Here is a 550,845-nt window from a genome sequence, read left to right as displayed (position 1 = left end):
AGAAATAAGAACTGAGTGAGCACGTTATTTGGGATATTTTTCTAATTAACACAGGGTCAAGGCTCGTGTATACGTGAGCTCAAATCTTTTAATAAATGGTGCTGAGGGTTCTCCAGGTTCAAGGCCTATTAACTTCTTGTTTGTGGTCATGACTGACTACAACTGGTAGCTTCATTTTGCCAGCATAAAAAAAGACTCATTGACCAAACCTCAAAAAACAGGAAAGTCCAAAGAACTCGGTGCAAATGTAAGAAGGAGAATTGAAGCTTTACACAAGGTAGAAGGTCCCAAGGAACAGATGTGTTACCACTTTGCGAAGGTCTGGAAGAAACTCAATTTAGTTCTCTTATCCTGTCTTCCTCCTCTCTCCCCAACCGGTCGCAGCAGATGGCCCCGCCCCTCCCTGAGCCTGGTTCTGCCGGAGGTTTCTTCCTGTTAAAAGGGAGTTTTTCCTTCCCACTGTCGCCAAAGTGCTTCCTCATAGGGGGTCATATGATTGTTGGGTTTTTCTCTGTGTGTATTATTGTAGGGTCTACCTTACCATATAAAGCGTTTTGAGGTGACTGTTGAATTGAATAGCCCCAAAAATTGTATAATACACTAAAAAGCTGGGACCATGCCAGGAAACCAAACAATCTAAATCGACTCACACAAGAAGAGAGTTCAAACATCCAGCTAGGATTATGTCCGAAGCTTGTTGATGGATACATCTGGTCAAGGTGCTAAAGGAAATTTAACCAAATATTAGTGGGTGTGTGTGAATTATAGAAAATCGAAACTTGTGCACCATTTTTTTTTTCTTTTTAGTCATTGAAGATGCTGTACAATAATTTCACAGTGGAAAAAGCTTGAAAACGGTACAAAGGCATCATTTAAAGTCTGAAATTGACACGATATCCATGACCATGAGTGTGTGTAAACTGTATATTGTGAGGATGTGCAGTCCAGAAAACTGCATGCAGTAAATGTCATTAAAGCTTGTTTGCAGTAGGAGGTGACCTTCCAGCCTGTTCACAGAGAGCAGTAACCCTGAATGGCAGCACAGTGTGCAGGTAATGATTAACACCTATTTACTAATAGAAGTCGGTGATAGTCATTACAGCAGTTAGAATAAGTGTTTACAATGGAGCAGTTCATCTCCTATGAATTCAAACTTTCATGTGTAAGGAGTGTGATTAATAGAAATTAAAAAGTCTCAGATGAGTAACTCGTGGCAGTTGTCACTGTGTTTGTCACCAGAATGAAAACAAACACACTTTTAGAAGACTCATTTAGAAATTCAAATTTGACTTGGCTTCGGTTTGTCATATAATGAACGTGCGTGGGACTGTGTTTGGTTTGGAACAACAAACAGCCTTCGCGTCTCTCAGGGGTAGAGCTGGAATGCAGGAAACCAGAAGCTGGCTGACGACTGTGCAGCTTTCGCCGTGAGGTTTGAAAAGAACGGATAAGACACGAGTAAACAAAAGACAGAAAGAGGCGAGATACGGAAGGTTTCAAAAACATTATTAAAACGGAGGAAAAGCGTGAGTATGAATATGTTCAGAGAGGGCTTTTTTGTATTTTCTTCACTCAAGCTCTTTCAGAAATGGCTTTATAAAACCAGCACTGCTGCAGCTGTGTGCTCTTCACACACAGACAGAATTCAGCTCCTTGCTGATCAGACCAACAAAAAAAGAAGTTCCTTCTGATCTCGACAGGCTGGGTGAGTCACTGGACGCTGTGAACCTCAGTGAAATAGAAATGCCTCCACTCTCAATTGAGGCTTGTCTATAGAAATTGCAGAGGAGTCTGGCTTAATCACTTCATGCACTGAGTCCTTGGGCAGGATGGTAAACAAAACCAAATAAAGATGCTTGTGAAGTTCTTTCTGTACCTGAGCTTCAAAAATGTTTTGTCTGAAAGCACCTCGGTCTCTGAGAAAAATGTGAAACAGTTACAGTTTTAAACTCTGCACATAAAGTTTACAGTAAAGGCAGTAAGTCTGTGAGATATGAAGGGCTGAGAGGGAGAGAATCCTGCAGAAAATGTTTGCATAGTTGTTGCACAGGCTGTCCTGTAATTATGAAAGTGTTTTTTGTTAACTGTAGATTTACTAATCGTGCAATCTGTCATTTAATTGTTAATTTGTTAGTTAATTACAATAGGAAAAGCTCTAAAACCTATGACAATGCACAAAAAGTTCTAAATCTATGCACTCCTTCACAAGTGCAGTGGACCGGATTCGGCTTGATTCAGGTCCTCGGGCCTTATGTTTGAAAGCTGTTTTAGAGCCTTTGTGAAATTGTTATATTTTCTCTGTGGACCACTGTAACTCTGACACACTGGAACAAGGGAGGAGAATGGGGGAAAAAAACAGAGAAGTGGAAAAAGATGAAGGGCTGAAATTATGTTTCTGACAGAATGAAGAACTTCACAGCCACGAAACCTTCATCTGGCATCTGTTTGATCCTGCCCAGTTAAATGTACCACACACTGAGCTGGAAAGAACAGCAAAGGTTTGGGATATGACTGGCACAGGGACTCCAATTCAAGCACAAAGCTTTCCTTGCATTTGCTCACAGAACCTTGAAATGAGCATCTCTGCATCAGAGCATAACTGGGAAAGGATAAAGTCAAAAAGGTAATCCTCTCATACTGTATATGCCAAAGTGCGCGCTTGTAGTTCAGGAAATTAGGAGCAGAAGCATCATAAGATCTGAAAAATACACTGAACTTTGGACTGAAACACAATTTCCTCTTGTCGTTCCTTCACTCTTGCCCTCCGCACTTGTCTTTGCTCCCTCCTCACCCCTTCTCACACTAGATTTGACAGTCTGTGTGTTATGACCTGAGGCTGACACAGACATCCAAAATGTCTCTCAAAGCTAACACAAACCGGTCACTGAAAAAAAAGAGGTGCCAAAGTAAATATCAGACTAAACTGAAAGCCCTTTTTATACAAAACACACCTTATTTTAGAGAAGAAAGCTTTACCTTTACTTGACCCTCTGAAAGTGGATGCTATGATGCTTTTCCTTATTTTTTAATTTTATATATGCATTCGTAAGATTCTCTCTCTAGATACAACCTCAGATCAACTACAAAGCGTGCCATATTACATCACATCAATATTTATCTAAAAAAAAAACCCTAAGCTAAAATGAAGATTCGCTGTTGAAAAAATTAAGTAAATCCTACCTATTTCCATGGGAATTATGAGTGGTAAATATCAGCCAGGTGCTGCCTGTCAAATGCACTTGATTCATGTATCATCAGTGAGTGTGAGTGCCTCTGTAAAAGCAGAGGTTTTGGCAGTTTGTTGGTTGGGAGCCTTCAGGTGTGCATGAGCACAACACCAAAGAGGAAAAACATGAGCAATGATCTTAAAGAAGAGAAGAGAGAGCGACGTGTCAGACAGAGTGTTACAAGTTAAAGTTCAGACGGTGCAATTAGAAACAGATTGAACACGTATGGCTTGTTTGGAAGAGCAAATGCAACCGGCTGCTGAATTTGGTACCACCGTGGTGCAGGCGTGGTGATTGTTACATGTTTTGCAGGCACAGGACCTGGGCACCTTGCAGTCATTGAGTCAACCATGAATTCCTCTGTATTCAAAGTATTCTAGAGTCAAATGTGAATGAATTTGTTTAACAGCTAAAGCTTGGCTGAAACAGGTTCATGCAACAGGAAAATGATCCCAGGCACAGGAGCAAATCGACAAAAGAATGGCAGAAAAAGAAAAGGATCAAGATGTTTCAATGGTCAAGTCAAAGCACAGACCTCTACATGACTGAGGTGCTGCGGTAGGACTTAGCAGAGCTGTGTATAAATGAATGCCTGCAAACCTCAATGAACCTATTAAAGAAAACTGGGCCAAAATTCCTCGGAAATGTGAGAGACTGATAAAGTCACACAGGAAACAGTTACTTCAAATTACTGTTGCTAAAGCTGGTTCTGCAAGCTACTGAATCATAGAGTATATTTAAGTTTTCGCAGGACTTGCATCCATTTTGCCTTCATGATTCTTCATGGTACAGATTCAAAACACGGAGCAAGGTGCTGCAAACATTCCTCGGAGACTTTGATCTCATGACAGAGTCGCATCGTTACACTTCCACAGTGTGAGTCTCCTGTTCCACAACATCCCAGAGGTGCTCTATTGGATTGAAGCAACTGCCCAGTCAGCAGTCTCCACCTTTCACTGTGTTTTTGCATTTACTGAGCTAAACTGTCAGCATGTACAAAATTTACTCAAACCAGCAAAAAGTAAAAGTGCTCATTTAGCACTAAAATAGTTCCTGTGACTGATAATGTGACGTTATTGGAGTGATTTGGTTTTCAGGTACTTTACATACAGTCATGCAGTTTGAGTGATTTACTCCATGGCACAAATGGGAAGAGAAGGAAGCACAAACAAAGCTGTGCTGCTGCAATCTGCTCTAAATTTATTTTTCTCTTTGTGCTTTTTTAAAAAAAAGACTGCAGTGTATCCCAGCTGTCAGTGAGCAAGAAGTGAAATAACCTCGACCATGTGCCAGTGTAATACAGACAGAGTAAAGAAGCTAAAGTAAGATGCCCCAAGTTTGTATCTAATTATATAATCCCACATTATATCTCCCTGCTGTAAACATGTTTAGATAAAATGCATAGTGACATTGTTTTTGGGGTTTTTTTTGCAAGTTTAAAGCATGTAAAAAACATTCTTTCTTCATGCACTTTAATAACAATGATTTATCATCACATGTGATGACTTTTTCCTGTAAACATCTAAACAGGTAACTTCTTCCTGTACTAAGATCTTTCAGTTTTCCATCTGTACCCTTCATCTCACTCCTCAGTCTCAGGCTCGGGCTCGGGGCTGTCATAGCCCAGCTCGCTGCTGATGGGGAAGTGAGCCCAGAAGGTGCGAGCCAGGTCCAGCATCCCATTATCGGCCGCCTGGGCTCGCAACTCCTCCAACCATCCGAAAAAGTCAGATGACCACAGGCCCCAGTACGGCACGCTTCGCTTCTCCCTCTCCTCCCTCCTGCCAGCCGCCTCGCTCCCCTCTGAAAGCAGAGACAGACGGCAGTGTGAGCGCACATTTCACACCTTGTCTCTCATCTCAGAATAAGTACGAGTCACAATAGCACGTCCACTGATGTGTAATGCATTATACGAGCTGCAGACACACCTGCAGGAGGCAGGAAGCTCAGCAGCAGAAGAAAGAGCAGCGCTGACACGTACGGAGCATGCATGCTGAGAGACGGAGAGACAAAACACAAACGGTTTGACAGTGAGAAACATCTCATGAATGCCATCTCAAAAGCAGGTACAATTTCCACGGGATTATTGCATATTGTTTAAAAAATATTCACATCACAGCCGACTGCACGTGTCTGTAAAGAAGAGGAATGTTATCATGTGTGGATCCATGTCTGTCTTACCTGACCAGCAGAGAATTCAGCTTTAGTCGTATCCTCTGTCCTTCTTCCTCAGACTGATCTGAGCACGGTGATTGCATCTCGGTTTAAAGGTGAGAAGAAGGCGGACATGTTTGTTTTTCACATTTTGCCTCCCTTCATACCTCTCATGGTCCTTTGCCAAAATCCTCTAATGTCAGATGGGTAAAAGATTCCTGTGTATACGGGAATGTCAAGAAAACATTAGTAATTATAGATTTAGATGAGGATGTTCTAATATCTGATGGAGCAGATTAAAGAATGAATGACTGTAACATAACCAGACTGTCACAACCATAAGCAGTTAAGTGTGACGCTTGTGGCCTTGATTTTCTTTCAAGTCGAAAAGAAGTGAGAAAAGCAGCGAGAGGAGAGAAATGTAAGCACATTAAAAAATGACACACACACACATACCAGGCGGTTTTCACACCTGCTATTCAGACAGACTGTACCAACATTCAGCCAAAGGGCATAAAGTCAGTTGGCAGGTTTTGCACCCTCAAGTCTTCTTCTCCCCTGTGAAAGTCTGCTTCATTCATTCGTGACTGAATCCACGCCGTGGATCAGAGGAGCAGCGCTCTGATAGAGAAGACGCTGCACAAAACTTCAAGTGATCTTTAAAGGATGAGCAAATGTTATCGACTTACTGAAAGCAAATCCGGTGAAAAGACCAAAACAAACAATAGCTCTCGAAACTTTCTGACTTCCCTGCACCTCTCCGTTAGGCCCCCGGCTCCAGCTGAAGACTTAAATCTTTAATTAAAGGTACCTCAGACATGTAGTTTTACTTTTTAAACAGGCTCAGTTAATCCCCAAAGGATGAAAGCCTGAATAAATAATGGTTTTATCTAACCTCTGTTTAACCCCAGAAACACCACTAAATTAAAAAAAAAATAATAATAAAAAGGCCTTTAAAGAGCATCCTGGACAAGAGAGGAGGGACTGACAGCGAGCAGAGCAGTAAATTGTAATTACCACAAGCTTAATTAAATTTCTGTTAGAAACTGAAGGTTTATTATAAGCAACCTTTAATAAAGCTTTTTTCTACAGTCACACTTGGGAAAAACAGTAGTTGGATTATAAAATTATTGTGAACACGTCCAACGAGTTTGCAGCCTCATTGCCTTTAAAATAAATGCTTGGAAGACAAAGACGAGTTTGAAGACTTGAGGTCAGTCGGCATCTTTAAAGCGACTTCGGTGAATCAAGATGAGACAAAATCAACGATAGGAGCTGAATGAAGTCAAGCTGGCAATTGCATGTAATCTGATTGTGATGCTTTGTGGATTAACTGTGATAAAAGAGAGAAACTGTGAACCTGTTGCCATCTATCCATCACTCCAGCTTCCACAAGGGTGGGGTATACCCTCTCACCAATTAACCTAACCTCGCTAACTGCATGTCTTTGGACTGTGGGGGGAAGCCGGAGTTCCTAGAGAAAGCACGCAGACACCAGACCAACATGCAAACTCCACACAGAAACAACACGGCTAGATGGTGGCTTGTAACCCAGGACCTTCCTGCTGTAACGCAACAGTGCCATCCACCGTACTGCAGTGCTGTCTTGTTGCCATCCACTTACACAGAGATTTACATGGACTAATTATATTGAGAGTAACAACAAAATCAAAGATTTTTAAACAGAAATAGTGACATAGTTGCTGCAGGATGACATAGGTGCTCAGCAACTTTTATATGGCAATATAATCACAATCCAACCAGATTCAATTCAATTACTTTAGCATCAAATCACAACAACAGTCACCTCAAGGTGCTTTATATGGTAAAGACCCTACAAAAGTACAGAGGGAAAAAACAGATGAGTCATGTCGCATGTTTTTATCCACTGTTTCTGTTACAGTGGAGGCATGGACAATGATTTTAGCAACTCGTAGAGATTTCTGCAGGTGTTTTGTGCCCTTGGGTTCTTTCTCACCTCTGACAGTCTCAGCTCTTGGTGTGATCTTTGCCCACTACTTTGTTTGTTTTGTTGTGAACACACACGTCTATAAAAATGATTTTGTAACCTTTTCCTTTAGTACACAGGAAAAGGTGTAAGTTGAACATATATGTATAATTTTTCATTCCTGACTTGTAAAAATGGACTAAGCAGGTTTTTCTTAATTTTGAAACTCTGACGGTATCATGCATCCTCTTTTCAAATATTTGTTGCACTTATTATTATTTTTAACAGTGGATGAATCTGTTTTCCTACCTGCAACATCTGTGCTTCCAAAAGTATAAAAGAACAGTTTTTTCTCTCACAGCCGTCTCATTTGTCTTTTTGTATTACCCAGCATTCATTACTCCACACTATCATTCCATAGTATAAGCACTGCAAACTTTTACCGCGCCAACATACCCTTGTGTCACTTTTCATTTTTGTTTCCAGTTTTTAACCAGGTGGTAACAACTGTGGGGCTTATCCGGGATCGAAAACAAAGCAAACATTTTGAGCTCTAGTTTTTGATAAGAGAAATCTTTCTCCTTGTTGGAATCTGGACAGATTAAGTTGGTTCACACTGCCTGCTCTCGTGGCAAAACATCATAGCTTATCTCTTTAAAAAAAACTTTTTGTTATACTGCGAAGTATTTTAGGGTCTCTGTTTACGTGAAAACGTTTTGACATTTTGGGGGTTTAAGTAGGCTGAATTTGATTGGAAGGAATAGTGTTTATAATTGTAGTTATGTGCAGGGCTGATGAGCCAATGAATCATCGTTAAACTGCAAATTCTCAACACATTTTAATGCTAAATCACTGGAATTTTTACTTTCCTCAATAATGAGTCATTAGAAAACGCACCTTTTAGTTTTTCATGTATTTTGAGACTGGGTTTTTATGTTTTTTTGGAGAGCTGGAATATAAATGTCCCCAGCTTTAAAGCACTGTGGGTCAGCTTCTGTTGTTTAAATGTGCTAAAGGTTGTAAAAAAATTCGAATGTGACAGTCAACACAAAAAAGTTATTTTTAATAATACATGCCTGAGGTATATTTTAATTTAACACAATTGTTTGGGCTAAATACTGAACTTAGACGAAAGTATTGATCTGATATTAATACTTAGTTGTTCACCAACTATATTTACATACGAGGCCAGATAATACAGTCAGCTAAGTTAACCTACCTGTATGTCTTTATGATAATAAATGCATTGATTATCTGTAATTTTAAACTAATATATTCTCTACATACTCTACATGACATTATCTTGACCTCCAGTAACACTGTGAGAAGTCTTGGTTGGTTTTGACCAGGATGTGTCCTTCACTGTGAATAATAAACACATACATGAGATTACCTTCATTAACATGCACAATATCTTTAAAAACTGTAAATATCCCATCTTGGATTGATGTTGAAAAACTAGTTAAAGCATTTTCACTGAAAAGCCTTCAGCTGATCCAAACCTCTGCAGTGAGCGCACTGACAGGGACTAGAAAGAGAGAGCATATTTCTCCCACACTGGCTTCTCTTCATTGGCTCCCTGTTAAATCCAGAATTGAATTTAAAATCCTTCTCCTCACATAAAAAATCTTGAATAATCAGACCCTGTCATATCTTAAAGATCTCATAGTGACATATTATCCCAATAGAGTACTTCTTTCTCTGCTAAACAGACACCCTCTACTTTTACGATTTGATAAATCTTCTTTCATTACACTGATATACTCTGACTGCTTTGAGGCTTTCCATAATGAATGGACGGTTTCTTCTTGACTCATCTCTTTTCCCTCTCTCTGTGTTTATGCATCACCACTCTCCACATCTGGTCATGGCGGGCGGCCACACCGTCCTGAGCCTGGTTCTGCTGAAGGTTTCTTCCTGTTAAAAGGGAGTTTTTACTTCCCGCTGTCGCCAAGTGCTTGCTCATGGGTGTCATGTGTTTATGGAGGTTTCTTTCTATATTCTAGTGTATTTACTTCACAGTATAAAACGCCTTGAGGTGACCGACCATCTGCTGTTTTGGTTTCCTCCCCCAGCATGTTGACAGCACTATGTGGGAAAGCAGATCGCTGGATCATTTGTCTACGGATGTTAAATTAAACTTCAACTTCATCTTGAAGAGGTAGACCAGGTGGCCAGTGAAGCCCTGCAGGACTATTTTGAAACAACAGATTTAGTTGTGCAGGCCACACGGGGGTGATATAAATAACATTATTCAGTGCATGACAGTTTTAAGAGGATAACACCATCCCAACCAGGATGGCTGTTTTTCTAATAATGACCTACAGACAAGTATCTGCTGATGGATAAATAAATAAATAAGAGGAGAGGTTTGGTGACAAGAACAAGATGAAAAGGGTACAGTTTGACCTTAAGGTGAGACAGGGGGAGTGCAAGGACTCCCACAGACATGAGCTGGCAAATAAATTAAAGCAAAACAACATCAAGAGAGGTGTGGATGAGCGTGAGGCAGATTATAGACTTTGACATCAAAGATCATGAGGAAGGGGAGGGCAGAGTAGATGGGCTTGGTGTGAACACAGCGCTGTGAAAAGGCATTTGTGTCCTTCCTGATTGCTCAGATTTTTGTGCCTGTGTCAAAGATAACCCGAGTAAATACAAAATGCAGTTTTTAAATGATGATTTCAGTTCTTAAAGGAGAAAAGCTTTCATACCTATCTCGCCTGTGTGAAAAAGTAATTACCACTTGTAAAATCATGAATTGATTGATGTGATTGACCTGATTAACCACATTTTTCACAAAGCTGAGTTCAGTTTCACTGCCACAAGATATCACTTAAAGAAACCCTGACAAAGTGAATCAGTCATACCATACAATCAAAGTGAAACACATCATACCACAATCTAAAGAAACAGCTGTCAGACAAAGTCAGTGACACCTATTAATCTGGAAAGCATTACACAGTCTTTGAGGCTTTGAGAGCCACAGTAAGAGCCATTATCTACAAATGGGGGAAACTGGGAACAGTGGTGAACCTTCCCACGAGGGAATGGTCTACCAAAATGACTCCAAGAGCACATAAATGACTCATCTGGGAGGTCACAAAAGACCCCAAAACAACAGCAGGCCTCACATGTCGCAGTTAAGACCAGATTTCATGATTCAACAATAAGAAAGAGAACGGGCAAAAATGTCATCCATGGGAGAGTTTAAGGAGAAAACCACTGCTGGCCTAAAGGAACACAAAGGCTCGTCTCGCATTTGCCAAAAAAACATCTTGATGATCCCCAGGACTTTTAGGAAAATACTTTGTGGACTGACGATACAGAAGTAGAACTTTTCGGAAGGTTTGAGTCTCATTACATTTGCTGTAAAACTAACATAGCAAATCATAAAAGATCACGCCAGCAATCAAGCATGATGGTGGTTGTGTGATGGCCTGGGGCTGCGTTGCTGGACTTGGGTTCTACATCGGGACGATGATCCAAAACACACCACCAAGTCCACTTCTGAATGGCTCAAAACACAAAATAAAGTTTTTGCAGAGGCCTAGTCAAAGTCTGGATTTACATTGAGATGCTTTGGGATGACGTTATACAGGACGTGCTTCAAAACCCTCCAGCATAGCTGAATTCAAACAATTCTGCAAAGAAGAGTGGGCCAAAATTCCTCAACAGTGACAGGAAAGACTGTCCAGTTATCAAAAATGCTTGCAGCCAAGGGTGGCACAATCAGTTAGGTTTAGGAGGCAATTACTTTTTCACAGCGCCAGGTAAGTTTGGATAATCATTTCCCCTTAATAATAAATGACATCATGATCTAAAAACTGCATTTTGTATCTTCTCAGGGTATCTTTGTCAAATATTAGAGTTGGTTTGATGATCTGAAACATGTGAGACAAATAAGAAAACAATCGATCAGGAAGTGGAGAAATTCATTTGTGCTCTCTGCTGGATAAGCCCTACGTCTTCATTTAAATGTTGTTTAATCACATATTTAGTGTCAACACTGACATCAGTATCCCCGTTTGTGTTGTGGCCCCTTCTCTCAGTGTGCCGCACACTGGTGGCCACAACTCTGCTTTCAAACAACACCTCTGATTGTGTTTGTGTTTGTGCCAGTGGGGTATAAACATGCTGAGGAGGTAAGAAGCACAAACCTCTTCATTAATTTAATGTTTCTGTTTTTCCACTAGAGACGGGGAGTCGACTGAGCTGCTACGAACACTACAGAATAAGAATAATACCAAAATAAGTGACTGTGATAATTTGCAAACTGAAAGCGGATTTGAATTACTCTAAACTAGAGCAGTCAGTCAGTAATTATCCCTGTCCCCGCTGAGCCTTTGGTTGCTTTGAGCTCACTTTCCTTTTCAATCAAGTACACTAATTTTAGATAACCATTCACCTGTGCTCCCCTGTTCACCAGTTTATTCTTTGGCCAGGTAACCCTGCATTTTTATTGAAGCAGAATTTGGAAACAGGCTGAATGAAAATCAATGGAATTGCTTCATTCAGCTTTATACGAGTTTAATTAATTCAGATTAAATTTGCCAAAGACTCCCGGCAGTGTGAGTTGCCAGAACAACCAAACACATAATCCTGCTGCTCAGGTGAACAGTTCTCAGGTGACAATCGAAGGAGCCCAATACTGCCACCATGTGGGGAATTCTGCGTACTGTAGTCCACATTTTCTCCTCTAACATTTTCAGTCACCATTAAAAATAATAATAATAATAAAACGAACTTTTACAGCTCTGTCTCATCTTTCCACGTGGACACCGCTTTGTAAATAACATCTGGCCCAAAAGACGGTGTACTCGATCTCCATTGAAAAGGCGAGACTAGAGAGCCATTTCAGATAAACCCCGGTGCAGTTTAAGGTATGTTGACATGCTGCAGTCATCACTCTCACATAAAGATATGAAATCCCAACTGGCAGCTTGGTCCTGTCAAAGCTGAGGCAGATGGCGGTTTAATTGTGACTGACTCAGACACAGACACCCTGCGAGGGTGACCTCAATCATCAGAACGATTCTGGTTACACCAGCTGACGTCTGTAGGGGTTAGCTATTTGCCAGACAGGATTCAAGTGGCCTGGAGGGACTTTAAATGGCTGAATGGGCTTGTATACAGTAGTAAACCCTGTCAAATTCCCTTAAATAAATGTGTGAAATAAAAAAAAGGAAACGCTCCTTATTTTATTTTATTTTTTTTACACTAAATTTAGAATTAATAATCCTGAAGTGATTTTCATAAAATGTTGTTCGACTTTCATCTAATACAAAACTTTGTATAAATAAAAACAATATCATGCAAACGGCTGTACTTCTGATGACATTACTGAATAAATCGAGTAAACATTTATAGCCCAAGCTGGTAAATAAATGCAACCCTCCGAGTTAGCGACTTCTATTTAAGAGTCAGGTGTTCCAAACAGGAAGATGAGATTTTAGGTACACCTGTTCAACTGTCTGTTAGGGCAAATATCTAATCAGCCAATCACAGCGCAGCAGCTCAATTAGGTCAAGGCGACTTACTGAAACCTCAGAATTGGAGAAGAAAAAAAGAAAGGAGATTTAATTAATTCTAAATGGTTCCTTTGTGTCATACGGGGCTGATCTAAGTATTTCAAACTGCTGATCTACTTTGATTTTCCCACACAAGTATCTTTAGGGTTTACAGAGAATGGTACAAAAAGTGACGTGCAGTTTTCTGGGAGCAAACGCCTTGTTGATTGTGCAAATAATCTGAAGCTGGTTTCTTGAGTGTCAAACACCGTTTACAATGTGAACATGGTCAGCAGATCTGTCCAAAATGTCACCGGTGGGATGTGATGGATCGGGATATTCACATCATGGATGTGAAGCCGACAAATTGATTGATATCTGACATGATGGCAACTGATGCCATCATATCAATATGGACCAAAGTCTGAGGAATGTTTCTCCTTGTTGAATCTATGCTGTAGCATAAATTCAGCTCTGAAGGCAAAAGGGGTTCAGTGTGTCTTGTTCCTGTCAGTCTCGTTTTCCCGAGGAGTGATTTGGGGTGAACTCTTCAAAAATGTTGACAGGAAAGTTCAAAGTTGTTCATCAAACCACAATAAGAAGAAAAAAAAAAATACAGACAGGTGTAGTCAGGTTTATTAAAAGCAGATGTGCTAAAAAGAACACAGAGGAGCATAAAGTACAATCCTGAAAGTGGTTTTAAGACCCAAGGATGATAGAAAAACATCTTTAAAATCTTCATCTTCTCCACATCTTGCTTAAAGCTGCTTTCATATAGTTTAAACACCAAAACAATTCCAGGGCAATACTGAGACAAAAGTTGAACTGAGCCAAGCTATGAAGCACGGTGGGGAAATTATTTGCAAATGCTCTGAAACCTCAGGGCCTTGGTACTTTGATAATTAATCAGACAGCAATGAAATCAGCAGACAAGGAATTTAACAGGAGTCTCGTATCACCGTTAATTTGATCACATCGCATTAGAAAATGAGAAAGTCTCTCTCTCAGAGCAGAACGGCTACACCATGCTGGCATCAACCTTTCAAAGTAATCACTGAGACAGTAACCAATCACACGTAACTTAGTATTCTTCAAAAAATTTTATTGAACAAAAGTATCTCAATTCTCATCACGTTGTCGGTGATACAGTACCATAGTTGGATCTTAATGATTCATATATGCACCTCTTCTTATTTTGAATATATACATACAGTGGAGACAAGAATTAAATAACAATGCTCAATAACATTCAGATATATCATATAAAAGCTGAGGACCCCATGATCAACACTTCCATTGGTAAACAAATGCACATAGCGAACGAAAATAAGAGGAAAATGCGTGGCGGGACTAAAGTTATAACTTTCAGCTAAGATGAAAATGTATTTGGTTTCTTGACAGTGAAAGATGAATTTTTTTTTATATATATGTATATATAAAGAGACAGAAACCTAAGCCCTGCTCCACTCTGTTACTGTTCCTACACCTGTTAGACATGCACAACACATATCAAGGGTACAACGGCAACTCCATATTTACCCGGAAACAATTATCTTTGATTTCACTTCTACCTGAAGTGTCAAACTGTTTAGCTGGCCATGCCAAAGGCAGCCAATCCCGTTTTCAGGGTGGATTACTATTCATTTTACTTTTATAAAGACAAGTTTGTTTAATTTTTCTTTTTTGCTAGATTCAAAGAGGCCAGGCTTTAGACCTGTCATATGTTCAGTAAAACTGGACTACTCCAAGTCGTTTCATGATTCATTTGTTAATAAAAGAAAGATTTTGTGATTTGTAAAGGTAGTATATCATTTCCTAAATACCCTCAAACAGGGTCTCAGGTAATAACTTTACCATTTTTCCTTTTTTAAGACTTTTTTGGTATAATATCCCTTCCAAAGTTCTCATCAGTCAGATGTGAGAAGGTATTTTCTTTCCATGGGCAGGCACTGGAGCAGATCAAGTGTAATTACTCAGGTTTTAGCAGAAAAAGCTTTTTATTATTCTTCAGTCAGTATCGTGAAATACTGGAGAACAGTAACATGTCCAACGTGACACTATATAAAGCATGAGCACAGAGTTATGAACGGACTGGCGTACTATGACGAGTGCAGTGCAGCCCTGGAGCCAGTAGTAATGGGTACAAGGTGGCACATTTGGTTACACAAATAAAACATTCAAACTCTACAGGAAATCAGAAGTCTCCACTATTGCATTAGTGCGCCCACCTAGACTGCGTTTAGGAAGTGCTGTATCCAGATTTTAAGTACTACAAACTAACGATGGGGTCTGTGAAGACGGAAACAAGGAGGGATTTAAGCAAACAAAAAAGAAAGAAATTTAAATGGGGAGAAATTGAGGAATGGTGAAAACTCTGAGACAAAGGGCAAAAGGCAAGAGAGTGATTCTGGTCACTTTGTGAAGTCACTGAATGAAGAAGCGACAGTTTAAACCTCCAGAGAGGAAATTAATTTAACTATTTTAAAAAAAGAGACAAAAAAAGCATCAACTCTGTAACAAGCATTTCTTAAAAAGAAAAAAAGAAAAAGAAAAAAAAAAGTGAAGAAAAATAAAACAATGGCCAGCGATTCGACAGGACAACACCAGAGTAGGTCCCACAGAGGTCTGAGTTCTCTCTGAACTCTTAAATGTCTGTTCTCCTGTGTGGATTAAGAGCAATGGTGTAACTTACAATGTGCGTGCTAGTAAATGGACATTATGTATGACATCAGAAGGAGAGCTCAACACCCAACAAGGCTTCAGGCGTTCTGTTAGCAGCAGATTTGGTCACTGCAGTTTGCACATCCTAGATTGAGAGGCTGTTTAGTTTTTTTCTTTTTTCTTGTATTTAATTCTTTTGGCATGATGTTGTATATGAATGATGCAGATATTTGCTGACACAGTGCTTGCTGTCTTCAGGTTAACGGCTCGGTCAGAGAGCTAGAGAAAGTTTCACCTGCTCACTGCTAGGACAGATAAGACGCGGAGGTGCGAGAGAGGATCTAGACGTGGTACAGACGCCACAGCAAAAGGGTCCAGAGCTAAGGCTTGAGTTAAGACAGTCGGGGAGTGGCATTAGTGTTTGGTGTATGAGAGCGCGCATGTGTGTGTGTATGAGTATCCAGTGTAGGTGTGAGGGTGTGTGAATCACAGCAGCGCTTTGACCAGGTACAGCTTCTCCCCATGTTCGCTGGTGAAGATGGGCGCTTTCTTGTAATGCTCCACAAGTTCATCCATGGAGTTAAACCTGCGCTGGCCAATACAGTACACTCCGTCTGACAGCTGCACTTTAAAGTGCTTATTCTTACCCACCGCCTTCAGAGACACAGAGAAGTCACTGGGCTGAAAAACAAAAAGGCAGACAGTTGTTACGGTTAGAAATGTGAGAGAATGACTGGGGGAAAAAAATGTGGCGTTAAATTCAAAGGCAGATTGTATTACAACCAGCAGGTGGCAGCATACGCCTAAACTTAAAGAGCTTGAACTACATTCATCCAACTGCAACATGTGAAATTCTGGTGTTCCGTGAGAAAAAAAAAGTAAAATGAATAATCCCATATACCATCCAACCCCACGTAGAAAGGTGTCTTAATGCATGTCATTTCTCTTCTTAGATGTTCAGTCTGTGCAGAGTTGTACTCTTAACGCTTCAATTTCCACTGCTGTAAGTGGGACGTTTTCTCTGAGGTCACCAAAAAACAGAGTTTAAGGTGTGACTGCATGTAAACCGTATTTATGACATCAAAAATGTGCTGAAGAAATCTGAAACCCTGCAGTGCACCAAGACAGAACCTAATCTTTGCCAAGATGCACTTAAAACGGAAAAAAAGGAAAAACTTCCCTTCATTACAGCTGACATCAGATGGCTGCAGTGCAATGACAGAGGTGATCTACAGCAACAAATAATTACAGCTCAGTTTAATGGTCACTGTGAAATGTTCTTTTCTTTTAAAAGATTTTTTTTTTTTTTTTTTAAATCTAATAAACTCCAACCTGCTTGGAATCACCTTTATTCCTTATAACAAAAAGATGCATTTCAAAGTTGTTGGGTTTTTTAAAACCATTTTGAGCCAGTAATGAAGCCACAAAGGCTTTTGCTCCAAACCCTTAACCAGATTTATTGCCTCCTTAATCAGCGGCTTTTTAGCTGTGCTTGCATAACTGAAGATATTTCAAGACTATCTTGCTAACATTATTATGTGCTGTAGGTACTGTATTAGGTAAGACAATGTCTCACTGGAGCATAAAAACAATGGTGGTTACAGAGACAGCACTGTGCAGGCTATGCCAGCATACACTCACTGGCTAATTCATGTTCAGGTGGTCGTCAATAAAAATATCTAATCAACCAGTCATATCGCAGCAATTTAATGCATTCAGGCACGTAGACGTGGTCAAGAAGACCTTCTGAAGTTCAAACTGAGAACCAGAATGGGAAAAAAAAAGGTGACTGAATATGTGACTGAAAGTGGCACTGTCAGTGGTACCAGACAGGCTGGTCTGAGTATTTCAGAAACTGATGATCTACTGGGATTTTCCTATACAGCCATCTCTGAGGTTTACAGAGAATGGACCGAATAAGAAAATATCTACCAAGTGGCTGTTCTCTGTGTGAAAATGTCTTGTTGATTTCAGAGGTCAGAGGAGAAGTGTCAGACTGCTTGGAGCTGATAACTTAACTTCTTGTTACAACTTAGGTGTACAGAAGAGCATTTCTGTATCCAGCAGCAGAAGACCATATCTGGTGCCACTTCTGTCAACTAAGAACAGGAAACTGAGGCTGCCACTCACATGGGCTCACCAGAATTGGACAACAAAACACTGTAAACACTGGAATTGTTGCCTGGTCTTATAAGTCCCTATTTGTGCTGCGACAATCAGACGGTAGAGTTTAACTCAGAATCCATTCTGCCTTGTATCAATGATTCAGGCTGGTGGTGTAACTGTGTGGGATACTTTCTTGGCACACTTTGTACTCCTTAGTACCAAATAAGGATCATTTAACACAGCCAAGCTGAGCATTGTTGCTGACAATGTCCATCCCTTGAAGAGCCCAGTGTACTGATCTTCAGATGTGGTTACATGATAATGCACCATGTCTCAAAGCTCAAATCATCACAACATGATAGTGAGCTCACTGTACTCAAATGGCCTCCACATCCAACAGATCTCAATCTGATAAACCAACTTTAGTATGTGGATGAAGAGTTTCACATCATATGCAGCTAGCAAATCTGCAGTAGCTGTGTGACACCATCACTTCAACCAAAATCTCTGAAGAATGGTTCAACACCTTGTTGAATCTGTGCCAAGAAGATATGAGATAGCTCTGAAGGCAAAAGGGCATCCAATGTGGTGTAACTAATGAAATGGCATGTACTGGAGTGCAATTATTATGACCTTCAGCAGCAACACATCACTGAAAAAACTTGAGGATTTCACCAGAAACCTTTTGTAGTTATTAGTGTAAGCTAAAGCAAAGGGTATATTCTGTATAGATTTAACACAGTTCTACAAATTAAGCTACTAAGTAGTTAAAAAGATGGATGAAGAAAAAAACAACACAAAAATAGTGTAATTACTGTAGGAGATTCAGATTAAATATTTCTCCAACCAGCTGCTTCTGCTCTAAGCATGTGAATGTGAATAATCATGTGATTGCTTATCAGCTGCTCCAAAAGGTTGTGTCTAATGTTTATGTTAAATAGGACTGATTACTAAAAATGTCAAGGTTTCATATACATCCTGTCTTTAAGCTTTTAAAATACTTAAATGCAGGTCCTGACATGGAGACACATGCGGACTACATTTCCAAACTCTGAGGATGAATCCTGGTAGAAAAAAAAAAGAGCAGTTTTTCCCAGTATCCAAAATGCTACTCTATCATGACTTCACCCAAGTGACTCACCGATGATTCGCTGTCTCGTATGAGGAAGTCACCCTCTTCGCCTTTCTCGTTGAGTATACACTCAGCCTGGTGTCTGGTGATGTTGCCGTAGTACCAGTCCCTGCCAGCGAACCTCCCTGAGCGTGCCGGTGTCAGGAGGCGGTTCTGTGGGGAGCTCGACGTAGAGGAGGGCGGGCCAGGCCGCTCGTCCAGCACCGTCACATAGTTTTTAGGTACCAGGCCCACCATGCCACGTGAGTTCTTACACCTCCACCACTCTGGGTCGTTCTCGGGCTTCTCCACCACTTCCATGACTTCTCCCTTCTCAAAGTTTAGCTCCTCCTCTGTCACAGAGCTGAAGGGGTAGAGAGTTTGAACCAGGTGAAGAACTCCCCCACGGCCACCTGCGCGCCCGTTTGCCAACAAAGTTCCTTGAGAACCCTCCAGGTATCCCCGCGAGGAATCGCCCTCCCCTCTATCATCCGCCCCTCCGAGCTCCTCTTGGACATAATTGGAGGGAAACCAGCCTACCCGCCCCGCCTGATTGCCCCGCCACCAGCCGTCACTACACTTCTCCATCACGATCACTCTGGAGCCTTTCACCAGGGTCAGCTCATCATCCCGCTCTGCTGTGTAGGCAAACTTAACTATAGCGGGGATATTGAGGTCGTAGATTCTCTCTGCTGCTCCTACCCCAACTCCTCCACCCCCACTGCCATTGGAGGGGTACTCTGTGTCTGAGCTTGGTGTTGGGGAAGCATCTCGAGCACTCGTCTTCCTCTTAGTTTTTCCTAAACCTGTGCACATAAACAGAAACAAGAGTAACGTTACACAGATGGTAGCAAACACTTAATTTTTTCCCCCACATTTCTACCAGATGAGTTATATCATAATTTGGTCTCCACAATACCCCACTTTTCTTACCAGGCCGACACCAACTGTGTCTGTCTGGTGCTAGCTAACAAGTCTCACATGTCCCCATAGCTTGTCTTATACATGTCAGTTCAAATAACTGGATAGATCACTCGTTCTACTCTGCATGTACTTTCCTGGTCAGACTTGTTCCAAATTGTTGACTATGCCACTTTCCAGTGAAGAGCCAACATGGCAGACTTCTCTCACTCGCGTCACACTTTCACTTCATTTGTACAAATGGTCCTCTCACATACACCTAGTTGGTTTAGTGTGTTTAACCAGGTCTGCCCAGCTTAATAACCTACTTAATCTGCGAAGGTGCAGAAGTCATTCTGCATCCAAACTTGCATTTAGAGATAAAGATGTGATCATTTTTAGGATGAAAAGGCTTTTGTGAAAAAAATGCCACATTTTGGAAAAGCATTGAATAGTTTAGTTTTCAGGTGAAAAGTAGAAACTTTTTCAGTTAGTCATGGACATTACTTTACTACCAACATCTAATGTTGCAGGTTGTTGGAGAAAGGCTATGCCCCACAGCTCTCTGATATATTTCTACACTACCCTTATTAAGAGACCCTTCAGCAGCTGCATGAGTGATTCTACATGAAGCTGCACTCATCGTAGAGCAGGTTGGTGCAGGGGACTAACTAACAAATTGGGTCAGCCAGTACTATCTATGGCGAGTGGCAGAGAGGAGCAGCACATTCAGCTGATCAAACAATAGATAAAGATGCATAGCAGAGTATGGAGGGGAGGAAAAAAATCACTACAGTCTAGCTTTCACTCATTGTGATCTTTTTATATGAATAGTGCTGTGAAAAAGTTTTTTTTTAATTAATTAATTAATTTTTTTACAATTTTAAACAGCTTGAAAGTCCGTTTATTACATTCTCTGTCGAGATGATCCCATACTGCTTCAATAGTGTTGAGGTCCAGGCTCTGAGGAGGCTTGGTACATTTTTACTCCACCAGCAGCATGTTTGGGATCACTGTCATGCTGAAAAATGAAGCTGTTGCTAATCAGAAACTTTATAGATGATATTGCACGGGGATCAAAATCTGATGGTACTTTTCTGAATCCATAAATCATCAATTTTGACAAGATCCTGAAAACCACTGGCTGAAATGCAGCCCCAAACCATGACAGAGTCATGCCTGTAAAAACTATTGTACGTCTCTCCTGAACTCCTCTGTATACACGGATGATCATTTAAACCAAAAATTTCAGATTCTTTCCAGTTCTTGTGAAATTTTGCAGTAGCAGTTTCAATTTATCTCAGTCTTTTGTAGTTTCCAGCTGCCATTTCTTTTGTCCTGCACTTGTCCAGTTTAAAAAAAACAAAAAAACAAAAAACAACATTTAAGTACACTGTGGAGATATGCCTAGTTTTCTGCTAATAGCTCTTTCAATTCAATTTTATTTATACAGCTTCAAATCACACAACAGTCGCCTCAAGGTGCTTTGTAAGACTGCCGTCTTTGGCATTTTTCATATATTCAACTACAGAAATAGGAACACATTATGTGTTTTTGTGACAGGGTGCTATTAACAGAGCGCCTAAGGTAAAAATTAGTTCTTTGCTGTACTATTATGACACAACAATGGTTCATCCCTTGAGGCGGGTGCCTTTTTCTGCTTGACTGACTCATAGGTGAGTGTTAAGTTGCTTAACAAAAACAGCAGCAAACTACAAAACAGCAACAAAAAAACATTCCTGTGAAAATGGTCAGGTACTAGGATTGGACTGAAAACGAACTAAAAAGCAGCCACTGTCCAAAAAACATTGAAAGACCTTCAGAAAGCCCAGAGAAGTATTCCTAAAGACTGCATTTAATAGTAGAATAAAATCTGGTTGCTTGGAAGCCACATAAAGAAATGAGGGGAGCTCAAGACTTTTGCACAGTAATGTAAACACGGCTGGAATGACAGCAGCTGTTGTCGTTAACATGTGGGTATGGTGATTTTGTCAAAGAGTGGCTAAAAAATGTATTTTTACAGAGCAGAGCAGCACCTTGGAAACCGCTGTTTTGACTGCTAGTTAACATGGGCCGCACTTCTGTTATTTAAAACTCCTTCAGCTATATGATAATACAAACATGGGTAAATGAGAACGGCTTTTCTGGGATTTCTCCTGTTGTAAAATAAAATGTATATGAAATTAGATAGTAGCAGATGAGCCAACAGATGCAAATAACTGACAAAAAGCCAGATAATAAATTGCACTGAATCACAAAATTCACATAAATGTGTATTAAATCAGTCCTCAAGTCTTTCACTGAATTACAGTTTAGTAGTTCTGATGTATGGGCATACATATGGGCCCCATATTGTACCAACACTAAACATATAGAGATATTTCTGTTGTTGTGGGGAAATGGCATCAAAAATGAACCAAAATTGCCGGAAGGATGAAGCTTCTTGATCATCTCACATTTTGTGGGTCTTCAGACTAACTGGAGGGATGTTCATAAGCAATCAAGAACTGAATTTTGCATAATATGTTCTCTTATTCTTGTAAGAAATAACTAAACACTAATCAGTTCTTGTATATGAGCAGTAATGAAAGCTGCAATAACCTGAAGTAGATAACTGGAAGTAAGCAATAGTAAGAATGGCCTCGGCTGCTGGGGGAAAGGAGGCAGTTACAGTCACAAGAAAACTAATTGAGGCTGCAAGTTGTACTCATGGGCTGTTTGAGGCATTACAAGTGCAAAAAGTACTTTAGATACAGGATATGCTATGAGAAACCTCAGAGGTGAAGGACAGAGTGATACTCGCGATATTAGAATTAACAAAGAGCTACTCCCCCACTCACACCGAGCACCCCTGCTACTCATAAGGATTGAAATGAAAGCTCATTATCTGCTTGGTATTCTGTCGACATCATCTACAGGCCGTGCACACATCTATTTAAATCAAAAGGCTGAAAATAGTTGGTGCTGACAGGGAACGAAAACTGGAGCAGCCACCATGGGCTTGATAATGACAGGCATATCTAGGATCAAAGTCAACTCCTGTCTTACCTGTCTCTGACTTTTTCATTCATGTACTTTCAAAGAGAAGTCTTTAAAAACGCGCGTGCACTTCAGTGAGACCTCAAGTTAAAGTCTCTGAGCTGAACATAACCAAGGAGGTCTCCTCTTTTTTTAAATTCATGTTAAAATAATAATGATATGCCACACAGCTGACAACACTTACACCGTTTACTTGACAGTTGAGGCTTGTGTCATATGCTCATGTGTGCCACTAATGAGTGAAGTGAGCATCTTGACAGCTAATCACCCATTTGTGCCACAGAGCAAGCTGAAATGTCACTGCTGAATAGAACATTTACATTGTTTTGAAAATTACAGGGTTCACACAGAGTACCATGAAACTTGTTGGCAGAGAGAGGGAGGAGAGAAGATGTGGAGTGAAGAGAGACGAGGGGTCCCTTGGCAGCTGTTACACACACACACACACACACACACACACACACACACACACACCATGCAGGAGACCAGGCACATCAGAGGCCACAGCTGACAAAAATGCAAAGAAGAGGGATGAGATGGGAATAACAAACAGATCATGTTTATGGATAGCAGTGTGTATCCTACATATCTGATAGCTGTATGTGTGTATGAGGGAATATCGGAATATTCTGTATCCAGTGACTGCAATCCAACTACTAGACTCTTGGGCCCATTTCAAGTGAACCTTTACGGAAACTTAGACACACACACCCCAAGTAAAAACACCTGACTGCACGGGGGGTGGGGAGATATCATACATATATGGACCGAAACCAAAACAGCTCAGCTGTTCAGTCTGTACCTCACTAGTGTAGCGCCCAGTCAAAGATGCCAGGGTTAATTTCTTTCCTAGCAGAAATGTTGCTTTTATGTTAAAAGCTGTGGTGGCAATCTTACTAGAGTCTCATTCACACATGCACTGCACCACCGTATTTCTATAGGCATTAGCTGGGGGAGCTGTGTATGGGAAAATAAATGTCAGACTCATAGAACTGGACATCAAATGGTCTTTAACCTCACAGATCTCTAGTACAATCCCCGAGTAATCACTAACTGTGCCCATGTAAGAACATCAGCAACAATCGTCGAATTCAGAGCAAACGAGTGGGCATCATGTGTCCTCCCTCCTGCATGCTCTAACCAGGCAGCTTCTTCATCTAAACCAGAGTACTTCCAGTACTAAGAACATGCCCGACTATGCCCTGCTGAGCACCATGTGCGAGAGAGGCCAGTTGTGAACAATGTCTATCGACACTGTATAGATTTTTCTCTGTGTGTTTAGTAATAACAGCTCAGTGAACTAAAAAGTTGATCCTGTCAATGCCTGTTGCCACACACCTAGAACTCTTGAGCACATGCGTGAAAAACCTGATCACTGTCAGGGGTCTCTATTAAGTCATTAGGAACATTAATGTACAAGTGACCCATAACTGAATGATAGAAAGCAATGGTACCTATCCTAGATAGGTACACATACCTCTGAGGCGCACATTTCCCCCCCCTACTCATTTCCACTTCAAGGCACTGGCCTACTGGTTTGAGCAGCAGCAGGCTTTATTCTCTCCTCCCACACATTCACTCCCAACCTTCACCTACCTCTTCATCTTCTGAAAGGAGACTCGATTTTCAAGCCCAGAGGACTTCAACTCAGAGGGAAGTGAGTTGATGAAAGCCTCAGTGTCTGCATGTTGCAGCATATTGCTTCACTCTATAACTTAGAGTGGAGGACAGTTGAGGGGAAAGTTACTGTAATAAATAAGTCCACAAAATCCCACATTGCCCAGCAGCAAGTCTGTGCAACAATCAAAAAGCAATACCTGGTCCTGGAGGAAAGTATTGGCACTGACTCATCGAGTGGTGTGATTTAGGAGTAGTTGAAGTGAATCACGTGTGAGCAATGTGTGTGTTTTTTTTTTCCTTTTTAAGTAGCAGTGTTGCTCTGTTGATATGAGTGCCATGGGAAGCAGCTATGGGCACCAGTATACCACTAGTGGGCCATGGGGATCTTAATGCATTACTGTGTGTTAACACCAGCATAACCTGCCAAAAGGCTCAAGGAGACAAATGAAGTTGGATAAGCTGTAGACCCCCCTTTTATCATATACTTGTTTACATTTTGTATGTGGTATTGCCCAATTGGCCATAAGCAGTTTATATTCGTACTGTACCCATAAATCTATTAGCATACAAACATAAGTGGATTACTTTCATATTTTAAAAAAAGATTTATCTGCTTTTTGTTCTGCTGAAAGTCTACTTCTATTACAGATCATATAAAACATATTCAGTATAGTTGCTGGTAATCTGACTCTGTTGTGTTAAAAAAGATGGGTGATCAGAAGTTGCTAGAACCCAAGACCTAGAGGACTAAAATAAAGTGTGCTTGAAATGGCTGCACATTCTTTTGAAGCTTGTATTGCTTAAGCAGGACACAGGTCTATTTAACCTAGCACTGACAATGACCATGTTTATTAAAAAGTGCTAAGTGAAATGGACCGTGGGTATACCGCTTTTTAACCTGAGACAGGAAGAAGTGCTTTGCACAGCTTCATATTCACCCACGCACCATCACTCACTGATAGCAGGAGACATGCTGTTTAAAAAAAAAAAAAAAACTCAGGTGGATGGAACTCTAACTTTCCAATATGTTGTACAGTGAGTACTGGCCCAGTTTCAGGATTAAGTAGGACTTAAGCTGAATTCTTTCAGCCATTACTGTTTTTATTTCCTGGGAGAGCAAAGTGGGGCACAAGGCAGCATGCAGCCATTTAGAGTTCAATTTTGCCTCGAGTGATGTTGATGATACAGCCACATTAAAGCACAGAAAATGAAAATGAAAAGCTGAAGATAACAATAATTATAGACTACCAACAGGCTGCATAAACACAATGGACTGACTGAAGAGATGAAAAATAGAAGAAAAAGGCCAGACTACTGAGAGGATGAAATAATCAAGCTCCCAGCCAATCAGATTCTCCATTTAAGTGTGTAAGTTCCATTAGCGGCCGACCTCACCTATTGCTCATCACCTCATCATGACAGCGTGCTCGCCTATTGAATTTTCTCTGGCTTTTAACACTAAAGAGCTACTAGCTGGAAGCACGCTACTTAGACTGAAATGGAACTAGGCCATAATGATGTAGTCGATATGTAACTTAGGGGACAGAGAGGTAATCCATCATTCTCGCACAACCATTAGGCGGTTGATTTCTCCACTGATTAAACCACTGATCATAGAAAAGCAGAGACCTACAGTGACGGAGAAAAGAGCTGATGGGAACAATACTGAGGTGGGGGAGTGAGTGAGGGGATGCTATTGTCTCTGTACACAGTGAACTCTTATGAGGGTGACAGTGGCAGGCTGTGCCACGCTAGCCCACATGAGGCTACATAGTTTCCCCGAGGGCTGGTAGCCACAGAGCTGAGAGTAATCAGAGCATTAGACTAGACTCCTTTCAGCTCTTTCTCTATTCTCCACTTCACTGTCCTCCCCTCAAATCTAAATATGGCTGCCTTTCAGGGCCACACAGTTACTATTTTTATTCCAGTTGCGCATCTTGATCATTTTTTCCCCCACTGTTAAAATTTAACAGCAGGCGTTTCTATTTTTTCCCTTCTCACCATATCAGTCTCTCTCTCCTTCACAAAAAAGGTATGTCACACTAAAAATGTCAAAACAGATGAATTTCAGCGTTGCTCTGCCTCTGGCTCTTTTCCTGCTACAAAAAAAACAAGAGCAGGCTTATTTCTTGATGTCGGCTGTTTACCAGGACACACCACAAATCTGTAAGTGATCGGCCATCTCATTTGTGAGGGGTATTTTTCTCGGTGGTCATTTCTGTGGCATTTGTACTCCAGGGCAACTTCTCCCCAATCATTTTGTCACCCTACTCCTAAATTCCCCCCCCAAAAAATATGTAAAAATAACTTAGAACACGCGCCATTGGAATACTTGATATCTAACAGGACCCCATTGTGAGACTATTTGTCTTGCTACGAGTCATAATAAATTAAACAAATACCAGGATGCCTGACAGCCATCACGGATCATATTTTGGAACCGCAGCCGAAAGCTTAGAAATAGATTCCACTGTGCAGCCGCACTAAAGAGCAAACCATTAATTTAGGAATGTCTCAAAAATACCAACATCCGCTACGGTACAAAAAAAGTTAAAGTCAATGCTCACCGACATGTGTGAAAGCTCTGTGTGCCACCTATTCAGTCTATGCCACTATAAGCTGCTGTATTATGCATAAGGTCACATAAAATCTCCTATATCTCTGTTGATGTCTTGATTGCAAGACAGGCAAGCACATAAAAGAATTACACTTATTTTTCTTTTAAAAAAAGTTTGTCATACTCGATGCTAACAGACAAACTTTGTTGTCTTTCATCCATAATATTTTTAGAACTGGCTATTACAACGACAGCCTCCATTTTTGATCAGGTTGCTTAAATGGTGAATGGTAAATGTGTTCAATGCATTTAGTCATACTATATATTCTCTGCAATCCCTGTCACAGGCTGACAGCTATGCCAACATATAATTTCTAATATATTCAAGTCACGAATGGGGACTGAGAGACAAGAGTGCTGACAGCTGAGAGCAATGGGCAACTCAACAAGATCCCTGCAGGGCACAGTAACAGCTCCCAGCAAGGGGGTAGACATGGTGAAGGAATCATTTTACTTTTTTTGAGAGAGAGAATTCAAGCAAACACAAGTGCACACACACAGACAACTGTTTAACACCGCATCTTATCTCCCCCACCACAGCGCACAGAGTATTGAAAAGAGGATGCAGAGATTTTCTGCTTTTACTGAGAATAATCTCCTGGCAGTAGCAACTTGTACACACAAGGCAACCTTTGACTTCTAAGCAGCGTGTGACTGAATTCCTCTTACCCAGAGTGTCTTTGATGTTCTTCACAAGCGAGCCTTTCTTCAGGCTGTTCTTGCGCTCGACGTAGTTTGATGGCACATATCCCGTTTGATTGGAGGCGTTGCGGACACGCCACCAGGTCTTCGAGTCGTCCAGGAGGAAGAGACGCTCATTTTTACGGATGTCAAGTTCCTGGTCCTGCTGGGCCGTGTAGTCCCACTTGGCTACAACAATCACCTCCTCTGTCATCTTTCATGGAGTCCTCCTGTTGGGGGGGAAAGGGACCTGGAGTGAGCCAAGGACTAAAACTCTTTGCAAACTGCCATACAAATGGTGTACATCAGTATGCACATTCACTTATGTGCTATTAGTAAGCATATAAGTTAATTATTATAAGGAAATACTGCTTCTGACTGATCACCTGACTCCAGCCATTAAGCAAGTTATATTTAATCTATAAATCACAACCATAAAGTTGTTCTTTTGTTACTTATTAACCAGATTTGCTGTCCAACATTATAAACAATGACAAATACAAAGACTGCAAAAACATCTTTTACAAAATGTCAAAATACATATTCATTTTTTCCCCTAATGCAAAGGATAATTTAGAGGTGAGTTTGTGTGAGGCTCTGCACTGCTGTGACACATAAGAAGTCATTACAAAAATAATCCATACTCATCCCTGCACACAGTTACTAAACCGCTTATCCCAGCTCACACTGGGCATTATTCTGCATACACCCTGTACGGGGGTTCCAGTCTATCAGAAGGCTAGATTACATAAGGAAGCTAAATATGACAATCTCATGTTTGTGAGTCATATTTAATCAAAATTTAAATAGATAATTCATTGGATGGAGACTAGAACAACTCAAACTGCTGATAAAATTCTTACTGGCAAACTATTTCTTTTTCAGGATAACGGCGCTAAAAACAACCCCTCAAAAAAATAAATATAAATTGTCAAAGGACTTCTTTGGTAGAAAACAACACAAACACACAAAATCAATTTGTGTGCTCATTTTGCATTCACCCTCTCTAGCACGCACATTACTTTGCCTATTAGATTTTTCTGACAGACAGTGAGCAATTACATGCTCTACTTCACCAAGCTTTAGGTAAGGTCATTCGACGTGATGCTGCTAGACCACCTTAACCACCTTAACTGCTTCAGGAATCACTTATGATGCAACCAAATTTGGGGGAATCTGCACAGAGATATAAGGAATGTTTGATGGAATCTTTTACTCCAGTTTGTGAAAATCCACTCTGTGATAAAAGCCACCTTGTGGTATGAGAACCATCTTAACAATCCAGTTTATATTTAGCTCTCTGCCAAGTTAGGAGTCTACAAGTGGAAGCGCGATTACTTCAAGACGTGACTGACGAGAAATTAGTGGAGATTATAAGGAGCCTTTTGAAAATAAGGATAAGTTAAATAATTGACAGTTGAAAGGGGTGTTATAAAGCTTTTGTGCCATCTATTGCCAACCAACGTAATGGAATAAAACTGCCCGTTTGATATCTACGGTCTAATCTAATGTAAGGCTATCAGGAAGCTATTGTGAGGCACCGAATTACAGCAGTAACAAAGTTCAGGGTTCAAAACAGACATCAATATCTACAGCACAATCATGGGGAGCATGTGTGTGCATTTTACAATATAAGCACAACAGTACATGGACTGGACACAAGGGAAACAATCAGCAGCACAGATTTATAATGCAGGGGGATTGTATATTCCCTTACGCCTATAATCATTTACATTTTAGTCTTTAATGAGAGGGCATAGCACAGATAAAGAACAACCACAAAAGAGATTTATGACTCATGAGAAGAGGAGCTGCACAAATTAGACCATATAAAAAGATTCCATTACTGGTGGAACGATTGATATCTTCTGGGTAGGCTACATTTTATGAAATGCAAATGGAAGCACTCTAAAGCTCCGGCTGTTTTTTCAACCGGAGAGATTCAATTCTGCTTCAATTAGGCCACGACCGCAGAGACAGTGCAGCCGATACAGAATACATTCTTACAGTTACAGCCGAAAGCAGGGTTGTGTGTCACTGCACGACAGCGTCTAATAGCTGCTTTCTGTCTCTGCAACAGAACAATAAAAACTGAAATGCAACAGTTTGAGCAGATGAAATCTGCACTCATGAATGTGTCTCTGCTTGCCGTCACTAAGGCTGTCAAACTGGATTTCTTCACGGGCTTGAGCACGGACAACAGAAGAAAGCAAAGGAGGAAGGTTGTGCAATGCTGTCATAGCTTAAGTTCAACCTAAGTTAAATTACTCAACTTTCCAGGAGGTGACAACTTTAAGTGCAGTACAAAGAATTCAGTAGGAAAAAAAGAGACAGAAGGGACAGTTTGATACTCAGGAAAACACGAAAAGCAGCAGCTGTGTTTCTTTGGAGAGGGCAGGAAATTGAAGTGAAAAGGCAGATTTATGACAAGATGAGGGACAGTGACGTCAACTCTTCTAGGAGACAGGAGGTATGTGAACGTGCTGTGGCCTTTATCTGCCCCAGGCTACAGCTTCTAGGCCGAGCTACTTCAGTTGCACGATTACGCTAAACCTGAAGAAGTCTGATTGGTTATATGCTGCATAATATTTTACAGTTGTCACTTTTAAGATGTTGTATAAAGCACATAAGAAATGTTCAACAGAAATAAATCTGGCCGCACTTCTACACAAGAGTGGTTGTTACACTCACTCAGACCTTCGAGCTGAAAGTTGTTTTCACGCTTGTAGCGCAACTAAATTTGAACAAATCAAGTAAAAAGCAATTACACTGATGCCTAGATCTGAGCTCATTCGTGGTTATACTTTTGACAAACAAATTAGCAGCTGCGAACATGCAACCAACTCATTCCCTCAACCGATTTGCTGTCATCACAAAATGTCAGTGCCACATATAATCCATTGTATAAACTCTAGAGTGTAACAGCAGGTCTTGCTGCACTTAACTGAACTTTATGTGCTTACTTTTTTCCACCCCACTGGTGTCACCCCAGCGAGTACTCATTAAGGAACAACTGATGATTATTAGATGAGACTGCAGTGACAAACAGGTAGAAAACACATGAAAAAAAAGCCACAGTACCGTCATGTTATGGGGGAGTGCAAAATGAGTCAGCCTTGTGTATCTGTTGATATCAGCTTACTACAGAGAGTATTTGAGCAAAAACATATATGAGTAGTAAGGCTAACCTAAATAACAAAACTAATCCAAACTAAGACCGTCTTAAATGTCAGTATAAACTCCGTAACAATGGCACACTGTCCTGATTAATACATTAAAGATCCATTTGAAACTGTTAACCATATTCTTCATTAATCAAACCAGGTTTTAAATTGTAGGTATAACGTTGCACAGACATGATGCAATAGTGTGGAGATTGTGACTAAAGTTAGCAGTGCTAACAGCTACAGCCTTCCTGCCTTGCAAGCTACCATCCAGATGTCTGTGCAGACACTGCTTAGGTCGACCTGTTTTTTTTTTCCTCAAGTTGTTGTAAAATACTAAACATACAAAGCAAAACTGCTGAACAGCAGCAAAACAAAGTGGTTACACATTGCACAAGAGTAACTGAATAATATGTGACTGTTTTTCCCCACCATCCTATCATGAGCACTGCACCACCTATCAACCATGAGGCCAATTTCTGTCTCTTTGCCATCCTTGCATCAGGCAGAGTGATGGCAATGCTGCTTCAAATAAAATCCGTCGTCCTCTGTCAGCTATCATGTATGACACAGTGGCAGATGTATCACAGCTCACTGTGATACCCACATTGCTCTTGCTGTTGCAATGAAATCCATCAAGGCAGTTGATACAGAAATCAGTCTGAATGCCTATTTTTGATACAGCTCAGCTTAAAAACAGGATCTGCTAAAGAAAGAAAATTAGATAGAATTGCCATTTAATAGGAGCAAATGACTTCCTTGGTATTGTTAACAGACAAGACAGGTGGCTAAACAAAAAGGTCTCTTTCTGCATGAATGCACACAAATATACAGGAAAAGAAAATAAACCAATTTAGGCCAGTGTGAAACTGGAAAGAGATGGTGGGGTGGAAAAAAAAAAAAAAAACACTCAAGAGTGTCTCTCATAACCCCCCGTTATTCAGCTAAGAGAGTTATGAGGGAAAAGATGAGCGGCAGACTGCTGAGCTGGGCTTCACCAGCACTTCACAACTCCCTTCAATGAAGGGGGGGTGGCGTTTAGAGGCCTTTCAAATGTGCACAAAGAGAGGGAGAAAGTAAAAGAGGATTATGAAAAAAGAGGGGATGTTTAAAGGGGGAAAAAAAAACGTCTGGCAGAGCTTTCCGTGTTTGGCATTCAGGTCAAAGCTAGCCAAAATTCAGCCAATGGGAGAACACTTCCACCTCCCCCCTCCACTCCACACTGTTTGCAATAGTTGCTTCTCACAGGAAGGAGGACTGCTTTACTCCCTGCTGGCGATCAGTGTCGGAAGCATTTGGAGTGCACTGAACAGACTGAAACATGAGGAAGCCAGATTCACTGCTACAGCCACTCTGGACAAGGCTCTGCAATTTAACGAGGCCTAATGGTCCTCTTCACAGAATGATTCGTCTCCAGCAACATAACCATGCCAGAGCAGCATTCAATGCCTTTCACATACAGTCACTGTTGACAACATTTTCCACATGCATGCCTGCTGCTGTCTCATTTACCCCAGTTTTGCAGGCTGAAAAAGTGTGGCAGCTACATTGTTAAACAGCAATATGTTACATCCTCTCGATAGGCTTTCAGTGCATCACCCCCTCACACACAAAGTACATTTTCTGTCTTTTCAACAGAGGGTGTGGTATATGACATGAGCTCATCTGCCTCCGTGTTGAGGTTGGTGAGTGCTCTTCAGTTTCACGAAAATAAATGGGTGCTATACACATGGATGCCATCAAAATAATAAAAAGAAGAAAAAAAAGCCCCAAACTCAAACCACTCGAGGACAGCTCAAATACAACACCAAAAGCACTTCTTGCTGTCTTCTCAAAATAGGACTGAGAAGAAGGCACACTCAGACCACGCAAATAGAACCCGGCCTGCTATCACCACACCATATGACTGAACATCTGAAGACAGAGGAGGCTTTATCAAATTCAACTTTTCCAAAGCTGCAAAGCACAATCTAAACCAGAGAACCAACAGCCATCTCTAGTTATAACATCCCTAAAAATTCAGCCCTGTTTTATGATGATTCCATTGAGTCTGAGCACCAGACCCCGAAAGAAACATAAACAGAAGTATCCAAAAGTAAAGCCAAATAAATGTTAGAGTATGAGGTTTTAAAGTGATACTACACTATCCAGCACTGTGCTTTTAAGTTTGGGATTTGTGGATGAGATTACACAAAATCAAAGGCAGGCTAAGGCATTCTACTATCATTACGTACTTCAATTGCCTTATATTGGGGCATTTAGCATTCAGTAACTTTTCAGTAACATCTTTTAAAGTTTTTTTTTCCTCTATATAAGATCAGTTTATGTACTACATAGCCTGTGATTAAAGTTCCAAATCCTCTGTGCCTGTAGAGTGAATCTATTTAAACTATAATTACAAATGCACACAGCCCCAAAATACTAAAATTATGCTTTTTTCTTGCTGTGTTGAACAAACAAAATATGATTACATGCACACAAGCCACAAGTTAATATGCTGAGCTTGTGCAATTCAGGTGCACGCAGCCACCTGAAAACAGAGTTTAGAAAGTTTTCTGTTTAACCCTCTGAATGCAATATACTAAAATTCCTGCTGCTCTAGCAGAAAAGCAACCGACTGTTCCCATGAGCCGAGCTGGAGCGCGAGCATTCAGCACACAGATGGCAATCGTCTTCACAAAAGCACCAAATTATATCCAGCATGTCAACTCGTATTAAAAGCTTTGGGTGTTTGTATTAATGAGAGTATTAACTGCTTCTCATGGGGGGAAAAAAAAAAAAATCACTTGACATAAGGCCAAACAAACAAGCAGGGGCTTGCTTTTGGGGCCTGCTAGTTTAAAAGCACTGGAAGTGCTAGTAAGGGCTTTTGATACCTTTTGAGTATACACAGAATGCGCCAGTGGTAACAAGTAAAAGCACCCCCAGAGAACAAAAACAAACAATATAAACAAACAAAACAAAACAAAAAACACATCATGGAAGTTTTAGGGTATGTATTAAAGCACCAAAAGACTAACTGAAAAACGAAAAAAAAAAAAAAAAAAATAGAGACACTGAAATTTTTAGTTGCCATAGCATACTGTGCATTTTTATATAATCAATAAGAATCACTCCAGTTCACTTCAACCACTGATGCAGCAATCCTGCAGTGTCACATACAACACAACCATAAATCTTAAGCTGCCTAAAAACCAATGAAAGAAACTTTCTTTTTTAACAGGACCTTCCTCTCTACAGGCAATTTTTCCCATGTCACTTTTATTTTCTGTCATGACTTCAGCTTTTCTCTCCTATCCAGAGCAAAAATTGTTAAATCGATCTCCATGGCAATAATCATGGGTGGTCCCTTTTTCACTCACAGGGGTTAAAAAAAAAAGAAAAGAAAAAAAGGGAAGACCAGAAGAGTGTTTCCAAATGTCTTATGAAGACACCATTAAAGAATAAGGTGGGTGTTAACATATTTTATGATAACTTATGTATTTCATGTTAAATTTACATAAAAATATATATTTAACACTTAATGTCAATAGTGAATCTGTTCTGAATGCGAAGTGTTATTTAATCTTTTGATGTTAAGATACAGCTGTACAATATCCACTAATCAACAAATCAGTGATCACTACAGTAGTACATAACGTGCCTTACCAATCCCTGCATCACACATGATCTCTGCAGACAAATGGTAGGTGGTGTTTTTCCTACTTAAACTTTTTTTTTAATGATTGCACTATGCGAGTTGCTGTTTTAATTAGCATTTTCTTAATTTAGCAACACAGCAGTGAAATTGGGTTAATTTTATATCATTATTCTATCGTAATGATTGCAGCGAACAATGATAAACAACACCGAATCCCTACTGCACCCAGTTCCTGCTAAATTCCTTATTTTCTCTCTTCACGCTTAAATAGCTGACTTCTAACTTAGGTTGTTTTCTCTACTCCTTGATGCCTACTTTAACTCCCTTCAATAACAGTGCAGAGCCTGTTCCCTTTGCACACCTCCCTGCACTCCAAACACATGACACTGCTCTACTGTGCACCTTGTTTTCTGTAAATTTCATAACCCAAACCTCTGTACACAACCTCTCCCCGCTCCAAAGCATCACCTATTAGCATTGTTTTTCTTGTATCCGTTTTATCCAGTTTTGTAGCCCTGGTTCACATAAGGAATAGACAGTCTCTATTTTTAACAGTGTGATACTCTAGTATTCATCTCCCTTGCCAGGACAACAAAAGGCAAGCATTGTAAAGCACAGTGGGGCGAGTGTAGTGAACACAGCTTTGATGTACAATGGCAATGTTTTCTCTCGATTGGAGGGGAGACAGAAAGCACCTGAGGTGATGCTGTGTTTGTGTCTGTGACAAAGCTCGAGAGAGAGCAATAAACGCGGGGGGGGAGATACGGGAGTGTGAAAAGGGTCACTTCCAAGCCAAACACCAAAGATGGTGCAGTGGCTTTAAGCTACAGACATGTTTAATTAAGTGTACCAGACTATTTTTCTAATCCCTCACCATAAACCATGCCTCCAAGGATCTGCTCTCTGCACATCAAGACTAAAGAGGTGCCCAAACACTAAGCTTTTTCAAAAAACAAGTCTTTATATTGGTTAATTGTATTGCAGTCTGGAAAGGGCTTTGGAGTATGCTGATACAGGTATGCAGGACACATGATGACCACTTGCTACCTGCAACTACTATTATTATTCCCTTCCCTGTCTCATACAATCACAAATTTACTTAATCTCACACCAGACTGACTTACATCACACTAGAGAGTTGCTACGACTGATCTGACTGGGTTGCATATTTGTATTCTCAAACGCATCTCCGTCAAGTAATGTCTAGAAAAGCTCAGGGATGGAGTCCCTGTGTGAAAACTGCTTAATTCTGTGTTCATGTCTGCTGCATTATGTGTGTGGATTGCAGTAGACCAAACCAAAACAGAGGACAGATGGCTGACTTGGGCAACAGTGGGAAGGAAGAATGCTCAGTGCATCATGAGAAGCCCACAGTATCCTAAGCCTAGCAGCATAACTAAAGAAGGGTTCAGGGTCACCTGATCTAGTCGTAACTATAAGCTTTATCAAAGTCTTAAGTGTGATCCTAAAAGTAGAGAGTGTCTTTTTCTGAATCCAAACTGGGAGCAGTTCAGGGGCCTGAAAGCTGAAGGCTCTTTCTCCCATTCTACTTTTAAATACCCAAGGAACCAGAAGATCACAGACTTGATTGTTTTGAATGAATTGTTTGGGGCGATATGGTACTATGAGGTCTTTAAATTAAAATGGGGCTTGATTACTAAGGACAATGTCCTGTATTTGAGGAGAAGGATTTTAAAGTAAATTCTGGATTTAACGTGGAGCCAATGAAGAGTAGCCAATATAAGAGAAATATGCTCTTTCTAGACTGTTTCAGTATTGTAAAATCACTCAAACAAGTGTTAATTCATTCAAAACAATCAAGTCTGTGGGACACAGACCATCAGTGGATTACTTTGACACTGAAATCTTAAAACTGGACATGTCTCAGGCAAGTTCAGAAGAATTTCCCACTCTTGTCCCAGAAGTCTTTTGCCACTATCTTATAAGATAAGAGAAGACTTTATTGATCCCACGGCGGGGAGATTTTTGTGTTACCTGAGCTCAGGTACAGATATCAGAAGGAAAATACAAAAAATACAAATAAAATACAAACATATAAAATAAGTAAGATAATACACTATATACAATGGTAGCATACCCAGTATGTGATTATGGATATGGTTGTGGAAATATGCAAGACATAAACTATAAACTATATAGTTATAACATAACTAGTCTAACACTACTATTCCTATGTATAATCGAGATCAGAAACTAGAGTGTCTATCTGGCTCTCATAATTAAGACTGTTAAGTGTTACTCACTAAAATAGCATATTCAAGGTTTCAAAATATGTGACTCTTTCTGACTACTTGTGCACCTCAATTATATGGCCTTGGACCAGACCATTATTGTAATATGGTAAGGTTCTGACCTGCGATGCATACCAGTTTATCAAAATATGCCAGCACACAGCACACAGAAAATCCTAGTATTTTCTGGCCACCACCAACCAGATTTAACAAGTACTTTGTCCACTTTCCTGAAAATTAAATTCGAGTTGAACAGTTGTAATAGTTGTTTTGGCACACAGGACATAAGCACTGCTGAGACACAATTGCAAGTGTTAATAACATGATTTCCAAGGAGCAGTCAAAAAATAGCAGCAGCACTCAAATCAGTCCAGACATGCACAAGGAGATATATATAGATATAGATATATATAGATATATATATATATATATATATATATATATATATATATATATATATATATATATATATATATATATATATGTAAATAAAAAGTTAAAAGGATACAGATATAGGATTGCTGGGTTGTAGGGTGGAGTTTCGCCCGCTCGTACTTCTTCATGATGCATCCCGTAAAGGCATAATTGGATTGGGATCTTGGGGGTTTGAATGCTGGTTCATCACCTTGGGCTCTATGCAATATTCATCAAGAAAAAATGTTCCTGACAATAATTGTCTTTTTTTTTGGGGGGGGGGGGGGTGTTTTAGATTTTTCTTTTTTTTGAGGGGGGGCAGCGGCCTTGCACTTGCGGTGTGTGTTTTGTCTGTAACTACGTTTATGTCCACAACAATGTCAAGTCCCAAGGTTTCCCAGGAGAACACCGTAACAGTGATTAATCTTTCTCTCTTCACCTGTCAGCAATCAGTGTATCAAAATGCAAGCTGTGGCATCTTCATAAATGAATAAATGACGCACCAGATACAGATCAGATACAGCTGCCTCAGTACAGCTGTCCAAATCATTTCTATGAAGTTGGCTACAGCTGGACCCCTCAATTCCCCCCAACAATTTCTTCTTAATATGAACTGTTCTTCCAGAGGATACTTAATTGTAAGGCAAACCGTCACTAACTATGGTCATTTTAATGGCATTGCATACAAAAAGCTATGACATCCACGTTGCTTACTATGGCATGAAATGTTGATAATTCAGAATAATAATACAGAATTCATTTTATTTAACGTTTATTGTTTATTCACTTTACTTTTACCTTCTACTTTTATCTAGGATATTATCTGGTCCTAGCCCTAAATACAGAATTTAACACAACCACAGTATATCAACGATATGCTGGCAAAAGGTCAAAACCCCTGTCTGATTATGTGTATTTATTATTCATTAAAGTAACTTGGAAATGATATACACATACTCTGCAAAAACAATACTTTCCCCAAGAGTTAAATCACTATCAACATTCTTCACTATCAACTGCATCACAATGTTCCCACACTACAGGAAACAAAGACTGGTTTCTTATCTTTTTGAGATTGCTGCGTCCCATTCATGACTCACAAAAATGTTGGATATTTTAAAAAGACCTGATCTGCAATGCTGATGTAAAGTAAGGCATCAGAAAATGAATCACAGAACAACAGCTCACAACTAAGCAAGTAACTGCTACTATTACTCACAATACAACACCCTCCAGGAAGTTATTATAATAAAGCATGTTTGACCACTGCAAGCTCAGGTTCAACAAGCCCTTACTTCTAATGCACTCCTTTACCTTAACTGGAAAATATGACGTCTATTTTACTGCGAACTGCAGATTCCTGTCAGAGAAACATTAGATCTTGAGTACACTTTATAGCAGTAGCACAAACATGTCATGTGTGTGCATTTTTACTAATATTTTTTACTCTCAAATAGCTAACTTGACAAGTGTACAGTGACCATAAGCATGCACAATTGGACTGTAGTTTAATACATTAACATGGAAGATAAACAATTCAAAATGACCGCTGTGTGTATAAATTGCTTCTTCGACTTAAAGCATTACATTATTTAAAAGGGGTAAGATTGCATGCCGTGCACTAGCAATGGTCCAACGCTGTATGAGGAAATAACCACCCAATGAACCAATACACTCATTTCATGTTAACACTTCACACTCTCAGAATATGTTGTGAAAGACTACGTTAGAAAGTGAGGAAACAAGAACACTGAGTCTTCTGAAACTATTCTACACCCATTCTTTTTTTGTGTAACACAAACCACTGCTGACTATTAACCATCCCAAGTTTTACCTTCTCTCTGTGCCTTCAACTCCATTTGGTTTTCATTCTACTCCTCCCTCGGCTATGGACCTGAATTATTCTCTTTGATCAGATCCTACATTGAAGCTCCCAACAGAGAACAGACTGATGTAGTAATAGCAATGCAGAGAGAGTGGTGCAATTCAATGCAGACCTGTTGAACAACTTCTATACCCCTGTGCAGATGTGGATAATTTACAGCATTTATTCTTTATTCATAGTCATCCTTTGACAGTGGCTTGTTTTTAAAATAGTATGTGCCTAAGTCTTCAATAAGCAGATCTCCCAAGTAATATCGCTGTAAATATGACCGTGTCATATCCGACTTTGAGTGCATACATTTGTTTCCTTTACTCAGGGGGCTCATTTCTTTTCCTCCGACCTCACAACAATCAAAAGCAATCCTGCAAAAAGGTCTCACAGTTAACAGACCACAAAGCCTCTCTTTCTCCGGAAAGCATGGGAGAATAAATGGAATTTATTAAAAAATATCTTCCGTAAAACATCATGTAGTGAAATTATTTTAGGCTTCTGAAATTGTGATTGTAGCATTAGTATCAGAATCTGTTTTTGTTTTTTGGGGGGTTTTTTTTGTCTTTTTCTTTTTTAAATCTGAGCCTTTTCAGACATCTTAGTTGACCACTTTGCTTAATGATCAGCATATAAAAACAAAAACAAAGATTTTGCATACTCCATCTACATTCCCATGCGTCTGCTCTGTGCACTAATGCTCACCGCATCTGAAGGAAACATTTTCCAGGACAGTTTGCATGTTATTCATTTTCCCTGACCAAGGATGTTCCATGATCTATATTTATCTACATTTTCCAAGACACTTGGGAACTCTTTAACAAGCTTCAAAAGAAAGTTGTTAAAGCTTCTCTGCTTCTCTTTCTTTCACATGTTTATTTGTCTGTATTACATAACTGTTTTGGCGTCATACCCACGGAAAAAACCAGAACAGTGTGGTGAAAATGAAAGTGTCAATACCTCAAAGCTACAAAGCCTTTTAATGCAGCAGTCCCCAACCTTTTTTGCCTCACGGACCAGTTTATGCCCGACAATATTTTCACGGACCGGCCTTTAAGGTGTCGCGGATAAATACAACAAAATAAAACTAGTACCGGTACCAAAAAAAGATTTATTCATAACACACGTGAAAAGACCCAGGAAAACCGAGTTAACGATAAAAATGATTAAAAAAAAAATAACGCTAAAAACCGATAAAAACCCTGAAAACCATACATTTCACACCTCAACCTCAACTCTCACGGACCGGTACCAAACGACTCACGGACCGGTACTGGTCCGAGGCCCGGGGGTTGGGGACCGCTGTTTTAATGAATATACAGACAAGGTCCATTTGAGTTCTTAGCAGCCATGTTTTAAAATCAGCCAACTAAGTTACGGTGGTGCTGTATATTCTCTATGATTTGAGGGTAGATAAAGCTGGAAATGTGCCATTTCGTGCCATCAGTGTGTTCTCCTTGCTGGCCACTGCTTTTGCTGATAATGTAAACAGTTTAAATACATCTTACCATCTGAGCTCTCCTGCTCATATTATATGGTTTTCTGCACCACAGGCTTCCATAGCTTGACATTTTACGCTACACTTCAGTGCCGATTTAGTGTGGCCTGAGCACCGGATGCCATTTCTGCATCCCCGACATGCAGATGATATCATTTCTTCCACATAAAACAGTGAAGCGCCGTACTCGCATCTGCCAGCAGCTCTTTCTGCCCTCCCAAGGTCGCGTTCTAACAACTGTAGCTCTGCCAAGCCAAAAAACAGCAGATTGGGTGAATAGATGTCCTGTAGCAAGTGTATATGACTGTGTGCATGTGAAAGCAACAAAGAGACACTCAACAGCAGAAAAACAGAATGTGTGCAGTATTTAATTCTCAGGAGACCCCTGTGGCATTCTGAGCCTTACATCTCATAAACAAAGAAGGATTTCCTTCAGCTGCAGCCATGTGTGTGAGAGAGGCTAAGAGAGAGAGAGGGAGAGAAAGAAGGGCACAAATGGATTAGGGGATGCCTATCATATTGCTCCCAACAACTGAATCAACTCCCAAGCACGCAACAGTATATTTGAAGACAAATACAAGACGACATAATATCTTTAAAGCCTAGATTTTACCAAGTACATGATCTGGTGATTTCACACGATAACCTTCCTTAAAAGCAAAAATATCCAACTTGAGTTATTCCAACGCATTAGTCTGTCCTTGAACAGATTTCATCGGCTCCAAGTTATGTCTTGTTGAGCCAAACTGTCACACAGACGGTAGCTGTGCCTGCTTTTGACTGAAGTTCAGAGAGGGCTGTCTTTGCAGCTCTTACATCACACGGAACTGTGATACAAGCCTGGGAAAATACAAGTCAAATAAAGTTAGTAGGCCACTAAACAAAAGTTGTAATCCAATTACTGCATAGATCATAAATATTCAGTAGCAGCAGCACGATCGGTCTATTAAATATTTCATACAAATCAAGATAAAACTGGGTCATTTGACTAATGGCGTTGATTAATCAATTTATACGATTAATGGAGCAGCCCATGTTCAGAGGCACATCAAATACTGCTCAGCAGTTTGTAATAATTGAGGTTTTCAGGCAAGGCTAATGCTGGTGTATAACAATTGATGATAAGATCTCTAATGCTAATGGAACTAAAGGGCTGCCAGTTTGGGCTACATAACATTTTCAGATTTGTAGCTAAAACCTGCAGCTGCATATAGATGTTCTGTGTTATGTCTTGTTTTCTTCACCGTGTAACCGTGACAACAATTTTTAGCTTCTGTATTGTATAAGCCGTGGAGCAGGTGGCACGTTTTCACAAGAGTTGAATTCCATCCATATAATCCATCCCATAATGCATGCCCCAGCAAATGCACACTGTCTGCTCTTACTTTCTTTTTCTCCATGCAGTGTGGGGATTTCCTTTAATCTCAAGGACTTCTGAATCATCTTGTGGGAAATTACTTAGAATCACATACCCGGTTCTCTGCAGACTAAAGTCACAAGGTATTGAATAAACTTCCTCTCAAAGTCATATTGATGAGAATTCAATAAAACCCTTCAAGATAAGCAGCTAGGCAGTGGGGCAAGCTACAGTGCATGCCCTTGGTGCACAGTTGGCTACGAGTGCATTATTTTAAATCTAATAAATTGTGAAATAGACTGGTTTTGCGGATCTAGGTTTGCATCTATGCTTATCTTAGAGACATGTAATCTGGAAAAACTGCAGTCCCAAACACAGACAGAACAGTCTCCAATCAGTTAGGCTCATCTCAAGACCCTTAACTTCCAGTTTGTCCTCCGTTACACAGTTCAGAGCTAAAGATGCTGAACTTGTGTATCCGTATTGCAAGGACTTAAGGGCTGCATGGCTTCACTATGCAAGGCTGGTACACCCACACACATCACAGACCACTGCTATGCAAGCCTGGTACACCCACACACATCACAGACCACTGCTTCCTGTGTATGTTATTGGTAAATGATGCCAAATAAAATTTGCAATCATATTTTTCTGAAGAGAACTACTAGATGAGATCGGAACTAAATTGGAGAGATGTATTGATAGCTGATTCCATCATCCATACTTATATACCTGCATAGTAAATTGTGTGTAAAGCAGTCCCTCTGTGGTATGAGGAGGTTGATGCTTCCTTACAAAGAAAAATCAGTGTTTTTTTGTTGTTGTTGTTTTGTTTTTAAATACATGCAAACTAATCTAACCCTATAACATGCCACTGTATGTACTAGGGCTGCCACGATTAGTCGACTAGTCACGATTACGTCGACTATCAAAATCGTCGACGACTGATTTAATAGTCGACGCGTCGTTTGAAGCTTTGTAAGATCACAAAAGACGCAGGAATAAGTAGTAGGATTTAAGAGTGTAATAACGGACTGAAACAGAAGATGGCAGCACTGCATGTACAAGGATGCCAGCTGCCGTTACACTCCGAAGAAGAAGAAGAAGCAGTGTCCCAGAATTCATAGCGCGGCCCTGCTCAGTTTTCAACAATGGCGGCAGCTAGTTAGTTTTAATATTACTCTTATTAATCTTTCTGGGTCACAAAATAAACGTTCAACATATTTTCAGGCGAGAATGTAGCTGTGTAAACCTTAAATATCTGATCAGTTTATCAAGACACTGCATATTTTCAAAAGCGCTCCGACGTTTTCGGAGACGTCTGTTACCCACTAGCTCGATAGCTAGCCGGGGGCAAGGCTCACTAGAGCCCGTGAGAACACCGGACTCCCGGCAAATCGTTTTCAAACCCACCACCGTCTTTCGCTACTCAGGTTAAACATATATAAGTCACTTAGATAACTTAAAAATGTTATTGTTTGGCCTTTTTTTTTAGTATTTTATTTGTTCCTGAGTAAATCGGTTTGGCTGAGATTAAAGTTATAGTTTATACACGGCCGAATAAACGTCAAGCAGACAACTGATTATCAGAAGTGTGAGATGTTCGAGAATATACTCCGGTGTCCCGTTATATTTTAGATATCAAGGAGTTTATTAAACTTTACCGAAACAATCTGTAAATCTCATTAAATTTAATAAACTATCATCTTGTCTTTATTTTTAGTTAGCACATACCCTAAACACTTAAAACTGTAAGCTAATGTTATATAAGAGCAGATGCTGCTGGTGCAATAAGCTGTACGTTTTACGTCCAATGGATGCATGATCCGATTAGTCGACTAATCGCAAAAATAATCGGTGACTAGTCGACTATCAAAATAATCGTTTGTGGCAGCCCTAGTATGTACTAGACAAAGTAAACTGACACAGGCTATGTCCACACGTACCCGGGTATTTTTGAAAACGCAGATTTTTCTATGCGTTTGCACCTTTCGTCCACACGTAAACGGCGTTTTCGGTCAGTGAAAACGGAGATTTCTAAAAACTCCGGCCAGGGTGGATATTTTCTAAAACTCCGTTTTTGCATTTACGTGTGGACGAGAAAAACGGAGAAAACGCAGCGTCAAAGGTGTGCGCCTTTTTTGACGTCACAGTGTGCGCCACGTTGTTGTTTCGATGAAATGAATTTCTACAATACTGTTACTGTTAATTGTCCTCTCTGCAGTGTTTAAATGCTTACATATACACACACAGTTACTGTCCCTCCACACATACGACTCGGTTCTGCTTCTATGCCCCAGCTTTGTTTACTATTTCCCACCGAGGCTTCTAGACTTCTGATTGGCCAACATTTCTACACGGTTAGGAATATAGCGCCACCTGCTGCTTTGGCATGTTCCTAGCAGCGTTTTCCTTCATTTCTGCCTTTACGTGTGGACGGGATTATTTTTTAAAACGAAAACGGAAAATCTCCGTTTTCAAAAATACCCGTGTACGTGTGGACATAGCCACAGTTATCTACATTTGCACTCAGAGGTACTGTGTGCCCCTAATAATCAGAAATATTTGGCTTATAAACTCTGAAAGATGAGTGAAAGCTTAACTGACTCACAGAACGGAGGCAAAGCAAACAGCTAGATTGTTTGTACTGGTAGGGCAGTGGATCTTTTGGGAATGTTAGGTGAATTTTCATGAGTCAGAAAAAAAAATAAAAACAATTTCCTATTTTCCAATTCAAATCATCCCGTTTGTAAGAGGAAATATTTTCATTTCATTTGCAGCCTACAACTGAAAACACAGTCATGTTTTTAGCTGAATATAAGGGCTACAGCCTGCAGCCTATTACCTCTGGAAGATTGGAACAGGGGAAAGCAGCTCGTATATGTATCAGCAGAAATAACAAAATCTGACTACCAGCAACTCCAAGGTTAATACTATTAACAATGCATATCAATGTTCAATTGTTAGAATTAACTCTATGGTTTAATGAGAGAATTACTTCTTTACCTTGGTTTAAGTCATAAACCAGTGACTTCCTCAAGCCTTCACTGGCTTGCAAGAAAAAAATTTTCCCTAAATTGTAAAAACATTGAAGGTCATGTTGTAAGTATTTTTTTTCTAAATAAGATTATTCCCATTTTTTAAATTAATCTTACTAGGTTTTGATGAGTACAGCCAATTAGCGAAATTACTGGACACGTCATTCCAACCTGTAACAGTGAGAGGTGTGTAATTTAGGAATCAAAGAACGCAGCAGCTGCAGTGGCATGAATGGCAGGTCAAGAAGCCTTCACACTGAGGTTAGAGCCAGGGCAGATCGAGTGAAGAATCTATATGTTAGTGCTGGCTGAAGTTCATCACTAGCAGGAATAAAGAACAGCTGGAAAAAGATCATTCGGCATTTGAGGTAGTACATGTCTGTGTGTATGTTCCTCGGGCCAACATTAGAGTTAACGATGCTTGAGTAATTTTGAGTAAACAAGGGGGTAAATCAGTAATAAAGAAAAGTAAACATCATCCCAAATGTTTCATAGGGCTATTATCTTTTTTAAAAGATTATTTAGCTTGTTTAATTTTATATTTAACATTTTTAAAAACAAAATCACCAAATCCCAAGTGACAAGTGACAAGATTATCTCATAAAAACATAGCCAATGTCTCTTCATTGCAGAATGTGTGCAGAATAACTCATCCATTCAGAAAAACTAATCACAAATATGAATCATAATGTTTACTAGAGTGCGAGTGCCTTTCACAGTGTCCATAGGAATGGTGAGAGCTTGTTAATGAGGCTGAACCACAGAGGGATGGGAGTAACGTGGGCTGCGATGCTCGGAGGGGAACTTGGATTTTTCTGTGAAATACAGATAAGCAAAGCCCTCATGCTCTGTCTGCACGCCGCCTGTTTCTGCATCAGTACAGCCAAAGGGGAAAACGTTCACTTAATTAAATCAATTAGAGCATGAAGGGCCTGTCGAAGCCTCCGCAGAAAAACAACAGGATGGATAAACTCACAGAAAGTTCAAGTTTTTCCATGAGGCATATAAATTTCTCTTCATTTCACGACTTTTAGATGTTGAAGTCATGCAAATGGTCTGGATAAGATGATGCTGTGGCCTTTAGTCTTTTAAGTTCTTTCTAATCAGAGACATGAAGGGTAAAGAGCGCATCAGTATTTGATCACTAATATTTTTACAGTTATTTTCACTTTTGATCAATCTAATGACATTTTAGAGATGCACAAATTTTGATACAAAACATAAAATGTGACTTTTTATTTATGTCATTATTTGCACCCAAAGTAAACTGAGATGTCAAACTTTTGTCCAAAATTTTAAACTCTTAAAGAAAAGTGTTAGGTTTCACCCTCACTCAGGTTCTCTCTCCACAGGCCAAGTAGCAATTTTCTGCTATGCAATCTGAACCCCACACCTGCTTAAGGAACATGTGGGACAGCGGTGGAGTCTTGATTACTGTTTAATGAGCAGTTCACCAGAAGGTTTATAAATTTAAAGTCATGTTTCTCCATAGAGTGAAGCGAAGCTGAAATCATAATCTGCACGGTAATCTCCCTGAAGACCTCAGAAGCTTTACATCTCCCAATCCTCAAATCTCCATCTAGCCATCATTTCAGTAAGAACCTGCCAACGTATTGCCTCAAACTTGATAGCTGTCTTCAGAAATATGCCGTCTTCTCTTTAAAATACAACACAATGTCCCTAACTTGCACTCAAACTCGCATCTCAGGTCTCAACCTCAAACTGCAGATTAAAAACTGTGTAGTTTTGACTCTGTGGATAAGAGAATGCAAGACTGAGAAACTGTGCAATTGTACTCTAACCAGCTTTACTCTCTCACAGCCTCCCTCCCTCCAGCACTCACCCCTGCCACCTCCCTTTCATCACAGAGCAGGATTAGGCCTGATGCCCAGTGGTGACACAAGGACACTGAAGCCAACAGACTGTTAGATCCGTTGTTGGGCATGAATTAGGAACTCGAACCGGATGGAAGGGGATGGAGCTGGGAGGTGATGATAGAAATGAAGGACAAGAAGGAGAGACTAGACAAACTCAAGGAACAAAAGAGCACAGGAAAGACAACTGAAACTCTAAACTACTGATAAGAAGCGAAAAGTAAAGTCGTCGAAAAAAAGAAGCCAAAAGTGACAGCCTGGGGTGTGGTGTAAACTAGATACTAAATCTTTAGATGCTGATGTTTCAACAGGTGATGTTTCTCATGCCTTTGTTAGCCCATCATAAAGTAATATAAATAAAGATGTAGTGCTACCGGAATAAAGGCATGAAAGTCTCTGATGTTGTAGTTATAAAGGACTCTGGGCAAAATTTAAACAGCATAAAGCAAAAACCAGACTTCAGATAATACTATTCACTGGTAAATCTCATTACCTGAGCCATCTTCATTACAGTAAAGACTTTAAGTCTTATCTATATAGACTAGGACCCAATGCATCAAATGTACTCAGTTAACAATTTATCAGAACAAACAACATGAAAGGTGTTTGTTGATTTTGGAGGGGTCTGTGTGAGCATTTAAGACATGCAAACTCTCTTGCACTCTGACGTTTATGGACCTGGGCTGGTGGTGAAATGTGGAAAAAGCCTGATGTTCCCACACAGTCCTCTGTGCAGAATGAACTAGTCTGTTTGTCACTCCAAAGGGCTTTTTGTTTTTGTTTTTTTAATCCTCTCCAGGAAGTTAAAAATTAAATCATCTCTTCCAGCAGACATTTAAAAAAAAAAAATTCTCCCTGTAAAGTCTTGTGTGATTTGGCGCATCTCAAATAAATAAACGAATAATCCAAAAAGGAGCTATATCAATGCTGAAACAAACAAGAAAAGAAGGTCAAATATTCCCTCCAAACAAAACTTATAAATTCTAAACACGCAAATCAGTCCGTGCATGATTACATTACTCTGCCCATCAAAAAGTCACCTTAGCAAATATATTGCCCATCGTCGGTTATTGGACTTTCTACTGTCAGTTGGAAAATTTTTACATATTGCCCAACCTTAGTAGGTACACACCTACCTGTTAACAAAGAATCATTCTGTCTTGATGATGAGATATAAATCTTACTAGATCTGATAGAATAAAGCCTCGTGCCTAGATTATACTGTTACAGACACTTACAGCTGGTGGCCTGACGGCCAATCACTCATTCTGTTATACTTTTTTGAAGTCCACTGGCTGGGGGCGCATGAGCCTTGGAAAATACAAGTCAAATAAAGTTAGTAGGCCACTACACAACAGTTGTAATCCAATTACTGCATAGATCATAAATATTCAGTGAATGAAGCAGCCTGGACAACGGGTAATGATTAACCTCATATCCAATCTGATCATAAAGCTACTTTTTAAACTGGGCACTGTAATGTAAATTCTCTAAACAAATTTGCATGGTTATGCATGGTTCTGCATGCAGACATCCATATAGACCCTTGTGCTCACTGCTTGATGGCGAAATTTACATCAGGTAGACCCAAAACATAGCGGATTTGCAGATATGGAAAATATTAGTGGTGCAACGGATCACGGTTGATCCGTAATCCGAACCCATCCCACTCCACGGTTCGGCACGCACGTGATCCGAAGATTCGAAAAAGAAGAAGAAAAAAAAAGTATGCGTATGGTGTGCGTGGTCAGTCTGTCAATCGATAGTTATGGCCAGCGCTAGCGGTCCAAGTGGAGGAGCAGAGGAGTTTGCGGTATTTAAGCAGCCCTTTGCTGCCCAGTCTGACCGGGCTAAAGCTATTACAAAAGCTATTGGGGTGTTTAGCTGCAGACGGGAGGCCATATTCCGTTGTGCAAAACAAGGGGTTTAAACTATGATGAACGTGCTTGAGCCCCGCTATGATATCCCGTTGCACGTCCACTTTAGTGGCAAGATCGCTCCAAGCATGTATGAGCAGGAAAAGTTTAAAGTTATGGCTGAACTGTCCCAGGCATCTTCTGTTGCCCTAACTACAAATGGGTAGACCTCCAAGGACAAGCTACGTGACTGTGACAGCTCATTATGTCACAGCGGAGTGGAATATAATGAGCAGTATGTATTATTGTAGGGTCTACCTTACAATATAAAGCACCTTGAGGCGACTGTTGTTGTGATTTGACGCTTTATAAATAAAACTGAATTGAATTGCGTGGTAGATACAAAGCCCTATATTGTACCATAATTTGTTTTTATATAATTGCGTGGAATGAGTCTTGAGTTGAATGTTTTTAACAGGCAAAAAATACTTCAATAAGTAAATGTTAAATTTTTTTCTTTTTTCACTGATCCGAAAATTGATCCGATCTGTGACTTAAAACCGTGATCCGATCCGAACCGTGAGATTTTTGATCCGTTGCACCACTAGAAAATATAATCAAGGCTTCAGTCAAACAGGCCTAGAAACCAGTTGATAATCCCCTGGCAATCGACCCCCTGATCGTTAGGGAAACAAATGTATTCCTAATTGGCAAGTGGCTGCTGGAGACATCTGGCCAACCAACAGGTAAAATTAGTTGCAAAGAGCGTGACGCACCAACAAACTCTGTTTTGGTGGCTAGCTGATTGTCACAGTCAACCGTAGCTTGCATGGACGACATTGACTTGTCTGCAAACACTCGTCAACTACTTCCCAAGTGGTAGTAAGAGATAAAGTGAAAAAAGAGAATGTTCGCCTTCAAAGTAATATCTATGCTTTACCATTACAACTCCAATAGCCAGCAACGTTCAACAACCAGTGACCAGTGGTTGCCATTATCTCTGGCTAGCTTCTAGGCTCGTGTAACTGGAGTCTTAAATAGCCAATGGGATTGAAGCGGACACGTTCAGATGCCATCAGATTAACAGAAAGAGAGGAATGAATGTCTAAATTTTTGCTTCCAAAGAGAAGAAATAATAATCATGATAGATCAATACATTTTTTCCATTCAGTTTAGCTATAAAACTCAAAGTTGAAACTCTCACATTTTTTTTCCAGGTGCAGCTAAGATTACTAAAGAAGAGTTTTAATCAGTAAGATACATATACACTTTACTTGGTGTAGATGTATCTTGTGTCACAAAGTTTATAAAGTTGAACCTGTTAAAGAAACTTTAACAGTTGCCTTTGCTTAGGATCTCTCACATGGTTCACCATCATCTGCATGCAACATTAACCGTCAAGTGCAGGATCTCTATTGTTTGCATAATGGTCACCATGTAGGTCTTCCAAGGCCCAGCCTACCGCAGCCATAAACAGTATAAAACAGACACAGCTTTCATGTTGGTTAAATAAACCCAATGCAGAAGTCCCTAACAATCTGCATCTATCTGGAAGACACCAGATGGTGATAGCTCCAGTTGCAAAGAGATTTATGGTTCTATTAAAGTCTATGGGAAAGGGTTTTTCATTCCTGACCTCTGTAAAAGCTTTTCTACAGAGTTTATGGGCTCAGTCACTAATTTTAGGTTATACTGAATAAATATTAAGTCGGTTTTGAAAAGAAAAGCTACTTTTCAGCAGCTCCCTTAGTGACAAGCGGTCACCTCAGCGGATCTCTCCATGTATTTGATTTGGCAGATTTTTATGCTGGATGCCCTTCCCGATGAAACCCCCAAGGGATTTGTGTCTCCCCCCGGCATCAAATCAGGGATCTTTTGCTTGTTAGGCAAATGTGCAAATCACTACACTGTGAAAAATCATGTTAAAAAAAAAAAAATCATTGCACAGAATAAGCAACACCTTGGACCAGATGTAGCACACTAGGATAAGGAAGGGGAAATTCTTATGATGATCACTTTATACACTAACAATATCTGTGCATAACTTATCTTTCCATTTGTCTATATTTGTTAAAATAAACCACAGTGCGCTAAAGTGACCGACTGACACTTCCATCCCAGAGCCATGTTTATCATAACATTAAAAAAAAAAAAGAAAAGAAAAAAAAAAAAACATTGATGGGCTGGAGTGACGTGGTTTGAAGGAAATAACACCAACTTTAAAAACAAACAAAACCCAAATGAAGAAAGATTATATTTAACCAACAAGACCACACACACACACACACACACGGTAACCTTCCTGAGCCAGTTTAAACAGCAGCATGAATCAACTTTCTTCTCTTACATTACAGAGTCACAGAAAGGGGGCCCACTGTCATAACTGCATGTACTGTCAGTTTAATGGATAACTATTCCCCAGATTACAGATGATTACAATGACAATGAGATGGCCTTCATCTTGCTTCCATCATGATTCTCTTCAGAAGCATTGCTCAGTGTCTTCTTGCAGCATTTATTAATTCTTTCTTCATTCCTACTAAGCCTTTTCCCTGAGGGACATGAAATGTTATGCTTTCCACGTGAAAAAAATAAATAAATCCTTTTCCATGGACGTTTCCCCCCTGCTGTAGGCTCCTGAAAATATTGCTGGAAATAAATTTCTATTATTTTGTTTGGGAGGTCTACACAAAAACCTACGTTTTACACTTTCTTCACATCGTTCTAGACAATGTGAAGAAAGTGTAAATAAAATTACCCTCACTCTCCAAGAGACAGCCCATGTAATATAGGTCATAAAATAAAAGAGGATGACGCAATAGGCTTTAAAACCCTTTTCTCACAGCAGGCATAAAAATAAAGATATATTTCGCCTGCACTTGAAATCTTAAATCATTTAACTACCACTTATGTTATTAGACTATAAATGATTCATTGCTACATTACAGACAATTTAAGATCGCATATGATCGACTCAGCGCCTTCTTCACATTTAAAAAAAGAGAGAGAGAGAGAAAAAAAAGACCACTTCAAGTACAAATCACATAAATCAGCAAAATAAGAAAGAAGCAAAGCATCACTTGCTCGGAACAAAGTCATTTTCCACTGGCTTCCACTCAAAACAACAGAGGAAAAAAATATTGTGCGGGCACAGCGCGGCAGTATGCAAGGGATATTTTTTTTTTTTTTTTTTTTTTTTTTTCTTTAAGGCCCATTAGGCATACACAAGAAAGACGAGCAGAGTAATTAGTTGCAGCTCATAAAAGTGCAATCAAATACACAGAAGAAAGAGGATTTGGATTACTCTCTCATCTGTAAGAAGAAAAAAAATGCAGCTCAAATGACAAACGTGCACATGTTCCAAGTTTGATAGGGGAAGTTAAGACAAAAAATAGCAATTTGTCACTAAATGCGAGGGCGATCTACACGCTCGTATTTATATCAACGTCACATATACTAAGAAATATTCATATTACATTATTTTCTCTAAATCGGCACCAAATGTTTATGCAATCATCTGACGTCCAGAGTATTCTGTTCAACATTTGCTACGAGCTGCCTTCATATCAACTTAAAGTGACAAAGCTCATGCAAGGTGGAAACAAACAAAGTCATATATTAACACCAGTGTTTGTTCTTTCTATCAGATTGGATATGAGGTTAATCATTACCTGTTGTCCAGGCTGCTTCATTCACTTAGGCACATTATGGTAGGAAAAACCATGCATGTTTTAATATCCAAATGCTGAATCACACACTGGTTAAAAAAAAAAAAAAAAAATAGCTTCAGTTCATCTCCAGCATTTAACACTTGGCAGACTATTAAAGGGGAAGTTCCCACAGATTGACTCTTAAAATTTTTGACTTTATTAATTGATGATGGCTGCCTGAACGCACCATTGGTTTCAGTCTCCGCAGCACATGGAGGCAATTTAATGTGTGTCATTTTGAAAAGGGCTCTTCTATAAGTCCAGCTTATAATGAAACATGTCAATTATAAATTCTTGAAAGGAGAGGTAATGAAAGACTCCTTTAAATGATGCAATTGGAGCAACCAGCAGTTAGAAAAAGCCCCAAATAATTGGTTTACAAAGATTTTAAAGAGGGAAAAAAGCAGCATCTGCAAAATTGACTTAATCAGCTTTAGATTAAAATGACAAAATTGCTTAACATGTGCACACACTTGGTAATCAATGATTCCTTCAAAATGTACCTACAAAATATGCCTTAGATCAAAACCTCATTTAAAAACATACATGCAACAGGATACAGCAGGTTTGCAACAATTATCTGACTCACTTCTACATTACTTTCTCAGTTATAACTGTTTATAAGTCGTAAAATAAAATTCTAAAAAAAGGCACGGCGTGAGTTATTTTAATACCGCTTTTTTTGATTGCCAATCAAAAATGCAATAATATTCAGCTTACAATCATAGAGGATCAAGAAATGCAGCAAATATTCACTGAGAGGTGGAATCAGACCCAAATTACCCGATCACCGTAATTCCCATAACTAATAGTTTCAGGTCAAATTTAGGGTTTAACTGAACCACCACATAATCTACAACACTCATACTAAATGTTACTTGAGTGTGAAGTCAGCCCGAAAAGCTCACATTTCCACTGAGTACATGCAGTTACTGCACTTCTCGGTATCATTAGCAGTCTTTCTAGTTTTAGTTTCTGATATGCTGGAAATGCAAAGCACTGAAACTCGCGTTCTCTCTTTGCTTTGTGATGTAATGGACGTTTATGCAATTCACACTTTATCGCTCCATTATTGCACATGCCTACACGGCATACCTGTCACTTCTGAGTGAACCTTGTCCTAGACTCAGAGCTAACATGGTGCTCTTGTCAGAGGGTGTGTCGGCAGAATAGGTGTGCCACGCAAGTGTACCTGCATGTTGAAAAAAAGAAAAAAGAGAAACTGTGCTTTCTTATAACCTCAGTCCTTGCATTTGCATGCAAGTGCAAATTTCCCCCCGTCTTCTAGAATAAAAGGGACTTTAGTTATGGACAATAACTGCCACAGCAAGACAGACAATGCATGCTATTCTCTGCTGCTATTGATGAGGAGGACGCACGGTGTAGTTACCATGAAAAGCCACTAGACATTCAACATTGACAATCTCGGCATGTGGCACCAGTCGCCAGTCTATGGTGTTTTGGCAAATGTGGTTCATTGTGTAAGCCACTGCGTTTTTAAACAGGCCTGCTGACAAACGCAGTGCATTGTAAATGTAAAAAAAATAACATGAATTTATGTGTGGATTTCTATTAATTTGAGATATAAATGCGAGAAATTACTCAAACAAGAGCAGCTGCCTGAGAAAACAGTCTAAAGGACCTGCCTGAGGATTGCTTGAGTAGCTTGCGCTTACAGGCCTTTAAGAAGTGGCCCCGCACAAAAATTGCTAAATGGTAAAGTTGATAAATTGAAAACCATTTAGTCTGGCTCTAAAAATGAAAAAAGAAAAATATCACTGTTTGTGTGGCTAGTTAACAGCAACCACTCAAACGCAAGGAAAAACCGAGGCTGTAGCACACAGCGTCCAGTGAAACCACCTCTGAGTGGACAAAGACCCAGCGTCAAACCTACAAAGTGGCACGAGCAAGCTGCCGTTTTTCTTTACCCCAACTTTTACTTCAGCTTGTAATGACATTTTTCGCGGGCAAATTTAACTAAAAACGGTTGTTTAAGCAGCACTGAAATGGCCAAAGCGACCGGTCCAAGTGCACCAACTTAACACAGTTCATTTGCGGTTACAAGGCTTACCTTAGTGTTCACTCCAGTGAGAATGGGCAAACAGCGACACGCTCAACAACAAACCCCGAACCAGAACCCGCCAATCAAATTGTAAGTTAGGGAGCCCGCGCGAAAGCCGCAAAGATAACCCCCTACATCCACATATCCACGGGTTTCTCTATTTTTTCTTTCTTTTAAAACAAGAATCGAGCATGAAGTGTCCGACCTATTATCGCTTGTTTTTTCCGTCGCAGGCTGACTGCCTCCACCTCAATCACTCGTTTCAAGCTTGGTCTATGGGGCTGCCAACTTCCGCTCTTTGCTTTCAAAATAAATTCTTCTGGGCGTACAGACGTTGCAGTCAAACGAGCTGAATTTGAAATCCGGAGGAAATGGTGATAGAAGTTTAACTTCCAGGTGGGAAAAATAGATTTTTAATAAATGTGTTTAGATTTTTAAAGTTTTTAAGTTTTTAAGTCAGATATGTCTTGTGTTTCGGTTTATGCCTTTTTTTTTTTAAAATCTCCAAGTAACCAGTATTTTATTTAATAAGTTAATTCAGATGATTCGTCAAAATATCTGCCCTTAAAGGTGTCTAGAAGCTTCACAAAGACTTGTTTCCAGAAGGATTCTGGGTCTTCTCCTTCATCTGACTGCTCCTTTTAGGGGGTCACCACATCAGATGCTCTGGCTCCATCTCACCCTATTCCTGACATCCTCCTCTGTCACACAACCAACTTCATTACATCCACGAATCTTCTCTGTCATCATCCTCTTTTCCCCCTGCCTGGCAGCTTCATATCCAATATCCTTTGTTCAACCTACGACCTATCTCCCTCTCCAAATGTCCAAACTCTCTCTAATTCTATCTCCAAACTTACCTGGTCACTCACAATGAAAAATTTAGCATCTTCAACTCCCTGTCCTTTTTGTTCATCTCCAAACCCCACATAACAGCAGGTCTCACTACCCTCCCAAGGTGGCTGTGGCTAGGTGTGAAAAGAAATGTTAAGCAGGATGCAAACAGAGATTATGAATTTAAAAATATTTTATTTTCTATTTTAATTTTTATTCAGTTTTCTGTTATTCATGTTTGCGCCTACAATTTTCAATGAAATTTTGCTTCTGTGTTATCCAAGTGATCTAAGACGACTAATGCTTTTATTTCGAAGACACCTTCTTTGATTTCCGGTTTGATTTCGTTGAGTGCGCTCAGCTTGATCGCCGGTCCCCTTGGTGACGTCACCCACACCGGGACTCGTACAGGACAACGCCGAGAGAAAGGGAGAAAATGTGAGGTACTGTGTCGCCCCTTGGCGACCACACTGGGAAAACGGATGTATTTTATTTTATTTTTACATGCAAAGTGGTTTTTTTTTTCAATAGCCTGCAAGTGATTATCTTGAGTAAACTCATAAACAAAAACTTAGTATTGATGAGTTCATCAAAAAGTCCCTGCTCGCCCGTCAACTATGTAATTAATCATACCAAAGTATTCGTCGTATATTACACAGTAAACTCCATTGTTCACACACTAAATTTAGACTTTGTGCGGTTGTTTTCTCATCTGTGTGTTCCTTCTCACGGTTTTCATCACTCAGATGGTGTGCTATTTACAGAAATAAATCATCCTACACACTTGAAACTGTTAAAAATAACACGAGGCGGAAAAGACGTTGCATTTAGCTCATGTTAGAGTGAAAAAAAGAGTTAAAAACAGTCAAACACCTTGACACGCTAGAGGTTCAATGAGCAGGTCTGATATTTACCAGTACTAAGGTTTAGTAATCAAAGAGCAATCAGATTAAAAGCAATCAGAGCAAAATCCCCCCCGTTGTATTTTATGTTTGTTAGACACACCTAACATACAGTATATGATCTCATGAGTACTGACAAGGCCGCATTTTCATGAATAAACCTTGAGCACGAGTAACCGGTTGCATAATAACAGGTTGGTTTTTACATCCAATCAAAACAAGTCAGTCCTAAGATGGTAATAAAAGAAAGCTGCACTGAGTCGATGCCGATCTGATTTAGGAATGGAGTCCCTACTGAAGTGTCCAAAGTGTCCCGTTTTTCCTTGCTCAGTATCCCACGGTGATTTGCTTTTATGGGCACCATTCGAAATCAAATAATGTTCTAGATCTAATTTTGAGAAATTAGAGCCGTGGCAAAAGGCCAGAATTTAGTCAATATCTCTAAAGACTTTTTCTCAACTATATATTACATGTCAGTTTTATGACAGTTTGTCTGTCATGTAAGAAAAAAATAAAATAATATCGCTGTTTTGAATGCTGTAAAAGTGCAGTCTCACATTAAGACTACATCCTGTGTCTCTGACTACTACACATTTGTAATTTATGACTGGATTTGGATCCTACTCAACACACAGTTTTCATAGCCAAAACCTTCTGTTCCCACTAATCTCTTATGTGCAATATCCATCTGTTTTAACAGTTCAGTTGGCCCAAATCCACCGATGCTGATTCATTTATGCGTACCGTGTTACACTGCGCCTTCACACGTCCCTATTCATTCCTGCAATGTAAAGCAAAGCAGTTACCTGTAAACGCCCTTTGACACTCAACTCAGCAGGCCTGAGCGACACTTTTTTGTCTTTATTTCAAAGTGTGCAGTGAGAGTGAAAATAACACTGCACGTGTATAGAGAGGCTCTTGTAGCATTGGATTTGCTGTCACAAGGGGGCAGAACATCCTTGGAAGAAATGCATATCCATTACTGGTATGCCAAAAGCTTTAATGTGCCCTAAATGCTGCAGCAGGTCAGATGTAGTGCACCAAAAGTATCAGGATGTCTGCCTGCATTGTTCCCCTTCTGCAACACAAAAGCTAAAATGCTTTTTGTCCCTTCTAATCCACCAAACTCTGCACCACCAATACAAAGTCGCAGTATCACGACTCAGTGTGTCCCATTTGCATGCATATTGTAAGAAACAGTGCTAAAAAGATAAAGTATGTGACCTGGATCACGGGCGCTGTCCCCGTAATCATGTGCGAATGCCTAACATACCAACCTTCATCACCATAGCGTCAGGATTTGACAAATAAATGACCATCTGCTGACCTTTTCACCCACACTCCACTCCTCCACCCCTCACCCCAACCACCCTGTCTTATTCATCATACACAATTTTGTTTTCTACCTCAACAAACTAATTTAATTAGAGGACAGTTGGATGAATAACTGTAAGCACGTGCTTATTTTTAACCATCCACGTTAAAAGTTAAATCCGTTTTAATGCTGCGGACTCACGGGTAATTGGAAAGAGCTGATGTGCGTGTTCACACTGCTACACTTGGTATTATTAGATTTCCCGATTGGATATCATTCAGCATAAAGTTCATTATATAACTTTCAAAAACAACATTACATGTCTAAGGGGGGAGGAGGCGGTGTTTAATGTTGCTGAAGAAGTGCAAAATTATTGGAATGGTTTGTCTTTCATACCCCACTCCTCCTAATCCCGAGGCAAACTTGATTTATTAATCGAGACTGAGTCACACATGTCACCACTCTATCTGCTGCTGCTATAACCAGGATGTCTTCCATTTTAGAGCCACGCCCCTCATATTGTCACCAGTGACACTGTATCGTCGACTGGTGAGGGGCCTGCAGCTGAGCGGAGCTATAGTTACCATGCTGATGAAACTGGATGTTTATTTTGGCAGAAAGGCACCCCGTGTTTAAGTATATCTGACCGGAGGTGGTGATGTACGTGATGAACCAGCGGCTCCTGTGCTATGTTTGCAATTCACTGACCTCAAGGCCAAGTGAGACTTTTAGCCTTCTGAAACATAGATTACGTATGATGGAAATGAGCATCTTTGATCCTTCAAAGAGAGGATGTATTCATCAAAATGCAGAAATGTATTATCTTGGTGTCACAGATGTAGATATGGTGCTTTCCCCCCGCTGTTAAAACATCCACTTTGGAAAAGGCTGGTTTGAAGAGGGTATGAGAGTTGGTTAGTGGTTTGTAGAGACAGAGTTACAGAGAGTTAATGGGTGGATATTAAAATTAGCTCTCACATGTGTTTCTGGAATAAAAAGCAGAATCAGAATAGTTTAATAATCCTCTATGGTTGCAAAACCAGCCCTATTCATCACCACTCTACCACCGTGCTTAACAGCGTTGTATGAGGTGTTTGTGCTGATATGCTGTGTTTGGGTTTTCTCTAAATGCAGTGCTATGCAATATAGCCAAATAGTTCCACTCTGGTCTCATGTATCCCAAGGACACTGTTCCAGAAGTCTTGTGGTTTATTCAGGTGCAACTTTGCAAACCTAAGCCGCGCTGCCATGTTCTTTTTAAAGAGAAAAGAGGCTTCCATCCAGAATAGTCATACAGTACTTGTTGAATGTGTTTCTAATTGCACTGTCATGAACTTTAACATTTAGCATGCTAACAGAGTCAGAGATGTAGCTCTTGAGTTAATTGCAGTTTCTCTGAGCACTGCACAATCTGACCTTGAGGTGAATTTGTTGGGACGTCCAATCCTGGAAAGTTTGGCAACTGTCTTGAATGTTTTCCATTTGTGAACAATCTTTCCCTCCACAGGATGACAGCCCTCTCTGGCAGAAGGAAGCCTTTCTGTCAGAAAAGTCTTCCAAAACAAACTCCTTGCATTCTGAAAAAAGAAATGTTGTGAAGGGAAACATCTACCACAACCACATGAGATGTTTTGTATCTGGTATCGGAAAGCTATATACATCACAGTGACATGGCTGATCAGCTGGAATGATGGTGTTAGAGCCACATTAATATGATTCATTAGGGGGAAAAAAACACCAATACAGCAATGTCTTTACATACACACCAAACCAGCTCCCATCTGCAGTTTCTTATTTATCATGCAGACATGAAAGAGGTACCAGTCCTGTCATCTCCCAGGAACAACAAGGCTGACTGTTTTAGTAATCACAAGTTAAATTTACACTGTATAACATTCTACACCTGGATAAATTCATTCTTACACAAACATTGAATTTTGACCAACATTTTGCAGAATTAAATGTTTAACTGCACCTCTAATGTGTCATGGTGTCAGGTTTGTTTCGCTTACCTGGTGTATCTCTCTGATGAATTTCCTGTCTTTGTTTGCTTCCCACCTTTTGTGTTTGCTCCATCCATCCTGGGTTCCTTGAATTGAATTTTTGCTTTCTTTCATTGATTCCTTTTCCTGTTACAGGATTGAAAAAAAATGTCTTGTGTTAGATTACCTTCCCATTGTTTTCAACAGCTTCCTGTTTTCTTTTTGTTTGTCTCCTGGGTCAAGTGCTGTCAAAGGTTTGCTGCTTTTTTTGAAACAGAACATTTAAAAGCTCCAGTGATTCTTTGAAGACTGCAGAAATGTAACTGTAGTCGAGCAAGAAAAAGCAAACAAAAAGAAATGAATAAAGTTCATGTCATAATACATGACTATAGACACTGCCAATACAAAAAAAGAAAACCAGCAGGTTAGTAAGATTACTGAGAATCAAAAGAACATGTTACAGAGTTTCTCAGAAGATGAGCAGAGGTTTGCCTATAGTATCTGCAAAAAACAGTGAATTATGTCCTCATAAAATTGTTACCACCTTGTCATCTACAGTACATAACATCATCCAAAGTTACAGTGAAACTAGAGTAATCTCTGTGTCATCACAGGCAAAAGGCTGAAAATCAGCATGGATTCCTGTGATGACACTGCATGATTCTGTCATGGAAACCAGATCTTTGTTGATGGACTGTTATTACGTTTTATTATTTTATTATTAAAATATTCCATTTTGCATTTTAAAATGAAAAGAAATTAAACATTTTATGTTTTCTATGTTCCACTGTGAATAAAATTTGGGCTTATAAGATTTGCAAATTATTCAATTTGGTTTTGTTTGTATTTTACGTAATGGCCCGACTTTTTTGGAATTGGTTGTAAAAGGCTTTTATCGGAATACGAGAACTGTTCAGTTGAAGTATTGTTTTCATTCGTGTTAATGTAATTATACAAAAGAACACTCAATTATATGTTTGTTTGCTTCCTTTTTTAAACATTCATCTCATTTAAAAGAATTGACCTCACATAGCCTACAAACAAAACAGGGTTATACAACGTCATTGTACAACGCCTCAAACATAAACTACTGTGTAAGAAAAATCGCTAAAAAGACCCAGATAACAAAGCAATGGCAACAGAATCAACCCGTGTTTAGATTATTTGTAGCATGAAAAATTAAACATTTTATTTGGTTCTTTGGCTCATGATTAGGTTTTTCAGTTTGTGAAGAACAAGCCAAAGTGCTCCTAGTGCCAGTCCTACGCCCGGATAAATCAGGTGGTTGCATCAGGAAGGGCATAAAATCTTTCCCAAATCAGACCTGAGGATCATTTGTAAAGTTTCTGTGTTGGATTGTTCGAAGCCTGGGATAACAACAACTGCTGTTCAAAAAAAGGGGAAAAGAAACGGTCACAGTACTAGAATTTCAAACTCAATACCCAGTAAAATATTCAACTCTCAATAGTATTTTCAATATGGCTGTCAGGCAGGAGGAAAAGAGGAAGAACACAGATAGGATTCATGGATGCAGTGAAGGTGGACATGCAGAGGGTTGGTGTGACAGAGGTGGATGCTAGAGACAGGGTGAGATGGAGGCAGATCCATTGTGGCAACCCCTAAAGGGAGGTCAAAAAGGAAAAAAGAAGGAGAGGAGCCTGCATTCCTTGTTTAAATTACATAAGCAATAGTCAGTAGTTTGTAGGTTTCTGAGTCAGCAGATCCTTTAAACAAACTGTTTTTAATTCAGGTAATGTTCCTTGTTTGTAACAGCTAATGAGATCAGAGCCAATAATGGTAAATGTCAACTTTTAATTCTACCTCTGATTTGTCTCAGTTGATATCAATTCAGTCTTCAATAAAAGAATAGACACTAATATTTTTATATTTATATCATCTCAGACATAAACCATATAACAGACAGAGTCCTTAACAATTTGCCATAACACCAGATTTAATTACGCTCTCAGGAGTCAGAATTACACAGAATAATCATTTCACAGTGGCTTTCCACTTTTTTCAGTTACCAAAATAGAATTCGTTGAAGCAAAAAGATGCCGATAGATTATTTCCAAAAGTTATTTGTTATCATAAAAACAAATTTTAAAAAGGGACATCGATGATTCAGTTGTCTCTGTATTAGGCATGATCCCAGAAATATGATTTGTGGAAACTAGAGATGCAGTTATCTTGGGATGTTCCATTTTCTGATTTCTATCTAAGTGTGACTGGCAGGTTTTCTTTCTAAGAACTATAGATGACAGCATCATCGGTCCTTCAGTGCAAAATTTAAAGGTTCTTCTTTCACTTAAACGTCAGAAAAGAAAGTGCTCTGCTGCTGGAATGAGGTAAAAATAATTAAGTGAAAATGAGCTGCTGCACACCCACCTTTCCTTGACATAGCTTACCTTACCAGACAAAAGCAGGTGTAGCAGATATAAAGCAAAACAAATTTCGGGTACTTACATTATTTTCCTGTACATTTAAAACTTCGCCCAGATAACAGCACATCAACACTTATGTCTTTTTCACTGGTCTCCATAAGTTTTCTTGTCAGTGCTTTGATTCTTTGCTCATACCGAGGCTGCTGGCTTGTGGTTGGCTGCAAAGCTTCACCTTTAGCTGCTTTTCCTTTGTTGGCTTTGTTAAAAAAATGTCCATGTTCAGCTGGGTGGGGGTGATTTAAGTGTGTGATTAGGTTTGTTGATACAAAGAAACCTTATCAGACCTAAATTGTTGTTAACGACTGGCTGTGAATGTGTGTGACTATTTGCTTGCACTGCTGTGTATGTTGCGCATGCATGAAAGAGCCCATCTTATAATCCAGTATACATGAGGCTGACCGTCACCATTCGGGGACGGGAATGCTGGACTGCGGTTCCTGGGCGGTCAATCGGTGCATCTCTAATAGAAGCATCTAAACTGTATAATTCCCTTAGCATGATCTATTACAGCTAAATTCAGTTTTCAATCACTAATGCATTTGCTTAAGTCCTAAACAAGACGTAAACTCTGTGCTGTTTACCACCACATTTCTTCAATAATTTAGCAATAGGAAGGTTCTCAGACTGCTGTGCCACACAGGATAATGTGCATAACTTGTTTAAAGAAAACCGTGAAATTTCTCAAAACCTGTCTGCATTCTGTGTTTTTTAGATCTTTGAAAGAGATCCTTTCAGAGACGAGAAAATTACTCAGAGGACTTTCACATGACTGGACTGGCACCACTAGGTCATTAGAGGCAGCTGATCTCACTTCACTGAAAGCTCCCTGAGAAGAAAAATCATCAAAATTTAGTTTCAATCATTTAATTTTTAAATATTAGGAACCTTAAAATATATTGAAGATTAAAAAGAATTCAAGTTAAAGTGAGAGTGTACTCTCTTTTCTCCATTCACAGCTGAGCAGGTCAGTCGGTGAGTCTGTGTCCTAATCAAATATATCAAATAAAAACCAAAAACAGCTCAACCAGAAATAATTTATTTGGTTGGTTGCACCTTATCATTAGAAAATACTCAACTAAAACAAAACAAACAAATAAAAAAATTACTCATTTTATTCCCCTAACCCACTGGAGCATTATTAAAAGGCCAATATTAGATAGCAGAATACAAAAATTGCTGTCCTCGCTGTGCTCACTGATAACTGGAGTGTAAACTGTGAAATCCCCAAGATGTAAATATATATGTATATATATATATATATATATATACAATATAATATTTGTATTGTACGAACATGATAATTATGTATATTGTAATAACGTGATATTATGTTGTACAAACATGAAAAGTATCTTGTTAGAACAATAAACTTTTCACGTTATAATGTGATATACTTCTATTTTTCTTTTGCCTGGGTGGCAGCTCTACGCTTCCGTACTGTGATGCTTCACTTCCTCTTGAGTCATTGTGTTAGTTGCCCTCACCTGTATGCCCATCTGCTTTCCTTCCGCTCATTATATTGTGAGTATATATATTGTCTGTGTCTCTCCTTGTCCTTTGTTACGCTGCCTTTCATGGTTGTGTGTCTCTCGTTTCCCTGCAACTATGTTGGACTTTGTATTCTGTTAAGAAGCAGGATTGAAGCGGATGTTGTCTTAGTTCATTCCTGTCTCCCAAGTCTAGCATCTGGGTTCACATTCAGCCTGTCACACAGCTGACAAAGTGTCCATATCGAACACACAAAGGCTTCCGTTGTGGAAGATTGTAATCTGAAGAAATATTCTCGCTGTGCAGCTACGTGAAGTACTCTGTCTGTGATAGCACCTGCACAGGCCAACACACATGACGCCCACTCACTGGTGATGAATGCATCTTACAGTTACCTGTGCTCTATGTTATTTCTGCAGTTTAACAGTAACCAGAGAGCTGGTTTTATAAAGACAGGCTAATGTGTTCTCACATGACACGTCTGTCAGCTATTGTCTAGAAAAGCTCGGGGCTGTAGTGCATGTGTCGAAATGGCTCATGACAGTGTGACAGGGAGCCAGTACCCGGGTGAACAGTTTAAAATGAATTCAACCATCATTGTTTTTATTTACAGCTGTGCATTTTTACTGAGTGGTCAAGATGCCTTCTTTGAAAAAGATCTGTCGTCATGGTGTTGAAACAATTCTATCGGAAGAATAAAATTACTTATTTAAGAAAAAAATACCCAGGGACAATCACACCAACAACCTGTAAAATAAAAATCAACAGCAGAAACAAGTGGAGACTTTTAGGCACAGCTGGCCCTCAGCTGCTGCCACCACACCACCAATCCCAATCTTCTTTTTTTTTTCCACCCACAGATTTGATCTATATTCAAGGCAGGGAGGGCTTAGCACTGCATGCCAGAGTGCCAACATATCAGCTGCCTGCAAGAGACAGAATTAGTAAGAAAAATGCAGAGACGGGAGTCCAGCTTTTTACTCCGTGAGTCTGCAGCAAGCTCATTGAGTAACATGACAGAAAAACAGAAAAAAGTCAGTTATTAAGACTTGGGCTCTTTTTTTTTTTTTTGACTAAAAGCCTTTAGAAGGGTGAACTTTAGAGTAAGCATTATCAGTGTGAGAATATAATAATTAATTAAACTTTAGGACAACTAACGGATATCCAAGGTCCCAGTTCATAAAGTAGATGACTGCCAAAATATGCTTACTGCAGGAAGAAAATCAAATTACCTCACTGATGGCTACTTGGGACACATTTTGGGTTGTTGGGATTTTTTTCTACAATACAGTTACGTCACATAATTACAAAAAATGTGTCTTTGTCCATAAAATTTGTTGGACAAAGACAATTTTTAACTGGACAGGATTTATTGAAATATAGAGTCTGAGCAATAAGCTATTAGACTCTGATGAACTAGAGTAGAGAAGGTAGAGGAGAGGAACTACAACCCCCCACCACCCCCTGTTTAGACATTACTGTTGGCAGAGATGAAGCAGGTGTAGACTTGGATGAGGATCTCTATCAGTCCGGGATGAGGTGGAGATGGGGAGGAGGTGGGTTGCACATATGAGAGTCTGAAAGATAGGGTGACAGAAGTGCAGTAAGAGTTAAAGCACACAGACCAGAGGCTGATTGGTGGGAGAGAAAATTACCAAGCTGAGCGATAAAGACAGAATTAAGTTTGACAGCGTGGGAAAATTGAAGTGATTTAAAGAATGAATTAGCAGCCCCAACACCCAAGAATGCAGGCAGATGAGTGAATACAGCTCTTCCTTCTTGAATATATCATTTTTAAGCTTCATGTTATTGAAGTGCAGACTTTCAGCTTTAATGCAAGGGCTTTTGCAAAAACCAAATACATGCATCTTTTTAGAAATTATAGACATTTTAAACAAGTAGTAGTGATTCACAGTGCAAATAGATAAAAATCCAAAGCATACTGCAAAAGCGACTCCAGAGATTCTCATGGCAAACAAACAGGATATTCTTCATTGGCCAAGTTAATCACCTGATCTTAATCCAACTGGGCATGCTGATCAGTGATTAGATGCAACATGAGTGCAGAGACCCACAAAGAAGTGGCAACAAGTGAGGAATTACAGAATTTTATATTCTGAGTCTTTGATTTCAGATAGTCATTTACTGGAAGGAATTTTCATCCATAAAAATAGTCATTATATTTAGAAATAAAATTATCTTAGTTAGTCCAGTTATTTCTGAGTCTCTGAAAATGTCTTGATAGTTTTGATTGTTTGTACAGAGGCAAAACTACAAAAATTGTGTCTTTGTTGAACAACTTATGGGCCTAACTGTATTCATCCTTTCCTTACAAAATGCTTGATATCAAATACAGTTGGGCAAGAAACCTGTGCCCCAAACATGTTACAGGAACAGCCAGCAAATTACAGAGGAAAGCAGATGATCATAGAAATCTGTCCATGTCATTTCACACAGTAGAACTACGAAAGGAAGACAAAACATGAGCATGCAAATAAGGTGTCAGGTCGCTGCTGGGGTTGAAACATCCCACCAATCCCGACAGATATTTACCCGTCTGGGAACATAACGCCAGGCTAAATGACTGAGGATTTGCTGTGTCATATATATAGAAGCACGTCAGTACAATGGCACAGAATGAAGAAAGAGTGAAAACAAGTGCAGAAGGCTTTTAATCAGCGTTTCAAACTGAGTGTCTGATGACAGAGAAAGGTGCTCAGGAGGCAGGTGTCCAAGTTATACTATAGTTTCCTAGCTTAAAATCATAAAACTGTAATATATATACCGTGATAACAGTGATTCAGCCGCATGTGAGCATTAATCCTGTTATTCACTTTTAAAAACATAAGAATAAATTCTTCACCTAATTTTGTTTACTTAATTTCATAAAAAAACGCCCATGCTGTCATTTGACCATCATTATTAGACCTTATTCTTAGAAGACACAAGATACAAAGTACCTATTCAGCCAAAACAGTGTGCTAGTGACAAAATTGCCCTTTTGACAATTCTATTATTATCTATTATTATCTGTTATTGTCTATTTATTCTGGTATTTAGCAATAGGAGAAAATGAGAGAATTACAAAGCTAAAATAAATAAATAATAATAAATAAATATCCTTTGCAGGACTTAAAGGACCAGGTGGTACAAATAATGCAACATCAGATAAACAATAAATACTGCAGTGTGTACATAAATAAATAAATAAGTTCACCCTTACTGTTTCCCTCCTTAAGAGGGGAAAAAATAGCAGCTAGGTACTGATAATCAAATTCACTTGAATAACTAGTCATCAGGACATGTGAGCTCCTCTGTAAAAGCAGAAGTTTTGTTAGTTTGCTGGACTGGAGCATTCATGTGGCCATTAACACATGTGTCCATCAATCTGGGAAGAGCTTTAAGGCCATTTCAAAACATTTTAAAGTCCATCATTCTAGAGTGAGAAGGTGGCAAACATTCAAGAGAGCTTCCAATCCTCCCAGGAGTGGACATCACAATAAATTCACCCCGAGGTCAGACTGTGCAAGGCTTACAGAAACTCCACCCAAGAGCTACATCTCAGACTCTACAGGGCTCAGTTAGTATGTTAAATGTTAACGTTTATGACGGTACAAAAAAGACTGCACAGCTAGTGACTATGTTAACTGTAAACAATAGCAAAGGAAAAGATGCTGTTATAGAGCTGCAAGTCTGTGTACTGCGGATGTGGGAGTGGATGAATGGGTCAATAAAACACTGGACAAAAGAAGACTTTTTTTTTTTCTAACATGTATACCAGAATGAAGTGTTTATATCTGACACATCTCTTGCTGCTAGTTTGCCCCTATGGTTAATATCAGATTGTTGGGATATTTAGGATAGAGGACTTGATTAAATGCGTTTTACATTTAGTTTGGTGTAAAGTCTCTAACGAGATAAAATGAGTTAATAAGTCAGCTTTAGCAGTGGATTTGTTTATATTCTCAGACTATAAGCTCATTGTGTCCTCCGTTTCCTGCCTTCATGCTAAACTAAGCCAGCTGGTTGGCTTTATCACACTTGTCATCTAAAATCAAATGAACACTATCATCATCTTAAGCAAACAGTTGCTACCCTATTCCCACAGCGGGAGCCCAAAATGAATCCATCCGTCTTTATCAGTTCTACCTGCCCATCTGAGACCTTCGTTGTGACGCTACTATAAAGTCGGTTGCTGGGATCCATTTCATCACAGGGAGTGCAGTGAAGTTCTTCCAAGGGATCATATTGGATCTTGGATGACCCAGAGAAATTCCAGTCCAGTTGGTTGCGCTGGCACTAATGATTAACGGTCCACTAGTGACGATGGGGAGTGCCTGGTTTGACCTTTCCACATGGCTGTATTTGCAGCAGAAGTAAGTACCAGGCTTTACCATCACGATAGCCTTGCTGTGCCCAGACAGCTGCACCTTTATCCCCTTGGCCTCAGCAGCTGAGATGGAGGCCTCAGTTCAGAGAGTGCAGAGAGAGGGAGGTTTCAGCTAAATGCTGGGAAGAAGGAGCAAATACTGAGGGCACGTTAGGGCGGTCTTGGGCATCCTTTCAACTGGTCATATTTAGTAAATGCACAGTTAATATTTAATTAGACCTCATGTCTCCAATTAAGTGAAATAAACTGAATTAATTGTTTCCCATGCTCAAATTCTAAAACATTATTCAATATAATCAGTTTAATTTACACACGAGCAACAAAGAACACATCATTTTTAGTTATGCTCACATTTCATGGTTAAATCCCTTTAGCCCCCTCCCCACCCTCCACCTTTTTTTTTAATAAAAGCAGACTACACACAAAAAGATGCCACATGTCTATTACAGTGACAATAATCAGATTTTTCCCAGTCTTTCTTCAGATATAGTACAATATGATCTTCTGTCTGACAAACTGCCTTCTGACTTCAATTTAACAGTACTAGTCCAAATAACACAACCTCCTGTTTGTCTCTGCTTCCCATTTCAAACATGTCTAGCATACATAAAAACACTGCTACTGTTCTGAATTCTGAAAAATTACTGCTAATATTTTAAATAATTGGTGGGAGAAACAGAAATTTGCACAAACATATCTAGAACATGTAAACTCAGGTTAAAGCTCTCAGGATGCATCGATGCTAACTCCAGAGCCATCGCGCTTACTACATTATTAATCTGCATTTAATAGGTCTGGGGGCTCGATTCCTTGTTGTGTCACTGGAGCTGTTCTTAACCAGTTTTTAGGGTGTGGCAGGTTGGGGTTTGCCAGCACCATGAGGTGGGTGCTCTGTTTGCAAATGTTTAGGTAGGTGGCAACGTGACTTCCACATGAATGCCAGAGGGATTCCTGTTTCTTTAAAAATGGGTCATTTTTAGCCAGTTGCTGGTACATTTCTGGGGATGTATAATACAATTTTTATTTAATTATTGAAATATTAATAAAATGTTGGTGTCATGAAATTAAAACAATAGCATGCTTTCTTAAGGTGCTGTAGTTGCACAAAGGTTAAAAACAGGTCATTTTAGCCAATTGCTAGGCAGCTGCAAAGCAACATGGTCACGTCTTAATATCTGATATTGACAAGACCCTTCAGTATTATTCAGGTCACCTCTGAGTGACTGAAATAGTATGGCTGATCACTTTCTATAAGTAGTAAAAAGACAAACATGACATAAACCAGGTTGTTGTTTATAGTTGAACTGGTTGCCACAGCTGTAAGAAATCAGTATTTGCACCCAAACTTTGAGCTAAATGCTAAATGTACTGGTACTTATATAATGCTTTTCTACTCAATTAGAGGACTCAAAGATCTTTCCTCCTACAAACTCAGTTCACCCATTCATTCATGCTTAAGCACCTTTAACCGATTGTTCACAAAAACACACACATTCTCTGTTGGATGCATCAGACGTAAGTTGGGGTTCCATATCTTGCCTTCCAACCTTCCAATTAGTAAACAATCCACTCTACCTCCTGATCCTAATGCTAAGACACAAACTTCACAATGACAATGTTAGCCTGTTTCACCTTGGTTTTAATACACTGGTATACTAAAATCTACCAATTACTGGTCAGCACTAAAGTAAAAGTACCGATGAGGCAGAAGTGGTGAGCATGATTTCAATGAAAAATCTGTGAATCCCATGGCTTACATGAGTGCCAAATTTAATGGGAAACCCTCCAATAGTTGTTGACATAACCACAAAAGTTATCCCCCTGGTGGTGCAAAGGAAGCAACAACAAAGTCAAAGTTTTCACAAAGTCATTACAGCAAATCATTAATGTTGTTTTAAAAGATTATCTCCTGAGACAAATCCCTGTTAGCTGAAGTGATGGGATAGCCAGCGATATGGCTGAACCAAACGGCAATAAACATGATGGCTATAACCATAGAGACAACACCCTCATAAACTGATTTAACACTTTGTTAAGCACCAAAGTCTTTATGGCGTGCTACAAATAGAACACTTGAATCTTAGTGGAGCATTGCTGACGCATTTTCTCACTGGAGAGTGTCCAGGGACCACAGGGTCAGGAAAACCTGCCTCAGAGAGAAAGGGAGACGTTGAATGACAGAAGAAAGAGTGGGGAAGCGCCTAGGGGGTGAGGGTGGAGGGTGGCGGGGGGCTGCCGTGTGGATTAGACAGCATCAGAAAATAGTGCTACAATTTTCTGAGAAAACAAGTGGGTGTCTGTCATTAGCAAGTCTGGATATTGTAGCCAACACATGGGAGGGCTGGGAATAAATGTGGAGTCCCCCTATGAGAGTAAATATGGGGAGGCAGGAACAGATGAGACATTTGAGTAGCCACAAATCTCACAGGACAAAAAGCTTTGACATTTGACCCTTGGCATCTTTTCTATCGTATATAGAAGGCCGCAGGAATATTGTGTCATTACTCAATAGTATGCATATGCGTTAGAGTGCAATGTTGTGGTACTGATGGATAACTGCGATGGAAAGAAAACAAACAATAGCGGGGAAAGAGGAATAACTCTCTCTAAGGACTGGAAAAGGGAGGAATGATATGATAAGACTGTTCTGGGGAGAAGCAAAAATAATGAAAAAAGATAGAGTGAAGCGCAAGTGAGTGAATACATGAATCACACGGAGAGGATGTGAGCGAGTGAACAACTTCTGAGTGACCTTAAAAGGCCACATGGTTGTGCTGGGGACAAAATGAGCGAGTGAAATGGGGCCTCGGGTTTATCTCTGTGAAGCTCTGCTGTATTTATAGATCATCTCAAAAAAGAATCCCTGCCCCCTTGTAACCCCCCCACCCCTCCCCCCACATCTATCATCCCTCCCCCATTTTCAATTAGCCCCTGATGGGTGGAGTAAAGCAATCAGGAGTAAGTACAGCTCACCCGGAGCCTGCTCCCTCAGTCTGCCACAGACTCCACACAGGCACACACTCCTCAGACAGGAAGGTAAGAACCAACTCTGTTCAACTGCTCCACTCTCCATGCATTCACTCGTCCATTCTTCCACCTATCCATTCTCCTCACTGGTCTTCATTCACCATGTCTTCCATTCTCCACCACACTGGCATCCTCCCATCTGCCTCCCCACCCACCTACTCGTGCTCTCCCTTCTTCCACCTGCAGAGCATTGTGACTATTTAACTACCTCTTCCATCGCCTCACTTTCCTTTCGGCCTGTTTCATGTAGACTTGATTCCTTATTTAGTGAAAACCTTCATTGTCTCTTCCTTAAAAGATCCAGTGATGGGTAGGTTAGCTATCTTGAACCTTTTCTGCTCCCTTCTCTTCAAAACATAAACCTAACTTTTCTATTATTAAACCAGCCACTTCCTAATAACTTCTGTTGCTTTTTATGGCTTTACAGTATTTTGGTGTTTTTAGATTACACTTTTTCTAAACTGTACAAAAACTGTGGTCTCTCTCATAGAAGTGCAAATGATTGATGGGGGTTCAGATTTTTTTATTGAGTTTGCTTGAAGGGGGATCAGCAAATCAGATTAGATCAAGTTAAGATCAAATTAATGTTTAATTCTGTGTAACACTTAATTCCATTGTCCACTTACAAGGTTGTTATGTGACTGAAAAGGAATTCCTTCAAGACTGTTAGGTCAGGAGAGTAGAACACTAAAGTAGGCTAGCATCTGTAAAGATGAATAAAAGGCTGCGATTTTAAGCTTTTCTCCACTTTTTCTGGCGTTATGATGCGATCACACAATTCCTTTTTGCAGTTTGATTCTAACTAAACTTTCTTAGACCCAAATATAAATGATCCAGCGCATGCCATACATGCACAGATCTTATGAAAACACTGTAAAATAAGCAGTTCTCTACAAGGCACCCTGTGTTTAGACACAAGAACCTTTTAACAATTCACTTTTCTGTAAACTCGCTGTAGCTCAGGTTGACTCCCAGATGGGGAGCATCAAAGAGACCCCAGAAGCTGGGAAACAGCTGCATGGCATGTCTGAATGGCTGGAGCTTTCATTTGCGGCAGTTCAGATTAGCCTTTTTTTATTTTTAGGAGTCAGATAAATCCTTATATAAGCTAGGTGAGTCATGGTGGGAGTGATAAACAATGAGGGAATGTGGGAGTGGTCTGAGAATGCTTAGAGCAGAAAGGACGGGCAGATTAAACGTCTCAGCTTCAGCTAGATAAAAGATACTAACCTTTTGAATGTGGGGAGCATCGCAAATCACTCACGGATCTCGTTTTGGACCACTTAGGTGGAAATCCACGGTGATCAAAAATAGATCAAAGGGAAGAGCAATAAGATTATGGGGATGACAACAGAGAGCAGCTCAATTCAAAGCAGAAATATGAATTTAAGCTTATGGTTTCTGGAGGGGTTTTTTGTCTTGATCCGCTTTACTTGGTGAGATCTTAGGTGGTATTTAATTCTGTCTTGGAGAATGGAACTTCATCGCCCCTTTTTTTGCCATGCATCTTCTCTCTTACCCACAAAGAAATACTCAAATAAATAGCTTATATCATCCTCGTTTAACCAAGAGTAGCTGTATAGGCACAGGTGGGATAGCCGAGAGCTCAACAGGCAGACCACAAACAGCTGCAGATTGTGAACAGTCATTATTACGAGCGTCGTTTAAACCCACTTATGCACGGACGCGCACACACAGTGACAAGGGATACTGTGATCTGGCGCTGACAGCTGGAGGTGAGGTGATAAATGGGTCGGCGTATAGTGGCGTAGTGTGTGTTGGTATGCAACGGGGCAAGAGTTGACTGTCTCTAAGCAGGACTGATAGGAGTTATTTATATCCGCCTCATCGCTCACCTTCTCATCTGTCACAAAATGAAGGACGCCTGAGAGATGGGAGAGGAAGATGAAAGAGGGAAATGCATGGAAAAACTCTGCAACTTGTAAAGTGACAGGTCTACTAATGCGTCCTAGAAAACGCTATTAGTCGGAAGTTCGATTTCTAAGAAATAGCTCTCTGATGATTCCCAGCATCGCTCCAAGGATTAATTGGAGCAGGGAAGCAAAATGGCAAAAGTTTCTATGGTACTTGATATAAGCGTTCATATCCTGTATATATAATGTTACCCTTTGGCTCTTTTGTTTCTTTCTCTCTCAGCTGAGCAATCCTAGGTCAAAATGACAGAACGCTACGACTGCCACTACTGCAAAGAGTCCCTGTTTGGGAAGAAGTATGTTCTGCGAGAGGAAAATCCCTACTGTGTGAAATGTTATGAAAGCCTGTACTCCAACACCTGTGAGGAGTGCAAGAAGCCTATTGGCTGTAACACCAGGGTAAGAGATATAAAATGAAGAAATGCATACATACAAGAACAAGTAGAGAACAAGAACAAGAGTGCTGCTCTTTCTGCAGGATCTTTCCTACAAGGACCGTCACTGGCATGAGGAATGCTTTAAGTGCTTCCAGTGCAAGCGCTCCCTGGTGGACAAGCCCTTCTCTACCAAGGATGAGCAGCTCCTTTGCACCGAGTGCTACTCCAACGAGTATTCCTCCAAGTGCCATGAGTGCAAGAAAACCATCATGCCAGGTAGGAAGAAAACTGAAAAAGATCAGCAGAGTAGCTAGAAAAATAACGTTAATTTGTCACTCAATTTTAAATTGGATCATTGCATAAATAAAAAGTCTCCCATCTCACTATATAGACTGGTTTTAAAGAAATTACAACAAAGGTGAGAAGATTATGCAGATTATATTATATCAAAGTTGTGATGAGAATAAAATCCACTATTGTAGGCTGAGTTATGGCTGACCTTCTATGCTGGAAAAACAGAGCTGTAGCCCGGAGGGTAGGAAAGCACCTCAGAGGTCTGGAGGTTGCCTGTTTAGTGCAGGATCTCTACAAAAATAAGGATAATGTGGAGTAATTTAACTAAAGCTAAAATGCAATTAAACCTACTAATATAACTAGACTGAGAAGTTCGAAACAGTACTGATATTGTTTGTGCTATTTTCCCATTGGATGAACAAGAAGATTTCCTTTTTTTTTCCTTTTGATTAGCTGGGCACGATACATGTCCATTAGTCCTGTTGGGCTCGTTATATATTTTGTCCAGATTGCTCTAGTACAGTTATAATAATATAGGGTATAAACACATTAATTTTATCATTACATTTACAGAAACCTGTTTTCTTTTCACTTTAATAGGTACAAATAAAGTAACAACTAATTACTAAGTATTTGTGTCCTATTCCTATACACTTAACCCTGAGCAGTGGTCAGTATGGAGCAACATGCGGTACATACTATAGAATAAAACCATACCTTGTTAGGCCTTTGGAGTACTAGAACATGTATACTGTGTTGACTCAAAATTGAATTTAATCATTAGTTGTAAACTTACTATTTTCTGAAGGCTCCAGGAAGATGGAGCACAAGGGGAACAGCTGGCACGAGACCTGTTTCACCTGCAAGCGATGCCAGCAGCCTATTGGCACCAAGAGCTTCATCCCCAAGGACAACCAGAACTTCTGCGTGCCCTGCTATGAGAAGCAGTTTGCCATGCATTGTGTGCACTGCAAGAAGGTAGCACATCCACTGCTACATCCAATGATATCGAGTAAAATGTACTTTCAAAGTAGCTCACCATTAGTCTCCATTTTCACACTACATGTTATTGTTGCATGTGTAACGGCACTAAAGTGTGGCAGTAACCCGGCTCCCTCTAAATAGCCCATCACCACTGGCGGGGTGACCTACCGTGACCAGCCCTGGCACAAGGACTGCTTCCTTTGCACTAGCTGCAAGCAGCAGCTGTCTGGACAGAGGTTTACCTCCAGAGACGACTTTGCCTACTGCCTCAACTGCTTCTGCAACCTTTATGCTAAGAAATGTGCCTCGTGCACCACCCCCATTAGCGGTAATCTTTCATCACTGTGTCAACTGAACCTAATAAGGCTCATTTATAACAGGTTTGTCAATTGTATTGACTTCAACTTGATATTCTCAGGTCTTGGTGGCAGCAAGTACATCTCCTTTGAGGAGCGCCAGTGGCACAATGACTGCTTCAACTGTAAGAAGTGCTCCGTGTCCCTGGTTGGCCGTGGCTTTCTCACCGAACGCGACGACATCCTGTGCCCAGAGTGCGGCAAAGACATCTAATTCAGCCTGAGTGATGACCGTTACATCTGACGGGATGACTGCTTTATGATCAGGGAATGATGCAGAGTTGATAAATTCTATTTGAGCACAGTGCATAACATCTATAACATCGTTACTACAAAGCATTACTATGAATGTACATGAAATACAAGCTACTAACAGTGTTGTTTGAGATTAGAGAGTTAATTTAAGTTAAATGTTCACTCTTTGAGGAAAAAAAAGTAATTACTAATCAATAAATGTAGGCATGAATCTACTGTAATGTGCTCATGAAGAGAAAATGTTTCCAAGTAGATACTGTATGAAGGATTCTGAAGAAAATCTACAATATTACTGCACAATATCAGCTTTGCAGAATAATAGTAATTACTGCTTTGTGCATGTAATTAGAGGTTTTGTGACGTTTAACCACTTAAATATAAAAATTGCATATTTATTCTTATAACGGAATAAATATGAATAAATTGCATGAAAGATGAAAAATATAAATAAATACATTCTGCATGAAATAAGATGATTTCAGGATTTCTAAACATAACACAAAAACAAAAAAACAAACAAAAAAAAAATTAAAAATGGCCAAGTCAAAATGAGAAAAGATTAAAACTGTTCTAGAGAAGCACTACAGATTGCTCGGTGGAAGATTTTTATCATTTCATTCAGTTTTACCCCAATGTTCAGTTGAACATCATGTCAAACATGACACATAAAGCCTGTGAAGTTTCTAACATAATTAAATCAATAAACATCCTTAATTTTTTTATTGAATTCATTTTTTATAACAAACACTGATTCAAAGCACATTTTCCGGTGTCTTTTAATGAACTCCACATCAGTAACTGCAACATCAATTCGCCTTTTCTCCAGTAAATAGACTTCAAAAGTTCTGCATTCTTGGTTTTGCCCAAGCTCGTTTCGTGTGTCTGAATTATTAAAAACTGGTATTCAAATGCAGCCCAGTTTCTGAAAAGTTTGAAAACTGTAAAATGTTAATACAATTTGCAAGTCATATCAACTATTGAAAAACAGGTTGTTGTGTTTTTAAGTGGTATGTTTAACACTGTGTTGCTCATCACAGTACCAGTGTTTGGAAAATGAGGAGGTAAATTCTTGTAGTTCTCAAAGTCGTCCTTGGGTTGGGATTTCAGGGCTTCTTTGGTCATATTTTTGGGCGTTTTTCCTACTAAGCTACACTGTTGGCTCAGCAATGTTGGCTAAAATAAGCAAGAGGCCTCCACGGAAAGTCTTCTGGATGCAAGTATGTGACGCTGTATTGTTTAACATTATTGATGCCTTCACAGATGTTGCTCAGTCTATGTTCACTAACGTAAACGTAAGCACAGATGCTGCCTTTGCTCTTTAGTGTCAGCAAGGCAGGCCGTCCCCCTACCGCACGATTTTCAAATACCGTATGACTTCAAATTTACATTTTTCTGATCACAGGAGAGCGTTTCATTTCACTTTAATCCACTGTTTTCACACTTACTTGTTTTTTAAAACTTTGCATAGTGTTGTTTAACTTGTATTTTTGGTTTAAATAATTTGTGTTAATTTGTTCATATAGAGAAGATTAGCTTTAGATTTTTTTTAATAAAAACACCCCCAATTCCCAAAAATATAAAAACAGACTGCAATGATTTGCAAATTTTATGAAATTTAATGAAACCATATTTTATTCACAACGAAATATAGAAAACGTCAAATGTTTAAACTGAGACATTCTTTTATTTCATAAAAAATACTTGCTTAATTCAAATTTAATGGCAGCGACATGTGATGGAACTAGTTTGCAGCTAGTTAGGTTAATTGGTAACAGATCGTAACATAAGCTGGTATACAAAAAGGAGCATCTTAGAGAGGCAGAACTTCTCAGAAGTAAAGCTGTGCACAGGTTCACCAATCTGCAAATAACTGTGTTCACAAATTTTGCATCAGTCTATTTAGAGTAATGTTCTTCAATGTAAAATTGTGAAGAGTTTCTCATTATCTCAGTACATAATATCAGCAGAATATTCAGAGAATCTCTGTGCACACCAACAAGGTGAAAACTCAGTATTGGATGCCTGTGATCTTCGCGACCTCGGGCAGCACTGCATTGAAAACAGGCAGGATTCTGTCACAGATCACTGCACGGGCTCAGGAAGACTTTCAGAAATCACTGTCTGTAAACACAGTTCCCTATGGCATCCACAAGAGCAGGTTAAAGCTTAATCATTCCAACAAAAAAAAAGCTATATGTGAACATGATCCAGAGACACAGCTCTTATCTCTGGGCCAAGGCTCATTTATAATTGCCGAGACAAAGTGGAAACTGTTCGCCAGTCAGATGAGCTGAAATTTGAATTTTTGGGGGTGGAAAACATGGATGCTATATCATCTGGACTAAAGAGAGGGACCATCCAGCTTCTTATCCATGTGCTCAAAGGTCTGCATCTTTGATGTTATGAAAACAAGAAGGGAAAATGTGGCATATCATAAAACGAAAAATACGACAAAGCTGACCCAAGACTGTTGAACAGCTAGAATCTTCTATCAGACACGAACAGGACAGTCCGCTCCCAAAAAGTCCAGCAGCTGGTCTCCTCAGTTTCCAGATGTTCACGGACTGTTGTTACAAGAAGAGGTGATGCTACACATTGGTAAATGTGGCCCTGCCCCAACTTTTTGAGATGTGTTAAGGCCATCCAATTCATAATGACTTTATTTTCTTCTTAAAGTGGCACGCTGCCAGGTCAAACATGTGATATGTTTTCTATATTTTATTGTGAATAAAATATGGGTTTATGAGATTTTCAAATCATTGCATTCTGTTTTTATTTACATTTTTGCACAACATCCCTTAATGTTTGGAACAGTATTTACAAAAGTGGTCCTTTTGAAAAACTCTGTCTCTCTGCGATGCTCTTTTTATATCCAAGTAATTACTGGTCTATTAATAATACAGTTCAATATCATTTTTATTTATCCCATCGTTATGTGCAGCATATGTAAAATCTCACACCAGAGTGACATTTCAAAATCCTGGAAAACTTGTGTAGTGCTCAACAAATGCAAATCTCAGTTGAATTCATAACAGAAATGATAAAAAGTCACTGATCACACAACTTCTAAAACATGATGCTCACCATGATCTGTCTATATTCATTTACAATACACCAAAGAAACAGAAGTGTCTCATAACACGTCTGCATTGCCTCTTGCTTACTTCCATTGTTATCACATTATAAGATCCTTTAGCCTCCAATTGAACACACAGCCATCATTCATCACCCCGGGGCCTTTTAACCTAAACCAGCAACAGAATAAAAAGAGCAATAATTCACCTCACTCATTTTGGAAAGGACTTAATGCAAGTTGCTGATTAATGCTGGTAAGGGCACTTGAGGTTTTGGAAAACATCAAGGAAGCTCATGACTTTATCCCAGTTCGTAAGCTCTTATAACTGAATGGCAACAGTTAAGCAGCTTTGACCCACAGCTAGAAGGGTTTCCACCTCTTTCTGTGGATAAATGAGTTGGGAAAATTGTGATGGGACACCTAAGATAGTGGGCAACCACAGGTTACAGACAGGGAAAGGAGTGGTCTGTCTGCTGGACCTTGAGGTCCCATCAGGTCTGTATGAAAAAGAGGCCAAAGATCAGGGCCAAGTCACATGCTGGATCTTGTTCTTCACTTCCGGAGACTTCAGTGCCCCCTAAAACGATGGAGGATAATACATAAACAGGCATTACGAACTGCATATCTTTCTTTTTTCTTTTTAAATAAAATGCTTTTTTATTATAAATGTCCTTACAGATTCTTTAGAATATCTCCAAACATACAAACAGTATGAACACTTGTGGATTACTTTCTTTGTGCATGAATAACTGAGGAGAGAAGTTCCTACCAACGTATTTGCTTCTCGTTTGAGGTTTGTTGTGTCACTGCTGCGCTGACTGGATGGAGAGGAAGATGTGTTGCCTGAGAGTTTGCGGATGGGGTTGGAAAGATTTGCTGCTGGTGGAGGTTTTAATCTGTCGTTGCTTCCTATTGGCACTATACTTCCCTCTGGTTTCTTCACTTTCAGTGGGCCAGAGTGAGAGGAGCTCCCATCGTACACAATCAGAGGCCTCTTTCTACTGTGGTCACTGCTGGAGCTGAAAAACCATAATAATCAGTTTCTCAAATGCCTTAATCTTATTTTAACATTACAGGCTTCAACTTTCTTTTGTTTTGCCACATTTACACCTGGACTGTGTCTGTACGTGTTTTCCAGATACTGATATATATATTCCATGGATGAAAGTTCTCATTTCTGTTTTACAAACTTTTGAATATGTTTTTTTTTCATGCATTTTTATTCCTATACCTTGCTGAAAGACTTTCAACCAGAACAGAAACTATTATAGCTGAAAAAAGTGCACCAACATCATATTAAAACCAATGATTTAAGAATGGGATGTCACTTAAGTTCATATATGTGTGAAGCCAGATGAGCAAGTACTTTTAGCAATATAGTGCATCTGTCCTGGAGCCTGTCACAGAGTTGTTACGTCTGTGGACTGATCAGTGAAATAATAGTTATAACACATTCGTTTCGCCTTTCATAGAACAGGGCAAATTATTTGGTCCAAATTCTAACATCATAGTCAAATTATCTATATGCAGACAGCTTAAAACTGCACATGAAATTACTAAATATCTGAAGCTGTGGACCCATACTTATCTGCCCGGTGAGCTGCCGGCGTTTGCCTCCCTCGGCTCTTCTCCATCCTCCGTCCCCAGCGGGTGTTGGGTAAAGTCCTCTGCGGCAGAGGGATGACATGCCGCAGGTAGAGCTCTGTGAGCTGGTCCCTGCTCCCACAGTCTCTGGTACTCACGTTTTTCTAATTCAGAGAAAAATACCTCCACTTTAAAAATCACAAGCAGCGCCTCGAGTTGAGTGTACTTAAAGAGTAACCAGAGAGGTGTCTCGCTTCTTAGCTTGCATGCTAACATTTCCGCATTCTTCATTTATTCTCGCATCAAATGACATTTCTAGAGCTCATTTTAAGACACCGACTTACCTCATTTAAAATTAGCCTCATAAAGTCCTGAGACAACAACTCAGGGTGAAGCAAGAGATCCGCATCAGAAGTACCAGCAGCCTTTCCATTTTGCCCCGTGGAAGTCGCCATGTTTGATTTTCTTCTTCGCTGTTGGAGGTATACGACAGTTTGCATCCTTGAGATTACAGTAATATTACTGCCTCCTATTGGTTTTAGACACTTAAAACCGTTTAAATATTTGGCATGTATTTATTAGTAGTGGTTATTTACCTCTAATTTTATTTTATTTCAGTTAGTTTTATTACTTTCAAAAGTCTATTTCTTATTTTTATTTTAGTTAACTAACTTTTTTTCATATCTAGTTTTAGTCTAGTGTTACTTAACAATAATAACCTTGATGAGCATCATTATTTTTTTGGTTTGTTTGGTTCTATTTTTGTTTTTTCACTCTGTGGTGTTCACGTGTAATTCAGACTAAACCCAGCAACATTAGCAAGCGACAATTTAGCCATCAATAATAAATGCAATAATAAAAAGTAATAGAAAAGTAATAGAAAAATAAACGTTTTGGACTTTTTGGTTTGGTATTGTGAGTTATTTCCTCACATTTTTATATACCAAGATGAATGTTTAAAAAATGTTGTTTTGGCTCATGTGGATCTTATTTTTAATTCTTAGATGAAAATACTTTTTTGCATTTCATAATCCTAAAGCATGCTCTGGTAGGTTGAGATCAGTTGACTGACTTGAAGAATATCCTATTTTTTTGCCATGGGAAACATTTGGTTTGCAGTATGCTTTGGTTCATTATGCATTTGATCTGTACGATCAGTTCTGCAGCAGAGAGTATAGCCCTGTTTACTTCACAATTGATCCTGCTACCTCCATCAGCAGTCAAGCTGAAAGTCTGCACTTGACTTGTTTAATCCTCTGGGGTGGTACACGGGGGTGACATTAAAAAAACTATGTCACTGTCATGGCCCTTTACAAATAATGCCCTTGTGCAGGGCTTGCTCTTTTAATGTAATGAGCTTACTCGTTCTACATGCTTTATCGTTAGAGAGGAAGAGAGTCAAAGAAACTTTAATCCAAAACTATATTTATTTACATATCTTATGTGACATGATAATGCAGTTAACACTCATTCCTCTATAACAGAAACATTAAGACTCATGAATCAGCTGACAGAGGGCTGTGTTTCTACACAAATTTCATCAAATACTTTTTAACAGCGGTCTGACTTTCATCTGAGAACACCACCAAACATCAATACTGTAATTTGTTTTTGTTTTTCTGAATCTTAGCACATAACTGACAACATAATTATTATCAACGGTACAGCTTCAGACTAATGAAACAACAAAATAACAGCTCAGGGACAGCACAGGAAACAGAAAAATAAAGCAAAAATGGAAGATAAAAAACTGTTGGTTTTTTTTTTAATGTCAGTATGTTTCAGAAGCTTACGTGGCCATGAAGCTGAGTGAACACTTTGACTTTATTTATTAAAACAGCAGACAAATGATTGTCACCACCAGATCAGTTCAGTTGTCAGCAATTGTGATTTTCACATGACCTTCCCCAACAGGAGGGAGTCATGGGACTGTAAATGCTCCAGTTTCAATAAAGTTAAAACCAATTTGCTCTCGTGGTAACATTTTTTTGTTCACAAGAACTTTATTACTTTAAAGGGAACTTCAGTAACATCCCATTGCTTATCAAAAAGTTAAAAACAATAGACTGCACTGGGGTTCGTCCCTGTGTCACACAGCTGACTGTGTCTCACTGCAAACATAGATATTGCTGGGCCTCACTCTTCTGTGGCTCCTGCCCGGCACTCTGGGACACAGTCTGCAGCTTTTCGGAATGAACTCCTGACAGGCCTCCCTGAACTTCCTGATCCTCCAGCAGTAGATGACGGGGTTGAAGACTGTCTTCAGGTAGCTGAGCCACAGAGCGCCTATGCTGATGGGGTAGAAGACTGAGCTGTAGTAGAACTGCCGGCTGAACACGGCCAGCAGGCTGACGATGGTGTGAGGGAGCCAGCACACTGAGAAACCAACAAAGAGGATGAGGATGGTGGTGAAGGCTCGGGTTTTGAAGCTCATATCCACCTTGACCTGAGGCGGCCGCTGCAGCCCGGTAAGTCTCATTTTGCTGACTTGGTTTAGGGCTGGCAGACAGGAATGCTCGGTGGTATGGTTGTGGATGCGCAGGGTGTTGCGGCGCACCGTGTTGAGGATGCACATGTAAGAGTACAGCATGACAGTAAATGGCACAAAGAAAACCGCTACAGCCAACAGTACTGTGTATCCACGGTCTGCCAGGGACTCGCTGTATCCCAGCACACACTGTGGCGCCCAGGCGCCCCCGATACCTGCCGCACCCGCCCTCCACCCAACCACAGACGGCAGGGACACACACAGGCTCAGCACCCAAGAACCTGCGATCAACAGTTTAGCTCTGTGCGGGGTCAGTTTGTCCTGCCGCTGCACAATGATCAGGAAACGGTCCACACTGATAATGAGGAGGATGGACACCCCCTCCAGGACGAACAGCCAGTACAGCATGATGGAGGCGCGGCAGAAACCGCTCCCAAAGCTCCAGTCTGCAGTGGCCACGGTGACTGCAGTGAAGGGCATGCAGAGCACAGAGAGCATGATGTCTGAAAAGGCCAGAGTGGCAAGCAGGAGATTGATAGCAGAACGCATGGCAGGTTTCTGGTAAACAATCAGACACACGATCGCATTGCCGAGGAAACCGATAGTAATCATAAAGATCATTATGGCTGCCAGGGTCACACGGAGAGTGACTGATATGAGAGGAGTCGTAGCTTCTGAAGGGAGGCTTTCTGACGTTTCCTCTACGCTGTTCGGGTCCATGCAGTTACACTCCTCCATGAAGCTTTCATTACAAAAAGCCATAGCAGCGATTATTCAGGGATATGAGACCAGAAAAGATGAACATTTCTGGCTATGCCCGTGGTTCAGAGGTAAAGCTGTCCTCCAGCACTTGAGATTCCATTGGAATACCTATGATTAAAAAAAAAGACAAAAAAACATTCACATAAGGCATTTGTGAATAAAAAAGAAAAACAGTCAAACACATTAGTAGGATGAATCAGAGATTTTAATGGATGGTCTCTTTAGAAGCTGTGATAAATGTGCCAAAAAACAATAGAAAAAAAGGGAGTCTAATAACTGATCTATTAGTCAGTGATAACTGTAAACATGAAATAGTGAGAGGAGGAATGACGTTCACTAAATGTGATCAACCCAGAAACACACCACACTAAGAGTTAAAGCCACACGGGACAGAGATGTGTCGTTCACCGGCCTCGCTGAGGTTGATGATTAACAGCCAAGCTGCTTCACACATGAATAGAAATACACACATTTACACATCACCCAGGGTGTAGTCAACTGTCAGCTTAGCAGAATCTCGCTCTTGGTTAATGCTACAGATGGTGACACATTTGTGATGAAACAGAACTTTCTACAAGAGGGCCGCAGTTTTTACTTCCTGCTGCCGATCGAGGGACCAGAGTGTAGAGACTTAGAGTTAAGGCTGTTTTGAGGTCACTATGGCATTCACAGCCCCCATGCAGCCCTCCAGTCTGGACAGGTATCTAGCATCTGGGCCTAGGGGTCCACTACCCCATGCTTTGTTGCCTTACTTACCTACTCTGATTTCAGCATCCTATCAGCAAAATGTAACCAAGCTAACATTCATTCGAGTATTTACCTCTCAGGATATCTTTGATGAAAAAAGATGTGTGGCTTCAGTTGTGTCTCGAGTCCCTGTAACACATCAAAATTGTAAATATGCTGCATAGTTGATAAAATAACCTAAAATAAAAGAGGAGCCACGTGATTTCAGATCGTGGGCCCATCCAGACAGGAAAAGTGAAAATATGCCTTTTTAGTGACTGTAGCTACATTCTGGCACACGCACAAACACACAAGTCATGGCATAGTGTTGCCGGCTGTTGCCACGGCAACAAGGTCAGCGGCTCCATGGCAACAAGCAGCCCTTACTCTCATCTCTTGTACAAGAGTCTATGACAAAATATTTTCTGGATCTCATGATTCGCCGAAAGACTTTTTTTTTTTCCCAAGACGCAACCTCACAGTCAGAGAAGACTCCCTGACCGCTCGCCTCTGTCTTAAAACCAGATCACAGCTGTTTGGTTTCAGCAGTGAAGAAAGTCACATGTGGAAAACAAACCAGCCTGTCTACTAAGACAATAATAATTTCAATCCTTTACTTGTACTGAATACCAGCGATCTTAATTATGCTGCTGTGCTGACTGCTAGCTGCAGATCTGCAGGGTGGCCTAATCTTAAGCATCTAAATACTCTAAAAACTCTTATGAAGTACATATAATTTACAGCTGCTCTGATCATAGCTGATATTTACTGCTTTGCACCATGCCATCATCTCCATGTGCTGATTCTCCCTTTCTTCATTTCTTTCTTTTTCTCTTGTCATGGCTCCTGCACCCAGCCTGTACAGCCTGTTCTTGCCTTAACATGTAACAGCTTTCACACACTGGCCCGTCGCAACAGGCTAAATTTTGCATATATTACACGCCAAAGACACAACGCCCTGTTTTTCTCTGCGCACTGCCCGACACAATGAACCATAAATGAACATCTGCAGGCGCTGACGGGACTTACCTTGACTATTACCGGGTTGTATACTTGTCTCTGGTCGAGCCAGTCAGCTCGGTGACGGTGTCTCTCCTCCGGTGCCTGCTGAGGTTTTCCAAAAATATCCCACTTTGAACATTTCACTGCCGATCGATCCCCACCGTGCCGCCTGCGGATGATGCTGACGCCAGAGGAGCAGGTGGTCTCACATTTAAAGGAGCAATGTGTCAAAATTGACCATCCTTATAATCCTAATCCTTATTATTGTTACGATTAGCGCGGTCAACTGTAAGTATAGTGTGGATCGAGCAGTTGCTGATGTGCCGAATATCCGAAAAAAATGAACGAATTTTTTTAAAACACACGAAGCATATCACGGTAATAGTTTTTTATTTACTTCCAAGGGTTACATTAGTAGGACATACATTAATGTTCAAAAGTATCGATCTACACCTGTTCATCTTTAGATTTATTGTTATCAGTCCCATTGGCACAGGCGTTTCCTATAGAGTCAGGCCCTGAGCCATGTAGTTTGCCTTAAATATTTGTGAAAGAATGGGTCGTTTTAAAAAGCTCACTGCTATCCGGTTGTTCAGTGATGACGCGACGAATCCTACTTCCGGGCCTAAAGTAGCCTGCGTTTAATATGGCTTTTGTGTTGTTAACATGTTTAATGCTTTGTATTTTCTTCTATTTAATCTCAAAAAGCTCATTAAACAGTCAGTGATCACCGTTGACCTCCCTCGGCTTTTATTACCGCTAATCATTTATTTAAGCTCAGTTTTTAAAACCTTACGATGTAACTACAGCACAGCCCATGCAGCAGTATATGAATAACTAACCTCGTATTGTGGATGGATTATCTCAGTTGTTCTCCTGGCTGAAGTTTGGTCCGTTTACAGCATCCTGCCATGCGATTACATTTGTTCCTGACCACTGAGAACACTCACGTTAACTTTTATCGAGTGGAAAAAAAGTTAGCTTGTTTATATTATGCTAACATAGCTGTGTCGCTAGCGGTCACGTAGCACATCATTATATACCAGCTAGCCAAACTTCAGTAACCCTACAAACGTCACTGCTGTTTAGTTTTCTGTCTTCATTTATGTTGGAAGAGATAGCAGAGCTGTACGTTTGAATTTGTTTCTAAACCCCTGCAGTCAGGACATGCTATATTGTATTTAGATGGAAGCTAGCGAGCTAACTTCCTGCTAACTTCTAACTCCGTTAAATGTCATAAATTCCGTTTTCATGGATGCCTGGATGCTAAACTCAATTGTTACACCTGGTAGAGAAGAACGCTGATCATTTTATTAAAGATGAAAGACTTTAGACAGTGTTTTAACTCTCAGTAATGCCACAGTGATCATTTGATATATGGACCTGCAGCAGAGTTTAGGCCGAGACACGGCTAGTGACGTCAGACTGAACAGGAAACAGGAAAGTGCCTTTACAAAATTTCTAAACCTCTTAGATCACCTAAAATGTCCAATTGTAACTTGATATACAATGAAAAATCACCGAACATGTCTTTGAATTATATATTTATTTCAGCAAATAAAAAATAATTTGAAAATATCATGTGGTGAAATTTTTATTAACCATTCTGGTTTAAGAACAACATTTACAATTTAAATTAATAGTTTATGCCATTTAAATATGCAGCTGTGTCAGAGATTAGCTTAAACCCCGCCCCCAAACCTTTGAAGGTTCAACTTCAAAGAAAAGTGGATGACGTCGGAGTGGCTGCAGCCGATCGTGGGCGGGGCTTAAACCCACATATAGGGGCCGTCCAGAATCCCATGCATTTAGTTTACAAAGAGCACACATGCCTAGTACAACTCCAACCAGCTAACAATTTATTTCCACTTCTACATTTCAATCAGAAAAATAGTAATGACAACTCCACACAGTTACACCTCAGTAGAAACATGGAAGTCCTTAAGTGACCACTTTTTTGGTACAATTGTACCACAGTGGCAATCTCTGCAGTTCAACCCAGAGTACTGCAACACTGAGCTGCCTTCCACTTTGCTGAAAGACATGTTGAAACTTTGTTCCATGTTAGTGGATGCAATGGACACAACCGTGGAGAAGGGAGATCCAGTGTCCACGCAGACTGATGAGGTCTGTCTTCACTCAGTGAACACAGAGTCCCATGAGAAAACAGAAACTCCAGGACTGGAGGACTCTTCAGACTCAATAAACCTCAAGCTGCATTTGACTGCAGAGGAGAGCAGTCTTGATAAAACATCCACAGATGACAGTGAAAATAGAGAAATTCTAACACTGGATCGTGTACCTGCACCACCCTGCATATATCCAGATATTTTTATAAGTTTCAGTGAGTCATCTGAGGAAGAAGCATCTGTGTCGTCCCAGATGTTTCCTCCTCAAACCCAAACCACCGCCACAGTAGAACCGAAGAAAAAGTACTCAGCTGATACAAAAGACTTGGATAACATAGAAGCTTGCCCCCTGGAAAAGCCTGTGAAGAAAAAACAACATAGGTCAGTCCGTAAGTCTGATTCAGATTTTGGTTCTTATGACATCACTCTGGCATCTGATTATCTGTCTGAAGAAAAGATGTGTGTTTACAAAGTTATTCAGTTGGTAGTTTCAGAGGCCACAAGCAAAGCCTCCTCTAAATACAAGGACTTCACACGGCGTATGACTCCGAACTCCATCAGCGATCGTCTGCTTGAAAAAATCTGGCCTCAGATTGACGAGAGAGATTTGGATCTATCTCCAAAAAGGCTGACCAATATCAACAAGGACATTTTCACCAACCTTTGCAAAGCACATAACTGCAAGGAGAAATATTTGATTATGTGTCTGAGAGAACAGCTTGACGATCTTACTGTCCCAACGTTTACAGAACTCCTGTTGGCTTTACCAAAAAGAGTACTCACTATATCTGAGAACAGAGAAGAGTACAGAAAAGTTGTTGAAAGCTTCACTAAAGATTTGGTTCTGCACGCTATAAGCAACACAAATGAGGCATGGAAATTGCCTCCAGGGGCAGATAAAGCCATTATGAACAGGTTTACCCACAGGATTTGGGCTAAAATTAAGTCCCAAAACCTTAAAATGTCCTTAGAGAACACTGAAGAAGTCAGTGTGAAAGTCTACAATGAACTCCGGGAAAAGTGGAAAAGTCCAAACACTGTCCTGGAGTTAATGTTTAATGGCCAAGACAATATTGACAACGTGATTGTCAAAAGTTTCAAAAGAAATGCCCCATTGAAGAGACCAAGTTTTTTCTCTAGGATTTTCTCACGAGCACTCTAAAGTTTACCTGACACCTGCATCAAAAAAGCTATGTTTTCAAAAATACCTGGGTACATGTGGACGTAACCTAAATGCATTACATTTTTAATTACAATTCCTAATTGTAAATGTTAAAACCAGACTGGTTTAAAATAATTGTCTCATGAACCACCTGGTTGATAATAATTTCACCACATTAAATTATAACATTATTCTGTCCTTTATCCCGTCTTCCTTCTCTCACCCCAACCGGTCGCAGCAGATGGCCGCCCCTCCCTGAGCCTGGTTCTGCCGGAGGTTTCTTCCTGTTAAAAGGGAGTTTTTCCTTCCCACTGTCGCCAAAGTGCTTGCTCATAGGGGGTCATATGATTGTTGGGTTCTGTATTATTGTAGGGTCTACCTTACAATATAAAGCGCCTTGACGCAACTGTTGTTGTCATTAGGCGCTATATAAATAAAATTGAATTCAATTCAAATAAAAATGTATTTAAAAAATAAGTTTTACAAGTGTACTTAGATTTATTTGCTGTCAATTTCTTGAGAATGGGATATCAGATTAGAACAATCTCTAAAATATAATATTTAATGTATTAAATAAATCCAATGATTTACAGAAAATAATAATAAGTTTCTTTCAATAAATCTGAGAAAGTCATTTTGGGTCAATACTCATGATATTTTTCCACAACAATCTTGGTGACAAGGATGAGATTTCTTGAGTGATTTTTGTTCTCTGCTTTCATTTTGATTCCAGGAAACCTGAAGGTAGACTCAATGAGTCTGAAAGAGCGCTCATGTCCCAGCAAAGTATGGAGAAGGCGAGTGCAGGCAACTGAGATCAGACTGAGTCACCACTGAAATCTCAATTATTTCTGATTTTATTGAGGGTTTTTAAGGGGCAAGTATGATTTAAGAAATGTAAACTTACTCGGTGTTTGGTAAGGGTGTCAGCCATTCAGAGAAAAATTCTGTAAACCGACGAGCACCTGATCAAACTACAAGGGTGCGCCTTGAGAGGTTCAGAAGTTTTATTTATTCTTTTCATTGTTGGTTGTTCAGTGTGTTGTTTATACAGTTAAGATGTCCTTTTGTAATAATTACAGTTGGACCAGAATCACCTCACAAAATGCTATAAGAAAGAAATGTTTTCATAAAATTATAAAGTGTGGTAAGTGATAGTACAGTAATGAAATATATAAGAAACTCAAATGTGTAAAATTATAAAATAATTGCTGTGTCCCACTTTGTTCGGCTTCAGCCAAATTTAACGGCATACCAAGTTTTCATGCCTTTCCGACCTATTCCGACTTGAGAAGACAACGGCTGGTAAATATACGCCGGGATCATTTCACGATTACCTGTCACACCAGGGTCTGCAGCAGACACTTTGCCAGTGATCAACTCATAGAGCCAACAACCCTTGATGGTCGAAGGCGGCTTATTAAAGGTGCTGTACCAACACTTTTTGAGTGGAATGGCTATAAAGTTGAACCACGCGGCGTAGTGTTTGGGAGAGAACGGAGCGACGCCCTGAACTATTTCCTCCTGACGATCAAGAACAGCGCCGTAGCTCCGCAAACGCACATAACGCACACTGCGTAGGGCACCAAATGGCCGGTAGGGCACCAAAAAAATCAGGGTCGTAAAAAAAAAAAAAGTAAACCATATTAATACTATAAATATCATATGCATTAATATGGTTAAACAATACAAAAGCAACATAAAACAATTTTCCCGAGAAAAGGGGTGAATCTGCTTTGTGCCCTGTCTCCAGTCTCCTCCTGGTGGCCCCCCCCCACTCCCAGTGGTCTGTTCTATAATGCCTCAATTCGGTATTGGTAAACACCTGTTTGAACATGGCCTCGAAACGGCAACAGGAGTCGGGAGCGGAGAAAAGAAAGAAGAAGAGGAAGCGTGATGAAACTCAGGCGTCGCTTGCCGGTAAGGCAATGTTTAAATAATAACAATAAAAAAAGTTCATTATTGTAGCCCTTGCTTGCACGCTCATGTCCGTCAACTCTGTGATAGCTCCTGTTAGCAGTGTTCATACTGTGTTAACAAATGTTGCAAATGATTGATGTTGGGTAGTTTGTTTACGTTGTGGATATGAATATAGAATGGACTACTAAAAGCAACTCATCATGGTCACTCAATTGACGGTTTTCAGATAACGTTAGCAATCGTGAGACTAGCATTTCCCTCCTCAGGTTGCTAGCTGGCTAACGTCATGCATGCTACTGATTAACCTTAACTTTGGGATAGGTCAGTGATGCAGTCAAGTATTATTATCAGATTAGACAAGATTACTTTGTATGTTGCTGCATTTCAGGATATCTATAAAGACGCATATCTTATTTATGCGGCATAAATAAGATATAGGTTTCATATTACAGTGTAATATGAAACCTATATCTTCCAGTAATATAGATTTCCTACTTGCGCATTTATATCAAATTATGTACAGCATGTTTATATTGCCATTTGCCATTATGAAAATCTATACATGTAAAATATAGTTAGTAATTTTTAAATGTACCAGTGACTTACTTAATTTATTAGTCTTATAATGCAATTTTTCGTAGGCCTACTGTAGATTCAAAATTGTATTTCTGTAAAATCCCTGAATATTTTCTCTTGTATGCAGGGTCAATGCTTAAATATGTTCAAGGAGGATCTCAAGGACAGGATGAACCATCCAGTAGTAGTGCCATCCCTGGACATCAACCACCAGCCATTGTAGACCCTGCAACAATCCCTAGCCAAGAAGAACAAGAACCATCAACCACCAGTTCAGGTACAGTTCCATACACAAGTACCACTGAGAGTCCTGTCACTGAGAGACTATCAGAAAGTGACACTGTGGAGACATGTGTGCCCCCTTCAACCGATCCTGCTCTTTGGCCAGCTCACATTGTAGATGCTGATCGTGTTGAAATTGTGCGGAGAGGTCCTTTTAATGTCAGCTCTGATTTTAATTTTCCAAAGGGGCCTGAGTATTTATTTGTAACAGTATTTTTAACCTCCTTTAACCTTATTTATTTGTTTAACTGTCATGTTTGTTGTTATTTAATTAAACAAATTCCACTGAGAAATTCAAAAGTATTAATGTTTTTTTTTTTTTTTTTTAAGTGGCGGGGGGGGGCACCATAAAGCATTTGTGCTTAGGGCACCCAAATGGCTAGCAACGGCCCTGATCAAGAAGAGCACAGTATTACAGTAGATCATGACTACTGCTCAGTCCCTGAGCCGTCTGCATTAGACATATCTGCATCAGCTGCAGAAGACCTGTCCAAAGACGTGGAGACTCTGAGGAAGGAAATGCAGGAGTTACGTGTCCAGCGAGAATTTGGGTTACAGCGCTTTGCTGGCTCCGACACTGACATCCGATTCTACACCAGGTATACCTAAGCTCTATTCAAGCTAACTGTTTAAAATATACCAAAGTCACTATCAGTTAAATTTCGAAAGTGTTTCCAGTCTTAATGAAAACAAAATAGATATTTACTTTTTCTCTGCTGATTGTATGTTTCATGTAGATGCTTTAGTATTTAAACAATATGCTACAGGTAAAATACAACACCAAATAGACTCTTAATCAGACTATGTTATGTAGCATACCATTAGCATATTTGTCACAGTTTACATTATTTTTACGTCAGTGTGTAATGTTAATTAATGATTGACACGATGTATGTCTCTCTCTCGTGAATAGATTTCCAAGCTATGATCATTTGATGGCATTTTGGTTTTTGATTGAGCCTTGCATCTATAAAATGATCCGGGTTTCAAGCGCCAAGTCAGCTGCCAATAGGAACGAAGAAGTGTTGACACCTGCACGCACATCAACGGTAGGTTATGGGTTTGTCGGTATTTAGAACTAGAGGTGTAATGTTATTGTATTTATGTACAATAACATTATATAATGTACAATAGCATACTAGACTCAGTATCCTTTACATACATACACCTGTGTACTACAGCACCTCATTGTTTACCCCATGGTACAGTATGGTATGCATAACCATTACAAAACATTTAGCCAAGAAAATCATAATTTTACTAGTTCATAGCTTAAGGAGTAACATTTTCCCTTTTGTTTTCACCTTCCAGAGGCAGCTGCTACAGCCAATTGACGAGTTCTTTCTTGTCCTGGTTTTCCTGTCAGTTGGTTTGAAGGAGAGGGACCTGGCACACCGATTTAACATACACCAGTCCACAGTGAGCCGCATTATTGCAACATGAACAAATTTTCTTGCCACTGCACTGGGGTCTCAATGCATTTGGCTTACACGTGAAGACGTGCAAGCTTACCTCCCTGAGGAATTCAAAGATTTCTCAGACACCCAGATGATCCTTGACTGTACAGAGCTGAGGTGTCAGACACCATCCTCAACACTTCTCCAAAGTGAAATGTACTCTTTGTACAAATCCCACTGTACGATGAAAGCCCTGGTTGGCATAGCTCCACAAGTCCACATGGTCCAGTGACATTCATCTCTAATCTGTATGCTGGTTCGGTTAGTGACAAGGAACTATTCAAACAATCAGGCATTGCTGAGAAGTTGACTGAAGACATGGCAGTGATGGTAGATAAGGGCTTCCTAATCACCGATTGTTGTAAATGCAAAGTGTACTGCCCACCTTTTCTGTCTAAGCAGAAGCAGATGCCAGCATACCAGGTTAAGGAGACGCAGGCCATAGCCAGACTCAGGGTACATGTGGAGCGAGTCATTAGGAGGATAAAACAGAACAAACTTTTTGATAGCATTCATTGCCATGTCACATGTTTACAATATCAACCAACTGTTTGCAGTAGCATGTATGTTGTCAAATTACCAGAACACAGCATTAGTTAAAAAAATGGGTTAAGTGAGACAAGATGGCTTTTCCCCCAATACACCAGTGCCAGTACAAGTAACTTGTGGAAAATGACCTGCAGCTGAGGCCACTACAGTTGCATTTCTTCCTTCTCAGCTGACAATACTTGATTACAGAACTGGTACTTGAGTGCTGATAGTTGAGTTCCAGTTATTGATCATTCTAATTCATTGCAAATGTTGAATGTTAATAATACTGTTTAATTATAATACTATATTACTATTCAGATTCAACAAAATTGTTTATCAAAATTATAAAGTAAATCACTAAATCGTTTTAAAATCATAAGTGACATTGTGCTTTTGGAACATCCAAAATACCATTTGTCATTTTCTTCCCTCAGTTGTGTTATTGTCTAAATGTATATCAGTATGCTAGGCATGGAGTGTTAAATACTTACCATGTAAATAAGTTCTACAGAAATTCAATCTTTAAATGTGTGTTTTAAAAAAAATGAAATTGATGCCATTGCTTAAATAACAGTTTATTGATTTCACATAAAAGTAACAAGTAACAACAAAATAATTCATGAAATACTTTGCAAATAAAACATCAGTTATTTTGTTCCAGCCAGCCTGAAGGATCTGTTTTCCTTTTTGCTATGTTTTCACTGTTCATTTTTCCAAACACAGGTATCTTGGCATATATATGTAAAAAAAAGAAGTAGTCAGCCTTTTCTCTGATTGCATTGTGCACATCTGTATCCATGTATATTCTTTGCACTAGGTAGTCCTCTTGTGCCCACACAACAAAGTCACACCACTGCATCCCACTGATGAGCAGTTGTCCTTGCACTTGCCAGTAATATGCGTGGCTCTTTTTTAGTTTAGGGGTACCACATTCCATCTGCACATATTTGCAGTCAATAAAGTTTTGTACATTGGGACATTTGAATTCGACAAGGCCAAACTGGGGGTATTCATTGGGGTCAAAAACAACACCATCAGGAGATGCGGCAAGCCAGGGGGCAATGGGGTGAATGACCAGACCACAGGGTGAGTAGTTAACATTCATTAGCCTACTATACTCTGCTGCTATTGCAGGCTCCATCTCAGTTCCTCTCCTCATGTCTGCTGTCTGCCTTGTTCCCTTCAATATACGCTCTGCTAGTGAATCTGCTGAGCTCTGGCCTCTGACGTGACACCTCCCGAAACCTAGAGGCAGTCACTCTGGGCCTGCGGAGCTGATGCCACTCAGACGAAGAGCTTTGCTCACGTGTAGCTTCCTCTATTTTGTGAGCCATTTCCAGAGTTACAGACAAGCTTTTCAGATGCAGAAGCTCTTCTTCTGAACACACAAACACACAATCTGATGGCAAGATGTCATACCCCTCCAGAGGCAAGTGCGGTGTTGGTGGTCCATCACGGTGTAGTGTGATGTACCGGGTTGTCAAAACCGGCTGCTGATATGACAGAACACTGCCCTCCTGCACCAGCCCAAAAGCACTTTCCACAAGGGGCTTGTCAGGTCTCATGTTCATTGTGGTCACAAGTGGTCTGTCCTCAATATTAAATTTTGCATATGCCTCCATTATTCTGAACAAGCAGGGATCTGGTAACGAACCCACCATGCCTCTGTAGAAGCCACTCCTGAAGAAAACATCAATGACAATAATGTAAGGAAGAAGGTTATTATACTGAACAACAACTAAACTAAAAACTAAAAGGTGTAAAACAGTGGTGCATAAGTTAGAGACTGGGATGTATATGTACATGACTGAGTTAGCTGTCTTCAGAAACTGTAATGTTGTATGTAAATTAATACCTATTCTGACACATGTATGTATGTATGTATGAACAAATAGCAACATGCATTTGTAACACAGGAAACCAAATTTTAAAATCTAATTACCGTACTCCAGTCTGGGCCATCCTATTTGGTACCGGCTTAGTGAAGATCATGGAGTTGATGGGTCCTGGCTTCACACCCTAACAGAAGACACATTTACTATGGATGGTGTTGCTGTTCATATGTAAACATGGACTAATTCAAAAACTTTAATCTCATTTAAATTACCACTGTCCGTGGCTTGTGCCATTGCTGTTCAGATTCCGTGCAGCTATGCACAGGGGGGGACAACTGGCACTCTGAGTTGTGAGTAGTGTGCTGTTTGGAAGAGCAGTGCCACTGTGTGATTGCACATAACAGCGCCTGCCACACAGGAGCACTGGCTATGTGTCAGTACCACCGGCGATGAATCCAGAAGCTTAATCTACGAAGAAAGAACCAAAATTAAAAATGTAACATCATCTTAATGGAAGAGCTGAACAGGAACATAGTTCAGTTTTATGGTTACGAACCCTCCTGAATGCTTAGTGTTTCCTTCTCTCCCTATTAAAACAACTTAACCATCCTTGATAACTGTAATAATTTAGATTGTGTATATTTGCAGTATTAACTTGGTGTCAAATGTTTCTGATCACCCAAACACATGCTGATTTAACTATCTGACTAGTCAAATTAGGTGTGATAAAGCAGGGAGACAAGGAAAACATTCAAGTTGATGGGCCTTTAGGAATGAACTTAACTAATGCTTAAATGAACTGAACCCCACTGAACGGGGATTAACAACTTTACACAGCTTCCTGCCTACACTTAGTCTGTGTGGTGCCTCACTCTTCCTCATTGACCTGTAGCACAGGGCTCTCACACCGACCTCCCCTGACAACCTGTCTTTATTGGACACTGAATAAAGATACAAGTACCATTAGCATCATTTCTGTATTACTCATGTCAGCACGTCTTAAACATATATGCTTTACACTTAGCAAGAGTAGCATTACGTAGTTAACTACCTCCTTAGTTAGCCAACTACCTAACGCTATTATAACAGTGTCTAACAACAAAAGTGACATTAGTTAAGAAAACCTCAACTATAGTTTCGGACGACATAAAACACCGTTTAAGAAAACATGTAATGTAGAGAATTGACATCAAATGAAGGACATAGCGGAGTAACGTAGTGTTTGCATTTGACGTTAGCTAACGTTTCTTTGTCAGTTAATTTATGTTTTCTGACCTTCGTAGTTGTGTATATATGATGCAGCATATAAATTAAATCTTTTATCTAATTTGCTGGCGGGGGGTAGTCGTCACTCTGCAAATCCGATGAACATCAATGATGTTCAATTTTGGGAGCTCTTGTAGGCAGCGAGTGTAGAACGTCGCCATTGTTTAACCACACCGGCAGCACTGGGGCAGGACTATATAGAACGCGGAAGTGATTGTGCAAGTAGTCCATTTAAATTAATAGTTTATGCCATTTAAATGTCATGCAGCTGTGTCAGAGATTAGCTTAAACCCCGTTTGGGGAAACCTGCTGTCAGCTCAGACTGAAGAAGTCACTTGGATGAGTGACGAAACGTTTCTCCCACAAAACGCTACGTCCAGATGAACAGATTCAACTTTTGGAGAGGCCCCGCCCCCAAACCTTTGAAGGTTCAACTTCAAAGAAAAGTGGATGACGTCGGAGTGGCTGCAGCCGATCGTGGGCGGGGCTTAAACCCACATATAGGGGCCGTCCAGAATCCCATGCATTTGGTTTACAAAGAGCACACATGCTTACCACAACTCCAACCACCCAACCATTTATTTCCACTTCTACATTTCAGTCAGAGAAATAGTAATGACAACTCCACACAGTTACACCTCAGTAGAAACATGGAAGTCCTTAAGTGACCACTTTTTTGGTACAATTGTACCACAGTGGCAGTCTCTGCAGTTCAACCCAGAGTACTGCAACACTGAGCTGCCTTCCACTTTGCTGAAAGACATGTTGAAACTTTGTTCCATGTTAGTGGATGCAATGGACACAACCGTGGAGAAGGGAGATCCAGTGTCTACGCAGACTGATGAGGTCTGTCTTCACTCAGTGGACACAGAGTCCCATGAGAAAACAGAAGAAACAGGAGCAAAGGACAGCATCCTGAAAGAAATTTCTGTAGATGACCACGGTAATAATGAAGAAACAGAAACTCCAGGACTGGAGGACTCTTCAGACTCAAAAAACCTCAAGCTGCATTTGACTGCAGAGGAGAGCAGTCTTGATAAAACATCCACAGATGACAGTGAAAATAGAGAAATTCTAACACTGCATCGTGCACCTACACCACCCAACATATATCTAAATGTTTTTATTGGTTTCAGTGAGTCATCTGAGGAAGAAGCGTCTGTGTCGTCCCAGATGATTCCTCCTCAAACCCAAACCGCAGCCACAGTAGAACCGAAGAAGAGCTGTTGGAAGAAAAACTACTCAAAAAACTTGGACAACATAGAAGCTTGCCCCCTGGAAAAGTCTGTGAAGAAAGCTGTGCATGTGTCAGTCGGTAATGGTGATTCAGATTTTGGTTCTTATAACATCACTCTGGCATCTGATTATCTGTCTGAAGAAAAGATGTGTGTTTACAAAGTTATTCAGTTGGTAGTTTCAGAGGCCACAAGCAAAGCCTCCTCTAAATACAAGGACTTCACACGGCGTATGACTCCGGACTCCATCAGCAATCGCCTGCTTGAAAAAATCTGGCCTCAGATTGACGAGAGAGATTTGGATCTATCTCCAAAAAGGCTGACCAATATCAACAAGGACATTTTCACCAACCTTTGCAAAGCACATAACTGCAAGGAGAAATATTTGATTATGTGTCTGAGAGAACAACTTGACGATATTACTGTCCCAACGTTTACAGAACTCCTGTTGGCTTTACCAAAAAGAGTACTCACTATATCTGAAAACAGAGAAGAGTACAGAAAAGTTGTTGAAAGCTTCACTAAAGATTTGGTTCTGCACGCTATAAGCAACACAAATGAGGCATGGAAATTGCCTCCAGGGGCAGATAAAGCCATTATGGACAGGTTTACCCACAGGATTTGGGCTAAAATTAAGTCCCAAAACCTTAAAATGTCCTTAGAGAACACTGAAGAAGTCAGTGTGAAAGTCTACAATGAACTCCGGGAAAAGTGGAAAAGTCCAAACACTGTCCTGGAGTTAATGTTTAATGGCCAAGACAATATTGACAACGTGATTGTCAAAAGTTTCAAAAGAAATGCCCCATTGAAGAGACCAAGTTTTTTCTCTAGGATTTTCTCACGAGCACTCTAAAGTTTACCTGACACCTGCATCAAAAAAGCTATGTTTTCAAAAATACCTGGGTACATGTGGACGTAATGCATTACATTTTTAATTACAATTCCTAATTGTAAATGTTAAAACCAGACTGGTTTAAAATAATTGTCTCATGAACCACCTGGTTGATAATAATTTCACCACATTAAATTATAACATTATTCTGTCCTTTATCCTGTCTTCCTTCTCTCACCCCAACCAGTCGCAGCAGATGGCCGCCCCTCCCTGAGCCTGGTTCTGCCGGAGGTTTCTTCCTGTTAAAAGGGAGTTTTTCCTTCCCACTGTCGCCAAAGTGCTTGCTCATAGGGGGTCATATGATTGTTGGGTTCTGTATTATTGTAGGGTCTACCTTACAATATAAAGTGCCTTGACGCAACTGTTGTTGTCATTAGGCGCTATATAAATAAAATTGAATTGAATTCAAATAAAAATGTATTTAAAAAATAAGTTTTACAAGTGTACTTAGATTTATTTGCTGTCAATTTCTTGAGAATGGGATATCAGATTAGAACAGTCTCTAAAATATAATATTTAATGTATTAAATAAATCCAATGATTTACAGAAAATAATAATAAGTTTCTTTCGATAAATCTGAGAAAGTCATTTTGGGTCGATACTCATGATATTTTTCCACAACAATCTTGGTGACGAGGATGAGATTTCTTGAGTGATTTTTGTTCTCTGCTTTCATTTTGATTCCAGGAAACCTGCAGGTACACTCAATGAGTCTGAAAGAGCGCTCATGTCCCAGCAAAGTATGGAGAAGGCGAGTGCAGGCAACTGAGATCAGACTGAGTCACCACTGAAATCTCAATTATTTCTGATTTTATTGAGGGTTTTTAAGGGGCAAGTATGATTTAAGAAATGTAAACTTACTCGGTGTTTGGTAAGGGCGTCAGCCATTCAGGGAAAAATTCTGTAAACCGACGAGCACCTGATCAAACTACAAGGGTGCGCCTTGAGAGGTTCAGAAGTTTATTTTTATTCTTTTCATTGTTGGTTGTTCAGTGTGTTGTTTATACAGTTAAGATGTCCTTTTGTAATAATTACAGTTGGACCAAAATCACCTCACAAAATGCTATAAGAAAGAAATGTTTTCATAAAATTATAAAGTGTGGTAAGTGATAGTACAGTAATGAAATATATAAGAAACTCAAATGTGTAAAATTATAAAATAATATTGCAAAACCTAGTATGAACCATAACTAAGGTTAAATTACTATGACGTCCGCTCCAAATTTGTCAACAGATGCTGGGATCAGCAAAAATGGTGCCAGGAGTTTCATACAGATGTGGTGAGAAGTTTAGAGGCTCTTATCATGAATATGAATGTTATGGTAATTTGGGGCTTTTAATGATTTCTCTAACTTTACAGTTTACATTTTAATGACTTTAAAAAGGAAGATTTGGGTGCAGAAGTTTGAATTTAGTTTTAGATTTTTTTCTTATCCATACAGGGTGAAAAGTATACATACAAGCTCAAGTATATGCATGCACCCCACCTTGAGCTATATTAAGATAACAATGAATTAATATCAGTAGATAGGAATACAAACTTCAGTCTAAGTTAAAAAAAACCTTCTAATCATACTCAGCTTGAATCTGCATAAAAAGAAGCAAAATAAAGAATATCTATTTCCTGATGCCTACATTAAAGTGTAGGGATCACCCAGGGGCGATTCTAGGATCAGAGCTTTGGGGGTGCTGAGCATCCAGAGAGCTGCCCATCCAGGCAAGGTAAACTTTAGTCGTCACGATGAGACGTCTTCCCTGTCTCTGTCAGTCCCTGCATCCTTAAATGTCTCCAGTTGTCCCGAGTTCCCTCTGACTGTCTCCTTGGTGCATTTAAACCCCTGTTCCTCCCTGTCCTCGTCATCTGTTGTCTTAGTCTCCATTATCAGTCATCATAATTGTAGCCTCTCTGTGCAAGTCTGCAAATTTCTTTATTAAATCATAAGATTCTTAAATTCACCAAGTCTCTCTGTCCCTGGGTCCTCGTCACAAAACATGACATCACTGTTTTGTACATTTTAACATAATTTAATCCCCACATTTGTGAAAGAAAAGCAAAACACTTTTTTTGAAAAGTTTGTAACAAAACCATCTGATAAAGGTTATTTAAATGCTGCTAAAGAAGAATGAATTAGAATTTTAAAAATTACATATTCTACCTTTAATTACTGTGGGAGAATAATGACTGATGCTCACAGTGAGTAAAAAATAAACTGAGCACATTTTTGGGACAGAGATTCACTTTTAATGTGTATGTATAATATAATACAGATACATAAAAATACACTTGAAATGTACAAAATATTATTAAAAAATTAGAAAAATGGAGACACCTTGGCCTATGGTACAATATATACAATGTATGAAAAGATCTTTACTGCAGATTCTACTATGGCTCTGCAGATTTTTTCTTTTCTTTTATCCTATGTCGCCTCACCTTGAGGTTGGCAAATCTGTCTATCACATTTTGGTGGTCAAGTCTCTCAAGCATCTTTCTCAACTGACATCACAGCCAGGTGCTGGAGTCTGCTTTGACCCATGGTCCTTCTCAGCCAGTTATGGAGCTGACTCAAGACACTAAAAGACCTTTCACAGCTACAGCTGCTAACTGGGTTTGTTAGGGCAACCTGAATAACAGTTTTCAGTGTGGGGAAGATCCGATTATCCAGAAGACTTCCTCTGACTGAAGCTCAATATGGTAATGCAGTGCCAGGGCTGACCACCCAGTTTGTTTTGCAGATTCTGTACAGCAGCTTTAATATAGGGAGAACACAACTTCCAGATTGTATGAGTAAAATTAGGTGGGGGGGGGGTTCTTTGCCAGTTTAACAGTTTCTGTTTTGCCTGTTAGTATTCCCTGTCTGTTTTCTTACCTGGTTCTTCCTGATCTTGTACTTTCTCCTCATGTTCTCCTCTTTCCTCTCTCCCTCTTTGGACTGACAATCACACACAAATAGATTGTATTCAATTAGATTTAAAAAAATATTATTAAGATCACTAATAAAAAAAAGTCCTCTCTCAGTGTACTTTCAAAGGGCAAATAACCAAACCACATGTACATCTAATAAAGGATATAAATATTGAAACACTGATCCAACATTATCCTTTATTGATGGATCATTTGATCTTACACTTTTACCTGAATGTGGCTCCTGTTTTTGAAAAAACTTCCACATATCCAATATGAACCTGGCTGTCTCTCTGTACACACAGACACACACACACAACAGGAGTTATAAGGTTAATGCGCATCCAGTCAGTTAGCTAGTTAGTACCTTGGGTTCAATATGCACATATGATAAAATAACCAGTTTCTCTCATTACATTTCAAACAGGACAGTGGTAACAGCAGCAGGCTACGGATAATGTTAAGTTTTACATTTTAAATAGGTTATATAAATTTCAATGGGAGCAACAGGACGGTCAAATATCTACTACAGAGTAGGACGGATTGTAGGGTAGCAAACATAGTCGGGAAACACGTTTTCAACACAGCAGGTTACCTGGTGTAATGTTTTTCAGCTAAAAACAAACATGGTCTGACTCCTACCTAACTATATAAAGAGTAACTGAAGGTTAAATGCAGCTAATATGTTTTAAGGCAGGTACTTATGCCTCCGCTCCGCTGTGTCTCAGCCACTCTGACAGCAACGGCGCAAGAGCCAGAGCAGGGGGGAGGCGAGCTGGAACAAACCATTTTGGGAGGGGGGAGGGGTTATCTATACTTTTGTTGTTAAAATGTTCCATCTCAATTAAGTACTGTATGCTTTTTATAATTTTAGTATTGTGTCACGCAAACAGCAAATATTGTCAAAAAAAAGTAAGAAATCTTTGGCTAAAATCGCCCCTGGATTTTCCACAATCAACTGTGAGTGATATTACTGCAAAGTGGAAGCTTCTCGGTCACAAAGTGGTAGACCATACACTGTAAAAAAAAAAAAGGTAATATAAAAGTATTTTACTGGGTATTTTACAGTTTTGTAGTGTTTTTCTAGAATATCATTAAATTTACATTAATAGACTGTGATTTTACATTTCAAATGTAAAATAACATAAAATCACTGTAAATGTAATAAAACATAATTTTCTTGTTTATTAAATATTGTGGCATGCAGGGAAATCTTACAAAGAATCTCACAGGAAGAGATTTAGCTTGTTATTCAACCCCAAGTCGGTAGGAACTCTTTATTAAAGACACTTGTTTATGCTACAATGTGCTTCAAGCCTCAATAACAGCATAACAGAACTCACTTATGGTACTGCATTCTTCCTATAAAACAATAACTGTCAGTGACTTTGTACCGTAGTATAAACACAACATTCAAGATAACAGTTAAAAGTAACATAACCATAAACAATAAAACAAGAACATCTAAACAGCAGCACATGTCCCAAGGCATGATGGGAGAGAACTAGCTGTTCCCCCAACACGCCACAATATGTATTTGTCTGTACATTTAGATTGTTAAAATACATTCACAAATGTATCATAATTTCACAAATATTTGTCCGTTATTTGAAAGATTGAACTGTTAAATTCAAATGTAATACTATGGAAAAATATATAAAATGATTCTTATAAACTTTTTTTTCATCAAATACTTAGGGCGATCGTGGCTCGTTGTGTCCTTGGGCAAGACACTTCACCTACCACCTACTGGTGATCAGTGTTGGTCAAGTTACTTGAAAAAAGTAATCAGTTACTAATTACTGATTACTTCCCCCAAAAAGTAATCCCGTTACTTTACTGATTACTTATTTTCAAAAGTAATCAATTACTTAGTTACTTAGTTACTTTTTAAAAACACGATTTACAACCTGAATAGGTGATAAAGCGATAGATCTTTCAGCCCAATTCTACTTTTTCTGCATAATTCATCATACAAAATGTAATCAAATGGAAAAGTCTCTTTTTAAAACTTGTTTTATTAGTTTTAATCTTTTAACTTTATGCATCAAGCAAAAATCAAATTATATGCAACATTCTCTGACTGGAAGAAATTTGTTTAACATTTAAACCTATTTTCTGCACATTCCAGCACATAAAATAAAATATTTTTTATGTTTACACTCACTCTTTCAAATAGATGCAAGTAAAACACAGCAGAAATAAATAAAATCAAAGACTAGCGGTCCTGTTGCTCTATTTTCACCTGTAAAGCAGGAGTGGGGTAGGCGGAGGAGGTTTACCCTGGTGCAGGTGTGCCGCAGCGGTCAGTGGAAGAATCCGCGAGTTTCTCTGTGAATTTCACATTACGTCGTAGTACACTCGGTGCTTGCTTGGAAGTTTAGGGGTTTTTTTCGCTGTAAAAAGAAGTTTTCTTCCCACGCACAACGGACACTAATGTTTTTGTCACTTTTTATGGAATCAAACTCAAAATAAGGTCAGTACTTCCACGCTTTAAACGCTGCATGCTACACTCTGTCCCGCACTCGATATATTATGATCTGCAGACAGCTGGGCGTTTATCAATGCCCAAGTACGCGAGTACGTACTCGCGTTCTCGGTGAGTACGTACTCGCCGAGAAGGCACGGGAGTACGTACCCGCCGAGAACGCGAGCACGGACTCGTGGGCCGTCTCTCAATTCTCAAGTACGCGAGCACGGACTCGTGATTTGTACCAGCGTACGTGATGATGTCACAGGTCCGGAGTTTTTACTGCCGGCCCCTCCTAATTTAACTGTGAGTAACATGTTATGAAGCTTAACTTTAATCACAGCCAAACCGGTTTACTCAGGAACAAATAACACACTGAAATAAACCAAACATTAACATTTAGAAGTGATCTAAGTGACTTATATATCATTTTTAACCTCAGTAGTGAAACCTCTATTAATAAAAATAGTGTACATGTACATATGTGTACATACCTTAATAAAAACAAGCAGGTGAGATGTTAGAACGCTTTTATTTCTATTCTAGTGGACACTCAATACTATAGACAGCTGCTGGGGTTTCTTTAACCTGAGTAGTGAGAAGACCGCGAGCGGGCGGGGAGGGGAGGGGGGGGACGATGTGCCGGGAGTCCGCTGTTGAGTTTTGGACGAAATGCATTCTGGGATATATAGCTGTCCCAAGTCTACACCGATGCATGCTCGATAAAATGGGCGGATCGAGAACACATCCGGGACTTTTTCGCGTTCTCGGCGTGATGCGTACTTCGAATTGGAACAGTACTTGGTCTCCGACTGATGACGTATCACGAGTACACGAGAACGCAAGTACGCACAAGTACGCATATTGATAAACGCCCCTGTTGTCACGAACGTCGCACTCGCTTACGTCACTGTCATGAGACGTTCTCGCAAAAAATCACGGTTTTAGTAACGCAGTAACGCAGCGTTCCTACGTGAAAGTAACGGTAATCTAATTACCGTTTTTGCAATAGTAATCCCTTACATTACTCGTTACTTGAAAAAAGTAATCAGATTACAGTAACGCGTTACAAGTAACGCGTTACTGCCCATCTCTGCTGGTGATGGCCAGAGGGGCCGATGGTGCGATATGGCAGCCTCGCCTCTGTCAGTCTGTCTCAGGGCAGCTGTGGCTACAACTGTAGCTTGGCTCCACCAGTGTGTTAATGTGAGAGTGAATGAATAGTGGAATCGTAAAGCGCATTGAGGGTCTCGAAAAGCGCTATATAAATGCAGTCCATTATTATTTAGACCAACTTTTAACTGTATATTTCTGCACATTTAAGTATTATTATTCATATTGCCGCATTCATTGACCTTGTTTATAGGTAATTTCATTGTTTAATCACATTAAAATGTTCCTAATTTAATGTTTAAAAGCACTTGAAAAAGGCAAAATCCCATGTAAAATTAGGGCAACAAACTGTATTGTCTTTACTGAAACTAACTGTATTTTTATGAGAAAGTTATTTTCTGTTATTTTATGGTATTATTTTGGCGCCCCAGCTGCCGGAATATTACTTTTTTTTTAGGATTTTTTTTCAGTAACAGCCAAGGTTACTGAAGAAATTCTAAACCTCTGCTGGCATTAACATCAGCACAGAAACTGTGTGATGGGAGCTTCATGCATCCCCTGCAGGTGTAATGTGTGGGTGGCCCAGTACATTTGATTGTATGTACCAATATATTATATATATTTGTTTTAGGCATGATAAATGTTACCAGCCACAAACATAGACTATTTGCAGCATTTTGGTTTTAAAGGAAATTTTCACTTCATAGGCTTTTAAATCTGAATTATTGTTAATCTTATTTTAAAAACATTTTTTTTTTAAACTTATTTTCTTTTCCTAAACCCATTCAGTCAGCAAAATGATAGGTTATTAATACCTTGCAAAATTTATAAAACTATACAATAAATGAAAGTAAAGAAAATTAATTTAAACATTTGGAAATTCGTAGAATAAAAAAGTTATTTAGTTTAACCCTGGTTTTTTCCAGGCTTTGTGATCCCTCATGCAGCATATTCACCTCTCTTCTTAACCCTTTCAGTTCATTTCATTCCAGTTGTATTTATTTAGCATTAATTCACGACAACAGTCACCTGAAGGTGCTTTGCATGTTAGGATAAACAGTCTTTAATGTTTGAAAGAAAACCCCCAAATAAGATGATTCCTATGAGCAAGCACTTGGCAACAGTGGGACGGAAAAACTCCCTTTTACCAGGAAGAAACCTCCAGTCGGAAGAACCAGATTCAAGGAGAGGCAGGATGAGGGGAGAGAGAAGAGAGCAGCGAGAGACAGGACAAAAGGCACACTAGGGTGAGAGAACAGTATTTTATAACCGCTATTGATTAAATTCAAAGTGTTGTGTAAAACAAGGACAGTGAAGACGAAGCTCCCAGTTTAGGCCTGCTGAAGCATGGCTAAGCTAATCAGCGAAATGCTCTCTTTGGATAATATCATGCTACTATTTAAGATAATAAACACTTTTTCTAACCCTGGTAGATCATTTATTGATATCATGTTTTTTTCTGAGTTGTATTTAGTTTTTATGCTTGAATTTTTTTTTTCGTAGTTGCTTTAAACTTGCTCATGATGTTCTTTTAAGATGCCATTTGAATTTTATAGCAGTTGCTTGCAGTGAATCAGTATCCATAACATCTCTTGACTTAAATCAGTTTTCTGCAGAATTCTTATCAAATAATCTGTAATGTACATAATAAAATTTATACATGAACTGTATTCGGTTGTGTTGTTCAGTTTGACTAGTTTGCATCAGTATTCAAGTCTGAAAGATCTGAGCATGCATTATTTATTTTGTCCAGCAGATGGCAGCATTGCACTCCAGTGGGCTTTAGTTGATGAAAGAATTTTGTGTTGGATGTGTGGGTATTTATGATTTAGTTTGGGCATTTACTTCACATGTATTTAAGGTTGTACAACAATAGGAACATTAATAGCAATAATGTAAGCATGTATGACTTTATGGTAACAATCTCATATGTTATTTTGATGCAGCATCGATGGTGCCCTGACAGAAGTGCAAAATAGCACCCACAGAGCCAATAATTCAAACGTTAATCCATTCAAATGTTTGTTTTTTTTAATTATAAACCTGGTAAAATTACATACACACATACTTACATTCACACACTCAGCATGGAGGTTGAGACTCTTTTCCTGGGCATGCTTGTCTAAATTGGCATCATGCCCATGTGTTGAACATGCCCATCAAACAAGTTCCACTCCACCGATCTGGCACATGCATGCTCGTCACGTTCAGTGGCACCCACACAACACAGAGCTCGCTAGTGAGCGAATTCATTTCCCTGTCCGTTATTCCACAGATGTTTGCTTTAATTTCTTCCTGATTGAGAGACTTCGGTACTCCATCAATCACACACAGGCAAAAAAAAGAAAAAAAGAAAACACAGGCAAAGTGAAAAATGTCCAAATCTGAATATTCAGTGGGGAGGTGGAGAAACCCACACGAGTAACAATATTGACAGAGCCATGTTGAGCCATTTAGAGGGGAGGCAGTCAGACTTTTAATACACTCTCGTGCAAACAAAACACCTAAAATGTGCTTCTTTTATTTTGCCGCCTCTCATTCAGGCACGCTGCTGCTTCTGATTCCAGGAAAGCATTATACGTGTTTCACCAGTTACATGTTAATCAGTGTTAGACTTTAATCAGTAACTGATCGCTGCATTGTGAAAATAGTTAACACTAAGCACTGGGAGACTGAGAATGTGCAGACCACTGTAAAATGGTTGAAACTTTGTTGGATATGAGCAGGTGTGTGCATTCTGTATGTGACTGTGCTCAAACTGTGAGCCACAAACAACAGCCATTAAAGGAGGGGATTATCTCATGGTAATTGCTTCATGTAAAGCACCTCCGACAAGGCTTTAAGAGCAATTATGAGCAATTATATTACTTGTTATTATTGGAGGGAGGTAATAACATCTTTGGCGTGCAACTGCACACAGCCCATGGCTCAGAGATGCAGGAAACAATGCTATAATGATGAATAATGCCCTCACAAATGCAGGTAAATGATGCACTTTTGTGTGAGCTGAGCTGTGTCTGTGGATTCAGGAGTTTGGGGTTCTGTCAGGTTACTGTAACATCATCAGCATGTACCTTCAGATCCAAGCATTGATATTCAGTGTAGACACCTAGCACTGTGTGATGACAAACCCTTTAAAGGGCTTTTTATCCCCCAATTCCAGCCTTATCTCCCATCTTTACATCGCTAAGCTTTGAGGGGATCACGCTGCAATCCTGGAAGCTTATATTCTACCTCCATTTTCATCTGAGAACTTAGGCTTGCAGCTCAGTAGGGATACATCATGTTAAAAACCATACGAAGAGTAAGCAGGGTACCACCTGCCCACCTTTATGTGTGGCTTTTGTGATATTACTGTGGCAGCTGAAAGGATACAGAGCACTTCCTTGGTGTAATTGGTTTTCGTAGCAGAATAGTATGCATATTTTAAACTGTTGTATTCTAGTGATATGATGCTGACAAACAGTCCATAGGAAATAATTATAATTTAATGCAACAAATAATGATAGTTCACTAGTTTTAAATGTTACAAAAAGCTGTGTATACAGTGAAAATACACAAAAATACAGCAGTTGTGGTGATGCATAAAAGTATGTTTTCTGTATTTCTGTAAAAATATCAACTAATACGTTATCTGATATCTATCAAGTTATATAAAGGAGATACATTTAAAGGTACTTTTTGGGATTGCCCACTGCCAAATAAAAAAAACTATTTTCACCACAAAGGGGGAGGCATTTTGACAGTTGGGGTGTTGTTTCCGAAGACACGTTTCCTTTTTTGATATTTCTTTTTCGGCCTAATCCTGATTTTATCAACACGCTTTGCCTTTTACTGGGTAACTACTGCAAAAAGAGTGTTTTCTTGGATAACCTGCCTGGTTCAATAAATGCTACTTTTATCCATTACACCACCTTCTGATAAAAATAGGTATTGCATTAAATAGGGAAAATGTTTAGAAATGTTGTTTGAAGGTTTTAGACTTCTTTGAAATGCGAGAGTTCAAGCAAATGTGGCACTAATATGACACTTTCATGGACCTTGAGTGGAAACTTTGTGATGTTTTAGGTTTTATTTGTGCTGAATTATAGAAAAACTTCACAAGGTTTCACAAACTTTCACGCACTGCTGTAAAAACAGAACGGTTCATGTGTGTTTATAAAAACTTTCTCAGAAAGTGAAACAGCCAAAATATCCCATTCATCGCTTATTATTTTCCTTAAGTCTCTTTAAAGTTTGAAAATTAACGTAGTTTGACAATCGCTGTATAGGCGGACCTGGAAAAAGTTATTCAAACCACTCATTTCTAGTTCTTGTTATTTCAAACAGCAAAGTCAAAGTGTGCCTTAAATCCTGCCAAATAAGCAGTGAGGACACAAAGAGTCGTGCAGAGTGACAAAGGTCCCAAAAATGTGTTTGTACATGCTCTCTTAAGACAGGGTGTCCAGTGTGGAGGGGACCAGAGCAAACGTTCACATTATAATAACTGTAACATTCATAGTAATCCATTAACTCCTGGGTTTGTATTTATTTCTCACAGTTCTGCCTGGTTTATCAACAGCTACTGCAGCAGCTGACCTTTGACCTCCCTCCAAGTTTCACTGCAACTGCACTTCTCGGTCACTTTTTCTAGGAGTACCTATTATCTTTATTACTGATGTAACATCAGCTTGTGTGTGAGTGTGTGTGTGTGTACTGTGTGTCATTCTTATGTGGATCAGAAGCAGACAGAAGAGACACAGATTGCTTTTCACAGCCAGCGTACTGCGCTTCTTGCTGCCTATCTGCCAAACCCATCATCTGTGGCAAAAGATCCACTGCCTTGTGTCACTCCATCTCGCTGTCACCTTGGCAACCGCTGCCGAGGTGAACTGCCAGCTGGGGTAGTCGACCTCCATTGGCTGCGTTCCATCGAGCTGCAGTCCACAGCCCTGCAACAGGATGTTTGTGGCTGGACTGATATGCAGAAAATCACACGTAAATGTAGAAACCAGGCTTATGTGATCGGTTCAGCAGGTATTCGCAGGATCAGCATCACTTTAACAAAAACAGGAGGCATATGACCGAGATGATGTGGACTAGTGGTAGATTTTTGGGGGTTTTATGCTCAATGTAAGAATTAATTAAATAACAACAGAATAATTAAGCTGCTATGGTGCAATGTGTGGTTATTTTTCACTATCAGTCCATCAGCTAAATAATTTCTTAGTGAACCAGTTAAGCCACTTTTCTATCGATTGTCATAAACAGAGAAAAATGGCAGAAGTTTGCACAGATGATTTACCAAACAGACATGAAAACAATGATAACAAGAAGCCTGAGCAAAATGGATTGACTATGTAGCATTTTTTTTTTTTTGCCTTTATGACTTCTTTGTATCTCTTACAGGATATATTGTATATTATATCAAGTTCAAATGACTCTGATGAAGAGATGCTGTGTGTTTATATATATATGCATGTCTCTCTTTGTGTGTGTGTGTCCACATCGCCCTTAAGAATAACGCTCTGGTATCTAATACAAGTTTTATGTCAAATTTATTAAATAATTGGTCTATTCCATGAAAATAAACACAGTGGCAAAAAATAAATAAATAGTCCATATCACCACAATACACAGCAAACTTGTACATAACCTTAAGGGACCGTTTGCTAAATGGAAAAGGATTAAAGGAAAGTACAAATATTGGAATAACTGTAAATCGCTTGTTGAAACCTTAAACTGTGCCACAAAAAAAAAAATCCACCGACACACAACACAAAGTGAGAAACAGGTTTGAATGAAGAGAAATTATTGCTCATTAGAAACAACTCAACACTGGATAAAGCGGTGTATTTGATTAAAAACGTAGGTTATAGTTCAGTCTAGCATGTGGGACATCAGTTTCTGCAGCATCACAAGGGAACTATTATTTTTACAGTACAAAGATATGGAAATAACTTGTTTCTGCTCGAATATTTCGGGTTTTGGTGACCAAACATTTCCTTTAAATAACTTTCAATTGTTTTTTGTTCAGATTTCATTTAGACCGAAATATATATATTTTTGTCCCAGAGGCTGTTTCAGGGAGCAGAAAAAGGCGAAATAACGATGCATAAAGGGCGGTTGTGATGTGCCCAGTCCTGATATGAACATTGGATAACAATTCTATTTTTTGGATCAATGGTGGCGAATAAAAAGGTAATCAAAGGTTTCATTGAGACAAATGTCTATAAAACAGAGGATGTTGTTCGTGTTTCATGTCCGTTATTTTGGGGCACTTTCACGTATCGCTGAACAACCTCTTGCACTCTATGGAGGGAGACGGTGTATCAGGTCCAATGCTACCCACTTGTGAATATGCGTCCTCCGGAGTGCGCGGAAGTCCCGGCGGCGTCATGCGCTTCTCTTTCTGCCTGCGGTTGCAGAACCAAACCCTGACCACCTCTTTCTCCAGCTGCAGAGTGTCCGCCAAAGAGTTGATCTCCTGTGCCGAAGGTTTGGGACACTTGAGGAAGTGGCTCTCCAGTGCGCCTTTTACGCTCACCTCGATGGAAGTGCGCTTTTTCCTCTTCCTGCCCTGGGTGGCGATCTTATCGATGCTGGTCGGGCTCCCAGTGGTGGAATCAGCCTCTTCCAGCCATTTGTTCAGCAGAGGTTTCAGCTTGCACATGTTCTTAAAGCTCAGCTGAAGCGCCTCAAACCTGCAGATGGTGGTCTGTGAGAACACGTTGCCGTACAGAGTGCCCAGAGCTAAGCCCACGTCTGCCTGGGTGAAACCAAGCTTGATCCGCCGCTGTTTGAACTGTTTGGCGAAATGCTCCAAGTCATCGGACGTAGGGGTGTCCTCGTCTGAATGCGATTCGTGGCCCAGACCGTGATGCTGGTGATGGTGCGTGTGATGATTATGATGGTGGTGGTGGTGATGGTGGCTGCCGTGGTCCAGTCGAGGGGATTCTCCGCGCACCAGCCCCGAGTGCATGAGGCTTTGCCCGGTGTGTGAGCTCAGCATCCCGTTGACTGTAAATCCGCCTGGCTGGGAGTAAATGAGGGACTGTTGCTGCTGCTGCTCCCCCTCAGTGATGCTGATGTGCGCAGTGGAGGTGCCCCCCCAACTTCCCGTGTGCGCCTGGTGAGGTCCTAGATGCGGAGACCTGTGGTGAAGGGCTGAGCCCGAGTGGAGGTCATCCCTGCCGGCGTTTCTCTTTACTTCCTGCGGCTGGGAACTCGGGGGCCACGGAGAGCCGGTCTCCGCTGCTGCCGCTGCAGCGGCGGCCGCTGCGGCTGCTGTATGAGGCAACGATGTCACCCACTGGTGGGCATGGCTTAGCATGTGCCCCCCGTTGCTTGCTACCATGGCTCCGTGCATGAAGTCGCTCTGCACCATCTTCACTGAAGGGTCCCCTCTGTATCCACTAGACACCGTGGTCACAGCGGTGCCGCCCGACTGCATACCACCACCCCTCCGGTCAGAGTGAAGGACCGGGCTGGATAAAATCCTGCTGCTGGCTAGGTATGGGCTTGAGGTGGCAGTTGCCATTCCCCAAATCATATATCTCTTATTTCTCTTTTCTTGTGTTTGAGTTAAAAAAAAATTTTTTTAAATAGTCTTTGCTCTAATCCATGAATAAATTATGTCAATTTCACTCTAAGCGAGTTTTCTTTTCTTTTTCTCTTTTTGCCCAATTAGTGGGGGAAAAGTGCCAAATCACTCCATTGAGACGTAGATTATATTTTCAGTTAAGCAGCATGCGTTTGCTGTAAGCAGTGTGGCAGAACATGCTTTCTTACGTATTCCTGTGCGCCAAAACGATAGTTTCACAACTTTTCTCTGTCCCGGGAGCTCCGGCGTGCGTAATCCACAGACTTAATGATCGCCTATGAAAAAAACAGCCTTCTTTGCTCCGTGAAAACTGAAGAGTTGATACACAAACTTGCCTATTCACGTCTGATATAAACGCTTCGAGTTAGACTAAACGACTAAAAAACAAAAACATTTAAAGCGTCTGCTGTCCTCTCGGTTGTTTCGTTCACTGCATCTGCTCTACCCGGTGCGTCCTCTACAGAGCGAAGGAGACGAGCGTGTGTTTACGTTGTGCCAAGCCTGCGTATTCCTCTCCATTTCCATCCAATTACAACAGAAAGGCTCTGCAGAGCTCCCGCTGATTGGACGCACAGGCAGAGAGGAGTTGGTGTGTCTCACAGTTGAGCCTCGGGTGCACAGAGTTCTTGCTGAGGGAGAAAAAAAGCAACAATTTGCTAGAAAATTACAATCAAGCCGAAAAAAATAGACCCAACATGGTTTGACTGCGCGTTAAAGTATAGCCTGTGAAGCATGAGAAGAAAAACAGGCAAGTTGGGAAGTCATCCAACAAAACAAACCTCTTCCTAAATCTAACAAAATTATGCTTTACGCTATCATTATTATTATTATTATTATTATTATTATTATTATTGCACATATTTAAGCAGCTCTGAGTCACTTAAGTTGACAAAATAATATCCGTCACGTTTATCTCCGAGTATCACACAGAGCAGTCGAGGCTTGAATCAAGGATACTCAAGTCGGCTTTGGGAACACAGGGGGGGTTGGACGCCTCTTGCATCTTAATGCGTTCTCCCTTTCACATGGTAAAGGGAAGGCCACAGTGGCGTGACGCTCCGCACTGGCGAGCGCTGAAGCTGCACAAAACCTGCCAGCAGTTTAAATTTTTTTTAACCCCCCCCAAAACAGGAACACAAAAAAACAATCCGGTTTTAGTGGGACGTTTCCATGCGGGGTCAGTTTATGGATGGGCTATTAAATGAAGGTGTCGTTGGGGATTTTCTACCACGGGCTTCCTTCTTCGCATTTACGGGCCCTGAGAGAGAAAGCCATCGACTGAGACACATGGTGGTTTGTGACTGGTGGAAAGAGCCAGGTGCGGGCCAGTGAACCTCCGGCTAATTTGTGTTTTTCAGCAGATTTATCTTGGATTTTGTCCAAAAGGTAAACGACAAGTAGTCACAGGACCCATTCCCAAAGCAGCAACATAAACTGAGTTACAATATTTAAATTCGCCTTATGTTCAGCAGTCATGTGCCAAACTTTTCTGATTTCAGGATGTACTAAATCGTTAAAAAAAAATCACGCATAGCAGTATAAAAAGGATAATAAAAACTTTATCAGCTAAAGTAAATATGGGTAGAAGATTATATACTGATTCGGCTTTTGTGCACAGAAGTTCTGAAAGGAGAATTAAAATAAGGCAGAGCACTTTCTGCTTATAATAAACTGACTGAGTGATGCACATACAGAATCATTCTATAAACATTTGAGAAAAATTTAATTACTTTGTTAAATTGTGCATCATTTCACAAAATTAGCACCAAAACTGGTAAAAGAGTGTAGGTGGGCAACAAGCCTTCAAGACTCCAGTAACCTCCCATTTAGGGGCAGAGAAAGCACAATAACACACTTATTCAGGCAATAACCCAACTTTCAATATCAGAGCAATTTTCTTAACAAAATATTTTCAAGACCATAAATAATCAGATGTATTTGAATGCCAGATTGAGAAGTTTTTCTCTTAAACCCGTGTGTTTTTGTTGATATATTAATAAAGTAGCTAGTTTGAATCACAGCATTCAAGAATAATCAGGGTACAGTTTTGTAATTATCTATCTATCCGAGGGTTTTAGATAAGAATTGGTAATAGTTGCTAAATAACCTGTTTGATCTTCATAGATGTTTCCTTGCAGCTCAGTTTGCACTTTTCAAGTTGCTAAACTTTAAAACAAGCAAACACTAGAAAATGTAAATGTAAGAATGAGTCCTCATGATAATCCAAGTTGTGAATGTTTACTTTTTGTTAGATAAAAGGGGTGAAAGTGTTTTTCTGGCCTTTTCAAATAACTTAAGAGATACTTAAAAAATAAAGCCAAACATTGTGCAAATCCCTGATACCCAAAATGTTTAGCCCAGTTGGACTTTTTTCCACGCTTTATTTCCATCACGTTTGCAGCTTTTGTACTTTTAGGAATTTGTAATCTAAAGATAAAACGGTAAACAATAGAAGATTCAGAAAAAAGCAGTGAGAGTACCAAACAAAAACACGGTCTTACACTTAATTATAAGGCGCTTCGTCACTCAGAGCTTTTAAAATCAGTTTATTGTTGTCTCGTATTTGGTAAAACAGGAAAACAGGAGAAGCCGTACAAAAGCACCACACTGCTTCACGTGTTTCGAGCCCACCAGCATAATGTAGAGAAAACCAGACGACTCAGGCAAGGCAGTAATGTTTTTCATGTGTTGTGCTGCCTGGTCACAGCACTGGGTCCTCTATTTGTTATTCATGAAGGAAGCTGGGTGAAGAGGCCTTCTTATGATGCACATTTTTTCTCTCTGTTCCCTCTCCCTCCCTCCCTCGCTCCCTCCCTCTCCATGGAGCTGTTTGACAAGTAGGAAAATAATCTGTTTCAGTTGTAGCGAACGCCGCAATTAATCCAGCATAATGAGCGTGACACCGTCAGCTAATTGACATTATTGTTTCTTTAAGATCATCCTCAAATCATGAAGACAGAGAATTTCTCTCTCTTCCTCCCCTTTTCTCTCTCTCTCTCTCCCCTCTCCTGCTCCTCGCCCTCTGTTGAGTCTTCAATATGCAGATCGGCCATTTCTGTCCCCGGGCTATTTTCTTTGGTAGACTTTTGAAATATGCTAATGCTTCCAACAAAAATTGCGAAAGAAAGAGAAAAGGAAAAGCCTTCATCTGGGCTCCAGGAGTTTTCCACTCAAAGAAACAGATGATTTTCTCTCGTTCGTGCTCTTTGTTTTTGTTTTGTTTGCTTTATCAGTTAAGTGTCTGTCTAATTAAGACAAAAAAGAAAGAGAAACAGAAGCCATGCGGACAAAAGAAAAACTCATTTCCAAGGATGGGAATGCTGTTGCCACATTTATTGAACTTAATATTTTCTGCAGAGACTATAGCAAGATTCTCCTGTTCATGTGCTTTGGCTGTTTTTAGATGATACCCAGCACTTGAAGTTTATTTTTAATAATTTGTTGAACACGTCCGCGGCTTGTCGAAACTACAAGAGCAGGCAGACCGTTGGCTTTTTCTGCTGTGAGACCTACTGTGGTATTTACAGATGGGACTGTGCTGAACACTGCTGCTGCTGCTGCGAGAGAGAGAGAAAGAGAACTTATCTTCCATGTACTCTTTTCATTCCACCTCTTCAGTGTCTTCAGTGGTTCTGATCATGAGTGTGTTTGACCTTCAGCTCTCCCTGAGTCAGAGAGATCCTTCACAGCATGAGACTCTACCCACAACCCCCCGCTGTGTGTTTAAATCAGAAGCAGAAGCAGCCACGGAAAGCGAGAGAAGGGAAGAAGTAGAGACAAAGTAGTGTAGTCGGGGAAGAATCTGGAGGGGAAATGATCAAAGTGCATTCATCTCCAAAGTCCTCATTCGCAGAGACGTGCAAATATGAGGATAAACACGGCCAATGATGCTCAAATTTAAAAGCAGATGTGTCTAAGTTTTGGGCACATGTCTTAATGCGCTGTGATGTGATGTTTTAAACAAACATGATTCACCGGGGGATGAAAAGTTTGCTGGGACAGCTGTCTATTTCCTAACTGCATTTGATGTGGTGGAATTACAGCAGAGAGAAGCTAGAAGGCAAGAAAAGAAGGAGAGCAGTTGTGTTTACAGCACTGGAACAATTGTCAATTACAAACCCCTGCTGAGGCTTAAATGATGACACCCAATGGACAGATGTACTGGTTAAACACTGTTATGGGCTGGGCCATTATGCATGAATGGGGGGAAGTTAATGTGTGAAAATTACATTCATTAATCCCAGCGGATGATTTGAAAGGGGCCAAAGTGACAAGGAAGAGCAGAGAGAATAGAGCAGGGAAATAGTACAAAGACATCAGTCAGTCCTCTTTATCTGAGTGTGTGTGTGCACCCAGGTGCTTGCAGGTGTGCGCAGAGGTGGGCATTTACCTCTTTCTAAATGTCTTAATGCATTAACATAATGGTGAAAGGTGTTCTTGGAATGACATCACAGAAGTCAATGATTAGTGCTTGCTCTAAACCAAATGTGGGGAGAACAGCAACATCTGTGCTGTCACTAAAGAAAAATGGAGGAAATTGAGAAAGCATGAGACTTCTGGGGTTTAGGATACTCTGATAAAGGCACAGCCTATAGGAAAAATGTGGTGTTTATATTGCTGCAAAAAGGAAAGAAAAGAAAAAAGTAAAAACATGTAAACTGGGTTAGATAAAAGGAAGCTTTAAAGTTTTTAATTTCCTTTTAGCTTTTAGTAAGGCTCATGAGCCCACATGGAAATTTAAAGAATCACAGCGTTGCTGCCTTTGTGGTTATTTTTGTGTCTTCCTACACATGCATCTCGTTTTTAGCCGTGTTCTGTCTCTTCAGATACAACTGCAAAAATGTATGACAGAGAAATTTAGTCAGGAAATACCTGCGACTCTGCAGCCTGTGGCTACGGACAACTGTAGCCCTGTACCCAGGCCGAGCAGCGAGCCAAGTCAAACAGCCGGTGTCCCTGAAGGCCCAGCCTGGCCGAGTCTGGCCCGGCCTCCTCCTTTCATGAATGGACAGATTTCTCTCTGAAGCTCCCACCATGATCCACGTGATTATAAAGGCTCTCTGTAGTTAAGATGATTTCTCAGGTGGGTTTAGGGGAAAAGAAGGAAGTTTCACATATTAAGTGACTTTTAATACCGAGCAGCGGCCGAATGGTTTGTGGCGTTTTTGATTCACGGTTCTGCACTCCGGTAGTTCACGGATCAGCGAGTTTAGTAGTTAAACAGGTAGTTAAATCCAATTATGGATGATTGAGGCATCAATTAAGTAAAAATAAAGCCCAGATTGTGATTATTCCACTAACTGAGAAAGTAGCAGATTTATAACAATAATTATCTGGAACAGCATCACCTAAGAACAGTGTTGAACATGCCTGTGTTTTAGTGAATACATCAGCACTAAGTGGTGGCGTGCAGATCAGCTGAGACATCAATCAAGACACCTTACACGGGAACGTAATTAAATAAATGTAATGAATACCTCCAAACCCAGCGGGTTAATGATGTCACGCAGCTTTGAAATTAACATGTACTCACTGCGCAGTGAGGACGATTTCACGTTAACACTCCAGAGTTCTCATCATGCACTCCTTCTGGGAGAAAAGAGAGAGGTATTTTTAGTTTTGTGAAAAAGTTTAAACCTCTCGCAAACGATAACACTTAACTTTTCACTGAAGGGCAACATGCAGCTTTAAGTTGAAGTTTTAGGGCATGAAAGGCAATTTGTTGTGTCTTATTGGATAGTTTTGTTTTCATGTCATAAAATTAACCTGTAATACTGATATTTTCTGTTTGGTGGTACTGGCAACATTAGACGTAGCTGGTATTGCTGTGAGTTAATGGTTATTATATCATGCATTAGTGCTTTGTAGATGACTTTTAAGACATGAAATACAACCAATTATTAAATGTTTAACTAATACATACAAAGCAATATAGCAAAAAGCATAGACTATGACAATAAGTTTACCTTTTTTGTGCTGTTTGTTTACTTCAAAGGTTAATAACTCTTATTAATAATTCCTTATCAGAAAGAAGGAAGTTTATTTCTGCTTTATGAGTGAAAAGGTGGATCATCAGGTTGAAGGCTGTGAACTTGCACTGAATTAAAAGCATCAGTTAATTTTACACAAGCTCAGTCAAAGCTGGTCCATCTTAAGAGCAGAGCAAGAAGGTTTCAGGTTTAATTCAGTTCAGCTCAGTTTTATATTCAGAGTGCTTTAAGATGTTAACGTGAATAAGACCCTACAGTGATAGTAAGAAAACCCACTAGCAATTAGGAAACCCACTAAGGGCAAGCACTTGGCGACAGTGGAGAGAAAAAACTCCCTTTTTAACAGGAAGAAACCTGCTCAGGGATGGGGGTGAAGTTTTATAAAGATTCAAATATAGTAACGTCACTGGTGGTGGTGGAGTGACTAACAGACGTTTCTATTTCACAGCACTTTCAAACACTCACAACAGAAGGAAATAAAAGCCACACAAGGGCCACATGAGTTAACCTGTTAGGAGCTTTGTTGGCTGCAGTGTTTGACTTCCCATTTTTGAAGGCATGTCCCGAGGACCCAGCTACTCACCTTGTGCCATCACACTGGCCCCGAGCGCCAACACCGCGCGCGCAGGATCAGAGACGACCTTGGCACGCATGCAATGAAAACACAGCCTACTTCAGCGTCTGTCTTTGATGTACATTATCAAAGACCTTTCTCCTCCTCTCCTCCCCGGACCAAAGGCTACTATTGTTTTTGTTGTTGTTATTGATATTGTTTTCCACCCTTATAGCACAAAGCAGTCTGACCATGACTCTGATGCTAATGTGGAGGTGGAGAGGGTGTTTTAATGAGCTGCAGTGTAGATCAGAGGGGCTCAGGGGGGTTAGAGAGAGGGAATAGGTGTAGCACTGAACATCAAAACACAGCAAGTACTCCAGCTTCTGCTTTTCAGTAGCCATGACCTTTCCATGCAGCTTAGAGATCTAACACGGATGTTATGTTTAGTGGTGCAAAAGATTTACCTGAGTGAATGAGTAAAAAACAATAAAAGAGATAAATGTAAGACAAAGTATTATTTATTGAGGCTAATTTGACCTATAATCTAATCACTGCTAATGGCTGAAATAAATAGAAATGACTGAGAAATAGTGGAAATGTACACCAGGATCCAAACAAATCGACTCTGCTGAATTTAACACAGTTAGTGCTTCATATCTGAGAGTGAATAAAAGTTTAAAACACAGTTTTACTTTGGTAAGCTTGCATTTACACTCGCCACAAGCCATTGTAGTGCCACTGCTAACCTTTGAACTGTGGTCCAAGTGAAGACTAGCTGTGTGCTAAAGCTGCAGTTTCATTAATGGGCACTCGAGGCTTCCTTCAGATGTCAGGTCTTGCAGGTTTTCATGTTAAAACATACAAAAAATGATTTGGGACCTTGTAGCTAATTTCCACCTCAATGACAACTGCACAGGTGGTCATTTTCAATACAAGTTACCCATTTAAATTGCATTAAGGCTTAAAGTTTGCATTAATAGAGGAGTGGCTGCTTTGTCTGGACAACAAACATAGTTTCTCATATATGTTAACAGAATTTAACACGTCTATCTCTGTGTCTGTCCAGTGCACGTATGCACTCTATGAATGCACCTCGCTAAGGAAGCTGGCAGTATCCATAGACTGCAGCTGTTAGCTGATGATGTAGCACATCACAGTCTAGTCTAAATGTGGTCACCCTTGGCTCCAAAAAACAAGACGTGATAGCCAAAGATTTCAAGTATTCCATAAATCAGTGGACGACATCTCTTTGCCAACACCGTCTCACAAAAATCAGTCACACAAAAAAAGGAGCACTTAGTTAATTATGAGATAGGATTTGAAGTAATATAAACAACTTCTGGATAAATATGTGTGTCAAGTTAGCAAAGTTAGTGCTTCTAATTACTCTGTGGAACAAATGATGGCCCAACCTGAGAAGAAAAAAGCTCGGATGGAAAAAAGAAGGATGGTAGTGACTGATTTAACATGCTCCTGTGTTGGTAGCATTTAGTTGGTAGTTAGTCCCCCAGCTGTGGCACACAGGGGTAGTAATATATCTGCAGTTTGGCCAGCAGCAGAGGGTTGAGCTCCAGAGATTAATCCAGTGATTCCACACTGAATTAAGGCTCTAGACATCCAGATTACCACAATAAAGATCTTCAGTGTATTACTCTTATCTGGTTTGTGCATACTAAACTGAAAAGGCTTTTAGAAATTTACAATTACTGGTGTTTTTACTAGCATGGTGCAGCTTTAGCACTGACAAATACGTGTTCTCTGTCCCTTCCAGCAGTCTTGTTATCATGGTAGAAAAGCAATAAAACAAAGGAACTTATCAATAGGCTCAGACTCCTATAGCCAGGTTAGAGTTCAGTGCTGAGAGCAAAGTGTACCTGAACAAAGCAGATGGCAGGAAGGGAAAGAAAGACTTGTTTACCTTTCCTCCCCTTCTGGGTGGAGGGGGATTCATTAGCTGCTGTGTAAATCAATCTGCTTCTTCTTAAAGGCCTGTCAATTTAACCCTGATGTCTGGCAGCCTGACATCGCTCACTGGATATTTAACTTGAAAGCCAATTAATCATCATGATTAATTCACTCACAAACCTCATGGAACTGGCTGCTTTTACCTTGTGGGGGGAAGAGAGTCCTCCGGACTTGAAAAGAGAGAGAAATGAGAACTATTCAGCGTCTCGCAGCTCCAATCACTCTTGATCAGCTTCTTGATACACAGTTTCAGCTGCGACTCCAACTCCACTTTCTTCTCTGCTGCAGCACTGCTGTCACAAACCTAAGGATCCATCCATTTCTTCTCCAGAAAAAAGAAAAAAAAACTTTTAGAAAAAACAAATCCACGGTCCGTGATCACAGAGTAATGCTTGCAATTGTGTTTGCATTTCAAATTCATAATGTTAACACACATTTGAACTGTGAATATAAATTTGATTGCACATATAATTAACTCCACTTTAGTGAGAAGCCAGTGCCATGTGCTGCCTGGCCAATATTTTCCTAGCTTAACTTAATATTTCTCTTTCTCTTTCTCTTTCCGAATCGGAAGAATTAAACATTTGGGAAAGTGGAGTGTGAATATGTTTTCCATTCAGTACTTTATCATTATCTCTGCTGAGGTAATGGAAATGACCTAAATGTGTGCAGAGTTACTGAGGAAGGAGGTTCTGCTATCAGTGAAGGAAAAAGATGATTTCCCTCTTGTTCGGTAATCGAGTATTTCCTCTGCTAATTCACAGGTGCATGGGAGAATTTAATAATTTCCCTCAGTTGTGGGAGTGAGTGAAATTTGCTGGTTTCATAGTAGCGCTATAGAGAGCAACAACATTAACAGGAAAAGTAAGAATATCAGATTTTCACTTGATCTTCCATTGTTCCTGGTCAAAGATGAGTGAAGAATGAAGCGATGGACTGAAAGCAACGGACTTAAAACGCTGCGTGTTTCAGTTGCTGCTGGAGCTGCATGCTTTAAGCAGGAGATCAATAAGTCAATCAATCATACCCCGCCTGTGTATGGAGATCCTCTGAGGAGAACATTCTTGAGCTGCAATCTAATTACTTTTGAAGCAGCAAATGATCACTGTCATCCTGGAGTCTAAGAGCAAAAGCTGACAGCTCTATTCAGACTCAGCACATTTTCGCCCCGTCTCTACACCTACGCCAAAGGCAAAGGGGTTCTTGTGTGCCAGAGCATCTGTTCAACACATGTGACAACTTTAAATCCTGCCTGAGGTACACATAGCAGCAAGGCTGAGCGCTCTTTTAGCTGGTCCTAAAAATGAGCAGGGGATGCATTATTAAGACTGTACAGATATTACAACTTAACAACGTAACATCTTTTTAGATGCGTTTAATTCACTATTTCTGTGTCATGTTTCAAAGCCAACAATGGCTGTGTCGCTAAAGCCCGGTAAACCTTATCCTTCAATTAAAACTGTGTCCAAAACATTTAAAAACATACACAGAAAATGAGCCGTGCCATTCCAGAAACAGAGGGAGTCGTGTCCTGTGTCTGTAGTTGCTGTAAGGGCAAACAGGTTTAAACCCACATCCCGTAAGTAAACACACTTCTCCTTCAGAAAGTAACCCATCAGGTTAGCTGTTATTATTACCTAGAGTGGTGTTTCAAAGTTTAATAGGCTCTGTTGGACCACTGTGAACAAATCCATGTGCCCTGGTTCTCATGGTCCCAGGGATTTTGTGCTTTTGTTTATTATTAGGCTTTGGAATTTGTGATTATTTAGACCATTTCTGTCATTTATTTTCATGCTTTTAGTTTCTAAGTTTCTTGTCTTACTCCCCAACCTTGGGGGACACCGGAGCACAACACAAACATGGCTCCCCTCATCCCAAGGAAGGACCAAGTGTTGCAGGTATGCCCTCCAAAACAGAGTAGTTTATTTATCTGTAGAGGTGGAAAACATCAGTGTGACCAAAACAACAAAGTAAATGTTCCAGAAAGGAGATAAGATTCAAGAGGCTTCAAGGCTTCCCCACACCTACAGCTACCAGGTCTGCTTTGTAAAGAAGGATATTTACAATATGTACAAAAATAACTAATGTAGCTCTTTTAGATACAGAACACTTGACCATGCAACAATATGCACTTAGACACATAACACAGCCTTGTTGGAAACAGGAAGTAGGGAGAGCATACTCAGTTTTTCAGTTTCGCAGTCAGTCCCATTCAGTCTCCAAGCAATTACCAGCTGCCACCTGGAGCTTAAATAATCAAACACAGAAGAGAAAATGGGCACCACCACGACTCGTGATTTGGGTCATAACACAAGCTTTCTGGCCTCTCTCGGTGTTTCCCTAAGTGTAAGTTGCTGTGTGCAGGTGTGTGCCTAAACGTTTTATTAATTGCTTCCTGTTTTATTTTGGTACTCCTTTGTCTCTTATGCTTTGTATCCAGTTTTACTTCCTCCCCTCTAATCGTGTCTACTGTGTGCAACTGTGTCTCATCATCCTCCCAGTTGTGTCATATTTCACTGATTAGCCCTTCATGTGTCCATGTAAGTATAAATAGTGCTTTCTTTCCCTTGTGCTTTGTCAGATTGTCTGCTATCCTTCCTTGTGTGTGTTGACCTCAGGTGTTTAAACTCATCCACCTTCACTACCTCTGCTCCTTGTAGCTCCACTGTTACACTTGTCTCCCTCTCATTCACACACATGCTTCTACCTACTTTCCTCTTATCTCCAGAGCATACCTCCACTTCTCCACCTGCTTGCTACTCTCACTACAGAGCATAACATCATCTGCAAACATCAGTCCACAGAGACTCCTATGTGTACACATGTACAACAGTTGTTTCTGACAGGAACAAACAAACAAATAAAACATTTTAAAAGATATCCAGCATGTAGAACGTCCTTGCTACTGATTGATGGTACTCACTGCAAATAAAAGCCAGTTTTTATTACATCAAAGTCATTTTCAACAATTGTGTGTCATAATTAAATCCTTCTTCAGGCCACATCCAGAACAGCTTCCTCTAAGAAGCTCCAATCCAAAGTTTTGGTCTGATACAGAACAACTTATCTTCACAGTTCTGTAAGAACTTGATCAATCAAATTAGGGCTCTTTTAATTAACTTATCCACCTCTCTCACAAGACCAAACAACACACACATATACATCACACACAAACTTCATGCAACCTCCCACTGAGCCATATTCTGCACCAAACTGTCCACCACGCCGAGCCCAGGCTTCTATTTGAAGAGCAGGACATGAAAGCAACTGCTGGCCCTCCACGTGGGCTTGTATCGGATCTTAATTAAAAAGCCTTGCATATTATTTTCTGTAACAAAGGGAAATTTGGGGGTTCATTTAAATCCAATTAGGCCTGTGCTGATGCCTCGGGAGATGAGCGAGTAATTGCTGTTTGAACACGAAGGTCTTTGTTCTGGGCTCCTGTAGATTGATAAAGGCAATAAGCGCACAATGTGGAACGACTGGAGATGGGACGGGGCTGTGAACTTACAATACGAAGACTTGAGCACACCGGGACCTCCTAACTAGACAATTAGTAGCATGGAAATTGTTCCTTGTTTTGTACAGAAAAAAATGTGATTGAGCCCCCTGTGCTGCAGGTGTTACTGAAAAGATCAGTTGAGTTAATTGCCTTAGTCATTACTGCCTTATACCACATGCAGCGAGCCTTAGCATAATCAAAGTGCAGCCTGTGAGTGCGTAATTTCACTAACTGAAACAAATTTTCCCTTTTAATGTGGTCATCATCTGTTCTTACCTAACAAATTCATTTACTATTACTGTCATTTATTAAAGGCTCAGGCGTTTCCTTCACTTGGCTAAGGTTGGTGGTGGTGGTAGCAATCAATAACCCACCACCTACACACACCTACACAGAGAAACCCAAAGCTTTCTTGGAAAGAAAAACACATGCACGCTGAATTCATGCAGGTAAGAAGATCGTCTTGCACGATCACATAACATGTACTGCACGTATACTCAGACGCAGGCAATGAGAAGGTCCTTCTGCCTTTACTTGATCTCACGGTCTATGGAGTCTGTCTGACTGCCATTTTTTTTTATAGGCGAAAATTTGCCCCAACATAAAAGAATAGTTTCAAGTTTTACTAAACGTGCTTCCTTAACGAAAGGTAGTGACATGATTGATACCAGTCTTGTGTCTTTTGGTATAGTGACCCCGCATGAGAGACAGATGCTGTTGTCTGGCACCAGTGAGCTGTAAAAATAGATATTAAAGAAGCATGTCTTTAGGCAGAAGGAGGTGAAGAAATTTGTTATTTTTTAACACTTGATTAAACATAATATACCTATTAAACCCTATTTAAACTTCATAAAAATAAAAAAAATAAAACAACATTTAAGAAAAATTAATGTCAGCCTCACCTACATTTACCTTACAGCCTGTCCCCATATGCAAAGGGTGATCGGAATGAAAATATTGGAGTGAAAACCCTAACAATCAGACGACCTCCTGTGAGGTCACTTGGCGAAAGTGGGAAGGAAAAACTCCCTTTTAACAGGAAGAAACCTCAAGCAGAACCAAGCTCTGGGATGAGCAGCCATCTGCTGTGACTGGTTGGGAGTGAGGAGAGGAAGATGAGACTGAAAGCACACTACAGTCAGAATCAATACAATACATTGTACAATACATTGTAGGTCTCCAAGGTTTCCAAGATCACCTTCACGGTAGGTCTCCAAACCTAGCTATTTTTAAAATGAAGCTAAAAACAGCTTTTACAGCTGCTTTTAACTAACCAACAGTGCTGTTGTCATTTTAATTATTCATTTTATGGTTGTTCCTGTTATTATTACTATTCTTTTGTTTGGTTGGGTGTTTTATCTTGTAAAACACTGTGAATGATTGTAGCATTTGAAACATGCTATATAAAGAAACTTCCCTTGTCTTGTAGTAGAAAGTGCTCAAATGGAATAGAAAGATGCTATGTACAGTAAGTACCGTTATATTTACCAGTTATTGTTATCTAGATATTTAACAGAATGCTGAGCCTCTCCCGTTCTCCCTTCACAGAGTTAAGAGTTGGGCTTTTAAAATATACACAGAAACAAAACAACAACATAAACAATCTTCAAAATAAGAGACACAAAACTCAAAACACAGCACGATTTAAACAGAAGGTGAACTATAATCAAGTACCCTTAAACAGCCTCATCCACACTCTCATACTGGGTCAGGTTAAAGTCTCAAAATGTCTCAACCAAGTAATCACACGACTCGCTGTAGTGTGAGAGCTGAAGGACTCAGCATAGCGCAACTGAGTGAGAGCAATTTGTTGAAGAATCGTCCTCTGAAGTGCGCTAACTAAGGATGTGAAAGCCGCTTGATGCTGTGATCCATCACCATGTCGGTGCTTGTGTATGTCTGTTTAATGCATGGTCTTGTAATTAAATTACCAAATCAATAGCACTGAGCAGCTAGTAACCTTACAAGTGCCTCTTAAGTGTGGAGAAGAGATTCTTACCTCTTTGTGCTCTCACCCTTTCTCTCTCTTTGTCTCTCGGCTCTGAGACTGTGATCACATCTTGTGGGGGAAGTTGCACTCACGTTAAACCTCTTTGCCTGTTTTAACACCCCCTCGTTCCTCCCGGGCTTTCGGAAGATGTTCCTTTCGGCTCAGGTAGGGGTGTCAGTGAGAAAGGCAGCAAAGCCACCCACCAAAACATTGTGTTCAGGTCACATCTGGGCAGGTCAAAGGTCACGCGATACAGGTTAAAGGGCAGTTTTCTGGCTTTGGGCCAAGGTCAAGGTGGCAGAGGTCAGTGTCTTAGGTTTAGCCTCATCCTGCCCTTGGCCTTGTGCAGATCAATATGAGCAGGTTCTCCGTGTGCCTGGATCAAACGATCGATGACACATTTACATTCAGCCACTCGACACAAATCGTACTAAGCCCACGTTTCCCACTCCTACGATCCACTGCCTGCACTCGTTGTCATTCATCTCTCCTGTTTATTTTTTTATTTGTTCTTTTCAGGTGAGGTTTAATTTATCTAAAGTTTTAGAGATCAACAGTTTGATGCACTGCCCTCCTCAGGTTAAAGGCTGGGATAGTGGGTTTTCAGAAAGAAACAGAATTTTCTGTACGTTTTTGTCCTTGACAGGTTAAACCACAATAAATAGCGATAGCATACACGTGGTGTGCGTTTAGTTGTCTGTCTCTTATAATTCCAGTGATTTTCCTGCAGTTTGAAATCTCGTGCGATCTTGTGAAGTTCATGAGTCCAGCAACTAACCACTCTTACTACATTGTATCATGTCATCTTAACAAGAACAAATGAAGTTGTTGAATTTCGTACAGATCCTACATGATTTAATTACGTTCAAGATAGAAACATGAAATTTTTGTGTCAAATTACAAGGTAGACTTTTTTAATGTAACAACCACCCAATTTACTTTTTTCGGTATCGACTTGACTGAGATGGATGCCTTCCTCAAACCACGATTCAAAGCGCGCGAGACTGAAATCCCGCGCAGTGTCGCGAGATTTAACATTGCTATATTATTGACTTACTTCACTCGAACATGATATGAACAATTTAATCTACCCTCTCTAGATGTCATGTAGTTTCTACACTATATAGTTACACTTAACTTTAAAGCATGAGGCAATTGTGTTAAATACACGCAAGATGCTTACATAAATCCAAGAGCTGGCCAATCCCTTTTTTTCAGTGCTCCTAGAAGACTTCTTACATGCATCTCTTGAGGTTTTTTTGCAGTTTCTCTGAATATTGGACGGTCTGACTTTGCATGAATTCAGGTGGTTTAACACAAGACCAAAACACTTGGCTCCTCTGTATATAGCTCCTCTACACAACTTCTGCTTGTATAGAGGAGCTCACACTTGTTGGTTAATCAATAAATTTGATTAAGAGCACCTTTCTGCTAATTACATTCTTCATTCTTATCCAAACAGTATGAAAAGTACTTAGTTTTCACAAACTGATGCTACATTTTGGCTTAACTTTTGTAAAAAATTAAGTAATAATGTGATGTAATATGAAATATTCCTCTGAGCTTGATTTTTCTAATTTTAAGATGCTAAGAAGCAGATTATTTTTTATAATTTTCTCATATAAAACAGTTAATTTCTAGTGTTTAGAATTTAAAGAGGGGCTACTTTCTTTTTTACCATGAATTTATCTAATAAGCCAATCACATTGCAGTGTTGTAGCAAATATCTTGCCTGTTCGGATGAGTTCTGCTGTGACATAAGGTCATAATTTGGTGAATTAAACATGAAAGCATGGATCCGTCCTGCCTTGTATCAGTGGTCCAGGCTGTAAGAATTGGTAATGGTCTTCTGAGGGCTGCTTTCAGAAGGATGGCACACAGAGCTCAAACTGGTTCTACAGTGTGTTCACTGTACTCAAGTGGCCTCCACACTCACCAGATCTCAGTCCAATAGAGCACCTTTCGGATGTGGTGGAACAGGAGATTCACATTATGGATGTGCAGCCAACAAATCTGCACCGACTATGTGATGTTATCATGTCAACTAAACAACTAAAATCTCTGAGTAATGGTTCCAGCACTTTGCTGAATCTATGTAATGAATAATTAGGCAGGCAAAAGGGGGGGCAGTGATCCAAGGTGTACCTAATAAAGTGTTTAGTTAGTGTAATATTAAGCAGTTATAAACCTATTTAAAACCTACAGCGTGGCTAAAATGAGAGTGAATGTTAGGGAGCAAGAAAATCTTCATATCACCAAAAGGTTAAAAGGAGTTAAAGTTCAAATCAAACATGGCAGAAATTAAAAGTGTAAAGGAAAGTGTCTCAATGCAGGACTATTTAATTCTGTTCAGACTGGACCTATTAGTTTCAGGATGATTAATATGTTTGTGAAGAACAATGAGTTAAACACCGAGCACAGTGCATACTTTAAATCTACCAGCGTATTATTTGTTTTTAACAGTCTGTGTTGATTAGATTTCCTCCATCACTTTTCACCTTGGCTGTTGTTCTGCCTTCTCCCCTCTCGCTCACCATTTGCTTCTGCTATCATGAACCTTTCTCCGTCCTCTGCAGCTTCTCGGTGACATGGGACATTTAGACAAACTGGAGCTATGTTGTTTGGACAGTGTTTCCTATTAAATGGCCCTTCCTTTATATTCACACATGGTGCATTTCCAGTCCCAGAGCAATTATACACATGGCTACACTTGGAGCTAAAGGAACAGGCTGAATCTTTATCACCAGCCAAAGAGCAGCGGTGCTGTGACTTCTACTGAGCTGCCTGTTTTCTGTGCTTGTGACTCCATTCACAGTCAAAGAAGAGGGGATATTATGTTATTCTAATCAAATGACCAGGATTTGCAGAAAAAAAGTTAACATAGACCTCAATTAGCATTTTGCATTCTTTGCAAAGTTACCACACTGGCAGGGAAGAAATCATTTTTCACCACTGCTCAGTTGGTTAGGTTCAATAACATCATCTTATAGAAGAGCAATAACAGAAGGACGATTTCCAAACCAAGTCTTCTCAGCACCACTGGGTCGGCCCTTTGCTTCACTAGCATTTGTAAATTAGCACACCATTTCACCCAACCGTTTATCATCCTTTCTGGGAGCATTCACAGGCTTTACTAACCATATTCTTACATAAACTGCCATCTATTACACCGTTTACCATGCAGCATCAATCGAGATTGTCTAAGACTAACTGGAAATGGTGATTATAGATAATCTTAAGAAACACAGTAGTCCAAGGGTCATTATTAAATTGTGCTTTTATCTTAAGTTGGAGGTCCTGTGTTAGAAGCATGGATTTGATAATAAAACTATTCATTAAAATTCTCTAAATGTGGTTCAGCAGTCCTTTAGCCTATATTTCATCTAATGTGTAGAAAATCCTTAGTTAATGGTCTCCAGAGGAGAGATAAACTTGCTCTGAAATGAGTGACATTGCCCTTTAACAGTCACTTCTTCCTGATATTTCCAAGTAGTGTCAGAAAATCTGGCAGTAGCTAAGATGAAGGCAGGACTTTTGAAGGCGAGGAAAGATGTTTGAACCTGCTCCCTCTCTTCAGTGTCCCAGTGGGGAGTGTATGTGAGAAGGCAAGTCATGTATTATTTACAGTCAAATCCGACTTTGTGCTTGATCAGAGCTTGATTGAGAGGATCTCTGACTGGCTCCCCCCCCCCGTGTAAAAATGTGAACATCTGCTCACAAATGAAGGTGAACTTATGACCTACATGCAGATCTCGGCCTACACCTTCATAGACCGATTGCAAAGTGCATGACGTGCATTACACTCCTCAGCTGTCATGTACACGGACAGGCCGTGCCATTAGAAAACATTGCTCTGATGTACATCATTTACCAGACAGCTGTGGGATAACCTGCAGCCCGTGTGGAGGTGTTTTAAGCACTAATAGACCCAAGCATACGAGCGGTGGTAATGTGTCAGTACCAGGGGGAGCGGTGTTTTAGCCGACCTCTAATTAAAGCAGAAACTCCAGGCACTGCGCTCTTTACCGTTCAGCAAACGAGCCATAGCTGATATGCTCCTTAAGTCATTAGCAGCTCTGATTTGTCGCCACACCACCTTGTTAACAGAGCAGGTCATCATAATCTCGCAACACCATGCTCGGGTGGAAAGAAATTCCTCCAGGAGTCTTTTATCAAATTACTGTAGTGCAGAAAACATTCATGTTTCCACATTGTTAATTTTACAGTGTGTGCATGTGCATTATATGATGCACATCTAATAAAACAAATTAGAATTTAAATGACTGAACTAAGCATTAGTATTTATTGGGTAGCAATTACATTTAAACTAGCTGGTTCTTCTCTTTATTTGAACCCAAGCATGTTCTGAGACAGAAGAACATCAGAAAATGTCTCATCAAGGGATTTGTTCAGGTGGTGCAATCCTCTTAGGAGTTACCGATTATCAATTACTGATCATGTGTCATTTATATCAGCTCATCACTTATACACTGTATGTGCAAAACCTCTGTGTTGATCATCCACAGAAAATAAAACAGAAATCAATACAAGAAATATATACTGCCCTTTACTTAATCTATCCCCAAAAGATTTTTTTTTGTATCAATTCATCTTTTAAAACTTTTATCTCTTAATTTTGCAGGCACGTTCAGCTGGAGCCTTTCTGTGCGCAGTGTGCATGTTTCACACGTCTTCCTCTAAGAGCAGCAGTCTTCTGGGATGTAGGTTGCTAAGTGTGAAAGTGTGAAACCCAACGCTTCAAGGTATGGATGGTTTTTGATTTGCATTTTTAAGAAAAACCATAGAAAGATAACCCTGAGCAAATGGTCTGAATTCAATCCAAAGTCACTAAAATAACAATGAGGGAAACTTTAGTTTTATTTGTCGCATAATTAGGGATCAACAAGTGTAACTGAAGTGCATTTAATGAACAAGTTTTCACACTCCATCTCCTCTACGTCACATACTCTGGCCAAAGGGGTTAGCAAGAGGAAACTCATCAGTTGCCATGCTAAATTACTGAACCTCTTTACTTGCTAATGCTAGCTGCATTTTCATACCACCACAGATCTCTGATCTGATCTCAGAGCAGCGAAGCAGACCAACAGCAGCTTACCTCACACACTGATCTCCCATCGGTTCTTCCTATTATCTTCCTTTTTTCCTCTTGCCTGGCAGATCCATTGTCCAATACATCCGCTATCCCTTCTCTAGCCTCTCTAACTTTGTCACTAGAGACAAAGCTAGACAAATCAGGTATGTGATTTGGATGCATCAGCACATCTATTAACTCCAGAGGGTTATCAAGCATAACATTTAACCACTTCAACTCATTTTTCTATAGAGGAACGCAAGTAAATAACTTTAATTTGGCATCTTAATGAAAAAATAATAATACGTTTAGCAATTTTTTGTGCTTTTTGTAAAATATAGCTTAGGCCTGGGAACTCTTATTTTGAGTTTGAGAGTTAAAAGATTTTAAGACCTTAAGATCAGCTGATCTTTGTACTATGATGACATTTTTGTGATAACTAATTTGCTTTAAAGCGATGACCTTTATATAGGAACACAGTTCTGTTTGTTCTCCTCTTTTTACCATAGCTCACAGATCACCAGTGAACCATGAAAAAGAGTCGTGGATGGACAAATGCTGCCACACCAGGCAGCCTGCATTTGAATAACAAATTTAAACAAAAAGCAGGTTACCTTCAAGCTACACTGTACATTGATTCAGTGTTAAATATGCATTCAGAAGATTTATTGTCCTGCTTTAGTAGCTCTGGGAAGTTGGACAAACGCCACCAGAAGATGGTTTATCCTGTTTCTCTCCCCCACCTCTCGCTCTTGTCAACGCTCGAATCTACAATCAAGATAATCCATCACTGTGCCACATACAGCAAAAAAAAGATATTAAACTCACTGTGAATGGATTCCCGGGGACTGAAATAAGAATAAAATGCTGTTTAAGCACTTAGTGAAGGTTAAAAAAAGGAGAAGACTGCATGTGCAACACCTTAAACCTACAACACATTTATTCTCTTACATATAGACATCCATAATATTGATTTAATCAGAACCTGATGCTTATTTTACTGAAAATGATCACATATAAATATTTTTAAGAACAAACTGCTTCTGTAACAAATTAGGAGAAAGTAATTAACTTATAACTCAATGTTAAAATCATCAAACTAACTGATGAAATCTCACATGAAAACCCTTTCTGCAGTCCTCATAAAATTAAGTAAAATCCAGAGATACATCAGGATAATGTGTTCTACAAAGTACAATGGATCAATAGGAAATCTGTAGGACCAGGTGCAAGTGAAGCAAAGAAAGAGTTAAGTGGACGCGCTGTGTCTTCAAAGCAAATACTCAAAATCCTTGTTGGTGTGTTTGCACTTACGAGAACAGACAAGGACATGATTATAGATTGTTTTGGTTCCTTTTCTTTAAACCAATAGCAGCGAAGATGATTTCAGATTCGGATTTTCCGCTGGTCACTAATAATTTAACTGCTGGAGAATAATCTTAAATCCATTTTTTTTTTTTGTAACTGAGGTTGTGGGAGAACATGATGTACTGCAAATTAGATTAATCAGAGTAGTAGTCCCCAGTCTTACAAGTCTGTAAGAGAAGAAACTGAAGCCCAAATACTGCCCTGTGAGTGTTTCTGTGAGTGCATGACAGGATGGATAGATAGATAGATAGATAGATAGATAGATAGATAGATAGATAGATAGATAGATAGATAGATAGATAGATAGATAGATAGAGTGTTACATAACAGACTATTGCAGGATTACACTGGCAAATCATTTCCCAGTCATACTGTGAAAACCCTTCTCATTTTTCCAGTTTGTGTGCAGATGCCAAGGCCTTCTCAGAAGGCTGTTGTCAAGGGCAACCCGTTCAGCCCCTCTGTCTGCTGAACAGATGCCCCTTTGGTCGTCCCAGAGGCTCAGATGTCACCATGCCAACTAGCAGGTGTCGTGTGTGCCAATGGGCAAGAGACTGGCATGACATCTTTTGCTGAGTGTGGAGGAGCACTGCGGGGACTGGACTGGGTTTACACTCATGCTAATGCAACGAGGGCGAAAGTTAGTGCAAAGAAAGCAAAAAGGCGTTGTCCACCCATGTGAGAGCTGATGTTGTGTGTTGTTCTTTTTGTATTATTTTTTTCTGTATCGGGTTTGTCTGTGTGTTATGTCCAGAGACATGCATGTTAGGTTAATTGGCGATTCTAAATCAGCTCTGGATGAGAGGTGGATACTGAATGAATGTGCAGTTAAATGAATCTTTTAGATTAAAGCGTCAGTAAGAGTAGAAAAGCACCATTAATCCATCAACACTGGCATATATATAAACACAGCTATATTAGAAAAGCAGTGCACGCAGTAAATAAGCTGTATGATGCACATCGGTGTCATAACAAAGTCTCTGATTCACCATCTTTTCTGCTTTAAAGAGCTTTGCTACATTTTATTTGGGCTGAAGGCATTACTACTTTCTAATTTCAGGTCCTTCACTTCCTGTTCTTGTGTTTCCCACTTTTGTGATTGCTGTGCTGCACCTTAATTTAATTCTCCTTCCAATTTTCCAAGTTTCCAGTCGCCACACTGTCTTCTTCCCACATGTCAAGCATTCCAGCATTTCTTCTCTCGTTTTAGTCTCCGATTCTCACCCGCTCTAACTGTTCTCCTGGTCGTTGCCTCCGCCTGCTCCCTGTGGTTTTGTTTGACCTATTCGATTTAGAGTCAGTGTACTGAACCTTTCTCTTTTCAAGTAAAGACTCAAGAACTTTTACTTGCTCTCCAGAATCATGTGCTTAAGTCTAAGTCGAATCTTAGCAGTTAGAGGTTTGGGGGGGTTTTCACATTACAACATGGCTCCTTTTCCTGCCACAGGATCGCTGTCACTAGCAGTCCTTACTTTAACCTACTGCAGCTGCAGCGCAAACATGCACTGGTGTAATCAGCCTAAGATACAGTATGTTCACTTTATTCTTTGTTGCCTGAACACCTTCTTCACTCGCTGGGAGTACTAACATTTCAACAAAATTTGAAGAGACTGGCAGCAAAAGTAAATCCGAGATTTGTCAGATCACCACTGACAGTAAGAAGAAATGTCAACAAATAGATTCATAAGTGTCTTTAAAGTTATTAGAGATTAATATGGTTTGGAACATATGTGAATTATATTCATTCTTATGATATTTCAGCTCATTAGCTTCACTTTGCTGTTATTGTTAGAGATTTGTTGGCGATGCGCATCCAAATCAATATAGAGCAGAGTGGCCGGGTGCTTTTTTTCTTCCTGTTTTGTTAGTTATAGGCCTGCTTTCAGTGCTTTTATCACATCAAATTAGCATGTCGAGTCTTAACATTTAGACTCACGAGCCACACGCCAGACTGGAGTATAAAGTCGTTTATAGAAGTATTATTTATTTGTGACAGAAAAACAATATTGGCTACCACAACTATCTGCATAGATTAATAAGCCACTGAGGATTCTGCAACTGTCCTTTCACTTGGTCATTATTATTAAAATATAACTGTTGTGCTATGTGCAATTATTCTCAAGTAAGAGTATGTAACATTTAAACTTCACATTGTTTTTCAAATGCACACAAATTTAAATAGTTAGCATGCAAATTTTAAACACCAGTGCACGAGTCATCACCGTGTGTGTGTGTGTGTGTGTGTGTGTGTGTGTGTGTGTGTCTCCCAGAAAATGGTATCTGTGATTATTCATGTCATTCAGAAGAGTGATTAAATATTCCTTATACCCTCAGAGCAGCGAAACAAATGAACCACGGCTACGTTCTAACAGGAGCTGACAGATCTTTTAAATAATGTTTATTTATCACCGGTAACATTTTTCAGCCCACGTTTAGTCCCTCTGGCATGTGACCCCAACTGCCTGAAGCACGAGCAGTAGCTCCTCAACTGGCTTTTTTCTTTTCTTTGTTTTGCAAAACTTTGCAGAACTTTTTTGCTCTGTTTATCCAGCTTCCCCCCGGTTCATCTTCAGATGTGAATGAGACATAGGAATACAGAGGAAGAGATAAAGGAAGGAATCTACATAAGGTTACACAAAATCCATTCAAACTGTTAAAAAAGTGAAGAAAAAGGTTTAAAGTAGACTATAAAGAGCTACTTTTAAAGGTTTCACTTTGACAAAAATAATGTAAACTACGTATTATGCTGCAAAAGTTTAAACAATCACAATCCTACAGCTGAGAAAGTTATGCGGAGATTTAATGTTACAGATTTAATGACGGGCTAAAAGAGATATGCTTTAAGTAAGTATAAGGGCAAGTTAAATTGTAAATCAAGTGTATAAATTAATAAATGAATATATGAACATATTCATTAATCTTCTGCATGGAGATACATTATTCACTGCTTTCTTCTTCCCCTCCCTCAACATCCATGCTAGGGATTCCATTAAACTTTTATTAATACAAAGTCTTCTTTTACCATTGCAAAATCAAAGCACTGCTCTCCACATACAAGATTTCACTTTCAAGGAATGTCAGGCTTACTTGAGGTCAAAGGTATAATTTTGCAAGTTGAAACCGGTATAAAAGCACAGCAGCAGCCGCGGGATGAGGACAACACGTGAAGCCTGTTGGTTGCAGCGGTAAAGTAAGAGGACTGTTACTCTTACTCTCGCTTACAAAGATTTGAAACGTCAGCTGAGAAAGGATTGTGTTTCAGGCGAGTCAAACTAGGTGGCTACAAAATAGCAAATCGGCAGGTAAGTTAATCAGCTTCAATCCAAACTCAGTATTTCTTACTGGATCGTCGGGTATGTTTGTGTTTTATTTGTTTCCTTTACTTTGGTGTGCTCTGTATGCCTTTTTAATTCATTCACTGTCTACTCTACTGCTGTTAAACTACAACAATATTTTCAGTAATACTGCTTAAACTCTGTAAAGAGGTAAGTTTAAAAAGCCACATTCACAGGTTTCAGACTTTTCAAAAACCATTTCTTCTCCTAATCAAAGCCATACATACCTCCAGCAATAGAAGGATTTCCTGCTTTTGTCAGTTCGTCAGGTCGATCTGCTGTAACTTCATTCGCGACGTGACTCGAATGTCTGTACGGATGCAGTTCAAGTGTTATTAACAGGCCCGTGTTGGCATTTCAGTGATTTCAATATATCATTTTCATAAATGCTACACTAATGAAATGAGGTTGCCTACCAATGCAATACACATGAATGCACATGAAGAGGGGAACAAAGAAGGTAGAAGTCATTTGAATAGTTACATTAGAATTGTATATTTATTTTCTATTAGATATGGTAAACAGTGCTTGTGCCTGCTATTTCCTGAATGTATTTAACCACACTGTGACATGCGTAAGACTAACAGATATGACAGCACCCCCTCTCGAAACATGCCATTAATAAACATGTGTAACATTAAAACAGTCTCAGTTCAAAACATTCAGGTTATTAAAGCTGAGTGTGTATGGAGGGCTAAAACTGACAAAATTAAAAGTAGGAAATATATAAATGTTTGAAATGAATAAAGACCCAAAATCATTTTAAAAAAGTATAGGCTTTTATATTATTTTATGTAACCATCCATAAAATGATGCAGCTGTTTTCAGTTGTTGCAATAATTTCAAAAAGTGTTTACTTTACCTTTTAATTTTCCAAAATCTTTTTCCTGTTTTCTCTCTATGTCTCCCAATTACTGTATTTTCTTTTTTCAGTTTTTAGTGCATTTCAAATTATGCTCCAGAGTCCATAGTAGCGAGAATGTGTAGAGCAATATTTTGTCAAAAAAAAAAACAGATCTTAAACTTTAAACAAATACTTTATTTATTTGCTGTTGTGGAAGCAAATTCAGAAAAAAAGAACTTAAATGTTAAGAATAAATTTTAAGTGGAAAGAAGCTTGTCTCAGTAGATCTTTACTTAAGGAAAGTAATTATATAATTTAAATAATTATGTAATGTGAAGTCTAAAGCAAAGGAAGGTGCATTTAGTAACAAAGGAAAAACTAGCTTCACTAATAAAGTATAAAATTAGTCAATAATATTTCACACTGACATCTTTTTCAACTCTGGGTTTGTCAAACGCAGCAGGAAACAGCTCTACTGTCCACACAGGGGCAGATATGATCCATACAAACCCCCCGTCTCCACTGACTTTGAAGCCCTGATGGCTGCCTCACCAAAGTGCAGTGTTACAACGCTGCATAAGAAATGATATGCAAGAGGTAGAATTGAATATTCATGACCAAATCCATCGGCTGTTTCCACTGTAGCATTAATTAATTGCTTGAGGGGACGCTAAACCCAAATACAGAGCTGAACTCCTCGATGCTGAAACACAGTACGCCCAAAGAACAAGAAAGCGATAAGTGCGTAACTAGCGAGCGCTAACACAGTGTGGATCTTTCAAATAGCGCAGGAGTGTACTGAAAGATTCATTTAACAATTAACACAAGCATACAATGTTTTAAGTAAAAGGAAGCAAAAGAAGGGGAAAAAAGGGAACACCGTGAACCGAATCCTTCTTTGTTTAGAATGTGTGGTTACATATGTGCCATTAAAAATGTCTGAATATTCATGTGCAAAGATGACTAAAGATCATCCAATCATCTCCTACACAGTTGCTCTGGCAGTTAGAAGAGAGCCGCTGAGAGGAGTTTCACTGTGAAAGACATTAGCATGCCTTTGAAACAAGAGACCTTGGGTATGAACAAGGGCTATCCATACACACTTTGGAATGTAATTTATATGCACAAACTGAGGTGTGAGGCCAGAGGATGTTGGAGGGGCAGAAGGGATCCACTCAATACAGGTGTAGCTTTCACTGGCCAACAATGTAATAACCGTTTTTATAGTGCCAGGGCCTCTTTACACATCGCCGAGTTCCTCTGAAGTTACAGTCTCTATTGAAACAATCTCACCGCTGAATAAAGTCACATCAGAGGTGTGTAGATAATTGGATGCTGTGCGTGCGCCTTCTTGTATCTGCTGTGTGATCTTTAAGGTATATGTTGCCTCATCACAGAGATTTCTGCTCAACGTTTCAAGCCGCACACAGATAAATGTGTAGATTTCCAACTGTTTGTTTGACGACCCGAGTTACTTTTTGCGCCACCGCCACCGGTGACCTATGTGCTCAGCCCGCTGAATTATGCATGGTGATTATGCGACGTAGTCCTCTGAATTGTAAATTCTCACAATTATACAGCCCATTGTCTATTCATTATTTCAAAACGAATGGGAAATTATGTAAAACTATCTCTAAAGAGGAAAGCAGCGTGTAATATGACTTGCCATATTGTTCATGCAATTCAAATACTTTGCTTTTTCTGAGAGTTGAAAGTAATCAGATTTAAATGAAATCTGACTTGCATGTCATGTGGGATTATGATACATTTGGAAGATAAGCTATGATAACTCTACTACGTGCCGTGAGGTGAGAGCACTCAGGCAAAGAGTGTTTTCCAATTAACTTAAACCTCCCTCAAGGTTAAATATACAAGTGTTGACTTAGAGTAGAACTTATCTTCTTTTCTTGACCAGACGAGAAGACGACCTATCTCGTAATGTCTCTCTGCAGATTTTCTTTACTGATCCCAGCGCAAATGCAAATGTATAACAATCTAAACACAGAGGCCATCGGCTCCAGCATTTGCTGGAAAATCAGCGCCCATAAAGCACAAACTCAACAAAAATTGCTATCAGTGTGGACTCCAGGAACCTGAAAATGTGGAACAAGTTTTTTACTCTTAACCATTCTTTTTCTTTTTTTGATTTTTACATTTATTACTCTTTCTCTTCTCTTAAAGTCCTCCTCGTCTCAGCAGTGTGTTCCTTACTGTTCCCTGTGATGTTGGAGCTTTGCTGTGTAGAACACGCAGGCATGGAAATTTGTCTGTGCTCTCACCCTAAATCAGTACATACTAATTACATGTTTCCAAAATCCTGTGGATACAGCTTTCCTCCGCTGCGCTGAGGATTGACATTACAGTGAATGCACCTTCTGCTTTACACTAATTTTAAAGCAAAACTTTAAATACAATTTCCTATACTTAGCAACTACTTAGACTCATGTAAGGCGGTCCAGCAATCAACATCCATGCTGGAAATGCTGCAAAACGTCATCTCATGAAAGGAGGCGAGACCTTTGTCTGTACTGTGCTTTTGTGTGAGGGGAGTTTAGGGTGTTGGAGTTAGAAATACAATAAAAATATATATTTTCTCCACTTATTTGTATTGATAGTATCTTATATTATATATATAATACATTGCAAATTTGAATATTTATTACATGTATGACCAAGCTTAACAGCTATTCCTTAACTTTTCCCCCTCTGACAACCACTAGGCGTAACCCTTGTTTTTCTCTTCTGAACTCAGTGGTTACTATGGCTACACTTGCAACAACCTGGAACCTGTTTTAATGGTCGTCAAAACACATTTTTATTCATATAAACTGAGATGTCAAATCTCATTATGAAGGGTTCAGGGGAGGCCGCCAAGTGCCGTCTTAATGGGGGAAAGAGTTAAACACAAAATAAGGCACACCTTAAAGCAGAAATTACTCAAAGATCATGTTTAGTTTCAGTTTTAGCTATTAGGTCCAACTAATACCAGCCATCTAGCAGAAATTAAAGGTCTCATAAGATTACATGATTAATCAAAAACTATATTTTACAAGACTCTGTAAAAACCGCTTTGTAAGAAGTGTATAATGTTTTTGTGGGTTCGTTTTACGTTTCATGGTTAGTGTGTTGAAAGTTTTGAGACATTTGCCCATATATATATATATATATGCATACAAATAGTATCTGATCATTAGAAAGAGTGTAAAAACTCAACCAGTATACAATCAAAGTTGGCTTCCATATGCAACTTGTCTACAGCGCACAGAGTACACTGAGAAAGTAAATTATACTGAGTTATACTCACATTTTAATGGTTATACTGATAATACTCAGGACATAGTGGTTAAACTATAAACAACGTTGATGAATTACAATTTTACACATTTTTAATGAGGTGGAAAAACTATCACACAGATAAATATTTAAAGTAGAATATTTATGTGTTTATATGTTTTAAAACCCGTCTGAAAGAGGTTTGTATGTTTTCTTTGTGCTTTTCTGTTCTGTTCTGTCATGAATTCACAGATTTGGGTCTAATGTTTTTTCAGTTTAAAGCATATTCTCTGGCTTTGCCTTAAAAGCCGGGGACTTTGTCCACCCCTTCCAGCGTGACTGCTTCCTCCTCCTCTTCCTCCCCCTTCTCTGAAAGTGTTACCCTCTCATCCTCTATCTCCCCTCATCCACTATTCTCCTCCTCACCTCCTGCTGCACTCCATCCCTCTGCTGAGCACAGGTATTTGTTTAGGAATCTCTCGGTGGAAATTATACTCCATCTCCGGCGCTCCCTATCAACACACAATTATCATGGGCAATCATGCAGAACAGCGCTGAATTCAGCTGGGACTCCCACTCTGATGACATTACTGACTGCAAGGCCCTGCTACTGCTGGAGGTAGCCTGCTCCACACCTGCATTACACCTCCCTCTCTTCGTCACACACTCTCGCCTGGATATGGATAGAAAAATGATTAAAGTTTCTTTTTTTTTAAAAATGTTATTAGGATTTCATTTAAACCAGGAAGTCCACCAGATAAGAAATGTCTTTCTTAGGGGAGACTTGGCTGAAAAGACTGCTGCAACCTCAAACAGGACAAATCCTGTGATCTTATCTCATAATTTATTAGCATTTGCCCACCAATGCTGGGCCTCCTTTCGTGACCTGCAGGGGGGCTTTCCCTCAGTGCAGCTTCTCATAAATCTGAGCCGAATTTGATGGACTGTGTGGGGTTAGTCATTTAGAAATTTCAGGAATTTGGAAGTGTGAAACTCCATCATTAGAGTCTTCTGTGAAGCCCAAGCCAGTCTCCCAAATAATCAATGCCTTACATTGTGTCACTCTCTCCTGCATTCTGAGGCAAAGCGCAGATGCATTTCCCTATGTATGATAAGTACATTATAAGTCTTGAAAGGCGCAGAGTTGATGCAGACACACGAGAATCAACACAGGAGTCCATTCAGATCCTGATCAAATGCTCCATTCATGAGTGAAATTACCATCCGTCTGTCAGCCAAGGTGTGAATTCTTTCATCTACAGATTCTACCTCTGAAGTTGTGATTAAATGCATAACGCCACATACACTCCACATAGACTCAAGATAAGCAAAATGGGATTTCTGTCTCTCAGGGTGGAGGTTGGTGTGTAATTCAAGTGAGGCAGCAGTGCCATCTTGTGGTCATTTAGATAATATATTATTATGTTTTTAACTTTTAATCCTGTGTCCCACAGAAAACAAAATGCAGTGCTTAAGAGATGCTTAAAGGATCAGTGAATCCTGTTTGATTATTGTTGTTAGTTTCATAGCTTATTCATGCCACTGGTGTCACATGCTCTGTAAGTTGTGCTACATCGGTCCTATTTGACACATTTTTACAATTTCTGCCGCCTCATGCACGGGAAATAAACTGATTGTTTTTGCAAATTTTCCTTTTTTTTCTCCCATTTTTCATTTATTATAAAGAAGAACTGTTTTATTATTAGTTTTATTTACATGCATCTGACACAAAGCACAATCAACATTGCTTTGTAACAATGGCAAAAGGATTTTAATTGGCAGCAAAAGCAGATCACAGAAAATATATATATGTACACATATTTGACAGACATGACGTTATATCTGACAACTCACTCAGAACAACTCAAAAAGAAAGGGAACTGTGAACAGCGTTAACATAAAACTGTTGCCTGTGCCGAGCCAATAATGTCGTCAAAGCTAAAAATGCAGACTTTTAGGTGACAAATAAGCAAATGTTGACACACAGTGACAAATAAATATCTGATAACATAATGAGATGCATTAATATTATCCTGCAATCACCTGATTATCAAAAAGCACCAAAACCAACAATAAAAATGTTCACCCACAACCTGAGACTCTGTAGCTTATGAATCTGTACCATGAGCTCCACTGTTATCCAGAAACTATTTAAAACACAGAAATTAGGGATACCATTTGCACTGACGTGGGTACGGTTCATTTGAGTTGATGCACATCTGCTGACCTGCTTGTGTAAATACTCACCAGTGTATTAATATTCAGCTCTGAACAGAAAAAAATTCTACTTTTTTTCTTCTTCGAGTCATATTTGATTAAAAAATAAAAACACTGGAATAATTAAGGATCAATTAAACTTATTTTTTTCATATTTGGATTGTCCTTACAGTCAGAGAATGGCAGTTTAAGAAAATACTGATGGTTTTGGTGTTTACATGGGTTTAATGGAGGATAACAAATATCAAGAATTACCAGCTTTAACCTTTAAAGCGATGAGCTGACAGAAGTTATTTCCCAGTACTGATTCCCGTTACTATACGCAGAGATCATGATGCCACCTTAGAAGCTTTTTGTAGATAATTTTACAAACTCTTTTATATTTTTTAATTACATTTTCAACCCATACCTTTAATATTTCCAAGCATACACCACTCTTCCATACTAACATATCACTGCTGGTGACTGAATTGCATGAAAACACTCAGAAAATACTTCAAAGTATCACAGACACACGAGATTCTAATAAAGCTGTGCTCCACAATACAGCAGAGGACCAAAACTTCAAGAATAAAAAAATAAATAAAAGCATAATTAAATGTCGTCATAAATGCATTAATGTGCCTTTAAATGCATTAAGAATTACATCAAAATAAACACAGGCACGGATCAATTTATAAAACACCCAACACACTGATATTTCTATTTTCATTTGCTTCTGTATTTATTTTTTTCTTTGATAAAGAAAATGTGAATTTGGGGGAAGTTTCAGGGAAAAAACTAGGGGATAATTAAATTAATTAATATATACATTTAAAATCTTTTATATTCATTATTAATAAATATGATAAATACAAGAGAAATTAAATAAGTAAGAAATATTAAATATGGAAGCAGACAAATTAACAGAAGGGTAAATAAATGCAACACCAGCAGAAATATCAATTTATGGCACATTTCAGAAATTAACCTTAAATTAACGCCTCAGTTTATTTTAAATATTCATTTTTGTGCATTTTTTAAATTTCTTATTTATTTTTCATTTTAGATGTTTTGGGACCTCCGCAGTCTCAGTGCTATCTTAGCTGAGCTGAAAATGACTCAGGTTTGAGTGAGCACGATGAGCTCAACAACAGCTGAAAATATTCAAGCATGTGCCACATAATTGCCAAACCGATTCCTGCTTTTACACAACAGAAAGACTGAGAAAAACATCTAAATGTGTCAGTATAAAACACTCATACAATCCCGGCATTTCGGGCTCTTCTTCTACTGCTGGTAAGTCACTGGGAGTGAATCTGGATGGTTCGGCCAATGAGGAGGAAAAGAAGGCCGGCCAGGAAGCAGAAGAAGATGCCGATTGGGGCAAACATGAAGGAGAGACCGTAGCTGAAGGTCAGGTGGAAGTCTGAACACAGAGCACGCTGGTGCGCTATGTAAAGGTCCATCACATCCAACACCTGCATCCACAGTACGTACATGACCACCACACACAGCAGGAAAAAACCTAGGGGTGCAGAGAGGGGCAGTGAAATTTGACAACATACGCTTAAAATCAGATTAATAAGATCAACAATCTAACCGTCTGTGGATGAGACATTGCACATGTTCTATAGTAAATAATATTTGCATCTGAAGATCCACCTGTAGCTAGAGCTCTTTGATTAGTTTTATTTTATTAATTTATTTTTAATAAATAAGTTAACTTTATTTAACCATGAAAAAAATGAGTTGTACATTTCATTTCATTGCTTTAGTCAGAATTTAAAAAATAATGCTGGCAGTGTAAAAAACGCAGTGTCACCTGGTTTTTACTCTAAAATCGTTACTTACCAGCTATCAGAAAGAGGCCACCACCTGCTTTATACAAGCGGTGGCCGGCAAACGGAGCAGCGCAGATGATGATGAAGCCGCCAATCACCACAGCTGCCACAGCAATGAGCATAAAGACGCTCCAGAAACCTCTGTAAGCTGAACAAGAGCAATGTTAATCAGCTCTGTGACACTAAAAAATGAAATCCCTACATAAAAAACACAGATGTGAATACTTACTTATGGAAGACTCATACTCTGTGGCATTGTGGGTCTGATGAGACACAGGGAATGGGAAGAGGTAGGCAGGCATACATACTTTTGAGTCAGGCTGATTGGCTAGAAACAGAAAGAGAAAAATACTGATTTTTATTTCCATCTGCAGAGAAATAATTTCTATTTGTCTATACGAGCATATATGGAAAAGTGAGAGTGAGCAGTTGGCGGTGGGCTGCAAAGTGGCTTGCAGTGAGAGCAGCAACTGCAGGCAGGCTAAAGTAGCTGAAGCTTTTTATGTAACTTGCCAGTAGTATACACACAAATATATCAGGCTGAGCTGAGGATGGCTTGTGGCATACCTGACCTAATGCTACGCAAGACCCGTATAAACAAATTAACAGAATTAATTAGCAATTATAGATATAAATGCATCCTCTGTATTGCAGAAAATACAGAGAGAGTTACATTTTGGAATTTATTTTGAATATTTTCATGTAAATTCTGGGAAAATGCTCTAATTTGCAGACTTTGCACATAATCTTCAGCACTGGAATTAAACTGGAATTAGACAAAACAACATTAAAAAAAAGAATTTTGCCCAGAATTCTGACTTTATCTAATTTAATTACATGTATATTTTTCACCAATTATGCTACAAAAGTACAATGCAAGTGCTTTTGTCTCTCTTTTCTTGCTCTTTGCTCCCAACATGTGAAATTCCACAGATCCTCACGAGGCCCTTTTCTTTCTGGAGGCTATTCCTGACAATGGCTCACCATTCAAAGACGCCATTGGAAATAAAAAAGATGACACAAAATCACCTGACAAAACAACCGAATAACATCACATGGTATGGCCTTAAAACAGTCACATGAAAGGGCTTCTACGGCTATGCTGTCATACAATATTAACAGCCAGAGCAGCAGCATGTTAAAAACTGTGCGGTGGTAGAGCTGTCATGTGATGGTGGCAGCAGAACATCTGAGGGGAGCAATTTACTGCACTTAAAAAAGCATCAGCTTCAGAAGACAAATACAAGAATATCTTCCTTGTTTGTGTGTCCTCATTTTTTTTCACTCTGCTGTCATGATCCGTGGAACTGCTCATGTTTCTGAGTTTTTATCTGAGTTTGGGTTTAGCTTTTCCTGTATTCTGGTCTAATTTCAAGTTCTGATTCTTGTGTTTTGAACACTTGTGTTGGTTTCATTCGAGCCATTGTCTTTTAAAGCTTATTCAGTTATGTGACATTGTTACCATTTTGGGTTTTTTTTTTGTTTTTTGATGTTGTTGTTTTGTTTTCCCATTTACAGCTGTGTATTTTCCCGAGTGTATTCTCTGTTTTACCTGGAGCTTTTGGTTTTTCTTTTTTGTGCTCACGTTGTCTTTACATTTTGCCTTTTACCTGCAAAGGATTGACGTTTTTGGGTTCCTCACTCTACAAAAATGACACTCAGCAGGACTAATTAAAGCCCAGGGTTCTGTTTGGTGTCATGGATGGCTCACTAGCCCTATTCATAATTTTAAAATAACAATAGAAATACAATTGAAATCTGCTCTCTCATATTTCTCATCATTTTTACACAGAACTACCCAGTTCACATTCACAAGGTCAGACTTTTTTGGAAGTCAAAATAATTCTAAATATGGGGGGAAAAAAACATAAACAAAGGCATTAAATTACTGGACATTTCTGTCTGTGAATTCATTTTTGGGAGTGAAGAAAGTGGAAGAGCGCACGAAATTTATTAAGCAAGAAGTTTTCAGATTAAATCTCTGTATACCAAAGAGGCAAAACACACCACAAAAAAGTGTGTGGCTGTCACTGTAACCATAAACCCCTAAACTGGTCACAGGGAAACTGGTGGATGTTAAAAGGTTTTACAAATAGAGCATACAGCACATTAGACATGAACTTTAAATCAGTGAATACAATGTCAAAATAAAGCTATACTTACTGAACCAGAGTCTCTTCAGCAGGTCGTCATCCTCCATGTCGCCTTTAAAGGAACACCTCCAGAAAAAACCCTCGTGGTACAGAGTGACATCACTACTGCCCTTGCCCTCCAGCACCACATCTCCAGGCTGAAATGAAGAAGAACAATAAAGTGGGAAGTGGATGGCTGAGGCTCAGGACGTAGCGTGGGAGGTCTACCAGTGAGAAGTTCGGTGGTTTGATCCCCAGCTCCTCCGGTCTACATATTAAAGTATTCTTGGGCAAGATACCAAACCCTGAGTCACTCCATGGTGTTTAGGCATAGAATAAAGAAGTGCTTGATGAATATTTATGTGACTGGGTAATAAAATATGCTTTGAGTGCTCAATAAGAGTAGAAAAGTGCTATCATCCATTTTACCATTTGGTTTTTACAAATATGGGACAGATATGTATGCACGCCATTTTGTTAGCTGATGGATTAAAGTATATAAGAGATGTGTCAAAATTATGTGAGGCAGGTGCTCAGACTGCTGCCAAAGTGTCACAGAGTGCTTAATATATTTAGAGTCAAGGATCAAGGGTCAAGCCCAGCAAGCGCACTTAGCTTGCTGGGCTTGGTGGGTTTTGAGTTTGGTCCCTCCCCTCATCTCCAACAGGTCATGGTAGATGGCCGCCTCTCCCTGAGTCTGGTTCTGCTGGATGTTTCTTCCTGTTAAAATGGAGTTTTTTCTTCCCACTGTTGCCAAGTGCTCGCTCATGGGGGCGTTGTTGTGGTTATCTCTCTATTACTGTAGAGTCTAGGGTCTTTACTGTACAATATGAATCTGCTTAAGGTGACTGTTATTGTGATTTGGGGTTATATAAATAAAACTGAATTGGTGCCAAATGTGTGTAGAGACCAACAGACCAGGAAAAGCTCGTCACTGATGCTCACTGAATGGCTCTCAGGGAAATGAAAGTGGAGCTGGGAAGAATCTTGAGGCTTCAGGCTTCGTGACGTCAGCCGTATCCAGCCAGGCTTTAAAATTAGCCTTACGAAACATTTGAAAGATTTTATTGTTCTGAAAGCAGAAGCTTCTCACTCAAAGCTTTAAGATTCCACAGGCAGGTGATGATAAATCAGAGGTGTCAAAATACAATTATAGGCATCAGACACTATCACAAGCACACTGACCGTACACAAAGTAAGGTGTGTGATACCTCACAAACACGTCTAATGACTGAGAAACACTCAGGAACTCAGTGGGACTGTGAAATACATCACTACACTCAACCCCCTGAACCAGCTCACCACCAGAGTGGATACGGATATGACCACGAACCACCTCCTCAACATGGATGACATCAAGCTGGATATGCCATGAATGAGTGAGATAATGACTCACTGATCCAACTCACCAGGCTCTAAAGCAAGGACATAGGGATGTCATGCAGAGTAAATGCGTGGCCAAATGATTGCAAAAATAAGGAAGGTGATCCAGGCTGAAGGGTTGGAGCTGCCAGAAGGCCGAATAGCTGACATACAGGGCAGCTATATCTATATATATAAACATGTTGGTTTTATTGTGTTGCTATCATGTCTTGATTCCAGCAACAGTGCCAACCCTGAAAACTCAAGTATGCTGTTAGTCGGTGATATTTAATACACTAACTGAGACTGCTGGTATTTGTATTTCTATCACAGGGGGCCAAATGCTACACGCGGTGACTCAATCACTACATAGCTGCACACACGCCACATTAAACAGCGTCTTATTACACAAGGAGGTCCTACAGGGATGCCTTTCCACCCTGCAATCCTACTACTGACAGACTGATTGGAACAACTGATCAGTTTTGAATTTAAAGATCCACCATTAACCTGTATTCTTTATTGATACTTGGGATTGCATAGACTGGAAATACACAGTTCACCTTTAAGAGGTGAAATATGGTGCAAAACAACAAAAGTGCTGGATTTATTTCCTGTCTTAAAGGAAGAACAACTCTTTTCTCTTTGGTTCCACAGACTTCATATGTAAACAGTAAAAGCCATGAACACACATTTGATCTTCAGCTTAAATTAAAGTATACCTGACTCTCTTCTAAGGTCCAAAACTCACCTTTATGGTCACACCGCCTGGGCCAGCAGATCCATTAGGCCTTAACTGGCAGCTCTCTGAAGCCAGCAGCCAGTAATCGGTTCCAAAAGAGAGAAGGATGAACACAGCTGCCAACGCCCCAAAGAGCCCTGCGAAGAACAACGCCACTCTAAGCTTCATGGTCCAGGACTGATCAGCCACTTAATTACAGGATGCCCACACTCAGTCTGACTTTCCCCTCCAACTAGTGCATGTGACAAGCTGAGTCAGATCCAGTCACTCCTCTTGTTATGTATTATATCCAGCGAGTGAGATCAGTTCAGCTGGGTTTTGTTGGGTTACTGGACCTTAACACCACTCCTGTCTCTCTGTCTGTGTTATGGGGGGGACAAAGTTGTCCATGTGACACCTTTAGACCCTCCACTGGGATCTGAACCCCCCTAGCCCTGTGCTATTTTTGGTTTCTGGCTGTAAGCGGTTGCTTCACTATGGAGCAGAGTGTGTGCAGCATTTGGAGAGTATGAAGGGAGGGAATTAACACCAAAATAACCAGTGGCAACTGGACACCCGGTCACTGCACAGGAATGTCAGGGAAGGATGAGACCGAAAGGACAGAAGAGGAGTAAAGTCTCCCCCAACACTCACACACACATAAACACACACAACAGTGGCTAACACCAACAGAGTGTTACAAATTACTGTAAATGAAGCCTTTCATGCAACCTCCTTGCTGATTTTCAGTTGATTCATACAAGTATAATCTATATAAAAATGACTTTTACAAACTAGACCTCATGAAATATGATGCAATATGAAGTTTAAAATTACTTTATGCAAATTGAAGGGATTACACAAAGGAGGTCACTCAAACTCTTTAAAGCAACTACTTTTTAATCGTTTTAGACATTTTTGATACAGATCCCATTTTTTCTATTACACTGGAATTCTAAAAAGTATATGCAGCCTTTAATAATGTAAAAGTAAATAACACAGTTACTTTTTTTAACTGTGCTAAACTTTAAGTTAAAATTTATCTTCCACTGATGTTTTGGGAAATATAATTTTGTTGTATTCATGGTCAGTGTGAGTTGAGAGGAAGTACCGGTTTAGCATCTGAGGGGAATATTTAGCAGTACAACTCTAAGGGGGACTCTGTCTAATTTACACACTGATGTGATCCAGGCCACACTCACTCAAAGGCTCAGTATGTGTGTTAGCATCAAAAAGATCAAAAGTTCAAATCAGAGTTTTATCAGATATCATTATTTCTTGTCTGAAACCTGAATATATAGATATATATGTACTGGTTTTTCTTCTTTTTTTTTTCTTTCTTTTTTTTGGTAGTTTTGGAAGCCTCTGAGTATAATTTCCAATCTATGTTTCCAATCTAGAAAAGTTTGTAGGTTATGTAACCATGTACATGTATATAGGTCTATCTGTATATGGATCTATATTGCATTTTTGGTGGCACTCTTTGTTACAGCCCGGGAATAATCTGGTATTAGTGGAGTAATAAGGTGGGAACAAAGTTGTTATATGGAAATATAGCAACTGACAATGCTTAAATACCAAAGTAATATCCAACTTGACGTATAAATATTACAGGAAACTTGAATAAGTTATAGTCAAGTTTCAATAATTATTGAATTTAATGACTACATATAGTGAACTGTATACTTTACCAGCTAGCTTCTTCATTCCGGCTAGACGTTGTCTAATAGGTCAATAGGTCTCTCGTTCACATTTTTTCAAACGTTAAATTCTGCAGAGGTGTCTGTTGTAATGCTTTGGAAACCCCAGCAGGTGGCGTACAAGTAAACCTCCCTCTCTGATAACATCTAAAAACATCTTTCAACAAAACTCTACGAAACTGTTAATACGATATATCCGATACGAAACGCAGTGTTGCGGTTAGTTAAGTAACAACATTAGGTGGGTTAGACTACAATCTACAGTGCTGAAAATATTTGCCGTTTTTTAATAGCTATAACAAATATACAAAATAACAAATGCAAATTAAAAATTAAAAGAATTTAAGATAAAGGCTAAACCTTTTTTTCTAAACAGGTACAAATAAAAACGCTTCCCAAATTATTGGGAAAAAAGGATGGGGAAAGCTCATATTTTGTGACGTCAGTGGGTCATACCATCTATGGGTGTGTCAGACCAGCCAACACGCCGGTTTAGCAGCTCTTAAATGAACCCAGACTTAAAAGGTGAAGTTTATCGTAGGTCGAAGACTCGATAGTCTTGTTCACAGACAACCAGCTTTCACATTGGACACGTTTTCTCACACAGATAAAACCCGGAAGCTTGCGATCACCCCCTCCTTATGAGACCACCGCTTCTGTTTGGATAATTAGAGCGGATGAGCGCTTCCGCGTTGGCTGTAGCCGTGCTGTCAAAGCGGGAGGATGATCAACCAGAAATGTAGCACTTTATTACTGAAAGACAGAAGACGGAGGAGGATTATAAAATGTATCTATGTGGTGGGCTTCATGGTGAGTGCCTCACTGATAGATGACCCCACTCAGTTCGGTGTTTTTTTTTAGGTGTGCTGTTTCCTAGCCATGCTTTCGTAACTCAGGTATGATGATGTAAATCATTCTGGATCTTTTGAATCCTTTCCTTTTCATATTTAAAACTTTGTATAATGCGTACTTGTTGTTTTTTGTTATTGTAGTTAAAAAATTAGAATAAATTAAGACATTTATTATTTATAGAAATAATAAAAGGAAAAAGTTCAAGGAAATTACAGGCTAAAATGAGTTTTCCAAAATGCAAATAATAAACCTGAGCTCTTTAACCTGAATCAAACTCTCACACTAGCCCTTATTACGCGTCATATTTGCCCCGTACTGAAAAATTAACTTCTGCACCACGTTTATAATTTTTGAAGCCCAAAGAAAGGAAACTCTAGAGCTTCTGCACTCAGTTGCTTTGACTGGATGTGAATGTATTAAGCACAGTGTCGGTCCAAAGTCTGTTTATAGAGCATTAGACTCAGCACGACTGTGGTGTTCTTGGACATCCTTGCTGGAGACAGCTGTCATGTATCTATAAGACCTTTATAATAACCATTGTAATGCTTGGCTACTAAAAGAAATTAAGATGAAGGTATTTCCTAATGCTTTTGGCGTTATCTCTTCAAAGCGTCGCTGTCAGTACTGTAATGCAAAGTTGATCTACAAGTCTAGATCATTCTAACGATGTTATTTTAAGAGCTCACCTGTAGTCATGCCTCAGAGAAATAACTTTGTCATACCTAGCTAAACAATCATCCAATTAGAGATGACTAGAAGGATCCAGTCAGCTCAGATTTTTTTGGCACTGTGCAGCACTGGCACAGTAAAGCTACTGAAGGTTAAGTAATTTCTGTAATGGACTGGGTCAGGAACACTGTATGAGCTCCTGTGTGACTTCAATCAAGATTTTGGCTCGGAGAGCTGCTCTGATCTCGGCGGTGCAGGAAAAACAGGATGAGCAACAACTTTATGAGGCTGCTGAATCCGGCCACAGACTCTCCCTGCTGTATGTTGGACACCATGTTTGATTTGCATGTTCCCGTTGGCCTCAGTCCACCTTTGTTCTTCCATATTTCTTTACAGGACTTGTTTGGGGTGAGCATGATCATCCCACTGCTGAGCCATCACGTGAAGGCTCTTGGAGCAAGTCCCACTGTGGCCGGTATTGTAGGTATGTTGTGTCAGCAATACATAGCAGTTTGTTTAAATTATGCAGCTGGTTTACTGCAACCACCACGCTCACAGTGACGCAAAAGTGAATAAATCTACAGCAGACTGGCAGGATGTGGAGAGTACAAGCGACAAAACAATCAAACGCTCTCAATAATATATTGTTTCATCCTCACTTCTGCACACTGTATGCACAATATAATACTGGAATGTCCCAGTGCCATGTGCTGTGATTACTTTTATTTTTATTGTTATTGTTATACATCAATTGAATAATAGTTTTTTAGGAGTATGTCGGGACCTCGTGTTGTTGAAAGCCAAATAATAATAGCCATATACTCATCAGGCCCCTTATTAGGTGCACTTTTCTACTACCCTTATATCTACTACCCGGATATTTTGGCTGCACATCTGTGTGGGAATGTCCCGTTCCACCACAAAGGTGCTCTATTAGATTCAGATCTGGTGACTGTGGAGGTCATTTGACAGCACTGAACTCAGTGCTATGTTTAGATGATTTGAACTTCATGACGTGGTGTGTTATCCATCACCACCTGAACTGCTGTCCAATTTTGATGAGCCCGTGCAAATTGTATCCCCGGTTTTCAATTCTTAGCTGACAGCAGTGGTACCTGGTGTGCTCTTCTGCTGCTGTAGACTATCTGCTTCAAGTCTTATACATTCAGAAATGCTCTTCAGCATAACTTGGTTATAACGAGTGGTTATTTGAGTATCAGGTTGAATCAGTCTGGCCATTCTCCTCTGACAGACAGGGTGGAAAGACATTTTCACCCAGAGAACTGCCGCTCACTGGATATTTTCTTTTTCGGTCCATCCACTGTAAACCCTCGAGACGGTTGCCACATTCAAAGTCACTTAAATCACCTTTTCTGTTGCTCAGTTTGAACGTCAGCAGTTCATCTTGACCATGTCTACATGCCTTTGAGTTGCTGCCATGAGTTTGGCTGATTAGATATTTGTTAGTAAGTAGTTAAACAGATATACGTAATAAAGTGGCCAGTGCAGTAGTGTATATACATAGTGATTTACTGTAAAGACATACCCTGACTCTGGGCCTTCGTCTGCACAGCTGTGATGCCGCTGTGCCAGATGTGCTGCAGATATCACTGAATTCAGAGCCGCTATGCTGGGAAAAACTGACACACTGTTTCTAAATTTCCCCATGTGTCATTGTCTGCTTATGTTTTTTAAAAAGAAGTTATGTCCACTATCTGCAAAAAGTGGCATTAGGCTCACTGGATCCCAGCACGCTCGATGTCTGCTCTGTGTTTTTTTTTTTTTTTTGTATATTTGAAATGTAAACTTAAGCAAATCTTCTGTTGCAGGATCTACGTATGGGATCTTGCAGCTTTTTTCGAGCACTATAGTTGTAAGTACTGACTTTGCAACCATTTTGGTCGAGACATTCTTTGCCATCCCTGGAATTTCATGAAAACAATAAACGCTGTCTGTTTTAGGTCACACAATGCACCCAGTCTCCATCCCTACACACACACAAGACACTGCTGGTTAGCCCCAGTTGTAAATAGATTTTTACCCTTTTTCTCCACTGCTAATTGAATACTGGGGGACAGACTTTGTTTTAACTGTGCAGTCCTTTGGGTGGCATGATGAAAAATCAAATCAGAACCACATTCAAATGCCACACAATAAGCATCGTATCTGAAGTTGGATACGCAGCTTTCCCTCCCACCCAAAGGTCTTGAAATTGGTTTAAATTCTCGGGGGTCATGGGACAAATTAAACAGATAAGGAGTCGTTCTGTTAGTTCCTGTATGCAGACCGGCTGATTCCTGATAAATGTAGGGATATGTGAACAGCTGGGTCTCTATGATAATCCCACCCATCTCAACTGGTCCTAATTGTGTTATTTCATCAGATGCTTGTATGCGTGTGTGAGAGAGGGCGAGAATCTAATAAAGACTTGTATGACAGCCTCGATGGAGGAAATGCAGCGTTTTAGGATATTTCTTGAGTCAGCTGATCTTTCAGACTAACATTCACAGATCAGAAACATAGTTTAATTTGGTATATTTTTGTCTGCTTTCTGTTTGTCTTGGTTTTTCAGTATTTGTCATGAATCTTCAAGCAATTTAGCATCAACTTCCCCTTTTCAGATGTTTGGCAGGGCTGTGGAAATATCTCATCGCTGAAAATGAGTTGGGGAATTCTAAACCTTTAAATTTTTTCTGTGGTTGTTTCATTTCCTCTGTGTGATTGGCAGGGCAGCTGGAGCGACGTGGTGGGTCGGAGGTACTCTCTGCTGACCTGCCTGCTGCTCAGCACTCTAGGCTACGGCCTGCTGGGGATGTCCACCAGCATCGCTTTGTTTGTACTTGCACGGATACCTGTGGGTAAGTCAGAAACCTCAAAGGGGCGCATCACAGGTGTTTGTCAGCTAAGTCACATATCCATACCTTAGAAAAGAATATATCTTTATGAATAAAAACTGCATTTCGCATTTACTGGGATTATCTTTGTCTAACATTAAAATGTGTTTGATGATCTGAAACATGTAAGTGTGACAAATATGCAGGGGGCAGGAAGGAGTGAAGTAGTTTTTCACAGCTCTACATAACATGTCTCAAGTTTTGTTTTGCTTTTTTCTTCATATAATCTGCAGTGTCTCCTGCATTGAAGGATATTTATCAGCATCCTTCCACTGTGCATGGCTTACTATGACACATTGTTAATATCCTCAGGATGGCATTTGCAGCTTATAGACTGCATTTGGTGGCTTACTGAACTCCTGTACTGTATAATCCTGTATTGTGTTTTGTATTTTTCACTGACCGAGCTTTAAAGCTTCATGTTATGAATTCAAACCTACCTTACACAGAAATATAAATGCTTAGCAGCTTTTTTTTGTTTGCTTCGTTTCATTAGAAAACAGCAGGGGGCACTCTGCACCTTGGTTTCATTTTATCACAGGTCCACTTACCTATATTAGATATAATCCGATTATTAAATTAATCTGAGATTAAGTATTAACAGTTGTGTGGCTTGAGAGTCTTTAAATCAGAATGTCAGTCTGCTGCCTCTTCTCAGTGTGTCTTCTGTTTCAGGGTTGTTCAAGCACTCGCTCTCCATCTGCAGAGCTCTGCTGTCTGACCTGGTGTCTGCTTCAGAGCGCCCTCTAGTGATGGGACATTTCAATGCAGCCTCCAGTGTGGGCTTCATCCTGGGCCCTGTGGTGGGTGGCTACCTAACTGAGCATGAAGGAGGCTTTTATACATCCTCTTTTACTTGTGCAGCCATTTTCCTTATTAATGCGGGTGAGTTGGAAAATGAGATTAATAAACTGAGTTCACGAAGGTAAAAATTTACATTTATATCAATATAGTGTGTCTGTCATCGCAGGCCTCGTATGGATGATACCACAGAGTGAGACGGTGGCTAACCGTAATGACACTGTCTGCAGAAACGACACGAGTACAGGGTATCATGAAAACCACTTTAGTAAATCTGTACAGAATGGTTCTCATACAAATAGCCACCACCCATTGCTGACAGCAGAGACGCAGCAAGAGTCTACATCTTCGGAAAAGCATCGTGGTGGGTTCAGGTGGAGGGATGTGCCTTTTCTTCAGCCAGTCTGGAAACAGCTGTCCTCAGTAGGCTCCAGGATCCACATAGTGGCCTCATCTGACATGTGGGACCTCTTCCTCGTGCGTCTTCTGATGGCCATAGCTATCATGCTCTACTACAGTAACTTTTCTCTGGCCATGGAGGAGCGCTTTTTACTCAAACCAAAAATGACCGGTTACCTGATCAGCTACAGCAGCACTCTAGGGGCCCTGGCTGGGTTCCTGGTGGGGCCAGTCACACAGCTATATAAGAACAACATGTCCGCTTTACTGCTTCATTCTACAGTGCTGACCTCTACGCTTATTTTCCTCTATGCTGCTGCACCAAATGTTTGGCAGGTGCTGCTCACCTCCACCTTCTTTGCCATTTCTACCACTATCGGACGGACGTGTATCACAGATTTGGAGCTGGAGAGGGGCGGGGTCCAGGCCAGCGGGACTCTGATTGGAGCCGGGCAGTCGGTTACAGCTGTGGGTCGAATCCTGGCTCCTCTCCTGTCTGGTTTGGCGCAAGAGTTCAGCCCTTGCGGCCCCCCAAGCCTAGGAGTGGTGCTGGCCCTCGCAGCTGTGGCTTTACTACTCATCAGAATCCCCAAATGGGACGCGAGGGGGATGACAAAAACTGCCAAATTCAGAAACTCTCATGAGCAGAAGCTCGTGCACTAAATGTTTGAATCGTAAATCTCTGAGAAGTGCTCTTAATTGCAGGAGACCAGCTGGGACAATGAACAGCAGACTCCTCGAGGGAACGGCGAAGCCCGCTCAAACGTGTTATTCTTAAACAGGATGGCTCTTCTGTTGGTGCGATGAAATCCCAGGGTAGAAATATTGTGACGTTTAAACCACACCAGCACTGAAGTCTTCGTCTTGGGGACAGGTGAATCAAAAGTCACGTGCACTGTTGGAATGAAGACACGGCTGCAAAATGCTGACGTTTGACCGCAACCTCTGGGCACAAACTACTGGATTATGACTGTACTCTTTATTTTTAATGAAGTTTTGTAACCACTGCAAATTAGCTGGAGTTGATGAAAGCAGGTCTGCTTATGATGCACTACATGCCCGAAGAGGAGAGTGATTTAATTGAAATAATACTTAATTCTTTAAATAAAAATTAAAAAGATGACTATCAAAGGCAGGCTATTACATTTTTGGTATGAGTTTGATTTTTACACATTTTACCTCAGTGGCTTTTTGGGTTTGTTTGTTTTTTTCTTTATTCTAATGTAAACTATCAGAAATGGTCCCTATGGCAGTATCTGAACTAATGTTCCTCTTTGACTGATATTAAAGAACAGAGATTTGTAAATTTCTCTAATTAGAGGCTTAAATGGGTATTTGTTATTTTACTGTTTTTTAAGTTATTTTTATAACATTATTCTGAACACTTATTTAGTAACCTAAACATCACCAGAGCCAGAGAGGTGTAATACGAAGTGAGATTAAATGCATAACTCACTGGTGTTAAAGTTTTAAAGTGTCAAAATTATTATTATTATTTACAGCATTTTGTAAGTGCAATAGAAATGTTCTTTAAATGTGCAAGCCATTACTAGGGGCACAAATGAAGCCCAGCTGTAAAAAATAACAATAATAATAATAATAAAAACAGCAGATGAAACCGTGCATTGCATTGTCACTGGAAGGTGCATGCATTCAATCATGCAGATAATGTCAATCTTTTTATACTTGGTTCTAATCTATTTCGTCTTTTTTACTCTCTCATGCACACAGAACAAGGTTACCTGTTCAATCAAGAAACTGAATTGAAAATTAAATTTAAAGTTTCAGACCTCTGTGCAGCCATCACTTTAGAAATGAGAGTGCACTCAATATTAAAATAATTGACTCGAATTAAAATACGAGCAGATTAAGAATTTTCATCAGCATCCACTTCCTGTCTTGTTTTTACTGTTACTTGTATTCTTTATAGTTTTCATCACTATTTAGTCATCTGATGTTTCTGGTTGGAGTAGGTGGCGCTCACAGGGATTGTTTTGTGTGGAGTGAGTGTCATGTGACATGTGACACGCCCGTTTTATGTAACTGCACACAGAGCCTGAGGCAGAAAGTCCGACTTGACAAAGTTAATAACCGCCATCACTCAAAGAAAGCCTGGCTGTGTTGAACTTCCTTCGTAGTATACCTCTCTGGAACAAACGGAAACACTGTTTTTTACGTTTATCTCAAGGCTCCATGGAGCACCTGCCACACTAAGGCCCAAAAAATGTTACAGCAAATAAACCGTTTGTACTTTTGAGTCTGTCTCCTGAATTGTATTTTTAATCACATTAAAAGCATTCACCTTTAATATCTGACATGTTATTCAGTGTCACAAACCTTAAAACTTATCAGAATAACTTTCAACACAGAAAATTTATTACAGAAAAAAGGAAAACAAAGTTGGCCACTGTAAAATGTACATCTTCAGTCATGTAACTATCACACAGACGGACAGTAAAATACAGAAAACTATCTTATTTACACAAAGGGCAGACGTATAATAAAATAATTTAATTAACCTCACCTTCCACATTTAAAAACTCCTACATGAAGAAAAAAAAAAGACATTTAAAAAGATTTTCTATGACTATTTAAAATAAGTACATGTGTAAAAAGTCCCACAGCTGACAATTTATTTACAGTACATTTGCTACAGTTCACTTTGCTTCTGAGGAGTGTGACACTGAAGCGTTTAGTTCATTTTGGCTCATTTTGAAGACCGCTTTACCTCTATTGAGTAATGAAGACACCTTCAATGTTATTCTTAATGGCTTTCAAGTTATTTGAGCTTACAGTCATAAGCAGAAGCTTCCAGCTGCTTGATCAGGTGGAGGCAGTCCAGCTGCAACACTTTTATTTCCTCTTGGGGGTCCACTGAGGCCGCCTGAGCAGAGGGTTTCGAGCCGTGTTGTCTCTGGGCTCGGCCGCCCAGCCTGGCGGTGGAGACGAAGGCTCTTCATGGACGTTTCTTAAGTCGTCCGCTGAACCGTTGTTATTATCAAATGAGGAATTTAAGCGGCGAGGACGAGGCACGTGGGAATCACTGTAGGAGGAGTTTGTCCTGAACACGCCCTGCTCCGTACTGCTGCTGTCTTCATTCAGAACATCAGTAGATGGCACCTCTTCCAGAGTGCCCAGTCTGCGCAGAGGTATCATGGCTTTGGAGGAGGAGGAGCGCGCAGGCTTGCCAAACCGGGAGCGTTGAGATGGGTAGGCAACTTCTGACAGGGTCTCATGATCATCTGGGATGAGATTGATAACAAAAAATGACAAATAAAATTAAATAAAATAAAAGCTCATACAACAGCTTGTAAACACCTTTCATGAACAGGAGGTAGACGGTTAATCCCATTTTCAAATCCATATTTGAAATTCAGTCATATTTATCCATCCAGGTCGAAGCCTTCTGCTGAATAGGGACTAGTAAGAGAGCAAACGTCCTTTCTAATAAAGCTTATTGTTAGAGCTGGATCAGGTGACCTTCAATCCTCCCTTAGTTATGCTGCAATGACCCTCAGCTGCTGCTGGGGTTCTTCACTCACATCTTTTCACACTGTGTTCCTATATACTACTTTGGATTTAATCATTAGCTATTATTAAGCTCCGTCTCTCTTCCACATCTTTTTCATCCCATCTCCCTCCCGTCACCCCTCCCTCCCGTCACCCCCCCACCCCCCACCCCCCCAAGCAGTCAGAGGAGAGGGCTGCCCCTACCTGAGCCTGGTTCTGCTGTAAGTTTATTCCTGTTAAAAAAGGGAGGTTTTCCTTTAAATTGTCAGCCCAGCGCTCGATCATAGAATCCCCTGACTGTTATCAGTTTCAGTTTCTCTGAATTATTATTTTTATGTTACGATATAAGGCATATTCATTTGGCACAATATAAATAAAATGGAATTGAAATTAAATTTAATTGAGCTGAATATAATGAAACTGATCTGCTGATGCTCAAAAACCAAAAGGCACGCTTACGTTGGCTGGCTGAACTACAGGCCAGAGGTAAAATGCCTGTGTTTGATTTTGGGGTGAACTGGGCCTTTTAATAGTTCTGGATTATTAAAAGGGCTGGAAGAGTAAAGTCATGGTTTGTGACATTATTAGAACTGCATGACATTATCTGACATTCAAGTGGGCGTCTAAAACTTTATCAAAAGCTCGATATTTGGCTGATTTTTAAGGGGAGACAAAAAAATTCTGCACAGGACAATAACACAGGTGACCTGCACACGGATCAATGTGTTTGCACTCACATGATAAATGTTGACCTCATAGTGGTGTTGGACACGAGTCAGTCAATGATCTGAATCTATAGGCTTCATATGGAAGGCAAAACTGTTCAAGTTTTCTTGTCCACAAATAATGTGGGTAAATTATTCAACAATTTTTTCAGCTGCTTGTTAAGCGTTGCTGGTTGAAGCACATCTCTGCAGGCATCACAGAGCAAACACATGAGGATAAACAGCCACTCACTCTCACATCTATCCCTACAGTCATTTAGGATCACAGATAATTCAACATGCAAGGCCTCAACAGGCCAGTAGACTCAGACCCTAGCGCATATTTGAATATTCATATTTGCTTAGGAAGGTTACTAACTGAGTCAAGTGACCTGTTTGTGTGGCTGCTTGAATTGAACCCCAATATAAGGAAAACGGCTTCAGTGCTTTTTTTATCGTCTCCTTTGGCAGAGGATGCACTGAACCATCCTTTATGACAGGAAGGTGAGATTATGCCATCCTATAAGGATTACAAGTGCTTTGTTCTCGCTGCCATTGGTCAGATGGACAAATTATAGTTTACTGTGTGGGTTACACAATGCTTATTATTAGCTTTTGTTTCCAGTATTTTGTACTATGCTTATTTGTCGTCTGTTGTATTTGCATTGAGAGTGTGCACAGAGCAGCCTCTTAAAGCTGCTGGTGAACCATGAATATTATGCTCCTGTGATAAAATCTACTTGTCAAGCTGCTGTCTTGAATGTAGATTTATATCTACAAGCCCTCTATTTTGGTATTAACGGATCAAAATGTGTTTAAGGTTCTCCATAATCCAGTTTGTATTAGTAAGGTTTGCTGTTGTACTGCAGACTTTAGGATGATCACTTATCAATTTACCCAGCAGGAGTAAAAAAGTGTTATTAATAGTTTTTGGAGGAGAAGTAATTCACTAGCTCCGACCACATCCTCATTTATAATTTGACTGGATTCTTAGTAGATAGTAGCTGATAGCGTAGGCATGAATCGAGGCTGCGTTTTGGGGGAGGTCGCGGAGGGGACTGGCGGGAGCTTCTGGGCCAGACAGATCCCCGTGTACTAATCAAGGGGGGATGAACTGAGTGGGACAAGAAAATGAAAACAAACAGTTTGTAATGCAGGGGCCTCATATACAGACAGAACTGTAAAGGGAGTGCATGAGGTGTCGTCCCGCTCATAAGATTCAGATAAATCATTTACAAAGCACATCATTTGTTCTGTGCACACTGCTGAGAAAAAAGACAATTCAGTTCAGTTTTGACGAATTTAGAATCGAATCAGGTTTAAAAACTCAAACTTTGTAAGGAAGTGATATTTTTCATCATTTATTTTCATTTATATGAAGGGGAAGGTTGTGTTAAGGGATTTCAAAGATGATCTCAGCTTACCTGCGTAGCTCCGCCTCGCAGCAGGAAATGTTGACTCCAGACTCTTTCCAGCAGGAAGCGAGAAATACTTGTGTGTCCTGGGCACATAAGACTAACAATGGAGAAAAAAACTTGATGAAAAGGGGTGAAGATATTTAATCTAATGTTTGACTTTCATGTGTTTGCATATCAAGAGATAATCAGCTCAGAAAGAACAATTTAATGTGACTGATATTTAGCCAAGGTACTTTTAATTAAGACCCTGGGGTGTACTTACAGCAAGACCTTTTTTAAAAAAAAATCCCAACCCACCCTCCCAGAAAATTAATTAATTAATGAAATAATAAAAAATAATAAAAATAAATCAGGCATGGTTAGCTTACCGATGACTGAAAGCTACCAGGTCGGAGGCTTCGTCGAATGCTGACATGGCGCCTGATCAGTATCTCTCTGGTATGGTTGTCATTGGGTAGAGCATGCTTTCCTCTGTATGCCACCGTCTAAGTCAAAATATAAATTAATTAGTTAACTAATTACAGATAACAGAAGGTCAGAGAAACACACATGGCAAAAAACACACTGAAGATATAGACTTAAAATATCCTTAAATAAAATTCATGACCACTGTCAATGCTGAGGACTTGGGACAACAAAGGTTCCCATGAATGGACGGCTCAGACGCTCTTAGTGGGGACTGCATTGTTCAAAACTCAGATTACGCCACCAAAACTGGACACACCTGTTTGATTCAGGTGTAGGTGTCTGTATGTGGACTGCTACCTTAACCCATTTCATGCAGTAAACCCACCACTGTTTCTGCCCTGCAGCCATTAGTTAAACCAAAAACAAACACAACTGCCTTTAAAACCCACCAAAGGTCACCATTGTTCTTTATAGAGAGGTCGCATGACAATAATATGGTCCTGTATAATGTCACCAGAGGCCAACACTGTTTACAGTTAGCATTCTTAACAAATATAATGCATTTTAAAAATAAATGAATAAATAAAAATGACTGTTAAGTGTCATGGCTTTAAAAAAAAAAAAGATCACATTTGAACAGTTTGGTTCATTAAGACGATTTCAACAGGAGTTCAGAGGAAGACAGAAAGATCAGTGACATGGTGACGCCGGCTTTGTGTGAAAGAATCACAAATATGTGGGAAAAAAAAGACTTGAAACAGGTAATCTGATAAACTGTGACACAAACCACAGAAGCACATGCTCCTGATTTGTCTACACATTAAAGCGTCTCAGAGTCTGTTAAAAGGGTGATGTCATGTCACTAATGGAAAAGTACTGCTGGCCACTGCCTGTGGCTATGCAAAACAGCACCGAGTTTCACTTGTTGGGATCATCGGTATGAGAAACGGAACAACACTGAGGGGCCCTTTTCTCCTTTGTGTCACATTAACAGACTTTTTTCAGACTTTTAGTGGCTTTCCATGTAAAATGCAAAGAGGTGCAGCTGCACATGGCTTCATTTTAGTTACCTTTTTCTCTCTTTTTAAAAATCATTTTTAAGCGGTTGAGCACGTGCACAGCTGATGCTGAACTACGTTACCATGTATGCAAAACAAACAAACGTTCGAGTTTCACACTGAGATGTGCCGTCATCTGCTAAACGTTGACAATGAGGACATTTAAAACGGAAAAGCCTGAAAAGTAGCGGTATTAGTTTTTGCACTGTGGTGGTAGCAGTTTTTGTGAATTACTCGTGTTTCAGTGTAGCTGGGAATTATTTAATTACTTAATTAAAATTAAGTAATTAAATAAATCATGGATACAAAAATTGCTTCATTGGAAAAAGGAAGCTATTTTATATTGTATATTATATTAACCTGTCTGGATTTTAAACAGCTGTTTCTGTTCTTCAGCTCCTTCTGCTGAGCACTCAAACATGTCGAATATGACAAGTCCTTCCCACTAGAGTGTGCCGTTTTAAAGGGTTTAATGTTTAACTATATGTTTTATTTTATAGGGCTTTAGTTTAATATCAAATTAAATGTAGCAGAGAAGAAGCACAGCATTTGCTCCAAAGTGCAATGAAGCAGAAGTGGAAGAAATACCACAAACATAAATCAATTAAAACTATTTAAGTGCAGTATTTGAATAAAATGCCGCTACTTTCTGGCACTGTGATAGACAAACCAAACAGAAACTAAAAAAAGAGCACCCAGCTAACATGCTTCCTTTATCTTACCCGCTCCCTGATCTTGTACATGTTCTTGGACAGGATGTCGTGCATGTTCTTCAGGTCAGCAGCCAGGAACTTTTTCTGGGGTTTAGAAGAGCTTTTCTTTTCCTCACTAGGAGAAAATATTAAGTAGTCATTAGTAACTTTACATTTAGGCTGGACAGGCAGAAGGGAGAGTGATGTGATGGTCAGAGTACATAAATCATACTTACTAGAGGGAGACGATGGAAGGAGCAGCGCTGATGTCTCCAGACGCCGTGTCCAGGATTTCCATGGCATTCTGCAGCTCTAGCTTCTTATAGAGCGCCACAATACTGGACTCCGCCCTGCTGTCTCTGATGAGGATCTTACGCAGGATTCTGTTGTTAAACTTCATAAACCTGACATTGAGAGAAAGAAGATGGTTTTTATATAGTTTTTGGTGTTTTCATGCAAGTTGTGAACAACAAGAAAAATAAAGCATTACCGGCTTTATTGTTTAACACACTCAGCTTTGAAATTTGCATATCAGTCAAACTGTCAAAACTGCTCAATTTGTGTAGGCATGTAATGTAAAGAAGCTTTTGTGAATTATAATATACGTTTTTTTTCTGTATGTGTGCTGCTACTGAACTTTCCCAGCATCCCCATCAATATATTTGAGTTTCTGTATTTTCAGCCAGTTGCAGATAATGAGGCCTAGTTGTGTATTCTAAGTTTAACATCAGCATCCTGCTGAACTTCCTGAAAGACTGTAGATAAAGTATTAATATGAATACTTTCAGAAACCCTTTAAAATCTAAACTCATTTAACCAGAGGGTCAAACATTTTTATTCTGAGAGCCAAGCCAAACGTTTTGCTTTCACGGTGCTTCTCTATGCAGTCATGTTCTCAGCATGTTTTGACTCGTTAAGTGAAACTTATTAAATTCAGCATCAGAGATTTGATGAACTCGTCACACAAGAGAGCTCAACAAAGTCCAGAGAAGAAGAGATATGAGAAACGGGGTCTGAAAGAGACATCTAGAGTTCACAAGCTTCATATGTGACAAAAAAAAGTTTACAGTTCACATGAGTTGTGTTACTCATACAGTCATACACTGCAGTATGTTTTTGTAGGTCATTTTAGTGAATGCACTGTACACACTGTCATGGAACAGTGACAAATTAAAGGAAAAATCTGAACTCTTTACAGTGAGTCCAATCTGATTGGTGGTTCATTCCAGCACAGTTTGGTTCTGCTTATGTTAAAGGGTCACTGCAGAGGATTACATGCGGTGGTGTGCACTGAAGTGATTCCTAATGACTAGCCTACAAACAAAGGGGGAATTACTGCAAGCATTTTATACATTAATATAAAGGCAACATTTATTTCCATTGGATCTTCCTCAGCAGTGGATACATGAACTTCCTCCTTTTTCTCCAAACAACATTTTGCATGGATGTGCACACACTTGTCTTACTTTAAAAACATTTTGAAGGGATTTGTCATATTTTGTATGCATGAAAGGTAATAGTGAAAAAAAGTTGACAAACAGAATTTTTCCAAATCAAATGGTCTCAAACTTTAGGATACAGTGTTTGTGGCATAAAAGAACAGTGGTAACAAGAAGCAGCAAACAGGAACTGGTGGGGATGAAACAACAGAAAAAGCGCATTGCATGAAAGGTGAACAAGACACCAAGTCTGACTAGCCGTCAGCATTCCCACACAGTCCTAATGTTAACAAATGCATTGTGTAATGAAACCTCAGACAGACAAGACAGAAATTAAAACCCTATGGTTTGTTTTATTGCTGTTAGTGTGAATCCATTTGGGGGTGAGCAATAAGTACAGTATTATACACTACTCATTAGCTCTGATGAGCAATATCTGCTAATTTACTGACAAAAGATTAAACTGTGATGCCATGCCAACATTTTCTTAAGAAAAACAAATCTTACTTGTCCTTCCAGTAGAAGCGGCTCCACTGCCCACAGAGATCCTCTATGCCTGCTATTGTGTGCTCCATGAGCTGTGAGCAAAGCGTGATCAGTCAGCACCGTGTGCAGAAATGTACTGTCCGACACAAGCATGCAGTCTGTGACTTACCCTGCCGTGAATCTCTACATTAATGGTTTCAAGGTTGCGGTTTGTTCTTCGGACATTGATGAACTCAATCAGAGGTCGGATACTGATGCCCTGTGGGGAAGTGGGGGAAAAAAGAAAAACCCAAATGACTTCAAACACAAGAGTTGTAGATCCAGTTGTGGTCAGAAGTTCATATACTCATCGTTCAAATCCCTCCAGAAGGCCAAATGGCTCCTGGACAAATGTTTGGCCACAGTGACAAGAGGCGTGTTTGGACAAGTAAAGCACTGGCTTTCAAACATAGGAACACTGTACTAGCTGTCAAGCATGGTGGTGGTAGCATCATGCTCTGGGGCTGTTTCACTGCCAGTCATGTCAGTACACTGCATAAAGTGGCTAGACTAACAGAGGACTACCTCCAAATTCTTCAGTCTCAGCTCAAATCAACAGATGGTTGAAACTTGGACACAACTGGGTTCCATAACAGGAAAATGATGTCAAACAGACATTAAAAACGGGTTTTGGATGGATCGATAAAGCAGGCTAACAGGCCGGGTCTGTGCAACAATTTAAATGATCTCTACCAGCTCTGCCAAGAAGAGTGATCAAATATCCAGCTAGAATTGTTGATGGCTACCAAAAGTGGTCGACGTACAACTTTGTAATGGGCATTTAAATATTAGTGAAGTTGTATGTATATACCTGAGCATGTATGAGCCTGTGCTGATTAGAAAAAATCCTAAATAAATTCAAACTTGTGCAGCCAATCCTTTTTATTGTTTGTTTGTTTAAGTCAGTAAAGATGTATGCTGTACAATCATTCCACCCTGGAAAAAGAAGAGTTCAAAGAAACCAATAAATGCCCAAAATTATAATGACATTCATGCTCATAATGACTGTGTGTAAACTTTTGATTACAAATATAAGAGACATAGTTTAGAACCAAAGTAATTTCACCTCACCTTAGCAGCCATGAGGTTGAACTTTGTAAAATGTCTTTTTTGGAAGGTAAAAGTTCAGATGCATACATGCATTTTATATATCATACAATAAATGTTCTGTATTTCTTCTCTAAGGATAACAGTGTATATGATTAGAAATTAAAAGCTTGAGTTTATCAGTGTATATAATACATATAATTTTGAATCGGGTCTCAGTTTGTTTGTTTTTTAACTGGACAAAAAGAAATTACACCAAACAGCTCACCAAGATTCTGTCTCACTCCTAAATGTGATTTTAAAGAAAAAATCGTTTTCTATCTCATTCCACTGCAAGGACAAAAGAAATAACACCTTCATTCAAGTTATTCAGAGCATACAGACTTAAAAATATACCTACCTACACAGACGTTCCCTTACCTGAAGAAAGACGGTGAAGAGGATAACTGCAATGGTGGCAGTGACAAAGAGCTGCTTGCGACCAATGGTATCAGGAAGCGTGAAGGCAAGGGCGAAAGAAACTGCACCTCGCAGACCTCCATAAGCGAGACCAAACTGATCTTTCATGTTGAATGGGATGGTGCGGAAAGGGTTAATGATCTGAGTCAACACCAAGATACCTGAGAGGGAGAGGCAAGAAAATATCAAAGGTTTCATTATCAACAAGTTTAAAGCTGCTCTGCATATTATATTATGTTGCCAAAAACTCTGTTTGTAGAGATAAATCAGCAGAGGTCTGGACATTTCCTGTCAGATTTAACAAGCGTTTTGACAACATTAAGCTCTCAGTTTTTGACTAAAGTTTTGGTGGTTTTTAGTGGAAACCAAAACAGACTGAGAAGACATACTGGGCTCAATATTGGCTAGCTAGGTTCAACATTAAAAGATTACTTATGTCAGTTTTACATTCACAGCTTATTTTCTTAGCAGCACTTTCTGTCTTCCTTGCATTTCTTTGCACATTTTAGTGTTTGCACATGTAGCAGCAGTAGCTCTCAGCCTTTGCTCCACTAAATAACTGCAGTCAAACAAAAACCTGAGCTTTAACTTGACACAGATAACGCCGGTCATTTCCTTACCCAGACCTCTCCATACAAAAGCAAACAGCAGCGTGAAGAGGATGTAGCCCCAGTTCCACTCATGGTCAGTTGTGATGGTGACGACTCCTAAGAAGAAGAAGATGAGCGTCTCCGAGATAGAGGCAAGCATCTTAATCACGTGTCTGATGGTCGTGCACGAACGCTGGGAAACGTTTTCCTCGACGTAGTACTTCATGGTGAGGGCACAGGTTATAATGCTGCAGAAGCACATGGGCACAGAGGGTTTGTGGGGAGTATTTGGGTAAACTTTGTGTTATTCCTCTTTCTTTCTTTTTTTAATTCTGTAAATTTTATAAAACCTACTCACGCCATGATGGATGAGATGGCAAACAGCTCTGCCACCAGATAGGCCAGGTAGCTGTACATGAATACGAAGAGTGGCTCGATTTCTCGGACCTTGGAGGTGAATCTTGTGGTGAAGGCTGCCACAAAGCCAAACAGGATGCCAAATGCCATCCCACCGAGCCCCACAATGAAGAACCTCGCCACTCCAATGAACACATCCACCGGCTCCACCACCGGCATTTCCGCAACAAAGCTGAACATGTTGTACAACACCTAAAAAATTAATAAATAAATATGCACACTTTCTTCTTTTTTTTTTTGCACCTACGCACCAAATCCCACATATGCTAGTCAGAGGTCAGGTGTGGTGTCAGGAGCTGTGGCCTCTAATGACGCCTTTCCAGATAAGAGTGATTTACTGGAAATATTTACTCTCCATTGTTTGCAACTTGATAATCAGATTTCACCGAACATACTGACTGAGTCATGGAAAAGGTGCATTAGGTAAAATAACCAGCTTTGTTCCTCCTTGATCTGCCATTCCAGCCTGGGCAGTATGAAGCTTTTGCCACATGAAAACATGTGAGTAACATCGACTCGCATGAACCCGATGCCGTATTTAGCCACACCATTTCACTGCATTTCTCAAAACTGAGTACTTCATTTTTAAATGCATGACGTGTACCAAAACTGGATAAAAAGGGCTCATCGTGTGCAGACAAATGCAAGATGAAGTGGAAAACGTTCTGCTAGACCATCAGATCCAGTTCAAGACACAGACAATAAAGATTCTTTGGACATAGAAAAGCCACCACTAACAAAGAGGCTCACACAAAGGCCTGTCTGTAAAAGATTATTTCTGAGATTAACAAGGTTAGACTATTGTTCTGTTTGGGAGAAAACATTAACAGCAAATGAAGTTTTGTTTGCTTCTTATGGCTGTGGGAGACTTTCCTTTGAGTTTATTAAATCCCTGAGTTTGTGGACAAACCCACACAAACAAATGTAACTGTGACCTCGGAAACTGGTTTGACAGCATCTGAGCAAACCGACTGAATTGTGCTTTATAGACACACTTGTTTCACGTGTATAACATTCCCTTAGTTCCATTTTTTCCTCCCTGAGTAATTTCTCTGTTTAGAAATCTTGCCAGCACACAGACGGTTCTCTCCCACACATTCTGTCCTCGTACATGCAACCCGGAGAAGAGAATGGAAAACACAAATATGACCAGTATTTCATGAAACCTGAGCTGATCTTACTGAGTGTGGAAGAATGGACAAGCAGCGGATGTGCTTTTTTCATGTAACAGTCATGAAATTAAATGCCTAGCCATGTCTGTAAATGGTGGGCGGTGGTTGAAATTGCCTCCACAAGAAACTACATGTATGAGACTGTGACATAGAGGGAAATAGCACAAAATATTATTAAATCTGTATAAAATGCTAAATATATACTCTTTGTGGAGCACATGCAGAAGAGTAAACTGCAGTGCCATGTTGGGTGGCTGTATATTTGTCACTGGAACAAAACAATTGACACACAAGAACAGTTTGCAATTGCCCCTTGCTCACAGTCAAGTGTTTTCATAACAAATAGCAGTCCGCTCACTCACCACAGTGACAGCATCATTGAAGAGGCACTCTCCGAACACTACGATGTAGAGCTGCTCGTTCACAGACACGTCCTCAAACACGTTCAGCACAGCCACGGGGTCCACGGCCGAGATGATGGCGGAGAACAGCAGGTTCTCCTGGAGGTTGATGTCTTGCACGCCAAAGGCCGGAATTTGGCATATGGCGAACAGAGAGATGCCGATGCCAATGCTGTTCCACAGTGTCCCCACCACGGCGAACCACAACACCTGCATGAAAACAGCAACAAAACTGTCAAAGTTGAACAGGAAGCTGACCAGAGTTAGAGAAACAGTGCCTGATTTGAAACGAACCGTGCCAACGTTCTCAAAGAAAGGCCTGGTGGGCATGAAGTAGCCTGACTCCAGGACAATTAGGGGCAGCATGTAGAGGAAGAAGACATTACTGGTGAGCACAGCGGGGGGCTCCTCGTGAACAGAGTGCATGATAGCACCCACTATCAGGCCAATGCTGATGAGAAGGCACGACTCAGGCACCCAGATGGTGATCTTGTGGTACACATGAAAACCTGAAAAGAGGAGGAAAAAAGGTCACAGTGAGAAGCAAGATGAGAAACCACACCTGTTGGCACATATGGGACTGTTACTCACCAATTTTTGCAAAAGAAGCCAGCAGCACCCAAAGAGTAATTTCAAAGGGAATCTGGATTCTTGGATAATTCATTGTAAACATGGGTAAATTATTTTTCTGGTCCTCTGGATAAGCCTGGACTCCACCATCAGGCTTAACCGATGGCAAAATCGTGGCTGCAATTGGTTTAGAAGGTATTTCGCCTCTGGAGCCATGCAGAAGAATTAAAATCATGCAAATAAACAGCAGAGTCCCAGCTTGTCTAATAAAAACTAAATTCATAGCGCAAAAAACAAGTAATAGTGTCTCAGTAATCCGAACTGGCGTGAATATGAGCGCTGTTAAGATTCAATAACTCTAACCAACTTCACAAAAGTTGGTCCCGGACGATCGAGTCTCCTTCACAGTGCCGGACTACGACACACCTGCGATCTACCTGAGTCCACGAGTTTCGATACTCATTGGGTGAGACCTCGAGCCCTGCTCTGATTGGTCGTCACCTGAGGTAGATACAAAAAGGTGGGACGAGGCGTTTCTGTGCCATTTAGGGGCCAGTGGCGAGTTTCGGTGACAGTCGTTTCAGCTTTCACGTGTAAATTACTTGTAAATTGTCGCTTATAAATGACAAACAACAAAGGTTTATGGGTACACTCAAGTCATCACAGGAAAAAAAGAAAGATCACAACACCCTCATGATTCCTTCTATTGCAAAATGTTGCGGGGTTTTCATAAATTAACATTTAATTGCATTATTTGATCATTTAAAAAAAAGAACGACTAATGCCACCAAATACATATATATATAGATCCTGCAGAGGAAACTGATTTGAATGACACCGAAGGACTCACTGAGTTTAATTTAGAGGGATAGTTTAAAGATTGCTTAAAGAAAACGTGACCAATTTTTTTGTTAATCATCAAAAACATTATTTGGGATTGTCTTGTGTACAGCTTTGAGATGCAGTTCATGGATGTCCTGACTGGCAGCAGCTTCATTTCTCAGGATGACAGTGATCTCAAGATCACTGCCAATGGAGTAAAACTGTCCCTGGATAGAAAAACACAGAGAAACACTGACAGAACGCACAACAAAAAGGAAAAGGGCAGCCAACATTTAAAAGAGAGCTTTGGATGTCTTTTAACGATGCCTGGAGAGAATAAATCCTGACCGACATCGCCCCCCAGTGAACGGAGGAGGCATTACCACCTGTGTAGGTATTACGTCTCTGATGTGTCAGAGGGAGTCAGGGCGAGTCTCGACTGCAGACATCGTCGATGCGCGCAGGATGCTCATCAGCATGACAAGAAACCATCGCTTTTCTCTTGAAGGTTAGACATTTGTGTTTGTTTCTCATTCCTCATATTATTATTTCACGGTTTCTGGAGGGCTTTTGCTCCCAGGTATGAAAGCTGCCTCAAAGCGAGAGCACCGCCACGCAGCGGGATCACAATAAGACGTGTTTTACAGTCGTAGCAAAAAATAAATAAAATAAAATGTGCAGCTGATTTGTTTTTAATTTAAAACAGTGCTAAATGAGCTGTGGGTCACAACCCGCAGCACCGTGCTGCTGCCTCCCTCAGTGAGCTTCAGCAGACATAATGACGCAATGTTTGTTATTATTTGGTAGTGTCGGTGAATGAGCATATATCCACGCTTAAAGTATGGTGGCAATGGGCCTGTCATTGGCTAAAGCTTCCATAAATAGATTTGTAGTGGGAAGCTTCGGCCTGTTGTTTATTTCCACGCAGGCTGCTTGCTGAATAACACCCAGTTTTCTGCTGAAGCCTGAAAGAGTGTGTATCTGAGATTATGAGGTTATATGTTGCGGTTTTTTTATTATGCACTGGTTGCATCCAGTATCATATTTACTGCTTTATGAAGCCAGAGTCCTCCCTGATGTTCCCAAGGGGCGGGTAAAGGATTAAATTTGATCTTTTGAGTCACTCTTTTCATAACAGAGCAGGCACCGGGTTCTTTGGGAATTCACTTCTGTCTGCCCTTTCTGTCCTGTGCTCATGTGTGTTTGAGAGGAGTATTTTTGATTGAACAAATCATATTTGCCACGTTCTGCCTAGTGTGTTGAGGGAAATCCATGACTTATTCTCCCGAGAATCCATTTGCTTGAAACATAACCTAAAGCAGTTCATCTCGGCTGAGCTTCCTTTGTAATTCTCAGTTCTCTGAAGAGGACTTTTTCCTGCTTTCTAAATGTTCTCTTTGGGTTGAAATCATTTGCATATTCTCGTCTTCTTCAATCAGTTTGATCAGAGAGCATTTTACGGCTCAGCTTCCATGATTATAGGTGCATCCATGTGTCCGTGGCTGTGACAGACATTTCCATATGCCAAGTAAGCTGATTGTAGACCAGGCTCAAGGGAGAGCAGCGAGGCACAGGCCAGCTCTGGACTGAATCTGAATCAATAAATGGAAATGAAGAAGAACATTGAGGTTACAGAGGGACAAGGGAAAGGAAGTTGGCTTAAATAACCAAAAGAAAACAAAAGAAAAACACAGGATTGATCACAAAGGGATGAGGAGAAGGAGGAGAAGCTATGGAAGCGCTACAGTGCAGCCGGTGCTGACAGCACCTGCAGGGGGTGAGCCGCCAGCCCAACAAACTGGGACACATTTGTCTCCAAAGCATCCCAGTGGACTCAGGAGCTCCAGAATCTCCGCACTCTTACTACACACCATTTCACCTGTTCCCTGCAGCATGTTCACCATGTTTGCTGCCACACTGTTCAGCTAGAAAACAGAAACAGGGTCTCTTTAGTGTGTAATTGGGGTTAGATGTCACCTTCAGGACAGCAGCTGGATGAGATTTATCCTCTTGCTCAGTTTAGGATGATGATGAAGAATTAGCTGACGCGTTGTCTGACTTCATCCCTCTGGTGCAGGACAGAAACTTGCATTCATTTTGACCATCATCATCTTCTTCAGCTGAACTCCAGCGAAACCAAATTAACATTGCAAGATTGTTGTTGTCATCAGCTTTGGTGGATGTTTGAGATCTTGGAGTGGCCTTTTGTTTAATACACTGTTTCAAGTAGTTTGCTTTCAGATAAAATATGCATAAGACCACATTTACTGACAGCAGCTATACATCGAGGTAAGCTGCTCACACTTTTAACATCAACATAAAACTATGTCAAAGAGAGGAAATCCGCTACTTATACACTGTGGTCATCCCTGAGAGCAGAAGAACCACTCTGTGTTCTTGGGTCATTAATCCAATATATGTTTATTGGTATCAGTATTTATAACAGCTGATAAAGGAACCTTTTTTTTTTAAAGTTAAGAAAAGATGGGAGAAACACCCTTCACCACACTGAGTGTTGATGTTGCATAGTTCATCCACCAGAGGGCACCCTGCAGCTTCTCTGTTGGAAGCGGTTGATCCCAGCAGCCTCAGGCAGAGCATAAACGAGTAAACAAGTAAATAAATACAAATAACAAATGTTAGGTTAATTTGTTTATGTTTTGTGCCTGAACAGAAAAATATATCTGATATATTATATGAGAACATCAGATTTGAAATGACCTAATATTAGTATCGGTCTCTAATTCTCATCAGTATCTACATTGTTTGTTTTTTTATCACACGTTATCTTTTGGCGTTATGATCATCACGTGCTTTCAGCGTGCCAGTGTATGGTTTGTCGTGGTAAATCTAATCGCTTCAGGGATTTTGCTCGGCCAAATTATGAATCCCAAGATTGTTTTTTTCTCTGGAGAAATTATTAAAGATATTTTGCTGAGAAAAAATATTTATCGGTTTCAACTAAGCATTTGCAAATTAATAAATAAGGGCAAAAAACAAGTAAGTTTAAACCTTGCTGTACATACTGCCAATTCCATAAGTGGCTTCATAAAAAAATAAAAAAATAATCAGGCTAAACTCTATAGAGGGCCAGACAAAGAGAACATGTTGAATATTTACAGTGACGTGACTCAGAAAGACCAAACTGAGGCACCGCACAAGTTCATATATGTAGAAATGAAAACGTTTCTAATCAGTTTGCTTTGAGTTGACAATGTCTTTGAAAACTGTAGTTGCTCCTGTGCACTCTTCATTCTTGGGTTTTGCAGGGATCTAAAGAAACAATAACAGTGTTATTAATACGATTAGCACTCATACTCACAATACTTCTACTACTGCTAATAATAATCTGACCATTTTCCTGTTAATATAAAGAATATTTGGTTTTGTAAAATTTCCAGTACCGACTGATATATGAAGTGCAGTTCATAAATCAGTCCAGATGACAAAGCTGTTGACTTACTTTCTCTCATATTGTACGCTGCTCAAACAACTTAAAGGAAGACTTTTTAATCAGAGTACTGCATGAAGTCTATTAACATCTGGGATACTGATCAGGTTATTTAAGTAGCAGAGGGCGTTGTTAATCAGTGTCAGCTGGTTTGGTGTTAATGAAATTAACAACAGGTGCATTAAAGAGGCAACAATGAGACAACATCCAAAACAGGAATGGTTTTACAGGTATACTACTGGAATCTTTCCCCTCCTCCTTATTTCTGACTGGTTTTTCACTGGTTTTTGCATTTGGCTGGGGTCAGTGTCATTACTCATAGCATGAAGTGCTATCTGGACCCCACAGAGGTTGCATAGGTAGTCCACATCAGTATGTTTCCCAGCACAATCTCAAGAACATGGAAGAGATTCTATAAGACAGGCAGTTACTCTAGGAGAGCTAGACAGGGCTGCAGAAAGTCGTTAACCTATCAGCAGGTCTGTTATTTGCTCCTTTGTGGAAGGAGGAACAGCATGAGAACTGCCAAAGCTACAAAGTGATGTCCAACGGGACACAGTGCCTCTGACTAAACAATCACAATCAGACTTCATGAGGGTGATCTGAGTGCCTGACATTCACTAGTGTACCCTGTGCTCACTGCTCAGCACTGTGGAGCCACATTGGTACTTTCCATATAATACTGGCAGATCCACCACTTGTGTGCTGTGCTTTTAACAGATGAGAGAAGGGTCTGGAGAAGCTGTGGACAACATTAATATGCCTGTAACATCGTTCAGCATGAACGGTTTAGTGGTGGTTTAGCGATGGTCTGGGGAGGTATATTCATGGAGCGACGCAGACCTCTAAAGGCTGGGCAACGGCACATGACTGCTATTAGGTATCGGGATAGAGTCGTTGCATCCACTGTAAGACCCTCTGCTGGTGTAGTGGGTGCTGGTTTCCTCCTGCTGCAAACAGTGTCTGGCCTCATGTGGCTAGAGTATGCAGCTAGTTCCTGGAGGGAGGTTTTGGTACCATTGACTGGCCCCCATGCTCACCTAACCTAAATCCAGTAGAGCACCTGTGGGACAATATGCTTCAGTCCATCCAACACAGTCAGGTTGCACCTCAGACTGTCCTCGGTGATGCTCTGGTCCAGATTTAGGAGGAGATCCCCCAGGAAACCGTTCATAGTCTCATTAGGAGCATGTCCCAACATTATCATGCATGATTTCAAGCACATGAAGGCCATACAAACTACAGAGACATTCTGAGTTGCTACAAGGAAATTTCATCAAAATGGAAGCAACGCAAAATATTTTCACTTTGATTTCCGGTGTCTTTGAATTCAGCCCTCGGTCAGTTGGTAATTTTGATTTCCATCAAATGATATGGTATCCTTTTACCCAGTCCATGTTAGTAGATATCTAGGCAAGATTTATGTTTCTATTCAGATTTTTTTAAAGCGTTCCTTTAATTTTTTTGAGCATATCTTAAATGATAATCATTAGTTTTTTCGAGTGACGGCATTACCTGGTTGCACACAGCTTTCCCGTAGCGTATGAAAGTGGCAAAGTGCTCGCAGTTAAGAGTAAAAAGGTTATATGGAAGGGATTGATTGAGAAGGGCGTCACGGCGTAGCCTCATATCCTCAGGTGCTGAAGGTGTGAAGGCATGGCGATTGTTACTGACCAACGCATGGGCTCCATGTGGGACATTGACCTCACCAACAGGGACTCTGCGAATCTTGGTTTCTCCAAGGAGAAGGTCCCCACATACTGGCATGATTTTTTGCAGATAAGTACGAACAGTTGTCATTAGTTGCTTCTCATCTTGAAAAAAAAAAAGGAAAAGGAAACAAGAAATGTTAGTGTTAAAATTTGCTTGTTTAATGAATGCAATGAACAGCACTCATGTTTTACTCACCTGCAACCGCAAAATGGATTACATGTCCATCGTCATCATAGACGGCCCAGTGCGAATATCCAAGTGGGTAGGAAAATTCAATCAAGTCTCCAAATTTGGCAGTGGACACGATGTTATCAATCTGTGTTAATAACAGTAAATAATCAGAATACAAGAAGCAAGTAGTGACACATCTCCACTCACTACCACTCCCCATGTACCCAGATAACAGGTTCAGCTACATTACAGAAAGTGGCTGACACATTTGTTTTTTTTAGTATAGGTAATCTGCTTGTCAGAGGTAAAACTGACCCAGTTTCATTAATCATCTGAATACATTTAAGGTTGCAACAATATTATACAACATTTGTATTATTTACCAGACGGGCTGGTTTGAGTATTTCAGAAACTGCTGATCTTCTGGGATTTTTCCATACAGCTATATTTAGTGTTTACATAGATTGGTCCGAAACAGAGAAAATGTCAAGTGAGTGGTGGTTCTCTGGTTCCAGGCAGCGGTCAAAATATTTCGAACTGATAGAAAGGCAACAGTGCCTCAAATACCAGTAGAGGTATGCAGAAGAGCACATCTAAAGGCACAACACGTGGAACCTTAAAGCAGATGGGCTATAGCAGCACAAGACCACGCTGAGTAACACTCCTGTCAGCTAAGAACAAGACACTCACTAAAACTGAAGAATAGAAGATGGGTAAAATGTTGCCTGATTCAATGAGTCTCCATTTTTCCTCCAACACTCGGGTATTAGGGTCAGAATTTTGCATAAACATCATGGAAGCATGGATCTCACCACCTTGTTGAATCTATGCCATGAAGTATTAAAGCAGCTCTGAAAGTGAAAGTGTCCAGTCAGTATAGATAGATAGAAACTTACCTGCTGTTGATAATTCATGGCTGACTCGTGGTTATTTAGGTTAAAATGAGAACTCCTGCAGCTCTCCCAGTCTGGTGTGTTGGTTGCGATGTGTGGGAACCTTTAAACTCAGTGAGAAGACAGACAGCTCATTGGACATTCGACGACTAACTAACAATAAAGTAATAAACAAAGCAATTTCTGTCAAGTCTCCTCCCAGTTCCACTCCCCGTCAAGCCAATGAACAGGTTCAGCTGCATTACATCAAGTGGCTTTTCATAATTGAGCTGATCTAGCTCGAGGCGTGAGGAGTGAAAAGCTACTTAAATAATGGTTTAATTAAATAATGTAATAGGATCCAAAGGAAGTCTTAGTGAAACTTACCACCAAATTCCCACTTCATTTTGTGTGTATGCATTGTAAATTGCTAGTAAACTTTACTTGAGTACATTTGGCAAAATAGTTCTCAGTAGTAAGTAAAATTTTGCCTGTAAAGTAAATTCAGCTCTAGGTTTTCTTTCAGTGTTCATCAGTGCAATTAAAAGCTGAGCCCTCTTACTTTGAGTGAAAATTGCTAAATTGTTAAAAATATTCTGCTCCCCACTTTTCTACTATAGCTATACTATGAGCTGTTGTTTCAAGATGTGACAGACATCAAGGTTTAGACTGCTGGTTGAATTTATAAACATTTTAAAAATATAACTCTGAGGTTCAGAAAATTGAATCCCCACTTTCTGTGTAAAATAGCAGAAATTTGTGGAAAACATGGGAAAAATTCACAGCATCAAATAGCATCTTTTGCCAAAACAGCAGCTGAAAAAGTAAAAATGTAAAGATTTAATAAGTGATTATCATTCATCACTTCTGATCATGATTAAGTCTTTAAATTGGATTGGAAATTGGTTGTTTCAGCACTAGTTTCATCCCCCTATAAGTGAACTGCGTGTATCTGATGACCGTCAGACAGATGAAATGAAGATGATCCTTCACTCCCTGTGGCTTTGCATTAGATCCTCTATTGGTTTCCTAGAGAGCTTCCCACAATGCCCCAGGCAGTGGCGATTACAGCGTGCTAAACGCCAGCCCCCACTGTCAATGACTCCCACCCAGCCTAATGAGGCACAGCATCCATGCTGTAATTGTCATTTGTTTAGGTCTCACGCGAAGGTGCCAAGACAGGGATTAAACCGCCACGGAGAATCACACTGACTGAACTGTATGTGTGTGAAGTTCTAGCGCCGCGTGTGCGTGTCACCAGGAGGCAGCGTTTTCATTTGCACGTGTCGTGTGACGTCAGAGAGGATTCATGTGTAAAAATAGACTTCCATTGCAGAGGTCTTCACACATGAATGGGCAGAAACACTCACACACAGATGTTCTCCCCTCATCAGTGTAGCATCAAATAAACAGCAACACACAGAGACAGATGAACGCATTGTCAGATACGACCCTCGTCTCTGTGTATGAGGAGGAAGTGATCACGCTGAGCAAAGGCAGGTTGTATAGTTGTGTAAGCAAACATATACCAGAGAGGTTAACTGAGTCTGACATCTCACAGGAAATGTTAACATTTACCTCTCACGGGAATTTGAAGCAGCTCAGGCTGGTCATCAGACCACTTGCTGAATCCTTTTCATTTCTCTTAACATTTCACGTTTGCTTCATGCATTTATGACACACAGTATTCCTTACTGAGGCAGATATTTATTGATTGATTTTTGCTTTCATATCTCTTCTTCCCTGGCTTTGCTGAAAGAAGAGTGCTTACTGCAGAAAACAATAGTGCGACAGTGTGTCAGCTCACAGGACAAAAATAGATATAGAAACAGCTTTATATACTTGCACACCAGAAGAGACATGTACTCACTATGGAGTACTGTGTCAGCCCTCTTTTCCAAAATATTTTTCTAGGAAGATGAGAAATGGTGCTGTGATTTATTGAAATATGTGCAGCGTACATGCTTGATCAAAATCAGACAGTATTTTTCTGAATAAATCCCTTTTGACAAGATGCTCTGATGTGATCCTGAACCACGACAGAGCCTCCACCGTGTTTTACAGGTAGCTGTGGACGCTCACTGTTCCTCTGCCTTTTCCTCCTGCTACCACTGAAGGGCAGATGCATCTCTCAGGCCCTGTGTCATTCTTTGCTGGATTTTTTCCTGTTTCTTAAGGACATGACTTTCAGATGCTGTTCATCTGCTGTAGACATTTTTTTAGGCCTGACACTTCTTCACTTTTCTTCCACTCTTCCAGTTGCCTCAGATTTTTTTGAGGCACATTGCACAGACTGCCAAGATATGCCAAGTGTTTGCATAACAAGTGCAAAAATACTTTTTTATGCCTGTCAAACTGTGTTATCTTTGACATTTTTCATAGATTCAACTAAAGAAATGGAAACAAGTTATTTGGGGTTTTCTGCAACAAGCTTCTAGTAACAGAGGATATAATTTAAAATTGTTTCTCTGATAAGTTGTCTGTAATGTGCAGACACAAAACTGGTTCACCTAATGAGTTTAGTGGCTTTTTAATGCTTGAATGATTCATAGGTCAATTTTAAGTAGCTTAACAAACAAAGAAATCTTCCTCTGCAAATTATCAGGTACAAAGACCAGACTGAAAACGAATGACAAATGTCCAAAGAAATAATTTGAAAGGCTTCCTCAAAGCCTGGTGAACAATTGCAAAGTCGAATATTAAAATAAAATCTGGATCCTTGTGAATAAAATATAAAGAAATGAGTGGTGGCGTAAAGAACTTAACTTAAAATACTGACAATGCTCTATTTTTTTAATCATATGTTATTTTTTTGTGGTTTCACTGATTTCTTTAAGCATTTGGCCTGAATAAAAATTGTTTTTCAGACTGAAAGTTAAAGAAAACAGTTAACCCAAACAATAAACTTATTACTAATCATTTAAGAAAATAATTTCCAGATTAACTGATAATAAAAAAATAATCCTTGAATGTAGATCCATGTGTCCAACAGATCTAGATCAGCAGTGGTTTAATCTTTTGTCTCTTTCTGTTAGTTGGCAGAAGATGAAGTCAGGAGGAGAGAGGAGATTGTTAATGTTGCACTGGAACCAGACCTCCTCTGCTGGCACACTTGGCACAGCTTTAGTTTCCTGCTGTAGTGAATAATTTTGGCAGGTGCAGCGTCAGCGCGAAATCAACAAACCCTACGTGCTGTGGCTTTTGTATTGTCAGCCCCAGTGAAATGGTGATTGTTGTATTTGCAGTTAAATTATGAATAAAATGCTCTATCAGAGCGACATAAACGTCATTGTTGCTACGAAAACCTGATTATATAGTGCAAGTATCAGTGTAGAGACCTATCACTTGATTTAGACAAGTGCATCACATCTACAAGTCAGTTTTGTGAATGTGGTTGGAGAGGATGACTCATACTGATTTCCTCATACCTTCATCGTGTTGTCAGATTCATCCCGAGCTTTGTTGCATAAATGATGAGCGCCTTTGTTTAAATGATGTTTAAATATGAAAATTTTGAGTCATTTTTGTTTTTTGTTCCACCAAATATTTGGCCTTTATTAATGAAATGATAGCATTAATGTTTGTTTGGAGTACTGGCACTGCTTAGACACAGGAAACCTGAATTAGGTTCTTTATAATCTGGATTATGCACTGAATTATAAAAAGAAATGGAATTAGCTGGTTGTGGAGTTTTTCTGTTTTGTCTGTATTCTCTGTGACCCACCTGGAGCATTTCTGATTTTCTTTACCTGACTCCCTGTTCTTGTGTTTGTTATTAATTTGCCTAAAACCAGGAAAGCACAAAAAGCATCAGGAGACTGACGACATCGATTCAATGTGCTGCAGTGCTTGTTTTTTTTTTTTACATATATTCTACAGCTGTGTGAAGTCTCACTTTATCCTCTCAGAAAATGTTCTCGCTGCATATATTAGCACGTTAACATGGGGGTAAAAATACTTAGAGCAATGACACGGAGTTGCAAAACCTCTACAGCGCCGTTCGCCTCAGAATGAAGCATCTGTGGAAACATCATCGAGCAAATATTAGTTATTCATCCTTTAACCCTGTGAAAAGAGGAATGTAACCGGATTTTGAGCATGTGTGCTGCAAGCGGCTTCCTTTATGTGACTAACTGCAAGCACATTCCTATTTATCTGAGCTCAGCTGCTGTCGTGATGATGAGTTTGATGTCAGTATCAAAGAGCTGAAGATGTCCAGTCCTGTCTGATTTGCCTTGTTTTCTTTCTTTCTCTCAGGTTCTGCAGTGACAAGAGTGTGACCGCTCAGATCCACACGCACACACTTCGTAAGGAGTCTTACGCACGAGTTTTGACTCTGTGCCTGCTCGACATTGTTCTGCTCTTCAGGCCTTTTTAACTCAAAAACAAAATCCTCAGCCCTGACCTGAATCCACCATGTCTGGGAAGGAGCGCAGCCCCCGCCATCGGCCATGGTCGGTCTACCGGGCCAATACGTTTGATCTCTCTGCTGAGATGATGGGGTTGGCTCTCTCAGGTAACCAAGTAACTGCTACCATGGTAACCTTACTTCATTGATAACAAAACTGCAAAGAGCTTCTGCTCATCTCTGTTTCGCTCTCTTCCCCACAGGCAGCAGTCAGGACCCAGATGAGCCGGTGCTGGAGTTCAGCGTGGGTATGTTCAGGATGTGTTTGTAGATATTGATGCTGCACATTACTGATGCACCAGACTGTTTATTATGTTCTACTAGAATTAATATAGTAGTGTTTAAATTATTTTATTTTGATCGATCCACAAATGCATGAGCATTTGTGCAGCTAATGCTTGATATCAGAGCCCCTGTAGAAGCAAGACTCACCACACAGCAGCCATCTTGGAGACACCCATAAGCACTTACTTTGGCAGTTAATTGAATTAGTCACAGGACAATAAAAATCCCCACAATGAAGAAATATTGAAACTTTTTTTAAACTCTTAAACCACATATCATCTTCTACTGCTGTCTTTGGATTTTGTCTCTGCTGATGTGCCTTAATCCTCTAAAGCATATTAACAAGTCACAGTGCTGCCATCACTAAACATTCATTTATGCATCACATGTCTGCAAGTCCACAGCTGGTTAACTCTTCTCTGCACTGTTTGGGTGTTTCCACATGATTCGTTTGACATAGGGATACATCATCCTTCAAAGCTACACTAATCTGTCATTAAGATATTGGAGTAAGGTGCTGCTTATCCTCAACTCTGTGCAGCATTTAAGCGTTTTTTAGATCGTCCCACTGCTCGACATAAATTGCTAGATGCAGATGCAGTGAGGCAGACGTAGACGAAAAGCAAACCTTTATTTAGGACGATTTGAGAGGCCAGAATTGCAAAGTCTGCAAGATGTTGAGGAAGCTGAAACCCACAGTTAAGATAACGAGACACAGGTGAACATCATCGTAGACAATGAGACAGGAGAAGAAGTTAAATGAAGTAAAACACTAGAGACAAGTATCAAAATAAAACAGGAAGTGAAAACATAGACACATGAATGAACTTAAAATAGTGGAGTTGACACAGAATGGTACAGGAAAATACTGAAGAGCAGTATTAAACTGAAACTATGAACCAAAGATTTAATACATATGAAAGTCAAGATTAAAAAATGATAAACAAGGAGGAGAACATCTTGCATAAGAACTCTATATCCAAAATACTATCTTCGTTTTTTTGCAGCTGGTTAAGCTCGCTGTTTTCAGTGAACACAGATAAATCTGCTGTACGTGTAAAATCTGCTAGTTAGTGAACATTTAAGGGCATTTGGCAGCTGAAGAGCCAGAAAGTTCCCTAATAAGCAGTAAGAGAGCAAAAAATAAGACAGAGAGAGAGAAATGAGGCCAGAAACAGAAACTAAGGGGATAATAGTTCAGCAGTTTAAAAAAACAATTGCCTCACTACCATTAACTGGCTAAAACATTTTGAACTATTCTACTTTAAAACATGGTGATTTGACTGCGATGCTGTGTTTTTGTTTTTTTAATTCTTATTCAGTTTGAGAAACACTCATAAACATGATGTGTCCCCTTAACTACTGGCTCCTATTTATTTTTTTATCCACTAAAGAATTACTCAACAGCTGCTGCTTGTCAAGTACTAACTACTCCAGTATACTATATTTAAATCCTCCCATTGCTACAGATTACAGACCATCCCACTGTCAAATCCCCCAGTTTGTAATCGCCTGTGTTTAAATGTCCCTGCAGCCTGCAGTGAGCTGGTGACTCCTGCACTGGACCGTAAGCCGACCAGCTTTGTGGCTGTCAGCTGCACCACTCCACCCCAGGCCTTCTGGACTAAACACGCTCAGACTGAGATCATAGAGGTATGCTACCTTCTACCTCACTGTCACTTCCTGCCTGCGGTTGGATGCTTACACAGCCTTTTCCCCTCCTCTCTCTGTCTTCAGGGCACCAGTAACCCCATCTTCCTGAGCAGTATAGCTTTCTTTCAGGACTCCCTGATCACTCAGCAGACGCAGGTCAAGCTTTCAGTCTACGATGTAAAGGACCGCTCACAGGGCACGGTAACCCCCCCACCCCGCCAAGACAATTTCTTACAAAGTCATAAACTGTCTTTAGATTTTCCATTGCAAAAGTAAATAATGCTCTTCTTTAACAAATCCTTCGTAGTTGACGCTCATCTGGGTAAAACCCTCTAAATCCTTTTGGTTTGCGTGCTCTTATGTGACAGATGTACATGCTCGGCTCTGCCATGTTCTCCGTGAAGGAGCTGCTGCAGGACAAGCACCACAGACTGCACCTGACTCTCAGGTAACAGGCACGCAGAGCACAATGTGACTTTTCCGTGTTATGAACCGCAGGTCGCATTTGGGTTTTTGGGGACGTTGCGCTGACTTGGTTATCGCTTGATTTGTCAGGTCAGCGGAGAACGAGCGTGTGGGCAACATCACTGTCATTGCCTGGCAGATAGAGGAGAAACGCGAGCAGAGAGCTCCTGTCGCAAGATTACAGAGGGGGGATACTGTTAATGGAAGGGTAGGAATTCACAAAAATGACTTTCAAATGAGACTTTGTTGTATAGTTTGTGGCAATATTTGAAATTAAAGTATGAAAATGTATTATTTTTTGTTAATTGATACATTGAGACAATTTCCTGTTTTATTTTTATTTTTTTTCCTTATGTCAAAGTACATGAAACATACCAGGAATAACAGCCACGGGCTTGTGAATGTGCTTGAATTCATTAAAACAATATAAAACAATTTTATTGAACTTCCTGCTTTTTCTGACTTTTTTGGTAATGTAAAGGTCAGCAGCACATCCTTCTTATGCAAACATTTTTGTTTATGTGTGCATCAGATGGTTCTGCCTGTGGATGAAAGCCTAACTGAATCCATGGGCATCAAATCCAAGTCGTCCTCTTTGTGTAAAGATCCGCTGCTGAAGGCTGGTGAGCTGTTGCTACTCCGAGTTACGGAAAGTTTCGCAACCAGTAACATGTAGTTTGCTGGCAGTGGCATTGGCAGTGCTCATTCATATTTTTCCTTGTTTTAGTGTTTGGCGGCGTCATGTCACGGACGTACCGTTTTCCCACTACGGATGGTAACCACCTGCGGATTTTGGAGCAGATGGCAGAGAGCGTGCTCTCCCTGCATATTCCTCGACAGTATGTCAAACTGCTGCTGGAGGAGGATGCTGTCAGGTATAATGTGAAAGATGTGTTGATGTTTTTTGAAGTGATGCCAACATCTAATAAATGTGAACCTTTTAAGAAAGCATTCTCTACGTGCTACCATAGACCGTATATAAAAGATAGACGTGGTTCCATATTGGTTTGTGGATTTTGAAGCCTGTGGTTTAGTTTTTACCTTCTTGGATTGCTAAGCTATCAGGTTAAACTAGCATGTTTGGTTGGCACATGCTTTTGGTTTGTACAGTTAGCTTTCACATTTTAAATGCTCCACAACTTCACAAACACGTGTCGGAGCAGAGATTCAAATTAGCTTAGTTGATGCCTAGTAAGCAGATGTTTTGCCATCCATCTATCTGTGTACCCACACATTGATCAGTGAATGATTTTAAGCCAGTTTATTGGTTTCAGTGTCTTTGTTTGCAATGAATCATTTTGTTCATGGACTGAGATGAATCTTGATTGTTTTAGTTTTTCTCCCAATATCCTCAGTCTTAGAGACTATTTCTTTGTTAATGCCTCTTAGCAACTTAAGCAGCTTTTTTCTTTCCTTCTCCCAGCTGATCTCTTTTCTGGTGAGCTGCTGCCTCAAAGCAGCGTTTTCTGCAGCCACCTCCTGGTTTTCCTTCTTGGAGTCTAGAAGGGCTTGTTGCAGGCTGTGCAGCATGCTGTTGGGAGCATGTGCGTGTTGCTGGGCAGCAAAATCAGGCTCATTTGTTTCAAATGACTTAAAAACACAAAGTATACGTGCGACAGGTAAAAATACTGACCCATCTCAATGCTGTAAACACTCAAAAAACATAGGTCACACAACTTTTAGCTGTTTCAGTAAATACAGTCACTCAACACTGAGAACAAATATTAGCAAGCATCTGTATAATATTCACAAAGTTGTGTCATACAAACTGACAAACTGTAGGTAAATAAAAAGGCATTCAGGCATTCAACTAAATGCTGTAGTTGTCATAGCAACCCAGTTTGTTTGCTCTGTGTAAGAAAAACTTAAATATGTACAAGTAAGTTAATGTAAAAAAAAAAAATTTAATGGTCATATTATGTAGCCAGCAGTACCTAAAGCTACCAATTAATGTAGCGGACACAAACATCTGTACGTATAAAATTTAATCATCCACACAAAATTAATTTTGCATTCATGTCTGAAGGCCATAAGTAGTGATTTGGCTTCAGCTGTATGAATTTATATGAATACATTTCTTTTTATCCCCCTTCTTTAAAAATGCAGTAATTTGATACTGCAGTCAAAGCAATGTTTGAAGATCACAGTTTGTTTAGGTCATAAATATTAAGACATGAAACAAAGCTATTTAATACAGACACTTGACTAAAAATCTGATAGATTCCAGTTTGTGCATGTAAACAGGTAGTTTTCGTTTCATCTGATACAGGTTTCCCTTGGGCAGTGTTATTTGAAAACATTGCACACATTTTGCAGATGATACACAGTTATATGTATGTATCATCTATGATATGCAGATAATGCAGAAGCCAGTCGATGCAAATCACTTATTTAACTACAGGCATGTCTTAAAGACATAAAGGCCTCCTGTGATTTTCTTCTACTAAATTCAGACAAGAGTGAGGTGATTGTACTCGACCCTAAAGAGTCTGAAAGATGGCGTCTAACTAGATACTTACTCTGGATGACATTACCCTGACCTCCAGTGACACTGTAAGAAATCCTGAAGTTATTTTTATATATCAGGATTTGCCCTTCAATGCACACATTGCACAAATATGCAGGGCTGCTTTCTTTCACCTATGCAATGCTGCTAAAATTAGAAACCTCCTGTCTCAGAGTGATGCAGAGTACTGACAGGGATGAGAGATCATATTTCTCCTATATTTGCTTCTCTTTGTTGGCTCCTTCTTAAACCGACAATTGAATTTAAAGTCCTTCTCCTCACATACAAGGTCATCCCTTAGTTATGCTGCTGTATCCTCAGACTGCTGCAAGACTCCCCATATGTTAATATGCCACTGCTGTATCCTCTCTTTGTTTCTTTCCCCTCAACCCCAACTGGTGACAGCAGATGGCTTCTACTCCCTGACCCTGGTTTTGTTGGAGGTTTCTTTCTGCTAAAAGGGGATTTGATTGTTGGGGTTTTCTCTCTGGTACTGTAGGATCCGGGGTACTCATGTTTGAGCTTTCAAATAAAGGTGACACAGGTCATTCCATATAAATTAGTCCACGTAAATTGCTAATTACTGTAATTTATTTATTTGTGGTGTTATTTGCTCCTTTAACTTTGCATTCTTAATATAGTAATGCTGTGTTTTTGTTAGATTTGTGAAGCTCTTCTAGATGCATCTTACTTTTTTTTTTTTTTTTTACAACCTTTTTCCCTGTCAAGAAATGAAAATATGCCACTTATGAGGAATCGAACCAAGGATGTACTTTTCACAGATTGTTTCGATTAAATAAAAACTGCTTGAGGGTATAACGCTGCTTAGTATTCCGAACCCCAAAAACAGCAAAGATTAGAGAAAATGGTTTGAAGAGATATCTGCAGGCTTTCCCTTAATGGTTGATTTTAATGTCTGTAACTGCTTAACTGTTATGTTCATTTGCTCGTTCAGTTTATAACTGTGAGCGTCTCCCTGCATCAGCTGGATGCACTGATTGTTACTGCATGTGCAGGGTGTGCGAGCTGGAAGAACTGGGTGAGCTGTCTCCATGCTGGGAGAACCTCAGGAGGCAGATCATTACTCAGTACCAGACCATCATCCTCACCTACCAGGAGACCATAAGTGACCTGCATGAATATAAGGGTTAGTTCTATAATATACATTGTAAAGAGCCATTACACTGATTTTAAATGTCAAAATTAGTCTCGCACAATGTGACAAAAATGTATTGTCTTACAATTGGGGATGTTTCCTGGTGTCAGGAAGTTACCAGCATCAACCCCCTAATAAGATAAATGTTACAACATTGAAAATATAGCCTTTCTGACATCTTGTACAGCTGTTAGCTCTTTTTAATTATTATTTTCTCCATCTTCCTTACACAGAATCACAAATAACTGCTTTGCTGCTCCACAGGTCCGTCATTTAAGTCTAGCACCTTGAAAGCTGAGAGGAAGTTGGAGTTTATTCCCACTAACCTACATATCCAGAGGATGAGAGTACAGGGAGAGTCTGGTTATGGTACGAATTTGTGCACAAATGTTTAATGCATGCTTTCTATAACTTAATATTAATGTTTTTCATGGATTTCCTTCCTTCTTAATTTTATTTTCTAACCTTTAATCAGACCGGACGTATGACGTAGTAACTATTGGTGCGCCTGCAGCACATCATCAAGGCTTTAAAGGCTGCGGTCTCCGAAAGCTGCTGCACAAGCTCGAAGAAGCCAGGAAACAGTGAGTTGTTTGAAGCAAAGCTTGTGTGAGGATTTGATGGTTGTTTTTCATTTGGAGTTTATAACAAACCTTTTTTTTTATTCATTCAGAACCCATGGAGAGGAGGGGTAAGATTCTCTAAATTCTATTACAAGTTTTAAAAGTGGATAAAACCAAACCACACTCGTTTCCACCTTTTTCTAACCCCTTTTTCTTTTTTGCACACATATCAATGCACACCTGCTGCTCTGCTGGCTCCAGCTCTAAAGCAATGGCATACCAGCCTCAGGATGTTGTTAAAGCAAAGGAGCTGATCGGTCAGATTAACACTCTTAAGACACAAGTGTGTTACTACACTGAACGTCTGTCCCGAGCTGCCAAGGAGCGCTCAGCCAATGCTTTGGAGAGAACTCTGGCCATCCTAACAGAGAAGGTAAGACTGAACTGCAGGGATACTTAATATGTACAGTGCTGTGCAAAAGTCTTGAGCCACCATATAATCATATAAATATATAAGACAAAGTGTTGAATGAAGAGTTCAAAGCGTTTGCACCATTCTACTTTGCTAGAAAGTCCATATTTGGTATGACCATGCCTGTCAAACTGCGTTATATTTGGCATTTTGACAAATGTAACAAAAGTAATGGAAAGAAATTATGTGTTTTGTGATTAAATTAAAAGCAGCTTTTCAGTTTTATGTTATATGTAAACACAACACTGGTTCATCCCTTGATTTAGGTTCCTTTTTTGTGCTTGAATGATTAATAGGTCAGTGTTAATGGGCTTAACAACCAAAAACACATTCATCTGAAAACAGTCAGGTACAAGGACTGGACTGAATGTGTCCAAAGAAAAACTTTGAAAGACTTTCAGAAAGCCTGGAGAACTATTTTTGAAGACCAGTTAATAAAAATTGCAACATCAAAATAAAAAGGTCATTAGAGTTAAAGATTCATTAGAATTAAAGGACAATACAGGAAAGGGATCTAAAAACCTGACAAAACAGGAAGTGACTGTAAGAGACACAGAGGCGAGGCCACTGAAACCACAGAGAAATGAAAAAATAATAAATCAATGATGTTGCAGATTACAGGCAGTGCACTAGCAGTATATATCACGACAATGCTGACATCACTGTGACTGGCAGGCAACCTCTGACTCACACAAACACAGACTGACCAGGATGAATAAATAATTCAGTTTCATTTTATTACTTTTAAGAGCCATTTAATAAATGTTAATGTGTTAGTTAATTAGAATAGTTGAAAATGTGTTTTAATCTATACCATTATGCCTGTCCTGTTGTATGGCCATTAAAGATCATTTTGGCAAGTTACTGCTGACTTGCTTTCATGTATTGTCTGTAGTGTAACACTTCTCAGAATAACTTATCCATCTCCGTTTCTCCTGCTCCTGTAGACTCGTCAGCTCGTGACCGTGTGCGACTCCAAGCTGCTGTCCACAGCCATCGTGGCTCTGGCAGCAGCCCGCCCAGAGTTCTCTCAGCAAAGCACCCCGTCGCCATCCTCCTCCTCCCTCTCGCCCTCCTCTCGCTCTCCGTCCCGCTCCCCCTCTCGTCACCCCACCTCACCCTCTCGTGCTACCGCCTCACCCTCTCGCCACACAGCTCCTCTGGAGGGCAGTGAAGGGACTAAAAACAAGCGCGCTTCCATGCAGGCAGATTTGCATGAAGAGGAGTGGGTAAGAGAAGAGTCCATCTGCCACTTTTGGTTAATTATTTTTTTATATGCAAGTATGTATGTTCGATTTCATTGATGTTTATTTGTGCAGGAGAAGATTTGGCTAAATGTGGATAAAAGCTTGGAGTGTGTGATCCAGAGAGTGGACAGGCTGCTGCAGCGGGACAAACTCCAGAGCGACAGCAGCTCCGAGGACGTCTTCCTGCTCGCCACTGAAGAGCCGGGTAACACTAAGAAAGGTAAATGCACACAGACAGGAGGGGATTATTTTTGTATGAATCCACGTACTGAGTGAGCTCAGCCATCTAATATGAACAAAGGTACAGGTGTAAACTTTCTGGAGTCACCAGTCATCATCATCATCATCATCATTCTCAACTATCCTGAAGCAGACCCTGGCATGCTGTCTCAGTCCTGTTAATCATCTCTATTGTTTAACGGCTGAAATAAAACTTTAAGATACAAGTACAAGTGGAAATCTGTCCCTATCTAAACATTTTTATGTTCTCTCATTTGCAGAAAGCAGCCCAGAGATTGAAAAGTCATCCCCAGGTAGGAGCAATGTTTCCTTTACGAACAGTAGGTACATGAAAAAGTATCACAGTGCAAGACCTGGTGATTAAAAAGAGGCAGAGTAGATTAAAAAAAACACACAACTGTAATTAGAAGGAAAAAGATATCACATGTAATGTCACATGTAAGCAGATCTTTAAAAACCCTTATGTTTACCTCCTCAAGAGGAGGCAAAAACACGGTCTCTTCAACATTCTCAGTCTCAACTTTGGAGCAGCCAGGAGGGCTACAGGACCTCAGGCTGCTAGCTGGTTAAATATAATGTTTCTGCTACACAGCCTGGGGCCAGATCTAGACCTGCTTCGAGAGTGATCAGTATTAAATTAAATGATAAAAGCCTGTAGTGAGACTGTGGAGAGATCCAGGATAGCAGCGATGTGATAGTTTCTGCAAAAACCAGCAACATCTGATAGAATCAAACATCACTTTTACGCTGATTTTTGACTGATGCAGGCAAAAAAAACTGTTCTTTTCTCTCTAATTCTTTTGATCTCCCTGCACAAATCATTTTATATTTGCAAATACTGTGGGGTTGTGTGTTTAATCTCTTTTTGCTCTCTCTGTCTAAGTGTATAGCCATTACTTCAGCCAATTAAATCACTTTAAAAAAGCACACATCCCATTTATTCAGGCGTTTTCAGTATTTCAGGATTTCTGATAGAAATGTCCTCTCAAATCCCTGCAGGTGAGTGGAGCGACGCCCTGTATCCTCTCCTCACCACACTGACAGATTGCGTGTCTCTGATGAGCGACAAAGCCAAGAAAGCCATGGTGTTTCTGCTGATGCAGGACAGCGCCCCCACCATCGCCATGAGCCTCACCCTGCAGTACCGCCGCGACGTCGTCTTCTGCCAGACGGTCTGCCACTAACTGCTATGACTGTTACATGTACAGTGCATGAAACCCGGGCACATGTAGGCTTGGACGTTTGTCATTACTCAACGATTGTGATGATGCGATGTGTGCCGTTTACAGCTCACCGCTCTGATCTGCGGCTTCATTTTAAAGCTGAGGAACTGCCTCTGTGACTCAGGCTACCTCAGGCAGCTGCACACCATCGGCCTGCTGGTGCAGTACGAGGGCCTGCTCAGCACTTATGGTAACTTTGTTTGTGCATGTATGTGTATATAGAAATATGTAAAATCACAAAACACTGTGTGCATCTTCCACTAATGTCACAGAGGGTGCTTAGTCTGAACAGTAATCCTCATCAAGATCTCCATGAAATTACACAGAAAATATTGTTATTATTATTTTTAGTGAAATTATTTTTAAAGCATTGCACTTCAAATAATAATAGGAATGAAAAATCAATCATTTCTATAGTATAATTTTTTTTAAAGGTAATAGTTGAGTTATGATCTGTTTAGAGGTACAAAAATTCAAAAGCTGCTAAAAAATCAATATAAAACTGGTTACAAAGTTTCCTTTAACAAACTCAGTTTTGTAGTTTTTAAATGTCTTTCAATATTAAAAGTCAATCAGAATTGACTCCCTGTCCATGCCCTCTCTGATGGGGTTAATGATTTTGCTGTTTGTTGTTCTTCCTTTGCACAAAACTAAAGGCGAGGAGCTGGCCATGTTGGAGGACATGAGCGTCGGAGTGATGGACCTGAGAAATGTCACCTTTAAAGTTACCCAGGCAACTTCTGGTTTCAGCCCCGACATGCTGCCGGTGATTACGGGGAACAGGAGCGGCTTTAACGTCAGGGTCCCGATGCCCGGGGCGATGTTTGACATGCTGCCACGAGAGATCCAGAACGGGATGCTGCTGCGAGTTCAGCCCGTCCTGTTCAACGTCGGCATTAATGAACAGCAGACTCTGGCTGAGAAGTGAGTCACTGAGATTAGAGGGCAGGAAAGGTAGAAAGAGATACCCATGCCAAGCTTGATAGGTCAGTCGGAAAAAGGCCAGTGAGCAGCACATTTGGCTTTAAAGCATATTTTTAAACCTGTGGCTGAATGAGGCTTGTTCTCTGCATGGTCACTGCATAAATTTTCTCTCTTGAAAGAAAACATTTAGAAAACATCTAACATTTAAAAACTGGGTTGATACATATGTGCGCTCGTTTTTGTTGATGTTGCATTAAACTTTGAATGGCTGTGCTGGAAGTGAACCTCCTTCAGTCCAGAAAAGCCAGACAGCAGCAGGCTATGTGTTTCTTTTAACTCTTAAATCATGCGTGTGTGCAGGTTCGGAGACACATCGCTGCAAGATGTCATCAACATGGAAAGCATGACTCGCCTCAGCTCGTACTACGACCAGTTTAAAGAGGTCCTTCCAGAAGACTGTGAGTGAAATACATAATTTATTAGTGAGAAAAGTGTATTTCCCCCCTTTTTTTTGTTCTTTGCTCACCACTCGTCCTCTGTCGTCTCCTCAGGTCTCCCTCGCTCTCGCAGTACCACCAGCGTGCCCGAGCTGCTCAAACTGCTGAGCCAGAATGTGAACGCCAAGAAGAACAAGAACGTGGAGATCCTGTGGCAAGCAGCTGAGGTAGACTCATCATTAAGGCCTCTAATTCTAGCCCCTGAAGCGTAAAAGCTCTGTCTCCTTCTTCTAATCTCTTCCTCCGAATCCCCAAAGGTGTGTCGCCGCTTGAACGGAGTGCGTTTTACCAGCTGTAAGAGCGCTAAGGACCGCACAGCCATGTCTGTGACCCTGGAACAGTGTCAGATCCTGCAGCAGGAGCACGCCCTGGCCCCACAGGTCTTCTATCAGGCCTTGGACTGTATGCGCAGGTCAGTATCTACACCTGAAACACACTGGAAAAATAGTAATTTGCCAAAAAGGGGAAAAGAAAAAAAAAAAGTATGACTTCTGTCTCACAGCGAGGGCTGCAGGAGAGAGAACACCATGAAGAATGTGGGATGTCGTAAATATGCCTTTAACGCTCTCCAGCTCAAGGCCTTTCCCAAACAATACCGCCCTCCAGAGGGGACATATGGGAAGGTCGAGACCTAAGCGGACTCTCCTATTTGGCAGAAACCAAAAGACTGAAAGGGGATGAAGAAGATGGCGCCACACAAACAAAAGTACCAACACAAACTGGAACAGCAGCCCTTTGTTCTGTGCTTAGTCACTGTTAAGATAATAAATGTCCAAGTGCCAGTGCTCACTGTAGATCATTTTCTAGCAGACTCCCCTCCCCTCTCAGTAGTATTAGATTCAAACACTTTTCACACACACTTCACAGCCACAGTCAGCTTTCTGTGTTACTTTGTAGCCAGTGTGCAGACAGTGTTTGCTGCTGTACCACTTGTAGCATCGGGAAGCGTACAGCCTCTCTGGATTCATTTTAAGGAGACGTGCAAAAGCCCTTAGCGTTTTAGAAACAAAAAGATGTGGCACACAGGTGTATTTGTACTCAGCAGAGCAGCTTTTGTTGACGCTGTCACACCGTCTGTTAAGAAGTGAGACTGCTGATTATCTACAAAACATAAAAAGCATTGAGCCCTTTTCAGACATTGGATTCCCACTGGCTTTACAAAGTGTGTCACTGACCCAAAAGTCATTTTACTTTTCATGTTCATCACATAAATCACTACTTTCAGTTGCTCCCTTATCCCAAAGGGTTCACCACAGCAGGTAGCTCTGGATGTATGATCTGTTTTCTTTCCTGACTCAATCCCAAAGAGGAGTTTGTATCACCAGCTGGATGTGAATCTGAAACATTTTGCTTTGCAAGCACACATGTGTAAACCACTACACTAACAGAGCCTCAGACATACAGTGGGGGGAATAATCATTTGATCCCTTGCTGAATTTTTAAGTTTGCTCACTTACAAAAAAACAAGGAGTCTCTAATTTTTGAGGTACTTTCTTTCTTAATGGAGAGAAATATGAACCAAAATCCAGAAAAAACTCCTAAAAAATTATAAATTGATTTGCATGACAGAGCTTGTTGACCAGTGTGGAGATGCTGCTGTGGTGTTTTAGGTTGTCAACTGAAGTCACTGTTGTGAGCCAAAGCCTAAAACAACTGAAGTCTGCTGATTTCTGGATTCTGTCTTGGCTATTTCTTAGGCAGGAAGCTGTATTCATGCCTGCCTACCATGTTAATATGACTGAATGCTGTTCACAATGTTGAAATTATTTCAAGTTAGCCTGCCGTCACAGCTTTTGGTCACAGAAAAGTGACCAAAATGCTGTTTCAGACAGAATACGTGAGGTTCAGATGTTGCCAGACTGTAAGGAGTGCATGTCTGAATGGGGCTTTAAATTTATGTGCGTATTGATCTGTGCCTCACCACAAAAACAGCATGTGTGGTTTACATCGAGCCAAGCCTAAAGCACTGAGGTACAGTATAAATCCACTACTTAAAACAATTTCCATCTCATAGATTTTTGTCCTCTGTCCTACTTATTTTGGCAAATGACAGGGAATAATGTCGGAACTGATATGAAGGTTTGTTCTTTTTGGTCAACATATAAAGACAAGTTTAAAAGACAAGACAAGAGAAGCTAGCAAGATGTCACGGGATGCTAATGACCTATCTCCTGCTGCTTTAAATCCACTCTAGGCAACACACAGGTCAATAAAATTAATCAGAGCAAGCGTTGTCACTTGATAGAGATGTTTCTCTGGAGATAAGCTGCTCAGCAGAATCTGCAGGAGTTGTTAAAATCAAAGTGCTTATTTTGTTTATTTTCCTTTAGGCAACCGTCAAACACGTGAATATTTTGCACCACATCACTCCAATACAAGCACACTTCTTTGACGAGTACAGCATATATCTGACACGACTCTGACATTTTTATTGAAATTATGTCTTACCTAACTTCTGGTGTTCTTCTGATGCTACGCTGGAAGCATTAAAGGAGAACTTGTGGACAAATGGTGGGCTTCAGAGTGGTCCATCACTTTATTCCACAACTCTAACATGTCTAAGGAAACATTTCTGCAGGATCATATGCAGCGCTATGGTGGTTTGAGAGCCCTTCAAACTTAGGTTTTTATTGATTAAAGCAATGTGTGTGTTTTTTTCTCAGTTCTCTGAAAAATTATGCAGCACTTCTTGATTAGAATCAAAAATCTTATTCATTTTGCCTGCATGAAAAGATCTTCAGCTATATTTTATTGCAGCTGTACACTACTGCAGTTCCGCAGTGATGTATGGGATATATGCAGTTTTGACTATCAATGAGAAGTCGATAAAGGTTTTTAGACTCAAGTGAAATAATGCATATTGCATTATTGTGCTAACGAACACCTCTTTTGTTTTCTGTTTAACAGCTGTTTGCTTAAATTGTATAATGTGCAATACTTGCAGAGAAAGGGGATTTTATTTTGGCTATGTTATTTATGTTCATATGGCTGGTGCTGCCAAATGCTGTTATAGTTTCATCCATTGTTATCGAGTAAGTTATGACTTTGATCTGATCAGTTGTATGTGCACACAGGATGAACGGGTTGCCTAGCAGCGACCTGCACGCCACAGAGGTATGAACTGAAGCTGGATAATGAATAAAGGCTTGTCAACGGCAAAGTGGTGTGTCTGTGAATTATGCATTATGGTAATTTATGGTATGGTGGCATGTTGGCGCAGTGGTTAGCACTGTTGCCTGCTCCCTGTACCTGGGTGGGTTCTTTCTTGGTACTCTGGATTCCTCCCACAGTCAAAAGACATCCATTAAAATTGATAGAAAACTCATATGAAGAAAAAGAGGTATTTTGCTTTGACCAGCCTACATCAGTTTACTTCAAACAGCCAGCCAAATTTACTGTATGAAGCACCCTGGTTTCACCTAAGCAAAAACAAAGGACACGGTAACTAAGCTAATTTGGGACACTGGGGTAAAACAGGCACTTAAACAGGGAACAGTGGAGATAGTACTAAGTAAAATGAATGTAAAAGCATTGCAGGTGGGACAAGGGTCACAATGGGGCAAAGAAAAGCAACTGGATGAGACAGAAAGGAAGAAATCTCATTCTCAAGGCTCTGATTAGGTCAAATGATGATAACTGCTGCTGCAGTAAATGTAAGAAATCTGGCATCATGAATAAATACAAAATTACAGAGTTCTGGTAGCTCACTGCTGAGATGTAATCTACATCATTCATAGTAAATGTCCTTTTTTTCCTTCACATAGATCCATTGTACAAAAAAAGAAATTTCTATTTTAAACAGTGAAAAACACTGGAATTTTTCTGTTTTAATATTTTATTCATTACTTAATTACTATGGTGTGGTATGAATAGCCAATGAGAGAGATGTTTCTCAGCAAGAAAAGCTGTAAAAAAAAATAGTTACAGTTAGACATGAAAAATCTATGCCCTCCTTCACATTTTCCAAAGCTGTCTGGCAGACCAGATTGAACTCTCTGCTGAGCCAGAATAAATTAAATAAATACATAATTTAATCATTTAATTTGTCACTAATTAAATAAAATTTGAACTAAATAAAAAGATAAACTGGGAACCTCCTATCCCCGTGCTGCAGATTGCATTCTGGAGAATATCACTCCAGCTCACTGGGTGGCGGTAATCTACCCTAATGTTAGTCTTAACCACCGAAGAAGAACCAGCGGCAGAAGAAGACGAAGAAGAAGGACCCAGAAGCAGCCCGCGAATTGTCTGTGTTTCTCTGGGGTTTTAGAGCGGTTCATGTTTTGTGTACCTCTGTGGAAAGGTGAGGAATTAACATGTCATTATTTTTTTCTTGCTGGACTCAAGTAAATCTCTTTTGCTTGTTTACGTTTATTTTACTGCGTTTAACTGACTGCTTAGTTTTAGAAAACACAGCATCGATGCTTTATTCTGTCATTTCAGGGACATTTTTTCTGCAAAAAGCGCTTTGTAGGAAGGATTTAAGGAAGCAGTGTTTCCACAGGTTGTTTGTAGTTCCATCTCAGATTATGAATTTTAGTCAGAAGACTATAAAGTAGATGGAATATTAACTTTTGCTACTAGGGACAAGGTCCACGGTCCATTCAGCTTTTCGTGTTCGTATTGCTGTTCAAAGGTTGTTTCCAGTTGAACTTGGCCGGTTCCCGTCTTTGAGAGTGACCCACTGCAGGTTATCCTTCTGTCACACTGCTGCAGGTAATCATGTGAAAATAGCATACGTTTCTGTTTCATATCAGGTTCACTGACTGAGATGATGAGCAGATCTCGGTGTAGCTGATTCCTGTGCTCTTTATCACAGTGCAAAGACGTGTTCTTTCAGATTACTTTAACCAGACACTTGGATAACTGTTCTTGCAGGGTCCAGGATGAGGAAGAAGCTGCTGTTGGATGTGGACTGTGGCGTGGACGATGCTCAGGCCATCATGATGGCCCTGGCCGCCCCCAATGTGCAAATCTTGGGCATTACCTGTGTGCATGGAAACACCTCAGTGGAGAATGTGTGTAAAAACGTATTGCGAGTCCTGCAAGCCTGCAGTCACCTCGAGGTAGGTGTTCTTTAGTCGCACACTCGTGTTTTGTTAAAATCGACAAAGTAGCGTGACATTGTTGGAATTTCCTGGCCTCATGTGATAAGCGAGGTTGCATTTTATAAAATTGTCTAACAATGAGGAGTTGTTCCTCATGCCACATGACCCGATGCAGAACGTGGACAGTTTGAAGAAGTTGGCTTTAGTTCTCTAGTTTTGTCCAAATTCTCTGAAAATGAAATCAAGCATCTCACATATTACAGTTATTATATTAAACCAGCTACTGCTTGGAAACAATTGGGCAAAGTTAAACACAAAGCACCTCGTCTCTCTCAGAGGAATATTTTTTTTTATTCAGATTTGCCAAAGTGGTCAATTGTAGACATTTACTTAGTTTTTTATGCATGTAATCATAACATGAATAAAGAGAAATGAGCACACAAGTTACAGGATTTATGTTAATCCATTTCTTAAGTTAATCCTTCCACATGGAGATGTACCTTTGTACTTTTTTCCAAACATACAAAACAGAGGACTGCCAGTTCAGCCCGCTTCAAAAAGGCTTCAGGATAAATGAGTAACATAAATCAGATGTTTTATTAATCCTCTTTGCCTTGGAGGATGCACCAGGCTGTATCTGTTATTAAAATACACACAGCGTGGAGAGCATGGTAATCTCAGTGGTGAGGCCACCTTTATTTTTATTGCTCCTGTATGCTGTTTGTTTTATAATCAAATGCTTTAATTAGAAATTTTATTTGAATATCTCTTTTGGGAGAAATAAAGATTTTTATCTATCCTTCTATCTATGTTAGGTTGAGCTCTGTAGTTGCCTCTACCTCATCTGCTTCTGGTCACTCTGAATACTTTCAGCTTTTTGTTTCTAGGAGAGAGAAGAACAGGATGTCCAGATGTTACTCCAGAGAGAATTGTTTTGGTTTTATTGATATACAAAGTTGAGATGGCTTTTCCTCGAGGTCAGCACTAACTAGCTAAAGTAAACCAATACTGTTCTTATTATGTTTACCACAGAATGACCATTGTCAGAAAGTGGAAGGTTTCTGATGGCAGGAAGGTCACTCACAGCACTGTTTTACCTCTGCTGAGAGGGATGAATCCAAAAATTAGACAACTTGATTTTACACATTTTTTTTTCTATGCTCTTTCTAGGTGTTTGCTATTTAACATTCACACACATTCATTCTAGCAAAATGGGGTTAGTATCTTGCCCAAGGATATTTGGCACACAAAGCTTCTAATGAGCAGATGACCTGCTCTACCACCTGAGCTACAGCCACCCCAATTCACATGCACACAGAAGGTGTAATAAACTCTGAGAGTTACCCACTTCTTGAAATTCACATTAGTTTCATAACTGACTAATCTGACTTGCTCCACCGTTTACAACCTTGTTTACGAGCCACTCTGACCTCTCAGGTCATCAGCAGATTGTTTAACTGTTCCCAGAATGAAATCTAAGTGTGCTGAAGGTGCTTTCAGTTAGTCCGTTCCAGCTCTTTGCAACAAGCTGCGCGACCTGAGATCAATTACATCTGTGCTAACACACAAAAACAGTCTCAAGCTTTTTATATTTAAACCTCTGTGTTGAGCACATTGAGTTTGAACATAATGAAATGTGTTCTATAAATAAAAATGCCATTGCTGCTGTGTGGCAGTGTGTTGTAGCTTGAAACAGAACTCTGAATGTTACAGTTGCCTAAAAGCTGAAGTTGGTTTGGGAATGGTGACGGAATAAAAGCAGGGATGAATTATAACCGGTTCTGCGTTTGCATGTTTCTGCAGATTCCAGTGTTTAAAGGCGCTGCTATGCCGATCCTCGGCGACAGCGGCATCAGCTCGGGGGACTTCCACGGGAAGGACGGCCTGGGTGACGCTCCTGACTCCAAGGCTCCTGGTTTGGAGCTTGTTCAGAAGGAAAACGCGGCGATTGCTATGATCAGGATTGTAAACGAGAACCCGGGAGAGGTGAGGAATGTGTTAATGATAGACCCTCAGAATGAGATTGTGATATTTTCCACATTTCTCCTGTAAGTTGCTGTTATTAATGACAGTCTCACTCTCTGAGATGTCTGGGCTCCTCTCAACACGCACGCTAAGTAAACAGATGACGTCGCTATGTCAGCGATAAATGTCATTAATGTCACAGCGACATTTTCTTCATCACGTAAAAGGTTTTAGTGGAAAGCTCTGTGTGCTTGCACGAGTGCGCTTCTTGCATAACTTAAATCTGTGTGTCTTCTCTCAGGTATCTCTGGTTGCCACGGCACCCCTCACCAACTTGGCTCTGGCTGTGAAGATGGATCCATCTCTGCCGAGCAAACTCAAAGGCCTCTACATTATGGGAGGCAACACTGAATGTCAGTAAAACACTGTTGCTTCATATGAAGTCTACATAGGGCCAGAGGATATAAACTGTTTAGGAAGAAATACACGTTAGAATGGATTCTATGGTGTTTCCAGACAGACATGACTAAATAACCAGTGAACCCATTCTAACAGGAGAAACCATTATTAAATTGATGGAACATTTAAGTCGTTAGCTGTTGCTTTTCATTACCAAACTTTATGAAGTTTTCCAAGTATTGCTTTCCACCCTTTCAGTTTAAATTAAATCTCAAAACAAAACAAGGTAATTGGATTTATCAGTGACATTTTGTTTACAACATAGTTCATTAAATATCAACTGGTAATTTATTTTTTTTCACCAGAATTGTAATCTTTGTCTGTGTGGGGTTCTCATTATTGTCTCTACCCTGTGTAATCCAGCTCGAGGGAACACCACAGTGTGTGGGGAGTTTAATTTTGCTGTGGATCCAGAAGCTGCATACATCGTGCTTAAAGAGTACCGCTGTCCTACCTACTTGGCCGGCTGGGAGTTCACCTGCTATAACAAGTTAACCTGGGTAATGCCTGCGTTTACACGTTTTAGTGATTAGAAGTAGATTCGTGCTGCATGTTTGTCGTCAAGCGACCAAAACAAAAAAAAACCTTTTCTCTGCTGCACTTCAACAGGAGTTCTGCGATGAATGGTTGGCGCAGAACACCAGTAAAGCTCGCTTCATGAAGAAGATCTTCCACCACAGCTACCTGGCGGCGCAGACTGAACGCTTGCAGAAAGAGTGCGTCGCCGGTTCGGGTTTCATTTCCTGCGACTCGTACGCCGTGGCTGCCGCCATAGATGATTCGTTCATCATAGAAAGCGACCAATACCCAGTCAGCGTGGAGCTGTCAGGCACGCACACCAGAGGCATGATGATAGTAGACACTGTGGGTTTCCTGAAGGACGCTCGCGAGGTTTGTCTCATGAGGAAGGTGGACTTGGAGAAGTTCAAGCAGATGATGATGGCAGCTTTACAATAATATTTAAATTGGCCAAAAGCGGCACCTTTACAGTTTTGTTTTAATGGGGCGGGCAACATAGACGTCCAGGTTTGTGAATGCGAATATTTGAGGGTCCAAGTCCCTGTTTGAGTATTAAAATCAACATAATTTCCTTAGGGATTAATAAAGTATTCTAATTCTGTATTCTGATCAAACCACCAATCTTCCATTAGTAGATGATCTGCTCAGCTGCAGTCATACCTTCATATGGAAGAAGAGTTGCGTGGCATGTAAAACACCCATTATTATGTGAAAGAATGCAGAGCCTAAAATAAAGAGCCCTGCTTAACAGAAAGTTTATAATCACTGTTGTGATCGGCGAGATCTCCAGCTAGGATTTTAGAAAGCCTTTATATTTCCTTCATAATTACTGTGATGGACAAGTGTTGTAGGTCTGCTACTGAAACAGACACATCCCATGATATCGATGCTCAGAGTTGATCATAAGAAGGAAAAAAAAGGTCTTGAATAAAAATCAGACTTATCTTTATTTAATGACACCAAGTGGGATTTAATACATTTGTTTTTCATCCTTGAGAATTTGAGCTCACTCTTATACTTACGAAGTTACAAGGACTCAGAGTTTTGAGCCACATCTGTTTTAATTATAGTGTAATTCTGAAGGGGTCAAACTGACTTTAATTGTGGAATGACCCAACTGTGAAGGTACATGGGGGGGACATGAAGAACTTGATTTGCTTATTCTGTGACTGAAGAAACTGTAACAAGTGAGATATTAAACTGTTCGCAATGGTGGTCATAAGTCGGCACCCTGCATAGAGCAGAAACTGCAAGCTACACCTGTGAACTGACTGACATAGCACCGCCTCTGTGTAGGACACCTCATTTGTATAATGTTTATACTGTAGACAAGTTTGCTATCAATCAGAAGTTCAATATAATGTTTTGAAACAAACTCTTGTCCATTGTAATCATTAGTTTATTACAAGTGTTTGCATTTTCTTAAACACACACTCATCCAACATTTTTCTCCCAAGAAATAAAAACTCCCATCGATCAGAAGAGTTGTACAGGTTTTTTCCCCGTCCTGCACTTAGCTTGATTAGTCGGTAATCCTGTTTTCAGTGCGTCACCAACTTTCTCGACACATGTCCACAGCAGGTATTTGTAATGCTGGAACATTCCCTGGACATCAATGCACGTACTCGGAGCTGCTTGAACCTTAAAAAGATGCATCAGATTTCGCCTGGTTCCTCATTCTCCTTTCCTTCCTCTGAATCTCGACCTCGCGTCCAGCTGTAAACAGATGAGATCTTGGTTAAGTATTTTTTAACTGCACAGTAAGCCCCTATAAGAAATTAGAAAGCTCTCCGTTTTGATGACTAGTTGACTGTTTCCTAAACAGTCGAACACTAAAACTCACCATTGACCTCTTGCACTCAAAGAAGGATGTCTGCAGGGCTTTGCAGTGGCCTTCCTTTAGACACTCACTGGGTTTCTTTCCCTCCTGAAAAAATAAACCACTTAATACACTGGGCCCTTCCCATTAGTAAAATGTGCATTATATCCACACAATATATAAACACAAGTATAACTGACATCAGGGACATACCATTAAACACTGGATCCTCGTTACTCATATAAGAGTGGACAGGATTACCACCTGTTTTAAACATTTTATTTGACTTTGTGAGCTTTCTTTTTTGACGATGCTTGCTCTGGAGACTGCGCCGACTTGGCTAAAGTGCTGCTAATTCTTGTTATTGGCAACATTTGATAACCCAGCGAAATGACGACGTTCGTATCACAGGTGTAAATTTTAAGGTAAACGCGCGTCGCCAATCGACAGAAAGAAGGACAACTAATAATAATCTCGGTTAATATGTAATTCATATAGTTTTTAGCAGTTTAGCTGTTAAACTAAAGCACTGTCTATGAGGTGTACTCTGGGAGGCTACAAAGCATGGCTAACCTCAGCAATGCTCTTTCACAAGTATTTCTTTCCCGCGTTTTATTTATGGCTCTGACTGTCTCCAGATTGTCTTTTAGGTGTCACAAAATTGATTGCTTTGGATTTAAGCTTAATACCCTCAGCAAGGGTACATTAACTTACCTTAACAACACAGTCGTGCTGAAGGAGACATGCCTTAAAGTCTTCTCTGATGCCCGCGCATGCTCTGTTATCCTCCTCTTTGTCTTCGTAATATTTCGGCATTGTTGGGAACTCAATTTAACACCAGTTAAATTGGTACTAGTAAACTAACAAGTGAGAAAAATCAGCTAGTTCACAGCACTGACACCGATGTTATTATGAAAGCTGTAAGCTACCATCTTTCTGAAATGGCATGATGGGAAAACGGAAGTACTCCGTGAAAAGCTATGCATGCTGGGAACGATTGTAGTTTCCCTTGTATGTTTTGTATTCATCTACTTGCGAAAAGTTAACAGGCAGGATTTTGAGGTCTTATTTGCAAAGTTTGCAATCTCTTAAATCAAACCCGGTGATGCAGATGACATGAATAATGCAAGTAGAACAAAATCAACACAAAATGGCCATGGCTCGTAACAACTTTTAGCATTTATTTGGGAAGATGTCCAATGAAAAATGATGCAAGTCAGGCATACACATGTACACGATGAAGGCACATGAACTGATGGGTGCTTGGGGGTGGGTGGCAGCTGTGAAGCAACGCTCCTTTCCTGTTTGCCTTCTACTTTCTACAAATGCAGGAAGGAGGGGGGTCCTAAGGATCAAATAACCGTTTCATGCAGTTTACATGCATTCAGTTTGTTTAAATATGGATGCAGCAAACTCTCAAAACAGCAACTTGAGTTGCATTTTCTCCAATCTCTTCTATAAATGTGAAGAAATCGACCACTTTTCTTTTGTCAGGTGAGGTTTGATCAAGGGGCAGAGGAGCCTACTATGACCCAAAAGGCATTTTTAATGAATTACAAATAATAATAATGCACATGAGCAAGCGTGATTAGTTAATTAAAAAATATTAATATTGATTCCACCAAAAGGCACTTCACTACCCCCTTGAAAAAACCCCTTTTAACAAGTAAAAATGAGTGAAGTTCCACTTTAAAACAGCTTCCACTCAGTAAATCAGCCACAAATACAAGTTGATTTCTAGAAACTATCAGAGAGGCAAGAGGAAGTAATAGAGAGACATAAATTGTTGCTGTATTTATATATACAATCAGTGGCACTCTCCACAATGATCAGTAGTCATAATATTATGTCCAATCAAAAAAAACTGACACATGACTGGACAAACGAATTGCAATGTGGAGGAAGAAAAAAAACATGGGAAAAATGGAAAACTGGGTACAGCGATGAAGGCTAAGATTGTAACAAAGAAAGCAGTGCAAATCACGCCGTTTCAGATGGTTGTCTGGCACAAACCCTGCTCATTTACCACTTTCAGCATAACACACAATTATTGTTGTTGACATCCAATCACTAATTGGACTACGTGGGTTCAAAATGTTCAAAGCATTAGTATATCCAGCAATTGACGTGTAGGCAAATGTGAGCGGGAATAACTTTAAATAGTTTCAAGGGACCGACATATAAGGCACATATTACCAATTTCGACCCACACCTACAGCTTTGTTCAGCAGATTTCCTACGATCAAGTTTTTTTTAAGCAGTTCCAATAAATTAGTTATGACATTTTGTGTCAAAAGGAAAGAAACAATAACAAACTGAACCAAGCTATTTGTACTGACAGAGAAAGCAACTTTGCAAGTAGCTGTTATAATGAAAATAATATGTACAATAGCATTTAGAAAAGAAAAGAAAAACACACAAAAGTACAGAAAGACACAGACTCTGAACTACCATAAACATCTCTTGATAGAATAAAAATATATTTTACCTCTTGTACAAATTAAAGATTTATTTCAAATAAATTAAATCACCTTCATAGATCGTCAGTCGTAGCTGTAATAATATATCAATATAACAATATATTCCTTCAGGAAAATGGTGCCAAGGCAAAGTCCGATTGATTTCCTATAAATGGACACTGAGGTCATACACAGCCTGTCAGATAAGAGGTGTTGGTATTCATTGTCTTCATGGAGTAGGGTAGTTACCACTGATACTGGCATGTGGTCAAAGGTGTCACCGTCTGGTTACAGGCAGGATCTTTTAATCGGTAAGCTCATCCTGAGCGTGGGTTTCAGGATAAGCTGAGCATTTAAATGGAACCCACACCTTTCTAGATGGAAACATTTTTTTCTAATGTTTGGGCTGGTGTTGATCTGGAGCTCCGTCATCTCTGCAGAGAACAGAGAGCAACTGGCCACTAGTGATGACAACATTCTTGATCATGGCAGGCTTCGCTGAGGCGCTAGTGACAGTGCAATGCCCCAGTTCGCCCAAAAGGTGGCAGCATTGAGTAACTGAAGGATTTGGCAGCATCTACACCAGTGGCCAGGTGACTGGTTCTCCCCTAGATGCTTGATTAATGTGTCCCAGTATTTTTTCTGATTGTTTTAAAAGCTGCTTAACAACACAGAGCATGGATCAGAAGTCCTCACACACTCCGCTGTTGTTCGTCAGACAGTAGTATTCACATTCTCACAAATAAACGAAGAGCCAAAGGGGGAGGGGGAGAAAAGAACAAAGAAGGGGAGAAACAGACTGATGAGAAGCAAAAATAAGAAGATATATTAGGGACAGCAGGGGACAAAGAGGTGGTGTTCGTCAGACAAGCTCGGACGAGCAACTCTAAGCCCTAATGACTTCACTGCTGGTTGCTAGGTGCCAGGGGCCCTGCATAAGCAGGCTAGGGGACCTTTGTTCCCCAGGGGCCATCACTCACGTAGGCCCTCAGGACCATTCAGCTTGTTACCCTTTTTATATGTATCTGTGGGGAAAGAGGTACAACCATGGAGTTAGTGCAATGATATTCATCGTTTATTGCACAACACATCAACAGATGGCAAGTGTGATTGGCTTACTTCACTGAGAATGGCCCACACAGCAGAGTCCTTGAGAACCGAAAGCCGGAGCGCAACAACAGGATTCAGCGAAGGATCTACAGCCCCTTCAGCCACACCCTTTTCAAACTGACCTGTGCGTTTAAATAAACAGGCACACCTCAAAACTTGTAAGTGAACAGACAGGCAAAAAAGATGTTAAATTTACCAAACCTTAACTGATTTACACACATTTTCTAAAGCAATATGCTGAAGCTAACTAGAAAACATGTAAACAGTATGTAGCAATTCATTAAGTTCACATACCGATCCTATAAAACCGATCTTCAGTTCGCTTGTACTTGTCTTTGGTCTGAAGTCCACTTTCCTAATATAAGAGGACAACAACAGATGGACAGCGGAATGAAATGAAATAAAACACTCATCTTATAATCTTAATGACCTCTCATTTGAGCTGCATTCAAAAACATGCTGGCAACAGTTCTCAAAGTGTGGCTCACAGTGTCAGAATGAATCACCTCTGGAAGAGTATGCAATTCTGTCACACTCACATTCATGTCTAGGGATGGGTATCGTTTAGGTTTTATCCGATACCGGTGCCAAACCGGTACTTTTGAAACGGTGCCGGTGCTTAAACGGTGCTCAAACCGGTGCTTAAAGAATGGAGAACACAAAATTGGTCCAAAAACCTCTCATGTTCAGCTGGGTTTTTTTTGTAAAAAGATAACAATGTTAGCCTTTTCTGCAGCTATAGGGCATATATGGTCTCACTCTTGGCTGGAAGCAGCGCTTAATCAATGGAAAAAAACACAAACTTTGTCCAAAAACCTCTCATGTTTAACTGTTTTCCACTTTTTCTTTGGTCATTTTAGCCTTTTTGGCCAGGGTGAAGGGAGTATCTGCCATCAAACAAGAAGACAGCCGCATGTAACTACGACGGTGTTTGCTAGTTCACCTTACATGCATTAATGTAATAACGTGGTTAGCCTACTCAACGTTAATTACACACGAACAACATGAAGCTACTCACACAGAGAAGAACGGCTGCTGCTGCCATCATCATCTGTCATCATTTCTGCTACACTGACAGGGCTAGGGGCCAGGACTCTACTCTTCGGGGTTTTGGGGGATGTTGCTAACTCCGGGTCCGATAACAGGCACCACACCCGCAGTAGATGTGCTCGGTGTGAGGTCTCGCAGCAAGCTATCAAACACGGCGCATTTCTCGGCTTTAAAAAAAAAACGCTATGCGTCGCCAGGTGTTTTATCAGATTTGAGGTGTTACTTCCTTTGACAGTATCACAGTATCAGCTTAAAGCACTTGTTGCAGGCTGCTGAGTTTGCATCTTTTGCTGTGAAGTACAGCCAGACTTTTGATCACTTCGCCTTGGGCATTTTTAATCTGTAGCTCTGCTCTAAAAGAACGTACACACCTGGCCCCGCCTACTATCCTCGGAAACGTAAAATGATTGGCTAGAATTGGCTCAGGAAAAAAAAGCACCGAAATAAAGCACCGAAATGTGCGCTGCTTTTCGGTCTGGTTGCTACCGTTTATGTCAGAACCGGTGCCACCGGTACCCATCCCTAATCACCTGTCAATAATCAATACCCCACATCCCTCAGAGCAGCCATTCGATATAATCTAATCAGAGCCATTCACACACCGCACCAGAGAAAGGTGGCAGACGTGTGTGGGTGTTTTCATACCGAGACGGGCAGTATTTCCACTGTGGTGTTCTCGATCTTGTCCCCTGGGTGCTCCTGGTTACCGCTGCGAAACAGGAACCTGCCAGTCAAATCAAGCACATGTTTTAGTGCCGTCATTCATGGATAAGCATCCCTGCACTTTCTTTCTCCCCAATGATACCAGCCACACAGATGCACACAGTCTGTCAAATTGGAGCTGGGAGACAAAATAGCTGAATTTGGGTATGCAAAAGTATGCAAACCCGCTGCACACTGTATCTGAGCTGAAACATCAACTGGGTACAACACCAGCTTGGTTAAAATGTCCAGGCTGGTGTTTCTTAGATTTCATATTCAAGCCGTAACTATTATTTTTAAATACTATAAAATGCGATATTTCTGTCTTCTCTGCTTAAACCTGCCAGTACACTAGTATAGTTATTAGGCTCCTTGTTCCCTTTCTACCCTCGCTCCACAGAGAGTAGGAAGCCGGCCTGAGAATGCTTAATTTAGAGCACTCTCATTAGCTCGTTCCTTGGATTTGTACTGCACACGCTCAGATACGCACAAAAGCTAAATCTGAATAAACACTATACTAGATGAAAGTAAGTTAGGGCCACAACATCAAAACTGTGACAAACCACAGTACTGCGTCAATACGCAGAACGCTAAATAGCCATTTTTTGAAAGAAATGATATAAAGTTCTGTACACAATCAGAAAAATACTGGCAGCCACCCCTTAACATCCAATTTGATACACCTATGGTATCAATTTAAAAATCTTCTTTTCTGGATTCGCATTCACAATATTTTTCGAAAACTTGATCTCTGACCTTGGGGTCAAGGTCATTTTTAGTAGATGCACCTATGGTATTAATTTGAAACTTGAAAACTATGACACCTCGTTCGAGTTATCGCAACTTTGGATGTCCACGTGGCTCATCTGGTGGGGCGATAAGGGGTAAAAACCACACAAATAAAGCTGCTCTTTATTTACCGCTCTATGCTAACAGGCCTGTCAAATTTGAACAGGATATAGTCTCCAGCAGTAGGAGTGATGGCCCAGAAGAAATCCTCCCCTAGATACGTCTTCTCCAACGTGTGACCCTGATAAACCTGAAAGAGACACGCTCTTTTATTCCTCACATCATTTTGCATATAGCTAATTATATTTTTATCTGTAATTATTACTAATAACTATACAATGAATACAAAGGTACCAAAACTCCAGAGTGATACCTTCATTGAAGTGGAGACCTCAGCGGGTGGGTTAACATGCATCTTGTGCAGAAGGGGCTTCAGGAAGTCCTTGTCCTACACAAAGAGGAAACAAGTGTTTCTACACAGGAAGACATTTCAACTGCTGTGGAAAATAAACACCCGTGACTCACTGTAAGTTTCTGAATCTTTCCAGCAAGAGAGGAATGGAGCCCCACATGTTGAAATAGGGAAGGTCTAAACCGTACACGAAGGCTGGACTTCTGCCTCTCACAGTGTTTCTGAGGGGGAAAAAAAAGAGAGTGGCAGGAGAACAATGGTAAGACCTATTTTCGCTCGACTATTTCTCTCATTCATACAAGTAGTAGAAGTAGAATGCATACTGCATCTTTTTCAGGATTGCAGACTTTGACCCAGAGAATATGGTCCAGCAGCCAGTCGATGGGCTTCTCTTTGTAGAACATAAAAATGAACTCAACAATAAGGTTCAAGTCTGGAGCCTGGAACATTTTTCCTGTAGGAAACAAGTTTATAGACATCCATTGATCCTCCACAGAAGCTCATTAGCAACAAATTATCTGCAGCAAGATGATTAAAGCATGAAAAGGGCTTAGGGGACTTTCTGGCACAGAGTAAACAAGAGGAGAAAAAAAAGCAAATCAACAGGAATTAATACAGCAAGAAAGTGAAAATACTGTTTTGGAAACCTCAATTCTCTAAAAATCTTATGAGCTAAAGATCACCCTACCCACTCCTCATTTACTTTTGCTTTTTCCTGCTTATTGCAATTACCTAATTTCAGGAGTGATCAATATCATTTTCCTCTTTCTTTACTGGCTGCTCCCAATGTGCATAATTGCATTTCACTGTTGTCATAATCAAGTGCTACAGAATGGAAATGCCTTGTCATAAATGTGTTTTTGCTGATTGTGCTTTGTTTTGACAGAACACTGGTGGATGCTGAGTATTGATCAGGTGCTTAATGGGTAGTACCAATGAAGCCAAGCTGAGAGAACTCCAGGATCATCCAGTCTTCTGAAGAGAGCTGCAGGGCAAAGTTCTTCATGGTGGCAAAGTAGTTGGGCTTGGCCACAATGTCATCCTCCAGCTAAACAAACACACATGAAAATCAGACTGTAAAACAGAGGAAACCCTTAAAGTTAAAGGCTTTAATTGTGACATAGAGGGTGAGTAGCAGGAAGGAGACTTTTCTATTTTCACACAGGCACAGCTCTCTGAGCTCAGTTATGAAACACTTCTGAGTTTGCGCACTAAAGTAGAGTAGCACGACGCTATGCTAGGCAGTACCTTTTGCCTTCAGGTGAGAGCACAGTATGGAAATGACACATCGCACAAAGAAGACAGAAAGATAAAAAATGAACAACAGTTACATTCAGTTTTGAATGGCTTGTATAAGAATTTCAAATCCCATATGCGACATCTACTTTAACTTCAGGGCTGCAGAAATCTAAGAGGATCAGCCTACTAAGTAAACCTAGCTACAACAATAAACCACAGTGCCTCTGAAAAATGACCTGGTTTTCATTGATAAAAGAAAACCTGCTTCCTTACTATGCATGAAAACAGGCTTTCACATTTGCAAAAAATACATCGCAGTCCATCCAAAACTGGGAACTAATTGTGTAACATTTTGCATAATCAGCCTAAATTGTTGAGCACAGTACATTTGCAGTGTGATTCATGTTTGTTTTGGTACACCCTGTCATTCGCTCTGCTTCAGTTGTTATCTACAAGCTATAGCATGCTAGCAGGATTAACTGTTAAATCTGGGAAGATGCCGTCCAATTTTAATTACAGCGTGAACACGCACTACACGTTTTAATCGGCCTCCCTGTAAGGCCAGAGCCGGAGTCTTTTCTGCTGCCAACAAACCAACAATGATGTAGAGCTCAGAGTGAAAGTGAGGTCAAAGGCTTACACAGAAATTCCAATAAAGTTTATTCAACCAAGATGACTGTGTGCTCAGTGCTGCCGTAGCAGAGAAAGGGAGAAAGTTTAGTCTTGGAAGTCAATGAAATAGAATAATTTTAAAATGACTTTCAGAGCATGTAAAGCCTCAGTTTTGATTCTAAAGCCCAAACTGGACTGTTGGACAAAACAGATAATTAAAGGTCAATATGAATATGTTGCACTTTTTTTCTTGATGAACTTTTTTTAAATATTTCTATTTTTTAATGTTTAATAAAAACAATGAAGATCAGACAGGAAAGCAGAGAGGGACATGTACCGAAAAGCCCTGGGTTCGAACCCAGGCCGAACCAGTAACAAACCAATACCAGAACTCAACAAAGTGTGTGTTCAGCTTTACATGTTACTGCACCAAGGACATACCTGGACATAATAAACTCCTTTGCTTACAGCATACATCATGAGGAAAGAATAATCCAGGTTCTGCTTCGTACGCCATCTAAAAAAAAAAACATCAACAAAAAAACACAGAAAACACAAATCAAATGTAGACACATAAAAGCTGATTCCATTTTATTGTATTTTCTTCTCAGGGATATTATATATGTGCACAAAGCATGTCAGACACTTTGCTTTACATAGAGAAACCAAAACTGTAGTTCCGGCTATACACAAAGTTGCAGCAGCAGACTCTGAATAATTGAAGAACCAAAACTGTCGCACTAATTGTTTGATCTAAATGGTGTTGCAGATTGACTGAAGGCTGCAGGTGTTCTTGTGTGGGAGGTGCCTCAGGGTGCACATGTTCTGTCACATATACACACATATACTATTAATAAAAAGATCACGAGATCAAGCTGAGGGCATGGATGCACACTCACACAGAAATAAGTGTGTAATATACAACACACCACAGCGACCATGTTCAACAACGCACTGTACATCCCCATCAGAAGCATCAGCGCTAACAAACACCCACAAATGAACATAACACACAGTCCTCCGCGCCTTAAAGTTATTATTCGAGTGTGTATTGTAAGTCTTCACAAGTATTGGCTCAAACTGCACCATAAACAGATTTTTAATGAAGCCAGTTGTTAGCCTACTATAAAGTGAAGATAAGTAGGGAGGATAACAAGAGCTGAGCACTACAGAGAGACAGAGGCAGAGGGTGCTGCTGCCGATGACCTTGATCTGACTTTGAGAAATGTCTGTGGAATACTAAGTACCTACGCAACCTACCTAAAAGCTCTCGCCTGCTCTCTCCCCTCCTACCTTCCACCCTGACTCATCCTTTATAGTTTTTCTGCAATCCTCATCACAGCTCTCCCGTATTTCATTCTCCCACGGTTGATTTCTCCACCGTTTCCGTAATAATTTCCATCACATTCTTTGCCCTCATTCAGTGCCGCAGCTCTGGCTTCCATACCTGACTCTCTCTTTGGAGTCTCCAAAAGTCTCTTTGAGGTTGGTGAGTTCGGGGTAATAGGAAGCTGGTGGGGAGATCACCTCCAGCAAGCCTGTGCTCAGCTCTGTAGAAAACCTGGGGAATGAAGTCCATTTGTGATGTCAAGTATGGGACACACACACACACGCATGTACAATGTCTTTTCAGTCCTTAACAATATTTATACTTTTTTGTTTATACCCATCAAAAAAAAAGCAGAAAAATATACTCACTCTTTCTCCAAGCCAGCAACCACGCTGTGAACGTATTCCAGGTCAGTCTGGATCGATCGTAGCATAAAGATATATCAGACAGAGAGACCTTTTAGAATCATTTTTGTTTCACTGTGCAGAAACACGGTGCTATGACTCATGGTTTATAAATACGAAAATCTCACCTCCCCAACAAAGACTATAATGACACAGTCGAGTTTTTCCTCCGGTGACAGCTTGTCTATTAGCGAGCGCAGCGTCTCTGACAAATAAGACTTCACCTTCCGCTTCACGGTGGGGATCCCCATCACCATAGTAACTAGGAGGAAGACAGAGAGAGGTGAGAAGCAAGAAGAGTCCAGGGCTGCAGGGGTGGCGGTTTAATCAAGTGGATCCAAAACCAAATAAAGTTTGCTGTTAGACAACAGCAGATTACACTGGCCTAAAGCCCCATGAACAGCACTTCATGCCCACAATGACAGATGTCAGTGGGAAGGATGACTGATGAAGACGGCTTGTAATGCATCTGCACTACCATGCTTCGTGTTCTTAACGAAGTGTTCTCCTCAATCAACACTAACTTCGGAAAATGTAGGTACACTAATTAATTTCAAATAATCATTTTTAAATTACAACCAAGGCAAAGAGTCCCTGAATCACTGTGTGAAGGCAAAAACAAGTGGACTTTAGACATAGGTTAAAATTATATATAAACTTCTATTATGTGGCATTAATTTCAACCTTTGATCTGTAGAACACTGTTAAAGTTAAAATAATAATCATAAAAAAAGTAAGGCAAGACAAAGCCAAGAGAAATAAGGAAACAAAGCCAGAAAGCAGAGCTGCTGATTTAATTATATACTTTTATAACCTCATATATTCTAGGGCAGGGGTCGGCAACCTGCGGCTCCGGAGCCGCATGCGGCTCTTTAGTCCTTATAGTGCGGCTCCGCGTGGTTTGGGCAAATAAATTAGAAGTATTTAGCTGAAGTGTATTTTATTTATGTTAGTTCTTTTTAACTCGTAGTTCTAAATTGGAAGATTATTGTGATATTGAAATATAAAAATAAAATTATATTCTATTATTTTTTCATCGCTCAAAATAAGCGTCACACTCGCGGAAGCCGGTGTACCCGCGTACCCGTGCATTTATCGAGACTTTCAACCCCAGGTAGGCCAATTATGGATCTTCGGATCCACATTATGTCAGCAGCTGTTCTCCACCGTGAACTATGTTAAAGACAAACACCGTTCACGCCTGACAGATGACAGCTTACAGTCCTGCGTAAACTGACTTCGTATAGCCCCGATTTGCGGACTCTGTGCGCAGAGGTTCAGGAGCAGAAGTCCCATTGTAAACAAATCACGGCAGACCCGACGATGTTTCCATGAACACACTTTTGAGCATCTCTTTATTGAGCACTTTTCACACACGGTTGCTGTACGCATACAGCCGGCTGTAGCTTTTCAGCTCACAGCCCGACACACACCACCAACAACACAACAGCACAGATAGCGCAGACGTAAAGGCAGCGAGGCGTGATTGCGGGTGTCGCTCAGGTGCGTCCGCTGCAAACCACGCCCCGCTGCACGCATTAACCAGGTAAAATACATATTTAGGCAGAATTTTGCAAATATCTATTTTTCATTTTTCAGCAGCATAGAGCTTTTTTCCAATTATTTTTTAAGAGTCAGGTCAAGGCTCCAACAGCCCGAAGGCGATATAAGGGTGGCGGCTGACAACAGTTTTTGTTTGCTACACGGATCATTTTAGTTCAGCTGGGTGTCTTTGCTTTTGTTATATTTCTTTAAGAGTTCAAAATGTGTTGATTACATAAATATAATTTAATTTTCTCTGTAGCACTTCATGGATTTCATAAGCAGCACACCTTAGTTGTTCACACAAAGCATAAAGATAAAAAACAATATATACAGTGTTATCTTCATTTTAGATGTCAAAAAGTATTTGCGGCTCCCAGTGTTTTCTTTTGCGTGGAAACCAGGTCCAAATGGCTCTTTGGGTGTAAAAGGTTGCTGACCCCTGTTCTAGGGTTTTGCTTTATATGAATAATCTAAAAGTTATAGTTAAGGTAATATAAAAAGAGAATTTCACATTTTGACAAGCTGCTAAACCCAGTCTCTGTTAATATATGGCAACCAACCTAAACTGTCATCAGTTAATTTCCTACATATGCTGGGAGAAGATTAAAAACAAACAAAGAAACAAACACCAGTCACAAATTATGAAGCTAAGTAAGCCCACAATTCGAAGCAGACATGCCATCCACCATAGAAATGACATCAACTAACATTACATTAGCTGATCAATATTAATAACATCGTTAAAACATTTATTAACATTTGAATTTAATATCTTAACAACATTAAGATCATAAGGAAATTTAATTGTATGACCTCTTTATGGCTGATATTGCACAGGGCCATTTTTTTATTATGGAGCTATTTCCCAATATCTACATCAGACTGAAAGCAGTTTATTTTACTTTGAAGGACACAAGAATCACCTTTTCTGGAAAACGTGATAATGAGAAAATGAGTGAGCAGAAAGAGTACAGCGAGCCCACACTGGTGTGAAAGTAATCAGGCTGGTTATTTGACACATAATTTGTGTTTTCCTGCTTTCCTGCTGAGGAAAATTGGTGATGAGAGCAGCACGAAAATGGCTATTTGTCTGTATGCTCCCTTTTTTATGTTCAGCTTTCTCTGTCTATATTGCATATGTTTTATTTAAAATCCCAGATTCACACCTAAAGGAGGTTTGGGACATTTTACACAAAATGTACAACGATGTCCAAGAGGAAAACATCCCAGAGAAAATTCAAAAAAGCTACAGTGCTCATGGAAGTTACAAGGGACGTTGTAGAGAAAATTATGACTTAAGTGCACGTCATGTTGTGTGCATGAACCTGTGTGTATGCAGGTGTGTATTTGTAGGGAGCAACATGCTAGCTGAGCCAATGTGGGGACACGAGGGGCTACAACAAAAGCCTAAAACAAACTTGAGGTGTAGATAAGTGAGGAGCAGAGTGAGACTGCTCCAGAGCGTGGAGAATCTGTCCCAGTTCTGCTTTGTGTTTTTCACATGGAGCTCCATGTCGTATAGCGACACCCACCACCACTACCAAGAAAGTAGGTCGAGGATGAAAGGAGAATGTGGGAGGAAGGAAAAGAGACAGAGAGTGACAGAATAAGGGAGGATGGCAGACAGTGAATGAGTGATAATGCATGCGAGTGCAGCACGAACAGGCCCGACTCCAACATCGCCCCTCCCCATGTCCCTTGATCAGCTCGCCCGCATCATTCTGGCACCCTTTCATCTCCTTTATGGAAAAAAAGCATTTCTGTCTCCTTCTGCCACAGCAGTGAAAGGACCGGGTATGACAGAACATGCATATAAGAAAAGCAGGTCTTCAACTATATCTACAAATAAGGCATTATTTGTTCCATTACTCTCCAAGTCTGGGATGTACACTTATGTCCATATTTTATTGGACAAATGCACAATTTTTCTACTTTTGCCTCTGTTCACTATCATAGTGAACTTTAAAGTCAACCCATCAATATGTGACAAAGTGAAGCCTTAAAGCTTTAATTCAAGGAACTTCACAAAATGTTTAATTGACCTATTCAGGGATTTCAGTTCTTTCCCCTCTTTTTTTATTTAGAGGATACATATAGAATACAAATATAATAGCAAATAAGTCTAGAATCCATGGACATCACCAAGTGCTCTGTTTCCTCGCTTGAGATCCTCTGCCAGGCCTTTACTGTAGTCACCTTTTATTGGTGCTTGTTTACAGGTCTTTATTGCTTCAGTAACTAAAAAGCATGTCATACTGGGGTTGAGATAAGATGACTGACTTATCTCCTACTGAAACTCTTGGGTTGGTTTTGTAGTATGCACTGGGTCATTATCCATTTACTGAGAAGCACTGTCCAATCAGTTTTCCAGCATTTGACTGAACCTGAGCAGAGAGGACAGCCCTGTATACTTCACAATTCATCCTGCTGCTTCTATCAGCATGATAGAAGCAGGGGCCAGCCTGCCAGCCATAGATCTCTATGCCATAGCATTGTCTCCACTAAGCCTGACAGATGATATTTTATTCTTCCTGAGACTAGAAAATATACTCACTCTTTCCATCATTGTAGTACAAGCTAATCTTGGTACCAACTGTCCAAAGTTTTGGGGGGGATTTTCCCCAGAACTGTGCAGGTAAAACCTTTTGAATTAAATCTGAAAGTCTGCATTTTAGTAACATCTTGACTGTTTTATTTAACATCCACTGTGGTGGTGTAGAGAGGCAAAACAACAAGAAAGCGTGTGCTTTTCCAACAAATGCTGAATCTAACTGTACAAGGTTAGTTCTACCATGGTTTTTATGCCATGGTTGATGTCCTATGTTCCCATAAATACATATATGCTTCTGATATTGCATTAACTAACTAAAGAAAATGCGGTATAGCATCTAAACTTATATGGCTCATTTAATAAACAAAGGGGCTTTCTTCACAATCACAAGAAAATAAAATCACAATATGGAATCAAAAACCATGCTCAACAATGCAAGCTTCACAGCCTGTGGGCTTTGAAGCACATTTATGTAACACACTGTCTGACCTGCATCTTAAAACGCCTACGTCTTGGTCACAGATAAACAACTGGCCTGATAATTATACTCCAATGTCAATAATGTGTGCATCAGGTTTGACACACTGAGCTGAAAATGAACCAAACAGCGCTTTGGCCTGTAAAACTCAACCCTTTGAAGAAACTAGAGCTGTTACAACTGCATGGTAAATTATGTAACAGGTAACACATAACACACTAAGCTTGTATGTGCAATTTGTTGCCATGCCCCAAACCTTATTAATGTATGTACCAACAAGTGACCAAGGCATTTTAGAGTATGCAAAAATGCTGGAAGCACTTAAGAGCATGCAAGCACAGAACACGACATCAGCTCAAATATCCCACAATGCAAAGCAACATGACATTGCTGGACACATACTCAAGCTCTCGAGATCCACCAATGATAACATTTCGTTTAAAGTATTCAGGTATATATTTTTTTAATATTGTTTATCGGTGCTTGGCTCTTCCCAAATGAAGTGTGGTTACCATGGAAACATGTCACTAACTGGCAATGCTGTTCTCAGGTGGTGAAGTATTATAGGCTAAGCAGTTTTTCCCAAAAAATATGCATACTACTGAAATTCTCTTAAAATTATTCCGCCTTTAAAAGTGCAAAGCACAGGATTTCTGACACATAAGAGGGAAACATGGCACTCAAAGATTTCTGAGCTTAAATCCAATCCAATCACACAAAAAAACAAACTTTTTTAACACTTCACACATCACAATCTGCAAACGCCCTGAACTGGGTTTTTTTCATCGGCTAATTTAGATAATGCTTCAAAATAACTGCCTGAAGACGTTTCAAGTGACAGGATGTGCTCTTTAGAAGGACTTTGGCTGAACCCCAGTCCTCCGTGTAAAAGTGGATATGACTGAAGCAGAAATGACAGGATGTTAAAAATCTTTAGAGCTAACACTAAATTAACTGGTTTTGTGTTGTTTAATGAACTAAGATCCCAGCTACAGCCACTGAACACAGACATAATATTTACCACTGCTTTACATGGTTTAAATGAAAATGTAATCCAGGCAAAAGAGCAAAGAATAAAACATGCAAAGATGTGGTTTGTCTAGTATCGGTCCAGCATTTTGTTGCATCATCCCTAGTTTGCAGAGACAAGCAAGGCAGCGTCAAACAGTATCGGAGAGACCTGTGAAGCAAGTTACGTTTAGCCCTCGAGGTAATTTATTTTACTTTTTGTTTCTTCCAGTTGTGACGAAGAAAACAACAGTGTGTGTGCTAAGAGGAACACATAACTTCCTATGATCAACAATCGAGCAGCAACAAAGATCACTGTAAGAAATTTCTCCTTCTGGAAAAAAAGGATGAAAAGAGGTCTTCAAGTGTAGCCTGTGACATGTTAAATAGATGGTCAGCAGAAACAAATGCTAGTGTATAACTGATGTTGCTTGGCAACGGACAAAGTAGTCATTGTGTAACGGCACAAGATGACAAGCAGATGACTTGCTAAAGGCTACATATGTGTGACCCGGCACAGCTGCTTTTACAGTAACACTCTTGTTGACTTTTGTCTGAAGGGGTTTCAGGCAGGTCTCACTCCAATCATATAGGTCTCAGAGGTTCCCTCTCATCCTCGCTCAGTGTCGTGTCCTAATTTCCATAGCTATAATTATCCCAATGTCAGATATGCTTAGAGCAGCAAAGAAACAAAAGGAAAGGTTAAAAAAAGCTAAGATAGATTAAAAATAACAAACTAAGAGAAAAAGGGGTATTAAAGGCATTGTTGGTATCATGACACAAAACTTGTCAGCAGCCAGCCAAGTATGCTATATGACATGCATGATTAGTGGAGGGGCAGAAAGTCTGTGTAGAGGCATTTGTCTCTGTGACCCACCAACCGTACAGATCAACGACTACTTCCCAGCAGCAACACCTCCAGCTCATTTGTGCATTCCAGTGAAAACAACTGACAGCACTTTAGGAGGGAAAGTTGGTGACAGGATGATAGCAGGCAGAAACAAACTCAGCATTATCAGTGGGAAGGCTCATGTCTAAAAGAAAGCCAAAATGCAGGTAACATACACAATCTGTGAAAACATCAGATGGAGTGGTAACAACCAAGATATGGCAACATCAGAATTTGCAGTTTTTTCTTTAATGTAGTACGTTGTTATGTAACATGTGCTTTATTTGACTAACCACACACTTGGAATTTAAGGGTCACCTTCTCACCAGCGGAAGGACGCAGATTAAAACAGCTTTAAACTTTTCTCCTGTAGCCTTAGCATCCAGGAACATATGGCTTTAGTTTATTTTGTAAGTTTTAATCTACTACTAGAGTTCCATCAGCTTTGTGCTTATGTGCCACCATACCTTCCACTACTTAACCACTGAGGTGTAAATAAGCAGGCAGCCAGAGAGAAGAAACCTATTTCTCCGAGTTGTCCCTGTTTTGTTTTCCTTTAAAATGTCTTACATCTATGTTTGTCCAGCTATCAACTGCAATGTGGAAACGTCATTTGAACTCTTTGGCACTCAGGCTGAAAGTTCACGCCACCTATCACACTTACACAGCCAAAGTAAAAAGATAAGTAAAAGTGAAACAGTAACAACAATTTTCCAGTTCCTACTCATCCGCCTTGTACACAGACAGACACACATGCGGGTAGGGCTGATACACACAGGCATGTTTATTGATTACCATCTTCACACTGTTCTAAAGCTCTTTCATAAGAACCCAGAATGTATGTAATAAAGTAGCGCGGGTGGCTTATACAAGTAAACAGGAAAAATGCGTAAGCAAGTGAAGAAATAAGTCAGAAACAAAGGAGGGCGATGTGAAAAGTGAAATTATTTAAATCTAAATGGTCAGACTACAAAAAAAACAAACACGGACTACAATTATCTCCAACTGTGCAAATAGTGTTTTGCATAGCTCAGTCCAGATGGGTACTTGTTGTGAACTAGTCAAAGAGTGAAAACTTGTTGAGACTTGATTTTCTCTCTGGTGTAATGAGGATCTCTAGAGGGTTTGCCGTGCTTATGCAGGATGAGCACGCAATGCACATCACAAAGAAAAAACAAAACAAAACAAAACAAAACAGAAAGCCTTGTAAATTAGGAACGTTAAACTGAATCTGCAGTGTGGGTATACACTTCTCACCTCCAGTTCGGCCAAGACCAACCTGCACTGCAGGGTGCAGGCTGCCCTCATTGTTGAGGAGGTGAGGCAGATGGTGGTAGATATTTGGCACCTGAAGAGGTTTCCTGTTTGCTAACTCCTTCAGGAGTTTCTGTGTCTCATCTGAAAACAAGCACAGAGAAACACATTAAGTGAAGCGCTCTACCTCATTTTCATGAAACATTTAAGGGACATGACCCAACTGTTAACACACAGATCATGTAACAATGATATTCTTGATGGGAGATGGGAGTATGTCATCCCTTATTTTGATCGTCTTCGATAGCATATCTCTGCCATTACAATCACTTTAATGACTGAAAAAAAAATGCAACAGAAGCGTCATCTCTTCAGAATAAATGACTTTGATGTGGATTACCGACAAAGCTGCAAATTCTCCAAATATTGACATCTTTAAATCTAGGTTAAAGACCTACTTGTATTTTATGGCATTCTTGGGTTCATAATCTGTTGACCATGTTGTTTTATTTTGTATTTGAGCCATGTTTTTATGGCAGACAGTCTGGCAGACAGTCTGCCATCTATAATCCAGTTTTGAGTTCCCTCCCCAGACGCCTTAACGCCCACTCACATCCTGGGCCATCTGACCTCAGGAAATCACATGACAAGGTGGGGCCAGGTTTCACAATGGGCTTACCCGAAACCCTGGCTGATTAGGTCCCACACCCGCTTTCACACCTGGGCGCATGTGATTAGAGGATCACCAGGGGGTCCTTTGTCCCTCCTTGGGGGGATACTCCCACTGGGTTTAAATCTGGGACTCTCGGCCATTTGACCTTAGAACTGAAGAAGCTTCTCGGATGAGAGGTGAAACGTCTTCAAGCAACTTAAAGAAGTCCAGACGCTTTTCTTTGCAAACTCCTTTGACTACGATGACCTGGATGACTGAGAACCTTCACAGACATGTTTTTATTTGTAATCTTGTATGTTATTCACTTTTTATTCTTTTGTAAGGCACCTTTGGACAGATTTTTTTCCATGTATAAATGTGTTTCATAAACAAATTTCACTTACTTACTTAACTAAATAAAAAAAGCAACATGATTGCATCTCTTCGTGTGACTGCTGTCTTTCACCCACCTAGATTTTAAACCCACCTGGTGGTTTTGAGAGTTGAGTCTGTCTAACTGAATTTGATCAAGGAAAATTTTACAAATGAAGTACCTCTTAGAAAAGGTACAGCCTGGTCTCAGAATATTTAACATGTCGCACTCAGTTTCTATTTTTAGTCTGACATTACTTTAGTCTAACAGCTTTCTATCAGTGAGGAAATTAAATTTCCACTAACTTATGACAGGAAACCAACACATGCCCATGAATCTAAAGTCACTTGGGGTCGAAACTGATGCAAAGCCACGCCAACAAGCTGGTTTTGCTTGGGCGTGAAGTGGCACTAACGTAAAAATTCAATATGTTACCCATTTTTGTTCAGTCGCCATGCATCGAGGTACAAAAACACAAGCAGGCACTGGCGTTTGAAACAGGTGTGATTCAGTATAAAAGTTAACAACACCAACCTGCTTAACACTAGTGGTGTTCAAGAAGAGCAGGAGTTTTTGTTTTTGTTTTTGTTTTTTTAATTTCTGGGGTTTTATTAAGACTAGTCTGAAGAGTGGAGACATTCAATAGTCTAGAGCTAGGCAAAGAAAGGTACTTTCCCACAGCACTTTAATCACACATAACATCTAAAAGAGGTGGATATTTTAAGCTTAACATGATCAGCAGCAGATGCAGAGCAGATAAATTTTCCAAAAATTACACAGAAAGACTTCTGTTTCTACATCTGTTGCACGCAAATGACTGAAAGCACAGCCGGATGTTGATGAGTAAAAACAGTTACTTCTGTTTGCACGTATCTGTTACCTGAGAAGTTTGTGAGGGCATCTTTGCTGCTGTTAGTTTCAGCAATGGCGCGTCTGAACTGCTCGAGAATGTTGTTGAGCTCCGACGAACGCTGCAGCGTCCTGTGCTCTGCCACACGAAGGCGCTCTTTCAAAGCGTGGAACTCCCGTTGGTACGCTATCAGCTTCTCTATATGAAGGGGAAAAAAGTAGGACACATTAGCAAGTGAGAATATACACAAATGTAATGAATTTTTCACTAATTTAATCATTATTCCTCAAGGCTGATATCTGTTACTTTACATGACTTGGGATTTAAAATTAGGCTTATCGTAAATATTAACAGCACATTAACCTGAGGTTAATGTACAACTTTTAAAGGTAATAAAGATGGGAATCAAAAACCGGTTCTGGAAGAGAACCAGTCCCTAGTAATCTAATTTCTTGGAATTATTAACCTGCCCACCTATCAATCCTGCTTATCGCTTCTTGCACTCGCACTTAAAATCAGGTTATTTTAGTTTGTGTGTTGGAAAATAGTGGCGCATTCTACAGCGTTAATATGGACATTAATTTTTATTGCACAAAAGAACGAAAGTGCGATGGTAAAGGGCAAACTGCATCCAGGACAGAAACAGCTGTTATGCTGCTAACACAACTTCCACTCTTTGAAAGCATCTGCACAGACTACATGCTAATGCTAAAAATGAGTAAATGCTGATCCCAGGCATCAATTCCTATACCAAGGAGGTAAGCTTGTTAATAATAACTGAATATATGTGCGTAGATACAGACATAAAACCTTTAAGTTGACCAGTCAAGACAAATCTAATCTGATCATTTTCTGAATTGGTTTACCAAACAGGTTAAGAGGTCGATTTAAGTTTCAAGAGGAAGGAAAAGAGACACCACCAAACAAAAAAAAAAGAAAAAAAAAAGCTTGCTCTGATGGTGCAAGGACCTAAAGAACTTGCAAAAGAACCCAGCTTTCAAATCTGTGGCCAACACATGATCACGCCATTACTGGAAATACCCCCATGCTTACTCATGAAAGTTTAGAGGTAATTTACTGTGAAAAGCTGAACAGAACTGTCTTTCTAATCATTCATCATGGGGCAGACTTTGAGTGGTGTGTGTAGGAGTTTGAAACAAGAAGCTGGAAAGGAAACGGGAACAGCTGTCTGTAAGAAAAATTCTTGATACAACACTGACAAAGCCTCAGAGTTTTAACCAGAATCTGTGTTCATGTGAGCCATACCTCTGATAATCTTCAGAGTCACAAAGACTTTTTTAACAAATGACGTACGTATGAAATGATGTAATGCAGACTGACAGGTAATGCTCTACTTGGACTGTTGTGGTGATGTCACCTTGCATTAAGAGAAAACCATCAGGACCCGTGTCTGAAAATCCAATTCTAGTTGACTGTCTGCAGGACAGTCTGTATTTTAAGGTTTACTGTTTTTTAAATTATATTTATATTCTGGTTTGATAACACTGCCATCTGCTTTTTTAGAACTAACAAAAGATTTGCATCAACATCTCTGAAAGTGATCCATCAGATCCCTTCTTGAGCCACCCACAAACAGCACACAACAGTCCATTTGCTTTCAGAAAACAAATGAAATTGAGTGGTGTGTAGGAAGACTTCAGAGTCCACCGCAAACTGCACTGAGACCACATTATACAGAAGTCACAGTACAATAGCTTACTCTGCACCAGCTTGACTTTCAGGTTTCTCTCTAGCTCAAATGCCTCCTACTTTGCAATCAGACTAAAGCACAGAGTTAACCAAGTTAATCAGTCTGCAAACACCCTTAGTTGTCTGTTGGTTAACATCTACATTTATACTGATCAATGCAAGTCCTATAGTCGGTATAAGCAGCAGTAAAGACTTTACTTTGTTTCAAAATGTATAAGGTTACAGGGAGGCTACAAAGAAAATATCTGGCGCGTGTGTGCGTGTACACCGGTTTTTCCTTTCTTGGTAGGGACCAAAAATCTGAAATTGACTATACTTGTGCCTCACAGCGACCAAAATCCAGGTCCCCACAAGTTTGAAGGCATTTTTCAGACTCAAACTGTGGTTTTAGTGTCAGGGTTATTTTTCGGTTATGGTTAGGTCTAGGGTAATGGTTAGGGTAAGCAAGTAGGGAAAGCATTATGTCAAAGGATAGCAACACCCAACATGTTTGTGTGTGTGTGTGTGTGTGTGTGTGTGTGTGTGTGTCGGCTAGTCTCTGATCTTCTTCTTCTCATAGGTTTAGCGTGCCCTTTCAAGAAAAAAGAAAACCCCCTGCCTTTATCTTTCCCTTTCCATCGCTCTCTCTCACTGAGCTATTGTCCATCCACTCTGGCCTGGCTACTCTATTGCACAGAACCATGTTGTTCCTCCTGAATGTTGATCTCTAAGACACACAGACAGATGCTGTCATTTGGTCCAATACTCCTGAATAGGGCAGCTTCAAACTAAAACAAGACTTTCATCTTCACATCAGTTCTTTGACTGGAGGACTCCAGGGCTGCTGAGGTGAAACCACACCTGTAATCCCACAGTGCAAAGACAAAAGATACACCAAATACCTCAGAAAGGGGGACAAGGTATGGATAGGGTTTCTATTTAACTGGACTATTCATCCACAGATGTATTAGATGGTAAAACTATGGGTCTTTTTTAATTTGGAAGTACATTACCTAGTAGGTAATGCATAAGTACGCCAGGAAGTTTTCACACAAGCCTCTCGACATTTCATTACACATCTCACTACTGTTAAAGAAAACTTAGCCCTGACTTCACACAAAAATGTTGCCTGATCTATAGAAAGGACTTAAATTTTTTACCAGTCAAATGGTCTACAGGGTTCATGGTTGACACAGCCATGCTACACAGCCTTTGGATGAAGGACGCGTGCACAAGATGCATTAAATAATTAGACCTACCTGGGTCTGGAGTATAGCTATAAAATCTCATTATTCCTCTCTGCTCTCTAGCATCATGCATCATGGGTAGTGGGGGTAGGGCGCTCTGCCTGAGAACTAAATAATATCTCCTTTTTCTGTTTTCTTATTCCTGCCTCCTGTTTTGATACAGTTTTTTTTTTCATATTTCAGTATCTTTTACTGGCCTTTATTTGCTTTCATTCTCTTATCCTTATCACCTCCCTCTCTCTCTCTTTGCCAGTTTCCATATATGTTGTTCTCCTGTGAGATATTGTCTTGATTTGTCATCCTAGATTCCTCTGCTTGGTTTATATTATTTTTTAATGAGAAATACTGGATGAATCGTAGGTGGACGTAAATTTGGCAACTACTCTTTAAAACTAACTCAATCAAGCCCTCACATTCACAGACAGACACACAAAAAGGACCCTGTGTTAATATGAATTAAAAGAGAAAAGACAGTTCAGACTTCAAACTTCACACCAAAACTGACAGCGCTGCAAATTTTTACAACCATGCTCTGTGATGAGTTGTCCTCTTAAGCCCCAAGGGTCTTTCTGCTTGAAAATGATATGCATAAAATTAATTGAGTATTTTTCAGCAATTACAAAGTGTGTAAACCATCTTGGTATCAAAGTAAAGCTAACACTTGTGAGACTTCATAAGAGGTGTAAGCTTCACAGCAGGTGCCATTGTGTCAAAGGAACACAAAGTAAACTCATGAAAACTACAAATCAACACATGGGCATTATCTGTGGAAACACTGATGCTGCTGAAGTGAAACAGAGCAAAATTACAGAGGTTTTAATAATGTAGCTAAGCATTTTGCAATTCAACACCACCTGTGAAAGCTGAAATTTCTTAGGTAACAGAAAATAGCCTCTCTTTTTGGAGGCAACACTGTACACAGCAGTAGTTTAGTGAGTAATGCTTCAAATACGTAAACAAGCAAACAAGGCAAAAAAATAACAATTTTGAGGCAGGACAGAATTCATGTTACGCTTTTTCAATTGTGAAGAGTTGGTCTCCTTTTGCTGTTGGTTCAGTGTGTTTTGGTTGGAGCGTGATGAAACCTCAGAAAGCAGCGGCATCGCTTGTCTGCGTGCATGCCTTCAAGCGAACAGGGGAATTGTGCTTTGTGTTTACACCCATTTGGGGAATTTGTTTACCTGCTACTTTAGTTATTTGTTTCTTTAGCTGTGTTTGATGGTCATAAAAATCATTTTTGTGAGCTTTAAGCTGAAATTCTGACAACTATATTTAAATAACATCCTGTTAAACCACATGGGGTTTAAGAAGTTAAGTAAAGAAAATGTTAAGCAGCAAAAATTTTAAACCTTTTTTAACCAAGATAGAGGAACATACTGTTGGATCTGTAGGAATAACTACAGTTTAATTAAAGAATATCAGTAGTTACATCAAGGTTGCAGCTCATTATGTTTCTTTTTTTAAAACTCAACACTCTCTTTTGGAAACAATGTTTAGCAGCACTTAGCGAGTCACAGTCATGACATGATAATTGTTGAATTTATTGTGACAGCGCTGTTACTCATCTTGACATCAGTAATTTAAGCATCTGACTAAACTCATGAGGAAGAGAGAGAACTTCTGCATATATCAGTTTAAGTGAGGGCAAGGATGATCTTAGTGCTGAGAAACACTTCACAAAAATCCATCCCTGAGCTCACCGCAGTGTTAAAGAGTTTTATCAGCCTCTCTATTAGCTCATCAAAAGCCCTCACAGTGATGCTGTCCTTGACCTGATTTTCCCTTGCTGATGTATGCTGCCGACAGCGAATTCGGGAGTGCTGATGAGGAGACTGTCCAGTTTGTGTCCACACCAGTACGAGAACTGCAGTGCATTATATGTAGATGCACCTGTTAAAGCATATTTTTACTGTGAAAGGCACAGCAGCCCAGTTCAGCAATTAATAACACCAATCATGTATAAAGGAATAATCAAGAAATCCATACACAGGATAATCTCTGTCCTGATAAAAGGAGCTTTTGAAACTGTGGAAACTGACTCAGTGAAATACTGAAAGGCTTATTGTGAATCGTTCTGCTCAAAATACAAGCTCAGCTAGAGGATGATTCTACACCAGCTGTTAAGAGGAAATTGTGTTTAAAGGGTAATTTAACACAGTTACACATGTGTGTGCAGTTAGACCCCCACACCACATACACATATCACAATATCCCACTATAGTAATGGTTTGGATTTATTTTCTGCAGTCTAGAGATATAACCCTTTCCAATGAAATGGAAACAAATCTGGTTGTGGAGCAAAGGTACAAAAGCAACTTCCATGCTACTAATGTTCAAAACTAAGCCATTTTTATATACAAAATCACAACCTTTACCCGACACGTCAGTACCTGAGATTAGATAACACTGACAGCTCCCTAGCACAAAAACTGTGATGACAGATTGTGTCGAGGTGCAAATAACACAGCTAATAGTTAGACGCATGTATTGCTAGCAAGTAGGTGAAATGTGTTGCCTTCAACATGCTTTATCCAATCACCTTCCTGGTCTAAACATGGAGTGCTGCCAGTATTGTGAACATGTCTGGCCTTGTCCAAAGTCGTTAAAATGGCTTCATCCATCAACCGTTTTCACTGGAACTGCTTCCTACAAAACAAAAGTTCCCTTGAAAGTATAACCCTTATGAACTTACGTGCAATAAAAAATGCTGAATAACCAGTATACCATTAGTATACCAGTGCCATACCAAACACATAGTAGCGTACAATTATAGGCAACCGCATATGCTGCAAAACCAAGGGCAGCATCCCACAGGCCATTCAGTCTCTTCACAGTTGCTAATTTACCTTAAAAGCACTTCAGCTTTCATTCATATTTTGCTATACAACCAACAACCATAACAAACTGAAGAGTCTTTAAACTTGTTTAGTTTGGGAAAAGCTTGTCTACATGCATTATGCATGTATGAAGCCCCTGCAGTGGTGCACCTGTCAGCCATGTGGTTCTACACTGCAGCTGCTGTGTGCAAGACAAAGGACTTAGCCAGATCTGAACAGTGATGTGGTGGGACTCACCAGACACCGCACGACATGATATTATCACAATATTTCACTCATAATATCATAATACTGTTAACGTTTAGCCATGCAGTGAGTTTTGCAATAACAAGTACTGTAATGTATTACTTTTTATTCAACTTCAAATTATCTCCTAAAATTTAAACTGTCAACGCCCGTTTTATCCAATAAGATAAATGGTAAACGGCCTGTATTTGAATAGCGCTTTACTAGTCCCTAAGGACCCCAAAGCACTTTACATATCCAGTCACCCACCCATTCACACACAGGTGATTGCAAGCTACATTGTAGCCACAGCCACCCTGGGGCGCACTGACAGACACCGGGCCCTCGGACCACCACCAGTAGGCAATGGGTGAAGTGTCTTGCCCAAGAACACAACAACCGAGACTGTCCAACATTTACCTTCACACAGAAAAAGCAAGGACAATGCCACACAAAAAAATAGTGCACACATAAACACAAAGTTGTAGTATTGATTTTATGCAGTATTTTTCTGACAAGACCTGCAAGTCGAGCCTTGAGTAGGGAAGTGATACTCCCTGAACGGTTTCCTATAGTTAGAAGACAAAAAGAAGGCACAGCTTTAATCCTTTTGGTGCGAGTGTTTTTTTAATACCACAGCCCATTTCACCTCACTAAAATGTAATATTGAAAGGAGAAAAAAAGTTGTAGGGAATTAGTGTGTGAAAAGCCAGACAAACGTTTGCCCCCTTGGCAACTTTCCCACCCATATTTTCAATTCCGCTTCCTCACCATGGCCTCATGGTTGCTCCTGACCTCCACCCACTGTTCTCCCTCCATTGTGCTTCAAGTCATGACAAACTCAGGCAGCCGGTCGTGTCTCTTAATGGAAGATCGTGCTGTCTGACAGCGTTGAACTCAGAGCACAGCCTTACTCAGCTCACTTCCACTCCTCTGCCTCCTCTTGGCTGCTGTAAGGCTACATTCAGCCAAGGCTAGCGCTCTTTTTTGGAAACTCCACTTTCAGAGACGTGTCCAATCAATTTTTTAATGATATCCATTGGGACTTGGAGCTTCAAGTCCATTAAAAGCTTTTTTGGGGGGCTGAAAGAATGTGTTGATATACAGATTAGTTGACTAACATAAAACACTCTGCTGTCTAATCAATTCATTTTTCAAGCAAATGTTTACTGGAACCTCTTCTCAAATGTTAAGATTCAGTGCTTCAGTCTACATGACAATAAACGAGCTTGGCACTGCAAAAGATTTAGTCTGAAAACACACCCTTTGGCTATGGTAAATGATAATGGGCATTTTATATTATAATGCATCTGATAAAGTAGTCTGACCAGTAATCGAGGACTACAGGGTGAAGTGGAAAGATATCAAGACAACTGTAGAAAACACTGCAGTCCTTTAAACAACATTCAAAAGATCTTTCAAGTTTGCACATATTTTGTATTGTACTTGATCTAAAAATTAATCAATACAAATCAGAAAGCCAAGTAAAACTATTGATCTGGTTTGCCCGTGATAACAGATTCCAGTCATGTTTGTGAGGGTGAGCTCAACGCTTAAATTACAAAAGCAGAATAGCTCAACATGCACAAAACACAACACAGTAAATTCAAGGACAAGGAGGGAGCTTAGACGGAAAAATCTAACCGCCTCCTTCCTTTTAACAGCAAACGTTCTCACATCACGAATATCGTTCAAGCAAATCAAAAACCTATTTTGGAAACACATGTACGTGTATGTTATAGTTATTGCATATCCCCGATTGTCATTATCTAAAAAATGCAACATCATGTACCTCAGAAATATAAAAGCCTGTTTTATGATCTTGATAAAGGTTTAACACAGCTATATTTGATTAAAAGGCACAAGGTAATGTGTGTATTTCCTGTTTGTTTTTTGGGTTGTTTTTTGGGGGTTTTTGCATTTTCCTGTGTTAGTGGTTTAAAAAAAAATAAATAAATAAATAAAAAAACGGGCTAAAAAAAAATAAAAAATGGGCTGAAATTCATATGAAAAAGAATTTTTTTAGTTGTATGCTCAACCGAAAAAAGAGCCCAAGAAACACTCTACTTTCCACACAAAAAAATGTAAAAAATAAAACATCTTACTGTTTCTCTGCTATGTCAGCACTATCTGCCTTTCTCTCCATAATAAAAGCCCACCTCAGGCTTTTCTCCTCTCTCTTTTAAGATTTAGTCTTTGTACTCTTCTTACTTCCAGGCTACTTTTGTCTGGCAGACTGCCCTACCTCACAAAGTCCAAAAGCCAAAAAGCAAACACACACGCACACACAGCGAGATATCACAAACAAGAACCAAAATGTGCAAGCCGTATCTTCTCACATTCAAACTAATAAACTATATCGCTAGCCCACCTTATAGAATCTGCCTGCTTTTTTCTCCTTTAGCACAAGCTATTTTTGTCCCATTGTGTTTGGACTGATGCAATGATTGAAGAAGTCATGCCTTTAAACAATGAGGAAGGGAGGGGAATGCACTCAGGGAAGGCAAGGAGGAAGTGACATTTCCAAAAGTAAAGGGTGTTTTGTGCATGAAACTGAATAGCAAATCTGCTTAAACTATAAGCACAAAACCGTCACTATTCTAGTGTCAAAATTACAGGCTAAGTCCTAAACAACTGCATTAAACACTGAGTACTTTCAAAACATCTGCAACACATCATTTTTGTAACTTTAACTGTGTAAACGCAGCCAAGACTCAACTTCTTTCAAAGAGAACAACACTGATCAGATGATTCTTTAAGATGGCTTTTAAAGTTCCTCATGTGATGTCTTAACACAAGGAGACTGCTGTCACGTAGTACAAGAATGAATGATAGGAATGAAATGCAAGACAAAGTTATAAAGACTATAAAAACCAGTCGTATTTTTTTTCTCCATGGATATTCCAAGCAGAATTAATTAAACACTACAGAAATCAGTAGGATTTTAAACAGTATTTAAAACTGCATTGAACTGTATAAACACCCTAAATGGAAAGTTTTTGAATACAAAGGCCAACCACTTGATTTGACTATGCCTGAAGGAAAGAAAAAATACTAAATGGAAAAATAAAACGTTTAAAGCAACATGTAGGGGCAATCACAATGATGGTATCTAAGGTTGGTGACAAACAGGGTTGTTATTAATGTTTGTGAACTTTGCTATCGGGAAAAAATATGCATACGTATATGGAAAGGAAATGGAAAGAAAACAACATGTATTTGCAAAGCCTTAACCGTTTATGATAACACTCAGCACAGTGTTAATATTTGATAAATGAAAAAAAACAAAGGGTCTTAAATTGGCAATGCTATTGCCAGTTGGAACAAATGACATGCTCATTGTGAGGAAACACACAGAAATGTTGATAAGCGCTTCCTCATTGCCACAAAAAGAGACGACCTCACCATACTGTTTGAGCAACCAACTCAAAGCTCACCTATATTATTCGTATTTATCTAGCTTGTTCTTGTTGTTTTGATCTACTTGAGATATAACCAAAGAGATACTAGAGAGCAGCTTCTCAATAGGGAAAGAAGGAGACTGACAGAGAAGTACACATTCTGGAGAGTCATTCACCGTAGAGTGTTTGGACAGCTGACTGGCGCAGAGCTCATTCACAGCAGTCAAGCGACCAGCAACAGAACAGGCTATCAGAAGCAAAGGTTAATGCAAAAAAAAGAAAAAAAACAACTGATAGGTAATCTTTCTACTCCAATAAAGAAAATGCTCTTTGAGCTACAAATATTTATCTATACAACCAAGTCCACTGAAAAACACCTACTCAAAGAGGTTTTGAACATTTACATTTTTAAAATTATTCACTGCCTGAGTTCATGTCCAACACTAGAAATGCTCACATTGGCCAGAGTTAAGAAAAGCCATCTATTCCCACAGTAAGAAATAATATAATATAAAAAATTTGATTAAAAAACAGAAAAGCAATCTGTGCTAAAGCATCGCATGTTAAAATAAGAAAACGCACAGAGGCCATGAGCCAGTAAAACACAAGATAAAATACGTAAAGACACATGTAAAAGCCACACACTAATCAAGAGAATTAATATTATGAAATGCACTATAGGAACAGATCTGATAAATATTACACAGTTAGAAAAAGGCAGCCTGAGTAATTAGATCACTTTCTGAAAATAACAAATCTAAGGCTATGTTCACACTGCAGGCGAAAGCGCATCAAATCCGATTTTTTTGACCCTATGCGACCCATATCCAATCATGGTATGACAGTGTGAACAGCACAAATCCGATATTTTCAAATCCGATCTGGGTCACTTTCGAATGTGGTACTGAATCCGATACATATCTGATGTTTTAGAAAGTGACTGCTGTTTGATCGGTCATGTCGCATTAAATCCGTCTTTTACATCACTGACACAAGACAGACGCCAATTATCAGCGCCGGAGACGACATCGTGAACGCTTCCTGGCCATCCAGTGTAGATGTTAGTGAAACTGTTTGGAAGACAACATTGGAGAAACGTGAACATTTTATTTGTACTGTATAATCTGCAGATTCTGACAGAAATCTGCAACTATCCTTTGAAGCACCGCTCCTCTCTAAAACAGCAATAAGGATAATTATTAGGCCATATGTAAATAACAAAATAACTTTATTACTTCAAGCAAAATTGGGAAATGTAAAGTCCGAAACAAGTCTTTATATTAAGGGCCATCAGTCAAACAATACTGTTTGGTCAGGGTCTAAACAGAGCGTGTTGTGTGTGACGTCTTCTTTTGCGCATGCAGGCCGCTTTGAGGGTTCACACTAGAGCACGTTTGCTGTCACATTTTATTTGTAGTGTGAACAAGCAGACAAAAAAATCAGATTTGATCAAAAAATCGGAATTAAGCATTAAGACCTGCAGTGTGAACATAGCCTAAGTGTACATGTAAGTGCTGTATAGCTTTCAATTACAATTTCTTTTTATTAAATCTAACTAAATGGCTTTCATCCATCCCACTCCCACAGTTTGGTGTTTTTAACAATAGATAGAACGCGAGAGACATATGCACACAAACAACAAAGTCCCCGCTAATTTTCTTTAAAAAATGCCTTTTTTTTTCTCTATTTCATTATCATTTGTCATTGCACTGTAGCTTAGCATATGCAGACATAAACAAAACTTCAACACAAAGACAGCATTTAGGAAAGGAATGCTCCAAATAATAAAAGCACAATCACATTAAAGGCCAATTTGCCCACAAAGCATAAAGAAGAGCTTGTTTCATATACAAAACTGCAAGCAAACACACAAATCCCAGACCACCACGGCACAAATAAATTTTAGAAACCAACATCCGTTTACATGCACGTCTATTAGCTGGCAATCTTGTTTTTCCCAGCCTTTGTTGGCACATTCCTGGCATCTTCCTGCAACCACAGATGAGTGGACCTGTGTGACACTGTTGGTAGGATTGTATTTGACGCTGTGCATGAGAGGTCTTGCACATACACACTCATGCTCGTGCATGTGACAAACAAAAACAGGGAGCCACTCAGAAGCAGAAGAAAAAAAGCACAGAGGTCAAATGCTCCACAGGGATCCTTTAAGCTCTGGCATGTTGAGATCTTTCAGCTCAAAGCATTTTTCTTTAAATAGCAGCATTACTGCTTCCTTCTGTGTAGCCCTCATCTACAAAGATGTTTTCACACAAAGAAAGTCACAAGCGCTGGTAATAAAACTCATAACAGCTCAGTTCATTTTTAGGATCCTTGTTTTGAGCATAGTTTTAAATGCTGCTAGTGACACCGGTTCTTCTCCTTCTAGGACAAGGTCTAGGACAAGGTTAAATCTATGTTATAATAACTCCATACTAGAGCTGGGCGATATAAGATTTTTTCATATCACGATATGTTTTTTTCATTTCAGGCGATAACGATATATATCACGATATAAGCCAAATAACTATATTTGTAAGATTTAAATGTGCCATTGCTCACAAGTAAAATGTGAAATAATTAGCAGCTTGTTTTAATTAAAATATTTATTTCCCATAATAAGTTCAACAGGGTAGATGTACTTAAGGAACATGAGAGTTCAGTTTCAGATAAAGGCAAATATTGTAAACTACACAAAAGGCAGCTGCTAAAGCGTTTAAGTTTCAAAATAGAACAAACAAAACAGACCACTAAATTGTCAATTCCACTTAGAAACAAAATTTTAATTCTAAAAATAAATCTTAGGTCGTTTTACAGAACAACAGACAAAATTGACTAACTTTTGTCAATATCAAATAAACTGAGAACTAAAAGGAAATTCTCAGGCTACGTCCACACGTACACGGGTATTTTTGAAAACGGAGATTTTCCGTTTTCGTTTTAAAAAATAATCCCGTCCACACGTAAACGCAGACATGAAGGAAAACGCTGCTAGGAACATGCCAAAGCAACAGGTGGCGATATATTCCTAACCGTGTAGAAATGTTGGCCAATCAGAAGTCTAGAAGCCTCGGTAGGAAATAGTAAACAAAGATGGGGCATAGAAACAGAACCGAGTCGTATGTGTGGAGGGACAGTAACTATGTGTGTATATGTAAGCATTTAAACACTGCAGAGAGTACAATTAACAGTATTGTAGAAATTCATTTCACCGAAACAATAACGTGGCGCACAGTGTGACGTCAAAAAAGGCGCACACCTTTGACGCTGCGTTTTCTCCGTTTTTCTTGTCCACACGTAAATGCAAAAACGGAGTTTTCGAAAATATCCACCCTGGCAGGCGTTTTTAGAAATCTCCGTTTTCAGTGACTGAAAACGCCGTTTAAGTGTGGACGAAAGGTGCAAACGCATAGAAAAATCTGCGTTTTCAAAAATACCCGGGTACGTGTGGACGTAGCATCAATCTCTCCTTGTTGTATAGCTTAGCTTTTCAAACAGTTTTAACAGTTACTTTAGTCTGACAAAAGCCGAATGACGAATTAGCGCTTTCAGTCAGAGATTGAGCATGCACCGCTTTATTCTATTTCCAGACTTGCTTTCGGCACAATTTACAGTGCGCGCTACTCTGTTTTTTGTCAGACTTGAAATAGCCGAAATACCTTCACACTACGGAACTTCTGTGGCCCTTCCGTTTGACAATCTCTCCAGCATTGGAACCATCATCTGTTTTTTCTTCGGTAACCTTCGCTCACGCTCTCGGTTGATTTTTCTGTAGTCGGCAAACTCATTTCCTTCATTACCTGGGCGGCCCGGCTGCAAAAACAAATACACATGTGCGCCTTGGCGCTTGTGCTGTACGTAACAAGTCATGTGACGTGACGCTGCGGCTGTGATTGGTTCGGCTCTGCGCTACTTAATTTGGATTGGCTGTTCTTTTTTCTTTTTTTTTTAAGAGGACAAGAGAGATGAGGTCTATCGCAATAGTTTAATTTTTCTATCGAGAAAAAGTTATTTCGCAATACATATCGTTATCGTTTTATCGCCCAGCTCTACTCCATACTGAGCATTGTTTGGATTTCCGTTACCACAAGACTCTAGGAAAAACAGAACTATCAGCTCAACTTGCCAGACAGGTTGCAGTTTTACATCTGTATTTTTCTGTTTCATTACAGACGTTGACTGTAACAGGATATTAAGATTTTAATGTGTGAAACAGAAACAATCACCTGAACTAACTTTGCTGAGCTTATTAGTTCTTGTTCTAATTGTATGTCTACAATTAGGGAGTGATTTTATTGTGAGTAACATAAAAGTCAAATTCCTTGCAGGTGTTTACAAGCTTCACAAATAAAGCCCAGTGTGAACACTTAGTTGTCGCAATAACAGTATAAAAAATTTTAGATTTGAGTGTTGCTGCAAGGAAGCTACATATTCTAAAACACACCTGGCTTACAACCATATATTCAATTACCACAATTTCAGTGCTACAATTGAAGACTATTGGCAGCAATCACAGATTTACCAGGCTCAAAATAGTTATTCAGGAGTTTAATTCAATTCAATTTTATTTATATAGCACCAAATCACAGCAAAGGTTGCCTCAAGTCGCTTTTCATTGTACAGTAAAAATCCTGGAATAACAAATAGAAAGTGAAACTCCAACAATCAGACAAACACCTAAATGTAAGCAGTTGGTGATAATGGGAAGGAAAACGTCCTTTTAACTAAAACTATTTTTAACTATCTAAAATAAATCTATGCATCTTTCTGTTATTTTAGCCAATTGAGAAACAAAAAAAATTATTTTAAGTTTGAACAAATTAAACATACCCCAGGTTACATTTATTTACAGTCTACCTTTCTCTTCCTGAGTTATGCCGTTGTATAATGTCCAGATAAGTATTCATGCAGGGTATGATTATGTCAAATTAAAGGTGACCTTTTGGTATAAACAGTTGTTACTTCATGATTTTATTCTGTCAGAGCACAAAGATTTAATCACTTCATCCATGCATCCAAGTGACTATTTCTGCCAAACTTGAGGAAATATCCTCACAGAGCAGCTGAGATATTGTCTTCACAGGGATGAGATGTGGAGATGGTTTGTGGACAAGTGTGAAGTCATATTTAAAATAACAAATTTTCTCATACACTTGCTACTGGATAACCATGGTTGGACACATGCACTGTATTTTAATGGAAACGTTAATGGTTTATAAGTTGTACAGGTGAGCACATCATCTACATTGTGAGCCACAATACATGTTAAGGATTAAGACCAGTCATAGCTATATCCTATACAGACTTACTAACTGTATCAACAGGTGCAACATTTATGGTGGCATCATCTCATAACCTCTACCCCCACATACGCCCACTTTCATATAATCACCAGACCAGTCTGAGCCTGCTCCATTTAAAGGAAAACATTTCATCAAGCTGATAAGCTCCACAGTAATCACATCCTGAATCCCTTGCTTGGAATTTATATATGGTCTGCAATTATTTACACCCTGCTGGTAACAAGACCAAGGCCCATATTCCTGCCCACACCACACTGGAAAGTAAGCACTCAGCCACTCAGCAGTGTACTGTAACACAGCCACACTTGTGCAATAAGCCCAGGCACAGATGCCTGACAGGACATGTAATGCTCAGATGAGAGTCACTGAAGACGTGTATGCAGAAATCCTAATGTTACTGAATGGCGTAATTATCTAGAGGTTTTGCCTGGCAGGGGCAAACTAGATTATCCCTAAGTTACTGAGGATGGCTGGAAACAGCACTTTGGGTATGATTAACTGGGACAGGAGATGAGGCACAATAACGCTTAAAACAAAGGAACTCCATCCATGTATTATAGCGATAACACGGGTTATTACGCATTAACACGTTGATACTGGTTTCACGGGATGGATGACTTCACCTGCTGTGTCTTACGACATACTGCTTGCTGGTCATGCTTCAGCTTTCTGCCTGCCAGCTTGTTAACCAGGCCTCGTCTAGAGACCGTCGATCCTTCTGACATTTTTTGGGGGGGAGGGGGGGGCGCGGAGATGACATAAATGTCCAACTTACCTTTGCCATTCTGCCACGCTGTATACCAGGAGAGACTAAGGAAAGACGTGAAGAAGATAAGTGCAGTGGCCACAGTTCCATTTCTGAGCCTCATCTCATTTCAGCGATGCCTCTCCTCGGCTGAGTGTCGGGGACCCCGGAGCTGCCACTGCCTCCCTCCCTCCCTCCGTCTCTCCCTCTCTCTCTCTGGCTTCAGGATGTGGAGACGGGCGTAGGCACAGGCATAGGGCGCTTCAACCCGTAAAAACGCTCCGCTTAACGGGAAGGGTGAACACCGACTTCTGCGCACGGAAACAGGGGCGCTGCTGTAGCCTCAGACTCGGAGCGTCTTCTTTTTTCGTTGTTCGCGTGACTAAAAATAAAATATGCGCTAACCTAGCCTATCAGTTACCAGTCAGCTACTTTGTTTGTGAGACAAGATAGCTTACATTGTGGGTTTAAAAAGAACGAACTAGTTGCCAATACAATCCATAGTGTTTTTAAAGCCAGCCGTTAAGCTACAAGTTACAAGTAGATGTCATCTCAACAGTGTGACTGGTGATCGTCCGGGATAGGCTGGTGGGTCTCTGACGGTGTCCTAAAGGCTACGCCTCGAATCACGTTCAACGGAGAGCAGGGTTAAAACATACGCAAAAAACACGGTAGAGTGCGGCTAACTCGCCGAGCCTCTTCCACAAAACAACCAAGTTTTAACCGTCACCGCTGGTCGACCCGCATACTGCGACAGAACGTCTGTTAGCTACTTAGCCGACGAGCTAACACTAAGTTGAAACCAGCCGGGTAAACTAAAGCAAAGCGGACAGGGGGCTCATTCTGCGCTGACTATCGCGGAGGAGTTCTACACCTCAATTAACACAACCCCTAAAATAATTAAAGCGCAAATGTTTTTTTTTTTACATATTATATAAATAAACCGGTCTTACTTGGGTGCTTTTTTAGGGAAATTAACGTGCCCTATAAGGTAGCAAACTGGGTTTCCGGTAAGAACTTTCAAAATAAAGCACTCACCGGACTCACGGTTGTGGTCGACAACAGTGGGTGCAACTCACGACGGGACGAGCATGCAGTCATTCCAGGTGTATTAAAGGACTGCTATTTTCATATCTTTGTTTGTTTAAAACTATTATTGCTGCACCTGAAAAAAAAAATCTGTTCAATTCTCACTCCAACTTTAACACAATCATCTTTAAGTTTCAAACCCCCCACTATAGATGAAATTAAAAAAATAAAATAAAATAAACCAGCACACCTTAATTATTGGCGTGGAAATTCTTGTGAAATCACTAGAAACCTCTATAATGTCAAACTTCTGCTTTTTGCACCAAGCGGTTATTTTTCCCCCAACACGTATTAAGCGCACCATCTAGTGCCCACAATTTCAACTTGTATTTGTATGCACGATCTCTGCTATCAGCTGGCACCCTCTCAACGCAGAACATAATGCAAGCGAATGATAAGACTTAAACTACAGGAAGCATATTCATATTCGAATATGAAGTTTGAAAGGGTTTAACTGTGCAAAAAATAGCTGCCCAATGTTTTTTGAGACAAGTTGCTGTCAAACTCAAAATGAGTTGGCATTTTTCATGCAGCAGTAAAATATCTCAATTTAAACATTTGATTTGTTTTCTATGTTCTGTTGTTAATAACACAATCTACCATATTTGTGTTTAAAAATGAAAAATGACAAGTTCAGGAGTGTGAATCAGTTAATACTAACAATAGACACCAAATTTATATTTACTTTAAATATTATGTACAATATTAATTTTATTTCTTTAAAAAAATGCATCTTAATGTGAACCGAAGACGCAATCAACAAATAATCTGTGTTTCATACAAATTACATTCACAGATGTGAGGAGTTTAAGTCATTTATTGACTATAAATACATTCACGCATCAAACACAAGTAACTGATCTTGTGTGACAAACAAAGATATGAAAGAAGAGAAAATGTAGGCGTGAAGAACAACCCCCGCCTCACAGATGAATTGAAACAGGATTTTAAACAAGATGTAAAACATTCTTTGAACATTCTGCTTTGTGAATTTGTGAACACCTTACTGGAGTGATATCTGTGGGGCAGACAGCATTTTTGCAAGCGGAGGGATATTCTCAGAAAGGAGTAGCTTTAAAGTAGTCCTCCAGCGGAATGAGCGTTGTACCCCCGACCCAGTCTTGCAGCCAGATCTGAATCAACTCCAGCTTCATGAAGAACCACTTGTGTCCCACTGGCCACTTTGCCATAACAGGATGCCTTTAAAACATTGTGCAAAATATCAGGATACATGTTACGCATGCCAAATGGTGTTTCCCTAAGGAAAATACATCTTCTACATGCTCTGTTACCTTGAGAACACTGCCTCCTTTGCAAAAGCAAGCTCCTCCGGGGCCACCTCCACCATCTTGCCCGTGAGCGTGAGTCGAGCACATCTGGGATCCTCTGGATCATACACCATTTGCCTTAAAAAGAACACACACACACACACACACACACAGACACACACACACACACACACACAATTAACAGGAGAGCATTCAACATTGCAAGACACACAGCTGTATGTAGTGTTTCAGAAAGCTGCAGCAGTGATTTAGCTGAGGTTAGACCAAACAAACGAACTGTCCCAAAATCCCCAAGATTACTGTGTCAACTAGTTTGTGGAAATTGTTTGAAGCTCAAAACATCTTTTTTCAGCTGTGCTCTTTAAGGGTCACCACAGCAAATCATCTGCCTCCATCTCACTCTATACCTCTCCATCCTCCTCTGTCATCCATGATCTTTCTCTTGAAGTAATTAGAGGAAGTAATTAGAGTGTTTTTAAGAAAGCTTCTTTCATATCTAAAACTCTTATTTCACTTTGTGTTTTATTAAATGAACAATAATGTCAATTTTATTTCTACAGCACATTTAAAAGTGACAAGGTTGACCAACGTGCTTTACAAATGCAAACAAGATAAAAACTGCGATCAATAAAACAAATACAATAAAATGTGACTAAAAACAAACTGACAGAAGCAACAACACAAGAATACCTAATGGGACTCAAAGTTAACTGAAATTAACAGCCAAGGTAAAAAAAAGTGAGCTTTAATATGGGACTTTAAAGACTGCATAGACTCTGCAGTACGATTATCAAGTGCCAGTGTAGAGGCTGTGAGTGAAAAAAGCCAATCCCCTCTGTGTCTAAATCAACACCTAAGAGCATCTGGCAAGATGTCACCTGTCTATCAATAATCAGATAGACGGGTGTTTTTCCCCCCACAGAACAACATTTAGACTACCTGCAGAATTCCCCCTCAGCCTCTGAGAAGGTGAGAGAAGCATACGGGTTGCTTTTCAGGTCTGCCACAGTGTTGTCCATTGGAGTCACATAAAAATAGATGACTCCAGTGCTGTTGTCCAGTGGTCCATCACTCACTGAGAAGATGTTTCCAAAAGGAAGACCTTTGATCTGTACACACACACACACACACACACACACACACACACACACACACACAAATAAAATTAAGTGCTATATTTTTACAGTATATAGAAACTTATATTTTTATGCATATATAAAGGCATAGGTTTTAAGCAACACAGATCCTTTGTGCTTGTTTTAAGTAAATTTTAGTGTATAAAACCAATAAAATTACACTAAAATGAAATAAACGTGATCCTAAAAAATTAATGAAATGTTTACATGAAATAGCCCAATGACAACCAATCAGTTGCAGAAATCAGCAGTTTCCAAAAGCTTGACAGAACAGCTATGCCTTCAGCTTTGTTGATATTTGAGGTCACTCCGGAAGAGGTTTTAGTGCAACAGCAAATTCATGAGCTCCATTTTAAAATAGTTAGCACAAACAGATGGAGCTCGTTTGTTGAGATGGGAGAAGCTGGAGAAGGACACCCATCCACGCAGAGCTTCGCCCATCAGACTGAAGCTATTTCTCAATTAAGTTTACATTACATACGCAGGGTGTATCCCAAAAGGCACTTCGGGTTGATCTGTTCTGGTCTTGCGTAAGGAGATTTTTTTTAAGGCTATTTTCAGGACTTGTGACTTGGTGTGATTTCCTGCATATGCTTTTGATTTTCACTGGTGAATTTGTTTCAGATCTTCATTAGTGTATTTAAAAAGCTGATCGTGTTTCGTGTAAAATCAAAGGGTCCACGCACAAAGGTAGAAGGGTATCTTTTTCATATTATGGTGAGAACATGGGCGTGTTCCTCAGCTTGTCCCATTAAGCTTAAATGCGCAAAGAAATCCTGAACCGGGACCACTATCCACTCTGTGTGCGTTACCTTGTCTTGAGTGGAAATGGTGGCCAGGTACCCCCAGTCACTGTAATGAGATATGTATCTGGCAGTCTTGGCTGTGTCTTGGTGCGGGGGAGGAGTGCTGCTGGCGGACTTCTTCACCTTCTCTAACCGATATGAAAACAGGCGAGAGGAAAGCTGTGCGGCGCTGTCGCCCTCGGGCTTGACCAGCTCTCCGGGGCTCTCCACGCTGTCTCCGAGGACGTTGGAGGACGGATACGCCTGCTTCCACAGCCCCGCACTGTCCACCAGCAGCGCCGGGGCGACCTCCTCCGACAAGTCCCCGTCCTCCACCACATCGTTGGAGGACACCACCCAGGACACGGAGCTCCTGAGGGTGTAGCTCTCACACAGATACAGGATGTTGGCAAACAGCGCCAAAGGAAAGTAAGAAGGCCTCATATTACTGAGCTGGGAGAATGGCCGTCCTCCTCCACTCTCGCTCTCTCTCTCTTGTTTACAAACTCACGTGTGTGCTTTCATAACACGGGGATACTTCGCCACAGAGAGCAATTTCCACAGCGACCCCTGCTGATTCACCATAAGGCAATTTTACAATCAACGCTCAGCAGAAGGGATTGCAGAGAAGGTGCTAAATAACCGAGTAACTACTGCATACTATGTATTTGTGTTTAATTCTAGTGGCATATAACTCATGTGTGGCCTGTTAGTCCCACAGAGACTGTGTAAAAGTCATATAACGATCATGCAGCACAACTTTTATTTATACAGCATCTTATAAGGACACATAGCCACGCAAGAAAAAAATATGATTAAAAGCAATAATAATGAGAATTTGTTAGTAAAAGAAGACAATAAACTGTTTATAATAATAATAATAATAATAATAATAATAATAATAATATGTAGGTGGTGTTTTGATTTAACCTAAAGGTTTAGCTTTTGTTTTTGTATTACTTTTTTTTGGAGTTTTCACTCTCTCATGCAGTGTATTTCCTGAGTATCTCACATCTCAAGAAACAAATGACAGATATCATAAGATTTGCCATCAGCTGTGCATCCATTATTGTATATGAGTCACTTTTTCCGCCAAAGTATAAGCAGCTGGTTAAAAAAATAAAGGCTTAGTAGTACATTCATTGGTCCAAATACTTTTACTGTACATTCAATGTACATTGAGTTTGACTGAGCCATACATTAAACAGTTTCCGCCCTACAGGTCCATGTTTATGGACTGATGTGTTCATCACTGAAACCCCTTTTGTCATTTTTTTGAAGGTTGCCATGGTGAAATAGGTCAAAATCAAGCTGCTGTCCTGCAGAATGTATGTCGGCTCAAATATGGTTGATTTTTAGAATCAGTCTTATTTACTCTGTAATAAATAGTTCTAATAAGCTGAAAGCTGTTTAAAATCACCAGTCTGGTGATGGGGATATCTCCCTAACTGTTCCAGGTGTCTCCTGTCCATAGAGTCCAAGATTGTTCATTTTGGTTTGGAAGCTGTTGAGCTGTTACTGAGTCAAACTGAACATTTTGATCTGTTTATGTCAAGGTGAATGAGCAGACTATTCTTCTATCCTCCCTCCTTTCCTATCACCCATTCAAATCTATTTCTCAACTGTTTTCAATCAAAACTGAAGCCTGGGGTGGAAGAAGCTCTCAGATCTTTCATATTACAACAATGTAAACATACTCCAGAGGCATCTGGCTGCTGTTATTATTATGTTATTGTGTATTTTATGTTGATCTTAACATAAATACAACATTTTAATCTTGACATAATAAATCTAGGAAAACATGGCCTAGCCTACATCGACTTGAGCCCACAGATAACCTATGGCTTCAAAGCCACGCAAACCCCTGGGCTCTGTGTGGACACAACCATTTGTGGTCTGCGAGGGACAACTTAGCTTTGCCCTGCACATAAAAACCATCCACACCTGGCCACTGTGGGCATGCATAGGCAGGTTTGCTGAAAATATGACAGAAAGAAGTGGCTTTCAGTTCTCTGTCCTTGTAATTGTTTAACCAAATATAACTGAAGATACTGGGGTTTGAGGTAGTAGGAACCATAAATATGAATTCAAACTTCCATCCATCCATCCATTTTCTTCCACTTATCCGGGGCCGGGTCACGGGGGCAGCAGCCCAAGCAGAGAATCCCAGACCTCCCTCTCCCCAGCCACCTACTCCAGTTTCTCTGGGGGAACACCAAGGCGTTCCCAGGCCAGCCGAGAGTTATAAGCTCTCCAGTGTGTCCTGGGTTTGCCCCGGGGCCTCCTCCCAAACTTTTTTCCAATTTTACTTTCCAGGGTTGGTTGATTGGACACCGTCTCATGATACAGATAGACAATGACCCAAAACATACAGCCAAAGCAACCCAGGAGTTTATTAAATATTTATGGAATATTCTTGAATGGCCAAGTCAATCATCTGATCTTAACCCAATTGAATTTGCATTTATTTCACTTGTTGAAGACTAAACTAGTCTCTCTCTCTCTCTAAACTAAAATCTCTGAGGAATATTTCCAGCACCTTTTTGACTCTATGTCGCAAAGATTTAAGGCAGTTCTGAAGGCAAAAGTGGTAATATACCAATCAAAATAAACCTTCCCTCATCTGTCAAGGGCTGGATGGAGGCAGATGAGCTGCTTGTAGGGTTTACTAACAGCAGCAGCCAAAAAATGGTGGTAGATCCTTTCACTGGTTTGGCAGCTTCCAGGTAAACTTTGCTTAAACTAAGGCAGTCTGAATATTCCATTTATACTGTGATGTGTATCATGGACTTGTAGGCAACAGTGCTCCAGGGTATCACCAATCAGGTAAAGCCTGAGTGGCTCTTCGTGCATGTGGTTCACTACATGAAGTCTTTTCCAAGTGCCCTAGATTTGTAGATACTGTCGGTTTGCAGCAGAGGGAGCCAGCACGTTTTAATATGACCCGTGGCCACAGATGGTTTTATCTTTTATGTTTTATTTTCGTTCGGTGTCATGACCAGTAACTGTTGAAAACATATATATGTATTTATACAGTCACCGGCTTTTGAAATGCCCGTTTGTGCCAGTGAACTAATTTTTGTTTTTTTCAGTCACTGTAAGCCTACAGTGACTTTCAATGTACTTGCATATAGAACAGTCAGGATGATCAAGTGCAAACATTCACTTTATGCGCATGCATCTTTTACTATTAAAAACAGACTGCGGTTCTCCTTGGTAATCCAATCCACCGAGCTTGAAGTGTAATTTCTATGTGCAGATGCTGAAGATGGAGGCCGTGAGGATGGAGGATGGAGGCTGTGAGGGGGGAGAGGGGATTAGGCTGCAAGCTGATTGGAGAGGCTGACTGAAGGAGGGAAGTGAGTCTGGATCAGCTGTTAGCTGTCGATCCTCCTTCCTCCCCTCACCACCACCCCCAGCGTCCAGTAAAAAACATACCAACCGGAGTACCCGGCCAGAGAAGACACAGCGTCTGCCTGTGAAGACAGAAGTCAGGTGGACAGCAGCTTCTCGTAGATTCCAGGTGAGGGCAGCGGCTAACGAAGTATTAGCCACATGCTAGCTAGCATTAGCAGCTTGACAGCATTCCGCCGGTAAAGAAAAACAATAACTGCCGTGAAGCTAACAGCAGCTAGCTCCACGGAGCAAGGTTTCTGTAAAAACATGCCCATCGCAGCGGCTTTAGTCTTCATCACTGAGTCATTTCAGTGCTATCACTGTATGTGTGAGGTCTGCTGAGACCGGAGCACCTGTTGTTTATCTTAGTTGGTGACCCGGGTCAGACTCTCTTGCAGTGCAGGATCAGCTGAACCGTGTTATTCACAGCATGTCTTCTGTGTCTTTGCTACCCTCTGGCAGCATGAACTCTCTCCCAGGAAGAGCCGCACTGTCCCTGTGCAGGCGCACGGCCACAGGCGGGATGATGAGGGTCCTATCAGGTGCCCCGGCTGCAGGGGTCCTGTCGGCCGACAGGGCCTCTTTCCAGGCTGTGCGGGTCTGCCACTCCGGGACGAGCCGCAAGCCCAGCGTGAATACTAAGAAGAGGGGCTACGACATCACCAGAAACCCCCACCTCAACAAGGTGAGCACATGCCTGTCCCGAATTACAGCTTCCCCGAATCTAGAGTGAGGCAAGCAGCACATCTTACAATGCTTCGTGCATATGTTTAATATCAGGTAATGACACGTATAAAATCAGTTTTCCACTGCAGATTATGCCTGTTATTATTATAGATCAGTCACTTCTACTTTAGGTCCATGTGGATGTGATTTGTCTGTTGTGTGGCTTTTAATGATTTTAGTTGCTTCTGTAGATGTAACACTGCTAACGAATAATGTGTGTGTGTTTATTACACACACACACACACACACACACACAGAGGCCAGAGCTGATAGTGACTTCATAATCAAATCCTAATCGCAATGTAAATGTATTTCTTTTGGGTGTGTAATATAAGGTGAAACGGTAACATTTCCAAAGATTTGACATTTATGAGCAGCGCAGTGTTTTTATTACACACAAACAAACACAGAGGCCACATGCTAGAGTTGATAGTTGCTTTCCTAACAAAGCCTAATCGTAATGTAAATGTATTTCTTTTGGGTGTGTAATATAAGGTAAAACAGTAAAATCTCAAAAGGTTTGACGTTTATGAGCAATGCAGTGTTTTTATTACACACAAACAAACACAGAGGCCACATGCCAGAGCTGATAGTGGCTTCATAATCGAAGCCTAATCGTAATGTAAATGTATTTCTTTGGGGTGTGTAACATAAGGTGAAATGGTAAAATCTCCAAAGATTTGACATTTATGAGCAATACATTTAAAAAAAAAAAAAAAAAGCATCACAAAAGGCACCAAGGCAGTAGCAAGCGCATCATTTTAAGGCCATAACAATGGACATTAATATACTTTTTTAACCTCTTCGATGTCAAACTACTGCAAGGAACCATATTTCTTACACCCAGCCTGGCTCACACAGCCGTGTCTACAGGCCACATGATGTCCCGCTTACCATGTATGATGGTGGGGGAACATAAACAGAGAGTACAATAAAAATATCACATTATAAACTGCTCGTAAGTCAAATATGAATGCCACAGCACTTCCTTTTTATACAACATAGTAGACTGACATAGCTGTGAATGGTCTCTCTACAGATTCCTGTAACATCTGTCGTACTCTGCCTCTGTCTCTGTGGATTGTAATAAATACATAGACTGTCATCATTGTCAAAAAGTGAATTCACAGATAGTATATTTTTTTGTGCCTTGTTAGCACTGCAAAAACACCAGATTTTGCTTGATATCAGGTCAGTCATGTTTCCTTCCACCAGCGCTGGTGTCGAGTCAGCAGCTACGTGCTGATTCATAGGTCAGTTAAGTGCAAGCAATCAGGAAGTGAAGCCCCGCTTTGATAAAAAAAAAAAAACAACTTTTCAAACTACCAAGTGAAATCTTTGTGTTTGAAACTTCCTGTCAAACAATCCTTTCCAGCACAGATGACAGTATGCAGTCTGCACTCAGTGTTTCCATAGAAACCAGATGAGCTCTGATCACACAGTGTTACAGTCCAAATCAGTCCCTCACCCAAGTAAAAAAAAAAACCCATTTAACTAAATCAGTTCAGGTGAATCTCATTGTACCCTTTGCTGTATTCTGCTGTAAAATTATATTACAGGTTTTAATCTTTTACCAATGATAAGGTCTGATTAAAGGTTAAGCTAATAGCACTTTACAGCTCACACACACACGCCCACATTTTCAGCTTCACTTTCTTCTCTGTGTGTTAACACGCTGTGTGTAATGTGGGTTAATTATAACTCCTGGTGAGGAGTGTCACCTTAATGGGTTTACTTTAGCGCCTCTTTACCTGCTCGCTCTGATAGCTTTTGCACATCTTTGTTAATCTGAGACTTTCTCCTCAGTCACCTCTGCTTCCAGGAATACATTAAAATGTTTTCCATGCAGTTGTCCTTCCTTCTTTCTGTTCAATGCTAATCTTTTTTGTTGTTTAATGTACTAATGAATCATTGTTTCCATTTAACGACCCGCCCTAGGCTGCAGAACCCATTGTCATGCACGGTGGTGTCACATGGCGTGAAACTCGCAGTTAAAATGCAAAGCGTGCAGCTTGTGTAATAACTCTAGGAGTAAATAGCACCATCATATTTCACCCTCCACTCTGCCAGCATGAATAATTTGCAGGACATGGGCTCATGAAGACCCACAGAAAAACAAGCTGAGCCTAGAAAGGCCAGTTTTTTCCCCCCATGTAGGTCAGTGTTTTCACTAGAGGAAGAATCAAAGGAGGGGACGACGAGGAAAGAGAAGTCGAGCTGACAGGGGAGTGGGTTCAGGCTCCCTTTACTATTGGGCAGAATAAATAGATTAAACCCCACGCCCCCACCTATGAGCACTCTTTGTGGGAAGAATGCCAGTGTGGAGGGTGGAGAGCAGCAACAGTAACTGTAACCGGAAGGCAGAAGGGTACAAGTCTGCTGACCAGAAAAAAACCTCAGTCTCATTCTTTTGTTGTTTACTACATGTTCTTTTTGCTCTGCATTTGTTTTCAATACAAAGATGGCAGCCGGTTTACATATAGAAAAAACATGAAAAAGACCACCGTGCTTGTATATACTAACTCATAATGAAGCTCACATTGTGATGCCTAAAGGATGAGTCACTGTGGTCTGGATTGACTGGATTTGTTACTTAGTTTAGCGTTGCATAATCGGCCTTCTTCCACCCTACAGGGAATGGCATTCACCCTGGAGGAGCGCTTACAACTGGGTATCCACGGCCTGCTACCCCCCTGCTTCCTGTCCCAGGATGTCCAAGTCCTGCGCGTCATGAAGAGCTACGAAACACGCACTAATCCTCTAGACAAGTGAGAGAACAGACTCATTAACAATAAAGCTGGTGCTGTTCAAGGTGGAAACCACACGACAGCTGCAGAAGTTCAGTGAGGTTGTCCCAATGAACATGCTGCTTATCAGGGCTCCCGCTAAATGCTTGCAAAGCAGTATCCAGACTTGTGGTTGTTTCACACAACATATGTGACTCTTTCCAAGTCATTATAACACTTTGGTTAAAATATTTAAGCCATAATGGTGCAAAAATACAGTAATACGAAGTCAAAGGCGTGCTTTTCAAAAAAGTGGATAAAGAGGTAGCAAAAGACTGGGAAAGTTGTGGAATGCTGAAATACAAAGACCTGGTGGGTAGTGGTGCAACGGATCAAAAATCTCACGGTTCGGATCGGATCACGGTTTTAAGTCACGGATCGGATCAATTTTCGGATCAAAAAAACAGAAAAAAAGACAAAATTTTAACATTTACTTATTAACTTAATTAAGTATTTTTTTGCCTATTAAAAACATTCAACTCAAGACTCATTATTATATATACATATATATGTATATATATATATATATATATATATATATATATATATATATATGTATGTATGTATAAAAACAAATTAAGGTGCAGTATAGGGCAGTACAGGGCTTTGTATCTACCACTCCGCTGTGATATAATGAGCGGTCACGGTCACGTAGCTTTCCGTTGACCTGGAGGTCCACCCATTTGTAGTTGGGCAACAAAAGATGCCTGGGACAGTTCAGTGAAGTGGACGCGCAACGGGATATCATAGCGGGGCTCAAGCACGTTCATCATAGTTTAAACCCCTTGTTTTGCACAAGGGAATATGGCCTCCCGTCTGCAGCTAAACACCCCAGTAACTTTTGTAATAGCTTTAGCCCGGTCGGACTGGGCAGCAAAGGGCTGCTTAAATGCCGCAAACTCCTCTGCTCCTCCACTTGGACCGCTAGCGCTGGCCATAACTATCGCTTGACAGACTGACCACGCGCACCATACACATACTTTTATCCTTCTTTTTCGAATCTTCGGATCACGTGCGTCCCAAACCGTGGAGTGGGATCGGTTCGGATTACGGATCAACTGTGATCCGTTGCACCACTACTGGTGGGAGATCTTATGGGCAGAGCCAATAACATGATGAAAATGAAAACACGGAAACCAGAGAAGCAGAGACATAAGTAAAGACAGGGGTGCTCTCTGCAACAGAATGAGTGGGCAGCTGTGGACAGTTTGAAAGCAAATCTGGAAACTATTTGTAGGATTTCATTATCACGGTCATTGTTGTTTACTAACTAAAAAACTAAAAAGGAGAAGGTCAGCGTCATTAATACTGAGCACTAAACATTCACATTTTGGAGCAATATGCGGCCCTCCAGTTGATGCCTTTTTCAAAGAGAGCAGTGTGACAGCATGGCCCTGTAGTAGAGTCAGAGTGTTAACTGACCTGCCTGCAGTCTAAAACAGCCACAAACCTTTGAGCAACTGAAATCTTACATGAAACAAGAATGGCACAAAACCACGGGAGAAGTTTTCCTCAGTTCCCAAAATTTTGTCCAGATTTCAGTCTTGAACAAAGTGGTTCACTGAATCAAACGACCAGCATCTCACTGCGTTAAGCCAAATAATGGTTAAATATCCAAAAAATAAAATAAAAGGGGTTCTGGGGATTTTTTTACTAGACAGATTATAGTTATACAGAAATATTTAGATCAGAAATGGCCTACTGCGTTTCTGAAACACATCGTAATGGTTCTCTCTGTCTCAGGTACATCCTGTTGATGACACTACAGGACAGAAATGAGAAGTTGTTCTACCGTTTGCTGACCTCTGACATCGAGGAGTTCATGCCAATCGTCTACACTCCCACTGTCGGCTTGGCTTGCCAGCAATATGGACTCGCCTTCAGGAGACCAAGGTAAGCTTCATTCCACTCATCAGCCACTTCATTAGGTACACCTTGCTAGTGCTGGGTTAGATATTTGCTTTAATTAAAATAAATCGTTAAGATTTGAGCCCTACAGTGTGCATGGGCTTAAATGATTTTTTTCCTTGTTCTCGTGCTTGTTTTGGCCTCATTTTGTGCCGCTTTTGGTGTGGATGTGTATCGGCATCAGTGTCTGTTAGAAAACAGATCTAACTACTTGTATCATCACTTGACTCATTTACAGAGGACTCTTTATCACCATCCATGACCGAGGCCACATTGCCACGATGCTCAACTCCTGGCCAGAAGAAGACATAAAGGTAAACGGCACGCACTTAATCTGGTGGCTGCTGATTTCTGAGAACATAATGTCTCAGACACGTTAGTGAAAGTGTCTGCTTCATCCACAGGCCATCGTAGTGACTGATGGGGAGCGTATCCTCGGCCTTGGGGACCTGGGCAGCTATGGGATGGGCATTCCTGTAGGGAAGCTGGCGCTTTACACAGCCTGCGGTGGGGTTCGGCCACAGCAGTGTCTCCCTGTGCTACTGGATGTTGGCACAGACAACCAGGTGAGCATGACCTCAGAGCAATCAGGTTTTATGAGCTGGCATAGCAGCTCATAAAACCTGGTTCAAGTGATATAATATCAAAGATCTCGCAATAGTGTACAGATGCCTATGCATGCATGCACGGTTTAACTCTTTGATTAAATTGCTGACCTGTTAAACATCTTTCTGTTCAGGCATTGCTCAATGACCCTCTGTACATCGGGTTGAAGCACAAGAGAATCAGAGGAAAGGAGTACGATGAACTGATCGACGAGTTCATGCAGGCAGTGACAGATAAGTGAGTGAAAGCACAGGCGAATGAAGGATGAGGAGGCAGTGCTGATGTCAGACTAACCACGCTGTTCCTCCACAGGTACGGGATGAACTGCCTCATACAGTTTGAGGATTTCGCCAACAGCAACGCATTTCGCATCCTCAACAAGTACAGGAATCGATACTGTACCTTCAACGACGACATCCAAGGTGCTTTATTACTCATCGCGTTACAGCCAGGAGTTTCTGACCTTTTATAATATACACTACAATATGTCGATGGTTTCAGTGGGGTAACATATCTCTGAAATCTTCCTCATTTTGCAGGATTCCTGTTTCAGAAATACAATGCTTCAGACGGCAAATGAAAACATAGCAAACTCAGATCAAGATTCTGTAATGACTCAAAACTAAAAATGAAACAAAGTTGTGAAAATAGAGCAGCTTACACTAAACAGGCGGTTATATTTGCCCTCACTAGCCAAAGTCATAAAGCACCAACTGTTCCCCAGTGATGATCATCATTTTAGTTCTGCAATAAAAAAGAAATCAGAAAATCTTCGTGACTGTAACGCATCAGGTTACTTAGAGGAAATCAAATAGCTGCTGCTTCAAGTCCAAGATCAGCTACTTTCTGGCTGTTTAGTACAGTGAAGCAGATCATACAAATAAAAGTCAAACTAATGCTTTGTAATTAAAGTAACTGGTCATACTAGCTGAAGAAAACCACACATGGAAATTTTAATTTAAAAAAGTCAGTGTCAGTGCTGATAGTGTTGCCTCTTTAATTTTCTTCTTTCAATAGTTACAAAGTTTCACTTAACTGCTTTTTCACTGATTTTCAACCACTTTCATATGAATCCTTTTTTGTTTGTTTTTGTTTGTACAGTGTTTCACTGTAAGAGATCATGAGAGAGACTTCAGACAGCAATCACGAGTGTTTTGTTTTTCCTGCAGGCACTGCTTCTGTAGCTGTTGCGGGGATCTTAGCAGCTTTAAAGATCACCAAGAACAAATTGTCAGACCACACTTTTGTCTTCCAAGGGGCAGGCGAGGTAAGAGGATTTGCTCTCTAGGATTTTATGCTGTTTGGAGCAAAAATAACCGTCCTTAATCCCCGAGAGATAGGAAAGCAGCGCCTTCTGTCAAATTGGCTCTCCCGTTTCTCTTCATTTACTCTATACAAAAAAAAAAAAAAAACGTTTGAAAGATAAAATACCAGATTTTACTGTATTTTGAAGAAGAGAACATGCTATACACTAGATTTTTAATTTGATGCCAGCACTACATTAAAAAAATGAGAAAGCAGCATTTTTCTTTGAGAAGTGAAATGCGTACACAATGTGGCAGCACATGTTTCTCCATTACTGTATATGCAGTCTGCCATTAATGGTGCACAGATGTGGACATTTACATGACATGTCCACTAATGCACCTCTGTAGCGTCCCAGTTTTCCAAATGTGTGCGAACTGACGAACCAGTATTCTCTTGAGCTCAGAGAATACAGCATCCATATCTTTCTAGAAAAATTTCAGCTTTGGATTTTTGGGCTCACGGGACAGTTTTCCACTTGACCTCATTCCGTCTTGAACGAGCCCGACCACCAGGGAACGTTGTTTTAAGGGTGTTATTTACACTGCAGCACAGCGTCTGTTTGTAATGCTGGGCCCTAAATCACATATTTGGTGGTTTTTATAAATCCAATATTCTAATATACCAAGCAACTTTTCTTTTCAGGAACACAAAACATAAAAAGATTTTCCTAACATTTTTATTTGTAGTTTTTTATTCATCGTTCATGTTCCGCCCGACAACTCTGACGGCTGATAGCTGCTTCTTATGTCTTTTCTTTACTTTTTTAATTTTGCATTGGTTGTTGTTAATAAAAATAGACTGGCAAATTGTTTATTAGCAAATAAATAATAATAAATGGGATTTGCTTTAAAGATCACAACCATTTAAGATTCAGTGTTGTCTCTCGCAGAGAGAATTATCTCTTGCTTTTGATCAAATAAATCATAAAATCAGCTGATCTTGGAGAAGCAGAATAAAATGAATGGATGCATCATGAAATCCACAAATTCTTTGTTGAAAATTTGTTGAATTTTGTGGTTCCTGGAGTGATAACCTGGAGAACATCAGCTGCCAGTTTGGATTTAGGAGACACCATTTTGACTTTTAATATTAGGCTTAATACCCGTTACTTTTTACCTCTCAGTTGTAAAAGGCTGTCGTAACTCGGCCGTAATGCTGTAAATATAGTCATAGGGCTGGAATAGGTGACTCAGAAGAAGTCCTAAGATGCTGGGTGGCTTCCAATGAGTGAATTTTCTCCACTCATCTCTTTCAAACATCGCCTCAGATGTTTATACACCACCTCTGGATGTCATTAAAATTTGGCTCTTCTCTTGCCGTGGTTATGCCTCACCCTCATCTCTCTGGGCTCTCCTGTTTCTCTTTCCCATCACCACCAACCAGTCGAGGCAAAAGGCTCCTTTTCCCTAAGCCTGGTACTGCCACCGGTTTCTTCCTGTTAAAAGGGGTTTTTTCTCTCTAATATTGAAGGGCCTTTACTTTACAGTCTAAAGGTGACTATTGTTATGATTTGGTTCTATGTCAATAGAACTCAATGAATAAAAATTTCCTTCATTTGATTATTTCATTAACAAGTCTTTCACAGACTGGTCCAGCTATCTCCATCTTTAAATCTGATAGACTCTTCCTCTGTGTAATTTTTTTATTGGTGTTTTTTTTTAAATACCCTCTCCTATTACAAATTAACTCAATTTGTTTAGCATTACTTTCTAGCATTACCCCCAATCCCAATTTTTTGTAATGTGGTGCTGCCATTCTATTTACAATTCACTAATTGCCTTTGTACCACCGTAGCCTAAATATTTATTGAGATTAGGTTTGCATCTGAAAGTGGGGACTATAATGCAGATGGAGAATTTTTCTAACTGTTTATTTCTCCCCACCAGGCTGCTTTGGGTATTGCTCATCTGCTTATAATGGCCATGGCCAAGGAAGGATTGAGTAAAGAAGAAGCTGTCAAGAAGATCTGGATGGTGGACTCAAAGGGCCTCATTGTGAAGGTAAAATATTTCCTCATGTGTTTCCTAAAGCAAAAAACAGCTGGATGTGGAGTCGTGAAACGAGATCTTTATAAACAAATACAGGGAAGAAGCCACCTAAACCACGAGAAGGAGGAGTTTGCTCATGAGCACGCACAAATTAAAACACTAGAGGAGGTGGTGAGCACCATCAAACCCACTGCCATTATAGGTGAGTTTACTTCAGCGAAGTGCATGCACTGGATAAATCCTGGGATTTTTTTCAGCTTTGTATTACTTTAAAGGCTAAAAACATCCACAGTGTCATACATAAAACTATTTTTTAACCTTTTATATTTAACCATTTACACTAATTCCCAACCAGGTACAGGAAAACACAGAAAGCTATTAAAGGTGAATTTCTTGTGTCCAGCTTTGTTTGTTAGAGTAACACCTTAGTCATTTGCTACAAATCAACTAATTATCTCTCTTTTCATTTAACCCAATTTATCAAATTCAACAGTATTTTCGATGTTTATTGGTTTAAATTCCAAGCACTGCATGTTTGATGAACTGCCAGAACTGTAGAGCCATTTTGATGACAAGACAGCGTTGTTTCAACGTTCAAATTATGATTTTTTTAATTAATTCATTTAACTTAACTTAAGTAAGATAACTACTAAAAGAAATGGATCCTAACTTAGAAACTAAAAACTAAGGCTTTAATTTTAAACCGATTTCACTAAACCAGGATCAGAGTCCTTTAAATGACAGCACTGATACAACATTGTGTTAGTGCCGTTGTTGTGGTGAACCTGGTGTGTTCTCGTTTTGGAAAAGGCGTCGCTGCAATTGGAGGAGCCTTTACAGAGAAGATTATTAAAGACATGGCGTCTTTCAACGAGAGGCCAATCATCTTTGCTCTGAGTAATCCTACCAGCAAGGCCGAGTGCACAGCAGAGCAGTGCTACAAGCTCACGGAGGTAACGCTCAACTCAACTCACCCCCCCAAAATTACAACCCCAATTCCAACAAAGTTTGGATGCTGTTTAAAATAAACTCATAAACGTTTTATTCACAATAGAGCGGAGAAATCACAGCAAATGTTTCAACTGAAAAAATGTACAATTTTAAGAAAAAAATAAGGTCCTTTTTAGTTTGATGGGAGCAGCACGTCTCAGAAAAGTTGGGGCAGGAGTTATGTTTGCCACTGTGTGGCATCATTTCTTCTTTTAACAACACTCTGTAAACATCTGGGAACTGAGAAGACCAGCTGTCAGACAGGAGGAATGCTGACCCATTCTTGTCTGATAAAGGATTCGTCATGCTTTTTGTTTTGTGTAGACATCGAGCTATTAAAAGTCTTTACGATTTGACATTAAATAACATTATCCTGAAAATGTTCCACAATTTGTAGATGAAACCTCATGTTGCCAAATGTTTACTTTGCAGAAGTTGTTTTTAAACCAAATCTTGCTACTGAGCTGTTGCCAGTGAACCACATTAGCTGCAAGTTTCTGTTTCTTTTTAGTACTGCTTTACTGTTGGTCCTCCCATTCCACCCTTTCTGAGATGTGTTCAAAGTCAAAAGGAGATATTTTTTAATAAAATGGTTCATTTTCTCAGTTTAAACATCTGATGCGTTTTCTGCGTTCTGCTGTGATTAAAACAAGGCTTTATGACACTTCTGTTGTTACTTATATTTTACACAGCGTCCTAACATTTTTGGAATTGGACTGTAAATGAATTTGCCTTTCCAACACCATGAAATCATGAAGCATTCACAGCATCACAGCACCACGTTCTTGCATGGTTTACCTTTTCCATCATCATTTTTATCATTAATGAAGTGAACTCGCTCCTTCCCCTCTCTTTAACAAGGGCCGGGGCATCTTTGCTAGTGGAAGTCCCTTTGATAAGGTGACGCTGGCAGATGGACGCACCTTCTACCCCGGGCAGGGTAACAACGCCTACGTCTTCCCTGGAGTCGCTTTGGGCGTTATAGCCTGCGGAGTCCGCCACATATCCGATGACGTTTTCCTCACCACCGCAGAGGTACGTTCCACCATTACTGTGTGTACATCGCATATTTATATGAGGATTTTATTTGAAAAACTACATTTTTAGAGGCTTTTATTTTTACTTTCAGCGCAGTGATGGGTCTCTCTCTTTGTTCTTGTCTGTTTCTCTCAGGCGATCGCCAACATGGTCACAGAGGAGCACCTGGCTGAGGGAAGGCTTTATCCTCCTCTCAACAGTATTAGAGAGGTGTCCTTCAAGATCGCAGTGAAGGTAGGAAAGCTGGTCAGCTGGTACTTCTGTTATTGAAACATAACCTCAATCATATGCAGTACTAAGTGTGGGTTGCTGCCCTCTGGTGGGTGACTTCACTGGGCTTGTAAGAGGTTTTTCCATAAAGTTTTGAATTCTTAAGTAGGGATATGCCATAAGATGTATATTGTGATATTTACATTTGAACAGTAATCAAATTCATGGAATTTAAATATATGTTAATCTTCATTTCTCTGACCTAGTTCTTTTCTACCCAGAATCGATTGCTCGGGTACAGTAAAAGAGAAACGGTTCAGCCTCAAAGTGTCAGCCTCAGTGTCTCAGGGAGTTGGGAATAGGCCACAGCTGCCCCTTGTAAGTGTCCAGAATCCCCATTTTTCTTTTTGTTTCTTCCTGTCCCAGATCGTCAACTACGCATACAGAAACAACACTGCTTCAGTGTACCCGGAGCCTAAAGACAAGGAGGCGTTTGTGCTGTCTCAGACCTACAGTTCCGATTACGACTCCTTCACTCTGGACACATACGAATGGCCAGAGGAGGCCATGAAGGTCCAGGACGTGTGATTGGGGTGACTGGCGTCTCGTTCTCTCTCTAAACTAAACATGCTGCCGTAGCGGCACGTAAAAATTGCCTCTCTTCTGAAATTTTGCCTTTTAGTTTTTTTGTCTCTCTTTTCTTTTATTTATGTGACTAAACAGCTGCCCCAGAGTAAAGCCAACCAAATACTACATAAGAAGATTATCTCGGTTTTCTGAGTGTTGTTATTTCAAGTCATTTTATCCTCTTTTAGCTCTCTACTTTTAGTTTTCCATAAAAACCATTTTAAATACGCACAAAAGCATATCAGATATCATTATCACTGCATAAACCACACTCCTGCTGCAATCTGATTTCACAGTGTATCACAACATGTTTTTCTTGTCTTGACATGAAGGAACAGAGGACTTATTTTGAAGACTCTCTGTGCCTCTTACTGTGTGAACTCAGGATATCCGTGTTTTCATATTCCAAGTTCAAACTGTTATAGAAGACACATCTGGCTCGTCCCAGATTTTTCCACTCCGTCTCTGTGTGCACATATGTTAGGCTGCACACAGGGCATAAAACACTCCATTATCAACCTCCGTTTCTTTATAAAGCAAGTGATTTCTGTAAGCAGGCACTACTTTCTTCTTTTTTATGTTTGGAGGAAGCATCGATAGATTGAGAGTTATCCTCGTTCTTGTTCACAGTGCTGTGCTTTCCTTTGTTTGTTTTGTAAAGAGCTCTGCCTGATGTGTTTTTACCAAATTTGTCAGCTGTATCTTATTTTACTCCTAGAGAACGTGATGCTGTGCACGCTTTAGCACTGAGAGATATGCTTGAAGTTTTCAAAGGGAACATGAAGCTTTTTAAATAAAAGTATCAATAAGATATGAGTGCATCCTGGACTCTTTTTTTTCCCCTCCAAACAGATTACATAGCTTACAACCATATACAGCACTGTGCAAAAGTCTTATGCAAACCTTATCTTTATATTTTGCTTCCAAGCAGCCAGACTTCATTGTCAGTTTTAAAGTGGTTTTGAGCACTGGTTCTCCAGGCTGTCTCTTTCAAACTAATGACCTGTTATGTGGGTAAGTTTTAAGAGTCTAGAAGGCACCAAATAAAAGTGAAAACAGTCTGCGGTGACAGTCAAAGGTTTAATGAGTGTGTTATGTGCAGGTTTTGTCTTTTTTTTTATCATTTATGTTTTATTGGTTGTAATTTCATACAAGGAGTACAACCGTACAATTTAATAACAGAACAACTGTGAGAAAACAAACAAAACAAAACAAAAAAGAAAGGGGGAGAAACACAAAATACTACAAGATTATACAAAATCAGGCTGTGAAATGCACTTCTCACACACACAGAGTTCGATATAGCGAGATGTCATGTTTATTTCTGGCTTTGCTTATTGTAACAGTTCAGTTTGGTCAGTTCCGGTCTCAACTGTTCTAAACTCTCCCCCACTCCTCTCCCATCTCACTAAAAAGGGGAAGAAACTGTTATCAGACCAAACGCCACCAGCTGTGTTCTCTCTGGCCTCCCCAGCACCGCCCCATTGAGCTCACTGCACCACTCCTCCCCTGCAGCCGAGCCAGGCAGGCCTTCCATTTTACTTCAACCATTTCAACCAGTATTCCTCAGGCAGGTTTTGTCTTTTAAGTAACATGTGCCTCTACAGCGATCATACTGTGTGTACCAAATGCATAATTCCTGATAAAAAATTGTGCTCACTTGGTTTGTAAAACACACATTAAAAAAAAAATAATAAAAAAAAAAAAATAATATATATATATATATATATATATATATATATATATATATATATATATATATATATATATATACATAGACTTAAAATTTGATGATCCCAAAAGACACATTACAACCAGCTTTAGAAAGGATAAAAGCAGGCTAACAATAAACTCGGCCTTCCCAAGCTACAACCTCCACCCCTGCTAAGGGTTTTGAGCCTGTGTGGAATAAAGAAATTGAAATTAAACTTGTGAAACAAATCATTAAAAGCCCAGAATTATCATATCCATGTGATAGGTGAACAAACCTGTCAGGCATAACATCTCAAACATATTCAGTATTACACCTTCCTGCTTCCTGTTTTGTGTTATTTATTTTAATAAAGTATCCATGTATGTGTCAAGGCCTTTAGAGCTTATTGAATTGTTTTTGTACCTGTACTGTTGCTGGTAGCAGAAAGAAGACCCAAATGCAGGACTCACAGATACAAGAATAAACTAAAAACCAGTTTGGTATTCGGTGAAATGGCAAAATCCAAAACAGAAGCACAACACAGTGGCAGGAAAGCAGGAGCGTAGCGACACCCAGACAAGGAAGAAAAGGAAACCGGAGTTTGCATATGTAGACACACAGACACATAGAGGGCTAATCAGTTTCTTTATATTCAGACACCTGAATATGGTTTTCTGTTTTCTTGTTTTGGAGCCATTAAGTTACTGCACTGTGTTTTGGATTTTAAATATGAGCCTAATAAACGGTTCCCCTTCTAGGTCCCTAGATTTTGACAAATACACATGATGAGCATACATGATCTTATACATGCACACATAAGATCCGGCATAAGATTATGACCGATGACAGGTGAAGTAAACAGCCCTAATTATCTCATCATCGTCTGTTAGTGGGTGGAATATATGTTAGGAAGCAGGTGAACATTTTGTCCTCAAAGTTGACGTGTTAGAAGGAGGAAAAAGGGCCAATTTTAAGGACTGATCAGTTTGATGAGCGCCAAATTGTGATGGCTAGCTGACTGGTCAGAGCATCTCCGAAACTGCAGCTCTTGTGGGATGTTCATGGTCGGCAGTTGCCAGTATCTCTTAAAAGTGATCCACAGAAGGAGGTGGTGAACCAGCGACAGGGTCATGGGCTGCAAAGGCCCACCGATGGATGTGGGGAGTGAAGACTGGCCTGTTTGGTCTGATCCAATAGACAAGCTGCTGTAGCTCAGGTTACTGAAAATGTTAATAGTGCTTCTGACTAAAAAGTCAGAATGCACAATGCATCACAGTTTGTTGCGTATGAGGCTGCACAGCCACAGAACAGCCAGGCGGTCCATGCTGACCCCTGATCACCACTAAAAGCAACACCAGTGAGCAGGTTTTCTTTATGTGCGTCGCTTACCTGGGGAACACCTGGCACCAAGATGCATTATGGGAAGAAGGCAAGCTGGTGGAGGCAGTGTGATGCTTTGGGCAATGTCCTTCTTGGAAACCAAGGATCCTGTCATCCATGTTGGATGTTACTTTGACAAATACCACCTACCTAAGTATTGTTGCAGAACAAGTATACCCTTTCATGGAAACTGTATTCCCTGATGGCTGTGGCCTCTTTCAGTAGGATAATGTACCCTGCCAGAGAGCAAATACTGTTCAGGAATGGTTTGAGGTGTTGACTTGACATTCAAAGTTTGCCAGATCTCAACCCAATCAAACATCTGTGGGATGGAAATGTGCTGTACAAACACGTCTGATTCGTGGAAGCCCCACGTCAAAACTTAGAAAACTTAAAGGATCTGCTGCTAACTTCCTGGTGCAAGATGCCACAGCAAACCTTCCACTGGTGTCTAACTGAATACATATCTTAAAGGCTGAGGGCTGTAGTAGCAAAAGCAAACACAATATTAGGCAGACGTTCATGTTATGTGTATATGTGTGTTTAATGTTTCCTAAGTAAATATATTTCCAAAGATCCTATTTGAAATTCTCAACAGATGTCCATTAATAGTTATGTGTAATAATGAGAATATAGTCTCTGGTCAGGTGAGACCAAAATTGAACTCTTTGGATGCCAGAATACACACACCATGTTTGGAGGTCAAATGGCGCTGCATATCACCCCTAAAACACCATTCCAACAGTGAGTTCGGAGGTGGGAACATAATGGTGTGGGGGTTTATTTCAGCATACGGCACTGGCACGCTTCATATAACCGAAGGAAGGATGAATGCGAACATGTGGCGAGGAACTCCTAATAAAACACTGCTGCCACCTACCAGGATGATGAAGATGAAACGAGGGTGCACGTTTCAGCAAGCCAATGACCCCAGTTATCATTTCTGATTTTTGCACATAACTTAATTTCAAATCTAAATCTACGGTTTGATTTCTTTGCATGTGCGGACTGGATTGGTTGTTGACCAACATCTGGTGAGCACCTTTAGAAACACATTTACTTAGAAAATTGATGATGTGTTCAATAATTCTTTGAACCGCTCTATACATTAAAATAATGCACATGAATAAAACTTTGGTAATACCAAAAGATGAGAAGTAACAATCATTGTGCCAAAGTCTTTGGAAATCAGAGTAAAAAATGTTTTGTAGGAATAAAAAAAAAAATAGCAGGAAAGTAAATCTTCAGTATTTGAAGAGTTTGCAGTTTTAGAAAAATATATGAGTTCTTAAGAAGCCAAACCAAAATGTGTTTGAAACTGACGGATGGATTCACACATCACATTTAACAATATATCTGCTATCATCACTGTACTTCTATTTCTGGCTTTTTTTCCTCTCGGGGCAAACATAAGATAAAAGCATGTCTATCATTTGCTTGACGATAGGTGGAGGAGGATGGAGGGCATGAGGTAAATGGTGAGCTAAAGTCATTTGCCAGGCATCCACCACCAGAACGTTCAGCCCCTTGAACATGGTCCTGAGCACCTGATCGAGCTGCTGGGAGTACCAGTCGCTGTTGTAAAGGCTCACCTCTTGATCCAGGGCTTGAAGATTGGCTGAGCGGATCACTATGAGCGTCCCTGGCGCTCGGTCTATAAGTCTGACCAGCGCCTGTCGAATGTGCCGAAGACGCCGTATGTATATGTCCACAGGAAAGGTGCTGAAGTGGGACCAGATGCTGAGGACCACAACCACGTTGGGGCCCCCAGAGAGGCCGTCAAGCTCATTCGAAATGTACCGCAACTCGCTGGACATCACAGTAGTGAAGCGGATTGGAGGGCCGTGGCAGCGGTACTTCAAGAGAATATTATGTGTGCTGTCCACCGCCATGAGCGGCCCAACCTTTTTAGGATTGTATAGGTTGAACTCCTTTAATTCTGGATGAGATGGAATAAATGAAAGTTACAGTGGGTAGTGTAAGTGTCTATAACAATGAAATAAAAGGACAAAACCGCTCACCTGGTACAAAACCAATGAGATACTCGAACCACTGTCTCACAGTAGAGTCTCCATACATGTTGATCACCTTGTTCTTCAAACACTGTACAACTGCTGATGATTCGTTGAACTGACGCATTGTAAATCCATCTAATGGCCTCCAGGAGTCCATGTAGTAATATCCAGATGTTTCTAGCTGAATATGTTCTGGTTTAGTTGTGCTGTTTTCTTCCTCCACTTTATCTGAGAGAAAGTAAAGAATGCTGAAGACAAAATTCATTTTTAGATCACAGCAGGAGCTACAAATGTTCCTCTCCCAGCGTACCGTACCTTTCTGTGGCAGCACGCTGATTTTATCAGGTCCTGAAGCATGTATGTAAACTTTGAGATTTACACCACTAGGACAGAAAAAGATGGAAAAAATGAATGTTACATAATAATGTTACATTTCCTACTAATATCTTGGTCTAGTCACAACAACTGAGTGCTGTTTTAGCCATATTTGCATGTATTTCGCATTATCTGAGATATACCAGAGAACTATCTGCTGCAAGATTTTAGCTGCTAATGATGTCACCGGGGGGGGGGGGGGGGGGGGCATTTCCACAATATTAAGGCCTTATTTTTAAAAAGCTAGCACTAATGTGTTGCCCATCTTTACACACAATGTGTGCAGGATGGGAAGAAAATAATCTATACTACTGGTTTCTGACTGCAGACACTCAATGTTTGTGGGTTTTTTATGAATTAAGACAAATAGAAAATCTCACCACACTCATCCTTTAACAGTAGATACAGTAAATAAGCATCCAAATCCTACAAAGCATACAAACCTTTTGAATAGCAGTGCTTCCTTGTTGGTGATGAGGTTTTTCAAGTAGCCTCCCTTGGCATGGTTGATTCTGGTGTCACAGCTGAGCACCTTGGGCTTGTAGCAGTACCAGGGCTCGCCTGTGTGAAGGTCTGTGTAGTTGCAAAGAGGCTGATGGTCGGGAGGCAAGCACAGGTTGCACACAGTAGTTTCTGATAAAAGGCCTAAACGGAACATGCTCTTAAAAAAGACCCGATCGGCCCGTTCCTCCCTGAGTCGTCGCAGCACAGCGACGGCCTCGCTGGAGTGCACCAACATGACTTCAGCCTGTGCAGAGCCCACCCAGAGGAGTGGGAACAGAGCAGAATAAAATCCATTCTTGTGGTCAACCACCTGCCCAACCACGGCCGCTCCGAGCTCCGGAGAGTGCAGCCTGGCCAGAAGGAAATCCCCGCCGTAGCGTTTAGGACGACCCTGGAAGTCGTGCATCTGGACGAGGACCTCTAGCTGATCGCCCACATGCCACTCCCTTCCTTCTTTAGCGGGAAGTATTGTGAACAGGCTGTGGACAGGGTCACTCGTCTGCTTCAGGGTGGTTGGTCCAGAGTGAGGCGGAGGGCTGGGCCAGCTGATGAGTTCCAACAGGTACCGTTCCTCAAGTTCATCCTCGGGAGAGGGTTTCTGGCCCACATGGGTACAGTAGGTATGGTTGTGATAGAAAGCAGACACACTGAGGGATGAATGGATCCTGCTCTGCAGCTGGTAGAAGGATGAAATCGCTTGGCAGTTCCAGTTCTAAAAAGAAGAAGGGTAACTGAATGAATTTTAGAGGATATCACACTATGGGTTGTAGAATATTGCAGCAATAATTCAAGAGGAACTGCACAGATGCAAGATTAAAGATCACTGGTTACAAGAAGTCCTACTCAGCCTGTGAAAACAGTTTGATGCGGACAGGACTGAGAATAACAGAGCTGAAGGTTGCTCATAGGGAAATAGTTTCCACATACTCAATATTACATTTTGGGAAAGGTAAGATCGGGTATGATTGGAGCACCTTACAGAGGACTAAAGTACAAAATATCTTAACTTCTGCTGCCATTAAATTGACTTGCCACCTTCTAATAACCATGCTTCAATCCTCTTAATCTATGAACCAAGCAGCAAGATGAAAAATTAAGCCATTAGTGCCAAAATCCTAAGTTTCTCCATCCCCACAGACTCCCAGAGCAAAATGACCAACATCAGCAAAGAAACCAATTGCATTCATGTGTTTTGCTTTGGGGTTTTTTTTTAATGTTCACACATATGGATTTTGTTAAAGTTAAAGATTTGACCCCTACTAGTTACAGTCCACAAATTTGACTGCTCAGCTGAGTTTGTACTACTGGTTCTGCCTTCTGGCAAAAACACAAGGCCTACTGCATGTTGCAACTTGTCCACGAATTCCAATGAGAAGTGCTTGAAATTCCGGTATTTTATTACTCTTGGTACTAATAAGCAGGAATGTGTGTCTGTGCAATCCAGCTGTGGTTTATGTATACAGCTTGCTAGAATTAGCTGGTGACAGATCATCCCACCCTGGGGTGGGAGTCCCATTCAGGGTGACCTGAATGCTTCTTATAAGGGGTCATATGCAAACTTTTAAGAGTGCAGCTCTGTTTGCTTCAGTAACTCAGGGAGGTCCCTTGTGCTTCAAAAAAGATCACAGAAACAAAAAGTGACAGGCCAAAGAGTTGCAAAGCAGGGTCAAAGGGTGCTGACCCGCATAAAAGTCACCAGAACTCTGCAGACTCAAGCACAAAAATTGTGCCCCACAACCATTATGGTATGTCTTAGCAGCTCCTTAATACATACCCGGTCCACTATTTTTATCCATATACTCCGTTTTAGGAGTTCTCAACTGATTTCTGCAATAATATAAAAACAATGAAAAATTTGCCTGCACTGTGAATAACTCAAAAATCTTTTGAGACTCTTCATAACTGTCAGAAATGAAACGAAAAAGCATCAGTTAAAGCTCTCTCCTCACCTCTACTGTGTGGATGTTCCGCAGCAGGAAGATGATGCCAGACAGTGTGAGGAAGAGGAAAATTGGGGTATATTTGGACAGATTATGGCACATGGTGACCCTCTTCTAAATCCCATGATCACACTCTGCTGTCACCAGGACGACATAATGTCATTCCAACCTGCTGTCAACGAGAAGGACATTTTATGTGTGTGTGTGTGTATATATATATATATATAGATATAGATATAGGCAATGTTGGCTGAATAAAATTACTTTGGAAAATCCATACTTTTTTTTAAGCATTACATCTGTAATGTAATGATTGCTAATGCAATCCAGTAGAACAGCTGTTTGCACATCACATGCCGTACGGCATGTTACATGCAGTTTTCCTACACTGCCAAGGCATTTCTTGTCATCTTAAACCCTAATATATGTAACGCTATTTCTAAAACTGTGGCTAAAGTAGAGCTTTTTCCAACATGGACTGCTTTTGTTATTCTTTAACATAAACATAGATTTTTAAAAAATGGATGCTAATCTGTTCACAGAACAATAAATAGCTGTAAATTAGTCCACATCAAGGTTATTGCTTAACCTTAAAAAAAAATACACAACCCACATTTCTGCGCTGACATGAGCACTTCTAGCAGATAAGGCGTCCTGTCTCTCTGCGTTAACAGTCTGCGGTAATGATTAGCGGCTCTTATTTTGGGTTAGGATGAAGCTCATCTCCATCTTGTGAGAGATGGAAATTTCTGTTTATCAGATTTATTATTCCTATTATTCAGCAGCTTTTGTCACACGAACCGCTGCGACGACGCCAACAAAGACGCCGCAGATTTCCGCACATTCAGAACATCATCTTTTGTTTGCTCATTTGTGCGCGCCGTACTTACACGTTACAGAGCAACATCATGTCCGATCCCTGAAGCAGGATGAAGAGGATGGTAACAGAAGAGCAATGTGGGCTTTAAGATCAGGCGATTTCCACTCCTCATCGCTCACGATTGGGGAGGAGGATAGTATGTCCACGGTGGGTTGAGCTGTTACAGCGGATGCGCTTTCTGGCGTAACCCCACAGAGAACCAGGCTGGAATCGAACAGGTCACCTTACGATTGGCCCCCCAAAAAACCAGCACACCATCATGATGAGGGTGGGAAAAAAGTGCAGCGGATTGGGTGACCGAGTGGGTGCTACTGCGTCCCCAGGTGGCCACTCGGTATACTTCAGCTGTTCCTTTGTAACAGCAACAATAACAGTGATAAAAAGAGAAGAAAGAAAAGTAGTTTTTGTGACGCTGAAAAAAAAATCAGCACTTCCTGTGTGTCATGGTTCTGATTCTTTGACTCACTGTTTTGTGTTTTTTGGACTTTTGAATCATAAATCATTGTTGTTTTGATTTTGAGAAGTGGGCTTGGTTTCTAGATTCTGTTTATTATGTTTCATTGTCCCTGTTGTATCATTTGAAGCCTCCAGTTCAGCCCTCCTTGGGGTTATTTACTTCATGTTCCCTCGATGTTGTCTCTGTGTTTCATGTTTTGTTTATTTTCATTCACTCTCTCACTGTGCTACACACAATGTGTCCTGACATCCTGCCCAGTGACCCAGCTTTCAAAGTAATTAGCAGTCAGTCCACGGATTTCAAACGATGTGAGTGTGAAAACTGGACCACAGAGTGATAGAAGAAGGCGGCCTGGTCTGATGAATCGTGGATGGCTGCGTGTCACTTACCTCGGAACACGTCAAGCTTGCAGAGGCAGTGTGATGTTTTGGGCCGTGTCCTGCTGGGAAACCTTGGGTCCTGACATCCATGTGCATGTTACTTTGACATCACCTACCTAAGTGTGGTAACAGACAATGCACATCCTTTTATGGAAACTATATACCTTGTTTGCTGTGGCCTCTTTCATCAGGGTACTCAACCTTGCATCTTACAAGACTTAAAGGATCTGTTGCTAACATTTCAGTGCCGGATACTCGAGCATACCGGCCAGGGGCTGGTGGAGTCAATGCTTCAGTGAGTCAGGGCTATTTTGGCAACAAAAGGGGGACCAACACAATATTAGGCAGGTGGTCGTAATATTATGTTTGATCAGTGTACAAAACTAGAAGTTAAATTGCAGAGGCAAGGAAGAGAGCATTTGGACGTGCAGAGGAGAGAGTGGAAATATTTGGACAAAGGATGCTGAATGCAGAGCTGCCAGGGAGGAAGAGAAGACAAGGATCACAGAGAATGTTCATGGATGTAGTGAAGGAGGACATGCATAGGGTTGGTGTGACAGAGGAAGATACCGGCGACATAGCACATTTGAGTAAATTGATCAAAAAGGTAGCACCTTTCAAAGAATGGAAAACTGACTTTATGCTCTCTTATTTTCAAGTAAAATCTGTTACGAGTTCATTACTTTTAAAGGCCACAGACATTCAGAAATTTATAGGCTGCGGTGTTCTACTAATTGTGACTTGTAAACCAAAGTAAGATGGATCGTGTCCCAGCATAATGATGGCTGCAGTGTGGTGGAGCTATGTGGGATAATGAAACTGAAAGTAACACACAGCGTGCTATTTGCCAGGGGGATAGAGGGGCTTTTCAAAGCAACACTCGATCACCATGGTCTAAACTGAAGTTTGTTAAATTTCAGAGATATCAATCTCAGAAGCATAAAGCATTTTGAATCCATTCTTAGTCAGGCTTACTTTTACTTTTTTTTTTTTCTTTGGTTAGTTTTTTGTAACTGTGACATGTATGAAATTTTCATTGTATAAGGTCCTTAATAGGCGCCTGTGGCACTTTTTATCTTTGTTGTTTGCTTTGGTGCCAGGGAATTTAAAACTATACTGTTTTTATTATTTATCCATCCACTGTAACACAAAAGTTCCCTTGGGATCAATAAAGTATCTATTTATCTGTACTTGCATTATTGTTATGAGGTATAACAGATTATTTTAATGAACTGGAATCAGTGTAAATTAATTTACACTGATTTATTAAACATCTAAGAAATAATCACACAATAATGAGAATAACTTTAAATAAGACATTATAAAAATGAAAAGTAGATAGAAATTAGAAAATTATAACTAAATATTTATTTACATTTTTCACAAGATAGGGATACATGACATTTTTCTGTTGATTATCAGTTAATGCTGACCTACAGTCAATACAAAGCAGGCCAGCCATCCACACTGGTTGGAACAACAGAGATATATAGTAAAGCATATGTGTCGTTACAAGTGCATTTCTTTAACACAGCAACTTCTACTTTTCCAAACAGTAGAAGTAACAGGTCACAACATGTCTGTCTTCGTAGGCAGAGGTGGTAACCTCTGCTTTCACTTTACTGATACCTTCTTACGTTACATCACATTCAGTGTCTTTACACAGAGAGGAAAATGTTCATTAATAAACGAACGGATCAAAGTGGTGGAGTATAAAAAAAGCACTAGAGCTACATTCACAGTACTGTACTTGTTTCAATCTGGTTTTAGAGCTAAGACCACTGTTAGGGTCCACTGGGTTATTAATCAAGATGACTGCAGAGAAAGATCAGTCTCTAAGCTTATGCTCAGTGCTAATTTACACACACTCAGTCAGTGGTTCTATGCAGTTTTCTAACAGGTGAGGACTCTCAGGTAGAGCCAGGAGCTGATTCTGCTGCATTCCCCATAGGGGAGCTACTCTGTGCCGCCTTGCTGGGTGATGCCGGTGAGGACGGCTGTGGCGTTTCTGTTCTATCGCTAACTGCCTCCTCTGCCTCCTCCTCCCTCTGCTGTACAGAGGACAGATATTGCTCCAGCAGGCTGCAGTCTGCACTTTCCGCTCCATCACTGCCATTAGCGAGGCCACTACGAACAGGGCTTAGCGCTCGCACTGTTTTTAGAGAGTCTGCTGTCCCACTGCTCAGGAAACTGTCCTCTTGCGTCACCTGCTGGTCGCCAGTCAACTGGAAGCCAGAGTCTGGGAAGGAGAAGTCTGTGCTGGGTGGGTTGGTGGTACTGGAAGCAACGGGTGGGGTGGCCTTGCAATGTCCAGGAGATGAGATCTGAGCAGGGGTGGCGGCTTGCGTAACGGCTGTTAGCTGCTGCTCCACAGACTGCTTCCACTGCTGCATAGCCTGGAACTACACACAAATCACACGAAATGTAAACTGTGAATTTTTGGACAGATTTCTTGAAACAATATTATACACATCTTACAATGTTAAACAGAAACTACCTCTTTCCACAGAAACTTCAAGGCTTCCTCCTGAACGAGCCTTTGGAGCCTCTCCTCCTCATACTGCTTCTGCACACTGTAAACAAACCAGATTCACTGTCACCGGTTAACACCTATGCATTGCAGAAAGAGTATCACCAGTGCTGCTTGTCGGTCACTTACTGATCCAACTTTTCAGAAAGGAAGAGGATGTGTTCCTGCATCCTGCGCAGACGGATTTCACTGCGCACCTCTCTGGCCATGGGGTGACAGCACCGTGTGTAATGCCCTCTCCACCAGGACTGTATTTTAATTGCAGCTCTGTCTGCTTCTGTCATACTTGATTTGCTGTCAGCTTCTTCCTGCTTCTGAGCTTCTTTCACCTCAGCTTTACCAAAATCACTATCCAGGTCATTCTGTAGAGTGGTAACTCTGACTCCTAGCAATCCACTAGATGTTGTAGGCGTAGCAGAAATAACTTCTTCTCCTTCAAGTGTCTTTCTCTCATGCTGCTCTACTATGGGGGGATGCTGTGGATTGTTGGCGTTTTGCTTTTTGGGCTGGGCTGGGTGCTTTGGTGCCAGGGAATCTGGCTCGAATGTCTCTGTCTCGTCCTCGCTGTCAGAGTGGGTCGATCGTGGCTCCAGATCAGATGTGAAGGGGATGAAGGTGGACTCTGAGGAAAGCATGCTACTGTTGAGTTTGTCCTCACCTGTCTGCACATCCTCCAAATAAATTTGCTCCTCGCTCAGCCTTGGGCGACATACTATGGGCAGCGACGGATTGGAAGAGTCAGAGCTCACCCAGGTGTTAAACCGAACAACTGGCTCTACAGGAAAACAGACAAGTCAACGATTAGTACTACAACCTAATTCAAATACATGATTCTCACTGGTCCTGGACCAGGACGAGGAAAGCAGCCCTCTTACCTGTCTGCGGGACTGATGGAACAGCTGGTCCAGGTACAGTGATCTTCTTCAACTCTCTGGCTCCCCCTTGAGGAACTGTATGTGAAGGACTGTGACTCTCCACATCGAGCTGAGTTGGACGAGGAGGACTGCAACAGCCTCCCCGGGTCTCCTCCAGCAGTTGTCTCTGATGAAACCTGAGACAGTTATGAAGGATTAAGAATGTGTGTGCTACCATGACCAAGAAGTGGATATTGGGTAATGATTTTTTTCCTTGCAGTTTATCTATATTAAGATTTCAACCTCTGTTTACTGAGAATCTTCTCCAATTTGGCATCCTCAGCTGTCTCCAGGGCAGGTGATGCCGTCACAGGGCAGACAGTGGCCAGGTACTGAACCAGCTGAACGTGCTGTCCTGGTCGATACGAGCGACCTTTGCCCTGACTGTAGAGCCACTCGGCTTTCAGACTGTAAATTTAACAATAACACACAGCAAAAAAGAAAAAAAAAAGACATTCAGGCATTCTGATAATGCTTTTGTACCGATGATATTAAGCATAAGAATATACACACCCCTCTTTCTGTGTCACTACATAGCCATCTAGGACCTTCAGGCTCAGGCACCAACTCATGACATATGGCCGATAGTCGAAACCAGGCAGAGATGGGGTCGCCATAACACAAGGGTTGCTCATAATGGACAGCTGCTCCAGCTCATGAAGTGGCGCCAGGTATGACATCTGGGGTAATCAGTTTATAGTCAGAGTAATATTAGGTCATTTTAATATAACCAGTGTGGCTGTATTAAATAAGGGGGAACATAATTACTTCATTAAGATCCCTAATCTCATTTTCTGCCAGGGAGAGAATGGATAATTGAGCAGGAAGGTGAGCGGGGACAGTTCGAAGTGTTGTGATGCTGTTTCCGTGAAGTAACAGAGTCTGCAACATTGACAGAAAATGATACCATCAAGAAAATCAACAATACCATTAATAAAGAGCTAGTTTGAGCACAAATTCAGAGGTCTCAGCACACTGACCTTTAGTGCTACCAGTTTGGTCAGATCACCAATGGCAGATATGTTATTGTCAGACAGATCCAGGTGTTGAAGGGAGACACAGTTGTTAAGTTGCTCAATGACCTGTGTGAAAGATTGCACAGTGGATTAAATATTTGTCATTATACATGGACTGTTTGCTGTCAGTAAATTACAGGATCTGTATAAAGGATGTTAAAATATCTCATGTCCTCACCTTAATATTGTTGCCAGACAGGTTGAGCCACTTTAGGTGAGGCAGATCTCTCAGCCCCTCAATGTAGCCTATACTGTTATTGGGAAGATTTAGGACTCTCAACTCTGTCAGCCGAGACACACCCATCATTCTCACCAGACGATTACTGGCTACAGACAGCTAAAGAGGAAAAAGAAAGAAAAGACATCAAATCATGAACTGGTGTGTTGTATCTGGACTCTAATGGTTGGGAAGATAATGTAGATAAATTTAAACTAAAGAGTTTGTTACCTGCTGAAGACCTGGACTCCTTTCTAGGTGGTCCAGCTTCATGATGTTGTTCCCGTCCAGGATGAGAGTGTGAGTGTCCTCTGAGCAGGTGAAACTGGGCTCCAACTTCTGCATACCTCGGGCCGAAAGATCCACCACAGGTCCTGGCAGGATAAAGAGATTCAACAGACTTAAAAAGCATAACGTGGGTCTTGGTTTTCCATAAAGATATCTTGTACCAAATCTTGTGAAATCAGTCAAGCGCACATTAAGTATATCTCATAAGTCAACAGCATTGGGCTTATCTTGAACCTGAACTTTTCTCCAAAATCACCCAACTTTATGTCAGTTTTAGTACCCCTCTTGTACTCCACTGCAGAGTGGTGATGGGTTAATTATGGGTTACACAGACTACTATAATAGCTTATGAATGGGTATAGAACTGTAATAATTAGCCATCTACAATGCAAAAAAAAAAGATTAGTTACATTTTCTGGCAGGTCCCCTGAATTGGTTTAAATAATCTGCTATTGATTACTGCCATTGGAAGGCTAACAAGGTCGAGAAACAATCAAGCCTCTGCCCAGTGCGCATTTCGTGCCAGTCTGTCAACACCTGCAGAACCTAAATCTGTCCCAGACAGACTGTTTTCATGTTTAAGGTTTCGGAAAACTTTGCTAAAATCTAATTTACAAATATGCCAGAAAGGGACTGACGCAGGATGTTTTAATGCTCGTGTAAGGTGAACTAGCTAACGGCAGCACTCTGTAGTGCTCTCCCGTTAACCTCCGCCGGTGATAAACATCTTCCTATCGGCTACCTTTCAAATGAATGTTAATATGTTTGACTAAAATAACTGACCGACAACTTACCAGCATTTCTATCAAACTGTAAATCTGATACACCCATCCTATCGACCCGGACCACAGCTAGCGTTAGCTGCTGTGTACTGTAGTGGGAAAGACAAGAAGCGTCTGTGTGTTGTCAAACTGCGTAATCGAGGGGCTCTGGGAATTGTAGTTCATAAAGGATGTCTCGTCCCTTGCAACGTTGTGTCTATGGAAGTCGAAAAGACTACAATTATCCTACAGCGCGCTAATGTTGCTGAAACGCGCCAGCCAGGTTTAAGCAAAGAATAAAGAAGCAAACCATTAACGTTAATAGGAAAAATGCGTCTGAAGTGACCATAGCCATCTTATATTTCATTTTAGAGTGTTTAAAACACTGCTGTTCTGTATTATTAAGACAAGAGCAGCTAGCTCATTGCTTGCTAGGCAACCGTCAAAATGTGACGTCACCATTGTGCTGCTGGTCAATGTATAAATTTGACTAATATATTTTTGTAATAGAAAAAAATAATTCGTATAGGCTCACTGATTTTAAAGCATTACTCAAACTTTAACGGTTAGATTTTTTTAATTTGTTCACAAATATCAATCTTGTAGTCAGTAAATTCCGTTTCCGCATCCGTCATCTTTCTTTCCGGTTTTGTGCCCTCTCGTAGCCATCATGAAGTGAGTGTATGCAATGCTATCAAATGCCATCTCAGTATTTAAATAAATACTTTAAGGGTGATAAGTACGTTAAAAGAAACTATGTACGCTTCTCTTTCGCTGATGATCTGTATTTGTCGTTTTCAGGGTCGAGTTGTGCAGTTTCAGCGGGTATAAAATATACCCCGGCCATGGCCGCCGATACGCCAGGATAGACGGGAAGGTAACTAGCTGGCAAAGTCCGACACCGGTTTCTTCTCGCTCTGTCCCAAAATTATTTTTATGAATATCACTTTACCGGCTCAGCGTTAAATATCCCCTGTGAATGTGCTATAAAATTTGTCTACTGTAAGATACTCACAACGGGCCCAATTGAGTCCTGTAAAACCCGCTAATGTTAGCAGCTAAACGATAGCATTTTTAGGTTCAGCCACACGGGTGTATTTGACTGCGATAGAAAGCAGTCATAGACACCTACAGGCTCTGTTGACTGCCAATTGTTCTGAAAAGAGCCTACAGGGGTTTTAGATAAAGTGCCATTTATTTGTGTAAGTACATCCAGAAGAAAACATAAGATGCATTAGGATGTAGCCTCACTCAGAATGTGGCTCTGTCCTGAGCTGTTGCCTACTACTTAAAATTAATGCAGTTAAATTTCGTTATGTATCAAGTTTATGATACATGTGAACAGTTCCACAATGCAACATGCGCTTTAGATTCAGTTTTTGTCACATATAACAGACTGCTGTCAGCATCCAAAGTCAGTTTGTAGCTGAGGTGGATGCGTACAGGGTGTAATTGTCATAATTAAAGGCAGACATGAGTAACATTCGGTTATTTTTTTTGTGCTCTTGTTAGGTGTTCCAGTTTTTGAACGCCAAGTGCGAGTCTGCCTTCCTGGCCAAGAGGAACCCCAGACAGATCAACTGGACTGTGCTGTACAGACGCAAGCACAAGAAGGGCCAGTCTGTAAGTAAAATCCTGTATATGAGTTCATCATTTGTATTTGTTTACAAGGAGACTGAAGTGAAAATATAGCTACTATTTTTCCATGGCAGACAGACTTTGTGGGTCCAGCAGTTAATTGCTGTGTTGATATTGGTCATTTGTGAAACTCACAAACTAATCTTAGCTATCAGATACAAAAGTTGATTGTCACATTTACTCAAGCTCCAATTTATACATCAGACTGGCTGCGGGTGGATGGTGTGCACGGTGTTGGTCCGTGTTACGTGTTGTTGCTCGACTGTGTTTTGCAGACTGAGCAGCAGCGCTCACTCCACACCTGCAGCCACAGAATATCTGGAGATCATAGTACTGGCCTTTGACGTCTTCGCAGACATATTATCATCGGTCAGCCTCCAAACTCTCCGACATGCTGACAGTTGCTACCTGTGGATGGATTGTGTGTAGTCCTGTTAAAGTAGTTCAAGGATTTGGTGTTAGCTTTGTGAAATTTAAAGCCAAACATAAGAAATCTGTTTCTGTTTACAATATCCTGAGTTATTCAAACTTAGGTTACTCACCATTGCTGTAGCATGACAAAGTATTTTCCTCAATTTATCTTAGGTTTTTAGATTTTCATGGTTACAGCTATTGACTGTTACGGTTCCTATGGATGGTGATGCATCAGAAAACACGCAAAACTGACTTGTTGGATGGCTGGACACATGCTTTAACACTGATTTGTCATGCCTTAGAGGGCAGTTCGAGAAAATTGGTTAATAACTGTTCATTTATGACTGCAACCACCACTTTGGAGGTGTAGACTAGAGTAAATATGTAGACACATTTCCTTTCAGATAGATTAGCCACTCATTTCTTTGTGATTAACAGGTTTGTCTTCTATTCTTTTTCATTCTTCATGAAAAACCATCATTATTTTTTAAGTAAACCAATGTATTACATTTTTTTTTAACAGGAAGAGGTGGCAAAGAAGCGTACCCGCCGCGCAGTGAAATTCACGAGGGCCATCACTGGCGCCTCCCTGGCTGAGATCATGGCCAAGAGGAACCAGAAGCCTGAGGTCCGCAAGGCCCAGAGGGAGCAGGCCATCAGGTAAGAGGACAAAGTACCCTGTGTACCTCTTTTTCTTTTTCTTTGTCTTTTTTTTTTTTTTTTTGTCTTGTGATCTTGAAGTTGATAAAATTGTGTCAGAGTATTATTCGGAGTAAAGAAGGGTTGGATTAGAATCCAGTGTAGATGATATTGGCTGACTGGCCCAGAGGTTGCATTGGGCATTTTATTGGTTTCATATTTTTAAGAATGAGATTTATTTGTGTTAGTTTTCATTAAAACAACTAGAATTTAATAAAACAGGAGAGAGTGCCTTTATGAGGGCATTGAGGGAGAAACGCTGACTGCAGGGACTTTTCATAGTAACACAGCAAGAAACAAATGATTTTATTTGTTTCCCCCTGCAGACTTAGCTGATACACAAACGCAGCAGTCAAATATAATCTGAGTGAACATAAACCTGGGGCTTGCTTCAGCATAATTAAAATAAAGTGAATTACAGGATGTTGCAGCACTTCCTGATTTAATTTCATTCTGCAGACTGAGCCCTCTCTCTGCTGCTGCACTAGACACTGAAATTCCTGAAATTCATTATTTCAGGATTAGTTTTATCGTAAAAAGAACACATCTAACATTACCGAGTGATATTAGCAAAAGTCTCTGAATGCCGACGCTTCTGGTTCTTTAAACACTCACCGAACAGTCAGAAAACCCCCAGGTTGAACTCCTGCATGAGGGAACAGCTGCACCTATGACCCTGAGCTGATCACAGACATGCTGGATTTAAGCTTAATGTTATTAAACACAAGAAAATACGGATGCTGCCACCATCTTTAGATTGTTGTTTTTTTTTAATGTTGTTGGTATTCTAGTCCAGTCTTTAAGCCTTTAGATTTGTAACATTTAATCAGTGCTTGGAAATATTCAGTAAAAACAGCTTCTGATCAGCCTGTCAGTGTAATCAGTCACTATTTAAAATGGGCTGTAAATAATTACTACAGTGAACACTTTCATAGCACTTCAAGTTCACTTTCCAGTCATAATAAAATACAATTATAAAGCACGTTTCTCACAGTGAGTGGTGCAAAAAGGGCTGAGGTCATGAGCAACCAATATTCAAGTTAAAAATAAAGTATTCAAATACATACATTAAAAAAATTATATAAAGAAATTTGTTATTTTATTTTATTTTTTTGGTCACTTTGATTAGTTTGGACTAAATTTGGTTCTCTTTGTTGTCTCAGAGCTGCCAAGGAGGCCAAGAAGGCAAAGCAGGCTGCCAAGAAGCCCGCTGCACCACCTGCAAAGGTAAGAGCCGGTGCTCTGTATTGAAGTTATTTAATCATTATTATTCAATAAGATGTCAAACCAAGTTTTTAGTTTCCCACTGCTTGCTCTTCAGGCTTCACTCAATTATTCAGCAACTTAATTCAAAGTTTTTCGTTGTACAAGACCTTACTTGATTTTCTTCTCCTGTAGGCCGCTGCTAAGGCTGCACAGAAACCCAAGATCGCCAAGCCCATGAAGGTCAGCGCACCTCGCGTCGGTGGAAAACGCTAAACCTGACTCGCTGTTTATGGTTGTGAATAAAAATTTTGGTTAACCAACATTTATGCTCTGATTTGTGTATTTATTTGACAACTTTACTGAACCCCAGGCAGCCCAATGTTTATGTATTTAAATTTATTTTTGTGACACGGAGCCTCATTTCCAAGTTCCATGAATTACAGTATTTGAATATTTTGTTTCAACATGACGGGACCATCATAGTGTCGTGGACAAATTCTTTTGGTGTTGTGGCAGGAAGGACATTCAGCATTAACTGGGTGACCCCTGGGAAATAACTGGACAGCTGAATGTAGCTTGTGGTGTCAGGATGGTGCTAAACCTTTTACCCCAGCAGCCAGGTTAACCTGTAACAGGAAAGACATAGGTGTAAGTACAAATAGCAGTAATGATCTCATTAGGTTTAGTGGTGCATAATTGGAACAGAGCTATTGTCAGTACTACCACTGTTCCTGCTTCATTTCAAACAATCTTTTCAGTTAGTCACCGGCGCTTTGAAGGAAAGGACTTTGTTTTGTGAAGAAATTTCACCTCCATCCAATCTTTCATTGCACGACTCCGAAGCTGTTACAGAGTTGTAGTTCACAGTGTAAACAGAAGGGGGAGATTTTGTTTAATCTTTATCACCTCTCTCAACCTGAGCTCATCTTACGCAATTTAAGATGTTTATACTGATAACCCCAGCTCACACCCTTATGCAGTCAGAGAAACAAATGGAGCAAAGCTCTTCCTGGTGACTCAAATAATTCAGTGAGTGATCAAGTGTTTGAAGGACATTTGCAAGTTTTTATGGCTGCTGCTTTTGTAATGATTAAACTATGGTTATTTTGATTAGTTTATTAATCAATAAATGTTAATCATGTGAAACAAAGATCCTTAGTGCTTACTAGGTTTAAGAGGTACTTTAAAGCTGAACTTTCACATAAGCAAAAAAAAAGTTTTTTACTGTTATAGACGTGGAAAAAGGAAATGTTCATGCTGGGTGATCTTTTGCCTGAAGAGTGAGTTGCCTGAGTAACAGAAAACAGTTTATTAGGTACACCTATCTAGTAAATGGTGGGACCTCATTTTGTCTCCAGAACTGGAAACATTCCTCTGACATTTTGGTCCGTGCTGACATGATAGTGTCAAACAGTTGCTGCAGATTTGTCCATGATGCAACTCTTATGTTGGATTCAGGTCTAGTGACTATGGACACGATTTGAGCTTTCTGACATCGAGTGTTATCCTGCTAGAGGCAGCCAGGTGGACACATTGTGGTCATATAGGGACAGACATGGTCAGCAACACTACTCAGGTGCTATAAAGAGTGCTCGCTTGGTACTAAGGGGTCCATCACACCACCAAAAGCCAGAAGTGTTGATATAAGGCATGGTGGATGCATGCTTTCAGGTCATTTAAGCAAAATTGACCCTACTATCTGGATGTTGCAACAGAAATCAAGACACAGCAGTCGTCTATCATCCAACTTTAGTCACACTGTTTGTGTTTCATTTGAATTATTGTTGTCTTCCTTTCAGCTGGAAGCAGTCTGGCCTTTGACATCAAAAAAAGCATTTTCACACAGGGAACTGCTGCTCACTGGATATTTTCCTCAACCACCTCCAGGATTTGGGGAGAAAATTGCCAGTAGATTAGCACTCAATAAACCATGCCTCCTTTACAGTCACTTAAATCACCTTTCTTCCAAATTGTGATGCTCAGTTTGAACTAGTTGAGGTCGGCCATATTTACATGCCAAAATGGACTGAGAATCAGCCATGTGATTGGCTGAGTAGATGAGCAGTTGAACAGGTGTACCTAATACAGTGGCCCCTGAATATACATTCCTCCACAAATGGTGGATCCCATCATTCCAGCTGTTCTTAGAGGAGCACTGTAATAAGTGAAGCGATGTTAGTGTGGAAAAAATGTTCTCTTATTATTCTTACTCAATGCTAAAAATTTAAATCAGCTGTAGGCATCAAACCATATTTATTAGCATTAGACAGTCATCACAGAGCCATAACGATCAATCCTCAAAAGTGCCATTTGTTCAAACAGTCTTCAAATTAATTGATAAAACTAATTATTGCTAAATTAGTCAGGGGTTAATTTATACAGTGGGAACACCTCAAATAATTATTGTTACACAAAAACTATAAAACACCTTCATCAGAACAACAATTTTGATAGAGCGCTGTTAGCGTGTCAGTACCAGTGTTTGCTGGTTAACTGTGTTACCAATCAAGACAAGGCTGCACAGGTTAAATATGTTGCATTAGGCAAGTATTCCTGAAGCACAATTAGAAAATAACAGTATCTTCCTATACAGTTTTGGCTGCAAATTTTTAATCAAGTAATTCATAAATCAACATTTGCGTTCACACAGATTTAAAGTCATTCCGATGGAAGAAATCGTTACACGGTAATCAATGACAATTTAATGATCTCAAGCGGTACATAATGATCAAATTATAAATAAATCAAAAGGTTAAGTGCAATGACATCCTTAATTTCATCTGGACACATTCCTTAAACCATGTTCAACACAACTCCAAGAGTTACAAGTTTTGTTTTTTTGGGAATTGACTGCCTGAGGTACTGATTGCTACACCTGAAAATTGATGATGGAAAAGTTAAAGACTTCCCAGCTAGTGTGCAAGATATAAAGCATGAACTTAAATTAAACAATGTACAATCACAGAATGTGTTGAACAAGAAGTATTTGTGCGTTGATGACCACCATTCTTGAGCATGTGTTGACTACAGTTAAAAAAAAAAAAAAAAGTTTTGTTTTCCTTTCCTCCCCCAGTACACCCTGAGGAAATGTGAAACTTAAAGAAAAGTGCATATTTCCAACAGGGACAACAGGCTTAATGTGGTAGAACAATGGTTATTATGGCATGGATGTTATGGAGACAGCATGGTGTGATGTCGAGATGATAAGAAGTCTCCCTTTTAGTCCGCTGCAATGGAGCGTCGATACACTCAGGACTCCGCAGCCTGTTTGGCCTCCGCCTTCTTATCCTGCTCGTACCTGTTAGATGATAAAAAAAACAAAAAACAACAACAAACAAAAAAACCACATTGTTTAAATTGCTCTCAACTCAAAATAGTGTTCCATGTTAACTATGGCCAAAGCTTCAAATAATGACTGTAAAATAATCCTAGTGAGCTCAGACATCTGCTGAGGAAATCGGCCAATCAGATGAAAGCGTGGGGCTTAAAGACACAGGAACTCAAACTTTCAGAGCGACCATGAACTGATGTGCTGCATCAAGTACTAGTTGAACGTAAAATAATAATAAATAAAATATAGAAATCGTGCAAAGCTACTTTGGTAGAGTTTCAGAATACAAATAAAGATACTTTCAGCTGCTCTCTTATTTCCCAGAGGAGGGCCATAGTGGAAGGATCCACCGATTCTACGGCAGATGCCTTCCTCACACAACCCTCCCATTTATCCAGGTATGGGACCGTCACTAAGAGTGCAATAGCTTGTGATCCCCCCCCCCCATGACTGGCTTTTGTGTCTCCTCTTGGGCTTGAACTGGGATATTGTGGATGTGCTGGGAAGCTATGTTCACTAAAACACTAAAAATCTAGTGGTATGAATACTTAGCAGCAACTCATCTCAATGAAGGGACTACTTTGTGTAGCAAAACTGAATTCCAGGAATCACTTGACTGGTACACTACTGTGCAAAAGTCTCAAATCAAGTCTTTTTTTTTTTTTTTTTTTTTTTAATTTTAAATTGTTTCCGATGAGCCAAACTTTCCTGTAACTTTTTTTAAGTACTCTTGAGCAATAACTCTCCAGACTTTCTGAAGGTCTTTCAACATTGTTGAGACAGGTTTTTGCTGTCTCAGCAAGTGGTGTTGGAGATCTTGCCAAAATTGAATAATAGTGCAGAAAAGTACAGACTGGCCTGCCCAGTCCAAAGAAGAGATTTGAATATCCTTCAAAAAGCCTGGGGAACTATTCTTGAAGACTACTTAAATAAATGAGAAGAAAGCTGTCAAAGAGAGTTCAGTGTGTGTTGAAGAATAAAGGTGGTCTTAACAAATATTGACTTGTTGTAATTGAACTGTCTCCTGATAGAGTTCAGCTGAAACTGGAAAGCAAAGCACACATGAAGACTACAGTACATTATACATTCACTATAGCTACAGCACTCTAGGGTCAAACATTAACGTGCCTGCATGATTTCATATCAGCAATGATTAAGAAATAAGTACTCTACACAAGGCTACTGTGCAATTATCTTGCATTCCTTATTATAACTAATCTTCAAAATGCTTCTACCAGTGATTATGAGCTCATGTAACCCACTGGCAGAAACACCATTTACTGTGCATTCACACACCTCCAGATCCTGTAAAGCTGTGAGGCTCCGGCACTGCCGACAAAGAAGTTGACAGCAAACAGGTTCCAGTTTTTCGGGATGATAACCAACGAATATCTGGACCAGATGAGCCCTGATGGAGAAACAGAACAGGAGGAGTGAACGTGACGCACACTGATGGTACACCAGGGTCACTACTCAGGACAGAGTCAGTGTTTTGGCCAAAGAGTCACAGATAAGATTTGTTTGAAGAGACATAGTGCAAAAAAAGTGGAACAAAACAGGCGACCTTTAACACAGAAAAAAGAATATAGAAAAACCTGAAAACGAAACAGAGAGATCAAGTAACGAGATGTGAAATGTATAACAACAACTCAAGGCAGAGCTTAAGAACTACAAACTATTCATCACTTCTTTCAAAGTTTAAACCAGGATTAAGTTTCCAGTTAACCTTTTACTCACCGAAAATCCTAAATTAAGAAAAGAAAGACTCAAAGGTGTCGACCAGCTGTGAACTCTGCCCAAGGGGAATATTCTACAAAAGCCCCAGAGAAAGACTCACCAGGGAAACTTTTGCACTAAACTGTCCATTGTCTCACACAAAACCCATTTGAATTTACGTACGCGTTTCTTCCAAACTGACACATTATGAAGTCGACTTGAGTTTCGGGGTCGTCTCACCTGTGGCCGTCAGCACTGCAGACTGAGAGGTACTGAGTTTGTCTGCTGGTCGAGTCATATCAGCCAAACCAGCGATAACCAGACCCTGTAGAGAAGAGACTGATGTATTTACTCCATTAATGATCAGTCAGTGTTAAATGAGAATCCCAATAATCACACAGTGGTAGTGACAGTTTTTTTTTTTTTTTTTTTTTTAAACTATAGACCTATAAAAAAAAACAAAAACATCCAAATACCACAATCTTCCTATTGACAGAACTGCCATGTGTGACAAATTTCATCCGAAGGGGTCAAGAGTTAACAAGGGACCTACTTGTGTAACATAATGTGCGAGCTGCAGTGTAAGAGGCTTAACTGCTGACTGTCTGCTGATGAGGTATGGATAAAGGCATGCTTGGATTGTTTAGTAGTTTTAAATAAATCATATTATTAAAGTCTGTCTGCACTTTATGCTGTGGCTCACAAGCTGGGTGAATGTGCACCTACCCATTTAAACACCGGGGCCCAGAAGAAAACTGTTTTCGGACCTACAGAGGAAAAAAATAAAAAAATAAAACAAATTGAAAAATGTCAAGATGACAGGAGGTAAAATGAGATCACACGGTTTAGTTTTTCCAGAGGTAACCAGCTTTCCCACAGTATTAACCACACACAATAAAATTGAGGATAAAGAAAAGCTCCTGATATGAAGGCCATTTCTCTTATAGAAAATTATACAATGACAAACCAGGTTTGTGCTAATTTAGAAACTAGTGGTTGAGGGGTGGAAAATAAAACAATACATAAATAAACAGATACAGCACAGAAGTGTAATATTTTGTGTAGTGATACTGCATCATCTCGTGTACCAACCTCCTATTAATTGAGCAAACTTGCATTAAATAGGAAAACGTATGCAACTTATGCTAACTAAGGTTGCTGGTTGCCCAGAGCTTGAGTATGTCGCACACTCACGACTACTCCTGGCTGCAAGGCGATTGCACAGGTCGCGTTCTTTCAGGCAGGAAGCTGTCAGTTCAATCCTCTCAGATTTTTAACTGTTTGCAAATAATCGCCGTCTAATTTTTAAATGCAGACACTGCGAACATGTTGCCATCACTCTGAATGAGGTCCTGTCAGTATCAACTGGCTGCCAGCTAGCTGTATTCTGTTTATGTTTCAATAGAAGAGGAAGGCTGCTGAGCGTAAATGTAGTAGTCAATATGAATTTCTATCTATGCAGTCAGCAGCAGATACGGGATGCTTGACGATTTATCACAGTTAACTGCTGTATTATCAGAAACAGACTGGATGTAATTGCCAGCTTGACCCCATTCAGTTGCAGGCTGATTGACTGTCTTATGGCAGAATTTAATCACAACTTTATCTTTTTGACTAAAACAGATATTGAAAAAAGTAAACTTTGACACAATCTGGAGTTAAAAAGTGTTAAACTCACTATGAGTTATAGTTGCAATACTGAACATATCGCAAAATGTTAGAGACCACAATAATCTTGTAGATAAGTACTGCAAGTACAGTACAGTACTGTTTTGTTGCTATACTTTCATATATTTTGGCTGGTCAGTTATCAAGTTTAAATGTCACTTTATAAACAAAACCAACCAATTCAGAGATCAGCAGACTAACAGATTCTGAAAGCAACCACTAGCTGCGTCCTTAATATAATAAGAGACCATGTGATAACATTGCCGCAATTTTTTTTATAGCAATACCTTTACACCTTTGAACTCCTGTCAAACAAACACCACCTCAACAACCCTGATGCAATCGTGGCATTATTACATCAGAACTGGAAAGCAGCAACAGAAAACATCAGATGATCAGGACGTCACAGCAGTGGCTGTTAACACTCAAAATATATTGCTCATAGTTGAGCTCACTGAGTTTTTCCGGCCCCAGACATTCAGGCTCTGGAAGAGTGAAAAGCTCAAATCAAAACCACACCACTGGAGTGTCACAGATCAGACACTCAGTGTCTCTGAGCCACTGGGAGGAGATTCACAAAGACTTAATTAGCCACAGCACAGTGAAGAAAAGCTGCCGGTCTGGAATCAGCATTTCCGGCAGTGCTGCGGGGCAAAACAGAAACTACAGCGTTTGTGGCTGCCAATCATCTTTGAGGGAGTTGGCTTTTGTCTCCACCCCTTCATACCTGATCAGAAAAGTTGTCCTTGACAACCCCAGAGCTCCAGTACCCTTTCACAGACAAAGCTAAGACCAGTGTCGCTAGTGACACTAGTTACTCCTTAACCAAGATCCCTCTCGATAATATCACTGTCCTCAATACATAAGCAAGACTTACAGTTTAGTTTGTGCTTCAAATGAGAGCTAAAGACTTTAGCACAGTGTTCTGAAGGGCATTGCTGCTTAATTATAGTGTGTTATACTCGTAGGCGATTTATACTACCCTGACTGATAAATACTGACAAAATATACCCTCATGAGGGAAAGTGGGAGGTGAGTGCACAAATACCAGAAATGTTCAGTGTGCACTGCAACTCACTGGATAAGATAAGGATGATATAGACATGGCCAAATTTGTTGTTGAGTCTAGTTTTATTTACAGTTTATCGTCATCTTTAAATCATTAAAAAAACAAAACAAAAACACCAAAACAAACCACTGTCAAATAGAAATATGGAGCTACCAATTATGGGGACCCCCCTGAGAAGAATAATCGAGCATCTGAAAGTAGTCCATTTTATTCTACTCCTCCTACTTCACTCTGCTCAGCGTAGGTGCCGCACGGCCACACTCCTGGAAATCTAGTCACTCTAAGAGGTTAGCCAGCATGATAAAAAACAAACAACAGCGATCATGTTGTCCCCAACAAATCCCTTTAAGAACAAACGGTTGCCTCCAACTTTCTCTGTAAAAGAACTTCAATCACAGCACGGCCTTTAAGTTAGGTGTGTGGCAAATTTGTCGGGTGACAAAACAAGTGGGTACCAAAATCTGGATTTCATCTGTGCAGAGCATAGATTTGGTTGAAGTGAGCTGTGTTTGTGTCCCTGCTGTGCTTGATACCAGGCACACAAAAAACATAAGTTAGAACAGCTTTATTTGCAGACTTAGCTAGGATCATATTCAGGATACCTGAGTACAAAGGAGGAGGGATGTCACCAAATAGAAACATTACTCACTTTATCCAAGCTCAGTGCCACTATTAAGCATATTTTGGGATGTTCTTTTTAACGAGAGGACACTGCATTCAAAAATAGAAGTAATCCATGGGGTCTTTAGCTGCTCTGATGCCGTGAATGCATGCAACTCATGTTTTACATTTTCAGAGTAAGCGGTGGCAGCTTCGGCACAGAAATAACGAGGTGCTGCTGAGACAGCTGGCTGCATCTGGATTAAGTTGAGACAGCTGCTTATTCTTTGAGGCAGTGCCAAACAAGCTGCTGGGAGGACATGGTCACTGCGTTCCATTTATCTCGGAAGTTGTATGCCGGAGTGTGATGTCACTCATGAGTTCAGAACGTGCCAGTTGTAAAGCCGGAAAAGCAAGGATTTGTTTTTCAAGGTAGAGTAATTCATCCATCACTAGCAATACTGGCTGCTGGTGCACGTTCATAGATGGAGCTTGGTCTGTTCCCTGTGTAGTAAGTCACAAATACACAACACTTGCAGTACACAATCCAGGTTTCACAGTTTTGCGAATGTTTTTGTCCACTGTTGTAATGGTGGACCATAAATTAGTCCAACCTTTTGAGTTGACTTGAGGGCATTCCAGTTGAAACTTCCATCTTGGAAGTCGGCATTTCTGATTTCAAATGGAACGGAACATATCTGTGTTTCACAGTGAAGTAGATAAATAACAGAAGTAAAGCCTGAACAGTAAAAAGTAGCAGAGAGCATAACAGGTTTTTTTTTCTGCAATCAAACAGATTTTGACCTTCTACCAAAAGAAGAAAATCAGTTTTTGTGCAAGTTGGGTTTAATTTATTCAAAATCAAGTTACCAAAACTAACAGGAAGCAGCATGAACTTCTGTTTAGCCAACCTTAACTATATGCAACCAATCAAGCTTACATTCATAGTCACTCCCCAGAGGCACAATACCACTTTTCTTATCAGACCGAGCATGCGACCTCGTAGTTTAGTGATGAAGGACTGGTTGAAATGCAGTTAAACACCCAGAACTCGATAAACTGAATGAAAGTGGGTTTGGCTTTAGCTCTTCCTCCACAGACCGAGCTTCTCGGCTCAGGCCGCGTTATCCCGGCAGGTTACAGATTACACTGACAGCGCAAACGCAATTAATTTCATGCAGCTCGGGCATCAGGGCAAGAGCTGCTACTGTGACCCCTGAACGATGCGGTGCAGAGAGGTCAGTGCATCCTCATCGCATATCACAACTGGACAGGGCGGCTGCGGTCACCCGGCTCCATATACCAAACAAACTCAGGACGGTCAACTGTGTCTTACCTGCCGGGTGGTTGTACACAGGTCTCAGCTTGGCGGGCAGCATGTGCTCGATCCTGTCCAAAATCCTGTGATAGGACGCTCTGAGCGCAGCCATGATGAAGGTGTTGATAATGAATGCGAGAGATGAGCGGAAACCTGGTAGCGAGCTCGCAAAACTGTTAGCTCGCCGAGTAGCTAGAGACTTTAAAAAGCTGTTTGTGAGATTTAGATAAGGCTCAGAGAGGATGCTGCCGTCCTGCTGTCGACCTTCTCCCGGCGGTACTATGACCGCTGCTAACGCTGCTAACTGTCAGTAGCTTCTCCCACTCTGACACGACGAGGTGACTTTCTGTACGATGCAACCTACCGCGTGACGGCGGGGCTATAAGTTTGCGCTATTGTCATTGGCCACTGTGGTCATACCGATGATGTGATTGGTTTACACTGGCTTGTTAGGTTTTTAGCACAGTTTTTCCCAACTGGGTGGAGCTAAAAGTAAGAACAAGCGAAAGAAATATTGAACCAAACGCCTGGTTTAAGAAAATAGTAATGATGAGATATTGTATTTTATGCTTGAGGGCCAGAGGATGTTTAACTGGAGGGAAAAACCTTACAAGATAGATAAATGTGCAATATGTGCAATAAAATGTCCAATGGGTCCATTGTACAGCCATGAACTACACATATAGTATTGTATAAGTGATAAGACATTTAATACACATTTAATCGCCACTGTGCAAAGTCTTTGGCCTCCTCTTTTTTCCTTTTTTTTTTGCTGGCAACTTTGGTAAACAAGATCAGAGACTTCTTGAAATGTGTGCAATCCTACAGATGTGGTGAAGTTTAGATGCACTCATCATGGACATGAATGTTATGGTAATTTTGAGCTTTTAATGATTTCTGGGAGCTGTTCTTTTTCCTAAGTAATATGACTCACCAATATACATTTTTAATTACGTTAAAAATGAAGAATTGGGTGCAGAATTTTGTTTTAGATTTTCTCTTCTCCACACTAGTGATGGGAATTCCGACTCTTTTTAGAGAACTGTCTCTTTCGGCTCGACTCATTAAAAAGAGTCGGCTCTTCCGGCAGCGAAGCTTACATTCATAGTCACTCCCCACTCCTTCATGTTGTTTTGTTACTTTAATTAATGTATTATTAACAACAATATAAAATTTTGCAAAAAAGGAATTACTAGTGTAAAAAAACCAAACACATGGTTTTATTTATATATGTTTATATATAAATATATACGGTGGCCCCTAGAGACAAAGCACATACAAACTCCGAAGCACGTACAAACTCTGAAGCACGTTGCTAGCATTAACTGAACTTCCAAAAGAGAGCTACCTAGATCACTTAAATTACACAATTGAAAGCATATGTGTATTGTTTGTGTATTTATAAACAAACACTCATATATAGTGGAACCCCGACTTACGAATACCCCATGTCACGAAAAATTCAAGTTATGAAGGCACTGAACGGCAATATTTCTGCCTGTGTTACGGCAAAATGCCCGTATAACGAAATCCGCTGGCTTTGATTGGCTGAGCCATTATGAACAGGTTTACCCACAGGATTTGGGCTAAAATTTTGTCCCAAAACCTTAAAATGTCCTTAGAGAACACTGAAGGACTCAGTGTTAAAGTCTACAATGAACTCCGGGAAAAGTGGAAAAGTCCAAACACTGTCCTGGAGTTAATGATTAATGGCCAAGACAATATAGAAAAGTTTCAAAAGAAATGCCCCATTGAAGAGACCAAATTTCTTCTCTAGGATTTTCTCACGACCACTCTAAAGTTTACCTGACACCTGCATCAAAAAAGCTGCGTTTTCAAAATTACCTGGGTACATGTGGACGTAGCCTAAATGCATTACATTTTTAATTACAATTCCTAATTGTAAATGTTAAAACCAGACTGGTTTAAAATAATTGTCTCATGAACCACCTGGTTGATAATAATTTCACCACATTAAATTACAAATTCATTCTGTCCTTTATCCCGTCTTCCTTCTCTCACCCCAACCGGTCGCAGCAGATGGCCGCCCCTCCCTGAGCCTGGTTCTGCCGGAGGTTTCTTCCTGTTAAAAGGGAGTTTTTCCTTCCCACTGTCACCAAAGTGCTTGCTCATAGGGGGTCATATGATTGTTGGGTTCTGTATTATTGTAGGGTCTACCTTACAATATAAAGCGCCTTGACGCAACTGTTGTTGTGATTAGGTGCTATATAAATAAAATTGAATTGAATTGAATTCAAATAAAAATGTATTTAAAAGATAAGTTTTACAAGTGAACTTAGAATGGGATATCAGATTAGAACAGTCTCTAAAATATAATATTTAATGTATTAAATAAATCCAATGATTTACAGAAAATAATAATAAGTTTCTTTCGATAAATCTGAGAAAGTCATTTTGGGTCGATACTCATGATATTTTTCCACAACAATCTTGGTGACGAGGATGAGATTTCTTGAGTGATTTTTGTTCTCTGCTTTCATTTTGATTCCAGGAAACCTGCAGGTAGACTCAATGAGTCTGAAAGAGCACTCATGTCCCAGCAAAGTATGGAGAAGGCGAGTGCAGGCAACTGAGGTCAGACTGAGTCACCACTGAAATCTCAATTATTTCTGATTTTATTGAGGGTTTTTAAGGGGCAAGTATGATTTAAGAAATGTAAACTTACTCGGTGTTTGGTAAGGGTGTCAGCCATTCAGGGAAAAATTCTGTAAACCGACGAGCACCTGATTAAACTACAAGGGTGCGCCTTGAGAGGTTCAGAAGTTTTATTTTATTCTTTTCATTGTTGGTTGTTCAGTGTGTTGTTTATACAGTTAAGATGTCCTTTTGTAATAATTACAGTTGGATCAAAATCACCTCACAAAATGGTATAAGAAAAAACACGTTTTGATAAAATTATAAAGTGTGGTAAGTGATAGTAAAGTAATGAAATATATAAGAAACTCAAATGTGTAAAATTATAAAGTAATATTGCAAAACCTAGTATGAACCATAACTAAGGTTAAATTACTATGACGTCCGCTCCAAATTTGTCAACAGATGCTGGGATCAGCAAAAATGGTGCCAGGAGTTTCATACAGATGTGGTGAGAAGTTTAGAGGCTCTTATCATGAATATGAATGTTATGGTAATTTGAGGCTTTTAGTGATTTCTCTAACTTTACAGTTTACATTTTAATGACTTTAAAAAGGAAGATTTGGGTGCAGAAGTTTGAACTTAGTTTTAGATTCTCTCTTATCCATACAGGGTGAAAATTATACATACAGGCTCAAGTTTATGCATGCACCCCACCTTGAGCTTATATTAAGATAACAATGAATTAATATCAGTAGATAGGAATACAAACTTCAGTCTAAGTTAAAAAACAAAAACAAACACACTTCTAATCATACTCAGCTTGAATCTGAATAAAAAGAAGCAGAATAAAAAAATATCCATTTCCTGATGCCTACATTAAAGTGTAGGGAACACCTAAAATGTCCAATTGTAACTTGATATACAATGAAAAATCACCTAACTTGTCTTTGAATTATGTATTTATTTAAGCAAATAAAAAATAATTTGATAATGTCATGTGGTGAAATTTTTATTAACCAGTCTGGTTTAAGAACTACTTGCACTAGGGCGTGTGACGTATTTCCGTTTCCAAATACTACCGCTTGGACGTTTCCGGTATGTTTGTTTATCTATCGGTAGCTATGCTAATGTCACTTCAGAATGAGTATAAAAAGGAAAGTACTTAAAACAGAACATTTTCAAAAACAGGAGAAGAAATACTCCGAGCATTGCTGTGTCCCACTTTGTTCGGCTTCAGCCAAATTTAACGGCATACCAAGTTTTCATGCCTTTCCGACCCATTCCGACTTGAGAAGACAACGGCTGGTAAATATACGCCGGGATCATTTCACGATTACCTCTCACACCAGGGTCTGCAGCAGACACTTTGCCAGTGATCAACTCATAGAGCCAACAACCCTTGATGGTCGAAGGCGGCTTATTAAAGGTGCTGTACCAACACTTTTTGAGTGGAATGGCTATAAAGTTGAACCACGCGGCGTAGTGTTTGGGAGAGAACGGAGCGACGCCCTGAACTATTTCCTCCTGACGATCAAGAAGAGCACAGTCTTACAATAGATCATGACTACTGCTCAGTCCCTGAGCCGTCTGCATTAGACATATCTGCATCAGCTGCAGAAGACCTGTCCAAAGACGTGGAGACTCTGAGGAAGGAAATGCAGGAGTTACGTGTCCAGCGAGAATTTGGGTTACAGCGTTTTGCTGGCGCTGACACGGACATCCGATTCTACACCAGGTATACCTAAGCTCTATTCAAGCTAACTGTTTAAAATATACCAAAGTCACCATCAGTTAAATTTCAAAAGTGTTTCCAGTCTTAATGAAAACAAAATAGATATTTACTTTTTCTCTGCTGATTGTATGTTTCATGTAGATGCTTTAGTATTTAAACAATATGCTACAGGTAAAATACAACACCAAATAGACTCTTAATCAGACTCTTATGTAGCATACCATTAGCATATTTGTCACAGTTTACATTATTTTTATGTCAGTGTGTAATGTTAATTAATGATTGACATGATGTATGTCTCTCTCTCGTGAATAGATTTCCAAGCTATGATCATTTGATGGCATTTTGGTTTTTGATTGAGCCTTGCATCTATAAAATGATCCGGGTTTCAAGCGCCAAGTCAGCTGCCAATAGGAACGAAGAAGTGTTGACACCTGCACGCACATCAACGGTAGGTTATGGGTTTGTTGGTATTTAGAACTAGAGGTGTAATGTTAATGTATTTATGTACAATTACATTACATTATGTACAATAGCATACATACACAGGTGTATATGCTAAATGACTCAGCATCCTTTACATACATACACCTGTGTACTACAGCACCTCATTGTTTACCCCATGGTACAGTATGGTATGCATAACTATTACAAAACATTTAGCCAAGAAAATCATAATTTTACTAGTTCATAGCTTAAGGAGTAACATTTTCCCTTTTGTTTTCACCTTCCAGAGGCAGCTGCTACAGCCAATTGACGAGTTCTTTCTTGTCCTGGTTTTCCTGTCAGTTGGTTTGAAGGAGAGGGACCTGGCACACCGATTTAACATACACCAGTCCACAGTGAGCCGCATTATTGCAACATGAACAAATTTTCTTGCCACTGCACTGGGGTCTCAATGCATTTGGCTTACATGTGAAGAAGTGCGAGCTTACCTCCCTGAGGAATTCAAAGATTTCTCAGACACCCAGATGATCCTTGACCGTACAGAGCTGAGGTGTCAGACACCATCCTCACCACTTCTCCAAAGTGAAATGTACTCTTTGTACAAATCCCACTGTACGATGAAAGCCCTGGTTGGCATAGCTCCACATCACAGGTGTCGAGCTCCAGGCCTCGAGGGCTGGTGTCCTGCAGGTTTTACATGTGTCCTTTATCCAACACAGCTGATTCAAATGGCTAAATTACCTCCTCAACGTGTCTTGCAGTTATCCAGAAGCCTGGTAATGAACTAATCATTTGATTCAGGTGTGTTGACCCAGGGTGTTATCTAAAACCTGCAGGACACCGGCCCTCGAGGCCTGGAGTTCGACACCCCTGCTCCACATGGTCCAGTGACATTCATCTCTAATCTGTATGCTGGTTCGGTTAGTGACAAGGAACTATTCAAACAATCAGGCATTACTGAGCAGTTGACTGAAGACATGGCAGTGATGGTAGATAAGGGCTTCCTAATCACCGATTGTTGTAAATGCAAAGTGTACTGCCCACCTTTTCTGTCTAAGCAGAAGCAGATGCCAGCATACCAGGTTAAGGAGACGCAGGCCATAGCCAGACTCAGGGTACATGTGGAGCGAGTCATTAGGAGGATAAAACAGAACAAACTTTTTGATAGCATTCATTGCCATGTCACATGTTTACAATATCAACCAACTGTTTGCAGCAGCATGTATGTTGTCAAATTACCAGAACACAGCATTAGTTAAAAAAATGGGTTAAGTGAGACAAGATGGCTTTTTCCCCAATACACCAGTGCCAGTACAAGTAACTTGTGGAAAATGACCTGCAGCTGAGGCCACTACAGTTGCATTTCTTCCTTCTCAGCTGACAATACTTGATTACAGAACTGGTACTTGAGTGCTGATAGTTGAGTTCCAGTTATTGATTATTCTAATTCATTGCAAATGTTGAATGTTAATAATACTGTTTAATTATAATACTATATTACTATTCAGATTCAACAAAATTGTTTATCAAAATTATAAAGTAAATCACTAAATCGTTTTAAAATCATAAGTGACATTGTGCTTTTGGAACATCCAAAATACCATTTGTCATTTTCTTCCCTCAGTTGTGTTATTGTCTAAATGTATATCAGTATGCTAGGCATGGAGTGTTAAATACTTACCATGTAAATAAGTTCTATAGAAATTCAATGTTTAAATGTGTGTTTTTAAAAAAATGAAATTGATGCCATTGCTTAAATAACAGTTTATTGATTTCACATAAAAGTAACAACAAAATAATTCATGAAATACTTTGCAAATAAAACATCAGTTATTTTGTTCCAGCCAGCCTGAAGGATCTGTTTTCCTTTTTTGCTATGTTTTCACTGTTTATTTTTCCAAACACAGGTATCTTGGCATATATATGTAAAAAAAGAAGTAGTCAGCCTTTTCTCTGATTGCATTGTGCACATCTGTATCCATGTATATTCTTTGCACTAGGTAGTCCTCTTGTGCCCACACAACAAAGTCACACCACTGCATCCAACTGATGAGCAGTTGTCCTTGCACTTGCCAGTAATATGCGTGGCTCTTTTTTAGTTTAGGGGTACCACATTCCATCTGCACATATTTGCAGTCAATAAAGTTTTGTACATTGGGACATTTGAATTCGACAAGGCCAAACTGGGGGTATTCATTGGGGTCAAAAACAACACCATCAGGAGATGCAGCAAGCCAGGGGGCAATGGGGTGAATGACCAGACCACAGGGTGAGTAGTTAACATTCATTAGCCTACTATACTCTGCTGCTATTGCAGGCTCCATCTCAGTTCCTCTCCTCATGTCTGCTGTCTGCCTTGTTCCCTTCAATATACGCTCTGCTAGTGAATCTGCTGAGCTCTGGCCTCTGACGTGACACCTCCCGAAACCTAGAGGCAGTCACTCTGGGCCTGCGGAGCTGATGCCACTCAGATGAAGAGCTTTGCTCACGTGTAGCTTCCTCTATTTTGTGAGCCATTTCCAGAGTTACAGACAAGCTTTTCAGATGCAGAAGCTCTTCTTCTGAGCACACAAACACACAATCTGATGGCAAGATGTCATACCCCTCCAGAGGCAAGTGCGGTGTTGGTGGTGCATCACGGTGTAGTGTGATGTACCGGGTTGTCAAAACCGGCTGCTGATATGACAGAACACTGCCCTCCTGCACCAGCCCAAAAGCACTTTCCACAAGGGGCTTGTCAGGTCTCATGTTCATTGTGGTCACAAGTGGTCTGTCCTCAATATTAAATTTTGCATATGCCTCCGTTATTCTGAACAAGCAGGGATCTGGTAACGAACCCACCATGCCTCTGTAGAAGCCACTCCTGAAGAAAACATCAATGACAATAATGTAAGGAAGAAGGTTATTATACTGAACAACAACTAAACTAATTAGGTGTGATAAAGCAGGGAGACAAGGAAAACATTCAAGTTGATGGGCCTTTAGGAATGAACTTAACTAATGCTTAAATGAACTGAACCCCATTGAACGGGGATTAACAACTTTACACAGCTTCCTGCCTACACTTAGTCTGTGTGGTGCCTCACTCTTCCTCATTGACCTGTAGCACAGGGCTCTCACACCGACCTCCCCTGACAACCTGTCTTTATTGGACACTGAATAAGAAATAATGCTAATACAGAAATAATGCTAGTTAGCAAGAGTAGCATTACGTAGTTAAGTGTAAAGCATATATGTTTAAGACGTTCCGATAATGCTAATACAGAAATAATGCTAATGGTACTTGTATCTACAAGTACCATTAGCATTATTTCTGTATTACTCATGTCAGCACGTCTTAAACATATATGCTTTACACTTAACTACGTAATGCTACTCTTGCTAACTACCTCCTTAGTTAGCCAACTACCTAACGGTATTATAACAGTGTCTAACAACAAAAGTGACATTAGCTAAGAAAACCTCAACTATAGTTTCGGACGACATAAAACACCGTTTAAGAAAACATGTAATGTAGAGAATTGACATCAAATGAAGGACATAGCGGAGTAACGTAGTGTTTGCATTTGACGTTAGCTAACGTTTCTTTGTCAGTTAATTTATGTTTTCTTACCTTCGTAGTTGTGTATATATGATGCAGCATATAACTTAAATCCTTTATCTAATTTGCTGGCGGGGGTAGTCGTCACTCTGCAAATCCGATGAACATCAGTGATGTTCAATTTTGGGAGCTCTTGTAGACAGCGAGTATAGAACGCCGCCATGGTTTAACCACACCGGAAGCACTGGGGCAGGACTACATGGACCGCGGAAGTGATTGTGCAAGTAGTCCATTTAAATTAATAGTTTATGCCATTTAAATATGCAGCTGTGTCAGAGAGTAGCTTAAACCCCGCCCCCAAACCTTTGAAGGTTCAACTTCAAAGAAAAGTGGATGACGTCGGAGTGGCTGCAGCCGAACGTGGGCGGGGCTTAAACCCACATATAGGGGCCGTGCATTTAGTTTACAACTCCAACCACCCAAACACTTATTTCCACTTCTACATTTCAGAGTCAGAGAACTAGTAATACAAACTTAAACATGACAACTCCACACAGTTACACCTCAGTAGAAACATGGAAGTCCTTAAGTGACCAATTTTTTGGTACAATTGTACCACAGTGGCAATCTCTGCAGTTCAACCCAGAGTACTGCAACACTGAGCTGCCTTCCACTTTGCTGAAAGACATGTTGAAACTTTGTTCCATGTTATTAGATGCAATGGACACAACCGTGGAGAAGGGAGATCCAGTGTCCACGCAGACTGATGAGGTCTGTCTTCACTCAGTGAACACAGAGTCCCATGAGAAAACAAAAGAAACAGGAGTAAAGGACAGCATCCTGAAAGAAATTTCTGTAGATGACCACGGTGATAATGAAAAAACAGAAACTCCAGGACTGGAGGACTCTTCAGACTCAAAAAACCTCAAGCTGGATTTGACTGCAGAGGAGAGCAGTCTTGATAAAACATCCGCAGATGACAGTGAAAATAGAGAAATTCTAACACTGGATCGTGTACCTGCACCACCCTGCATATATCCAGATATTTTTATAGGTTTCAGTGAGTCATCTGAGGAAGAAGCGTCTGTGTCGTCCCAGATGTTTCCTCCTCAAACCCAAACCACAGCCAGAGTAGAACCGAAGAAAAACTACTCAGCTGATACAAAAGACTTGGATAACATAGAAGCTTGCCCCCTGGAAAAGCCTGTGAAGAAAAAACTACATAGGTCAGTCCGTAAGTCTGATTCAGATTTTGGTTCTTATGACATCACTCTGGCATCTGATTATCTGTCTGAAGAAAAGACGTGTGTTTACAAAGTTATTCAGTTGGTAGTTTCAGAGGCCACAAGCAAAGCCTCCTCTAAATACAAGGACTTCACACAGCGCCACAATCCCGACTCCATCAGCAATCGCCTGCTTGAAAAAATCTGGCCTGAAATTGACAAGAAAGATTTGGATCTATCTCCAAAAAGGCTGACCAATATAAACAAGGACATTTTCACCAACCTTTGCAAAGCGCATAACTGCAAGGAAAAATATTTGTTTTTATATCTGAGCGAACGGCTTGATGATATTACTGTCCCAACATTTTCAAAACACCTGCTGGCTTTACCAAAAAGAGTACTCAGTATATATAAAAACCGAGAAGAGTACATAAAAGTTGTTGAAAGCTTCACTAAAGATTTGGTTCTGCACGCTATAAGCAACACAAATGAGGCATGGAAATTGCCTAGAGGGGCAGATAAAGCCATTATGGACAGGTTTACCCACAGGATTTGGGCTAAAATTTTGTCCCAAAACCTCAAAATGTCCTTAGAGAACACTGAAGAAGTCAGTGTGAAAGTGTACAATGAACTCCGGGAAAAGTGGAAAAGTCCAAACACTGTCCTGGAGTTAATGTTTAATGGCCAAGACAATATTGAGAACGTGATTGTCAATAGTTTCCAAAGAAATGCCCCATTGAAGAGACCAAATTTCTTCTCTAGGATTTTCTCACGACCACTCTAAAGTTTTCCTGACACCTGCATCAAAAAAGCTGCGTTTTCAAAAATACCTGGGTACATGTGGACGTAGCCTAAATGCATTACATTTTTAATTACAATTCCTAATTGTAAATGTTAAAACCAGACTGGTTTAAAATAATTGTCTCATGAACCACCTGGTTGATAATAATTTCACCACATTAAATTACAAATTCATTCTGTCCTTTATCCCGTCTTCCTTCTCTCACCCCAACCGGTCGCAGCAGATGGCCGCCCCTCCCTGAGCCTGGTTCTGCCGGAGGTTTCTTCCTGTTAAAAGGGAGTTTTTCCTTCCCACTGTCGCCAAAGTGCTTGCTCATAGGGGGTCATATGATTGTTGGGTTCTGTATTATTGTAGGGTCTGCCTTACAATATAAAGCGCCTTGACGCAACTGTTGTTGTGATTAGGCGCTATATAAATAAAATTGAATTGAATTCAAATAAAAATTTATTTAAAAAATAAGTTTTACAAGTGTACTTAGTTTTATTTTCTGTCAATTTGCCTAGAATGGAATATCAGATTAGAACGGCCTCTACAATATAATATTTAATGTATTAAATAAATCAAATGATCGGCGAACAACAACAGTTTATGACAGTCTCCCCCTATTCTAATACCTGAATAATTGGGCTCCCTATAAATAGCCGCTGCCAACGGTTCAAGGGCCAGAGGCAAAAGGAGTGGGGAGAGGGGATCGCCCTGCCTCGTGTCTCTACGTAGTTGAAAAGGAGGTCCCATTATACCATTTGTGAGTTCTCATGCCTTGGTGTGTACATATGTAAGCCCGATCCAATTAATAAAGCTTTTAGTAAATACGTAAAACTCCAAAGTGGCGAATAGAGCCATTCAACTCTTTCAAATGCCTTTTTGGCATCCAATGAGATCGGAACCTCCTGAACCTCCCACATAATATCAATTTACCTCCTAATGTTATCAGCTGAAGAGCGTGAATGTATGAAACCAACTTGATCTGCATGTACAAGAGAGGTTATTACCCACTTTAATCGATTAGCCAGAATTTTAGATAGAATCTTACTATCATAAGAGGTCAGGCTTATCGGTCGGTAGCTTTCACAGTCAGTAGGGTCCTTGGATATTTTTGATGATGTTTGAACTTCATCTGAATGTCGAACCATAATCTTTTAGTTAATGATAATTATGTATTTAAATTGGGATTTTTGCTGTTTTCAGTGGTGGAAAACCAGCTCAACTCCTTCCTTCAGTTAAAAGGTATTAGCAAACATACATGCATAGATATATTACAGTCATCGTTTGATGATGCTCTGAGATGTTTTGTAACAGACCATTCAGACGTTCAATTTGGTGCTCAATTGAATTGTCAAACGTACAAATATACACAATTGTGAGATTTATATAAAAAAAATATAAATGTTCTCACACTGCCCTAGGCAATGTTTATATAATGTTTCATTAAGATCGCTCCATTTGTCTCAGAGGAGTTAGGGAACATGCAAACTTACAGTAATACACTACAATCTTGATGACGTAGGGTAAAATATTGTATGTTGAGAAACTTAGTGTATAAGTATCAGCAACAAAACGTACTTACAAATAAATGTTGGCAAAACTGAGTTCTCTTTCTTTCAGTGTTGTGGGATATATGGTGTTTTTGGATCAGTATTTTGTGTTGTATATTACTGCTGTATATCTTTGTATACATTTTATATTTTGAGGGTAATCAATCCACAGCTTTACATCATATTTTCTTTTTGTGTTTGTATCATCTGTGTCTGGCCAGAACAATTTATCAAAAATCTTCCTGTTTACAGGGTAGATATCATTTTCATCTTACTTGAAAGTTATGGTTATATTATGTTTCAGGTCTTTGCTGGAGTCGTCCCCCCCCCTGTTTCTTCAGGAGAAATATTTAACATATTGTTCATTGCTGTAGACTTTAGATCCTTTTGGGTCTGTTACTTGTTTTTGTCCTGCAATTGCCCATGCCAAGCTATCTAAAGTTTTCTGGCTAATAATCATCCCTTTATGCATACATATACTAAATGCTACTCACGTAAATACTTTTTTTTTTTTTTTTTAAATGTTTAAGACATTAATTCTATTCATAGCCACCGGTAATAACTGAATAAGAGACAAGCCTGAAGCTAACGTGGCCAATAAGAGAAATACTAACAGAAACTGGATGTACCCGCCCCGTCAGCTTTCAAGTCGCTCAAATCTAGCGCACCTCCCCTCTGTGGCCAAGCACGCAGTTTCTCGCGTTATTTGGACACAGCTGACCGCTTGAAGAAATAAACCAGGCTAGGCTAGCAGGACAGATAGTTAGCAGCAGCACGGAGAGCAGGAACACGGTCGGGCTTCAGCTCAGTGAGGGGGACAGCGGAGACCGGACAGGAGCGACTCTTTCCCTTCCAGCAATGCGAACGCTGAGTGTCTCCTCCAGCTAACGTCAACGGCGTCCCGACGGGCAGGGACTGCTCCGAGGCGACGGGAGATAAAAGGCGACATCAAAAAAGGGGAAGGGTTAGCTCTGTTTCAATGTTATTGTCAATTCAGAACCACATATGGTCACAATGTCCTGCACTGGCAACCTGGTTTGGGATGTAAACAAACGCCTAATTGGATACAGCGAGCCTAACGCCATCAGGACCAACTATTTAGGTAAGAACAAAGCAAAGCCTCTTTACTGCTAACGCTGACATGTATGAGGAAACGTGTAGGAGCTGTGTTTGCATCTGCAGACTGTGTTTGTGCTGCTGAATCACATGAAGTGACAGGAAGACTGTGTCCCAGTCCAAGACACTACCTGCTTAATAACAGAGAGCTGCCGCTATCCCTGCTCCCCCCCCAAATCTACACAGTGTAAACACAGCCTGCACATTTCATTTATTGTGAAGGAGCTAAAACAGTACAAAGACGAGGTTCAGACTTGTGCTTAATTTGTAGCAGTGCGGGCCTGTTTATCACATCTCATCACATCATACAGACATTCTGTTACTTTTTCAAAGGAAATGCAGTGTAGATCTCATTTTAGTGCAATCACAGGATTGTGCAATCATCTGCAGAAGGCACCACCATATATAGTAGTCTGAAGTATATCCCTGTAATGGCACAAATAATGCAATAAAAGCAGGGATCAATCATGTAATGCGTTTATGAGAGGCTGGTGCATTAAAAATAAAAGTGCCCTGAGTTTGGCAGGAGTCTGTTAACAGTAGAAAGTGCTGACAGCATCAGGCTTTCCTTTCAAGACACTCACAGAATCCGATGTGTCATTACTGCTACGTGAAAAGGCCACAAGGTGCTGAAAGTAGCACAACCAGGAGGGGCGGGAAGGAATTAGAAGAGGAAATTAAAATTGTTTAGTCTGCAATTGTTTGACTATCAAAATAACTGTACTAAGATGACATAATGATGATGATAATAATAATAATAATAATAATAATAATAATAATAATAATAATAATAATCTTTTGATTCATTGTTACAGCCAAGAAGTTCCCATGTTACAGCAGTCAAGACATTTAACATGCCACATAACCAAAGAGCTTACATTTGACAAAGGAAAAGGAAAGGTTAAAAATTGTACAAAAGAAAGGGACACAAGGACAATAAGTCCAACAAATAAAGATGATATAATAATAATAATAATAATAATAATAATAATAATACATCTAGGTAACAATTCAAATTGCCTATATTTACAACTTTCGAGTAGGGATCATGATATGCTGGCACTGATGACTTGTACCATTACGTGAACATTTATCAGTAATACTGCGTCCTTTGTGCGTTGTAGCATCATATCCAAACTGGAAGCAAGCTTAAAGGACCTAAAATGGTACAAAATGTCTTAAATGAAAAATTACTTTATTAATATTTAAATAAAAATGACAGGTTTTATACAATAAAAGTAGCCACAAAAATTATATATAAATATTAGGTCAATATCTGGAAATGGTGAAGGCGAAAATATCTTACACTGAATGAAATGCAGCAACTTATTAAGGTTTTAATGCGATTTTTAAGTAAAAGTAATAGGACTGCATAATTTCAGTCAATAAAATGTGTCACAGCGCTGCACTATGTTGATTATTTCTCACATCCTCGGTTCCTGCAGGCAGAAACAGCATTCCGGTTCTGCGCAGCACCGATCTGCAATAAATGTGCTAGGAAATGTAATCATCACATTTTAAGGCTTTCCTCTTTGCTGCTCCATTTAATGCATTTAAACTGGGGGGGGGGAGACACTATTTGTATGTTGTATTTTATTTTTTTTAAAGTCCCTTGAAAACCTCTGGTTGCTGAAAGTTGCTATATTGATAAATTATTCACAGTCATAATTTGAATGTGTAAAAGTGGGTCTCTTTTTTAAAAAAGTGCGGATATAGTTATTTTCCAGTGTTGGTTGTGAGAGGACAGTGCAGGAGAACAGAGGATGCTGCCCGTGGTGCACTCAGAGACAAAACTGTCAGAAAGTCTGTACCTCACGGCTTTATAAGCCCGTAGAGGTGGGGCAGGTGCCTCAGAGGTTTAGTCAGTGCTGTATTTAGCATGTCTGAAAGATAGTCAGAGCTGTTATCGTGTAGAGGATACATGCTGTGATGTGTGGGTCACAGCTCCTGGAGGATAAATTTAGCTTAGAAGAAGCGTTAGAGGGGAACAAGTTGGGGGTTTGTATTCAGCTGAAACTGAGAAACGTCCCGTGAGGTTAAAAGTCTTCTATATTGTAGGGTTTTCCCTGAATTTCACTTTGTTCTATGTAGTGATAGGAAACGCCTAAAACTTACAGAAACTCTGATGAAGAAAAGCAAAAACCACATGGACATGCTGACATGGATGTAGGCTATGATACGAAATAAAACTAAAATCAAACAGCAGAATGATTTATTGTTATTATTATTATTATTAGGTTTTTTTTTAGCCTGTGTCTGGTCTATTATTTATGAAAATAAGCTATCTGTCACACAGTGCTAAAAGAACTGAATTTATATGTTTAAGCCCTTTGAGGTTTTGCTGGTTTAAAAAGCTATTGGCCTAGGATCATGGAATCCGGCTGAATTAAGAGATGATTCATATAACTAGGAATTACTATTTTTAATCATCTTGAGTTACATCATGCGAAGTCATTTTATTTATAAGAAAGTTTAAAACCAACAATTGTTGACAAAAGCTGTATAGGTAGAAGAATCATTTAAACAAAGACATGAGTTTAAAAAAGAAATTAGAAACAAATGATAAAGAAAACAAATAACAAGCAAACTTGGTCTATTTTAAAAGCCAACCACCCTTTTTCGAGTCTGAGTCTGCTTCATGACTTCATGACTTCTCTGAGTCTGGTTCATGAGGGCAGCAGCCATCCCTCTCCCTAGCCACATGAGAGGGGATACTGAGGTATTCAAAAGGTGAAGTGGTTTAGGCAGAGATATAATCTCCCCAGTGTGTACTTGGTCTTCCCTGGGTCCTCCTCCCAGTTGGATATGAAGAAACACCTCAACTAAGAGGTGCCAGGAGGCATCCCAGTCAGATGCCTGCACTATCTCAACTGCCTCCTTTTAATGTGGAAGAGTAGCAGCTCCATTGTGAGTCTGTGAGTCTCTCCTTAATGACGAGTGCCTCATCCAGCTTTGAGGGAGGGTCCAGCCACCCTTCAAAGTAAGCTCATTTCCTGCAGTTGTATCAGCCAATCTCATTCTTTTGGTCGCTAGCCTCAGCTCATGCCCAAAGGTGAGGTTTGGGATGTTGATCGACCGGTAAATCGGCAGCTTTGCTCTCATGCTCTGCTCTCTTTACACAGAGAGGCAGATTGGTACGACTCTGGTCCAGTCCATCTGCCAGTCTCCTGCTCCCTCCTTCCCTCACTTGTAAACAAACCCCAAGATACTTGGACTCGTCCACTTGGGCCAACAAGTGGGCAATCCAGCTTTTTCTAACTGACAACCAAGGCCTCAGGTTTGGAGGTGCTCTTATAAAACTATTATAAAACTTCAGTGGAAGCTGGCGGTCGAGGCTCGATGAAGCCAGTTAGACCAATTTTTCTGGGAAAAAAAAAAGAAAAAAAGGCAGAGACAAGTTTGATTGCACTGTTTTTGTGTGTGAACATTTTTAAACAGAATGTAAAAAGTCTTGCATTTGATTTGGTGAACTGATAGCAAATCTGAGTATTGTTGCAGATTTAGGCATGACTGTACTTAGTACATTACTCATCATTAATCCATTTATAGGTGACATGACGGTGCTTGCGATTGGTGATATCACAGAGAAGCTTTTGAAGTGAATCACTCCCAGACTATTTCTGCAACATTCATAACACCTGCTGAAGCAAGTTAAGGCTCTTGTTGGTATATAAGCCACCAGACTTTCGCAACAGCTCACTGAGTCATTTCATTATTACTAAAGTAATCAAAAATATAAAGGACAACACAAGGGAAGCAGCTACTTTATTTAAAAATTAAATATTTCTGTTTTTCCCTTAAAGGCTGTTCTCACACTGGTATAATATGTTTTTTATTTCATACAATAAATGCTTAATTGTGACAGCAAATTCTTCTTGATTAAAATAGTTCACCTTTATAAAAGAAAAATATTAGCACAAAGAAGTTTATTAACTACTGTTACATGGGGTTTTAGTTTTTGAGGATCTAGGTGACTAGTAGTTGGTCCAACCACACTGACTGACAAAGAAGAGTCCATGAAGTATGAGCAGTTCTTATGGGAGCCTGTGCACTCACCCCATCAGGGATCTGAAGACATTGCTGCTCAGCGTCTTGTAGCAGATGTTGCCGTTTCTGCTCATCCTTTGTGCAGTGCTGCTATAATAATGATCAGTGGCCTGATTGCTGCTGCTGGATGAGGACATTAGCTTTGGCACAGTTTGCTTTTCCCTGTCAGGCTTTACCCTTTAAGTGACAGTTTGCAATGATGAAGGAATGTCCTGCTTTCTCTGGTAGTCCTTTGCTGACATTGACAGGGAAACACACCGCCCTGGCTCACATTGGATGTTAAGGAATTCACGATGTGTGTGATCTTAAAACAACCGCGTCAGCGTTGTTAATATCAAACATGTTATTCAGGTTTATCTGAAGTGTCTCTTCCTTTTTTATCTGAGGCACAGGTTGGTTATTTCTTCCTTTCAGGATTGTGCTGAAACTCATAGAGGGGAAGTTGGGAACAGCAGATAAACTGACGGAAATTGGGCTCATAATGAATGAACTGACACATTATTAAAATTTGAATAATAATCCAGATGAAGTGACTACAGTGTCTGCTTTTTGCCTTGTCAGGGGTATCTTCCCATTTTCACTCAAATCCTTGGATGTATTGTTGTTGATTGTCTTTGAGTTGATCTTACCACCGTTATTGTGGATTTCCTCTGTGATTGTCTTGAAGTTTATTAGTGGAAAACCGGTTCCACCTTGAGAGGTCGAGCCAATTCTTAAACGCTTCAACGGCACCCTTGAACTTCTTTCCTTCTTCCGTGTGTGTGACTTTTAATAGCAGTAGTTTGACATGTGTGGCTCATCCAGGGTGTGCGCTTATCAGCCTGAACCTGTTGATGGAGATGCTTGTGATGCATACCAGCTTTCAGTGCAGTGTGATAAATGTTACTGGATCCAGGAGACTGCTAAATATAAGCACCTTATCTGGATTTCTTATCTTTTTGTTGACGACATACCTTAGATAGTGAGAAATCCAGATGTGCTTGCATGCAGATGATCAGAAAACCAGAATTTTTTAACTTATCCATCAGGACGACCAGATTGCTGTTTTAAAATCAGTGATTGTAACTGAATGAAAAAACTGCAAAAATGATGACTTTAGAAAGTGAGACCCTGACCCTGAAGCTGTTTGTTAGAATAGCACATGCTTTGAAGAACACACATCCTGTTGCTACTTATCCAGAGGCCTGAATCTTCCTGTGATTTGCTAATCAGGTAATTACTTCAGTTTCCTTCCCCTTTGTGTGTTTGACTCTTTGATCTCCTTTTGTTTTACTGTGTCCTCTTTACCTCCCCTCCTGTAAAACCTTTCAAATGCCTCCGGGTCACTTACGTCTCTGTTCTTTGTGTTGGACCACCAATAAATATCATGTCAAGCTCTAAAGTCGCTTTCTCCAAAACTGTGTTTTAATATCTGCTATTTGAATTGATTTCTCCTCCAGTTAAACGTCAGTTTGTTGCTAAATTAATCAAACATCTGGGAAATCTTAGGGGTGTGTGTGTGTGTGTGTGTGTGTGTGTGTGTGTGTGTTTGCCCTGCAGATGTTCACAAAAATAAGATGAAATATTAAGTGCTGACATTGTGAACTATCGAACCACTGTTCCTGTGTTTGGAGTCTTATTGCAGAGCAGTTTTGTTTGTACTCGCCTCGTTTCTTCCTGTTGGTGCAAACGAGGCTTCCACTGCATGAATAATGGAACGCAAGCCACTGTTTAATGTGACATTTTATTCCTATTGCACTTAAGTGAAGACTGGTAGATAAATGCGATTCAAATTAAAGTTTAAAGCCTGACAGCCTTCTCAAATCTACACGTTTCTGTTTTCACAGGTAGAAGAGAATTTGTCCAGAGGCTTAAACTCGAAGCAACACTGAACGTACACGATGGCTGCGTAAGTGCCCCACATTTTTATCCGTCTCTTCGTGTTTATTGGTTGAAGTCCTCTCCCTGCCAAGCACACATCACGTCACTTTTTCTCAGCGTGCTGGTGGAGCCTTGAACAGATCAGATCAGGTCAGGTGGTTAATTCCTCGGAGAAACCTGAAGCTGACATAACAGTCACACGTCCTGTCACACTACCGGGCAGGACATCAGCCTGTGCAAGACACCACAACAGGCACTGCATGCATGCAGCTCTCAGGAGAGCTGCATTAAAGTGCAGCTCTTAGCTACAATGATTGAGATATCGCTCTGAGATATTATTATTGGATTTTCTGAATATGTTAGTTTGCGTTTAGTTAAGTAGCTAAGAGCTTCTGTATTAACACTGTGTATGTTTTGTTTTTTTCTTGGACTCTACAAGACTTGTATGATTCATTTCAAAATAATCTTTATTTAGCTATACTGGGCCTTCAGCCATGTTCTGAAATGAGCCGTTTGAGCTCCTTTACTGATTGACTGCTTCTTATAAACAGATGTCTTGAACAAGTGGTAGGGGCATTTGTGCTCACAGTCAGTCTATGAGGAATATCAGACATCCTGACATGCACAGGTGTTGAACTCCAGGCCTCAAGGGCCAGTGTCCTGCAGGTTTTAGATATCGCCCTGGGTCAACACACCTGAATCAAATGATAAGTTCATTACCAGGCCTCTGGAGAACTTCAAGACATGTCAAGGAGGTAATTTAGCCATTTAAATCAGCTGTGTTGGATCAAGGACACATCTAAAACCTGCAGGACACCGGCCCTCGAGGCCTGGAGTTCGACACCTGTGCATTAAAGCATCCAAGAGTGGAAAAAACAGTCTGAAACACAGCATTCAGAGCAGCCTGAAACCTCAGCTGTAAGCTCATAGGGATTACTTGCATATACACTGACCTCACTATTTAAGGCCATGGCCAATATGAACATCCACCTTTTGAACAATGTATATGTGACAGAAAACAATAAGTGTAACAGGTCCACTTTAAGTTATTAATCCGATAAAGACTTTCTATTTGCACCATCTAAAAAGTGTCAATTTAGCTGATTTTAGCATCAGAAGATTAATATTAGTGAATATGAATTATTGTGAATACTTTGATTACTTTTATTATAGAAATTTTAAGCTCTTCCAGGGGGGACGGGAGTTACAGAAGTTTTTCAGTGGATACTGTGAGACGCCTTACCTGTTCTGACTCTGCACTGTACCACATTACACGAGATCCTAACCCTAACCTGTGTTTAAAAATGCCATCATAATAAATAAATAAATAACACCATATCCTGCCTCATCTGTCACCATCTGTTAATCTTTCATTAGGTGAGGAGGGGCCTCACCTACACTCCACGACAAATCTAACTATAGATGATGTGCAGCGTCTCAGAAACGGAGTCAAGCATGTTAAAAACCTGATTCAGACGCGAGGTCTGCATGTAGGAATACAGGCAGTGTAATGTCTCTGAGAACAGCAGAGGCAGTCTGTCACGATGAGGCGCTGACTGAGGCTGCAGGTGTTAATGAAATATTGATCCACAGAGTGACAGCAAGCACTGACCTGATGTGCCACTCTTCTTTTGCTGTTCCAAAAATCCACAGTTAGCTCATTTTCTAGCTTTATGTTGGTGGTTATTTCAGTTGATCGAACTGTTAATGAACCTAATTTGAATTGGACAATGGCATCCATATTTTCTTACTGATTGAAGCAAAGGCATTCAGGGATTTTCTTTGTTGTTGATGCTTGACAAGCACAGAAAAGAGAATAATATAAATGTAATTCTGTGCAGGGACATGCCGTGTCTTCTCATTTGCTTCTCTGATAGTAATTCACATTCATCATGCAGAATCCTCTCTCACGTGTCCACATTTCGGGGCTGGACTGAGTTCCTTTTTTTTTTTTTTTTTTAACTATTTGTTTTACATCAATCTCGTATTACATAAAATGAAGAAATTTAGCAAGTCGTCACATTTATGAAGCTGGAATGAATGGATGTTGGAATTTAACTTGCGTTTGTCAGTGTAAATCACCATGTAAGCGCTCTCTCTGATCTCTCCTCAGGTCAACACTATATCATGGAACGACACGGGTGAATACATCCTGTCAGGGTCGGACGATACCTTCCTGGTTATCACCAACCCTTACAACAAAAAGGTTGTAATCAAATGTGTCTGACATTGTTTATGGAGGAACACCAAACTGATCATTTTTAACTGTTATTCTTTGCATAAATGGTAAATTAGCCATAAAATAGGACACAAAGCTTGAATTGGCAGAGCACAGTTGAGATACTAAACCAAAGGAATTATTTAATGGATGGATGTTCCACAACTGTTTTTGTGAGGGATGTCTACCCACTGAAGGTTTGCTTCGCTGGGACAAAAATAATCTTTGTTATTATAAAAGTGGTGAGAGAAGTTTCTCTGGTTCCTTTTGGTTTCTCTTTCTCTTTGACATATTTTGACTTTCAAATGATGTCATATGAGGGGAAAAAAAACAAAACAAAATGTCAAACCCCAAACCTAGCAGCAGCGTCGCATTTTGTGGCTAACCGCTAAATAATCCTAGTATGCCTTCCTGTCTTTGTGTAGTTCATGCTGGGCCTCTTTGTCTTTCTTTTAATTTCTTCATGGAAAGTGTGGCAGTGTGCAGAAACAAAACGGCAAAAATGGGATCTGTCCAAATACTTAGGGACCCGACTTCCGCTTGGGTTAAGACAAAGATTGGAAACAGTCAGAAAAAGCATGGCATTGTTCCCAGAGTCCACTTACCAGCAACCCTAAATACTACAAATGAATACATTAGTGTCTAAAATTATGTAAATGTGTGCAAGAAAAACCAAGATGTTAACATTTTATATGCTTTCATCTGCTGATTTGCTGCCTCTGGTCCAGCATCCTCTCTGATGCAGCTGTCATCATGCATTTCTTCTTCTCTGCTTCAGGTCAAGAAGTCTATACGTTCAGGTCATCGGGCAAACATCTTCAGTGCGAAGTTCATGCCCCACACCAACGATCAGGAAATTGTCTCCTGCTCTGGAGACGGCATCATCTACTACACCCACACTGAGAAGAGTCCCGAGTACAACAGACAGTGTCAGTTCACCTGCCATTATGGAACCGCTTATGAGGTGCTGATTCACAGAAGCTGATGAAAGGTGTTTCTCACTTACTCCTTACCCTCCTGTCTTCTAAGCTTTGCTTTGTTTCGTCAGATTATGACGGTACCGAACGACCCCTACACGTTCCTGTCCTGCGGGGAGGACGGCACGGTGCGATGGTTTGACCTTCGCATGAAAACTAGCTGCACTAAAGAAGACTGCAAAGATGTACGGGCGACATCTGTGATGTTTGTCTTTTTTCTGTCTGTGATTCATCATCAGTTAGGGTCAGGATCAATGTGTTTGTAGCTTTGGGGAGGGATCGATTGAAGAACCATCATTTTGTTGTGGAAACCCTGGCAGGTGCCCTTAAAAACAGATTAAAACAGAGAGGTGATCGAGCTTTTGCAGCAACACTATCAGATCTATGGATTAATCTACCTCTCTGTATCTAGTCGACACAGTCTCTATTAAAAATGCATTTATTCTCTTTGGATTTTGGCTCCAATGTGACATCTTTTTAAATGTTTTTATTATATTTTAATATCATGTATTATTATTATTATTATTATTATTATTATTATTATTTTTTTTTTCTGGATTTTAGTGCAGCTTTTCCTGGGGCTATATACGTTTATTGTACTGTTGTTGTAATTGAGCTATATAAATAACCTTTATATACTGCATTTAAGGAACTAACCTTGAGTTTTTCACTGTGTTTAGTGTATAAGAGTTTGTGGATATCTTTTTTTTTTTTTTTTTTTCCTCTTCGAAAATGGCTCACTGGACTTTGTTTTCATACAGGACTGATAATGGACCCCCCTCCCTTTCTTACTTAACTGCTTTCTTCACAGACAGCTTTTGGTCTCTCCTCCAGGAACCAGTTTCTTTGGCTTTAAACCAGCCTGCTTCAGTTGATAAATGAGTGTGTGTGTGAGAGAGAACCAGTGTCCTCCTAGATTATGTTGCATCTTCTTGTATTTCGTGCTCCAGATGAGAACCTGTTACCCTAAAACTGTCAGAAGAGTTTTACCAGCTGGTGTCACCGGCCCCTCTGCTTCCCCATCATCAGCCTGCAGTAGTTAGACCTGGTAGTGCAGTTGCTCCACTCAGTTGCCACTTTATTAGGTGCAACTACTTCAGAGTGATACAGCAGTTTGGCATTTGACACCAAATGTCTTTAGTCTGACCAGTGATGTTAATGTGGTTTCATAAAGTCTCACAAAGCAACAGAAACACCTCTCGAGCTTCTAAAACTGAACCTCTCAAAGTGATTACAGTTGAATCAACACAGGATTTATTGCAAGCGTCAGTTTTACTTTAGTTTACGTCATTTTTTTAATTTTATTTTTATTCTCAATCTGTGATATCTGCCATTACTGAGCAGAAGTGACTTCCAGACCTCATTGCGCTCTTTCATTTCAGGACATCCTGATAAACTGCAGAAGAGCAGCGACCTCCATATCAATTTCTCCGCTGGTGCCGTACTACCTGGCCGTGGGCTGCTCCGACAGCTCGGTGCGAATCTACGACAGACGCATGCTGGGCACAAGAGCGACGGGTAAGCAGCCCTGCGCGGTGGACTTGGTAACTCTACATGTCACAAATGTGTTATCGTTGTGTTGATGTGTAGGTAAACGCAGCCCGTTGTGGTGGAGAAATAATACCTACTATGCCCAATTTTGCTTTGAATGTTCGAGCAGTTTCCCGTTTACATGAAGGTAGCGGGGGGAGGATCTCCCTTTGAGTTTTTTGGTCCCAGCCTGCTGTGCTGTGCCTGGTCTCCTGTTGGACATTTCTATTTTTAGATACTTTTATGAGTATTTTTACTTCTTCCTGTGTGTTTTAAATCCTCCTGACAACTGCTTATAAAAGGTATTTATGGAGCATTGTTCCTCCACAGAATGCAAGTCAGTGTTTTTATTCAGAGACTTTTAAAAAAAACTGTTTAAACAGTAGGTAAGGTGAGGTATGCCAACAAGTTGTTGTTGTTTTTTGTTTTTTTTACTTTATTCATAGTTTTTCTAAACAAAGCTAAACAAAACACTTAAATTCTCCCTATCGCTTATCCCTCTGAGATTACAAATGTAATGGAGAAATAAAAAGAATAACACTGATTTAATAAATCGATGCGGATATTAATGGGATAAACATGGTAAATGTTTATGAAGCAAAAAGTATGGAGCTTTCTCCTTAACTCAACAATAAGTTTGAGTATACCAGAGTTGCATACACTAACAAGACCAGCAGTAGCTTCATTATCATAGTGACCAGGTCGCTCTGAATTTTTCCATAGACTTTCTTTGATACATCCACTTATCAAAAGATGGAGAAACGAAGCATAGCTGATTGATGCAAACATGTTTTCTAAACTGGAAATTCATTTAAAAAAAACAAACAAAAAAAAGGAAGCAGTTACTGGATTGATATCCAATCCCCTGCTAACTCAGACAGGACTTTGATTTTTCACCTCAGGCAGAAGTCCAGTCTATTAATTTGGCTATTCGTGCTGCCCAATAGACTTGGGTACCTCTAGACACAGGGATGGCATGGTAAACCTTTCATCTTGATTAGGGTCACTGCTCCGGTGACTAATGGGTAGTAAAGCTCAGCACGCCAGCTCTTGTTTTGTAGGAGAGTTTTAAAATGATGTTTTTAGAAATCCTTTTAAAAAGCATGAGTTTGATTCTCAAGTAGGTACGTTGTGTGGCTTGACTGAAAGGGAAAGGATTCAAATCTGACCCAAATTCCAACTGACTGACAGGATGTGTATCTAATCACATCAGTAACCCTTTTCCTCAGCTCTTAAGGCAGTGGCTATGGATTCTATAGAGGAATAGTTAAAGACGGCAACGCTGCCAAGTATCGCAATATAGTGGGAAACGGCCTGAAACCTCAGAGTTGGTGTGCAGTGAAGCCAGTGGTGAAGACTAGATTGTTCTGACCCAGGTCAAAAATGTTGAACTGAACCAAACTCTTTTTTTCAGCACAGTAAACAGACATTCCCATTCAACACATTCAATTGCTTTTGACATATCATTTATATCAAATCCACCGAATCGTCTGGGCCAAATCCACAAATATAATTAAGAATCCTGTTCACCGACTCAGTGGCTAAGTCACACACTCTCTCCCATTTTTTAGGTAATTACATGGGCCGGGGAACCACGGGCATGTGTGTTCGGTTTGTTCCCGCTCACCTGTCCAACAAGTCGTGCAGAGTGACCTCTCTCTGCTACAGCGAGGACGGTCAGGAGGTGCTGGTCAGCTACTCCTCCGATTACATTTACTTGTTCGATCCCAAAGATGACCAGGCTCGAGAGCTAAAGGGCCCGTCGGAGGAGAGGAGAGAGGAGGTGAGATCCCGATGGGAACTTTTCTTCTGTCATTCTTTTCTCCCAAACTGTGGCTGTCATTTAGACAGTTTTCCATTATTCCAAGTGTGTAATAATTGATCTACAAAATAAAAATCTGCCTTATCTGTCAGTTTAAGGCAAAATCCAAAATATTTACCACTTTTTTTTAATAAATTGGTAAAATACCCAAAACAATCAAGAGTCTTTGTTAAAATGTACAGAGAAGGTTAATAGAGGCCTCACACGTTATGTCTCCTGTTAAGAGGGCTAACAGCCTTTTGACTCTATAGAAAATAAACATAATCACGTCTGGCTGAGCGGAGGTGTCCATGCGGCTGATTTTTGGGGGTGAATAGGATCGATTGTTGTAAACAGAGCTGACCTTGTTCTTGCTCCTCTGGGCCCTGCAGACATCAGTGCTAAATCTGTGGTGGCTGATGCAGTGCAGGGAGGTGAGCAAATGACCCTGAGAAAAACAAACCCAATACAAAGAAGGAAGAAACGCACTGAGGATGGAAACAGCGTCATGAATTACTGCCTGATCTGTTTGGGTCTTAGTTATATTTCCGTTGTTAGTTTTGGGATTCAAACAACTGAACAATCAAGGAAACTGCGTGTTTGCGCTCAGTGGTGGTCTTCACGTGTGTCCGAATGTGCTGGATCACGGTGCCATGGCGAGTTCAGCTGTGTCTAGATGCAACCACCACACGCATTCCTTTCCAAATACAGCGAGCGACGCAGGCAGCGTTCCTCAAACCACCAAAATAGTTCAGGCTGATTTGAGGGCGGGCGGGCGAGGAGCAATGTTCCTTACCCCTCTGTTTTCCTCTACCTGCGACCTTGTTTGTTTAATCCCTTTATCTGATTTATTCAACTGTCTTTCAGCTTCTGCTCCTTTTCACCACCTGTCCACACATTTCCTGACTGAAGCGGTGGATAGTCCCTGCTCTAAGAACCTCTTTTTCCTATTTCTGGCTCTCAGCCTGTTGCACTGCAGAGAGAGCCAGGAGGACTGGAAAGTGGCAGGCAACCTCAGTCATGCTGCCAGGAGGAGGGGGTGGGGTGGGGGGAACACTTTAAAGAGGACACTGATAGAGACGAGTAGTGTTTTGCTTTGGCAGCGCAGCTATTTTTGACCATGCCTTGACTGACAAACTGCTAATCTCTGTGAATGTGTGTGTGTTTCCACAGCTGAGGCAGCCTCCAGTGAAGCGCCTCCGTCTACGAGGTGACTGGTCTGACACTGGACCCCGAGCTCGCCCTGAGAGCGAGAGGGAGAGAGATGGTAAGATCACAGTATGTGCTCCTGCTCGTCTACAGCGATGGTCTCGTATGACAGGCCCGACCTCTGACAAACTCTGACAAGACTCCAACCTGCAAAATATATTTTTATATACTTCTCAAAACATTAAGGGGACACTTGCATCACACATTGGATCTCTTAGGAACAAAATCCTCAAGTTGGAAATCTTGACTGGCATTCACTGTGTAATTTTTGAGAGCAAAATGATGTGACAACGGTTAAAATCATGAACTTTTTGAGGACTGGGTTCAAAATCACACAAAAAAGTTAAAGTTGTTCAAGCCTTTCCTTCATTTTTAGCAATATATTTTCCCCCATATTGATTTTGTAATCTTAGAAGAAGAAGAAATCAGGCCATAAAACTGGCTCACCACCAACTCTGCAACTTATGAACGTAACCAATAAAAAGAGAACCAACAGTGCAGTGATCTGTGGTAAATGCATTTAAATCCCAGCTCCCATCTTATTGAACACTCAGAGCACTTTCAGCGCAAGCTACATTCACCTGGTAACGGGCACATTCATACAGCACTTTTTCTCTTTGATGCAGTGCTTTCTCTCTGGCACAGACACTCACACTGATGATACATCCGACAGAGTTTTTAGGGTTCACTGTCTCGTAGATCCAACCTGACCTGTGGACGTCCTGCTGTTCTTCCTGAGCTTCAGTTCTCTTGATGCATCCATCAAGTTTACCTTTTAAGCTTAACTGGAGCTCAGAGTATGTAAACCCGATTTAAAGTGTTCCCTTTAAAGTTGATATAACTTGTTGACAAACAGCTGATCGCCATGGAGCAACATCCTTAATGTGACCACCTGGTAAATGCAAATCCATACTACAGCTCTCTCTTTCCCCCCCCCTCGGTTTCTGGACTTTTAACTTTAACTTTTGTTCCAAAAATCTGGCCTTGGCTGCCCTTTGTTGTAGATATTATGGAGCAGAGTGGGGGTTCGTGTCTGAAAACAGCTACAAGCCCAAACTAGACACAATAGCGATAAGAGTGAACAAACATCCAACTAAAATAATGGGTTGAAAAATAATTTTAAAAAAAGAAGAAGCTCTGGAGCAATAGTAAGAGCTTATATTTCACATAGTCAGGTGAAAATGTGTGTAAAAAGCTGAACTTCTTTATTATAGTGTATCAAAGTTTGCTTGGGTTAGAGAGAGTAGAAACCTCACTTTGAGGCAAATGACTTGGAGCGGTCTCCTGCCGCAGGGTTTTTTCACCATAGATGAACGTAGTTTAAGTCGAATCTATTTTGTTACTGCGGTTTATTTTGTTCAGAAATAAGAAAAAATTCTGTCAAATGGAGGAAAAACTCATCTTAGGGTTTCAGGTAATGACTGTTTCAGAGTGCTTTACTTTGTTCACAAGTTTCTTTTCTAGTTGGATTTCTTGTTTTGTTTTGTTTTGTTTTGTTTTTTAATTTGTTTGTCATTTTTGGGGATAAATGTTCCCAAAATTCTCATATATTAAATCAATATTTTGTGAAATGAGTCATCCTTGTGTGGGTCTTAATGAGCCTCTGCTTGCATATGATCAGTTATGATGAGCAGTTTCTTTTGAGTACAAATACTCAAATTTTTTTTTTTTGTTTCTATAAATATGGACTGTGTCCTAATCAAAAGCTTGACAGGATCTAAAGACGTTTTCCATTTTTTTTTGTTTTGTTTTTTTTGTTGTTGTTGTTGTTCCAGGGGAGCAGAGTCCAAACGTGTCTCTGATGCAGAGGATGTCGGACATGCTGTCCCGGTGGTTTGAGGAGGCCAGTGAAGCCCAGAGTAGCAGAGGAACCCGACCTCAAACGCGACCCAGAGGTGAGGCTTCAATACTCCGGTCTTCAAACGGGCCAAAAAGTGTTTTTAAATTATTTATTTGTGTCTTGATCCAGATCTGTGTGTCAGGTTGATCAGGTTCTAACTGAAGTAGTGCAGAGTTTCTTTCTTAGTCTGTTTAAAAATCTCTTATTTGCTTCTTTTAGCGTGATCTGTTTAATGAAATTCTTAACATTATAAGATTTAAATGTTGTTCTTTTCCATAGTCCAAATAAAATGTGTGTCATTAACTTCAGAGAGAAGGATGCAATTTTACATTTAACTGTGGTGCCAGAAGTGAAACAATTAATTGATTAATTAAATAAATGCTCTGCACATTAAACAGTAAAGAGCATGCCGCTTGTTTATTCTGGTATTTTTACATGCAAATGAGCAAATGTGACCAATCAGACCACTACATTTGGCAGCAAATGCACACGTAGCTTAAAATGCACATCAGTACTGAGTATATAGTGATATGAAAATAGTGAAATAATACTCTTTTTACCTCAGACACACAGCTACACTCTGCTCTGGGTTAATCAGCCTCTTCAAATACAGTCTCATCTCTGCCCCACTGACATCCTGAATTATGTACGAAGTGGTCGTGATACAGCTTCATCTCCTGGATAAAACCATGAAGTTCAGACCGAGCAGATTCACATCTTTAATGCTTTATTTATAGTCTCAGGGTGTCGTCCATCACTTGTTCCTTTACATCCCTTTCAGGAAGAATTACCTAACTTATTAATCACTCAGTCTTTCATGTTGCATTAAGAAGACCTAACATCCTCACTCTGGCTTACACTCAAAACTGTCACTATGGAGGATTTTGTTAACGATTGACTCATTAATGTGCTTAAACTTCAGTAAGACTGACTGTTAAGAATCTTTCTGTGATAATAAACCGTAAACTAACCAAAATCTAAAATCATTGCTTGATATTTTTGTCTTCAGGTACAGCTCTTCGTCCCGAGGGGACGTTGAATGCTCCGGCTGCCGCAGCAGGCAACTCTAGTCAGGAGTCCAGCGCCCCCGAGAGGCCTGTGGGGACGGACTCCCCAGAGGTACCTGCCAGTCCCGCAGCGGCCACCACTGCGCCCATGCCTAAATCCACCTCCTCTTCCTCCTCAGGGTCATCATCAACAGTCACAGCACCTCCTCCTTCAAGCTCATCGTCAGTGGAGACCTCGGCCACTTCTTCCTCCCCTCTCACGTCGTCCCCCGACTCAGAGCAGCGGAGTCAGGGCGACACAACCGGGACCCCGACGCCAACGGCCACGGCCACGCCCACCTCTGAGCCCACACTCTCAGGTAAGAAACCAGGACCGCACTCACACTTCACATGTAAGCCTTCAGTCCAGTGAGGAGGGTTAACTGCTCGGTGTGGGGGTGTGTGTGTCCGCGTGTGTGTATGTGTGGGTGTGTGTTCATTGGAGCCACTCCACTCAAGCAGCAGCCTCACTTCACTTTATTTTCCTTCAGCATCCTGTTGTCCTCCTTCATTTTTGCCCGATTCTCTGTGCCGAATCTTCTCCTCACATCCTCCGTCAGTCTTCTAATCGTGCATCCACTCTTCCTCTCTTCCTCTGCCCCTTTGTCAGAGTATGGTCCTCATCGGCTGCCCATAAGTTTAGTGTGTAGGCGTTTGCAGAGGTTGCTCCGGCTGGCCGACCCACCTGGACGGGGTCGGCGAGCGGCCCCTTCTTCTTCTTCTTCTTCACCTTCTTCTTCCTCTGCAGCCCCTGAGAGACAGTCGCAAAGAGCTGCTACCTCTGCCGCTGCTGCTCCTGAGAACCAACCCCGTACAGGTTACCCACCCCTCCGAGCTCCTCAACCCTGCAGCAATCCCTCCATAAGGGCTGCTCCCCTGCCATTAACCCGTCCCCGCCTTTTAAGCAAAGACAGCCATGTCTGTTGTAGAGACGCTCCAGAAAGACCCAGTCTTGCTGTTACTGACCACTAACCACAGACTGATCTTCCCCGCTCTCCTATTTCTCACCCCTTACTTCCTCTAAATTCCAGAGTCCAGTGTGTCGCTTCTCCACTGTTTGCTCAGCCCTTAACTCACTAATGCTCTCACTCCATCTTTCCACTTGTTGCTTGAGTTTTCACCTGCAAACTCTCCTGCTGGAGTGGCACCAGACGGTATGAAGCTTTGCTTTGGCCTCATGGCTCATGTGGTTCTTCAACCATGTTTGATGATGCTGTTGAATATAACTTGCCTTTTTTTATTTTCAATGTCATTGGATAGGTCACATTACTGGCTTCACCTGCTGCTGATGTTAAAATTAAGGTTCTTTTCATCAGTTAGCGTTGCCTGTTTTCTAAATGCGTCTTGATACTCAAAAGCCGGTGGACAAACAGAAAAAATAAACAGACATAAGTGATGTTACTTATTTGAGTTGAACTAAAATGCTTGAAACAAAAAAAAAAACATTTTTCTGAAATGCTGGAGTGAAAATAAGTAAAAAAGCATCCACTTTGGAGTCCAAAAACGAACTCTGAAGGAGCTTCGGAAAGCCCGCAGAACTATTGCTCGGTTTTCCTATTTGCAACAATTTGTGGCTTATTTAACAGATTTTATTTTGTCTGTGCACGAGCGCAAAGCAACAAAGTAAAACCCTCAAATCAAATAATGATTATGTAATATATGCTTATTAATAAGTTATTTTTTAGGTTTGTTCTGCTTCAGTTTTAATGTGACAGCATTTAGTTAACCTGAAGAGCTTCTCTCACTTTCACCTCTTTTCTCTAAAAATTTAGGTACAAGTTTAATATTAAAGGTATAAACCGATTTTTAAAAAACAAAACAAAACTGGCTTTACATAATGAGGCATCTTTTATGAAAGCTTTTATTGAACACGTTATTGTGCAGTTCAGTAGACACAATGTTTAAGTTGCTTCTTCTCACTTAATTGGCTTTAGTTGGTCACAGATATCTTGGAGAAGTGTGTTGTGTAGCCAGCAGCCAAACAGATGTTGTTGGTTTTTTTTTTGTTGTTGTTGTTTTGTTGTGGCAAGCCCGAGTAAGCACTTCTTGATGGTTGGGATTTCCAGGTTCTATGTAACACGGCAGATATAAAACATTTCGTTGCACATCTGTAAAAAGCATGAATGAAAATCATGTTCTTGTTTCCGTTCAGACTTACTAATCGCTGATTCTCACTGAGCTTCCCCAACACTCTGTAAACCGATCACAGCTGTTATCAGATGAAGGAGCTTTTTTATTTTTGGCTGATGTGAAATCTCTTTCTGCTTGGCCTTGGATTTATTTATTAATTCATTTATTTGAAACATGATTTAGAAGTTTTTAACCCGTGTGCGCCTTGACTGTGTGAGCCCTCACGTTTGACCTCTTTGTTCAATGTTTAGTTGGTCTCATTTGTGTTCCAGATTCCCCCTCGTCTGTGGTAAACAAACAGCTGGGATCCATGACTCTTGATGAACAGCAGGGTGCGTCTTTCCCTCCCCCAACCCCATTCCCTGACCCTCAGCCTGCCACTCGCTTTGTCTTCTCCACCTTCTGTCTTAACCACTTTCCCTCATACTGTCCCACTCCACTGTTTGTCCTCCATCGATTTCATGTTTTTGTTTTCTCTGTATCCACTGCTTGACTGTTCAATATTCAACTGTCCAGATGTGGATGTGTCTGACTGTTACTGTTGCTCTGGACAAAGGATTTAATAAAATTGTTTAAGAAGTTAGAGCTTTGAGTAATGCAATAAAAAATATGTCCAAAATTAGTTCAACTGGATGACAAAGAAAAGCACTACTCAGACATAAACAAGTCAGTGGTCTCTGTTGAACCATCTGTGCAATATTTAGGTTTTTTCTAAAATGCCCTACTATATCTCACATTTCTCCTTTGCAATGATTAGCATTGGTAGTCAGATGTAATGTGGCTTCATCTTTAACAGTTCAGTTTTATTTGCATAGTACCAAAGCAAAACAATGGTCTTTTTAAGGCACATATGTTGTTACATAAACACTTCACAACAACCCTGAAAAGCCCCAATGATTCACTCTTGATCAGAGTGAACCATCTACACAGCTTTGTTTCATTTAAAAATAATGTCATATTCAGTTTAATTCATCTAAAAGTTTTACTGTGTTGTAATTTAAAGTGCATGATGCTCATATTAAGCACGATCAGAGTTTCAGATATTGAGGTATGTTAGTAATTCCAGGCTTTAGAATATGCAGGTATACCTGTGATCAGTGCTCCTCTAGGGTTGAACAACTTGCACAGTAGCAAAGTCCCCTTTTGGCATCGCTGATGGTCGATAAAATCCTCACTGCGCACCACATAATGCACAATGTGCCAACCAAAAAAGAAGGCAGTCAGAATAATCTTTTTGTCTCATTTCGTGATGATGGATCAGTGTAACTATTACACTTACACACACACACTTGACTTCCAAGAAGCCGGGCATAAGCCTATGTGCATGCCCAGACACGCCTGTGCTGCAGATGTTTGTTATGTGTGGAGATGCAACTGGGAAAATGGAGCGAGGCACATTCACTTTAATATGACTCTCATAATAATGATGATAACTTAATACATCACTGGGGAAATTAAAGAAAATGATTGCTTTGATTGGAGCTATCGCTGCTCACGATTGCCGACATCATCCTCCATCGGCACAGTTCCAAGCTCCACCCACCTCCTTCTGGTTGCTAGGGGCAGCCAATCAGAACAAACATGACATAAGGGGGTTACAGTTAAATATTTCAGACTGTACTGAGGCACATAAAAGATGGTTCCTAAAGCAAACCTGCTCTGCTGCAGTCTAATAATAAATGCAAAGCTAACATGAGCATATGGTCTCCTTTAACATACTGAGCTGTTTAGGTCATTTCCTTTACCTGACTTGTTGTCATGGTTACTACTAATGAATAACTTTTCTAACTACTCTAGGACAAAGGTCTGAGTCCAGAGGTATTTATAATACTTTTTATTTTTATATACAACACCAACAGTATAATATCAAACTACTTTGTGTGTACTGTATAGCTTTATATATGAAGCACTACATCTCTGATTATTGGCAGTGCATTCTGACAGAGATATAGCATGTAGCATCTTAGCAACAAGTCCCTCTTTGTCCTCCAGCTCAAATTTTCATCTTCCCTGGAAACCTGTTCCTTTTCTTCAGTGTAGCTAACAGCTAACGGGTGTAATGACCTTTTAGGGCCTTTGACATGTGTGTTTGTGTGCGTCTTGTGTCTTGCTGTTGTGGCTGTCTGTCAGTACGTGTCTTTTACAACGTGTCCTTTGTGGTTTTGTCTAACGTTTGCTGCATGTTCCCATTTCTGTTTAATGTTGTTTATCAGAGGGAATGGATGCAACACCGAGTTGCATATTTGTGGTGTGTTTTTTTTTTTTTTAAATGACCAACTGCACACTGCAAACGACAGGAAGAGTTACTTTTGATCAGAGTTTTAGTCTGAACAGCCAGTGCGTCTCAGTAAGCCCCCCTTGCTTGTTTTGCCTGTGTGTCGTCTTCTTCCTCTCTCAGTAGCAGCCGAAGCTACAGCTTCACCTGCTGATGAATCTGCTGCTGCACCAGCCAGCAGCATCCCATCCATCTCCACCTCCACTTCCACCAGTCGACCCAGTGCAGCAGAGCCCGTCCTCAGCCTGCACTACAGCTCAGAGGGAACCACCACCAGCACTATCAAACTGGACTTCACTGATGAGTGGTGAGTGATGGCCAGTAGGTGTCAGCTTCCTAAAGCACACTGAAGATAAATATGTATGCATTTTGTTTTCTGTTCTTTTAAAACTTTAAGTTTGCAGTGCAGTAATAATCAGATTGCATGAAAGATGTTTACTGTGATTACACAAACATGATGTAGGAGTAGGTAATGTATAACGGGTATTAATTTGTAGATAAATGGACATGATTAACTTGAGCTTATTATATAATGAGCTCATTCACTTTCTCTTGACAGTACTTTCTTTAAAGTGAGGTCAGAGGTCGAATGTGACATTATACTTGGATGAAATTTATAATATCATATTTATAATCCTCATATCTCCTCCTCTATATACCTGTACGTCAATACAATCAATGACAATAAAATGTAATTTGGTTCTATATAAGATTATCATGTTGACCTTCAGATAATTAAGGTTGACATGATCATTTAAATCTTTATACGGTGCTTTGTATACGTTTGTATATGTTGGCAACACACACCACGCTTGTGAGAATCATAGTTTTTAAGTTATCAGGCTTTTTGTCAATTTTTCTTTGACAAATAAATCAATAAGTTGACAGTGAAGACTTTGGTGGATGTAAGCTAAACTTTAATGGAGAGTTAACATGAACCCACCTTACACCCTGACAGAGTTTTATCAGAATTCATTCAGAACTTTTCGAGCTGTCTTGTTTACAGACAGAAAGAAAAGCAAAGGTCTCCAGTGCAACTTCACTCATTCCATTCAAATTCAGGTAACTCAATAGGATCCCTTGTGGGATCGTCTCTTCTTAGTCGGGGTAACTGCATGATACTTGTGTCCTCCCATATTTTTTTTTCTTCCTCAGATAAATATGAATAATTTTCAAGAAAAACCACCCCAAAAGGACTGATGGTAACTGTTGTTCTTCCACTACAGGAGCAGCAGCACGTCCAGTTCGATGGGCAGTGGAGGCCCCAAAACATCAGAAGCTGCAGCTGTACAGAGCAGAGAGTCTCTGTTGACAGAGAGCTCGGCATCAGAGCAGGGTGAGTCGTCTCCTGCGGCATCATGAAAACGCCTCTATCTCAAACATTGTCTGATCTAGAACAATAAACATGCCATAATGTATTGCTTACTGTATTCCAGTCCTGATTGCGATGATATGAGTTTGCTGGCTTCCTCCGCAGAGCCAGCATGTGATGCCTCCTGCTCCAGTGCCCCCAGCAGCTCAGCAGCTCAGGTTCCAGCAGAGGGCTCCTCTGAGGGAGACAGCATGGCGTCTTCGCCGCAGGAGAGGAGTCAGCCGGAAGGTACAGAGGACAGGTCAGGGGGCTGTCGGCGAGCAGAGCCCTCTACAGAGGAGGGGCAAGAGGGCGTGGAGGGCCAGAGTCAGCCCGCACGTGGCAACCAGGACTCTGATGACAGTGATGATGATCCTATTCTTATCCCCCCCTCAAGGTTCAGAGGACAGGGGCAGAGGTGTGTTTGAGAGCATAATGTTTCTTAGTACAAGTAAGAAAAACTCTGTTTGAATGCAGGTGATCATTTTGCATTCATTAGTTCAGTTAAAAAGTGGGTGGGTGTGCCGATTTTAGAATTTGTGATGCTTTGCTGTTGACTGTTTTACTACAAATATAGATTTAATTCCAGAGGATCTGCAGTAGGAGATAGGATGATCAGGTAACGTGTTTGCATTGGAAACTGAATGCATCTAATGCATCAGGAGTGTGACATGCTGCAGAGCATTTAAAATCAAGAGCACAACGTGATGTGCAGTAATCGGATAACTTCTTTTCTTTTGTCTTGGTTTGACGGTTTCTCTCACAGTGCACTAATAACACACACAGCTGACTGTAGAGTGCCGTGCATGTGAGTATTGACTCCACAAATGGTGTGAACAGAAGCATCACAGCTGCATTTTGTGTAGAACAGATGGAGAAGAAATGAGTGTCATGCATGAAATCCTTGCAGAAAGGAGCCAAACGAATATAAAACGGACACATTTACACACAGCGAGGTCAAAATAGGTTTAAACAGAAGTGCCATTTTCATAAATTTCACGCTGTATGCCATCTCTGTAGATTTGAAATGAAAGTGGCAGCTCATGAGCACTTTTGGCTTTAATTTGAGGGGATTGAAAAAATTATTTAACTATTTTCAAATGTAGCTGAACATGTAACTAAATAACCTGTCCGCAAATTATTTTTTAAAGACAAAACATCATATTTGATTTAATTCAACCTTTATGGTGCCTTTTGCAGAATATTCAACTCTTTACCTTCGGAAACTTGATCAAAGTAGATTTCCTCCCCCCTGGTGGCTCATCCTGATTATGAGCACAAAGCTGTCGAGCTGACTGGCAGCCTCTGACTGTCGATTCACTAAGAACTTCCTTTCTCTACTGAGCAAACTCGTAGGAGATTTAGGGAGATGTATGCAGACTATTAATGCCTGACTACCTTGCTGCCTCTGTGCAGACCTCCCCATCACCTCCCTGTTACACCCCCTACCCCCCTGACGCAAGCCACTAGTTCCAGAAGAGCTTCTGTCTGTAGTGAAGAAATTAATAATGAAATGAGATTGTGGTCATGTAACATGGTCTTCCTTGCAAAACAATTTTGCAAGGAGGCAGAAGAAGAGATGGGAGAGGGTCTGACAGCTGATGGAGGAAGCCAGTTGATGTCTCTGCAGTGGTGTTCCATGACTATTGGATACGTGAAGGAGACCATGAAGACGTGATCTTTACTGCATGTGGCTGAGAGTTCTTCACTCGACTAGACGTTCTGGTGGTGGAGTTCTTTATCATGGAAAGGATCCTGTAATCATCCAGGCTGTTTATTAGGCCACTCCTAATGTCACAGCCTAATGATGGCCTGTTTTACTTTCATTTAGAGCTTCTTTGAACCCGTGTTATTACTGGTTTTACTGCAACAGCAACAGCTTCCAAATCCAAATGCCAAGAATGGAATCACCTCTAGACTATTTATTTATTTATTTGTTAAATTCATGTAGTAATAACATATTTTTTCCATGCCAGTTGAGTGAATTATTTAGTTACAGTTGACAACCCAAAAATTAGGCAGTGTGTATAATTCCATAAATGCTAACCCGTTACCTTCCTCAAATTAAAGCTGAAAGGCTACGCTTCCTTTGTGTCTTTCTTGCCCCCCTCTCTCTCTCTCTCTCTCTCTCTCTCTCTCTCTCTCGCTTTTAAAAAAAAAAAAATCTATTCTGGTGGCTTGTCTGGTCAAAATTATGAAAATTGTATCACTAAAACATTTCTGGATCTAGCTTTGTGTACAGTACTGTTACAGTGTATATCTGGTTGAAGTCACTCTAAGGTTGAGAAGAATAAACTTTTATTGGCTTGAGTCGGTTATGATGGATCAGGCAGGTGCTTTCGCTTGCAAGTGGCTGCTTTCTTGCTTGGAGCTTGTTTGATACGATCTTGTTAATGGTTTAAAAAAATATTCGTGTAGCATAGGTCTGAAGCATGAGACTTGAGGCAGCACTGACAGCATGGGTTTGTGTTTGCTTACAAGCACGTGTATGAGTCTGGGGTTTCTTTCTTTTTTTCATTTGTTTTCTTAGACAATCAGCAGCAGCTCGTATTCAGGAGCTGTTCCGCAGGAGGAAAGAAAGGAGGGAGATGGAGGAGAGCGAGACTCAGAATATCAGGAGACCTTCAGTCAAAATGGTCTACAAAGGCCACCGCAACTCCAGGACAATGGTAAACCTCGGGCCACACATGTTGTATTAGTCTGGTGTGAACTCATAATAATCCACTGGCTCTGATATCAGAGTGTTATAATTGTTCTCATCAGACTCTGTGGAATTTGAAGAGTGCCGTTTCCAAAATACTCAATGTTCCCTTTTAACTGTGTGCAGATAAAGGAGTCGTGTTTCTGGGGCAACAACTTTGTGATGAGTGGTTCAGACTGCGGGCACATCTTCATCTGGGACAGACACACCGCAGAGCACCTCATGCTACTTGAAGCCGACAACCACGTGGTCAACTGCCTGCAGCCGCACCCCTACGACCCCAGTGAGTCCTGTGGATGTCCCACCTGAACCCGGACGATGTTTCCTCACGTGTTGACGTTGCTCTCATTTCCTGCTTTGTTTCAGTTCTGGCTTCTTCAGGGATAGATTATGATATCAAGATTTGGTCGCCACTGGAAGAATCGCCGTCTTTCAACAGAGTCCTCGCTGAGGAGGTAGAGTCAACCCACGGAAAAGAAAACAAAAAAACCAAACCCACCGTAAAACCTTTCTTCTTCTTCTTCTCTTCCCGTCAAGGTCATCACTCGGAATGAGCTGATGTTGGAGGAAACGAGAAACACGATCACAGTCCCGGCCTCTTTCATGCTTCGAATGTTGGCCTCCCTCAATCACATCAGATCAGGTACACGCACACACACGTCGCACACTGTTTTTGTTAGACCAGTCTCAGCCTCTCTTTAATATTTGCCTCTTCCTCTTTGCAGATCGGGTAGAAGGCGATCGCTCCGAAGGCTCAGGCCAGGAAAACGAGGACGAGCAGTAGCCAGCTGGAATTTTATTTTAAAATAAACACTATTTCTTCTTGCTGTATAGCACTTGAAAAATACCCGAGATTTGTACAAGTATAGTGTAGAAAAACTTCCTTTTGAAAATTAGTGTAATTTCTAGCCCCTTGTGTTTTTTAAGAAGACTTTCTTACTGATGTGTCTGTATGAGGATAAACTATATTTGTGTGAATGTAAAGGCAAGGACGTCAAAATATAAGTGTGAGGAAAAGTGGCGGCTGGTGTGAAAGGTTAAGTGCAATATTATTTTGTTAGGAGAAGGTGAGCTTTGATCAGTGTTAACGTTTGACGTTTTTGAAACTGTAGCACGGCGCTGAGAAATGTTGATGTGCTGCTCCGGCAGTTACGCATGTGAATACAGACAAAGTAAAACACGGATGCTTTAAATTTCTTGTTGATGAAGAAGAAGAAAGGGGGGGCCGGGGGAAGAAAGCTGTGGATCTTCTCCCCAAAAATATGTTTTACAAAACCTGGAAAAAATAAAAAATAAAGTCGAATGGTATCTCAAATATATCTGCACTTGGGTTTGGATGGAAAATTTAGACTAAGTGTTCGACTTCAGCAACAGACGGCACCTGCTGACAGATACTGACAGCTGGCGTGGGTGTACAGAGCAGCTGATCTTGGGTCAAACCTGTGTCATACAGCTCTACTGAACAGCTGCTCTGTTAGTCCAAACCCAGTTTCCTGTGGAAACCAGTGTATGGACGAGTAATCCCTGTGACTCGTCAAAGTGATTCATTCTATAGCACCTTTTGAGATAAACATCACAAAGCGCTTTACAACAAAATACAAAAACATAAAAAAGTTAACCCACCTCAAGCCTAAAAAGATGAGGAGACCACAGAGTCCACAGATCTCAAGCTCAGAGGGAGAGTGTTCCAGAGCCGGGGTGGGGGCTCCTTTTACCTCCATGCATCCCTGCTGGGCATGTATGGGTGTAAAGGTTTGCTGATGTAATCTGGTGCTGGTCTGTGAAGAGCTCTAAAAGTGAAAAGCAGATTCCGATTCAATGGGGAGCCTGTGCGGCTGGCTCAGCAATGGTGTGACGTGAGAACTTGGAATATGTAGTGAGAAGCCTTGCAGCAGCGGTCTGAGAAACCTGCAGATGTTCCAAGAACATTTTTGGTTAGACAAGTAAAAATACAATTACAGTAATGTGATGAAATAAGTACATGAATAACAATTTCCAGTTCAGAGCATGACTCAATGGGACTTAACTTGGCAATAATTTACAAGTGATTAAAAACAAGAGTGAACCAGAAGTTTGACATGTACAAAATGAAATCTGAGCCAAAGATTACTCCAGGCTGCCTGATAGAAAAGAGAGCAGATTTAGCTAATTTTGCAAAGAAGACCAAGAGCGTCTTTTACCTTAGGCCCAAATCTGGGGCCAAACAACAACTTTTTCTTTAAGGAAGAAACACATTGAACGTTTTCGTTAAAGTCATTTCACATTTATGGAGGTGATAAACTAATGTTACTGATGTCTTGAGGTTTGGGGTATCAGCTTTTATTCTTCCTTGCAGCATAAAGTATTTTATGATCCAGGTAACAGGTTGTCAATACAGCTGTAGGTGATGCTGACTGTGCGGCTTGTTTGCAGAAAAAGAGAAACAAACAGCTCAGTGATTCAATGTTTTGGTTGCTGTTTGGCTTCAGCTCTCATTCACAGCAGACACAAAGAATTCAAACAATGTTTTATGTAAAAACAAAATTTAATGCAAACATTTGTATTAACACTTACTGTATATGAAAAGGTTACATCACTTCTCAGGTGTATATTTTTTTTCTTACAAACATAGTACCTGTTCAACATACGAGGTAAGACTGAAGCACCACAACTGGGCTCTACGTATAAAAAAAAATCTCTCCTAATACAGAGAGTGTATAAGGTGAGGTACAACCCAGTGTACCAGTGAATGTTCCCGAAGCTCAGGTTTCCTCTGATTCAACACTGAACACTAACACACAAACATTTTATTTCTGAGATCAACAAGATCGATTATTGATTTTCCTATGATCTCCATTTCTTGTTAGCTCATTCGGTCTTCACTGATAAGAAACTGCAGTGAAAGAGTACACATTGTGTGTTTAAGTGCAATAACTGTTTGCCCACAGTCGCACGTAATCATGAAATTCCAGGACTCCAGCTGTGCTTACAGCAGGCCCCTTATTCATACTACGGATGTTGGCCGTGAAGTTCAGATGTGTACTAAGAAGTGATTAGTGGCTCAGTGAGCTATGTTGAGCCGTGTCATCAAAGTGGCTCTCTCTCAACCTGCCAAAATCACCATGGTAACTTATGATAAACACATCACATCATTTCTTTTTTTAAATCATCTGGAAGTGCCATGTTTGTAATGAATCGTTTACATGTTTTTAGGTGCATTTGAGATTTTTTGCTGGCAGAATATGTTTATATATGCAAAGTGTTATGCCGTACCGTTACTAACATCACTGAACGAAATGCAAACTGCATCGCATTGTCACTGGAATGTGCACATATTAATTGGGTCATTTAGAAGTGTGTAAATGTTGTTATACCAGTCTCTTTGATTCTGCTGAAACTGCAGCTACTAGAACACACAACAGCTGTTCAGTCAAACTTAATTTGACTTTGATCTGCAAACTAAAGCCATTTCCACAACTCCTTTGTCAGTGTGTGTTTTCAGATTGTTTTTTTTTTAATAACCATACTGCTTCCTAAACCTGGTTTTGCTGGAGGTTTCTTCCTGTTAAAAGGAAGTTTTTCCTTCTTACTGTCACCAAGTACTTGCTCATAGGGGATCAACTGAGTACAATAAACAGCGCCTTGAGGCAACTGTTGTTGTGGTTGAACTTCCTTCGTAGTACATCCCTCTGGACTGAACAGTACATAAATATAGTAAACTGTCTCACTCCAAAGCAACTTGTTTTATGATCCACCAATTTACTATGTTTAAAGATCACTATGCATTGGAAGGGAAGGCTGCAATAACGTTAACATTTAAACCCACAGGTGATCTAGTTTTTCCAAATCTACCAGTGATGCCTTTGAACTCAGTAAAGCTTCACTGTTGCAGGAGGCAAAGTGACAGGTGGTAATAATAATATTGAAAATGACTCTGGTCTATTCACTGTCTGTAAACACTAACCAGACCGAAAAGCAGCGCACATTTCGGTGCTTTTTTTTTTCTTGCGATGTCATACACTTTGGATTCTAGCCAATCATTTTACCACAATCGCCCAGTAACAGTGTGTTTACTAAACACACTGTTACTGGGCGATTGTGGCTCAAGAGTTGGGAGTTCGCCTTGTAATCGGAAGGTTGCCGGTTCGAGCCCTGGCTTGGACAGTCTCGGTCGTTGTGTCCTTGGACAAGACACTTCACCCGTTGCCCACTGGTGGTGGTCAGAGGGCCCGGTGGCACCAGTGTCCGGCAGCCTCGCCTCTGTCAGTGTGCCCCAGGGTGGCTGTGGCTACAACGTAGCTTGCCATCACCAGTGTGTGAATGTGTGTGTGAATGGGTGGATGACTGGATGTGTAAAGAGCTTTGGGGTCCTTAGGGACTAGTAAAGCGCTATACAAATACAGGCCATTTACCATTTACTTTCTTTACCTGCACACACCTGACCATCAACCCACATGTCTCAGATATTATTATCAGTGGAAAGTTTTTTTTTTTAATGCCTCGCAGGGACAGATTTGCAGAAGCACAACCATCTGAAGTGGTCACATGATCTGACATCTGGCACAAAGTGGTAACCATGGGAATCTTTCCCATGCAAACCCGAATTACTGGAGTTCATCCTGTACCAGTAAGAGTGACAAAGGTACAGGTTGTCCTGTGCTGAGTAAACACGTACCTCACAGTCTAATTCTCCACAGTGAGTGGAAAACCTCTAGTGGAGATTTACTGAGTGCAGTGTTAGGAGAGAAAATCCACCTGAAAAGAGCTAATCTGTCAAAAGATGCTGTCATTTTCTTTCATTTTGCCCACTGAGGCAATTTTTCTTATTAAGCTTAAAAACATACAATAACATAATATATACTATAGCAGAAGTTAATACAATGATCAGACCAATGAAGTTACAGTAGTTAAGGCTTCCTATTAGATTTGATGCTATGCACTGGGTCCAACGTCGTAGGATGAATAACGTGCCTCTTCCTGTTCGCTAACAATTTCAAGTAAGGAGTATCCACATGTAAAGAGGGCAGACTTCATCAGCGGTACCACAAAGCTCTGTACCAGTGTCAAGAGTGGGAAAGCTGCTGTGTTCAGGTGGGTTTCTCCTCCCCATCCTGCTCTTCTTCACCTCTGTCATCCTTAACGATCCCTTCATCAATACTCTCCAGCCTCAGTCTCTGGCCTTCCAGGTATCTGGGCCTCGGCGCGGCCCTCGCTGTGAGGAGTCCTGCCGACAGAGCTGAACTCTCCCCAAACAGGGTGAGCTTAGCATCGCTCTCTATGGCTTTTGCCAAGCAGGAGGCGAACATGTCGAGAGATTTGTGCACCTCTGCGTGGATCTGGACTGAGGATGTGTTTTCAGCTGGGGAAATCAACAAACATTAGTCAAAGCTTTGGTAAACACAAGCTACAGTAAACAATTCTCTTGCCTGGTGCCTGTTCTTTCTTTTTGGTCATTTGTGTATCGTGTGAAGCCTGAGGTATTTTCCCTGCTCTCTAATCTTCTGTAGAAGCGGGAAATGAATGACAGATACCTTTGGAATGCTCCACCTGGTCTTCAAAGGTGACTGAGCTCCTCCTTTTCCCGGACGGAGGCCCGTGGTGCTGCGCGAGGGAGGAGCCATCTGTGGAGAAGTTATCCAGCAGCATCACATCTGTGCCTGTGTGGGAAAATAGAGAGGATCGTTGCAAGTTAACTGCAAGCAGAACTTAACAGAGATTGCAGGGATGTTGCTGTAAAAGTCATCTTCATACCATATGGCCAGAAATGTACACACAAAGGTGGATCACAAGACATTTGTTTGTGTTGAACATGACACCACTTGCCCTCCCTACAGGATCAGTTAAAAACATGAGTCGGAAAACAGAAAGGCTGCCCAACAAAGAAGAGTATGATGCAGTAAGGTTTGTAAGGCTTTCAAACTTCCATGTTTACAGCTTTGTTCCCTTTTAATTTTAAACTTAACTCATTTTTTCAGATCCTCATCTGCATCCAGGGTTTACCCAACCTTTTGACCCTTTGGCAGCTGGAATAGGCTCCAGCCCCGCATGATAATATGCAGGTTTTTTGTTTGTTTGTTTTTTTACAACATTTTAATTTTTCATACACTTACAAGTTTTCTGCAATGATTATTGAAGTTAGTCAACTCCCTACAAAAACGTATTGAAACAACACAGTGTTGTGGACACAACAGCTCACAACACAGGCAAAAAGGACACAGAGGAGCTACTGAAAGATCAGCTTCGGAAATGTATGAATTTTAATTAGCGGGAATTTTCAGAAGATGCACTAATATCATGTCATGTCAGTAAAAAAAAAATAGACACAATGGTAAGACAGCTTGTGCTACATCTACACGTACATGGGTGTTTTGGTAAATATGACTTTTCTGTGTACTTGCCTTTCGACCACATGTAAACGGTGTTTTTTTCGACCACTGAAAAACTCCTCCCTGCCAGGATGAAGTTTTTCAAAATCTTAGTTTCTGCACTTAAATGTGGATATCAGACTGTGCACCGTGTTATTAGTACATAGTAGATTTCTTAACGCTTCGGGTTATATCGCCACCTGTTGCTTTGGCATGCTCTTCGCAGCACTTGAGATTGCTTGGAGTTTTTGATATGAAGCAATTATTTCCCCCTTCCTGTGTGCAACTTACATGAGTCCTGAGTGAAACTGAAGCCAGTGTCTCCTGTGCTGCTTCCTGGGGCCAACAGCTGTCCTCCACCCGCGAGCATGGCAGTCAGGTGTGGGGACATCCCCAAGTCTGAAAACACAAATTCTCATGAGATCATCACATCCCGCAGGAATATAAATCTAAACCAGCCATGCATTTACTAAAGATAAAACCAGCAACATACAGACACACATCTGCATGACACAGAGAGCCCCAGCTATAGTCCCACCTGTGATTCTGTTGGAGATGCTGAAGAGGCGGGACGTCCTTTGGCGCGTGGCAAACGACTCTCTGTAGTACCGATCTCCAAAGCACATCCCCAGCAGCTCCTTCCTCACCGTTTTATTCCACAGGCCGTAGATAAGTGGGTGGCACACCGCGCTGCAGAAAGACAGCCACGCTACCAGAGTCTCCACCCACTGAGACACGCTGCCCTGACCCCACAAGGCCTCAGTGCCCACCACCCCAACGTATGGCCCCCAGGTCATGAGGAAGGTGCCAATCACCACTAAGATGGTGACCAAAGCCTTGCACTGACTCCCTGCGTACACGAGGCTCCGCCGACTTCCATTAGAGGAAGTCGAGGTGCTCGAGTTCTTACGCCCGTTCCTCTGGGCTCCAGTGGAGTCGTCCTGGGCCACAACAACAGTCCCGCAGTGAACTTTGCGGGCTTTCATGCGGGCTACGCGGAAAATGACACCATAACACGCCAGCATGACAAAGAAGGGTGGGAGGATGCACCAGGTGACCCAGAAGGCCGTGTAGCTCGGCTCTCTGTGCCACGACGCCACGCACGTCCACTTGAAGCAGTCGAACTCAAAGGAGGACCAGCCGAACAGAGGAGGCAGGCAGCCTACCAGCGAGTGAAACCACACGTAGGCGATGACGACAACCGCCCGGTTGCCTGTGATCTTCATGGGGTAGATCATCGGGTAGAGCACGGCGTAGTACCTGTTGTGAGGAGAGATGAGCATGATGAAGAAATCTGCACAACAGGAACTCAACGCCGTCCTCCAGGGAGACTTTTGATCAGAGTAACACACAGGCTGCTGAGATTGGAGTCCGTGATACAAAAGCTAAAAGCTGCACTTTTCTCTCTGCCCGACAATCCTGTGAAATGTTTTCCTAAAAGCTGCAAACAGAAGAGAACAGACGGGCTTGGCAGAAGAACAAAAACAGGCTCTGTAATCTAAAATTCCCAAAGGATGCTGAGGATAATTAGGTGAGCAGTGAGAACAGCAGGAACTGTGAGCTACACAGAAAATTTACAGTAGCTCTCGGTAGCTCTGCGACACCCGACAGAATTAAAACACTATTCAACTGCAGCGGTTTAAAAGTAGCTCCAGAAAATCTGAAAAGTAGAGCATGTGGATAAGAAGTTTTAATAAGGGCTGAAACTTTAGTGTTAATCTCAAAAGTCATTCAATTCTTGATTATTGGTCTGAACATCAGATTAATCATTTTAGGCGTTTTCTAGCATTTAGGAAAACAACAGAACAGCTGCTAACAATTTCCTCGAGTCCCAAAGGTGTCTCCTAATTGCATGGTTTTCTGAACAAATAAGCCACAACCCAAAGAATTTAAATTTGCAATCAAACAAAACATGGATACATAGAGAAAACCTCACAGCCGAGGAATGTTTGATGGACAAATAATGGGGCTGGAAGGACATTTTCTGAGATGATATCGTATGTTACTGTATATTTTTTTGATAACCGAAATTAATTAACCATTCTCCCCGTCTTACAAGCAAAGCAAAAAAACTAAACTTTGTGTCTGAATGACCATTTGAGTTTGTTATTACACAAAGTATTTGCACAAAATATTGGCAAAATACAATCGAGTCTAAAAACTAGAACCAGAAAATGAAAAATAGGAAACCCCAAATATCTGTTGTTTTTTTTTTTTGTTGGAATAAATAGAGTGCCTTAAAATGTCTCTGACTTAAACATTTTTATAATCAAAATTGCGTGCAATATGTTTACTGGCTTTATTCCATGCATTTGTTTAAGCAGGCATTTAAAGTTCAAGCATTTAAGCCCATACTCATCACCTGATCAGAGAAATCTACAGAAAAATACCACAAATTAAGTCTGTGGTTAACCTCTCTTATTTACAAGAGTGTGACATTAGAGGGAAATGCACCAAAAGCATTTTTTTAAAGTTTATTCAGCGTAACGTTCATCTGAGCTTGAAGTGGAAAATCAGTGGAAAATTGCTAACCTTCAGTTTCCCCATGCTTACCGTAACTTTACTGTCTTGGTTACATCCAGCTTCAGGACTTAAATCAGCACTAAATTTCATGCTCTAGTCCATTTGATGCCAGAATCTCCCAACATCTGGGATAAATTAATAATATAGTGATGCATTAATCAGCTAAATCTTTCTCAGAAATTAGCAGAGACCAAAAATGGGCTACAAGTTCTCCGCTGGAGGGAACCATATGTCCTAATGTCAGTGTCGTTTAAGGACTCACTTTTTAAAATAATTCAAGTTAAATGCTGAGATTATAGGGCTACAATATAATACGGTATAATCTGGCACTAACCTGTCGATAGCAATAGCTCCGAGGGTGAGCATGCTGGCAGAGCTGATGAGGAGATAGAGCAGGGCGGTGAAGTTGCACCACACCACCCCAAACATCCACTCTCTCTTTGCTGAGCTCACAGCTACGAACGGCAGCACCAGCACAGACAGCAGCAGGTTGGACAGAGTCAGGCTGAACACAAACTTGTTGCTGGGTGTGAGCAGGTAAGGCCTGCGATAAAGGGTCGCCACAATCAGAAAGTTCCCCAGGCAGGCGAGCAGCGTGATGGTCACAATGGAGACTGATTCCAGGGCAGCCAGACCCTCGCCATTCCCCACTGTAGTACAGTTCCTGCTGGTGTTCATGGTGAGAAGCTGGGCCACCGGACTGGTGAAGGAATGGTGGGGGACTGCTGAGGAGAAGGCATTATTAGACAAAAAAAATTGCTAAACTAAGACAAAGAAAAAAAAAATAATATCATGAATTACAGCGAAAAACAACCCTTCAACCATCAATCTACATTCATGCAGTTGGAACTCAACTCATGGATTTTACTATTTTCTGCAGCACAAAAACTAATAGCAAAGACCAGGGACCTGTACTATGAAGCAAGTTTGATAACACACCCAGGATATTGTTATCTGGCTTTAGTTAGCCCAACAACAAGATTTGGGCTTAGGGTAACATGAAGTAGTCAATCCAGGATTTATCAAATCTAAAGCGTTGAAAGCATCTGAGCAATCAAAAACATGCACAGGTCATTTTCAGAGGTTAAACGCATAATACAGCTGCTGCAGACAAACTATCAATAGTGTTTAACGCTCTGTGAGTAAAGAATAAACGCAAAAAACCGACTTCAAACTAATCTATGGCCAAGTTCAATCCCCAAACAGATGCCCTGGTTTGACATCAAATATTTATGCTTATAGAGCGAAAACAACAACAAGAAGTTGCAGAATTGTTTACAGCCAACGGAGAAAAATAAAATTACAGAATAAAGATGCATCTAAGACTAAATATTAATTACAGATGCTTTTTAGAGAAAGATGAAGACCTCAGATCTTCCTAGATCACTCTTCTAGGACTGATATATTCCAGAAAACTAACTAGTCAGGAGGTGGTTGAGGTCTAATCTTGATCATAACCTCATCTAGAACAGGTTAGGACTGCAGCTTATCCACGGGGATATACCGCAGTAAGAAGTGAACTGCCTTCACAGTCGAGGGTAAACTCTGAAGTTACCTGGATTTACCCAAATTTTGCTCCATAGTACAAACTTTACATATTTATAAAATATGTATGCTACATATGAATACTAAATAGTGAGGGCTTTAAGTAAAGTGGTACAAACACGTTTCACATTAAGGTTCAAAGTACAAAAGTAAATGTTTACAGATTAAAAAGAGTGTCAGAAATAAAACTAGCAAACACCAGTTACTGTACCACCTACCACCATATGTGTTTACGTACTAGCAATATAACTCTACTAATGTATAACAATAACTCCAGCAACATTTTACTGCAGTTTTAAAAAACTATAGAGGATTTGAACACTATTTTTCACCACGTTAAAAGACTCTGTTTACAGCCAGGGTAAACTTTTCACTATTAAACAGTCTTCGGTCACAGTTAAAGCCTTTCACTGGTGGAAAGCATTATCTTTGCACATTATTTTGCATCGGAAAAGCATAATTGTTGTTAAAGCTCACAATTTTTTCCCCTGGTTAGTTTTAACCTTTTGATTTAGCGTGAATATGGAAGTAAAAAAACAAAACAAAACTGCATCTTATTTCCGTGCAGACAAATGCAAATGTGAAGAAGGTGCAGCACGGTGAGTTAGCGGTAACGCTAACGTTAGCTAAAACAACTACCGTTAGTTAGCCAAGTTTAGCCGAAACTTTCCCCCATTGTCCCCCCTGAAACTCGGCTCTTTTTTACTTTTTTTTACCTGATTAGGATCAGCGCTGCGGCTCCACATTTTCACTCTCGACGGGGATAAAACGTCCATCTTACTCCTCTGTTTCCACACCACAGCCCCAGAAGAGAGAGCCGAGCCAGGGAAATCCCTGAAAGCCAGTCGACATTGTTCACTTTGGTAATGTCTCTCTCCTCCGCCGAGTCACACACGGCCAGCTGCGGCTGCAATGGCGTCCTCCTCCCCATCCACCTCCCACCTCAGCTTCGACTCCCTCCCCGAGCAGTCTCCTTCCGTCCGTGGGTGGTCGCTTAGGAGCATTGTCTTGCTTTCATATTGCCATTGAACCAGCTAACGTTATTTCACCGTGTGGAGTCTGTTGTGATCAAATCGTCATGACAAGTGCAGAATAACTATAAAAGTATAGTGTATTCATTCGCGGATGCCACACGCACCGTGTGCGTTTATACTAGTACTTACAAAGCCATGTGAATGTGTGCGTGAGTGTTTACTTGATGACAGGCCGGCTTGTTTATGAATGAATTACTGAGCTGCATCGTTTTATCCAGCTGGACCACCCACGTAGATCATAGCTTCCCGCACTAAAACGTCACCTCCCCTCATCCAATCAGAAAACTCTGAAGGCTTCACGGCTCCATCCGATAGGGGGCGCACTCAGCCAAAAACACATTAACGCATAACATTATGCTTAGTCCTGCAAGTCTAGTATATAAAGCGGTGTAATAGTGTGATTTTGTGAGTGCAGACTTTCAGCTTAAACTCAAGGGGTTTTATAATAAAATATTGCGCATTTTTATACACTTCCCCATTTTCAGAGGCTTAAAAGTAATTGGACAATTGACTGAAGTGGTTTCAGGTGAGGCCCTTGGTCACAAAATACATTTTATTAAACAATATCTCTGTATCATTGGTGTATTGCAAATTCCAGATATGTACTAAACATTTACAAAATCAGTGAACAGTTGTTGGAAGTATTTTGTTTATGGATTAACCTCTAGTTCTTAATCTTCACTGAAGTTTTATGGCAGCTGTGGTGACACATCACACAAGAGTGAAGTAAGAACTGTGAGCAATAAGAGAGTCCTGGGTTCTCTAACCTTGCAATGCACTTTCACACACAGACCTACTACACATAAACAGAAGCATACCACAGCCCCACACTCCCACATGGCAGCTCTATCAAAAAGTAAAAATATGCCAGCATTGCCACAGTCTTCTTTGAAGTCATCCCATGCCACAGAAAAGCTTAGTCCCTCTTAATAACTGATGTTAAAACTTCAGCATGGGGATCCGTGGCGTGTAGTCGGTCAGAAGAGAAACAATGAGGCCCTGAAAGGCAGAAGACAGTTGTGATGGTCAGTTGAAAGAAAACTAAACCGGAGTTAAAAGGAGATTAAAACAAACTCAAACGGCACATTATGCATTAACATTTCAGCCCACCATGATGGTCCATTTTCTATTCTCTGCCTCCGAAAAGACAAGAGAGCGGGATGAGTAGAACACCTGATCATCTACCTCCTCCATTTTCCGAGGGAGACAGTGCAGGAAGGTCCAGTCTGACTTGGCCACACTTCCTGTCTGTAACAGAAGGGCATCAAACCACGGATAAGTGTTGTCGTCCATGGAGTGTAAGGATTTTCAGGGATGTGACTTAGACTTTCCTTCCCTTCCTTGAACTTGTTTTCTTAATATGAAAGTATCTAGCTGTGTAGACTATATGCAGAAAAACTAAACTAAAACCATTTAAAACCAATTTCAATAGGTGGTGACATGATGCATAAAAACAAAAGTTTCTCAAAAACCATTTTTATACAGTTTTCTTGTCTTTATCCATTTTTATCTAAAAAAAACAACAACACTTACTTTACCGTGTTTTGTTATATATTCATGTATCACTCATACATATATACACGTATACACATCCACACATATAGCAAATCAATGATTTTTATCTGAAAAATATTAGTGTTTAAAAACAGGTAAAAAGGTGGAGAGTAATTATTTGGCTGAAAGTAATGTCCTTCTTTACCTGCATAGAAATCTGGTATCCATGGAAGTCTTTGAGCCTCTTTTTCTTCTCCTCTTCCTGTCCCATGCTGACCCAGGTGTCAGTGACCAAGACATTGCTGTCACGGGCAGCCTCCATGGGGTCAGAGGTCAGAATGAACTGGGTACCATGCTGAGACAGGATGTAATATTATTTATTAACATTAACCCTGGCAGAATACTTGAAACTAGAAGACATTAATGGCAGGTTTTAGAGGACCTCACCTGTTTGGCGAGCCTGTGTGCCTCTTCAGTAACGCTCTTGTCTGGCTCGTACCCCTGAAGACAAAGATATGGCTTTATCTTACTGACACAAGAAGTGCGGAGATAAGAAGCTCAAGGCTGACTGCCTGCCTTTAACCTCAAACTACACAAAAACACATAAGTTACAAACACCAGAGTAATGAAGCGATCACATGCATCCAATAGCGCAACAAGAAGCCAACCTTCGGTGTAGCAGCCTTAAGATGAACTCCGAGTTTGGCTGCGGTCATCATGAAGGAGTGGAGGACATTGTTGCCATCTCCAATCCAGCTCACCGTTAGGCCATTAAGGGATCCGTAATGCTCCTGGATTTGAAAGAAGAAAAAAAAAGGTACTGTATCGTTATCAACTAGTGGATTAAAATTGCAGAACACCACAGGGTAAGAGTACCTGTAAGGTCAGGAAGTCAGCCAGAATCTGGATTGGGTGATACAGATCTGACAGTCCGTTAATGATGGGGATTGAAGCCTCCCTATCTAGCTCCTCCAGCGTCGAGTGGCTGTTCACACGAGCCAAAACAACATCACAGAGTCCAGAGAGAACCCTGTTGTGAAAGATCAGACATGCACAAGAACCTTGTGGTTTATATACTGAGCCAGGAGGGAAATCTGGTTGAGAAAAACTGTTCTTCTTCAGTAATTACATTCCTCATGATTTTCATTGTTGTGAGTGCTATAGAAAAGGTTAAAGCCTGCAGCTGCTTTTATTTCCCTGAAATAAACCAACAGCTCACCTGGCTGTATCTGTGCAGCTCTCATTCACTCCCAGGTGGATGTCCTGTGAGGTAAGGAAACAGGGATGTCCACCCAGCAAAGTAAAACCTGGAGTTATAAGATTAAGGCACTTTTAATTTCCCTAAAAGTCAACTAGTGCTTTAAAAAGTGTACTTAAAGTAAATTTGCAGGCAGGAGTGCACGCTAAGGGAATGTGGGGGTGGTGGAGAGGGGAAATGAGGAGTGCTGATCAGTGTTTTGGTGGGGGTTTTACTGAATGTTGCCTTTCAGCAGTTCTTTTGTGACTACATTAACAATGACTGGACTGAATGGCATTAGCCGGGCTGCTGCACTAGGATAGAGTTTTTTAATTTATGTAATTATTGGCTTAATGACCTTCCATGCAGTTAGACACTACTGTTAAAACCACTGTGCTTTTAATCCCTATAGGTAAAGCTACATTAGCATGTTTTCATCAGTGAAATAAAGCAAGCATTCATTCATACATGTCATCTCTGTAAACAAAGACTGACTTTGGCCTGATGTGACAAGGCCATATTATTACTCACTGTAGGGTGTAACTGTATGGATCTATGCCAATATACTCGCCTCTGTCAGTGCGCCCCAGGGCGGCTGTGGCTACAATGTAGCTTGCCATCACCAGTGCATGAATGTGTGTGTGAATGGGTGGATGACTGAATGTGTAAAGCGCTTTGGGGTCCTTAGGGACTAGTAAAGCGCTATACAAATACAGGCCATTTACCATTTACCATATTAAATGAAGAATGATTCAGTTAATACATATATAAATAATAAAAAAGCTGACTAAGAAATAAATGTCTACAAAGCAAATATTGGGATGTATAATTGAAACAGTAATTATGGAAAAACTTCAAATTTCTGCCTCTGAAAAAATAAAACAAGTAAAAATTTGGGGTTATTATCAAAAGATTTTGGAAGTTATTAATTTCACATCTTGACATAGCTAACTAAAAAACTCAAAATTGAACCAAATAAATAACTTGAAATTTTTAAATTAAGGTTAAGAAAATTCCAAGTTTCGTTACAGATGTTATGAAGGTGTGAAGTTATGGATAACAAAAAAATTTTTGCGTGTGTTTTGTTGTTGTTTTTCAAGTGGGAGAAAGCATCCATTATATGCATAAAGAAATGCACAGCAAATTTCAGAATCACTTTTGTTGCTCAATTTATACACAATAACAACCTAAATTTGTGACTTACAGAAAAAAAATGTTGTTTTTTCAGTGGCGGAAGCAAGTTTCCATGCATAATTGTAGAAATAATTTAACATAATATTAAATAAAAAAGAATGGCTATTAGAAAAAAAACCTGAAATATATGAGTAACCAAACACATGAAAAATATAAAGATATACAAGGAAAACAAAATGAAGACTTTGGAGTGGCCTAATCAAAGTCCTGACCTGAATCCGATTGAGATGCTGTGACACGACCTTAAAAAGGCGGCTCATGCTCAAAAACCCTCACACGTGGCAGAATTACAACAATTCTGCAAAGAACAGTGGGCCGAATTCCTCCACAGTGCAGTAAAAGAGTCATTGCCAGTTATTGCAAACACCTAATTTCAGTCGTTGCTACTAAAAGTGGCCCAACCAGTTATTAGGTTTTATTGGGCAATTATTTATTCATACAGGGTCATGTAGGTTTGGATTTTTTCCTCTTAACAAACACCTTTATTTAGAAATCGCATTTTGCGTTTACTGGTGTTATCTTATTCTAATATTTAAATTTGTTTGATGATCCGAAACATTTAAATGTGGCAAACACAAAAAAAATAGGAAATCAGGAGAGGGGCAAACGCCTTTCCACACCACTACATATAGCAATGAAATGTCTTGCATCCGTCGAATACCATACCCTGAGCCACATCCATATGCTTATATTGAAAAACTGACACCTGTTTCTGTGGACATTCTTGTTCTGGTGCTCCTCTTCTCAAATATCATTGCAATCGACTTTCCTTGTAGAAGAGGCAAATACTGAAATAGAAAGGACTCTTAATTACACACCCAGAGGCCACAGAGTACACCAACTATAAGTACTGAAGTTTTGCAATTAAAGTTAAATACCTGTTTTTCATGCTTAATCCGATGCTTAAGGTCTCCGGAGACCCACAGCAGCTTCTTGATTTCATCTGAGCTGAAATCCTTCAGAGTAAGACAGCTGCGACCTTTTAAATTCACCGAGCCGAGGCAAGCAGCTCCGGCCCTGGAAAAGCAAAAGAAATACATTCTCTCTTCTATCACCCGCACCCTGCTTTCACAGCTCTTCTTCCACATTCGGATTTGTCTTACCCAAACGCTCGTGCTGAACAGCTGTGCAGAGATTTGAAACATCTGGAAAGCGAGCTTTTTGCAGAAAACAGCCTCAGAGACATGGTGGCTCACGGTAAGTCCAGCGGGAGCGCAATGCTATGTGGATATTTCATCAGAGAGGAACAACTTCTGCATGTCTCCTGTGTTTCAGGTGTCGTGCCAAAAGTAGTTACCCCCGGCAAAAACCGTTCCCCAATCCATGAGAGCGCGCAAAGGAGGAGGAGCCACTTGCCCTCGTTTCTGTACGCTACTTGTCACTGATCTGCAATCGCTGTTGTAAAGCGTAAAAACTGGAAAACAACAGGCTCGATTCGTGAATGGATTTTAATACTAACTTCGTGACATTGTAATGTGCCGTGCGGAAGACTATTGAAATAACCTGCTGGGAATAGTTTGTCCAGACAAAGACGTTGATACTATGGTTTACACTTCTGTAATGCACATTAGCGGTGCTATCACGAAGAAGTTTATTTGCAAAATAAATCAGAGAATAACCAATAACCACATTAACATTGGAGAGGATTTCTTCCTCCCAGCAAAAGTTATGGAGGGGTACAGATTTTATCAGGCTGTATGGCAGCGTCTGCCAAAATTTGTGCCCCCCCATCTATAATGCACGTTAGCAGAGTTTTTCTTTGAAAATAACTAAAAATTAAAACAACAGATAAATATACACGTCTTTGTCAGTAACAGCGTTTTCCAAAAATTTGCAAGTCAGTTTTGGCCAACCTTTCGTGGGCCTATTCGACTCCAACATTGACACATTTTTCCAAAATCTTAGGTCACGTGGGTTTTCCTCGTCAATTATGCAAATTAGTTGACGTTGTGCGCACGAACTGAGTGCCGCTGAGCTAACGAGAAGATTACAATTTGTTTTCGAAAAATAACCAACACCACAAGAGGATGGAACCAGACGAGTACAAGAGTTTGGTTGCATATAAACTAAAAGGCGAGTATCCAGCGCTTTTCACGAAAAAAGAGAAATTTCTTCTCCGAAGAAAACCTGCTATTTACGACATTTAAAGGTAGTAACAGCAACTTCGTAGCGTTTATAAATGTCATCAATACATATATTAACACACACACACACACACACACACAATGGCAAAATGTGTAGTCTTAATTTGCACTTACAGATTTAATTAGCTTGACCTTTCTTTGACCTAAACAAAAACAAGAGAAGCCATTTCAAAGCGTTTCTACTGGCCAGGGATGTCATTGGACATCAATAATTGGGTGGGTACTCAAAACAAACTCTGTAATTCTACTACAGCTAACTTATTTTAAGATGAACACAGCAATGTTTCTGTATCTCTCAAATTAATTTATGTAAACCCTGATCATCAGCTGTTGTGTTTCTTTGTGGATTGCTTTTGTTTTTGATTAGGTTTCCCAGTGCGCAGTTTGCCAGGCAAGTGCTGCAACAATTAAAAAACCAGCGGAATACATTCCGATAAAGGTTAGTCATCAACCATAGAAAATAATCACAGAATGTTTTGATTGCTTAGAAACTACTGATTTTATACTTGAAAAAATTAGAACAGTAGATTAGCAGTCTGTGTCATTTCAGTATTATTAATGTAACTATGTTTTTCTTTTTAAGGTTTCTCAGCCATTTTAATTGGGTGGGATTGACATTATTGGGAATCTTACTGAAACCAACAGCAGACATCAGTATATTTGTGTTTTTATTGACTATTTCACAAAGTGGCCACAAGCCATACCCTTTGAGGTCGAAATCAGCCAAGGAAGTGACAAACTGTCTCATAAAATTTGTCCACCAGTTCGGAGCACCGAAAGGGGTTCTTAGTGACCAAGGCAAAGAATTTGTCAATTCTGTAAGTACTTTAGTCTTTGGCAAAAATATGTGAACACATATTTGAATAATTTTTTGAAAATGGTTCCATTTCTGGTCTTTATAAATCTCTTTTTGAGATATTAGTATGACTGTTTTATATTTAAATTCTTATTGTAATGTGCTTATAGTCACTTGCTTTTGCAGCTCAACAAAATGGTATGCAGATTGTTAAAAGAAGGCTTGGTGGAGAGAATGAATGGCACCATCCAGAGGTAAATTGGAGTACATGCAGCTTAATGCATAACACGTTATACTTTTATGGGGTTCACTTTAACCAAATCATTAATGCATGACATTTAACTATTAAAAAATTAAAATGATCTTTCATATGAATGTCTTCCATGTGCTTTTATTGTCAGAGCCCCTCTGTAAGGTTGTTGGTGACCATCCAGAAACGTGGGATGAGTATCTGGATGATGTGATGTTTGGACTCAGAACTAAAAAGCAAATGACCACCTAATACTCACCCTATTACCTGATGTTTGGCAGAGAGGCTCGTTATCCATCCGAAATCCCACAAGAGTACATGGTATGTCTTTCTGTCTGTGACAAACTACATGAAAACCGTACCAAAGACACTTAATGTTAATTTTTACTTTATTTCTCTGTTCTTTTATCTATGATCTGTGTATCTTACACAGATTATAGTAATAATAGACATGTCTTTTGCTTCAAAGGTTGACGAGAGTGTGGAAGTGGGGCTGGAAGAGCTGTCGCAAGACATTCGAAAGCATCAAAAGCTGTTGGAACTGCTGAAGGACAATGTGGTCAAAGCACAGGAAAAACCAAAGGGCAAAATTAAAATGATGAAGAGAGATGTTGTCTTCAAAGTTGGTGACAAAGTTTTAACTGCTAACATAAGAAGCCAGCAGAGGAAAGGGGGGAAAATTGAAGCAAACGTTTTAGGCCCTTACATCATTACAGCAATCCAAGGTAAAAGTGTGGATCTTCAGGATTCCAATGGGACAATCATTCCAAAAGTACATGTAGACCAACTAAAGTTAGCAAAGACAGTATGCCAAGAGTGCCACATCGGGGTTTAAAGGAAACAGCAGCCACATTACTAAAAGCACAACCAGGTCCAGCAGCACCACAAGCTGCAGCAGCACCAGCATCTGCTCTAGCTCCAAAGACTACAGCAGCACCACCACCTCCTAGAGCTCCACAGGATACAGCACCAGTGGCATCACTTGCATCACCACCAGTGAAAACCCCACAACTATCTCCAGTTCCACAAGGCATACCAACAACAGTATCAGATCCAGGGTCAAGAGACACACTAAGAAAACGCACCACCAGAACCAGCCACAATTGCTACAGCACAAGGACGCGCTACAGCTCTACAAACTAAATCCCAAACAGCGGCAGACCCAGCCTCGCAGACCACAGTGGCAGACCCAGTCTCGCAGACCACAGCGGCAGACCCAGCCTCGCAGACCACAGCGGCAGACCCAGCCTCGCAGACCACAGCGGCAGACCCAGCCTCGCAGACCACAGCGGCAGACCCAGCCTCGCAGACCACAGCTCCAAAAGCTACATCACCAGTAGACTCAGATCCACAAGCTACAACGCACAAGCCTCAGCTCCATCTACAGCACAAACCGTAGAAGAAACAGTTCCGCTAGTGACAGCAGCACCAGCCACAGCCCCACGAGCTACCCCTGCACCACCTCCAGCATCACCACCTCAAAGATATACTGAAGCTGTTGCAGAGAAATGTAAATAAATATAATAATTTTTTATTTGCTTAAAAAGCACTTTTTTGACAGTCTTTGTTTCAGTGCTCTATAGGTCATGGCATAGCACATTTTACAGTTTTTACCAGATGTTTTAGGTATATTTCCTAAAAGAATCTTTAAATTCAAATACTATGTTAATGCTTTTTAAAAAAAAATAAACCTTCATGGAGCAAAACATTATAGAAAACCTGTAAAATGCTGTAAGTCACATGTGTAACATTACACAAATGAATAAGTGAGTCCCTCAAAACTGGGCATATTTCTTTGTTGTTGTGTAAACCAGAATGCTCATCATTGACACTGTACATCTGATGTACTAACAGTGAAAAGTTTGTACACACCTTCATTTGAATGTTTTTTTTTCTTCATTTTCATGACTACTTTGTAGTTTCGAACTGAAGGCATCAAAACTATGAATGGACACACATGGAGCACTAACCCTAACACAAATGATGTAGTAAACAAAAAAGTATGAAATAACCCAAAAGACCTTTTAGATCTTAGATTCTTCAAATTAGCCACCCTTTGCTTTGATCACTGCTTTGCACACTCTAGCCTTCTGTCAGTGAGCTTCATGAGGTAGTCATCTGAGATGATTGGCACTGCATGAAAAGCATCAAAAACACTGAATGGGAAGGTCTGTCCAGAATTTTGACTAGTAGTGTAGAGATGCTGCTTTTAAGAGCCCAGAAATTTACACTCTATTTTATAGATAATAATACTAGTTTTGGAGGACAAACAATAATATTTTTCCAGAAACGGTTATGTCATAGTAACGGCCAGAGGTGCAAACCTTGAGCCTGACTATTTTAAAATATATTTATGTAGCTTCAACAAAACATAATTAAAACATGTTGTTGTAATGGGTGATTCTGCTAGAACAAAGATTTGATAGGGGCACAAGTATTTCTATTCCCATGTGTTTACATTTCTTTTTTTTAATGTGACTTTAATTTGTTATGAGAACATTGTAAGTATTACTTTACCCCCAAATAAAAGCAAATTTAAGTGATGTATTTCTTAACAAAATACAATGTCAAACCATGTGCTCATTTTATCAGCATCTTAAAAGTATTTACCCTGAAACACATCGTTTGTCAGATAACCGCATAAGAAATTATGCATTTTAGATTTTGATTTACGTTTTGTTCTGCTGAATTATCTCTTTTTCTCATTACTTTTTGTAGATATAATGGATGCCTGGGCTGGAAAGAATCCTCACGTTCTACTGTCAAAAAAAGGTGGTTACAAATTATTCTACTGAGATAGCCAACAAATTGGTCTTGACATGGAGTTGGAAAGTGAGGTACAGTGATCTTTACTGACAGCTATGTAACTATCAGTGTTTTATTCCTTGTGATGGACCGAGCAGTGAAAGAGAGTCAGGCACAGGTTTGAGTCCCAAAAAAAAGGGTTTTTATTTAACCCAAAAAATAGTTGGTTAAATCTTACAAAAAAAAATCAAAATCTTGGGCCCATAAAAGAGGTCAAAATAACAGAACTCTACTCAAAGTTAAGAAACAATACTGATAACTCAAACAAACTGACCTAACTAAACAAGACAAAGAGGAAACTTAAATAGTGGCTGATCAGCCCACAGAAAACACAAAAAGGGGTATAACACACAAAAAACCTAACTGAAACTGACATAATGAACTCCAATTCCCCCCCCATGGTTCCGAGTTATGGAATGAGCCAATTTGCAGTTTTCCATCAAGGCTCGCGCTGCCCCTTTTCCACCTCTTGGCTCCTCAATCAAGGGACTGGAGCAGCTGCCACTAAGGTAACTCAGAAAATGATTAAATCATACATCACAGTGTAAACTAGTGATGGGTAGATGAGGCCTCGTGAAGCTTTTCAGCACATTCCCCAAACTGTATCGATACTGTGTTGCTGTTTTGCTCCATACTGACACCTGCTGGACCTTAAATATCATTGCAGGCAACTTACTTGAGACTTAGAACAGACACTGATTCAATGACCTAGTCGTACTTTCCATGGAATCATTTTATATCTTTTACATTTCAAATATTGTAGAGATCTTTAAAAATATATTGTGAATGACATTAAGTGAAAAATTAAAATGAAAGTATTGTGAATGTAATATTACCCATTTAAATGTAACTGACTCAGAGTTTATTATAAATTTTTATTCAGAAAAATACGTTTATCCAATGTTTTTGCATTCAGTCTATTGCGGTTTTTTGACACCATTTCCCCAGCTTTGGAAAACACACGCTCACAGGCACAGATGAAGCTGGGGTACACAAAAACTGTAAAGGCAGGTGGAAAAGGTTCGGATAAGATGTCTTCCTATGCCCCCAGTACGTTAAAGGATCCTCTGATCCTGGAATGTTTCTCTCCGCCAAGTAGCACTGGACCTCAATGATGGAGTCCACTGTTGCATTGTTGATTTGTCTGCCAACTTCTTCATCGTGCCGCTGCCACAGGTTTTCTGAAATAATAATGAATAAAAAAAAATAATGAAGCAGTGAATGTTTTTTGGGAACGATAATATAAAATAAAATAAAATAAAATAAAATGGCCGTAATGCAGCATCTTCCTGTGGCTAAGCCTCTTCCTGCCTCTCTCTCTCTCCCTCACCTGTACTCCTGAGCATGATCTACCTAATCAGCAGGGAGCTGCAGGGTGAGGAGGTGTGAGGGAGACAGCCAGCAGTGAAGATGACCAGGCAGACCGATGTCGACATACCGGGTGAGCCTTGCTACATATTATAAAGCCCTCGGCTTCATGCACACCTAATCATACCTAACATGGGCTTTATTTTGCTCACGGTTAGCATGTTGCTATTTCTGTCAGCCTGCTGCTACTTAAATGGCTTGAGCTCTGACAGCAGGCTTGACTGGGATTTAGTGGGTGTTAAGTTCGGCAAGTACTTAAACTTTCTGTCCCAGGGCTTTCTAGAGATGAATCACAGACAGCAATGTGCAAAATTCTTGAACCGCCTCTCATTCAAAACTTTTCTTGCAATTTCTTTAAGAAATAGTTCTCCAGGCTTTCTGAAAGTCTTTCAAAGTGTTTCTTTGGCTGCTGTTTCATTCATTTTCAGTCTAGTCCTTATGCTTGACCATTTTCAGGGGGATATTTTAATTTTTATCTGTTTGTTTGTTTGTTTTTGTTTGTGATTGTTAAGCCAATTAACACTGACTTGTGAAATACACAAGCATTAAAAAGACACCTAATTTAAGTGCATATGTTTATGCACTTTGTCACTACAGATTGTCATAAAAACAGAATTTGTTCCCATTTCTTTATTACTTTAATACATATAAAAATGTCAAAGAAAACATATTTGATAGGCATGAAACAGTATTGTTGCAACCACAAGATGATTCCTAAAGAGCTATTAGTCAAAAACGAAAAAAAAATATTAGCATGGTGTGCAGTGTGTTCTTAATAATTTTGAGGAAACTGTATAGTTGTAAGATAAAAGAAGGTAGCAGGGTTAATAACCATCTACAGAAGATAAACACTATCTGAAAATCATTTCCTTAAGAAATCCAGCAAAGACCTGAGACAGGACCTGAGAGATGCATCTGCCCTTCAGCTGATCCATCTACTGTTCACTGAAGTCTCATCAAAAATATTCTCAGTGGAAGGATGGCTGTCAAGAAGCCATTATTAAGGAAGTGAAACCAGGAAAAAAGGCTGAGGTCAAATTGCAAAATAACTGGTCTGGCAACAGCTCTGATGCAGTGATGAATCCAAATATGAAATTTCTGGTTCAAATAATTGCCAAAATACAGAGGAGGTCAGGAAATAGGTACAACCATCTGTAAAAACCTGTGTGAACCCTGTATCGTGGTTTGGGGCGGTGAGAATTCAGACTGTGTTGAAGACTAAAGGTGGTCTAATATCAACTTTCAAGCTTGTAAGAATTACACAAACTTGGTTTTTGCCTTCTAATGGTGTATTTCCATGTATGTTTGCATGTTTCAATACATAACTGCACCTCTTTCCCATTTTCATAGCAAAATATATATTACAAAAAAGAGGGGTTGCTGAAGACTTTTGCACAGTTCTGTATTTGTCCATCTGTTACCAGAAACAGGAGCCATTTTCACATTTGGAAGGACCAGCTTTGCTAATAATGTTCCCAGCAAGTTCTGGCTGAAGAATGACCATCCAAAGCACATGTCATGTGGCGGAGAGCACTCTGCTGTTATCACAGGTACACTGTATGTATATTTTAGTAATGAAAGCTGACATTGTTCACTAATAACATTATTTTTGTGCTTGCAATGGCTTTGTAGAAAATGGGAGGTTGCTGATGTTTGGTGGCAACACGTGGGGCCAGCTGGGGTTGAGAATTAAGCCTAGTGCTAGGAAACCAACCTCTGTGAAAGGTTAGTTTTTTTCACCGTGGCTGGATCATATTGCATCAAATGAGTTATTTTAATTGTTTAATGATTTTTTGTGTAAAGCATAAAAAACCCACATCACAAAAATGAGCCCACATGACTTATTTTGTTAATCTAAGCCCCAAAATATAGAGTACAGTACAATACAGTTTTATATACTGGGATATTTATAATTAGAGCTATTTGTATTTATTCAAGCTATTTTGTTATGTTTTGTAACTTACATATTACGTGTATGTAACCTATTGTATTGTATTGTTACTGTTCTTACTGTCTAGGAGCAATTGTGACCACATAGTTTTCTCTGGTATTGTGATTCTAATCACATAAAAGACAAAAAAAATGTGAAACAAAAAAGGCAGAAAGTCAAAAAAATGTGTGATAAATGTGAATTATTTTGAATTGTTAACTAATGATCAAAACAAGACTTTGTTAGTCCATTAACAAGAAGATAATTGTGGTATTTTTAAGCCATTTTACTCACTATAATTACTGTATTTCCTTTCCAGCCTTGAAGTCTGAGAAGGTGAAGCTTGCAGCTTGTGGGAGAGACCACACAATTGTTTGCACATGTGAGACGATAAACAAATATATAATTACATGTGAGAGATGTTTCCATGAACACTGCTGTCCTCAAAATGAGTATACTTGTATTTTTAGTTCATGGCAGTGTATACAGTGCAGGTAGCAACCAGGACGGGCAGCTGGGTTTGGGCCATTGTGACAAGTCTACATACTTTCACCTGCTCCGCCCTTTCTGCGACTGGGCACCAATCAAAATGCTTTCTGCAGGATGCAACACCTCAGCTGCCTTAACAGGTCTGAACAATGACGATATAATAAGTTTCTCTGCTAGAAAAGATGGGCATATGTAAAGTGTATGTATGTATGTGTGTTGGTAGAGGATGGGAGGCTGTTCATGTGGGGGGACAACTCTGTGGGTCAGATTGCTTTCGGCGACGAGGGATTTGCCGCAGAACCCAGAGAGGTCCATGTTGGAGAAGCAGTCATATGGGTGTCCTGTGGGTACAAGCACTCAGCTTTTGTGACAGGTACAATGCAGTCCAGCCACACGCATCACTGCGGCAGGTCCAGTGTTAAATGAACCAGTCTTCAATACTTGTGTCATTTATTGTGTTGGATTTGTCCCAGTTTATGGTCGTCTCTACACGTTTGGTGAGAGTGCGAATGGAAGACTCGGTCTTCAGAAGGAGCAGCTGGCCAATCACAGAGTTCCTCAGCAGGTGCAGGGAGTCCTGGGTCATGTCACCCGAGTGTGCTGTGGAGGGGAGCACACAGTGGTCCTCACAGGTATGCTAACAATTTTTTTTTTTAAAGAAAAGCATAAAACATCTGTAAAAGGAGCTGGTTAATCAGCGATGGAAAAGGTATTCAGGTCTTTAACTTAAGCACAAGTATCAGTTTGACTGATAATGATTTTCACATCATTATAGGAAAAATAAGGAGAAAATACTAACGCTTTTACTGTGTGCGTTAGTATGTACGCAACATTTAATGTCAGCTGATCAAAGTAGGGCTGATTTTAACTGTTTTATGTGGTGATCACATCGTGTTTCCTTCTTTAAAATCTGCCACAGAACTCAACTTGTTTGATTATGTTAGACACTGTAAGGGACAGAATAAGTGATCTCAGCTCAAATGTAGCACAGGCACAATGAAGAAGAACTTCAAAATACGTTTCCCTGAGAATGGTGCTACAGTAGTCGAGTAAATGTACTATACATCGCTTTGAATCAAAAGAGTCCTTTCCCTCTGTCTGCTTTGCTGTGCCAGAGAAGAACGTGTACACATTCGGCAGGGGTCAGTACGGTCAGCTGGGCCACGGAACATTTCTGTTCGAGGTTCATTTGCCAAAAGCGCTGCAGCACTTTTGTAACAGCAAGGTCAGACACATCGCGTGTGGAGAGAACCACACCGCTGTGGTCACCGGTAAGCCATCTTTGAAGGTCACTGTGGTCATTGTGACTTTAAAAGTAGTATTGTCCATCCTTTTTAGCTGTCCATGCATGTTTTATATAATAACTGGATTTTTAAAAATGGATTTATGAGGAGTTTTTTTATCTTTAAGTTTGTTTTTCAGCTTCCCAGTGGCTTTGCTTCTTTCTTTTATTCCTATTCTATAAGATTTAAGAAAGGAAATTAAAAAAAAAAAAAAGTTTTTCTTTGATAAATTCAAGAAACTTTCAAGAAACAAACTTCTTTAGGACATATGAGTTGTGTACCCCGCATAATTAAACACACAGCAACAAACCTGTAATCAGGTTAAAAGTTAAATAAAACAAGTGAATTGATGGTGAAAAAGAAGAGGAATATTTTTCTTTCCCATCCAGCATAAACAGACGGTGGTTAACTGGATGTTACTGAGGTGCTGTTTAATCACACAGCAGCCAGTCTGCCACTGTGAGGTGTTCAAATGCAAGTTCAGCAACTCACAAGCTTTCTCAAGAATCTGCTAAATTGACTAATTTCATAAACTTTCTCAGATGCTGTCTGCCTCTAGAGGTATTCAGTTGATTATCACCACACGTGAGTCAGCTTTCGAGGGGGTAGATAAATCCGTTTTTGTCAGTTAACTAAATGATCAATCTAATTTCAGCCAAACAATGTACTAAAACCAACATTCAGTATTCAAACTTTTCATTCACACAAACATTATGTGCATTTATAAGGGAATTAAATAAAAACCAAGGATGTTGTTGTGTATAAAATGTGTTAAAAGCAAAACAGCTTCAGCCAGGATTGACAACCTTCAGTCTGTGTCTGATGCATTTATCCTCCCCCCTGCTCCACAGACAGCGGGCTGCTGTACACGTTTGGTGATGGTCGTCATGGAAAACTCGGGTTAGGGGAGGAAAACTTCATCAACCAGTTCAGCCCGACACTCTGCACACGTTTTCTTCAGTACGCTGTTCAGTCAGTAAGTGAAGGTGATGTAAAGGGCTTTAAAATATATCTTCATAATCAGTCAACTCCCTGCAAAAAGGCCATAAAATGTATGAGAGGCACCACAGCTTCTAGCAGAAAGCCTACTACAGCAGGATGTATCCACAGCACAATCAGTGGTAGACAAATCTGATCAGTAACATAATATTCTTCACCAATCACAGCAGGAAGAGCAACTGAAGCTGTGCTCACAGTCAGCACCTCGATATCATCTCTCCTTTCTTTGCATCTGCAGGCTTTCCCTTATTTGGCAGCTGATTGTTCATAGGGAGCAGTATTGTTAGATACGTCAGGTACGTCAGGTATTTCAAGGTAAAATGAAACTTCTCTCAAAGTAAGGCAAAAGTAATCTCGAAATCAATCTTGCTGTAGCCTTGAGGGAGTAATATCCTGTATGTCAGCAGGTAAATGAGTGAAGAGCAGACTGAGAGTGAATTGGCTAACAGTAACAAAGATGTTTCCTTGTGTCTTCAGGTGTCCTGCGGTGGTCACCACATGCTGGTCCTGGCTACACCCAGACCAGCAGAGAGCCAAGAAGTGGTGCCAGAGAAGGATGTCTTAATCACAGATGACTTTCTGGAGTCAAGTTTTACCAAAATCATCTTTAAAAACAAGTTCATCAATCCAACTCCACCATCCCCACTCTCAGCCCTCTCAGCCCGGGCACGCCACCGAGACAGAGTGAGACCCTTCAAATTACTACTCAGTTTTTAAAACACTTAATTCAATTCAATTCAATTTTATTTATAAAGCGCTAAATCACAACAACAGTTGCCTCAAGGGGCTTTATATTGTAAGGTAGACCCTACAATAATTGTTTTTTATGTTATAGTTTAATTCACGGAAATAAGTTATCCAAACCTATTTGACCCAGAATGAAAAAATGATTGCCCCCTAAACCCAAGAACTGGTTGTGCCACACTTGGGCAGCAAGAACTGCATTCACGTATTTGTGATAACTAGCAATAAGTCTTTTACATCTCTGCAGAGGGATTTTAGCCCACTCTACTCTGCAGGATTTTTTTTCCACATTGGAGGGTTTTTTTCTAGCATTTTGGATCTCCATTGGATTTCAGTCTTGACGGTTCTCAAGATGTTTTTTGGCAAAAGTGAGACGAACCTTTGTGTTGTTTTAGATCAGCAGTGTTTTCTCCTTGGTGCTCTCCAATGGATTGATCAGACAGGTTCTATTTAAATTTAAATAGTGACTGGATTTAACAGGTCTGCCAGTAATGAGACCTGAGTGTGGCTAGTAAAACTGAAATTAGCTTTCCAAAAAAATGTGGTTGACCACAGTCAATTCATGATTCAACAAGGGTGCAGATTACTTTTTCACACAGGGCCAGACATGTTTAGATATCTTTTTTCCTTAATGAATTTAAAAAGTGCATTTTGTAATTAGTCAGGTTATCTTTGTCTAATATTAAATTTCATTTGAGGACCTGAGTGTGATAAACAAGCAGACATGTTGAAAAAAGAAAAAAGAAATTAGGAAAGGAGATGGAATAGTTCCTTTTGATTTTTTTTCTTTTCTTTTTTATTTGACCCGTGCAGTCATGAAACAGGTATTAAAGTGTATTTTATGCGATAATAAAACGTTAAACATTTGAAACTGAGCTTGCAGAACCCCTTGAAAAGCTTGTATGACCTGTATTATATCAATAGGGGGCAGTGTTGCACCACACTGCAAATCTGCAACTGGTTGCTGACGCTCCATAGATGCATTTCCAAACTTAAACTTGAGGATCTCGTTTCCTATTTTTCAGGTTCGTTCTGTGGAGTTGTTTGGGGATAAGTTTCAGAGCCTCCCACGGCTTAACTCTGACTTTCTCAACACATCTCGGCAAACATCCAGAAATTCCCTAACCCTGAAAACCCTTTCAAAGGATGCTACTACTCCTTCATCATCCCCAAAACCAAAATCAGAGGTGGCAGGAAGCCCACTTCTCTCCCCCAGATCTCGATCCATATCCCCTCAGAGTCCACTGATATCCTCTAAGGCATCAAGCCCACATTCACAATCATCATTCACGCTTCAAAGTAAAGCATCCACGTCTGCTTCTTCTAAGTCTAAATGCAAAAAGGTGCCCTCTCCTTTGCTTTTACCAAAGTCTATAACAAAATTAAACCCCAGCAGTCCTGTAGCTACTAAAATGACTGCAAAGCCTAGACTAAACCGAGCAGCAGCCCCTAAGAAGCCTCTAAGTAACAAATTCTCATCTCCTGTGCCACCTAAAGAGCCCTACACACCGACTAGACCCCCCAGTAATGTTTTCATTAAAAATCTAAAGGAGGAAGAACATCCTGCCCCAACACAAACAGGTACTTGAATTCTATGGTTTTAACAAGAGGCAATAAATGTCATAGCCAGCTTTTAGCTGATGCTTGAGCGGGTTTAAGCTGTTTAACCTAATTTTGTCTGTTATTTCAGAAAATGTTAAGAGACAAATAATCACTGGAGAAGTGGAGGAGAAAGAAGACTCTGACTTTTCACCATATATGGTGAGAGAAGACATTTTTGATGGCTCATTATGCCATGGTTTCTCTTAGATAGTGCAGATAAATACAGTATAGTCCACAGAGTCTCAAATGTAGAGTGAGACGACTGTTATTTTCCTCTTCTGGCTTCTTCTCTCTGGTTTGGATTAAATGCACTCCAGGGCAGGAAGCAGCAACGTAGAACACTCTCTGACTTTTTCCAGGAAATGTGCATACATCAGCATACGTGCTGTATACTGTATGTGTGTGTGTTCTTGCAAGCACATGTGTGTGTGTGTGTAAAGAAATTTTCCCCTTGGTAAAACAATGAAACAAAATATAAAATTGAATATCTCTAATGAATCTTCACCAGCCAGTTTCAGATATTTGGACAGCTTCTGCTGATACACAAATTTGTTTGGGCTCCAGCCCCTAGATACACAAACACACACACGGCTACACACACACATACAGTGCTTTGGAAAAGTTCTCAGGAATCTTGCCACATCTCATCAGTGTTTCCACAACCAGTGATGAAGCAAGTTGAGAAAGAGTCTCCTACTTTGCTGTGTGCTAAGGGTTACTGCAACATGTGGTGCCCCCCCCCAGCAGTCCTGTCCTCACTGCAGGGGTAAATTTGTGTATATGTGTTTGCACAGTACTGTATGTGTGTCCTCACATGTGTGGGCTTTAAGTGTGAGAGAAATTTCAATTTTATTTATATCATGCTAAATCACAACAACAGTTTAAGCCTTAAGGTGCTTTATATTGTCAGGTAAAGACCCTACAATAACACAAAGAAAACAGAGAAAACATATCATATGACCCCCCTACGAGCAAGCTTTTTGGTGACAGTGGGAAGGAAAAACTCCCTTTTAACAGGAAGAAACCTCCAGCAGAACCAGGCTCAGGGAGAGGCGGCCATCTGCCGCTACCGGTTGGAGGTGAGGGAGAAAGATGGGACAAAGACGCGCAGCGGCAGAGCGCCAGAGATGACTAATAACTAATGATTGCAGAGAAGTCTATAAACACAGAGTCACTCAATGCATCATGGGAATTCCCCAGCAGCCTAAACCTATTGCAGCATAACCAAGGGAGGATTCACGGTGACCTGATCCAGCCCTAACTATATGCTTTATCAAAGAGGAAAGGTTTAAGCCTAATCTTAAAAGTAGAGATAGTGTCTGTCTCCCGAATTCAAACTGGAAGCTGGTTCCACAGAAGAGGGGCCTGAAAGCTGAAGGCTGTCCCTCCCATTCTACTTTTAAATACTCCAGGAACCACAAGTACACCTGCAGTCTGACAGTGAAGTGCTGTGCTGGGGCGATACAGTGCTATAAGGTCATTAAGATAAGATGGGGCCTTATTATTCAACACCTTGTATGCATGGAGAAGGATTTTAAATTCGATTTGGGATTTAAAAGGGAGTCAATGAAGAGAAGCCAGAATAGGAGAGATATGCTGTTGCTTTCTAGTCCCTGTCAGTACTCTTGCTGCACCATTTTGGATTAACTGAAAGCCTTTTAGGAAGTTTTTAGGACTGATTACTGATTATATACAGCAGTCCAGCCTAGAACTAGCTTTTCAGCGTCAGTCTGAGACAGTATGTTTTCTAAAATGTCTCTAAAATAATCAGTAATCAACAGAATAAAATATTGTATTATACACAGGTATTTAATGAAAACAGTCAATTTTGCAGAGAAGGTTTATGAGGTGCTGAACTTGTGTTTTGAACACCTCACAGTGGCAGACTGGCTGCTGTGTGATTAAATAACACCTCAGTGACATGCTGTGAAAGATTTTCTATGTAGAAAAGTTTGAGCTAAGACATCACAGACTGCTGATTTATGCTTGCATCGCGATCAGGTAATCCACTGGGACTGTAGCCGAGCTTGACTTTGTGGTGTTATGCTTGATTCTTGGTATTACAAATGAAGTCTATTTATGTGTAATTTTGCATGAAATTGCACATAACATTGAAATTGTTGAGATTTAACAGAACTTTTACAGTCACTGGTGGTCAAAAGTCGGGTTCACTGTGACATAATTTTCAGCAGAAACACTTTTTTTCGTTCACTTTTTGTCAGTGCCATAACTCAGGAAGAGAAGGGGAATATATTTCACCAAACTGCTGACACTAATTATTCGTGCACACCTACTAAAGTCTTCAGTGCAACTAATTATATGAGTCTGGCCTGACATGGATGTAAGCTGCACAAGTATAAGGCTGTAATTCTATTTACACTTTGAAAACCACTGAAACATACCTCTAGTAGTCTATAATAGTAGGGTGCAAGTACAGTAGGTAGGTAAGATGATATTTAAAGCATTAAAAACACATAAAACATTGTACAAATTACATATGCAGTCATACTGACGGCCGCTCCGCTTGTGCAGCTTTCCTTCTTTAACGTGCTTTTGTCTGGCGAATGACCTTTTTCTTTTTCTTATTATATCTTACTGAATCCTTATGTGATTTGTTACAGGAAAAGAAAAAGGGCAGAGCTTTTAGACACGGAGTAAAGGAAGCAGAAGCATTTGCACAACAGATCCAGACCAACGAGAAGACCGACCGAAACTCCCATAAGGTTTTGCCAACAGAGCTTATGAAGGGCCCCAGCACCTTGAAGACAGAAGTGTCTCATCTGAAGAGCACAAAGAAAAATCACAAAGTGACTTCAAACAGCAAAGAGAACATCACCAAGGAGTCCAGCGACATCAAACCTTCAGAAAACAGGCAAGCTCAAAAACAGCTCCCGCATTTTAAATCACCACAGCAAGATAAGAGGAAACCGTCAGAGTATAGCACAAAAACACAACAGACGCTGACAGACGCACCGGGGAGAGTGACTGAAGTGAAGCACAAGACAAGGAAAACTGAGGATTTGAGAGAAAGTAATAAACCGAATGAAGAGGATAACAGCTCTCTGAAGAAAGGCTTGACAAGGACCCCAAGAAAGGAGACAAAGAAATCAGTATCTTTAGATCAGAAATCTCCTTCTATCAAGGTCAGTAAAGTGAATCAAGCAGCCAATCTAGCATCCACAGAAAATGCCGTAAAGGAAAATGAAGCAACTCAGAGGGGAAGTGATGACGTCAAACCTGTTGAAGTGGCAAGTCGGGGGACGCGGCGAGTCAAATCGACTCTAACAAAAGATCAGCACAAGGTTAAATCTGTACCAGGAAAAGGTAACAGTGCAGCAGTGGATGCTAAATCACCAGCAACGCAGGAAGGAAACACAACACCTTTTAAGGCTGAAACCAAGAAATCTGTCTCCAGAAAAACACCTTTGAAAGTTAAGGGAAAATTGCAAGAGCTTAAACCAACACCAGTCAGGGATCAAAGTAAATGTGCAGAAAATCCCCTCATTGAAGGTGAAAGCAAAGAAAAGTGTGAGGAAAATGAGTTAAATTGTGCCAAGGATGCCACTCTGAAGATGAAAGGTGGGACTGTGGATGAGCAGAAATTGTCAAAAATAAAGGACAAAAAGATGGCAAAAGAATCCGGTGCTGAACAGAGGGCAAAAACAAAACGAAGAGGAGGAGGCAAGGAAGAGGAAATCAGAGTTAAAGATGAGGATGTTGACTCTGAGAATAAGATGAAGGCTAAACCAAAGAGTGAAGCTTCCAGCCTGCTGTCATCTCAGCAGGATACACCTACAGAAGTGAGAGGTAACCCAATTTCCCCTCAAAGCCCAGAGGTGGATTCTCTCAGAGCTGCAAAACCCCTGCAAGGCGCTGAGCCTGTTGGTATGGATTCCCGTGTTTCTGAAACAGATGAAGAGGACACTCGGGGCAAGAATGGGGAAAAAACAAATTGGGGAGAAATTCTCAGTAATTCAGCGTCACTTCTTCCAGCTGCTGGGATTGCAGGTGCAGCTATTGAGGTCCTTCGTCAGGCAGTGACAAGTGTGCAGTCTGACAGTGACAAAGCCACCTCGACACCCTCTAAAACGCTCAGTAATGTCAGACAATTCACGAAGCAGAGTGCAGTTACGGAGCCGTCCTTGTCCTCCACATTGTCACATTTTTCTTCCTCGAATGAAACGGAGGATGGCCCGAAGACAGATGCTCAAGCTGGTGTTCCATCGGAATCTGTAAATGAATCCCAAGAAGGAGAAAATGATGACAGCAGTCGTGATCCATCAGAGGGGGAGGCAGTGAAAGGGGGCTTGTCTGAGCAGATCAGGGGTGAACACATGGAGGATTCACAAAAAGAAGTGGAGGAGAAATCCGAAAAGGAATCTGGAGAGGATGAGGATTCTGAGGATGGGGGAAAGAATGAAGATGAAGATGTAGAGAGTGGAAGTGATAGTGAAGATAAAAGGGAAGAATCTGAGAGTAGTAGTGACAAAGAAACAGGAGAGGAGAGCAATACTGGAGAGGGAGAGGAAGATAATGTATCTGAGGAAGAAGAGGGTGAGGAGAAAACAAGCAGGAGTGATGAAGATGAAGGAAGTGATAAAACTAATGCTGCTGAAACTGAAGGAGAGGAAGAAAGCAGTAAGAAGACAAGTGACGGATTGAGTGACTCTGATGTGAGTGAAGGAGCTGAGGAGGAAGAGGAGGAAGGTGAAAATGAAGAGTCCAGTGATGAAGAGAGTAAAGAGGATAAAGAGGAAGAGAGCAAGATGAGTGAGGATGAAGAGAAGAAAAGCGGTGATGAATCAGAGAGCGATGAGAGCACAAGCCGAGAGTCAGAGGAGGGGGAGGAGGACGGAGAGGAAGGAGACACTGCAGAATCTGCCAAAACTGAAGAAGAAGAAAATGATGAAGATGAAGAGGGCGAAACTGAGGAACACAATGATGCCTCCACAGAAAATGAGGACGAGGAGAAGGACTCGGTGGAAGATGAAGAGGCTGATAAGAGTGAAGGAGAGCAAGACAGTGATAAGGGAGAGGAGGAAGGAGATAGCGGGGCTGATGAAGAGGAACTCCAAGATGAAAAAAGTGATGAAGAAGAAGAGGAAGGAGGTGAGGAAAGGGAAGAAAGGGAGTCCGTAGGTGATGGGGAAGCTGAGACAGAAGCTGGAGAGGATGAGGATAAAGAAGAGAGTGAGGAGGAGGAAGAGTCTGCAGAAGAGGAAGAGAAGGAGGAGGAGGATACAGGGGACGAAGACACAGAAGCTGAGGAAGAAGAGGAAGAGAAGGAGGAGGATGCAGGGGATGAAGACACAAAAGCTGAGGAAGAAGAGGAAGAGAAGGAGGAGGATACAGGGGACGAAGAAACAGAAGCTGAGGAAGAAGAGGAAGAGAAGGAGGAGGATACAGGGGATGAAGAAACAGAAGCTGAGGAAGAAGAGGAAGAGAAGGAGGAGGATACAGAAGACGAAGACATAGAAGCTGAGGAAGAAGAGGAGGAGAAGGAGGATATAGGGGATGAAGAAAAAGAAGCTGAGGAAGATGTTACAGAGGAAGAAGATGAGGAAGAGAATGAAAGTGAGGAAGAGGAGAAACCAAAAGGAAAAAATAAAAGCATGGAGCCTGCTAAAAAAAATCTGTTAGAGAGTGATGAAGGGGAGGGGGAGGAGGAGGAGGGGGAGGGGGAAGGTGAGGAGGAAGGGGAAGAAGAGGAAGAACAGCAAAAACAGACAAGGCTAAGAGGAGAAAGGAAAGACATGAAAGGTAATGATGAGGAAACTGATGATGAAGAAGAAAGGGAAGAAGAGAATAAGGAAAGGGGAAACGAGAACCAGGAGGAGGAGGAGGCAGAAGAAGAGGGAATTGAGGAAGAGGAAGAAGGAGATGAAAATGAAGAAGAGGAGGGGGAGGATGAGGAAGAAGAAGAGGAAGAGGAGGAACAAGCAAAATCAGCAAAGAAAATAAAAGAGAAGCGACAGAAGCCGCCACCAGACAGAAGCGACAAACAGAAAGAAGCACCCAAACCAGCACCGAGGACCAGGCAGCGAGCTGCAGGGGAGGCGAAAGCTGAGGAGTCTCAGCAGTTCTGGAACGATGTCCTGCCTCAATACCTAGACCTGCAATGACCACGCCCACAGTGAAGCCACACCCACAAAAATCTCAGCTAAACACGAGCTTCGTCTCACGTTATTCTTTATGCTCTGAAAACACATAACAAGTGTGTCTAAGCACTTTTTTAAAACCCTTACACTGTCCAAGGCAGTCAAGCCATTTATACTGCAATGTAAGTTTTGTCAAGAACTATTTTCACGTGCGTATTGATACACATGTGGTGCACTTAGCAACACTAAAGTGGTGTATTTGGGACTACTAGCTTGAGGGCACTGATGCCAAAATGTGAACACATAGACTTCAATTCAATTCAATTCAATTCAATTTTATTTATATAGCGTCAAATCGCAACAACAGTCGCCTCAAGGCGCTTTATATTGCACAGTAGATCGTACAATAATAGATACAGAGAAAAACCCAACAATCATATGACCCCCTATGAACAAGCACTTTGGCGACAGTGGGAAGGAAAAACTCCCTTTTAACAGGAAGGAACCTTCGGCAGAACCAGGCTCAGGGAGGGGCGGGGCCATCTGCTGCGACCAGTTGGGGTGAGAGAAGGAAGACGGGATAAAGGACATGTTGTGGAAGAGAGACAGCGGTTAATAACAGGTATGATTCAGTGCAGAGAGGTCTAGACTTGACATGACTTAACTGTTTTGCGAATTTGCTTATTTTGCACATGAGAGTGACATTAATATTTATAAAGAAAACACACTGAGAATGACATACAATAATGATAATAATAATAATAATGATAATAATGATATGGAGGTACGACACACTAGGTTCCAAAGAAGCTCAAAAGCTGCAGTTGTTGAAACAAATGAATGCTTTACACTAACATGATATTGTTCATTGGACACATATATTTCCAGGTCCAGTGTATCTAATTATGCTGCTAAACTCACGAGTCACTTTATTAGGCACACTTGGATGGATGTACAGCTAACAAACTGTGAGATGCCATCAGGTCAATGTGGATCAAAATCCTTGAGGAATGCCATGAAGACAGTCATTAGCAAATGTACCTAAAGTATCTGGTGATGTAATGTTGTTTCCATATATTGTCTTAACCCTAAACAGAGGGTTTATGTATTTATTATAGAGCCTTGAATTGAATACTGTATAATTTTCTAATGTATTCCACCTGTTCTGATGAATGTATATAAAATACTGAAAACAGTTTTTTTATGAGTCAGTTATTTCAGAATATTTCATGTTTATCAAAACAAGTCGACATATTAAGTTTGCAGCCAAAAAGTGTATAATGAAGTACTGAAACATGTCACACAGAAATAGGAGAAAACTTGTGTTGATCACAGTGTATTTAATAGTGTAACAATGCTGACTTCAAATTAGAGAAACCAATTTGATGTTTGACTTTTTCTCTGTCTTCAAAAAATATCAGTGTTGTTTTTAAGACAAAAACATCATTCAATTGGGCTTAAGTTAAATATGCACACATATTTCTGTTTTAAGGCTCTTCAGACATGCTCCACTACATTAACCAGCTGTGTGTGTTATCTGATGCTGAACGGGGTTTTTAGTGGCGTTTTCAGAGCACTTTCATTAAAAACTGCTGCCTGCTGCAGATTAAAATGAGTCATATGAGAGTAAAGCAAGTAATTTGTGGCCACTCAGCTTAGAATAATGAGCCAAATGTTATTGTTAAGATAGGACAGCATTTGAGTGACAATAATTAATTTTTTAATGCACATGTTTTTCTTCTTTGTGAAAAACATTCTGCAAAAATTACCCACAAGTCTGCTTACAGTGCTTACAAGGAGTTTCAGATGTTAGAAAAGATATGCTTGGAGGAGTAAAGCTGTCAAGCATGGTGGCGGGTGATAGTATCATACTCTGGGCTGTTAAAACTGCTTTTTACTTTTTCCTCGGGAGTGCAGGTTTGCCTTAGGGCGGAGTCAAAGACCTCAATTCTTCTCCTCACACTTGGACAGCATCCCCACATCAAGTGGGCATGTGCAGCACACCGTTGCCAGATTGTCTTCACCTCCTGGATGGTGGATTTTTCCATGCTCCGATCAGTAATAATCTGTTCTCTCTCTGTTCCCTCCTGCTGTCAGCTGAACCCTGTTAATCAGTCTCCAGTCTCCTGCCTTTTGTCAGTGGAGCAAGTCCAAATGTTTTCTCAAAACCCGTAATCAAGCCCTACAAACCGAACCCCTAAAACACCCTGGATTGAAGTATTGGACTCCTTTCCCCCCTAGCTCTGAAAACCTTTCGGCAAAGTAGGACTGTAAACTTTGAACTCAGATTTGAGATCCATTCTCTACAGCTCACTAACTCCCATCTCTCCTCCCCACAGAACAAACACCACAGCTGAGTCACCTCTTCCCCCTCCACAGGTCATCCCAGCATTTGTTAAATAAAGAAACATTTGATTTGCTGTTGAATGGTCTGCTGAGTCTGAATTTTGGGTCCTTGCATCCCACCATTATGACACCTCACTTTAAACTAACAGCTAAACTGTAGAAACTTGAACGCAGTTGTGTGTTCCAACAGGACAAAGTGGTCAAATATCCAGAAATATGCAGAAGCATCTGGTTAAGGTACAGCTTGCTGGGGGATAATTACCTACACATTACTGGGTTGTATGTATACTTTTAACCCTATGTGGATTAGAGAAAATCCTAAATCAATTTAAACATGCAGCTCAAAGAAATCAAAAGCCCAAACTTTATCAGGATGCATAAAAATTATGTAGAAGTCTTACTTATTTATTTGTAATCATTCACTGATTCGAATTTTACATTCTGCTTATGGCTCAAGTTCAGTTATTCTTTGCTACCTTGATGTTGACTAAATTCCTGCAACAGTACAGTTTACACTAGGCACATTTCTTGTCTTGAGCTGGATCAGAAAGCAGCGCTTGCCTGTAAACAACAGTTAAACTCATCGGACTAAGTCCAGAGACAGTCCTAAGATAAAATTACTGGTGGTAACCAGCACAACAAAGCGTTAAACGAATCAACCAAAGCCAAGACGGTCACCTGAACCCACATATAATTACTGTTCTGGAGATCTTCTCGCTGTAGTTTCACTGCACGCTCCTCTTTCCTGTTCCCTGTCGAGACAAGGAGAGTTTTGACACCTTCATGTGTGGACTCGCTCTGCTGCGCTACAATACACAGGGTTTCTATACAAACCTCATGCTTGTGGAGACAGAAAATTAAACACCAATTAGTCCTGCACGAGCTCTGTACTCTCTCAGCTTTTCTGCAGTGCGTGCGTGTACATGTGTTATGAAACAGAGTAATCATCAGCTGTAGAAGACTGTCAAGTAAGCGTCAAGTCAGATCTTGCAAAAACATACTACAAAAACAGCTTCTGTTTCAGCTATAGGAGACAAAACACTAAAGAAAGATCATGACATGGTTACTATAGAGCATCTCATCAGAGTATTGTTGCTAGGAAACAACTTGGATTCAGCTCGACTTCTTATAAAATGTTCATCATTAGGAAACTGGAACAGGGAGCAAACTTGTGCCCAAGTTTCCATGTTGCACTGTTTCTGCAGCTCTCCAGTGGTGATGAAAGAGCAGAGCGGCTCAGCATAAAGGTTAATATAATTTAAACCCTATCAGGTAAACAGAGCTGGTTCACAGCAGACATTTTGACTTGTGAAACACAAACACAATGAACGGCTAACATTACTAAGTGCTGAGCTGTGTTGCTGTAAGCAGCCATTGTTTATGTGATATTATTTTCAGCTGTTATGACAGAATGAATGTGACTCATTAAGGGGACGAGAAAGAAACAAGAGCTCTCTGCGGGGGAATATTTCAGCTTCCAAAAGGGAACACAGCAGAGAAAACGGCCACAACAGGGCACATCAATACTCATTTACAATCATAAGTGATTTCATTAACACTCAGCTTTACAAATATACAGAAGTTCAGACAAAATATGTAACGGTTTACTAACTACAACCTTTTAAAAACTAGTTAATGTTGTGAAGTCCTTGATTGATAAACAGACTCTCTGCCATCTATGTTTATTTTACTTTACCTTTACTTTTACTGAATTATGTTATATTCTGGTCAAACATGCAATGCTTTGAACATAAACTTAAAACAAACTAACAAAGATCAAAAGTCCTGCCTTCGCTAAACTAAGAGTACCAAATATTATACTATTCTACATGCAAACAAGATCATAAATAAAAGTATCGGCAGTGCGGCATGTGTGTGTGTAATTTTAAATCTGTCACATTTAGGTTTGCTAAGTGTTTGGATGATGCACATTGTTCTTAATAGTTGACTAAAGTCTAGAATCCACTGAGATGTTCTGCTTGACCTTTCTTGCTTTTCTGCTTTGCCTTGAGAAACTCCTGGGTTGCTTTAGCAGCCATGCGATAACACTGCCTCCACTGTGTTTGACAGATGCTTTGGATGATGAGCAGTTTCTCTCCTCCTCCATACTTGTCTCTGCTCATCATTCTGGTACAAGTTAATCAGAACTGTGCAGGCTCTTTTAAATGTTTGCTGCCAAAGTCTAATCTAGCCCCATATTCATTAGCGTAACCAGCTGTCTGCACCTTGTTGTAAAATCTTCTGTATTTACATTCATGAACTCTCCTTTTTAACAGGAAGAAACCTCATAAAGAACCAAGCTCAGGGAGGGGCGGCCATCTGCTGCGATTGGTTGGTGGTAAGAGGAGGGGAAAGAAAAGAGAGCAGAAGGAGACAGGACAAAAAATAAAGTGCAATATCTCTTCTTTTTTTAAAAAATTCTTGGATTCTAAGGTTGCTCTGTGATTCACAGCTCAAAATTATCATTTTATGTCTAATACTACTACCATCCACTGTCTTAAAGAAGCTATTTTAGCTCCTTTCCCTCTCTCTTTAAGGCAAGTTACTTCTGATTGGTTACCCCTTGCAAACAGCAGGTGGGGATAGTGTGCTCACAGTCAGGCGTGCATGCTTGAGATGACCATATTAGGGATATCCGCTCTCACTGACGTCACACAGAGTTAAAAGTAAAAGAAAAGAGTTTGGCCAGTCTGAAACCTGAACTCTTGGCTCACAGGGATTACTTACACAAATGCTGACATCATTATTTTGAAGTTTGGACATGTTTGTAAAATAAAATTAAATATACCCAAGTGTGCATAAAAGCCCCCTTCCATTTCTCACATTAAATGTGATAAAGTACTCACACTCCAATAATAGCTTGTTTGATGATGTGTGTGAAAAACACTGCTGCCAGGCTACTTTTATCTTCATTTTAAATCAGCTTGCTTAAAAAGGCAAGAAAGGCTCTGAGTTTTCTGAAGATTTATGTTTTTTTTCTGGAAAAACTTTAAAAAGATTCATTGGAGTTACAAACTGGTTGTACAACTGGCTGACACTTGTCACTTTTGAAAAGTGTCCATCTGATTTTAAACTAGGCTGAAATCTAAAATCTGTTAAAGATGTTGAAACTGTGTACAAAGTGCTATTGCAACACACTCTGAAACTCTCTCCCACTGAGCCGAGTTCTGTGGTCTCTTTTAAAAAGGAGCTGAAAACTCATCTTTTCAAATGTTGCTTGCAGGTAACTTTTTTTGACTCCATGTTTTTAGTATTTTGTTGTGAGGCACTTTGTGATATTTATCTTGAAATGTGCTGCATAGCACATAGCACAAAACTGTACTTATTTACGTACTTTTCTGAGATGCAGCGGAGCTGTAAAAGTGTGAAATGTGCAGGGGTGACATTAAATCACCAATAAAGTAGTGGTGTGGGATACTCCAAATTTTAGTATGCTTTTTTTTTTGTAGAGACCTGGGTTGCAGATGTGCTATAAAACTATTTAAAAAATAAATAAGTAAAATTAAATATATATGAATTCATACTGAACGAGGATCAAAATCAAGTATCTATCCTATCGTGCTAGTGTCGATCCAATACCATCAGTATTTGGACCAATCCTCACACCCCACAAGGGGCACCGAAACGTGGAGAGGCAAACATGATGACAGAACATTTGCAGGTACACCAAAATATTGTGACTTATACATTGTGTCGGGCTTCAAAATAAAACCTATCCACCACTTTATAACTTTATTTTGCTCCTCAAGCCATCACCTAAATATGGGCAACACACTTGCTACCATGCTGGTACAATGAAATGTGCATGTGTTGTATCCATGTTGGTGTAGGGAAAATGCTCCAATCAAATGTCCTTATGGGGCCAAACAAACTTAGCTATCTATACAATTAATAGTTTTTCGTGTATTTTAAAGATAGATCAAATAAATATATGCACAGTAGTCACTTGAGTAAAATACACAAAGTATATCAGTAAAAAACAAGTTAAAGGAATAAAAATAAAATGGGCTGATTTGATGCACTTGGGTCACAGTTTAGCCTTGAGCCTGGCACTGTCCTCCCTGCTGGCTCCCTCATGCCGGTGGTCGAGCCTGGCTGTGTGAAGAGAATCCTCCCTTGTTTCTGGAGCAAGAGGCGGGCCTTTAGAAAGAAGGAATGCACTGAAGCTTTCCTGCAGGCTCCCCTTCACATGTTGAGGAACGTCCGTCCCGCGTCCCGACATGGACATGTGGCCGCTGCTGCTCCTGTTTGTCCAGCTCTGCTTCTGCTCCGGGTATGAAGGTAAACAGCAACTTACAGCCTCTCATTCATCTCCCGGGCGTTTTTAACCGTGCTGAAAAGAATTAATATCAAATGGTAGAGCAACTTATCTTGAGAGAGAGTCCACATGGCAAGACTCTGGGGGTGCCAGTGGCTTGGTGGAGGGGTAAGTGTAGTTAAATTATGCGCTTTGGGCTTAGAGATGACTGTAAGTTGAACTGAGTTTGAGGTTTCTCGTCCTCCCCGCTGCTGGTGCTTGGTGAACCGCGGCTGTGTTTACGTGGAGGGGGTGGAGAGCGGGGGGAGTGCAGTGTGCATGTGGGGGACGTTTCTGTGCGCACGGCTCGGTCTGTGGCGCTAATCACAGGCCCGCAGCTGATCTGCGCTCAAAGTTTAATTTTCGGTTCTTCATGCCTCCACCTCTTAATCATTGATACCGCGCTAAGAGGCTGAAAAGACCCCAATAATTCAGAACTTTGAATTAAAATGAACAAAGGGCCTTCACATATTTTGGCTTTGGGTGTCTGGAATTATTTACACTACTTATACTAAAGTGTAAGTTTCTGTCCTAATGTTGAATTCCAAATACGCTATAGTTCCAAAGAGTTTACTGCCCCTGTTAACTTTTCTATCACTGTTCCTTCATGGAAAATCACTGCTTTTCTTTGGATGAATGAAACAAGACGTCCAACAAAGCAGTCACTCCATAATGCAAATAATCACCGTTGATGTGTAAGATCCAGTATAAGAAACATAAAGCCTGTAGCCTCCAGCGAGAAGCTGAAATGACTTCAAAGTGTAAGTCTGGATGAAGTATTGTGTGTGTGTGTGTGTCCCAGCTTGTGCAGTCAGTTGCAGTGGCTGTGTGCCTGTAGATGGTTTGAGAGTGGCTCACCGCTGCTGTATGATCATACAGGCTGAAACATGAACACAAGCTGTGGAGCAGATTCATACTGACACACTAAAAACTGCTCGTTGAGCCGACAGTCAGGACTTTGGTCTGTTCTTGTGTATGCGCCTGCATCTATTATGAGGAGTTTATTTTACTGGGCTCTGTTTGTGTTTGTTCTTTTGGTTAGTAAGCCCTTTTATTAGTTGAGCATGCCCAGGGTTGTGTGGCAGTGCACCAGAGTCAAATTCTAGAGACGTGCAGTTGCTTTTGCTCCTTTTGGGCTCTTTTGTATGTGTGTGTGTGTGTGTGCGTGCGTGTGTGTGTGGGGGGGACTCGTAATAGGCCCATGTAGTCACTCAGTCTCCCATGTGTTCATACATCTCTTCTTATGCTGGAAGGAAGTATTTGAAAAAGCCAGATCACATTTTCCATGAGGGTATGTTTTACTGATGTGGGTCATACACCTCATGAAGGGAGCAGTTTCAGGAAATGCCAGCAAGTACCATCATCGAGGAAGTCTGCTTGAAAGCAACCTGCATAATTACAAAGCAATGCACAAGGACCAGACCAAGAACTCTCTAGTAATTCCTCAGTCAGTGTTAGAGCTTTTTAGAATTTTCTTAAATTTATCACCCCGGATCCACAATATTTGAGTTGAGGGTGGATCTGGTTCACTTTCTTCATTGCAGTACATGGATATTGACCTTGGTGAAGGATGCACTTTCCAAATGCCTTTCTAGTTAATGGGTAGCTAAGAGTTTGTTACTGTTCCTAAGTTTTACTTAGAGGCGTTTGCATTTGGCTCAAAGAGAAAGCAGCAGGAGGATTTAGCAAAATGTTCAATGAAGTCTTCAGTATTCATTTGTGGCCATGATGTACTAAAACCATATTTGTAAGAATTAATAGAGTGAACTCAATAAGTTCACTTTATAAGTTAATAAGCAGTCTGAGATGGCCCCTTGGCTACCTCCAGTCGCTAAGGTGAAGTGTGCCTGAGTGGTTGCTGGCTGTGAAACTGGTTGCAAAGAGGATGCTGCAACAAAAACCTCTTGATTGCTTTCATTGCTAGCAGATCGCAGTGGTCAGTATAGTTTGCATTGAAGATGCCAACTTGTCTGCAAACTCTCACAAACTGTTCATGAGTTCATCTCAGGAACACAGTTCTCCCACTAAACTGATATCCAAGCCTGGTGGTTATTAGAGTCTGAGCAATACTGGCTGGGCTGATGTATGGGCCAGTATTAGCTGTTTGTCGGTATAGTGGTATCAGCATTTATAACAACCAATAACTTAAAATTAAGAGTAAAGAAGAGACAAGAGAAACAGATGTTAGAGAAATTTTAGAGGAATCTTTTTCGTGTGTCTGAATATCACTCTGTTATATTTTTAAATCACCGGATATCGGTGTATGGGTCTATCGCTCTGCTGTTTATGAGGGACAGCAGCTTGTCTGAGAGAGTGGATGAAATGAGGGGCTGCAACAATGGTCACTTTAAGATAAATGCAGATTATTTTGGACTGTGAATCCTGTGAAGATACATGATGCATACATCCATTTGAATGGGATGTGTCTGTATGGTGCTGATCAAATGTTTCTCTAAAAATTGTTGCCTTCCTCTGAAAATGTTGTCGAAAAGAGTGAACTGAAACACTAAAACAGGAGAAACTGCAGTGTTCCCCCCTTAGTCTTCACTATCCTTCCTGGGGTCCATCCGACCCATTGTTGATGCAGAAATATTGATTGGCTCCGCTTTAGGAATGGACAAACAGATGCTAAATAAAGACCCGGTGTGAAATGATTGGTTTCTAGCAGTGAACCTGCTGAACACTGTGTGAATGAGTCAAACACCTCAGCTGCCAACAGCTTGTAGTTATTTTGTATTTCTTAGGTGATGAAGTGCTTCATCCTGCTTGGCTAGTACCTACAGAGGATATAAGTATTCAATTTTACACGAGACACACAAACCAGATGCATCAAAAACTCTCAGAAATGATTGTTTAATCAAGGCATCATCAGTTGAGAGCACTTAGGCGAGTTTACTTTCCTTAATAGGTATTCACTCGCTGTGGTGGGTTGTAGGGTGTAACACTGTACCTCTATGTAAGGTAATGGAGATGAAACCCGGAGCAGTTTGCTCCTCAGGGTAAGAAACTGCTGATGTAATGAGAAAAGCAAAGCAGACGTGTGAGTGTAAGTGAGACACAAGTCATTAGTGCAGAAAAAATGGAATTATGTAAGTTTGTAATCGTGGCGTTTTGAATTGAGTTCTAAAGAAATGACAGCGCGTTTTATCGTCTGCTTTCTTCCCCTCCGGTAGCCTGCAGCCACAATTCCACATTTACCGGGAAAGAGCTTCTTCCACATAATGACGGTTTGTATTACAGGCCCGCAGAGAACAGCTAATTGGAGAATCAGGCTCTGTAATTTAAAGCATATTCACTCCCAGAGGTTTGTCAGGAAGGCAAGCTCCTGTCGTTCCTGCACTGTTAACACTGAGAACTCCTTTGAAGTAAGAGAGATGGACAGGAAGATGATGCTGGCTGCCGATCCCCTCCTCATCGCGTTGACAGATTCGTTAAATATAAATGAAAGAAAGTCTCAGATCGCTCAATCCCTGTTTTGAAGTCCTTTGAATGTGAAGCTCTCTCATCAACAAGCACAAACCAGACCCAGTCCATTTATTCCAGCTGCGTAGCCGCTGTGATCCAATCAAATCTCTCCCACCTATGGGTGAGAAAGGTATCAGCAGCTGTTGAGAGCTGCAGATGGAGACATCAGTGATGGGAGAGTTCACGCTGCTCTGAGCGTCCTTGTGCGCCCTCCGTCCGTCATGGCTGCTTGTTTGTCTAAAGATAAAAAAAAATGTCTACTCCAAAAGTAAACATAATAAGAAAAAGTTATTTGTTCTTTTAAGATGAATATCTGAGCTCGAATGCTCTTGTTTAGTTGCTTTTGTTTATTACTGAGCCAAGACCCAAATTAGTTTCTGCAGCGTGTAAACAAAGTGGATGAATAAGTTACATGTGTGCTAAGCATTTTTAGAGAGTGGGAAGGGTTAACTATTCGTTCCCTGCAGGCCGGTGTGGCACAACAGCGTTTCATCTTATTTAATTATACAGAGATTAATAATTGAGTTTGGGGAGAGGCTATTGATTGGCTCGACTAAGATTTATGGCTGTTGTATCTCTCCTGGTGGTAAGATTATCATTCATCATGGATTTTGTATCTGATCCCATTTTTAAAAAAATTATTATTTTTTTAGTCAGTATAGCTGAAAGACGCAGCTTTTGGTGAGGTGTCCTTAGACTGAGGCTGTTCCTAAACCAAGGTCGCTCCTGGTGGCAGGTGACCACCTTGGTGTGTGAGTGTTTCTGAGTGGGTGAATGAGAAACACCAAATACACTCTTGAGTAACACCAAACTACAAAAGTGTTACATAAAGCGGTTTTTTATACTGAGAGGAGCATTTCTGTTTGTTTTCTTGATCTTTATTGCAGATGTTGGCTGTTTTAGTTGCGAATGATAAGGAGTTATAAGTTACACAGTGAGGCAATTTTTTTTTACTTTAAGCTTATGAAAAGTAGGGATGTGCATGACATGGTCTCATTGTTTTAATGATTTGTTAGTTGTTTTTGGATTATTGTGGAGCTTTGAACTTATTTTCATTCTCTTAGTTATTTAGGTTATTTTATCCATTTGTTTTAAGTTTCCCAACCTTCCCTGGTATTTCCTGCAAAGTTCAAATACACATTTGTCTTTAGCGTTCCCTTTACTTGTGTCCTTATTGGTTTCACCTGTGTGTCGTTACCCTCCTGTGCCTAATTCCCCTCCTGTGTATGAATAGCGCTGCATTCCCCCCAGTCTTTGTCTTTGATTTACGTTTCCCTTTTTGCACTTTGGTTTTCATGTTTTGTTTTATGGATTTAAAAAAGGAAACAAAAGAAATTGCAACAGCCCGATTAAATAGCTTACCTTTGTTAGGTCTTGCCTACCTCCCGGGTCTACATTTTGGGTCCTCAACTTTGCGCTCCATGTGTTCTGAATAATTTGCAGATTGTATGCTAGCTTTGTCAGAATAAACTGGAAAATCATCATGCAACTTAAAGTGATGTGTAACCATGTTCTGCAGCACAGTGCACTAGCATGAAAGAAAAGGCTACTGCTGTTAGCAGTGCTAAGGACACAGTCTGCAACTAATCTGATGACGTGTGAGCTTCTAACGTTATAGTGACACACATTTCAGCAATATTTTAAACATGGTTTGGTTATTGAAGAAATTGAGTGAGGGTTTCATACAGCTCCGAAAGTGCACGAGAAATATTTGTTTAACTTGGTCTATTTAAAGTGTGCTCAGTTTTGGTTGTTTTCCGAGGATTTTTTATCTTTTAGACTAGTCGAGTAATCTCATTTTTCCCTCTTGTTTAAACTGCTGCCAGCTGCTAGTCATCAGGAACATCACTAACTAAAACCATAATCATTGGGCGTTTCTCAATATGCGTACTTGTGCGTACTTGCGTTCTCGTGTACTCGTGATACGTCATCGCGAGTCCGTGCTCGCGTTCTCGGCGGGTACGTACTCCCGTGCGTTCTCGGCGAGTACGTACTCACCGAGACTTGAGAATTGAGAAACGGCCAATGACTGTTGATTGATGGATGATTATACTGCAGCTTTCAGGTGGTACAGGGATTAAGTTGTTAAACTTTTAGGACTTTTAAACATTGACAGCATATAAGATCGATGTCAGCCATTGGTTAACACAGTCTTATTTTGAAGCCTCAAGATCAGCATTTCTGCAATTGCCGTCTTGGTATTTTGAAACTGGAAGTGATGAGAGAGGCGGGATGACTATGAAACTGCGTGCTCACTTGCTAACACCTTGCCAATCACATATCATTAGCCAATGATAGATTATCCTCATTTCTAAAATATAGAATGACCAAGATTTACAAAAGAGACTTAATTTTTAATTCAGTATGAACCAAAATGAGCAACTGGGTCCATAAACTCAACGGAAAAGTGTGTACAGCGATCAGGGCAGAGGGCTGTTTTCCAACACAGTTCAATGGAACAGGGAGCATTTTTGGAGCCACAAGCACTGCCCCCTGGTGGCCACAAAAAGAATGCAAATGTAAGGCACTTATTGGCTTCACTTTTCAGACTATGAAGCTACATCCATCTTTTATATTGTCTGTGGTTTTAGCACAGCAAACTGTGTTACTACAACAACTTCAGTGATCATGTCATACACACTGACCCATTCTGATAACATGCAGCGTATGAAAAATGAGTGGCTGTAAAACAGTGATCACATTTTTATAGAATGGGGTAGAATACACTTTATTTATGTCACAAGCTTTGAAACTCCCACACTGCAGTTACAAAAAAACACAATTTAGAACAAAATGGATTAAATGAAGTAAAGCTCAGGAAAATAAAGGGTGACTGAATAAATTAGCTCACTAATGTTAAAACTGCAGAAGGAATGGGAACTCAATTTTTAAAAAAGGTGTTAAAGATGAGTAAGATTATTGTATTAAAGCCTGTTTGTGTGTGTTAGGAAACCCAAAGGGAATCACTCAGCTCTGCATGGATCAGAGTTTGGCATAAACAACACGAACGCGTGGATGGATCCACTAAACGTGGCGCAGTGGATTAAGGCCAAGCATCTTCACTTTGGTCTTAAGTGTTCAAATGACACTGTTCCAGAAGTCTTTTTCTTTGTGCAGCTTTACAAACCTAAGCTGTGCTGCTATGTTCTTTTTAGAGAAGAAGCTTTCTCCTGGCACCCCTTACAAACACTCCCTAGGCAGCTACTTTTCTAATAACTGGTGAAAAAACCCCAACCAGTTTTAATAAATAAGTCTGTGAATAATTGGTTTTTTTTCCCAATATGTAATTAGCAGATTTCTTGTTATGCAGAGTGCAAGCAATTTCTCACTGTAACTGCTCCATCTTGTTACATTACTCCACAGTAAAAGTAAAAAATGATCCAGTGATGATTTTTATTACTTTTTGTAAACACAGCTCTAGCAACGCTGTCAAATGCACTGCCTTTCCTAGCTTTTGATTCACAGCAATTTAATTTAAACTGATAGTTGTAAAAACATGTCTTTTGCATGTCTTGCAAACTGAACTAGTAATCTAGTAAACAGTGAGGTTCTAATCAGTTAGATGAAGTTAACAAATGCACAATTCCTGCAAATTCTCCATAAATGAACATAGATCTTTAGGTCTACTCATAAGTAGCACAAAAAAGGGTTATGAGTGCCAGTCGCATCACGGTGTAAATGATCACATCCTGTTTGTTTGCAGTTGCTGCAAATTCCTTCAGAGCTGATAACTTTGCTGGTGCATGTGGTTCTAACTAGTGTTCACTGTAATGCTGAAACACACACACACACACACACACACACACACAGAAACACAGACACACCTGTAATTAGTTTCCCATAACTTTCTTTCCTCCCTCCCTCGCCCCATTAAGAAGCAGACACTTAAGTTTTCCCATTAGACAGCTAAATCTGACTCACTCAGTATGTGGGTTTGCTCTGTGCAGTCGATGCTGTGTGATCTGAATGCTGAAACCTCAAAGCTTGTTGTGTGTGTGCATGTGTGTAACTGTTGCTATATGACTTGCAGCATTTTCGCCCAGACAGCATTTGTTAGACTGACAGAAAAACCACGATGAGGAAGAATGAATGGTAGCTACTGGTGATTTTTATCTTGGGCTCATTGAATGACATGCGGCCGATATACGGTGCTGAAGGAGGTTTGAACACTCCTCCTTTGTGGACCCTGAACAGAGAACACATTCACGCCGGGCTTCATAACGTCTCTGAGCCAGTTTTATTCCTGCTTCTTTAACCCCATCCTTACTCATTTCCTCTTGGCTTTATTAGCTCCAGGCCTGCTCTATCTTCCCTATCCCTTCGTCCTCTTTCCTAGATGAATCCCCCTGGCTCCTCACAGATTGGCTGTGAGTGCCTCTCAATGATGTGTCACATTTCAGCTTTTTTTTTCATGTTTTCTCAGTAATGTGTCACTGCTAAAGATGACACAATATGGATGCCTATGGTGGGTAAATGTTTAGGAGCTGTTTTGTAGCAAAACGTTTCAAATGAGGATCACAGAGTGTATCCCTGTGTTAAAAAGATTCGTTTTTCCAAGCCAGCTGGAAAACAGAGATCTTTTGGGATTTACTTATTCTTCTTGCATGTGTTCTGTCCAATGGATTCAGATTACTCCCACCCGTGGTATCTGGATTAGATGAAGTTGAGCAATACTTTAGGCCTGTTCTTGGTGCTGTTTTGCAGGGCGGATAAAAGCCCCACAGGTCAGCCCAGGACAAAGCTTTCAAACATTGCCTAACATGAATGTAGCTCTTCATTGTATTAGTTGCTTTTTTCTTGCTTTCTTTTACTCTCAGGGTCAGGACGGTACGCCTACGGAGACGACGAGGACTGGTATTCTCATACTTATAGAGGTAACGAAACTTGGTTTGTCACTGCCACAGCACACACGGAGACATACAGGATCAGTTTAAACTTAACTCGCAATTCAATTCAAGAAGTTTTTACATTAGAAGTAGAAAATGAATGCACCATAGTTAAGAAAGTACACTCACCAGCCACTTTGTTAGATACACCTATTCAACTGCCCAATAATGCAATCATATGGGTGGAACTCAGTGAATCTAAACATGGTCAACATGACCCTCTGAAGTTCAAACTGAGCATCAGAATGGGGAAGAAAAGGGATTTAAGTGACTTTAAATGTAGCATGGTTGTTGGGTATTGTTGCAGATTTCAGAAACTGATGATCTGCTGGGATTTTCTCTAGATAACCATCTCTAGAGAATGATTGAAAAAAGAGAAAATATTCAGTTCCCTGGGCAAAAATGGAATCCACTCGTTATAAATAAGGCATGCAGAAGAGCAGCTGGGTACAGCAGCAGAAGACCACACTGGGTGCCATTCCTCTCAGATAACAGGAAGCGGATTGAAACAATGTTGCCTGGTCTGATGAGTCTCAATTTCTGTTGTGACATTGAGATGGTGTGAGCCACATGAAAGCATGGATCCGTCCTGTAATGTATCAGTGGTTCATGCTTTGGGATGTGGTAGAATGGGAGATTCTCATCATGCATGTGTGATGCTATCATGTCAATATGGACCAAAATCTGAGGAATGTCTCCAGCACCTTGTTAAATCTCTGCCATGAAGAATTAAAGTAGTTCTGAAAGCAAAAGTGGGTTCAACCCAATACACAGCAATGTGTACCTAATGAAGTGGTCAGAGAGTGTATACACCCAAATTTAAATTGAGGCAAGAATTTCACCGGATAATATTTTAGAGAAAATACTAAAAAATTGTTTAGCTTGAACAAAAATAGCTGAACTCATTTCACCGTTCCTCCAAAGAACCTTCAGCCAGTTTTGTAAACTGACACTGTTACGTCAAAGTAGCTTCCCATTTTAAATCTAGGGTCCGTTAGACACGGAACATTATCATCCCGGCCAAACCGCACTCTCCCCTCGTGTAAAAGCTCAGATATAATATTTTCTCTTACTCGTTGGCTGTGGAAAGTTTGCCAACACACACACCAACACAGAGAGAAGGAGCAAGGGTGGTTTGCTGTGTAATGAAAACTCATTTTGACTCCACCTGGAAGTAAGCCTGAGCTTGTGTGTATTCTCCTCTGTGTGTTTGTGTGTGTGTGTTTGTGGTGGTCTGTAGGCTCAATGTTCAACTGGAGCCAGCAGGAAATAAACTGCAGATTTTGATTTTCCTGTATTGGAATAAGAACCTTGTGGCCCCTTAAATTTGGCAACATTCAAGAAATTTTACACAAGCATCACAGAGATGGGCAGCTATCCACTCGGTGAGGAAGCGAGTTGAAATGTGCAATTTCAAGCAAAGATCTCAAAGGAATAGTTAGATTTTTTTTAAAGAAATACTTTCTTTCTTACTTTAGGTTTGTTGAGAAGATTAGAAGATTGAAAGTGCAGTACTGTGCAAAAAGTCTTGTAATAGTAATTCCTCAATTCTTCATACTTTGCTAGAAAAATGGAAAATTCATGTAATGAATGATTGAAACATATGCAAACATACATGGAAAATATATAAGGCAAAAATCTGTTTTCAGTCAAGATAATCCCACACTGCCGTTTAGGTCCAGTCATGTATTGGGGAGGCCAATACATGACTGATACATAAGACACACACGATCTCCAACACGACTGGCAAAATGTTGCTCCAAACCACGACAGAGCCAATACCGTGCTTTACAGATGTAGACATTCACTGCTTTACCTCTCTCCTGACCTCCTCTGTACATTTTGGTGATGATTCAACTTTGGCCCAAAGGACCAGTCGCCACTAATTTACCTGATGTTTTTCCCACAGGTTTTTGCTGTATTTTCGCCTAGTTCTTCAGGACATGACTTTCAGATACAGTTCATCTGCTGTAGATTGTTTTGCCCCTTCCTTTTTTTCCTTCACTTCACACCATGTGCACTGTGTCCTTACTTTCTTTAAGGACACACTGCACACAGTGCCTAGAAATATGCCAAGTTTTCAGCTAACAGCTCTTTGGGAGTCACGTTCTTGGGACAAAATTACTATTTTATGGCTGTCAAGATGTGCTATCTTTGGCATTTGTTGTCAATTCAACCAAAGAAATGGAAACAAATTATGTGTTTTTATGACAGGCTGCTATTAACAAAGTGCCTAAAGAAACAAAAAATTGGTCTTTGCTAAGTTGTTTGTTATGTGTAGACACAGCACCGGTTCATTCCTTGCTTTTGGTGCCCTTTTTATGTTTGAATAATTAATAGATCAGTCTTAAGTGGCTTAACAAAAAACAAACAAACACAAAACATACATCTGAAATGGTCAGGTTTAAGGACTGGACTGAAAATGAGTGAAAAAGCAGCCAATGTTAGTTGGCTCAAGACTTTTGCACAGTACTGTAGCTCCATATGAAAACCTGAAATAGACTTCTTAGCTGTCTTCTCTAAGATCTCTAAGAAAGTCAAAATTTTCCTTTAATTGAAGCACAATTTTTCTAGACTTTAACTTTCCCTGGTCATCCTTATCAGCGTCAGGAACAGGCCTAATCATGGAATGATGATAATGGATCCAGGGGACCATAAACTTTGATTCCTAAATCAGTTAAGGATAAGGATAAAAACGCGCTGCATTCTTAATAAAGACTGTAATTTGTGTGGTGCCTTTCGCGCTCTGAGACCACGCGCACAAACAAAACTTAAGTGCTCTCCACACACATCATTATCTGTCTTTTACTCGAGTGAGACTCCTTTGCCTCATGAGACTGTTGGATAATGGAAGTCACTGAAAAGGTAATAAGAAATCCACTGTATCTGCCTGTACTCAAGGTGATGGGTGGGTTTTTGTTCTTTCACTCTGGCAGTGGAAGTCTCTCTCTAAGCTTCTATGGTCACAGGTAAGTGCTTGTTACTGAGCGTCTGTCACTCAAGGCCACACCATAAAGACATGAGAAAAAAACGATGAAGAAAAGGTCAGTGCCTCGTTCTGCTGTTTTTTAGGAACCCCGTGGTGCGCACCCATTAAAATTAAACATGGTGACGTGAGCTGTCGCACACCCAGAGGAGAGCACTACAGGAACGTGATGGGGACACGGTGTAAAATCCGCTGTAAGCAGGGATATGAAGCTCAGAGCTCAGAGGTGGTGTGCATGGCGAGCAAACACTGGTCCTCTAACTACGCCTGCCGAGGTGAGAAAGTCCACTTGAACATGCGCACACATTGTGTTTCTCACTGTTTAAATGCATGCATGTATTCAACACACGCATTATAGCCATGGATTGCTTATCAAGATGGATGAAGGGAGGTGGGATATCATCAAACTGGGAACCCAGAGATGCCGCTGTTTGGAGCCAGCACCTTCCACAGAGCTGCCAATCAACAGACAAACAGCAGAAATCAAAGCTGTCTATAAGCCTTCAAATCTTATTAACAGAGCCGTCATCCAAAATGACCACAGGCACGCTTTGGGGACGGCCCAAATTTAGCAAATGAGACCGTACTGACTGTTCTAGAGAGATTTTATGTCTGAGTGCAGCCAGATAGCTTGTAGCTGCACATTAAAGCATCACGCCAAAGTTATTCCTGCGTGATTAGAGCTCATTCCTGATTCTGGAAGTAGAAAGTTTATATGCTTTGAACCACATATCACAGTCTTCTTTAGAGGATGTAGTTTGTTGGATTTTTTTTTTTAATATTTTGAATTTCTAAGATATTTCTTTTAATAAAATAAGGCCAACTGTAGCTAAAATGTAGGATTTTTTTAAACTAGTAAAAGATTGTAGTGAGATGGAGCCGCTTTTCTCGGACATCTGTACCTGGCAGGGTACGAATGGGTTTGGAAACAGTATTCAGAGCATGGGGAACAGGGACATACAGGTACTTCAGTGGTGGCGGTGTGCCTGAGAAGTGCTCATTTGTGATGTTTACTTTGGGAATAATGTGTCTCTGAGCCTGGGTGAAAAGCGATCCGTTAAAGAGAGGGCTAAGACAAGATCATTCTTTTAAATATAGAGATAACCGGGGCACACTTTGCTTACCTTCATGCATTCATAGAGCCGCAGCTTTTGCACTTATGAAAAGTAACAGAAGTAGTCATGTGAAGAAGAGGATTTTGAGTTTTAGAGAATGGATTTTGGAAAGGTTAGAAAAATTGCAGGATAAAGCTCTGGCAGTTTCAGTGTTAGACAGTGTAGGTGGACACAGATACTAGGTGTGGGGGGTCAATACAGCTTAGTATCGCAATATTTTGTGTGGCCATATTGTATCAACACAGGGTAATACCAAATATCCATCCATCCATCCGCTTCCGCTTATCCTTTTCAGGGTCACGGGGGGCGCTGGAGCCTATCCCAGCTGTCATAGGGCGAGAGGCGGGGTACACCCTGGACAGGTCGCCAGTCTGTCGCAGGGCAAACACACAGAGACAGACAACCATTCGCACTCACATTCACTCCTATGGGCAATTTAGATTGATCAATTAACCTATCCCCTCTAACTGCATGTCTTTGGACGGTGGGAAGAAGCCAGAGTACTCGGGGAGAGCCGACCCACGGGGAGAACATGCAAACTCCACACAGAAGTTTCCACACTGATGGTGGAATTGAACTCAGGACCTGCTGTGCAGCAACAGTGCTAACCACCGTGCCACCAAATATCGATATTTTATTAAATAGATTGAATTATTCTGGGAATAATATGAACCAGAGAGCTTCTCAGCAAACTCCAATTCACAAGTTCAGTGTACTCAACGCTGTAAGATAAAGATGCTACAATGTGAGTGACAGTTGAGAGAAAGAACTCCCTTTTTTAAGAGGAAGACGTTACCCAGGAGAACCAGACTCAAAAGAAGTTCGTAGATCAAAAACCTACAGCAGAAGCAAAGTTTCAAACCAAACATTAACTGAGTGTCTACATCCTGAGTCTGATCTGGGAGCTTGTTCCATAGGAGAGGAGTCTGGCAGCTCAAAGCTTTGCCACCTCCTGAGACTTGAGTGTGTGTATAATTATTTAAATGCATCTGTTTAAATGGAACCCTCGAGCAAGCACCACATTAACTCTGAGCTCACCCTGCTTTCAGAGATCCGTTGTCCTAAGCTGGATATGCCCATTAATGGTGGCTACAAGTGCTCAGACGGCTCTTACTTCAACTCTCGCTGTGAGTTCTTCTGCTCGCCCGGATTCACTCTGAAGGGCCAGAAGACGGCAACGTGCCGCTACAACACGGTGTGGAGTGCAGGAGTGCCCACCTGTGTTGGTAAGACTGTTTGCATTGTTGTTGTTGTTCTTTTGTGTACAGTTTGGTCTCCCACAGAGGACTGAAGCCTCTAAGCTGTTAACAAGTAATTAGCTGCCAGAGGCACACCGTCAGCTCCAGCTCTCACTTATACGTCTCTATTACTATTTGTCCTGATACAGTGTTTGGCAAAGTTAGAACTCTGTGTGTTATACTCAGAGACACATACAGCAGACTTTGACCGTCACCAGTGTGTAATGTGTTTCATTTCTTAGTGCCAAGCTGAACTAAAAATGGCTTTCGGCTGTGTGGCCTGTACTTAGTGTTGTTGCACAGAACTAAAGCCAGTGACAATATCATCACATGAATCTGTGAGGACACTTTCCATACAAGATTCATCTTTGTCTCTGCAGTCATCCTACTTTTTGTGTTGCTTTAAAAGATTCTTTAGAAGTCTGTCACGTACGTCAAACATGTCTCTCATCTGCTCTGACTATGCTAGATTTGATTTAGGAGGACGCACTGTATAACTTTATGTTGGAAGAATTTCTACAGTGATGACAAGATTTGACAAGTTTTTGTTTTTTTTAAAATTTTCTGTAGATATTGATCCTCCAAAAATCAAGTGTCCAAATGTGAAGGACAAGTGGGCAGAACCTGGAAAGCTGACAGCGAGGGTGACTTGGGACACACCAGAGGGTGTCGACACTGCAGACGGCATCCTCACAGAGTCAGTTGCTTTTCTGCTTCCTTGTTAAGCCCCCAAGAGTAAGTTAAAAGATTAAAACTGAGAATGTGTTTTTTGTTTTCCCCCCCCAGTGTTATCCTGAAAGGAAAACCCTCAAAATCCGACTTCCCAGAGGGGCTCCATAAAATGTCTTACACTGTGTTTGATCGGGCTGGGAACAAAGGGTCCTGCCGCTTCACTGTTAGAGTGCGAGGTGAGCCTCTAAAAGCAGAGGATAAGATTTTGATCGTTTGTCTGAAACAGGGTTTTTGGTTCTCTCCAAGAAGTATCCAAAGATGATAGGAAAATATATTTAATTGGTAGACTAACATTATACAATAAAATATTTGCTAGGATGCGTGTTGGACCAAGACAGAACAGATGTACGGTACATACAGAGTATGTGTGCAAAAGTCTTGCAGTATAATGCAAAATAAGTGCAGTGATTTATTGCAAAAATAAACATGTGCAAAAATATATGGAAATACAGTATATATCCACCTACATCCATCCATCTCTCTGGTTCTGTTTCAGATCTTTGCTGGATTTTTAATGTCCATAATGTCTATCTGCTGTAGATAGCATTTTTTTTAGGCATGCTTCTTCTTCTTGTCCAGTTTCCTCAGATTTTTTTTTTGCATGTTTAGATCTGTCAGGGGTTCCGCTAAAAACCTTGGTGGCGCTAAAATAGTCATATCAAAGTGGCTAAAGATACAATTTATTATGAGGGGACTAAACACTGGTTCATTCCTTGAGTAAGGTACCTTATTATGCTTGAATGATTCATTTTTCTGAAAATGTAATCTCCAATGATCCCTTTTAAAAAATGACAAGACTGGCTGCTTGGAAGCAAAATAGAAGGTAGGGGCGGCTCAAGACCTTTGCACAGTACTGTGGCAGTTACCTGAATGCAACTCCAATTTTTATTTTTCACCTTCAGCCCAACGGTTTATGCCAAAGCCAAGTCTGAACATATGATACAGAATAATATGACAAATATCTATTAGGCAAGAGTTAAGCAGGCTTGTAAAAAGCTAATTCTCCAGAATCTTACTGTCTCTTTTTGTGAACAGTGCGGCGCTGCAGCCCTCTCTTTCCTCCGGACAACGGTTACATGAAGTGTGACAGTGACAAAGACAACTACGGAGCCACCTGTGAATTCACCTGCACCGGCGGCTCCGAGCTACGGGGCAGCGCTGCCAGAGTGTGTCAGTATGGACTCACCTGGTCGGGCACAGACACAACCTGTGCACGTAAGTACTGCATGCTGTTCAAGCCATACAAGCTGTTCTCATGCAGACATTACAATCTTCATTTAATAATTGTATTAGTTTAAGTCATTCAGAAATGGAAGGATAAACATAGACATAGACCTTTCTTACTTTTATAATAAGTAGACATTGTGTACTTCCAAGATTTATCAAAAAGACAAAAAATCTGTAGTAACAACCAAAACACATGCAAGTAGTTTTCAGCTCACTGATCACATCTTCTCCAGTGGGTTTCTGTTTTATGTCTCTTTGTGTTTTTGTGAGTATAAACGTTTCATTTCCAACTATTTGAATCATATGCAGTGGTTTTCATTGGATGTTTTTTTTCTACTCAGCTTGTCTGTTTTTCATATGGTTTGGCTGTCAAAATGTTTTTGTGTCTTGCCGTCATTTTGGCTACTTTGTCTGGCAGTTTTTTTTCCATCTGGCTGAAGTACAGTGAATCTCTACTTCATTAAAGGGAAGGTTCAACATACAGTGACTTTAAAGGCAAAGACAAACTTCTGATAGATCAGTTTTTTGTCGATATGATACAACTTAAAATAATAAAATATAATTTAAATTGGCAATTAAAAAATATATATACCACTAGCTTTTATCTAGTTTCCTAAAGAGCCTGATTTTCACTGTTTAGTTTTGCTTTTTGGGATGAAATCTTTAGAGGAAAAAGCTTGCTCGTGCAACAAGTCGGTAAGAGAGACACTTTGTTGTCCTGTAACCTGCTGGCAGTTTTTACTATTAGCTGAAATTGCTGATGACTGAATTAAGTGTAGAAATATTACAGTGTAAGAGGGGAATCCTGAAGTCTGGAAAGGTGAATAATCACAGAAACTGAAAGTAAAAAAGGAAACCATGAGCCTTGGACATTACTCAATGGAGAGAGCTCAAGGACTTGAGAGAATTTAGTTTGCATTCATTTACAAAATCTGCTTACTTATTAGCCCAATATGACGTTTTAAAATCGAAATTCTGTCCTGTTAAATATTATATGGCCTGATATTTATATAAGTGGGTTTCTTTACCATTGAATGCAATCAAAACAGAGGTGGAGGTTGTTTTTTGTGGCCTCCTTTTACTTATGAAAACAGGTAAGCAGATTATTTTGATGAACTAAGAGGGATCCTGCTTAATGCAGAGATATTGGGCTGCATTTTCTTTTTTCATATAGTTCCTGTAACCTTTTCTGGTTTTATATGAGAATCCAAAATGAGGACAATATGGCACCTCTCTTACCAATCGATTGGACGGATCAATACTGGACGGTCCTCCATTAAATGTTCAAGAAGACAGAAAAAGTGCAGCAGTTGAATAACAAAAGTCACGTGTTCGACAGTTCTGTCACATTTCCAATGAAACTCATAAATGGGAGCTACAGAGACAGACTGGAATGCAGTATAAATATAAAAAGTACTTTTATTGTATACCAAGGACGTAAAAAGTGATGCGCATTGTGGCACGAGAATTAATACAAAAACAAAATCCAATCGCAAAAGAGACTAAAAGAAAGCGGTGAGCCAGCTGGAGAAAACAAGGGCGGCTAAAAAACACGAGGGCGATGGGACAACAACAGGGCTAGGACTGTGGGTTAGAGGACACAGACTAAATGCTCACACCAGGGAGAGGGATAAGGCAGAGGTGAACACAGTCAAGACAATAACAAAGGCAGGGAAAGGAACAGAGGCGAGACGGCCACAGGAGGAACTGACTTTCAGAAACAAACAAACAGACACAAACGATGAGAAGCAGAAAGAGGAAACATAGGAGGCACAGAAAAAGAGGAAAACCCTCCAGAAACACAAAGGACCGTTAAACAGTAAGGATTATAATAGAAATCAAGGGTCATAGCAAAGACCGTGACCCATTAATTTGATTTTATCACCCGAGCAGCCAAAAACAGTCAACGATGAAACATCTCACAGAAATAATGTGTTGTAATAGCACCCTTTTCTTTGTAGCGTGTGTGTCACACCTTGTCTCATCACTTTAAATTGTCCGTTCGATGTCGTCACAGCCATGAACATCAACGTGGGAGTGCGTACGGCTGCTGCGCTGCTGGACCAGTTCTATGAGAAGCGAAGGCTCCTCGTTATCTCCGCGCCAACGGCTGCCAATCATAATTACCGCTTCCAGATGACTAACTTGCAGGTGAGGCACGACTCTCAGTTAATGAGCTGAATGTGAGTCGACTGAGATGGAGGGGTGGAAGTCAACGCTGGAGCGACTTGCGTCCTCTGTGATGATGCACACAAAGACGGCCTCACTGTGTTTGTGTTTGTGGGTTTTTTCACCCGCTTTGCCACCTAAGTGGGACAAAGTGGTGACACAGATAAATAGGAGAGATGTTGTGGTGATGAACACGAAATGTCACGGCAGTGAATAAATGATAGTGACACTGGCTCTGATAAGGCTATTCTGGGGTGGATGCTTTCCCACCTCATCAGACAACATTAAGTCAGAGCTCTTTTTAAATGACTGACCTTTCAAAGTGACTCGGATATCGGCTGAAAGATAAACCGGTGTCAGTTTGTGAACAAGATGACTGATCGGTCCTGCAGTCTGTAGACTGGTTATCAGGAATTTCTACAGTTAGTTTGAAAGTTAAGGAAAAAACAGTTCATTTTCACCTTATTTGGGAAAATGGTGATAATTTTACACAATTACAACATGATTTTTTTTCACCCCATTTCTAAAACTGTGCTTTGACCCATCAGTACGGTTATTTATTCACTGCAAACACTTTCAAAATCATCTTGCTGCAGTAGCAGACAAAGGAGCCGTCAGAAAGTTTGGGCTGTGTGGAATAGGCAGATCTAACTTGAAATGAGTTTTTATGCAAACTGTGGAGAGATTTTCCCCTCAGGGCTCAGTGAAGTCTGTCCAAATCTATCTGTGTTGTGTGCCACAACTTCATAACTTAAAAAGCAAAAAGAGTGCCGGTGTAGCTGTAAATTAGCGTAAATGTACTAAACTGTATACTTTCACAATAACATAGCAGATTAGCCATGATGTCAGGCCTCTCTTGGAAATGAGATTTGTAATCTCAAATAAATAATAAATAAAGGGCTAATAATTAGCTCAAATAGTTTGACATTTTAGTAGCAAGAGAAGCACATATGTAGACACTGTTCTAATACTTACCATAGTATATTAATACTAAATAAGTAGCAAACTGCAGTGCTATACAAGTTATCTCTAACACCTGAACATCATTCGAAACACTTAGCCAAACCCACTGACAAAAATCCCCCTGTACATTCACAGATTTATAACACACGTATGAAGGGATCCTGTAGCAAGGCACGTGTTATATAAAGGGATGAGTCAAAATACCAATATTACAATAAATTGTTTATTAATATGCTTGCAACAGTTATTCAGAGAGCTAATTCAGTTTCAGTTAGGTTAGGTTTTATTTACAAAGTGCCAATTCACAACAGCAGTCACCTCAAGGAGTATTATATTGTAAGGTAAGGACCATACAATATTACTAGGCTCAGGAAAAGGGAGCCGTCTGAGAAAAGAGCAAAGAGAAGAAAGGACAAATAGGAATGCAGATTTCAGATTTTAATCCACCATGTAGTACCATCTGGAAAGAGTCTGATTGCCAATAGCTTCATTTTTCAGCATGGCAGTGAACCCTGCTAATGCAGTAATCCATGCTAATGCATGGATTGGCCTCCCCAGAGCCTGGATCTCAACATTACTGAAGCACTGTGGGATCATCTTGACAGAAAACGGAACAAAAGGCACAAAACATCCAAAGAAGAGCTTTGGGAGTTCTTCAAGAAGCCCGGACATTTAGATAAATTGTTGGACTCAAGACTTTTGCACAGCACTGTAGGCACATTGTTTTTTCAGTTACTGGTGTGAAAAATGTCTCATTTAAAATCTATTTTTGTTAACTTTAACCTGCTGACCAACATCAGCAGCCTGCTGGATTGTTTGAATTCCTGTTCATGCAATAAGGACAGGAGTGGGGTTTCCACAGGTTTCCACTAACACACACAAAATATCAATTACCGGATTAAAATTTGCTCCTCTCTTGATGAACAAAAATCCAGTGTGTATAGTTGTTGGACACACAATGTCTCCCAGTTCTGCTTTTTCTAGTGTGCTGCAGATTTGAGATTCCAGATCAAGCTTTTAACTTGAAACTGAACCAAGATTGGCTCCAAATTATTCACAGTCTAAAACAGTGTAGTCGTACGTACATGTGGAAAACACATGCACAGAGACGGCATTGTTTTCGAGTGGAGCTGAACATAATCAAAAACATAAAACTGATGGATCTGTGTGTCTGTGTCCTGTGAGAACAGCAAGCTCAGTGTGGCCTGGACTTGAGACATGTGACAGTAATCGAGCTGGTCGGGACTTACCCGGCACAAGTCGGCCGTATTCGACACAACCTGCTCTCTCCAGGACTGGCCTTGCAGCTCAGGTACTAACATGCAAACACACCCACCTCTGTTACCTTCAGCACGTGTGACTTTGCTCGCTCCTGCTCATTGAACTGAATGCGTTTCTTAGGTTACTGCTCCGGATTCCTCAAAGGTCTTTCCAAATGGTGCTGGTAGACAAGCAGGGCATAGACAAACAACGCTACCCGTTCCCGATCACAGCGGCTGAATTATTCACCACCATCGACACTTTCCCCCTCCGCAAAGACGAGATGGTGGTACAGCAGGAGGCGGGCCAGACCTGCCAGTCATAAAACACCCAGTACACTTCCATGGACTGTCAGCCATCTTTGATCTTTCCCTCCTTCGTCACAGCAGAAAAGACTCGGATCTCCCGTTTCCATCCACATGTCACACGTTCCTACCTGAACCAAATCTGCCCTGTATCCTGTGTGCGCGAGCATGTCTGTGTGTGTTTGTGTGTGTGTGTCAAAGGTTTGGATGTCAGTCATGGTGCTAATCACACAGTGCATTACAGTCATACTGATTCCTGTGTCTTGTCTGTATTTTATTTGTTCTATTATTATTATTATTATTTTCAAAGCAGAATAATTGTCTTACTACTTTGTAAAAAGTCTTTTTACTGTATGAACTGGAAGACCTTTCACCTAATATTTATGTCGCACCTTTCCCAATAAGGATGTACTCTGTACGTGCAGTGCATCTGTGTCTGAATTTGCAAACACTGATTAAATATGTCTAGTGCGGAGGATGTGCTCCTGTGTGCGTCAGTGTGAGGAAGCAGTCTGCAAAAGTGCCCGAGGACAAGTAAAGAGAGAAAGTTAAGAGGGCAAATGATTCACAGGAGAAGTCTATAAGTCAGTACTAAATGTTTTCCTAAAATACAAATTGTCCTTGAAGCAAAAAAACTTCCTTCCACAACTTAAAAAAAAACACTGAATGCAGTGATTTGCAAAACATTTAAACCTTATGTTTAATTGAGTAATCTGAGGAAAACCTTGAATATTTAATGTATTCTTGTTTTGAATTTTATGCCTTAACAATCCTCAGCTCCGTTTTGTGTTCAGTATCACGTAGTAGGTTGTTCCAAAAAAGGATGTGCAGCAGACAAATTCTGGTTCCAGGACTGTTTTTGCAGCACTGCATTTTAAATATGGGAATATTTTTCTTTATAAGAGCAAATAAGGGTACGCTGTGACATTCAGCTCTTTGACATGCTGTTTAATAGTCCTACAGCTCAATGTTCCACTGGTTTTGTTTGGGAAAAGGAAAAAGGTGGAAGCATGCAGAGAATCACACATCCTAGTCTGGCATATTCATGACCTTTGAAGGTCTTCAGTTAGATGATTCCTGAACTTGACATTTAAAAGCATTGAATTTTCATGAATATGGCTTATAGCTTATGAAAAAAACAAAACAAAATATTCAGATTATTAGTATATTTCAGTGAAATGCAATTTAAACAGTATGAATGCTGTGCATCTTCAGTATAAGCAGCCACAATCATGTTGTTGACTTCACAGTTACCCAGATGATTTTTTTTCATCAGGAGCTCCTTACTGAAAAGGCTGGCTGCTCACAGAGTGCTCCATCAAAACATAAACAGAATACAGGAAGGGACAAGTGTGGTAGGAAAAGGTGCACAAGCAACAGGGATGACGGCAGTTTTGACAAGATCATCAAGAAAAGTCTATTCAAGAACTGACTGAGGATGATGTCAATGTATCAAGAGCCACGACACACAAACACATCTTTAGGAAAGGAGCTACAAATGTCTCATTTCTAATATTAAGTCAGTCCTGAACCACAGACATCCACAGAAAGTGTCTTACCTGGACTGTTAGTCAGTGATCCAAAGTCCTCTTTTCAGTTGAAATCACATTTTGCTTTTCTTTTTAGAAATCAAATTTTAGAAATTAAATTCTGGTGGAAGAGTGGAGAGACAGAGAATCCAAGGTGTTTAGAGTCCCGTGGGATATTTCTGCAATCTAATGATTGTGGTTTCCCCGACATCTCCTGGTGTTGGCTCGCCTCCATGCTGTAGCTGGCTTCTGAATAGGGAGCTCCATATTCTCCTGAACATTAAAAATGTAAAATATGGGGATATTTTTCCACTTTCTAGGCGACCTTAAGGGCACAGAATTAAACCTGTTACGATGTTGAGCTCTTTACTGGATATGTTGTTTTATAGACGCACATACAGAAGCATTCTGAAAATAGTCAGTGTTCAACAAGTGTTTATAAAGTCCAGTGTGAAGTTTCCAGGTCATCTGCTGGTGTTGGCTGAATGTGATAAAACACAGTGGACCAAAATCGATGCAGCCATCTAAGAGATTGCAAAGCACTTCATGCTTCCAGCTGTATGTAGATGCTGATTTCCCTTTCAAACAGGTCTTATCAGCCCACAGTGCCAAAACTGCCACCAAACGGTTTGCTGACCATATTATCATTGTTCTTGATTGACTAAACTCACCTGAACCAAATCTCAGGAAAAATGTCAGCAGTGCCACAAGCTGAGCGCCTCCATGAACAATAATGATAATAATGAGAAACTAAAAAGCTAACTTTTGTGAGCTTTGAGCCATAATATAAACCAAAAGAAGGCTGTAAATATTTTATTTTACAAGCAATGAATATGCAACGTGAAAATTTTCCTTTTTGAATTAACCTTCAGAAAAACCCCCCCCAAAAAACCACCTGTCACTATAATCTGTTCAGTATCAGTACAGGTGTGTCCTGATTTAATAGCTGGAACAACAGGCGTGCATCAATCAGAAAGTAGCCTTCTTACACAATATATTAGAGAACAGAGAATAAGTAATAAAACCTAAAATACAGTTGGATCCTCATTCAGACCATTTATCATGTAGAAACTGCCTTAAGTCCTGCTTTAAAAAAAGCATCTATTTTGGACACAAGCTTTTTAGGTATGAACCGAGCCAAAGTAAAATCAAGACTAAAATGCGTACAGTATATGGAAAGAGTGTTTAATTCAAAATATTCTCGTAACACATTTGGGATGATAAGGGCTTTTAAACAGTGAATCCGATGCATGGAAACCAGACAACAGAGAGTACATGCTGTACATCAAGAGTTTTCTCGGTAACTGGGTATTGCACGACTTGTCATGTATGCTGGACAGTTAACACATGTATTATTACTATAACTGGGTGTCAAACTGGGAGCTGAGAGCGGACGGTTTTCAGAGGACAAGCAGACAAAATTGGCATTCCACATAAAGAATTGCTCTACGGAGTTTATCTTGAGATGAGTTTTTGTCAACTGTGCATTTCATCGCATGACGGTGGACCACAGAGCTCCGGGCGACAGGGGCAAGGTCACCGACTGTCACCGGCTCATTACTGAGATGGAGGCGCTCGCCTCAGTGCTGACTCACTCTTAGCAAACAGCCTCCTTCTCAGGGGTTGCTGGGAACGCACTTCAAATCACTCTGTTTTCTAGCAGTAAAGTGACAATGTCAGTGCTTTATATAAACTTTTGTTCTTCTACTTCTGTTTTCTCTAATACCATGCATTTTCTATTATCACACTGATACAGTGTTACGTAATTTACATCAAAGCTAGTCTAAGCTGGGTAATCTGTAATTATTTAGTCAATCAAAACAAAAAAAATCAAAGCAACTTTCTTTTTTTTTTTCTCAAAGAATAGGACTACGTCAGGTTTGGACTACAAAACAGCAGAAAGGTGTCAGGGTTTGGGGTAGAAAACAAGCATTGTGCGCATAGTTTTCCAGTTGGCACCTGCATCTTTCCATCTGATGACATCACACAGGTCATGAAAGAATGCAAACTACTGGCTTGTGACATTTTCCAATCATGTTACTTGTCTGCTGTTTTGTACGTGCCACAATGTAGGGTCAAGTGAATAAGGCTCGAGTCACACAGCCTTAGAGACCGATGGTGCTTACCAGTTGACAGCAAACATCCCTGACCTGTTTTAGTACATGTATTTGTTGCCTTGGTTGCTAGCAGACTGTTCAGGTTGTAGCAATTGTCAGAGACTCACCAGCTACTCACTGGTGGAGTGGTAGCGCCGTTGTGAAAAGTGTGATAATAACCACAACAGTTGCACCTTTGACTTTTACTTTGAAGGTGAAAATTTTGCGTTTTCCATTTTCCTGGCACTTTTTAAAGTTTATTTAGCACTTCGCTAGTTGTTAGTGAGTGTTTCTAGGCAAGAAGGCATCTTTCACACAAATTACAACCAAACTTGACACTCTGCTAACAGCCAAGGCAATTGCAAGGAGGTTTTTGGTGCAGCAGCCTCTTTGAGACTTTACCCAGCAACATCCAGCAACCACTTGCAAACCAGTTGGGGAATACAGATTTTACTCATGACCGGTGGTTACGTGACATTCAATATGACGGACAACTCATGCAATGTGCACAAATTACCTCTATTACTGGTCAAATCATTTCAGTCTATAGCGGCGTAATCTCAAAGGCCACTGTATCATCTGAACCTGGCTTAAAGCTGCATACACTCAGGGGGTGATTTGCTTGACCCATCGTTTTGGTAAACGACGCATAAATTCCAGGGTAAGGGTTAGGGTTATATGTGTTTACGAGTTAACCCTCTAATTTACTTATTAGTACTTGCTTCAGCCACTTGCCTTGAAGTTGAGAAAAGCTTGTCTCAGTACCCATCTACTCTGTGGCAGTGTTTTTCCCCCCTCCTCCACCCATAGCAGCTTAAAGTTGCCAAATGTCATTGACTTCCTGTAGCATTTTACTGCAAACCGCTTCCCGTGCAGATGCACTTTAAAAGGACAACAGCCATGCAAGCAACAAACCTAAATGCTAGAGTTAGCATACTGATAGTGTGATGTTTAGCTTTACTGTGTTAGCATGCTAACATTTGCAAATTAGCACTTTGTTCTGATCGGATGGGGGCATAAACAAATGTTCAGATCGCAAGAGTTATTAAAAGAAAAATTCTAAGAGGGTTATGAATGCCATAACATTTTGTTCACACAATTTATCGGTTAAAGATATTGCACTCAAAATTCAAATGCGACCCTTGAGCGGCTGATTGAGGAAGTTGGGTTCACTAGGATGCGCCAACCAGGAACTATTCATGGTTCACCAGCACAGCAGTTTTGAACATTGATATAACACCACTTTACAGGATAAGTGAAAGCTTCCTCCTGCAGGCAAAGCCAAAGCCAAAGGGAATATTAGGGAATCATTATCATCCTGAGGGTACATCCTATGGGGACAATGAATGTACAGGATTCACAACATCCCTCCATTGCTATATTATCCATGGAAAAATTACCCAGCTACACCCAGCTTCTCAAAAGCGACTTTTTTCCTGCTCTTCTATTTTAATGTCAACTGAGTAAACTTCATTTTATTTTTCATTTTATTAAATTATATGTATGTATATGTAATTTAAATCTCTCCATCAAGTGTTCTGTTGCTAATCTTTTCCTTAATCTAAAAGAAAGCCTATGAAGAAGTAAATTCAAGTGAAAGTACTTCTTGAGCAGCACAGTAGTGAGAGTGAGTCACTTTCTACACCTGTACACAGCTGTTTGAGGGGATGAACTCAACATCCCATGTGCTTCAAAGCAGGATTCAGCTTTGCTGTTTATAAGGGGAGTGTTCACATTTATTTATAACTGATCGGTGCCTCGTCTAATGCCTTGTGAATGGTCTCCAACAGCTACATGCAGAAATGACTCACAGAGACACAGACGGACATATTGGGAGTCACCGTGTGCTTATTCAGAAGATACAGTATGTTAAATACAGCACTTGGTTTTCCATAAACAGCAGTGTTTGGTCAAGACTAGATGCTTTTGAGGGCCGAGGGGCACATTTGAATGAATGTGTAAGGCATGACTGGCTGCTGTGGATGGGAGAAGGGATCTGAAGAGAAAAGAAGCAGGGAGAGGGACGGGCTTTGTTCCTATTCTGAGTCCTGACCCCCTCACCGCTTTCTTTTTTTTACCCCTTGACCGCTCCACTTTTCTAGCTCCTCCTCACACCTTCAGACGACTTCTTTCCCTTCTCCCTTTCAGTCTCAGTCTTTTCTCTAGCTGTGCTTCGTTTGGGTTCATGTATTGTGCTTGCACATGCTGGATCGCAGCATCAGAGTGCATTCATGAGGGACTTCAGGATTTTCAATCATTCGTTGCCACAGCCGCTTTTCCTCCCCGTACGAATCCATCCAGTCGACCTCCTTCCCATAGCTTTCCCCTGATGGGAGCAGAGAGAAACACACACATTTGTTTTACTTTGTTAGAACTAGACAGCCCACAGTTAATAGGATTTCCATATGCTTTATGATTTTTGCTTAATGTGCAAACTGTGCATGTGCTTGAAGACAACCACTAGAGTAAGGTTTGCATGAGGTAGTTTTGTTTCTTTTCCTCATAAACCATTAATGCCTTTCCTTATTTTTGTACAGACATATGGATGGATGGATGGATGCATCGTTGTATTTTTACTCAGTTGTATAAAGCATTTGTATTCTATTTTTATCTTATTGTATATTTTATTCTATTTTATTCTACTGTATATAGTATTTTATTTTATTCTATTCTGTACAGTTGTGTACTGTATTTATTCTTATTTTATTTTATTCTAATTTTTGCTTCATAACTTTTGCACTGTCCACTTCCTGCTGTGACAAAACAAATTTCCCACGTATGGGACTAATAAAGGTTATCTTATCTTATCTTATGTTTAGATTTAATTTGAAGAGAGTTTAAAATAGTGATGTCAGTATATGTGGAAATAACGCCTGTGACTCTAATTTTGGACATAGTTCGAAAAACAAAAACAAAATTATATTTATAAGTGCGGGAAATCTAAAATGTAGGCTGAAGTGTGAAAATGTCTGTTACATTGTGGATGTGACAGGACTGTACCAAAATTATGAATAAATATAAATAATTCTGACTTTGGCTCACAGGAAAATTAAAATTAATGCGATAAATAAAAGCATCCATTCAAGCAGATTAACAACATATGAGTTGTAAAAAAAAAAAGAAAAAAAAAGACATTTTCTGCAACACTTTGACCGTAACAGAAAAAATATATGGAAATTTCTCCTCTCATAACACTGGCTAACCAGATTATTTTGTTTTCCTACCACACAGTCTTACCTGTGCCAGCTCCCAGCCTCACCCCTCCCAGGAAGACGTTGCTGGACACAGTTTCTTTGTCCCACACAGTCAGCTCCAGGCAGACGTTGTTAAGGTCTCCCGGCTGCAGGCCGCAGTAGGTGAAGGTGTGGTTCCACTGTGGGTTCACGGTGTGTCGCTCCACCACGGTCTTGTGCTTGGTTGACTTGTTGCTGTCAGGGAGGAGGTATCTAAGAAAAAGGATACAAGTTACTTAGTATATGCTCAAGCTGTGTTTTCTAAGAAATCACAACTTAGTCCACTATCATTCATTTTCCATGATACAGAATCAATATACTGGTAGGGGAAAATGGCATAAATAAAAAAATAAATGCCGCCACTGAAAAGAAATCAGAGGAGGACAAAAAAATGACATGAGATGCTCCAAGAGATGCAAGACTGACCTAAAGAGCCATGAAACAGCTTCAAAAGTAGTAAAAAAGTGACTACAGAGGCAGAAAAATTAGTCCTGTTGTCTCAAACTCTGTCAATGTAACTTCATGATTTGGACTTACAAATGTAAATGATCTAAATGATATTTGACGTCTCATTTCAGAAAATGTAATCTATTTTTGGCATTTACAGTATGTTATTCTTCAGTTTAAAATCTGGCACTAGTTGTAAGTTATATGTGTGCTTCATAAAAGCTGCGCCTACTCTGACGTAAAACCTCATTACCTCATTCAAATTCATAAACCAGCGTCTCACCCTTTCACAAAAGGATCCGAGTAGCCTCCAGACTTGACAGCAGTGAGATTTTTGGCTCCTTTGACCAGCAGCTCAACCATGCCCCCTTCAGGCAGAGTTAAAGGGCTCGTCTTTTTGCCCTTCAGAAAACTCTTTTTCACTGCGGCGGTAGGAAAAGCAGACAAATGAAAGCGCAAGTTTATATATGTAACTTTAGATACAAAAAGAGATATCGATAACCTGTGCACACTTACTTACACAAAAAAACTGATCACGAGTCAATAAAGAAATGGCACCTTTATGCAGAATCAATAAAGGCATTAGGTTCAATAATATCCATCCCTACTAGCTACAAAGCAGTGACTCATGCTTTTAAAGCAGATGGCCCTTCATGTTTTATTTATTCAGGAATTTCAGGAGACAAATTTAATTCATGCAAACCACAGCAATGAAAACCATGCAGTCACATGTCACACATGACCACGTCAGTTACCATAGTTACATGCATCATTATTAAAAATATAAGCCAGCAAAGAGGAAAAGTTTCACAAAAGAAGGGTTTAGTATATCTCTACTGTGATCTGGTGCTGTGGTTACTGGATTTGAAGTCAATGAAAGATGATGGAAGCCTCAATTTAAACCCACCTTTAAAATGAAGACCTATGTTAACCAGTTTTTGTTACTTAGTATGATGAAATCCACACGAGCATCATCTGTTGTAGACAGCATAGTGGATATTTTTGGTGTAAGAACACAAACGTAGTTTTTCCATTTCTGTTCAATATTTTGGACATTTGCATTTTACGCATTTTAAATAACTACTGCATGCTCATGATGCAGTATTGTTTGGCTTGTAATTTTAGTCAGGTGTTGGGTGGCTGCTAGGCAATGCAATGTCAACAGAATATAGCTTGCATAATTAAAGTTTTGTATTTGAAATAAATTAGATGTTGTGAAATTAAAATGATACAATGCTTTTATAAGACATTACAGGAGCATAAATTACAAATGGGCCTCTTTATCTGTTGGTAGGTGGCTGCTAGGCAACATGATGACACTCCACGATATAGATGAGTACCTTCAGGAGCCTAAGATGTACCTGGTTGCAAGCAAATCAATGTTGTGTATTGTAGTGATAAAATTTGGTGGTCAGGTGGTCATGTTATCAGGATTTTCACAAGAAAAGAAAACACTAACCCCAAAAAAGTCTCAGCTATAGCAGCTATTGTGCACATTGGACTTAAGCCCCTGGTTTAGAGGTGTGATTTAGCCCACTGCATTCCTTCCTTCTCGGATTTAGCAGACCTGATCCATACATGCATCTTATGACAAGTATTACACTTAGTTTTGGAGAGTGTGTGTGTGCGCGTGTGTGCGCGTGTGTGTGTGTGTGTGTGTGTGTGTGTGTGTGTGTGTGCATCTGTATGATTAAAATAGGTTATACAGAAAACCCCCCCCAAAGAATTTCCTTCAAACCCTGACCCCTGTGACACTCCTCTGCTTGCACCAACCTTAACTACACCACTTGCTCTACAAAACCACGCAGTGCTTTATAGATGTGTAGGAATATTTTTCACTAGTAGCAAGCAGGAGGTCAGTTTCTGTTTTTTAATCATTTGGGCAGCAGTCGAGCAGCCGCGCTGCAGTAATTGGGGATAAAAACCAGGGAACGTCTGAAAGTAGCGAAAAACAATGTTTTCAGGTCAGACGGGGATAAGAAGGGTTTTATTTTAGATCCAAGAGGGTTGGGCAAATATATATTTATCCTCATTAGCAAATCAACAACTCACTGGTAGGTCACTCATTATCACAAAGTCATGCTGTGCAGTCAAACATTATTCAGACCCTTAGAACTTCAAAGTTTTAAATATAACAAACATGTTAAAGCTGAAATTTTGAGATTTTGTGGTTTAAAATGTCCCTAATAAGGAGCTAAGAATAAGAAGAATAACTCTGTTGATCCCCGAGGGAAATTCAAATGTCTGACAGCTTATCTGCTGTTTGTATGAGAACTGAAACCCTGATGGCTGTGGGTGTGAATGATTTTCTATATCTCGCTGTTTTACCACAGAGAGAGCGGAGTCTTCCAGTACTGATGCTTTTTTGTTTCATAAAGATGTTGTAATAAAGGAGGAGATCAAAGTTATTTAGGATGGCTTTCGTGTGCATCTTTCCACCACCTCCCCCCAGCATGTCCAGTCTGGCTCCAATTACAGAGCCAGCTTTCCTCACTAGTTTGTCCAGTCTCCTTGCATCCTTGTTTCTGATGCTGCGTTCTCAGCAGACTGCTGCATAGAACAGCACACTTGCCAACACAGACTAACAGAACATCTGCAGCAATTTACTCCAGATGTCAAGAAATCTTATTATATACAGTATATCATACTGTAAAGTTTAATGGTGATGGCAGCCATGAATGTACCTTGTACTTGGTCCGCAGTCGGTGTGACGTTCTTTCCTTCAGGGATGTACTTCAACACAACAGTCAGTTCTCCTTTATACTGCAGCATTGAGTCTATACTGCCCTCCACCTACACACACACACACACACACACACACACACACACACACACACACACACACACACACACACACACACACACACACACACACGCACATTAATAAACCAGATGCTCATATTTATACGAGGTAGCTGAAAAACACTATACGTGGTGATTCAGGCTGCCACCTTGGGCTGCAGCGTGTACCACTCCTCTATGTGGCAATCGAATTTCCAGGCGTCAAAGGCCAGCTCCACTTCTCCCAGGAAGCTGTTGCGTCCAAACCGGTCGTGGTGCCATACGGACACCTGCAGGGTTCGCGTCTCCAGCTGCGAGTGGCTGATCACATACTGAGAGAGAGGAAGTTGAAAAAAAAAAAATCCCACGAGAGAAGATCAGCTGAATGTCGCTTTATGATGTAACATATTAATTCATTGCTCTTTAGCTCTCGTTGAGTTTTCCTCTCACACACCCGCAGAGTCTCATTGAAAACAGGGTTAATGGTGTTGGCCTTGATGCTCGTCTTCCTCTTACTCTGTCGGGACTTATCTGGCAACAGGTAAGTCTTCACATACCTGCCACAAGAACACACAGCAGGTTATAACAGAGTCCTCTTACGCCATTGTGTGTGTGTGCGTGTGTGTGTGTGTGCGTGCTCTCTTACGCGTCTGTGCGCTGCCTCCTCTCATCTCCTACTGCCAGGTTGTGACATTCTTTCACGAGGACACTGAGAGCGCCGGTCTTGTAGCTGTAGCTGACATTGAGCAGGATCTCGCCGCTCACCTTTGCGTTGCCATAGTCACCGGTCTCGCTGTACATGCTCATCGTGCTGTTTATACTGCTCTACGAGGCCAAGGCGAGAGATAAAGGCGTAGATATGAGACGGCGACGATAAAGGAGGGAAGAAGGGAGACAGGGGAGCATGTGATGCGAGAGAAGTGATGAAATACAGTGGAAACAAAACACGATGAACAAAAGAGGAGGAAAATCTGCACAATGTTCAGACTGAGGCTCACGTCAATCATTACTGTCACTGGAAGTTTGAGGGAAGTGCAAAACGTGAAGCTTTCAGGGGGTATAAATGAGAAAAAACATTTATATTCTGTCTGTGTTTGTGAACTTAGACAAAACTTATTGCTATGAGTTAGAGAACCTGAGAGTAATGAGCCTGGAAATGTCAAGACATATGAAAGAATGCGTGACATGTAGCAGCGTGTAGACAATGTTTCTTAGAAAGGATGAGCTGATTAGCTTCCCTGTAGGACTTATGGTTTATGTAGTTCCCATCTGTATCAAGCTTCCAGTTCTTCCTAAATTTTGAACAGCCAGTTTAAAAATGTTAGTATCCTTTCATGTAGCTTTTCAAAGTTACAAATTTACTGTCAATCAACCTAACAATTTGTCACTTGGCCAATCTTTTAGAAGTTTAACAGGCATTTGTTGCCATTCTTGGAAATTTCAGAGACTGAACATTAAAGATGTCGAGTCCACAGTCACATCAGACCTGTGAATGCAGCAAACTGTGTCAACTGAGAGTCTAGAGAGATGTGATTTTGCTTGAAAAACACTTGTTGCTGTTGGTTGTCAGCTTAAATAGTCAGATCCACAGGGTTATAACTGCCATAGAAATAGGTCTGCTCTGTCAAATAAAAGACACATTAACAAACATGTAATATAATAAAAGTGAACATTTTTTTAAAAAGTTAAAAAACGGTAAAATTCTGACTTGGGTGGCAGCTCCTCCTGAATTTTCACTAATTTGCCCATCAAATTAAACAGTAACATTTTTATGCCACATTCACCACCACAATTTTTTCCCTCACACTGAACACTTGCCAAACCTATTTCTCTGAGGAAAAAAAAATCTTTGCAATCACAGCAGGTAATTATGTCTGGAACATTTCTTTAAAAGCATGACTGCTGTAGCTCCAGACAGGTTAGAACTGGCATAATCCACTGATAATAATATTGCTGTCCAGGGAGCAAAGGACTCCAGAAGCCAGAATTGAGCCACGTTGGCTCTCTCACCCCACCTCTACTGTAAAGTCTTACTCATTTATTTCCTGCAGGAAGCCAGCATGACAAATGGCTTTGTTAAATGCAAGGGGCACTAAATTAAAGCACCAACACAAAAAAGGAAAAGTATGAGCAAAACCATGCAGTGAGCATGCAGTTACACTCAGAATATCATCTTATGGTATATTCATGAAAATTCTCTATATATTATTGAAACCTGCATGTAATATTTAGGTTCTGGTGCTTTGCTACAGCACCTTTACTGTGTGAATGTGCAATAAAAGCATGCACAACTACCAAAGGAGAGGCTTACAGTCTCAGCATCCGAGTCGGGGACATTGAGGTATCCCCACCTTCTTTCTGATCCAGGAGTGGAAGACTATTTATAAAAGAGGCAGATACATATGTGAAGAAAGATGGAAGAGGAAAGCGTGAGTACTGAGCTCTCTGATGTGTTAGAAAGGCTGAATAGGCAAAAATCACAACTTGTCCAGCATTCAGCTGTGAAATCTTAAAGTATGCAAGGGATAGACAGCTGCTATGAGAAAGAAATGGGACATAAAACTATTAACCATCTTTTAAAATCTTTTCAGATTTAAATATTTAACTTTTCAATAACTGCTCATTAGCACTGCTCATATTAGTTTGGATTCCATTTAGTTGGATGTGCAGCAGACAAATCTGCAGAAGCTGTGTGATGCTATCATGTCAGCATGGACCATACTCTCTGAGGATGTTTCCAGCACCTTGTTGAATCAAAGCAGCTCTGCAGTCAAAAGACTGCCCAAACCAGTACTAGCACAGTGTACCTAATAAAGTGGCAGATGAGTGTATATCAGCCATTAGACTGAAAATAATGACAATACAAAAAAATCTGTATTGCAGTTCTAATGAGTGCAATAACAGTATTTTACTCCAATTTTCCTCAGCACTGATCAGCAGGTATCTGTGTCATACACATGTACGCACTTTGCAAGCTTTTTAGTTTGCTACAGCCATGAAAAAACCCACTACTATTTCCTTAAAAGTCTAATAAACTTATAGTTTAGTTGATATTTATGATATTTATACGCATCACCTTTTCCCCCTACCTCACCAGAAAATAAAAAGGTTTCGCTAAAAGTGAAAAAAAGGGAAAAAAAACCATCTCATAGATCATGGGAACCATTAAATGCCTCTAATAGTAGCTCATTGTGCCTTCATTATCCACAAAAGCCCTCTGTGCAGTGAATCACAGCAGTGGGCAGAGTATATTAGAGCTCGAGTCAGTGACAGCGAACTATCTGCATCACATCTCATCACCACCTTCTACTTCCATTCATACTGCCAACAGCAGCTCAGTGACTGCTACTGTAACAGAAAGATCGACTGTCAAACAGGCTGGCCATATCATCCATTTACCTACCCAGCTCTCAAACTACACACGCTCACAAAGGAGACGAGCAGAGCGCAGTGAGTCATGAATAAGACTGTTATCTCGACGTTTAAATAACTGCTTTTCTGCCAAAGTAGTTTAGAGCTGGCTGTGACTGATTCCCCTGAAGAAGTTAATATGCATGTCTGAATCAAGTGAACGTATGAGCAATTAAGTAAAAAAAAACACTATCGCTTTGATATTAAATGAAACTTTGATTCATGTGCTGGTGTTGTGAGATACCCATCGCCCCACCTCCAGCCCCTCCACTGAGGGGATTAGAAAATTACATTTAAACAGTTTTTATTACTCCAGAAAACAAAGAGAAAAACCTTAATAAAGAGTGTAGCGTGGATTATCCAGAGTACCAGGTCCATGGTCTCTGGATGATGTTTAAAATATAAACATCTTATTATGCTCATTTCTAACTCTGTATTTGTATTCTGGGGCTTGACTACAGCAGATTTGCATGATTCACAGATAAAGAGATGCTTCTTTGTCTCAGTCTGCCTGTTAGCAGCCAGTTGGTCCGGTTTCTGTCTGAAAAACGTAACATTAGCTGCAGGCCTCACCCCTCTCTAAGAGCCCACTCTCTCTTCTTCAGTTCAAAGGCTTTTGGTTGAAAACAGGTGGACGAAAAACAGATTCAGACCAAAGTTATTTTAAACTAAAAACTAAAACTGGATGTGAAAAAACATTTCAGTTAACTGAAAAAAAAAAAGCACAAACCTTTGAAAAAAAGGTTTAAATTGGGAAAATGAAAATACAATTTAAAGGCAATATTCTTTGTTTGTAGATTTGTTAGAGTGGTAATGATGACGCTCTGATGCACGCGATTGTTGAGACTCTGCATGTCTATGAGACTGAGAGTCAACTGCTTTTAAATAGTTGTATTTATTGTAATACCTGAACTGATTTTCCTAAATCGTACTCGTGACATTTGCCCTCCATACAATAACATTTTAAAAGACTAAAACCAATAAAAACTAAACTGAAACTAAACATCTTCAAACAATAAAAACTAAACTGAAATAAAAACATAAAGGTAAAGAGAAATTTAAAAACTAATTAAGGAATATAAACTATAATCTGGTTCAGTCTACACAGTAGTAGTCTGATAAAACGGCTGCTGAGCTACATCAGGTAATTATATTGTCATATTCTTGCTGACAGATGACAGACGACGTATAGGCCGGCGTCATCCCACACCTGTGAGATAGGTGCCATGGATCAACTGCAGTGTAAATAGACAGAGTGCGATACGGCTGTCTTGTTTTCAATAAAGCTTCAAAAAAAGAAAAACAGCTCCAGCTCGTACCAAGAGGACAGCAGAGGCTGCGCGTCTTTTAGTTTCCCTTTCTGTTTTTGACGATTATACTGTATATTGTTTGAAATGGACAACGTGACGGACATGACGAGTGAGAAAATGCAAAAAATCTGACACCTTAGTCTCTTTATTGGAACTTTGTTACACTACACATGATTAAACAATCAGTCATCATGCCCCAGAACTCACAGGGGAGCCATTTTTATGCTAATGTCGTGTTATGAGCGCCGTTCCACTTCCATAAAACGATCATCTCGAAATGCTTCTGCAGGACTGCAGAGTGAGATCATTCCTCAGAGTTCGTTAGAGGCCTCACATTACTTTCATTGTTAGTATGAAATATTGATGGGTGCAGCTTCAAATCTTAGCTTTTCATATAAACACACATCTCCACTTTTGAGTATTTACATATGGATGACATATTTCCTGCAAAGTGCACATCATTAACCTACATAAACACACTTGTACCCCTCAAAGCAGTGACCCTTCTCTCCATACGACTACTTAGTTTACGGAAACAGGGTTAAGCTTTCCTATTACAGGAGGTGTTCGTGACACAGCTGACTCTGTGTTTGCACAGTCAACACTAGAACGCACACATCTGAGTCACACATCTGGCGGTGAGCATACGGTATGTGTGCATACGGAGCATAATTGTGTACCTGTTTGACCACATGGGAACTCGTATTACTATTTGATTTTGTGAGTGATCCAACACGGGTGTTACCGTTGACACGGCGTTGCTGAGGCGTCTGCCCGTAATCCTGCTGTGGGCTGACATCAGGGCGTCGATGTCCTCCTCCTCGTCAGAAAACTCCTGCGGATGACAGCGGATTCAGTCAGAAGGGAGATGACACGCGAGAAGCCGGCCAGAGCGTCTTTGTGCTCTGTGCAGTTTTCCACGCGGCAGCTGTGTGGGTGGACGCAGGCAGCTTCCATAAATTTAATCACACAGGACCGGACAGAGAGCGGTAATTCAATTTTCACTAGCAAAACCACACTGTGGTTGTTTTTACAGTAAACAGTGCGTGCATGAATGGATGAGTAGGTAAAGAAAAAAACATTTGAGTTTTTCTGTGCGCTGCTCGCTGAAAAACAAACAAAGCAGCCCGACACTGACCATCGCATCCTCCACCTGCTTTTGGCCTACATCTGTTTAGATGCCTGTCATGCTCTTTGAAGTGAGCTCTGAAGTGAAATTAACATTCAGTCCCACATCTGACGCATCGTGTCGAGTTCATCGGCCCACAGATCCCAAGCTTACTGTAGTGTGTAACCACATCATGCATAAATGCGCAACAAAGAAAAGAAAAAAAATCTAGGTGTGGCAATTTCCCACTCAGAGATTTATGAGTTTGTTTCAAAAATCAAATGTGGGGGGTGGGATGATGGCCCTTACCGTTTCGTTGAGCCCGGGGACTGAGCGGCTTCTGACAGAGAGGGCATTGTCACTGGGTTCAGAGCCGGGAGATAACAGGTCACACTCTGATCGACTGTGATCTGATGAAGGAAGAGAGGCAAGAAGGCAAGAGAAATGAGGAAAAACTGTTCTGAAGGTGCAGCGCTGTAACATAAACACTGAGAAATATAGGCAGACAGCAGCAGACTTTTGGTCAGATTTGGAAACTCATTAACTTCCTGTTTGCTCAATCGTGCCGTCTGCAGCAGATAAATCTTCTTGTTATGATGTGGGATTTCGAAAGTATTTGTTGCTTTAAATTTAATTCAGTTCAATTCAGTTTTATTTATATAACGCCAAATCACAACAACAGTCACCTTAAGGTGCTTTATATTGCCAGGTAGACCCTACAATAATACATACAGAAGAAAACTCAACAATCATATGACCCCCTATGAGCAAGCACTTTGGCGACAGTGGGAAGGAAAAACTCCCTTTTAACAGGAAGAAACCTCCAGCAGAACCAGGCTCAGGGAGGGGCGGGGCCATCTGCTGCGACTGGTTGGAGTGAAATTAATTTATGTTCCTAAAAAAGGTCTAAAAAACACGGTTTATTGAAAAAAACTTCAGAAAGATTCAAAAGAAAGAGGTCCGTTTTGGATCCTTGTCTTGTTGTAGAAGGTTGCTTATTTCAGTTTCACTTCTTAGCTGCATGCTATTTGCTTTCAGAGTTAAGTGACATTTGTGGAAATCCAATCTTCCTGATCCATCGGCTAAAGCAAGGTGCATATACTTCTCCATTTTTCTCTCTGAACATTTGAAACCTTGGATTGTGGCCAAACAGCTCCATCCGAACTCCATGCCACTTCCTCCCAAAGACCTTATGCCATAAAATCATCTTGCAGATTTGCACTAGACCTCAAAAAGTTGATTGTGTTCATCGTGCGCAGCGTTTTCAGTGGGAGAAATGTTTTACCACTCGTCCATCTGACTTTTCTAATTAGATTGCAGGTAAGGCTTCCTTCCGATATCTCCGCTGTGTAGACCCTGTTTGTGCTTCAGCACTTTACCATAATCCCCACGTCAGCTAAACCTTATTGCAGGTACTCTGCAGTCATATGAGGGGGTTATGCAGAGCCTTTCTAATTAGAAAGTGCGCATTTCCTCCCCTCACTCAATGTTTTCTTCTTTTCTCCAGATCTTGTTTTGACTTCCAAAAATATCTCCTCAAATGTTTCTAAATTAAATTCTGGAGAGTGGAAACTGAAAGCTGAGGGGTCTTTTTTCATATCTCAAGTCAAGTTTTTAGATTTTCAGTCCGTTTCCTGGAGGAGCCCATCGGCTGTTGAGTGCCAGCACAAAAAAAACTTTAAGAGCTCATTTCTGCGTCCTTCCTCTCTCTCTGTGCTGGAGGAACTGCCAGGCCTGGGAACTGAGAGTGAAGCCTTTTCCAAACTACACCATTTTGCCTTTCTCACCACTCCTTATCGTCACCATTGGTGCTAATGTTTAGAGCTGTGGTGCTTGGTCATTTATATCTGTTTGCTGAGCGGTAGCCAAACGGTACAGGTACACACACATTAAGTGATTCCTTAAACGTTTGCTCATGTTTTTGGTGTCAGAGGGCTGTATTACAACACTGTCGTTAAGGTGTCACTGATTTCTTATAATGACAAGTGATTAGATTCTGTCTATTGATACCCATTTCTATCTAACATTGCCACATGCTCCGTGGATGCATTGGAGAGCAACTTGGGGTTAGTATCTTGCTCAGAGATTTGTCATGCAGAATGCAGCAACCAGGGATTGAACCACAAACCTTCCAATTAGAAGATGACCTGCTCAACTACTTCCTGAGCTACAGCCATGTGCTACAGCTTGTATCAATCAGCTAGTAGCTGCTATCAATGGTTCAGGCTGATGGTGGTGGTGTAATGGCACACTTTGGGCTTCTTAGTACCAGCTCAGCATTGTGTAACCACCACAACCTACCCGAGGATTGTTGCTGACCATGTCAATTTCTTTATGACCATGTCAACACGAACCAAAAGCTACTTTTTGAATCTGCGGCATGAAGGATTTCTTGTGAAGACAACAGGGACAACAGAGCTAGGCTGTGTACCTAATAAAATGCCAGATGTGTGGCAGTTGTTTTATAAAAGCATGTTAAAAACAAAAGAAAACTGAATTAAAATTTTAAACCTGAAATGAGCCTCAGGCAGCTTAAAAAGTCTCAGAGTGAAGAATTAAGCTGTGAATAGTTCTTATCGACCAAATAATCAGGCACAGAAAAATACTAAGAGCAAAACAACTATTTTTCTACTGCTTTGGTCTGACAACTGGCTTTGAGTAGAGATCTTCATTCAGCAGTGTTTTAACTAAAACGCTCATCAGAGCCATTTTAAAAAACCTTGATAAAGTTACAGAGCCAGCAGATAGGAGCGCAGGTAAGCGCTCCCAAAGAGATGAAGAGGTTCGGCACTTCGGAGTGTGGAAGTTAATAGTGTAGTTCGTGCAGATGTGACATTTTCTCCAAAAGGAAGGAATAATTTTATGTTTTGTGAGCTACAGTCTGAGTTGAAGTGGAGACGAGTGTTTTTGCATCGTTCTTGAAAGTGTGACTTATTTTGATAGCTTGTGAATTATCAAAATGCTTGGGTGAGAGCTATGAAGCTGTGAAACGGTGGCAGGATTCACATCACCTCGTTGTGCAGGGACAAAAATGAAAATACCTGATGAAACCGAGGGCCTGGATACAGAAATGCTCGGGCCGGAAGGTTTCTTCTCAGGTGCGCCCTCAGGGTCGTCACTCTCTGCTCCTTCAGGCTGCATTAAAAAAAAAATATACACACAAACTATTAAAATAAGTTTTTCCACCCCAAATGTAAAAACTTTCCCCAATTTTCCCAGTGCGCTGCTGTTTGTGTGCATCGATTGCTGACCCTGACCCTCCGATTAGCATCAAGATTGGATGATCTGTCCAGAGACCGGGGACGTAGGTCTTTGGATGCCATGGACTCCATACCCTCTGCACCACCCCTGAAAAAACACAGAGGTCAGCTGAATGACAGCATCTAATCCAGATTTTAACACTGAAGGCAGTTCCAGAGACGGCAAACGTTTTAGCTTTGCTTCTTAAGCAGTTTGGATGCTGAAAATATTTCAGATTAACTTTTTTTACTTATTGCTTGTATTCTGAAACAAAAACAGAAAGAAGAAATGAGCCGTGACTCAAGACTTTTGCGCAGCGCTAAACAGAGATGTTCAGCACTGCATCTGTTTGCTTTACCAGTAAAGCGAGTGAGTTTAGTAACTTACTCGTGTGCTTTGCATCCTGCAGAGGAAATTTAATTTGGGCTCCTACATCACTTCAATCAAATAAGGAGGTTGCTTTTGTCAAAAATGTAATGGAGCAGAACCAACTTTTAGCCACCTTGGCGTTGCTGGTCTGTTAGCCTGGACAAAACTAGTTATTTCATCAAGTGATAAAATAACTGCAACTCCATGAAATGCTGAAAGTGAATCCCTATCGTCTTTTGTTTATCAGCTGCTCTGCTTTCTGTCTATATGCCTCTCTGTGCTGCCTTCAGGAACCATTAGAGCGCAGTCAAAATGAGGAGCGATACCAGGCGGCACAATCCAATTACTGCTTTTCTGCTTTACTAAATGTACTTTAAAACACATTCAGGGTCTCAGATATGTATATAAATATGTTATATATATATATATATATATATATATATATATATATATATATATATATATATATATATATATATATATATATACACACACACATCAAATGACTGTCCACTTGATCTTTTCTAATGCTTTCACACTGAGGTGCACACTCAACACATTGCACATTTACTCTCTGATGATTTTATCCCGTCTATGTGCTGCATGTCCTCCATGCATTATACATTCATGTTGTTTAATTCATTAAGGTCAGTATGTGTTTGTATGAAGCTAAACAGCTGTTAAACTCTGCGTTATCTGCTTACCCTTTTCTCCTGGCACCATTGAGTACAGTTAATCTGTTGGATACTGCAGGCTCAGGTTTCTCCTGCTTTGAAGGGGCGGCCCTTTTTACTTCTGGGCCTTCGGGAACAAACGCATCAGCGAGTGAGTTTTGAAATCAGCACATTTCATGCACCGTTAACATGTCTTTTCAACTGTAATCATTCTGGTTTGAAGAACACAAGCAGTCGGACTCACTCAGTGGGGCGCTCAGGATCGTCTGTTTGACCACGTCACTGCTCAACTGCCCCCGCTCAAAGCGCTTAGACCTCTCCTCCAGGAACCACTCTCCGCTCGACACCTTCAGCTCCCTGTCGTACAAAGACATTAAAGGGGAATCAACACCTCAAGACAGCACATGTAGTAAAAGTAAAATCGCAGGAAACAAGAAGGAAGGAAAGTGCTCTTTTCTCCCATGTCGCACATTATTTCCAAGTCTCTGAATTCTCATTTTAATCATCACAACCGACTCAAAGAACTCCGGGTATATAAAGCAGGCAAAAATGAGAAAAACATTTGAATTTTAGCTTTGGTAATACTTTGCACATAGAAAAATATATTTCTCAGAAAGTGTTGCTGTTGCAATATTACATCTTTGCATTACTGGCCAGCGATTGCATTTCTGTCTCATTAACTAACACTAAACACGAGTTGTAAATCATACCTTGACACTTTTATGTCATGCTTTTTGCATTTTTAATCACCATTGTGAACGGATCCAGCACAAAGCAGAAAAACTATTGATTAGAGTGGTGGGCATTTACTTCTCTCTCTCCCTTTTACCCTCCTAACTTCTGAAATTAATCCGGCACCCCTAGGCGAAATCCATTTTTCTGGTTCGGTTTGTGATCTTCTGCATGTAAACCTTTTCGCTACACGTGTGGGCGTGAGCTGAGAAAAGTTTTACTTCTTGGAGACATGATCTTCTGGCCTCAGCATAATTATTCAGACTAAGCAGTGGAAAACCTGGCGTCTTTATTTCTCAGAAACATTTTTTAATGTGAATGTTTAGTTAGCTCGGAGCCACCATACACCGGTAGTTGGAAGCTTGGAGCTTAAAGCTAAAGCAGATTAAATCAAAAGTGGCATTACAAAGCCTTCGGACAATTACTCCCACCAGGAGCACCCAAAGGTTCAAAGAAACGAGGTTTGGAGATATTCTAACACACTCGGTTGAAACAGAGCTTGAAATGCCTCGTGTTATTTATCTGGGATTGACACCAAAGCTAATTAAGTTCAGCGTTAAAAATAACACCTTTATTCATGAGGGTTATAATGTTGAGTTATTGCTGAAACTGTTTTAGAGCGTAGCTTATTTAAAAGCACAATTATTAAGCTGCTGTGACACTAATGAACTGCGCAGGGAGGTGTTTCTGTTATTTAACCCTCCATCACAGAAATCAGCAGGCGGGGAGAATAACTGGAAACCTTCGAGTGCTCATTAGACTACATTTCTTTCGAGTACTAGTGCGTCAAGACGCTTTGTCACCCAGAAACTGGGGATATTTGCATTAACTGCACCTTTCAAATATTGTACGTACGGTACCAGTTTAAAAATCCCTGATTCAAAATATCATCACACAGGAGCCAAGGCTGGTGATGGCTCACGGTTGCTGGCTTTTTCACTGTCCAGGTGTGCGACAGTCAGGGACAGTGACTTGCCAGAGCAGAGATGGGATGATTTATGGTTCCAAACAGAGCTCACAGCACCTGATCAATCACACTACAGTAAAACAACCAGCTGAAAAATGAGGCTTTACAGCTACAAACAAACAAACAAACTAACTAACAAATAAGCAAAAACCCTGCAAATTTTAGAGGACAGAAAAACTCTAAATGTGGCAATGCTGCAGGGTAAGTTCAAGAGAAACTAACGACAATCGTGATTAGAAAGAAAAGGTAATGAGTGCTTCAAGTGTCAGAGAAAGATGTTGCACAATGTTGCATCTGTTTAGTCCTCACATGTTAGCTCATTTAACTTTTGAACATGATAGATCTACACAGACTAGCAGTGCTTTTTTCTCTTTTAAGCCCTGTAGATCACAGCAGTGAAACCCCAGGGCACCCTCACTGATGAATGAAGGCAGATGTGGTGCAATTAATCATCTTTAGCACAAAAAAAGCTTGAACGCTGCTCTGGTCCCCCTTCAGACGTCAGACTTACGTGAGCTTGTCACAGAAGGTACATCTCCACTGGCGTGATCTGGGGTTCACAACACGGCAGCTGCTGCAGATGCGAGACTGGCACTCCTCGCAGAGATCGCCCCGGTCGAAGATCAGGCCCAGGGTCTTGAGGCAGCGAGTGCACTGTCGGGCTCCCAAATCCTGGGGCCGGATGAAACCCTTTTGTTTGACCTCCAGCAGCTCATTCTTCAGCCTCCTGTAGGACAGAAATACAAGAACGTCACAGGACACTAAGAAAAGTAAACGTGATGACGGTGAGTTTAAATGGTGACATGGAAGTCCTCACCGAATCCTCTTCTCCTCTCTTTTCCTCAGCTTCTCGTCTTTCTGCAGCACCTTCAGGATCATTTCTCGTTCATGTTCCAGCAGAAAGGAGAGGTTCAGATCCTTCCCAGATTGCTCCATTGATCCCACGGTCACCAGTTATCCAGTTATGTCAGCCAGAGGAATAAGTTGCATGGAGGGCGTCAGCAAGAACTACATCATCCTGCGGTGTTCATCTTGTTCTTTTAGTGCTGGAAAGGTATGAATTCAAAGCTGCCAGGGTCTCTCCAGAATTTCTTCTTTTATTTGATTTTTTGGGGGAAAGCTGGAACTCCCTGGAGACCTAGACAAGGTCAAGCAGACACAAAGAAAAGTCACTAACATACATCTGGCATTAATAACTTTATAAATCATCACGGCTTCGAGGTAAAAATCCTGTTTGATCCTGGTTAATATACCTGTCTTCAGGCCAGTTTGAAAAGCATTAATTAAAATAAGACAATGATTTTCCGTATTACAAGTGGAAGCACAAGTAATTGGTAGACATTTGACGGCTCCACAGCAGCTTAACAACCTCCCAATTAGGAGCTGAGCCTGACATTCAGAGCACTGCACCCACATTGCTGAGCTTACATTAGCAAAGCTCTATCTTTCCGTGAAATTCCCGACAAGACGTACTAATTATCTGCACACCTGCAAACCAAACCACCCAGCTTCACGGCAATGGCTTTTATATAACCTGACACGGCCACAGAGATGGCAGTATTGCTCAGTCTGCTAAGACATGCAGATATCCATAATGCAGAGGGGAACAATCATACACACAGGATTATATATACTATAGTACATATAGGTTTTATCATTTTTATTTAGTGAAATAAGCTTTTAAATCTTTGTTTTACTATGAATTCATTTCTCAGGATATCATTTAATCTAATCTTACAGAAACAAAAATATACTCTGTGAGTAGTTTTCTGTTAAGGTTAAGTCAACAGTGCCTTTTATAAATTTGTCTACTGAACACAAAGGAGCTCACATGTTGATGTTTCTGAGCTGCTGCTGCAGCCTTGCATGTCCGCGAGAGCACCATGTATGATGTGATTATTCTTGGTGGAAATCTGACTGCGCAGAGGTGCTGAGATCAGGTGCTCCAACCTGTACTAATGCTATTCTTGCAGCAGCACCCGCCCTGCGGCTGTTTCACCAGAACAATAGCTGCCCTCCCTGCTGTCAGAGCAGTGCAGGCCTCTCTGGATCAGGAGCATATCCAGACACTTCGTCAGCCACCATTTAGTCCTGATATGTGTCCTACTCAACATACCTGGGACATGTTCATCAATAATCACTGCACTCATGCAGGACTGGAGAGAGATTCCTCAACAACAGATCTGGACCCTTGTGGGGTCCATGTGCAGATGGGTCACTTTCTAGTCCATACATACATTGTAATGTTGGTACTGTTAAATATTTTAAACACAAACCTCCACGTTTATGTTTTTTACTGACATGTTTCAACAGTTATTGAATATATTGCTTTAATTAGCACAACTTCATTTTAACCTCTAGCACCGTCACAAGGCAGCTTGCTTTTGTCCAAATACCTTCAGTAATCCAGACCTTTTTGTATCACAGGTGAATCAAGACATAAGGGCTTCCATGAAAAGGTCGCAGCAGTCAGTGTGGGTCATCAGCAACAAAACCACCATTTGTTAAGGCATTAAGAAAAAAGAAGAAGCGAAACCATCCTAAAGGCTGGAAGCTAACTACCCAGTGATGGAGCACTGGGATTATCGTCTTCGAGAAATGTAAACCAAATTACTCTTCAAATGAGACTAATTAAATGCAGCAGCACAGACAATATCAGCACCGAACATAAGGGAACATCACCAGAGGACACAATCAGCCACAGCGCTAAAAACAGAGTCAGAATTCCTAAACTATAATCAGTTTTACAAAAGACTGAAATACTCAATACTGAAAGCCAAACATGAACCAAAACAATCTGTCTGCAAACCAACTCTGTAGTGTTATAAACTTGCTAAAAGGCAGGACTGATCATTTGCAGTGTACTGTATTTAAAATCAATGCAGTACACTGCATTCTTCTGCAGCAGCTAACGGTTATTCATCTCCGCAGCTCTTCAACCTACAATAAAAGTTCTAGCTGAGCCACTATATTAATAAATAAAAGCACCTAAGGCACTCAAAAAGTACAACAACAACTTTAAAAATATAAATAAAAGAAGGTTGATGCTACAAAGCTACAGGAATATGAAACAATTTCAGTCGGTGTGATCAACCTGCGCTCTCCTCTCCTGCTGCCCGTGATTACCCTACCTATTAGTTTGTGCCTCTCACATGATTGGCCCTCTGTGCTACAATCCCATCAGTAAATATTAGCATGGTAACATCCTACCAAAACCAGGACAAATCAAAAAGCTGAAATTACCAAACATCATCTCTTTCATTGTTTGCATCTGCGCACGCTGATACTATTATTTAGTTTAAAACATTTGTGTTTGTTGGTGCAGCCTCAAAGAGCAGCAGGTTGGAGTTTAGCAGCGTCTCGCTCCAACACTTTTATATAATTTATCTCTTTTATCTAGTCTCCCTCGAATGTTGTTTTGATCTCTGTGCTTTGAAGTTTGTGAATTTTTAATCAGAAAAACAACCGGAAAAAAAAAGCAGAAAACTTACAGACAGACAGGAAGATGATGAGGAGGAGCTGGGAAACAAACCACTAACCCTACAATTAATAGCTGCACCATCTGAGCTATAGCAGTCCTGATTATGATAAAAGGTCCACAAGGAAAAGTGTAAATGAGTGAAAAAGCCAATCCTTCCTGTGCTTAGGAAACCCTGAGTGGCTTTGATTTCTTCTGATGTGTCTGAAAGTATCTGAACACACAGAGAATATTCTCTGTCTCGCTGCAGTGCCTGATCAAATAAACCGCTAAGAATATTGTGCACAATAAAAGCAACCACAAAGATGACATACTAATGCATATGGGGTGAAATGAGGACAAAATTCTGCCTGTGCTTGCGTGAATTAAGTCGGGAAACCAAATTTGATGGCTTGGAGAGATCCGCCCAGACCCACACCAGTCTCCTTCAGTCCTTATTCATTACTGTCTCTTTCATCCTCGTCCTTTCTTCTCTTCCCTCTTCCTTTCACTTTACATGAATTAGCACTAATGAACCGGCAGACTTCATCACAGCTTCATTTGCAGCCAAAGGCGCATCTTGACATCAGCAATTATGGCATTTTAAGCCGAACTCCAGCTGCATTGTAACCTATGAAGAGATACTGCTTCACCTTTTAGACGTCAGGTGGGGAGAATAATAAAAGATACCTTAGAATTTAAATGATTCAAGCAGCTGAATTCAGATATGCCTTTATCAGCTATTAACTTAATGTGTGATTTCTCTTGGAACAAGAAAAACTGCTCAGCAGCAAAGCCTGACTGATATATGGGCTGGCAAATATTTTAGGATGATATCAACCTGTCAGTGATACTGATAACAATACCAGTGCAGACATTAGAGCAGCAGTTTTATAGAGAATATAATGAAGAACAATATGTTTAGGATAGCTTGACACATCTTTCTATGCTACAACTCCGCTGTCTGGAGCAAATGCAGCTAACTAGCTAGTGATGAAAAGTCAAAGTTGGCTCAGATATATCAAGAATGTATGGAAGCTTGTTTCTATCACTGGAAAAATAAATAATTAAATAAAAATGGTAAATAGTAAAAAGGTTTACTGTCCATAAGTCAAAATTTCAGGTTATTACCTCAAAATTTCAATGCAAAAATCACAGTAAATAATTTGAAATTGGGAGAATACTTTAAAATTCTGACAAATGTCAAATTTTTTTCTTGTTTTTCAGTGGTGGAAACAAGCTTCCACATGAGATCTTTTACTCGCCAAAAATGGGTATCTGTCCCAGAAATCCTGGATTGGGTTGAGCCTCTGCAGCCATACTTCTAGCTTGTGCTTAAAGCCAAGGAAGAGCAAGCATTAGCATGCCAACTGTTTAATTTGGGGATGTTAGCATGCTAATGTAGTACATCTGAAGATGGCAGGAAAAACATAGGTCTTTATTGTATCTGGTCCTAAAGCAAAGACGTGGCCAAATATTGACCTTGTGATACGGTTCAATGAGACGTCAAAGGACTGGAGGATGTAGTTCAAATAACAGCTGCCGAGATATTCAGCCTCAAGTTGGAGCTGAAGAAAACGCGTTGTGACTGAGATTCAGTGGGCTTCTTCTTAAAGCTCAGAACAACATCCAGACTAAAATCTGTTTTAAAACCTTCTGATCTGCAAAGGGTTATTCATGCTTTTTTACATCTAGAATGGACTGCTGTGAATGCACTGTATACTGGAGTCAGTCAGTCATTTCTTTTCATATACAATTAGTCCAATAACTGTTGCCAGATTACCAAATAGGACAATACAGCAGCCTTGCACTGGTTCCCTGTGTATTACAGAATCCAGTGTAAACTGGTACAGTTTGAATGTAAAACCTTAAAATGTTTTGCACCTGCATGTGGTAGATAAGCTCTAGCCATGAACTCCTTCAAGATCGTCGCTTCCCAATCACTCGACCATCCTGAGGTCTAAGCTTTTTAGGAACTTTTTTAAATGTATTTTTATTTTTAACATTACGCACTTTGATTTAAAATTTGCTATATAATTACATGTTTCTACTTCCTTATCTGTTCAATACATGTTGGATTATTTACTTATTATTATTTACACTTACATTTAAAATAATAAATACAATGTTCTTATACATGTACTAGTTTTATTTTGTATCATATTTGCTATATTCAGCATTTCTCCCTCAATTTATTGCTTAAAAACTGTATGGTGCAATTTATTTAGGTCTTTTGAGAGAAAAATATCATACTGATGATGCAGAAGCCTCAACAACTCACAAAAATTCATGATACACTTGGCATTACAGGGTTAGCAAAATATATGTGAGCTTGTAGCTTCTGGTGGCATGAAAATGGAAAATCTGGAAACTAGCAAAGGACATTTTATCTCTGCATGAGCTAATTCATACTTCATGTGATCCTCTAACTGCCCGATCTAATGAAAATTACAAGGATTTCCACTTCTGCATGGACAGAAGCAAGAACAGAAAATAAGATGTAGTTACAAGGTGATTAATACGTGCCTTTAAAATATGAAAAAAGAAAAAAAAACCTCATAAAGGTCACAATCATCACTGTTGCCAAGGGATTTTGCTTGTTTTTATCAACACAATAATTTTACAAATACTGAAAATTTCTGTTATGATTGTGATAGTGCTTAGGTTTAGTTTTGTGCATCAAATAAAAAAAATACAGAGCAGAACAACACAGCCTATGTCACATGACCCTTCTGACGTACAGTCCGCTCACGAACAATAGTTGGTCAACAAGATAAATAAAGCAAAACTAATATTTATCTAAGCTCCTGTCATATTACAGTCATGGGCACTGCACTGTGTGTCTGTTTGTGTGTGCTACTGTAGGGCTGGTATCCTGATGCAGCCCTCCCTGAGTACACACAACACACATTCCCGCTACCGCTCTGCCCTGAGCAAACACGAGTGAGGAGGCAGTGAAACTCTGGGACCCGAGTGGAAGAAACACACTGGCTGCTCAGCTCTGCGCTAATAAACGTTGCTTCGAGGAAAGTACGGTGACTCACTGTTTCGTTCCCTCTCTGCACAGCGGTGGTTTTCATATTTTGCACTGTTCACAATTCAAGCATGTAATGGATTGTTTGTCACTGACTCTGTGCTCTATCAAGGACATCTGGCCACAAAGCCACACTGCGGTCTTCTCTGTGTTTTGCAACTCTGTGGCATTTCACCAGCTGTCAGTCTGGTCTTTTCTGCAGGTGGTCGAGCTTACAAATAGCAGAATCAATCTGCCAATTAAAGGCCGCAGGTGGGCTCCACTTGGCAGAAGAGCAAAATAGATATGAGTGAGAAATGAACATGCAACAAACGTGAACTGAGCATTCAGCGGCCGGATGGAATAATTCAAAGTCCAAGGCCACAGGATGCTGGTAGAAAAGCGTCGGTATTTTAATTTCAGCTCTTTTCTCTCAGAAAGGAAACCTTCCAAGGGGGAAAACAGGATAAGATGAGTCATTTTATTTCATTTCTCATGCTGCAGAAGGGTCCAGGTCTGTGCTCTACACACCAGGTGATATTTGGCAAATAACAGCCCTGCCAGACACAGCATGTCTGTCAGCCTCTGAACGACGGGTCTGTTGATATTTTCCTTACTGTCACAGATTCCCCTCTGAAGACCAAAACCAACACTGAGTGATCCTCGGTACGCGTGCTACGCTTTTATCCAGAGTCATTTAATACATTCATATGTAACAGAGCCTAAAGACAATTAAAAGCTGCATTGCTGCACTCTTTCTTCACTGTGAGGAGTATAAGCACTCATGTTGATTCAGTGTGATATCCTGCTGCTGCGTGGCTTTTTAATAACTGATTCTAAATGCTTCTGAACTTTTTTTCCCTCCCCCCACACTGAGATCCAGTCATCTTGGGTCCGGAGAGAAGACGGGGAGGAAATATGAAATATCAGAGTCACCATCTCCCTCGTGTTTTTCGTGTTTTGTTTGTAATGGTTGTTGTCCCCTCTGCTCACGTTGTTTTGCCGCTCTGATTAAAATAAACATCTGTTCTCCCCAGCTGTTTAGCACTTTAAGATTTGCAGAAAAAAAAAAATTAAAATTGAACTAAATTCAAGTAGTGATGTCGGGACTATCTCGAGCTCCAGTATGTTGCTAAATGGAACTCTATACACGCACCGTGACTGGCTTAACTGGAAGACTTTATGACTATAATTTTGTTATTTGAGCATTACTGCATGTTGCAAACAACACAATATTTCACCGAGTACACCCACATCAGTGCTTACTCATAAAGCAGTTAGTGAAGGAGGCATTCCCCTCTGCTCCACACTCAAGAAATGATGGGAAAAAATACATACGCAATTATTTAATACTGACTGCTAATGTGGTTGAAATCATTACCGCAGTTTATAAACAACAGAATAAATCTGTACGCAAAATCATGAAATTATAATCAAACTAATGTTGCGGGAATAAGCCAAACATTAGTCATATCCAATAATCTCGCAGGGGGTTAGAGATGTCCGCTATTTTCTACATTTAATTACTGTGATGATCTTCTTTAACAAACACTTTTTACTTCACTCATAAAAACAAAAAACAAAAAAAAGAGTTTGGCACCTTTATGATCTGCTCCTGTCACCTAAGAACAGGAATCTGAGGCCGCAACTCACACAGGCTCACCAGCATTGGAAAACTGATAAGTCTTGATTTCTGCTGTGACATTGAAATGGTAGGATCAGAATTTGGCAAAAACAAAGTGAAAGCATGGATCCATCCTGCCTTGTATCAATGGTCCAGTTGATGGTGGTGTAATGCTGTATTGTTGCTGATCGTGTTATTCCTTTATCACAAGGATAGCCATGTCTCAAAGCTCAACCTGGTTTCTTGAGCATGACGATGAGTTCACTGTACTCAAATGGCCTCCAGTGTCAGCAGATCTCAATCCACAAGAGAACCTTTGAGATTTGATGTTTCGAGCAACCTGTTGCATCTGTGCCATGTCGAATTCTGCAGTTCTAAAAGCAAAAAAGGGGACACCTAGAAAGGTGTACCTAATATAGTGTCAGGTAAGTGTACATAAAAGCAATCACTGCCACAAATTGAGCCAGACAGCTGTAAATGCAGGCTTTCCAATTTTCTTTACATCGTCATCTGCTACAGACAGTTAACCTTACAACTAGGGTTCAATGCATCCCAAAGACCAGGAGCAGCCCTCTGTAATATTTTATGTGTGCCCCCCCACCCCCACTCCCACCCTGGAGTCTGACAAGGTAAGAAGGCACCAATGTACAGTTCATTCATCCCTGTTACTTGTGATATAACGATACAGCAGCTCAGAATGACTCCAAGGGAGCATTTTGCTTCAGCTTAACTGTTATGTTCCATCCATCATAGCCGATTAAACTCCCCAACATTAACAAACACAGCTGGCGTTGTCACTAAGGACTTAAAAAAAATAAACCAGTGAATTTTCTTTAAAACAGCAAACAAATAAAATAAGGACATAAAATAAAACGCTGCCGTCCTTTCGTCAGACAGCACATAGAGTCTGACTTCTATGGAGAGAAGGTGTGAAACTAAAACAGTAGCACAGCAGACTCCTTAATGTCAGCACCACAGGAATAGCATTAGCTACTGATCACTGCAGTATATTTTTAATTATAGCTCTCAATGCCAGATATGCGTTAGATGATATAAGGTTTTGCTGCAATTCGATAAATCATATTGGATTATAAACCTTGAAAGCCTCGCACAAAGCATTTCTGTGAGAGAGTTCTAGCGGGATGAGCGAGGTTGAGAGAACATTATATAGTGTGTTTTTGTAGAAATGTGGGTCACGCTGACTTCTTCAAACTGAAAATTCACCGGCTTCGACTCCAGCGTCAGACATGTTATTGCGGCAAGAAGCAGCTTAGATCTTTGACTCGAGAGATCAGTTTTTCCTTAAAGAGTTATCCCTTCACCTTTAATCAGCAGATTCTTCATCTCCTGGGAGGCAGAGGTTTTTCTAGATAACTTCCCCAGGCACAGCAATATATATCGCCCAAAGAAGTGTTTACAAGAACTGAGAGTCTGTATAACCTAATAAAGTTTAAAGATTTCCAGCTCTATGTATCAGACAGCTTCATTTATTAACAGTCAGTCAGTCGGGGAAGTTCTCCCCAGGATAAAAACTGGCAGATTGTGCTGTGGCTCAACTCTTTTGTTTTAATGTATAGCTTCTGAATCCTCCTGTGGCGATTCACAGGATGCTGAATCATTAATGCAGTCGGACTCGGTAGTGATGATGAATAACAGAGAGCATCCCTGATGACCATTAAACAGCGGGTCGCTTGACACAGCCGCAGACTACCTTCTGCCGGATTCAGACAAACAACACGGGGTCTTTATGTGGAGCACACACAAACACACAAGGGCAGACTTCCTCTAAGTGTAGGAAGCATCAATTATTCACCATCCAAGGTCAATAATAACACACTTCACAGCTGCTTACGCCTTGCCACTGCAAACACCAGAGAATATGACAGAGACTGACAGAGCAAATCCCTGTTTTCTTTGGATAGCAAGTGCCTCTTTTCCTCAGGTACAGTACACCTGTTTACGCACACATTTTTAATCACCACCCCTCGCTCGCGCGTTTGTCGTGTTCGTGTTATATTGACAGTGCTGCAAAAACACATTTCTGACTCATAAACGCTGCTTATGTTACCATGCAGACTGCACCAATACAGCAGACCTGCTTGAAAGAGCAAACAAATATAGAATGTAATTACAACCCATTTAACTGATATATTGATAGATTCTCAATTTATTGCCATCATTCAAACACTTTTGTTTTCAGAGTGGAAATCTTTACAGTCAGCACGCGTCTGTTGAGCATATTGAGATAATCAAAGATCCTTTCGATAAAGTGCTAACAGATGAGCACGATAAACAACTTATGCTTAAAATTAAACTTCAACGTCATCTTGGTGATTAGTCACATTTATCACAACTTCACATCCATTAAATTACAGCACTGTACAAAAGTCTTGAGTGATTATGAAAAAGGTCACGTAGGGTCCGATCAAATTAAAAGAAAAGGTTGTGAATGAATATGATCCTAGCAGGGGATTTGAAAAGATCTCCAAATAACATGAAATAAAATATTTTACTGCGAGATGCTCGTCTAATTTCGAACAGCCGCCAACCAATAGGAACAGGCCATTTGGTGCAAAAATGATGCTACTAAAAACAAACGCCTCAAGGTGTGTTTTATATTGTAAAGTAAAGACGCTACAATAATCATCATGTGTAAAATCAGATCCTGTATGGGAGGTGTGCCAGACAAAAAGCATCTGGTATTAGAGCAAACATCAGTGCATAAAAGACTATTGGCCAATGTACATGAAGACAAAGAGCAGCTGTGTTGGAGTAATGTGCTGTGGACACAGAGCTGTTTTGCACAGTTTGAGCGGACGTGTTTCGTGCAAACCAAAGAAAGCTTTTCGGGAGAGCCTCAAACCAGCCTTGAAGCACGGTGGTCAAAATGTGGTTTGGGGCTACTTCACTGCCTCGGGCCTGCTTCCAGTCATCGATTTAACAATAAATACTGCATTATATAAAGAGAGTGCTTGAAGATAATGTCCAAAACGTGTTGCTCAACCAGAGCTGGAGCATTTTAACAGGAAAGCAATTCTCGGCACTGCCACATACATCCATCTAAGTACAAATTGAAGGTATGACTCAAATGGGCTTGCTGTGGTTCGATTTAAAATGCTCAGATACTTTTATTTATTAAAAAAAAAATAAAATTGATGCCACGATGTTGACTTGTGTCTTGCTGGATACATCTTTACAGTGTCAGCAGGACAAAAACTATCAAAATGATTTTCAAGAGCGTGTGCTAAGGAAGAAACCTGTAGGTTTTTGGATAATTCCTTAATACTTTACAAAGGCTCTTCTAGTTTTCGTAGCCTGACCAGACCGACTCTGTGCCTCAGCTCTTGTGTTTCTTTAATCTTGCGTGTGCTTTGGATTCTGCCTCGGCCTGCTTCCTGTACGCCGTTTGCTTCTGATCTTTTGCACCTGTGAGTCAAACAGGGTTGTTTTTACCCACATAGTTTTACAACCAATCTGACAATGATGACAAATCTACACTCAGACATAAAATTCAATTGCTTCTCTAAGCGTCAGAATGAGATGAAGCACAAACCTCTTGAGATAGACGACTGCACGTGAAAGCCAGGCTCGGGACAACGTAATTTACCAGCGGAGAGTCTTCAGACTGAGAAGCTCTTTATAAAGCAGTTAGTGCACAGACTCTTACTTTATTGCTTTCTGCTGTGCAGATACTGACAACAATCCATAAGCATGTTCAGAATGGTTTCCAGCTCAACCGCCTTATCTGAGGACGGAAATAAGATTTATCCTGCTATCTCAGCCGTGCATCTCCACACCATGTAATCTACTTCCTGCTATCGGATGTGAACCAGTGTTCACAGTGGGGTGAAATCAATAGGCAGGCTGCGTCTTCACCGGAAAGCTCGAGATGAGATGTGGTGCGCTGGGGCAGAGTGGAGAGGTTTCTGGGAAGAGACGTGAGGTGGATTTGGGTGAGGACAAAAATCACACCAGCAACAATACATGACGTGTTTGTCCGACTGGAAAGCATTCGTAGATTTCTCTTGACTGTCTTCTCTTTTTCAGTCTCTTGCTTAGACTCTAACACACACACCTCAGGGTAGATAATATATCTGCAGTGCACTAATGACCCTTTCTCTCAGCCTGGAGGTCTGTCAGACACACTGTTCGTGTCACTGCCAATCAGCGAGAACCTGCTGTCAGCGTGAATTTCCTTCACTCCTCACTCATCAATTCATTCCCTGAACTCCCTGCATACCAATAACTCTGCCGAAACACGGCTCACCACGGTTTGTCAACTGGAATCCAATTTAAAACCTTAATTACTTGGTTGGCTTAAAGGTAATGAAGCAGCATTAGGTGCCGATACGAATAACCCACCTCCATCAAGCCTGACACTTTGCATAACGGTGACTAACACTCTGTCATCGCCTGATTTGGCCTTTTGTCTGCGAAGAAGGTGATGCCAACATACAGCAGAAAGACATATATAGAGAACGGCAGCCAAACTTTGCGATATCATCCTCGATTGGCTGTCTATAAGTCATCTTTCCTGGATGGAAGATTAGAGTGGGGTGACTTTGTTCACATATCTGAAGGCAAAAGCGCTTTAAAGCTGCTTCAAACCACCACAGGCAAAGCTGCAAGGTGACACATCATGATCGTAAAAAAAAAAACATTACACTAATCTACAACCACAAAGTGTGGCAGAAGTAGCTCTGTGGAACCACGAGGGAGTTTTAGTGTCTCATCTCCCAACAGACAGTCGACCGCTGTGTGATCATAATTGTTTGAGTCTGGCTGTTTCAGAAGACTGTTGGATGCAAGCTGCCAGTTTGCTTCAAATGAGGTGCTTTTCACATTCGCTTTCATCTCCAGCCTCTCCATCCCCCAATACCATAAGCACCTTCCCAAAAACAGAACTGGGGGAAGTTACTTTAAACTACTCCTGCAACATCCCTAAAAGTTGTGACCACCTGTGTCGGAGAGAGAAAACGGGTTTTGTTTGAACTTCTTGTCGGCTGCTGAGTGAAGTCTAACAAATGTCTTCAAAGAAAGGATGACTGCTAGCTGAGCTATCCGATCGCTGCGTCTCGCCCTGTGTGAGAGCATTCAAAGCTGACTGCTGAGGAAAAGCTTTAGAAAACCTCATTTGTTCAAGCTTCATTATTCCAAGATAGCTCCCCCACCCACGGATAACCCCACCGTCACACCAGGCGAAATACTTAATTTGTTTGTTTTGTTGTTACATATCTGCAGCAGTCTGTTTCCACTAATGTTGGCTTTGCAGACGTTTTTTTTGGCGCTTTCACAGTGCTAAATGTTGGAGGGAAAAAAAATCACTGCCCTTGACACTGTATCTCAGTAAGCTGTTAAAGGCCTTGGCAGCTTGTTACCACACAGTGTGAGCAATATGTCAAGAACCTGCCAATAGACATTGGTTAATTAATCCACACTTAGTGTCCCAGTAAGAACATCTGTAAACGGTAAATGGATTGGTGCTTATATAGCAGTTTTGTACTCAATTTGAGCACACAGAGAGCCTTTTACTAGACGCCTCATTCATCTACATTCATACAAGCACTTTCTTCTTAGCTTTAAGCTAATATTCACACACTCATACATCTGACATATGCTACAGGAGTGACTTAGGGTTCACCATCTCGCCTCAGGGTTTTCTGACATTCTCACTGGTGGAGGAGCCAAGGATCAAACCATTAACCTTCCGATTAGTACACAACCTGCTCAGGATATTTGTTTGTAATAGCAGTTGGATAAATCTGCCTCCTACTCACATCCCAAAATTTGTAAATTTTTTCCTATAAATGGGGAACAACACCTCTCCCCTCCACGTTTGCACAGTTTGGAACAATTATAAACACTTGTTGATTAAGACCTCATCAAAAATATATTGTAAATAGTAGTTCACTTCAAAGAACCTGATACCTGCAACCTCCCAAATATTATTTTGGATTTGTGGGAGACAAGGATGTTTAAAGCAGGTACAAACACTCAATAGCCGTTTGTTAGGTGCACATGTTCAGGTGTTTCACAAATATCTCATCAGCCAATCACATGGCAGTAACTCAATGTATTCATTGTATGGTCAAAGTAATCCCCTGGAGTTCAAACTGAGCATAAGAAAGGGGAAGAAATTTGATTTAAGTGACTTTATTGGTGACAGATGGGCTGATCTATTTCAGAAACTGCTGATCTGCTGGGATTTTCCACACAAGCATCTCTAAAATTTACAGTGAATGGGTTGAAAAACAGAAAATACCTAGTGAGCTGTAGTTCTCTAGGAGAAAATGCCTTCTTGATGAAAGGGATAAGAGGAGATTGGCCAGATGACTTCAAGCTGACAGTAACTCGAATAACCACGCGTTACAACGTAGATGAAGAAGATCATTTCTGAACCTTGAAGTAGATTTTAGTGATAAGTGCTGGTAGAGTGAGAGGGATCAGATGGTAGGGCAAGAAGTTTTCAAAAACAACAAAAAAAGCATAGCTCAATCCTGCCTTGTATCGATGGTTCAAGCTAGTGGTGATGTAATGGTGTGTGGGATTGTTTCTTTTATGACCACAGCGTACCCATTTTCTAATGACTGCTTCCAGCAGGATAACGCACCATGTCACAAAGCTCAGATCATCTAAAATTGGTTTCTTGGACATAAAAATGAGTTCATTTTACTCAAATAGCCTCCATTTAGTACCAGATCTCAATTCAGTAAAGCATCTTTGACGTGACATCAAGTAGTGGATGTACAGCAGACAAATCTGCAGCCAGTGTGTGACGGTATGATGCCACTATAGACCAAAATCTCTGAGAAGTGTGTCCAGGACTGTGTTGAATTCGTATCACAAAGAATTAGGACAGTTCTGAAAGCAAAATGGGGTCTAACTGAGTACTTGCAAGGTATAACTAATAAAGCTGTCTAGAGTTTATAGAGTTTATATGAGGTTTTCCATCTTCTGCCTCTTTATACTAGGGCTGTAGATGAACGGTTATCTGCTCTAATGTTTACTGTTTGAGCAATTTCTCTTGGATCCGACTGCTGTCAGAATTACTTGGGTAAGAAGATCTAACCCAACATCAATTGTCTTTCAGGACTCCGCCATTATCTTTGGCAGCAGGAGGAACAAGCTACTGCTGAGAAACCAGAGTTCACTCAAACTTAAAGTGACTATTAGCTTAGTGAATGTTTACTCTGAGTCAGCTCCAAACTCAATGACACTTAAGAAGGAAATTGACATTGTGGCAGCATTTTGTTCAAACAGACAAACGAGAAGTCCATTACCAGAAGGACAACTCATATTAAAAAAAATAAAAACAATGGTAAGCTTACTTTTTGTTATGGTGTTCTGCCATCCTTCATTTAACAGCTTAAGCTTTGAGTGAGAGCATGTCAGCAATTTGTATAGTTTATATATTACATTATGTTAGTAGACACCAGATGAGCTTTTTTTTACTGAAATAAAATTATTACAGTTAGTTGCATTGCTAAAATGCTACCTAGAATGCATAAAATATGCAGATAATAAAAGAAAAACATTGGTTTGAAAGTTTGACTTGTGATATTTCGGATTAATATTTGAAAAAAATTTCCTTTCTTGACTTACTGAAAAGAAAAAAAGAGATTTCCTCCATGGCCGCCTTTCACAGTTAGGATACAAGCCACCGATGTTTAACACATTTGCTACCAATCCTTGACCAACATTTAAAGCGCTGCCCTTACAGCCATGAAGCACACATGTCACAGCCGCTGTAACATTACAACTCGCAGCAGAGCCGTCCTCTGTAATGACCTATCAAGCCTGCAGGCCTCCACAGTTCCCTGCCAGGCTCAATGGAGCAGAAAATAGGAAAAACAAACCAGCATAGACAGTTCCTCTAAAAAAAAGGAAAAAAAGTCTTATCCCCCCACACCCTCTCTCAACCCCCCGTCAACTGTGCTCTCTTAATCTCCCTGCACTCCTCCTTCCATTTTTTCTTCTTTTCACCTTCACTGAACTCTCGGGCATCACTCTTATCTGAAGGCTGCTTGTCCTTGTGCTGAAAGGTTGCTTGTGTCATTTCACCTGCTAATTAAGAGGAAAAGGGCAGCGTGAGCTCAGGAAAAGGCTGTTTATCCTCCAAAACAAACCAGCAGAGAAACCGCAGAAGAGACAGAGCCAGAAAATTGGTCATGATTATTGTGCTGTGCTGTTAGGTGTTGCTGGTAAAATGAAAGACTTCCAGGAAGAGAAAAGCCCATCTGGACTTCAAAGGGAAAGATACTTACACCAGGTTTTTACCTTTAATGCACACCAAGTGTTCTGACCTCAAAAGCCTTGATTGGAGTGCAGAATACCTTAAAAACACAGCGGTTTGTGAGAGAAATACAAATCAAACTAAAACAAAGGACCTTTCTTCTCCTCATCTCAGCATTGTGATTACTGTTGCCTAAAACTAACAGCTCCTCCAGCATTCCACAATCAGGACAAAAAACCATATTGTTCCTCCTGAAGCCAAGGTTTGACTAATTTACGGACTCTCCTACCCAATACCCTGGCACAGACCTTTCCAGGGAGGCTGAGGAGTATGATCCCCTCTGTAATTGTACCATACCTCCAGCACCACTTGTTAAAAATAGGCACCACCACCACCTCAGACCTCCATGCAGACAGACCACAGCATCCAGAACTTCAGGCTGAATCATCCACCCCCAGGGGCCCTGCTATGAGGAGAGGTTTAACTACCTCAGTGAGCTTTTCCCCAGTGATGGGCAAGCCATCCCCCCTTTCCTGGGTCATGCTTACACTACAGAAGGTATGTCAGTGGGATTGAGGAATCCTCAAAGTTTCCAACTGTACACTGTATCATGTTCCTTTCCTGAGTCACCTTACGGTTTGCCAGATTTGCTTTTAGGCTGACACTGGCCTCACGCAGTTAGGTTTTTGCTTCAGCTGTTCAGCCAGCGCCGCACTGCATCTGGAGTCCCACAGGCCAACCAAACCCAACAGGAATCCTCGTTCAGCTTGATGACTCACTTCCTCCTCCATCTGATTCATGCAGGAACAAAGATGGAGTGCTTTGTAATTGTTGGAGCAACTGCAATTTTGTTTGGTAATCTACACTGAAGCTGATATGGGTGTATTTTTGAGGTCTTGTCTTATACAAGAGGACACAAAAAGAGCTGTCATGTTTACAGTGAACGGTGTACTGAACACTTAAGACATTTGAAGGTAAACAACAAGACGAGAGGGAAAAGAGTTGGTTTATAGTGTGTGGGCTGCACACAATGCACCGTAAGCAATAATACACCATGTCAACACAATGCAGCTAGCAGTCATATTACAGAAGACAGCCCATATGAACAATGGAAGAAGTTTTATGAGCAGCACAGACTCGGAATGAAACTCTGACAAAAAGCTCTCATTTTAATTGAAATTGTTACTGCCAGTTCTGAATGAATCTGCAGCATCACATTGACAAGAAGAATCCAGCTTGCCCCTAGAATGACCTCAGAGTGACTGAAATCAACAAGATATGATTTTTTTTAAAGGGTAAAACCAAGAACTAACAGCTGCAAACACTGCAAAGCCTGTAAAACTAAATTACATCTGCAAATTGATCTGTTTGCACTTCTCTTGCTTTATAAAAGTGCATGACGTCAACATTTATACCCATTTACAAGACTTAATTTAGAGAATGGTTCTATAAATGGGAGGAGAAGATTTTACAAAACAAAAAGCGCCCAATTTAAAAAAGTACTCACAACTACACCGTCAGACGTGTAAAACACCTGCTGAAATAAGACAGGCCTCTGATGTAAATCAAAATAATGATTCAACCTGTATTATTATGTTTGTTTCCTTAGATTCTGCGTGGTCAGTGACAGAGATGCCATTTGGTCCTTCAGTCTTCAGTATGATCAGCGGCTCTCATGTCTGCAGTGTGAAAGCTGCCAGTTTATTCTGGCAGGACTGGAAAGCAGCAGTGAAATTGTCCAGAACTGAAGCCACAGTCTGCCGCCTGTTCCTCGAATCTGGCACTGTTTAGAAACTGTGAGACGGTTCAAGTGCAGGAAGTCTGTTTGTTGGATAAACAAAGATTTTCACTGCAGAGAGTCTGAAATCTTTACTTTTACTCTTTGCCATCATACCCTCTGATGAGGGGGGGGGAGGGGGGGGGGGCAGATTTTAAAGAACAGATTAAACTAAGATTTAAAAATGTTGTCTTTATGCTTCAAGAAAACTTTACATAGTCAGATATGAAATTGATTTGCATGCTGCCAGTGCGCGAACACTTAAAGAACAAGAGACAAGAGCTTTTAGATTGAGGCGGGATCTCATTAACCCAGTTTCTGCTGCCAGTGCTGCTTCTTCTTTGAGAGGAGAGGAGTGAGAGAAATGTTTGGGTTAAACCAGTTCCCTTCACTAACATGGTTGAATATTTCATAACACTCCAGTACAACCAAATTGTACTTTCCTTCATCTTTTCAAGACACTACAAGCTAATGGACAGAAGGGAGATCCTCTGCATGTGTGCGTGCGTACATGTTCATAGCAGCATTAGTATTAATCACAGCGTAACAACTGAACAGCATGTGTAATTTAAGGCTGGGCAGATGCTAATGGATTATGAAAATTCGTATGATAAGCCCTGCATCATTTCGGCTGTATTGCGCTGTATGCTGGTACATTAGCATAACTGGAAAATCTAGACAGATGCACAATGAAATTCAGTGTTAAGCGTCTGGGCTGGCAGAGCCTCCACAGCAGATCGATGAATAAAGATCTTCCAGCAAAGACAAACTGCTGTTTTAGACAGACAGGTGGGACCTGAATCCTCCGGATTTAAAGCACTGCTGGATGTTATTTATCCCCGTAACGTGTCAGAGCATGCATTTATAATTTTGCTAGGGATTATGTTGTTAATGGCCATGACATACATTCATCTGAAATGGAACAAAACATTTTCTGTTCTATATGCCAGCTCCTGGCATCCCACATGCTTGTGGAAAATCCAGGCAAGGAGCCAAAACAACTGCTTCTGCAAAATAATTAGCATGCAGCAACCAATATTTAGAGCACAGGACGTTTTGACAGAAAGGGCATCCTGCTCTGCATTTCAGAGCAACCACAGACAATTACTGATTTCTCACATAGGCTGGAAAAAGGTTTCGTTTTGAGGTTCAAAGATGCTCCTCCAACTCGCAATTAGCTGCTTCTTTGATAACGCTTTCTAACAGGTTTGTTCATGCCTTATATTGCTGTAATTGTGCTTAATTTGTGGATTACTCATTTTTACAAAAGGGTGTCGTGTTGTGAAACATCACTTTGCACTATTATAAGGCGAGACTAAAGCTGCCAGAAGGAATGGGAGACTTCAAATTAGTACAAAAATTCAAGACACAAGACTGGGAACTTTGATTTGGCAGATTTTTAACAGCAGCTAAACTGGCTGATGCAACCCCAAAGCGTTTTGTTTTCCCCCTCGGGTTGGACTGGGGATCTTCTATTAGAAGACTTCTTATAGATTATAGATGTATAGCAATGCGTCACTCAAGGTTCTCATGGTCTAAAGCCTCAGTTACGTGGGAAAAAGTGTAGTCCTCGACTTGTTGGAAAGCTGGAGGTTACTGTCTGTTGCTAGTTGAAATAGGGCACAAAGAGGAAAAAAATGTCTTTGTGATTGCTGTGGTCACTAACAGATTCCCACGGTCGCCTGTAATTTGCATGGAAGATGGGAATTTGTCTGCAAACAGCTGTAACGACCAAGCAGTAACAAAACTTGATACGCAAACTGGAAACAAAGACTCGAGCTGTGCTTTCACTTAAAATGAACGCATTTCCAAACATGCAACTTTTACTTTAACTGCAAACTGTCATTTCAGGTTCGCATTGCACTGGCGCTTAGTGATTGGTTGGCGAGTAGTTGGCGTTTTCTATACAAACTACAGGTGATGACGGCAATCTGCCAGCAACCAAAGCAATCACAAGTAGATTTTTGGTGTATCGCCATTTACCTCTTTGTGAAAATTTCACCTAACTGCCAGCAACCTCCAGCAAACACTTGCCAACTACAGATTGGGAAATGCAACTTTTTTCTAGTGTCCCATGATTAGTAGTGGGTCACAAACTGGTCTCTAGGGTCTACACAAGTAAGTTTTTTTCCTAGCATCCAGTGGTTGCCAGGCAGTTGCCAACCAGTCTCTAGGTTTGCGTGACTAGGGCCCAGCATACTAACCTAATGTGAGCTAGGTTCTGCTCATAAGCAGGCTACTGTAATTAGCAGGCAGCTTGAAGAACAACTAGAAGCCTTTCAAAGCCTGCTCACCAACACATTTCCAGTATTATATCAGGATGATCTATGAAGAACTATTTCTGTATTTTATTCAGTAGACAAACCAACATTCACACCCACGTGAATCTCCAGCTGCATGGATATGAAAGTGAGCCAAGGTTAACTATGTGTTAGCAAATGATCTCTGAAGTCTACAAATTATTAGTCAAATATTTAATAATCTCTAACTTATGAAACTTTTGATATCACGCCGCACTGGATGTGTTGTAACATATAAAAATATATGTCAATGCACTGTAATGTCATTGGAGGAACTAAAACAGCTAATTTAATGTGCTCAAACGAATTAAAAACTCCATCATGGTCTGAGCTTAATGTAAGAAGAGGACTACTAAAGACACAAAACAAAAACACAACTGCATTTCTTTGAACTAACACATTTTTTCCCGAATCAACGCATTTCTCAGAACCAACAAAACCAATACGGACTTTGCCCTTGTCGACAAATATGGGTGAGGTCGGTGGAAAATTGAACCGAAACTTCTGATTAATGTTCAGGATTACATGATTCAAATGTACACAGCAACGAGGACTATGTTATAATCCTACACCTGTGAGTCGCCGTCTGTTATGACGATGACGGCATAAAGGCAGTGACCTCCTGTCTCATTCTGATAAACGTCCTTGTTGACCAGATGAAATATAAAACCTCGCCTTTTTCTTCAGCAGCAGGTAAACATTGCTTAGAGCTTAGCAGCTAGCCTGTATTGGGAGTTTCAATTCTTTTGATTATTGGCTCCATTGTCAAAAAGTTACTTTACTAATAGATTTTAACAGCATGTCACAGTAGATTTTAGGAAGAAAAAGTCGACTCCTAGCATCCAAATATCAAGATTTAACTCTAAAGCTCAAATCCAGTTGATTTCCATTTAACTGGACCACATTTTACAAGCAAAATGCCAAATAATTAAATGATAAATAACAGTCATTCAACTCTGTAATACCCCATTTGTTGGTTTTCAAACATACAGTGCTTTTTAATCAGTAGTTTTCCATTCATCATTCATAACTCTGCAGTCATTTCACAGCCCAGGTTTATTGCACATTTCCATTAATTCCTCACATCCATTCACGTCACTGCAGCTGGTTAAAATACTTATGATTAAACACCTTAATGTGCACGAAATGTCAACAATGAATTTAATTAATGCCCGTGTTACATGTACACCGTGCTGGGTTGATTTTTTCACTGGCACATCCTGGTCAGCATGCTGAGTGCTGTGAAACACTAAGATAAGGATACAACTTTAAATAAAAAAGGGGCATTTTCAGTGTTCGTGTGTGTGCACACTGTGTTTAGGCTCAAGTGTCCCATCATCCCACTGCAGCGCCCACAGAGGCATATGTCCACACATTCAAGGTTTATGGAGGGCGACAGTGAGGCATCACTCCCTGACCAGCAATCTATTACTCAACTGAGCCCTTTCTCTCAGCACTGCCTCCAAATTACATTTCTGCTGTCGAGATGCTTTTTCCCTCCCCTCCCACATCCGCGGGGTTGTTGTTTGGACAGGTTGCCTACTGATTGCCTTGCTGCTGCTGTGATTGAACAGGGATGCGGTGCATCTCTGAGGCCACGCGGGGCTATAGGCTGCATACCAAACGGGCAAGCAGCACGCGTTTGGAGGGCTTTGGATGAGAGCGCCATCAGTGAGTGGGAGGGAGGGAAACCCCGCACAACACTGCACTACAGAGATCAGACATTCAGTGCAGCAGCATGGAGGAGCTTTGTTTCAGCATCTCAGGCATCAGCAGTTAATCTGAATGTAATTGTGCACCAAGCTTAAACTCAATATGACTCGCGCTTTAAAGGAAGACAGTTCGATGTGTGAATCTCCATAATTCTTTAAGACATCTGTGAAAATATGAGTAAATGAACAATGCAGAGAGACGTCGTTTAAGAGGCAAAGAGGCTTCCCTACAAAGGCGGAGAATAACAACTACAAATAAAGGATTTCAAGTTTCCAGGCTTTCTAGGAAACTGCAAGTACATTATGTATTTTTAGCCCCACCTCATTCATATGTCTCATTAACAGACAGATGAAGCTTGAAATATTGGGGACTGCAAGTATGAGACATTAACAAACTGGTAAAATTAAAAGAAAAGACTGTATCAAAATAAAATCTATCACGAACCCTTCTGCAAGAAATCAGTTCACTGTTTGTTTATATCTGTTTCAATCTGGTAACAAGCTGTTACAAAAAACAAAACCATAGACTGTATTTAGCCAGATTTTATGTTTTTTGTGTGATTTTAGGCCCATTGTGTTAATAGAATACGGAAAAAATTTAAAATAACTGTTAAGTCAGACATGTGTGGGTGAAGAATATTAATGCATGACATATTGTTATTACTCGGCTCATATCAAGTTTATTCTGCCTTCCTCAAGCTTCATGCCACCATCTCCCAAATCCATGCTCTCCACTCCACTTAAATTAAATCCATTATATTAAAACAGAGGTGAATAAAACTGACCATTCGAAGAGACATTAACTTTATGTCCTCTCCTAAACTTCTGGTTTCACTAGAGCTTTGTGTGCGTGATGCTGTAAAGCGAGGGCAGGGTGAAGAGAGAGAAGCGACAGGAAGCCATTTTACAAAGAAAGTCTTGAACACATTAGTATAAATTTAGTCCTAAAGAGGAAAATTTAAGGAAAACAAAAGTCACACAAAGGTTAACATTGCTTTAACTACTGAGCTCATATCCATCCACTTAAGGTCACTAATTACGGTACGCCCAATCGCTCGATGCTGTCTGAACAAGGCTCATCTGCTGTTCGCTTTGTGAAGGAGATAAATGGAGGAAATAAACTCCCTGGTGTGCAGTATGCATTATGGTGGGTGGATATAGTTCCATTAACTAGTATACATTAACCCGTTCCACTTACCTGCCCCAGTGACAACAGCATCAGTTACTGGTGATCACATGAAAGGGACTATATGACGATACAGCCTAGAGAAGATCACATGTTGTTTTTCACCCACAGACATAAACCGAATGTTTGTTTAAGACACTTTCTGAAGACAGAAGCCATGGCCATCTTTTATATACAGTTTATGGACAAAGCCAAGGGAATTAATTAAATATTTTATGGATACAGCAAGTCAGGTGTGAGGCTTAGCTACTCTTCTTTTATCCATTACTATAACATTCAACTTGAACATTTTATCATACAGCGTAAGAAATCCTCACTCCAGCTTCCTCCCACAGTCCAAAGACATGCAGTTAGTGACGTTAGTTTAACTGGTGATTTTAAATTGCCCATCGGTGTGAATGTGAGTGTGAATGGTTGTCTGTCTCTCTGTGTTAGCACTGCGACAAGCTAACGACCTGTCCAGGGTGTACCCCTCGATTCGAACTATGGTAGCTGGGATAGTCTCCAAAAACCCTCCCTCCCCTCCCTCAGGACCCTGAATTGGTTAAATGGAAAAGAATGGAAGCAAGCGAACGAAATCAGAGGACTTTGGCTCTCAGACTCCAGAAAATATCTCATATAAAAAATTAAAAATAAAAATGATTATGACCACACCAAGTTTAGATTGAGGCTTAAATCCTGCACTGAGCAACATTTTGCCATCCTTCCTGAGAAGCTTCACCTTTTTTATCTGTAACAACAACAAGATCTCACACCTCACAACAATGCTGCGAGCATCAACCACAAGCGCAGCATGAGCTAGTCAGATGCTGCAATCTAGACAGCTACACAAAGGTGGTGTAGCTGTCTAGTTTGCTTTTTGAAATACGACTTTGTAGAAAGTATGACATATTTGTGGTATAATAGTTTTGTCTCAAGTCAATCTGATAGAAAGAGCCACACTCTGGCTCAAACTTTAAGCAGAGGTTTTGGATTTGCAGCACACAAGTATCAGTCTGGCACATTCGGCTGCAGCCTGCAGTGTCTGTTATAAGAAGGCATGTATGTGCACACATACAAATGCACGCACACGCTCCTCTATCCTGTGCCGGCAGATCCCGGAGACCTCTAATGCTGTGTGACTGCAATCCCCAGGGATTCTTTCTGCACTACTGGATGAGCTCCTCTGCCTTTGTGTTAAGAAATCAGGGAATCCCAACATTCGCTTGCTTCTCTCATTCTTTATTCGCCCATTTGTTCCCCTCTCAACCCCCACAGCGGGTGTGCTGCATGAAGGTTCGGTTATCATCACCGAGGCACCCTGCTCGAGACTACGATACAACAGCCTCAGCTGATAACCGCACCTATTGCTTAGAGGAGCCGAATGAACCAATTTGGGGAAGCGTCAGTATGACAAATTACAGCACGGCAGGATATTTTCTTACACTGCAATGGCTTGTTGTTTATGAAGGAAACAGCAGTGTACATTTTGCATCTTTCACATCGGCTTTTAGGGGTTCATAATAAAAATTATGCAATATATGAGCTCATTAGCTGAGCAGTGTTGTTTAAATCTACTCAGTGGACGGGGCTGACAGATGAAAACGTTTGCCTGTTCTCGTCTGAATCTGCTTTGTCAGTGTTAAGTAGCCACTCTGGACAGCAGCCAACCCTGTCTGAGGTCTAAGAGCCACTTGGGAAAGTTGAATTGGCCTTTTCTATTTTCACATTATACTGGCTGCTAAGATTTAACACTTGGGGCCAAACAAGAAAAGTAAATACAATTTAATTATGGATCAGCCCACATGTCTGACCTAAGGAGTAAACTTGCACCTCATTTCAATCAGTGCTTCAAATTATTAGTATTTTTTAATCAAATATTGCAAATTCAAACGAGTGACAAGTTAAAAAAAAACTGTTATTTTGATTTACACGAGAAAGAAACATTAAAATGGGTTTTTTTTCACCAGTTACGTAAATACCATTAGGTGATTTCTTGTTGCTTGAATATTTCAAAAAGTATTCAACTTCATCCTCTCTAAATCAAAAATTACTTTGCACTTAAAAAAAAATACTATCTACTAACAAATAATTCACTCTGGAGCCTAAATCACTGATGCAAAAATGAACTATTCTCAAGTGAAAGCTCACTATTAGGCTGTTGATTCAGACAAAACAAGGCAATCAGAAAACATCCTTTTTGCCACTTTTTCCTCAATTTTCTGTCATTTTGTATCCCAAAACAAAAACACACAAACATGCTTTTGAGTCACAGATGATTACTTATTCTCCACGGCTGAGGCCCCAAATTGATGGAATAGAAAGCCAACCAAGCATAAAATATTAATAAATAAATCCTGCATACATCATGTTTTCTTGTTGGTAGCTGAGCAGAGGGTTTGAAATCCTGCAGCTGATAACATTTCAACCACCAAATGGAGGAAGAACTTCTCATTTCTGGATCACCCACATGCACCTCTGCTCATCTGAAGCAAAACCCACCTCTGAACAGCAGAATGAGGTCAGCCTGTTTCTTTATCAGTGCAGCCAGAGTACAATGAGCACTGTGTCAGATAACCAGCCTAGCCTCCATACATTCAGCAGCATCCCGAGGCCACTGCTGTGCGCCTGTCACCTTTACGGTGAAACCCCCATGAAAAGCCCTGGTGGGATATCCTGGTGACTCCGCGGACAAGGTTATCACTAATTAGGCTAAAACTCGATTTATTTTAAGAAGAATAGGAAGAAACAACAGCGTTACACGGTCACTTCTTGTCACATCAAACCCAGCTCAGATCACTTGATCTAAACACGCACTGTTTGCGCTTTATTTATGTTTCACATCATCTTTAACAGCTCTTCGGTCGCCTGGAACAAGTTCAGCAGTGCAACACATTCTCAACAGGTTATTAAATTAACGAACAGGTAAATCTACCGTCGAAATCAGCGGAGGCAAGAAGGGAAATACCAGCTTTCTGCTGCAATGCACCTGCCCAAACGCGCCTAACTTTAGGTAAGAAGCGGGGCTGTCTGGACCCACTGATGTGTGCTCAGTCCTCTGAGGTCGTGGTCGTGATGGTGGACGGAGAGAGCCCCCTCCCCTCCTCTTTCGTCCCCGCAAAACAAGGAAAGGGCACAAATAAAACATCAGGAACTGCGAACAAGCTGCACCGGCTGACCATATGTGCCGTATGCAGGAGGAAACGCGCTGGTGTTTCAGCGTCCCGGAGCGCTGCCGGCTGACCTGCAGAGCGGCGGTGTCTTACCTGGTGTGCCCGCCTTTCACGGCGGTGAGGGTCCGGAGGGGGGGTGAGCACGGCCGGCTGCGGAGTCAGCCCGAGAATCATGAACCGTTTGAGAGCCTGTCGGTGCACCTCAGCACCGTCTGAAGGCAGAGATCCACAGCCAGGGTGTTCCCGACAGGAGGGGGCGTGGTGTGTGTGTGTGTGTGTGTGTGTGTGTGAATGAGAGAGAGACAGAGAAATGGCTCTTTTCTGACAATGCGACATTTATTCTTTTTCTTCTTATTGTCTGTATAAATTAAACTTTAAAGGGCAAGTCGGTTCATAAAGCGCACACTGCAGTGCAGATCTAGGCTGAGGGAAACTCCCTCTTGTCACTGCTAGTACATTATGTATTATGGATTTCCCTGCTGGCATCCTCTGGGAGTCTGTATTTCTGTGGTAATGGCCGCAGGAGATGCCTGCTGTAGAGTGACTGTTTATCTACTAGTCTCAGAAAGGACTGGGGGGGTTGATTATCTTTGGATAAAACACACAAATGAATATTAACAAGGCACACAACTTGTTTATGTCTGTGTGCCGCACACCTTTTAGTCAACACTGCACGAGTCTGGAATAAAAAGGATTTCTGGTTACATTTAAAATGTCAAACACAATCTGACTCATCTATCAACACACTAAGCAGCTGTATTTGTCTGTTTTTGTTCAACACACTGAGCAATCAGCCGCAAAATGGAAGTGAACTCTTTAATATAGTAACTCGTTTAAAAAAAGAACACCTACTGGGATCATTTCAAGGGGTTAGAGATATGACTGGATAATAATTTAATCAAATTAAAAATGTTGCAACAAATCTGAAAAAGTTAACAAATGTTTTTTGCCAGTCTGTGAAACTGGGGGTCAACATGCCCAGACACCCACCTTTGCCCACAGCCCAGCCTTCATTGCTAGGCTCAGCCTTAGAGATGGTGCCGAGTAGAGTCGCTGCTCATTTGGCTCAGAAGGAGCTGCCCAACCTGGAAGAAACCCTGGGTTAGATCTAGAACCAACTGGGAAGGTCATTTATCTCATCTGGCATTGGAACTCCTCAGAATCCTGCAGGAGAAACTGGAAAGTGTTGCTGAAGAAGGGCATCAACAACATCCTGTTTACCCTGCTGCAAAAAGTGACCCAAGGTCAGATAAGAGGAAGATAATGGATGGATGTTTAGCCATCATACCATTAAGCAAATGAAAATAATGCAGTATGATTGTTTTACAAGTAGGCAACTCCAAAGAAAGCCAAGTTCTTGAATATGACAACTCCTGGTAGTGTGCACAGCAAAATGCTATCTGTAAAAATAAAAAATGATCAGTCTAATAATTATTCTAATTATTCTTCTTTGTTTCTCCCCCAATACCTGTTCTTAAGTTTTATCAAAGAACACCAAACAGTTTAACACACACACACAAAACAAAGTTGTGTGTAGTCTTTCATTCCCGGTAACAAAGGGTAACACTTGGCTCAGAAGCTTTGATTCAACTGTGTAAAATACACTTTCTGGCAATTACAAGGAACTTCTCCAGAAGGCTTTAATGTGCTGTGGGTAGGGAGGGGAGGCTTAAGAGGAAAACACCAGGATTTTAACATTTTATCTTTATTTTAAATATCCCATTATGTTCCTCGGAAATGATTGTCCAGAACTTGGAAATCAATTGATGCTCCTTCCCAATCAGAATGGCACTTAATGCACAGATGAGAGAGAGAGAGAGAGAGAGAGGGGGAGAGAGAGAGAGAGAGAGAGAGAGAGATTTGTCTTGTGCAAAACAACAGGAGTGATATGTAGTCTATAAAAAATCTTATACTGAGTCTCTCTCAGTCTGTTAAATGTAGAGATAGGTTTGACCAGGGCTATAACTTCCTGCCAGTCATCCTTTATAAATGCTGTGTTTAAATCCATTTTGCATTTATGGGCAACATTTGGCAGCTTGTTTGCATCAGAGGGCCTGAGCAGAGAGTGAAATGTGTAATGGTGTGTGGGATGTTTTCTTGCCAGCCCTTTGGACCGGAGCATCATTTAAACACCACAGCTTACCTGAGTGTTGATGCTGACCATGTTCATCCCCCCCAAAAAAGAATAGTAATATAGTAAGTATAGTAATTTTTCTAACATGTTATACATATTTTATCAATCTTAGTCAGCCTAAAGGTTTCACAAATGTTTTCTCCTCTTGTGTCAGTATATTTCTTTCTGTGTGGCGCTTCTGTGCTAAAACGCTAAAATGCTTTTGTAATGTCTGAACTGAGCCACAGCGAGGCGATACAAAGAAAACAGAGTCCCGCTTCAGGCTGCGGGTCAAACTCTTTTCTTCGCTCGTTATCTGCGAACAAGAGGAAGTGAACAGGAACAATAACAGCCGACACACCGGAGACCACAAAGAGGGTGGACAGCAGTGTTACCTGTGACGGCAGCGATGGAGGAGTTTAACTCTGGAGAAGAGGTACGGCTTTCTTTAAGAGCTAAGTTCATCCAAAGGTCCGCAGCCAGCAGTAAACTTACAGCTAACTCAGCTAGCTGCTAGCTTAGCCTGTTAGCAGGGTGTGGTCCTGTTATCAGATTTATTTAAGGCGATAACATTTTTTTTTTAAATTTAACCCAGCCTCAAATACGATGTCTGTCAGCATTTATGCCACCCAGTAATCGAAATAAACCGATTTAAATACTTCTAATAGCAGTCGCAGTAAAGACGGTTTATTTATGAAGTACATGTCAGTCGAAAGGCCAAATTTAATGGACTGTTATCATGACTCCACTCTCAGATTTTTTTTTCCATTATTATTATTATTATTATTATTATTATTATTTAATCAGAATTCATTCAAAACGTTTTAAACTATCACGTTAATCCAAAAAAGGACTGGATTGATTATAATATAGTACACAAAGCAGATATGATAGTGAAGTCATAAATGACCTCAAAAACAGGTAATTTCTTTATATTCCGTATAACCCACTTGAATACAGCCTATTGACTAATATAAGCAAACATATCCGGCATTAAAACCACATAGAAACAATGATGATGATAGGCTAATTAGACATTCTCTTTGACGAGGATTGTACCTAATAAACTGGGCTGTCAGTGCAGTTAGAAAAGTCATCATCTGTGCATCACATCAGTGTAGTGAAGTAAACACATCAACATTTTCTTCTGAAATGTGGTAAAGTTAATTTAAAATAATATTTTGGGGTAGTGGGAATGCACCACATGTGGCCAAACATCTCTATCAGCTGATGTCACCCTTCTTCACTTTTTTACGATAAACTTTTCCCATTTCTCATTTTATGCATCCTCGATGCCTTTCCTTACCACCTCTCCACACATCTTAGTCCCTCACACCAAAGAAACGTGAGGAGAGGCGTTGTGTGATACGATCTGAGGTGTAACATTGCTCACGACAGACTTCATACTGTAGGATGACTTCTAATGAAATTCATAACACGAAACAATCACACACTTGCTTAAACAATGATGGGAAAATGTGATCATGTAGTTGATCATCTCATATTAATATTAATAACAAATAATACAGCTTTCTCTATCCTCCTGATGCAAACATCCTTCATTGTGGTGCACTGACATTGCTTTCCAGGTCACAGGGATAGGGATAGGAGATGAGGAGGCACAAATTGGAGAAATGAGAAAAGCCTTCAGGGGTGTCCAACTCCAGGCCTCAAGGGCCGGCGTCCTGCAGCTGTTAGATTTGTCCTTGATCCAACACAGCTGATTTAAATGGCTAAATTACCTCGTCAACATGTCTTGAAGTTCTTCAGAGGCTGGTAATGAATAAGTCATTTGATTCAAGTGTGTTGACCCAGTGTGATATCTAAAACCTGCAGGACACCGGCCTTTGAGGCCTGGAGTTGAACACTCCTGTGACTTGGTCTCAGATCTCCGTTATACAAAGCAATAAATCCTCGGCTATACAAACAGAAAGCACCGTAGGACAAGAACTTCCTGCTCTCATAAAAATAAAATAAAATGGTTATTAGTCACTTGCAGAGGTGAGGGCAAGCTGACTCATTTAGTAATAATTAGTTTAACTGTGATTTGATTTATTTGATTCAAAAATGTAATTAATGCAACTTTAATTTCAAAGCAGAATGTCGACCTTAATGAGAGTTTAGTGGTGCATTTATGGGCATGTTATTTTAGAGAAAATACACATGCATATAAAATTACCGAAGCATGCATTTAAAAAAAACAAACAAACAAACAAATGAAACATGGACTTGAATTTTGCTGTGATTTATTTAGGATGCCTTCCAGTTCAGATTATTTTTACTCAGATTAAAATGAGATCTTTAACTTTTTCTTTTTAAACCAGCCACCTATGACATCACCAGGTTTAATCAAAATGTACTTTTTGAGGTTTTCGCCAGTGAATTTTCAGAAAACAAATAAAACATCCAGGATACAAATGCACGTCTCTGTTCCTTTGTGTCATAGGAGTTCAGCTGTGCAGTTTTGCAGTTGAAACTATGATGTATCCCATGATGTTGGTGTCAAAGTTGGCTGTAAAACAGATTTTGATTTGAGATTTTCACTTGAAGTTTTTAATATCATGTACTGGGAAAATATGATGAATTAAAAAGGGCCAAATTTGAGCCTGCCCTGTGTACTTCAATGACCTGTAACGAGGACTATTTTTGTAGCATGAACGTCAGATTTTGCGTCACTTGATTAAATATACGAAAATGATTGCACAGAAAAATCTGCTGATGCTGAGGGGCTCAGGTGGAAGCACTGATTGAACATTCATGGAATAACCCTGATCCTCCTTGTGTTTCTCTTAAAACTGATCCTGCAGGTCGTCTTTAATCCCGATGAGATTAGTGTCTCGGTAAAAGAGGTATGTTCTCTAATCCTTGGAAACATCATAATAAACATTATTTTAAATGCAATCGGATGGATGACCTCCTGTTTACTGATTTCGTCTCAGTGCGTTGAAGGCGTCATCGGTGGAACAGATTATAACCAGAGTAAAGTCAACCAGTGGACGGCCAGTATAGTGGAGCATTCACTCACTCACCTGGTGAAACAAGGGCGGCCGTTCAAATACATAGGTGAGCAAAGCTCTGTGTTCGATAACGTGAGCTTCCAGGACATCGTGCTTATTTGTGGCGTTTGCGTGTGAAGCGTTTGTTTGTTGTAACCCCGCTCTCTGATCTGTCGCAGTGAACTGTACCATCATGCAGAAGAGCGGCGCTGGGCTCCACACAGCCAACTCCTGCTACTGGGACACGGCCACTGACGGTGAGATGCTTCAAAAAACAAACAAACAAACAAAGATTATTTCAAAATCATTTAAATCCAATATTTTTAATTGGAAGTGGCACAAAAGATAACACATTGAAGGGATGTGCCACTGTTTCTCCTCCACATCCAAGAGGAGAAAATAATCAGTTTTATCTAATGATTTTTTTTTTTTTTTTTACTGATTTAAAACAAACAAAAAATAACCACAACAGTCCAAAATACAGAGGTATTCAATCACCCACAGCATAAAATAGAGGAATGATCTTCTAATAAAAATATAAGGAGATGACCAAACCAGCACAGACCTGCCTGCAAGCAGATGAAATCATAATGAAACCTAAACGCGTTCTTGTAATTATTAATCCCATGGAGGAAATTAAAACTCCAAAAATATTTTCAGCACATGGAACAACTTAACTGTTTGATCTACACTCGGGACTTCGTCACAAGTTGCTGGAGTTCTAATTTTTTCAGACTTTCATTAAAACTGAAACTTCCTGTCGTCAGGGCGCGCTTCACCCGTGTCCAAGGTACATGGAGAAGAGGATAAGTTAAAGGCTCAGTTTCCCAGACATGGATTAAGCCTAATCCTAGAAAACTTTGATTATGATTGCCATTGAAAGAAGTTTTTAGTCAAGGACTAGCCTTAAAGAGACTGGAGAGACTGATCTTTTATTCTTTTCTCCATGTAGCTTAGAAGTTGGTAAAGTTGTGCCAGAAACCTCCTTTCTTTCTGTTTTTTGTTTTGAATATTAGAATAAATCACATTTATCTTGCTATAATGCAGAATCTCCATTTAACCTAACATACACAGAAGCTGGAGTACCTAAGGAGAACCCGCACAGGGAGCCCCCAGAGAGGGGGTGAATTAAAACCCAGGACCTCCTTGCTATAAGGCAACAGTGCTAACCGCCACACCACTGTGCTGCCCACTTGGAGCTATAATTGTGGAAATAACAATAATAATAGTTAATATCCGTGTTTGGATCTTAGATATGAAACTGATGTTACATTTTGGATTAAACCGGATTAATTAATTTATGAGAGGTGGGCTGTAACACCCCCCAACATGTTGATGCATAAGTGCCATAGGTGTTGCTCAGTTTTCTTGATCTATTGAATAACTTGCCCACAAAACTGGTTTATAAAACATGTATTTTATGTATGATTTGGAGTAATTTCCTCTGCTTGTCTGTGGGTTTTCAGGGAGCTGTACTGTCAGGTGGGAGAACCGCACCATGTACTGTGTGGTCAGTGTGTTTGCTGTAGCTGTGGCGCTGTGACAGCCTGGCAACCCTGCGCCCACCTCTCCATCTTCGAACACTGTCATGTCTCAAACTTTGCTTGAATGACACTGAATATCCTCTGATTATACCCTCTGGTAGACGCTGACCTACAAGTATCTATTTCTCCCCGCAGGCAGGAACAACAGTTTTGGTTTGTGAGTTGGCAGCCTGTGAATATGTGCAGGTCTGACGGTGACAAAATGTTGTTTGGTCTGGACTGGAGTCATGATCTGCAAACAGACCTGTTTGAAAAGTATTTTCAAACATGCTCAGGTGTTTTCTTTGACCCAGAAGTACCACACGTTGACTGTATTTTTTTTTTTTTTCTAATGTGTAAAATCGGATGTCTGCTGTTTGTGTGCAGCAGGAAGTTTACATTCGTGTTTTCGACTGAAATATCTGAACATTCATTGGATGGTTTGTTATTAAATTTAGCACTGATATTCATCCATCCCTCAGGAAAAACTATTTTAATTTTTAATATTAATTGATGACATTCCTTCAGTCTCAACTGTGCTTTGTGCTGCTAATTAGAAAATGTTAGCATGTTTGCAACTTTGTCTCCTTCACTATCTTCCCTTAATAAAACTGAACTACGACTACAAGAAGTTTTTGTATGTTAGAGAAGCTCTAAGTAAGTAATCACTACAGTATACTGTATTTCTACTAGTCTACATTGATATTTTAATAAGTTATTGAAATGTTTAGACAGGACAGTGTGTTTTCCTGTGATGCATTTAATGGTCAGTCACTGTAACCAGGATTTTCTTTCTTTTTTAATCTGTAGAAAACCTTTAGATCTTCTGTATTACTGTTGAGTTCAAGATTGTTTTTGTTGAATTTTGTCCAATAAAGTCTTTAAAGGTGTTCCACAGTGTGTTTGAGTGAGCACTGATAAAGAGGCTGAAGGCCAACACCTTTGGATGAGAGGATAGATTTAACCAGTGTTGGAGTGAAACTTAATATATTACTGTCCTTGGTTTTTCAGTCTAGTTTCTGGTCTCTTTTTAGGACCAAATTTGCGCTCAGTGTAGCATAATATTTTTTTTATGCCACTTGGAGCATTGTGTAGGCATTTCTGGCACTGCTCTGGAGTGATTCAGTGTACCTGGCTCAGAGAAATTTTCATATTAGTCATGTGGGGTTCCACAGGGCTCAATACTTGGGCCTCTGCTTTTGGGAAGGATGACTGTTTCATTCAAATTTGAATTGAATGTCTTGAGAAACTAAAAGCTTGGATGGCTCTAAATCTTAAGTCTAAGTCTTAAATTTTAAGAGGTGATTGTTTTTGTTTCTGATGTCACCGGTGGCACAGTATGGATAGCCTACTGTCACAAACTTTTGTTTTAGGATGGACAGCGACTTTAGACCGGACGGTCAGATCAGTGCAGTGGTGAAATCCAGCTTCTTTCAGGTGAGACAGTTGGTGAAGATTTAAAAAAAAAACAAACCATTGTTAAAATCTAATTTTAAAACAGTAATCCATACCTTTACCATGGGATTACTGTAATTCTTTGCATGTTGGTGTTAGCCAGTCCTCCCTGTCTCGTTTTCAGCTGGTGCACAATGCTGCCACACACCTTTTAACTGAAACACAAATCATTCCCAACATTTAAATGTCAAATTTCTTTTTATTTCTGATTAAATATCCTGGTTTTCTCTGTCCACCTCCACCCCACTGAAAAGCAGTCTTTTATAAAGGGTGTGCCAATGCACCTTTGCTAAAGTAGATAATTAAGTAAACACTGGGCGCCTTTAATTTGCATTTGGAGCATCCCACTAGCCACACAGATCCCTCCCAGGTCACTTCAGTAAGTCAGGATGGAGCAAAATTCATTAGTCATCTGCAACCGGGGAATTGTCAAAACAGGCAGTTTCACCGATCAGCCACTAGAGGTCAGCACAGATTCATATTGTGTGACAAGATCAAAATAATGCAAGACAATATTCACATATAAATATAAATTTAATTTCTTTTTTTTAAAGTACGACTTCATATTTTCAGTGCCTCCTTTTGTGTCTCTATATGTTTGATGTGTATATTAAGTTGTTGGTTTTTTTTTTGGCTTAAACAGTGCTTTTCTTATTTGTACAAACATAAGAAGCATTCATGTGATTCCCGAGGTCATCATCTCTCTGCAGACACGTCGCAAAAAGTAGTAAGTGCAAAAACAACCATAATCACATTCTTTCTCTTTCTCTCGCTTTCTTAGTACATTAAAGGTTGAAATAAGAATAAATACTTTTAACATTTCCAAACACAGACTCTTTTTCAGTTAGATACAGTAAATGTTTTGTCTGCACTCAGTGTAAATTTTCCAACTAAAGAGACAGACAGACAGAAACAGAGTTGACAGACATAATAAGCATAAATAAGAAAAGAAAAATGCAAACACATCCAAACAAAGCAGATCACTACAGCTGCTGCTGCTCAACAAATGAACCAAACCACCAAAGTCCTTTTTTTTTGTGTAAACGTGCAAAAGACATTGGGAATGTCCGTGCTTTACAGTAACATGTCTGGCGATGAAACAGGCTCTTTTACAATGTGTGGCGATTAACATCTCATCATCAAACACGAGCACGTCACGAAAGCAGCGCGTATTAATCTTAAAGCTCTTATTAAGGAGTACAAAAGCATAATTGCGGCCATAAAAACTAGCACGGGGCCGGCTCTCCCCCTCCTCTGCAGAGTAACCAGTTACACCTCGTCTGAGGCTCCACACATGCACGCCTCCATGCCAAAGAGACACTAAATACAATCACTTCAAATGCATTGGCTCCTTGTGATCAGTAAATGCAGCATATACGTGGACACAATCTCCGAACCTAAAGAAGAGAGTGAGGTGATGGTGCCTGTGGGTTTTTTTCTTGGTTTTAAAGGCTGCAGGATGAATTGTTGGCATGTAGTCTGATAAGAGAGGCTGCGCGTTTACAGCAAGGATAGTTCTCACGTTAAGGACACATTTGCTTCATGTAGAATTGTGATGGATGGATGAGATCAAGGAGGGATCCATGTGGCACTTAAAAAGGTTACACAAGGTTAGATAATGTCCTCTTAATGGCACGTAAGAACTATTCTGATGCGTTAAACGGTGCAGTGTACACTGTGGCTAATGTCGCCATTTATTCCACCTCCTATGTTGCTGTCCATTTCGTTCGGCGTGTCGAAGGTGGTGTCATTGAGCATGTCATACGTCGTGTCATTAGGCATGTCGTCTGTGCTGTCGCTGGCTGTGTCGTGGGGCCGCTGTCTGGCTGGCTCTTTTTGCGCAGATGGGGTCGGGGCCTCCTTCACCATGGGTCGGTTCTGTGGAGAGCCAGAGCTGCACATCAGGCAGAGAAGCGAGGAGCAATCCCAAAGGCCCTGGGTCATGCTGGAGGAGAAGAGCCTCCGACATGGGTGGCAGAATTGGTAGAAGACCAGCATGAAAAAGATGGCGATGGCGTAGGCTACCAGGAGCTGCAGCACCAGCAGCGGGGCACAGATGAACTTGTAGATGTCTGTTTTATAGATGTACCACAGCAAGAGCAGCGAGGCATTTTCCACAAAACGCAACATGTAGTAGACGGCCATGCGATACCAGTTCTGGGACTTGTTGATGAGGTCTGGGTCACTGAGTTTCACCTGCACGGCGGACCAGCAGAACATGTTGATGCCGGCGTAGAGGAACGTGAGCATGCAAAGCACGATGGTGGTTCCCACTCTGGTCAGAGTTTTTTCTATATTCTCAGGGAAAGGGGAGTGGCTCTGCCAGAATAGGATCCAGGGGTAGAGGAAGAAAACGAGGAAGTTCAGCAGAACCACCGGCAGGATCCAAAACTGGAGCACCGAACTGAACAGGACCAAAACCACCACGCGAGTGGCGATCTCAAAGCTTCTCCACAGGAATATGCAAACATAAGCCATAGGCCGGACGTCCACTTCATAGTCATCATATTTGATCTTGATGGCCAATATGTTGCAGCGCAGGGCTCCATACACAATGGACAGGAGGGAGATCACCATCAGTGTGCCTGACATGCAGAAAGAGACAGAGGGATTTTTTTTAAACAGTTGGAAAAAATAAAAAAAAACAAATCTGCTTATAAATCTGTGAAAGTACGTCTCCAGTTTAGGATACTTTGCAGCTCATTCCATCTAAACACTGAAAATCTCCTCTACCAAGGTGAGTGTGTACATGAAGTACTGCGTTACCAGATTTCTGAGAGAAAAAATGTGAGTTAGAACCATCAATAATAGAGCTTTAAACTCACCATCTACTTTGTAAGGTACATCTGCTTGACTGCTAATTAGCATAAATATCTAATCAACCAGTCGCATGCAGCAACTCAATTTAGGCATACATACACGATCAAAGCAACCTGCTGAAGTTAAACTAAGCATCAGAATGGTTTGTGTGTGGCTGGTCTGAGTTTTTCAGAAACTGCCGATCTACTGGGATTTTCTAACAACTGTCTCCAGGGTTTACAGAGAATGAAAACAAGAAAATATCCAATGATGGCTATGAAAGCTGTCACACACTGTTAACACTGCAGTGACGTTGGAGCACTGGCAGAATATCTCATTCAAGGACAGATATGACAGGCCACTGCACAGTCATTTCACAGCTGGAAGAAAACAAACATCCTGTGCATATAAAAGAAGCTTGGTATGAGTTTAAATTTCTGCTGTCAAAATTACTGTTTTTTATAATATTCGAGAACAGTAATAAGGCTGACATTTTTAGTTTTTTACAGGATAGACTGAATCACAGAGAGAAGTGGATGATACCATTAACTTGGCATTTTCTGCACGTGAACCTAATCTGTGATTACAGATTGCTAATTGGAACAAATCAAAAGCTGACTGCAGGTGAGTCAGAGCCTAAGTTAAACCTTTTTCCACTAGGTACACAGTATTAAAGTAACAAGGCACAAAGCAGAGATAGGGCTCTAAATACATACAGACCTAAACTTTTAGGTTTTTTCTCTATTTATAATTTAATTACATGCAACATAATTTCTTTCATAAAATATTTTACACATGCTGAGCCATTAAAATCCCATTTAACACTTCAGTTACTTTAGTTGGTTTATATACAAATTATGAGTGAAGTTAGACGGCTGTCTCTTCATGTGTTCACAGAAGAACAGATCGATTTCAGAAAGATTTAAAAAAATAAAACAAAAATTTGTTTGTGCTTTCCATGTAAGTGAACAATTTACACTCGCAAGAAAATAAACATGGGATTCTAGATTGGCGGTATAAGTAGAAATGACTATAGCAATATGGAGCCATTGTTTTAAGACAGATTTAAAATATGTCATTTAAGATTTTCACGTTCAGGATATGACACAAAATAAGACTGAGATATTTAGCAAATCTTTTATTTTGACCCAATTCAAAGACCAGATGTCCTACTTTGACTGTTTGAACCCTTTACTTGATTTCTCCCAGGAAAACTCAGGAATAGACCTGCTCACCCCCCACTCACCTCCCACCCCACATACACTCACACAGAAACACACACAGCCTGGCTCCCTGTTGGCAAACAGAATCACCATTTTCCATCTTCAGTATCAGAGAGGCGGTTACATAACACCACTTTGACTCATGAAAACATCCATTCTCTCATTTCCAATATCGCACTTAGCTGATCAGCCCACATTGTAGAGGACCTGTGACGGACTCTTAGTAGAGCCGGATGGGTGGACGATCCATAAAACTGTCCGGTCCCACACAAACACACGCTTACGTCATACGTACTCCCCTCACCTCTTCCGATGGACACCCCTTGTTGCAGGACGCAGATGTAGAGCTGCAGCGTGAGCTGGGGGGCTGATCCCAGGAAGGCCTGAATGACAGAGGTGCGGGCGAAGGCCGCTCGGTGCGTAAACAGTTTCCCCTCTGCCTGCCCAACCTGCCGCTCCACCTCCTCGGCTTGACCCCTGCGGGGCATCTGCTTCTTTCTTGTGATGCTGACATAAGGCTCCTCCACGCGGCCCACGCTGCCGTAGATGCAGAAGGCCTCCAGACACCTGAAACAGGAGAGGAGATGAGCGTGTGCATCGGATTTCATCCACCCGATGAAAGTTGGATATATTGTACTGTCTCATTAACAACCCACTAATAATAATAATTCAGCACAGTGTTGTAAAGGTAAATCTCTCTTTGTTTAATTTAGAAACACTGACCAGCATAAGGCAAATGAACTGTGCTTATCTTTTAATGGCCATAACAGCTCTTTAAGGAAAGGACTCATTTTCCTTCTAAGGCCGATTTAGTCCATTTCTCTGCTTGCTGATTATGTAGTCTTGTGAGTTTATGTGAGGTTGTACTTTACAGAAAAATTTATTATTCAGAGCTGAAATTTGATGTGTAACACATTAAGTTTATTACTGTTTATAATAAGTTTAGCTGAAGAATACTTACAGCTTATTAATGAGTCTTCTGAGTATTAATTCAATGCTTGTTGCTCAGAATTATGAGCAGCTACAGAAGCCCAAAGAGCCAGGGGTAATTTTCATATGAGCCTCATTTGGCTATCCATTATCTGTGTCAAATGAGGCCTCAATGACAGGCCAGAGTCATGTATTAGCAAGTGTGACTCTATAAACACTGAGGTGCATAGAGCGGGCAAAGCGCCAAAGGTTGAAGCAGCGTTGTCCTTGTCAAGCAGCGCTGATGCACAGCCGGTAAACAGCAAGTCGCAAGGATTTAGCCACAGGAGTGCTCGGGGACACACCGTTTATCAGCATGACTTACACTGAACAGACGTGCTTAGTGAACGCGTCACTGAGTTAGTAAAAATAAACGACGTCATTCAAGGGTGAATATCAGTCTCACGCTCTGTCTCTGCAGAGCAAAGCATGCTGTTGGGAATACCTGAACACCTGTAATACCACGTAACTATTCGACTATCGGTGATGCAAAATCATGCAGATGTTCTCATTAAACAACAGAATTGTGAAAAATGTGATCACAGCGCCAGATGGCTCGATTTCAGTATTTTTAAAACTGCAGCTCTCCTGGGATTTTCACCGCAGATGTCTCTAGAGTTTACTCAGAGACGTCTGAGTGAAAAACAACCAAAAAAAACCCCATCGTGTCAGCAGCAGTGCTGCAGACGGTAATGCCAAGACGGTCGGGCTGGATGGAGCTAAGAAAAAGGTTACGGTGAGTTAGATAACCGCTCGTAGCTGCTGAGCAGAACAGCATCTTGCAGTGAAAAATGAGTCCAATCCTGAGACTGAAGCTGAAGATGTCAGCTGAATACAAAAAGCTGTGGCTTTTCTGTTGGGGGAGGGGAGGTGTCATCTTGGTACACTTTGAGCTCATTAATATAAATCCGCCATTGTTTCAATGCCACAGCCTATTTTAGTGTTATTACTGGACATGTGCAGCCCTTTAGAGTTCAGCATGTTGTTATGGCTGCTCCCAGCATGTCACAGAGCAAAAGCAACCTGGATTCATTATGAACATCATGATGAGTTTAGTGGACTTCAAATGCCTGTCGAGCTACCAGATCTGAATCTGTCAGTCTCTGGTCTTCACCAGCTCCCGAGGAAAACATCTGCTTCGGATTCATATTAATAGTGACCCAGTTCATTTTTCTTTCTACAAAATATAGCAGTTATAATCACTATTTTTATATCCCTGATGACAGGTTGGGACACGTCACTTTATAAAGACGTGGTTTGATGACCATTAGAATAGTTTCCGGGGTTTTTTCAGGGCTAGCTGCACAGGCAGAGACCACCCTCACCAGCTTCTGATGTATACCCAGTCATTTTGCTCTACAAGCAGGCCTGAAATACCACAGAAACTGCTCACTTCACAAAAGAGAAACAAGATTCCTCCAAGTAAGCTTTCAAGAGTTAAAAGGTCGTTTCACTCCCAGATCAGCTCTGTGTATTTGTCCCTCTAGCCTGTGAGGCCTCTGTTCCCAGCAACATTTAGATTTTTGACCTGAAACATTACTGCAGAGTCACGAGTATTTTAAAAAAATGTTATTGGAAGTTTAAATACATCTTCAAGATAATTTGTTTAATAATTTCACATACAGACATTTAAAAATCCCACATTTATGCAGTTTTTTGAAGCTTTTGCACTCGTTTAAGTTGTACATGAGCTTTAAATTATTTAGAGTTGCAGAAAAGGCGGAAGTAGACTTCTGTTATTTTGACAAACTACTCTTCAGCAACACTTTAATGTTAAATAGATTAAAGAGCACTTCTCTTTAGGGCGACAACAGAAGAAATGATTAAACCCAACACAGACTTGTGAGAAATTTGAATACTTTCTCTGATGGTGACACACATCAAAATATCAGAGGTGTTGTTTTGGGAAGTTAAGAGGAGGAAGTGCTGCTGTGCTGTCTGCAGCAGAGAGAGAGAGACATTCCCCGGTCTGCTGTCAGAGATAAGGAGCCAGCAGTGACATGTGCTATTCTTAGATCTGCTCTTCACCGAGGAAGGAGGTAGAGGTCTGAACAGTAATCATTTGAATGCAGTCGGGAAAGTAGGGAGGCTGTGGCACTCAGTACGACTCTATTCACGAGCTGAATCATGAGGAGGCATAATTACCATATGTGTGGCTGCAAATACTGGTTGTTTAGATTGTCAGGATTGCCTGTCACACTTGTTAATAATATGGTCTATTAATTTTAGAAAACAGCAAAAGCTTGAATTGAACGGGGAAGATTAGCAAAACACCCATGAGTTTAATCAACTGCTCAAATAACTGATCTTAAAAAAAAGAAGAAAATTACTTCTTAAATCAGCTTGTTTTGTCCAACATGATGCATTTTCACAGTTTCACAGAAACCAGTTGTGCATTTTAGCTCAGAAAGGACTTAAAGAGTGAGTGATAAAAACAGATTTGGTACTATGAGCATGTGGAGTTGCACTTCCATAGTCGTTAGCATCATTCATGGCATGAGTCTGACCTTTAGGTCAAATGAAAGATAGGATTTCCCTCTGAAACCTTTCTAGGTTTAAGTTTAAAAAACAAAAGTCTATTTTGATTTTAATAATGGAAACACCTTTAATGCTTAATCTTTACCACTGCAGATCAATCACTGGGTTCTATTGTTTACTTCCATTTGGGCAACTACTAAAATGATTTGCATTTGTGATTAAACTGCTGATCAGGTCCCAAAGGACTAGTCCAAAATTTCTGGTTTATCAAACATAGGAAAAAAAGAGGAGAAATGTACCAACCCATAACATAACCAACTTAGAACTAAGACAAGAGCAAGTCTTCACATTTCATCACTGAATCACACACATAGTCTGTAAACCACTCTTCTGTCCATCTGGAAATGAATTAATCAACCAACTGCAAACCATGAGTGGGTTTTAATGAGTTTACCAGAGTCAGATTTCCTGTTGTTTGTATGTTTGATAGCAGTTTCATCTTTGTGTGTACAGCAGGGATGCTTTCTATGTACAGGATTGGGCGCAGGCTCTTACAGTTGAAGGCAGATGGTCCACCCAGACCAGAGCTTATACAAAGAGGAAGACCGGGCCTATTATGATTTAAAGGTTTCTCCGTGAGTGTGGAGTGGCTCCAGTTTGGCTTCATAACGATGATTTAATGTCCTTTCAGTCATGAATAAATCAGCTTTGCCCGAACGATCATGGCTGAAGGTGATCAAACTGGTAGAAGACCTTATTGTACTGTAAGTGCTGGCTCAGCAGCCTGGCAGCTCTGTCGGTGTATATATGTAACATATATCGATCAACAGTGGCAACATGGATCAGCCTTTTGCTTCCGAGCTGAACAACACGGACATACAGCACATCATGCGCCAGTATGTATGCAGCCAACCAGACAAAAGGTGAGAGAAAATGAAAACAACAGCATGTGCGCAATGCATTCATCACACCATCTGTAAGCAGCTTATGCACTGGCAGGCCTGGCATGTTTTTAAGAGGGAAAAAAACATCCGTGGGCACGACACCTGTGGGAGGTAAGAGACGTGCCCTCTGCAGAACACAGTGGACATTGTGGATACAATGGGATCCAAGGCTTCTGTTTGACAAACGGAGATAAACATGTCAGCACTGACCTGACGATGGGACCGAGCTGCAAGATGTGCAACAGCAGAATGAGCGGTCTGTCTCTGCTCAGGTCCCGGTGGATGAAGGTGAGGGTGAGCTGCACGAGCACGGACGGTACGAGAGTGAAGAGGAGCGTGAGCCCCTGCCAGATCTGGTCTCCGGCGGAGCGGTACGTGGAGCTGAGGTACAGCGCTGCCGTGGTCTCGGCCGTGAACAGAGACACCGACACAAAGATGGAACTGGGGAATCGCATCCTCACTCACTCCGCCATTTGGGGAATGCGGCGCGCTGCTTCGCTCAGAGTCTGCACGTCCATAACGAAACCACCGAGTCGTCGGTTGGAGGAACGCCGCCGCAGGAGCAGCAGCTTGTCTGCGATATGTGAGGCAGGCGGGACGGCTTCACAGCCAAGTGTTGTCCCGGGGAGAGACTGCTGGGGGCGCAAGAAGCGCCGCGCTCTCCATTGCGCACTGAAGCGCCTGTCAACAAGATGATAACGCCCCGCAGACTGATGTTATAATGGTGGTGCAAACATCTGCAGGGCCATGAGGCTAAGAGTTTCAACTGCAATTGAGCAGAAGAAACTGACCAGTTTACTCATTTTATTTCTTTCCAAGCTCCTTAGATTTTATTTGGATAATTTCACAGGCCTACTTCCCATCATGGAACGAGAAAGCGCAAATACTAATGTCACATGAAATTAAAAACAACAAAAACAAAAATAACAACCATGAGCTATGACTAGTCTGTAAGGAAGGAAGAGCTTACAATTCAGACGTGACACAGGAAACTGTCTTTACGTCACACAGTCCCAAAGCTGCCTTGACCCTCCCAAATCATAACAAATGTTCCTCTGCTGCAGTGAAGTTGTGACAGAGAGACTAAAAACATTTGAAACTGTACGAGCACACACACTACTGTAACTGTATATGAGAAAAATAAGGAACACATAAGTCAGCTTTAAATAAACCTGACACTGTACACATCCTCGGTGTCTCCTGTCACCAGCAAGCTGATCCAAATTTTTTGAAAGGGTTTCATTCAGACAGCGCTGACCCAAAGAACCCGCTGATTAGTCGTGGAAACCACACAGGTGGGACACCAGAACCTCCCTGAGGGCGGACACAGGAAGCACACTAACTCAGGCTGGAAAATCCCCAGACACTCCCATGGACCATGACAGTTACAGTGAACCAATCTTCTGATGGCTGCTTCCACCATGTTGCAAAGTTTAAATGATCTCACACTGGTTTCTTGAACGGGACAGTTCACTGCACTCAAATGGCCTCCACAGTCACCAGTTCAGTAGAGCACCTTTGGCATGTGTTGCAATGTGAGACTCACATCATGGATGTGCAACTGACAAATCTGCAGAAACTTTGCGATGTTATCATGTCAACATGGACCAAAATCTCTGAGGAATGTTTTCAGCACCTTGTTGGATCTGAAATCAAAATAGGGTCTATCTCAATACTAGCAAGGTATACCTAATAAAGTGGGCAGAGAGTGTATGTGGGATATGACCAAGATGAGACCTAGGTTGTTTTTGGCACTTACAGCTCAGTTAAAGTCCTGGCAGGAACAGGTGTGACTTGACATCTGGCCCATGTAAGGTTAAAATGTGCTTGCAATGAGGCAGCTGAGCTCACCCTGAATCAACTCCAAATGTGTCCCGTAACAGCTGCGGCCACAACATGTGTGGGCCACAGCTGGACCAAATATTCACCTCTAAATAGCCTGTAGTGCCGGAGTTAAATACTGATGAGAAAGCTTCAGATATTTTATTGAGACTCTGTTGTAGACGACATTAAGAGCCTCTCACCTCCAGGAATCCAGGTTAAGTATTAATATCTTCACATTGTCTTCAACACTCCTATAACAGATTAAAATAAAGGTAAAATATAAAATAAAAGATGTAATAGTGTAGTTTTTCTCTGCTCTGAATACACAGCTTCCATTAAATTACAAATGTTTATAGGCTGCAACAAAGCGAAGCGTCATTCTCCTCTTACGCTCTAAAAGCCAACTGTTCAGTGCCTCTACCAATATCAGGGACTAAGCAGCCATTAACATCCAGGCACAGGTGTAATTATTTCCAAAATGTGGGTTTTATTTTACCCCACAAAAAACAAAAATAATGTCAGATATACACAATCACATAAATAAGCTATTTTAAGAAATAAATGGGCTCTAAGAGGTTCAGCTAAATACAACGGCACCAAAAAATAATGCCTAACAAAATAAAATCAGCTGAATGTATATATTAACTGAGTAAACCATTTTAAATGCAGAGAAACAACAGGAATAAAAACTACATTTAATTTAGTAAAAAAAACAAAAAAAACCCTGTTATGGCCCATGTGGTCATAACAGATGGTTAAGTCCATTTGTTTCACCTTTGGACTTAAACTAGCTCCATCTGCAACCTCCACTTTTGCTCTAACCTTAAAAGACTGCAGCAGGAGTCAGGTTGATAAAAGAACCCCCCAAAACTGAAAAATAATTAGTGCAACCTATACATACTTGCATATACCTATAAAATACTGTTAAAATATTGTAAAACAAGTATGTACACCATCATTTATTTATCTATATGAACCTCACTGACAGCAGTTGTGCAGTTGTGGACCAGCACATCCAAGCTCGATGGTTCCAGCTCTGAAAAGCATAAAAATACACTTGAAAGTGTAATATTTCTCTATTGCAAGTACTGATCGCACTGACAAGGTGATTTTCTTTTTCTTCTCTGTCACATTGTTCATAAAGCTGCATTGAAAAAGCTGAAAAAATATTACAGCAATTAAAGGTCATCAGTTTTTATGCAGTCTCCAATAACAGATCCTTTTCAACCACCAGTGGACGCTTTGGTTCTGTGTTTTCATGTATTGAGTGTGTTATCCTGCAAGGCCTTTCCCAAAATGAATAAAACACCAACGTCATCTCTATTATTTTGTCATCTGGACACTTTATTGGTATCAATAATCCAGTAGCAGGTGTTGTTTTAAACAGCTTGGATTGCAAATGAAAAACAGCAGCACACATGTACAGCTTGTAAATGTTTCACAACCGGCTCAGTTAACGTTGGGAAACTGCTTTGGTTTGCTGTTATTCACAGGCCTTTTTTTAATCAACACGAGCCGCATTGTCATACAAGCTTCCCAAAGCATTTTCAGTTTCCTGTATTCTCTGCCTTCTTATACTCTGAGAGATGTGATATCATATCTGAGAGCTAGAAATTTGTTTTTAAGGCCTCATTTGCGCATTTAGCTAAAGAAATCCACCACACAAAGAGCCGCCTCATGAAACGGACTGAGTTGGACGAAAGTAAAATTCTCACATCGACAGCACACTTTGTTCTTTTCTCCTCCGTCTCCGTCAGAAAGGTACAGACTATCTATTATCTATAGGGTAAAAGTTGAAACAAATCACAACATATTGATCACTTTGAAAATACCCACACAGTAGCTAACATAGTTTTGAAATATCAATAGACACAAATGTCTGTCACACTGGTACAGGGTGTAACCTCAGCTCCAATGAGTGAGAACAGCACAGCGGAAACAAAGTGTTACTTTTATTTTGTCGATAAACACCAGTTACATCCCTTCTGTACCTCCCCACCCAGCTTTGATGATCTTTATAGTTTGCGGTTACGTACCCTAAACACATGAACTCAAAGGTCTGCGATATGTGAGCTGGTAAACTGGTAGAAAAATTTTAAAGGCATTTATGTGACACTCGTTTTTCTGTTTTCGATTTTTTTGTGTGTGTGACAGGGGTGTGATTGCCTTTTACTTTTATGTGTAAATAGCTTGTGTGTTTCTGACCTGAGAGCAGCATCTTGGAAGAATATCTCAGTTTCTCATCTCTGTACTTTAGTGCTGGGCTCTTTTCTTAGTGTGACCCTGATAAAGCAGACGACAACACAGACGGAACAACTCGGGCGCTTTGGGTGATGTAAACAAGAAGTACAGCTTAGTGTTAGCGGAGTCAGTGAGTTAGTTGCGGCCCTGCAACTTTGAGCCACGTTGTTTTTAGCCTATATTTGTTTACACCATTAAAAATATTGCACTGTACCCATGGATGCACTCACGACTATCACTGCATTACTTTTACGATACAGAAGCAAACTTGATGATTCTCAGACGAATCTGGAGTTACAAGAAGCATCTTTGTTTTTTGTTAATTGTCCCCAAGCAGATTTATTGATGTATACGCCCAACGGACATCTCATATAGACCTCCATCACTATTGACAACATTATAGACAGAAATGGGCAATGTTTTTGTGAGTGCCATGCATCGGATAAAGCCTCAAAGCTCAACATTCGAACAGAAAAAAGGCAATTTTTCTACAGCAACTTTCCTCTGTGTGACTTTGATCTAAAGCCCAAACAAAAACCATTCATCTCTTCACTCCCGTTCTGATCACGGTATCAATCCTGACTCTAAAGTTTCTATAAGTTGTTTAGCGATTTCACTGGGAAAGGGGCGGGGTCTATTCAGGTCAGTGAACAGCAGTAACCTGGGGTCCATTCACACAAAGACACTGAACAGAGGGAACTCTGACTGGTCTGGCTGCAGGAGGTCGACCAGGAAACAAACGGTCCCCGAAAGGCCTTCGAACAGACTGTAGATGCTGGTCACTGAGCGAGAGCCTGCCTTGAATTCCTCAGTGAAGAGGAACTCTGCAAACCTGTATGGACAAAACAAGAATGGAGACACATAAAAACACAATGTGAAAGCAGCATGTCCAGAACTGAGCTATAACTTCTTGTAGCGATCAGGAGTACACCTGAAGTTTCTGAACCTCCTTTTAAGACAATAAATTTGTATATGAAGATACACAATGTGGATAAAAGCATTAGGCCACACCTCTTAATCTTTGAATTCAGGTGTTTTCAGTGCCACAGGTCTATAAAATCAAGCACTTAGCCACGCAGTAAAACTCTGCAAACATCTGTAAAAGAGTAGGCTGTTTCAAAAGAGGTCATGATGCTCTAACAGGATGCCATCATTGCAACAAGTCAGTTTGTGAAATTTCTTCCAACCAAGATATTCCACAATCAACTATAAATGTTATTGCTGCAAAGTGCAAGCAGATCATGTAAAGTCACAGACCTGATATGCATATTGTGTAAAAGTCACATGGCAACGGCTGCTGCAGATATAGATAATGCGTGTTTGCCACTGGCTGCTAATGTAAAAACATGACCCACAAACTTTTGTGATGAAACAGTTTTTGTGATTCTTGTCATGCCAAATGTTTTCTTTTTCAAACATTTAAGAGTTAGAAAAGACTGATGCCGCACTCATTGTGTTGTACATGTAGCAAAAGCCAGGAAGCCTAGCTTAGCATAAGCACTGCAATGGCCAGGCTAGCTGGTTCCTCCTATGTAGCTTTGTGCTACATTATGCTAACTGTCTTCTGTCTATACCTTCAAATAGACACGAAGACAGGACCATTGTGTCAATTCACTCATCTAATTCTTGGCCAGCAAAAGTTCTCAAAATTTTTAGCATTTCTTTAAATGACCAGCAATTTTACACACATCAGATAATGCTGAATACAGCCTGAATACTCGCTCTCTTTTGGTTATTTACAACGCTATTATCACTTTTATGTTACACTTCTTAATAGCAGACATGGTTGAAACCCTGGCATCATCTTCCTGGTAGAAACTGGATGCAGTAGACCTGCAGAAACCAAACTGTAGATGGTTAGCTGTTGATGTTACCAAACCCTGAATTACACATTTCTGTAAAGGTTCTCAGTCATCCAGGTCATCATAGTCTAAGGAGCTTGGAAAGAAAAGCGTCTGGACTTCTTTAAGTGCCTTGAAGACGTTTCACCGCTCAAGCCAGTTAAAGAAGTCCAGACGCTTTTCTTTCCAAGCTCCTTAGACCCTGAATTACACACTGCTGTCCTTTACATAAGCTGCTTTGTTGGTTTGAAGTACCTCAAACCAATGTCAGGTCAGCTGTCAATCTGAAACTATTTTTCAACTCGATATCGACAAAAAACAGGTATTCAATATCGAAATGATTGCTGGGTTGTTGCAGCTTCCTGGAAAAGGAGGGCTTTCTTGCCTCTGAGCACGGTAGATGTATTTGGAGTTGCCTGTGAGCCGATAAAGCAGGAGGAAGACATATGCGCTGCCTGCAACTCCGTGACAAATCCCAGGACCTTTCTTCAGCAGACCTTTCTGCCATACGAGTTCTCCACTTCTAATGCATGTATCCAAGTACTGTGGCTTCTTATTGATCAGATAGGCTTTTGCGAAAAGGTACGCCACACCTGTAAAAGACAGGACAGTGTAGCAGTGGGGCTCTAAACCACGGGATACGAACACGATGGCATTAACAGCTCTAAGCTTACCTGGGGCTCCGTGGCACCAGTGCACCAGCTCGTTCTCCCTTTCGATGATGGCTCCCAGCTCTGCAGGCCAGTTACAGTTTTGCTCCTGATTCATGAGGAAATCGACGCTCTGCCACACAAGATCCTTCTCAGCCCCGCTGAGCATGTCTTGGTAGCTCAGCAGCATCTGCAGCACTGATGAAAGGCCGTGGGCCGCACCTGACAGAGGAGGGAGAGCGAGGTGTGTGGGGAGGGTCGCACATGCACAAACGAAATCAGGCATGCAGGAAAACACCATGCCAGGCACACAGACGGACACCACCCAGAGCACACAAGCGCAAACGCTCACAGAGCACAACGGGAGGACTCGTTTTTGTTTTCTCTTTGCCTCTTCCATTCTAATCCGGAGCTCACTGTACATATTTGAGAGTTTTGATACGTGACATAAAGTCCTATTTTCCAGCACTGAGGAAATACATCAGAAGCCCGAACTTGATGCAAGAACAGGGAAGTGTCCATCAGCTACATGACATCTGACCCAGAAAAAGAATGCTTCAAAACTAGAGCTCACTTCATCGGCACAGTATTTACATGATGCAGGACTGCAACACCTGTACTAAATAGCTAAAAACACGCTGAAGGGATCCAGTAATATAGAGTAATTAAGCTTCAGACTATCTGGACACATGTGTCGTCTGGAGGTCCTCTAGCCTGAACAATAGACACATCTGCACACTGATCTAATTACAAGTATACGGACACGCTTCCAGCTGGAAATAAAAAGAGATAGAAGAGTAACCCTTTGTAGCCTTGCAACCATCAGACAAGATTATCTCCTGACAAGAACATCATAGCTGGATGATTCTGCACATTTTTAGATTCGCATCAAGCTTAACTGCTTTCCACATCCAATGACAGAATTTCCAAACTCTCACATTATAGGTAACAACTACATAATACTCAAAGTACAGTAGTAACTATGGTAACGTACAAATGTCTTGAGTCACTCATAATTTATTTTTGTTTTGCTTCTAAAGAGCCAGACTTTGAGTCTTGAGTAGTAGTTTTCTAGGCTTTTGAAGGTCTTTCAAAAGTTTGGGTTTCTTTTTTGGACATTTATCTTAGGTCCATAGCTCCTGTCTCCATGCAACCATCCACTACCCCAGACTCCACTAAAGAAACGTCTTCCTCCTGCACTGGGGTTGGATGTGAATCGTAAGTTACAGAATCATCAAACATGGATGTAATTGGTTGGGATCCTGGAGCGAGACTTCTTCAATAATGCTAAATGCATGCAGGGAACCAAGACTCTCTGAGGCAGCCCAGCCCACCGTCTCTGAATTCACTTCAGGTCTCAAGAGCAAATCGATCGAGAAACTCCTCCAAGAGCAAACCTCTCATGACAGGCAAACTGAGATTGCAGCACACATGCAGCATCTTCAGCATATGTTTTCATCCAGGTGTTTCTAGTCTACAGATATCTCAAAATATAACTGTTCCACTTCCTCATCATCCTCAAAGACGTTGCGGTATCCATGCAAAAGTGGCCAGCAGGGCTATGCTTACTATGAACTCTGTGTTGATGTGAAAGTTACTTCAGCCCTGAGGGGTCTCTTCCTCTGATGCCCATCAAGGAAAAGGACAGTTAGTTTTACACACATGAACACACCAGTCCTGCGACAACAGAAGCTCCTGCTGTGGTCAGAGGACTGAAACTGTGAAAAATCCTGATATCTGTGCATTTACACTACCTTTATAAGGCACTGAACGTTGCACGAAGCTGGCGGTTCTTACCGAGGTATTCTGTTCCATAGTACGAGTACATGAGGGGGAAAGGCTTTCTCTTCTTCCTGGCATACTGTTTTCCTGACTCGATGATGGCCTGGCAAATTGATTTGATTTGATCTTTGCTCAGAATCTGCAGAACAAATGACACACTGCAGTTAACACCGATAAAAACTCAATAGGAAATACATTATGAAGCATTAAAATATTAAACATTTTAATGGTTGTGCGCACCCACACCGCTTTATGCTGCAAACTGACCTTTCTCCCAGGAGACATTTTAATATTTTGAAGCACAGGTGTAATTAAAAACATGACGGTTGTATTGATTCACTCCAGGCAGGCCCAGCGTCTGATAATGCACAGTGGCTCAGTGAAAAGGCTTCCTGTGCTGCTATTCCTCCCCCAGCAAAGCCAGGCCCAAACATTCCCAAGTACAGGTCTAATCATGCAAAATAATGACACTGACTGACTCGTGATGAATGTTTAAAGAAATAATGACAAGAATAAAAACTGTTAAAGCAGAAGCAGGCTTAATGTTTAACATAGATTATTACCTGTTATCTTTTTATGTCAAAACCAACAACACGTTCAGTGTAACTCCAGTGACTCACAACATTTGGTTATATTATGGTGACAAAGTGCTGTGAGAAATAAAAGCTTATGATTCCAAAATGTTTTAATGTGCGACACTCACGGATAACACTTTTAGAAATGTTGAAATGCAAATTAAATTGGCAAAAGTAAAGCATCAACATTGGGCTGCTTGCAAACTGCACCATGGTTGCATAATTTCCAGCTGCTGCCCAAAAGCTTCATTTAGACAGCTGTTAGTAACCACCATCTCTGGGACACTCAACAAGCATCAAAATTCACGAGTGGTGCGATTACTTACTTATTTTATGTAAAGGTCTACGACACATTTAAATAACTGACTTTGAGATGATGAAAAGTTCAAGACCTGTTAGCTTCAGGCAGACATCCACTACAGTGAACCACAGATGTCTGGGAAACTCACTTTTTTCTACTCCATAACAACCATTTTTTTTCCATTTTCAAACATCCATGTGGTGCTGACTCCAGTGACATCACTTGAACCACTCTGTCTGGTCTCACAGATCTCTCTCTGAAATCACAAAAGTTTTTTTTTTTACATCTCTTTTTTTCCACACTTGAATTCCCTGTTAATGGATAAAGGTGTGAAACCCACACAGCTGCTCTTTCAGCAGTCTCGGGTCATGTAACTCAGACGTCTGACAGAGTGCACAGAGACATCTTATGAAGCTACTTTCCACTGCTCCCTTGTCACGAGGTGTTACCTCAGCGGGTAGCTCTGCATATTTCATTTGAAAGATTCTTATGCTAGATGCCCTTCCTAACACAATCCCAAATTTATTCAACCTGAAAATGTGCACACATTTTTAACAAGTGGTTATCTGAGTTACTTTTGTCTTTTTCTGAGTTTGAGGTAGTCTGGCTGTTCTTCTCTGAGTTCTGATCAACAACATTGTTTTTTTGGGATAATTCAAAGATGATAGTGTGGGGAAAATCTCAGTGGATCAGCAGTTGCTGAAGTAGTCATACCACCATCCCATTCTGATGCTCAGTTTGAGCTTCAGCAGGTCATTTTGACCTTGTCTACATAATTGCACTGAGTTGCTGCCATGTTATTGGCTGAATAGTAATTGGGTTTTTTTTTTTTGTCAAGATATGACTTAATGACAATGTGACTGGTCACTTGCAATGCTGAACCAGGGCCAACATTAGTTTTATCCCCACTTTGGAGGAATTTGGAAATTGTGCATCACACAATTTGTCCAGCAGTGGGCGCTACGGAAGCAAAGTAAACAGCGCTTCAACACAACGCCCTAAAACTTATACCCAGTCTCCCTGTGGTGCTATCTGCTTTTATCTTTACTTTGTGTAATTAATGGCGTGAGCAAAATCGGACAATTAATTGATTAAGAAAATGTTTATCAGCATTCATCGAGATGATGGATTTATCCAGTTAGTTACTGTCCGAGCAAAATGTCAACATTTCTGTGGGAATTTGAGATTTTCCCACAGAGATGTTGATACAAAATGTATGATCAGTAATTACTGATCAGAAGACTGATCAGTAATTAAATCAATAAACTGCAATATGAATTGGAAGTTATGACAGCACCTTGAGGTTCGAAATAAAAATTGGATTCATTTGTGCTTTTAAAATCTTGGTCTATAAAATAACCTTTGCAGAAAAAACTGACGTAAACAACCTTTTGGATTCAGATTAGCTACACATATTTATCTAATCTAGTCCATATGTGCCATATTTAGACCCGTGTTCCGTTACAGAGTGGCAGCTCAGGCAGCTGAAGTTTATTCTCGGAGAGGGATTCATCATTTTAAAGTGCGCCATGCTGTTGTTGTGCGCTCACCTCTATGCCCAGCTTCTGTTTGAGGACCAGGGCGGCGCACAGGTACCCAGCCCGCCCTACAAACAGCTCATCCGAGCCGCACTCCAGAAAATGAATGGGCGCGCACACCTCCCACAGGTTACGGAATTTAGTCAGCGGCTTCACGAAATCAGCCAAGCCCAGGGACTTGTAGATCATAGCGGCCACAGCGTAGATGCCCGCCCCGCCGAGCAGGAAGGCGGCACGCATGTTTTTGTCCGGCTCCGCATCCACGTATCTGACCGATATGTCGATGATCTGCTTGGCAGTCTTCAGGTAGACATCCCGGTACTCGGAGAACAGCGGGCACTCGCTGACGTGATACAGCATGTAAGCCACCCCGGCCGGCCCATCGTATAGCCCTCCGTCGCAGTCGCTGAGGTCGATGGGAACAGTTTTAAGGATTTTATCTATGCTGGCGACCACGACGGGCACGGCAGCTTCGGCGCCCTGGCCCGGGAGCAGCGCACCTTTGTAGTCGGAGAAACGGTTGGCAAAGCAGCGAGTGTTTTCCATCACCGACGAAAAGCCGATAGAGACAGCACGACGTGCACGCAGGCCCCACTGATAACGCAGATCCGTGTCAGCTACTCGAGGTATCCAAGGATGAGAGAAGAGAAACACTTTAATCGCTCATCCAATCCCATCAGGTCTCAGCTGATTGGACGCGAGTGGTGATGGCTCAGCCTCATATTGGCTGGAAGGACCTGAGCCTGTCAGCCTCCAGCTTGCACCCTCTCAGCAAAGTCCTTCTAGAAGTAGCAGAGTCACAAACAGCCACAACGAGCACAGAGAATTGTTTGGCCTCTTTTAACAGTAAATCACAACAAAAACAGGCTAAAGATGCATTTTAAAATGCAAACAAATCCTGAATGGTCCTGAAGATATACCACTCTGAGACAGTTTAACCTTCATAAAGCCCGTGCATTTCCTCCTATTAAGATAACTGTGGTGTGTTTCCAAGTGTTTCAATAAACACAACCAATCATTAAACTTAAATAAAGTAGAATAGATCAATAGAATATAAAACAATATGGCAAAATAAAGTAACTCAGTAAGGGAAAACCACACAGAAGACAGAATCTGAGTTACAAAGTAACATAAAATAAAATAAACAAGCTCAATAAGTAAAAGAAAAGTAACATTTTAATTTCTTATGTTAAAGCTGATCAAATTCAACTAGTTTTATGAAACAACAGCTTGCTTAATGTTGAAACATTTATCATATCAGCTGCTAACCCTAAATGTTGCACATACAATTGTACTATAACCCTGTGCTGTATGTTGTTTCGCAGTTAGAGATTTGCCATCATATTCTGTGAATTTATTTTTTATGACAAATCTGAATCTGCAATGGATCAGCGCTCCACAGAGGAAACTTTATTAATCCCTAAGGAAGTTATGTGGTCACAGTTGCTCCCAAACACTAAGAACAGTAACAGACTGAACTAAATGAAACAACACAGTTATATTACAAAGTTTACAAAATGTAAAAATAGCTCAGTTATTATATCCAGAATATTGCAGAGGTGGAAAATATATGATTAACATTTTTATTCTAACCTGTAAAACATGTTATTTGTTATTTCACGGTAGAGGATGTGCAAAAGGGTGTAACTACTGCACTGTATCCTGTACATTAGATGGAGGAAATGGCCACAGGCAGGAATGATTTCCTGTGTTGTTCAGTGGTGCTTTATGGGTAATATCAATCTCTCACTGAACGTGTTCCTGTGACTGGCCAGCATGTCATGTAGTGGGTGGGAGGTATTATCCAGCATTGTCCTTATCTTGGACAACATCTGCCTCTCTGACACCACCTTAAGTCCAGCTCCATCCCCACAACACTACTAGCCTTGTGGATCAGTTTATTGGGTCTTGTGGCATCAACCCTCAACCTGCTGCCCCAGCATGCAACAGCATAGAGGATGGCACTGGCTACAACAGACCCATAAAAAATCCTGAGCATTGATCGACAGATGTTAAAAGACAGCCGCCTCTGAAAATAGAGATGACTTTGGCCCTTCCTGTAAAGTGCAGAGGTGTTTTAACCCAGTCCAGGTTATTATCTATGTGTAATCCGAGATATTTATAGTCCTCCACAATGTCCACGTTGACCCCGTGGATTGAAACAGAGATCAGAGGTTTCCTGGTCCTCATAAAGTCCACAATCAATTCTTTGGTCTTTGTCATGTTGAGCTGCAGATGATTCTGCTTGCACCATGTGACAAAGGAATCAACCACAGCTACACGGAGTCATCAGAAAACATCTGAAGATGTGCAGTGGCTGAAGTCTGTGATGTAGAGGGTGAAGAGAGAAGGGAAGAGGACGGTCCCTTGTGGTGCCCCTGTGTTGCTGACCACCTTGTCACAAACATAGTTCTGAAGATGCACATATTGTGGTCTTCCTGTCAGGTAATCAACAATCCAGGACACAAAAGAGGCATCCACCTGCATCACTGTCAGCTTATCACCAAGGAGGGTCGGCCTGATGGTATTGAATGCACTGGAAAAATAAAAAAACATGACCCTCAAAGTGCTTGCCTGCTGGTCCAGATGGGCGTAGCAGGTCCTCAGCTCCAAGGTGGGGCTGGTAAGTGAACTGAAGGGGATCCTGATGTGGCCTGACTATAGGTCAGAACTGGTCAAGGATGAGTCTTTCCAGGGTCTTCATGATGTGGGAAGTCAGTGCCACAGGCCTGTAATCCTGGACGCCACTGGGACGTGGCGTCTTTGGTACAGGAATAAGGCACAATGTGTTCTACATCCATGTTTGTCAATATAACTAATATTAATATCTTCTACTGTTCATCAATGTGAACTCATTCATGGCACTTAATCATATTGACCAGCAGGTGGCGACAAAAGCCCGCAGGCTCACTCTGGCTGCTATCCATGGTGCTGAAGGAAGCATGGCGCTGTTCATTGTGACAGAGAGTTCACTGAGCAGAGGTGGATGGATTACTTAACTGGGTCAGGAGCTTCGCTTCACCGATCACTTCAGATTGAATTGGTTGGTAAAATCAACTAACATAATTATACAAACACAATAATGGGTGCCAAGAGACTACACAGAGACTCAAAATGCACACAGAGAAACAAACCAAAGTCAAATGGACGAGAGGGTGCACAGGAAAAAGTCCAAAAGACACAAAATGACTACAAAAAGATCTGAAAGAAAACAACAACAACACAAAAGAGCAATTAAAAGACAGAAATTAACAGAGAGATTTCACTGCATTTGCTCACTTTCTACGAAACAAAGGTGAGAAAATCGCAAATGGCACACCAGCTCGAAATTTCACACCCGCACCACAAATTTAAAATAGGAGGAACACTTGCTTATTAGTGAAGGAGCACTAATTTATAACCTCTGCAAGAATTCAAATATCCAGCATGCAAAGGAAAATTAGTTTGTGTGAAAAATGTCTTCTTTTTAATGAGCTATGCTTGGTTTAATTAGGAGGAAAACCTTTTTTTCCTTTTTTTTTTGCAGATCATGGTGGAAAATGTTAATATATGAAATACATTGTTGTACTTTTCCTTAAGTAAAGAGTCTGAGGGCTTCTGCAAGCACTGATAATCTCATTCCACTTTGGTAATGGTTGCTGATGTCTCGTAAAGGAGTTCTCTCAATTTCAATTAAAATATTCATTGAGGTGTTTGTTATGTTGTTATGGTCCGAATAATTGCATTCCTTTTCTGACAAAGTCTGTAGTCAAATACAGTGTAAATAAAGTTTTGCTTAGTTAGCTTTTATTGGCAGCGAGAGCCAAAGTTTTACCAAAACAACCTTGTGAACATTCAAGAGGACCTATTGTGTTTTCCTATCACTCGTCACCACAGTGGAATTTAAATCAAACAATCGAGATGTAACTGAAGTGCAGACTTTCAGCTTTAATTCAGAGGGTTTAAGAAAAATGTTGCATTAAAAGTTTGGGAATTACAAATATTTTTGAAGTTCAGATCCTCTGCTAGATCTTGACTGCACCCACCTTCAGCTGCAGCTTGTTTATGGTGCATCCTCTGTCGGGTAGAGACCAGTCAACTGACTTGGTGATTGAGGAATATCCCATTTCTTTGCCTTGATTTGCTTTTGTACTTTGCTGTGCATCACTATGCACTTGCCCAGAGAGGTTTAGCAGCATTTGGCTGAATCTGAACAGAGACTATTGCACTGTACACTTCAGACATCCTCCTGCTGTTTCCATCGGCAGTCACATCATCAATAAGCTCTAATGGGCCGGTTCCACTCACAACCATACGCAGCCATGCCATAAAACTGCCTCCTAAATGTCTGATGGATGATGTGGTATTGGAGCATGAGCTGTTCCTTCTCCTCTTCAACTTAAGAACATGAGACAAAGGGAACTTAAACACTGGCTGATCTGACCACTCGGACACACAAGGGGAAACAAATACAAACAAACGAACAAAAAAACAAAAACTTTTACTTCAAACTCATAATCAGACAAAACTAGTTAAATACCTAAGCTAAATGATAAAGATGAATGCATTAATTACCCACCCTCCCGTGATGCTTGGTGTAGCCCAATCCATCCATCCATCCATCCATCCATCCATCCATCCATCCATCCATCCATCCATCCATCCATCCATCCATCCATCCATCCATCCATCCATCCATCCATCCATCCATCCATCCATCCATTTTCTTCTGCTTATCTAGTTCAGAGTTATGGATGCCAGTTCACCTCAACAACCAACTGGACCCCCTAGCGCTGGTGAAAGAATAGAAAGAATTGATAACAAATAAGATAATTTAAGAAATTTGAATTTAATACATAAAAATTAACCAAATATACATACTACAAACAGAGTGCATGTGTTCCAACAGTAAATATGAGTATGATATTTAAACTCAAGATTTATGTGTCATTATTTTTGTTTCTGTGTGCACTGTATAAAGTGAAAATCCGATAAATTGTATAAAGGTGAAGGTGCATGCAGTTACCGACTTCATGGTTGTGTGGCTGCACAGATCCAAAGACTTCATACTAAACCAAACACTCAGTATCAGGCGGTTATCTGTGAGAGTAGACAGCCTCAGTTTCTGTTTGGCCAATCAGACCAAGGCTGGCTTAAAGGTTGAGGAGCTAAAGCCTCTTGTTTCACTCAGAAGATTAACTGAGGGGCTGCGTCAAGTCCAAGTGCCAGAAAGATTATTTTGATCCAGGTGTCATGCAGAGCCTCTGTAAAGTCTAAGAGTCAAAATACAGAGTTGGAAATGAGCACAACAGGGTCAATTTAACTCTCAGTGACAGCGTGAGTGTTCAGCCTTGCAGCAGTAAACTACCAAAACACAATTTACTGTATTATCACACGTTTTACTCTTTTGCAATCCCAGCAAATGCAGACTTAAAAGAAAGCTGCACTGTTGCTTTTTTAATCTGCTCTATTCAACCTAAAAGAAGTACGTGAAATGTTCAGGGCTATCACAGGTGTTAGGCACACGCTCTATTCATTACAGCTTTGTCCCTCTGTGTGCCATTTCCAAGATGATTCGAGTATTTATCAGAGTCGAGATTGTGATGGTGAAAAGCTTTGAGCGTTCTAATTTGAAACCAGACTGTTTTTTGCCACCATTTGCATACAAAGAGATAAAAAAAGAGGATGAAGGCCAAGGAGATATGAATTTGGAAGTAAAGGCCATCTTATGAATATTGAACTAATTAAAAATTTTCACCACTAAATTTCACTTTTCTACCCCCCAAAAAAGACAAAGTAGAAGTGAAATAAATCCAAATTAAGCAAAGGCAAAGCTTTTGTGGGCATTTATCCTAAAACGGCGCGCGGGAGAAGAGATTGCTTTAACATCAAGAGAAAACAAAAGTGGATGCAGCTGCACTCAGAGCTCAGAAAACGTCGTTTTTGGTCGAGCTAGTTATTACGGCGGTGGAATCAGTGGCAGCTTCTTGGAGCGAGTTTCTCTCTGGGAGTTCAGATAAAAGCCCGGTTCAACTGCAAGTGCACTTTGATGGCCATTTTCCAAATAGCAGAAACGTATGCACACACTGGGGGCGGAAGTTGTGGTTGGGCGGGAAGGGGGGTACTTCGGAGAATTACCAAACACTGCAGCCATTTTGTTCTTTGAAAAAACATTTGAGGCAATTTTTAGTAAAGTTCTGGAAAATTAAAGTGGCTTGAGTCGTGCTCAGAGAAGCATATTTTCATCTGTCTTATCTGCTGCATTGATACAAGACAACTCAATTTGCATTTATATTAGAAAATGATTTGGGGCTCAACATGGCCCCATCTGATGCCCCAGAAAGTGATGCCTCCCTCTATGTCTCCTGCGCGAGAGACAGAGGCCTCGGATAGTGCTGCGGAAATCAGAAATAAATCGCGGTGCACCTTTGCAGAGGGGTCAAACAACGGCACAGACAGCATGAGAGCAGTCTGTATGCTTCTAGGACAATGAGAGGCTGTAAACTTGGAATTTTTATAAAGACAAGTTATCTATCTGGCATGGTCACAGGATACAGTCATAACATGGTGTGCAAAAGATAACTTGCACATCAGCATGTCGTAATCTGAAAGATTACACTGAGATAATATGGAGATTTTCGTTCATGAAGGTCACCTGGACTTTAAAAAAAAAAAATCCAACACACTTCTCTCTTTCCATCATTCATTAATCACACTACTACACAAATACGGCACAAGCAACAGACCTAAAAATCCAGGCAGGTTCAGTGTAGGTCATCACTGTGTTGACACACTGTGTGTGTTTGAGTCACAGGAAGCATGCCGGTGGTTTTTATGTATGGCGCAGACATTCCTTGAGGCGTAGCGATCTCTAAGGAGAAACAAAGGCAGGCTCTGAAACATCAGATTCCTTATCTCAGTCTAGATGAGAAGTTGGGATCCAGTCAGGCTCAGTCAGGTGTGTGTTGAACTAAGTGGGCGGAAGGGGAGCGATCAACGGAACAGAGAACACAAAACTTTGAATGACAAACACGGTTAACATTGGGCATAATGAGGCACCATATTCAGTTCATAGCGGTGACTAAATCTCCATTAAGATCCTGAGTTTGCATGTCCTTCATCTCTGGTTTGGTGTGCATTTGTCACACTGATGTATGGAGAGAAACAATAAGGCATGTCAGAGCACAGATAAGTCAGTCCATCATCACTGCTCTGTAGCCCTAAAGTGGGCCAGCGGCTGGATCTCGGAGTGCAAGCAGAGCTCACTTGGCATGCCTTCCTTGCCAATGAGAGCTTAGACTTTCCTCCCTGACCGGGTGTTTGGTGGAAGAGAGCACTTTACTTCTCCCCGTCTGCTCTTCTTGGTTGCCAGGTAAACGTGATGTTCACCCAGTGTGGGGGTCGCATCCTTCATCTGTGTTTTGGGAAAACACAGAAAGATTAGTTTTGCAGTATCTCAACATATCAATCTCACAGTGGTTGCTTGGGGGCCTACACACATCTCTAATCGTCTGGTAGGTGAGGTGAGCACGGCCCATTTAGTATAGCAACACATTTATGTTCAACACCAACAGGTAGCAACATGCATGGATTTAAACACTGCAGTGCTTGACAGAAGTGCATTGTATTTGACCAAACGTGTGTAAACGGGCCAAAATCCTCCCATCTGTCACTGTCATGCTTTGACAGCGACCCATAGGGAGCAGACTTGGTGCATTAAACAGGCTGAAATGTGAGCTGCACATTTATGTTTTGACTACAAGGAGCTTGTGATATCGAGGCATTTGTTTCTGAAGTTGTCCTTGCAGGGCTGTTTCTCAAAGGGACTGCCATACATATACAGAGGTACGTGCAAAGAGACATATTGTTGTTTTTTTAGTTAGTTTCCAGAAAAGTTTCATGTATTTTTTATTGTTTGAAAATGTTTAGTTTTGGTCCTTTCTCGTAGGCGTAGGTATGTATTGTTTTTTAATTTTATATTAGTTAGTTTTCTAAATTCACAAAATCATTTCACTGAGTTTTTTCTCTAAACTGTAACTTTGTATCTAATTTATGCTTTTTCAAATTAAGACATTTTGTTTTGTGTGTGTGTGTTATTAAATTATTTCTGATAACCAAACAGCACATTAAATCACAGCCTATTAGATTAATTGGCAACAAGAAGATGGCAAAAATACATGTTCAAAGTTTATCATCACAGTAAAACTTTCTCTCACCACTTGTCCTGATGCCCTGACAGGGTGAACTGGAGACTTTACACAAAAAGGTGGGACACTAGGAAAAAGTCCAAAAAGCCCAAAAGGATTGGGTAACAGACCCAGGACCTTAACAAAAGTGAGGGCCTCCATGTGGATCTCTTTGTCCACTTTCTTCTGCTCAGAGGTTATTTTCAAGGTAATGTCTGACCTCACATGACCTCCCTGTACACCTCCCTGTCATCATCATCCCAAACCAGACTCTGTGTGCTGATGTCTCGTTTGGGAAACTGCCTAGAACTTTTTCCGTTCGTGAGCCATGACTTCTTTAATCTGAGCTTCTGACAGGGTCAAAAACTGCTGTGGACTTTTGTAGGGCAGCTGGAGGGTCTGCTTGTTGTTGTCTGGACTAAACGCCGGTGTGGAGGTGGTCGTGCATTCCAATGAGTCGGCTCGTTGATGGTGGGCTGTGGTCAGTAAAGAATCACTGGAAGAGTCTGCTGACTGTGAGCTGTCCATCTTTTCCTGCATGGTGGTGGTGGAGGCAGTGGAGGTCAAGACTTTCCTCAGAGCCTCAGCGTGACCATTCGGACTAACCCGAGGAGAGCCTTGACCAGAATTTATAGGTTTCATCCTTTCCTCTTTTCTCTTTTCCCGAGCTCGTCTTTAGATTTCTCTCTGTTCCTGCGTCACATTTCCACACACTTAATGTCTTCAGGTGATTTTGCATTTCAATAAAATCTTTCATATTTTTCTTGGCTTTTATCTCCTGTATTCTATTATGGGTTTTTTTCTTCCAACTACATTAGAGAAACTTTATTTCAGACACTGTAGTCGATTTGAATATAAAAGAACAGGAAAATTAATAAAAGACGACATGAGGACAAAACACACTGAATGAACCAATAAGTAAATTTCTGTATAAGCTTTGTAAGCAAAGCATGAAAGGGAACATTCGTATCACATTTAGATTACACTTGTCAAATGTGACTTCTGAGCACAACGACCAAGATCCTGAATGCATCATTATACGCCACCCATCAACTTTCATATAATTTATTTGCACTGTATGGGTATGTGCTCTAAAAACATCATCTGTACACATGTGGAATTTACAGACTAGCACATTTGCTGCTGCATACAGTTTACCACAAGGGTGCTGCACATCATCATCACGGAGATCATCCCTGATGATGTGACCCAAATATCTAACTTTAGTCACCTCACTGAGAATTTGCCTCCAGTCCACCTTAGCTGAAGCGATCATTACTACATTATTTTTAATTGCTGATCTCCAAAATCAAACTGCAGCTGCTGCAAACCGTTAAGGAGATCAGCAAACATCAAATGATTAATAAGGCTCTCCTCCGTCACGATCCAGTATCCTGCTTGTTTGGTGTTTTAGAAAGATCATCTCTAAATAAGCTGAACTGAACGCGTGACAGACAAGTTTTCTAACCCCATCAGATTTGCTTAGTTTGATGTGAGTAGCATTCTTGTAACTGGTACTAATTTACCATGAATAATACAATAAAATGATTTCAATTGAATCAATAGTGCTGTCTTTTCTGCTGTGTATTAGAAGAACTTCTTTCAGAGCCTGTATGCACACATCAGTGCTGTGTTTATTTCTGAAACCAAGCTGAACATCAGTGGTTTTATATTCTCAAAGCCTTGACAGCATGCTAGTCAGAGCAACTGGCCTGTAGTTTTCTGTGCTGGATTTTACTTAACCAGTTTTGTCTGTGAAAATGTTCTATTTCGTACCAACAGAGCAGTTAACATGTAGTCTGGTAGGACGCCACGCATTAACAATACAACGTGAGCAATGCTGAGATTCTTCTGCACAGATCAGGGCTCCATGCTTTGTTCCCTGCCAAGTTCTCAACAGCATAGCACACTTCATCCCGCCTAACAACACGCTCATTGTTAGAAACCTCACCAACATTAAACTTATCACTTTTAACACAGTTAGGAAATTCCCTACAAAGCTTTTCTCCACATTTCAACAACATTTTCAGCCCCAGAAATCCCATCAGGACTGGCTGCCAGAGGCGTCTTACTATTGTTAACAACCTCTTTCCAAAATTCATACAAATTATTCTGCAGCAGCTTTTTGTCCATGGAGTTTGCCCTCATGGCCTGCTCATTTCTTTTAATAAAGCACACTGCACATTTAAATCTTGCATTCGCACATTTCTTGTGTTCATACTCTGGTCCGTATCGAGCTTTACCTGATAAAAGCCACTTTTTAAAAGCTTCTTCAGACTATATATAGAGTTCAGATCCAGGGATAGGATTATATGGTTTTAGTCCTCTTTTGAAAGAATGGTTCAGCACCATCATTAAAGCCTAAATCAGTATTGTGACTTTGATTCTCCCAGTTCATGTTTTCGGCATCAAATGGTACATCAGTGGTGCCTTTATCGGTCTGTAAACTGTACTTTCATTTCCCATTTTTTTTCACTTTTTTTGTACTTTGTCAGTATAGACAGACTCACAACACTAAATGTCATAGCCAAAGGTATGTGGTCTGCTGTGGCCAGGTCATTTAAGAGCCTATTAGCTATGTCCTGCTGAATGTTCCTCCTTGTAGAAACCTAAAATGCTTTAACCAAACATGTATAGCACTGCTCCATCTCCATATTATTCCTTCACATAAAACCACATTTGGAGCCATGTAATCCACTGGCTTTTCTTTACCATACTTATTTCCCCTGCTCACAAATTCCTTGTTTGGTCTTTCTGATGCATTCATCTCTACTACAGTGTTTTCAACACAAATCCAGACTCTCAACCAAGAGAAACAGTCACAACAGCAGTAAACCTTAGAGCAACCTGATCCTAAGTTTATTAAATATTAACCCCACCCCCTTTTCCAGAATAATCAGTCAGTGCCCATCTCAGACCCCAGATGGGATCCCAGTTCTGTCATCGCATTTGTTGTGGAAATTTGAAATAAATCATGCTGCACACAGCCAGGTTGCCTTTGTTACAGGGTATAAGTAGTTTTACTGCTTTATTGTGTCTTTTATTGGTTTAGCTTTATAGTATGCTTTTATGCGTGTTTGTATATATATGTTTCTCACTCACTATCAATAACTCCACAGTTTTCCCTTCTCCTCAGGTTAAGAGCCTTGGTGTCATCCTAGACAGTTCACTTTCCTATAAATCTCACATCAATAATCTCACCCGTTCTGCCTATTTCCATCTACGCAACGTTAACAGATTGCGTCCTTCTCTTTCTTGTCCACAGTCTTGTTACCTCCCGTATTGACTACTGCAATTCTCTTTTGCATGCTCTCCCCCAAAAATCCCTCCATAAGCTTCAACTGGTTCAGAACTCTGCTGCTCGCATTATCACTAGACACCCCTCCTACCAGCATACCACCCCTGTTCTTCAGGAACTTCACTGGCTCCCAGTGAAATTCCGGATAATACACAAACTTCTTCTGCTCACCTTTAAGGCCCTTCATAACCTCGCTCCTCCTTACCTTTCTGACCTGTTAACCACCACCTTTTCTGCCTGCTCACTTCGATCTTCTTCTTCTATCCAGCTTTCTGTGCCTTCTTTCCGCCTCACCACCATGGGAAGCAGAGCTTTTAGCTGCTCTGCTCCCAGGCTGTGGAACTCTCTACCCCAAGATATAAGAAACATCGGTTCTCTCCTCCAGTTTAAATCTCAACTCAAAGCCCATCTGTTCAAATCTGCATATTCACTGTGAACCCACTGTTTGTTAATTTTACCTTGTGCTTTGTTATATTGTTCTTCATTTTGTCATTGTTCTATTATGTGTTTTATCCTATTGTACAGTGTCCTTGGGTGTCTTGAAAGGTGCTTTATAAACAAAATTTATTATTATTATTATTTGCATGCTTTTATTTTGAAGTATTTTTCCTACCCACACCTTAGTCAAAGATTCTTGACACCTGCTCACACTGCATAAAAGATTGTGTCACAGAGCATGTACAGAAGTGGCACATGCATGAAGATTGCAGAGCTTCAGCAGAGAGAGCAACAGGATGGAGAAGCCAGACAGGAGACTGGCCCTGGAACTGGTGTTCGGTATGATGGAGGGGTTGTATGCAGAAAGGTCTTTCTCAGCGAGACACAACCAATGAAAAGAGTGATTTCTGTGGCAGTTGGTGCTAGAACATCTATTTCAAGACTTTTGCACAGTCAGCTTTATGAGTTTTCTTTACATTTGTAAAAGGCTCAAAAAACAGTACACACAGCCTGACAGCACTCTGTGCACACCTCTGTAAACTAATAACATTTATAGAGAAAACCTTTCAATCTGTCATGGTCAGATAGCACACTCAGAATATTGTGTGCAAACGCTACCTTGTACATCACCGTGATATATCTGAAGGATTATTGACAGTTTCACTCAGTGAGGCCAGTTTGACACAGAGAAAAAGCAGAATCTTAAAAATCACCATCACAATAGTGATGATGAAAAGATAATTGGAAAATAAGGGGGAACAGAAATTTTGAAAGGTGTGACCTTCCCTATGTGGTCAAATTAACAGCTCTCCTCCTACACTGAGGAGACCATAAAGCGGCTGAGTCATCAGTAACACATGAATATGTAACTGATGACTTTAGCAGCATGAAATATAAGGCCTGGTTCAGAGCCAGATAGAGGCACCGCATAGGTCTTAAAAGTGGGACATATTGGATGATATATGGTGACATTTTGTCATAACTAAACGTGTTATCTCCCTATTTAAGAAGCAGAAATGAAGCCAATATGACAATCCAGAAGTTGGACTTTGTCCAACGTTGATGTATCTCCAGAAGAAACAAACTATTTAAATATATAATCGTGTTTTGTTTGCAGCTTGACAAGAAAACACCATCCGAAGAAAAAGAGAGGAATGTTGTACAGATTGTATCAGGAAGCAGTCTTTTAATAAACAATGTAAACAGTGACTGAGTGACAAGAAGCTGTTGAGACGTAGGTGCACTTTGAGTTATTGGCATACACCGCCGGCTCATGAAAAACGTTAAACATGAACATAAGCAATATATAGAGCATGTTATGTTCAATAAAGATTATTTATGCTGAGCACAAAATGGTGAAATATTGTGTAGCTGAGCTACATAATTCACCTTTCTTTTACAAGTGCTGTCTAACCTAACGTTTTTAAAAGCTTCATATTGAATTCCACAGCACATCCAATAGAAGTCCATTGTTAACCAGTATGATTAAAAACAAATCCACTTGATGGCATACGTGAAATCTCTTTATGTTGTAGTTAAGTCCGATTATCGTGAGTTATACTGATCTTTAAGGCATCTTGATATCATTCTGTTACCAAATGCGCAGCGTAGCCTCAATTTTACGCACTCCTTTGGTGTCAGTCTTCCCTGATTCCTTCATATCAATCATATTCTTGGATTCCTACTTAGAAAGTATGTGCATATCAACATGTAAATAGCCCTCCCAGCCTCTCAGTGAGGAATATGTTGATTTTAAGTGTCTTTAACACATAATGGTAAGTGTTCTGTCAGATCACACTATACCCCCCATTCTTTAAGCCTGTGACGCACGCGTGAGCAGGGAGGTATAGTTTATAAAGGCAGCCAACAAAGGCATGATTATTAGGACTGAAATAGCAGACTGAAGACCTCCGATATGTCGCTGGAGGATCCGTTCTTGTTAACCCCTGAGGACAGCACAGTTCTGCTCCTGAATGTTTCCAGGGTATTTTGGGAGTCCGCCGGAGAGCAGCAGCACCGCTTCAGCATCTGGCTCCCTGGTATCGGCATCGCTGCTATCTACGGGATCATCATCATCGTGGGGCTGATTGGAAATGTCACTTTAATGAAGACGTGTCTGCTGGTGAGGTCCATGCGGACGGTGCCCAACTTATTCCTGTCCAGTCTGGCTCTGGGGGACCTGCTGCTGCTGGTGACCTGCGCGCCGGTGGATGCCAGCCGGTACTTGGTGGACGAGTGGCTCTTCGGCCGCGTCGGATGCAAACTGATCCCTTTCATCCAGCTCACCTCGGTGGGAGTCTCCGTGTTCACTCTCACTGCTCTCTCCGCTGACCGGTACCTGTCGCACAGCCAGTCTGAGCTGCTATAACTCTTTGTGCTATTCTGTTAACGGCAGGATATGATGCTTACAAATGATGGGGGGAAATGCGCTTTTACGCATGGCTCCAGCATTGTAGACACAAGATGTAGAAAGTCTAATTTTAAAACAATCAAATTGCTTCCAAAAAATATTTTTATTATTTGACTGTTTGTGTAGTTCAGTTAACTCCTCTTTGTAAAAAGCTCTTAGAATCAGTGCTAGGCAGATGTTTTTTTTTTTCTCTCGATTTATGTTTTAAAATGCTGCAGGAATTTTATAAATAACAATTTGTTTAATAAATGCAAACAGCATATGGTTTAACAGATTTGAAAAAAATATATATATTTAGAAAGCAACCTGAGCTAGATGATGAACTAATCTCTAATCGATTAATCTCATGCACAGTGTTCATATTTTCCCACATGCAAAAACAAGCATGCACCACTGCAGTGTCCCTGAATCCTTTGGGTTAAATGAAGAATCGGTTCTGTTGGTTTAAATGAGATTTTAGAGGAACCCGATAGACATCGGGCTCTTGTTGGAATACTAAGTGCGCTATTATTTGTATAGATTGATTAAATATAGATAAAGCTTCACACTTGGGGGTCCGTACCCCTGCACAGAGTCAGAGGCGAAAAAGAAAAAACAATGATCTGAGCAGAAAAGTGGAAAAATATCTGTCTGTCAGACTCTCCTCAGATCTTTGAGAATTAAACAATGACTTTGTTGCCCCAGAAAATCATGAATGCAGTACAAAGAAAACATTTTCTTGTTGGTTAAACCAATCATTAAAAATATTATTTCATTCTCCTGTAGTTGCCAAAAGGGTTTTCTTTTAGATATTGACTTCACACATGCATAGATGAGTGCACGTCCAAGGATGATTAGTCATTGTGCTGATCTAAGATCAAAAACAGGATCCGGGTGAAGATTGTAGTGAAGCAAATGTCTGAAAATGCGTCGAGGACGCTTTGAGTTTCCAGTGTGTTTAATTATCCTGCAAATTTAATAAAGACACAGGAAGATCGTGACAGTCAATCAAGCTGATTGCAGCGTAGCCATCAAAGTGTTTTTCTGTTTGTTCACTGCTTTGCTGCTATTAAGATATCTTGTAGGAAAACACTGAGCCACAGTTGGAGTATTTAACACCAGCTGTAATTAGCATTCTGACTCCCGCCACAGGAGCTTTTCTCATCTTCTGCTTCCTTTCATTCAAAGCCTGCTTTAATTTTCTCTGCCACAGGGAGATAATTTGGTTTGATTAGAAAAAAATCAACCGTGCCTGCTGTTAAAAATCAGCCACGAGATAATCATTTTTCCTTTTTTGCGGTTGTTTTTGATTGCATGCGTAATGAAGAAACTGCACTGAGCTCATCTTCATTCACAAATGCTGTTTCTTCCTCTAGGTACAAGGCTATCGTCAAACCGCTGGACATCAACAAGTCCAGTGCTGCTCTGAGCATCGGTTTACGCGCAGGGATGATCTGGCTGCTCTCGGTGACTCTGGCTGTGCCCGAAGCCGTCTTCTCCGACCTGCACACCTTCACCACCAGCCACACCAATGAGACGTTTGTGACCTGCGCCCCTTACCCTCACGCGGGGGAGCTCCACCCGAAGATCCACTCCACCGCCTCATTCCTCATCTTCTACATCATGCCCCTCTTCATCATATCTGTCTACTACTGCTTCATCGCTCGCAGTCTGGTCAGAAGCTCCGCGGACATCCCCGCCGAGGGACACCTGCACCTTCAGAAGCAGGTCAGACCCCGGGCTCTTCTTATTCTGCTCTGAAATGCAGAACAGATTCATCTTTTTGCTGTTTTTTTCTTTTCATTTTTCTTTTTGAGGATGATTCTGTTCTGATCTGAGAAGATTAGACACGGGACTCACAGGGCTCCACACAACAATTAATTAGCTTACCACTGGGTGCAGGGGTAACAGCTGTATCCAAAGTCTTAATTCACTTTAATTGGCACATTTTATCCAGATTAACATCTTCAGGAGCTGGAGCATTTGTTGCTGGGACCCTACTGATCCCCACTGTCCATTAAAGTTTCATTCCTACTCTAAAAACCCAGAAACTAACCTGCACTGGGAGCCGAGGATCAGTCAGCGGTCAGTTAGTTGGCTGAAAGGCGATTAGGTGGACTAATTTGTCTTTATTTCAAAGTCAACAGAGACCGGGAGAGACAAAGAGAAAGAAACTGTGGACATGATTCACACTAACTATCAGGTCATCGTACTCATCTATAATAATACTCAAAATTCTCGAATTTCTCAAATTTGTCTGATACTGAACCACATCTCTGAGTTTGCTGAGCACTTTGAAGATGTTAAACTGGGCCTCAGTGAATGAAGGACATTTTTCACTCAATGCACTAAAATCAAACGGTTAATAAAGAAAAAAATTAGGATGTGCTGATAATGAAAGTAATTGCTGGCCACTGTCTGAAAACACATTGTTGGGTTTTTAGTTTTTTGAAGGTTTTCTGTATTTTTTTCTTCTTTTACTCCTCTGGTTGCCTGGTAACGTCTTCCAGTAAAGGAGTCCCTGAACCCCTGATTAACTGCAAATTATAGTTGAAAATTAAGGTTTAGTGCAAATAAAAAAAAGAAAAAGAAAACCACGTTTTTATCTGCCAAAGTGAAAACTTCCCTTTAGTTCACAAAAACACAAACACAACCTTAGACTGTAGACTTTTATGTCTAATGAGGCCTTCGTAATGGTGTTACACACTGGGTTAATTGCTTAGTAAAGTCCTGTTTTGAAGCTTCAACTTAAAAGTTCTGGCCTTTGCCATCCTAGGTTTATGAAACCAAGTGTGACAACTTCACATTCATGATCCTTCATTTATGCTACAGTGACTGTGTCCAATATTCATATGTATTTGCGTACATAGAGCCTGTTGAGAGAGTTTTCAACCAATGCAAATGCACTCAAAAATCCCAAATGTTGCTCAGCATTAATGATGATGTGCATCAGCTGATTAGTTAACATATCAGGGGGACAGGGATGGGAGCAACAGCAGAGTTCACCAGAAATGTGAACAAAATACTTTTTCCATTCAGGCTTGTGTTGATCCAGTTCTTACTCTACCAGGGTGCTGCAGTCTATCCCTGATACTACAGGTACACCCTGGACAGGTCACGGGCCTGTGAGACAGACAACCATTCAGTCTCACATTCACTCTTATGAGCAATTTAGAATCACCAATTAAACCAACCTCACTAACTGCATGTCTTTGGATTGTGAGAGGAAGCAGGAGTACCTGTGAGAACCCACGCAGACACAGGGTAAACTGTGTCTATGTGGGTTCTCCCCACTCCACACAGGAAGGTCCCGACCAGAAAACACTTTTCTTTCACTCTTCTCCCCAGCTGACTGATGGACCAGCAGCACACAAGCTGGAGTATCGACAGACCAGTTGCACCACATATTTCTGACACTGTGCCCATCTGACAACTGACAGTTTCTGCATGTAGACAGGCCACGCACGGACTGCAAAATGTGATAGCTTCACTGAACAAAAAATTCTCCACAAGTCAAACTGTTAATGCCAAATGATTCTCTACAGCACACCTTGCTTTATTGCTTCTTTTACTCTAAATTAGACCTTAATTTACAAAGTACATATCACGAAAGACTCAAAAACACTTAAACAAGTGACTGAGACCAAAACTTTATCAGCAAAGTGTTCACTGGGGTCATAAATTCAGGGCAAAGTTAGGTAATGTCCTCACAGACTTCTATACAGGCAAACTTCTCTTTTAAACCAGAGCAGTCGCCCCCTGCTGGCCATTGCAAGAATCATTTGGCTCTACTTTTCAGACCTAAAGCTCCACCCATCCATCCATCCATCCATTTGATGCAGAACTTACTGTCTCCTCTCTCTCCTCTCCTGTCAGATCAGGTCCAGGAAGCGTCTGGCTAAAACTGTGCTTGTGTTTGTCGGCTTGTTTGCGCTCTGCTGGCTCCCGAGTCATGTGATCTACCTGTACCGCTCCTACCACTACGACCAGGTGGACACGTCGCTGGGCCACTTCATCGCCAGCGTGTGCGCTCGCATCTTGGCCTTCACCAACTCCTGTGTGAACCCATTTGCTCTGTACCTGATGAGCAAAAGCTTCAGGAAACACTTCAAAAAGCAGCTGCTGTGCTGCTCCGCTCCCAGAGAGCTGCGCAGCCAGAGCAGCAGGAGCACAAATGTAACGACCGTCTGAACCAATCCGTGTTCATGAACTTCACACCCATGCTTCGGTAGGATTTGAGCCACTTTTGAGTTCAGTAACATGATAGAAAATTATTATAAATGAATTAAAGATCCTCTGAGGTCTAAGTTGTCGTGACCTCAAACCAAAGTCTAAACAATCAGAATATGTAATTTTGGTTCTTCATACATTGTTCTCCAAATTCTTGACAATCAGGGAACAACGACCACATTTAAAATGTTTCCAGTTTCAAAAATTGTCAGAAAAAAGTTTGTTTTGGCCTTATATGTGGTCAGGGTTACCAGCTATCACAACTTATGCCCTATACCCCCCAAACACACACGCATGCACACCGCAAAAACAGTTGGTAAACAAAAAACCTAATTCCTAAGGTTCTCAGGCTGCTTGTCGCAAATATTGTTTACTCGAGGTGAATACTTTTTGTACTAAGTCTAATGTGAAAGGAACCAATTATGCTTATTTCATAGTTTCAGTTTACATCCTAACAAGAACAGAAAGGAGCATGATGTCTCTCTTTGGTAAACATGACTCTGATTGTGTGCCTATTTTAAGACATTATGGTGGATTAAGTGTTTAATTTATAAGCTGTATATAATTTAATTTACGGCTAGAATACACAGGCTGTATATGAATTGATTAATTACAATTATAGCCTAGCCATCCATCCATTAAATATCTATGGTTCTATATATAAGCTTTATATAACTGAAATCTGTTTTGTGTGAAACTGTATAAATCATATCTAGTAAAATACAAGCAGATGTTCTGGATAAACTAAAACCACTGCTTAATGTTGCAGGCCGTGCCTGCCATAGGTTACTGTATAAGGAAATGTATGATGAGTTGATCTCAGTGCTACACAAAAATAGAAAGGAAAAAAAAACATACACTCATGAGCTACTTTTTTATGTACACCATACTAGTACTGAGTTAAACCGAGTTTGATGGAAAAAGGTACCTGTAACAATTTTCAGAGATTTCTCTTCACAATGATACGACAACATCACAGAGTTGCTGCAGAACAGCTGCACATCCATGATGTTCCAACACATCCCGAAGCTGCTGGATTAAGATCTGGTGACTGTGGAGGCCATTTGAGTACAGTGATCTCATTGTCTTGTTCAAGAAAAGGGGTTTTAAGGGAAAAATCACCCACGCCATTAAACCACCAGCAGCCTAAACAATTGATACAACGCAGGATGGATTTCTATGTTCATGTTTATGCCAATATCTGATCCTACTAGTCAAAGGGTCCAGCAGGAATTAAAACCCGTTGAACCAGGCAACGTAGCCTCAGTTTCCAGTCCTTAGCTGACAGGAGTGGCACCTGGTGTGGTCTTCTGCTCCTGTAGCCCATCCAGAGATGCTCTTCTGCAGACCTGGGTTATTTGAATTAATAATGCCTTCCTATTAACTCAGATGAGTCTGACTATTCTCCTTTGACCCTGAAATCAATAAGACATTTTCACCCAGAGAACTGCAGCTCGTTGAATATTTTTTATTTTTCAGACCATTCTCTATAAACCCTTAAGAGGGTTTTATGGGAATAAGTCCAAGGAGATCAGCAGTTTTTGAAACAAACAATATCATGTTCAAAGTCACTTAAATCACATCTCTTCCACATTGTGATGCTCGGTTTGAACTTCAGGAGGTCGCCTTGATCATGTCTACATCCCTAAATGCATTAAGTTGCTTGCATGTTATTGGGTAATTAGATATTTGTGAACACTTAATAAGGTGGTCAGTGAGTGCATTTGAATATGAACATCTGTCAACCTATAATCCTAAATATAAAAAAATAAGTTATATGAAGTCTTCTTTAAAAACATGATGCAGACTTGTTGATGTAAAACCACAAACCACGCAAAATAAAACTGATGTTGTTGTATATTATATAGTTTTCTGTTGCATTAAATGACGTGTTCCACTCCCACTTGCGTTGTGAACCATGCATGAAATGGCTCAATGTTTATTTTGTTGTTTGTTTATATCTACAGTATGCCATTTTTAAGGAAAAATGTCAGCGGAGGAGCGATCGTCTGTGACATTTGAAAGTTCATGAGCTGTAAAATATTCAAGCTGAACGCAGTAAATTGTGCGCTTCAGTGTACTGCAGAGAAACATTAAGCCACATTTATTAGCTGTTTTTTTTATCCCATTATTAAAACTGTGAGATATCACACGTTGTGTGTGCAGTAATGTGAGGTAGTGAAGTGTTGATTGCTTGTGTACAGCTGTGCAGTGTATCAGTTGCATCCAGCAGATATTTGTTGCTACAGAGTAAGATGTTTGAAGATTAACCCAACAGCCTTTTTTTTTTCTTCTTTTGATGTATTGCTGCAGCCATTAAAAGCAAGCAGTTGTTGTTTCATCTCTTTTATTTGGATGAATATTCAATTAAATTTTTATTTTGTGACTAATTTTTAGTCACGAAATATAACCTCAACTGCTCTGTGTCGTCCTTTATCGGAGTAAGAATGTAAATCCCAACAAAAATGAATGTACAGTGGTAAAAATGTGAAGAATAAACAAACATAAAATGGCCTTATTAGTCCAGCATCAACTTAGAAATAACGGATGCCTTCTTTCTTAACATTTTGCTGTATTATTATCTCCGGTTTTCCTTTTAAGCAACCTTTTTCTGTGTTTCGTTAAACCTAAATAAATATAAAACCTGGGGATGAGTTCGTTTGTATCGTAATAAAAAGTCTTTCACTGAGCTGGTAGTGTGACCTTTTCCTAATGAGCGACTCGACCGAACGGAGCTCGAAACTGAGACATAAAATCATCTTGTCGGTAATAATTATATTTAATTGCCTGATTGAGTTTTTTTGTAATGTCTGAATGAATCAGCAATGAATTAAGACTTAATTTTATATCAGACGTTTGATGGTAAGTGCTGAATTTCAAACTGAGCAGCAGGAGACTCATTAAACGCACACCTTTACAAATCAGCGGTACATGCTGTATACAGCCCTTACAAAGCCTTTCCTTAAGGCTGAGGTTTTTCTTTGCTGTCTAGGTAAAGACACGTCAAGTTAAATCTGTTCCAACAAGTTCTTTCAGGTCTTTGCAGAGGTGACCTTTCAGAGTGACATTTGAAGTCAGAAAATTAATTCCCCCTGAGCAACACCAGCCACAAAACACACTCTAACCCTCAGTTATTTGGATCCTTTACTGCCGCTGCTGTTTTCATTCAGTTTATTTTGTTTTTATTTTTCTGCCCCTCCTTATTAAACTCTTATTTTGAGCCACGGCTTGTGCAAGTACACAAATGTATCATTCACACGCAGCTCAGTCGTAATCAAGCAGAAAACAGAAGCTTTGTTCTCTTCAGGATGGCGTCTGAGGAGGGTCTTGTGACATAAATACACTCATCACCCACTTTATTTTTTTAACTGCTCATTAACAGAAATATCTAATGAGCCAATCACATGGCAGCAAATCAGGACATTTATCCATGTAGCCATAGTCAAGATGCCGTGTTGAATTTCAAACTGAGCTACCACTGGGATTTTCCTGCATAGCCATCTCTAGAGTTTACAGAGAATTGAGTGAAAAGGATAAAATATCCACAGAGCAGCAGTTCTCTTGGAGAAAATGTCTTGGTGATGTCAGAGGTCAGAGGGGAATGAGCAGACTGTTTCAAGCTGGTAGGAAGGCAACAGTGACTCAGAGAAGGCAAAGAAATGCAGAACATCTTTGAATCCACAGTGAAATGAAGCAAATGAGCTACAGCAGCAGGAGAACACATCAGGCTGGAATTCACACAAGATCATCAAAACTGGACAACAGAGGATTTAAAAAATGTTTCCTGGTCTGGAATTCTGCTGCAACATTCAGATGATGTATCATTGATTAAGGCTGCTGGGGGTGTGATGGTGCAGGGACATTTTCTTGGGCATGCTGGTACCAACATCATGCAACATATCTGAGTATTGTTGTCCAAGTTAAGGACCATTCTGGACAGTACCTCCCAGCCACTCCATGAGGTCCAGTCCCAGGAGCACATTCAGTGAAAGACTTGGATTACCCTAAATGCACCACTGACCAACACAGGAAATCATTCCTGCCTGTGGCTAACGTGCGGTACAATTCCTCCATCTAAAACACTCAAATACACACCGCAGCACATCCTCCACAGAAAAAATAAAGTCAACATGATATAAAGTGCACCTCAACTTCAACTATTTAATTAGGTGTAATATACTGGAAAATGTATAACTACAGTGTTTTGTGTTTATCAGGGCTATTTTGTTATATTTTGTAACCTTGTAATATATTGTATTATTTGACTTAGTTCAGTTAGTTACTGTTCTAATGTTCCATATCACAAAGCTCAAATCATCTAGTTTTTTGAACATGACGACAGGTTCGCTGTGACCAAACAGTTTCTGCAGTCACCAGATCGAATTCCAGCAGAGCATCTATGGGATGTGGTGTAATGCAAGATTTATGTCATGGAAGTGCAGCTTCCAAGACATAACGCTCATGGAAGCTACTATGAAAGATTCCACAAATAAAAACACAGAAATGTGAACAAAACAGGCCACATGTAAAGTATACACAACCATTGGAAACATTTATGAGAAAAATAATTTTAACATAAGATTTGTTTTTTTTTTATTTTTACATTCCTCTTCAAAACTTGCCACCTGCATTACCCAGAATGCAACTCTCTAACATTAGTGGTGCGAATTCTCCTGTGTTGTACTCATAGGCACACAGTCTGTGGCTGCTACAAAGCTACAAAAAGGTCTGATCTGCAGTTTTCACCCCCAGCTGATGCTTATTCAAATGACATCCACAAAGCTTCCCGTGGAGCTACAGTTTTTATACAACTTATTTTTTTAATATATGCACAAGTACTCCCAAACATAAAAGACTTTGATGTGTAAAATTGGCGATGTTCAACTTTAAAAACATTTTGGAATCATGTAAAATTCATGAGCGCTGAAAAGAAAGTACAAAAATACAAAAACCTGATACATTAAAGTCCCTGCAGGATGAACAGAGCTTATCCTGAAGCGTCCCTCCCTTGTATCCAAAATATTTCATTGAGCAATTCTCAGAAAGCTGTTATTATAATACTAAAAGCATCTGAATTGTGAAGCTACGGATGAAAACTCTCTGAATGTGGACGCCTTTTATCCTTTCTTTGTGAATGGCGAAGGAAAAAAAAAAGTGAAGGACGGCAGAGATGTGTCATCGGTAGAGGAGGAAGTCCTTGATACTGTGAGGGACAAAGAGGCTCGAGGCCCTGTACAGACGACTCCTTCCGAGACTTCGACGAATACGTAAGCGACAGAGCTGAGACAGAGAGCAGGGACCTGGGAACGGGAGACAGGTCACAGCTGTTAACAAAAGGAAGTGAGGGTCCTCTATGTAAGTGCAAAAAGGTCAAAGGTCAAGGTCAAGGTCAAATTTATTTATATAGGACATTTCCAGACAGACTATGCTGCACAAAGTGCTTAACAATATAAAAATGCCATTAAAAAGAAACAATGTAAAACAATAATAACAATATAAAACAATGATAGGACAATAAAAGAAAAAAGCACTTAAAAAACACACCTCTGCTCAGCAGTGCAGCTCTCACTGAGCTGTTTGGCTTCGACAGATCAAGAGGAGTCTTCGCCTCGGCGTTCCTGCGACACCCATCAGCTCCAAAGTCCAGGAGAAGATGCACAACGTCAGCTCCTCCCCCCAAAACTGCAGCATGCAGAGGACTTTCCAGCCCGCATCCGATCTGAACATCTGCTCCTGCTCAAACATGCAAACAGGCGGTTCAACACCTAACAACATGCAAATCACACAATTCTGATTAAAACTCATCCATGTGTTGTAAGTGATTTATTGTTAAAGCAGCATGTTGTTATATATTAGTAACTAATGAAAATTTTTTTATTTTTAATTCAAAAATAAATTCAAAGCACAGCTCTGATTAGTTTTGAGACTGGCTGCCACGTCTGACAGATTGGATTGATTAGAAAAGCTTTTAAACATGTGCTGATGTGAACTGTGACACCGAGTTTCTGCTCCGATGGAAAGCGAAAGAGAGAAACTGCAGAGTGTGCTACTAAAAGTAACTCAGAGCCCAGCAGGAACAAAAAATGTCAGCTGTATTTAAATATTATATGGCTGGAACGAACGGTTCTCTCATCTGTTGGTTCACCTTTGCTCAGCGATTATCGTTTCAAACGTGCAAAATCCAAGACAGACGTGTTAAATGTCAACTGACACCTTCAAGTGCCTCGGTTTGTCTGAGCCAAACTCGAAGATATGCAGTCTAGTTCGAGCATTTAAGTCCCAAAGATGAAAGGTGGCACAGAGAAAAGCTTCACAACAAAGTTATGTCAAAGGAAGAAATCCTCTCGTTTGAGAAAACACTAAATGAAATAATTAACTAGTCATTGCAACTCTGACTCAGTTTAAGAATCAAGAAGTTTTTTAAAAAAAATCTGATTCTTTCTTTCTGTTTTTTTTACAACTGTAGCGAATAAAAGAGCTGTTACTGTGTTTGCTGAAACAACTGTTTGATGGACTGGTTTGTGGAAAAAAGTGAAAAGTTTAACTCATTTAAAAAAAAATGAAAAGGCCCAGTCTATTATATAGACTGGGCCTTGAAGTGTCTTAGTTTTTATGACTGTACGTGATTTAAGATGAATCAGACGGGATTCTTGTTGTTTTACTTCTCACGATGAGTATCGTGGTGTAAAGAGCTTGAAAGAAGAAGGTAGCTGGACTTCGCTGAGGTTGTGAAGATGTTTCGCCTCTCATCTAAGACGCCTTTTCAGTTATGTTCTGATCAGAACTGAAGAAACATGATGGAGGAGAGGTGATACATTCAACTCTCTTTTGTTTCAAGCTCTTAAGACTACCAAGACCTACACAGAGTGCACTGTCGCAGTTTACACATTTGCTGAACATGAGTGAGATTCCTGGTTTGAAACTTGGGGTTGGGTCAGGAAGAGCATCCACTGTAACGTTTCTTCAACAGATTACATTAAATTTGTATCCAGTAAACTGAAAAATCTGGCAGCATTTGAAATATATAATATTGATATTTGAATTCTACTTAATGTGTCAGTAATAACAATCTAATAATATCAAAAATAAAAAAACAGAACACGCTCAGAGTAACCATAAAGCTCCTTCTAAGTATATTTAGCTTATATTTTACTTTCTTTAGTAAAAATCCTTCCTTTACCACAGAGATGTGTGTTTGCAGCTCTCTCTGGTATTTTATTTAACTTGCCACAGCTTGTATGTAATATTAGAAGTGAAACAAACAAAAAGCAAATGTGTGACTGGTGATTATTCTTGACTTATATTACCTGAATACAGCAGCACCTCTACGCAGGCTGCAGCCCGGGCCATGCAGGCAGAGTAGAGCGGCGTCCCAGCGTCCGGCAGCTCCAGATCAATCTGAGCTCCACGGGACAGCAGCAGCTCCAGACACTCTCTGTGATCTGGAGGAGAGAAAGATAAATGCTGACATGTAGTCCACATTTATAACGAGAAATTTCTTGCAGATGGATACCTTTGTACCTTTCTTGGCAGCCTCATGGATTGGAGATGCCAGCTGGTAGGTGGTGTGGATGGAGGCACTGTGCTGCAGGATGAGCTTGAGGCAGGCAGCACTCCCGCTGCTGCAGGAGTTGAAGAGAGGTGTGGCGCCATCTGTTGACACTGCCATTGCCTTGAGAATGACGTTTGTGAGAAAATGCATCCAAAAGAAAGGAGTGTACCTCATTTATTTATTCATGCATGTGACACAAACATACACAAACACTCGAACAGAGCAAACACACGAGACAACCAACAACTGAAAGCAGTTTTCCGCTCTGACCTTTCTCCAGAAAAAATCTAAACTCTTCAGCAAAAACACCAGATGTTGTTTAAGACATGTGAAAATAAAAATCTGTGTTAAATCAGGAGAATCTGTGAGTTCCCAAATGAGCTCAGCTCTTTTTGAACAGCACAGTTTCTGGCATCCTGTAGTGAAATTTACAGGAAAGTGAGTGCGATGCTCAAATCAATCAAATCAAGCACCTGAGACCTGACTGAGATGCAGATTTTTTTCAGCTGTAAATTAATTGGTTTACCAAAAGAACTGCATTAACTACACTTACACATAAGCCCTCACTAATATTCTGGTTATTTAACTGGACAAGCTAATATGATTTTAAATATAGGGGTTGTTTTTAATACTTGAAGGCCTAAAGTCCATCTGCTGGGTTTACTCTCTTGTGACACAATACCAAGTCTTTATATCAACTTTACAATGATAAAATTAATTGTTAGATTCCCCACCCCCAGTGTTTTATTAGTGTATGTGAAGTTCAGGATTGAGTTTCAATCCATCAAATACTTTTCAAATCAAAAGTGAAGGGATCCGCTTTCATGTATGATCAAAGCAATGAGACGGTACATAAATTCGTAACACTAAATACAAAATATCAGATAAAATAATTTGTTTTATGAGTTCAAAAATAATCTTTATTTGGAAAAAAAGACTTTTAATCCCTGCATTTCCAACCCAAATGCTCTTAATTTAATATATTTTTCAAAAATGTAGCCTTTTCTGTAACCTCTTTAGGGCGCATCTGTACATGATTTCAAAGTTTTGAGGTTCTGAAACGTGTTTGAGACCATGCTAGCACAACAAAGGAGTGTTGACGATAAGACATTCTTACAGTGGCTTGCAAAAGTATTCTGCCCCCTTGAACTTGTCCACATTTTGTCACATTACAGCCACAAACATGAATCTCCAATCGTGAATCTGTGGCAAGATCTGAAAACTGCTGTTCACAAACGCTGTCCATCTAATCTGACTGAGCTGGAGCTGTTTTGCAAAGAAGAATGGGCAAGAATTTCAGTCGCTAGATGTGCAAAGCTGGTAGAGACATACCCTAAAAGACTGGCAGCTGTAATTGCAGCAAAAGGTGGTTCTACAAAGTATTGACTCAGGGGGCTGAATAATTACGCACACCCCACTTTGCAGTTATTTATTTGTAAAAAATGTTTGGAATCATGTATGATTTTCGTTTCCTCTTCTCACGTGTACACCACTTTGTATTGGTCTTTCACGTGGAATTCCAATAAAACTGATTCATGTTTGTAGATCTAATGTGACAAAATGTGGAAAAGTTCAAGGGAGCCGAATACTTTTGAAAGCCACTGTATACTTCTGTGGGTTTTTTCTTTTTTTTGATGAAACCTTAATCCTAGACAAGTTAAACAGAATCATTTTCCAAGTCCTTGTTTGTCTAAGAAAGAAATACCAGGAGTGAGCGATGATCCCTTAATTATCTCACGTCACATACATCAACTTTATGCCTGACCTCACATTTGTTTTGGACAACAGCCAAAGGATCTATAATCTCCATCAGGCATCAAGTTCAAGGATACGCAAAATAAAACTTGTGGGTTTTTTGATGACAGAAAAATTAAACTCATCCTTCTTACATTTGCTCCATTATCCAAAAGAAACTTGGCACAAGCGTAACGACCCCCGAGGCAAGCCTCGTGGAGCGGCGTAATCCCATCCATGGTGACTGTGTCTACATGGAAGCCCTGCAGGGGGAGATCAGAGGATTTTCTTTGTACTTCTTTTCAAGAAGTCTTTGGGTTGTGCACTGTAAGTACTCGACGTACAAATTAAGATTTAAGGTTACCTGAGCGATAAGGGCTCTGAGGTGGAGGAGTCTGCCCTGAAAGGCCGCTTCATGGAGCGGAGTTCTGTCAGACCAGAAGTCTGAGACACAGAGAATCAAATTAGTTATGTTTCCACATTCAGAAAGCACAAAGACCAAGAGATCCTCCTCTCCACTGTAACCTCATCCACATACTTGATTTTCTGGTTTCTCAACATGACCCCAACCCTAAAATGCTAAACCAGTTTCATCCCAGATTTTATTGTCTACAGCAGCATCAGACTTTACATGGAAAGCTTTTAGGCCTGAAACACTGTGATGCAAAAACAAAACAAAACATACAAACATTAAACTCACCAGCCATCAGCGAGTTACACACCAACCCTCCGTAGACGGACAAAGGCCTCTCCCAAGGTTGCGACCACAGAGAAACGTCTGTTTGCACAGCAGCCATGATGAAAATGAAACAGCAGCAGATTCCTTCACCTCCTTCACCCAGCTCACCCAGCCAGATACACAAACCTGAATCCGGCCTTCCTCATTCTCTTATCTGGGCCCTTGGTCACCTCCCCCACATTACCACCTTCCACCCACTCTCACCCCAGTCCATGGCCAGAGTTAACGGTATGTGCATACATTACATTACAATAGCTGCTAGAATGATCTTGAGGCGTCTTCAACAAAGCACTTAAAGACACACAGACACACATAAGACCCTTAAATATATTATCGCCACATGAACTAAATGAAATGCCTTAAACTAACTAAAAAAAAAGTCCCTAGCTCCAGCAGAAACATTTTGTCTCAACATTGAACACATGCTGAACTTCTTGATATGATGTTCGTTTCTGTTTTGCAAATCCCCGTTGCTGACCCTGAAAAGCGACACCTCTTTATCAGCTCCTTTTTCACAAGGTTGTGATTTTTTTGGCACTCTTCCTTACAATCAGATTGATCTACAAAAATATTTCTTTGATGCCTCTCCAGGATCTGCAAAAATTACATGTGAGAACATAGTACATACCATACATATTAGAAAGTACACTTTAGTTCCCACGTTGGGTTGTCTGAAAGTTGACTTATCATTTGAAGAAAAAAAGAAAAGAAAAACAAGCTCCCAGGTTTCAAAGGAGTGGCAAACAAGAAAGCTACTTTTGGATGCTTCCTCATTCACAAAGGTATCGCAGCAGGTAGGAGTGTGTACTCCGCTGCACTACGGAGCCACGGCATTCATGATAAACAAACACACTCTGACACGCTTCATAAAACAGTGGATTTTATTTACAAAACAAACTTTGAGGTCTCTCGATAAGTAAGTTACAGTAGCTTTGTTTCCCTGTGAGCTTACAAGCAGCCAGCCCTTAACCCCCTCTGTTCAATGTCATCTTTACATTTTCCAAAAGTGCTTATAAATTCTCAAGGTGTGCAACAAATTCCAGTTATTTAAAAAAGTCTCTTCCCAGCTCCCTTTTGGTGAGTAAATGTAAACAAAATGTTAGTCCGCACCATGAAGATCACATACGAAACGTATATAAGCAGTTTGATGAGAGGCAGAGGTGCTGAGAGGTCACCGTCATCAACTTTCTGTTTCTGTTGCTCTCTCCGTGGCATGTCAGGAGTAAGCGTCATTTTTATTGCTCTTTTCCTGTCTCCACTGTTGTTGAGGGCCTGTGGCGTTGACGGCGAGATCCATGACCCCATCTGGCACCAGCCACTGCAGGAGCAGCAGGAAGAGGAAGTCCAGCACAGCCACAAACGCAAAGATGGAGCCAGCGACGGGGCCGCAGTGAGCCCTCAGCCTCCGTAACCGTCTGTCCAGGGGAAGAACTTGCTCTCCGACCACCCTGTCGTACACCTGACAGGGAAAAAACACGTTAATTACCTTAGTGTCCTTCAGTAGTTAAACATGTAAAGACCACCACCTAGGCATAAACTAGATTACATTTTTTTGAGGATTAGATTTGGATTTGTTTTAGAAATTCTAAAAACTGAAACAGACTTTTGTTGTTGTTTTGCTGTGTTTATTTTTTTCTAAATGCTGTGAAAGAAGAAGAAAAAATGGCTGATTACAGAATAGAAACTTCTGTATTTTAAAAACCTTTCTGGCTATTTGAATACAAGTTTTTATAGTTCACAGGGTGTACTTGAATGTGCCGTGATGTTTCACAGACCGGGCTCTGCTTACAAGCCGACATCCACTTCAGGGCTGACAGAGTGCACTAACACACTGCTAGCTTACTTGTAAAGTCATGCCATTGTTTAACAGAGCCATGTAGCACTGCCGAGCACTTTGAAAATAGCAAAAAACAAAACACTGTCAGGTCTAGCCGCCTTGCGTAACTATTGAGCAAAAGCTCGATAGAGAGAATTTCATACAGGAATTTGCATACAGCGGAGGTTTTCCCATACCTTTTAAGAGCATGTTTGTTAGAGAGTGGTTGCACTGACACAAAAATAACCATTAGAAATAATTAATGAACGAGCAAAGCTTGTCTCCAGGTTAGATGTGTTTGAGCATGTTGTACAATAAAAAATTAAAAAAAAGACACTCAAGATAAATTTGATGTGACTCAGTTTTTTATCTGTTTAAACCTCACAAGTTTCTAAGCATGAAACAAGAGAGAGCGTTTTTATAAATCAGATACTGTGGGAAATGTTTAGAGAAAACATGTTTATGCAAAGTTTGGTAACTTGGAAGCCTTATCTGATGTTGCAGTCGTCCGATGAGTTATCTGATCAAGATTCAGAGTAAGTGACTTTAAATTACCGTTTTCAATTTATGAAAATGTGATGAAAGAGCACACCTGTGTCTTTTCATACACAATAAAATCTTATGCTTTGATAGCATTTTCTTCAAAAATGTAAAACAAGCCGTTACATGCACACGGTCCAGTGTGGGCGTCTTTGGTGAACCTACTTTCTCGGTCCTCTCCGCAACATTCCTCCAGGTGTAGAGGTTTCGCACACGCGCGTGAATGGAAGCAGGCGACGGGACGTTGCCCGATCGTTGCAGAGCGATAACCGCTTCCAGACCGGCGCACAATGACCGGACGGTGGGTTCACACAGGGTAATCAAATCCTCAGGTAACACCTCAGGAATGCCTCCCACACGAGTGCTCACCACCTAAGAAAACAGAGACAAAAGAACAAAAAAACAAAAACAGATGCTGACACACAAATACACACACACACATCCAAAAAAGACAGAACAGAAAAACAGAAGTTTTCCTGACGTATAAAATATGTCATAGAATGATTATTAGCAATATTCCACTATGTGTGTTTGACCTCAAGCTAAATCTAGCACCACAGCTCTTTGTGGACACCTGAAAAAGGAAGCTCTGCTGTACCTGCAACCTCAAACAGTGATGTCAGGGTGTACCTACTTTCACATCACTATGGCAACGTGACAATTTCAATCAAAGATGTACAAAACTATAAAGATTAGGAGTCATGGAAAATGAAATGCAATGGGCAGCCACTTTATCAGGTACACCTGTTTAGCTGCTTGTTATAGCAAATATCCGATCAGCCAAAAAGAAGAAAATATTCCATGCTCAGGAGTTCTCTGGGAAAAAATGCCTTGTTGATGTCAGAGGTCAGAGGAGAATGATCAGACTGTCTCGTCCATCCATCCTGCCTTGCATCAACAGTGCAGACTGGTGTCGGGGTATTTTCTTGGCACACTTCAGGCCCCTGAGTACCAGCTGAGCACTGATCTTAACTGAGTACTGTTGGTAACCATGTCCATTCCTTTATGACCAGAGCATGCCCACCTTCTCATGGATGCTTCGAGTAGGATAACACACAGTGCCACAAAGCTCAAATCATCTCAAACTGGTTTCTTGAACATCACAATTAGCTCAAGTGGACTGAGCTTTGAGATGTGAAGGAAAGGGAGGTTCCCATTGTGGACGTGCAGCTGTCTGATGCTATCATGACAGCTGCACGTCCACCATCCATTTCTGTGCCATGAAGAATTTACGCAGTTCTGAAGGCAAAACAGGGTCCCACCCAGTACCTGCGAGGTATACCTAATAAATTGACATATGAGAGCAATCAACACAAGTATCCAAACGCTTTCCAAACAAACTCCACTTTACTGGAATATTACTAACAAAAAAATGTTAGCGTAAAGAATTCCAGGTTTACTAACTGAATCGTCTTTAAAAACATTTTTACTGATAGATTCATTATCGATTGAGCTCAAGGTGTTAAAGATAAATGTGTGTATAGGTCTTTTCGCAAATATTCACATCCAACAGCATTCACACTTTACACTATAAGTTGCTGCATTGTGCTTGTCTCCTTTCTTGCCCTGTGTTATGGCACAGTTCAACTTATGTTCAACTTTATGTCCAACCTACGTGTCCCAATAAATCACAGATAAAGAGCGGTTACTCGATGCATCTTCCCTTTAGCAGTTATTTTTGTAATCTCTGTACGCGTATCTGTGTAAGAATCTGCAGAACAGGCTTCTGACTCCAGAGTATAATTTATGATACAGTCTGACTAAGAAAGTTCAAAAGGGCATTACGTTATTAAATGCCACCTACGTGTGTTTCCCCAGTTTTTTTCCCCATAGATATGAAACCAGAGGATTCCCTCTAGTAGGAAGGAATAACAAACGGGCCTGTTTGTTAGCTCGAAGGCATTTTCATCCCAAAAGAAATTAAGCTCCCAACGTAATTTCTTTTGGAAATAACCTGGAGGTAAGAGCATTCTCTCATGGATTCTCAGGTTACTTTTTTCTATCTGTGAGTCTAACGTCACGAGATAACAAGAATGACATTTCCAGTTTCTGTTCCTCCAGCCATAAACCACATTAAGTTCCACTGTGTTGCGGTTAGCTGCTGTCTGGCATTTGCTGCTCTTACATAAAGGTCTATCCTCCCTCTCCCACGTCTCCCTCATGTACTTGAGTTTTTTTTAAGCAGCGGTATGAGATGAGCTGCCACCTACGACCACACGCCCACGGCGAATCTGCCACAAGAACACTTCACCATCTTCAGCTGAGTTGTGCTGGCTCCGCTGGGCCGAATGGGCTTCCACACAGCTGCTCCTGTGATCTGAGAGTGCCTCGTGTTGATAAACTTTAATTTTCATTATTACATTATTATATATTCTTTGTGACATGAACTGAACTTAACGTCTAAAGATTCAGTGTTAGATCTGTCGCCCCTCGGATGACTACCGGGGGGCAATTTAGGTCACATATCTGGCCTGTTTCCAATAAAATGACTGGCTGTGCATCAGAAGATGTCATTAACTTAAGAGATTGGCACACTAAACGGTGAGTAAACGAGACTGCCTTGTTAAAATCGATACTATGATAAAGCCAGATGGAAATATTGCACCATGTAATGACAAGCATGTACAAGTTTACCCCCTCAATCTAATAACATCATGTAGCCAATCCGGTTAAACCATCCTTCAGGTTGTGGCATGTCTGTAGCAGCAAGATGTGCCCTCTCCCATTTGAATTAAAGATATTTCCTTAAATGTTTGGTGTTTATCTCAAAAAAGTGTTTTTTTTCTGTTTCACTTTAAGTGAAATAAGGAAATCCTGACACTGAGAGTGACTGCTACCGGATTTTATATCATTGACCTTGTGTATGAATGATAGATGTGTCAGACAGCAGCTAACCGCATCACAGTGGAACTTAATGTGGTTTATAGCTGGAGGAACAGAAACTGCAGCAAACCTGGAGTCCACAGCTGGCTCCTTCCACAATGGCCATGCAGAACGCTTCAGTCAGCGACGTGTTGAGGAAGATGTGGCCTTGAACCAAAACCCCACGCACATCTTTGTGTTCCAGAGCGCCCAGCAGACGCACCCTGTGCAGATCGAAACACAGTGGTAGCACCTTTACTCAGGAACCCAGTGATTGACCCTGGGTTTATCTACTAATCTACAATCATTTCCAGGTGTTGAATAAACGTAAAGGAAACACAAAACAATGGCAGTAAATTCCAGTTAATTACAGTGGCTTGCAAAAGTATTTGGCCCCCTTGAACTTTTCCACATTTTGTCACATTACAGCCACAAACATGAATCAATTTTATTGGAATTCCATGTGAAAGACCAATACAAAGTGGTGTACACGTGAGAAGTGGAACGAAAATCATACATGATTCCAAACATTTTTTACAAATAAATAACTGCAAAGTGGGGTGTGCGTAATTATTCAGCCCCCTGACTCAATACTTTGTAGAACCACCTTTTGCTGCAGTTACAGCTGCCAGTCTTTTAGGGTATGTCTCTACCAGCTTTGCACATCTAGCGACTGAAATTCTTGCCCATTCTTCTTTGCAAAACAGCTCCAGCTCAGTCAGATTAGATGGACAGCGTTTGTGAACAGCAGTTTTCAGATCTTGCCACAGATTCTGGATTGGATTTAGATCTGGACTTTGACTGGGCCATTCTAACACATGTTAAAACAAAACATATGTTTTGTTTTAAACCATTCCATTGTTGCCCTGGCTTTATGTTTAGGGTCGTTGTCCTGCTGGAAGGCGAACCTCCGCCCCAGTCTCAAGTCTTTTGCAGAGTCCAAGAGGTTTTCTTCCAAGATTGCCCTGTATTTGGCTCCATCCATCTTCCCATCAACTCTGACCAGCTTCCCTGTCCCTGCTGAAGAGAAGCACCCCCAGAGCATGATGCTGCCACCACCATATTTGACAGTGGGGATGGTGTGTTCAGAGTGATGTGCAGTGTTAGTTTTCCGCCACACATAGCGTTTTGCATTTTGGCCAAAAAGTTCCATTTTGGTCTCATCTGACCAGAGCACCTTCTTCCACATGTTTGCTGTGTACCCCACATGGCATCTGGCAAACTGCAAACGGGACTTCTTATGGTTTTCTGTTAACAATGGCTTTCTTCTTGCCACTCTTCCATAAAGGCCAACTTTGTGCAGTGCACGACTAATAGTTGTCCTATGGACAGATTCCCCCACCTGAGCTGTAGATCTCTGCAGCTCGTCCAGAGTCACCATGGGCCTCTTGGCTGCATTTCTGATCAGCGCTCTCCTTGTTCGGCCTGTGAGTTTAGGTGGACGGCCTTGTCTTGGTAGGTTTACAGTTGTGCCATACTCCTTCCATTTCTGAATGATCGCTTGAACAGTGCTCCGTGGGATGTTCAAGGCTTGGGAAATCTTTTTGTAGCCTAAGCCTGCTTTAAATTTCTCAATAACTTTATCCCTGACCTGTCTGGTGTCTAAATCCAATCGAGAATCTGTGGCAAGATCTGAAAACTGCTGTTCACAAACACTGTCCATCTAATCTGACTGAGCTGGAGCTGTTTTGCAAAGAAGAATGGGCAAGGATTTCAGTCTCTAGATGTGCAAAGCTGGTAGAGACATATCATAAAAGACTGGCAGCTGTAACTGCAGCAAAAGGTGGTTCTACAAAGTATTGACTCAGGGGGCTGAATAATTACGCACACCCCACTTTGCAGTTATTTATTTGTAAAAAATGTTTGGAATCATGTATGATTTTCGTTCCACTTCTCACGTGTACACCACTTTGTGTTGGTCTTTCACGTGGAATTCCAATAAAATTGATTCATGTTTGTGGCTGTAATGTGACAAAATGTGGAAAAGTTCAAGGGGGCCGAATACTTTTGCAAGCCACTGTAAATTCTATAACAGTGTTGGTTCTTTAATATACCACAGAAAGTTTCTTCATATGAGATTTGCTCCTGTGGAAAGAAAAGTGAACTAAAAGCTGTAATACAGACACGATTTAATATACTAATACTTAGACATGCTTTAATAGATCCTGAAAGATGCCGACATCATTATCTCAGGAAATAAGCGCATCCAGCAGTACCTGTCATGTAGTTGGTATTTCTCCCTCACTTCCTCCAGAACAATTCTCTTTGGTCCCTCTCCGCCAATCAGGAAGTGGAGGTAAGGATGTTTGAGACAAAGCTCCGGGATTATTCCACCAAGAAGATCAATTCCTGCAACGAAGGAAAGAAAGTAAAGACTTCCTTCCACTATTAGAGTAATGGAGTTCTCTACTGAGGTTCATATGGAAGGCAAAGGCAATAGCTACATAGTACACTTCATTAAATGTAACCTTAATGTCCTTAACATAGAAGGTAAATACATCAAAATGAGAGTAAGTCTATAATGTCTTAAGACAGTGAAAACAACAAACTTTAAAAAGAGATAAAGTCCAAGTTTCTCACATACACACACACACTTAATAAACCCGTGCTTTTGTTTGTTGGCACAGATGTAAGTCATCTAGGGTCAGCACGCACCTTGTTCCAAAGAACACATCTACAGTAACGGTAAGCTTTCTTGGCATGCTTTGATCTTCTTCTGAGAACAGCTAAAAGATCTACACCTGATGACCTGAGAGGTCTAGGTGTAGTGCAACTTATTGCACTGGGAGGCCAAACCAGTGTGAGTTTTATGAACCAATAAAAGGATTTTACAGGTAAATCTGCATTGAACTGGAAGCCAAAAAAGTATTGGAGCATTATATTTACAGTGTATGCAAAAGATTCTGAACAAGCTGATGGGCAAGCTGTGAGTACTGAGACTGTGTTTATTGAACACAATATGGATAAGATCTTGGAGAAGCTCACGGCTCTGCAACGGAAAATTGATTGACCTGGTGACCAGTTATGGACATTAGACCAACTGCAAAATTGGATGCAGTTGTTCGCATTAACCCAAACAACCATCTGCCTCAGTCATGCTGCTCCGGAACAACAAATTCTTACCTGATGACAGGACTATGTTTAGTCTCTCTGCCCCTACCCTTCAAGGACACATGCGTCGGCTGAGGACTGTTGACTTTTGCTTAACCGGGTGAACACAGGATACACACACACACACACACACACGTACACTGACACAGATGTACATTCATTACTCTCCCCCATTCCAGACACCCCAGATACTTGCTACCCACCCGATGCAGACAGCAGGTCTGTCCAGCGCTGGAAACGGCTGCAGGACAAGATGGCTGCTGTCCGCACCGGATCATTCCTTACCCCATACCCTCCCCCCGCTGCATGTCACGTCCTTTTACATGGTGTAAGATGTGAATATTCATTTCCTTTTTTGTGCTGAGGCGTTTTTTTATTGTCCTCAAACCAGTCTCCCAGTTAGGAGCCCAGTTTGAGTAGAGTTCTTTTTTTTTCTCCTCTTGTCCCTGATGTGTATACTCTCACTGTTTTCTTTTTGGCGCAGCCACGTCTGCATCCTGACTCTGATTTGTCTCTTTTCAGTTCTAAAACATTTTGAGAGATCCAGAAGTTAATGTCATCAACGAAGCTCACTGGTTTATGAACAGAAGTAAATAATAGGAGCAACTGTATCATCTATGCAAGACTGACAGGATGTATTATGGTTTTTTATCAAAGTGCCAAGTGGGAGCACTAAGAATTAAAGAGTAATGGACCGAGAACTGATCCTTGAGGAACCCCGCTTGAATTTTTATTTCTGCAGCTCTAAAACTATTAAGTGAAACAGAGATACATATACTGTACCCTTTAAGCCCAGGTTTGATTTCACATTTTTCTTTCCAGGGATGCTTTTCCTGAACTGGCAGAGCTTCCAGCATGTTTTACAAATGACTGTTTCTCTCTCCTGCCCGTCTTCAAACATAATAACAATGATTTTAACTAAAAATGTCAAATTTGGATCCTTCACCCATAAGAGCTGCTGCCACTCATTTGCAGTCCAGTTCTTGTGTAATTTGGTACTCTTCCACTGACACCATTTTTGATAAGTTTTCAGTGAATGGTAGGTACATGGATCAGCTGAAGGTCCAGGTGCATCTCTCTCTTACTGTATCAGGTCTTTGTTGGATTTTTTCCTGTTTCTTACGCACATGACTTTCAGGTACTCTTCATCTGCTGTAGATAGATTTTTAAAGACTGTCACTTATTCTTTTGTCCTCCACTTTTCCAGTTTCCTCAAATGTAAGGACACACTATACACCATACCAAGATATCCTAAGTTTTAAGCTACTTGTAAATAAATAAAGTTAGGTGGCTCAAGCCTTTTGCACAGCACTGTATTATTGTATTAAGTACTGTAAAATACTTGTTGTAGGATGAGGGCCTGAACAAAGGACTGTGACCTCTTCAGCATAGCACCTTGCTGCACCAAGTAGACGCAACAGCGTCTAAAACAATTTCCCAGTACCTTTCCGATAGACGAGACGGCTGATGACAACAATTGTGATCCTGTCATCTTGTCGCTGGGAGGGGTCTGGTGTGAAGTCTGTAGGGTCGACAGCGTTGGGAATAACGGACACTATCTCTGGGTCGAGTGCTGCGCGTAGAACTGTGTTCTCCTTACTTGTGTAGGACACACACACAATGTGGTTGGTGTCACACAGCGACACAGTCAGGAGCTTGTTGGTCAGGACAGAGCTGAGGTCAGCAAAGCCAAAAAGCGAGTGGTCAGTGAAAACCTGCAAATGACAAACATTTTAACGATTTAAACCAGGATCATGCTAGAAACACGTGAAATTACCTGAATCACGTACTGTGTTAAGACCCATGGTCTTAGCGTGGAACAATGCATCATGGGCCATGGCAGAAAAGGAGCTGTGTGCATGCACGACGGTGATGCGCTCCCTGACAAACACACAGCGCATCAGCGGGAGACTGTGGAAGCAGGTGGTGGCTGTAGACTGGTTGTACATCACTTGCAGGGGCAGGTAGTAGACCTTCAGGCCATTGGTCAGGTACCGGACACCTTTCCTCCTGCCGTAGGCGTGAGTGACGATTACCACCTTGTGCCCCTTTTCAATCAGGCACTGGGAGAGCTGGTAAATGTGACTTTCTACTCCTCCCATGTTTGGATAGAAAAAGTCAGACACCATGCAGATGTTGTGCTTCCTGCTGTGGACCCTGGCAGCCTCTGCAGAAACTCCAGAGTTTCTCTGAGATGAAGGGTTATTCCCTGCTGCCACTTTCCGGCGCTGACCCATGGTATGCTTCTTGATTGTCTCTGTACTTGATCAGTGCTGAAAGAAATAGTTAATAGTTAACAATAAGTATAATTCTAATGGATTATGTGTTGTATGGGTTTTGACTTTAGCTGCCATGATGCCAAGTCTTGGAAATGAGATTTGAATCTCAATGAGATTTTTACCTGGATAAATAAAGGATTAATAATTTAAAAAAATTACTGGGAAAAAAAGGGGCTTCCCATCGGTGACTTTTTAAGCTAATCATTTTTCAAAGTAAATATATTTGACCTGAATCAGATGAATCATTGGTGAAAAAAAGTATTATAAAGTTATATATTAACAAAAAAAGGGGCGATAGATATATTATCATATGAGCACCCAGATTCTCACTCAATGATACATGTGAAGGGCACCAGCGTCCTGTGACCTTGAATTGGATAAGTGGTTAAGAAAACGGATAGAGGGGTCAATCGACAATATATTTTTTATAAGCATTCTAGTCTACTGATAATAATAATTTTTTAAAAAAAATCATGGTGCGTTCAAAGCCTAAAGTAATATAGGCATTCTGACTGGTCTTTGACCTGCAAGTGTTGCTGTGGCTTTAACTTCTTGAGTTTTTATCCTCTTCTACCTGCAACTTGGAAACACTTGAAAGCCCTGAAAACTCTGCTCGGGTTCACCTGTCCTGAAATGTGATTCCATTGCTTATAATTAGAAACGCACAAAAATCTCACCACTACACGTCGACACCTCTCTGACAGTGTCAACAAAACCGCACATTAAAACTTTGCAGCCGATTTGTAGCTGAGGTGTTACATTTTATTTAACATTTAAAAGGTTGGAATAAAGAAGAAACCTTTTGACCTTTTGCCTTGGTCATTGTCATTCAAAGTAACCTTTGCAGCGCAGTCTGAATAGGCTTGTATACATATCATCACATACATGTTTGCACAGTGTGTGGGAGTTCGATATCAGCTCACAGACAACCCCAAACCGAGAGTACTGCCATGTCTAGAAGTTTCCCACTTCTACACATTAGCACAAACCGAATTAAAACACTTGTGCAGATTTGCTGATGTGAGGTAGCCAACTCCTCTAACCTTCAGTGCATTTAGGCTTTACACTTGTTCGCATTATGTATAAACGTCATGGCGACAAACGCCCTTTCACATTTAGCCTTAACAAGCATCGCAGCTGACCGATTTCACAGTCCAAACTGCCTTACCGTGGGTGGAAAATCACTCTTTTTCCAGATTTGGTTTCATTTCTACATGCTAGCCCGGAGCTAGCCACTTAGCCGCCTGTGTTACTTCCTGGTGTTTTCTACGTCACCGGGAACGTAGTAGCTGACGTATACTGCAAGGAAGTGAAACTGTATGTGACATTTAAACTTTGTGGGTTTTTTTACAAGTAAAATAAAGCCAAAGGTTAAGATGCGTTTTTCTTTCATACTTCCTCGTTATAAACGTCTTTTAGTGCGAATGCTAAATACAGAAATTATCACCATGCCGGGTTTTTTTGTGCTTTGTTGCTGTTGTTGTTTTAACATTGTTAAAGTCACACAATAAAGTGAAGTAATGGGAAAGATTTACTTACACACTTTAATTCCACAGCATTATCAACTGGTAACTTAGATTACGGCTGTTTATAGACTAAGACTTCACTATTAAGGTTTTGCAATATTTTCCTTAAAAATATAAAATTCAGTGAAATACAAAACACTGATACAAATGACAGACTGAAGCAGTGATCCAAAACCATGTTGGCATGTGAAGAATTAGGAAAAAGCGTCTTTGCACTGCTTCTCTATTAATAGCTATTTCTTACACCACAAAAGTGATTTTCCAAGTAAACTTGTCAGATCTGTCACACTATTTCACATCATTCAGGGTTTAATCATCATTCCTCCCAACTATAATCCTGGGAACTTTACTTGAATTAGACTATAAATATCATAGTAAAAAGAAAGTACACCCTCTTTCACTTCTAAGTTTTTTAAATGTGTGAAAAGCTCTTTCATTACTAAGCATGCTTAAGAACTGTGCTGCCTAAATTTGTACAACATGTGAAATGCCCTACGAGAGGAAATAACACCTTGGATCATGTTTACTCAAATATTAAGCAAGCCTACAGATCTGCTCCCCTCCCCCACCTGAGCATGTCCGACCACCTCTCCCTACTCCTTGTCCCGGCATACACACCACTCAGGAAAAGGACAAAGCCCACCATCAGAACCATTAACACCATTTCTGAGGAAGCTCTCGCTCAATTGCAGGACTGTTTTGCTCTCACAGAGTGGAGTGTCTTTGAACAGGATGACCTAGAGACTCGCACAACTGCAGTGCTGGGTTACATCAAACACTGCATGGACACTGTCACCACGGAAAAGCGGGTCCAGGTCTACCCCAACCGTAAACCCTGGATGACAAGCAAGGTTCAGGCACTGTTAAAGGGACGCAACTCTGCATACAAATCTGGGGACCAGGACATGTACAGCAGAGCAAGAGCAGACCTTAAAAAAGGCATCAGAGCAGCAAAACTGGACTATTCAAACAAGCTATCAGATCACCTCTCTGATAACAACTCCAGGAAGGTATGGGAGGGCCTGAAACACATCACCAATTACAAAGCCAATGGGACAAATATAGATAATATGGACATCTCATTAGCGGAGGAACTTAACCACTTTTTTGCCCGCTTCGAGAAAACTGCAGTCACCCCCACCATGATGATGATGATGATGACACCGCCTACAGGGATGAGGTCCAGCGACTGTCAGAATGGTGTAACTACAATAACCTCACCCTAAACACCAAGAAAACAAAGGAAGTGGTCATGGACTTCCGCAAAACAAGAACTGATCCCCCTCCCCTATCCATAAAAGGTGACTATGTGGAGAGGGTGTCCTCCTTTAAGTTCCTCGGCACCCACATATCCGAGGATCTATCCTGGTCCACAAACACATCAGCCCTAGTAAAGAAAGCCCAGCAGCGCCTCTATTTCTTGAGGGTTCTGAGATGGAACAGGCTGGAGATTGAACTCCTAGTGTCCTTCTACCGTGCCACCATCGAGAGTGTGCTGGTGCACGCCATCCCTGTGTGGTATGCTGGTTGCACAACAGCTGACAAGAAGAGACTACAGAGGGTCATCAGAACTGCAGAGAAGGTTATCGGCTGTCCACTCCCCTCCCTGGACTTAATTGCCAGCGCAAGATGTCGCTCCAGAGCCAGGGCAATTATAAAGGACCACCTCCATCCTAACCACCACCTCTTCAACATCCTGCCCTCTGGAAAAAGGCTCAGATCCATCAGGTGCAAAACCAACAGACTAAAGAACAGCTTCTTCCCGTGGGCTGTCAGAACTCTTAATGCAAACTAAGAGTGTGTAAAGACCTCCCCAACACATCCACTCTGACACTGCTGTTGATCATCTATGTGCAATATCTCAGTCTTTCCATGTTCTGTGCAATATTTTTGGCTCATGTGCAATTATTTTGGTCCTAGTCTGTTTCAATGTTTCCTACACATACACCATGTATATAGTTCCACTCACATATGTATACATATACACTGCTTTTTATTCTATTCTTTTTATTTTTTTTATTTTTTTTCCAGCCTTATTATATATTGGTTTCTCTTCTTATTTTAGCACCTTTGTGGTCCAGCTACCCAATTTCGCTGCGCAAGAAACTGCACAATGACAATAAAAAGCTCTAAGTCTCTCTAAGTCTAAGTCTCTTTTACATATCAAACATAAAAATAGCACCGTAATATACTGTGTCATTATTTATTTTACATAAATGAAGCCAAAATGCTAAAGGAGTGTATGAAAAACTAAGTCAATCCCTACTGCTTCCATAGGAATTAGGAGAGCGGCCAGGTGCTGCTTGGTAAGTCCACTCAATTAATTGAGCCTCAGAGATTGAGAGCAGAGGCTTGAGCAATTTACTGGTCTGGAGCATTCAGGTGTGCTAAGACACACATCTGAAGAAACCACAAGAATACTGAAAGAATATCCTTTGGACAGATAAGACCAAAGTGAAGACGTTTGACCGCCTCATACTCAGTGAAAAGTACTGTGATGGAGGGGTAATTATTTTGGCTTGCTTTGCACCCACAGAACCTGGGCACCTTGCAGTGATTCAACCGTGAACTCCTCTGTATACAAAATGATTCTAGAGTCAAATGTGAGGCCATCTGTCTGATAGATAAAGGTTGGTGGACACAAAATCATGCAACAGAAAAATGATCCCAAACACAAGAGCAAATCTAGAAGGGTGTGGCTTAAAAAGAAAAGAATAAACATGTTGTAATGGCTCAGTCGAAAGTTCAGCCCTCATCTCGACTCACTGGCTGTGGCAGAACCTCAAAAAGAGTCACACATGAATAACTGCAAACCTCAGTGAATGGAAACAGACGGTCAAATATTTCTCTACAGTGATGTGAAAGACTGATAAAGCCACAGTGCTAAAACTGGTTATACAATCTTTTGAATCATAGTGTGTGTTTGTTTTAATACACAGCTTTCGCATTTGGCTTATTTTTAATCAATAAAAAAATGACAATGTAATATCTGAGGTTTTATTTACTTCATATTTTTTATTATGTCCTGATGTGACTGTGTGTCACATTAGTTACAGCAGACATCTACTGCATGTTGTTACTTTGTCATACAAAAACATTTTTTGTTGATAATGCAGTTTTGCATGCAGGACTTTTATGTGATGGAGTACTCTGAAAGTGTGCTACACCGGACAAAAAAAAAAAACAGGATCTGTGTTCTTCTTGAAGCATGTGGTGTGCATGTGTTCATGGTTCATTAAAGAGAAATGAAAGCTCTTAAAAGGACATAAAAGTTACCCATCATGTAGTTTAAAAAAAAGAAAAAACACCTTTATTGCTGAACACAACTTTTGTTTTACTCTTTTTAATATACTTTTCTTTTTGGTGCTGAAAAAGGCCACAGATTCACATTTTACACTTGTCAAATTTTGGCGTACTGTCCTGACTGCGGTCGCAGTTTCAAGGCTGATGACCTAATTCCCAAAAAGGTACCAGAGCTGCACGGCTACTTAGTACAGTGATGTTTCACAGTTGAGTTAAGCAACATCATTTACCAACTTCTTACTTGGCTCCTGAATGTTTTTTCTATTAACTATACATTAGTTCGCAGGTCTTCCTCCCCACTGCTGTCAGACTCTACAATAAAGACTTTTGCAGCTGATCAAACACACAAACCCACACATGTGCAATAAGACTGCTATATGTGCAATTCTTCCTCTGACGAAGTTGTGTTTTTGTATTTTCCTACTCAGTTGTATATAGTATTTGTATTTCTATTTTATTCTATTGTATATATTATTCTATTCTATTTTATTCAATTTATATAGTATTTTATTTTATTGTATTTTATTGCATTCCAGTGTTTTCTAATTTCTGCTACATAACTTTGCACTTTTGCTGTAACAAAAGCAATTTCCCACCTGTGGGACTAATAAAGGTCATCTTATCTTATCTTATCTTATTATACACATTACCCTAAACCCTACTTATTTATAAAAATGAAAAAAACAAAACAAAACAAAACAAAAAAAACCTGGCATCTGGTATATATAGCTCAGACTTTACTCTTCACAAGGAAATCTGATGAATGGCATACAGAGAATAATCTCCTCCTCCTTTAGCTTTCAAAGTAGATGTAGTTTCCATGAGCAGGAACAAAAGATGAAAACTAGATTTTACAAACAGCCAGTATTGCATCAGCAGTGATTAATCACCTCCTTTGGCTCAGAATAAAGTACTTTCATATCCTCACTTTGAGGCTCGTCTGAGTTTGTGTTTGTCTGAGAAGTCACCATTTTACACATTTCCCTCACCGGGAAACCCTTAGCAATGAGAAAATGAAAGATTAAATTATTGGAGAGACACTGTAACAAAGCCAAATATCAACAAACACTATCAAAACTGTTAGTGGCTGATAAAAAGCTGCAGAAAGAGCAACAGAGTCACTCTGGTTTAACCAGTAATGCAGTAAATGTAGCATAACAAAACTCACTGTGAGACGTTCCACGACGGTACCAAATCAGCAAAAATCCAAGCGCCAAAACAACAGGGACCCCTTTAAATAATATCCTGAAAAGGGGGTCCAGGCTGGTTAATGAATATAGATCATTTCCTGGAAAAAGAAAAAAAATACAATAATTGATATTATGAAATGTTCCACAGTTACATGTATCTTGACTATTATCGTCTTTGCATTTAATGTCACAGCACTTTTATTGTGGTAGAAGTACCAGGCAACCCCTAAGATCAATCTTTGCTGAAATAACAATTTAAAATGAATAATTACCAGATGGGCATGTGACAATGACTTGACATATAGGCTCTGAGGGTAAGCTGTCTTTAGTCTCAAGTCTACTGTGAAAATAGTGGACGCCAGTTTCTTTAACCAGGCTGTATGTAGTAGAGATGTTAGTCGTGGTTAAATTTGACAGACACGTTCCATTTTTCCAAGTCCACTGAATGTTAGGTTCTTTGTAGCAGTCAAGCTTTACAACACATTGGTAAACATCTCCACCATTTGGGTGAGTCTCCCTGTGCTGAACAATGTGTGTCCCTGGTGAGAGATGATTTTTGTTAAAATAATGAAACTTCATGAGTACTCAAAAATTGCTGGTAATCACAATGTACAACTTACCACAAAGCATGAGATTCAGAAAGAAAACTGTGTATTGTGGAGAATAAAAACGACAACTGTATTTTCCCTGGTCTTCTTTTGTGATGGTTTTTAAGAGAACAGAACAATTACTGCTGTCGTTATGAAAAAATGTTTCATATCGGTGGGACAGGTTGTCTTTAAAATCTAAGGTCCTATCATTATATCTGAAGATCAATTTTGGTTTCACCCCTCTCTTCCCATCTTCTTCCACTTGCCACTTGAACTCCTTATTCAAATCTCTATTAGGGCAATTGCATGGCAGGAGCACATCGTCTTTCTCAAAGCCTTTAACAGTGATGCCTTCACCTGCGACAGAAAAGATGACCAATCATAAGTCCAGGTATCAGAGTCTATCAAAATATACATTTTATTCAACTCATAATGTAGATTTATTTAATTAAATGTTACTTGTCTAAAGTAAATGTCACGAACTAGGGAAACATAAAACTTGCTGCTTCACTAAAGTGAAATAAATCCGACATTTTTCCATTCAGATTCTTAGTTTGAAGCACAACTGCTGTTAGAGTCACTTTCAGACCAAAGTACACAGACTTTCTCCTCCCAGTGACTCCTCACGGTGTATAATATTAGAACTAAACTGGATAATTCCCTCCATCAGATTCCTGAAGCTTCTAAAAGACCTGACATCATGATACAAACAGAATTCAGTGATTTGGGTTCATCAATACTACTACTACAAAAAACAAACAAACCAAAAAACATAGCATCAAGTTATGAAGTGGCCAACCTTTTAAATGCAAATAATTACTGGGTTTGCAAAGAGGACTGACTTCACATTTAGGCTCTAAGGGGAAGCCGTCTTTAGTCTCAAGTCTACTGTGAAAATAGTGGACACCAGTTTCTTCATCCAGGTTGTATGTGGGGGAGATGTTAGTTGACAGACACTTTCCATCCAAAGTCCACTGAATGTTAGGCTCTTTGTAGCTGTCAAGCTTTACAACACATTGGTAAATGTTTCCACCATTTGGAAGAGTCTCCCTGTGCTGAAAAATGTGTGTCCCTGGTGAGAGATGATTTTTGTTAAAATAATGAAATTTCATGAGTATTAAAAGATTGTTGGTATCCACGATGGATGACTTACCCAAAACCACAAGATTCACAAAAAAAAATCTGTATTGTGGAGAATAAAAACGACAACTGTATTTTCCCTGGTCTTCTTTTGTGATGTTTTTCAAGAGAACAGAACAATTACTGCTGTCGTTATGAAAAAATGTTTCATATCGGTGGGACGGGTTTCCTTTAAAATCTAAGGTCCCATCATTATATATGAAGATCAATTTTATCTCCACCCCTCTCTCCTCATCTTCTTCCACTTGCCACTTGAAGTCCTTTTTCAAATTTCTATTAGGGCAATCACATGGCAGGAGCACATCGTCTTTCTCAAAGCCTTTGACAGCGACAGTGATGTCATCACCTGCAACAGAAAAGATGACCAATCATAAGTCCAGTTATCAGAATCATAATGTTGGTTTTCCTGCTGCATTAAATTATCAAAAATAAACTTGACAAAATAGGAAAACACAGAACTTGCTGCTTCACAAAAGTTCAATAATCACAGAGAAACTGAGAAACAACTTGTGGGCTTTACAGCTCTGCTGTTAGAGTCATTTTCAGATCGAAGTATTTCTCATGGGGATCCAACCAGTGACTCCCAACTGTGCATTATATGTAGGATTTGCTGTATCTTCTAAAAGACCTGACATAATCATAAAAACACAATTCAGTGATTTGAGTTTATCAATAGTACAAAAACAGCACAAAGTCAAGTGTTCTGAAGTGGCCGACCTTTTATTTGCAACCATCGATTTTTTTTTATTGAAAAATCTGGGCAGAAACATTTGGGGAAAATAGTAAAGATACCAATAAAGAGAACAAGAAACATATCTTTATATTGTTTTCTTTCATTGAAGAGTGTGGAAAGACAGTGAATAAATGAAAGAATGCAGGAAATAAGTTATCCATTTATGTAAATCATAATAATTCAAGTAAAATAAAAGTTTATTGTGATTTTGTATCAACTGTGTTTGATTTAATGCCATTAGTCTGCTGTCAGTTCCTGTTTCATTTCTTTGACACTTGAGCTGGTTTGATATATTTATGTGGACTATAATGAGTATAATAAACTAAGTAAGTAACTACTAGTTAAAGCTTTACTAGTTGTTTTCACCTAGTTCTTGTGTAATGTTTAGCTGAGTACATTCCTCCCTGTGAAATATTAACAATCAGCATATTTCACAACTGTACATTTCAAACAATCCATCCGGCAACTCCACATTTTTATTTACCATCCACCCACTCACTAATGTTTGTGTTTGTTACTCTTGTTTCACTTTCTGATAAATCTCCAGTATATCTGCACAGTTGTTTGTGTGTTTCGTGTTTTCCATCTGTTATTCTTTTACACTTCCTGTGATAACTGCCTAAATACTTCTATATTCAAATTATAATCCCTTCCATCGTGACAATTGCAGCGTGGAATTTAGCAACATGTTCTGGTTTAGGCATGAAACTAAGATATGTTTACACAACCACTCCTTGTTACAGATTTGAGTCTTACTTTGTTTGCATTTCTTCAGATTAAATAAAGAAAGTAGGGCTGCAGCATTTATCAAGTATTTCGAAGAATTCGAAAAAAAGAAAAGAAAAATATCACCACAAATTCTTTGCTTCGATGATGTAGCACGCCACTGTCACCATGGAAACCCACATTTGCGACTTAAACCAGGCCTGCAATAGAAACGTATTTAGTAGCAGCATGTGAATAAAAAGTCTGACCACATTAAGCCCACACAGCCTCCAGCTTTAAATAGAAACCCTGATAACACTGATATAACACTGATAACAGCAGCAGTGATGATGACCGCAAAGAGCAAAGGGGCGCAGCTGTTACCGAGACGAGAAAACGTGTTTGTAGCATTCAACACAGCAGCCACGTTCCTGCAATCACCAGTAAAACCTTTAATGGGAAAAAAGCGATCGGAAGCCCTTCATCAAAGCACCTGAACAACAAACTGACGAGAAGAAAAGCAAACTGTAACCGCTCCATCCACCACTGTTTGTTTTAAACACAGAAAAATCTGCACTAAGATTCCAAAAGTTGTATTATAATCTGCAGATGAACTGATAACTTGGTCTGATACCATGTTTAAATTATACAGTTTACTAAAGGCTGACGGCAGCCGTCCCAATTTACACGGAAGCGCTCCTGCAGCAAGCAGGGGTGAGTCTAAAGGGGGGAATGTGGTGTACTACACCATATTTATTTCAAGGCTTTAACATTTTTCAGATTGAAAGTGAAATAATATAAAATATTGTGTTAAACTGCATTAATATTTAAACATATGAAAATAAAAGCTTTTTTAAAACCCAATAAAAATATACATGGGCCAGTAAAACTCTGAGCTACTGACCTGAAGGTTGTTAGGTTGGACTCCGAATTATTGTTAATATTAATTAATGTCTATACCATCATAATGTCTTATTTTCTGCATCACAAAAGCTTTGCATCAAAGAACAGGGCAAACATCAGAATGCTGATATGGTTGTTTCTCTTCATTATAGCCACCAGATTCTCCTTTAAAGGCTTACAGACACAAAGTCACTCATTCACATTCACACATGTGTTTCTACATTTTAAAACTAATGTACAAAAACATATGAAGCCTTGAGAAAGACAAGGTAAAGGTACATTACGTTTGTGCCTTAGTTTACAGTGCATATATCTTATGTTATTTGACTTTGACCTTTGGCTGTACTTGAGTGTATTTATATATTTTTAAATTTAAGAAAATGGGGTTTTTTAAATAAAAATTTTAACATGGCAGATAAATACAAAGGGCTTTGTTTTCTTTTTCCTTTTTTGACAGATATAACAAAAAGAAATTAGCAGTTTCTAAAATAGAAACCAATGAGCAGTTCGTTTTGAAAGTCCTGCATTTTTTTGTCTTTTGACTATTAATAAGACAAGACAAAAATAAGAAAATAATAATTGATAGCTGCATCCCTAAAAGAAAGACATCAAAAGAAGCGGGTTTTATTTTGATGGGCACATCATTGTGGCCAGTCACATGCAATGAAAGACTGGGCTTATACCACTATATGAAAAAAGGAAAAGGGGGCAGATGTTCCGAAGACAGCAAGGTACACAGAGAGACAGGGCACCAGATTTAAATGCAAGCGTGTTGGGGGAAAGTGAAGGAACGGGTGACAACGTAAAAAGAGCGGCCTCTTACTGCATTTCAATGATATTAGAGACTGCAAAGCTAAGTGAAGAATTTATAAAATTAGGAGCTGGCTAAAGTGATACCCTTTTGATTTTCAGCCATTTTCCATTGTGGAAAAGGTTTCAAACTTCTCCAGGCCTTAAACCTGAAATGTGTGTCTCCATAGTAGCAACAAATCCATAACAATACCGCCTTTATGAAAACACTGAATAAAATATTGCTTCTTGAAAAAGCCTAAATTTACAGTTCAGTATTGAATATTACATAAAATAAACTATTAACATTCAAGGTGTGTTTGAATGGCAGAGGTGCAGAAATGTCTGCATGCAGCACAGAGCCATGGCTCTTGTCTGAATGAGTGTCACAGGCCTGAATGTCGCTTGAAGCTGTTTATAATTCTTAACTTTTTTTTATCTGCTCACCACAAACAAGCAAAGGCATACATTTTGGACTTTAACTGTATTTTCATAAGCTTTACAGCTTTTCATACTTCTGAAAACCTTATGGCCATTTATACTACACAAAGTAATTAAGCAGTAAACAATTAGCCTGTTGAACCTCAATGCCCCTAATGAGAGGGAGAACATCTGATTTAACGGGGTGTACTGCCAGATCTATATAGAAGTGTGATATCTACAGAAAGGTCAGAATCTTAGTTAAAAGCTCAAACAAACGTTTCAACCATCACCAAACAGCTAAAACAGCCAAAAATTAAAGAGCAGGTAAACAGATTCCAGAAAAAGATGTGAACACAAAGTGCAAATCCCCCGTTCACTTGAGGGCAGGTACACAGACGAGCCGTCGGTTGCTGAAAGATGACATCTGACACATTCCTAAACTGCAGGTTTCGTCACTCTCAGACCAAAATTCACTCACAGTAAAAAACAAAACAAAAACAACTTTACGTAATTTTACACATTTCTTATAATTTAGTCATGCTGACAGATTTCTTTCTTTGTTGCAGCAGCTTTTTCTTTATATTGAAAAACAGTTAAATATGTAACTTCTTTACACTGACAGAATAGGGAGTTTCACTGATCCAGCCCGCTGACATCAAAGTGGGCTTTTTGTGGCCTGCAATGTAAAATGAGTTTGACATCTCGAGTTTGGACATTAATGAATACTAAAAGCCTATGAGTTTTATATATAATACAAATTGAATATAATTGTACCACATTTAACACATAAGATTAAACAATAAATACTAATAAAAAAACAGAATTAAAAAAAATAATAAAATGAAAGAACTAAACACAAATTTTTGCCTTCCTATACAGGTTAGACCTGAACTCGACCTTTTGTTTTTTTAAACACTCTAGGCTGTTTAAACAGTGGTTTAGTGGAATGATACGGTTGATGAAGAACACATTTCCAATCACGAGACATTAGCAGTAAATGTCTATAGAAAGTTTTGCCACTAAAAAGGAAAAGAATGTGCACTGCTGTGTTTTGCAAATTTTATGAGTCCATTTTTTATCACAGATAAGGCATGGACTAGAAATGTTTTACGATGAAGCTCTGTTAGTCTTTTAGTCCAGGGTTAGCTTTAATCTACGTCTGAGAAACTGGGTGAACGAGTCAAGGTTGAACTAACCTTGATACGTCTTTTAGGATGTCACTTGCTACAAAATTTATTGCTTTGCATTTCTACCCATTCAAGTGTTTAATGTTTTGACTATTAGATAAGAGCTGTGCGAAGTTAACATAATTATGCAACTGTCTTAATATGACTAATAGGAGATTATTTGACATTGGTTGGATGTGGTTTTCATAAGATAATAATGTGTGTACAAAAAAAATATGTGTGAGATATTTTTAATCCAGCAGCTCTGCAAACCTCTCTTACTTGTGTCGCAGTAGACTAGTTTTTACTGTACACTGACTTAAAGATTGACTGACTTTATTGATTTACACTGAGCAGTGACAACAATATTCTACAACTGTGTTAGTGTTAGAAATTTAACACTAAGTAGTGCTGATTTTCTAACACTGAAAAATCAACACTGGCATTTCTGTGCACATTTTCAGGAAATGACAAATATCTCTTTGCATTTAAATAATTTGATTGACATGGAGACGTGCATACCTGCAGACACCACAAAAAACGCATGATTCCTCCAGGGGTGGACTGATGCTCGAGGTAATCTGTACTTCCCAGCATGTGATTTATAATCTGTGTTATGCTGCTCTTCTAATCTTCTCCTTCCAAAGAGGGCTACTTTGTGATGCCCTCTCCGGAACAACAAATATGAAAACACTCGTGGGTTTGGACGCAACTTTTATCCTCTTCTCACAAATCCCCGCTCGGGTCCACCTGTCCTGGTTGCTGTTCATAAATGGGGCGGCCAAAACATTATCAACACCCAATAATCTCACCACACGTCAACACCTCTCTAACACTGTCAGCAAAACCGCACATCAGAAACTTTGCAGCTGATTTGTAGCTGAGTTTCTGCATTTTATGTAACATTTAAAAAAAAGTTGGAATATGAAGAAATGTTTTGACCTTTTGCCTTTATCATTGTCATCCAAAGTAACCTTTGCAGCGCAGTCTGAATAGGCTTGTATCCATATTATCACATACATGTTTGCGCAGTGTGCCCATAATATCAGCGCACAGACAACCCCAAACCGAGAGTACTGCCATGTCTATAAGTTTCCTACTTCTACCCATTAACATAAACCGAATCAAAAAACTTGTGCAGATTTGCGGTCAAGTGAGCCCTCACTTACGAAGTCACAGTCAAGCTAGCCGCCCCGCCAGCCGCACCTAAAATGTGGTTGCACTACTCTTACGTATATTACGGTACGGATGAAGACCGGCTAAGAAACGCAGTCTTTTGTGTCCTGACACTATTTTACTTCAATATCCACTCCCAGTTTTGGTTCATCTCCACTTTTCACCCCATGATCCACAGCCAAAATTACTGTACGATTCAGCGAAAATTAACAATAACATTTACCCAATATACAGTACGGTACTTTTAATATCTTCAACTTTGACCTCAGATTACAGGAAAACTGTAAGAGGTGACGCAGATATTTCACTGGATTCTGACTCTGGGTGACCCCCACTCTTCACCCTGTCATCCACAGACAAATTTACTGTACGGTTTTTGAGAAAATTGATAGTAAACTTTACCCAAATTACTGTACTGTACTCTATATATTCAAATCTTTGACCTCAGATTACAGGAAAACTGTAAGAGGTGACGCACATATTTCACTGGATTCTGACTGTGGGTGACCCCCACTCTTCACCCTGTCATCCACAGCCAAATTTACTGTACGGTTTTTGAGAAAAGTGATAGTAAACTTTGCACATTTTACTCTACTGTACTCTATATATTCCCATCTTTGACCTCAGATTACAGGAAAACACCAATAATAACTATAAGCAGATTATTCTAGTAGCTTTCACTGCATGTGGAATTAGGTTACACAAAGCACACACTTCCACTCTGTCTTCTGAGCGCTGCTGAGCTGTTCATTTGTCATGTCCAGGCATTCAGAATGGAACCAGCAGTTGCAGTTATCACACTGAATCTGTAAACAAATAACATATGAGTTTTCATAAACACATGAAGTAAATAATTCTATGATTTCATAAATTACAATCCTTAACAACACAGAGTCAAATACTTTGTTGTAGTCAAAGGAATTTGCAAAGAAAAGCGTCTGGACTTCTTTAAGTTGCTTGAAGACGTTTCACCTCTCATCCGAGAAGTTTCTTCAGTTCTAAGGTCAAATGGCCGAGAGTCCCAGATTTAAACCCAGTGGGAGTATCCCCCCAAAGAGGGACAAAGGACCCCCTGGTGATCCTCTAATCACATGAGCCAAGGTGTGAAAGCGGCTGTGGGACCTAATCAGCCAGGGTTTCGGGTGAGCTCATTGTGAAACCTGGCCCCACCTTGTCATGTGATTTCCTGAGGTCAGATGGCCCAAGATGTGAGTGGGTGTTAAGGCGTCTGGGGAGGGAACTCAAAACTGGATTATAGATGGCAGACAGTTGGTGTCGTAAACCACCGCCTCTGTTCAAAGATGGTTGCTCACAGTGGACATAGATGGCCTCTTTCACTCCTCGGGTGAACCAGTTTCTGTCTGAGTGTCTGTCTGGTTCACCCGAAAGACAAAACTCCAAAACACAGACTGAACAACGTGGTGTATGCTGTACAGTGCAGCGAGGAATGCCCAGACCTCTACATTGGAGAGACCAAACAGCCACTTCACAAGTGCATGGCACAACATAGAAGAGCCACCTCCACAGGACAAGACTCAGCAGTCCACCTGCATCTTAAGGATAAAGGTCACTCTTTCGAGGATGCCAATGTTCACATATTGGACAGAGAGGACAGATGGTTTGAAAGAGGAGTGAAAGAGGCCATCTATGTCCACTGTGAGCGACCATCTTTGAACAGAGGCGGTGGTTTACGACACCAACTGTCTGCCATCTATAATCCAGTTTTGAGTTCCCTCCCCAGACGCCTTAACGCCCACTCACATCCTGGGCCATCTGACCTCAGGAAATCACATGATAGGGTGGGGCCAGGTTTCACAATGAGCTCACCCGAAACCCTGGCTGATTAGGTCCCACAGCCGCTTTCACACCTTGGCTCATGTGATTAGAGGATCACCAGGGGGTCCTTTGTCCCTCTTTGGGGGGATACTCCCACTGGGTTTAAATCTGGGACTCTCGGCCATTTGACCTTAGAACTGAAGAAGCTTCTCGGATGAGAGGTGAAACGTCTTCAAGCAACTTAAAGAAGTCCAGACGCTTTTCTTTGCAAATTCCTTTGACTACAACAAAGTATTTGACTCTGTGTTGTTAAGGATTGTAATTTATGAAATCATAGAATTATTTACTTCATGTGTTTATGAAAACTCATATGTTATTTGTTTACAGATTCAGTGTGATAACTGCAACTGCTGGTTCCATTCTGAATGCCTGGACATGACAAATGAACAGCTCAGCAGCGCTCAGAAGACAGAGTGGAAGTGTGTGCTTTGCAGTGTTGAGCAAGTTACTTTGAAATAGTAATTCAATTATAGTTACTAGTTACTTCTTCAAAAAAGTAACTGAGTTAGTAACTCAGTTACAATATTCTAAAAGTAATTAATTACTTGGAAAAGTAACTATTGCGTTACTTTTAAAAAAAACAAAGAACGTTTAACCCTCTGGCGTCCAGAGTATAATTGGCCATTTTTTTACTACTCTTGATTTTCCCTCCACATTTTACCTTTAAAAACTATTTACTTTGCCTTGTTTGGTATCATTCTTTTTAGCGCAACCTCACGTGCCTGAATTTACAGTTATGTTCTCATTTTGTCATACTGTATAACCAGAATTGATCTAAAATCAGACAAAAAACATATTAATTGTCAATTTTAAAATCCTATGCACAAGTTCTGCAAACAACAAAGTTATTTGCATCCATTTACCTTTTACACTTTTTTTAAATAACCATTTCAAACTATTTACAGAACAATCAGCTGTTCTGCATTCAATAAGATGCCACACAAATTATTTGTGCCACTCCAAAAAAATAATTTCTGTCCACTATAAAGGAAAACATCACAGCCTGATACCTGCAGGTCTGAAAGCAGCAGGTGTATCACTCCTGTTTCTACCTGGAGACAGCAGTCGCCTCATTGTTCTGACACACAACACAAAACTATCCACAACACTACACACTAACTACACAAGACAACACATTAACTACACACTACAAACACGCTAAACGTCACAAATCTCTCACATCTCAAAACTCGCTCTCTCTCTTTTCCTGCTCTCTCCCTCTCTCTCTCTCTCCGTCACTCCTAAAACTTTTTTTTTTGTTTTTTTTGCTCATAAGCAGAGAGTGCTTGCTAGCGCTAACGTGGTGAAACTATTGAGGAAAAAACGCCACGTATATCTTGTTTATCACGACTCTAGTTTTACGTGGCCTATCGACACAATTTAAAAACTGGTATATATCACCTTGTTGCTTTGTCTTTAAGTGGTCATGTGATTGGCTTACCACGACTACTTTATTCTTCCTCAGTCAAACAGCAGCACTCATGCGATTGTTTTGCCCCCTGAGCTCCAGGTGTTGTGCTGGACAGTGCTCGTGATTACCGTCCGCGGGAGCGCGCAGCTGCTTAAAGCTGTAGCGTCCAGAAGATGCGGTAAGCTGAACACAGCTTCAACCGTCTGTTTGTTGAAAAATAGTAACGGACCGCGTTTCCTTGTTAGTAACTGTAACGCCGTTGTAACGATAGGAATAGTAATTAGTTAGATTACTCGTTACTGAAAAAAGTAACGCCGTTAGTAACGCCGTTAGTAACGCCGTTACTTGTAACGCCGTTATTCCCATCACTGGTGCTTTGTGTAACCTAATTCCACATGCAGTGAAAGCTACTAGAATAATCTGCTTATAGTTATTATTGGTGTTTTGAGGAACACATGTGTAAAACACAATATGTATAACATTCTTGCTTTGAGCACGTATTTTAAGTATTTCCTTTTTGATTTTTTGGGTTGATTTGTGTGATGACAGATAATGAATAACAATATATCAAAACTGTATAATAGTAATCTGAGAAATCTGTAATATGAGAAATGTAATTTCTCACCCCAACCGGTCACAGCAGATGGCCCCGCCCCTCCCTGAGCCTGGTTCTGCTGGAGGTTTCTTCCTGTTAAAAGGGAGTTTTTCCTTCCCACTGTCGCCAAAGTGCTTGTTCATAGGGAGTCGTATGATTGTTGGGTGTTTCTCTGTATGTGTTATTGTAAGGTTTAACTTATTATGTAAAGTGCCTTGAGGTGACTATTGTTGTGATTAAGCGCTGAATAAATAATGTCTAAAACTAAAGTTGCTACTTGAGGTGGTGTGTGAATGATGTTTTGAAAATTTAAATTTTGTGTGGAAAGAAATTTCTTGTAGTTAAGTAAATACTTGAATGAACTCATTTTCTTCAGTAATAGATTAGGATTTAATTTAATCAGAAAACAGTACAGTAATTTGGGTAAAGTTCACTATTGATTTACTGGAAAACCGTACAGTAAATTTGGCTGTGGATGACAGGGTGAAGAGTGGGGGTCACCCACAGTCAGAATCCAGTGAAATATCTGCGTCACCTCTTACAGTTTTCCTGTAATCTGAGGTCAAAGTTGAAGATATTAAAAGTACAGTACTGTATATTGGGTAAATGTTATTGTTAATTTTCGCTGAATCGTACAGTAATTTTGGCTGTGGATCGTGGGGTGAAAAGTGGAGATGAACCAAAACTGGGAGTGGATATTGAAGTAAAATAGTGTCAGGACACAAAAGACTGCGTTTCTTAGCCGGTCTTCATCCGTACCGTAATATACGTAAGAGTAGTGCAACCACATTTTAGGTGCGGCTGGCGGGGCGGCTAGCTTGACTGTGACTTCGTAAGTGAGGGCTCACTTGACCGCAGTCTGTTATGTTTACATTATGGCGACAAACGCCCTTTCGCATTTAACCTTAACAAGCATCAAGCTGACCGCTTTCACAGTCCAAACTGCCTTACCGTGGGTGGAAAGTCAGTCTTTTTCCAGATGTGATTTCATTTCTACATGCTAGCCTCGAGCTAGCCACTTGGCCGCTTGTGTTACTTCTTGGTGTTTTCTACGTCACTTGAAACGTTGTAACTGGCATATGGTTTAACGGTGTGTACCGCCAGATCTTTATAGATGTGTGGTATCTATCTCTAATTGAGCCTCAGAGATTGAGAGCAGAGGCTTGAGCAATTTGCTGGTCTGGAGCATTCAGGTGTGCTAAGACACACACCTGAAGAAACCACAAGACTTCTGGAGGGATGTCCTTTGTACAGATAAGACCATAGTGAGTACCGTGATGGAGGGGTAATTATTTTGGCTTGCTTTGCACCCACAGAACCTGGGTATCTTGCAGTGATTCAACCGTGAACTCCTCTGTATACAAAATGATTCTAGAGTCAAATGTGAGGCCATCTGTCTGATAGATAAAGGTTGGTGGACACAAAATCATGCAACACAACAATGATACCAAACACAAGAGCAAATCTAGTAATGAGTGGCTTAAAAAGAAAAGAATAAATATGTTGTAATGGCTCAGTCGAAAGTTCAGCCCTCATCTCGACTCACTGGCTGTGGCAGAACCTCAAAAAGAGTCACACATGAATGAATGGAAACAGACGGTCAAATATTTCTCTACAGTGATGTGAAAGACTGATAAAGCCACAATAGTAAAACTGGCTATACGATCTTTTGAATCATACTGTGTACTTGATTTAATACACATGCTTTTGTATTTGGCTTATTTTTTAATCCCAAAAAAATGACACGATGTAATATCTGAGGTTTTATTTACTTCATTTTTAAATTATGTCCTGATGTGACTGTGTGTCACATGTCACATTAGTTACAGCAGACATCTACTGCATGTTGTTACTTTGTCACAACAAAAACATTTTTTGTTGATACTGCAGTTTTGCATGCAGGACTTTTATGCGATGGAGTACTCTGAAAGTGTGCTACACTTGACCAAAAAAAAACAACAACAACACAAAAACAGGATCTGTGTTCTTCTTGAAGCATGTGGTGTGCTTGTGTTCATGGTTCATTAAAGAGAAATGAAATATCTGAAAAGGAAATAAAAGTTACCCATCATGCAGTTTAAAAAAAAAAACTTTATTGCTGAACAAAATGTTTGTTTTACTCTTTTTTAAAAATATACTTTTCTTTTTGGTGCTGAAAAAGGGCCACACATTTACATTTCATTACACTTCTCCATTTGTCAAATTTTGACGTACTGTCCAGACTGCAGTCACAGATTCAAGGCTGATGACCTAATTCCCAAAAAGGGACCAGAGCTGCACGGCTATGTAGTACAGTGATGTTTCACAGTTAAGCAACATCATTTAAAAATTTCTTACTTGGCTCCTGAGTGTTTTTTCCTATTAACTATACATTATACGCATTACCCTAAACCTACTTATTTATAAAAGTTAAAAAAAAAATAAAAACAAAAAACAAAGCCTGGCATCTGGTATATATAGCTCAGACTTTACTCTTCCCAAGGAAATCTGATGAATGGCATACAGAGAATAGTCTCCTCCTTTAGCTTCCAAAGTAGATGTAGTTTCCATGAGCAGGAACAAAAGATGAAAACTAGATTTTGCAAACAGCCAGTATTGCATCAGCAGTGATTAATCACCTCCTTTGGCTCAGAATAAAGTACTTTCATATCCTCACTTTGAGGCTCGTCTGAGTTTGTGTTTGTCTGAGAAGTCACCATTTTACACATTTCCCTCACCGGGAAACCCTTAGCAATGAGAAAATGAAAGATTAAATTATTGGAGAGACACTGTAACAAAGCCAAATATCAACAAACACTATCAAAACTGTTAGTGGCTGATAAAAAGCTGCAGAAAGAGCAACAGAGTCACTCTGGTTTAACCAGTAATGCAGTAAATGTAGCATAACAAAACTCACTGTGAGACGTTCCACGACGGTACCAAATCAGCAAAAATCCAAGCGCCAAAACAACAGGGACCCCTTTAAATAATATCCTGAAAAGGGGGTCCAGGCTGGTTAATGAATATGGATCATTTCCTGGAAAAAGAAAAAAAATACAATAATTGATATTATGAAATGTTCCACAGTTACATGTATCATGAATATTACCGTCTTTGCATTTAATGTCACAGCACTTTTATTGTGGTAGAAGTACCAGGCAACCCCTAAGATCAATCTTTGCTGAAATAACAATTTAAAATGAATAATTACCAGATGGGCATGTGACATTGACTTCACATTTAGGCTCTGAGGTGAAGTTGCTTTCAGTCTCGAGTCTACTGTGAAAATAGTGGACGCCAGTTTCTTCATCCAGGTTGTATGTGGGGGAGATGTTAGTCGTGGCTGAATTTGACAGACACGTTCCATCCAAAGTCCACTGAATGTTAGGTTCTTTGTAGCAGTCAAGCTTTACAACACATTGGTAAACATCTCCACCATTTGGGTGAGTCTCCCTGTGCTGAACAATATGTGTCCCTGGTGAGAGATGATTTTTGTTAAAATTATGAAATTTCATGAGTATTCAAAAATTGCTGGTAATCACAATGTACAACTTACCACAAAGCGTGAGATTCACAAAGAAAACTGTGTATTGTGGAGAATAAAAACGACAACTGTATTTTCCCTGGTCTTCTTTTGTGATGTTTTTTAAGAGAACAGAACAATTACTGCTGTCGTTATGAAAAAATGTTTCATATCGGTGGGACGGGTTGTCTTTAAAATCTAAGGTCCCATCATTATATCTGAAGATCAATTTTGGTTCCACCCCTCTCTTCCTATCTTCTTCCACTTGCCACTTGAACTCCTTATTGAAATTTCTGTTAGGGCAATTGCATGGCAGGAGCACATCGTCTTTCTCAAAGCCTTTAACAGTGATGCCTTCACCTGCGACAGACAAGATGACCAATTATAGGTCCAGGTATCAGAGTCTATCAAAATATACATTTTATTCAACTCATAATGTAGATTTATTTGTTTAATTAAATGTTACTTGTCTAAAGTAAATGTCACGAACTAGGGAAACATAAAACTTGCTGCTTCACTAAAGTTAAATAAATCCGACATTTTTCCATTCAGATTCTTAGTTTGAAGCACAACTGCTGTTAGAGTCACTTTCAGACCAAAGTACACAGACTTTCTCCTCCCAGTGACTCCTCACGGTGTATAATATTAGAACTAAACTGGATAAATATGTTGGAGGTGGTGTGAATGTCCAGTGAATGTTAGGCTCTTTGTAGCTGTCAAGCTTTACAACACATTGGTAAATGTTTCCACCATTTGGAAGAGTCTCCCTGTGCTGAAAAATATGTGACCCTGGTGAGAGATGATTTTTGTTAAAATAATGAAATTTCATGAGTATTAAAAGATTGTTGGTATCCACGATGGATGACTTACCCAAAACCACAAGATTCACAAAAAAAAATCTGTATTGTGGAGAATAAAAACGACAACTGTATTTTCCCTGGTCTTCTTTTGTGATGTTTTTTAATAGAACAGAACAATTACTGCTGTCGTTATGAAAAAATGTTTCATATCGGTGGGACGGGTTTCCTTTAAAATATAAGGTCCCATTATAATAGCTGAAGATCAATTTTGTCTCCACCCCTCTCTTCTCATCTTCTTCCACTTGCCACTTGAATACCTTATTCAAATCTCTATTAGAGCAATCACATGGCAGGAGCACATCGCCTTTCTCAAAGCCTTTGACAGTGACAGGAATGCCTTTACCTGCAACAGAAAAGATGACCAATCATAAGTTCAGTATTAAATTGCATTAAATTATTAAAAATAAACTTGACAAAATAGGAAAACACAGAACTTGCTGCTTCACAAAAGTTCAATAATCACAGAGAAACTGAGAAACAACTTGTGGGCTTTACAGTTCTGCTGTGAGTGATTTTCAGATCGAAATATTTCTCATGCATCACAAAAGCTTTGCATCAAAGAACAGGGCAAACATCAGAATGCTGATATGGTTGTTTCTCTTCATTATAGCCACCAGATTCTCCTTTAAAGGCTTACAGACACAAAGTCACTCATTCACATTCACACATGTGTTTCTACATTTTAAAACTAATGTACAAAAACATATGAAGCCTTGAGAAAGACAAGGTAAAGGTACATTATGTTTGTGCCTTAGTTTACAGTGCATATATCTTATGTTATTTGACTTTGACCTTTGGCTGTACTTGAGTGTATTTATATATTTTTAAATTTAAGAAAATGGGTTTTTTTAAATAAAAATTTTAACATGGCAGATAAATACAAAGGGCTTTGTTTTCTTTTTCCTTTTTTGACAGATACAACAAAAAGAAATTAGCAATTTCCAAAATAGAAACCAATGAGCAGTTCGTTTTGAAAGTCCTGCATTTTTTTGTCTTTTGACTATTAATAAGACAAGACAAAAATAAGAAAATAATAATTGATAGCTGCATCCCTAAAAGAAAGACATCAAAAGAAGCGGGTTTTATTTTGATGGGCACATCATTGTGGCCAGTCACATGCAATGAAAGACTGGGCTTATACCACTATATGAAAAAAGGAAAAGGGGGCAGATGTTCCGAAGACAGCAAGGTACACAGAGAGACAGGGCACCAGATTTAAATGCAAGCGTGTTGGGGGAAAGTGAAGGAACGGGTGACAACGTAAAAAGAGCGGCCTCTTACTGCATTTCAATGATATTAGAGACTGCAAAGCTAAGTGAAGAATTTATAAAATTAGGAGCTGGCTAAAGTGATACCCTTTTGATTTTCAGCCATTTTCCATTGTGGAAAAGGTTTCAAACTTCTCCAGGCCTTAAACCTGAAATGTGTGTCTCCATAGTAGCAACAAATCCATAACAATACCGCCTTTATGAAAACACTGAATAAAATATTGCTTCTTGAAAAAGCCTAAATTTACAGTTCAGTATTGAATATTACATAAAATAAACTATTAACATTCCAGGTGTGTTTGAATGGCAGAGGTGCAGAAATGTCTGCATGCAGCACAGAGCCATGGCTCTTGTCTGAATGAGTGTCACAGGCCTGAATGTCGCTTGAAGCTGTTTATAATTCTTAACTTTTTTTTTATCTGCTCACCACAAACAAGCAAAGGCATACATTTTGGACTTTAACTGTATTTTCATACGCTTTACAGCTTTTCATACTTCTGAAAACCTTATGGCCATTTATACTACACAAAGTAATTAAGCAGTAAACAATTAGCCTGTTGAACCTCAATGCCCCTAATGAGAGGGAGAACATCTGATTTAACGGGGTGTACTGCCAGATCTTTATAGAAGTGTGATATCTACAGAAAGGTCAGAATCTTAGTTAAAAGCTCAAACAAACGTTTCAACCATCACCAAACAGCTAAAACAGCCAAAAATTAAAGAGCAGGTAAACAGATTCCAGAAAAAGATGTGAACACAAAGTGCAAATCCCCCGTTCACTTGAGGGCAGGTACACAGACGAGCCGTCGGTTGCTGAAAGATGACATCTGACACATTCCTAAACTGCAGGTTTCGTCACTCTCAGACCAAAATTCACTCACAGTAAAAAAACAAAACAAAAACAACTTTATGTAATTTTACACATTTCTTATAATTTAGTCATGCTGACAGATTTCTTTCTTTGTTACAGCAGCTTTTTCTTTATATTGAAAAACAGTTAAATATGTAACTTCTTTACACTGACAGAATAGGGAGTTTCACTGATCCAGCCCGCTGACATCAAAGTGGGCTTTTTGTGGCCTGCAATGTAAAATGAGTTTGACATCTCGAGTTTCTCGTAGCCTCGAGCTAGCCACTTAGCCGCTTGTGTTACTTCCTGGTGTTTTCTACGTCACTTGAAACGTTGTAACTGGCATATGGTTTAACGGTGTGTACCGCCAGATCTTTATAGATGTGTGGTATCTACAGATTAACTGAGCCTCAGAGAGCGAGAGCAGAGGCTTGAGCAATTTGCTGGTCTGGAGCATTCAGGTGTGCTAAGACACACACCTGAAGAAACCACAAGACTTCTGGAGGGATGTCCTTTGTACAGATAAGACCATAGTGAAGACGTTTGACCGCCTCATACTCAGTGAAAAATACGGTGATGGAGGGGTAATTATTTTGGCTTGCTTTGCACCCACAGAACCTGGGCACCTTGAACTCCTCCATATACTAGAGTCAAATGTGAGGCCATCTGTCTGAAGGATTGAAGCTCGGTGGACACTAGATCATGCAACAGAACAATGATACCAAACACAAGAGCAAATCTAGAAAGGAGTGGCTTAAAAAGAAAAGAATAAATATGTTGTAATGGCTCAGTCGAAAGTTCAGCCTTCATCTCCATTCAATGGCTGTGGCAGGACCTCAAAAGAGCCATGCATGAATGACTCCCTGCAAACCTCAATGAATGGAAACAATGTACAACAAACAGACGGTCAAATATTTCTTCATGATGTGAGAGACTGATATAATCACAATGATAAACTGGTTATACAATCTTTTGAATCATAGTGTGTACTTAAAAACGACACTGTGTGATATCTGAGGTTTTATTTGCTTCATTTTAAAACCATATCTTTTTTTTTTTTATTATGTCCTGATGTGACTGTGTGTCACATGACTGTACATTAGCTACAGCAGACATCCACTGCATGATGTTTCTTTGTCACAACTAGAACAATTTTCAGTTGATACTGCAGTTTTCCATGCAGGACTTTTATGTGATGGAGTACTCTGAAAGTGTGCTACACCGGACAAAAAAAAAAAACAGGATCTGTGTTCTTCTTGAAGCATGTGGTGTGCATGTGTTCATGGTTCATTAAAGAGAAATGAAAGCTCTTAAAAGGACATAAAAGTTACCCATCATGCAATTTTTAAAAAAACAAACTTTATTGCTGAATTCCATTTTACAAATCAATCTTGAAAAAACATAAAGGTGTTGCAAAATATCTGACCAGATCTCAGGTAGATCGTGTGGATGTAAATCACACTCAGTTTCTATTGTCAGTATTGTGTGAACAACACTTTAACCTTATTGTATGTGGTTATTAAACATGTTAGAATTGACATTAAAAATTATACGTTACAATATCAGGATACAAAACTATACAGAGTATTAAACAGAAACAAACATTATCAACAACTTTGTAAAAAACAAGACCAAAATGTTTGTTTTACTCTTTTTAATACACTTTTCTTTTTGGTGCTGAAAAAGGCCACAGATTCACATTTCATTACACTTCTCCATTCTTCAAATTTTGGCGTACTGTCCTGACTGCGGTCGCAGTTTCAAGGCTGATAACCTAATTCCCAAAAAGGGACCAGAGCTGCACAGCTACTTAGCACAGTGATGTTTCACAGTTGAGTTAAGCAACATCATTCACTTATTTCTTGCATGGCTCCTGAATGTTTTTTTCTATTAACTATACATCATACACATTACCCTAAACCTACTTGTTTATAAAAGTTAAAAAAAAAAAGAAAACTAGTATAAAAAAAAAAATTCACAGTGCTCCACGTACCAAAAAGACAGTTACAGAAGAACAAATTACATTTTTCCATGTCATCAAACAAAAGAAGCCTTTACACAGAAACTTAAGTTTGGTAATAAAATATATACATTTTATACATAACAAGTTAGTATTTAAGTTCATTGAGATAAACAATGAGAAAATATGTTGGTACAAATATTAGATTTAGGGAAAATAAAGCCCATAACCGATTAGTGCAGCAATGTCAGAGTAATGTTGAGTAAACTGGTTATGGTACATATAAAGTATTAATATAAAATACGTAAATACGGCACTTAGCATCTGGTATATATAACTCAGATTTTACTCTCGACAAGGAAATCTGATGAATGGAATAGTCTCCTCCTCCTTTAGCGTCCAAAAATAGATGTACTTTCCATGAGCGGGAACAAAAGATGAAAACTAGATTTTGCAAACAGCCAGTATTGCATCAGCAGTGTGTAATCACCTCCTCTGGCTCAGAATAAAGTACTTTCCCATTTTCACTTTGGAACTCGTCTGACAGAAGTCACCATTTTACACCCATTTTACACATCTTCCTCGCTGTAAAATCCTTAACAAAGAGAAAATGAAAGATTAAATTAATGGAGAGACACTGTAACAAAACCAAATGTCAACAAAGATGAGCAAAACTGTTAGTGGCTGATAGAAAGTTGCAGAAAGAGCAGCAGAGTCACTCTGGTTTAACCAGTAATGCAGTAAATGTGGCATTATGAAACTCACTGTGAGACGTTCCACGACGGTACCAAATCAGCAAAAATCCAAGCACCAACACTACGGGGACCCCTGTACAGAATATCCTGAAATAGAGGTTTGGCTTGGTATCTAAAGGTGAAATTATTCCTTCAGGCTCCCCTTCTGAAAAAAAAAGAAAAAGAAAAATTGATATTATTAAATTTTCCACAGTTACCTGTATAATAAGTGTTACTGTCTTTACATTTAATATCAGAACACTTTTATTTTAAAAGTACCAGGCAACACCTCAGATCCATCTTTGCTGAAATAACAATTTAAAATGAATAATTACCAGGTGGGCATGTGACATTGACTTCACATTTAGGCTCTGAGGGGAAGTTGCTTTCAGTCTCGAGTCTACTGTGAAAATAGTGGAGGCCAGTTTCTTTATCCAGGCTGTATGTAGTAGAGATGTTAGTTGACAGACACGTTCCATTGTTCCAAGTCCACTGAATGTTAGGCTCTTTGTAGCTGTCAAGCTTTACAACACATTGGTAAACGTCTCCACCATTCGGGCGAGTCTCTCTGTGCTGAGAAATATGTGTCCCTGGTGAGAGATGATTTTTGTTAAAATTATGAAACTCCATGAGTATTAAAAGATTGTTGGTATCCACAATGGATGACTTACCAAAAACCACAAGATTCACAAAGGAATATTTGTATTGTGGAGAATAAAAACGACAACTGTATTTTCCCTGGTCTTCTTTTGTGATGTTTTTCAAGAGAACAGAACAATTACTGCTGTCGTTATGAAAAAATGTTTCATATCGATGGGACAGGTTGTCTTTAAAATCTAAGGTCCCATCATTATATCTGAAGATCAATTTTCCCTTCACCCCTCTCTCCTCATCTTCTTCCACTTGCCACTTGAAGTCCTTATTCAAATCTCTATTAGAGCAATCACATGGCAGGAGAACATCGTCATTCTCAAAGCCTTTGACAGCGACAGTGATGTCATCACCTGCAACAGAAAAGATGACCAATCATAAGTCCAGTTATCAGAATCATAATGTTGGTTTTCCTGCTGCATTAAATTATCAAAAGTAAACTTGACAAACTAGGAAAACACAGAACTTGCTGCTTCACAAAAGTTCAATAATCACAGAGAAACTGAGAAACAACTTGTGGGCTTTACAGCTCTGCTGTTAGAGTCATTTTCAGATCGAAGTATTTCTCATGGGGATCCAACCAGTGACTCCCAACTGTGCATTATATGTAGGATTTGCTGTATCTTCTAAAAGACCTGACGTAATCATAAAAACACAATTCAGTGATTTGAGTTTATCAATAGTACAAAAACAGCACAAAGTCAAGTGTTCTGAAGTGGCCGACCTTTTATTTGCATGTATCTGTTTTATTTATTAAAAAATCTGGGCAGAAACATTTGGGGAAAATAGAAATGACACCAATAAAGAGAACATTTAAGAGTGTGGAAAGACAGTGAATAAATGAAAGAATGCAGGAAATAAGTTATTAACTTAATATATATTTTAATAAGTTAATAAGTTATGTAAATCATAATAATTCAAGTAAAATAAAAGTTTGTTGTGATTTCATATCAACTGTGTTTGATTTAATGCCATTAGTCTGCTGTAGAAAGTTGTCAGTTCCTGTTTCATTTCTTTGACACTACAGAGGTGGTTTGATATATTTATGTAGACTATAGTGAGTATAATAAACTAAGTAAGTAACTACTAGTTAAAGCTGCTCTAGTTGTTTTCACCTAGTTCTTGTGTAATGTTTAGCTGAGTACATTCCTCCCTGTGAAATATTAACAATCAGCATATTTCACAACTGTACATTTCAAACAATCCATCCGGCAACTCCACATTTTTCATTTACCATCCACCCACTCACTAATGTTTGTGTTTGTTACTCTTGTTTCGCTTTCTGATAAATCTCCAGTATATCTGCACAGTTGTTTGTGTGTTTCATGTTTTCCATCTGTTATCCTTTTACACTTCCTGTGATAACTGCCTAAATGCTTCTATATTCAAATTATAATCCCTTCCATCGTGACAATTGCAGCGTGGAATTTAGCAACATGTTCTGGTTTAGGCATGAAACTAAGACATGATTGCACAACCACTCCTTGTTAGAGATTTGAGCCTCACTTTGTTTGATTTCTTCAGATTGAATAAAGAAAAGACATCGAAAAAAAAGAGCTGATGATAACCTGACTGTGTAAACAGACAGCTCTGACATGACAGTTCAGTTCATCTCCAATAAAGTAAAATTGTTAAAACAGTCAAGGAAAAGATCTTCTGTGACTGTTTACTGGATTTTACAAAGTAGGCGTGTTTGTTTCTGTATCTATAAATAATCAAATTTTTTTAATCAAAGAATTTCTCGATTCTGATGAGAAAGATTTCAGATTTTTTTGGGAGAATGTATATTTGTGCATCTCTGAGGCTTCGCATTAGGTTTGGTCATTACTAAATACTAAAAATGCATGAGTTTTATATATATATAACTACATGTAATTGTACCACATTTAACACATAATTAGATTTTTATTGTTAATTGTTTAATCTTATGTACAAACTGAATTAAAACAAATAATAAAATGAAAGAACTAAACATAAACGATTGCCTTCCTATACAGGTTAGACCTGAACTCGACCTTGTTGTTTTAACACCCTAGGCTGTTTTAACAGTGGTTTACGGTTGAAGAAGAACACATTTCAATCACGAGACATTAGTGGAAAAACTTTCTATAAACATTCACTGCTAAAAAGGAAAACTAACTGTAACTTTTTTGAGTGTTAAAAGATGTGAACCTTAAGTAATCTAATATACTTTACCACAGCAGCCCAGTAGTTACTCCCACTTTACTCCCACTCATAGCTAAAAGTATGATTAAAAAAATAAATAAATAATGTCCTTAAATAAAGGGAGAGCTAAAGCTTTCATGAGTCTTAAAACTTCAGTTTCACAGATAAGGCATGGACTAGAAATGTTTTGCGATGAAGCTCTTTTGGTCTTTTAGTCCAGGGTTAGCTTTAATCCACGTCTGGGAAACTGGGTGAATGAGTCAAGGTTGAACAGACCTTGATACGCCTTTTGGGATGTCACGTACTACAAATTTTATTGCTTTGCATTTCTACCCACTGAGGTGTTTCATGTTTCCGATTATTAGATAAGAGCTGTGCAAAGTTAACATGATAATGTAACTTTCTTAATAAGCCAATTAGAAGTTGCATGATGTAGATTTCATAAGGTAATAATGTGTGTACAAAAAAAATTGCGTGTGAGATATTTTTAATCCAGTTTTGATTATAAAAGAACAGCTTTGCAAACAGCTCTTTTTTAAATGCTGTAGTAGCACATGTAATCGAATTGTTTAAACTATTTATGATTTCGTTACTCATTGAATGTGGTCTTAACTTCATCTCAGTCACACAATAGTACTTTTGGCTACTCCCCAGATGGATGGATCTGTGTTTAATTTGGCACAAATTCTTCATTGGATTTTCTGATCCAGGCTGCCAAGAGTGAGCTCCTGCAATCAAACTGGGGGATCTTTGCACATAAAGCAAACATGTGAAGCACTAAAACCCCTGACCCAGCTCCATCTGAGTCCCATCTATACACAAACACAATCTGTCTAACATATTGATAGCTTTTAATGTGCAGTAAACAAGTAAGTACATTTTTCTGCTAAGATAATCTCCATATGGTATCCAAGATCAAATTTTTCAGTATCATAAGTGCGACTAGAATTGCTCCACCCATGAATAAGTCTCAACTAACAAAGTGTTTGTGTCATACAAAGATAACCTCCAAAGCAGAGTAGCATTCCCAAAAGAAGTGAAACAAATCTAAGCATAACAGCACAACACTTAAAAAAAATGTACAGTGTGACAAATACTGAAAAAAATGTTAAATACACTGTGCTGTGTTTGTAAGAAAAATCATAACATAACATCTTGACCAAAGATGTTTTAGTGGACTTTGGGTTGACGCAACAAGGCTCAGAATATACAAGCAAACTGGGAGTGTGTTGCTGAATACCTCCAAGAGGGCTCAAGGGAACCCAGCTCTGAGGTGAAACAGGGAGGAAAGCATAAAACTCACGACTAGCATTAAGTCTTAACTTCCTAAGTTCAAGAGTTTACTTTTGTGTTAAAAGATGAAATGAAAGTGTGCCCTGTGAACGGACAACCGCTTAACAGATGAAGGTTTTTTAAGCATTTACAGCAAATATAATGCGGAATTAACACTCAAGTAACACCGTGAAGATTTTTTGTGTTAAATCAACACTTTTGAAGTTGAAGATTGACTGACTTAATTGATTAACACTGAGCAGTGCCAATGATATTTCTGCACCGGTCTTAGCGTTATAAATTTAATACTAAGTAGTGCTGATTTTCTAACATTGAAAAATCAACACTGGCATTTCTGATGTGTACATTTTTTAGGAAAAGAGAACGACATAAATCTCTTTGCATGTAAATGATTTGATTGGCACGGAGACTTACCTGCGGACACCACAAAAAACGCGGAGAGAAGGAAAAAACGCATGATTCCTCCACGGGTGGACTGCTGCTCGAGGTAATCTGTACTTCCCAGGGTGTGATTGATAATCTGTGTTAGTCTGCTGTCCTAATCTGCTCCTTCTGACGATACTTTGTGATGCTACATTTTCGAGAGCTCTGTAACTTCTGTGCACCACGATCCAAACCACTCCACTTAGACCTCGCGTTATTGGGAAATGAAAGTAAGTCCTCCCGGAATACCGTCACACTACGCCTATAAAAGGAAATCAATAACTAACGCGGTGAAAGTCTCGCCACCTACTGAGGACAAAGAATATTAAAACACTCTTGGGTTTGGACACTAGAGACTTGCAGCATAAATGTATGCAATACAATCTTATTTGAAATGGGTGATGTTGTAGTTGTTATTGTAAATGTTCTCAATGACATGTAAGCGCGCGCACACACACACGCGCGCTCCCTCCCCCCGCTCCCACCAATCCAAACACATCCTCCAGCCTCACGCCGTCACCGGGAGCTGGACACAGAGAGGGATCAGCAGGATCGGGACAATAGCATCCGCCACTGCGTCGACGCATAGTCCGACATTTCTCTTTGTGCAAACGGACAAATCGTGAACATAACGGCGCTGCTGGACACCGGGAGGACGGTATGGGGGAGCACGCGGCGTTTCTGCTGTTACTCGTGGCGACCTTGACGCTTTCATCCGAGGTGAGTTTAGCGGAGAAACCGCAGCCTGTGGCGGCTAACCGTTACCTGGGCCAGACTCTTATGCCACCGTGGCTGTCAAACACTAACCCCGACACCCCTTCTCCATACACACACCGTGTTAAATCTGCATAACGACTATTAAAAATTAACATATGCAGATTAGACAGAGTTATAACAACACGGCGTGGCTGCTAATGGGTGACATAAGAGCTATTAGACGGTGCTGCTGCCAAAGATAACGTGATTTAAGGGCTTGTGAGCGGCCCACACCGCTTTTAATCCTATAAATGGATGCCCTCTGTTTTTAACAGAGGTGAAAATATGCCCTGTGAATCCACCTTAATCGCAGACCTGCAGTGTACACACACAGAGTCGCTGCGCAAAATAAACCACCAAACCAGGAATGTCAGCAATGCTACCGCGGCCTACCGTTAGATGTCAGTGGTTGGTATCTTGGCCCTGTCATGTCGGATGTTATTAGTCACGGAGTGTTTTTATTTTATTATTCATACTACTTATTAATGTTCAATTTTACGTTAAGAAAAGTATTAACAGTTTAACGGCTACGCTTTTCGCCCGGTTATAGCATCGAGAAGGGTGTAGGGAGCTAACGGTGGCTAGCTTTTTTCTAGAAAATGACAACACAGCTGTAAATGTCAGGTCCACTGTTAAATACCTGGACGGATTTAAACCCAGTACCCTTCCAGAAAAGCAAGAAGGGTTTATCGTGTATGTAAATAACCCAGCTGTGTCCGGTGACACCAGCCTACGGTGCTTTTATTTATTTATTTTTATATAGCATAGCTAATGTGGCGCTGGGCCGCCTGGTCCAGCGGAGCTGCGGGGCGGTGAAACTGCTGAGGAGAATGGAAAAAGGATGCAGCCTTATTAGTTTCACACAAGCAAGATGGCGCCTGCAGCTTGGTGTTCCTCTGATGGACCACAGAGGAATATGATGCCCAGGACAGCTGGAAAAAAGGATGAATGGGCACCTGTAAATCAATTAGTGCCTTTTCCTCATTGTCAGGTTACATTCAGGGCCACAAATGAGTTGTGAAGGGGGTTATTTTTCACACTGCAGGCTCACCAGCTCCTGTGTGTGGTGCAGTGAAAATGTCTCCACAGCAAAATTATGCGGTACACACTATCGACACCATACCCGTGTCTGTCGTGACACTTGAGCTGCATTTGTTTTGTAACGTTGAAATGGCATTGTGCTGCCTTTTACGCACCAAGCCTCCGGCAATATAGAGATTATAATTTTCCACGAGGTTTGTCATGTTAAGCATACAAAGGATTGTTTTATTCTCTTACCAGTTTAGTTTATCCCAGCACCCACAAGCCTATTATGCTGTAGTGAGTTCGCTTTCTTTCTTTTTGTTTTATTGTTTTTTTTTGTCGTAATGTGAAAAGGATATACAAGCCCTGCAGCATCAAAATACAGAAAGTTATTTTAGAGTAATCTTGGATTGGTTTACTTGTAACATGCGGCTTCATGAAAAACTGGCTGAGGCTTAAATATGAAAACAGGCAGTGTCACTTTGAAAGACATAAATAAGTAATGGGGTATATGGTAGTGCTGTGATAACGCAAATTTGATATCAATGTGATACCAAGTAAATGCAGAGCCAGTATTACCGATGCCTATACTTTCAACCAGGGAAGGCAGTGTGTCACGATTTATCAGAGTCAGAGAGACTTTATTTATCCCCAAGGGGCAATTAAGATACAACAGAGCAGCATGAGGTTGAAGAACGCAAAACTGCTCAGCTGACTGGCCGGTCGACCGCTCGAGCAGCAACCCGGAACCGAACAATGGAAAATGCACAACATGAGGAAAGACGAGGAGAAAAAAGAACTCCCCCCAGACTGAGCTCCAGCAGGGAGATCAGTTTGAGAACAGAAAAAAACCACCTCAGCACATAGCACATGAATTATCACATCTCACAACATAGAAGACATAAGCTTCGAAGGCGTTTGGTAGGGGTGGGGGTGGTGAGTGTAGGTCTGTGTCAGTGTACATGCGTATGTGTGCGTGTGTGTGTTTTCTGTGTTCAGCCAAGAGAAAGTGTTTCTTCACTCGGTTAGGCAAAAGTCAAAATCTTTGGTCAACGCGGGTGACCTTGAAGGAGGGGGGAGAGAGTAACAGCAACAGTTTTGTTATCTAAGGGAGAATTTTGTTATTCCTGCCAGCTTTTGCCTTGAGCATCCAGCTGGCGCCAGGGGGGCCTATTAGATGAGATGGTAGTTGTTTTGGTTAGTGCGAACAAACTGCATCCAGTTTTGCAGTTGGTCTAATGTCCGTCACTGGTGACCAGGTCTCTCAATTCCCGTTGCAGTGCCACCTCCAAGATCTTATCCATATTGCAGAGCCATGAGCTTCTCCAAGATCTTATCCATATTACATTCAATAAACACAGTCTGAGTACTCACAGCCCTGCCCATCGTCTATCATGTCGGCCAGCCGTACGGGATTTTGAACAGCTGTAGCTGCTTCTTGTTCTTCGATAAGCCAGGTCCGAGCCAGCTCCAGTCAGCCAGAACTCTGTTATCGTGGTTCCAAACTGTTAGATGTCGTTCAATGTCCTCCATCGAGAGTGTCGCCAGACACACGACGCAACGACCATCGAGTATCCGGCAGCAAACGTCTCCGCAGGACAGTCAGGCTCTCCCAAGCCCCGGCTTCTCGCCGAGAAGAGGTTGCTTTATGATCTAATGCAAATTATACAATACAGTACAATACAATTTTATTTGTATAGCACATTTAAAATCAGAGGTACACCAAAGTGTTTCACAAAATCCAGTAAAAGCAGTAGCAAAATACAAAAGCAAATAAGCTAGCAGGTGGAAAGCATTGATTAATCAAGCATACAAGGTAAGCAGATATCAAAATAAAACTTCAAAGGTAAAATCAATACAAAACATTGTTCAACAAAACAGAAGAAAAGGGGTTCCATGGGAGTACACTTACAAGAAGCGTACTCTAGATAGCCAGTAACCCTAAACTAAATTTTCAATCGAGATTTAAAAGTCTGGATCGAATCAGACGCGCGAATAGCTTGTGGGAGATTGTTCCAGAGCTTAGGTGCAACTGAAGCGCAAGCACGGTCACCTCTGGTCTTCAGCTGTGACCTAGGTTGCACCAAGAGCAATTGGCCTGATGATCTCAGTGCTCTAGTAGGAGTATACAGGCTGAGAAGATCAGTAAGATAGCTAGGCGCGATATTATTTATGATTTTAAAAGTAAGCAATAAGATTTTAAAATCAATGCGCTATTTAATGGGAAGCCATTGGAGGTCAGAGAGAATTGGGTTAATAGACTCAAACCTACCAGTTCCGGTTAAGAGGCATGCCGCAGCATTTTGAGAGAGTTGCAGTCTATGAAGAAGGGCAGATTGGAAACCAGTGTATAGGGAGTTGCAGTATTCTAATCTAGATGTGACAAAGGCATGAATAAGTTTTTCAAGATCCTCACGTGGTAAGTATGGCTTGCCCTTAGAGATTAGACCTAGTTGGTAAACTAGATTTAACTACAGAGGACACAAGAAGGGTTTTGAACACATTTTGATGACCACTAAATCATTGTGATTATCACACCTTTCAGCTTTTCATGTATTGTGAGACTGCTTTTTGGGGGGGAGACCTGGAATGCAAATGTGCCCCTTTCTGAAGCGCTTTGGGTCAACTTCTGTTGTTTAAATGTGCTATAGGCTGTAATAAAGTAAATGTGACATTTCCAAAAGAAAATATTTTTTAACACAATTCAGTGGGCTGTATACTGAACTCGGAGGGTAGAAACAAAGTATCGGTCCTATCGCGCTAGTATCGATCCAATACTGGTACCAGCGTTAGTATTGATGCTATAGATATTTGGAGCGAGCCACCCACCTCTAGTATATGGGGTGAACAGCTGTGAGCGGACTGATGTGCACTTCAGTAGATGTTAAACCACACACACATCCTCAGTTGATATGCCAACTGTCATATTCTGTAATCTGCGACACACACACACAAATCACTTCTAGTGTGCTGCTGTGTGCCTCCCGCTCCCAGATTCGAAAAAGATGTAATTAGAAATATAAATAAGTGAGTAATTGGGTAACATAATGCAGACCAGGCATGCCAGCTACTAGAAACAATAGGTTATGACATGCATATTCACAGGAGTCTAATTTTGTGGAGTTATTCACGGGCGAACTCATCATCATGTCAGAATTAGTCATTTAATAATTGGCAACAGATGGCTTGGAGGCTAGGGTTTTGTCAGTGTGCACCGTCAGCATTTTTGTGTTATCTGCTAGAAAATCAAGGTCCCGCAAAGAGGAAAACACATTGAGACTTCCACCAATTGTGCCCTAAGCAAAAAAGAGGAAAAAAAATATGCTGATAGCAGTAGCCTATTAAATCGACTGCCAAACCCGGTTCTCTGGAAAGACATTCTTTATACCTTTATGGGTTTTTTTCGTAGCTAGAATTTAATACCTTGTAGATTACTTTTATTTTCCCTTCTGAACTCTCCCATTGTACTTTAACTAATGGAGTAAAGCCAGAGTTGACAGACAGATTAAGAAAACAGCAAATGTGCTGCCCTGTACCTACAACAGAGACTATCTGACATCTTGGCTCAAAGGGATAAAACTGGATTTTTCGCTAGATCTAGGGCAGTAGTATTGTTGAGGAATTTAAAAGCATTCATCTTTGTGACTTACTAATCTCACTACTTTACATTTGAAGTATGCAGCAGTAGAATGACTTCAGAGGAACTTGGCACATATAAGCTGCATGATGAGATATTTATGGATAAGCTATACTTTTCATTATTGTTCTGTTTTTATACTTTTTCTCTGTCCAGGTGCCGGATGATTACTCGGTGGGTTTGCTAACCGAGCCCCAGGTGGCCATGTTCTGCGGGAAGCTCAACATGCACATCAATGTGCAGAGCGGCAAATGGGAGTCCGACCCTTCTGGTACCAAGAGCTGCATTGGCACCAAGGAGGGCATCCTGCAGTACTGCCAGGAGGTATTTCAACCGAGAAAAACAGCACTGCAGAGACAGAGAGAGAGAGAGAGAGGGGTATGAAGTATTGCAGTAATAACATTCAAATCTCCCATGTTTGCACAGGTGTACCCAGAGTTGCAGATTACAAATGTTGTGGAGGCCAACCAGCCTGTCAGCATCTCCAACTGGTGCAAGAAAAGCCGCAGGCAATGCCGCAGTCACGCACATATCGTGGTACCATACCGCTGTCTTGGTGAGCTGTTTTAGTGCTTTTGTTACTGAGTGTGTTTATGCATGGTTGCATCTTTAAAAGTGTACAATACATGCAAATTTAAAAAGGTGTATTTCTGTCGCAGTAGGAGAGTTTGTGAGCGACGCCCTGCTCGTTCCCGACAAGTGTAAGTTTCTGCACCAGGAGCGTATGGATCAATGCGAGAGCCACCTGTACTGGCACACTGTAGCCAAAGAGGTGAGGATGGTGGCTTCTTGTGTCTGTTTGCTTCCCTCATTGTCCTTCTGGTTCTGTGGTAGCGCCACTGTATGACTCAGTGCTGTGAGCCTTACCTGGCACTTTCTTCTGAGTTATTCTTGTCCTTTTCTGTGCCGTTTATATTCAGTAAGCCGTGGTTCAAGTTTCTGGGTTTGCCGCATTTAGCTCTCATAAGGATTAAACCGATTGAACATTACGGTGTTTGATTTTGGATGCTGTGTGCTGTTAAAATTAGTACTGCGGAGACCGCTCCATGAATCTCCACGACTACGGGATGCTGCTGCCATGTGGTATAGACCGTTTTCGAGGGGTGGAGTTTGTGTGCTGCCCGGCCTGGGCTGAACGGGATTCCGACAGCGCACAGCTCGAGGGGGAGGAATCTGATGTGTGGTGGGGCGGAGCTGAGAGCGAATACTCTGATAACAGGTACGATCACACGTGGACTTTGACTTGTTTCTGTGCATGCCTGTCGATACAAAGGCTCAACCAACCGTTCTGTCCGCAGCATGACCCGCCCAACGGACACACAGCTGGCCGCCAGGGAGGATGACGAGGATGTGGACGAAGAGGTGGAAACTTTTGAAAGGGATGACAATGGAGATGGAGAGGAAGATGACGAGGAAGTCGATATGATGGATGACCGAGATGGCGATGAGCCCAACGCTAACATCGCCATGACAACAACGACTACCACCACCACTGAGTCAGTTGAAGAGGTCGTTAGAGGTGAGAAATGAAGCAGTTCTGTCCTCTTCTCACTCTCCTTAAGTTTTTTTGTTTCTTTGTTTTTTTGGTTTATGGTTTGATTCCATCATGTGTCGCTTTGTTGAGTTACTTCTGTCTCCCATAAAATTCCAAACCTCACCTTTTGCATTCACGTTTAATTTGCCTATGTGTACATGTCTCAGCGGTTTGTTGGGCTCGTGCTGAGTCAGGTCCATGTCACGCCATGCTGGAGCGTTGGTACTTCGTGCCTGAGACGGGCCGCTGCGCCCCCTTCTTGTTTGGGGGCTGTGGGGGCAACAGGAATAACTTTGAGTCGGAGGAGTACTGCCTCGCTATCTGCAGCAGCTCGTGTAAGTCCCAGGACTGAAGCTACAGCCTGAAGTGTCCACATCAGGAGCCTGATTCCTGTCCTCAGGCTGCTGCAGACTGTTTCTCTGGCTCGCTCGTTCTTTCTGTCTCTCACTGACCTTACCGTGTGAGGCCTCTTAACCTTTCAGAGCACTGACAACTGGGTGTAGTTTCATTCATTTCAACATTTTTTCCATCAAGATAGAAACTGTATTTTTGAATTGGAAAGCAAAAGTAGACACAAGGCGGGGGGGGGAAGAGGGCCACAACATTACAAGGCTGTGAGCAAACCTAGTTCAAAAGGACCAAATCATTGTTAGTTGTACCTGAAGAGAACAATCTTTAAAAAATCAAAAGTGAAACTGTGGCACACATACAGTGTACCAAATAACTGCTGACAGTCTGGGGAATATTGCTCATTTTGTTTTTTAGGTAAAAAGAAAAAACTCCCTAACTCTATTCACATTAAGCTGCTGCCAGAGGCGAGTCGGCTTAATCTTGGCTAACAGGCTCAAACAGAGAGATGGAGCAGGCCTGATGACTTTTATACTAAGACAAGATGAGGGTATTCAGGGTTAAAGTGAAAAACTGGACTTTGTTTGAAGTCTCTACAAAAAAACAAAGGTACCATTAAGAGCAAAGATAATTAATCTCCTAAGGCTTACACTTTGTGACAGATTTCACTGTAACACACGCAATTCAAACACAGTGTTAAACAAACACATGTGGAGTTTTTGGCTAAGAAAGTGCAGGCAGAAATGTTTATATAGTTTTCAATAACATTTTTGTGTTCTTAACAGGTGTAGCTTGCACAATAGTGTACTCACCCTGTGGTAGCTCGATGTTGCAATACAGCCATGCTGATGTTAACAACAGATAATGTGGCGTGTAGATTCTTTGAAATCCTAATTTCCTAGTTAGTTTTACAAATAAAACTAATTTGAATTGAAAAATGCCTTTAATGTTATATACATGTTAGCAGGCTTCACAAATCTGTGGTTTCACTACTTCTTTGCAATTCATGTGCCTCTTTATGAGAACTCCCTAATTTAATTTTTTAAATAGGCTGATTATTCTACTACTCTGGACACTGTGGGTTTAAGCAAATTATTAAAAACAGGATTAATCCTGCTTAATTAGAATGATAAATGAGAGATTAAATTAAGATAAACTGCAGTTTTAATAGTGTGTGACTTAGTGGCAGCAGTGTGTTTTGTTTTTTGTTTTTTTTGTTGTTGTTTTCAGTCCTACTGGCCAGCGGGAGAGTTTCTATGGCACAGAGTGGCCATGACACAGTTGTTCACCTCCAAACCATTTAATCACTCATTGAATCATTTCTAACCAGCACCGCCATTATAACAGCATGAAGACTCAATGTCACTTTGTGTCTGCATGCGTTTCTATACCCGTGTGTGTCTGCATGCTTCTCACTGCAGTGTGCGTTTGTAAAAAATTAATAAATAAATAGTGCCTGCAGGTGTGTGTGGAAAAAGGGAGTTTTAAGCTGGTTTGCCGTTTCCTCACAGCGAACTCATCAGCGATACAGTCTGCCCTCATCCTGACTCAGCAGTCCTTATCTCCATGGTCCCACATTCAACAGACACACAAACGCACAAAAACTGTGGGAAACACTTCACTTTCTGTCCCCTGATAACTTGCTTATCTCTTATGTAAATATTTACATAGAATTGTCAATAATTTTCTGTGTGTACCTAATCTCTGAAGTCCTTAACCCACCCTTTCATCAAACAAGTGGAATCGTTTATGACTGAATGCATTGTGGGTTTCCAGCCGACCGATTTCAGTGTTTTTCCTGCATTTACACTTCGTGCGTCCTCTTCACTGTCATCTGTTTATCTCTGTTCTGCGCCTCGCTTTGCTTTCAACTGCTCTGTGTTTGATTTCCCCCTCTCCCCGGACTGTCATCCAGTGCCAACAATGGCCCCCAGTCCTCCAGACGCCGTGGATCGCTACCTGGAATCACCCGGTGACGACAGCGAACACACAGACTTCCAGAAAGCCAAAGAAAGCCTAGAGGCCAAACACCGTGAAAAGATGTCACAGGTGTGTGTTTGTGCGTTTTCTTATCGTAAGCATTCCTGTCAATGTGATGTAGACCATGACAGAAGCTTAAAGGTTTTGCTTTTTCATTCAATCTGACGCTTCAGGTTATGAAGGAGTGGGAGGAGGCTGAGAGGCAGGCCAAGAATTTGCCTCGTGCAGAAAAAAAAGTAGTCATCCAGGTAGGAAACATGCTGTAGTGTCTGCTGTAAATGTCTAATTGCCAAAAGAGAGTTACATTACATACATAAACATTACATAACTGTGATTTATATGATCCTGGACAAATTTGGCAAAAGTTTCAGAGAAATAGAATTTACAGTTTCTTCGTTACTGATGCATTTATAAGAGAGATTCCATTTAAAGCCAGTTAAGTGAGTTATTACATCTTAATTAACCCTAATTAATTGAATGGATTTATTTGTATACCTGCGAGGGGAAGATGCAAAAATATGTCCATGGTGTTTGCGACAGGGAGATAAAAATAAGATTTAATAAATGTAATTGACGATGTGTCAACTGATATTCTGAAAAGGGTCAGCGAGGGGTTCATCCTACACTTGAGCAGAAAAAGGACGATGGGGTGTTGTCGGGACCCCGATGGGTAGCTGGGCGAGCAGCGTGGACATCCAAGTTTATGAACAAGACAATTCAAGAATGAGGCAACGTAAACTTTTCCAATTGATACCACAGGTGTATCTACTAAAATACTTGACCTCAAAGTCCAGAAGTGAGGTCTTCTGAAAATGTTGTAAATGTGATAACTCAAGAAGGAAGTCATGTAGGATTTTCAAACCAAAGGTGCATCTTGTAGGAGGCTGAGGAGTAGCGTTGGAGGTCGTCAGTATTTTTAACCCTGTAGAATACATTTCAGATAAATAAATAAATAAATAAATATCTTTTCTTTATTATTTTAAGTTGGGGAAAAAATGGGTTAGTATCAGCCTGTGATACTGGTCAGCCAATATATCTGTCAGGCCTAAGGGTAAAACATGTATTTAAAGTATTTAATGGTGGAAATAAGGCAGACATCTTCTTTCCAAATGTGTGTTTCTACCGTATTGCAGTGTGGCAATTTGTTCATATACAGACTGTGTAAAATGTACTGCATCTACAGAAATTCCAGATGAAAGTGGAGGCTTTAGAGCAGGAGGCAGCGGGGGAGAGACAGCAGCTGGTCGAAACCCACATGGCCCGGGTGGAAGCTCTGCTCAACAGCCGCCGACGCCGGGCTCTCGAAAATTACCTGAGCGCCCTGCAGGCCAATCCACCACGGGTACGCACACGTCCCCACACACCAACATCTTAATAACAGGAGCGCCGCTACATTGATTTATTACTTCATATTAGTGCCAAACAGGTTCTCTGAGGTTGTTTATCAGCAAGACACACATGTTCAAGAAGTGTATCCAACGTGTTATAACCCCACTTATTACATAACCCTGTGCCACCATCAGTCCCGTCAGGTTTTGAGCCTGCTGAAGAAATACATCCGTGCAGAGCAGAAGGACAGGCAGCACACACTGAAGCATTACGAGCACGTCCGCACGGTCGATCCCAAGAAGGCCGCTCAGATCCGTCCTCAGGTATCTGGATCAAACAGTCAAAATCTTTGAGCATCATGAAAATAAATGACGGCTTTTAAAATGGACAAAATTACAAAATTTTTTCTCATCTCCAGGTGTTGACTCATCTTCGTGTGATTGATGAGAGGATGAATCAGTCATTGGGTCTGCTCTACAAGGTGCCAAATGTGGCAAATGAGATTCAAAACCAAGTCGGTATGTGTTTATTCACATCTCAATCTTAAATGTCAAAGGTTGAGGACACTCATCACAGTGAATCCCCGAAACATCTATTACTGAAAGTTCATCCAAATGGCATCATTGACGTTTGTAGCCTCCAGTGCCTCACTGGTTTCAGGCTAATTGTCACTTGGTATTAAAACACATAATAGCATGTTTCTTTAATTGTTGTGAAAGCCGATGACTGAAGTTTTTCATTTGAATTTTATGTTTTGTTTTTTCTGTTTTTGTTTGTTTGGTTTTTTTGAAGGGAGAGTTTACCTGCTGGGAGAAAGTCTTTCTCAAGTAGTTCTTAAGGAATGCTGTTCCATGCTGGAACACAATGTAATATTAAAAAGAAATAAAGGCGAGAATAAATGTTTTTTTTCAGTTCCCCTGTTACACAGTTGTAGTCCACTACAGATGGCTACATATCAAATCAGACCAGTTCTGGCCATTATTAAGAAAACAAGTATAATTACGTTCATCAAAACAAAAAGTGTGGGAAGCTTGTGTTTTAGGCCCCAAGGTCCAAGATCCATTCCCTCCACCTATCCCAAAGGGTCAGGCAGAATTTGGAAAAGTTGGAATTAAAACTGGGTCATATGTTGCGAAATCTGTGAATGTATCCTTGTTGTTTTATTCACATGCTAAAAGCGATTGCTCGCTCAACAAGAGTTACAAGTGCTCAGCAGACATAAAGGCATTATTTTGACAGTGCTATTAAATGGCTGTTTTGTTGCCTTCAGAATGGGGAAAACCTTCCACCTGTCAGCACTTGTCTTACTTGGCACATAATAGTATGTTTCTTTAATTGTTGTGAAAGCCGATGACTGAAGTTATTCATTTGAATTTTATGTTTTGTTTTTTCTGTTTTTGTTTGTTTGGTTTTTATGAAGGGAGAGTTTACCTGCTGGGAGAAAGTCTTTCTCAAGTAGTTCTTAAGGAATGCTGTTCCATGCTGGAACAGAATGTAATATTAAAAAGAAATAAAGGCGAGCATGGTTCATTGAAAGAGTGATAGTTTAGTTTTGATTTGGGTTTTAACCAAGAAAGGTGATCTGATGTAGATATGCCAGTTACAGCATGAGGTGTGTACCAACTCCTACATATTATGTGTAACTGCAAAAGCCTGTATTTGACAATGGCAGAAATATGAATATGCCTTTCAACATTAATGTAGGGCAGAGCAGAAGTCCAGCCACACTGAAAGTAATATTCAACGGACAGACTCTCAGCACATAAAAGGGAGTGAAAAAGTCAGATAATGTGAGAAGCTTGTGTTTTAGGCCCCAAGGTCCAAGATTCTATCCCAAAGGGTCAGGCAGAATTTGGAAAAGAATCATTCCTTCCTCCTGAAATAAGCTGCAGAATCAGCTAAAACTTGAGGGACTGATCTAACTTCATGAATTTAAGGCGATTTTTAAATGCCTTGGATGCCAATGTTTCGCCTGAATATTACCTTTGTTTTCAGCATTAGACAGTTACTTTTACTGAGGTATATTTTTTATTGACAACAAAGTTTATAAATTTTGGTTGTTTCTCTGTTTGTTTATTTTTTAATTGCATGTACTTAACTGTTGTATGGATTTGGATGTATATGTGTGTGTCTATATGTGCTGCTACTTTGGGCAGCATATGTAAAAAGAGACTCTCAGATTAAAGTTAAGACTTGTTATGCAACAACCACCCAAACCACACTTATTAAGTACCCCTTAACTCCCATCCAACCATTCGAGAGACGGGGTACACCCTGGACAGAGAGACAGACAACCATTCGCACTCACATTCACTCCCGCATTCACACCCATGGGCAATTTGGATTAATCAATTAACCTATCCCCACAAACTGCATGTCTTTGGACGGTGGGAGGAAGCCAGAATACCTGGAGGGAACCCACGCAAACACGGGGAGAACAGGCAAACTCCACATAGAAAGACCCCGGCCTGATGGTGGAATTGAACTCCGTGCCACCGTGCTGCCCCCCTTAACTCCCTATAGTTTAAATTGAAGCATGTGTTAACATGTGTTTGAAATCCACATGTGTTTGAAATCCACTGATTACAGGACACTAAAACGCTGATAATGCTGTTTCATTACGCCAAGATTACTTTCACCACTTTAGACTATTGTGTAGACTACACTTGATTTGTTTTTCTCTCTAACTGCCACATTCCTTCCTCAGATTTGTCATCATGTAGCCATCTGACTCATTCTCATTTTGTTCCATTTCTTTGTAGCAATTATAATGCAGCGAGTTCAGGCGGAGCTGTCTCAGCAAGTCTCTTCACTGCAGAGCGATGGTCGGGTGAGTCAAGTTGCACCAACTCACTTACGAATGCAAAGTGTTCGATGTGAAAGTGGACTTTCTGGCATAAAGATTGGAATCACATAGACTGATATGACGAAACAAAGCCACTATGAACACTGACGTGATGGGTGTGTAGTGTAATTAAAGCAATTAAAACAAAAGGATGTCGTGATACTGCGCCTGTTTAAATGAGGTTGTATTAGTGACCTTTAGCACATAATCATCATAATTTGAGTGGGTTCTTAAATAAAAAGGCCGCCCACACGCCACGTATCCTGTTTAACATTCCTCTGTGTTTGCAGATGGATGGCAGGGTGAGTTATGGTAACGACGCTCTGATGCCTGATCAGGCCTACAGCTCGGCTCCTATGGACGCTGGCCTGGATGGGCTGGGGTTCATTCACCCTGAGAGCTTCAACCAGCCCAACACAGAGAACCATGGTAACACACACACTAAATTTTGTGACATAAATTGAATTTTATTAACTTTTTAAAAATGTGGCTTAATATTGAATATTTTTGTTACACACTGTATTTCTGTAGTTGAACCCGTCGATGCTCGTCCAATTCCAGACAGAGGACTCCCCACACGACCTGGTATGTATGTGAAGTCCGAACGGAAACACAAGTACAAACTTACATCCTCACTCATATACATTTACTGCATATTAAGGACAGGTTTAAAAATTCAGGTTGTTTCTAACATTGCACTTGCCAGACCTCATGCTAAGAGTCAGTCGAAACAGCAGAACTGCACAGGTGCAGCTTGTGCTCCTCTTAAGCAGATGAGAGAAGGAGACTAAAGAGAGAGACCTCAGGGAGTATGAACTTAATATAACACTGGCTATATTCAGTTTAATTCAATTCCTATTATTTAATAAGCAACAGCTCAACAACAGTTGTCATAAGGTGCTTTATACTATATGAAAAAGAGCCTGCGATATTAGAGAGAATCCCCTGTGAGGACACACATAATGAAGAGACCTCTGGCAGAACCAGGCTAAAGGAGGGGGCAGCGTTCTGGCACGATTGGTTTGGGGATGAGGGAAATGAGAGGAGGAAGAAGAGTGGCATTTAAAAGCATCAGGGGCGAAAAGACAGAGACCACAGAATCCAAGCTAACCTCAAATAAGTGATTTTAAACTAACAGTTGGAGAGCTGAAAGACAGCAACAAGTCATTACAGTTTCCTGAGTCTTTATAATTCCACTAAAGCGTTCAGGCTTTCTTTAATATTAGGTTGTAACCTTACGGTGCTTTTGGGAAAAACATTTAGGGTTTGATAGAGAAGACATTAACAGGCGTCTCATACGTGAACATAAGTGAGCTCCATAATGGCAGGGTACTCCATACCTGGCAAGGTACTAAGAGCATGCGCACACCAGCTCACCCTCATCTTCACCAGACTCTTCAACCTCTCACTGGATCAGGCAGCCCCAAACCAGCCCCAGACTGTAAGACTCGGCCCTCATCTCTCCTCCACTCGCACACTGAGCACTGGCTCCCCACAGGGCTGTGTGCTGAGCCCCCTCCTGTATTCTCTCCACACCCACGACTGCAGTTCGACCTACAACAACACTCTCATCATCAAGTTTGCTGATGACACCACGGTAGTCGGACTCATCTCAAAGGGAGACGAGGCAGACTACAGGGAGGAAGTCCTGAAGCTGGCAGCCTGGTGTTCAGAAAACAACCTGGCACTGAACACTAAGAAAACCAAAGAGCTCATTGTTGACTTCAGGAGACACAGCACTGACTTAGCCCCCCTTTACATCAACGGGGAGCGTGTGGAGAGGGTCCACACCTTCCGGTTCCTTGGTGTCCTCATCTCTGCTGACATCTCCTGGACAGACAACATCTCAGCGGTCGTCAAGAAGGCCCAACAGCGGCTGCATTTCCTGAGAGTCCTCAGGAAGTACAAGCTGAACTCCAACCTGCTGCTGACCTTCTACCGCTCGTCCATTGAGAGCCTGCTAACCTACTGCATCACGGTATGGTACGGCAGCTGCACCAAGGCGGATAGAGTGAGGCTTCAGAGTGTGGTCAAGACAGCACAAAAGATCATCGGCTGCCCTCTCCCCTCCCTGATGGACATTTATTCCTCCCGCTGCCTCAGCAGAGTGTGCATCAGCACAAAAACCCACAGACTCAAAAACAGTTTCTTCCCCAAAGCCATAACCACCCTGAACTCACACATGCACCGATAACACAGCCCCCCCCCCCCCCCCCCCCCCCCCCATTTTTATTTTCTAACCACTTCCTCTATGAACCAATTCTATGTGCAATAACCCAACTGTATATACACAACACTATTTATTACATATTACTTTTTTTTTTAACCGGCTTGTATATTTGTACATTTTATATATATATATATCTTTTTCCCTATGTTAATACTGCCCATATGTATATAGCGCTGCAGAACTGTGCCCCCCCCCAGCATGTTTGCACTGAGTAGAAGATGCTCTGTATGTCATTGACAATAAAGGCATTCTATTCTATTCTAACATCATCACCAAGAATCAGAGCACCACAGTGTGACAGGAGACTCACACCTCATGATGGTGTGATCATGAGGTGAGAATATCTGAGAAGTTAAAAAAAAGGCAGTACCCTGTACTCCTGACATTATGGTAGTTACTCATATTTCCCAAAAAGAGGGTGAGACCATGACTCACATGTTGTGGTGTTGATTTCGGTCTTGCAGTCTTACTGCACATGTTCTTGAGTTTGTTATCATAACACTAAACACAAAAAAAGATTCGGGGGAGTAAAGTGATTGAAATACTCTACAATGTTACAATAATAAATGGTGTGCATATATCCATATCAAAGTGTTGCAACATCTGCACAAAGCTGTTGTAATCCTTTCCTCTAAATAATTTGTATTTGAATCACACGCCAGTTTTCTATCAGTTGCTGTGTGTAAAGGATTAATGATTATAATTGGATAATAGCAGTTGATGCTTATGCCACAAAAAAAAAAGATATCAATAAATTACAAGGCAGGTCTATATCCAGCTTCGAGAGTCATTTAAGATGTGGTTGGCTCCTGGGTTTCGATTAGACTCTTTTAAGACTCTTTTAAATGCCCTTTGATCCACCAAAAATTGTTCAAATACTTGATAGATTAATACGGAGGTAAATAATCCCACGCACTCTGAGGACTTTACAGGAATCCACAGTGTCAAATGAAATCACCTCCTCCCGCTGTTTGTGTTTTAAAGGACAGTTTGGGGTTTTGTTTTGTTTTATTTTACCACTAAATTTCTTTCTACTGCTTCATTTCCTATAAGATTAAGGATAAGAATAGTTGTATTGATCCCAGAGGGAAATTCATATGTCTTAAATAGCTCATCTGCTATCTGGATGAGAATTAAAAAGCCTGATGGCTGTGGGTGCGAATGATGTTTCTCTCCATTTTAGGAGAGATGCAGAAATCCATGTGCTCAATTTCTGAGATTAATTTGGGTGATTGATTCTGTGGTTTCAGTGTCTGCCCTGAAGCCGGAGGAGATGCCAGAAGTGCGGATGGAGACTGAAGAGAGGCAGAGTGCTGGATATGAAGTTTATCATGAAAAGCTGGTAGGAAAATCCAGCAAACCCAGTCATCAAATATCATCTCCTTCAGGGATTTGTGCCTGAGTTAATATTATTTTCTTTAATGTCAGGTGTTTTTCGCTGATGACGCTGGATCCAATAAAGGCGCCATTATCGGGCTGATGGTTGGTGGGGTGGTCATAGCAACAGTCATCGTCATCACCTTGGTGATGCTGAGGAAGAAACAGTACACTTCAATTCACCACGGTGTGATCGAGGTAAAAGGCTCAGCAGTTCATGCTCGTAGTTCAAACACGGTTTGCCTTTTAGTAACTCCTCCTTCTCCTCCTCCTGTCCAAAGGTGGATGCAGCTGTGACACCAGAGGAGCGTCACCTGGCCAAGATGCAGCAGAACGGCTACGAGAATCCCACCTACAAATTCTTCGAGCAGATGCAGAACTAAAGAGCTGCACAACAACATTTCCTCGAGCCCCACAGTGTCGCCCTGCGCTCTGTTCCATTCAGCTCCTTTGCCCTCAGCCCCAGCACCAGTGCCCTGTTCAGGAGGAGGTGAAGGGTGCAAGGATGACTGCATAGCCTGGTTTGTGTCTTTGAAAGTAAGGAAAGGAGAGATTTTTGTCAGGGGTTTGGGCCAAAGAAAACTGATATGGAACAAAGCCTCCTTAAATCCCTTGATTGTACAGAGCTAAACATTACCCAGCAGCCCGGTTAGACAAAGGTACCCTGTTACACCTGCACATTTCAGT

The 550,845-nt window shown here is 40.4% G+C and overlaps 35 protein-coding genes, 4 long non-coding RNA genes and 1 other non-coding gene across 75 annotated transcripts; 17 read left to right on the top strand and 23 right to left on the bottom strand.

The window, feature by feature from the left end:
* Positions 1–4,415: 4,415 nt before the first annotated feature.
* otos2 (otospiralin 2) lies at positions 4,416–7,629 on the bottom strand. Its single transcript, XM_005457821.3, has 3 exons — positions 5,409–7,629; positions 5,156–5,220; positions 4,416–5,030 (listed from the first exon to the last, which is right to left on the bottom strand). Exons 1-3 carry the CDS (start codon positions 5,483–5,485, stop codon positions 4,810–4,812), a joined length of 363 nt encoding a protein of 120 aa, XP_005457878.1. The 5' UTR covers positions 5,486–7,629; the 3' UTR covers positions 4,416–4,809.
* A 6,291-nt stretch (positions 7,630–13,920) lies between these two features.
* On the bottom strand, positions 13,921–54,636 carry nck2a (NCK adaptor protein 2a). 3 transcript variants are annotated; one of them, XM_019353244.2, is made up of 5 exons: positions 54,322–54,612; positions 52,212–52,297; positions 27,563–27,804; positions 18,748–19,523; positions 13,921–16,181 (listed from the first exon to the last, which is right to left on the bottom strand). In XM_019353244.2, the coding sequence occupies exons 3-5, from the start codon at positions 27,786–27,788 to the stop codon at positions 15,987–15,989; spliced, it is 1,197 nt and encodes a 398-aa protein (XP_019208789.1). In that variant the 5' UTR covers positions 27,789–27,804; positions 52,212–52,297; positions 54,322–54,612; the 3' UTR covers positions 13,921–15,986. The 3 variants fall into 3 exon arrangements, with proteins under 3 accessions (XP_019208789.1, XP_005457879.1, XP_003453000.1); XM_005457822.3 differs by lacking the exon at positions 52,212–52,297 and having other exon boundaries at positions 54,518–54,636; XM_003452952.5 differs by lacking the exon at positions 52,212–52,297.
* Positions 54,637–70,593: 15,957 nt separating this feature from the next.
* On the top strand, positions 70,594–75,614 carry LOC100705254 (four and a half LIM domains protein 2). The gene is made up of 6 exons (XM_003452953.5): positions 70,594–70,703; positions 72,852–73,027; positions 73,107–73,281; positions 74,108–74,277; positions 74,425–74,611; positions 74,702–75,614. Exons 2-6 carry the CDS (start codon positions 72,872–72,874, stop codon positions 74,851–74,853), a joined length of 840 nt encoding a protein of 279 aa, XP_003453001.1. The 5' UTR covers positions 70,594–70,703; positions 72,852–72,871; the 3' UTR covers positions 74,854–75,614.
* Positions 75,615–77,008: 1,394 nt separating this feature from the next.
* Positions 77,009–80,053, bottom strand: lg16h2orf49 (linkage group 16 C2orf49 homolog). The gene is made up of 4 exons (XM_005457823.4): positions 79,899–80,053; positions 79,555–79,718; positions 78,740–78,989; positions 77,009–78,547 (listed from the first exon to the last, which is right to left on the bottom strand). The coding sequence occupies exons 1-4, from the start codon at positions 80,007–80,009 to the stop codon at positions 78,491–78,493; spliced, it is 582 nt and encodes a 193-aa protein (XP_005457880.1). The 5' UTR covers positions 80,010–80,053; the 3' UTR covers positions 77,009–78,490.
* Positions 80,054–80,962: 909 nt separating this feature from the next.
* Positions 80,963–85,124, bottom strand: gpr45 (G protein-coupled receptor 45). Of its 2 annotated transcripts, XM_005457825.3 has the most exons (3): positions 84,560–85,124; positions 83,625–83,680; positions 80,963–82,912 (listed from the first exon to the last, which is right to left on the bottom strand). In XM_005457825.3, exon 3 carries the CDS (start codon positions 82,802–82,804, stop codon positions 81,644–81,646), a length of 1,161 nt encoding a protein of 386 aa, XP_005457882.1. In that variant the 5' UTR covers positions 82,805–82,912; positions 83,625–83,680; positions 84,560–85,124; the 3' UTR covers positions 80,963–81,643. The 2 variants fall into 2 exon arrangements, with proteins under 2 accessions (XP_005457882.1, XP_005457883.1); XM_005457826.3 differs by lacking the exon at positions 83,625–83,680.
* Positions 85,125–96,001: 10,877 nt separating this feature from the next.
* Positions 96,002–98,059, top strand: LOC112844083 (uncharacterized). Its single transcript, XM_025903566.1, has 2 exons — positions 96,002–96,302; positions 96,478–98,059. Exons 1-2 carry the CDS (start codon positions 96,071–96,073, stop codon positions 97,776–97,778), a joined length of 1,533 nt encoding a protein of 510 aa, XP_025759351.1. The 5' UTR covers positions 96,002–96,070; the 3' UTR covers positions 97,779–98,059.
* A 12,404-nt stretch (positions 98,060–110,463) lies between these two features.
* pou3f3a (POU class 3 homeobox 3a) lies at positions 110,464–112,501 on the bottom strand. The gene has a single exon (XM_025903567.1). It carries the CDS (start codon positions 111,835–111,837, stop codon positions 110,569–110,571), a length of 1,269 nt encoding a protein of 422 aa, XP_025759352.1. The 5' UTR covers positions 111,838–112,501; the 3' UTR covers positions 110,464–110,568.
* A 28,996-nt stretch (positions 112,502–141,497) lies between these two features.
* tmem182a (transmembrane protein 182a) lies at positions 141,498–148,461 on the bottom strand. Its single transcript, XM_005457833.3, has 5 exons — positions 148,089–148,461; positions 146,007–146,133; positions 144,073–144,171; positions 143,854–143,991; positions 141,498–143,527 (listed from the first exon to the last, which is right to left on the bottom strand). The coding sequence occupies exons 1-5, from the start codon at positions 148,245–148,247 to the stop codon at positions 143,304–143,306; spliced, it is 747 nt and encodes a 248-aa protein (XP_005457890.1). The 5' UTR covers positions 148,248–148,461; the 3' UTR covers positions 141,498–143,303.
* A 1,807-nt stretch (positions 148,462–150,268) lies between these two features.
* Positions 150,269–157,630, top strand: mfsd9 (major facilitator superfamily domain containing 9). 3 transcript variants are annotated; one of them, XM_019352724.2, is made up of 6 exons: positions 150,269–150,568; positions 151,676–151,763; positions 153,109–153,152; positions 154,013–154,137; positions 154,832–155,058; positions 155,144–157,630. In XM_019352724.2, the coding sequence occupies exons 1-6, from the start codon at positions 150,482–150,484 to the stop codon at positions 156,034–156,036; spliced, it is 1,464 nt and encodes a 487-aa protein (XP_019208269.1). In that variant the 5' UTR covers positions 150,269–150,481; the 3' UTR covers positions 156,037–157,630. The 3 variants fall into 3 exon arrangements, with proteins under 3 accessions (XP_019208269.1, XP_019208270.1, XP_005457889.1); XM_019352725.2 differs by having other exon boundaries at positions 150,273–150,568; positions 154,008–154,137; XM_005457832.4 differs by having other exon boundaries at positions 150,278–150,568; positions 154,008–154,137; positions 154,849–155,058.
* Positions 157,631–157,637: 7 nt separating this feature from the next.
* slc9a2 (solute carrier family 9 member 2) lies at positions 157,638–170,230 on the bottom strand. The gene is made up of 13 exons (XM_005457831.4): positions 169,805–170,230; positions 169,508–169,722; positions 169,175–169,423; positions 167,582–167,832; positions 167,254–167,471; positions 166,595–166,794; positions 165,258–165,347; positions 165,110–165,180; positions 163,400–163,567; positions 163,194–163,299; positions 161,374–161,490; positions 161,012–161,102; positions 157,638–158,615 (listed from the first exon to the last, which is right to left on the bottom strand). The coding sequence occupies exons 1-13, from the start codon at positions 170,064–170,066 to the stop codon at positions 158,227–158,229; spliced, it is 2,427 nt and encodes an 808-aa protein (XP_005457888.1). The 5' UTR covers positions 170,067–170,230; the 3' UTR covers positions 157,638–158,226.
* A 747-nt stretch (positions 170,231–170,977) lies between these two features.
* On the top strand, positions 170,978–195,611 carry inpp4aa (inositol polyphosphate-4-phosphatase type I Aa). The gene is made up of 24 exons (XM_003452914.5): positions 170,978–171,113; positions 181,070–181,328; positions 181,424–181,468; positions 183,040–183,158; positions 183,243–183,359; positions 183,527–183,606; positions 183,714–183,831; positions 184,156–184,246; positions 184,351–184,498; positions 187,146–187,276; positions 187,550–187,654; positions 187,761–187,869; positions 187,959–187,976; positions 188,110–188,281; positions 189,268–189,549; positions 189,640–189,787; positions 190,068–190,100; positions 190,807–190,979; positions 191,097–191,220; positions 191,687–191,954; positions 192,315–192,412; positions 192,506–192,618; positions 192,709–192,863; positions 192,954–195,611. Exons 2-24 carry the CDS (start codon positions 181,229–181,231, stop codon positions 193,084–193,086), a joined length of 2,880 nt encoding a protein of 959 aa, XP_003452962.2. The 5' UTR covers positions 170,978–171,113; positions 181,070–181,228; the 3' UTR covers positions 193,087–195,611.
* LOC100694628 (HRAS-like suppressor 2) lies at positions 173,008–181,672 on the bottom strand. 2 transcript variants are annotated; one of them, XM_025903568.1, is made up of 5 exons: positions 181,653–181,672; positions 176,837–176,943; positions 175,965–176,085; positions 175,572–175,870; positions 173,008–173,878 (listed from the first exon to the last, which is right to left on the bottom strand). In XM_025903568.1, exons 2-5 carry the CDS (start codon positions 176,852–176,854, stop codon positions 173,795–173,797), a joined length of 522 nt encoding a protein of 173 aa, XP_025759353.1. In that variant the 5' UTR covers positions 176,855–176,943; positions 181,653–181,672; the 3' UTR covers positions 173,008–173,794. The 2 variants fall into 2 exon arrangements, with proteins under 2 accessions (XP_025759353.1, XP_019208272.1); XM_019352727.2 differs by lacking the exon at positions 181,653–181,672 and having other exon boundaries at positions 176,837–176,983.
* Positions 195,612–196,626: 1,015 nt separating the features above from the next.
* Positions 196,627–201,921, top strand: si:dkey-4e7.3 (probable uridine nucleosidase 1). 2 transcript variants are annotated; one of them, XM_005457829.3, is made up of 8 exons: positions 196,627–196,754; positions 196,895–196,955; positions 197,088–197,167; positions 197,330–197,517; positions 199,303–199,485; positions 199,766–199,877; positions 200,287–200,423; positions 200,533–201,921. In XM_005457829.3, the coding sequence occupies exons 1-8, from the start codon at positions 196,730–196,732 to the stop codon at positions 200,878–200,880; spliced, it is 1,134 nt and encodes a 377-aa protein (XP_005457886.1). In that variant the 5' UTR covers positions 196,627–196,729; the 3' UTR covers positions 200,881–201,921. The 2 variants fall into 2 exon arrangements, with proteins under 2 accessions (XP_005457886.1, XP_003453004.1); XM_003452956.4 differs by lacking the exon at positions 196,895–196,955 and having other exon boundaries at positions 196,640–196,754; positions 200,533–200,880.
* On the bottom strand, positions 201,371–203,245 carry coa5 (cytochrome C oxidase assembly factor 5). Its single transcript, XM_003452957.5, has 3 exons — positions 202,976–203,245; positions 202,286–202,369; positions 201,371–202,158 (listed from the first exon to the last, which is right to left on the bottom strand). Exons 1-3 carry the CDS (start codon positions 203,075–203,077, stop codon positions 202,117–202,119), a joined length of 228 nt encoding a protein of 75 aa, XP_003453005.1. The 5' UTR covers positions 203,078–203,245; the 3' UTR covers positions 201,371–202,116.
* A 177-nt stretch (positions 203,246–203,422) lies between these two features.
* Positions 203,423–238,422, bottom strand: mgat4a (alpha-1,3-mannosyl-glycoprotein 4-beta-N-acetylglucosaminyltransferase A). Its single transcript, XM_003452958.5, has 16 exons — positions 237,443–238,422; positions 221,999–222,166; positions 220,097–220,237; positions 212,497–212,630; positions 212,333–212,379; positions 212,082–212,195; positions 211,076–211,151; positions 209,717–209,831; positions 209,107–209,237; positions 208,897–209,004; positions 208,745–208,819; positions 208,503–208,621; positions 207,526–207,604; positions 206,125–206,185; positions 205,840–205,952; positions 203,423–205,745 (listed from the first exon to the last, which is right to left on the bottom strand). The coding sequence occupies exons 1-16, from the start codon at positions 237,534–237,536 to the stop codon at positions 205,719–205,721; spliced, it is 1,602 nt and encodes a 533-aa protein (XP_003453006.1). The 5' UTR covers positions 237,537–238,422; the 3' UTR covers positions 203,423–205,718.
* Positions 238,423–239,300: 878 nt separating this feature from the next.
* creg2 (cellular repressor of E1A-stimulated genes 2) lies at positions 239,301–242,528 on the bottom strand. Its single transcript, XM_003452959.5, has 4 exons — positions 241,739–242,528; positions 240,730–240,899; positions 239,794–239,907; positions 239,301–239,701 (listed from the first exon to the last, which is right to left on the bottom strand). The coding sequence occupies exons 1-4, from the start codon at positions 242,153–242,155 to the stop codon at positions 239,560–239,562; spliced, it is 843 nt and encodes a 280-aa protein (XP_003453007.1). The 5' UTR covers positions 242,156–242,528; the 3' UTR covers positions 239,301–239,559.
* Positions 242,529–244,752: 2,224 nt separating this feature from the next.
* On the top strand, positions 244,753–258,105 carry me3 (malic enzyme 3, NADP(+)-dependent, mitochondrial). Its single transcript, XM_003452960.5, has 15 exons — positions 244,753–245,234; positions 245,570–245,792; positions 248,468–248,601; positions 250,363–250,512; positions 250,766–250,841; positions 250,932–251,093; positions 251,267–251,370; positions 251,446–251,555; positions 252,303–252,400; positions 254,328–254,441; positions 254,526–254,631; positions 255,240–255,382; positions 256,281–256,454; positions 256,593–256,691; positions 257,094–258,105. Exons 2-15 carry the CDS (start codon positions 245,571–245,573, stop codon positions 257,253–257,255), a joined length of 1,854 nt encoding a protein of 617 aa, XP_003453008.1. The 5' UTR covers positions 244,753–245,234; position 245,570; the 3' UTR covers positions 257,256–258,105.
* Positions 258,106–261,124: 3,019 nt separating this feature from the next.
* Positions 261,125–267,506, bottom strand: nxpe3 (neurexophilin and PC-esterase domain family, member 3). Of its 2 annotated transcripts, none has more exons than XM_005457828.4 (6): positions 266,092–267,506; positions 265,211–265,370; positions 263,201–263,973; positions 262,698–262,765; positions 262,389–262,610; positions 261,125–262,306 (listed from the first exon to the last, which is right to left on the bottom strand). In XM_005457828.4, the coding sequence occupies exons 2-6, from the start codon at positions 265,301–265,303 to the stop codon at positions 261,744–261,746; spliced, it is 1,719 nt and encodes a 572-aa protein (XP_005457885.1). In that variant the 5' UTR covers positions 265,304–265,370; positions 266,092–267,506; the 3' UTR covers positions 261,125–261,743. The 2 variants fall into 2 exon arrangements, with proteins under 2 accessions (XP_005457885.1, XP_005457884.1); XM_005457827.4 differs by having other exon boundaries at positions 265,211–265,373; positions 266,092–267,505.
* Positions 267,507–268,544: 1,038 nt separating this feature from the next.
* On the bottom strand, positions 268,545–273,041 carry cep97 (centrosomal protein 97). Its single transcript, XM_003452918.4, has 11 exons — positions 272,678–273,041; positions 271,827–271,969; positions 271,557–271,715; positions 271,343–271,444; positions 271,131–271,244; positions 270,876–271,042; positions 270,606–270,770; positions 270,324–270,499; positions 269,578–270,223; positions 269,416–269,491; positions 268,545–269,320 (listed from the first exon to the last, which is right to left on the bottom strand). Exons 1-11 carry the CDS (start codon positions 272,712–272,714, stop codon positions 268,829–268,831), a joined length of 2,277 nt encoding a protein of 758 aa, XP_003452966.1. The 5' UTR covers positions 272,715–273,041; the 3' UTR covers positions 268,545–268,828.
* Positions 273,042–273,178: 137 nt separating this feature from the next.
* On the top strand, positions 273,179–276,923 carry rpl24 (ribosomal protein L24). The gene is made up of 6 exons (XM_003452962.3): positions 273,179–273,319; positions 273,446–273,521; positions 274,157–274,267; positions 275,220–275,356; positions 276,559–276,622; positions 276,794–276,923. The coding sequence occupies exons 1-6, from the start codon at positions 273,315–273,317 to the stop codon at positions 276,872–276,874; spliced, it is 474 nt and encodes a 157-aa protein (XP_003453010.1). The 5' UTR covers positions 273,179–273,314; the 3' UTR covers positions 276,875–276,923.
* LOC112844248 (small nucleolar RNA SNORA23) lies at positions 274,497–274,677 on the top strand. Its single transcript, XR_003216994.1, has one exon. It is a non-coding gene; the product is annotated as a small nucleolar RNA SNORA23 (small nucleolar RNA).
* Positions 276,924–278,837: 1,914 nt separating the features above from the next.
* Positions 278,838–286,663, bottom strand: mpc2b (mitochondrial pyruvate carrier 2b). Its single transcript, XM_003452963.5, has 5 exons — positions 286,322–286,663; positions 282,375–282,415; positions 281,889–281,973; positions 281,229–281,340; positions 278,838–279,899 (listed from the first exon to the last, which is right to left on the bottom strand). Exons 1-5 carry the CDS (start codon positions 286,413–286,415, stop codon positions 279,851–279,853), a joined length of 381 nt encoding a protein of 126 aa, XP_003453011.1. The 5' UTR covers positions 286,416–286,663; the 3' UTR covers positions 278,838–279,850.
* Positions 286,664–288,500: 1,837 nt separating this feature from the next.
* Positions 288,501–291,558, top strand: LOC109197532 (uncharacterized). The gene is made up of 3 exons (XR_002058588.2): positions 288,501–290,636; positions 290,949–291,084; positions 291,368–291,558. It is a non-coding gene; the product is annotated as an uncharacterized LOC109197532 (long non-coding RNA).
* Positions 291,559–292,559: 1,001 nt separating this feature from the next.
* LOC112844084 (uncharacterized) lies at positions 292,560–294,969 on the bottom strand. Its single transcript, XR_003216678.1, has 2 exons — positions 294,694–294,969; positions 292,560–293,943 (listed from the first exon to the last, which is right to left on the bottom strand). It is a non-coding gene; the product is annotated as an uncharacterized LOC112844084 (long non-coding RNA).
* Positions 294,970–298,883: 3,914 nt separating this feature from the next.
* Positions 298,884–327,502, top strand: dcaf6 (ddb1 and cul4 associated factor 6). 9 transcript variants are annotated; one of them, XM_005457834.4, is made up of 21 exons: positions 298,884–299,283; positions 305,171–305,232; positions 307,318–307,410; positions 308,201–308,386; positions 308,471–308,584; positions 309,782–309,917; positions 311,501–311,712; positions 312,904–312,997; positions 314,715–314,834; positions 315,789–316,145; positions 316,574–316,642; positions 318,228–318,287; positions 320,354–320,537; positions 321,457–321,566; positions 321,708–321,999; positions 322,159–322,200; positions 324,112–324,250; positions 324,409–324,565; positions 324,649–324,737; positions 324,820–324,925; positions 325,008–327,502. In XM_005457834.4, the coding sequence occupies exons 1-21, from the start codon at positions 299,187–299,189 to the stop codon at positions 325,064–325,066; spliced, it is 2,778 nt and encodes a 925-aa protein (XP_005457891.1). In that variant the 5' UTR covers positions 298,884–299,186; the 3' UTR covers positions 325,067–327,502. The 9 variants fall into 9 exon arrangements, with proteins under 9 accessions (XP_005457891.1, XP_013131651.1, XP_013131652.1 ...); XM_013276197.3 differs by having other exon boundaries at positions 316,436–316,642; positions 320,357–320,537; XM_013276198.3 differs by having other exon boundaries at positions 316,436–316,642; positions 322,171–322,200.
* Positions 327,503–328,606: 1,104 nt separating this feature from the next.
* On the bottom strand, positions 328,607–335,966 carry gpr161b (G protein-coupled receptor 161b). Of its 2 annotated transcripts, XM_005457841.4 has the most exons (7): positions 335,858–335,962; positions 335,411–335,753; positions 333,484–333,871; positions 331,165–331,886; positions 330,918–331,025; positions 329,793–329,918; positions 328,607–329,620 (listed from the first exon to the last, which is right to left on the bottom strand). In XM_005457841.4, exons 3-7 carry the CDS (start codon positions 333,825–333,827, stop codon positions 329,349–329,351), a joined length of 1,572 nt encoding a protein of 523 aa, XP_005457898.1. In that variant the 5' UTR covers positions 333,828–333,871; positions 335,411–335,753; positions 335,858–335,962; the 3' UTR covers positions 328,607–329,348. The 2 variants fall into 2 exon arrangements, with proteins under 2 accessions (XP_005457898.1, XP_005457899.1); XM_005457842.4 differs by having other exon boundaries at positions 333,484–333,874; positions 335,411–335,966.
* A 279-nt stretch (positions 335,967–336,245) lies between these two features.
* On the bottom strand, positions 336,246–340,839 carry otc (ornithine transcarbamylase). Its single transcript, XM_003452965.5, has 10 exons — positions 340,757–340,839; positions 340,532–340,670; positions 340,360–340,441; positions 338,442–338,529; positions 338,099–338,252; positions 337,891–338,013; positions 337,670–337,723; positions 337,428–337,577; positions 336,839–336,976; positions 336,246–336,727 (listed from the first exon to the last, which is right to left on the bottom strand). Exons 1-10 carry the CDS (start codon positions 340,837–340,839, stop codon positions 336,668–336,670), a joined length of 1,071 nt encoding a protein of 356 aa, XP_003453013.1. The 3' UTR covers positions 336,246–336,667.
* Positions 340,840–340,850: 11 nt separating this feature from the next.
* LOC109197683 (uncharacterized) lies at positions 340,851–343,776 on the top strand. Of its 6 annotated transcripts, XR_003216893.1 has the most exons (7): positions 340,851–341,802; positions 341,956–342,013; positions 342,165–342,236; positions 342,381–342,615; positions 342,780–342,847; positions 342,995–343,164; positions 343,313–343,776. It is a non-coding gene; the product is annotated as an uncharacterized LOC109197683 (long non-coding RNA). The 6 variants fall into 6 exon arrangements; XR_002058792.2 differs by lacking the exon at positions 341,956–342,013; XR_003216891.1 differs by having other exon boundaries at positions 341,956–342,236.
* Position 343,777: 1 nt separating this feature from the next.
* On the top strand, positions 343,778–360,583 carry rpgra (retinitis pigmentosa GTPase regulator a). Of its 4 annotated transcripts, XM_025904006.1 has the most exons (15): positions 343,778–344,353; positions 345,562–345,615; positions 347,013–347,089; positions 348,441–348,566; positions 348,649–348,741; positions 349,266–349,328; positions 349,417–349,575; positions 349,659–349,808; positions 349,909–350,067; positions 350,551–350,706; positions 351,570–351,694; positions 352,195–352,401; positions 353,487–354,042; positions 354,152–354,222; positions 356,685–360,583. In XM_025904006.1, the coding sequence occupies exons 3-15, from the start codon at positions 347,059–347,061 to the stop codon at positions 360,183–360,185; spliced, it is 5,397 nt and encodes a 1,798-aa protein (XP_025759791.1). In that variant the 5' UTR covers positions 343,778–344,353; positions 345,562–345,615; positions 347,013–347,058; the 3' UTR covers positions 360,186–360,583. The 4 variants fall into 4 exon arrangements, with proteins under 4 accessions (XP_025759791.1, XP_019208926.1, XP_019208928.1 ...); XM_019353381.2 differs by lacking the exons at positions 343,778–344,353; positions 345,562–345,615 and having other exon boundaries at positions 346,668–347,089; XM_019353383.2 differs by lacking the exons at positions 343,778–344,353; positions 345,562–345,615; positions 350,551–350,706 and having other exon boundaries at positions 346,668–347,089.
* A 5,636-nt stretch (positions 360,584–366,219) lies between these two features.
* srpx (sushi-repeat containing protein X-linked) lies at positions 366,220–387,626 on the top strand. Of its 4 annotated transcripts, none has more exons than XM_003452966.5 (10): positions 366,223–366,788; positions 375,087–375,143; positions 378,228–378,416; positions 380,306–380,482; positions 381,065–381,191; positions 381,281–381,402; positions 382,262–382,441; positions 384,471–384,604; positions 386,776–386,897; positions 386,987–387,626. In XM_003452966.5, exons 1-10 carry the CDS (start codon positions 366,728–366,730, stop codon positions 387,168–387,170), a joined length of 1,353 nt encoding a protein of 450 aa, XP_003453014.1. In that variant the 5' UTR covers positions 366,223–366,727; the 3' UTR covers positions 387,171–387,626. The 4 variants fall into 4 exon arrangements, with proteins under 4 accessions (XP_005457903.1, XP_003453014.1, XP_019208556.1 ...); XM_019353011.2 differs by lacking the exon at positions 366,223–366,788 and adding an exon at positions 366,846–366,933; XM_005457845.4 differs by lacking the exon at positions 366,223–366,788 and adding an exon at positions 374,805–374,993.
* Positions 387,627–389,843: 2,217 nt separating this feature from the next.
* Positions 389,844–435,778, bottom strand: sytl5 (synaptotagmin-like 5). 3 transcript variants are annotated; one of them, XM_005457847.3, is made up of 17 exons: positions 435,595–435,778; positions 409,865–410,185; positions 409,559–409,774; positions 407,593–407,705; positions 407,379–407,475; positions 406,317–406,413; positions 406,107–406,200; positions 403,375–403,475; positions 402,703–402,792; positions 399,548–399,613; positions 397,883–398,061; positions 397,691–397,793; positions 397,407–397,568; positions 397,140–397,248; positions 394,739–394,877; positions 394,013–394,221; positions 389,844–393,101 (listed from the first exon to the last, which is right to left on the bottom strand). In XM_005457847.3, exons 2-17 carry the CDS (start codon positions 409,981–409,983, stop codon positions 392,959–392,961), a joined length of 2,037 nt encoding a protein of 678 aa, XP_005457904.1. In that variant the 5' UTR covers positions 409,984–410,185; positions 435,595–435,778; the 3' UTR covers positions 389,844–392,958. The 3 variants fall into 3 exon arrangements, with proteins under 3 accessions (XP_005457904.1, XP_005457906.1, XP_005457907.1); XM_005457849.3 differs by having other exon boundaries at positions 406,323–406,413; XM_005457850.3 differs by lacking the exon at positions 399,548–399,613.
* A 2,119-nt stretch (positions 435,779–437,897) lies between these two features.
* Positions 437,898–443,023, top strand: dynlt3 (dynein light chain Tctex-type 3). Its single transcript, XM_003452880.5, has 5 exons — positions 437,898–438,050; positions 440,422–440,463; positions 440,554–440,677; positions 440,790–440,867; positions 442,077–443,023. Exons 1-5 carry the CDS (start codon positions 438,024–438,026, stop codon positions 442,151–442,153), a joined length of 348 nt encoding a protein of 115 aa, XP_003452928.1. The 5' UTR covers positions 437,898–438,023; the 3' UTR covers positions 442,154–443,023.
* Positions 442,631–453,024, bottom strand: xk (X-linked Kx blood group (McLeod syndrome)). The gene is made up of 3 exons (XM_003452923.5): positions 452,212–453,024; positions 447,915–448,177; positions 442,631–446,173 (listed from the first exon to the last, which is right to left on the bottom strand). Exons 1-3 carry the CDS (start codon positions 452,454–452,456, stop codon positions 445,245–445,247), a joined length of 1,437 nt encoding a protein of 478 aa, XP_003452971.1. The 5' UTR covers positions 452,457–453,024; the 3' UTR covers positions 442,631–445,244.
* Positions 453,025–455,146: 2,122 nt separating this feature from the next.
* On the bottom strand, positions 455,147–463,413 carry LOC100708997 (lanC-like protein 3). Its single transcript, XM_003452882.5, has 5 exons — positions 462,766–463,413; positions 460,355–460,478; positions 458,582–458,779; positions 458,293–458,500; positions 455,147–456,898 (listed from the first exon to the last, which is right to left on the bottom strand). Exons 1-5 carry the CDS (start codon positions 463,297–463,299, stop codon positions 456,739–456,741), a joined length of 1,224 nt encoding a protein of 407 aa, XP_003452930.1. The 5' UTR covers positions 463,300–463,413; the 3' UTR covers positions 455,147–456,738.
* Positions 463,414–476,350: 12,937 nt separating this feature from the next.
* Positions 476,351–483,874, top strand: LOC100697445 (gastrin-releasing peptide receptor). Its single transcript, XM_003452924.5, has 3 exons — positions 476,351–476,988; positions 478,420–478,771; positions 480,920–483,874. The coding sequence occupies exons 1-3, from the start codon at positions 476,570–476,572 to the stop codon at positions 481,232–481,234; spliced, it is 1,086 nt and encodes a 361-aa protein (XP_003452972.1). The 5' UTR covers positions 476,351–476,569; the 3' UTR covers positions 481,235–483,874.
* Positions 483,875–486,073: 2,199 nt separating this feature from the next.
* asb11 (ankyrin repeat and SOCS box containing 11) lies at positions 486,074–491,626 on the bottom strand. Its single transcript, XM_003452925.5, has 7 exons — positions 491,260–491,626; positions 490,924–491,003; positions 490,715–490,822; positions 488,795–488,945; positions 488,581–488,715; positions 486,818–487,006; positions 486,074–486,573 (listed from the first exon to the last, which is right to left on the bottom strand). Exons 1-7 carry the CDS (start codon positions 491,354–491,356, stop codon positions 486,449–486,451), a joined length of 885 nt encoding a protein of 294 aa, XP_003452973.1. The 5' UTR covers positions 491,357–491,626; the 3' UTR covers positions 486,074–486,448.
* Positions 491,627–492,161: 535 nt separating this feature from the next.
* Positions 492,162–520,441, bottom strand: piga (phosphatidylinositol glycan anchor biosynthesis, class A). Of its 2 annotated transcripts, none has more exons than XM_019352800.2 (7): positions 520,344–520,441; positions 501,418–501,900; positions 501,072–501,342; positions 498,733–498,865; positions 496,608–496,740; positions 493,820–494,026; positions 492,162–492,757 (listed from the first exon to the last, which is right to left on the bottom strand). In XM_019352800.2, exons 2-7 carry the CDS (start codon positions 501,862–501,864, stop codon positions 492,515–492,517), a joined length of 1,434 nt encoding a protein of 477 aa, XP_019208345.1. In that variant the 5' UTR covers positions 501,865–501,900; positions 520,344–520,441; the 3' UTR covers positions 492,162–492,514. The 2 variants fall into 2 exon arrangements, with proteins under 2 accessions (XP_019208345.1, XP_003452975.1); XM_003452927.4 differs by lacking the exon at positions 520,344–520,441 and adding an exon at positions 503,075–503,205.
* Positions 507,775–533,334, bottom strand: LOC102076210 (uncharacterized). 4 transcript variants are annotated; one of them, XM_025903970.1, is made up of 5 exons: positions 523,592–523,755; positions 509,315–509,495; positions 508,546–508,872; positions 508,198–508,464; positions 507,782–508,023 (listed from the first exon to the last, which is right to left on the bottom strand). In XM_025903970.1, the coding sequence occupies exons 1-5, from the start codon at positions 523,721–523,723 to the stop codon at positions 507,854–507,856; spliced, it is 1,077 nt and encodes a 358-aa protein (XP_025759755.1). In that variant the 5' UTR covers positions 523,724–523,755; the 3' UTR covers positions 507,782–507,853. The 4 variants fall into 4 exon arrangements, with proteins under 4 accessions (XP_019208346.1, XP_025759755.1, XP_019208348.1 ...); XM_019352803.2 differs by lacking the exons at positions 507,782–508,023; positions 508,198–508,464; positions 508,546–508,872; positions 509,315–509,495; positions 523,592–523,755 and adding exons at positions 521,913–522,118; positions 522,289–522,408; positions 522,583–522,846; positions 522,928–523,254; positions 533,091–533,288; XM_019352802.2 differs by lacking the exons at positions 507,782–508,023; positions 508,198–508,464; positions 508,546–508,872; positions 509,315–509,495; positions 523,592–523,755 and adding exons at positions 527,214–528,427; positions 528,598–528,732; positions 528,902–529,156; positions 529,238–529,570; positions 533,091–533,334.
* Positions 508,304–529,157, top strand: LOC112844178 (uncharacterized). The gene is made up of 2 exons (XR_003216840.1): positions 508,304–508,377; positions 529,070–529,157. It is a non-coding gene; the product is annotated as an uncharacterized LOC112844178 (long non-coding RNA).
* A 274-nt stretch (positions 533,335–533,608) lies between the features above and the next one.
* Positions 533,609–550,550, top strand: appb (amyloid beta (A4) precursor protein b). 2 transcript variants are annotated; one of them, XM_003452883.5, is made up of 18 exons: positions 533,609–533,819; positions 538,672–538,839; positions 538,942–539,071; positions 539,175–539,287; positions 539,544–539,734; positions 539,814–540,034; positions 540,217–540,384; positions 542,313–542,446; positions 542,551–542,625; positions 543,561–543,719; positions 543,901–544,029; positions 544,125–544,224; positions 546,469–546,536; positions 546,842–546,980; positions 547,083–547,136; positions 550,032–550,123; positions 550,210–550,356; positions 550,440–550,550. In XM_003452883.5, exons 1-18 carry the CDS (start codon positions 533,760–533,762, stop codon positions 550,539–550,541), a joined length of 2,250 nt encoding a protein of 749 aa, XP_003452931.1. In that variant the 5' UTR covers positions 533,609–533,759; the 3' UTR covers positions 550,542–550,550. The 2 variants fall into 2 exon arrangements, with proteins under 2 accessions (XP_003452931.1, XP_005457911.1); XM_005457854.3 differs by lacking the exon at positions 540,217–540,384 and having other exon boundaries at positions 533,613–533,819.
* Positions 550,551–550,845: the final 295 nt, after the last annotated feature.

The sequence above is a fragment of the Oreochromis niloticus genome, linkage group LG16 (assembly GCF_001858045.2).
Source record: "Oreochromis niloticus isolate F11D_XX linkage group LG16, O_niloticus_UMD_NMBU, whole genome shotgun sequence".
NCBI lineage: Eukaryota > Metazoa > Chordata > Actinopteri > Cichliformes > Cichlidae > Oreochromis > Oreochromis niloticus.
The sequence above is the reverse complement of the archived record's forward strand: the minus strand, read 5'-3'. Positions and strand labels throughout refer to the sequence as shown.

What these genes read in the sequence shown, in the direction of transcription:
- otos2 (XM_005457821.3), bottom strand. Translation starts at nt 5,485, where the DNA reads ATGCAATCACCGTGCTCAGATCAGTCTGAGGAAGAAGGACAGAGGATA. An exon ending in CTGAATTCTCTGCTGGTCAG is followed by an intron (nt 5,221 to 5,408) that starts GTAAGACAGACA and finishes TCCGTCTCTCAG; the next exon opens with CATGCATGCTCCGTACGTGT. An exon ending in GAGCTTCCTGCCTCCTGCAG is followed by an intron (nt 5,031 to 5,155) that starts GTGTGTCTGCAG and finishes CTCTGCTTTCAG; the next exon opens with AGGGGAGCGAGGCGGCTGGC.
- nck2a (XM_005457822.3), bottom strand. Translation starts at nt 27,788, where the DNA reads ATGACAGAGGAGGTGATTGTTGTAGCCAAGTGGGACTACACGGCCCAG. An exon ending in GAACATCAAAGACACTCTGG is followed by an intron (nt 19,524 to 27,562) that starts GTAAGAGGAATT and finishes TTATGTGCACAG; the next exon opens with GTTTAGGAAAAACTAAGAGG. An exon ending in TACGAGACAGCGAATCATCG is followed by an intron (nt 16,182 to 18,747) that starts GTGAGTCACTTG and finishes TTTGTTTTTCAG; the next exon opens with CCCAGTGACTTCTCTGTGTC.
- LOC100705254 (XM_003452953.5), top strand. Translation starts at nt 72,872, where the DNA reads ATGACAGAACGCTACGACTGCCACTACTGCAAAGAGTCCCTGTTTGGG. An exon ending in ATTGTGTGCACTGCAAGAAG is followed by an intron (nt 74,278 to 74,424) that starts GTAGCACATCCA and finishes CCCTCTAAATAG; the next exon opens with CCCATCACCACTGGCGGGGT. An exon ending in GTGCACCACCCCCATTAGCG is followed by an intron (nt 74,612 to 74,701) that starts GTAATCTTTCAT and finishes TGATATTCTCAG; the next exon opens with GTCTTGGTGGCAGCAAGTAC.
- lg16h2orf49 (XM_005457823.4), bottom strand. Translation starts at nt 80,009, where the DNA reads ATGGCGACTTCCACGGGGCAAAATGGAAAGGCTGCTGGTACTTCTGAT. An exon ending in TGAGGCTAATTTTAAATGAG is followed by an intron (nt 79,719 to 79,898) that starts GTAAGTCGGTGT and finishes TCTCTGAATTAG; the next exon opens with AAAAACGTGAGTACCAGAGA. An exon ending in GCAGCTCACCGGGCAGATAA is followed by an intron (nt 78,990 to 79,554) that starts GTATGGGTCCAC and finishes ATGGTTTTTCAG; the next exon opens with CTCCAGCAGTGACCACAGTA.
- gpr45 (XM_005457825.3), bottom strand. Translation starts at nt 82,804, where the DNA reads ATGGCTTTTTGTAATGAAAGCTTCATGGAGGAGTGTAACTGCATGGAC.
- LOC112844083 (XM_025903566.1), top strand. Translation starts at nt 96,071, where the DNA reads ATGAACAGATTCAACTTTTGGAGAGGCCCCGCCCCCAAACCTTTGAAG. An exon ending in ACATTTCAGTCAGAGAAATA is followed by an intron (nt 96,303 to 96,477) that starts GTAATGACAACT and finishes GTTCCATGTTAG; the next exon opens with TGGATGCAATGGACACAACC.
- pou3f3a (XM_025903567.1), bottom strand. Translation starts at nt 111,837, where the DNA reads ATGATTTGGGGAATGGCAACTGCCACCTCAAGCCCATACCTAGCCAGC.
- tmem182a (XM_005457833.3), bottom strand. Translation starts at nt 148,247, where the DNA reads ATGAAGCTTAGAGTGGCGTTGTTCTTCGCAGGGCTCTTTGGGGCGTTG. An exon ending in CAGGCGGTGTGACCATAAAG is followed by an intron (nt 146,134 to 148,088) that starts GTGAGTTTTGGA and finishes TCTTCATTTCAG; the next exon opens with CCTGGAGATGTGGTGCTGGA. An exon ending in AGAGTATGAGTCTTCCATAA is followed by an intron (nt 143,992 to 144,072) that starts GTAAGTATTCAC and finishes GCTCTTGTTCAG; the next exon opens with CTTACAGAGGTTTCTGGAGC.
- mfsd9 (XM_019352724.2), top strand. Translation starts at nt 150,482, where the DNA reads ATGATCAACCAGAAATGTAGCACTTTATTACTGAAAGACAGAAGACGG. An exon ending in TCTATGTGGTGGGCTTCATG is followed by an intron (nt 150,569 to 151,675) that starts GTGAGTGCCTCA and finishes ATTTCTTTACAG; the next exon opens with GACTTGTTTGGGGTGAGCAT. An exon ending in CACTGTGGCCGGTATTGTAG is followed by an intron (nt 151,764 to 153,108) that starts GTATGTTGTGTC and finishes CTTCTGTTGCAG; the next exon opens with GATCTACGTATGGGATCTTG.
- slc9a2 (XM_005457831.4), bottom strand. Translation starts at nt 170,066, where the DNA reads ATGAATTTAGTTTTTATTAGACAAGCTGGGACTCTGCTGTTTATTTGC. An exon ending in CCTTCCATCGTCTCCCTCTA is followed by an intron (nt 163,300 to 163,399) that starts GTAAGTATGATT and finishes ATTTTCTCCTAG; the next exon opens with TGAGGAAAAGAAAAGCTCTT. An exon ending in TGCGAGGCGGAGCTACGCAG is followed by an intron (nt 158,616 to 161,011) that starts GTAAGCTGAGAT and finishes ATCTCATCCCAG; the next exon opens with ATGATCATGAGACCCTGTCA.
- LOC100694628 (XM_025903568.1), bottom strand. An exon ending in AATCCATTTTGCGGTTGCAG is followed by an intron (nt 175,871 to 175,964) that starts GTGAGTAAAACA and finishes TTTTTTTTCAAG; the next exon opens with ATGAGAAGCAACTAATGACA. An exon ending in GGAAAGCTGTGTGCAACCAG is followed by an intron (nt 173,879 to 175,571) that starts GTAATGCCGTCA and finishes TTGTTTCTTTAG; the next exon opens with ATCCCTGCAAAACCCAAGAA.
- inpp4aa (XM_003452914.5), top strand. Translation starts at nt 181,229, where the DNA reads ATGTCTGGGAAGGAGCGCAGCCCCCGCCATCGGCCATGGTCGGTCTAC. An exon ending in ACAGGGAGAGTCTGGTTATG is followed by an intron (nt 187,655 to 187,760) that starts GTACGAATTTGT and finishes ACCTTTAATCAG; the next exon opens with ACCGGACGTATGACGTAGTA. An exon ending in ACGTCGTCTTCTGCCAGACG is followed by an intron (nt 190,980 to 191,096) that starts GTCTGCCACTAA and finishes TGCCGTTTACAG; the next exon opens with CTCACCGCTCTGATCTGCGG.
- si:dkey-4e7.3 (XM_005457829.3), top strand. Translation starts at nt 196,730, where the DNA reads ATGTTTTGTGTACCTCTGTGGAAAG. An exon ending in TTGTGTACCTCTGTGGAAAG is followed by an intron (nt 196,755 to 196,894) that starts GTGAGGAATTAA and finishes CTGTCATTTCAG; the next exon opens with GGACATTTTTTCTGCAAAAA. An exon ending in TAAACGAGAACCCGGGAGAG is followed by an intron (nt 199,486 to 199,765) that starts GTGAGGAATGTG and finishes GTCTTCTCTCAG; the next exon opens with GTATCTCTGGTTGCCACGGC.
- coa5 (XM_003452957.5), bottom strand. Translation starts at nt 203,077, where the DNA reads ATGCCGAAATATTACGAAGACAAAGAGGAGGATAACAGAGCATGCGCG. An exon ending in AGCACGACTGTGTTGTTAAG is followed by an intron (nt 202,370 to 202,975) that starts GTAAGTTAATGT and finishes TTATTTTTTCAG; the next exon opens with GAGGGAAAGAAACCCAGTGA. An exon ending in TTGAGTGCAAGAGGTCAATG is followed by an intron (nt 202,159 to 202,285) that starts GTGAGTTTTAGT and finishes ATCTGTTTACAG; the next exon opens with CTGGACGCGAGGTCGAGATT.
- mgat4a (XM_003452958.5), bottom strand. Translation starts at nt 237,536, where the DNA reads ATGAGGCTCAGAAATGGAACTGTGGCCACTGCACTTATCTTCTTCACG. An exon ending in AAGGAGTTTATTATGTCCAG is followed by an intron (nt 209,832 to 211,075) that starts GTATGTCCTTGG and finishes GTGTTTGTTTAG; the next exon opens with CTGGAGGATGACATTGTGGC. An exon ending in TGTGGGCCATTCTCAGTGAA is followed by an intron (nt 205,746 to 205,839) that starts GTAAGCCAATCA and finishes CTTTCCCCACAG; the next exon opens with ATACATATAAAAAGGGTAAC.
- creg2 (XM_003452959.5), bottom strand. Translation starts at nt 242,155, where the DNA reads ATGAGGCCTTCTTACTTTCCTTTGGCGCTGTTTGCCAACATCCTGTAT. An exon ending in GCTGAGGGGGAATTCTGCAG is followed by an intron (nt 239,908 to 240,729) that starts GTAGTCTAAATG and finishes GTTCTTTTTAAG; the next exon opens with GCAAATGGTGTATGATCCAG. An exon ending in AAGGAGGCAGTGTTCTCAAG is followed by an intron (nt 239,702 to 239,793) that starts GTAACAGAGCAT and finishes AATGTTTTAAAG; the next exon opens with GCATCCTGTTATGGCAAAGT.
- me3 (XM_003452960.5), top strand. Translation starts at nt 245,571, where the DNA reads ATGAACTCTCTCCCAGGAAGAGCCGCACTGTCCCTGTGCAGGCGCACG. An exon ending in ATGCAGGCAGTGACAGATAA is followed by an intron (nt 251,371 to 251,445) that starts GTGAGTGAAAGC and finishes GTTCCTCCACAG; the next exon opens with GTACGGGATGAACTGCCTCA. An exon ending in TCTTCCAAGGGGCAGGCGAG is followed by an intron (nt 252,401 to 254,327) that starts GTAAGAGGATTT and finishes TCTCCCCACCAG; the next exon opens with GCTGCTTTGGGTATTGCTCA.
- nxpe3 (XM_005457828.4), bottom strand. Translation starts at nt 265,303, where the DNA reads ATGTGCCATAATCTGTCCAAATATACCCCAATTTTCCTCTTCCTCACA. An exon ending in GGAACATCCACACAGTAGAG is followed by an intron (nt 263,974 to 265,210) that starts GTGAGGAGAGAG and finishes TCTTCTTTTTAG; the next exon opens with AACTGGAACTGCCAAGCGAT. An exon ending in CAGCGTGCTGCCACAGAAAG is followed by an intron (nt 262,611 to 262,697) that starts GTACGGTACGCT and finishes ACTTTCTCTCAG; the next exon opens with ATAAAGTGGAGGAAGAAAAC.
- cep97 (XM_003452918.4), bottom strand. Translation starts at nt 272,714, where the DNA reads ATGGGTGTATCAGATTTACAGTTTGATAGAAATGCTG. An exon ending in AGATTAGGGATCTTAATGAA is followed by an intron (nt 271,043 to 271,130) that starts GTAATTATGTTC and finishes TGATTACCCCAG; the next exon opens with ATGTCATACCTGGCGCCACT. An exon ending in TGAAGTTTCTGTGGAAAGAG is followed by an intron (nt 269,321 to 269,415) that starts GTAGTTTCTGTT and finishes ATTTGTGTGTAG; the next exon opens with TTCCAGGCTATGCAGCAGTG.
- rpl24 (XM_003452962.3), top strand. An exon ending in ACGCCAGGATAGACGGGAAG is followed by an intron (nt 273,522 to 274,156) that starts GTAACTAGCTGG and finishes TGCTCTTGTTAG; the next exon opens with GTGTTCCAGTTTTTGAACGC. An exon ending in AGCACAAGAAGGGCCAGTCT is followed by an intron (nt 274,268 to 275,219) that starts GTAAGTAAAATC and finishes TTTTTTTAACAG; the next exon opens with GAAGAGGTGGCAAAGAAGCG.
- mpc2b (XM_003452963.5), bottom strand. Translation starts at nt 286,415, where the DNA reads ATGGCTGCGCTCAGAGCGTCCTATCACAGGATTTTGGACAGGATCGAG. An exon ending in GGGCCCCGGTGTTTAAATGG is followed by an intron (nt 281,974 to 282,374) that starts GTAGGTGCACAT and finishes TCTTCTCTACAG; the next exon opens with GGTCTGGTTATCGCTGGTTT. An exon ending in CAGCTTTACAGGATCTGGAG is followed by an intron (nt 279,900 to 281,228) that starts GTGTGTGAATGC and finishes ATCATCTAACAG; the next exon opens with GTACGAGCAGGATAAGAAGG.
- dcaf6 (XM_013276196.3), top strand. Translation starts at nt 299,187, where the DNA reads ATGGTCACAATGTCCTGCACTGGCAACCTGGTTTGGGATGTAAACAAA. An exon ending in CCAACCCTTACAACAAAAAG is followed by an intron (nt 307,411 to 308,200) that starts GTTGTAATCAAA and finishes TCTCTGCTTCAG; the next exon opens with GTCAAGAAGTCTATACGTTC. An exon ending in CTGGACTTCACTGATGAGTG is followed by an intron (nt 320,538 to 321,456) that starts GTGAGTGATGGC and finishes CTTCCACTACAG; the next exon opens with GAGCAGCAGCACGTCCAGTT.
- gpr161b (XM_005457842.4), bottom strand. Translation starts at nt 333,827, where the DNA reads ATGAACACCAGCAGGAACTGTACTACAGTGGGGAATGGCGAGGGTCTG. An exon ending in CATCTCCAACAGAATCACAG is followed by an intron (nt 331,026 to 331,164) that starts GTGGGACTATAG and finishes TTGTGTTTTCAG; the next exon opens with ACTTGGGGATGTCCCCACAC. An exon ending in CAGTTTCACTCAGGACTCAT is followed by an intron (nt 329,919 to 330,917) that starts GTAAGTTGCACA and finishes TTTCCCACACAG; the next exon opens with GCACAGATGTGATGCTGCTG.
- otc (XM_003452965.5), bottom strand. Translation starts at nt 340,839, where the DNA reads ATGTCTCTGAGGCTGTTTTCTGCAAAAAGCTCGCTTTCCAGATGTTTC. An exon ending in CACACAGGCTCGCCAAACAG is followed by an intron (nt 337,578 to 337,669) that starts GTGAGGTCCTCT and finishes ATCCTGTCTCAG; the next exon opens with CATGGTACCCAGTTCATTCT. An exon ending in GATACCAGATTTCTATGCAG is followed by an intron (nt 336,977 to 337,427) that starts GTAAAGAAGGAC and finishes CTTCTGTTACAG; the next exon opens with ACAGGAAGTGTGGCCAAGTC.
- rpgra (XM_025904006.1), top strand. Translation starts at nt 347,059, where the DNA reads ATGACCAGGCAGACCGATGTCGACATACCGG. An exon ending in GAAACCAACCTCTGTGAAAG is followed by an intron (nt 348,742 to 349,265) that starts GTTAGTTTTTTT and finishes TTTCCTTTCCAG; the next exon opens with CCTTGAAGTCTGAGAAGGTG. An exon ending in CACCTCAGCTGCCTTAACAG is followed by an intron (nt 349,576 to 349,658) that starts GTCTGAACAATG and finishes GTGTGTTGGTAG; the next exon opens with AGGATGGGAGGCTGTTCATG.
- srpx (XM_019353011.2), top strand. Translation starts at nt 366,861, where the DNA reads ATGGTAGAGCAACTTATCTTGAGAGAGAGTCCACATGGCAAGACTCTG. An exon ending in GCAGACGGCATCCTCACAGA is followed by an intron (nt 381,192 to 381,280) that starts GTCAGTTGCTTT and finishes TTCCCCCCCCAG; the next exon opens with TGTTATCCTGAAAGGAAAAC. An exon ending in CACAGACACAACCTGTGCAC is followed by an intron (nt 382,442 to 384,470) that starts GTAAGTACTGCA and finishes ATGTCGTCACAG; the next exon opens with CCATGAACATCAACGTGGGA.
- sytl5 (XM_005457847.3), bottom strand. Translation starts at nt 409,983, where the DNA reads ATGGAGCAATCTGGGAAGGATCTGAACCTCTCCTTTCTGCTGGAACAT. An exon ending in AATGGTGCCAGGAGAAAAGG is followed by an intron (nt 406,414 to 407,378) that starts GTAAGCAGATAA and finishes GTGTTTTTTCAG; the next exon opens with GGGTGGTGCAGAGGGTATGG. An exon ending in TCGGATCCTTTTGTGAAAGG is followed by an intron (nt 394,222 to 394,738) that starts GTGAGACGCTGG and finishes CCTTTTTCTTAG; the next exon opens with ATACCTCCTCCCTGACAGCA.
- dynlt3 (XM_003452880.5), top strand. Translation starts at nt 438,024, where the DNA reads ATGGAGGAGTTTAACTCTGGAGAAGAG. An exon ending in TTAGTGTCTCGGTAAAAGAG is followed by an intron (nt 440,464 to 440,553) that starts GTATGTTCTCTA and finishes ATTTCGTCTCAG; the next exon opens with TGCGTTGAAGGCGTCATCGG. An exon ending in CTGGGACACGGCCACTGACG is followed by an intron (nt 440,868 to 442,076) that starts GTGAGATGCTTC and finishes GTGGGTTTTCAG; the next exon opens with GGAGCTGTACTGTCAGGTGG.
- xk (XM_003452923.5), bottom strand. Translation starts at nt 452,456, where the DNA reads ATGCGATTCCCCAGTTCCATCTTTGTGTCGGTGTCTCTGTTCACGGCC. An exon ending in CAGCTCGGTCCCATCGTCAG is followed by an intron (nt 448,178 to 452,211) that starts GTCAGTGCTGAC and finishes CTCCTGTTTCAG; the next exon opens with GTGTCTGGAGGCCTTCTGCA. An exon ending in AGGGGTGTCCATCGGAAGAG is followed by an intron (nt 446,174 to 447,914) that starts GTGAGGGGAGTA and finishes TCTGCATGTCAG; the next exon opens with GCACACTGATGGTGATCTCC.
- LOC100708997 (XM_003452882.5), bottom strand. Translation starts at nt 463,299, where the DNA reads ATGGAAAACACTCGCTGCTTTGCCAACCGTTTCTCCGACTACAAAGGT. An exon ending in CTGGTGCCACGGAGCCCCAG is followed by an intron (nt 458,501 to 458,581) that starts GTAAGCTTAGAG and finishes TGTCTTTTACAG; the next exon opens with GTGTGGCGTACCTTTTCGCA. An exon ending in TACATCTACCGTGCTCAGAG is followed by an intron (nt 456,899 to 458,292) that starts GCAAGAAAGCCC and finishes TTGTCCATACAG; the next exon opens with GTTTGCAGAGTTCCTCTTCA.
- LOC100697445 (XM_003452924.5), top strand. Translation starts at nt 476,570, where the DNA reads ATGTCGCTGGAGGATCCGTTCTTGTTAACCCCTGAGGACAGCACAGTT. An exon ending in ACTGCTCTCTCCGCTGACCG is followed by an intron (nt 476,989 to 478,419) that starts GTACCTGTCGCA and finishes TTCTTCCTCTAG; the next exon opens with GTACAAGGCTATCGTCAAAC. An exon ending in ACCTGCACCTTCAGAAGCAG is followed by an intron (nt 478,772 to 480,919) that starts GTCAGACCCCGG and finishes CTCTCCTGTCAG; the next exon opens with ATCAGGTCCAGGAAGCGTCT.
- asb11 (XM_003452925.5), bottom strand. Translation starts at nt 491,356, where the DNA reads ATGGCTGCTGTGCAAACAGACGTTTCTCTGTGGTCGCAACCTTGGGAG. An exon ending in GTGTAACTCGCTGATGGCTG is followed by an intron (nt 491,004 to 491,259) that starts GTGAGTTTAATG and finishes TCTGTGTCTCAG; the next exon opens with ACTTCTGGTCTGACAGAACT. An exon ending in AGCTGCACTGCTGAGCAGAG is followed by an intron (nt 486,574 to 486,817) that starts GTGTGTTTTTTA and finishes TCCCGTTCCCAG; the next exon opens with GTCCCTGCTCTCTGTCTCAG.
- piga (XM_019352800.2), bottom strand. Translation starts at nt 501,864, where the DNA reads ATGGGTCAGCGCCGGAAAGTGGCAGCAGGGAATAACCCTTCATCTCAG. An exon ending in AAATACCAACTACATGACAG is followed by an intron (nt 496,741 to 498,732) that starts GTACTGCTGGAT and finishes CGATCTGCACAG; the next exon opens with GGTGCGTCTGCTGGGCGCTC. An exon ending in TTGCGGAGAGGACCGAGAAA is followed by an intron (nt 492,758 to 493,819) that starts GTAGGTTCACCA and finishes TTTCCCTGTCAG; the next exon opens with GTGTACGACAGGGTGGTCGG.
- LOC102076210 (XM_025903970.1), bottom strand. Translation starts at nt 523,723, where the DNA reads ATGAAATTTCATTATTTTAACAAAAATCATCTCTCACCAGGGTCACAT. An exon ending in TAATTATTTGCATTTAAAAG is followed by an intron (nt 508,873 to 509,314) that starts GTTGGCCACTTC and finishes TTTCTGTCGCAG; the next exon opens with GTGAAGGCATCACTGTTAAA. An exon ending in TCTGAATCTCATGCTTTGTG is followed by an intron (nt 508,465 to 508,545) that starts GTAAGTTGTACA and finishes ATCTCTCACCAG; the next exon opens with GGACACACATTGTTCAGCAC.
- appb (XM_003452883.5), top strand. Translation starts at nt 533,760, where the DNA reads ATGGGGGAGCACGCGGCGTTTCTGCTGTTACTCGTGGCGACCTTGACG. An exon ending in CCTTGACGCTTTCATCCGAG is followed by an intron (nt 533,820 to 538,671) that starts GTGAGTTTAGCG and finishes TTCTCTGTCCAG; the next exon opens with GTGCCGGATGATTACTCGGT. An exon ending in GCCCAACACAGAGAACCATG is followed by an intron (nt 546,981 to 547,082) that starts GTAACACACACA and finishes GTATTTCTGTAG; the next exon opens with TTGAACCCGTCGATGCTCGT.